The sequence below is a fragment of the Bufo gargarizans genome, chromosome 7 (assembly GCF_014858855.1).
Source record: "Bufo gargarizans isolate SCDJY-AF-19 chromosome 7, ASM1485885v1, whole genome shotgun sequence".
NCBI lineage: Eukaryota > Metazoa > Chordata > Amphibia > Anura > Bufonidae > Bufo > Bufo gargarizans.
Window position 1 is genome coordinate 67144912 of NC_058086.1, and position 545387 is coordinate 67690298.

The following is a 545387-nucleotide window of genomic DNA, read 5'->3' on the forward strand; positions in this document are numbered from 1 at the left end:
ACACCATCCGGCATCCCCGATCCCTGCTAGGAACGCCGTTGAAGGCCCGGGAGCCAGCACTCAGTTTTTTGGGAGTTTTTTTTAGCTCCCAGATGTCGTGGTCATATTTGACCACAGCATGTGAGGGGTTAAATGTCTGCGAACAATGTTATTGTCGATCACAGATACCAGCCCCTGGTGTCTTCTGTTTAAAACAGCAGACACCTGGTGGCCATGGCGCTCGCTAGGCTCGCAAAAACCCACCCAAAGGCGCACATGTACAGCGCTGGGCAGGAAGCGGTTAAAATACGGGAGTCGCTGACTAAAAACTCTACACGCTGGTCTTAGCTAAATTTATTGAAGGGGTTATGCCATGATTAATGTAAAAAATATAATCTGACATTATATAGTACCCGACAATCTCTTTTTGGAGAGTTTTTAAGTAAAAATAAAAAATAAAAAAGAGGTACCGCCTTTCTAATGACCCCTATGTCACAGATCTGCCAGTTTAGTCATGACAGACCTTGGCACGGGTCTAGATGTCCTGCTGCGGACAGGTCTTCTAAAATAACCAGCTCTTCCCCCCTCTATCTCAGCAGCAGGGACTAATAAGCTGCCGCTTCCCTTTGGCTTTGATCTTCCAAATCCCATGCGCCTTGCCCGTAGTCGTGGACGCCTTCCAGCGCCGTGTCGCCACTGAGCATGCGTCTTGCCCTTGGCTGACAGGTAGGGAACGTCTACCAAGTGTCCTCCTTGAAGCACATTCCAGCCCGTCCCTCCTTATTGGCGTTTTCACTTTCACTGTGGATTCTTGGGCGCAGTTGGCAGACGCTCCCCGCTTCGTACTCCCAGTCAGAAGGGTTAGGCTCGCATTCCTGCCAGTGTCTGCGGCGAGCGCCGGGCGCAGGATGCGGGGGACTAGACGGGCATAAGGTTTGGGGTGCAGGGAAGGAACCCCGACGTTTTGATGACTGAAGTGAGCCCTGCACCCCACCCAGGGATGGCTCTCCTCATGGACGAGGACGAGTATGACAAGCTGGTCATGCAGTCGGGCTCAGACTGGCTCCGGTCTGAGATTAGGAGGCTGTTCAGGGAGCTGGGGGAGACCACCCGGGAGAAGATCCAGGCGGCCGAGTACGGGCTGGCGGTGCTGGACGAGAAGCAGCAGCTGAAGCAGCAGTATGACGAGCTGGAGCTGGAGTACGAGACGGTGCGGCAGGAGCTGGAGCAGCTGAAGGAGGTGAGAGCCGCGCACTGCACCGAGCGCCCCCCTGTGCTGTCACTGGAGAGACTCGCTGTGTGGAATACCCCCCCCCTGTCACTGGAGAGACTCACTGTGTGGAATACCCCCCCCCCCCCCCCAATGTGCTGTCACCGGAGAGACTCACTGTATGGAATACCCCCCCCCCCCCCCCCCGTGCTGTCACTGGAGAGACTCACTGTGTGGAATACCCCCCCCCCCCCCCCCCCCCCCCGTCACTGGAGAGACTCACTGTGTGGAATACCCCCCCCCCCCCCCCGTCACTGGAGAGACTCGCTGTGTGGAATACCCCCCCATGCTGCTGTCACAGTGCTCACTGCACCTAGAGAGAGGCACTGCACTGCATGCCAAATTCATCCCGCAGCTGTAACTGCACCAAATTCCCCTACACTGCTGTCACTGCACCCATGACCCCCTGCACTGCTGCCACTTAACTGAAGGCCCCCGCACTGCTGTCACTTAACTGAAGCCCCCCTGCACTGCATGCCCCCCACATAGCTGTCACTGCACTAAAGGCCCCCTACACTGCTGTCACTGCACTCCACTCTACGACCCCCTACACTGCTGTCACTGCACTGAAGGCCCCCTGTACCGCTGTCACTGCTCCGCATGCCCCCCACAGAGCTGTCACTGCACTGAAGGCCCCCTGCACCGCTGTCACTGCACTGAAGGCCCCCTGCACCGCTGTCACTGCACTGAAGGCCCCCTGCACCGCTGTCACTGCACCACATGCCCCCCCACATCACTGTCACTGCTCTCCATGACCCCCTACACTGTTGTCACTGCACTGAAGGCCCCCTGCACCGCTGTCACTGCACCACATGCCCCCCACATAGCTGTCACTGCACTGAAGGCCCCCTGCACCGCTGTCACTGCACCACATGCCCCCCACATAGCTGTCACTGCACTGAAGGCACCCTGCACTGCTGTCACTGCACCGCATGCCCCCACATAGCTGTCACTGCACTGAAGGCCCCCTGCACTGCTGTCACTGCACTGAAGGCCCCCTGCCCCCGCAGCGCTGTCACTGCACTGAAGGCCCACTTCACTGCTGTCACTGCACTGCTGTCACTGCACTTGAAGGCCCCCCACATTGCTGTCACTGCACTGAAGGCCCTCTGCCCCACATCACTGTCACTGTACTCCACGACCCCCTGCACCGCTGTCACTGCACTCCACGACCCCCTGCACCGCTGTCACTGCACTCCACGACCCCCTGCACCGCTGTCACTGCACTGAAGGCCCCCTGCACCGCTGTCACTGCACTGAAGGCCCCCTGCACTGCTGTCACTGCACCACATGCCCCCCACATCACTGTCACTGCACCACATGCCCCCCCACATCACTGTCACTGCTCTCCACGACCCCCTACACTGTTGTCACTGCACTGAAGGCCCCCTGCACCGCTGTCACTGCACCACATGCCCCCCACATAGCTGTCACTGCACTGAAGGCACCCTGCACTGCTGTCACTGCATCGCATGCCCCCACATAGCTGTCACTGCACTGAAGGCCCCCTGCAGTGCTGCCACTGCACTAAAGGCCCCCTGCCCCCGCAGCGCTGTCACTGCACTGAAGGCCCACTGCACTGCTGTCACTGCACTGCTGTCACTGCACTTGAAGGCCCCCCACATTGCTGTCACTGCACCGCACACCCCCCACATTGCTGTCACTGCACGCCCCCCACAAAGCTGTCACTGCATTACACTGTATACCCACACTGCTGTCACTATACTTGCCCACTGACACAACACTACAGCTCTACACTCCTGTCTGCATGCCGCACACTGCTGTCACTGAGCTGCTCTCCAGGCCTACATACCTGCCCTGCATGACCTTACCCTGGTATCGCTGCCATCCGGGCCTTTAGCCTATAGTCTAGCCTTGTGTCCTCCACGACTGTGCAGTGTTGTATGCACCACAGTACACGACGTCTCTGTCACCCTCCTCACCCACTGCCCTGCCAGCCGCACACCAAGCGATTGGTAATCTGCCCCCTGTCTATACTGGCGTCTTCCTGCGGGGACCATTCAGACTCTCATTTGTCTGCTGGGTCCTCGGCACATGCTACGCTGCCATCCACATGGCACACACTGGCACAGTCCTCCCCGGTCTGCCAGATTCTCCTTCTGCGGCATCCGGGTCACAAACCCTGCAACTGAACAGTGTGTGGCGTGCCATAGAATGCCAGCGTGCCAGTCAGTACAGTGCCTAGACGCTGATCATTCTCCCCCCTGTGCCCTTCTAATATTCTAGTGTCCTTGTAGCTGCGTGGATTTGTCAGGATTTATGTCAATTTAATTTCATAAGTTGACGATATTAATTTGGAAAAAAGCTATGCTGGCTGATAAAGGGTTAACGTTTTCCCGGCGTCAGCGCCATAGCCTCTCGTCATGGAAAACGTGTTTATTTCAGTCTTAGCGCAGAAAGAATTGGATTACAGGTGTCATTGGGCTCCTGGGTAGATCTTGAGATCTGCGTCTGGTGCCCCCTGTGCCATCCTCTCACGTCCTGGCCTGAGCTGAGATCCCCAGTACTCATTGCAATGTGTGGAGGAGATGTGGCATCATCCCCAGTGCTGGGAGTCTGCGCACACCGCCGCCTGCCCTTCCCAAGACATCTGCTCAGCTCCCAGCCTCCCCTCCTCCATCGGATAAGGAGTAAGAGAAGGAAGGGGGGGGGGGCACCGGACTGTAAATGGATTCACCCGAGTTCTGTACCTAACGCCAGACGTGTGAATGCGGCTCGCGCCGCGCTTTACGATTTCTGTCCTCTTTGTTTCTTTGTTGTCTACATTGTTGCTTTGCTTTTACATCCTGTTTTATGCTGGAAGCTGCAGTTTAGATCATCGATGTAAACCGGAAATTAGATCACTGCCAAAAAAAAGGGGCCAGTTTACACTAAGGGCTCATGCAGACGACCGTTCCTGGCCGTGACCGTATTGCGGCATGCAAACAGCGGGTCAGCAATATACAGGCACCGTACGTTTGTGCACCATATTACGGATGCAGACCCGTTTACTTGAATGGATCCACAATCCGGAAAGAGCGGTGTGGGACGGAGACACGGAAACGCTACGGAGTGCTTCAGTGGGTTTTCTGTCCGTGCCTCCGCGCCACAAAAAAGTAGCTCATGCAGTGCTCTTTTGGGGTGCGGATCGTGGACCCCATTCGAGTGTAGCGGTCTTACAGTCGGTGCCCGTGCATTTGCGGACCTCAATTTGGATGAGCCCTATGTTTTTTTACACAGATTTTGGAGCGTTTCTGCATCAAAACAGCCTCACAATCATTTCAGTGGGAAGCAGCACTTGCTTTTTTTGGGGGGGAGGGGAAGAGGTAGAGTGCCCTATCTTTGGGCAGAATCGGTGCTAAAATCCCCCATTGAAATGGATAGGAAGCAGAAAAAAACAGCTCCATGTCAGTCCATGCGTTTTCCACGCGTTTTTTTGGGTGCAGATCCGCTTCAGAAATCTCAACTGAACTGAACACCCATTGGTTAAAAAAAGACCTGTCAAAATTCGGATGAAAAAAAAGTGCATTTTGTTCGCACTGAAAGAAAAACGAGGATTCTGTGCTGATTTTTTATATTTTTTTGGGAGTCTGTCACCACATTTTGACATTCTAGACGGCTTACATAGCGCTGTAGCATAACTGTAGATCAGGCTTGTCCAAACTGCGGCCCTCCAGCTGTTGCAAAACTACAACTCCCAGCATGCCCTAATAGCTGTAAGCTACCCAGGCATGCTGGGAGTTGTAGTTTTGCAACAGCTGGAGGGCCGCAGTTTGGACATGCCTGCTGTAGATGATTCAGATGGTACCTTTGTTGTGTTCTTGTCAAGTGTCCCCAAGGCAAAAACGGACTTCTATTCGTAGGTAAATGAGGGCCCGCAAGTGCCCAGGGGCGGCGTTCACTTCTTTGGAGCCCAGGCTGCTCTGCCTCTTTTGCTCATATCCCGCCCCAGCCTCTGCCCGCCGTTCTCTTCCCTTGCGTTCTTCTCTCCCAGTGAGATCCCGCCCCTGCGCACTCCCTCGCTGGGCCGGGGCATGCACACTGCGATGCCCATTGTGGGCACGGCATCACTGTAGCTACTGCGCATACGCTGGCCAACAGCACGAAACCAGCGGCAAGGAGGGGGAAAAGAGGCGCAGTAGCTACTAGCTACAGTGATGCCGTGCCCACAATGGGCATCGCAGTGCGCATGCACTGGGCACTTGCGAGCCCTTATTTACATACGAATAGAAGTCGGTTTTTGCCTCGTGTGAACTTCATAAGAACAAACAACAAAGGTACCATCTGAATCATTTACAGTTATGCTACAGCGCTATGTAAGCTGTCTAGAATGTCAAAATGTGGTGACAGACTCCCTTTAAGCGTGCTTTTCAAAATCAATAAGTCATCAATATCAGATCGGCGGGGGCCAACACCGATCAGCTGTTTGAGGAGAAAGCAGCGCTTATACGAGTGGTGCCTTCCCTGCTCCGTTTACCTGCTCGCCAAGGACATCGCAGTGGCGAGCAGTGTAATTACAAGTATGCCGTCCCCACTCACTTCTATGGGACGGCTCCGTAGTATTCGCTTGGACAGTTGAAGCCGTCCCATAGAAGTGAATGGGGACGGCATACTCGTAATTACACTGCTCACCACTGCAATTGCTGTGGCGATCAGGTAAACAGAGCAGAGAAAGCAGCGCTCATACGAGCACCGCCTTCTCTTTAACAGCTGATCCGCGGGGGTGGAAGGGCTTCCAAGTGTTTTTGTGGGATTCCGGGTCCCCTGTGCCTCCGCACTGCAATAGATAGTCGGCTGTACGGTCGTCTGAATGGGGCCTTATACCTTGTCATTATGGAGGCTCCAATCCTGGTTTTGTCTCACAATTGCTGATGGATTATCACTGATAAGGCATATGGACGAGGTTGTCAGGAGGAATGGCAATCGGCTGAATGAGAGCCCGGCCATCCAAAGTCTGCGCCGTGGGTTTTCTGACTGGTGTACGTTTTGGCCTCTTAGGGGGCTGTAGATTTGTACAGATGAGGGTTTGACTCCAGCTGCTGGAGCTCATCATGGTTCTAAGGTTTCCGCATATCTTGGGTTACCTTGTGGCCTCTGTGTAAACAGCCCATAGACATCAGGTTTTTCATCGTCACAACAGGATGTGGTGATAAATGGATACCTTTTGGGCCTACAGACCCTTTACTGTAGGTTTTCTAGCGGCTGGATCTCTCCTGTCAGAGATGAGTCTTACCCCCGGCTGAGACGGACATGTAGACTGACAATTTACCGTACGATTATGGTGACCTAGTTTGCATTGTTCAGTGAGGAACATCTGAGCCTCAATTTTTGAGCTTGATAAAGATAACCAAGATAAGGAGTAGGAGGCCATAACCACACTTCATTCATGTCCGACCCAGACTAACGTGACGTCTTCTATTCCCACTGAGAATGCCGCATAATTACTCAGCTTCTGGAGAATCTTTTCTGCTTATCTGTAGGGTAGGCCAAGTCCTTGATAGGTCCCTCTAAGTACTTGTGATAATGAGCCGGTATTTCAGGAATGTGAAGCAATTCTGATGACAAGAAGTCAGCAAACTGGAAACGCCACACGAGGGAAATTTCTTTGCAGTGATAAATTATTGCTGCGTGTGGAGGCGAAGCCTCTGGGGCCTCCTTGTATACACTTAATACTGTTTTATTATTTTACATTTTTTTCCTCTTTTTCTTATATAGTGCAAGCATTTTGTCAGTGCAAGAAAATGAGACCACGGTCGTTCCCTGTGTGACCATAGGGTAGAAGTATATTATGGAGACTTTCATCATAGAGCTCTTTATATCTGAGCTTCCTGGAGAGTTGTGAGTGTAACATTATTTTTCCATTGCTTATATAGCGGTGAAATATTCATGATCACTCTCATCATTCCCTGGCCTCAGTTTACTGGTGTATCCCAACCAGCGAGTCCTGGTCGCCCTGCATGTGACTCCTCTGCTCTTGGCAGCTGCAGAGAAGTATTAGACCCTAGTGGCACCAGGAGAGCCATACCATTACCAGACCCAGGTACCAGGGTCTAAGCCATATCACCGGCATTTACTCTAGAGGTTGCCCCTACATTACAGCTTATGTGACAAGTGTCTGATTGGTGGGAGTCTCGTTCATGGTGTGCTGTCCACATCTTTTGCGGCCCCATTGAAACAAATGGGTCCGCACCCATTCCGCTAAATTGTAGAACGGATGCGGACCCAAAACTCCGGATGTGTGAATGGATCCTAAAGTCTATGGAACTGCCAGATAGCCAGGCACAGTACATGAGTCTCCTTGGTGGATCCTGCTAACAAAGAGGGATCGTCCAGATCGTGCAACCAATTCACAGTTCTATCCATGACATGCTGGTAGGTTGATCTGGATAAGGCTACTTTCACACTTGCGACAAAGGGAATCCGGCAGGCATTTCCGTCGCTCGAACTGCCTGCCGGACTGCAATGCTGGATCCGTTTTGCTGGAACACTAGGGGCCGGATCCGGCATTAATGCATTTCAATGGGGAAAAATGCTGCAGTATTATCTCCGTCCTGAAAAGTAAAAAACAGAAGACATCCTGATGCATCCAGAACAGATTACTCTCCATTCAGAATGCATGGGGATATGCCTGATCAGTTCTGTGCCGGAAAAGAAAAACGCTTGTGTTTTCTGACATTGGGACTGCAGTAGACGGGAGCAGATTTCCACACACATCCAGCACTTTAGTGGGCAGAGAGCGTGTCAGGGTATGATATATGTACTGCCGTCTGGCTAACCGTTCAGGATGAGAACTGTCGTGTTTTTTCCTGTCTGTAGATTACGGGACAAAAGCCATTTATATCTAGGGTTGATATAGGACCAGGATAATGGGCTGAACCGGATGGACGACTTTTTTAGCCTTACAAACTATGGGGGTCATTTTTTGATCACAAATAAAAATACACCTATATTGGGCTTATTTCTGGCACAGATTGCCTTTGTGCCACAATCTGCGACTTTTTGCTGCTGATATCACATCTAAAAAAAAAGTAAAAGGGGAAAGGGGGCAGGCCGGCAGACCTGTCTCATTTATCATTTTTGCGACTGTTAAAACGCCGGTCTTAATAAATTACCCCCTATGTTACTGTGAGCATGACACCTGGGAGAGGAGCAGGTCACATAGTAGAACTATTTACTCCACACAGTACTAGCAGTCTTGGGTGGTGAAGATTGGCGTCTATCTCCAAGGCAGATGTGACTGCAGATAGCTGCCTTATCATGCATCCAAGGTAACCCTCAAGGGTCAGGAAGCCTGGAATTGAGGTGTTTGATAGAGTCCTTGATTACCAGAGATTTTCTTCAGCTGAAAAAAACAAACAAAAAACTACTTGAAATGTCTTCTTGACTCCCTGGTCTCGCCATATTGATTGTATTGTTTGCCAACCCTGCCGATCATCTCACGGGCCTGGGGGTTCTCCCAGCTGTCTGTTGGCGGCAGGTATCGGGGGAGAGAAGGATCAGGTTGTTGGACTTCAACATCCAGCAACCTTTGATATTTTTATACTTGGCTGAGATGAGGCTACTTTCTCACTCGCATTTGGGGAGGATCCGTCATGGATCCGCTCAGAACAGATCCGTTTGTATTCTCTTTAACATAGCCAAAACGGATTCGTCTTGAACACCATTGAAAGTCAATGGAGGACGGATCCGTTTTCTATTGTGCCATATTGTGTCATAGAAAACGGATCCGTCCCCCATTGACTTACATTGTGTGCCAGAACAGATCCATTTGGCTCCGTTTAATCAGACGGACACCAAAACGCTGCAAGCAGTGTTTTGGTGTCCGCCTCTAAAGCGGAATGGAGACAGAACGGAGGCAAACTGATGCATTCTTACTGACACAATCTGGCACCATAGAAAACAGATCCGTCCTCCATTGACTTTCAATGGTGTTAAAGACGGATCCGTTTTGGCTATGTTCAAGATAATACAAACGGATCCTGTTCTGAACGGATGCAGACGGCTGTATTATCTGAAGAGATCCGTCCATGACAGATCCGCACAAAACGCGAGTGTGAATGTAGAAATTCCGTCAGTCTGTTACAGCGGAGTACACAGCCGGATACCACCGTGCACATTCGAATTCCCATTCACTGTAATGGGATCCGGCTGCTTTACGGCATATCTGCTGGCTTTTTTTGCCCATCTGAAAGCCGGCTTATATTCCGGATAAAGTGAACTCCGGCTGTATATTCCTCTGCCAAGGCAGACTGCCGGAGTCCACAGTGCATATGTGAACTCTGACTTATTTCCCTCTCTCCATTGAGGACACATGCACGTTTGGCCAAGCTAGTCACGCAAGTATATGGAGGGATAGTCAGGCAAGTGTTCGGCTGACAGATTTCTAATGTGTATGTACACGGGCCCCCTGGCGGGCAATTTTAGGGAACAAACTGTTTGGTTCCGACAGGTTAATTCTCGGGACGGTCCCCATAATTGCCCCAATCCGCGGCAGTGTAATCAGGCCTTAAATGTTTTTTCCTGTAAATATAAATTTTTTTATCAAGTGCTCGCAGCCTGCCACCTGAAACAGAAGATTCATACTTACCTGCTCCCCGCCACTCCGATCATCCTCTCTGCCTCCACTGTCTCCATCTTCCGGTCCCCGGGCTGTTTACATCCGGCTGGACATGGACATGGTCACCTGCACCGCTCCAGCCAATGACTGGCTTCACCATAGATGTGGCCACAAGCAGCACATGACCCCTGAAACCAGTCATTGGCTGGATCGGTGCATGTGACCATGTCCATGGCTGGATGTAAACAGCCTGGGGACCAAAGGGTAGAGGCAGCACAGCTAGAGTGGTCGCTCTTCCCCATCTACGTCCATTGTTTCTGAGCAGCAGATCACTGTTAGACAGCACAACCTGCTGCCCACAAACTGATTTTTGGTGTCCGCACCAGCAATACTTTCACCCAGTGAACAAACATTTGACCATTCATGGGGTGATTGGCGACACCTATACACATGGCAGTCATCAGGAATAAGCCTTCTTAGGAAAGTTCCTCCCTGATAATTGCCCTGTGTAAGGGTACGACCACACGGTCAGGTTTCTGCATGCAGTTTTGGAAGCCAAAATCAGGAGCTAATTCCAAAAAAGTCGTGTCTTTCCTGTAGACTTTCTCACCTTCTATGATCCACTCCTGATTTTGGCTTCCAAAACTGCATCAGGAAAACTCAATGCGTGGTCGTACCCTAAAGCGGCCTTAACTCATTCTATGGCTAAATGTTTGGAAGCCATTGATCATTTTTGTAAAAAAAAGAAAAATATAACTTATTTTTTCATGGACCAACGCAGGCATTTCATGATTCTGTAAGTGCCACAAAGCTTGGGTTTATTCCAGTAAATAGATTCTGCAGAAATGTGTCCTAAAGGCGTTCCGAATAATCCTAGTGCTATGACAATGGCGTATTCCCCGACCATGTGTGTCTTCTTGCTGTTTACTCACATTGCAGACATAATCGGCGTGGTGTCTGAAGCGATTTCCCCATGTTATTGTACCTGACAGTGAAGGAACGGATCTGCGGCTGACAGATGTCACCATGGAAACGCCAATTTTGATCCGCTCCTAACAAGACAGCGGGGAGCCCGTCATGGAGCCCACTGGGCGTATTTAATGTATTGTGCGCTAATAGCCGAGGAGCTTTGTTCCTTCTGACGTGATCATCTCGGCTGAGGTCTTACAAGAACTTGATTTCCAGGCTAAGGATGCATTCTTCCCTACCTGTAGCGCACATGCTTCATAGGGTGGTCAATGATGGGCCTCCATTATGTTTAAGGTCCACAAAGGTTAGAGCGCTGTACCCAGATGAGATGACGACACAAGGGTAGTCACCTTAGGCCAATGCTGGCGAACCTATGGCACGGGTGCCAGAGGCGGCACTCGGAGCCCCCTCTGTGGGCACCTGCACCCTGGAAAAAGTCTATTGTGTACCAATATATCGTAGACTTTTCCTGCCATTCATCAGTGCAGGACATGCTATGAACAGCACAGGTAGTGCATTGAATGCAGGCCGGCTATTATAGCTAAATGATAAAGTACTGGAAGATATACTATATTGGACTGTAGTATTCAGGGTACATTGCAGTGTTGGCACTTTGCAATAAATAAATGGGTTTTGGGTTGCAGTTTGGGCACTTGGCCTCTAAAAGGTTCGCCATCACTGCCTTAGGCGGTTGGGTCCAGAACTGCTTCATGGTTTGTTTTGTGTCACACGACAGACACCATCCGTGCCCAGTGGACTCTACTGACTTAAAGGGATTGTCCCATCCCATACATTGGGGGGCATATTGCTACGATATGCCCCCAATGTCTGATAGAAGCTTGCCCCACATTTTGAGGGGAAGAATTGTGTTGAATGCTGCGCTATTCTTTCTACCAAAAAACTTCTCAGAACGGAGTCTCTGCTGGGGATGAGATCACAGTGGAAGACCATGTTCCACATCCATTTGGTGCCTACTTGTCAATAGGCTTATATTAGTCCACACCTCAGCCAATAGAGGGTCCTTTTGACCTCCGACTGTCCTGTAAGTGTCAATATACCTGTTCACATGGCCCGTTGTGCTGCAGTGGTTCACTTTGAACGCTCGCGGCTTAGCTCCGTTGAATGAGGCTAAACCAGGAGTGGACACCCGCCGAGGCTTCAAGTGGCGGCTGTCCGCACACTGCACCAAGGAAGCACATGTCCCTTCTTGGCACAGTTGCGGCTTTAAACCTCTGGCCCGGAAACTGCAGCGCTGCTTCCCATTGAAAATATTGGGAGGCAGATGCCACACAGCCACCGGTGGCACGGTGTCCACTCCAAAATTCCACCATGTGAACAGCCCCTTAGTATTATTATTTCATTGGAAATCCAAGCATTTAGTAACACGGACGTGTCAGGAGAGGTGACAGGCTATCATTAAAAGGGTTTTTTCCGAGATTTTACAACTGATGACCTATCTTCTGGATAGGTCATCCGTATCTGATAAGTGGGGGTCTGATACCCGGGACCCCCGCTGATCAGATGTTTTGAGAAGGCACCTGTTTTCCTGCCTTCTTGAAGCTCACCAAGCATAGAGCTGTAGATGGTATATCGGCAACCTTCGGCACTCCAGCTGTTGTGAAACTACAATTCCCAGCATGCTCTCTTCATTTCTATGCGGGATCTTAGAAGAGTAGAGCAAGTATGCATGCTGGGAGTTGTAGTTTCACAACAGCTGGAGTGCCGGAGGTCGCCTACCCCTGGTACAGCGACTGTGCTTGGTATTCACTTCTATGGGACTGAGCTGCCCCTAGGCCACGTGACACATGAAGTGACGTCACCCGGCCTAGGAAAAGCAGAAATAAGGCAGGAGCACCGCTCCCTTCTCAAACAGCTGATCATCGGAGGTCCCGGGTGTTGGACCCCACCGATCGGATAATGATGACCTATCCAGAGGACAGGTCTTCAGTATTAAAATCTCAGAAAACCCCTTTAAGAAGTTCCCATTTAGGAGAATGCGGATACATTCTGTAGGTTGTATGTGGTTTATAGATCTCTATCTATGACCTTTCATAGTCCAGAATAGAGGAACATTTGTGCCGACAGTAAGTGGATCCCACAATTTGATTGTATTTAGTGCTGGCTCAATTACCAGTATGTATTTATATAGTGTGTGAATGTATGATATATTCATACCTACCTCTGCATAGGTATGTACACTCATATAGTATGGGCTTGCTGTGATTTCTAAACAAAATGCGCTAGCTGCTGTGTACAGTATTTCGTGTCATGACTAATCGGGAATGCCGGCGGGGGGGAGAGACCCCCATGTACCATGATTCATTTCCTAAGTATTTGGTTTCAGCTCTGGCTCCAGCTTCATGTGCGGCTTGTGAACAGCATTTTGCAGAGAGATGGTAACCAGGCAACTGAGCCGTGGTACCTACCTGCACGAGGTGCATTCTTCATACAAAAATATCAACCATCCTTTATAGCTGTATGAGTGTACACAGGGGGACTAGGCCAGATCGTGATCACCAGTATAGGCCGGCCATACACACAAGACATCTTGTCAGGAGAAGGCCTTTTACCGATCCTCCTGTACATGTGCGTGCATGCGCATTCAGCTCCTGCTCCGTACAGTATTGGAACAAAGTTTTATGCAAATCGACTTTGGATGTTTCATCAGAAGTCTATTCGCTCATCCCTAATCAGGACTTGTAAATCGTTCCCAATAATCTGCCCGAATATCGGACCTTGTAAATCCATCCCAAATAGGTGGGTCCAGCAGAATGGCAGCCAAGTAACTAGCCGAATTAGCCTTCCAGTGGTCAGGTAGGTAGGTTGGGACAATCCAGGCCACCATATTGGCCTGAGTGATCTGCAGTTTTCCCAGTTTAACAGAAGATGACCATTTCTGGTGGGTTCACATGTTGATAAACTTGACAAGATTCTTGAAGATCCGCAATGTAAACCATTAAAAAGCAAGGAGATGGGGCACATAGAAGAAGGCAACACAGGACTGCATGATCAGACTACACAGGGTTTGTTTGTAGTCTGTAACCATGGAGATATGCAGGTCTGCACAGGGGCTGGATATACAAGGAGGTTAGATGCTTTTTACTCAAGGCTGTGTGCACAAATGTTTTATTTTGGATGCAGTAGAGCAGGGATGGCCAACCTGAGGCTCTCCAGCTGTTGGAAAACTACAACTCCCAGCATGCCTGGACTGCCTACAGCTATCAGCCTACAGCAGGGCATGGTGGGAGTTGTAGTTTTACAACAGCTGGAGAGCTGCGGCTTGGCCATCCCTGCATTAGAGCTATACAAAAACCTTGTTGCAAAAGTGTATGTAGCCTACAACTGAAGATCTCCACCACGGCTGGTCCTCTTTCATCGTATACAGGGTAATAATATGCTGGATATTTTTAGACATTGGCATAGCTTCATTAGCGTCTATAAATTAAAGTGTACCTTGCCCATAATGACAGTGAAGGCCCAGCAGAGGCAGTTTCTTGCAATGCTGTGAGAACCTGAACCGAAGTGGGAATAAGCCGCTCCGAGGACTGCGATACACTTTCACTTGACATAGGATAAATACGTCTTTAAAACATAAGGTTTTCATCAATGTGACATGATCTGGTATATCACACATTAAAAAGGGAGCCTTGATGTAAAATACAGCTCTCTAGCAGTTGCAAAACTACAACTCCCAGCATGCCCTGTCAGCCAGATTTAGAGATTTGGATTTGTATTCTTTTTTATTTTTTCCCATTTTCTATGCAGTTGTATGCAAGTTACTTCTCCCTGCTTTCAGTCCTTTCATGTCGGGGATAGAAGACCCGGAAATATATCGCCCCTTCCTAATTATCCCCCATTCAGAGGAGCATCTGATAGGTTAGGATTCTGAGAACAAGGGGTCCAGATTCCCCCAAATAAATGGAGTAGTTGTCAGGCATGCACACTGCCGCTCCATTCATTCGCCATGGGACTGCCAGAAATAGCAGACTACAGTGCTTGGCTATCTCAGGCAGTCCCATGTAGAAAGAATGGAGCATTGCTGCTCATGCATGAGCTCCACTTCATATAAGGAAATCGGGACCCCCATTCTCAGGTTTAGTGGGGGTGCCAGTGGTCAGACCCCATTGATCAAATATTTGCCTGAACGTAACTATTGTGTAGATGCCTGACCTGCCATTCATTTTGGGGGGCTCCCAGTACTCTGTGTACCCATTCTCGTGATTGGTGGGGGTCCGAGTGGTAGTACCTCCACTGATCTAATAGTTGACAAGTCCTGTGGTTTGGGGATAACTTTTATCAGCCGGAATACCCCTTTAATGTCGATCATTTTCTTGGTGGTAATAATAATAATCTGTGTGTTTGAGAGTTAATAGTGTTCCTAAGAGTGGAACTCAAGTAGCCATGAAGTATGTGCAAGGTCACATTGGTTTGAAAAAACATTTATATGCATGAGTGCTTATGGTGTGTGCTATTTCTGTGGCATCTGCTAGGTATGGATGCCAATAGCTTGGTACGGGTAGCAATACCCCCTGCAGCCTGTATTACTGGGATCAAGAGATGGGCTGTTGGGGTAATCTTTGTTCTCCTGAACCGGGTGAGCGCCATATCCTCACCTGATGAAGGTCTGCCTAATCGCTGTCTACCTTCCATAAACACGATTATACCCAATAAATTGCGGCTACACATTTTTATTTTCTTCCTCCTTCTTTACATATTATGATGCCCCGAGCGAGCGGTCTGCGTCTCATGCACTTCCACATCTTCTCATAACTGTGTTTTAGTCTTCTCTCTCTCCGAGTGTCTCTGCTTAGATTTGTATAAAGCCTCTCCATTTCTGCCTCGAGTAACACAGACTCTGACCACCCACACCACGCTGCCCGTGTCCGCTTTCTGATTTAGTCTGGAGAAATCCCAGGAGTCAGGTATCCGACTCGCCTGGAAATTTGCTGCTTTTGGATTGCTTTTGATTATGATTATTTCTCTCAACTTCAGTCAAAACTGATTTTGATTCCACTGCCATACTTAAAGGGCATCTGTCAGCAGTTTTGTACCTGGCTGCGCTGTTAAATGTGCGCAGGCATCTGTGTTGGTCCCATGTTCATATGTGCCCGCATTGCTGAGAGAAATCATGTTTTAGTGTATGCAAATGAGCCTCTAGGAGCAATGGGGGCGTTGCTGTTACACCCAGAGGCTCTGCTCTCTCTGCAACTGCCACGCCCCCTCCACTTTGACAGGACCAGGCGGCAGTGTAAACATGATCACGCCTGGCTCTGTCCATAAAGAGCAGAGGACGCGGCAGTTGCAGAGAAAGCTAGGCTTCTGGGAGTAATGACAACGCCCCCGTTGCTCCTAGAGGCATTTCTCAGCAATGCGGCACATATGAACATGGAACCAGCACAGATGCCTTCAGCTGCCAAGCGCACATGGAACAGGTCAGCCGGTGTCATAGGTACAAATCTGCTGACAGATGCCCTTTAACCACCTCCGGACCGCCTAACGCACATGTGCGTTCCGGAGGTGGCAGGCTGGCGCACAGTCACGCATCGGCGCGTCATCTCGCGAGACGCAAGATTTCCTGTGAACGCGCGCACACAGGCGCGCGCGCTCACAGGAACGGAAGGTAAGCGAGTGGATCTCCAGCCTGCCAGCGGCGATCGTTCGCTGGCAGGCTGGAGATCCGAATTTTTTAACCCCTAACAGGTATATTAGACGCTGTTTTCATAACAGCGTCTAATATACCTCCTACCTGGTCCTCTGGTGGTCCCTTTTGTTAGGATCGACCACCAGAGGACTCAGGCAGGTCAGTACAGTCCCACCAAACACTACACTACACTACACCCCCCCCCCCCCCGTCACTTATTAACCCCTTATAAACCCCTGATCACCCATGATCACCCCATATAAACTCCCTGATCACCCCCCTGTCATTGATCACCGCCCTGTCAGGCTCCGTTCAGACGTCCGTATGATTTTTACGGATCCACGGATACATGGATCGGATCCGCAAAAAGCATACGGACGTCTGAATGGAGCCTTACAGGGGGGTGATCAATGACAGGCGGGTGATCACCCATATACACTCCCTGATCACCCCCTGTCATTGATCACCCCCCTGTAAGGCTCCATTCAGACGTCCGCATGATTTTTACGGATCCGATCCATGTATCCATGGATCCGTAAAAATCATGCGGACGTCTGAATGGAGCCTTACAGGGGGGGTGATCAGTGACAGGGGGGTGATCACCCTGATCATCCCCTGTCATTGATAAGCCCCCTGTAAGGCTCCATTCAGACGTCCGCATGCGTTTTGTGGATCCGATCCATGTATCCATGGATCCGTAAAAAATCATGCGGACGTCTGAATGGAGCCTTACAGGGGGGTGATCAGTGACAGGGGGGTGATCACCCTGATTACCCTGATCACCCCCTGTCATTGATAACCCCCCTGTAAGGCTCCATTCAGACGTCCGCATGCGTTCTGTGGATCCGATCCATGTATCCATGGATCCGTAAAAAATCATGCGGATGTCTGAATGGAGCCTTACAGGGGGGGTGATCAGTGACAGGGGGGTGATCACCCTGATTACCCTGATCACCCCCTGTCATTGATAACCCCCCTGTAAGGCTCCATTCAGACGTCCGCATGCGTTCTGTGGATCCGATCCATGTATCCATGGATCCGTAAAAAATCATGCGGATTTCTGAATGGAGCCTTACAGGGGGGGTGATCAGTGACAGGGGGGTGATCACCCTGATTACCCTGATCACCCCCTGTCATTGATAACCCCCCTGTAAGGCTCCATTCAGACGTCCGCATGCGTTCTGTGGATCCGATCCATGTATCCATGGATCCGTAAAAAATCATGCGGATGTCTGAATGGAGCCTTACAGGGGGGGTGATCAGTGACAGGGGGGTGATCACCCTGATTACCCTGATCACCCCCTGTCATTGATAACCCCCCTGTAAGGCTCCATTCAGACGTCCGCATGCGTTCTGTGGATCCGATCCATGTATCCATGGATCCGTAAAAAATCATGCGGATTTCTGAATGGAGCCTTACAGGGGGGGTGATCAGTGACAGGGGGGTGATCACCCTGATTACCCTGATCACCCCCTGTCATTGATAACCCCCCTGTAAGGCTCCATTCAGACGTCCGCATGCGTTCTGTGGATCCGATCCATGTATCCATGGATCCGTAAAAAATCATGCGGATGTCTGAATGGAGCCTTACAGGGGGGGTGATCAGTGACAGGGGGGTGATCACCCTGATTACCCTGATCACCCCCTGTCATTGATAACCCCCCTGTAAGGCTCCATTCAGACGTCCGCATGCGTTCTGTGGATCCGATCCATGTATCCATGGATCCGTAAAAAATCATGCGGATGTCTGAATTGAGCCTTACAGGGGGGGTGATCAGTGACAGGGGGGTGATCAGGGAGTCTATATGGGTGATCACCCCCCCTGTCATTGATCACCCCCCCCTGTCATTGATCACCCCCCCCCCCCCCCCCTGGTAAGGCTCCATTCAGACATTTTTTTTGGCACAAGTTAGCGGAATTTTTTTGTTTGTTTTTGTTTTTCCTTACAAAGTCTCATATTCCACTAACTTGTGTCAAAAAATAAAATCTCACATGAACTCGCCATACCCCTCACGGAATCCAAATGCGTAAACATTTTTAGACATTTATATTCCAGACTTCTTCTCACGCTTTAGGGCCCCTAAAAAGCCAGGGCAGTATAAATACCCCACATATGACCCCATTTCAGAAAGAAGACACCCCAAGGTATTCCGTGAGGGGCATATTGAGTCCATGAAAGATTGAAATTTTTGTCCTAAGTTAGCGGAAAGTGAGACTTTGTGAGAAAAAAACAAAAAAAAATCAATTTCCGCTAACTTATGCAAAAAAAAAAAAATTCTAGGAACTCGCCAGGCCCCTCATTGAATACCTTGGGTCTTCTTTCCAAAGTGGGGTCACATGTGGGGTATTTATACTGCCCAGGCTTTTTAGGGGCCCGAAAGTGTGAGAAGAAGTCTGGGATCCAAATGTCTAAAAATGCCCTCCTAAAAGGAATTTGGGCCCCTTTGCGCATCTAGGCTGCAAAAAAGTGTCACACATCTGGTATCGCCGTACTCAGGAGAAGTTGGGGAATGTGTTTTGGGGTGTCATTTTACATATACCCATGCTGGGTGAGAGAAATATCTTGGTCAAATGCCAACTTTGTATAAAAAAATGGGAAAAGTTGTCTTTTGCCAAGATATTTCTCTCACCCAGCATGGGTATATGTAAAATGACCCCCCAAAACACATTGCCCAACTTCTCCTGAGTACGGCGATACCACATGTGTGACACTTTTTTGCAGCCAAGGTGGGCAAAGGGGCACATATTCCAAAGTGCACCTTTCGGATTTCGCAGGCCATTTTTTACACATTTTGATTGCAAGGTACTTCTTACACATTTGGGCCCCTAAATTGCCAGGGCAGTATAACTACGCCACAAGTGACCCCCTTTTGGAAAGAAGACACCCCAAGGTATTCTGTGGGGGGCACGGCGAGTTCCTAGAATTTTTTATTTTTTGTCACAATTTAGCGGAAAATGATGATTTTTCATTTTTTTTCTTTTTTCCTTACAAAGTCTCATATTCCACTAACTTGCGACAAAAAATAAAAAATTCTAGGAACTCGCCATGCCCCTCACGGAATACCTTGGGGTGTCTTCTTTCCAAAATGGGGTCACTTGTGGGGTAGTTATACTGCCCTGGCATTTTAGGGGCCCAAATGTGTGAGAAGAACTTTGCAATCAAAATGTGTAAAAAATGCCCTGCAAAATCCGAAAGGTGCACTTTGGAATATGTGCCCCTTTGCCCACCTTGGCAGCAAAAAAGTGTGACACATCTGGTATCGCCGTACTCAGGAGAAGTTGGGCAATGTGTTTTGGGGTGTCATTTTACATATACCCATGCTGGGTGAGAAAAATATCTTGGTCAAATGCCAACTTTGTATAAAAAAATGGGAAAAGTTGTCTTTTGCCAAGATATTTCTCTCACCCAGCATGGGTATATGTAAAATGACACCCCAAATCACATTCCCCAACTTCTCCTGAGTACGGCGATACCAGATGTGTGACACTTTTTTGATGCCAAGGTGGGCAAAGGGGCACATATTCCAAAGTGCACCTTTCGGATTTCACCGGTCATTTTTTACAGATTTTGATTGCAAAGTACTTCTCACACATTTGGGCCCCTAAATTGCCAGGGCAGTATAACTACGCCACAAGTGACCCCATTTTGGAAAGAAGACACCCCAAGGTATTCCGTGAGGGGCATGGCGAGTTCCTAGAATTTTTTATTTTTTGTCGCAAGTTAGTGGAATATGAGACTTTGTAAGGAAAAAAGAGAAAAAAAAAAAAAAATCATCATTTTCCGCTAACTTGTGACAAAAAAAAAAAAATTCTATGAACTCACTATGCCCATCAGCGAATACCTTGGGGTGTCTTCTTTCCAAAATGGGGTCACTTGTGGGGTAGTTATACTGCCCTGGCATTTTGGGGGCCCAAATGTGTGAGAAGAACTTTGCAATCAAAATGTGTAAAAAATGCCCTGCAAAATCCGAAAGGTGCACTTTGGAATATGTGCCCCTTTGCCCACCTTGGCATCAAAAAAGTGTCACACATCTGGTATCGCCGTACTCAGGAGAAGTTGGGGAATGTGATTTGGGGTGTCATTTTACATATACCCATGCTGGGTGAGAGAAATATCTTGGCAAAAGACAACTTTTCCCATTTTTTTATACAAAGTTGGCATTTGACCAAGATATTTTTCTCACCCAGCATGGGTATATGTAAAATGACACCCCAAAACACATTGCCCAACTTCTCCTGAGTACGGCGATACCAGATGTGTCACACTTTTTTGCTGCCAAGGTGGGCAAAGGGGCGCATATTCCAAAGTGCACCTTTCGGATTTTGCAGGCCATTTTTTACAGATTTTGATTGCAAGGTACTTCTCACACATTTGGGCCCCTAAATTGCCAGGGCAGTATAACTACCCCACAAGTGACCCCATTTTGGAAAGAAGACACCCCAAGGTATTCTGTGAGGGGCATGGTGAGTTCCTAGAATTTTTTATTTTTTGTCGCAAGTTAGTGGAATATGAGACTTTGTAAGAAAAAAAAAAAAAAAAAATCATCATCATTTTCCGCTAACTTGTGACAAAAAATAAAAAGTTCTATGAACTCACTATGCCCATCAGCGAATACCTTAGGGTGTCTACTTTCCGAAATGGGGTAATTTGTGGGGTTTTTCTACTGTTTGGGCATTGTAGAACCTCAGGAAACATGACAGGTGCTCAGAAAGTCAGAGCTGTTTCAAAAAGCGGAAATTCACATTTTTGTACCATAGTTTGTAAATGCTATAACTTTTACCCAAACCATTTTTTTTTTTGCCCAAACATTTTTTTTTTATCAAAGACATGTAGAACAATAAATTTGGCGAAAAATTTATATATGGATGTCGTTTTTTTTGCAAAATTTTACAGCTGAAAGTGAAAAATGTCATTTTTTTGCAAAAAAATCGTTACATTTTGATTAATAACAAAAAAAGTAAAAATGCCAGCAGCAATGAAATACCACCAAATGAAAGCTCTATTAGTGAGAAGAAAAGGAGGTAAAATTCATTTGGGTGGTAAGTTGCATGACCGAGCGATAAACGGTGAAAGGAGTGTAGTGCCGAAGTGTAAAAAGTGCTCTGGTCATGAAGGGGGTTTCACCTAGCGGGGCTGAAGTGGTTAAAGAGCGCCTACTATCGACTTGCTATTTTATTGATTAGTCTTCTCTATGGGCAAAAATCTATACGGACCCGAAGTCCCTTCTGTGTTTGCCGATTTTACGAGTTAAGCGCAGCAGAAGTGTCCTTCATGGAGGATAAGATCAGGACAACTGGAGCCAAGGTTGCGGGTTTGGCAATGCTGGAGGACACAGAACCTGCTTGGGAAGGAATTGGAGGTGGCAGGCCGGGCTCTCGTTGGTTTCATGTGGAATATCTCTTTGCACTTCAAAGCTCTTGAAGATGTTCGTTCTTGGTAGAAACCGGATTTCAGACGTCGACTCCTGACTGAATTCTGCTCAGGCAGCGAGGTTTCCTGGTCCTGTCAGGACACATGTTTGCACTTAGTTCCCGCTCAGCAGGAGACTTTATTTTCGGGACAGGAAGTCTGAGGCAGCTGTTTGTAATCTGAATTGATCAAAAGAGAAGTTTTGCCCCAAAATCAGCGTTTTAGAGTTATTTTAGGCACCCGATAATTACGTGTACAGCTATTGTTTTTATGTTTCACTTGTTCCTGTCAGGCGCCCGTGGACATGAGGTTAAGAGTTGGCCACGTTGATGGTTCTGGCCAACCAGCACATGGCAGAAGTCTGCAGGACGCAAGGTCAGAGTGTCCAGTGGCTCAGTGACCTGTGACAAGTGGCCAAAGTACATATAGTATGTGCCCTCTTGTTAGAGCGTCTAAAGGTTGGTAAGATGGACATATGTTCTACCTAGCACGCTCTTGGGAGTGCGGTTTGTATGATTAGTTGTCTCTAAACCTAGATGTACCAAACTGCACCACTTTTTAGCGCAATTTACTCCAAAATCTAGGTGCCCCTCACATTAGTAGATGTGGACCCCCCGTTTCTTATGAGCAGTACTTTTTTTTCTTCTGTAGCTTTCTGTGGAAATGTAGACGCCTTAGGCCTCCTTCACACCAACGATACGGATTGTGTCCGGGTGCGTTCAGTGAAATGAATGGGTCCGGATTCAGTGCGGAAAACTCACTCGTGTGAAAGGGGCCTTAGAGGTGACCAGGACATAATGTTGGATTGTAGATTTCCCTGTCCGCTACAAACCGCAGCGATGGACTTTGTGTCTCCGGTCCAAAGAAGTTCCCTAAATTGTTAGAGTTATCAAAAAACGTTTTATGGCTGTATTACACTGGCCGAAATTTCAGATGATAATCGCTAACGAGCGTTCATATGATCATCTTGTATTAATGCCACTGATGAACGAGCAAACACTCGTTCATCGGGCAATTCTGACTTTTAAGCCGGCGGCAGATTGTGCTGTCTAATAGCGATCTCCCGCCGGCAAACCACTGGACAGTATGGGGACGAGCGATGGCATAGCGATCGCCCCTTTCCATGCTGCGGCAAAAATCGCTGCCTGTAATAGCAGCGGTCTCCTCCGCTAGCTAGCAAGCAACTGCTGGGAAGGAACGCTTCCCTCCCGACAATCGCTTGCTGATCTGTCTAATATAGGCTTTAGGCCTCATGCATACGGCCGTTGATTTGGGCCGCATCTAAGCCGCATGGCTTGGATGCGGACCCATTCACTTCAATGGGGCCGCAAAAGATGTGGACAGCCCTCCGTGTGCTGTCCGCATCCGTTGCTCCGTTCTGTGGTCCGCAAAAAAAATATAACCTGTCCTATTCTTTTGCAGACAAGAATAGGCAGTTATATTAAAGGCTGTCCGTGCCGTTCCGCTAATTGCGGAACACACACGGACGCCAATCCGTGTTTTGCGGATCGCAAAACACACCGGTCGTGTGCATGTAGCCTTAGAGACACACCTTTAGGGTGCCTGCACACGGGACGGATTATACGCTGCACTGATTTACGTGTGGAAAAACTGCAGCATAACGCAGTATCAGCAAAAGTGTATGAGATTAGACAAATCTAACGTACACTTTTTTTTTTTTTTTTCACCCTTTTCAATGGAAAATCTGCATAAAAACAAGTAAAACAAAGTAACCGCTGCGTTTTTTGGTGCGGAAAAGGAAAGAAATCCGCACAAAAAACCTTACCAATTTTTTTAAATCTCCATTCGTATGCAGGTACCGTTAGCGTCAGTATAAATATACGGTATTATGTATTATCACACAGGGAGATGGCGATATTTAACCTGTTACATGTGAACTCTCAGTGGGGGAGGGTACGAGGAGAAGCCATGGCATACTGCTGGAGTTTAATCCCTGAATAAAATCAGACCCTGGTGTGAAAATGCGCGGTGTAGAAGAAAATTGCCATCAAGGGGGAGGGGGGAGGGGGAAAGTTTCCAGAATTTGCACTGATTGGTCCCGCTCTTTGATGGCACGGAGCGTCCAGTTTTTTGGAAGCTTTTAAGTGAAGTGTCAGTTATTAATTAGTCGCGAGGTAGGTCTGGCGAATAGACACTGACCCCCCCTGACCCGCTGCAGACAATCTGTTTGAATGGGTCACTGTGTAACCTTTTTAATAGGGACACTGTGCGTCCTCCTGAGTTGCTCCTAACCCCTCTAAGCTAATTCGGCTTGACACTATTTACAACAATGAAACAATTAAGGGATTATCTTCCCTTTAGCTGAGGTGGAAAATAGAGATTTCTGACTTTTTATTTTTCAAAAATTTTTGCTCTTTCAGTTTTTTTCTGTTTAATTAGCTTTAGGGTGAAGACTACACTGCCTGGTTTATGTTACTCTCAGAGTTTGTATCTAAACATTCGGCCTCCTAGTGCTGTGCCCCAACCCCCACCCCTTCTGTTCCCTCCAGCTTTATTCCATTAGCAGTGAATGGAGGACGTGTATGTATGTGAGCGGCCCGCCATAGTGTGTACCCGTCACATTCCCTGGGTGTCTTCTACAAGTTACCAAGACGTTACGGTTTACCCCCCCATGTACACGTTACGTAAACATATTCATAACCAGACTTTATGCAAAGGTTGCGATTTGCATTTTTTCAGTATTTCAGTTAGTGTACTGTTTATTCATTGGGGCTCACGCACACACTACTGTTAGGCCCCTGTCACACGAGCGAGTTTTCCGCACGGGTGCAATGCGTGACGTGAACGCATAGCGCCCGCACTGAATCCTGACCCATTTATTTCAATAGTTCTGTGTACATGAGCGATGTTTTTCATGCATAAGTTCTACGTTGAGTGAAAATCGCAGCATGTTCTATATTCAGCATTTCACGCAACCCTGGCCCCATAGAAGTGAATAGGGCTGCGTGAAAAACGCATTGCATCCGCAAGCAAGTGCGTGTGTGATGCGCTTTTCACTGATGGTTGCTGAGAGATGTTTGTAAACCTTCAGTTTTTTATCACGCGTGTGAAACGCATCAAAACGCATTGCAGCCGCACGGAAAAAACTGAACGCAAGTCACAATCGCAGACAAAACTGACTGAACTTGCTTGCAAAATGGTGCGAGTTTCACTGAACGCACCAGGACCTAATCCGTCACGTTCGTGTGAAAGGGGCCTTGGGCTACTTTCACACAGCTGCTTGGTGCGGATCCAACATGGATATGCACAGACGGATCCGCACCAATAATACAACCGTCTGCATCCCTTCAGAACGGATCAGTTCGTAATATCTTTAACATAGCCATGATGGATCCGTCTTGAACACCATTGAAAGTCAATAAAGGACGGATCCGTTTTCTATTGTGCCATAGTGTGTCAGTATAAACGGATCCGTCCCCATTGACTTACATTGTGTGTCAGGACGGATCCGTTTGCCTCAGTTTCGTCAGACGGACACCAAAACGCTGCAAGCATGGTGTCCGCCTCCAAAGCGGAATGGAGACTGAACTGATGCATTCTGAGCGGATCCTTTTCCATTCAGGATGCATTAGGGCAAAACTGATCCGTTTTGGACCGCTTGTGAGAGCCCTGAACGGATCTCAGAAACGGAAACCAAAACGCCAGTGCGAAAGTAGCCTGTGTGCATGGTTGGAGCCTGTACGGCTGCCCAAGGATTCCCTATGGCCCTGCGCGGAGGACCGCAGGAGTGCCGCTGTATGAATGCCTCTATATAGCGCTGCATGTGTGCTCGGCTATTTTCAGAACTTCCATAGAAGAGAATGGAGTCAGTTGCACATGCACTGCCACCACTACATTCACAGTGGCTGCGAGACTGCGCCCCCGTTCTCGAGATCACCACCTATTCGCCTTTTTTGGCATTTCCCATGGATATAAACCCCTAAAAATATGTAATAAAGTACTCTGCCGGTGTAATAAAAATGTATTTATTGAATAATTCATATTAAAATGCATATATCATAAAAATGAACAGGCACATAAACCACGTAAAATGCATAAATGATGCATCCTCAATCGTGTATAAATATGTTAAATGGGCAATGCACATTTAATAATATAAGTGCAGCCTCAGCCCCCAAAGCAATGTTTAAATGCATATAACTGTACAATAAGGCCTCATGCACACGACTGTGCCGCTTTTTTGCAGTCCGCAAACCGCGGATCCGCAAAAAACAGAAGCTGCCCGTGTGCCTTCCGCAATTTGCGGAACGGAATGGGCGGCCCATTGTAAAAATGCCTATTCTTGTCCCCAAAACGGACAAGAATAGGACATGCTATATTTTTTTTGCGGGGCCTCGGAACGGAGCAACGGATGCAGATAGCACGCGGCCCCGTTGAAGTGAATGGGTTTGCACCCGAGCCGCAAAAACTGCGGCTCGGATGCGGATCCGAAAAACGGTCCGTCTCTTTCTCAGGCTACTTTCACATCTGCGTTTTTGCTGGATCCGCCATCGATCAGCAAAAACGCCTAACCAAGACGGATCCGTCTCTAAAACCATTGTAAGGGCTCATGCACACGACCGTTGTTGTTTTGCGGTCCGTTTTTCACTGGTCCGTTCCGTATCTGGGTTTTTTTTTCCTCTGATTTAAGTCCTCTTCCGTTCCGTTATTCCACAAAACATATCTGTATGCAGTCCGTTTTTGTGGAACAGAAACATTAAAGAGAGTCTTTCACCTAAAATGACCATTATACACCACAAACATCATGATATCCATTACATTCCCCATATTATAATCTTACCTTTCATATTGCTGTCCGTCGCCTATTCTCTCTTAAAAACGCTTTTAATCCATATGCTAATTAGGTTCTGAAGGTGCCCAGGGCAGTGGTGTATCTTGGTTTTGTGCTGCCCTAGGCGAGACTAAACTCGGGCACCCCCCTAATATAAATTTGACCCACCCCTTCCTGTGAAGGCCAAACCCCTTCTGTAAACCCCACCCCTTCCTCTTTACAATACATTTGTGTTAGAAGTTGCCCTTTTTCTATTTTTAGAATAATGATACAGGCAGCCATTTTATTTAATACATTTGTGCTAATTTCTGTATTGGTTGGAGAGGGGTGAGGGGCAGTATTACACAATCTGTATATATATTTAAAAAAAAGACCCAGATGTCGAACCAGTAAGAGTGCTGAGACAGCGTCAGCAGGCAGCCCCGAGCCTCCCTCCTCTGCTCCAACAGCTCTGCGGACACCGTCTCCGGCCTGCCTTAATTTTGCCGCTGTGCCCGCTGCCGAGTGTCCATGCTGCGCTGCGTCCGTGTCTCACAGGGCGACGGCGAGTCTTGAGGTCTTTGACAGGGAGGGGTCATGTGACAGAAAGAGGTTACGTCGTCTCTATGGTGAGAACGAGGAGAGTCGCACGTACTGGGCGCGGCATCCTCTCATGCTGCCGCCCCATTGACAAGTGCCGCCCTAGGCAAATGCCTTGTTTGCCTCGTGATAGATACAACCCTGGCCCAGGGGCGGCGTTTATGCGGCCGGTGCCCAGGCTCCACGGTGCTGTTCAAATCAAACCCCTCCCCTTTCACCCCTCTGGCCCACCCTCGGTTCTTCAGAAACCATCCTCCAGTCAATGACAAATCCGGCACCTGCGCCTGCGCACTCCATTACCCACTAGGGCAGAGGCAGCAGAGCGTTTAATGCGCATGCGCCGGCCCGTACATCCCGATATTTTGGCAGTTTACTTCCGCCGGCTAGATCGGGATGTACGGGCCGGCGCATGCGGATTAAACGCTCTGCTGCCTCTGCCCTAGTGGGTAATGGAGTGCGCAGGCACAGGCGCCGGATTTGTTATTGACTGGAGGATGGTATCTGAAGAACCGAGGGCGGGCCAGAGGGGTGAAAGGGGAGGGGTTTGATTTGAACAGCGCCGTGGAGCCTGGGCACCGGCCGCATAAACGCCGCCCCATGGCACCTTCAGAACCTAATTAGCATATGGAATAAAAGCGTTTTTAAGAGAGAATAGGCGACGGACAGCAATATGAAAGGTAAGATTATAATATTAATCATCAAACGCATGAGCAATATGGGCTGGGCATAGCATTTGTACAGTATGGAGCCATGAAATACGGATGACATACAGATGTGTTCCGTGTGCGTTTTGTATTTTTTGCGGCCACATTGACTTGACTAGGGCCTCAAACCATGATTTGCCAACAATAATAGGACATGCACAACTTTTTTGCGGAACGGAAATACAGAAACAGAATGCACACGGTTGATCCTGCCAGTAGCATATGCTTGTCTCAAAGATTAAGCCATGCACGTGTAAGTACGCGCGGCCAGTACAGTGAAACTGCGAATGGCTCATTAAATCAGTTATGGTTTCCTTTGTTTCCCTGAGCACCCTCCCTATACAGTCGGGCGCTTGCCAGTTATGGTTTCCTTTGTTTTTGCGGACCCATTAAAGTGAATGGTTCCGCATAAGGTCCGCAAAACAAAAAGAACAGAAGCAGAAAGAAAATATGTTTGTGTGCATGAGCCCTAAGTCAAAGGGAGACGGATCCGTTTACTTTAGTGTGAGAGAAAACGGATCCGTCTCCGTCGACTTACATCGTGAGTCATGACGGATCCATCTTGCTCCGCATCCCTGGACGCACTCAAAAACGCTGTGCGTCATGGGAACGTAATGCATTCTGGTGCTCTCCGTTCCGTTCAGTTCAGTTTTGTCCCCATTGACAATGAATAGGGACAAACCGGAAGCGTTTCCCCCCCACTATTGAGACCCTATGACGGATCTCAATAGCGGAAAGGAAAATGCAAAAGTGAAAGTAGCCTCAAACTGCGGCCCTCCAGCTGTTGCAAAACTACAACTCCCAGCATGCCCGAACAGCCTACAGGTATCAGCCTACAGCAGGGCATTGTGGGAGTTGTAGTTTTGCAACAGCTGGAGGGCCGCAGTTTGAGGATGCCTGTCCTAGAGTCTTTCCAGAAAAAATATAAGCCGGAGAGTGTTCAAGAGTATTTGATCCAGGTATAATCGATTCCTTCCGGAATCAAACTTTTAATTTTTTTTTACCTTTCGATCATGCCACTGTTTTTTCGTCATTCTGCGTGTAAATCTTACAGAAAGCTCTGAAATCAGAGGTGGCCTCAGTGCCTTTGTTGCTCCGGCATTCCAGCTCTATAGAACTTGAAGGTTGTACAGAGCTGTGATATGGCTTGGTTGCGTAAGCGCCCAATCTACTGGTGATTACAACTAGACATACCTCAACATCCGGAGCTCTTCTGCAAAGTTGGTATGGGTTTTATTGAGTCGTTTCCTAATTTTACCTGGTTGACAACCAATATATCTGCCACTACATCTTCCATGTTGGGTTGTCACCCAGTGTACCTGACTTGCCATACAACAAAACTGCCAAGATACGTAGAGATATTATTGAAATATTGGATGACAACCCTTATGAAATCGGTGATAGTGGACAAGGTTGTGGTCTAGCTTGTCAGCTTGCCCAGAAACCAAAGGTGCACATACTGTAAAAGCAGTGCATGTAGCTGCTGTTGGGCTCGTGGAGAGAAGAAGAACCAGCCATTGTGACATGACCACGCATGGTCATTAGAGCAGTGGCCCACACAGGCCAACCTCTCATCGTCTTACAGGAATTTTCTGTAGGCCTCATGCTGAACACGCCTTTTGTTCCTCAGTCAGGTGGATGATGGAGAGCACAATATCCGTATTCATGGGGAAGATAAAAGATGACACATGGGGTTGGAGAAGAACAGATCGTAGCCGCGCTCCAGATTTATTGCTCTTTCATGTATCCGCCAGGCCCCTCATTTTGGTCACACACGGGCTGCAGATACGGTGACGCCCTGAAAGATGTTTTGCCGAAGGAGATTGCATTCACATAAAGTGTGGATTTATGTTCCCGGTTTGGAAAGCTCTATTAAAAATGCCCGGCCTGAGCCGAGGAGGAGGATTGATTTCAGGCCTGGAAGAGGATGTCTAAATTCAGCCTCGGGAGGAGATACATTGCTCACATGCAGACGAGCCGTATGAAGACTTCACCAGTTTTATTGGTCATCAGACCCCGCAGAGCTCAGCTATGCATATTCAGTAGTCCCATACGTTATCCATGTACGCTGCAGAGCGGCCATTATTACTTTCAGAAAATGGAAGTACAGTCGACGAAACCGGGCAGGGCTGTAATAACACTAAAGTCTCATGCACACGGCTCTGTTTTTGTTCTGCATCCGATCCGCGTTTTTTGTGGAACCATTAATTTTATTGGGGCCGCAAAAAATTTGGACAGCACACCGTTTGGACACTGTCAGAATCAGGGAATGAAAATGTCATCACACCTGCCTGGCCCTGTCAATCAAAGAGCAGAGGGCGCAGCAGTTGCAGAGAGAGCAGAGTCTCTAGGTGTAACAGCAACGCCCCTGTTGCTCATAGAGGATCATTTGCATATATTAAAGCATCATTTCTCTCAGTAATGCGGGCACATATGAACATGGGGCCAACACAGATGTCTTCAGCTGCCAAGCGCACATGTAACAGGTCAGCCAGTGTCATAAGTACAAAACTGCTGACAGATGCCCTTTAAGAAAGCCTGCTGCTATTATACTCCTTTGTCCTCATGGCAACCCTCCCTGTCTGGCCTCAGCCTTGTCATAAGCACTTTAGTGAACATATGTCAGCAGGATCAACCCAATTGAGCCAGGAATACTACCTTGCAGGGTCGCCCCTGCTGAGTGAAGCGACCTCTCTCCTGTTCAAATTTGTGCACTTAGACTTAGATTCTATATGCTAATAAAATTTAAGTGCACTGAGGGGTGAGCCTAGCCCCTCGAAGCCCCACATCTTCTCACCCCCCCCCCCCCTTCAATGACAGAGCCAAGCATCCTCACCGTCTTCCTTCTTGCCCATGCGCCTGTGATTGCATCTTGCGCAGCGCTTTACAGTATGTCTTTGGTGTGTTTAGGGGGGAAAAAACGGAGTACCGGTATGAGACCCGCACAAACACAGGGAGAACGTACAAAGTCCACGGAGATGGCCTTGGTCGTGGGACACATCTAGAGCAACTTTCCCCATCCTTCACAGATGTGAGTTATTTTTCAGCCGTAAAGCCGCACTGTGCAGGCGACAATATCTTCTTTCTACGCGGATCTACCGACACGAAGCAAGGGGCGATGATAAAGGACCTCGTCTCCCTCTCGCTCCGCATTGCACCATCTCATCCCTGCCTCATTTGAATGCAGATCAATGAGAGATTTGTGTATTCAGAGAGTGTTGTCGGCTATTCAAAAGAGATGGCAGCTGCCCGGGACTCGTTTTTCCTGTAGCCTCTCCCCTTTGTTTTTGGAGGTTCACACACGGGGTGGGGTGGCTGGTGGCTGCTCTGCTTCTGCCGCACAGTTGCTTCTGTTACTATAGAAGGCTTTATAGACAAAAAATGTTCAGCCATGGCGCGTGTGCCAGCTGCGGCTGCAATTACACAGTAATCTCCTCTAAAGAGCGCCAACTTAAAATTAAACCCTTTCCCCGTGCTGCATAAGATGACAAATCAATGCCATTGTCGGCGCGGACTGTTGTTTTGGGCGTTTGTCCATTGCTTTACACTATAGCGCACTGTACTCGCTTTTTACCCCTTTATGCCGTCACCTCCTTGACATGTTGGTTTTAGTAAATCCTTGTATTCCCCAAAAACTAACAATTCTAACAAATCTTTCCTTTATATCTGTATGTTGCGCCATTCCCCTGCTACTCCTCCTAGAAACTGATGAATACATGGGCAACTGGGTGTTAACCTTCTCCTTGCCAAAGGGGCGTGTCCCTGCAAAGTCTAAAACTCTCAGCACTGATTGGGCTGTGACAGGCAGGGTAGGCAGTGGGACGTACCCCCATCTGGTAACACCCAGTCGTCAATTTATTCACAGATTCTCAGTAGGAATTATAGAGGAACTGCTTGATGCAGAGTTATAAGAAAGGAGTGGGGGATACAATCATTTGCTAAAACAGACATGTCAGAAGAGGGGTTTTTGTGATCAGTGGGTGACTGACTGCCGAGTCCCACCCCTTGTCTCAAGAAATACACTGGCTCAATGTACTGAAGTGAATGGGATTGGGGGAGTACTATATCCTTACAGCGAGCACCTTAGAAGGCTTATAGGCCATACATGCTCCTCTGGAATTCTGGGAAGAAGGGATGCAAACGAGTGAATAGGAGTTATGGAAATTTGCAATGTCTCAGTAAGGGCTCGTGCACACGACCGTTGGATGTTTTGCGGATCCACAATACACGTATACTGGCCATGTGCAATCTGCTGGACCCTAATAGAATAGTCCTCTCCTTGTCCAGTGATACGGACAATAATAGGACACGTTCTTTTTTTTTTTTTTTTTTTTTTTTTTTTTGTGGCCCCACATATGGGCTGCAAAAAAAAAACCAAACAGAACGGACACATAAAAAAAAACCATTTGTGTGCATAATCCCTAAAGGCTGTATTAGTCGGAGTGATTATTGGGCCAGCTATCAGGTACTAACTCTCATAGGAACGCTCGTTCCCGATAATAGGCTGTATAATCATAGTGCCGACAGATGAGCAAATGCTCGTTTGTAGTATAATTTGCGTCTTTGTCAGGAGACACGACTAGGCCTCTCCATCAGGAGATGCAGCAGGTTATTCCGGCACAGAGCAGCTTGCCAGGTCCTCTACTTCACCGCCAGATCCCCTGTGACTACAGTGAGGTCCGGCGGTGATCCGGTCGGATTTTGGCTGGACAAAAAAGAAAATGTTGCATGCAAAACTGGACCTCCTGCTTCTTGGAATTAGTGGGGTGTTTAGTAGCCGGGGGCACACTAGTAATGCATTTCTGTGATATGATAAATCTGGGTCATCTGTAGCTCTGGACGACCCCTTTAAGGTCTGTTGGTCATGAGTTATGTCGCTGTGGTTTATCCCCTCACAGAGAAGGGAGCTCTGTATATAACTGCTGCTCCAGGTGTAAAGGGAAGGTCCTGCAAGAAGCCCCTGGACTCTGCAGTCTAATAAGTGCACTGGCCTAATGCCATCTTATTGTGTGCACGGAAGGAAGACGTTCTCTTAATGGACTGTAGTCTAAATCTGGCGGCTATGCTTCATGGCTGACTCTCCGCTTCCTGTCTGACCTCATCTGAAATTTAACCCACGAGCTGCAGGGGATCACATGGCTACGGGTTTATGACTTCTCTTAAATTACCTTAAAATAGCGTCCTGCAACTTTGGAGTGCACAGGGATTGCCATTTTTGGCCCCTTTGTCTGAATTCACCGTACTGTGTCCCCGGCCATGATGCCGTGAAACTATTGGTAGACTGATGGAAACCATTAGCAAGAAACTGAGATATTGATGGGGGAGGTCTTCAGGGATGGATGAGGTGAAAACCACAGCCACATCCTGTGTATTGGGGCACGCTATACTACATAGTGCCAGGGTATTACATGAAATGATTATATTTTTTTGCGTTTGCTGTATGTCCACCATCCACAGTGATGACTGCCACTATGGCTGCCGTTATAGTGAACGCTGTGTAAAGTGCGTACTGTTGTCTGTCCGTCACCAATTTGGATTTTAAAATTTGGCAGGAGCAAGCACAGACAAAAGTGGGGGGGAAATGGCAGCGCGTCTTATAATGTAAAAAGAGCAATCTTACCGGCAACATGGCCGGTACATCACAGGCCGGGCTGTGCTGCCTAGGGATAGCGGCCTGCGATGTACACACGTGTGGTAGACTTACCCTGTCCGTCCCTTACGCGCCATACCAGCAGAGCATGTCAGTGATTCCAGCGAGTGGGCAGAAAAACCAGGTTTCCAGTTGGAGGAGGGAGATATGGTGGGTGCATTGGTGGAAGGAGACGGTGGGCAGGTGAAGACTTTGGTCCACCTGCCCAGACTTGATGTGCCTGCCCCGCCTGGTCATGCTTCAGGTACCAGCTTTAAAGGGGTATTCCAGTTGTTAGAAATTATCCCCTATCCACAGGATAGGGGATAACTATTAGATTGGTGGGGGTCCTGCCACTTGGACCCCACCTCTCATGAGAACAAGGGCACTATACCTCTTTCACATGAATGGAGTGGCCGGTCGCACATGCGTGTGGAATACAACACTCGACTATCGGTATAACTACTGGAATACCCCTTTAAAGTACCATATTTGTGTCCCCCACAGATCTCCTAATAAAGTTTGTTCTTTACAGATTCCCTATTAAAGTATGTCATCTGCAGATGCCTCCCCCATAACAGGGTGTCATCTGCAGATCTCTCCATAAGTGTGTCATCTGCACATTCCCCCCATAACAGTGTGTCATCGGCAGATCCCCTCCATAACAGGGTGTCATCTGCAGATCTCTCCATAAGTGTGTCATCTACACATTCCCCCCATAACAGTGTGTCATCTACACATTCCCCCCATAACAGTGTGTCATCCGCAGATCCCCCCATAAGTGTGTCATCCGCAGATCTCCCCATAAGTGTGTCATCCGCAGATCTCCCCATAAGTGTGTCATCCGCAGATCTCCCCATAACAGTGCGTCATCCGAAGATCCCCCCCATAACAGTGCGTCATCCGCAGATCCCCCCCATAACAGTGCGTCATCCGCAGATCCCCCCCATAACAGTGCGTCATCCGCAGATCTCCCCATAAGTGTGTCATCCGCAGATCCTCCCCATAAGTGTGTCATCCGCAGATCCCCCCCCATAACAGTGCTTCGGCAGCTTCTTATTTTCCTCCTCCAAAACCTAGGTGCGTGTTATGGTCACGTGTGTCTTTGATAGGGCGAAAAATGCATTGATCATGACTAATGAAGTATCACCTTGTTGTGTCCACAAATTAACCTACATTTAAAAGATCAATCACCTGATGATAACCCGTGTAATGATAAGTAGCGCATTGTGCTAGGGTGACATCCGCTATTACGTGTCATTATATACCATTATAAATGTGGGTGTATGTGTGACAACCTGTGACATCACTGATCGGGATTGCATTGATATCCTGTTATGCCGGCTATGTGCATCTATTAGTTTTAGCCTCACATATATATGCCTCCAATGAAAGACGCCCTCCCCAAAAAATGCTCGGGGGCTAATCAGGAGTGACTACTTTGTGCGCCGACATATGGTACGGTATTAAGTACAGTAAGTTAAATCATTGTGATGTGCAGCTATTCATGAAGCGCTACATGCCGACCTGTATGGGAACATAAGGGAGCGGGCGGCCATGTCTGTGGATAAAGGCCTTAAACCTTCTTTCCTCCTCGTCTTCTGCTGGACTGTAAAATGATAAGTGACTGCGTTAAGCCTCCAAGCAGAAAGTAGTTGTAATCAAGCTGTGTAAAAATAGCCAGCAGGCCGGCTGCGGCGTGGCGCCCCTACCCTCTCTGACTGGGTAATGAGCGTGTGGCACATGAGGTTAGAGGAGGAGGAGGAGGGGGCGCCAGGCTCCGCAAGTCAAACAGTGCTCTTCACGCGTTTCATCAGGACTGTGTTTTATGCGTTAGGCCTCAGTATTTTGTGGAACTGGAACAGCTGGCCCCTGATAGAACAGCACTATCCTTGTCCTGTTATGCTGACAATAATAGGACATATATTCTATCTTTGAAAGGAAATACGGAAATGGAAGGCATACGGAGTACCTTCCGTTTTTTTGGGGCGGATCCTTTGAAATGAATGGTTCCGTATACGGAACGCAAAAAACGGAACGTAATCAGGGAAAAAAAATAACTTGGTGTGCAAGAGGCCTTACCCTGTTCTTCTGTGAATATCCGTATAAAGAATACTGTGGATTGGTGACTGTATAACGGCTTCATTTTGTACTGTGTCCTAATAAGACCGCCATAGAGGTGCATGAGTCTCCTCCTGTATGCCTTTGTATGCCTCCGATTGAAGATGGAGGCGGACAGAGTCTGGTCTGTCGTTCAAGAAGGGGTCCCTACTTCTGGTCTAGTGGCGACCGCTGGAAGCTATGGCTCTAAAATTGAATTATTTATTTATTTATTTTTATTTATTTTTTGCACACTCCATTCATGTTTGACTTGTGTACCTGGTTATTAAAGGGCTTGTCTAGACTACAGATATTGAAGACCTATCCTCAGGACATCAATATCAGATAGGTTGGGGGGGGGGGGGGGGGCTGACGGCTGCCACCCCCACAACTGTTTCGGGCTGGCGTGGTTTCTAAGACCGACGGTGTGCGGAGTGGAAGCAGAAGTTTCCTCCAGTGTGCTGAAGCTCTCCTCCCATTCACATGGCCGCTACGGACGTTGCGGAGCTGTCTGCCTCCAGCTGTATAGCAGCAGCCCGAAACAGCCGATCGCTGGGGATGCTGATCGTCGAACCTCCACCAATCTGATATTGATGACCTATCCGGAGGATGGATCATCGATATCTGTAGCCCGGAGAAGCCCTTTAAAGGGGTCGTCTCATCTCGGACAATGGGGGCATATCACTAGGATCCCGACGCTGGGACCTGCAACTATATCAGGAACGGAGCCCCGCAAAGTGGTGGCCACCACCAAGCACTCTCCCCATGAAGTGAATGGGAGCGCACGGCTATTTTCGGTGGCCCCATAGAAAATAAATGGAGGGCGGCTGCACATGTGCAGTGCGCCCTCCACCACTTTTGGGGCTCCATTCTTGATATAGGTGTGTGTGACCCAGACCTAGAAGACAATGGGGGCACATCCTAGCGATATGCCCGCATTGTCTGTGATGAGACAACCCCTTTAAGAACTTGTGCACATGTATGGGAGTGTTGGGAGGATTAGCGGTCATTGGCGATTGAATGTGCGCTGCCTGCTTTAGTTTATGTAAGCCGCCATTATGTTAGCAGCCAGCTGGTTGTTTGGGTCTGCGGTGGACAAGCAGATACTGGGGGGGGGGGGGGTCACTGCTTCATTGTTTCTTGCTATGGTGACGATGAAGTCATTCTTTCCTCCATCTTATTTCTCTTGGCACAGCCTCATACACCAAGTAGTAATGTTTAGGGATGCCTTTTGTTTTCTCGTCCTTGACTAGTTCATTGCCAGAGGCCGAATGGTCAGGAAGCATGGGGAGATGTCCCAGTCGGGGAGGCTTCAGGCCTAAACCGTCTGCTCCGCTGGCTGAGGATTACCCTGTTTAGCGATCACTGCTGCTCCGGTAAAATGGACCCCAGCTATGCCTCTGTACACACACCGCCTCCTAGGCATCCCTGTTAACCCTTTCCATCCCATGTTTTCATAGAGATCGCGCTACAAACAGCATCTGTTTTAGGGTAGGACCACACGGGACAGAGTTGCTAGGGATTTGTTATTGGGCAATCCGCAGTAGATTGTATTATTCCAAAACATGTGGATGAGATTTTAACACAATTTGCTTCACCCAAATTAACTGTAGCGTGTCGGTTTCTGTTGCGGATTTCTTCCTTTTCAGCGGTTAATCCACATGTTAAAGGGGTTGTCCGACATTTTGATATTGATGGACTATCCACAGGTCAGCTTCCGGGACCCCCACAGATCATCTCTGCAGCCTCCTACCCAACACAGCGCCATACAATGTATAGTGGCTGTGCTTGGTATTGCAGTCCAGGCCCATTCAGTTGAACAGTGACTAAGGCCTCTTTCACACGACCTGTATGGCTTTTTCAGTATTTTGCGGTCCGTTTTTCACGGATCCGTTGTTCCGTTTTTTGTTTCCGTTCTGTTTATCCGTTCCGTTTTTCCGTATGGTGTATACAGTAATTACATAGAAAAAATTGGCCTGGGCATAAAATTTTCAATGGATGGTTCCGCAAAAACAGAACGGATACGGAAGACATACTGTATGTGTACCGTTTTTTTGGCGGACCCATAGACTTGAATGGAACCACGGAACGTGATTTTCGGGCAATAATAGGACATGTTCTAGCTTTCAATGGAACGGAAAAACGGAAACGGAATGCATACGGAGTACATTCCGATTTTTTATTTTTTTTGCACAACCATTGAAATGAATGGTTCCGTATACAGAACGCAAAAAAAGGCCCGCTAACGAAAAAAAAAAAACAGTCGTGTGAAAGAGGACTAAGGGTGGGTTTGCATCAGCGTTTGTAACAAAACTGAACCGTTATTTGCACCCATTGAAATGTATTAGGATGGAGCAAAACATACCGTAATGCCGCTAAAGGGTTCAGTTTTTCATTACGTCCCTAAATTCCGTTATATTCCATTATAACCCTGTTATAACGGAACAGTATAACGGAATTACGAACGCTGATGCGAATCCGCCATAAGCTGGAAATAGACCATGTGACCGGTATCTAGGACAACGCATCAATGTGTACATTCCACATCATGCTAATTTATGCAGATCACAGGGCAGATATCTCCGTGTAAATCATGCAGATTCCTCCGTAAGTTATCACCTTTGCTGTGTCATTTAGTGGGAATCCAGAGGATGAAGATCTGCGGCGTGCGACTCATCACAGTGCATTTATCCATCTTGTAATTGGTTCACCAAACCCCCCATTTTCCTGCCATAAATACTCGGGACTGCCCCTTTAATTCCGCTGTTCGCTGCGACTTTCCTCTGCATTATTAGTAGTGTCTTTTCGTAGTAATAGGTTATCTTAAACAAAACGAATGTCAATTTTCCAGTATTAGAGACTTTTTTTTTTTCTCTTGAATGATTTGGTCTAATTCTATCTTACGAGTAGATCCAAATCCCTGATCATCAGATTTAAATAGCATACTGTATATTGCTAAGGAAATCCATTCAGATAATTGGAACAGGAGATTATGCTGAATGTGAACCGCAGAATATTAGTTCAGCACTTTTTTTTTTTTTTTATGGAAATAATTCGTTTTTTGCAGCTTTTTGCTTAGGGGTCAGATATGACACGTGTTTATGATGGCCGCTCACCCTCGCTGATAACGTCGCACATTATAAACACATGGTCGCCCGGCTTTATTGCAGCAGTTTTCCCATATCCAATCTCAAGGCTGTGGCTTAAATTAAGCCCCTTATGTAAGAATAAAGCTCGGATTGGATATCTATGTAATAATGATATTCAGCGCCGCTGTCTTATTTCTTCGATTGTCTAGTAACTCTAGTGTATTCCTTCTACCAAGTCGGAAATGTGATACGGCAAGAGATTTGTGCCAGATTCTCAGGAGAATTTATTGCAAGTTATTTTTGTCTTTCTGCATGGATTTGCTGTAGGACTCTGGTTTCTCCACTGGATAGTTGAAGATCCTTTCGACTCCAGTGATTGACACTTCCGTAAAATATTGTTAAACTGGCCGCTGAGATAACTGTTCGCTCCCGAATCCTCCGTACGTATGCATGGCTTTACAATGGGAGCGGTGAGTAAGGTGCTACCAGACTCATTTGGCAGGGAGCTTATCTCCCCGAGAACAAAAAGATTGAGCATGTTGAAATCAGGAGTTGAGCGAACTTCTGTTTTCAAGTTCGGCGTACAAGTTATGGTCCGTGGTAGCAAAATCTATAACGGAATTCTTAGATAACCTGAACCTTGTACGCCAAAGTTGAAAACAGAAGTTCACTCAACACTAGTTGAGACCCATACACTTTAGATGGTCTTCCAATCCCACCAAAGTCAGCATACACATGCATAGTGTCTGAATAGGAGCGGTGAGTAAGGTGTTACCAGACTCATCTGGCAGGCAGCTTATCTCCCCGAGAAAAAAAGATTGAGCATGTTGACATTAGGAGTCGAGACCTATACACTTTAGATGGTCTTCCAATCCCACCAAAGTCAGCATACACATGCATGGCTTCTGAAGGGGAGCGGTGAGTAAGATGCTACCAGACTCATCTGGCAGGCAGCTTATCTCCCCACGAGCAAAAGGATTGAGCATTTTGAAATCAGGACTCGGGACCTATATACTTTAGATGGTCTGCCTATCCCACCGAAAGTCACCAGTTCTGTCAATGTGCATTGAAGGTGTATGGCCAACTTTAGGATCATCAGTATGTCTCAAGCTACCTTATCGAAAGTGTTTGTAAATTAACACGAAGACTGAGGGAATCTTCCGCTGTACGATAGAGGATCGCCAATTTAATACTATTAATTGAGGTGTATTGGGTAGTCTTAAGGGTCCATTCACACGTCCATATGTGTTTTGCGGTTCTGCAAAGTTGCGGATCCGCAAAACACGGACACCGGCAATGTGCATTACGCATTTTGCGGACCGCACATAGCCGGCACTCTCATTGAAAATGCCTTTTCTTGTCCGCAATTGCGGATAAGAATAGGACATGTTCTATTTTTTTGCGGAACGGAAGTGCGGATCCAGAAGTGCGGATCTGTAAATGCGGATGCGGACAGCACATTCCGGCCCCATTGAAAATGAATGGGTCCGCACCTGTTCCGCAAAATTGCGGAACGGATGTGGACCCATTTTGCGGACGTGTGAATGGACCCTTAGAAATTGGTTGGTGGATTTCATCAGAGGTTTTAAGATTAGTTCTAACCATTCACCAACCAAGATTTGTCTTTGAGGGGCCTTTAAAGAAGTGACATTTTCTCCCTCATGGGAGGAAAGCAGGATGGAGCTAGAGCATAAATATTTAGCTGCAGTATAAAAGGGCACCCATGGGTGTCTAAGGAATCCATAGTCTTGATACGGTTATCTGTAGTGCATTACAGTTGAGAGGTATCATATTTAAGAGGATTTATGAGGGGTGCTACTTTACGCTTAAAATTCGGGGCCTAAAGCAGTACGAAAAAAATGTATCATCCCCTCTCCACCAGAAAGTGGCAAAGCTTGGACCACGCTGTACTTGCTCAATGTTTTGCAACTTTTTTGTGGTTTCATGCACGGCTCAGACCATCTACTTTTATTATAGTCTACGCCAGTAAGCTGGTATAGATGATGGCAGAAATCCACACAGCTCCCTTGCTGGTGTAGATCTCCGTTTAGACGCACGGACTTGCACAGATCCGCCACAACTATTAAAAGGCCTGAACCTCTCCATAATTGTAGCGGATCTGATGACAGATTAAGACTGGGGGCTAATGCGCAGGTCTTGATAAATCTTCCCCTTAATGCTTTGCCATCTAAGAGGTTATCATCAGTGGCGGACTTGCCATAGATCTTACAGAAAATAATTCCCAGTGGGCCGATGACCAGGAGGCTGCCTAGACCCTCCTCATGGCCGCCGGCCGGATACATAACGATCTGATGCTCTAAGCATTAATTAATGTCCTCCTGAACTCAACTGTATTACTGTCCTTAGGATGGTGATACAGTTGAATACTGTGGTGAGGACGGTGGTATTTTGGGCAGCGCTGTGGTATTTGCTTCTGCTGGGGTGGTATTTTGTGTTGCCCCACAGTATTGTAGGCCCAGCATACTTCTGTTTTCAATCCCTACGGTTCTTGCCTATAACATGGGCTACTTTTTTAGTTTTTTTTTTGTATTTTTCTCGGGCCATTTTAAGTTCTCAGTCCGCCGCTGGTTGTCATAACCTGTCAATTTTAATATGGACGAGACTGGGTAGCCTGAAAAATCCTGTAGATGTGTGCTGTAGTCTGCTTCCTTGGTGTTTAAGCTGTTTACTGGGTTCACAAAATCTTTAATCCAATGCCAGGAACAATATAGTCTCTTACCAGATTAAGGGTATTTATGTAGTCTGGCACTTTGTGGGTGTTTGGTTCCATGGCTGCTGCAAAGGTCTGGGGGAAGTCCCCGACACATGCGCTGGCATTGCATACTACAGTCACCGCTGCCACACACAGCACATGGTGATGTAAGGGCATCAAGGTGTTTATTGGGGACTTTGTTGAGTTTGTGATACATGTATCAGAGACGTTACCATGATCTTCAGGAAGCACATAGAAGCACACGTGTATATGCTTAGGGTACTACGGTTTTATCTCCGGCCAAAAAAACAGAAGACTTGCCTGAATGCCGGATCTGGCGTTTTTTTTCCATAGGAATGTATTAGTGCCGGATCTGGCATTCAAAAAGATGAAAAAAATAAATGCCGGATGACACCGGAAAGACGGATCCGGAAATTTATAAATGTTTCTGACTGATCAGGCAGAGGCCATCAGGTGGCATACGTTTTGCCGACGGAACTGCTTGCCGGATCACTCTGCCGCAAGTGTGAAAGTAGCCTTAGGCTTCCAGTTGTTTGGAATAAAGTATCTGGTAACCCTGCACTGCTGTATTGTGCTGTGTGGGACACTGCGTTGTAAGTGCCTGTGATCACAGAACATATTGTCTAATGGAGGTGGATAGTTTACATATATATCCAAATTTAAAGGACATCTGTCAGCAGTTTTGTCACTATGACACTGGCTGACCTGTTACATGTGCGCTTGGCAGCTGAAGGCATCTGTGTTGGTCCCATGTTCATATGTGTCCACATTGCTGAGAAAATGATGTGTTAATATATGCAAATGAGCCTCTAGGAGCAACAGGGGCGTTGCCGTTACACCTAGAGGCTCTGCTCTCTGCAACTGCTGCACTTTGATTGACAGATATTTTCACTACCTGGTCCTGTCAATCAAATTGCAGAAGGCGGGGCAGTTGCATATAGAAGAGAGCCTCTATGTGTAACTGCAACACCCCCGTTGCTCCTAGAGGCTCATTTGCATATATTTAAATTAAACATCACTTTTCTCAGTAATGCGGACACATATCAATATGGGACCAACACAGACGCCTTCAGCTGCCAAGTGCACATGTAACAGGTCAGCCAGTGTCATAAGTGCAAAACTGCTGACAGATGCCTTTTAAGCTGATTAGGTCTTGGCATTTCCATAGTAGGAAGGAAAACTATCACGGGGAATTTTATCGCTGGTCATGAGACTCACTAGGCTTAATCCCACAAGTTCCTGTATCACTAGTGACTGAACATCGTTCTTGATTTTTATGCATACAACACGTACTGTACATGGTAGAATTTCTTTGAGAATTCATTGAAATCATGACTATACAAAAAGGGCTCATTCACACGACCATATTTTTATGTCCTGCATCTGTACGTCCTTTCCGTGGACCCGACAAAAACAAATAGAACATGTCCTATTCTTGTCTGTATTTGCGAATGAGAGTAGGCATTTCTATCATGAGGAAGGATGTATGTTCCCTTCTGTAAAATGCGGGTCCGCAAAAATAGATACGGTTGTGTGAATGAGCCCAAATTGTAAAGGAAAAGGCCTCACTGAGATTAGAAGTTTTAGTGAATCAAGCAGCTGCATTGTGGGTTATGTTGGTCTTTTGTGATGACCTTCGTTCACCAGAAATAAGTGGGTTATATTTCTGTAGACATTCTCTGGCATTTGGATTGTCACACAGCTACCTTCCCACTTACCTCCATAGTAATCCAAGTCAAGGGTCAAGTGCTGTGATCTCTTGGTTCCAACCCCCCAATTCTGATCTAATCAGTGCCTGCATTCTTGAGAAATCGTAGATAATTTTTTTTTATATGTTAGAGAGCAGTTTGGTGCAACGAGGGCATCAACATTGCACCAAAAGGTCCTCTCCTTATTGCTTCCAGCCCTGCCGCCCCTTCCAGCTTTGAGTGATAGTACAGGCAGGGAAGATATAATCTGTTCTCACTACTTCATCCTTGGCAACCATCAGGACTGTACTGCGCATTCGCCCAACTCTCAGAGCACTGGCACCTGCGCATGAACGAAGGGCCAGGCAAGATTACATTTCCCTTTCTGGCTCTATACTTAAAGCTGGTGGACATAATAAGAAGCAGACCTTTAAGTGCAACAAGGTACAACGTGGACGCCATAATTGCACCAAACAAAATGGGGGAAAAAGCGCTGGAATCAGGAGACCAGAGCACTTCTGACACTCTTTAGATATGTGGTGTCAGATTCCCTTTATGTAAGACCTCTGCTAGGGCTAATTCAGATCAGCGATGGAAAACTCGTCAGTGTTCCGTTCCAGCCGCTAAACATGGACGAATTTTGAAATGGACTGCATATGGATGAAGTCTGTGTGTGCACACTAGAATGGGCCTATCGTGTGGGAAAACCAGAACTAAATGGTGGACGTTGCGATTGTCTTTGAGCAGACCCATTGACTATGGGCGCTCTACAGTTCTACAGTCGGAGGGCACCTGGACATGAACATTGTCTATTGAGATCCATGGTAGTTCTAGCTGTGGCATTATTACATACCAGCTACTGAAGTCTACTGTAATCTGTCCACACCTGAAGGTGTCTCCAGAGTGAGGCCTCACATTAACGCACCATGTCGATGATGTGTTGATGATTGGACATTACGTGGTCTGATCTGGTTTCCAACCTTCTGGCATTGTCAAACACCATTCTTCTAGATGTATTGTCACTCTAATTGTAGAAAATGGAGAAATGACTGAGCTGTCACTTCTATTTTTGGAGAAAACGTGATCCAAAGATGACAAAGTTAGCAAGGCGTTGCACGGAATCTGTAATGGGTCTTTATAGAACGTGCTAAAATATGAGCGCCTTAAGAAATGTTTAGCTTCTGTGTAATGTCGGAACGGAGATCTGACTGATGGGACCAACCATAAGGGTCGACCATGTGGCCACGTGAAAAGAAAATTCTAGTAGAGCTAACTGGAGGCTACATGGTATGGTCTCTGCTCGAGCTACTGTCCCTTCTAGTGATCTGCAGGGGGACACACCGGTTGGCCCTCCGCCGTTTGGACATTGGTGGCATGGCATGTCCTCTATGCTGAGACAACGCTTTAAAATAAAATGCCTGCTTGGATTATTCGTACAGGATCTGACAAGTAGCTGACATCCTGCTATATGTTTGCTTTGCAAACTGTCTATGTTTTCTTTATGGAAAATACCGCTCCTAATCCTGCTCGACAGATCACGTCGTTAGCAGTGTGAACATCTAAAGTGACAGAGCAGCAAATTCAGCTTTGTATTGAAGTGAGCACCCACTGGTTAAAAGAAAAGACGCGTCAAAAGCTGCATGAAAAAACATGGACTCCGCACTGATATTTTAAAATCAGTTGTGTGAACTGTCCCTTAGGCCTCCTGCGGATCCCCAATACACAGGCACCATTCCGTGTTCATTCCGCATCACGGATGCAGGACCCATTCACTTCAAAGGGTCCGCAAATCCGGAGATGCAGAATGGTGCAGAACGGAACCCTACGGAAGAACTACGCAGTGCTTCCGTGGGGTTTCGTCCCGTACTTCCATTCCGCAAAAAGATAGAACATGTCCTATCTTTTTGCGGGACGGGCAGATCGCAGACCCATTAAAGTGAATGGGTCCGCGACCCGCTGCGGCTGCCCTGCGGTCGGTGTTCGTGCATTGCGGCCCGCAATTTGCAGGCCGCAGCGCAGCCTGCACACAGGAGGCCTTAGGGTTTGTTTGCACACATTTTTGTTCCCGGTTGTTGTTTTTTTTTTTGCCTAAAAAATGACTGACTGGTGTTTTTTAATGGAGCTTTTGGAATGCCTAATGTTTTTAGAGTACCTGTGTGCTCCCATGTAATGTCACATTCTCTGTAGAGCTGTATGGGGGGGGGGGGGGGTTAAAATACAAAAAAAAAAAACTCTTGCTTTTTTGAAGTGCCCAAGAAAACCAATGATGGAAAAACCACCAGACCCAGAGCATGCTGCGACTTGAAAAAAAAATGTTATTGACATATAAAATGCACATGAGCCCGTGACGGATCTCACAAACGGAAAGCCAAAACGCCAGTGTGAAAGTAGCCTTAGGTGCTGTATAGCATTGTCTGTTTTTACGTTTATTGTGTGTTGGGGGTCGGATTTGCCGTTCTGTCTGCTGTAATGTGAGCTCCGCATTGACAAAACCCTCACAAGTGCCTGTGGGACGCAGCCTGAGCCTCCAGTGGGAAAGGACAATTAGCGTCAGATTTCAGTGCCGTGCACGAGAGAAAAGGGCAGCGTGCCCTTCATTAAGCATCCACTGACATTCACTACTGTCTGCATATTGTTTGGGCTTCACTGAGAGATAAACCTCACTGGAGCGTACGTTACTGCAGGAACTCAATAAATTGGATGTACGAGATCCTCTTTGTGCTTCTGAGGGCATCCAGTGGTCAGTAGGAGCAATCGGACTGGAAAAGAGGGAATGGAGAAGGCAGGGTTAGAGAAGAATCGGAGATGTACTGGCGTTTCCTCTGGCTGGAAAATGTCTCAGGTGCCTTTATAAAATGATTGTTATGAGGCCCAGTGGTGACTTGCGACACTGCTGAACTTGAGTCAGCCATTGAATTCTTAAGAAGTGTACCAGCGTTTTAAAAATAAAAAGTTTGCATAATGGCTGTGCTTTTTTTGTACAATGGGTGTTTTTTGGGCTTCCCTAAAATCTCTTTCAGCCATATTATTCCCTGTTTCAGCTGCACAGCTAGTTCCATTTCTCTTAGAAGCATGGGGCACCTCTCTTCAGCCAGTACTTTATGCAGTGACCTTACTTCCCACTTAGGTTTCTTTTAGGGAGCTCAGAAAGCTGATAAGGAGGGTTAAATCTTAGTTACAGAAAAGCAGGAGTCCTCTGTGATGTTCAGAAGCTCTGTAGAAGCAGTTCTTTTATCAGGCTCGGCTATCTCTGACATGCCCCCCACTTCCTCTCAGCCATCTTCGGAGTCTGTTACCAGAGGCGATCTTGCCTGACAACAGGCAGTGGACAGCAACTTAGGTGAAAGCAAGACCCCCAGTGGCCATGACTTTACAGGTTTTATTCAGGTGGATTCAGGCAGATCTTTTAAATGAAGTGATTTAGAAATGTGCTAGTTACCCCATTCTCTATTAAAGTAAAACTAAGCTGTGAGTATAGTGACTTTTTTGGTACTTAGATATTTATGACTTTGATTACTTATCCCAAAGACATAATGTCAGATCGGTAGGGTCTGACTCCATGCACCCCCACTTATCACCTGTTTTAGGCAGCTGCCAGTGCAGAAAACTATACAGCGCGCAAAGCCGGAAGCAGCAGTGTATGGGTGCCGGGCTGCATTACGCCTGTGCTCGAAACTACGCAGTGGACAGAGCCCTTGGTACAATGTATAGTTTTTCCAGCAGCTGCCGAAACAGCTGATCCGTGAGGGTGCGAGATGCCGGACCCCACCAATCTGATGACATACCCCGAGGAGAGGTAATCAGTAGCCTGCCATTGGCTGCTCCACCCGACACCGGATGTTTTCATCCGTGTACAGGGAGAAGCAGCGGCGGTGCGGGGACCAGGAGCGGGGTAACTATATTACTTGTGAGGGGACGGCACATGGGGGGCATGTTTCAGAAATTGGATAACCCCTTGAATATATTTGCTTAGAACTGTGTTGTGTCGTTCCTTTTTTATTCCTACTGGAGATGTATGACTAATTGGACCCCATTTTGTAGGCTTCACTACAAACTGACACTGACTCATCAGTGCTGACCATATCGGACCCTGTTACTCCTGGTTGGCAATTTATTTCAACATTTCCAGGAGGAATATCATTTTATGCATTATTTCTGTGCTCAGCGGATTAACCCTGTACGGTGATATCATTTAGGGTCTTTTGTTCCTGCAATGTCACTGTGTGCATGAGGAGTGACTTCACTGTATGTTGTGACATCACTGCGCGCCTGATTATTGTCATTATACCTTTACTGTTACATTACCATGTGTATTTTCTGTACTGAGAATTCCCTGTGTGTTTCCTCTTTTTAGTGAGTCATCCCGGTGTATTGCCTCTGTACTGTGACATCACTGTATCATATCTCTTTACTATGATGTCACTGTATTGCCTCTGTACTGGGACATCACTGTTATCTCTTTACTATGATGTCACTGTATTGTCTCTTTGCTGTGACATCACTGTGTTATCTCTTTACTATGATGTCACTGTATTGTCTCTGTCCTGTGACATCACTGTGTGTTATCTCTTTACTATGATGTCACTGTATTGTCTCTGTCCTGTGACATCACTGTGTGGTATCTCTTTACTATGATGTCACTGTATTGCCTCTGTCCTGTGACATCACTGTGTGCCATATCTCTCTACTGAGATGTCACTGTACATTGTGCATTATGGATAGACATATAGCATGGAGTGGAAAACAAAATAGTCATAAATATTTCATCCTCTGAACTTGAAAATCGAGATGCTTGTGATCGGGTGGGGACCTCTTCCACCGTCCCTAGTTACACCCCTGGGCTTTGATCAGTTCAAAAAATAGTCTATTAAATTCATAGCTTTTTCTTCTTTTTGTTAAACCTGGGATTGTCTTAAGTGTCTTAAAACTCCCTAGTTTTTCTTCAAGGAACCTTGACGGCATGGTGACTTGGTTTCCGAGTCAATGAAGCTCAATCCATTACCTTCTTTCAGAACACAGCCACAGATGTTTGATTCTCCCCGTCCCTGGACGTTCTACCAAACTAACTGCAGAACATCTGTCAGGAAAATCTGATGTTTTGTCACTAATTAGGCCTCGTCTGTCCCAGGGACTGCTCGCTCTCCCAAAAGCGACGTGTCTGGATTTATTAAAGGATATAAACATTTTTGTTTCCATTGTTGTTCATTTGTTTTGTAATGTAATTTAAAGGGATTATCTGGCTATTTTTTTTAAAAAGGGCTCAGAACACCTTAAAAAAAATAAAAATAAATCACTGATTCTCCACCACTCTTGTTCTGACGCGTCCTGGTTTCCTGCCGGTCTCTACACTTCCTGGTCCCTTGGCGTATAGACTTGAATGGAGCGGCAGCTCGAATGCATGACCGCTGACCCATTTAATCAGCGACCCCAACCTCCAAACAGGGCCCCACCGGTCAGATGCCCGTCGATGCCCTTCTTTCAGAAACGTAGGCCTCATGCATACAAACATATTTTATGTTTCTGTGCGATTTTATTTTTTTGAAGCCCATATGCAGATCCGCATAAAAACGGAATTTACTCCATTTGCATTCCGCTTCTGTATGTCGCAAGGCCGTGCGCCCAAAAAATAGAGCATGTCCTATTATTGTCCGTATTACAGACAAGGATAGCACTGTTCTATTATGGGCCGGATGTTCCTGTTCCGCAAACTGCGGAATAAACTGAGTGTGCTTATCTTTAGTGGAGCGTGACCGTTAATTCAAGGTCATAGCAGCCTTATTCCCACCACTCAGACATTGATGTGCTATCGATCGGGTATGCCATAAAATCCTGGTAGGTGGGTGTCGCCTGCATTCATGGTCCATGCTCCACTGTAGTGAAAGCATGCCCACTCTGTTGTTTTTCCTGTCTCCCCTGAACTTATACTGCAGGTTTCTAAGTTCAGTTCTCCAAGCATTACCTGCTTGTTCAGTGTCTGTGTGTAGATTGCTGGGGTAAACTGTAGCCTGAGGAGGCAAAGTACATTCACTGTAGAGTACCTGGATGTGGGGAATAATGACTCTCCCAGGATGCATGCGCAGCTGTTGGCGCTGTTTTTTAGGCGCCAAGATGTTAGGGGTGAATCTCTCAACAGACTGTCGACTGGTTCCATTAGCAGCTGGCAGAAAGCTGAGTGCAGCTCTGGGCTATATTACAGGTTTTTACTAATGATTAGTAAAAGATAAAGCAAAGTTACTAAAATGTATACGTAGATTAAGGCTGGGTTCACATCACTGTTTCATTTTCCGTTCTTCTGATCCTTCAATAGAACAGAACAGAAAAAAAACTAAAAAAAACTGATACTGTGTTTTATTCCATTATGCCATTTTAGGCTAGTTTCACACTAGCGTCAGGAGAGTCCGGCAGGTGAACAGCCTGTCTGATCCGTCCTGCCGCTCTTCACGTGTGCCCCCGGACAGCGGCTCCGTCCCCATTGACTATAATGGGGCTGGAGTTCCGGCGGCAGCGCACGGCGAGAGGCAGCCGGACTAAAAGTACTGCATGTCGTATTTTTCATCCAGCTGGCTCTCGCCGTGCTGCCGCCGGAACCCCGCCCCTATTATAGTCAATGGGGACGGAGCGGCAGTCCGGCGGCACACGTGAACTAGCGGCAGGATGGATCCGACAGTCTGTTCACCCGCCGGAACAGTCTGCCGGACTCCCCTGCCGCTAACATGAAAGTACCCTTAGCCATTTCCGTCTGAGATCTATTTTTTTTTTGACGAAAAAAAGTGCTCCATGCAGGACATTTTTTCTCTCTCTAAAAAAACAGATCTTAGACAGAAAACAGATGCAAAATGTGCCTAATGGATGCTTAGGATCATTTTTTTTTTTTTTTATTTTTTTTGCAGGATCAGTTTTTTTTGTTTTGTTTGTTCTTCTGACAGATCAGAAGAACGAAAAATGAAACGGTGATGTGAACCCGGCCGAAATCTGCATGTACACTGTAGAATAGAGTTAAAAGGATGAACATTAGATGACAAAAACGATTCAGATGAAAACTGACCATCTGTCATGACAGCAGAACTCTGGTAAAAAAAATATAACCAATCGTTTTGAAAATTATAGACTTGTAGATTGAGAATACGCTTTGCCAGGTAAGTAGATTTCAACCACAAAAATGAGTGGCGAGTCCGATATTATGGTGTACAGAGTCAGATGGGGTTATTTTATGAAGGTAACCCCTTTTCATAAAGCCCTGCTAGGTGATATGGATCTCGTAGAGGATATCTCCCTCTCAGAACCCCCCTGTATCAGGCAAAATTGTCCCACATGAAAACATTGATGTTGCAGTAACCTATGAATTTACCAGGGCCGAAAGTTTCTGGGGAGCCCCGGCTTTAAGGCCCTTTCCCATGGACAGATAGGGTGGGCAGCAAACAGGACAGTTACATTTATCCTGATCATTGCCCATTTGCTAGATTCATTTGGGCTGTCGGTACTACGCGTGCAGCCAATTAGTGTGCAAACGTTTGCCACGGTTTCCTGCCTTGTATTTTTTCCCAAGTGTAAAATTTTTTTGTTTTGTTTAAGCACGTAAAACCACGTTGCAAAACTGCACTAAAAAACATACCACAGGGCACACTACTGGAACATGTAAAGCTAGCCTTACCTGCAACAATCGTTCCTACTTGAAGAGGATGAATGATCACTACTGGGATCATTTATGCCCATATGGTTTTACTGATTGCTGGCAGCACATCCCTGTTTACACAGGACTGATACACCGCCAACAAGTCGTCCATGTTTTGTGCCCTATTAATTATCAGATGAGGCGACTAAACAGCTCGTTTATCAGGTGATCGGTGGCCCTTTTACACAGGCCACTTATTCGAAACGAGCTTTCATACAAATATTCATTCCCGATTTGTCACCCTTTTATAGTCATGTCCGCTAAGCTAGTGACATCCTAAAAGTCTTCTGACAAACTAAACTTTTAGGTATTTAAAGGGGATTTCTGAGACTTTTATACTGATGACCTATTCTCCTAGACCATGTGACAGGATGAAAGTGACATCACTGGTCTAGGCTAAGCTCGGAGAAGGCCATGGCGCTACTGCCAGGGCCGGTGCCTTCTCAAACAGCTAAATGGCGGGGGTCCCGGGTGTTGGGCCCTCCGGCGATCAGATACTGATATTTATGTGATGATGATGATGAAATCCTGCAGTCACGGTCAGTTCTCTACTGTAGAGAACGCACGCCGACTGTTACCTCCCTGTCTCCCAAACTTTTTGACTGAGCTTATACTACCACCTCAATCATCCCGGGTCCCCGGGTGTTGGACCCCGACTGATGACCTATCCATAGTAAAAAATAAGAAAAAAAAGCCTTGGAAAACCCCTTTAACTAGTGCCGCTTCCTAGTTATATTTCTGACTCCACTGACAGATTCGCTCTCATACAATGGCCTTAGGTAACAACGGGCTACATCTGATTTTACTGGAGTAATGTATTATCTGTGTCCTGAGCATAGGTTGTCCTATTTTACTATAGACCCTGTATATTTTTGCAGGAAAAGCATATACACTTCCATATACAGTCTGGATTGTCTCTGAGGTGTGTAAAGAGTGTCAATTCTTGGTGTATAGGTATTGTATTCAGGGAGTGAGGCGCTGAGATTGCCCTAGTGACCTTCTGCTGCCACATATGCAGACACTGCCGGCTGTCCCCGGTCAATGAGTGGCTGCTATGCATTATGTATTAGCAGCTGACCCATTTTTAGACAAATCCGTCCTTCGTCTAGGCAGGTCACACCAGAGCCGACAGGCAGATTTGAGGTTACCGCAGTGTACCCTGGGCTGGGAGGCATCTGATGGCTGGGAGGCACGGGGCCTTCGGAGCAACATTCAGTGCAATGTATTTGCTGTAGAAGCTGATTTGTCAGGAGCTATTAGTTCATGTTTTTATTTTATTTTTAATTTTAATTTTTTTAATGAATTAGTAGTCTGTACATTGCGGATATTTGTGACTATCGTAGACGGGCTGTTTGGCTTAAGCCTCATTTATACTTCAAGGTTTTGGTATTTCCATCAGTGATTTTGAGCCAAAACCTGGAGTGGAGCTGCACAGAGATAAGGTGTAATGGAAAGATCTGCACCGGCTCTGTGTTTAGAGACGTCCCTGGTTTTGGCTCACAATCGCTGACCAAACACTGACGTGTGAATGAGGCGTTAGGCATTATCCGCCAGTGCTGAATACGCCAAGGGGGGATTTATCTGCAAACTTCATAACCAGGTCTGAAGTACCATTCCATCCATCTAGGACAGCAGGCGTCAACTTATGTCTCTTCATCTCTTCAAAAACTGCAACTCTGCTTGCTGTCAGGGCATGCTTGGCGTTAAACAGCTATACAGAAACTGGTTTGAAACCACTTGTCTAGGAGCTCTTCTTCCCCAATGACTTAGGGCGCATTCACACGACCGTAGTGTTTTGCAGATTGCAGACCGCACATGGCGCAACTATAATGGAAAATGCCTATTCTTGTTTGCGATTGGGCATGCTCTATATTTTTGGCGGGGCTGCGGAATGGAACCATAGATGCGGACAGCACACTGTGTGCTGTCCGCATCTTTTGCGGCCGCGTTGAAATGAATGGGTCCGCACCTGTCCCGCGAAATTTATACGGCCGTTTGAATGAGCCCTTATGCGTAGGCAAAGTTGACTGATGACTTCACATGCAAGGCGTGTATAGGCATTATCAAGTTGATTTGCATCTACTTTTAGTAGGGCTGTATCCATTTTTAGATTGATTCCATATTTTGCAGTATTACAGTGATCGAATGGCCAGTCTTATTCCACTCTCCCTCATTGAAAAAAACTGACGCTTGGCCGTTGGGGGAATGGTTATTGAGCAAATGCTGTCAGTGTATTGGCCACAGTAAAGGGGTTGTCTGACTTCAGCAATTGTCATTTATCATGTAGAGAAAATAATACAAGGCACTTACTAATGTATTGTGATTGTCCATATTGCTTCCTTCGCTGGATGGATTCATTTTTCCATCACATTCTACACTGCTCATTTTTAAGGGTTACGACCATCCTGCAGTCCAGAAGTGCTGGTCGTGTTTGTACACTATAGGAAAAAGCGCAGACTTCTCTGGTGGTTCGGACCCTGGGAGCGAACATAGATACACATGGGTAGCAGATCCCATCTCGTCCACCTCGTATCTGCGCGACAGCGGCGGCCGTAACCCCTGGAAAGGAGCAGTGCATCATGCGATGGAAAAATAAATCCAGCCAGCCAAGGAGGCAATATGGATAATCACAATACATTAGTAGTGCCTTGTATTAATTTTCTCTACATGATAAATGCCATTTGCTGAAGTGAGTTAACCCCTTTAGGGCGTCATGCACATGAGCCTCATGCGGATCAGCAAATCACGGATGCCGGCCATGTGCGTCCCTCATTTTGCGAAATGTCTGGCCCTCAATAGAGCAGTCCTATCCTTCTTTGTGATACAGACAAGAATAGAACGGGGCCACGGAACAGACGTGCGGCTGCGGATTGTGTTGCTTCTTTATACATTTTACCATAGACCTATATAGACATACAAACCAAAAAACATGACGTGGCAGCAGCCGTAATGCGCCTTGGAACAGGCTGGTCAGTGAGCGAGAAGTATTAACACCTGGAGCCGGATTATGCTGAGGAGAGTGAAGGAATATTCTCCTTCTCAGGATATTTGGCACGAACAACCATCACGGGGTCCGCGCACTGAGGGTTTTACATTGCGGTCATTTTTTCTTTACCCTATTTTTATACAGTGGCTAATGCTGGGACTGTAATACTATAAAGGCCGATTCTTTTGATCATCTTGGAGAATTAAATCTATGAATTTTATTGGTGCTGATGGGATTATTTTTCTTTTGTGGTTTATGAAAGAAATATTCATATAGTCATTCCTTAGACGGCCTGTCCACTCTCCTGAAAGGTCTGTTTTTAGTAAATGCTTGCATTTTCCATAAAATATGAATTCTGGAGCTTCTTCTCTTAGGCCCCCTGCACATGAACGTGTGCTTCCCGTTGCCGTATTGCGGATACGCAATACACGGGTGCCGTTCGGTGGGCATTCCACATCACGGATGCGGACCCATTCATAATATTCAAAATTGAAATATCTTCCACTGTCTCTTTAAACAGGTTTTCCTAGATTCTAATATTGATCACCTATCCTCAGGATAGGTCATCAACATCAGATTCATGGGGCGCCTGCTGATCACCTGTTTGAGGAGGCTGCAGTGCTGCGGTGAATAGCTTACCGAGGACAGTGCCCTCTATTAGATAGCTGCCGTGCTTGGTACTGCAGCCCAGCCCCATTCACTTGAATGGGACCGAGCTGCGCAGAGGGCTACGCGACTGATGAATGTGATGTCACTGGCCAGGAAGAGGCTGCAGCAGTCACTGGAGCGTGGTGGCCTCCTCAAACAGCTGATCGGTGGGGGTACCAGGTGTTGGACCCCCGCAGTTCTGATATTGATGAACTACCCTGAGGATAGGCCATCAATATCAGAATCTCAGGAAACCCCGTTCTTTCTTTTCTTTCTCTTCCTTGCTTTCTCTTTCTTTTCCTTCCTTTTTTTCTTGTGTATCTCCTGATTTCTCTCCTAACAATATGGAGGATAGGAAAGTCCCAGAATGATTTCACTCCTGCATATAATAAAGTTCTCTCTCTGCACTTTTGCTTTAGGCATTTTGATAAAAAGTTGTTCTCCAGAGTTTGCCATCCAATTTAAAATTTGCGACTTGGGGGAATTGGGCAGAATGCGCACTCACAGACATTGCAGAATGTATTCTGTCTGCTCCTTCTCTTCCTCATCATATAAATGAGCGTTATTCCAGCCAAGAGGATTAAAAAAAATATATAAAGTTAAATATACTATCACCAAAAATTATAAAAAAAAAATAGCATAAAAACTTGATGTAAACAGAAGGCCATTTTCTGACGAGACGTTCCCTGTAAGCTGCATTTGAAAAGAAGAGACTGCTTGTGAGACTGCAGATGCTACTTACTCCCTGGCTGATATGTGATGCTTTTTGATTTCCCCCGGGCTCTCCCTGTGACGTGTCTCTCAGTGGGATCAGTGGGGGGGTTTTGTATCTCATTTTCACTTATATTCTTATCTGAAATCAAACTCAATCTGATTATGGAAGTTAAATGGCAGCCATTAGATGACACGGGATTGCAGATATTCACTCAGCTCTCCATTCTCTCGCCAGTAAGGAGGCTGCATTTGACCCCCTTACATGAGGTCTTCCTTCCCTCCTCTTCCTTTGTGCCTTATGTCATATATTTTGTGTTATTTGACTATGTCTTAATAAATTACATATATTTTATGTGTGTCTTCCCTATTTTCTTTTGGGGTTATTGGTTTGGTTCTTTTGTTGGCTCACTCTCGCCAGTAATGACCGAGATACAGAAATTCCGCTGACTTCGCCGTCCTTCATTCCAACCTTGCTCCTCAGAGTACAATACTCTGGAACTTCATGTTCTGTCTGCCTGACAGTGAATGTAAGATGCACCAGTTATTCTTTACTTGCCAGATGATGTTGAAGTGTCTTAGAGGTATCTCCAAAGAGATATTGATGACGTGTCACTAGGACATGCCACCAAAATCCGATCAGCGGTGATTCGACAGCTGTGATCTCCGCCGATCACTACAACAAGTTGGCAGCAACTCTAGAAAGCATTTGGTTCCCTGTGGGCAGCTGCATGGTTGGCCCACTATAGTCAGGCTTATCAAAATGCCTTCAAGATCACCTCAGACAACGTCTTGGTTGGAAATTCACTTTACTTAACCACCTCAGGACCGCCGTACGCAGGATTGCGTCCTGCCGGCGGTCCTGCTCTTCTGGGTGGACGCATATACGTGTCCTCCCGCGAGAGCCGAGATTTCCTGTGAACGCGCGCGCTCACAGGAACGGAAGGTAAGCGAGTGGATCTCCAGCATGCCAGCGGCGATCGTTCGCTGGCAGGCTGGAGATCCGAATTTTTTAACCCCTAACAGGTATATTAGACGCTGTTTTCATAACAGCGACTAATATACCTCCTACCTGGTCCTCTGGTGGTCCCTTTTGTTAGGATCGACCACCAGAGGACTCAGGTAGGTCAGTACAGTCGCACCCAACACCACACTACACTACACGCCCCCCCCCCGTCACTTATTAACCCCTTATAAACCCCCGATCACCCATGATCACCCCATATAAACTCCCTGATCACCCCCCTGTCATTGATCACCGCCCTGTCATTGATCACCCCCCTGTCAGGCTCCGTTCAGACGTCCGTATGATTTTTACGGATCCACGGATACATGGATCGGATCCGCAAAAAGCATACGGACGTCTGAATGGAGCCTTACAGGGGGGTATCAATGACAGGCGGGTGATCACCCATATACACTCCCTGATCACCCCCTGTCATTGATCACCCCCCTGTCACTGATCACCCCCCCTGTAAGGCTCCATTCAGACATCCGCATGATTTTTACGGATCCATGGATACATGGATCGGATCCGCAAAACACATGCGGACGTCTGAATGGAGGGTGATCAATGACAGGCGGGTGATCACCCATATACACTCCCTGATCACCCCCTGTCATTGATAACCCCCCTGTAAGGCTCCATTCAGACGTCCGCATGCGTTCTGTGGATCCGATCCATGTATCCATGGATCCGTAAAAAATCATGCGGATGTCTGAATGGAGCCTTACAGGGGGGTTATCAATGACAGGGGGTGATCACCCTGATTACCCTGATCACCCCCTGTCATTGATAACCCCCCTGTAAGGCTCCATTCAGACGTCCGCATGCGTTCTGTGGATCCGATCCATGTATCCATGGATCCGTAAAAAATCATGCGGATGTCTGAATGGAGCCTTACAGGGGGGGGTGATCAGTGACAGGGGGGTGATCACCCTGATTACCCTGATAACCCCCTGTCATTGATAACCCCCCTGTAAGGCTCCATTCAGACGTCCGCATGCGTTCTGTGGATCCGATCCATGTATCCATGGATCCGTAAAAAATCATGCGGATGTCTGAATGGAGCCTTACAGGGGGGGTGATCACCCTGATCACCCCCTGTCATTGATAACCCCCCTGTAAGGCTCCATTCAGACGTCCGCATGCGTTCTGTGGATCCGATCCATGTATCCATGGATCCGTAAAAAATCATGCGGATGTCTGAATGGAGCCTTACAGGGGGGGTGATCAGTGACAGGGGGGTGATCACCCTGATTACCCTGATCACCCCCTGTCATTGATAACCCCCCTGTAAGGCTCCATTCAGACGTCCGCATGCGTTCTGTGGATCCGATCCATGTATCCATGGATCCGTAAAAAATCATGCGGATGTCTGAATGGAGCCTTACAGGGGGGGTGATCAGTGACAGGGGGGTGATCACCCTGATCACCCCCTGTCATTGATAACCCCCCTGTAAGGCTCCATTCAGACGTCCGCATGCGTTCTGTGGATCCGATCCATGTATCCATGGATCCGTAAAAAATCATGCGGATGTCTGAATGCAGCATTACAGGGGGGGGTGATCAATGACAGGGGGGTGATCAGGGAGTCTATATGGGTGATCACCCCCCTGTCATTGATCACCCCCCTGTCATTATCCACCCCCCCCCCCCCTGGTAAGGCTCCATTCAGACATTTTTTTTGGCACAAGTTAGCGGAAATTTTTTGTTTGTTTTTGTTTTTTCTTACTAACTTTTTTTCTACTAACTTGTGTCAAAAAATAAAATCTCACATGGACTCGCCATACCCCTCACGGAATCCAAATGCGTAAACATTTTTAGACATTTATATTCCAGACTTCTTCTCACGCTTTAGGGCCCCTAAAAAGCCAGGGCAGTATAAATACCCCACATGTGACCCCATTTCGGAAAGAAGACACCCCAAGGTATTCCGTGAGGGGCATATTGAGTCCATGAAAGATTGAAATTTTTGTCCTAAGTTAGCGGAAAGTGAGACTTTGTGAGAAAAAAACAACAAAAAAAATCAATATCCGCTAACTTATGCAAAAAAAATAAAAATTCTAGGAACTCGCCATGCCCCTCATTGAATACCTTGGGGTGTCTTCTTTCCAAAGTGGGGTCACATGTGGGGTATTTATACTGCCCTGGCTTTTTAGGGGCCCGAAAGTGTGAGAAGAAGTCTGGGATCCAAATGTCTAAAAATGCCCTCCTAAAAGGAATTTGGGCCCCTTTGCCCACCTTGGCTGCAAAAAAGTGTCACACATGTGGTATCGCCGTACTCAGGAGAAGTTGGGGAATGTGTTTTGGGGTGTCATTTTACATATACCCATGCTGGGTGAGAAAAATATCTTGGTCAAATGCCAACTTTGTATAAAAAAATGGGAAAAGTTGTCTTTTGCCAAGATATTTCTCTCACCCAGCATGGGTATATGTAAAATGACACCCCAAAACACATTCCCCAACTTCTCCTGAGTACGGCGATACCAGATGTGTGACACTTTTTTGCTGCCAAGGTGGGCAAAGGGGCACATATTCCAAAGTGCACCTTTCGGATTTCACCGGTCATTTTTTACAGATTTTGATTGCAAAGTACTTCTCACACATATGGGCCCCTAAATTGCCAGGGCAGTATAACTACGCCACAAGTGACCCCATTTTGGAAAGAAGACACCCCAAGGTATTCCGTGAGGGGCATGGCGAGTTCCTCGAATTTTTTATTTTTTGTCGCAAGTTAGTGGAATATGAGACTTTGTAAGGAAAAAAGAAAGAAAAAGAAAAATCATCATTTTCCGCTAACTTGTGACAAAAAATAAAAAATTCTAGGAACTCGCCGTGCCCCTCACGGAATACCTTGGGGTGTCTTCTTTCCAAAATGGGGTCACTTGTGGCGTAGTTATACTGCCCTGGCAATTTAGGGGCCCAAATGTGTGAGAAGTACCTTGCAATCAAAATGTGTAAAAAATGCCCTGCAAAATCCGAAAGGTGCACTTTGGAATATGTGCCCCTTTGCCCACCTTGGCTGCAAAAAAGTGTCACACATCTGGTATCGCCGTACTCAGGAGAAGTTGGGCAATGTGTTTTGGGGTGTCATTTTACATATACCCATGCTGGATGAGAGAAATATCTTGGCAAAAGACAACTTTTCCCATTTTTTTATACAAAGTTGGCATTTGACCAAGATATTTTTCTCACCCAGCATGGGTATATGTAAAATGACACCCCAAAACACATTCCCCAACTTCTCCTGAGTACGGCGATACCAGATGTGTCACACTTTTTTGCTGCCAAGGTGGGCAAAGGGGCACATATTCCAAAGTGCACCTTTTGGATTTCACCGGTCATTTTTTACACATTTTGATTGCAAAGTTCTTCTCACACATTTGGGCCTCTAAATTGCCAGGGCAGTATAACTACGCCACAAGTGACCCCATTTTGGAAAGAAGACACCCCAAGGTATTCCGTGAGGGGCATGGCGAGTTCCTAGAATTTTTTATTTTTTGTCGCAAGTTAGTGGAATATGAGACTTTGTAAGAAAAAATAAATAAATAAAATCATCATCATTTTCCGCTAACTTGTGACAAAAAATAAAAAGTTCTATGAACTCACTATGCCCATCAGCGAATACCTTAGGGTGTCTACTTTCCGAAATGGGGTCATTTGTGGGGGTTTTCTACTGTTTGGGCATTGTAGAACCTCAGGAATCATGACAGGTGCTCAGAAAGTCAGAGCTGTTTCAAAATGCGGAAATTCACATTTTTGTACCATAGTTTGTAAATGCTATAACTTTTACCCAAACCATTTTTTTTTTGCCCAAACATTTTTTTTTTATCAAAGACATGTAGAACAATAAATTTGGCGAAAAATTTATATATGGATGTCGTTTTTTTTGCAAAATTTTTCAGCTGAAAGTGAAAAATGTCATTTTTTTGCAAAAAAATCGTTACATTTTGATTAATAACAAAAAAAGTAAAAATGCCAGCAGCAATGAAATACCACCCAATGAAAGCTCTATTAGTGAGAAGAAAAGGAGGTAAAATTCATTTGGGTGGTAAGTTGCATGGCCGAGCGATAAACGGTGAAAGGAGTGTAGTGCCGAAGTGTAAAAAGTGCTCTGGTCATGAAGGGGGTTTCACCTAGCGGGGCTGAAGTGGTTAAAGGGGTTCTCCGGGAATTAAGAAAATGAAAATACATAAATATTACTTTATTATAAATATATTCCCAAATACCTTTCATTATTTATAATGGCTCGTTTTGTCTAGGGTGCAATGATTAGGGCTGCCTGCCGGACTTCCCTGCCGCTAGTGTGAATGGGTAGATAACGGGCAAGAAGGCTTGGCTTAAAGGAGGACTCTTTCCTCATCAGAATTTGGGAAAATGAAATTCCAGTAGAGGAATCCTTTAGAGATTTTGATGTTTTATGGCCTGTGCTTTAGTGAGTTCTACAGCCTCTTCCTAGGCAAGTGACATCACGTTCCTCAGGTCACCTGGTCTACCTGCAGCTTAGTCCTATTCAAGTGAATGGGCCTGGGCTGCAATACTAAGCACAGCCGCTGTACAGTGTATGGTGCTGTACTTAGTGAGCTGTAAGGAGGCCGCAGCGCTCACTGGAGCACCATGGCCTCTTCAAACCGCTGATCATTACAGGTGCCAGGAGTCGGACCTTCATCAATCAGATATTGAAGACCTATCCTGAGGATATGCCATAAATATCAGAATCCCAGGAAACCCCTTTAATATCAGCAGGTCTGTGCTTAGATTTCAGGTGTAACGTGCGCCAGAAAACCAGCGTAAGTAGTCTGAAATCTGTCAGTTTGCATGTGCCCTGGCCACTTAATTAAAAAGTGGCGAGCACAGTGTAAAATAGCTAAAGAGGCACAACATTTTTGCATAGATTATGGCGTGTTAGAAAAATTGACTTTTCATGGTGCAAATGGAATGGTAAATCCCAAAACAAAAAACATAAAAATAAAAAAAACTGTTTATGTATGTGTGTGTGTATATGTATATATGTATATGTGTATGTATATATATATATTATAAAATTAATCTGCTCTGCTCCTCCTGCTCTATAACATGCTGCCGCAGCATGTTTAGTAGTGATGGCTCCTCTTTAAATTTATTACCAAACTACTCGGTCTGTGCTGAACATGAAAAAAATTGTAGCTTCTGATCACTGACCGTGCAAAAAAAATTTAAAAGTGTGAAATTGTTTTAAGTATTTTTTCCGCTCCCAGCCAAGCATCAGAGATATGTAGTGAGCGCCCATCTCCTCCCTTTCAACGTTTCTTTTATTGCCACATTCAATAACTATTCCTGAATAATGAATAGAACGATTTTAGCACAAAATACAAAGTATAACCGGAAAATTAGCCCCGAGCAAGACCCCTGATGAGGCTGGGAATCTTTTCTTTTAGAAGCTGGTATTTTAGCGGTCTGCTTCTGTAACACGTGTTATCTCCGTCCCGCAGGCATTTGGACAAGCACACAGTAACCATAAAAAAGTGGCGGCGGATGGAGAAAGCAGAGAGGAAACACTCATACAAGAATCGGCAACCAAGGAAGAATACTACATGAAAAGGGTCTTAGAACTGCAAACCGAGCTGAAACAATCCAAGAACGTTGTCGCCAACACACTCTCTGAAAACGAGCGTCTGAATTCCTTGGCACAGGAGCTGAGAGAGGTAAGCCCCCTTTTTATATACATTGGCCTGTAATAGCGCACTCATAGCCTTCATGGAAGCCCTACCTTTTATTGTATCTGGAGCCTATCCCCCTCTTCAGACCTTCACCTAGGAGCAGTTAAAGGGGCTAGTCCTCAGGATAGGTCATCAATATATGATCGGTGGGGATCCGACACCCGTCACCCCCGCCGATTAGCTGTTTGAAGAGGAGACGCCGTTCCTTGCACGCGCTGCTTTCTCTTCCTGACACTGCCCGTTGTCTCAGAAGTCCTAGCGGCGCAGTGCAATTACCAGCACTCGCTTCATTTACTTGACTGGAGCGAGTACTTGTAATTACACTGCGCCACTGCTGCAAGGGGGTGACGGGTGTCCAGTGTCGGACCTCCGCTGATCAGATATCTCTGACCCATCCTGAGAATAGGTGATCAATATATATTGCCTGCACAACCCCTTCAATCTCACCTTGTAATATTCATTACTCCATTTGTTTTCGGTGTCATGCACATGGCTATAATATGGGATCCTTGTTGTTTTGATCCATAATCCGGCACTCTAACAAATTTTTAGGCCTATACTGTACCACCATATTCCTCAATTTCAAATGCAGATGCAGTCCATGCCATTTTATGAAGATATTCTTGCCAGTAGGCAGTACAGTGGCACTATACCATCACTTTATAATTGGTGGGAGTCCGACCTACCGGACCATCGCCAATCCTGAGAACAAAGGAGCTGCAGCACTGATTCTGTCCAGCGGCCCATTTTACGGTCTTTTTCTGCCCTGGTCTCCTGATGTGCAGGGGAACCGCATCACAGCTCTTCTCAAGTGAATGGGGCCAGCTGCAGGCAGTGCCTCCGGCTCCCATTAAGGGGGGCTCATTCATTCTTAGAATTGGCTGGGGCCCCAGAGGTAAACTCCCTATTGCTCATAAAATAATGGCCTACCCTAGCAATATGCTATCACTTCAAGATGGAAGTGCCCCTTTAATAAAAAAAAAAATGCATGCTCTAATAAATGGGAAAGGCCAATATGGGTTATATTGACGATTCTCAATTGAAGTCCATTCTCTCTAGTAAAAAATAAAAATAAAATCCTACACGTGCGCCTGTCCTTTTTTGTGAATGTGAACATAGATCCTCCTTATAATTCAATATTTATTTACCACTGGTAATGATTTTCCGGTTGTCAGTAGTCACTGCATGTAATTGGGTTTAATCCTGTTTGCTGTATTTTGCCGGAGGGCTCGGAGTCGGTGTTGGACAGCTTCTCAGTAAACAGATCATCGTGGGCCACACGGCCCTCTGCAAACACAAGGGCACTTAGAAGTAATAGGACGGTTGCAATACTTAATGAACTGGGAATGCAAATATCACTTGACGTGAATTACTGTGCAGCTAAATTAAAGGCAAACCCAAATTGTTTACTCAACGAAAGCCTGCGCCAAATCCTTCACTGCTTCTTCCCCTGCTCTCAGAGCCTTCAGAAGCTTTGCCATGACCACGGGTGTCTGCTAACTCTGTATTAAAGGAGAACACCACAGGAGAAAAACGTACAGAACATGGTGTGCTACCATGAGTCACAGGACACTGATCGAGTGTAATTCTGCTATCCATATTTCACTTTTTGATATCGATATTTGATTATATCGTTTGTAATACTTGTGTTGTACTAATTTTAGCTTACTCCAGCCACATTTATAACTTCCTTCATAATGCCCTTGCACGCTGCACACAGTCACATGACTAACCACTCACTGTCTCCTGTATTCTTGGATTTGAGAGGAGAAGACCTTATGCAAATAGAGATCTATATAATGCTAGTTTTTACAGAGTTGCACTACATTTTATGTGGATTTAAAAGGAGTCTGTCATCACAGTTTCACCTTTTTAACCCTTCTCTCTCATAGCTTTCTAGCAGCATTACAGTTGATAAAAACGTTACCTTTAAATAAGCAATCGTGAACTTATAAAACTGGCAAAAATCATCTTAGTAGGATATGCAAATGAGGGCTCGCAAGTGCCCAGGGGCGGCGTCAACCTCGTAGGTCTTAGCGCGGACTCAGCGCGCAGGCGCGGGATCTCGACGAGAGAAGAAGTAAGAGGATGGGCGGGCAGAGGGAAAGGAGGGGCGGGCAGAGGGAAAGGAGGGGCGGGCAGAGGGAAAGGATGGGCCGGGGGAAGCGACGATAAGGCAGAGCTGCCTGGGCATCTACGAAGTTGACGCCGCCCCTGGGCACTTGCGAGCCCTCATTTGCATATCCTACTAAGATGATTTTTGCCAGTTTTATAAGTCCACGATTGCTTATAAAGGTAACGTTTTTAATCAACTGTAATGCTTCTAGAAAGCTATGGGAAGGGTTAAAAAGGTGAAACTGTGATGACAGACTCCCTTTAAATCCACATAAAATGTAGTGCAACTCTGTAAAAACTAGCATTATATAGATCTGTCACTGGGATTTTGTGTATAGAGCTGAGGACATGGGTTGCTAGATGGCTGCTAGCACATCCGCAGTACACAGTCCCCATAGCTCTGTGTGCTTTTATTGTGTAAAAAAAACAAGTTGATACATATGCAAATGAACCTGAGATGAGTCCTGTCCCTGACTCATCTCACGTACAGGACTCATCTCAGGTTAATTTGCATATGGATCAAATTGTTTTTTTTTACACAATAAAAGCACACAGAGCTATGGGGACTGGGTGTTGCAGATGTGCTAGCAGCCATCTAGCAACCCATGTCCTCAGCTCTATACCCAAAATCCCGCTGACAGGTTCCCTTTAACCCCTTAAGGACACAGGGCGTACAGGTACGCCCTTGTGCCCTGGTACTTAAGGACACAGGGCGTACATGTACGCCCTGTGCATTTTCAATCACCGCCGCGCGGCCGGCGGCGATCGGAACCCCGTGCCTGCTCAAATCATTGAGCAGGCACTTGGGGCAAATGCGTCGGGGGGTCCGGTGACCCCCCCATGTATGCGATCGCAGAAAACCGCAGGTCAATTCAGACCTGCGGTTTTCTGCGTTTCCGGGTTATTCGGGTCTCTGAAGACCCGATAACCCGGAACAGGATGGTGATGGTGGTGTGATTTCACTCCACCAATCACCATCCAGCGATCCTGAGTGGTGATGGTGACATCACCACTCAGGATCGCTTTCTGATTGGTCTGCAGGCGCCCCTCTCCTCCTCCTTTTGTGTTCCGGAGCCGGAGGAGAGAGGAGCTGCCTGCACGTGTCTGCTGCCACCGCTGCACCGCTGCCTGCACCCGATCTGTGCCCCCCCAGGACCCGATCTCTGCCCCCAGCACCCCATCAGGTACATAGGGACAGCTAGGGAAAGTTTGGTTTAGGCAGGGAAAAAAAAAGGGAAAGGTAGTTTTTTTGAACTTTTATGGCATCACCCCAGTTAGGGTGTCTGGGGTCCACAGCACAGCTGTGTGACCCTAGACCCCCCAGGGGTGCTGCCACTTGCCCCCCCCCCCCCCCACCTTTTTTGGGTTGTTTTTTTTTTTTTTTTTTTTTGAGTTCGCTGACTGTGACCGGCACTTAGCGTCCGGCCACTGTTAGCGCATCGCACACCCCACCGCTGATCAACTTCGGACGGTTGATCAGCAGTTTTGAATTTTTTTTCCCCACATTTTTTGCCCTTTTTTTAGTTAGTTTATTTATTTTTTCTGTTAGTTTTAGGGTGAGTTCGTGAACACCCGTGCCCCCTCACACACGCACACCAAATAAAGAGTTACACACACGCACATATACACAGACACACACTCCCCTATGGCCCGCCGGACGTTCTCGGCCGAGGAGGCATACGCCCAGCTTGCCTCCGAGTCCGAGAGTCCCAGTGAGGATGAGGATGACCCCACATTCCTGTTGTCATCCGCATCCTCCTCATCATCTAGCGATGATGATGAGCCCCCAAGGCGGCGGAGACGCCGCCAGGCAGAGCAAGGGGACCGCCATGTTAGGGACCCTGTGGCCCACACTAGTACGAGCAGCTCTGGGGCTCGTACTGGTTTCCCGGCCCACCAGTTAAATCCACCGGAGCACCCTGCCGGTGAACTTGTCTGGTGTAGCCCAGAGCGATACGAGCCCGTGATTCCCGATTTCATAGGCCAATCAGGAATCCAGATTTCCACAGTGGGCTACACTGAATATGACTTTTTTTGTCATTTTTTCAGTGACCCACTGGTAAATCTGATGGTGGAGCAGACGAATCTGTACGCCCAACAGTTCGTCGCTCAACACCCGGGCTCCTTTTTGGCCAGGCCCGGTGGCTGGACGCCGGTCAGTGCAGCCGAAATGAGGACATTTTGGGGCCTCGTGCTGCATATGGGCCTGGTCAAGAAACCCAGTGCCAGGCTGTACTGGAGTGGGGACGTCCTATATCAGACCCCACTTTACAGTACAGTTATGACACGCTCCCGGTTTGAGGCCATCCGGAAATGTCTGCATTATTCCGATAATGCAGCATGTCCACCCCGAGGTGATCCTGCCCATGACCGTCTGTACAAGATACGGCCGGTCATCGATCACTTTGGGGCCAAATTCATGGAGGCCTATGTACCTGGAAGGGAGGTCGTGGTTGATGAGTCTCTCATTGCGTTCAAGGGGAGACTCATTTTCCGCCAGTATGTGCCTTCCAAGCAGGCGAGGTATGGCGTGAAGCTATACAAAATTTGTGAGAGTACCTCAGGGTACACTTACAAATTTCGTGTATACGAGGGGCGAGATTCCCGGATTCAACCCCCAGAATGTCCCCCCACTCTGGGTGTTACCGGGAAACTTGTGTGGGACCTTATGCACCCACTGCTGGATAAGGGTTACCACTTGTACGTGGATAACTTTTATACCAGTATCCCCTTGTTCCAGTCCCTTGCCGCCAGATCCACGTCCGCTTGTGGGACCGTGCGGAAAAATCAACGCGGCCTCCCTGCCCACCCCCTCCAGGTACCTATCCCCAGGGGTGAGACCCGTGCCCTTACCACTGGAAACCTGTTGCTGGTCAGGTATAAGGACAAGAGGGATGTCCTTATGCTGTCCACAATTCATGGTAACGGCATCACCCCTGTCCCTGTGCGAGGTACCGCGGCAACGGTCCTCAAGCCCGATTGTATCGTCGCCTACAATCGGTATATGGGAGGAGTTGATCTCTCGGATCAAGTCCTCAAGCCATATAACGCCATGCGCAAAACCCGGGCATGGTACAAAAAAGTTGCGGTCTACTTGGTGCAGGTTGCCATGTACAACTCTTTTGTACTATCCCGAAGCGCTGGCAGCACAGGGACATTCCTCCAGTTCTATGAGGCAGTCCTCAAGGCCCTGATCTTTTCGGACCGGGAAAGAGCAGGCCGGAGTACCTCGGGAACTGTAGGCGCCCGGATCGTCCCTGGCCAACACTTTCCAGGTGTGGTCCCCCATACTGGAAAGAAGGGACGAACCCAAAAAAAGTGCAGAGTGTGTCGCAGGAGGGGGATACGGAAGGACACGACTACTCAGTGCGACACATGCCCCGATCATCCGGGCCTCTGCATTGACGGTTGCTTCAGGGAGTATCACACTTCCATGGAGTACTAAATTTATATCCCAATTTAGCACTGACATCGGATAAAAAAAAATGGTTCTCAGACTTGAGACACCCAAAAAAACTAAAATAATTTATTAAAAGTAGACATAGGTATTGCCGCGTCCGTAAGAATCTCCTCTATAAAAATACCCCATGACCCAACCCCCCAGATTAACACAGTAAAAAAAAATAATAAAAATAGGTGCAAAAAAATATTTTTTTTGTCACCTTACATAACAAAAAGTTTAATAGCAAGCGATCAAAAAGACATATAGCCCCCAAATTAGTGCCAATAAAACCGTCATCTCATCCCGCAAAAAATGAGCCCCCACATAAGATAATCAGATAAAACAAAATATAGAAAATGACTCTTAGACTTTAGAGATACAAAATTTTTTTTAGGGTATCAAAAAGGATAATATAGTCTAAAACCTAAATAATTGTAAAAAAAAGTTGACTTATTAGGTATCGCCGCGTCCGTAAGAATCTCCTCTATAAAAATACCCCATGACCCAACCCCCCAGATTAACACAGTAAAAAAAAAAAAAAAATAGGTGCAAAAAAATATTTATTTTGTCACCTTACATAACAAAAAGTTAAATAGCAAGCGATCAAAAAGTCATACAGCCCCCAAAATAGTGCCAATAAAACCGTCCGCTCATCCCACAAAAAATGAGCCCCCACATAAGATAATTGGCTAAAAGAAAATAAAAAAAATGACACTTAGACTTTAGAGATACCCAAAAAAAAATGTTGTATCAAAAAAGATAATATAGTCAAAAACCTAAATAATTGTAAAAAAAAAGTAGACTTATTAGATATTGCCGCGTCCGTAAGAATCTCCTCTATAACAATATCCCATGACCTAACTACCCAGATTAACACGGTTAAAAAAAAAAAAAAAAAAACGGTGCCAAAACCGCTATTTTTGGCACTTTTCCATTTCAGTCCGTTTTTTCCGGTAACAAAACAAGGGTTAACAACCAAACAAAAGTTAAAATTTATTACCCTGATACTGCAGTTTACAGAAACGCCACATTTGTGGTCGTAAACTGCTGTATCCGTAAAAGGGAGGCCGCAAAAGGAAAGGACCGACATGGTTTCTGGAAGGCCGATTTTGATGGCTTTTTTATTGACACCATATCCCTTTTGAAGCCCCCCTGATGCCCCCCTAGAGTAAAAACTCCCTAAAATTGACCCCATCTAAGAAACTACACCCCTCAAGGTATTCAAAAATGATTATACAAACTTTATTAACCCTTTAGGTGTTCCTCAACAGTTAATGGCAAATGGAGATGAAATATCAGAATTTCAATTTTTGGTAACCTTGCCTCACAAAAATGTAATATAGAGCAACCAAAAATTATATTTGCCCTAAAAATACTCCCCCAAAAAATGCCACCTTATCCCGTAGTTTCCAAAATGGGGTCACTTTTAGGGAGTTTCGACTCCAGGGGTGCATCAGGGGGGTTGAAACAGGACACGGTGTAAATAAACCGGTCCATAAAAATCAGCCCTCCAAAAACCAAACGGCGCACCTTTCACTCTACGCCCCGCTGTGTGGCCGTACAGTAGTGTACGGCCACATATTGGGTGTTTCTGTAAACGGCAGAGTCAGGGTAATAAAGATACAGTCTTGTTTGGCTGTTAACCCTTGCTTTGTTAGTAGAAAACATGGGTTAAAATGGAAAATAAGGCAAAAAAATGAAATTTTCCAATTTCATCCCCATTTGCCAATAACTCTTGTGCAACACCTAAAGGGTTAACGACGTATGTAAAACCAGTTTTGAATACCTTGAGGGGTGTAGTTTCTTAGATGGGGTCACTTTTAGGGAGTTTCGACTCCAGGGGTGCATCAGGGGGGTTGAAACAGGACGCGGTGTAAATAAACCGGTCCATAAAAATCAGCCCTCCAAAAACCAAACGGCGCACCTTTCACTCTATGCCCCGCTGTGTGGCCGTACAGTAGTTTACGGCCACATATTGGGTGTTTCTGTAAACGGCAGAGTCAGGGTAATAAAGATACAGTCTTGTTTGGCTGTTAACCCTTGCTTTGTTAGTGGAAAACATGGGTTAAAATGGAAAATAAGGCAAAAAAATGAAATTTTCAAATTTCATCCCCATTTGCCAATAACTCTTGTGCAACATCTAAAGGGTTAACGATGTATGTAAAACCAGTTTTGAATACCTTGAGGGGTGTAGTTTCTTAGATGGGGTCACTTTTAGGGAGTTTCTACTCCAGGGGTGCATCAGGGGGCTTCAAATGTGACATGGTGTAAATAAACCGGTCCATAAAAATCAGCCCTCCAAAAACCAAACGGCGCACCTTTCACTCTACGCCCCGCTGTGTGGCCGTACAGTAGTTTGCGGCCACATATTGGGTGTTTCTGTAAACGGCAGAGTCAGGGCAATAAAGATACAGTCTTGTTTGGCTGTTAACCCTTGATTTGTTAGTGGAAAACATGGGTTAAAATGGAAAATAAGGCAAAAAAAGAAATTTTCTAATTTCATCCCCATTTGCCAATAACTCTTGTGCAACATCTAAAGGGTTAACGACGTATGTAAAACCAGTTTTGAATACCTTGAGGGGTGTAGTTTCTTAGATGGGGTCACTTTTAGGGAGTTTCTACTCCAGGGGTGCATCAGGGGGCTTCAAATGGGACATGGTGTAAATAAACCAGTCCATAAAAATCAGCCCTCCAAAAACCACACGGCGCACCTTTCACTCTACGCCCCGCTGTGTGGCCGTACAGTAGTTTGCGGCCACATATTGGGTGTTTCTGTAAACGGCAGAGTCAGGGCAATAAAGATACAGTCTTGTTTGGCTGTTAACCCTTGATTTGTTAGTGGAAAACATGGGTTAAAATGGAAAATAAGGCAAAAAAAGAAATTTTCTAATTTCATCCCCATTTGCCAATAACTCTTGTGCAACACCTAAAGGGTTAACGACGTATGTAAAACCAGTTTTGAATACCTTGAGGGGTGTAGTTTCTTAGATGGGGTCACTTTTAGGGAGTTTCTACTCTAGGGGTGCATCAGGGGGCTTCAAATGGGACATGGTGTAAATAAACCAGTCCATAAAAATCAACCTTCCAAAAACCATACGGCGCACCTTTCACTCTACGCCCCGCTGTGTGGCCGTACAGTAGTTTACGGCCACATATTGGGTGTTTCTGTAAACTGCAGAGTCAGGGCAATAAAGATACAGTCTTGTTTGGCTGTTAACCCTTGCTTTGTTAGTGGAAAAAATGGGTAAAAATGAAATATTAGACAGAAAAATGAAATTCTCAAATTTCATCCCCATTTGCCAATAACTCTTGTGCAACACCTAAAGGGTTAACAACATATGTAAAATCACTTTTGAATACCTTGAGGGGTGTAGTTTCTTAGATGGGGTCATTTTTGGGTGATTTCTATTATGTAAACCTCGCAAAGCGACTTCAGACCTGAAATGGTCCCTAAAAATTTAGTTTTTGTAAATTTCAGAAAAATTTCAAGATTTGCTCCTAAACTTCTAAGCCTTATAACATCCCCAAAAAATAAAATATCATTCCCAAAATAATTCACACATGAAGTAGACATATGGGGAATGTAAAGTCATCACAATTTTTGGGGGTATTACTATGTATTACAGAAGTAGAGAAACTGAAACTTTGAAATTTGCTAATTTTTCAAAATTTTTGATAAATTTTGTATTTTTTGGTGCAAAAAAAAATATTTTTTTGACTTAATTTTACTAGTGTCATGAAGTACAATATGTGACGAAAAAACAATGTCAGAACGGCCTGGATAAGTCAAAGCGTTTTAAAGTTATCAGCACTTAAAGTGACACTGGTCATATTTGCAAAAAATGGCCTGGTCCTAAGGTGTAAAAAGGCTGTGTCCTTAAGGGGTTAAAGGTGTTTACCCACCATAGAAAGGAAGACATTCAGTATCTGTAGTCTATGCCATCCCGTTAATAGGTGGACCCCCACCTATTAGGAACTAGACCTTACTCACACACTTGCACACGAACCTAGATGAGTGGTTTCTTATTAAAGGAGTTTTCTGAGATTTTGATACTGATGACCTATCCTCATGTACTGAAAGGGGATAGGTCACCAGTATAAAAATCTCAGAAAACCCCCTTTAATAATACCAAATATTAATCTACTGGGTGGCCCTGAGATGAACCCTGGAAAGACTAAAACTGGCCATACACATTCAAAGCTGTCCATTCCGCCGATGTCTCTGCTGACTCCTCCATACACATACACATTTGGTTCGGCCAAGTATGCATGTGTATTCACTGGGAAGAAAGGAGAAAGCCACTACTAGACACTCCTGATGGCAGCTTATCTCCTGGGAGAACAGAAGGATCAGGCACATTTTTTTTAATTTTGCCTGATCCTTCGCTCCCCATAACCATTATATTGTCCACTGATCCCCCTGTTCTCAGGACCTTAAAGGGGTTATCCCATGATTGATGTAAAAAATATAAATCAGACATCGTGTACTACTCTTTCTAACAAAACTAGAACCAGCCCTGTACACATGGATTCAGAATTCACCCACTCATTGATCCAGTTGCTCTGCTACATTCTCTTCAGGCTGGCAGCTCTGGGAGGCGGGGGCTTTCTCTGGGAGGCGGGGGCTTTCTGCTGCGGCTCTCTTCCTGTAACAGCTCCTAACAGTAGATGCAATTTGGTGGCAGTTGAAGGATGGAATTGAGCATTTGGACATGCATGTTACTATACAGATTAAACACCAGGGGGCACCATTATAATGAAGTAAAGAGAATATCTCGCAATAGGAGTTTTTTTGTAACGGAAAGTAAACCTGAGGGGTTAATAGCGGTGGATCGCAGCCTGCAGTCATAGAGGCTGGGTGCCGGGTATGGGATATGGCAGGAACCCGCAGCCTGCATTTGTATTCAGGCATCAACTATATCAGTGTTTCCCAACCAGTGTGCCTCCAGCTGTTGCAAAACTACAACTCCCAGCATGCCTGGACAGCCTTTGGCTAACCTCCTTCCAACTCACAACTACTGTAACTTCCTGTAACTGACATGTCCTATATAAATGATGTGACAGCTACACCTAGTGGTGACCGTGTGTAAATGCAGTTACCAGCCTGTTGTGAGGAGTTTGCAGCTATTACAGAGGAAAATAGATAATGGCGTAAGATGACATACACAAAAGTTTGAAGTGTCCCCTTTTCGCACGTAGTAGGGACACTGCAGCTATACGCTGTATACAGATCGCTATTCCCAGTCTCATGTCTCTCTGATTATGTCAATTCACTGATTATTTTTAGCTCGATAAATTTTTGCCGAAAAGATACAATACACCCACAGATGTTTCTCTCTATTTTATTTTATAATTTTTTTCATCTCAGTTTAATGCCCTTTTTTTATTTTTCATTTTTTTAACTGCTTTCAAAATTTCCTGTCACATTTTTTTTCCTTTTCTTGGCTAATTGGACTTTTTCTGATTTCTTCTTTATCCCTGCATATTCATTTAACACTTGTAAAGCAGCTAATATTCTTTCATTCCCGTTCATGATAATTACCCTAATTATCCGGGAAGCTGATTATAAGGGTGATTTATTTTTATTTTTTTAACGTTTTCATAGATGCAGCCTGACAGCGTGATTTTCTTTTATGCAGACATAGCAGTTCAGTGCATGCAAATTGTAAACAGCTAAAAGTAGTGGCTTTTTGAACAATAGATTTTTCACAACTTGAAAACAGTTCGTTAAAGGGGTTGTCTGGGATTTTTCTTAAATCCATTTACAGGTCACATACCGCTTGGGAGCATGTCACCGCTGAGGCCATACATTGGCTGCAGCGGTGCACATGACCCCATCCATGCGGATATTGACAGATAGGGCAGCCAGGGAAAAGGAGTCGAGCAGCGGGGAGCGGGCCAGAATGTTTCTCTTCCCTTCCATTCATTGGCTGCAGCGGTGCACATGACTACATCCATGCAGATGTTGAAAAGATAGGGCAGTCTCGGAATCGAGCGTCTTGGAGTGGAGACCAGCATGTTTCTTTTCACAGGTCCTACTGTGAAAATTGTGGACAACCACTTTAAAGAGGTTGCCTGGATGGTAACGTTTTTCTTAAATATAGGAAGGGCTTAAAAAAAAAAAAAGAACCAAAGAAGTGATTTCCCTTCACTGACTGACTGGTATGTTTTAAAGGGTTTTTCTGACCGATTGAAAAAAGTAGAATAGTGTAAAATAATAAAACAAGTCCTACCTTACCCGATCCCCTGACTACTCAAATCCAAAGCTTTTCAGGTCCCCTCTGGTCTCTACTTCCTGGTCCCTTTCGACACACAGGAAATGACCGCTCAGCCAATCGGTGGAGGAGACGAGTCCGGCTACTTTTACATTAGCGTTTTTGTGGATCCTTCATGGATCTGCAAAAACGCTTCCGTTGCCATAATACAACCGCATGCATTCGTCATGAACATATCCGGTCTTATTATGTCCTCTTTAGCCATGACTGATCCCTCATGAACACCATTGAAAGTCAATGGGGGACGGATCCGTTTTCTATCGTGTCAGAGAAAACAGATCTGTCCCCATTGACTTACATTGTGTGCCAGGATGGATCCGTCTTGCTCCACACCACATCGCGGACAGAAAAAGGCTGCTTGCAGCATTAATCTGTCCATGATGGGAGCGCGACAAAATGGAATGGAATGCATTGTTCAGTTTTCTCCCCATTGACAATGAATGGGGACAAAACGCAAGAGTTTTCTTCCGCTATTGAGATCCTATGACGGATTTCAATAGCGGAATTGAAACCGCTAATGTGAAAGTAGCCCCACCACTGTGACCAGTGATCAACCTAGTGGTCATTTCCTATATTTTGAGAGGACATGAGGGCTCGGGAAGCTTCGGAACAGAATCAACATGAGATTGGTGAGATAAGAATGACTTCTGTTGTTTTTTTGTTTTTTCTTTCTTTTTCTGACCCTTTAAAACAAAGATGGAAAACCCCTTTATCACTTTATTAGAAATGTATTGCACATATAATGTGAGCCAGAGATGGTTTATCGTAATTAGAAGATTAGAGTGTGTTGGTCATTATTTGTTTCTGTTGGGTTGCTCCACACCTGACTGGTATGTTTTCCTTACCCTGAACAAACTCTTTAAAGGGGTTGTGCCAAGTTTCAAAGTTATCCCCTATCCACAGTATATCGGGACCCCCACCGATCAGTCAGTTATCCCCTATCCACAGTATATCAAGACCCCCACCGATCAGTCAGTTATCCCCTATCCACAGTATATCGGGACCCCCACCGATCAGTCAGTTATCCCCTATCCACAGTATATCGGGACCCCCAACGATCAGTCAGTTATCCTCTATCCACAATATATCGGGACCCCCACAGATCAGTCAGTTATCCCCTAACCACAGTATATCGGGACCCCCACAGATCAGTCAGTTATCCCCTAACCACAGTATATCAGGACCCCCGCCGATCAGTCAGTTATCCCCTATCCACAGTATATCAGGACCCCCGCCGATCAGTCAGTTATCCCCTAACCACAGTATATCAGGACCCCCGCCGATCAGTCAGTTATCCCCTAACCACAGTATATCGGGACCCCCACAGATCAGTCAGTTATCCCCTAACCACAGTATATCGGGACCCCCACAGATCAGTCAGTTATCCCCTAACCACAGTATATCAGGACCCCCGCCGATCAGTCAGTTATCCCCTATCCACAGTATATCAGGACCCCCGCCGATCAGTCAGTTATCCCCTAACCACAGTATATCAGGACCCCCGCCGATCAGTCAGTTATCCCCTAACCACAGTATATCAGGACCCCCGCCGATCAGTCAGTTATCCCCTATCCTGTGGATACTGGATAAATTCAGAACTTGGCATAACCCCTTTGAAAGACATCTGTCAGCAGATTTGTACCTATGTAACTGACTGACCTGTAACATATGCACATATGTTACAGAGAGAGCAGAGAATCTAGGTGTAACTGCAACGCCCCCGTTGCTCCTAGAGGATCATTTGCATACATTAGGACATCATTTTTCTCAGCAATGCAGGCACATATGAACATGGGACCAACACAGATGCCTTCAGCTGCCAAGCGCACATGTATCAGGTCAGCCAGTGTCATAGGTACAAAACTGCTGACAGATGCCCTTTAAAGTCTAGTGTTTTACAGACGCCAATGTAAAACGATTGCAGCAAACAGTTTGTCCAAGCCTGTCATCTATGCCTAGACTTACAAATCGCCTGACATTCACCCAGGAGATTGCACACATATAATCCACGTTTCCTAGAAGATTTCTTCCTTTGCACAGCATTATACGGCTCAAGAAGCTGTTTCCGTCATCCCCAGGCAGTGGTTCGAGGTCACAGGGCAAGAAAAACAACTCTTTCCTGCTCATGTATGAGAAACATTGATGGAAAAACTGAGTTGTCCTATCATTTTGTGAAACACCCAGCTGCCTCCTCTGAGGCTCAGAACATGTGCTGCTGTGGAATGGAGGAGATCCGTCAGTGAGGGGGGGGGCGTTCCACAGCCGGCTCTGGAAACGCTTAGAGATTTTGTATGGCAGTATTGGAGGAGTCGGCTCTTATACTTCTGTATAGGCTGATGCAGATTTAATTCCAGAAAATCATGGATCCTTTATCTAGTATTCTATAGAATAGTGTCCCATAGAAAGCTCTCTTACTGATTTTGCATTAGGATCCAGGAGTTATGCTGCTTTTAAATAGACCAATAATCAGGTTGGCTAAGGGGAAATGAGTTTGTAGAAACCCCCATTCCTGTTATTTGGTCTAAAAGGTGCCACCGTTCACCTTATGAACGAGCAAAAGCTTGGTTTGATTCGTTCCCGATAACTGCCTAAAACATAAGTCCGTGTATAAAGACCTTTACAGATGACGCCTCTGCATGAGCCTTTTTTCACCGCCTGGCAGCCAAGCGCTGGAATTTGGCGGCTGCAGTTGCATGAGGATGATGTCACAGTCTAAAGTTGAAAACTTTAGTCTGTGATAATTTCATTGTGTGAATCATCGAGCTGTACTTCTCCTCGACTCCGACCAACAGGGAGGAACCATCGTGAAAATGTCTCACATCTACAAGTTCATTTTCCCTGTTGGACAAACAACACGTCAACTACTAAGGCAGTCCAGCGTTACACGACGCGTTTCACAGCCACCTTCTTTCCTCGAGCACCACAGACAGCAATATTTTAGCTTTTTTTGCCTCCATGCTGAGTGGTGCACGTGGTTTGGGTTATAGTTAGCGTGCGTGTGTTTTTGATTAGCTTTTCACCATCTCCATGTTCTCCGAGTTGTTTTTGGCTTTGTCTATGCTTTGCAATTATTTTATTACCATAAGTGAATCAGCAGCCTGAGGTACATATTGGGTTACACCTAGGGGTGTGGATTTTTATTTTTTAACTCTTGTCTTGTGCTGTGATTAAACTTGTTTCGGAGGATTTCTCATCCTCATTTGTCAGCATGCTTTTCCCGTCTGTCGGAGCAACTGCTTTACAAGCACACATGTCCTTGCTAAGCTACCAAGAGCAAATGATGGGCAACAGGCGGCATGCCGAAGTGGTGGTGTTGGGGGATGTGTGCTTCAGTAAATTGAGTTTAGCCCCGTCGTTGCTGATTCTGATATAACCGAGCTGGACTAGGCGATTCCTACAATGTCCGTAATATTAGGTTGATGACGCAGACCGTCACACCATGGAAGTGATTCTAGGTGCACAGCCTACCTTGTGGGGGATAAACAGACAACTAATCTTGCAATCATAGCCCAAAATATCAATATTCTGTGAGCAGTGGCGCCCCCACTAGGTATTTAAGGAAATGATACTTGTGGCAAAATGCCAAATTTGGAGATTTCCTGACACCAACTGCAGATTATTTGATATGAAAGTATCTCATCAGCTTCTGTCAGCTGTTGTCATCTGTCTCTTCCCTCCCAGCAGGAAATCATTAAATGTGGCATCCTGACATAAAGTATTATGGTCCTAAAATTTAGATACCGTGCAGAAGTGCCATTGCACGTTGATAATATTGGGTTACAGTTGCAGGGGTCCAAGGACCTGTTTGTATTCTCTATACAGGTTGCTGTGTATTCAAAGTGCTGTGTCGTCAGTAAGCCCAATGTCAGACTGGGGCTCCTTGGACCATCAGAGGAAATTATTCTCATGGCCAAACCCCTATATCATCAATAAAGTCTAATATGATTTGAATCACAGGAATATACACTTGTGCCAAGTAATTGGCTCCAAGGGGAGCACCAAATGGGGGTTTCCTCCTGGACCTTTGGAGCCCACCATGGCTTCAGAGACTTCTCTGGTGTTCTGGTGGGCCAGTCCCTGAGTCCGACGACACCAGTGTGGAGATTCTAAGATAACACTGACTCCTCAGCTCCTCAGCCCTGTTTGGAATCAATAAATGGTGGTCCTTGTATGAGTCCATAGAGCAGCCTTCATCACCAGACATGTATACATAGCCCATCCAAGGCTGTGGACAAGACATGTAGAGACAAATGTTGCTCCTTCCCTCCTATTGGTCCCAAAAAGTGGCCACGGGATCAGGGCTTTAAAACCATGGCAGTGGTCTGAGCCTTTGTTTTTCTTTACTAATCTATAGAGACTCCTTAAAGGCCCCCGATCGTTTGGCCAACAGCTATCTCTTTCGACTCCCTCACAACTCCTGCATACATGTTAGGCCAAACATGTATCTGTATTTAATGGTGAGAGTGGAGAAAGTCATTGCCAGGCACATCTGGTGGCAATAAAAGGATTGGGGAAAATATTAATTTCACCCCATCCTTCGGAGGAGTGTCTGGAGCTCCCCATGCACATTAAATTGTTGTCCCAACCCACTGTTCTTAGCAGGGTCGACCGACAATACACTAATGTGTATGGGGGGCCTGAAGGGGTGTCCTGTTGGACTTGTCATAATGTGATCATATTCTTCTTCAAAGATGTAATCAGTAGTCACCTTATGTACACAGGAACCCTCAGAAAATAAAAAATTTGACATCATTGTCCCGGGCTTGAGAGCTCTGCAGCTTGGTTTAGTAAGGCTATAAGTCAGATATGGCCGGTATAATGAGACCTAAATGATTGACCATCGCTGTTGGAGTGCTGCAGTCATCTGGTCAATAGTTAGAGGCGTATTGACTGAAAAGTAATTACACACTGACACTGATTGAAGCGAGAACCAGTGAGCTATCCTCTAGAGATTGACATTGACTTTCACCTAAAGTTAGAGGAGCCTCTGTATGTGTAATTTACAACTGGTGACCTTACATACCATTGGATATTCGTACCATAGCCATACTGTCCCTTTGCTGGCTGTTCGGCTAGCACCGTGAACGTTTCCTTTTGTTGTTTCCTTCTTCGAATTGTCTACAATGAGCAAATTACTTGGATCCCTTCCAGCCAAGCTGAAATGATTCCAGCATTCAGAAAGGTGTACCTTGTAGAAGACGCCTCCTGACAGAGACAGGCCCGCAGCCTTCTATCCAGACTGAAAACGCAAATTTGCTTCCAAACATCTGAGACCAGAAGCTTCATGCTAAACTAGAAGAGGACTCGTAGGCCTTATTAACACATCAGTGAATTACAGACGTATGCTGACGCTGTCCATGTTCTCCAGCGCATGGATCTGTTGAATTCAGTGGGTGTATTCAGACATTCGTTTCTTTCTGCGTACTGTTTGTCTGCCTAAAAACGAAAGTATGCAGGACTTTGGTGCGTTTTCTGGACCAAAAGCGCCCATTTAAATCTATGGATCTGTGAACATCATGGACAGCACACATGACTACCTTTCATTTTTGGTTCGTTTTTCACAGACCATTGCTAGGAGTTGCTCTGTAATTCCCCTTTTTGACCTAGCAGTTTAGTGCAAATGGGCCACCTTCCAGTTTTTTGTTTAGTTTTTTTCATGTAAAGAATGGTTGACATGAGGAGTGGTAAAAAAACATCCACACCGAACAAAAACTGGTGCACAGTGGACATTGTCATTGGAGAACAGTTTTGTACTTTTCACGGACAGAAAACTGACAAAGACCTATATCAAAGTTGAGCTATCGCTTTCACAGCACCGACTCACTATCTTGTACTAGGGCCCCCTGACGAAAACTGGACAGACGAGCATCGTCGTCAGTCAAATAGTCAAGATGAAAGCAACAAAATAAAAAATGTATGGCCCGTTCTCCAGCAATGATCCTGCGTACGCTGCTCTGGTTCTTCTGCATGTTTACAAACTACAGCCCTGACATATGGCACTTGACTGCTGCAGCCAGGTAGAGCGGGGCAGTGGTGACGTACCGTAGACCTGCAGAGGACAGCGATTGGCTGCAGTGGTCAAGTGCCGTGTACCAGCACATCACCACTTGTACAGAAGCAGGAGAACAGTGCCCAGAATGGCCATTGGGGAGGGGGCTTGTCTAAGTTTTTTAATTATCTTGGACAACCCCTTTAATGATCCTCATGCAGTAATTAATCTGTGAATGGATCTGCAATGCCAGGCACAAGCTAAGGTGAAGAGTGGTGCTATTTTTGGTGGGGGGGGGGGGGGGGGCTACAGACCCCTTTTTTTTTTTTTTTTTTTTTTTTTTTATTCTAGTCAACCCCCTAGGGCCATTCTATCTCCTGTCTGGCCACCTAAATGGCCTACAGTATGTCCCTGCTGAATATTCAGCTGCATATCATTTCAGCTACAGTAGAAGCATTGTTCCATTTTGCCTGCCGCCCTCTGCAGCGAAGCTCTGCCCATCCATCATCTCTATGTGCGTGAGCGTTCCCTCATTAGTGCTGGGTGTAATAAGCTGGCATCTGTCGCCTATATTTACTGCCACACTTCCCAAGAGAGAATGACCCCTTTGTCGTCGTGTGGATTACTTGTCAGACCAAGCCATGGCTGGATGGAAATCACTTTCAGGGCAATGTCTGCTTCTTTTGTCTTCAGATTACGGGGCACATTGGGCAATCAGACAGTGAGTCACGGTCATTGTCTTGGACTTGTAACCCTGGGATTTCAGGCCCTTAGATGTCCCGCGTTGGACGCTGTATGATATAGAACAGGTACGCTGGGTACAAAGGCTAAATCATGTCATGAAGCAAAAGCTGCAACTTTCTGCACTGCTGTTTATACATGACTAAAAACAAACGCATTTCGGACGGTCAAAAATAGTGCAAGGAAAAAGTGGAGGAGCGACGAGCTTTTATTGGACCGTGTATGGCTCTTGAAATATGGGTCATATATTTACCATCATAATGTGCCAACCCCCAAATTATTAACCTTCAAGTGGTTGTACCTGTACTGACCAGCAGTCTCCCCCCCCGCACTGGCAAACCCAGCCTGTCCAGGCTTTTTCAGGGATCCTGGGTTCGAATCCAACCAAGGACAGTATCTGGTTAGAGTATGTTCTCTGGGTTTACACCGGGAGCTTTCCTCCCACACTCCAAAAATCACCCCGATTAGGTAAGTGTGTTGAGAATCTCTTGAGATAACAAAGTTAAAGGCCCTATTGACACGGCCGTGTCCACTTTGCAGACCGCACATGGTGGATCTGCAAAACACAGGCATCGGCCGGGTGCACCCCACATCGCTGTGTTAGGCCTCATGTACACGACTGTGCTGTGTTTTGTGCTCCGCAAATTGCGGATGCCGCCCAGAACAGGTGGCCGATTATAGAAATGCCTATTCTTGTCCGCAAACTGGGACATGTTTTTTTTTTTTGTTGTTGTTGTCTGATTTTGTGGAGCCACGGAACGGATGCGGACAGCAGGTTTTGCGGCCTCGTTTTTTGCATCTTGGATGCGGACCCAAACAACGGTCATGTACATAAAGCCTTAGACCCATTAACTTTAATTTAGTCACATCGCGATCAACAAAATGGGACCAAAGGTAGGACTTGTACTATCTTTTTGTGGTGTGGCGTGGCTGCACAGACCCAGAAGCCCACGGAAGGGCCCACATGGGATACTGGAACTGATGCGAATGTCGGCAATCTGTACAGTGCTGTGGAATATGTAATATGTAGGTAATCAATATCTGATCGGCGGCCCGCGGGGCTCTGGCGCTGGAGCAGTCCATCGTGTGTAATGGACGGAGCTGTCGATCTAGCACCAGGGCTACTGCAGAACATCTGATCGGTGGGGTTGCAGAGTGTCTGACCCTCCGCCAATCAGATATTGATGGCCAATTCTAAGGATTGGCCATAAAAGAAAAAAAAAAAGGTCTGGAAAACTCATTTAAGAAACAGGCTGACACAATAGAAAATGGATCCGTCCCCCATTGACTTTGAATGGTGTTCAAGACGGATCTGTCATGGCTATAGAAGACATAAGGCTACGTTCACACTGGCGTTTTGGCTTTCCGTTTGTGAGATCCGTTCAGGGCTCTCACAAGCGGTCCAAAACGGATCAGTTTGCATTCTAATGCATTCTGAATGGAAAAGGATCCGCTCAGTTTGCATCAGTTTAGTCTCCATTCCGCTTTGGAGACGGACACCAAAATGATGCTTGCAGCGCTTTGGTGTCCGTCTGATGAAACTGAGCCAAACGGACACCTGGCACAATAGAAAACGGATCCGTCCTCCAGTTGACTTTCAATGATGTTCAAGACGGATCCGTCATGGCTATGTTAAAGATGATGCAAACGGATCAGTTCAGAACAGATGCAGTCGGTTGTATTATCTGAACGGATCCGTCCATGACTGATCCGCACAAAACGCGAGTGTGAAAGTAGCCTTATACAACCGGATCCGTTCATGACGGATGCATGCGGTTGTGGTATGGTAACGGAAGCGTTTTTGCAGATCCATGAAGGATCCACAAAAACGCTAAAGTAAAAGTAGCCGGACTTATGTAAAATAAACGGTCTGTCCCTCCATTGTAATTTCTATTTACTTATATACACTTTTTCTGATGTGTGCCCTGCCCTGACCTGCAGTGTCATGAGCTGAATGGCCGTATTCTGTACCTGACCACTACATAGACAGTTCCTCTCATATACTGTATGTACTGCATAGCAAAAAGAGGAAATAAAGTCTTCCTGTCGTAGCATTCACGTTATTGACTTAGCTTTTAGATATTGTGCTGATTTATTTTTCTGATAATACACCTGTTGCGGGTTAATCTGTAATCACACAGCCTCCCTTTATTCATGCCTGGGTATTATTCTCCTGGATGACAGCTACATGAGGAATGGCAGCGCACTGCCAGTCACCGGGCTCGCGACATGTAATGCTGACACCTAGTGGACAGCCGTGTAATAGACTGAGGGACTTTCATCCTAAAGTAGCCTTTGTGGCTTAGCTAACTTTTTAAGGTAGAAGTTGTTTCCTTAAAGGGGATGTTCAGAGTTAATATGGCTGCAACATGTCTAGTATTACAGCTCACTGTTATCTGTAGAGTCTGTTCTCACAATACAAAACGTCATTTTTCAATAAAAGATGCAGGCAGAGTTTTAGTTTTTTTAAACGAAGTATGTGGTGGAAGTTTAGTTCATAATCAGAGCCTTAAAGGGGTTGTGTCACTTCAGCAAGTGGCATTTATCGCGTGCAGAAAGTTAATACAAGGCACTATTGTGATTGTCCATGTTGCCTTCTCTTGCCTGGATTAATTTTTCCATTACATTATACACCGCTCGTTTCCATGGTTACGACCACCCTGCAATCCAGCAGCAGTGGTCGTGCTTGCACACTATAGGAAAAAGTGCCAGCCTCTCTGGTGGCCGGGACCGTAGAAGTGCACATAGGCTGGTGCTTTTTCCTATAGCGTGCAAGCGCGGCCACCGCTGATGGATTGCAGGGTGGTCGTAATCATGGAAACGAGCAGTGTATAATGTCATAAAAAAAAAAAGGAATCAAGCCAGCAAAGGAGGCAATATGGATAATAACAATACATTAGTAAGTGCCTTGTAATAACTTTGTCCACATGAGAAATGCTATTTGCTGAAGTGAGACGACCCTTTACGGTATCCACACACCTTCAATAGATGTCAGCTGAATACCTTCCCCCAATACACATGGGGAGAGGGGAGTAAGCCGCTGCCAGGCATCTCCTCTGAGAACAAGGAAATTGGGCATGTTGTATTGAACATTCTGACCCCCCCTCCCCTTCAACATCATCTGTTGGGGAAGAGTTACACATCATATAGTTGGTAGTCTAAATTCAGTGGGTTCGGCCGACTTTAATGTGTTTTAACACCTTTGGGGTACTTTCACACTAGTGTTTTCCGGCGCTGAGTTCCGTCACAGGGGCTCAATACCGGGAAAAAACTGATCAGTGTTATCCTAATGCATTTTGAATAGAGAGCAATCCGTTCAGGATGCATCAGTTCAGTCCCTCTTATGTTTTTTGGCCGGAGAACATACCGCCGCATGCTGCAGTTTTCTCTCCGGCCAAAAATCCTGATCACTTGCCGGAACGCCGTATCCGGCATTCATTTCCATTTGAAATGCATTAATGCCGGATCCATTAAGGCCCCAAGTGTTCTGGCAAAATGGATCCGGTTAGGTCTGCGCATCCGGATCCGTTTTTACAGATGACAACCGGAAAGACAGATCCGGTATTGCAATGCATTTGTGAGACGGATTCGCATCCGGATCCATCTCACAAATGCATCCGGCAGGCAGTTCCGGCGACTGAACTGTCTGCCGGAATCCTCTGCTGCAAGTGTGAAAGTACCCTTTAGAAGGTGTTCACACTTCATTTGTGAACTACATTTGACCTATGCCCTGGGAAGGCTCTAGGTGCATATACCAAATGCATCTAGGATTTTATTTCTCCAGTACATGCCAGAAGAGTGCCATTTGGGCTAGCTGCACAGTATCGCAGATTCGTATGCAGAAAATCCGCATCAAAACTGCTTAAAAATGAATGCGTGTTTTTGGTGCAGATTTTCTGTTTATTAACAGCCCTTTTGAACCCTATGGGGAAACCCCTCTACAGACGGTGCATAATCTGTTGACACGCTGCAGATTTTAAAATCTGCAAGGTAGGTCAGTTTTCACATGTATAAAATACGCGAAGTGTACACAAGATTTTGCAAATCTCATTCACTTTACACCTGAAAATCCACACAGAAAAACTGCACTTAATCCACATCATGTGCAGGTACCCTAAGAACCGTGTTTTCTGTATTCTTTCTAGTGGATTCAGGTGGATGTCGGAGGCTAGGATGCTCTGACGGATGTCGGGGGTTCGGATGCTGCGGTGGATGTCGGGGGTTCGGATGCTGCGGTGGATGTCGGGGGTTCGGATGCTGCGGTGGATGTCGGGGGTTAGGATGCTGCGGTGGATGTCGGGGGTTCGGATGCTGCGGTGGCTGTCGGGGGTTCGGATGCTGCGGTGGCTGTCGGGGGTTAGGATGCTGCGGTGGCTGTCGGGGGTTAGGATGCTGCGGTGGCTGTCGGGGGTTAGGATGCTGCGGTGGCTGTCGGGGGTTAGGATGCTGCGGTGGCTGTCGGGGGTTAGGATGCTGCGGTGGCTGTCGGGGGTTAGGATGCTGCGGTGGCTGTCGGGGGTTAGGATGCTGCGGTGGCTGTCGGGGGTTAGGATGCTGCGGTGGATGTCTGGGGTAGGATGCTGCGGTGGCTGTCGGGGGTTAGGATGCTGCGGTGGATGTCGGGGGGTTAGGAATGCTTCGGTGGCTGTCGGGGGTTTAGGATGCGGCGGTGGGCTGTCGGGGGTTTAGGATGCTGCGGTGGCTGTCGGGGGTTAGGATGCTGCGGTGGCTGTCGGGGGTTAGGATGCTGCGGTGGCTGTCGGGGGTTAGGATGCTGCGGTGGCTGTCGGGTGGTTAGGATGCTGCGGTGGCTGTCGGGGGTTTAGGATGCTGCGGTGGATGTCGGGGGTTAGGATGGCTGCGGTGGCTGTCGGGGGGTTAGGATGCTGCGGTGGCTGTCGGGGGTTAGGATGCTGCGGTGGCTATCGGGGGTTAGGATGCTGCGGTGGCTGTCGGGGGTTAGATGCTGCGGTGGATGTCGGGGGTTAGGATGCTGCGCTGGCATGTCGGGGGTTAGGATGCTGCGCTGGCTGTCGGGGGTTAGGATGCTGCGCTGGCTGTCGGGGGTTAGGATGCTGCGCTGGCTGTCGGGGGTTAGGATGCTGCGCTGGCTGTCGGGGGTTAGGATGCTGCGCTGGCTGTCGGGGGTTAGGATGCTGCGCTGGCTGTCGGGGGTTAGGATGCTGCGCTGGCTGTCGGGGGTTAGGATGCTGCGCTGGCTGTCGGGGGTTAGGATGCTGCGCTGGCTGTCGGGGGTTAGGATGCTGCGCTGGCTGTCGGGGGTTAGGATGCTGCGCTGGCTGTCGGGGGTTAGGATGCTGCGCTGGCTGTCGGGGGTTAGGATGCTGCGCTGGCTGTCGGGGGTTAGGATGCTGCGCTGGCTGTCGGGGGTTCGGATGCTGCGCTGGCTGTCGGGGGTTAGGATGCTCCGGTGGATGTAACATTTAGCATTCAGGCAGGTGACTTCTGTCGAATACGGCTTGAGAAGACTTAAACAATGATGAAGTATTGTATCTGTGACCTTTACAAGCCCTGCCTCAGGCTTAGTCATGGTATTTCTCGTTTTGTCGCTGTGACTAACTCACTTTTATTACATTTTGGAGCCATCAGCCTACCTTTACATATATTTTAGACTGCTGCCTACAGATCCATTGAGGAGGGGTGCAATTTATGACTTGCAAAACCCAAAACTGGTTTCTACCTTTGAAATCTTGTAAAAAAATTATGATAATAATTTGTATCGCCACATTTTTTCAGAATTTTAGATTTCTGTGCTGTGAATGCCAGAAGCCAATGAGCTTTTCTGTTCATTTTGACAGGAGCCTGTGAATGGTGGCTCATCTGACTGCTCTATCGCTGAACTTCTGGCTCGCGGGAGGGGTGTTCAGAAACCAAGGCAGTTTGTAACATCCTTGTCCCTTGTTATGAGGGACTATGGTTACCCCATTTACGGACTAGCAGCCCTCCATAGCGCTGGCCTGAGAAAACGGGTGTCTTGTGTGACTGTTATTGTAGATTTTGCATTTGTCTTTTACATATTCGTGGTATATGAATACGTGGTCTACTATTTTCTATATGGATCATTAGACTACAAGACCTCTACATCATATGAAATAAACGTAGACTAGACCCGCTCTGTTTGGTTTGACTACAGGGTACAGCGTGCCCCTTCCTCCATTCCTTAGTGGGTGCGTAGTTATCCCCTATTCTGTGGGTTGAATGAAGTTTCTTCAGATTTTCCCTGTTTCTGTGGCGATCAGGAAGGAATGTAACTGTCTCTCAAGAGCTGAGCTAATAATGAGAGCCTGTGTATGCACTCTGCTAATCTTCTAGATACATAGCGACCTGTAATCCATTCTTGCGCCTTCATTCCCATCCACATCCTAATTAATATACAAAGGGCACATTGAGTAAAGGAATGCCCCATGTTTTTTTTTTGTTGCATTTCACTTTACACAGTGGTATTTTACGGTATGACTCAATCTGAAAGTAATTTCAGCAAGGTGTGTTCTTTATTCCAGCTTATAAATGTTCAGAACGCGTTTCGTCCCGTCCAGCCTTTCTCAATTGATTGTCTCATTCACACAACCATGTTCGCTCTAACCCTGCCGATCACATTTTTTTGTCAGACAGAAGTTTGCCATCGGTCATAGATTTCTAATGTGTATGGGGGTGCTGGTCATTGGATACAGCGAAGGACAGAAATGGAGGTCACACTTCACAAATAAATCAGTGAGCAGTCTGCCGACACGACAATTTTTATTTTTTTACATCCAGCAGCCTGCTAACAGACCAGTGGGTAACATTTTTTGTTGGAGTGGATCTTTAAAGCGTACCTGAGTTTAAAAAAATAAGTTTGCATAAGGGTTGTGCTTCTTTGTACAAGGAACAGTTATGTTCGGGCTTCCCAAAAGTGTCTTTCAGCCATATTATTATTCCCTGTTTCAGCTGCGCAGCTTAGATGCATTTCTCTCAGAAGCAGGGAGCATCTCCCTTCTGTCAGTACTGTATGCAGTGACCTCACTTTTCTTACTTCCCACTATGTTTGTTTTCTTCTAGGGAGCTCAGAAAACTGATAAGGAGGGATAAATCACACTTGCAAAAAAGCAGGACACTCATGTGATGTTCAGAAGCAGTGTAGAAGCAGTTGTTTTACCAGGCTTAATATCTCAGCTAGCTCTGACACGCGCCACTTCCTGTCAGCCATCTTCTGAGTCTCTGTTACCAGGAATGGATCTTGCCTGACAACAGTGGACTGCGTTAGGTGGAAGTGAGACCCCTAGTGGCCATGCCTTTACAGCTTCTTCAGGTGGATGCAGGCAGATTTTTTAAATTAAGTGATTTATAAATTTTCTAGTTACACCATGCTCTGTTTAATGAGATGAAATTGTGTGAAAGTATAGTGACTCTTTAAGTTGCATAATCTTAGCCATGTTGCATGTCTGCTTGAGTCCCAATTCACATCTATTGCAAGTCACCAAAAAAAGATATGCAGTCCATATATATTGCACTCGGGGGTACTTTCTCTTTTGGCTTTTGTTTATTAAAAGTAAATGTCCTCTTTAATTTTACCATTAATAATACCCTGTAGTGCTCGGATGTAGAACATTCTGCTTCTGACTGAGATGACCGGCGCCATCAGGTGATGATTGATCACGTGCAGTTTTAGTAGACTGTTCCTGGTACAAGAAATGTCTGTGCCGGTTATAATGCCTAAGATTTATTGTTCTGCAGTACAATGCGACCTTTCCACTAGATGTTCCTACAGTGCCTCCTCACCTAGTCATATCTGCATTATGTGTATTTACTTAGACGTTGGATCCATTTTTAAGCAACCGTACTTTACGTTGTTTCAGCTGAATCAGAATGTGGAGGCCCAAAGAGCTCGTCTGCGCGATGACATCAAGGAGTACAAATTCCGAGAAGCCAGATTACTCCAAGACTACACCGAGCTGGAGGAGGAGAACATCTCTCTGCAGAAGCAGGTTTCAGTACTTAAGCAAAATCAGGTAATTATGAATTATTTAATTTCTCTGGTATTTGATAGGGCATTTACCGGCATGTGGAATTGTGATATTTTTATATGTCAGAATATTGATCGGCTTTTGGATACTTTTTGGCAAATAGTAACGTTTTAGACTTTCAAGTTCCCCTTACCGATCCCTTGCCACTTCAATTCTACCACTTCTCAATCCACTGCCGGTCTCCACTTCCTGCTCCCCCTTGACTCACAGGAAATTAAGGCTCAGCCAATCACCAGCGGAGGCAGCCACCTGCAGCCAATCCCTGGCTGAGCAGTCATTTCCTGTATGTCACCACAGTAGAGATCAAGCAGTGAACTGGGAAATGTTGGAATGGGAGTGGCAGGAGATCGGTGAGAGGACTATAAATTATTACTTTACACCTTCCTGGGTTCTCTATGTGCATGAAGAAAATGTTTTTTTCATCAGTAAACTCAACTCCCCATCTTTTTTCATGTGTCATTTGAGACCAAAAAATGTGTACTTACCTTCTGTTGCCGGCTGCAGCATTAGGGACTGGTGGCCATCTTGTAATGGCAAATGTGTGTTCGCAGGCATGTAGGCCTGAGCCAGTGGTTGATTATATCACGTGACAGCAAAGTAATGATGTGATTTAATATTATGAGCAAGTGTCATTGCCTTTAATAGTCAAACTTTAACTTGGATAGTTTTTTTTTTAATAACCCACATTTTAGTTTTTTTGATCAGCCAGTATATGAGTTTGCTATAGACCTTCAGACTGTAGGTGTTTTCTTTTAAGATCTTCTGAGAAATAGATTTAAAGGTTATAAAATTACAGCAAGTACGGACAACTTCAGATGCTGGAAGCCGAGTAGAAGCAACAATTTTCTGCTAACTTGAGAGGACTTGTATGGGAAATTACGTTGCAGGGTTGGACAACTTCACCTCAGGCTGTGGGTTCATAAACTGTTATAGGGGTCCCACAGTTGGAGGTTCCAGTGACCAGCTGTTATTATGCTGAAGCTGCTTGGAAATGGACATATGCCATCCCTAAAGGGTTGAGAGCTATGCTGGGCATAGCTCATGTCACTAATGCATTCTGAAGAGTGGGACAACACCATTAGGGTGTATTCACACGGCCGTGTCCATAGATCCGCAAAATGGGTATCCAGATGTGTGCACCCTGCATCGCGGTGTGGACTCATTGACAACGCAATGAGTCCATGTGTCCATGTTTTGCGAAATCCGCGGTTTACGGTACGCAAAACTGACACGGCCTTGTGAATACACCCTTATGGTCATGGGTAAACCCACTCCCAATCAATTTTGGACGGTTACAAGTAGGATGAGTAAGTTGATACTATGACATTTCATTGCTCATTTATTATAATAGTTGTATTGCAGTATAAATCGTTCAGAGGTTTCTGATAGTTTCTTTTATGGTGTCCTCCAGGTGGAATTTGAGGGTCTTAAACATGAAATCAAAAGACTGGAGGAAGAGACAGAGTTTCTGAATAGCCAGCTTGAAGATGCCATCCGATTGAAAGAGATTTCAGAGAGGCAATTGGAGGAAGCGCTGGAGACCTTGAAGACTGAACGTGAACAGAAGAACAACCTACGCAAGGAGCTGTCCCATTACATGAACATCAATGACTCAATGTACAGCAACCACCTAAACTTATCCCTTGATGGATTGAAGTTCAGTGATGAAATCACAGAGCCCAACAACGACGATGTTATGAATGGTTTCGAGCATAATGGAGTCATCAAGATGAATGCTGATAACAAAGCGTCCACCCCCAAGAAGAATGATCCAGCACCAAGTCTGGTCTCAGACCTACTAAGTGAGCTCAACATCTCTGAAATACAGAAACTGAAGCAACAACTGATGCAGGTATGTGCTGTATTACCACTTCTGTAGTGCTGAACCCACAGTCGCTCATATCAACCACTTTTACCAGCGGGGATCAAAAATGAAGATATACATACATTAGGGTCACTTTAACCCAGACAAGGCCTAGTTTGAACACAGCATTTTTTCAAGCCATAAATTAAAGGGGTTGTCTCATCTCACCGTTACTATGGCAAGATGAGACACAGTCCCGACCACCAGCCGGGCGGGGAACCACAGAGCACTCTGGCGCTTGCTCTTTTAGTAGCCCCCCATTGCGGTGCATAAGAGCTACGAAAAAAGCATAGCACAGCTTAGGGAAACATCATGGCTTGTTGTGCTACGCTGTTTCTGTAGCTCTCATGCGCCGCAGTGGGGGCTACTATAAGAGTGAGCACCAGAGCGTTCTGCTATTTCCTGGCCAGCTGATGGTCGGGACTGTGTCTCATCTCACCTTAGTAACTGCGAGATGAGACAAGCACTTTAACATTTTATATTTTTTTACATCAATCTATCCATATAAGGGTTTGTTGGCAGGGGTGTGAAAATAAAAAATACTTGTCGAAGGACTAAAGCGGGGGCTCGATCTACTTCGTCCCTCATGACAATCTACTTGTTCTGATACAAAAAATAATTTTAAATGAAAACCATATTTCAATACACCGCCACACTTCCTTATGCAGGGAGGTGGCTGGCTTGCGTTAGTCTTGTAAAGAGGGGTTGATTTCGCCTACGGCAGCTCCCTGTCAGAGGTTGGGTGCCCGGAATGTTTCTACAATGTTTGCATTGGTGGGCAGTGCGCCCTCCCTGGTATTAAAATCATTGGTGGGCAATGGACAGTTTCCCTTTTTCAGTATAGGGGAATGGCCATGTAAAGGTCATTTAGTGTACATCCCGTCTGTTGGAAGCCACCTTGTCACTGGTAGATGGGCCCAACGCAAAAAGCTTCTGATTTTCATAAAGCAGTAATGCAATTTACCTTTATTTGTGTTTTCAGTGAGTCTTTGTGCATTAAGCAGTGTGCTGATACTTTTACTCCTTGTTTGCTTTTATATTGCAACCAAGGTAGCTTTCACCTGAACCCCTCCCTTTTTGGAGCTGCTGGTCTGACTTGCTTTTGCATCATATAAAAGTCTAGATATCTTTTAAACTCCATTAAAGGGGTTGTCCAAGTTATATTTATTGATGACCTATCCTCAGGATAAGTCATCAATATCAGATCGGCTGGGGTCCGACACCCGGCACCCCCGCCGATCAGCTGTTTGAAGGCGCGTGCCGTGCCAGCGCTGCCTCCTCTTCACTGTTTAGCATCTCGCCGTTGCATCTGCAGTGGTGAGCAGGTGTAATTACACCTAACCGTCCCATTCATTTCAATGGGACGGATCGTTCCCATACGCTTCTTGCATAGGAGCGATCCGTCCCATTGAAATGAATGGGACGGCTTGAGTGTAATTACACCTGCTAACCACTGCAGATGCAACGGCGAGCAGGTAAACAATGAAGAGGAGGCAGCGCTGGCACGGCGCGCGCCTTCTCTTCAAACAGCTGATCGGCGGGGGTGCCGGGTGTCGGACCCCAGCCGATCTGATATTGATGACCTACCCTGAGGATAGGTCATCAATAAATATAACTTGGACAACCCCTTTAATGTGTTACCTGGTCTAGTACCACATATCTACACATTGGGGGAAATATATCAAAACATATATCAGTTTTCCTTTACACCAGTTTTGGTAAATCTCCCCCATAGTCTATTCAGGTGAATTTCTGCAACAGACACTACCCGGAACTATTGTCTTGATGTTGTTTTTACCCTTCTTCATTATGAAAAGGTTTTGACATGTTTATAGCCTACCTTCTGGCTACATTAGAAATCTCGGCGTGTCTTCCAAGAATCTTAAATCATTTGTCTCTTTAATAGCAGAAGAAGTGGCTATAAAAATGTAATGAACATACTCCCTTCCTACTATATAAAACCTAACCACTATCATTGAATTCCGCCTGTGTAGGGTCACACATTAGCTTCTTCTAGAATACTCTGGATTCTTACCTTAAAGGGGTTTTCTCATCTCAGACAATGGGGGTATATCGCTAGGACCCGCGCCTCTATCAGGAACGGAGCCCCACAAAGTGATGCTTGGCAGATTCCGGTCTGGCCACCACCAAACGCTTTTTCCATAGAAGTGAATGGGAGCGCACCACGCATGACCGGCCACCGCTGCCATTCACTTCTATGGGCTCTATTTTTGATGGCCCCATAGAAAGTAAATGGAGGGCGGCTGTGCATGCGCAGTGCGCTCTCCACCACTTTTGGGGCTCCGCTCTCGATATAGGTACAGGTTCCACCTCCCGTCCTAGCGATATGCCCCCATTTTCTGAGATGAGAATAACCCTTTAAGCACATGCTATGCTGTCTTACACAGCTCTTAGTGTGTTTCCGTACAAAAACTGGAGGGGGGGGGGTTATAAAAGTTATTCTTGAAAATCCACATATCCTCTGAAAGTATCTCTGCTAGGGCTGGGCGATTAATCAAATTAATTTAATTAATTCGCTTTTGAGGTATCTGACTATTCATTTTATTTTTATTTTTACAGTCATAAAATAAATTTGTCCCGCCTTCCCTCGTCACTTGCCTGGCCTATATGTAGTAACCCCTACACCGCCAGTCTATGTACAGTAAACCCTGTACTGCCAATCTATATAGTCTTGGTAGTTTTTCAGTTTAGTTAGAAAAAAAAAATATATAAGAAAATTGAGATTCAAATTTAAAATCATCCATAAGGTTGAAAAAAACAAACAAGATATTATTTTTTGGCAAAATCGTCCAGCCCTAGTGTCTGCTAAGAAAAGCGGAGCGTCATTTGGCATTGTGGCATCACTTGGCATCGCACACAGTTTTTATTTTTTTAAGCCCCTAGGTGCCCTGTTACATTGTTCCGTACAATGTGTTGCTATGTTATTCATGACCATAGAGTTTATTAAACTTCTTGATTGACAATTGAATAATTAAATCAACAAGAGCTTGGAGCCAGGAAGCCAATCCCCTCCGATCATCTGTTTCCTGCAGCCTCCGGAGCCAGCACTTTGAACAGAGCCAGAAGCACAGCTCCTGTGTAGTGGCCGTGCCTGTTTACTGCGGCTCAGCCGTGATAGAAACCAGTGGGAGCTGTACTGCAGTAACCCAGCATGGCCACTACACTTCGAACAGCGCTGCACTTCAGGCTCTGTTCAAAGTGGAGGCTGCAGGGAGCAGCTGGGCGCTGCGGGATGTCAGACCCTCACTGATCGGATACTGATGACCTATCCTTAGGATTTGTCATAAATATCAGGAGCCTGGAAAACCCCTTTGAATGGGTTGTCTAACATAATTCAAACATGAATGTAGTGTGTAAAAGATAATTATAAATAAAAGACTCACTTTTGAAAAACGGCCTTCATTCCAGTGCCACAGCTCACGGCGGTCCCCACCAGACCAAAAGTGGGGACCCCTTCTTGAACAAAAGACCACTGCAGAGAAGTTGATAAGAATTCAATTTGTCTCAATATCACTGATGCCTAAAGTAAAGGACTATCTAATACGGTGCTGAATTGAATTTCACAGAACACAGTTGGGAAGTGGTCTTGGAAGGAGACTTGACCACCCTTGAGTCTTGTGGGGTTTTTTTTGTTTGTTTTTTAGCAGTTCTGTGGTCCCAGTCTGTATGTAATAGTGCTTTCAGTTGTTATAATGGCTAAGGCTACTTTCACACTAGCGTTTCTATTTTCCGGTATTGAGATCTGTCATACGGTCTCGCTACCGGAAAAAAAAACCGCTTCAGTTGACAATGAATGGGGACAAAAACGTAACTGAACAGAACGGAATGCATTTTTGGTTGCGTTCTCATACCGGAGAGCAAACCGCAGCATGTTGCAGTTTTCTTTCCTTGATGGGATGCGGAGCAAGACGGACAATGCAAGTCAATAGGGACAGATCCGTTTTCTCTGACACAATAGAAAATGGATCCGTCCCCTATTGAGTTTCAATGGAGTTCATGACAGATCCGTCTTGGCAATGTTAAACATAATATAACCGGATCCGTTCATAACGGATGCAGTTGGTTGTATTATCAGTAACGGAAGCGTTTTTGCTGAACCCTGCCGGATCCAGTAAAAACGGTAATGTGAAAGTAGCCTAACCCCGCTTTAATGAAATTAGACAAATGTAAACTTCAGATTTGTAAACTTTTGCAACTAAATCAATGGATTGTAATGTTGTACACTGATTTGTATTATCATTTTTTGTACTGATCCTGTTTTCCTCGACCTTTCAGATGGAAAGAGAAAAGGTTGGTTTGCTGTCTACTCTTCAGGAGTCACAGAAACAGCTGGAGAACACCAAAGGTGCTCTCTCTGAGCAGAATGACAAGGTCAGCCGGCTCACTGAAAACCTAAATGCCATGAAAAAACTTCATGCCTCCAAAGAACGCCAGTCCTCTCTCGACCATGAGAAAGAGCGGGATAGTCACGAGGACGGAGATTATTATGAGGTTGATATCAACGGTCCAGAGATCTTAGAATGCAAGTACAAAGTAGCTTCGGCGGAAATACACGACCTCAAAGATGAACTGAAGAGCGTGAAGACCAAGTATGAGGAATGTGAGACAAAATATGAAGAGGAGAAGACCAAGTTTGAGAGTGAAACACAGGCCATGGCAGAAAAATCTCCTTGCTGGAGAAGACCACACGGCAAGACAGAGACCAAGTTGTGAGACTTGAGAAAGAGTTGAAGAAAGTGAGTCATGTGGCTGGAGAAACACAAGGTAGTCTCACTGTGGCTCAGGATGAGCTGGTTACGTTTAGTGAAGAGCTGGCCAATTTATACCACCATGTGTGTATGTGCAACAACGCGACTCCCAACAGGGTGATGCTGGATTATTACAAGGAGGGCAAAGGCGGAAGAAACAGTCCTGAAGCTAAAGGTCGTAGGTCACCAATACTGCTTTCTAAGGGTCTGTTGAACAACGAAAATGGCCATAGTGACTCTGGATCCCCAGTTTCTCCAATCCCGTCGCCTGTTTCTGATCCTAGAAAAGAGCCCATGAACATTTATAACCTCATAGCTATTATCCGTGATCAGATCAAGCATTTACAGGCTGCAGTGGACAGGACCACAGAGCTATCCCGGCAGCAGGTAGCCAGCCAAGAGCTCGGACCAGCAGTTGATAAAGACAAAGAAGCACTCATGGAAGACATCTTGAAGCTGAAGTCTCTTCTGAGCACGAAGAGGGAACAGATTGCTACACTGAGAACTGTGCTCAAAGCCAACAAACAAGTGAGTCTCCAATTTGATACGGAGCTTAAGCAATTATTTTTTCAATTATAATTTATTCATTGTTTGATACGCTCTGAGGAAAGTAGGTTATGTCTTATTATTTTAGAAGGGGGAGTATATTTGCAATTAAGCTCTGAAGCAACTGAATCTTAAACCATTTTTAAGATTGAATGGACAAATCTTATCCTATTTCTTATTCAATCTTATCTTTACTTTAAAGAAACGTGTCCCTCCGCGGCGCAGCAGATGAATGTGTATTGTTGCTTTTCCAGATTAACAATATCTTTGTGATACATTTAACTCAGTGATCTTCTCCATCAGAATGAAATGCCTGAGATTGAGAAATATAAAAATAATTTGCCGCTAGAAAAAAGAAAACTGCATAAAAATGTATATTCAAAATTATGTTCAAAATTATAAAAAACTATCAAATGATCTATAAATAGTGTAGTAATAATTTGAACATGTAATGTTAACATCTGACTGCTTTACCTTCTACCTTCAGACTGCAGAGGTAGCTCTTGCCAACTTGAAGAGCAAGTATGAGAATGAAAAAGCCATGGTGACGGAGACCATGATGAAACTGCGCAACGAGCTGAAGGCGCTCAAGGAAGACGCTGCTACGTTCTCCTCCCTCAGAGCCATGTTTGCCACAAGGTACGTAGGCACGACTGTATACAAGTCCCTGACTTACCGGGGTATTCCCATATGGTACATTGATGGCATATCATTATCAGTGTCACCTCTGGGACCTTCTTCCATCTCTAGAACGGGGGTCTCTAAGGTGCACTTGCTCAGCTCTTTCTTGCAGTCCCACAGTGGTGAATTGAGAGGTGGCTGCACTTGTCTAGCTGCTCTCTGTTGGCACCCCGTTCTGGAGATAGGTGCCGGTCCCACCTCTGGAACTCAATCCTATTTGACATTGACGGCATATCCTAGCAATGTCCCAGATGGCAATACCACTGTAAAGGCGTTTTCCAGTACATTTTATATTGATGGTCTGTCCTCAGGATATCACTATCTGATTGGCAGAGGTACAACCCCACCAATCAGCTGTTCCTGAGATAGCTCTGGCGCCGACTACCACTCACAATACTGGTAGCAGCACTGCAGTAAGCAGCACAGTCCACTACACAGTGGGCAGGACTACTGCAGAGCAGCGATCAGCAGGGCTGTGGGGTGTCAGACCCCAGCTGGTCAGATGTTGATGACCCATGCTGAAGACCACCTTTAACAACGAGTCCGACAGTCCTTTTTTTGTTACAAGAGTCCCCAAGTGACAAGAAGATCACACTTCTGCTGGAGCCCCCAGTGATCACCTGTGATCACCAGCAAGTGTCTAATCTCTCTTGCATCGTCACCACAAGTGAAATGGTTCTTGGAGAAATGGTGAGCTAGACGAGAGGATTCGTTCGAAGTAAACCTTCTTGGGCCAATATTTTGTGTATCCAGTCTAGGCAGTACATGGTGAATTAAACAGTACCCACAGTCAATTGCAGGACAAAGTTATGTCCCCCTCTGAGTCCTTAGATATGTTATGATAGGGCCAACCCGTCATAGTTTCTACTGCAGCAAACTTTGAATGAATGATATTTGCTGCTGCATTGTGTTGTAAACCCTTCTGCGTATGATCATGTAAAGTTCTGGTAACTCAAAGCTTTTGAAGCAGGTACAGGTTTTGTATAACTCTGCCAGATTCTTTGATGTGGGTTCAGTAGTCTCCTATGGTGACATTTGACTGGCACCCAAGACGCAAGGCCAAGGTTGTGAAGCCCCAGGAAACAATTCACAATATGTGACACAAGTCGGCTCTAGGAGTCAGATGTCTTTTATAATAAATGAAAGGCAAGGAATCTTTTTACATACAGCATCATTATTGCATTTTGTGCGCTTTGATCTTGACATATCCATCGGAATTAGAAATAATCAAGATTAGTTATTTTGAAGAAAATCCTTATAGATCGAGAAACCTAGGGAAGAGAAATACCTGGGTTTTTGTAACTTGACTTCATGTAAGTGGAACAGATACATAAGGGTCAGTTAAAGGGGTCGTCCAGGCATTTTCTCCTGCCAGATCCAACATCAGGCGTGGGCAGGGACAACTGCACAGTGGGCGGCACGGTTGTCGAGATACGTGCACGGGTTCTAAATGGGAGCGTGTCACTGGACAACCCCTTTAAAGGTAGAGCTGGCCATACACATTCGATATCTGTTCACCGATCCCTTCATACGTATGTGTGCTTGGCTCAACCAAGCATACATGTGTCTTAACCAGGGGAGAGGGGAGAAAGCGGCTGGTAGACCTCTATGACAGCAGCTTATCTACCCGAGAAGAAAGGGATCGGGCAGTTGGAAATCTCCTCCAACATCTGCCGTCAGGAGACCCCCATACACATTAGGTTGCAGGCCGGTACTGTCAAAATCTGCAGGTTCTCCAATATTTATCCTGTGTGTATGGGCATTGAATCATCCATCTGATATTTTCTTCATACTTATATTTGTAGGTAGGAGTAGTTGTCCACATATTGGTCAGGGTTGTAGAAGACTTTGCATTCCATAGATATTTTAATAGATCTTCATAGACACTTTACTTTGTAGTCAGGACTATACTTTTTTAGTTTATAACATTGAATTTTTTTCACTTGCCAACTTCCAGAGGATTAACCCCATTCTAGATGGTTATTCCTAACCTAATGAATTATGCTTCAGCCGCCCGCAGTTTTCTGGGGATCTGCACTGACATTACAGGTGATTGTGTTTTAGCTTTTCTAATCTTTATATCAGCACATACTCCGGTGTGTCTGCTCCCCTGCAGAGAACAAGGTGCTCATTTCATCTTGATTTAACTAATTGGGTTCTGAGTAATGTTCCTGACCTATTGCAGCAGTGGAGGGGGTTCCTTTTGCAGCCAGTTGCTTTACAGTCAGATTAGGTGGGCAAGTAGAATAATATTAGAATGAATTTGTTTTATATTAGCAATTTTGATTACAGGTACAAAGTAAGTTTTAAAGGGGTTGTGCATGTTTGGGGGGTTTGGCAGAAGGGAAGCATACTTATATTGCATATCCTGTCTGAGATGCTAATACCCTGTATATTCATTTACCAGAACCTAGGGTACTTTCACACTAGCGTTTTTCTTTCCCGGCATAGAGTTACGTCCTAGGGGCTCAATACCGGAAAAGAACTGATCAGTTTTATCCCCATGCATTCTGAATGGAGAGCAATACACTCAGGATGCATCAGGAGGTCTTCAGTTCAGTCTTTTTGACTGTTCAGGACGGAGATAATACTGCAGCATGCTACGGTTTTATCTCCGGGCAAAAATCCGGAAAACTTGCAGGAATGCCACATTCGGCATTTTTTCCTATAGGAATGTATTAGTGCCGGATCCCGCATTTAAAATACTGCAATGCCGGACCCGTCCTTCCAGTCTGCGCATTCGATGTGGAAAAAATAAATGCAGGATCCGTTTTTCTGGATGACAGTGGAAAGACGGGTCTGGCATTTCAATGAATTTGTAAGACAGATCGGGACCCTGATCAGTCTTACAAATGCCATCAGTTGGCGTACGTTTTGACGGATCCGGCAGGCAGTTCCGTCTGCCGCAAGTGTGAAAGTACCCTTAAAGGTGTTTTGCAAGAATAGAAGGGGTTTTGGCAACAAACACACACACTCTTGCTTTTTCGCTCTTTCTCACTCTCGCTCTCGCTCTCGCACTCTCGTTTTTTCATATTGACATAACCCCTCATTCTTGCACTACCACTTTAAGAGCGCTTTTCTTTCTTTTATCACCTCAATTCTACAACTTGTAAATCTGCCACTAGTATTCCAAGCAAGGCTCCTCTTGCGTCCCTGACACTCTGATCCATATAGAGTTTCTATTTTTTTTTTGTTAGTAATCATAGTGCCCTTTATATCGGATTTCGGGTTATTCTGTCCCATGCACTGGTATAGTTTAAGAGTGTGCAGAATCCATTTTGGGAATTGGTTCTTTGTGCCGGTCACGTACCTTCCAGCCAAATGCCATTAATCAAACAAAAAAGCTTTATTAAAGTGGCTTTAAGTGAGGCCCATCTGTGCTGATCATTCCTGCACAGAACATTAATCACTCAGATCTGATCACCGGTTATATATAGGCCGGCCGCTGGAGGAATTTACAGCAGGCTGATCCCTGCACCATGAAACCTTCTCCAGTAATTTATGATACTTTTTATAACCCGCTGTAGCTCATACGCAGTGCAGGCGGTTTTATCGATTCCAGCACTATTATGTGTATACCGTATGTATGCTCTCTGGCTGGGACATAAACAGCACTATGAGCCTGTGTAGGCTATGGCTCCATTGCAATACACAACTTGTGTTGATATTTGGGCATTACTACTATTGCATGGGGAAAAAAAGGTGCAGTTCACCTTGTAAAATATCCTTCCATGGCGACCTGGAGGCTCCTGCCATAGTCTTTCCCTTAGAGAACCATTGTGATGCAGTAATGCTACGATTTTTCACAAAATGTGAGATTTACTGTGGGGCGCTCACCTAATTCTAGCATGGGGGGCATTCTCACTCCACCACAACAACTGATACAAACCGTGTGGCTCAGGGTACTTTCACACTAGCGTTTTTCTTATCCGGCATTGAGTTCTGTCCTAGGGGCTCAATACCGGAAAAGAACTGATCAGTTTTATCCCCATGCATTCTGAATGCAGGATGTCTTCAGTTCAGTCAGTGAACTGCATTTTGGACGGAGGAAATATCGCAGCATGCTGCGGCATTATCTCCGTCCAAAATCCCGGATTAGTTGCCCGAATGCCGGATCCGGCATTAATTTACATTGAAATGTATTAGTGACGGATCCGGCATTAAAAATACCGCAATGCCGTACCTGTCAAAAATGTGCATAAAATAGATAATGGATCCATTTCTCCGGATGACATCCGGAGAGACTCATCCGTTCTTGCAATGCATTTGTAAGACGGATCCACATCCGGATCAGTCTACAAATGCTGTCCGTTTGCATGCAGATTGCTGGATCACTCTGCCGCAAGTGTGAAAGTAGCCTCAGTCGTTTAGTATAGACTTTATACTTAGGTGTAGGCATACCTGTACATTAAGACTTCATATTACTTCCTTCACACTCTTCTTTTAGAGGCACTATGGATGTCCATGATCCTGTGGAGACAAGTCTCCCATCTGTAGTGATACAGGTGGCACATATAGATGACTCTCCACCAGTACCAAACACTTGCTCAGCCACCAGCCGTTCTTCCCGATACCCACCCCCATACACATGAGCATTCGGCTCAGAAGAGAGGAAATTAGGCTACAGTCACACTACCGTTTTTCATAGGCATTTTTCAACCATTTTTGCATCCATTCTCTGTCCGTTTTTAATAGCCGTTTTGCATCAGTTTTTATTGGCTGTTAACAATGGCCATTAAAATGGATGAATTCAATTGACTTCTTTTTATTTTTTTCTTTAAATCCCAACCCTTGCCTTTTCTATACATAATGCCCCCCTAGTGCCCCTTCAGACCCCCCTTTCCCCCATAGTGCCACTAGTGTGATTAATGCCCCCCATTATTAATGCTCCCATTAGTGCCCCCTAGTATTATTAATGCCTCCATTAGTGTCCCCATTGATTATTAATATTATTATTTCCATTAGTTCCCCCCCCCCCCAGTATTATTAATGCCCTTATTAGTGCCCCCTATTATTATTAATGTCCCCATTGGTGCCCCCCATTATTATTGATGCCCCTAATAGTGCCCCCCTAGTATTATTAATGCCCTCTAGTATTATTAATTCTCCCCTATTTTTTGACGGCTGCTATTCGATGGCCCTTAAAATAATGGCCACGTGAATAGCCCCCTCATGCTCCGATGCGCTCCCTTGCTCTGCGCTAGATCGCGCAGGGCAAGGGCTCTTTTGTTTACAATAACACATTGCCAGGCGGAAGCTTCCGCCCGGCAGTGTGTTTGGTGACGTCACCGGCTCTGATTGGCGGTCTTTAGCACTGCCCTAGCCGTTTTACAGGCTAGGGCAGCGCTAAAGCTCGCCCATCAGTGCCGGTGACGTCACCGGGCTTCCTGGCAGCCCCATGGAGAGCCCGGTACGTCACCGGGACTCCAGAAAATGCCTTTGCCCTGTGCGATTTAGCACAGGGCAAAGGAGAGTATTGGAGCATGAACTGCTCAAGTCAGGGGGGCTGCCTGGGTGAAAATGGAGGTATGTCCGGGTTCAGCTCTGAACCCGGACAAAAAAACAAATCCAACATGCCCCATCCCCCCTTTTTTTCCATGACCCTTCTACACACACTAGATGGGTCCCGGCCAATTCAGCAAGTTTGACCCACATTCATCTATGTGTATGGATGCCTTAAAATATGTCCACACAAGGCCGAAAATACAGTGGGGAAGTCCTCTGCAGCAAAACTTCAGCGGCAAAAGCCTCATGTATTACACTCCATATACTTTCCATTGCAAAGTGAAATCTATGGTGGAGATCCGCAGCATAAAGTGACATGCTATAAATTTCAAATCTGAACCTCAGGCCATTTTACGCTGCAGTTTTCTTACCCAGCATGTGCTTTGCCGGTACAGTACAACACTGCGGATTTGCTGCTTGAAAATCCACAAAGGCAGATCCGCAGCTATTCAGTCAAGTGTGGACTTGCGCTTACGATTTACCTGTCACCAGGCCAGGCTTTGTACACCTTTTGGGGCCATTTTTTATTTATTATTATTGCATTGTACTCATTTTAAACAAAATAATTTTTTTAATTGGTCTTTATTAAAAAAAATAAGACGTCCTTTTTTCTGTACAGAGTTGAGGTGCTCTAGTAGCACCCTTTGGATTTTCTGTCTTTACCGTCAGACCAGGAGCTGACAGGCTCCTTATCTCTGACATTATAAACACTCATTATAGCTCCCTCCGTTCTTATCTTACTGTTTATGACCTCTCAGTAGTTTAGAGATAAGGTTTATTAAATGCACAAAGTGAAAGTACCAGTCACACAGATGGAAAAACAGTTAGCCCTTTGTGACAGAACAGCTCAATATTTTTAATAAATGCCAATTGAAAAAAAGGTTTTTAGCCAAAAATGAGTAACATGCAATCATAAAAAAAAAATGGATCCAAAGGTGTACATAGCAATCAATTGGCCTCATTTAAAGGCTTTCTCATGTGAACTCTACCCTACCTCATACTAAAAGAAAAAGTGGGTTCTCTACCCCCTGCCAGCCAGCTAAATAACATCCCCAAAAGCATGAAATATTTCGAAGTCTGACTTGGGGCCGGTCATACATAATGTAATATCTAAGGGAGAAAAGTTCTGTTGCTTGAAATAAGTGCAGCAATTAGTCTGCAGCCATTTAGTACTACAGAGACTAAAGACCTCCGGAGGCAGCTCCCGCTCAAAGGGAGTTATTAATACATGAAGGCGGTAATTATATATATATATATATATGTATGCAGCTCTGAAATATGCAGCTTTTTCATAGAAATTTGAATAAGTTCTTTTAAATATCCTTACATTACAGCTTATCACTCGTACACTTTTTACAGTTGACATGGTGATTTTCTCTGCCATAGAGGCTATATATGTAAGTTGCCCATGCCAACACAATGGCCTTTGTTGCCCATAGGAACCAGTCACAGGGCGTTTATGCTGAATAGGAAACAAAAGTTGTGCCATGATTGGTTGATATGGACAACAAAGACCCGTTTTCCTTTGCACAGTTTCATAAATGTCCTGTGCTTTAGGGCTCATTCACACGACCGTATGAATGAGTCCACATCCGTTCTGCAATTTTGCGGAACGGGTGCTGATCATTTCATTTCAATGGGGACGCTTTTCCGTAGTTCCCACAAAAAATATAGAGCATGTCCTATTCTTTCCCACAATTGCAGACAAGAATAGGCATTTTCTATGATAGCGGCGGCCATGTGCAGTCCGCAAATTGCGGAACACACACAAGGTGGTATCCGAGTTTGGTGGATCCGCAAAACACTATGGTCGTGTGAATGTAGCCTTAGGGTGCCCGTTTCAGGCTGACCTGCAATATTTTTTACAGCCCATGGGCTAGAGCGCCACTGTTTTAAAGGGCTTGTTCGCTTCTTGGAGCCTTTCAAGGAGGACATCCCCCCCCCCCCCCAGCATGGCTGGACTTGCAAAGGGAATCACTTACCTGATGCTGGGTTCCAGATCCTTTGCTCCCCGGCTGTGGCCTTTGTTCCCTCTATCAACATCTGGTTCGATGCAGGTCATGTGGCCACTGCAGCGGTGCCGTGTCTCCCATGGGGCACGCCACAGCTGCAGCCAGTCATTGGCTGCATTGGTCACGTGACTCGCGTCAAACCAGATGTTGGAGCGGAGGCTGCTGTGGAGGAGCAAAGGAGCCGGAATCCATTGGAAGGTATCAGGTAAGTATGATTCCCTCCACAGATCGGGCCACACTTGGGAGTCTGCCAGAAAGGCCCTCGGGGTGAACAACCCCTTTAGGGGAACACTCTTAGCAAACCTAATACTGTGTAATGGCTAGTTAAAGGGGTGTATGCCAAATAACCTAAAAGTGATTATTCCAGTGTCATGCACCCCCCCCCCCCCCCCGCCCCGAGCTCCTGCCGTAGACATAGCACACTGTGTCAATTTTGCTTGCGTTGTTCCTGTAAATAAGACACGTAAACATACATGAATACACGGATGTTAAAATATTAACGCATCGTTTTCCCTCCCCCTCCAGATGTGACGAATATGTCACACAGCTTGACGAAATGCAGAGGCAGCTGGCGGCTGCAGAAGATGAGAAGAAGACTCTGAACTCTCTGCTCCGCATGGCCATCCAGCAGAAGCTAGCACTGACACAACGTCTGGAGCACCTGGAACTGGACCACGAGCAGGCCAAGCGCGTGCGCACAAAGTCAACGTCCAAAAACAAAACTAGTAACCCCAGTGTAAGTCACGTCCGCTCTTGTGCAGACAGGTCCGAGGGGTCTGTCCTCAACAACCAGGTGTTTTGCAGTGAGAAATATAAGATTTGCTGTGACTAGAGGAGGCAGAGCCTTGGTTTTCCCGCTTGGATAGTCCGCATGCAACGCCAATTGCTACCACATTGCAGCCACTTAACCTGTGCTGGTCTGTCGTTAAACTGTGTATGCAACTGGTACTATTAAGCTGAGCTTAATTCTAACTAACGCTTGTATGGGGGGAGCTTGCTACAAGTTAATGCAGGAAGGAGACGGAGCAGCACTTCCGAAGTTAACCTGTCAGGCGTTTTTTTTGTTTTTTTGGGAGGGAGGGGGTCTGGATTTCAAACTGAAGCCATAATCACTGTGCTGGATCGGGCTTGCATTATTAAAGTCACAGGCTGGTACCAGAGGCCTGGCAGCGATTCTTCTTGCAGCAGAAGAATGGACGTTAAAACCATATATTGGTTTAACAGGACCTATTGCGGTCCCTCTCACCAAGCGGAAGGGATTTTTCTGCCGCTTTGTGGTTAAAACGCACGGGCGCATCCAAAATGTATAATTGCAGACAAGATATAATTTGAATGGTAATTGAAGACGCGTAACGTCTTGCCCATCTTGTAGCAGTGATTGCAAGCTTCAGGAGCCAGTTGGTGTGCCCCGTCTCGGGTCCATTCAATTTGGCGGCCCGCTGTAATGCATGTGTTGATCATTGTATCATGCGCCTGCTTAAGGTGACCATAGAAGTCCAGGGTAGTTGTAAAAGTCCCGTGGAGGAATAGGGCAAGTTTTAGCGTAGGTCTTACCGTCTGCCACCTTTCACGAGCATCTCTTCTAGTAAGACTATTGCATGCTTAGCTAACCTCTGTCATGTTCATCCAAGTCAAAAGGAGCACAGATGGAGAAATAAAATGACCTATAGGTCCTTATGTGCCACGTGTGGTGGGGAAAATCCGCTCAAGTATTACCAAGCTAACAGTATACGGAAGTTAGCGTGCGCTTGAAAATACAAGCGAGGAACAGACCAAAAAAAAAATCTTACATATTTACACGCTGTAAAAGGAGACGACGCCAGTTCCGCTAATAGGGAAAGAACGGCAAGCGTCTTAACACTTACTCCAGATTTAGTGGCTGATTTTTATTATTTTATAATCTTGTAAGTGATAGTATTAACACTTATTCTATATTGTCATAGAATACTACTGGAATGGCTTTTCCGAAGAAATCCGCTATATTTATGCAAGCACATAGCGTAACAGGGCTCTACAATTAGAGAAATGCTGACCCCTAGGGGCCAATGACGGCGAGCAAAAAAAAAAAAATCATAATAAAATACTGTGGAAATTGTGCTGAAAAAAAAAAAAAGGAAGAAATTGATTCCGATTGACGGGAAGTTTAAATTCGGCACGATGGTTTGATTCTGGGGGAAAAAAAATACATTTAAAGTGCCTACTTTGTAATGATGTACTATTGTAAAGCCCTGTTGTTTCTGGAATTTTTCTTAGCAATTTTTTTACATATCTATATAGCTTCTTATGGTGGTTCAGGTCGGAATGGATTGTGTCCTGTCACTATCCCTCGCCTGCTTGTATCCTTACTGTACCTGATAACCCTTTTTTTCTACACGCTATGACCCTGGCACCGCTTCTCGTCACATCACTGCCATTCTTTATAGATTATCAGCACTCTGCTTCCCGCCGTGTCTCGACACTCCGCCACCAAGTAGCCCCTGGGTTACTGGAAGGTAATCAAGAGCTCGTGGCCTGGTTTTCCGAGTGTAGTGGAAAGTTTGCATGCTAATATGGTGTCTTTGTTTTTTTCTATATATATATATTTTTTTTTTTTCTCGAAAACATTCTTGGTTAATTAGCACATTAATAGGTTATTTGGAGAGCTTGCGCTAACCTTGTTTTTGTTCTAAAAAGAGTAATATTCCTCTTCTAGAATTTTTTTTAATATTGCACAAAAACTGGTAAACTTCCCACACAAAATTAGCTTTTTTTTTTTTTCTTCTTCTTCTTTCACTAGCTTTTTCACTTTGAATTTTCTTTTTGTATTTTATGTCTAATCATGTATGTGTTTTTGTTTTTTACGCAAAATAAATTTAGCACAAGCACAAAAAAAAAATAATTTTTCCAGCCCCCCTGATTTTAGTTTTAATAGAATCTGCTCTTTTCCTCTTTTAGTGTAGTGATAGAATTTTTTTTATTTAAGCCACCAAGAATCTTAACGTGTTAGGTTTATGTTTGCTTGTCTAATATTATTTTAGTCTCTCTTCAATTGTTTATGAAGTGGTGGGATTTTTTTTTTGATAAAGTTCTTAGGTTGGCATCAGATATTTGCCATGTTCTTCTACAATATTCTAATTCTTAGCCTTGTAATAGTACTGATGCTTTTCTCCCTAACCACCAGTGCAGCATTCACTTTTGGCTTTATTTCTCTCTCTCTCAGCACGGGGATAAGCCTTTGCTCATTTATTTTCTTGCATGTCCAAAACACCTTAACTTTTTTCCTTTTCACCTTATTTTTATTTATTTTTTGGGGCGGAGGGGGGACTCCAGAGCTTCAGCAGATATTGCTCAACACCTGTAAGAAGTTTGCCACCTTGCAGAAGCCACTTTTCAGTCCTGCTCCTTTAGGAGCACCGCTTCCTTTATATGCCTGGAACTAACGCCTGCCTGGCCTCGCTTCATTTCCTCAGCCATCTAACACACTGCGCACAGCTCCTTTCAGCAATTCCCTATTTGTCGTTTTAAGTCTCTAATTTTAATTTTTATTTTCCATTTTTTCAGTTGTAGAATAGCTCGAGGAGAAGAACTTGCGATCCAGTGCACTGAGATTAACCTAACTCCAGTCCGAGTAGCTCTTGACTATTAGAGCCAATGGCTCAAAATTACATATATATAAGACGGGAAACTACTGCGCCCTCCTTTAAATCTGATATCTTTTACAGTAAGCCTTCCTTCCCATTCGTTTTCATGTTTAATATCTCTAAATATATTCTCAGATTCCAAAAAAAAAAAAAGCTTTACTATATACCGTAATATGCTGCTGGGGAAGAAAACTTACAAGTGCTGAACAAAACGCTACGATCAGTTATCCTATGTTAAGCATCAGTAAAGTTGGGTAAAGGGTTTTGTTTTTATTTTTTTTTATTTTAATATTTTACATCCGATTGTTTTAAACCTGTGCACTTTTGATATTTTAATATTTTCTTTTTGTTTTATGATATTTTATGTAGAAATGTTCTGAACATGTAGTGGCGGCATAATATAGCCTCAACATGGCGGTTTTCCTGGGTAGTATTAACGCTTGTGCTTGTTGATTTACGTATCAGCATGTTGCAGGGAATATACCAATTTTTTATTTTATTTTACGGTTTATTACACTTGTTGGCGTTAAATATATATATAAATATATTTGTTCTGTCTTACTATGGCTTTTTCACTACAGTTTTTTTGTGTTATGATTACTGGTTTTAACTGCCATGTTCATAAAAAAAAAATCCAGGGTCTGAAAATTCTGGGGTTTTCATACTATATTATTATTCTTAGGAATAGCTTAATGTAACAAGGAAAAAACTTGACTCTCTTTGGTTAAAACAGTAATAGGCACTTGAAAAAAGAATTGCATTTAATAAGTAGTATTACCTAAAAGTGTCAGAATCTTCTGATTTTTAGGAAATCAAGAATTGCTGATGAACTGAATTTTATACAACTGTTACCAATTAAATTCCAAATTGGAATTGTTTCTTTTTTTCTTTTTTTTTTCTTTATTATCGTGCCAAATTCTGGTACATCTAGGAACTTCAATTCTAAACTTGTCAAATACCGAGTGTTTCTAAGCCTTTGTTATGGATACCAGTAGTGCCTTTTATGAGACGTCTTAGATCAGCTTTGATGGGTAAAAAAAAACATTTTTACAAAAATTTTGAGAAAGTGCGGAGCAATAAATGCAAAGGACAACAAAAAAAATCATCTTGCTTATTTTTAAGGGATGAAAGTCTATATTTACGGAAAACAAAACAAAAAAATTGTAAAAAATTCCGTTGGTCAGTGATTCTTCTTCAGCGCAGATCCTTGCTAATTCAGGGATTGAGACAAATAATGTCGTCTGCAAACCAAAACTAATAGCTTTGGAAAGAAAAAAAAAAGTGTATTTTTTTTCACTTTAATATAGCAAGATGTATTACTGACATATTTGTGGTGGCGGTCCGCCAATCTCTGGGGGGTCACAAGGACTTATCTGTTACCTGTGTATGGTGGTGGACAGGCTTCTCATCCTATCACTAGCAAATGTGGGGGAAAACAACGCATTAATATCTGCTCTTGCATGTCGTATTTAACTGCTGTCGTTTTCAGGAAACAGAATCTGCAAGCGGCATCAACAAGCTCCGCTCGGCGGCTGCTCGTTGAGGCCTGGGGAAATTTGTTTGTAATTTGGTACTCGCAAACGAAGGTCATTTTTGCAAAATGATGGAGAAAATAAATAAATAAAAATAAAACTTTTTGAAAATTTTATTGACGTTGTTAAAGAGGTGGAAAAGGTTTCTGTTTGCTGGAAAAACAGTTTGGATTCTAGATGTTGGGTTTTCGTATGCTCATCTTTTACAGTATTGATCTTTAAAATATTTCTAGTGCAAATGATTTCATCTGTTATGTGGGTATTTATTTGAAATGATTTCATAAAGTACTGTATTATGTTTATGTGCATTATTTTTAGTGGCAAAGTGTTCTTCAGTTACATGTCATATGCACGTACTCTTGCCAAGTAACCTTTACACAGATCGGAACGTGGAAGCGGTCGCCGTCGCGTAGATTGGCGCTTCTTATATAAAGGTCTGCCTAGTGAATGAAAAGTGTTAACGACATTAATACAAGGTTGTGTGTAGAGAGTTGCCTGTGTAAGGGTAGTCACATGTATCAATAAAGACGATAAAGTAACTTTGCGTCTGCTTGCATTTCTTTTCTGGACTTCTCAGGACAGGTTCCATTGATTTCAGGTAGGGTCATCCCTTGTCCATGTGACTTATTAGGTCAGATAGTCGCCTTCGGCTAGTTGCACAATAGCATTAAAATCTTCCGGCAGAGCAACAGCCTTCCAGAGTTCATTGTATCCGGCCTTTCCCCACTGTAGCCCATTGACTATAATGGGAACCATGCAGGAAAATGGCCTGTTTCCGGCTGGACAAAAAAAACTCTATTTTCAGCAGTTTTTGTCCGGCCAAATCCTGGCACTAATGGTGGAAACGGCCCAGATCACAGCCGGTTCCCATTATAGTCAATGGGGCCTGGTGGTGATCTGGCCCAGTCCAGCTATGATGAACTCCGGTAGGCTGTTCCTCTGCCAGAAGATGTTAACGCTAGTGGGCAGCTAGCCTTAGAAGTGGCCCCCTCTCTTGGGACTCTATCATAAGGTGCTGTTCACTGCAGCATTATTTGGGCCATCAAAAATTCCTGCCGTATCCCATTACAGCCAATGAGATCCAACAGGATTCCCCAGTATCCATTGGAAAACATGTGGCGTAACTGGCATGGCGCCATTATAAGCAGAAGCCATGATGCAGTAAGAACAAGGGCCTAGCCAAAGCTAGTCTCTTTTTGGGGAAAATGCACACGTAGCAGAATTGGTGCACATTGTCTGTGTGGGTTTCTGCACAGGAAAGCCACAGCAGATTACAGTACAATACGTGTGGTTGAGATGTTAACTGCATTCACATGTGGAAGTAATTGACTCGCATTACGGATTTATAAATTCATAGCATATTTCTGCTTCAGCTTTTCATTGCAGATTGCATCCCTTTTTCAATGTAGAAGTGTGAAACCTGCCACAAAGCATCAGCAAGATCTGCCTGTGTAATATATGCAGATTTTGCTGCTGCCAGATGTTGCAGCTGCCACCTGTTTGGCACCTATCATGTTGTACAGATCTGTAACACTACACCCATAGGCTGGTATGGGCTTATATTTTATCTCACAGTGACCCAAGGCCATATTACAGAGGTATTCTCCCCTAGAAGCAATCAGTATTTCACACGCTGCTTATGGTCCCAAAGGAGATGAATGGGACAGTTGTAGAAATTTTCCAAATCTGAAAAAAAAAAAAGCTTTTACGTATACCATAACCAAGACTACATTAAAACGATCGGCCCTGAAGGTAAAGTGAACAGCTTAAATTAAAATGTTGACAATTCTCCATGATTGGACATGCAATAGTAGCAATTGACCACTAGATGGTGCAATGTTCATTATATTAACCAGTGGACATCAGTGTGTGTAGTAACAAGCCATTGATTCGGGTGTGCCGGACTAAGCAAATTTACCCCAAAAAACTGCCGGCTTATGGATATTTAAGGCTTTCACACTAACATTGTTAATTCCGGTATTGAAATCTCTATACCGGAATTAAACAGATCTGTTTTGATTTTGCACATAAAGATGAATCTGTTCTCTTAGGATGCGGTTGTGTGAAATCAAAACTGAAAGAACCAGATCTGTCACCCAATACATTGAAAGTCAGCGGGTGACGGATCCGTTTTTTTAGGCTCCATTAAAAAAAATGGATCTCTCACCATTGACTTACATTGTCCGGTCACAAAACAGAATGCTGCCGGAACATAAGACATCCTGAGCGGATCCCTTTCCATTCAGAATGCTTGAGGACTAAACGGAAACGTTTTTTTCTGGTATTAAGATCCTCTGCCAGATCTCAATACTGGAAAACAACAACGCAAATGTGAAAGTAGCCTAGGGCCTCTTTGACACGGGGAGTGTCCGGATTAGGTCCGGATGCGTTCCGGTGCATTGCGGCAAACCCGCGCGAGAAGGAACGCAATTGCAGTCAGTTTTGACTGCGATTGCGTTCTGATGTTCAGTTTTTATCACGCAGGTGCAATGTGTTTTGCACGCGCGTGATAAAAAACAGACTGTGGTACCCAGACCCGAACTTCTTCACGGAAGATCAGGCTTGGGATTGGTGTTCTGTAGATTGTATTATTTCCCCTTATAACATGGTTATAAGGGAAAATAATAGCATTCTGAATACAGAATGCATAGTACAATAGCGCTGGAGGGGTTAAAAAAAAAATAATAATTTAACTCACCTTAATCCACTTGTTTGCGCAGCCGGCATCTCTTCTGTCTTCATCTGTGACCAATAGGACCTTTGATGATGTCACTGCGTTCATCACATGGTCGATCACATGGTCGATCACCATGGTAAAAGATCATGTGATGAGCGTAGTAACGTCATCAAAGGTCCTATTGCTCACAGATGAAGACAGAAGAGATGCCGGCTGCGCGAACAAGTGGATTAAGGTGAGTTAATTTTTTTTAATATTTTTTTTTAACCCCTCCAGCGCTATTGTACTGTGCATTCTGTATTCAGAATGCTATTATTTTCCCTTATAACCATGTTATAAGGAGAAATAATAATGATCGGGTCTCCAGCCCGATCGTCACCTAGCAACTGTGCGTGAAAATCGCACCACATCCGCACTTGCTTGCGGATGCTTGCGATTTTCACGCAACCCCATTCATTTCTATGGGGCCTGCGTTACGTGAAAAATGCACAAAGTGGAGCAAGCTGCGATTTTCACGCAACCCACAAGTGATGCGTGAAAATCACCGCTCGTGTGCACAGCCCCATAGAAATGAATAGGTTGGGATTCAGTGCGGGTGCAAGTGCGTTCAACTCGCGCATCGCATCCATGCGGAAAACTCGCCCGTGTGAAAGGGGCCTAATAGTGGTTTATGGAGGGGACATTGCAGATGAATATGTTTTGCATTTAGGTTTCTGGGCCCAAGTGTTCCTGTAAAATCAGATCAGGCCAAAAGGTCATTACAAAACAAATGGATCCAATCAAAGTACAGTCGGCACTCCGTATTCTCGGTGGCGTGGTGCACGTGTCCCGGGTCAGCCTCCCATATATGTTTATGCACTCACTGGATGCAATATCTTTTCTTTATTGGTCACATAAAAAACTTGTGATGCGTTTCGGCTCGTGAGGTGAGCTTTTCTCAAACCAGCCTTGGCATCAAGATGAAGATGGAGGCACATCCTGCCAATAGAGCCGCACCTCTTCAAGGCCATACAGGAGACATCCCCGGCACCTCAGTTTCTTCCAGTTACACCTTGGCAGCCAAATTCTCTGATTGCTTCAGTGTCTCTAAAGTCATAATGAATCAATTTTGCAAGTTGTCCTAATTAAAAAAATATATTTTTTTTTTTCCCATTTTGTGTCTGCAGCCCATGTGCAGACCTGTGTGTACCTGGGGTTATAGTTTGAAACAAACTCTGTATCTTGCATTTTAAAGGGTAGCAAAAAGCAAAGGACAGATGAAAACGAGCTGCTCGTTTGTAGCGTTACCATGGAGACACATTAGTCTGCAAAATATTTGTGTACAAAACAATAGGAAACATTTAACATTTTCACATTTAGGCTACTTTCACACTTGCGTTTGTAATTCCGGTATTTGTTTGGTCCTCATGCATTCTGAATGGAGGGAGATCTGTTCAGGATGCATCAGGATGTCTTCTGTTCCGGCACTGAAAACAATGTAAGTCAATGGTGACTGATCCGTTTTTTTTTAGGAGACTAAAAAAAACAATCCGTCACCCATTAACTTTCAATGTAATTAGTGCCGAATCCGTTTTTTTTCTGTTTTGATTTCACACGACTGCATCCTGAAGTGCAAAGTCAAAGCGGATCCGTTTAATTCCAGTATTGAGATCCTCTGCCGATCTCAATACCAGATTTATAAACGCAAGTATGAAAGTAACCTTAGGCTACTTTCACACTGGCGTTTGGCTTTCCGTTTCTGAGATCTGTTCAGGGCTCTCACAAGCGGTCCAAAACGGATCAGTTTTGCCCTAATGCATTCTGAATAGAAAAGGATCCGCTCAGAATGCATCAGTTTGCCTCCGATCCGTCTCCATTCCGCTCTGGAGGCGGACACCAAAACACTGCCTGCCGCGTTTTTCTGTCCTCCATGTGGTGTGGAGCAAGACGGACCCGTCCTGACACACACTGTAAGTCAATGGGGGACGGATCCGTTTTCTCTGGCACAATAGAAAACGGATCCGTCATGGCTATAGAAGACATAATACAACCGGATCAGTTCATGACAGATGCATGCGGTTGTATTATTGTAACGGAGGCGTTTTTGCAGATCCATGACGGAAACGCTAGTGTGAAAGTAGCCTTAGATGCACTGGAGCAATGAAAAACGGTTGCAGAAGCATACATACCCAAACAAACATTATTTATATGAAATATCGTACATCTTATATGAAAAATAGAAGTAGGGCTTCACAACAGTTATCTAAAACGTGCCGTAATGGTTCTCTGTGGGAGACGCTGACGACCTTGCAACCACCTCAGGGTGCGAATTGGTCTTGCGTTTTTTTATTTTTTGCTATTATAGAAAAGTCGCACATTCTCATTTCCCATAGGAAACATGGAGGTTGCGTTCTTGTAATACTGGGACCATCAGTTGCCATGAAGTCCTAGCCTTAACTAAATATAACATAGCCACCGTTCCTTGGGCTCCCTGTTTTCATATATGGGGCCTATGTGGTGTCGGGTGGCCCAGGAGTCGGGCCTCATACAGAAATAGGTGGTGACTGAGCTCATTTTTTCGCCCTAGGCTTTAGTTTCAGGTAGTGTTCGTGACGCGGGGCTGGTTTACTAGAAAAGTGTACTGGAAATCAGATGAGAAATGTCAAGACGCTAGCTTGGCAGAATGTGGTGCCATCTTGCCACTTACCCCTGGGGCCTTGAATAAGGAAAGCGGCAATAATGAGGTCATACCTGTCAGTGCAGGAGCTAAGTTTGGTTAATGAGGACAGCAGAGGACTCTGGGACAAATGTGAACATTTTTAGAAAAGATTTGAAATGTAATACTATGTATTACAGGTCGGCCATTTTTCCCTATGCCTGAGATTTTCTCCTCTATTGTTACAATGTGCAATCCAGGCAGATTTAAAAAATTTAAGCTGCTTTCTGCAGCCTAAAAAAACTAAACCCATCCCAGTTAATAATATCTAATGTCCTTAACAAACTGGTGTAATAACAACCAATCAGACGACACTATTTATTTTTCAGAGACCCTTTAGAAAATGAAAGATGGAATCGGATTGTTATGGGCAACTAAGCCAGTTTTCCTTTACGCCAGTTTTGATAAATCACCTAATTTACCGGAGACTAGAACCAAATGAAAGGACTAATGTGGAAGAGGCACATGCTCTTAGTGACTCAGGGGGACATTTATCAAGACCGGCGTTTTCCCCCTGCACCGCCGGAGGATGCGCCAAATTTATACGCCTTTTATAGATTTGGAGGAGCCTCCTAGCTGACGTAGAATTCTGTCTTTATCCAGAAAACTGGAGTGGATAAAGATAAATGTGGCCGACCTGCAGCGACGCCGCCTTTTCTCGCCACTTCTAAAAAGTGGAGTGGAAGGGGAAAAGTCTCAGATTTTGCCACAAATAAGGAGTGTGGTAAAATTGGTGACTTTATTATGGCGTAAATAATATAGTAAATGTCTGGGGTTTGTACGTTCTCCCCATGTTTGCGTGGGTTTCCTCCGGCTACTCCGGTTTTCTCCCACACTCCAAGGACCTACTGATGGGGAACTTAGATTGTGTGACCCATTGGGGGCAGAGTGATGCTAATGTCTGTAAGGCGCTGTGGAACATAAATAAGGTAAGTACGGTCACAATACAGGAATAATAAACACAGTGATGTCACAGTACATGGATAGTAATGTTAAATCAGTGATGTACCAGCTTGTGTATAATGTGTGCAGTGATGTCACAGGACTGATGTGATCGACGTAGTGAGGTCACACTGCAGTGATGTCACAGGACTGATGTGATCGACGTAGTGAGGTCACACTGCAGTGATGTCACAGGACTGATGTGATCAACATAGTAAGGTCACACCGCAGTGATGTCACAGGACTGATGTGATCAACGTAGTGAGGTCACACTGCAGTGATGTCACAGGACTGATGTGATCAACATAGTGAAGACACACTGCAGTGATGTCACAGGACTGATGTGATCAACGTAGTGAAGTCACACTGCAGTGATGTCACAGGACTGATGTGATCAACGTAGTGAGGTCACACTGCAGTGATGTCACAGGACTGATGTGATCAACGTAGTGAGGTCACACTGCAGTGATGTCACAGGACTGATGTGATCAACATAGTGAAGTCACACTGCAGTGATGTCACAGGACTGATGTGATCAACATAGTGAAGTCACACTGCAGTGATGTCACAGGACTGATGTGATCAACGTAGTGAGGTCACACTGCAGTGATGTCACAGGACTGATGTGATCAACGTAGTAAGGTCACACTGCAGTGATGTCACAGGACTGATGTGATTAACATAGTGAGGTCACACTGCAGTGATGTCACAGGACTGATGTGATCAACGTAGTAAGGTCACACTGCAGTGATGTCACAGGACTGATGTGATCAACGTAGTGAGGTCACACTGCAGTGATGTCACAGGACTGATGTGATCAACGTAGTAAGGTCACACTGCAGTGATGTCACAGGACTGATGTGATTAACATAGTGAGGTCACACTGCAGTGATGTCACAGGACTGATGTGATCAACGTAGTAAGGTCACACTGCAGTGATGTCACAGGACTGATGTGATCAACGTAGTGAGGTCACACTGCAGTGATGTCACAGGACTGATGTGATCAACGTAGTGAGGTCACACTGCAGTGATGTCACAGGACTGATGTGATTAACATAGTGAGGTCACACTGCAGTGATAATAAATAAGGGTTGTTCCACACAGTGATGTAAAAATACAACAAACAAACAATAAACTATTATTTCACAGCTAATGGATAAAGAGCACTGTGATGTCACTGCACCGAGATCATAAACGCAGCATCATAATGCAGACAGTGATGTCACAGGTACTAATGTTGCAGCACAGAAAGGGTAATGGATACTGTAATAATGCTAAAAGATAATGCACACAATACAATAGTTATGTCACAGTACTATACTCCCTATAGCTACACTCCTGAGCATTACTATATCACTTCCCTGTCTTTTGGGCCTCTGGTGGGATCTGCAACACACATACACCTGGAGACAAACTGGACATCCATATAAAATAGTTATCTCCCCTGCCTTCCCTATAAGGCTAAATGCACGCGAGCAGGACTGCGCGCAGATTTGCGTGCGGAAAATCCGCACCGTAGGTCATGTACATTGTTTTCTATGAGAATTTGAAATTCTCAATGCACACGATGCAGATTTTTCCCGCACGGATTTTGACCTGCGGTGCGGATTTTAGAATCCGCAGCATGTCAATTTATTTTATTTTTCCTGACCGGATTTTCTTCATTCACTTAGGAAAATCTGCACGCAAATCCGCACCAATTGATGCGGATTGACCGCACGGATTTGCCTGCGAACACCTGCGGATTTCAGTGTGGATTCTCCGCACATGAATCCTGAGCGTGTGCATGTACCCCAAAGGTGCACATTTATTCAGTTGGGAAAAGAAAGACAAGCCTCTATAGTGTTCCTGGTATCTGTTTCAGACCGGATGTGAAATATTAGGCAGCTTCATAATGTTGTTCGGCATGGTGTAATAACATTTTGTATGGAGAGAGTAACAGTGGCGTAAAGGGGTTGTCCAATTTATAAGAAAACTCTCCCAGTGACCCCAAATGGGATACAATATCGGGCACTCCCCATCGTTAATGGCTGCAGCTCTGGTTTCTGTTCACAGGCTTTACTGGCAGACTCTTGAGACAATTTTTCTTGAGAAGGAACTTACATGTTTGAGACAAGCAGCAGAGCAGGAAATTAAGAAGAGTATAGAATGGAATGGTAATGTTTTTCCCCAAAAATAGGTTTTTATAGCCAGGTTGACAAAAGCATATCATTTTTATCATAGCTTAAAATGCCGCCTTCTACTGCAGAACTTTCACATCAATGGTTTTCATACATTACATCATCATCAATACATTATTATTCACGTACATGATGACATCAGGACATTATTATTCAGATGCATGACAACATCAAAGCATTAATATGTAGAAGGGAAGTTGCACCTTTTGGTATTCTTCGTAATTCTTGATGAAAGTTTTGTGCCTCGTTCAGTACATGGATACCGAATATATTCTCTTAGGAGTCATAAAAGAATTATCTTTGATCTTACTTCCTTTGCTGATAATCTAAAAGAATAAAATATCTAAACCTAATACAGATTTTAACACTCGCACAAATTAGGCCCAATTGTAAATATACACTAGAAGGATCAAATGGGTACATGATTTTCTCACGGGGACGCCAAGAGTATCTTGTTTTTCAAAAGGTCAATATTACCACATACCGTAGCTACTTCTATTAGAAGTCATTTCCTGTAATTGATTACCAGAGAATTCACAGAATTTAGAATTTACCCCAAGTAACAATTTATTTCTTCTCTATGCAAGATGTCTGAATAGAACAACATGGCCGACTGTCCGATAAGACCTGATTCTCCTACGTATAGCATGTGACCACTGAAGCCAATCATACGAAACTTAAACATAGGCTCAGAAGAGGACATGTCTGATTCAGTACATACGTGTGTTCCCCATGAAATAATTCTGGAGCATCTTTTCCTAGAACTCTACATTGTGGCTTTACTTTGGTATCTAGACTGAAAATGTCAGACCATGTAGGGACATGCCTCGTTGACAGGGAGAATGATAATGCCCAGTTGTCCATTCATATACAGGTTAAAATCTCGAAAATTTTTAATATCGTGCAAAGTTCATTTATTTCAGTAATGCAACTTAAAAGATGAAACTAATATATGAGACTCATTACATGCAAAGCGAGATATTTCAAGCCTTTATTTGGTATAATTAGGATGATTATGGCTTACAGCTTAAGGCTCTTTCACACTTGCGTTCTTGTCTTCCGGCATGGAGTTCCGTCGTCGGGGCTCTATGCCGGAAGAATCCTGATCAGTATTATCCTAATGCATTCTGAATGGAGAGAAATCCGTTCAGGATGCATCAGGATGTCTTCAGTTCAGGACCGGAACGTTTTTTGGCCAGAGAAAATACCGCAGCATGCTGCGCTTTTTGCTCCGGCCAAAAATCCTGAACACTTGCCGCAAGGCCGGATCCGGAATTAATGCCCATTGAAAGGCATTGATCCGGATCCGGCCTTAAGCTAAACGTTGTTTCGGCGCATTGCCGGATCCGACGTTTAGCATTTTCTGAATGGTTACCATGGCTGCCAGGACGCTAAAGTCCTGGCAGCCATGGTAAACTGTAGCGGGGAGCGGGGGAGCAGCATACTTACCGTCCGTGCGGCTCCCGGGGCGCTTCAGAGTAACGTCAGGGCGCCCCACGCGCATGGATGACGTGATTGCATGGCACGTCATCCATGCGCATGGGGCGCTCTGACGTCATTCTGGAGCGCCCCGGGAGCCGCACGGATGGTAAGTATACCGCTCCCCCGCTCCCCGCTCCTACTATGGCAACCAGGACTTTAATAGCGTCCTGGCTGCCATAGTAACACTGAACGCATTTTGAAGACGGATCCGTCTTCAAATGCTTTCAGTTCACTTGCGTTTTTCCGGATCCGGCGTGTAATTCCGGCAAGTGGAGTACACGCCGGATCCGGACAACGCAAGTGTGAAAGAGGCCTTATGAAACCCCAAAGTCTCAATGTTGAGGTCCCCTTTGCTCAGGGGGTATGGAATAATTAGCTGACTAGAGTCTGACACTTTGAGCCTAGAATATTGAACCTTTTCACAAAATTCTAATTTTAAGCTGCATTAATGTAATTCCTTTTAGTTTGCATTACTGAAATAAATAGACTTTTGCACGATATTCTAATTTTTCGAGTTTCACCTGTGTGTCCGGGAGGAATCTTACAATCCAGAGTCGTAAGAACTGTTGCCCCAGAATTGTGATTTCACAGGGAATACAAGTATTTAGTAAAACCGTCATGAAAGGAGACCGGACGCTTGTAACTGGGGCTTATGACATAAAGTAAAATCACTTGTAATTTCAATGTGAGGCCGGACAACCAGGAGGGTTTTCCGATGTTAAACCCTCATTTCATACTGTATGTGATGCCCAGAAACGATGTTTTCTTTGTCCTGACCAAATGGCTAAAAAGTGCATGAGACTCATGTGACACCTCGCAGAATAAAGTGATAATTGTGCAGCGAGCCTTACTGAAGAGAGATTCTGAGTCATTCCTCAGGACTACAGACCAGGCACGTGTCTTATCAGGGATGTTTGGAAACAGTTTATGAAACACGATTATGTGATTGACCGTCGCAGCGAATTCATTTTTATTAAAGGGGTTTTCTGAGATTCATATATTGATGACCTGTCCTTAAGATAGGTCATCAATATCAGATCAGTGGGGGTCCGAGTCTCGACACCCCTGCTAGTCAGCTCTTTGAAGAGGCTAGTGAGCTCTGCAGACTCTTCTTAGACCAGTGACGTCACATTCATTTGTCACTTGACCTATGTGCAGCTCAGTCCCATTTTAGTGTATTGGCTGAGCTGCAATACCAAGAAAAGCCACTATACAATGTGTGGCGCTGTGAGGAGGCTGTGGTGCTCACCAGAGTGCCACGGCCTCTTTAAACAGCTAATCAATGGGGTTGCCAGGTCTCTGACCCCTAAGATCAGATATTGAGGATAGGTCATTGTCACGTATGAGGGATGGGGAGTCAAATCGGCCCCACCCTACTACTCACAACCACCAGGATGTGACTCTAAGCGGTAACGCCACTCCACAGCTCAATCTCACACTCGCCCCAAACTCAGGCTACCAGTTCTTCAAAGCATGTACCCCCAACCAGTACGAACACCCACAAACTCACATCAGCAGGGTTCGCGGGTGTTGGACCCCCGCCAATCAGATGCCGATTATCTATCCAGAAGATAACCCTTTAACTTAGGCCTCATGCACACGACAGTATTTTTTCACGGTCCGCAAAACGGGGTTCCGTTGTTCCGTGATCCGTGTCCGTTTTTTCTTCCGTGTGTCTTCCGTGATTTTTGGAGGATCACCAGACATGAAGGAAAGTTAAGAAAAAGTTGTTTTGGTGTCCGCCTGGCCGTGCGGAGCCAAACGGATCCGTCCTGACTTACAATGCAAGTCAATGGGGACGGATCCGTTTTGACACAATATGGTGCAATTGCAAACGGATCCGTCCCCATTGACTTTCAATGTAAAGTCAGGAGTCCCTATCGGAGTTTTCTCCAATCCGATGGTATATTTTAACTTGAAGTGTCCCCATCACCATGGGAACACCTCTATGTTAGAATATACCATTGGATTTGAGTTACATCGTGAAAACTCAGATCCGACAGTATATTCTAACACAGAGGCGTTTCAAGTTAGAATATACTAAGAACTGTGTACATGACTGCCCCCTGCTGCCTGGCAGCACCCGATCTCTTACAGGGGGCTGTGATGTGGCACCTGAGGGGTTAATTGTGCATATCATAGCCCCCTGTAAGAGATCAGGTGCTGCCATGGCAACCAGGACGCTACTGCAGTCCTGGCTACCACGGTTACTTAGCAATTTTAGAAGCATTATACTTACCTGCGCTGTCTGTGGCCGGCTGGGCGCTCCTCCTACTGGTAAGTGACAGGTCTGTGCGGCGCATTGCTTAATGATCTGTCACTTACCAGTAGGAGGAGCGCCCGGCCGGTCACAGACAGCGCAGGTAAGTATAATGCTTCTAAAATTGCAGTAGCGTCCTGGTTGCCATGGTAACCGATCGGAGCCCCAGCGATCGGAACTCTCCGCTGCCACCAATGATGGGAGGGGGGGGCCCCACTGGCCACCAATGAATTTAAAACTGGGGAGGGAGGGGGTCTGCCCCCTGCTGCCTGGCAGCACCTGATCACTTACAGGGGGATATGATACGCACAATTAACCCCTCAGGTGCCGCACCTGAGGGGTTAATTGTGCGGATCACAGCCCCCTGTAAGAGATCGGATGCTGCCAGGCAGCAGGGGGCAGTCATGTACACAGTTCTTAGTATATTCTAACTTGAAGCGTCCCTATCACTATGGGAACGCCTCTGTGTTAGACTATACTGTCGGATCTGAGTTTTCACAAAGTGAAAACTCAGCTCTGAAAAAGCTGTATGCAGACGGATCTGCGGATCCGTCTGTGCTAAAGTAGTCTACGGATCACGGACCCATTGACTTGAATGGGTCCGTGAACCGTTGTCCGTCAAAAAATGAGGACAGGTCATTTTTTTTGACGGACAGGAAACACGGATCACGGACACGGATGACAAACGGTGCATTTTCCGAGTTTTCAACGGACCCATTGAAAGTCAACGGGTCCGCCGAAAATCACAGAAAACGGAACAACGGACACGGATGCAAAAATGATCGTGTGCATGAGGCCTTAATCAGCAGGGAGCTCCAAGGGGTACGGAGGTCACAAAGGTTTTAGGCAACAACAAAAAATCAAATTCCAGATGTATGGAAGTCTATTGGAAATATTAAATGCAGCACATGCAAATGTTTATTTAAAGTGACGCTTTTTCACGGCTGAGGTGCATTTTTGGGTCACTAGTAGAGTTGAGCGAACACCTGGATGTTCGGGTTCGAGAAGTTCGGCCGAACATCCCGGAAATGTTCGGGTTCGGGATCCGAACCCGATCCGAACTTCGTCCCGAACCCGAACCCCATTGAAGTCAATGGGGACCCGAACTTTTCGGCACTAAAAAGGCTGTAAAACAGCCCAGGAAAGAGCTAGAGGGCTGCAAAAGGCAGCAACATGTAGGTAAATCCCCTGCAAACAAATGTGGATAGGGAAATGAATTAAATTAAAAATTAAATAAATAAAAATTAACCAAAATCAATTGGAGAGAGGTTCCATAGCAGAGAATCTGGCTTCCCGTCACCCACCACTGGAACAGTCCATTCTCAGATATTTAGGCCCCGGCACCCAGGCAGAGGAGAGAGGTCCCGTAACAGAGAATCTGTCTTCATGTCAGCAGAGAATTAGTCTGCATGTCATAGCAGAGAATGAGGCTTCACGTCAGCCACCACTGCAACAGTCCATTGGCATATATTTAGGCCCAGCACCCAGGCAGAGGAGGGAGGTCCCGTAACAGAGAATCTGTCTTCATGTCAGCAGAGAATTAGTCTGCATGTCATAGCAGAGAATGAGGCTTCACGTCAGCCACCACTGCAACAGTCCATTGGCATATATTTAGGCCCAGCACACACACAGGCAGAGGAGAGAGGTCCCGTAACAGAGAATCTGGCTTCATGTCAGCAGAGAATCAGTCTGCATGTCATAGCAGAGAATGAGGCTTCACGTCAGCCACCACTGCAACAGTCCATTGGCATATATTTAGGCCCAGCACACACACAGGCAGAGGAGAGAGGTCCCGTAACAGAGGATCTGGCTTCATGTCAGCAGAGAATTAGTCTGCATGTCATAGCAGAGAATCAGGCTTCACGTCAGCCACCACTGCAACAGTCCATTGTCATAAATTTAGGCCCAGCACCCAGGCAGAGGAGAGAGGTCCCGTAACAGACAATCTGGCTTCATGTCAGCAGAGAATTAGTCTGCATGTCATAGCAGAGAATGAGGCTTCACGTCAGCCACCAGTGCAACAGTCCATTGGCATATATTTAGGCCTAGCACACAGGCAGAGCAGAGAGGTCCCGTAACAGACAATCTGGCTTCATGTCAGCAGAGAATCAGTCTGCATGTCATAGCAGAGAATGAGGCTTCACGTCACCCACCACTGCAACAGTCCATTGGCATATATTTAGGCCTAGCACACAGGCAGAGCAGAGAGGTCCCGTAACAGACAATCTGGCTTCATGACAGCAGAGAATCAGTCTGCATGTCATAGCAGAGAATGAGGCTTCACGTCACCCACCACTGCAACAGTCCATTGGCATATATTTAGGCCTAGCACACAGGCAGAGCAGAGAGGTCCCGTAACAGACAATCTGGCTTCATGACAGCAGAGAATCAGTCTGCATGTCATAGCAGAGAATGAGGCTTCACGTCACCCACCACTGCAACAGTCCATTGGCATATATTTAGGCCTAGCACACAGGCAGAGCAGAGAGGTCCCGTAACAGACGATCTGGCTTCATGTCAGCAGAGAATCAGTCTGCATGTCATAGCAGAGAATGAGGCTTCACGTCAGCCACCACTGCAACAGTCCATTGGCATATATTTAGGCCCAGCACCCAGGCAGAGGAGGGAGGTCCCGTAACAGAGAATCTGTCTTCATGTCAGCAGAGAATTAGTCTGCATGTCATAGCAGAGAATGAGGCTTCACGTCAGCCACCACTGCAACAGTCCATTGGCATATATTTAGGCCCAGCACACACACAGGCAGAGGAGAGAGGTCCCGTAACAGAGAATCTGTCTTCATGTCAGCAGAGAATTAGTCTGCATGTCATAGCAGAGAATCAGGCTTCACGTCACCCACCACTGCAACAGTCCATTGGCATATATTTAGGCCCAGCACCCAGGCAGAGGAGGGAGGTCCCGTAACAGAGAATCTGTCTTCATGTCAGCAGAGAATTAGTCTGCATGTCATAGCAGAGAATGAGGCTTCACGTCAGCCACCACTGCAACAGTCCATTGGCATATATTTAGGCCCAGCACACACACAGGCAGAGGAGAGAGGTCCCGTAACAGAGAATCTGTCTTCATGTCAGCAGAGAATTAGTCTGCATGTCATAGCAGAGAATGAGGCTTCACGTCAGCCACCACTGCAACAGTCCATTGGCATATATTTAGGCCCAGCACACACACAGGCAGAGGAGAGAGGTCCCGTAACAGACAATCTGGCTTCATGTCAGCAGAGAATTAGTCTGCATGTCATAGCAGAGAATGAGGCTTCACGTCACCCACCACTGCAACAGTCCATTGGCATATATTTAGGCCCAGCACCCAGGCAGAGGAGGGAGGTCCCGTAACAGAGAATCTGTCTTCATGTCAGCAGAGAATTAGTCTGCATGTCATAGCAGAGAATGAGGCTTCACGTCACCCACCACTGCAACAGTCCATTGGCATATATTTAGGCCTAGCACACAGGCAGAGCAGAGAGGTCCCGTAACAGACAATCTGGCTTCATGACAGCAGAGAATCAGTCTGCATGTCATAGCAGAGAATGAGGCTTCACGTCACCCACCACTGCAACAGTCCATTGGCATATATTTAGGCCTAGCACACAGGCAGAGCAGAGAGGTCCCGTAACAGACGATCTGGCTTCATGTCAGCAGAGAATCAGTCTGCATGTCATAGCAGAGAATGAGGCTTCACGTCAGCCACCACTGCAACAGTCCATTGGCATATATTTAGGCCCAGCACCCAGGCAGAGGAGGGAGGTCCCGTAACAGAGAATCTGTCTTCATGTCAGCAGAGAATTAGTCTGCATGTCATAGCAGAGAATGAGGCTTCACGTCAGCCACCACTGCAACAGTCCATTGGCATATATTTAGGCCCAGCACACACACAGGCAGAGGAGAGAGGTCCCGTAACAGAGAATCTGTCTTCATGTCAGCAGAGAATTAGTCTGCATGTCATAGCAGAGAATCAGGCTTCACGTCACCCACCACTGCAACAGTCCATTGGCATATATTTAGGCCCAGCACCCAGGCAGAGGAGGGAGGTCCCGTAACAGAGAATCTGTCTTCATGTCAGCAGAGAATTAGTCTGCATGTCATAGCAGAGAATGAGGCTTCACGTCAGCCACCACTGCAACAGTCCATTGGCATATATTTAGGCCCAGCACACACACAGGCAGAGGAGAGAGGTCCCGTAACAGAGAATCTGTCTTCATGTCAGCAGAGAATTAGTCTGCATGTCATAGCAGAGAATGAGGCTTCACGTCAGCCACCACTGCAACAGTCCATTGGCATATATTTAGGCCCAGCACACACACAGGCAGAGGAGAGAGGTCCCGTAACAGACAATCTGGCTTCATGTCAGCAGAGAATTAGTCTGCATGTCATAGCAGAGAATGAGGCTTCACGTCACCCACCACTGCAACAGTCCATTGGCATATATTTAGGCCCAGCACCCAGGCAGAGGAGGGAGGTCCCGTAACAGAGAATCTGTCTTCATGTCAGCAGAGAATTAGTCTGCATGTCATAGCAGAGAATGAGGCTTCACGTCAGCCACCACTGCAACAGTCCATTGGCATATATTTAGGCCCAGCACACACACAGGCAGAGGAGAGAGGTCCCGTAACAGAGGATCTGGCTTCATGTCAGCAGAGAATCAGTCTGCATGTCATAGCAGAGAATCAGGCTTCACGTCAGCCACCACTGCAACAGTCCATTGGCATATATTTAGGCCTAGCACACAGGCAGAGGAGAGAGGTCCCGTAACAGACAATCTGGCTTCATGTCAGCAGAGAATCAGTCTGCATGTCATAGCAGAGAATGAGGCTTCACGTCAGCCACCACTGCAACAGTCCATTGTCATAAATTTAGGCCCAGCACCCAGGCAGAGGAGAGAGGTCCCGTAACAGACAATCTGGCTTCATGTCAGCAGAGAATTAGTCTGCATGTCATAGCAGAGAATCAGGCTTCATGTCAGCCACCACTGCAACAGTCCATTGGCATATATTTAGGCCTAGCACACAGGCAGAGGAGAGGTTCATTCAACTTTGGGTAGCATCGCAATATAATGGTAAAATGAAAATAAAAATAGGATTGAATGAGGAAGTGCCCTGGAGTCCAATAATATATGGTTATGGGGAGGTAGTTAATGTCTAATCTGGACAAGGGACGGACAGGTCCTGTGGGATCCATGCCTGGTTCATTTTTATGAACGTCAGCTTGTCCACATTGGCTGTAGACAGGCGGCTGCGTTTGTCTGTAATGACGCCCCCTGCCGTGCTGAATACACGTTCAGACAAAACGCTGGCTGCCGGGCAGGCCAGCACCTCCAAGGCATAAAAGGCTAGCTCTGGCCACGTGGACAATTTAGAGACCCAGAAGTTGAATGGGGCCGAACCATCAGTCAGTACGTGGAGGGGTGTGCACACGTACTGTTCCACCATGTTAGTGAAATGTTGCCTCCTGCTAACACGTTGCGTATCAGGTGGTGGTGCAGTTAGCTGTGGCGTGTTGACAAAAGTTTTCCACATCTCTGCCATGCTAACCCTGCCCTCAGAGGAGCTGGCCGTGACACAGCTGCCTTGGCGACCTCTTGCTCCTCCTCTGCCTTGGCCTTGGGCTTCCACTTGTTCCCCTGTGACATTTGGGAATGCTCTCAGTAGCGCGTCTACCAACGTGCGCTTGTACTCGCGCATCTTCCTATCACGCTCCAGTGCAGGAAGTAAGGTGGGCACATTGTCTTTGTAGCGTGGATCCAGCAGGGTGGCAACCCAGTAGTCCGCACAGGTTAAAATGTGGGCAACTCTGCTGTCGTTGCGCAGGCACTGCAGCATGTAGTCGCTCATGTGTGCCAGGCTGCCCAGGGATAAGGACAAGCTGTCCTCTGTGGGAGGCGTATCGTCATCGTCCTGCCTTTCCCCCCAGCCACGCACCAGTGATGGACCCGAGCTGCGTTGGGTGCCACCCCGCTGTGACCATGCTTCATCCTCATCCTCCTCCACCTCCTCCTCATCCTCGTCCTCCTCGTCCTCCAGTAGTGGGCCCTGGCTGGCCACATTTGTACCTGGCCTCTGCTGTTGCCAAAAACCTCCCTCTGAGTCACTTCGAAGAGACTGGCCTGAAAGTGCTAAAAATGACCCCTCTTCCTCCTCCTCCTCCTCCTCCTCCTGGGCCACCTCCTCTTCCATCATCGCCCTAAGTGTTTTCTCAAGGAGACATAGAAGTGGTATTGTAACGCTGATAACGGTGTCATCGCCACTGGCCATGTTGGTGGAGTACTCGAAACAGCGCAACAGGGCACACAGGTCTCGCATGGAGGCCCAGTCATTGGTGGTGAAGTGGTGCTGTTCTGTAGTGCGACTGACCCGTGCGTGCTGCAGCTGAAACTCCACTATGGCCTGCTGCTGCTCGCACAGTCTGTCCAGCATGTGCAAGGTGGAGTTCCACCTGGTGGGCACGTCGCATATGAGGCGGTGAGCGGGAAGGCCGAAGTTACGCTGTAGCGCAGACAGGCGAGCAGCAGCAGGATGTGAACGCCGGAAGCGCGAACAGACGGCCCGCACTTTATGCAGCAGCTCTGACATGTCGGGGTAGTTGTGAATGAACTTCTGCACCACCAAATTCAGCACATGCGCCAAGCAAGGGATGTGCGTCAAATTGGCTAGTCCCAGAGCTGCAACGAGATTTCGCCCATTATCACACACCACCAGGCCGGGCTTGAGGCTCACCGGCAGCAACCACTCGTCGGTCTGTTGTTCTATACCCCGCCACAACTCCTGTGCGGTGTGGGGCCTGTCCCCCAAACATATGAGTTTCAGAATGGCCTGCTGACGTTTACCCCGGGCTGTGCTGAAGTTGGTGGTGAAGGTGTGTGGCTGACTGGATGAGCAGGTGGAAGAAGAGGAGGAGGAAGCCGAGAAGGAGGAGGTGGCAACAGGAGGCAAAGAATGTTGCCCTGCGATCCTTGGCGGCGGAAGGACGTGCGCCAAACAGCTCTCCGCCTGGGGCCCAGCTGCCACTACATTTACCCAGTGTGCAGTTAGGGAGATATAGCGTCCCTGGCCGTGCTTACTGGTCCACGTATCTGTGGTTAGGTGGACCTTGCCACAGATGGCGTTGCGCAGTGCACACTTGATTTTATCGGATACTTGGTTGTGCAGGGAAGGCACGGCTCTCTTGGAGAAGTAGTGCCGGCTGGGAACAACATACTGTGGGACAGCAAGCGACATGAGCTGTTTGAAGCTGTCTGTGTCCACCAGCCTAAATGACAGCATTTCATAGGCCAGTAGTTTAGAAATGCTGGCATTCAGGGCCAGGGATCGAGGGTGGCTAGGTGGGAATTTACGCTTTCTATCAAATGTTTGTGAGATGGAGAGCTGAACGCTGGCGTGTGACATGGTTGAGACGCTTGGTGACGGAGGTGGTGGTGGTGGTGTTGGTGGTACATCCCCTGTTTGCTGGGCGGCAGGTGCCAACGTTCCTCCAGAGGCGGAGGAAGAGGCCGAGGCGGCAGCAGCAGAATAGGCCGAGGCGGCAGCAGCAGAAGAGGTAGCAGGGGGAGCCTGAGTGACTTCCTTGGTTTTAAGGTGTTTACTCCACTGCAGTTCATGCTTTGCATGCAGGTGCCTGGTCATGCAGGTTGTGCTCAGGTTCAGAACGTTAATGCCTCGCTTCAGGCTCTGATGGCACAGCGTGCAAACCACTCGGGTCTTGTCGTCAGCACATTGTTTGAAGAAGTGCCATGCCAGGGAACTCCTTGAAGCTGCCTTTGGGGTGCTCGGTCCCAGATGGCGGCGGTCAGTAGCAGGCGGAGTCTCTTGGCGGCGGGTGTTCTGCTTTTGCCCACTGCTCCCTCTTTTGCTACGCTGTTGGCTCGGTCTCACCACTGCCTCTTCCTCCGAACTGTGAAAGTCAGTGGCACGACCTTCATTCCATGTGGGGTCTAGGACCTCATCGTCCCCTGCATCGTCTTCCACCCAGTCTTGATCCCTGACCTCCTGTTCAGTCTGCACACTGCAGAAAGACGCAGCAGTTGGCACCTGTGTTTCGTCATCATCAGAGACATGCTGAGGTGGTATTCCCATGTCCTCATCATCAGGAAACATAAGTGGTTGTGCGTCAGTGCATTCTATGTCTTTCACCGCTGGGGAAGGGCTAGGTGGATGCCCTTGGGAAACCCTGCCAGCGGAGTCTTCAAACAGCATAAGAGACTGCTGCATAACTTGAGGCTGAGACAGTTTCCCTGGTATGCATGGGGGTGATGTGACAGACTGATGGGGTTGGTTTTCAGGCGCCATCTGTGCGCTTTCTGCAGAAGACTGGGTGGGAGATAATGTGAACGTGCTGGATCCACTGTCGGCCACCCAATTGACTAATGCCTGTACCTGCTCAGGCCTTACCATCCTTAGAAGGGCATTGGGCCCCACCATATATCGCTGTAAATTCTGGCGGCTACTGGGACCTGAGGTAGTTGGTACACTAGGACGTGTGGATGTGGCAGAACGGCCACGTCCTCTCCCAGCACCAGAGGGTCCACTAACACCACCACGACCATGTCCACGTCCGCGTCCCTTACTAGATGTTTTTCTCATTGTTATGGTTCACCACAACAACAAATATATTATTTGGCCCAATGTATTGTATTCAAATTCAGCGGGATATAAATTTGAGGCCTAGTATTTAGGCGCTGGGTGACCGGTATGGATTTAGTGACAGAATTAGACTTGGAAATGCACAGAAGCGTGTGTGTGAAGTTATTCTGAATGACCCTATGTGCACCTTCAATATGATCTACCCTTTTAGGGATAGATTTCAAATAGCTCTGATATAGCAGAAACGACTAAATTATGAAATTGCTAAATTGGGAATTGTATTTCAACCCAGAACAAAAAATGTGCTTTGACGGACACTAAATAACTTTCCCAGCCACAACAGGACAGCGGTAACGAGAGATTTAGCGGGATATAAATTTGAGGCCTAGTATTTAGGCGCTGGGTGACAGGTATGGGTTTAGTGACAGAATTAGATTTGGAAATGCACAGTAGCGGGTGTGTGAAGTTATTCTGAATGACCCTATGTGCACCTTGAATATTATATACCCTTTTAGGGATAGATTTCAAATAGCTCTGATATAGCAGAAACCACTAAATTATGAAATTGCTAAATTGGGAATTGTATTTCAACCCAGAACAAGAAATGTGCTTGAACGGACACTAAATAACTCGCCCAGCTACAGCACTAGGGACAGATTTAGCTGGATATAAATTTGAGGCCTAGTATTTAGGCGCTGGGTGACCGGTATGGATTTAGTGACAGAATTAGACTTGGAAATGCACAGAAGCGTGTGTGTGAAGTTATTCTGAATGACCCTATGTGCACCTTGAATATTATATACCCTTTTAGGGATAGATTTCAAATAGCTCTGATATAGCAGAAACCACTAAATTATGAAATTGCTAAATTGGGAATTGTATTTCAACCCAGAACAAGAAATGTGCTTGAACGGACACTAAATAACTCGCCCAGCTACAGCACTAAGGACAGATTTAGCGGGATATAAATTTGAGGCCTAGTATTTAGGCGCTGGGTGACAGGTATGGGTTTAGTGCCAGAATTAGACTTGGAAATACACAGTAGCGGGTGTGTGTGAAGTTATTCTGAATGACCCAATGTGCACCTTGAATATTATATACCCTTTTAGGGATAGATTTCAAATAGCTCTGATATAGCAGAAACCACTAAATTATGAAATTGCTAAATTGGGAATTGTATTTCAACCCAGAACAAGAAATGTGCTTGAACGGACACTAAATAACTCGCCCAGCTACAGCACTAAGGACAGATTTAGCGGGATATAAATTTGAGACCTAGTATTTAGGCGCTGGGTGACAGGTATGGGTTTAGTGCCAGAATTAGACTTGGAAATACACAGTAGCGGGTGTGTGTGAAGTTATTCTGAATGACCCAATGTGCACCTTGAATATTATATACCCTTTTAGGGATAGATTTCAAATAGCTCTGATATAGCAGAAACCACTAAATTATGAAATTGCTAAATTGGGAATTGTATTTCAACCCAGAACAAGAAATGTGCTTGAACGGACACTAAATAACTCGCCCAGCTACAGCACTAAGGACAGATTTAGCGGGATATAAATTTGAGGCCTAGTATTTAGGCGCTGGGTGACAGGTATGGGTTTAGTGCCAGAATTAGACTTGGAAATACACAGTAGCGGGTGTGTGTGAAGTTATTCTGAATGACCCAATGTGCACCTTGAATATTATATACCCTTTTAGGGATAGATTTCAAATAGCTCTGATATAGCAGAAACCACTAAATTATGAAATTGCTAAATTGGGAATTGTATTTCAACCCAGAACAAGAAATGTGCTTGAACGGACACTAAATAACTCGCCCAGCTACAGCACTAAGGACAGATTTAGCGGGATATAAATTTGAGGCCTAGTATTTAGGCGCTGGGTGACAGGTATGGGTTTAGTGCCAGAATTAGACTTGGAAATACACAGTAGCGGGTGTGTGTGAAGTTATTCTGAATGACCCAATGTGCACCTTGAATATTATATACCCTTTTAGGGATAGATTTCAAATAGCTCTGATATAGCAGAAACCACTAAATTATGAAATTGCTAAATTGGGAATTGTATTTCAACCCAGAACAAGAAATGTGCTTGAACGGACACTAAATAACTCGCCCAGCTACAGCACTAAGGACAGATTTAGCGGGATATAAATTTGAGGCCTAGTATTTAGGCGCTGGGTGACAGGTATGGGTTTAGTGCCAGAATTAGACTTGGAAATACACAGTAGCGGGTGTGTGTGAAGTTATTCTGAATGACCCAATGTGCACCTTGAATATTATATACCCTTTTAGGGATAGATTTCAAATAGCTCTGATATAGCAGAAACCACTAAATTATGAAATTGCTAAATTGGGAATTGTATTTCAACCCAGAACAAGAAATGTGCTTGAACGGACACTAAATAACTCGCCCAGCTACAGCACTAAGGACAGATTTAGCGGGATATAAATTTGAGGCCTAGTATTTAGGCGCTGGGTGACAGGTATGGGTTTAGTGCCAGAATTAGACTTGGAAATACACAGTAGCGGGTGTGTGTGAAGTTATTCTGAATGACCCAATGTGCACCTTGAATATTATATACCCTTTTAGGGATAGATTTCAAATAGCTCTGATATAGCAGAAACCACTAAATTATGAAATTGCTAAATTGGGAATTGTATTTCAACCCAGAACAAGAAATGTGCTTGAACGGACACTAAATAACTCGCCCAGCTACAGCACTAAGGACAGATTTAGCGGGATATAAATTTGAGGCCTAGTATTTAGGCGCTGGGTGACAGGTATGGGTTTAGTGCCAGAATTAGACTTGGAAATACACAGTAGCGGGTGTGTGTGAAGTTATTCTGAATGACCCAATGTGCACCTTGAATATTATATACCCTTTTAGGGATAGATTTCAAATAGCTCTGATATAGCAGAAACCACTAAATTATGAAATTGCTAAATTGGGAATTGTATTTCAACCCAGAACAAGAAATGTGCTTGAACGGACACTAAATAACTCGCCCAGCTACAGCACTAAGGACAGATTTAGCGGGATATAAATTTGAGGCCTAGTATTTAGGCGCTGGGTGACAGGTATGGGTTTAGTGCCAGAATTAGACTTGGAAATACACAGTAGCGGGTGTGTGTGAAGTTATTATGAATGACCCAATGTGCACCTTGAATATTATATACCCTTTTAGGGATAGATTTCAAATAGCTCTGATATAGCAGAAACCACTAAATTATGAAATTGCTAAATTGGGAATTGTATTTCAACCCAGAACAAGAAATGTGCTTGAACGGACACTAAATAACTCGCCCAGCTACAGCACTAGGGACAGATTTAGCTGGATATAAATTTGAGGCCTAGTATTTAGGCGCTGCGTGACAGGTATGGGTTTAGTGACAGAATTAGACTTGGAAATACACAGTAGCGGGTGTGTGTGAAGTTATTCTGAATGACCCAATGTGCACCTTGAATATTATATACCCTTTTAGGGATAGATTTCAAATAGCTCTGATATAGCAGAAACCACTAAATTATGAAATTGCTAAATTGGGAATTGTATTTCAACCCAGAACAAGAAATGTGCTTGAACGGACACTAAATAACTCGCCCAGCTACAGCACTAGGGACAGATTTAGCTGGATATAAATTTGAGGCCTAGTATTTAGGCGCTGGGTGACCGGTATGGATTTAGTGACAGAATTAGACTGGGATATGGCCAAAAAATAAACAGACTATTGCTGGTTAAATGCACTTGGTGTGACAGCTTCACCCTGATGTAGGCTTTAGCCAAAAAACAACCACACCATTGAGGGTTAAATGCACTTGGTGACAGGCGCAGCTTGCCCCTGATTTAGTATATGGCCAAAAAATGAACAGACTATTGCTGGTTAAATGCACTTGGTGTGACAGCTTCACCCTGATGTAGGCTTTAGCCAAAAAACAACCACACCATTGAGGGTTAAATGCACTTGGTGACAGGCGCAGCTTGCCCCTGATTTTGTATATGGCCAAAAAATGAACAGACTATTGCTGGTTAAATGCACTTGGTGTGACAGCTTCACCCTGATGTAGGCTTTAGCCAAAAAACAACCACACCATTGAGGGTTAAATGCACTTGGTCGCAGCTTGTGCTGGCGCACCACAAGACACAAAATGGCCGCCGATCACCCCAGAAAAATGTGACTGACAAACGGTCTGTGCAGCCTAAAAACAGTGAGCAATTGAGGATCAGCAGCTCAATGATCCACAGCTGCAGATCGATCAGTTAATCAAGTCCTTTGGAGGAGTTAATCTGCCTAATCTCGCCCTACTGTCGCAGCCGCAACCTCTCCCTACGCTAATCAGAGCAGAGTGACGGGCGGCGCTATGTGACTCCAGCTTAAATAGAGGCTGGGTCACATGGTGCTCTGGCCAATCACAGCCATGCCAATAGTAGGCATGGCTGTGATGGCCTCTTGGGGCAAGTAGTATGACGCTTGTTGATTGGCTGCTTTGCAGCCTTTCAAAAAGCGCCAAGAAAGCGTCACAAAAGCGCGAAGAAAGCGACGAACACCGAACCCGAACCCGGACTTTTACGAAAATGTCCGGGTTCGGGTCCGTGTCACGGACACCCCAAAATTCGGTACGAACCCGAACTATACAGTTCGAGTTCGCTCATCCCTAGTCACTAGCCCATTTTTCTAAATCACTGCATGCTCTAGGTTTGGTTTTGCTCCATAGACATTCATAGTTTTTTTTTTTGTAGCTGTATTTTCCCCACACTGCTCTACAGACACTGGGTGGTAATACTTTCCTTTAAAAAAAAATTGCAAGACATACAAAATAGTCATAAAAAAATCGCCAGGTGGTAAAACGCACTACATTGGCAAGCCACTGACCAAATCGGGTGTTTTTTAGTCATTTTTTTTTGGCCCCCAAAAATTGTGGTTACCTCTTTATAATCTGAATATGGAGATGGGCTACGTTTGTAAAGAACGGGGCACCCAGCTTTCCAAAAATCATGAATGGCTTCTAAATAGAGCCAGGATAAGATCTTGAGGGCTTCAAGGCAAGGTGGGTAGTATTCACCTCACCACTAAATGCCTATCTTTCAGCATAATAGCTGTTTTATGGAAATTCAGTCATTACGTTGACTCGATGCAAGTCAAATTGTAATACTAAGATGAGTATTGGATATCGGTTATCAGTGGCGTATCAATAGCGGTAATCTGTGGAAGCTTCCTGGAATATTCTTTAGCCCACTGCAAACCTGCATGGACAAGTCATAATTCAGGCAGCACTTGCAGCTTCCACTAGGGGCAGTATAGGAGCCTGCTGTACACTGTTTTTGAATTGGACTTAATAATAGGTAGGGATGAAACATCCGAGGGTCTTAGTTTTTTAATAGTTCCGAATACCTGAATCTGTCTCTGTTTTGCCAAGACAGTGGCCACCAGGAGTCTCCCTGATTGGAGCTGATTTTCTTCCATCTGATGCTGTCCAATTATCACAGTTGAGCTGCCACATTACTGGGTGATTTAACGTAACCTAATTACCATGAGTTCTTGTTAGATGTCACTGGATGTTCACAAGAAGTGTGGGGCGATTACAGCCATCAATTATCCTGTAAGTATATAGACTGGATGTGACACAGTAAGTGACAATGTTGTAGGGCCAGTCCTGCAGCCACAGACTGCGGTCTATCACTCTTATTATGGATTATAATTACGGAGATTTCTGCAAATCTGGAATTTAACCATTTTGGAATACGTCAGATGATGGATAGTGATTTAGTCATCAGGATGCATTTGTCTACGATCCATGAATAAATCTCACGATGTATAGCCATCTGGTGTAATTTGTGCCTGGCCTCCATATCACACGGGATGTTGGGAGATGTAATATTGTTGTAAGACACAGTAAAAAATTCCATTCAACATTCTGTCTGCGATATCAGTAAATAAGGGAGATATTCCCATCAGAAAACATTGCATGCACTATCGATCGGATTGTGTTTTTCTGGGTACACACACACAAATCGTTGTGAAGCGCTGACCTTTTATATTTGGCATTTTTACAGGGTGAAACATCTTTTGTTCACTTATTAAAGGGGTTGTAACAAAGTGGTTGTAGATCAGCTGTGTCTACTGGTGAAACTGTAGTCAGGGGCAAGCCGAGGTAAGGGCAAACGGACTTTGTGCAATCCAGTGTCAGTCTGAGGTTCGAGCAGGCAGCTCAGGGCCAGTACAGACAGAGATAAGGCCGAGGTAAGGGCAGGCAGATTCTGTGCAGTTCAAAGTCAGTCTGAGGGTCAGGCAGGCACCTCAGGTCAGGGCCAGTGCAGAGATCAGGCCGAGGTAAGGGCAGACGGACTTTGTGCAATCCAGTGTCAGTCTGAGGTTCGAGCAGGCAGCTCAGGGCCAGTACGGAGATCAGGCTGAGGTCAGGGCAGGCAGATTCTGTGCAGTTCAAAGTCAATCTGAGGGTCAGGCAGGCACCTCAGGTCAGGGCCAGTACGGAGATCAGGCCGAGGTAAGGGGCAGGGAGATTCTGTGCAGTTTAAAGTCAATCTGGGGGTCGGGCAGGCAGCTCAGAGCCAGTACGGAGATCAGGCAGAGGTCAGGTCAGGCAATGAAGGTTCAAATCAGAGTCTGGCAGAAGCTGGTATACTGGAGATAGAAGCAACACAAGTAGCGCTCCTTTGCAGGAAACTAGATGATTACAATCAATTGCTCAGGCACCCTCCCACAGGGGGAGGTGCCCTAAATACCCTAAGGTGACCAGCCATTAGCTAGGGAAGATTAGGTCACACACTGTCCTTTTAAGAGCTGAATGGAAGAAGTTCATGCCCAACTGGCAGAGCCAGGGGTGCAGCAGGACTCAGCCTGCGAGGAGGGATCAAGGGGCTCGCCGGGATGAAGAGGCAGGACGCCAGCGGGCACGAATCACTGGAGACTACTGCAGCAGCCTTGCTCGCCTATAAGAGTGAGGCGGTGGCTGGCACAAGCCTCCGCCATAACAGGGATTGTCCATCACCTTGAAATTTTGGACTGAAAGATTACAATGGTGTAAATAAGCAATACCCACCTTACTGATCCTCAGTCTCTCCTGTGCCACCACTTTCTAGACTTCACTGGTCTCTGTATCCTGACCAGCAATTATGAGGTTTGGACATGGACACGTGCGACCATTGAATGTGGTTGGCTGCAGTGGTCACAGGTCCTTGTCGAAATGTCATTGTCAGAGGCCCGTATACAGAGAGTGTCGGGGGACCCAGATCTTTTACATTTTACAAATGTCGCAATGTTGCACTACAAATAAGCTTTCTTACAATGTCCCAATCTTTTCAGTGGTCAGGTTTGCTGTGTGTGGCTTGGAACCAAACATATATCTAACTATATTGTAGGATTAAACATATTCCAAAAATACATTCACTAAAACATTTTTGAAACATGAGACAATATGACTTCCTAAATCAAAAATGGAGTGAACATACATACCGTTACCATATTTTTTGCATACCTCCACTAATCCATACATCCACTAATTATATATACTCTTCCCTTTTTCCCAATTTTGTAGAATCAAAGAACACGTGTACAGCACAGCAAGGTTCAGTTCTCAATAAAAACGTTTATTTCCCACAATTAGGGACGCTACCGTACAATCAAATTGATGCATAACATGGTGGCCAATAAAATCCACGAACATTTATTCCGTTCATTGATTTTAACTGGAGCATATAAGCTCATTAAGGAGCGAGAACTGTGAAATCAGGCTATACTGGCGCCACAGTCAGCTGAACATACCATACGGGTGCTGGCTTTAACACTGAAATTCCACGTGGATTCTTGTGCGGATTTCTCAGCATTTCCGCACCAAATGCACATGTGTTACTTGAGGATTTTGTTACGGACTTGCTCCGATCTCATGCTTTGCATTTCAAAGGGTGAAATCCGTACTTTACGGACTTTAAAATCCACACCATGGGTCAATTTCTGCACGTAAAAAAAAAAATTGTACATGTAATAATAGGCCTCATTCACATTTCCGTGTCTGTTTGACATCCGTGAAAAAAAATCAGCCGGTGTTTCACCAATGAAGATGTCTGTGTTAGGTCCGCGTCTCCATTTTTTGCCCTCTGTGTATCCACGGCCGCTGCTCAAGTGAAAGCTAATTTCCAGAGCGTCTTCTGTGAGCGGTCAGTGAAAATAGACCAAACACGAAAACGCAACATGGGTACCATCCGTGTAGTGTCCATGTTTTTCACGGACACATAGACTATAATGGGAGTGTTTGGTCTGTATCACGGTCCGTCTATAAGCAAATATGCCGAGAATCGGTCGGGTACATACCGTTGCGTGCAATGTTTTTTGTCCGGCCGATTCTTGGCATTCTATGTTGGAACAGTCTGCCGGAAGGCTATACCGCTAGCCTAATTTGCATGCCTCGTCATGAATTAGCTGACTCTTACGGCAGGACCGCAAAAAACGGAAGCCGCCCGTGTGCCTTCCGCAATTTGCGGAACGGAATGGGCGGCCCATTGTAGAAATGCCTATTCTTGTCCGCAAAACAGACAAGAATAGGACATGCGATATTATTTTTGCGGACCACGGAACGGAGTGCTGTCCGCATATTTTGCGGCCCCATTGAAGTGAATGGGTCCGCACCCGAGCCATAAAAACTGTGGCTCAGATGCGGACCCGAAAAACGGTCGTGTGCATGAGGCCTCAGGGTACTTTCACACTAGCGTTTTTGTTTTCCGGTATTGAGTTCTGTCACAGGAGCTCAATACCGGAAGAAAACAGATCAGTTTTATCCTAATGCATTCTGAATGGAGAGCAATCCGTTCAGGATCAGTGATGGCCAGTTCGCATTGTTCTCCCACAAACACATTCTGGCTGCCATCTTTTCTTACAAGTCCGGCGAGGCACAGGTAAGTCCTTACCTGGGCCTGTGAGCGAGCCGGTCTGAAATTAAATGCGGTCAGCAGGAGCAGGCAGTTCCGAGAACAGCCGCCGGGGGCCTTCATCAGGCTGTTCTCGGAACTGCCTGCTCCCGCTGACCGCATTTGTTTCAGACCGGCTCGCGGCACAGGCACAGGTAAGGACTTACCTGTGCCTCGCCGGACTTGTGAGAAAAGATGGCAGCCAGAATGTGTTCTTGGGTGAACAATGCGAAGTGGCCATCACTGTTCAGGATGCATCAGTTCAGTCCCTCTTACGTTTTTTGGACGGAGAAAATGCCGCAGCATGCTGCAGTTTTCTCTCCAACCAAAAATACTGATCACTTGCTGGAATGCAGGATCCGGCATTAATTTACACTGAAGTGTATTAGTGCCGGATCCGGCATTAAGTGTTCCGGCAAAACGGATCCGGCCTTCCAGTCTGCGCATGTGCAGACCTTTAAAAATGCAAAAAAAAATTTTTTTTACCGGATCCGTTTTTCCAGGTGTCACTGGAGAGACGAATTCGGTATCTCAATGCATTTGTCAGACGGATCCGCCTGACAAATGCCATCAGTTTGCGTCCGGATTGCAGGCGATGGAACTGCCTGCCGGAATCCTCTGCCGCAAGTGTGAAAGTACCCTAAGGGCTCATTCAGACGGCCGTATGCTGTCTGCAAAAATACTGAATGCTATGCTTTTTTTTGCGGATCCGCAAAAAAAAACGGATAGCCTTCAGTATTTTTGCGGACCTATAGACTTCAATGGGGCCATGTCCTGATTTTCACGGACAAGTATAGGACATGTTTCATTTGTTTTGCGGAACCGTGGAATAGAAGTGAAAGGGTCAGCATCTAATCCACACAAAAAAACGGATCCGCATTTTTGCCGTCTGAATGAGCCCTAAGACCTGTCTTAATAAACGACCCCTAATTAGTGCAAAAAAATTGCCAAACTAGGTCTGGTTCGTGAAGACTGAAATGACCCTGGTCCTGAACTGGTTAAAATTGAAAAGAAGGCTCCACCCTTAACTACCAGAAAACCATGGAAATTTGCTATACGGCATCAAATCGCGGTGTGCTTTTTTTTTTTCTGCAGTACGAAGCCACATTGCAATCAGCCCGTCCTAAGGACCCTATAACCGGTAAAGCCTTATATAATATAGGCAGCATCCATGAGGCTTCTGTATGTTCCCTCTATGGTTGGAAGGAAGTGTCCTCAAACATTTTCTTTTCTGTTGCAGGATGACAGCTCGGAGAGCTCCCCCAGTCCTCCCCTGCACTGGTGATTGGTCCCTGGGACTGTGGGCTGGGGTTCGCCTCTGACACTGAGATGCAGGACAGGACTCTGCTCTTCACAGCTTCAGCCAGGACTATGTGGCTGCACCCAGAGGAGTCCTCTGTCTCATGCACTGGGTAAATCTTTCCATAAAGCAACAAAAAATAAAAAAATAAAGTGGAACCAGCAGAGAATCAGTCGACCAGCGCCAACATTCAATCCCTGCAGAGGAGAGCGGGGGCAGGAGCATGATGACTGGGAACAGACCCAACCTGCAGCCGGGGGCAGAGGGTAAGTTTGCAAAACTTTTCTTTCTTCCCTTTAAATCCAATATGCCTCTAAGCCGCTTTTAGGAAACCGGATTTGTGCTCTGTGATTTTTAACCTGTTATGTGGCGGGTGGGTGATAGCTTCACCGCAGCTGTCCCACCAATGTTTGGCTCGTTGGCTGATCCCGCACCAGGGAAACCCTTGCCTTGGATCAGAACAACCTGAATTGCTCATGGGGGGGAAAAAGTCTTAGGATTTGGGATATTTCCGTGTCTCGCTTTGCGTAGACTACTTTCATGGCGATCGCAATCTCCGGGACATCTGACTGATCTAGCTGACAGTAACATAAAGAGTATATTGTCCTGACGTACAGCCTGCAGAGGAAGAAGCGGAGATCTTATGTGTCCTATAAGAACCTAAGACATGTTGGAAAACAAATGAATTACTGTTCGATATTAATTGGCGTTAACCCATTGGTGCTCAGACAGGAAGATGGTAAGGGGATGGTATGTTAGAATACTTTCACATTTCGCGCGGATCCTTTCAGATAAACATCTGCATCCGTTCAGAACGGATCCGTTTGTATTATCTTTAAATAGCCAAGACCGATCCGTCCCCATTGACTTGCATTGTGCGTCAGGACGGATCCGTTTTCTATTGTTTCAGAGGAAACGGATCCATCCCCATTGACTTACATTGTGTGTCAGGACGGATCCGTTTTCTATTGTTTCAGAGATAACGTATCCGTCCCCCATTGACTTACATTGTGTGTCAGAACGGATCCGTTTGTATTATCTTTAAATAGCCAAGACCGATCCGTCCCCATTGACTTGCATTGTGCGTCAGTACGGATCCGTTTTCTATTGTTTCAGAGGAAACGGATCCATCCCCATTGACTTACATTGTGTGTCAGGACGGATCCGTCTTGCTCTGCACCACATGGCGGACAGAAAAACGCTGCATGCAGCATTTTGGTGTCCACCTTCAGAGCGGAATGGAGACGGATCGGAGGCAAACTGATGCATTCAGAGCGGATCCTTTTCCATTCAGAATGCATTAGGGCAAAACGGATCCGTTTTGGACCGCTTGTGAGAGCCCTAAACGGATCTCACAAACGGAAAACCAAAACGCCAGTGTGCTAGACCCGTTCAGATGTACGGTATATAGCAGATATCTATAAATCCACATGCACAATATGGTGATAAATGACTGCGGTATAGACGCATAGACTAATGACATCGCGCCAATGCAAAATATTTCATGTGTGTCCGATGTTAAATGGATTATTCCCACTGTAAATGGATGGATCCTCAAGTATCGCGCATAGAAGGCAAATGATGGGGTTTATTCACATGATGCTGTTGACACAAATCGTGATCCTGACGTGTGAATAAATCCCAAGGTTGTCAGATTAAGGGCTCATGCATATTAACGTATGTATTTTGAGGTCCGCAAAACACGGATCCGCAAAAAGTACGGATGATGTCCGTGTGCATTTCGTATTTTGGAACAGTTGTCCGCTAATGGAACAGTCCTATCCTTGTCTGCAGACAATAATAGAACGGACATACGCAAATGAAATGCACACAAAGTAACTTGCTTTTTTTTTTTTTGCGGACCCATTGAAATGAACGGTTCCGCATACAGTCCGCAAAAAAAAAACTGAATGGACACGGAAAGAGAATACAGGGTTCATGCACACAAACGCATTTTTTTTGCGGCCCATATGCAGAACCATTCACTTCAATAGAGCCGCAAAAAACGGAAATAACGCTGTCTGCATTCCATTTCCATATGTCCGTTCCGCAAAAATATAGAATGTGTCCTATTATTGTCCGTATTACGGACAAGAATGGGACTGTTCTTTTAGGGGCCGGCCCTTCAGTTCAGCAAAAGGCAGGATGCACAGAGCCGGTATCCAGGTTTTGCGGATCCACAATTTGCGGACCGCAAAACATCCAACGGTCGTGTGCATGAACCTTCAGGCTACATTCACACGACTCTATATGTTTTGAGGTCCGCAAAATACGGATATGGTCTGTGTGCATCCTGCACTTTTTGCGGGTTCCATTGAAAAAAAATGCCTATTCTTGTCCGCAAAACGGACAAGAATAGGACACATTTTATAATTTGCGGCTGGGCCACACAGATACGAATGTCATCCGTGTGCTATACTCATTTTTTTGTGGTTTCATAGAAATTAATGGGTCCACGTGCAATCCAAAAATGAGGATCGGATGCAGACCAAAAATACGGTTGTGTGAATGTAGCCTAAGGCTAGTTTCACACTAGCGTTCGGCTGTCTGCTCGTGAGCTCCGTTTGAAGGGGCTCACGAGCGGACCCGAACGCTTCCGTCCAGCCCTGATGCAGTCTGAATGGATGCGGATCCGCTCAGACTGCATCAGTTTGGCGGCGTTCAGCCTCCGCTCCGCTCAGCAGGCGGACACCTGAACGCTGCTTGCAGCGTTCGGGTGTCCGCCTGGCCGTGCGGAGGCGTGCGGATCCGTCCAGACTTACAATGTAAGTCAATGGGGACGGATCCGTTTGAAGATGCCACAATATGGCGCAATTTTCAAACGGATCCGTCCCCCATTGACTTTCAATGTAAAAGTCTGGACGGATCTGATCGAACGCTAGTGTGAAAGTAGCCTTAGGCCTCTTGCACACAAATTGGTTTTTTTTTTCGTTTCCGTTCCGTTTTTGCGGGTTCCGTGTGCGGTTCGTATGTGGAACCATTCATTTCAATTGTTCCGCAAAAAAAACTGAATGTACTCCGTATGCATTCTGTTTCCGTATTTCTGTTCCGTTCAACGATAGAACACGTCCTATTATTGGCCGCAAATCACGTTCCGTGGCTCTATTTAAGTCAATGGATCCACAAAAAGCAGAATGCATACGTATGTCTTCCATATCCGTTCGGTTTTTGAGAACCTTATATTGAAAATGTTATGCCCAGCCCAATTTTTTTATGTACTTACTGTTTAAACATTATTGTATGCTTCAGTTTCCGTTAGCGATCCGCAAAAAACGGATCACAAACGGAAAAACAGAACGCCAAAACGAAACGGAAACACTGCTGAAACAAAAACCGGAAAAGCGAATCCAGGAAAAACGGACCGCAAAAGACATACGGTCGTGTGCAAGAGGCCTAAGGCTGCCTGCGTATGGGTGCAGGTTTACAAACAGATTTCAACACTGATTGCTGCACTAACAGCCGGTTCAGACCTGAGCGATGTGTATGCGCGATTCTCCGGCGTCTCACATATGCGGCTCCGGTAGTATGCGAACGCCCATTGTCGCGCGTTCCTGGAAGTCTATGTACGGGAACGCGCGACAAGACGCCCCAAAGAAGCTCCTGTACTTCTTGGGGCATCGGGCGTTTTACAGTGCGATCGTTCGCGCTGTAAAACGCTCAGGTGAGAACCATTCCCATAGGGAAGCATTGGCTCTTGCCTGTTAGGAACGCGCTGCAAAACGCTCAGGTCTAAACCAAGCCTAAGGCCTCTTGCACACGACCGTATGGCTTTTTCAGTATTTTGCAGTCCGCAAAAAACGGATCCGCAAAAAATACAGATGACGTCTGTGTGAATTCCGTTTTTCTGCGAAATGGAACAGCTGGCTGCTGATAGAACAGCACTACCCTTATCCGTTATGCGGACGATAATAGGACATGTTTTATCTTTGAACGGAAATATGGAAACGGAAAGCATACGGAGTGCCTTCTGTTTTTTTGAGGATCCATTGAAATGAATGGTTCCGTATACGGAACGCAAAGAACGGAAACGGAAAGAAAAAAACGTTCGTGTGCAAGAGGCCTAAGGCTAGGGCTACACGGGGACATGTGTTGCATAAAAGCCATGCAACGTTTTTTGTAATAATGGTCAATGGTGTTGCACAGCGATATGCGATGGTGCGATTGCAACACAAGAGACGCAAAAATCAATCCAAGTTGGATTTTTGTGCGACTATCGTGTCACAGTATGTCGTTTACTATCATTACAAAAAGTGTTGCGTGACATTGCTGAGACACAAAAAATTGCAGTGTAGTTGTACCCTTTTTGTCACGCAACATTTTTTGCAATGATAGTCAATGGTGTCGCACTGCCGCACAGCACCTTACAGTTGTATTTGTAGTTGTATTTTTGTGCGACTGTCGCGTCGCAGTCTCAGCATGTTGCGGTGTAGCTGTACCCATTTTGTTATGTGACTTACTGACGACATGTAGCCGAAACCTAAATTCACGCTAAAAAACGCATGCATTACCTGAGGATTTTGTTGTGGCCCTGGTCTCACCCTTGCATTGAAAAGGGTGAAATTTGCGCTAAAAATCTGCAGAAACAATTGACAACATGCATATTTCAAAAATCTGCACAACAGGACAATTTCCGCAGGGTTTGGCCGATCTCATTCACTGTGCTGTATTACCGTGCTTTTTTTTTTTTTTTCTTTTTTTTTTTGTGCACGAAAATTTGTGTGAGGAAAAAATACACACAATCCGCAACGTGTGCAGTTACCTTAAGGGGGTCGTCCCATTAGGAGAACTTATTCCCTATCCCCAGAATAGGGGATGGTCGTCTGACTGGCAAGAGTCCAACTGCTGGGCCCTCACCGATTACAAGAACAGAGGTCCACACTCCCTGTTTGAATGGAATTGCAGACGCGCACGTGTGTTCGCTGCTCCATTCACCTCTTAGATGGCTGGAGATGGTGGAGTAGAAGCTCTCTGCTTTCTCCAGCAGCTGAATGGAGCGGTAGCGTGCATGCATGACCACCAGGAGCATGGGCCCCTGTTATCATGATTGGCAGGGGCCCCAGCAGTCAGACCCCTGTCAATCAAATACTTTTCCCCTATCCTTTGGATATGGGATAAGTTGTCATAACGGGGCAACCCCTTTAAGTGCAACGTGCCAGACCGCAAGGGCAATATGTGAGTGTAATGGTGTGCCGAACGGGTGTAGTAGTTGTACTCCCCTTTGTCGCAGCTCCCTGAGCCGGTCTTGCAGTGGAGGGGAACACGGCACTAAATCCTCCGGGGCACTCTCGGTTGCAGGGAAGACCAGCCAGATGGAAGTTGAGGTGCCCTTGATGGTAGCGGGTATGCTTGGGGTGCTTTGGCGGCTGGGCCCCTGTGTTGTTCGTGACGCCAGCACCGTAAGGTGCAATTAGGAGATAGAGTTGAATGATGAGAGAGGCAGGAGTGGAACCAAACAGGAACTTTACTTGCCTTGCCATAAGTATAGCAGCCCTGTGTCATAAGTACAGATGGTGAAGCTGTAAATCCCAATAACGGGCTCAGTGAGGGGGTGAACAGTATGGAGGTTCCAGCTCAACTGTATCGGAGCGATGATCTTACTTGTACTTGGTTCCTGATCTTGCTCTGGTTACTCAGCCTTTCAATAAGGCCCCTTTCACACGGGCAAGAATTCACCTCACGCATTGCACCCGCACTGAATCTGGACCCATTCACTTCAATGGGGCTGTGCACATGAGCGGTGATTTTCACGCATCACTTGTGCGTTGCGTGAAAATCGCAGCATGTTCTATATTCTGCGTTTTTCACGCAACGCAGGCCCCATAGAAATTAATAGGGATGCGTGAAAATCGCAAGCAAGTGCGTATGCGGTGTGATTTTTCACACATGGTTGCTAGGAGAAGATGTTAGTAAATTGAAAAAAAGTCAATTTACTGTATTATTTTCCCTTATAACATGGTTAAAAAGGAAAATAATAGCATTCTTAATACAGAATGCTTAGTAAAATGTCGATTAAGGGGTTAAAAAATAGAAATAAATTAACTCCCCTCATCCTGTTGTTCGCGCAGCCGGCATCGTCTTCTTTCTTCATCTTTCAGGACCTGCAAAAGGACCTTTGATGTAATTGAGCTCACCACGTGGTGATGTCAGCGCAGGTCCTGCTGAATGAAGATAGAAGATTACGTCATCAAAGGTCCTTTGGCAGGTCCTGAAAGAAGATGATGCCGGCTGCGCAAACAAGTGGATGGGGTGAGTTAATTTATTTTATTTTTTAACCCCTCATGAGCATGCATCCATGCTAAAAACACGGACCCACGGACCGTGGTAAAAAACAGATGTGTGAATACACACATTAAAATAAATAGGGACGTGTACTGTCCGTGGAGAACATGTACAGCACACGTATGTGGAACACTGATGTGTGAATGGGGCTTTAGTCACCAATAGGATTAGTAAATCTGTCCCATTGTGATTCAGAAGCCTCTGGGAATCAGAAAACCGCTTGTGAAATCGCTGAGCTGTAAGGCTAGGTCTACACGACGACATTTGTCGCGCAACATTTTGTTGCACTAATGTCGCGCGACAATTTTAATAATGGCAGTCTATGGTGTCGCACTGCAACATGTGACATGCTGCGACTGCGACGCGACAGTCGCAGAAAATCCATTCGAGATGGATTTTTCTGCGACTGTCACGTCGCAGTCGCAGCATGTCGCATGGTTCAGTGCGACACCATAGACTGCCATTATAAAAAATGTCGTGAGACAAATGTTGCAGTGTAGTTGTGCCCTATCTGTCGTGCGACTTAAAGTCGCGCGTCAAATGTCGTCGTGTAGACCTAGCCTAATACCACACATAACAGGTGGAGCTGTTTTTGGAAGAAAGCAGCCATCTTTTTCTAGTCCTGGACAACCCCTTTTAAGGCTAAACGCACACGATCAGGATGTGGCTAAAACACCAGGAAAACCCCTTGAAATCTGCACTGCAACAACAACACGCAGTTGTAGCCTATGAGCATCATGTGACATCATGTGACAATTACAGAAATCCAGTTTAGAAACGCAACTAAAATTTTGCATGCAAATTTGCATTGTCCTCTTGCCTGAGACATCAGTGACATGAAAGGGTCATTCCCACTGGTGGTGAGGGACGGACATCGGCAATGTTCTCTGTGAAAATAAAGGGGCTGCAGTGCGGATTCGCCACTGCAGCCACTTCACTGCTCAGCTGGATGACCGCCGCTCGGCTCCATTCGCTTGTGCTGAGCAGTCAGTGCTGCTACTATTTTTTAAAGGAATGGCATATCCTAGGGACTGTGCTGTACGTTTTTTTAATACTTTTTGATTTCTATGGAGACATGTGGATGGATGAGGTGGACACTGCATTATATAGTTATTGCCCTAAAAGATCTAAGGACGAACATCTCTTTAAAGGGGTTGTGAAGGATTTTGATATCCCCAAGGCCATCAATATCTCTTTAGTGGGGGCCTGACTCCTGGCACACCTGCTGATGAACTGTGGCCTCTTCCTAGGCCAGTGACATCAATCTGTCACATGGCCTTATAGTGGCCAGATGTCCGGCTTTAGGCCAGACAGTCTGGTTTCCTGACAGCCTGTCCTCCGTTCAGAGCTAGACCTGGATAGACACTGGTGTGCCCTCCTTTTCAGCAGCCACAAACTGACTGAGGCTACTTTTCACACTAGCGTTTAAAGTTTCCTGTGTTGAGTTCCGTCATAGGGGCTCAATACCGGGAAAAAAGCGCTTCAGTTTTGTCCCAATTCATTGTCAATGGGGACAAAACTGAACTGAACAGAACGGAATGCTCCAAAATGCATTCCATTCCGTTTAGTTGCGTTCTCCAACCGGAGTGCAAACCGCAACATGCTGCGGTTTGCTTTCCATCCTGGGATGCGGAGCAAGACGGATCCGGCATGACCCCCAATGCAAGTCAATGCGGACGGATTTATTTTCTCTGACACAATAGAAAACGGATCCATCCTCCATTGACTTTCAATGGAGTTCATTACGGATCCATCTTGGCAATGTTAAAGATAATACAACCGGATCCTTTCATAATGAAAGCGTTTTTGCTGAACCCTGCCGGATCCAGTAAAAGCGCTAGTGTGAAAGTAGCCTGAGGCTATCCGTCACCTCCACTCAGTCACTAGAGCCGGCGGAAATGTCACTCTGTGTCTGACTGAGGGTGAGAGAGGCACTCGGGTCCGCACGCAGTCCATCTTATGGTCATCCTGTCTTAGGCCTCTTTCACACGACCGTATGGCTATTTCAGTGTTTTGCGGTCCGCTTTTCACGGATATCCGTTGTTCCATTTTTGTTTCTGTTCCGCTTTTCCGTTCTGTTTTTCCATATGGCATATACAGTAATTACATAGAAAAAATTTGGCTGGCCATATCATTTTCAATAGATGGTTCCGCAAAAAACGGAACAGATACGGAAGACATACTGATGCATTTCCGTATGTGTTCTGTGTTTTTTTTTTTTTTTTGCGGACCAATTGACTTGAATGGAGCCACATAACGTGATTTGTGGTCAATAATAGGACATGTTCTATCTTTCAATGGAACGGAAATACGGAAAGGAATGCATACAGAGTACATTACGTTTTTTTGTGGAACCATTGAAATGAATGGTTCCGTATATGGAACGCAAAAAACGGCCCATAAACGGTAAAAAAATTAAAAATAAATGTTGCGTAAAAGAGGGCTTATTTTTTATTTTTCTTGCATTGACTACTAGGAAAGGTTTTTGTCTGAGGGGGGGTTGGGGCGTGGCCTAGAATGCCTTTTTGGGGTGAAGCAAGTGGCGACCCTGCATGGCCTAGACGCAGCTCAGTCCTATTCAAGCGAATGGGTCTGGGCTGCAATACCAAGCACAGCCACTATACAACGTGCGGCACTGTGATGAGGCTGCAGCGCTTTTCAAACAGCTGACGGGTGGCGGACCCGCACCGATCAGCTATTTATGACCTATTTAAAATCCTATAAAACCCCTTTAATACCGTTGTACGGAGGCACCGTGCTTATGTGCTGCTGTAAAGGCTCGCCTGTGTGCATGAAGTCTTATACTTTTCAGGTTCAGATAATATCGTGCTATGTGAACCCTGCCTAAAAAACATGCTGTTTCCTCATCCACTGATGCAGAATGACACAAACTTAATTACAGATTTCACGTCGATGGTGGCCATGAGGTGGGTGACGCACATATACACCTGCCCTATGTGTGACAATAAATGTGAGACGTTCACTGTCCCTGCCAATCCCTTCACGCACTACTCAAAAGTAGGGAAAATGTCCCAACAGTCATAAATCTGGCGCATGAATGGTCATAACCTAGCGATGCGGACAGGAGACGCGGTCTACGGTATTATAGACACGTGTGTGTCTCTGCCTGGGACGTCCTCCGGCGGTGGGGGCCATTCTGTAACGTTAACCTATTATAGTACCAGAGGGCGTCATTCTATTCTATGCACAAGCAGCTATTCATTTTTAGAAATGTAATGAGCGCAGACTGTACGCGTAGCTGCCAGACGGCTAATTACAGGCAAAACATGTCGGGCGGTAATTAATATCTGCAAACGTGTGTGAGGAAATGCAGAAAGTACAGATTAGAAATATTAATTGCAGCTCGCAGAGTAAATAGTCGGAAACATAGACAGTAATTATATTTCATCCAATAACAAATCGCCTCCCAGACTGCGGAGTAGCAGAGCGAGTGTCCTCCTCCATGTAGAGTCAGAGGGAAGGAGCCATAGAGACCTGTAGAGTAGGTATTGGGGGGGTCAGTGACCACTCGTTGGGTCCCCCGCTGATTAATGCTCTGCCGAGCCTTGTGACCCTTCAGGTTATAGCTTAGAGATTTCTGTATCTCTGATCTGTATCAGGAAAATCCCCCATTAGGCGACATGCACACCGTATGTATTACTCGCGGTTTTTCCATGCAAATTTTCGTGTGAAAAGTCAGCGGCGTAATACAGTACCAGCAAAGTTAAAGAGGTATCCCATGAATAATGTAAAAAATGAAAATTATACATCATCTAGCACAGGGATACCCAACCTGCGTCCCTCCAGCTGTTGCAAAACTACAACTACCAGCATGCCTGGACAGCCTACAGCAGAGCATGGTGGGAGTTGTAGTTTTACAACAGCTGGAGGGCCGCAGGTTGAGCATTCCTGATCTAGTACATGAAAACCTCTTTTTTTAAGAAAGCTAGAACCAGCCCTGTACCTCACATGTATCCAGAGATCTCGCCTCTTATAGCTCCAATTGTTCTGCTAGGTTTATTTCAAGCTGGCAGCTTAGGGGGCATGTCCTTTCTCAGGGGGTGTGCCCCTTCTGCTGCAGCTGGTGGCAGTTGAAGGATGGAATATAGAAAAAGAGCAAACAGCAGGTGGCGCTGTACCGATAGATTTCAGTGAATAACTCGGCAGCTATAATAAATTTTTAATTACATACCATTACAAAGGTATTCAGATCCAGGGGCTGGTTTGAAAAATGTAGATTATTTTTCATGAGAAATGTGGGTGGAAATGTGGATATGAGGTGTCTAACTGTCCCATTGCGACACCCGTTTAAAGAAGTTCTCCAACCCTTTCCCATCACCGTTTCTCCTTTCCGTTCTCCAGCTCCGTTGAGGAGCAAGAGAACAGAAAGGACGGATTCTGCAGATAACTGAGACCTAACTGAGCGTAACGAAGCCTAAAGACCCCATAGACTATAATGGGGTCCGTTCTGTGTCCGCTCAGAATATGATTTTTGAGCGGAGTCGAAAGTCCTGCATGCAATAGTTGCATCGCAGTATCAGCATGTGGCATGCCGCATGGCAACACCATTGGGATACATTACATGAAATGTGTGCCTTTCTTGTCATGGAACACATTTTTCCATGTAGTTCTAGCCTTAAAGGGATTGTCCCACAAAAAAAAAGTATTCTACAGTTTTCAAACCAGCCCCTGGATCTGAATACTTTTGTAATTGCATATAATTAAAAATTTAGTATAGCCAATGAGTTATTCAATAAAATGTATCTGTATAGCGCCACCTGCTGTTTTTTTTTCTTCTTATTTCTTTGTCCTGCTCACTGAGATGGCCGCACATGCTCAGTTTCATCCTTTAACTGCCTCCTGAGTTGTGATAGGGAGAGAATGGACACGCCCCCTGAGCTGTGATAGGGAGAGAATGGACACGCCCCCTTACCTGCAGCAGAAAAGACCCTCCCCTGTATAAATCTAGAAGAGCAATGAATGTGGAGATCTCTGGATCCATGTGAGGTGCAGGGCTGGTTCTAGCTTTGTTAGAAATAGATTGTTGTGTACTATATTATGTCTGATTTTTAATTTTTTACATTAGTCATGGCATAACCCCTTTAATGGTAGACTGACCAAACAAAAAAGCAGCGACCCAAGTTGCGTTAATGCACACATATCATTGCGCCACACAAGCTCTATATAGAAGCCTGTGGAGCCCTGCTTTACCATATTCCTCTGGAGCAGTACAGATGGGGCAGATTTATAAAACTGTCTCCAACGCCATGGATACCAATCACAGCACAGCTTTAATTTTTCTAGAGCACTGCAGGAAATGAAAGCTGTGCCGTGATTGGTTGCTGTGGGCAATAGCAAATTTTTCCTTGCTGATTGCTGCGCACAGATCTGCATTATTGTCTTGAACGCCATTTCATTGCGAAGTTTGAAGTGCTGATTGGATTTGCTAGGCGACGTTTAGATATTGGGGGAGCTTCTATTTTGTTTTTTAAACTAAAAAGCAGATGAGTGATCCACAAGGGAACGCACTGCAGATGCTCCCAAAATGGGAATGATAGTAGATATATGAGACTGACCAAAGCAAATGGATAGAGATAGTGTGTGTTGGGAAAAGTCCTGTTAATCATGTGATACTTTTAGTGATACTCTGTTATAGATATATAGGAGAACTATTAACTCATGATCTAGGAAGTGTTTATTTGTAGCAGATAGTAATGTTGCAAATAAAAATAGCAAACATCAAAGTGATCTGATTTAAGATGCCAAAAGAAAGTTAATATATTTCTTAAAGGGAACCTGTCACCGGGATTTTGTGTATAGAGATGAGGACATGGGTTGCTAGATGGCAGCTAGCACATCCGCAATACCCAGTCCCCATAGCTCTGTGTGCTTTTATTGTGTAAAAAAAAACGATTTGATCCATATGCAAATTAACCTGAGATGAGTCCAGCATGAAGGAGCCCAGCACCGCCCCGCATCCTCAGAATCTCCTCCTTGCTCCTCGACGTCAGAAAGCTAGAGCGCCGTAATCTCGCAATGCGCGAGCGTCATCATAGTGTTCCTTCCCTGTGCTGGCTTCAGCCTCAGGGAAGGAATAGCGCATGCGCTAGCTCGCGCATCGCGAGATTAAGGCGCTCTAGCTTTGACGTCGAGGAGCAAGGAGGAGATTCTGAAGATGCGGGGCGGTGCTGGGCTCCTTCATGCTGGACTCATCTCAGGTTAATTTGCATATGGATCAAATCGTTTTTTTTACACACATACGCAATACCCAGTCGCCATAGCTCTGTGTGCTTTCAGGGTCCATTCACACATCCGTTGTTTCTTTCCTGATCTGTTCCGTTTTTTGCGGAACAGATCTGGACCCATTCATTTTCAATGAGTCCTGAAAAAAAAAATCGGACATTGTGCTGTCCGATTTTTTTTTTTCAGGACCCATTGAAAATGAATGGGTCCAGATCTGTTCCGCAAAAAACTGAACAGATCAGAAAAGAAACAACGGACGTGTGAATGGACCCTAAAAGCACACAGAGCTATGGCGACTGGGTATTGCGTATGTGCTAGCGGCCATCTAGCAACCCAAAATCCCGGGGACAGGTTCCCTTTACCAGGTACACTAGTAAGAAATGGATATCTCTGTGTGTATGATCTACATAAATAATATAACGTGGTTTACAAAAACCTCTAATATAATAATAGAGATAGTGTGAAAGAAAACACATCTACTGTTTAGACACAGAATTGATATATCACTATCTCTAGAAGTCAGTAAAAAATAAAGAATTGATACAGCCTTTGGCTATTGAAATATGATTTTCTAAAATATTCTGGGCCAAAAATGGGTCTCCGCTTCTAAACTAGGTCACGTTTGGCTCATAAGATACAGCCGGGTAACTGCACCCAGTGAACATTTGCTTTTTTTCAACAGCTGTAGATCAGTTAATGGGGGCCGAACAGTTGACAGATGTAAAGCCCCTCTCGCCTCGGCGCTGGCACGCTCATTACAGGCTCGTAAAACATCCACATCAGCAGCTAAGATCAGGACGGTTGAGTGTGCCAATGTGGGGTGGGCGCTACGACTGGGTAAAGGGATGGGGCTCAGCAGAATAGTTAGGCCTGACTCTTCTGAAATACTTGGAACCGGAAATTCAGCATGGAGCGCACAGCTGTGCCGCAGACACATGTCACGAGATCGCATAGAGTAGGAAAACAGTCCTTGTCTGACAACTGCTAGCAACCCCATGTGACGGTAGTATAGTGTGGACATAGCAGTGCGGATATAACTGAATGGTTATGCCCTAAAGCTACACATTCAATAGTGATTGTTCGGCCGGCGGTTATCTCTCCTGCCAACCCCCCGTCTTCTCCATACACGTTCGGCTTTGCCAGACGTGTATGCATATTCTATGGGGGAGAGCGAAGAAATCCGCTGCCAGACACTTCTAGTGGGGGCTTATCTCCTGGGAGAACAAAAGTATGGGGTGAAAATATTCATTTTGCCCAATCCTTTTCTCCCCGTCTGTCATGGAGAGTCGGGAGCTCCCTGCGCACTTTAATGTGACGGCGGGACTTGCTGTTCTGTGCGGGTTCTGTCAACAAAAATATAAGGGCTCATGCACACGAATGTATATTTTTTTTTTCCACATCCGATCCACATATTGTGCTGGTCGGATGAGGACCCATTTACTTCAATAGGAGCACAAAAGATGCGGACAGCGAACCGAACGCATGTCCTTTCCGTGGCACACGCAAAAAAATAGAACGTGTCCTATTCTTGTCTATTTTACAGACAAGGATAGGACTGTTCTATAGAGGCCAAGGCGTTCCATTTTGCAAAATGCGGAACGCACACAGCCGGTATCCGTGTTTTGTGGATCTGCAATTTGCGGACCGTAAAACCGGCTACAGTCATCTGCATGACTTACAAACAGAAGCTAATTGTCAAAGGCCCTTTGTGAGTACAACCACCTGGCACGGTGGTGTCACGGTTGCAACGCAGCCGCACTGTGGTCAATTACCACCGGGCCATATGAGTCACGTCAGAATCTAAAAAAACTAATTGGGACCAGACTGTTTCATCGGTCTGCAATGTTAACCATGCAGATCAACGAAACAGTGCAAGCCAAATTGGTTTACTGAGCGCTCGATTACGGGTGTGTGGTACTCGACTGCAGCATGCAGGGAAATAAAATGCGGGGACACACCAAATAAAGATCCAAGAGTGCAGACCACGGCATCACCATGTAACTACACATAACAAGATAAAGAAATACCGCATACAAAGGCCGCACATCTTATTAGAAAAATATATAATTTATTTAGAAACACAAAGCCCAAGAATTAAAATAATTGTGTACAAATTACAGCATTGTGTGTGGACCAACAATATGTCCAACACACATACCCACAGTTACCAAGTTCTAGAAAATAACATATATGCGCTGCCACAGAAAAGCATGGCCGGACTGGGGGGGGCGGAGCCCCCTTTAGGGGAGGCCCCCATGACGGGGGTTTGGTTTAGTGAGCCGGGTGGGGGGGTGGTTAGGCTAGAGTAGAGGGAGGGGGCTAGGGTAGGGAGTAAGGTCAGGATAGGTTAATTTGAGCAGGGGGGTGGAGTTAAGGGGTTAAATAAGCAGGGAAGTAGTAGTTAGGACGCCATTTTGAGGAGAAGAGAAGCTCCCACCCACCCTCCCCTTTTTTCTGGATTTAGGGTGCAGGGATTGGGGGATGGGGTATTGGGAGTTTTTTTAGTGGGGGTGGTTTTGTCACGGCGGCTCGTGGCGGTGGGGGGGGGGGGTCCTTGGAGTTGGTCACGGTGGAAGCTGAGGACAATTGGGGGGGCCCCACGGTGGGGGCTGGACTCCCAGGTGGACCGAGCGGTTGTGGTGAATCGAGGGGGGGTCATTCGGTGGTGCCTTTGAGCTGGGCGTTACGGCTGGAGGCAAGAATGGCTCACCCTGGTTCGACAGCTCGATGCTTTGGGGCTTCAAGGACCTCCCCCCATTGGGTTTACAGTATTATGCTATGTTATTTTGTAATTGTTATTTAATAAACGGCTGCTGTGGCCATTACATTTCCAGTCAGTGGTCCGAGTTTTATTGGGATGGGGGCGCTGTGGTGGGGAAGTGTATTGGTGGTGAAGTGGTATGGTGAGGGTACGAAGGGAAAGGAAAGTGGCGAACGGGGATAACCAATACCCTCGTCATGCAAAATACTTAAATATGGCATCAAAAAGTGGTGATCATGGTATATGCCCCACGCGTATCGCCGGACCAACCAGCTTCCTCAGGGGTCGACTACAGCATGGCTGTGTTGCAACCACTACACGACCGTCCTGTGTGCTTGTACCATTACCGGGCTGATGCACGAGCGATTATCAGAAGAGATAATTGATTGTTTAGCCGAGGTGTTACATGCAGCAATCGCCTCCTTTGTATGGGACTGAACAATCACTACTGTGATCATTCATCTCCATACAGATTCATTGTTTCCTGGCAGTACAGTACATCCCAGAGCAATGTGCTGCTGGAGAAAGAGGATTTTATGGGCCACATAAAAGAGATCACTGACAAACAAGCATTTGTGTAATGGGGTGCCAAAGGCGCACTCGGTCTCTCATCAGCCGCAGACCTGCTGCTTAGCTTCGGGAGCGAGGATCTGTGTTTGGCCTTGCTCCCAGGGCAGCTTTGCTGCTGGTAGGCTCCCTGCTCCTAGGTCTGCCTTGAGCGCCGAGCTGATCACTCGGTGCTCGACTTGTTTGTCTGTCGGTCATGTGACGCTGGCCACGTCACATGACCCTCACTCCCCACTATAAATACAGGCGGCCTGCTGGCTACAGGTTGCCTGTGATTTTCGTCCTATAGGCTGTGTACTTTATTGTTATTAAGCTACCTCTGGAATTGAACCTCGATCCGCCTCTTGACACCTCTTCTGCCTGCTTCCTGTACCTTGACGCTACCTCTCGGATTTTGACCTCTGCTTGTTTACGGATTTGTTTTTGCCTCTTTCCTTGTTCTGATGTGACCTCCTGGACTGACCTCGGCTAGTTGACCCGCCTCGCCTTCAGTTTTTTGTTCTACCTCTGGTCCGCTAATTGTAACTTCTCAGTGGCTGTCCTCTTCCCTGCGTCTCTTTTCTCAATGCTTGCACTTAGAAGGTTAGGGACTGTCGCCCAGTTGCACTCCGTCACCTAGGGCAGGTGGTGCAAGTAGGCAGGGACAGGGGACCTGGGTGGCAGCTCAGGGGGTGCACCTCCGCTCTATCTTGATTCCTGTGACTCTACCCGTGACAATTTGTGGTGGCACCATTTACAATTCTAGGGAGAGTTTCGGTCAGCACCTCTGCCTCATTAGATAGTACATTAGATAGCAGCGGTCCTTGATATTGAGGCTCAGCTCGTTCACTTGAATCGGACTGACTTGCGCCTAGGCGATGTGACTGATGAACATGATGTCACTGGCTTATGGGTAAGCCGCAAAACAGAAGTGCAGTTGATCAGCCAGAGTCCTGGGTGTCAGACCCCCACTTATCAGATACTGATGACCTATCCAGAGGATCTCTTTCTTATCCTCTGTGATGCTATGTCCATGGGCAGGACGGTGATAGGAGTGTGTATATGTAACTAGGTGGGTAGCAGGAGCTAGAAACTAGCTGGATGTAATCAGGGATGGTGCAGGAGCTGTGACTGTAGTGCCCTGGAGTAGGGGTACTTTAAAGTCTTGATATTTGTGGACATTTGCCTGTTTCCCCTATGCAAAGTAATCAATGCCTTTTACTTTAAAGGGTTAACTTGCACTGTCTTATACTGTTTAATACCGTGTAACTGCATTTTATAAGCATGTACTATATATCCTTTTCATTTGTACTGCTTTTGCACAGCACTGTGGAAAGGTTTAAGGAATACTGAGAGACTTTTGGGACTTTCTAGCTAATAATGAGAAGCTGGTCATTTTCCATAGCTACTGCAATGGGAGGAATGGCTGCCTCCCCCTAGGGCCCTCTATAACACGACCCAGGTGTAGGAATGCTGAGTGGTATAGCGCGACCTAAAATGTCTCTTTATGTGTGTCACGTTGCTCCTACCTGGATATGGCTGGACCCCAGGTAGTGGCTCTGAAGCAAAAAATACGGGAAATAATTGAGGGATAAAAGAATAACTGGAGTCCAGATCTTGAGATGAAGGTCAATTGCAGCTTTACTTTGCATAAACGTTCTCCAAAACTGTTTACAGGCTTTGTCTTGGTTCCAGCATGCTTTAGCATTAAACTGGCCGGCAAACTCCACTATGCTTTCTTTCTCTCTTTCTGCCGTACTGATAGGCTTGCTTAATATACTGTTACTTCTGTATGCTGCATTTCTCTCATTGGTCTGACTTATGGTTATGCCAGGGAACTTTCCTCCTGAGGCTTTAAGCGTTGACCTCCATGGCCAGCAGAGCTTAAGGCACTCTGGCTGGCATGGGCACATCCAGCAGAGACGTGCCACCTGCACACCTGTCCCCTAGTAGGGGGGTAAGCTAGACTAACTAGAAACTGGTCCCTACCCTTCCTGCAGGTTCCGTTCTCTCTACATACAGCTCTGCCATATTTGCTGCCACCTGCTGGTGAACCAGGCACATTACATATGAATAAAACTGTTACATAACAAAATAGGAATGCACATTGTGGAGGACCTGGAATAAATACATGAGGTTAGACCAATAAAGACAGTAGCAAGGTACAGAAGTGGTAACACCACTGTGGGGTGTTACACTACCATAAGGTTTAAAGAGCATGTTTTGGAGTGAAAAAGACAGACTTGTTTACCACCAAAACCAGATAGACTGACCTTTTAAATGTCTGGTTTTGCTATGTTATTATTTCTGAAGACATGTTTTTGTCTGGAAAAACTGTTGTGTTATTGCCATTGAGTATCATTAAAGCTCTAAAGCAAGTCTATATGAAAGACGATATTTGTAACATTGTATTTGTTTGTGCTGAGTTTCTCCACTCCACACCTCCCACTAGAAGGTTCTAGTCTAGCAAAAATCTGTATATAAGGAGAGCAGTCGGAGCCCCTAGTGTGCTGCAGTTAGGGAACAGTGCTTGGAAGAGGAGACTCTGCCAGACTACTGAGTAACAGAAGAAGACACTGAGACAGGGATACTCTGCCACAGACCCTGGATCACCAGCCTTTGGCCAGGGTACCAGCCTTCTAAAGACAGAGGGACAGCTAGCTCAGGCCTTTCCTCAGCATCAAACCATCCTTATGCCAGAGAGGAGACTGAAGAAACCAACTCTATGCCTCGCCTGTAATGTTTTGCACCTGAATTCCCAGAGTACAGAAGCACCCTGGCTTATTGCAGACCCTGACTCCCATTGGGGTGCACCATGCCTTACCATGCCTTCCGGAGAGCAGCAACAGGTGGCGACACCACGACGGTACCCGGGGGACCCAGCATAGTGTTGGGACCACCCCAAACCTGGCTACTGCATGACAGAGGAAGGAGAAGTGCATCATGGGTTTGGTTGGATATAGCAACAGCAAGAGGTTCATACAGGATGGAAACAAACCAGAGGGATTGGTTTACATGGTGAAAATAGGTCAGGAGAATTTGAAGATGTTCATGAGGTAGGAAAATACACGAGCATATCTGTTAAAGGTAGTGGAAAACCCCTTTAAGATCGAAAAGCTCTTAAAATATTGTAATACTAAAGATGCAGTGATGGGCACCAGTGCTGTAGGTTTTATAGGATTGATGGGATCAATTTCTAAAAAAATAAAAAAAAATTATGCCCGTAACAATGTCAGCATGAAAAGTTTTTATTTGAGGGATAAGTACCTCTGGGATTTAGCTGAGAAGCGGCAGTCCTCTCTGAAAATGCTGATCGTGCAGAATTAATGTGTGCAGGATAATTGGGTCCCGGGCAGACCGAATTGAGAATGACTGCTATCAAATCTTATGTGTGCTATTTTTAAGAATATCATTCGCCTTCAGTAATACTGGAAGTCTGCGGCAGAGGAAGACTTCAAGGGAAGGTCATATTTAAACAGATTAGGAATTTAGGACTTAAGAAGATAATTCTTGCATACTCAAGGAAGGCATGCTAATTAGAATATGTCATATTTAATGTATGTGAGGAGACTTAAAAAAAAAAATGACTTCAATATAATGACTTATGACAGAGCGACGAGGCCCCTCTTATGTGTGGTAAGCACATCAATGCCAGATAGCTGCCTCATCCTCATGGATTTGACTGGTGTGATGGGGTTGGTGAGCCAGTAACACATTGTGAAGCGGCTGAAGCCCCCTCAGCTGAGGAACGCCACACTGTAAATTAACATATAACCAAATAGTTTCCAAGGTACTGTGGGTCATATTAAAGGGGAATGTTAAGAGAGTCATGAGTAATACCCCTTTAAATCCCAAACTTGTGTGTCGGGTTGCCATGTATCTGTTGGTGGTAGTCCAGTTGTAGACGATCCATTACTACAAGGCTGTTTCGTAGGAGGCTGAGTGGCATGTTGGTAAATAGGCTGAGATGAGGGTTAGGTAGAGTGGGCAGCTGCCTATGGAGCTGTTTGGGGGTTGTGATTTATGGATGTAATGAGAGGTCTGGCAGAGTAGCTGTAGATATGTGTTGAATGGATTTTCCAGGATTTTGATATTGATGGTCGATGTTCAGGATAGCATCGATATCTAATTGTCCGAGGTCCAACTCCCGGCGCCCCGACTGACCAACTGTTTGAAGAAGCCATGGCACTCTGGCCTCTTCCTAGGCCAGTGACATCACGTTCGTCGGTCTCATGGCCTATTTGCAGCACATTCCCATTCAAGTGACTGAGCATGAACTGCAATACCAAGCACAACCACTATCCAATGTACGGCGCTGTGCTTGGCAAGTTGTGAGGAGGCTCTCACTGGAGTGCTATGGCCTCTTCAAACAACTGTTTCTGGGGGTGCCGGGATTTGGACGCCCCCACTAATCAGATATTGGTGATCTACCCTGAAAATAGCCCATCAGTACCAAAATCCCAGACAACCCCTTTAAGGTGGCCCCCGACAACTGCACATGTATGGAAGGGATGAGCAAAGAGGAAAATGGGGAACATGTATCATGCACAAACACTGTAGGGATTGATGGGGTCTAGGGGACAAAAGGCAAATAATTGTCTATTTGACGGTTATCATGCTGATCTTCAGGGATCGGAGGTGATGGGGCGCATTTTGGAAACCATAGGCTCACCCGTATTCCAGACAATGAACATAGACAAGTTTTTAAGCATTTAAGGGCTCATGCACATGACCATATGTGTTTTTGCGGTCCGCAAAACATGGACCGCAAAAAAATCAGTGTGACGTTATTGTTACATCCGTTTTTTTGCAGATCCCTAAGGGCTCATGCACACAAACGTATTTTCGTTCCATGTGCAGAACCATTCGCTTCATTGGGTCCACAAAAAAAAAAGAGTTACTCAGTGTGCATTCTGTTTCCGTATGTCTGTATTTCCGTTCCGCAAAAAAATTCCTATTATTATTATTGTCCGTATTACGGACAAGGATAGTACTGTTCTATGAAGGGCCAGCAGTTCCGTTCCGCAAAATACGGAATGCACACAGATGTCATCCGTATTTTTTGCGGACCACAAAATACATACGGTCGTGTGCATGAGCCCTAAGTGACAGTTTTCTGAGAAATATGGACAAATGCAGAACATGCTGTGATTTTTCTTGGCAAGGTCTGGGCACAAAATCACTCAATTACTGTCCGTGTTCAGCTTGAGGCTACATGCACACGAACGTTGTTTGTATCTGTTCAGTTTTTTTGTGGATAGGATGCAGACCCATTCATTTTAATGGTTCAGCAAAAAATGCGGACAGCACAGTGTGTGCTGTCAGCATCAGTATGTCCGTTCCGTAGCCCTGCAAAACACGGTTGTGTGCATGTAGCCTGAGTGTGAAAATATAATTTGCCTGAAACCAGTCTCAGGGTGCTGCCCCCAAATAATGGAATTTTTGCCGTATTTTATTTTTAGCTGTTTTTATCCTTTTTATAGTGTGTTTTAGAACCTGTTTTAAGTGTATATTTTGTATACATACCATCTTTTAGAGGAAAGTATGTCCCCTTCCCCCTTGTGATGTCACTTTCTTTGTTGAGCAGTATGGGGAAGAATGCCCAACCCAGAAAATGCTGTAATTTGAAAAAAAGATAAAAAAGGCACCTCCAAGGGTGAAAATAAAACACCACTACTAAAATAAACACCCATATACTTCCATGCAACATCTGGAGCTGCCATTTTTGCCTATAAAAAAAAAAAAAAAAAAAAAAAAAAGCAGCAAAGCGCACTAAAAACACCATTAAACCCGACCTTCTTTGAAGCCCACAGGACGAACGTTTTAGATTTTGTAATTCATGGCTTTGGAGCATTTCTGAACAGTCCTACTGTCCCCATAGTCTGCCTATACTGAGTGTAAGTTTATATTCCTACACAGATCACTAGGGGGCGCTCTTACCTATATTATAATTTTTTGGGCTGTTATGCTAAAAATCAACAGGATTGTGAAAAGTTAGTGGACATCAAAAGGAAATAATGAAGCATATGATAAGCTTTGACATCACAAAGTGGAAAATGCTCGTTCATAATGAGTTTACAATCCCCTTTTGTAATTGTGTCCATCCGACGGACTGGGATATGAAAGGCTGATCACAAAATACCTATTCTATGTGGACTTGTAGCTGGCTATAAGAAAGAGCACAAACCTACCTAACTTCTCAGGCCATTCCAATGGTAAGTGGCTTATTGTTGTAACTCTTTTTTTTGGGTGGGGGGGGGGGGGGTGTGCACCTTCATAAGGCGCTGTACACACTGTCTTTGACAAGAATATTGCAATTTACAGATATATTCTTGGTATCAAAAACACCAGATTATAGACAAAAAGGGATAGATCTCATTATCAATCAATAGGATCTGACAAGATTCAGTTGAATCCATTTGAAAATTGATCTCTCATGGTGGTCATGGCTATGTTGATAACATAAGGCATGATGGTAGCATGAACAGAGACAAAAAATGCCTAAATATGAGTAAAATGTTGATCTGAGCCCTCTAAGGCTCAATAGTATGCGTGGGTCATGTAACTATGCCGATCGCAACCACATTCGGATCGCTCTGTTCACATTTCGTATCTACGGGAGAAAAGCAATATTCTATTTATAGTTTATCCACGTTGTAAGTTTGTAAATGAGGGTAAATACGCACGTGGCAGACATTTTACTCCATGAAGCTGCAGCAAATCTACACGTGTTAAAGGGGTAGTCCTATATTGATGACCTATCCTCAGGATGGGTCATCCATATCAGATGGGCGGGAGTCCGACTCCCGGCACTTGAATGGGAAGGAGCAATTGTAGTTACACTCCGTCCCATTCAACTGAATGGGAAGAAGGAGCAGTAATTACAACTGCTCGCCGCTGCAATATTGACTGTAACCGGTGAAGAAAACACAACGCTCGCTCTATCTTCAAATAACTGATCGCCGGGGGTCCGACTCCTGAGGATAGGTCATCAAAATCTGAAACTGGACAAACCCTATAAATGTGGATTTTGTTGTAGATTTTTCAAATATTTCTCCCTATGCATTGCAAAGGGTGAAATCCGTGGTGAGAATCCATGCAAATTTCCCACAAGAATAAGGCTACTTTCACATTTGTGTTTTTGCTGGATCCCACATGGGCAGGGCCGTCTTTACCAAGGGGCAAAAGGGGCAGCTGCCCCGGGTGTCAGGCTGTCAGCTACACAGGGGGTGCTGCCATGCCTGCCGGCACTCCAGCCAGCGTACTGTGTCTGTAAAAGCTGTGATCTAGGACCTTAATGACATCATCACCATGTGACCAGTAACCTAGCAATATTACTGGTCACATGGCTATGAGGTCATCACAGGTCCTAGCAGGAGTGTTGCTGCAGGAGAAGTTTGCCTTATCTGTGGGGCTTTTTTTGTGAAGATTACATCAGAAAAAGGTGACAGGGGCTGTTATGCTAATATACTGTAAACTACTGTATAGTGGGGTGCTGTATACTGTGTGGGGGCCTCTATACTGTGTGGGGGCCTCTATACTGTGGGGGGGACTGTATACTGTGGGGGGGCCTGTATAGTGTGGGGGGGGGGGCTGTATAGTGTGGGGGTCTGTATACTGTGGGTGCTGTATAGTGTGGGGGGCTGTATTGTGTATAGTTTGGGATGCTGTATACAGTGAGGTGCTATACTGCTCTACTGTATACTGTGGGGTGCTGTATACTGTGGGGTGCTATACTGCTCTACTATATACTGTGGGGTACTGTATAGTGTGGGGTGCTATACTGCATACTGTGTGGTGCTGTATACTATAGGGTGCTATACTGCATACTGTGGGGTGCTGGGGTGCACTGTAACACTAGGGTGAGCCGAGCCCTGGTCTCCTTCCTGCAGAGCGGTGCCCACTTCCAGCCTGAGCCCAGCTGCCCAGAACACTGATCCTGAGCCGCTGGAGTCTTCAGAACTGGAAGTATTTACAGTCATTCACTGTACTCTACCAGATGTGTGGATTTTTTTGTGTGTGTGTTGTGGTGGAGGGCGTGATTGCATGCTAGGGTGTGGGAAGGCGGGATCCAGGGGGCCCAAGTAAATTTTTGCCCAGGGTCCAATCAATATTAAAGACGGCCCTGCACATGGGTTCAGCAAAAACGCATCCGGTATATAATACAACCGCCTGCATCCGTTCAGAACGCATCCAGTTGTATTATATCCCAAATGAACAAGACGGACCCATCACTAAATCCATTGTAAGTAAATGGGCTCCATATGTTTTTTTATTTTTTTTTATACATGTCCGAAAAAAGGATCCGGCACCATTGACTTTCTGTTTCATAACCGATCAGTCTCTATCAGTATCCCATGACGTACTCAAATACGCTGCTTGCTGCGCTTTTGTGTGCATCAAAGGACCGCAACGAAACGGAACGAAATGCATTCTGGTGCACTCCATTCCGCTCAGTTTTGTCCCCATTGACAATAAATGGGGACAAAACTGAAGCGTTTTCATCCTGTGGCAGGCGCAGCTCTATGAAGTGCCTTTTTGCGCTGTGGCATTAGAAGAATTCTGATATCTCTGACTTTTAGGCCTCATGCACACGACCGTTGTTTTATTCCGTATCCGTTGTGCCATTTTTCGTAATTTTCTGCGGACCCATTGACTTTCAATGGGTCCGTTAAAAACTCGGCTAATGCACCGTTTGCCATCCGCGTCCGTGATCCGTGGTTCCAGTTCGCGGACCCATTCAAGTCAATGGGACCGTTAAAAAACGCAGAGGCACACAAGATTGTCGTCCATGTCCGTTTTTTTTCCTATAATTTGCATGGCAAACCTGTCTTAGACTTTTTTTTACTTTTTCTTTATGTCTGATGATCCTCCAAAAATAAAGGAAGACACACGGAAAAAAAAACGGAAACGGATCACGGAACAACGGAACCCCATTTTGCGGAACGGAACACAACAATGGTCGTGTGCATGAGGCCTTAGTCTAATCAGACTGTCTATTACTCTGTAATTCCTCTAGCGCCGTTCTATGGAAACAGTAGGTTTAAAGAGCACACCAAATGCTGGAAATAACTTCTTTATTAACTTCAACTTTTCTTCATATAACACTTCCACCTCCGCAGCAGATAGTCCATGTACATAACACGTGTTGCATAAAGATTCATAAAATGGCGCTATGCATAAGATGGTGGTTCAACTGTTCAATCTTGTCATTCAACATAAAATGGTGGATATATTTCTCTCTTGAGTATCTGTATCCTCACTTTAAGTTATTTAAGCACTTTATGATCTCTCTGATATCTGAGATTTAGCAGTTCTACTGGCTAAACTGGGTTTGCAGTTTGCTATTTGCAGATTGGTTGAGTATGATCTGGTATGGTTGTATGCAATTTGGATTGCAATTTGTTTGTATGGTATTTGTAGTTTGCAATTGTATTTGAACTTTGTAGTTTGATTTGTTGGAACTGTAACTAAACACACGAATAACTGTAAATGGAAAATTAAAAACGTTATGGCTCTGGGAGTAAAAAACAAAAACGAAAAAACATTTTTTTTAAAGTGTAATGACAGGGATGGAGTATAATGCAAAGGTTTGGGTTCCGTATTGCCCTGCCGTGTTGTGCTGTTAATTGCGAGCTGGGTGACATGGTAAATGTGGTTGGTTTAGAAATGTGACGCTTCATTCAGTAATGATAATTGTGTTTCCATTGTTGGAAACAATTAACCCTAATCTTCCTGTTTTCCCTTCAATCGCAAATATTCGGATGGAAATGTCCCTCCCTTTCCACTAGAACGGGTGTGTTCTATAGAAAAACAAAACCAAATGATGCAGATGAGCAAAATAAACTAGAAACATGACCTCGCGATTTATCCATATAAATAAAAAAAGCACAAATGTATTGTACAGTATACGGTTCTCCGAGGATAAATAGAATTATAGGGAATGTACCATGACGCTGGGTTCAGACCTGAGCGTTCTGAAACGAGCGCTCTGTATGCGCGATTGTACGGGCGTTTACAATCGCGCATATAGAGACTGGCGTTCACACATTGTCGCGCGTTCCCGAATTTCTATGTGCGGGAACGCGCGACAAACGCCCAAAAAAAAGCTCAAGCACTTGTTTGAGCGTCAGGCGTTTTACAGCGCGATCGTACGCGCTGTAAAACGCCCAGGTGAGAACCATTCCCATAGGGAATCATTGGTTCTTGCCTGTTGTGCGTTTTACAGCGCGTAGGAACGCGCTGTAAAACGCTCAGGTCTGAACCCAGGGTAAAGAAATATATTATTCATTATTTTATATATAAAAAAAACATTAAAAATGAGAAATATTTTCTTCTGACCACTGCAAGTTGTTTTCAAACTTTATTATAGGAGCAGCAGTTGTGATTTTTGGGATTTTCAAAAGATAAAACAAAATTATCTTTGTGTAAAATGGCCAAAAAATTAAAAGAGTTTTCCAGGATAGTGCATTAATATTAGATTGGTGGGGGGCTGACTCCCCATCACCGATCGGCTGTGGGAAGGGGCAGTGGTGCTCTGGGGCTTCTTCCTGGGCCAGGGATGTCACATCCATCGGTCAGATATCCTTTGTACGTTATTTGAATGGGAAAGTGCTGCAATACAAAGCACAGCCACTGAACAATGTATGGCGCTGTGCCCGGTATACAGTGAAGAGGCCACAGCATTTGTTTGCCCTTTCAAACAGCTGATCTGCAAAGGTGCGAGGACTCAGACCCTCAACAATCTGCTAATGATGACCTAGCCTGACAGGAGATCAATATTGAATTACCATAAAGCCCTTTCAATTCTCAGTTCTTCATCTTTGCCATCTCAGGTATCCAGAAGCCCCGGGGTGGACATCACTCTGGTCAACATGTCATTGCAGTGATGCGCCGTTGAGTAGCCTGCTCACATAAAAAAGGATGTCCACAAGCTGGATTCTTTTTTTTTTTTTTTTTTTTTTTTAGCATTTTGAACAAAAATAATTTGTTTCTATTATCCAAGAAAAAAACCTTTTAAAATATAAACATTTCTAGAGGTTCCTTGGCCAACTTGTATGAAAGTTTGCAGTACTACATGTACAACTGAGACTATATTTTCTTCAAGATCCTGAAACCGGGCATTTAAAGGGGTTTTCCAGTATTCCTATGGTATTTAACAGATATGCCCATGTAGCTGCTTACCTCATGTACATCTTCATCACACATTAAATTTTTTCAATTTTGACCCTTTTTCACCATGTAAACGAATCCCTCTGGTTTGTTTTTCATCATGTATCTAGCACTTCCTGTTGCTATATCCCACCAAACCCATGATGCACTTCTTCCTCTGCCACACCTCCAGCACCGCCCCTAACAACACCCAGCTAGTTTCTAGCCCCTCCCACCCAGCTTAGTTATAGACACTCCCCTATCACCACCCCTAACACCCAGCTAGTTTCTAGCTCCTCCCACACAGCTAGTTACATAGACACTCCCCTATCACCACCCCTAACACCCAGCTAGTTTCTAGCTCCTCCCACCCAGCTAGTTACATAGACACTCCCCTATCACTGCCCCACCCATAGACATAACATCACAGGAAATACAAAAGAGCTGCATGGACATGGTCATGAACAGGAGAACAGGAGATAGGAGCAATAAAGGTAAAAGCAACGAGCTTCATAAATGGTTATTTTAAAGGATGTTGATGCAAACTGGAAAACCCCTTTAAATGGATTTTCCAAGCAACTGATATTGATTCCATTGGAGGCTGCAAAGAACAGCTTATCGGCGGGGGTGCTGCATGATTGGATATTAATGACCTATCCTGATGATAGGACATCGATATCAGGAACCTGGAAATCCCCTTTAAATACATAGGACCGATCTCCATGGCAGGTTCCTGCTGCAGTAAGTGACCTCCTAGCGAGGGGCAAGCTAAGCTTTGACCCTTTTTCCAAACCTACTGGTCACACGTCTGTCAGAGTGGAAGACAAAGGCCTTGCTGGTGGTTTATTCTTTTATTTTCCTGTCTCTTATCTATAACTCATAAGTGATGTGTAGACAGCTTCAGAAGTTTTCCTTATTTGCCCTTTTCTCCTCGAAGGAGCTTGTTTTCGGACTTGTCCTTGGTCTTCGTTATTAGCTGACTGCACAGTAACGCTATTTTGCTTGTGGCACACCATTCTTCTCACATATTTCCTCTTCTCTATTATAATGTGGCTTGGTAAACATGACTTGACGGGTTGAGGCAGTATTCTGCATGACATGCTAAGATCAACTGGCCCAGCAGCGAAATTTCCCTAGAAACGAATGTAAAGTCTTGGCAGCTTTGTTGCACGCTTCCTTAAAAGTTACCGCCTCATTGTCATCACGTGGAGTAGAAATCTCCATCAGCTCTCATTATCGTCTCTGTCATAATATTTTATTTATGTTCTAGCTACGCACAGCAGCGCCAGGGTATGTCAAGACCAATTAGGAATGCTGTAGGCAAGAACTTGCCACTAGGTGGTGCTGGCGGGCTGATTTCTGTATATATGTTCCTTCAAGCAAAATGCTGCTTTTGGGCGATAATTTCCAACCCTGAATTACGGAATGTTTTCTTCTTTATTCACGTGTAAAGGTAAATTGTGTATTTTTCTGGTTTAGAGAGCAATGCATTGTGGGAGCTCAGATGAATTAAAGGGGTTTTCCGTGATTTTCATATTGATGGATAGGCCATATGTGGATAGGTCAATGTGAGATCAGTGGGGGTCCGACTCCCAGCACCTCCGCCAATCAGCTGTATAAAGAGGTCACAATGCTCTGTAAATGCTTAGGCCTCTTCCTAGGCCATGTGGAGTCACGTTTATCGGTCACGTGGCCTAGGCGCAGCTCAGTCTCATTCAAGTGAATGGGTCTGAGCTGCAATACCAGGCACAACCACTATTTAATGTATGGCGCTGTGCTTGGTAAGTGGCAAAGAGGCCACAACGCTCACGCTCGGCTTCCTGAAACGGCTAATCGGCGCGAGTGCCGGGAGCAAAACACCCGATGATGGTATATTGATTATTTATTAAAATCGTGGAAAATCCATTTAACAAAGCTAACAAAGTCCGACATTGGAGTGGAGAAACACTAGCAGAGTTTTCAAAGCAGCCATAGCTGTCATACCCCCCCCCCCCCCACCCCCCATATACTTTTCAGCTGCCATTGGGTTTAATTATACATTTAAAATTTACTGTGGACTGAGCTCCCCCTAGTGGTGGTTTCATGCAGCCAGTTTTATTATATATGGAAGGGAAGCAGTGGACACAGATGTGTTTTTGGGGGGGGAGGGGGCATTTATCTTATTTATACCAGCTGTCTAATGTACATAGACATATTGGAAGTTGGGTGACGTGGCTGAGGCCGAGCACCATTCCTATTGTATTAAAACATTTCCTCCACTTAATAAAAATAAATCTGTAAATGTATAAGAAATGTCACCATAGGACCCTAAGTTGTGCCTTGGCCCTATGATATCTGTGTATGCCCCGCTTAGCAACACTCCACTGAAACTTTTCTCAATTTCTACTTTTTGAGAATATCCTTCAAGGGAGTCTGCCTCCTCCAAAATAAGTTTCAAAGTAAAGTTACTGCCATATAGGGTCGGTTTCTCCAAAGATAGCCATACCTTTCTTGTGAAAATCCGGGCTTATAATATCAAGAAATGCGTCTTTTTGTTTTTATGCATATCCATTTTTTTGATGCCCTGTAGGTGGTGGCCTCTGACCATTGTTTAACCAGTAACGCCATCCAGTCCTCCCCCTCATGATTGATTGACAGTCGTTAATGCTTCGGAGCCAGTAGCCATGATGCAGGGGAAGCCGGGTGCACCACATGAAGCGGCAACACCTACGTGCAATGAAAACCTTAGGCTACTTTCATATCTGCGTTTTTATTTCCGAATTTGAGATCTGGCAGAGGATCTGAAAACCAGAGGAAAACGCATCCGTTGTGTCCCCATTGACAATCCATGGGGACAAAACTGAACAAACCAGAATTCATTCCGTTCCGTTTTGTTGCGTTCCCATGCCGGACACAAAACCGCTGCGAGCAGTGTTTTTGTGTGCGTTATGGGATACCGAAAAAAACAGATCCAGCACCATTGACTTACATTGTGTTTCATGCCAGATCTGTTTTTTTGGACACGAAAACCCCCCAGATCCGGCGCCCATTGATTTATAATGGTTTTAGTGCCGTATCCCTCTTGTTCATTTTGGACATAATACACGCGGACCTGTTCTGAACGGATGCAGACGGTTGTATGATTAACCGGATGCATTTTTGCTGATCCTCTGTCGGATTTCAGCAAAAACGCAGATGTGAAAGTAGCCTTATTTGCATAATAGCAAAATGATGCTTTTTGCTAAATAGGTATTGTTATATTTTGGGGCACCTACCCTAAATAGTGGGATGCTTACGGTGAAACTGATTTTGTAGGCGACAGACTCCCTTTAAAGCTAAATGTGCGTCTGCTGCTGTAATTATCTTCCTTTTCCGCAATAAGGTGTAACAGTGTTCGTCAGTAGCGCCACCTAGTGGTTGTGGCTGGCTGTTACTGCAGACATTGTTTACCTTCTGTGAAATGACCTCCGCACATACACCAGGGTATAACCCCACCTGTATACTCTCTGGTTCTTATTCAGTAATGGCGCTTGCTTTATATTAACCTGATATCGGAGCCTCAATGACATAATTGAAGTGATGGACCATGTGATTGGAGCATGTGATCTGACGTCACCACAGGTCATTCAGCCCAAGCCCACAGCTAGCAAAGAACAGACCGGGAACGAACTACGCGAACAAGAGGATAAGGTGAGTAACTTTTTTATTTTTTTAACCCCTCCAGCACTATTATACTATGCATTCTGTAGTCAGAATGCTATTATTTTCCCTTATAACCATGTTATAAGGGAAAATAATACAATCTTCAGAACATCAAGCCCAAACTTCTGTGAAGAAGTACGGGTTTGGGTACCAAACATGCGCGATTTTTCTCACGCGAGTGCAAAACGCATGACAATGTTTTGCACTCGCGCGGAAAAATCGCGCATTTTCCCGCAACGCACCCGCCTCTTATCCGTGCAAAAAACATGACGCCCGTGTGAAAGAGGCCTTATAGTATAAACATAATGTCCCTCAAAATTCCCACCAATAGAAATAATTCTCTGCCAGAGCACACTTAGTAGTAATAATGCCCCCATAGTGCCATGCTAGTAATCATGTTCTCCATAGCCCCCCAGTAGTAGTAAAGCCCACCATAATGCCCCCTAGTAGTAATAATTCTCCTTATAATATGACAGTACAAGAAATACCCCCGCTAAGGCTACTTTCACACTAGCGTTCGATCGGATCCGTTCTGAACGGATCCGATCATAATAATGCAGACGGAGGCTCCGTTCAGTACGGATCCGTCTGCATTATTTTAGCATATAACAGCTAAGTGTGAAAATAGCCTCGTACGGATCCGTCCAGACTTTCAATGTAAAGTCAATGGGGGACGGATCCGCCTGAAGATTGAGCCATATGGTGGCATCTTCAAACGGATCCGTCCCCATTGACTTACATTGTAAGTCTGGACGGATCCGCACGGATCCGCACGCCTCCGCACGGCCAGGCGGACACCCGAACGCTGCAAGCAGCGTTCAGCTGTCCGCCTGTCCGTGCGGAGGCGAGCGGAGCGGAGGCTGAACGCCGCCAGACTGATGCAGTCTGAGCGGATCCGCTCCATTCAGACTGCATCAGGGCTGGACGGCTGCGTTCGGGTCCGCTCGTGAGCCCCTTCAAACGGAGCTTACGAGCGGACCGACGAACGCTAGTGTGAAAGTAGCCTTAGTGCCCACAGTTGAGCTAATGTCCCCATAATGTATGCCAGTATACCTGTAAAATACCCCTATATAGTGCCCCAGTAAATGGCCCCATAGTACTCTTCTCCCCCTTCTCCATAGTGCCCCATAATGAGTCAGTATAAAATACCCCATCTTAGTGCCCCCATATGCCTCCATTGTGCTCCTCTCCCCCTTCCCTATAGTGACCCCCATAATATGCCAGTAAAAAAATGCCCCTTTTTAGTGCCCCCAGCAGATGTCCCTATAGTGCTCCTCTCCCCCATAATGTGTCAATAAGAAATCCCTTTTCTTAGTGCCTCCAGATGCCCCCATAATGTGCCAGTAAAAAATGCCCCTTCTTTAGTGCCCCCAGCAAATGCCCCTTTAGTGAGCCTCTCCCCCACAATATGCCAATAAAAAAATCCCCCTTCTTAGTGCCACCAGATGCCCCCATAGTGCTCCTCTCCCCATAGTTCCCCCATAATGTGCCAGTAAATAATTCCCCTATAGTGCCACCAGATGCTCCATAGTGCTGCTCTCCCCTATAGTGCCTCCCATAATGTGCCAGTAAAAAATGCCCCCTTAGTGCCAGATGCCATAGTGCTCCCTATAATGTGCCAGTAAAAAAAAGTCCCTTTAGAGCCCCAGATGCCCCCATAGTGTTCCTCTCCCCCATGGTGCACCCCCCATAATGTGCCAGTAATTAATGCCCCCATAGTGCTACCCCCCAAATGGGCCAGTAAGAAATGCCCCCTTAGTGTCACCAGGTGCCCCCTATAATGTGGCATCTATAAAAAATAAAAATCCCACTATATTACCTCCATGAGGCTGGCAGCGATACGATGCAGACCTCTTCCGGCCTGTGTCCTGCGCTGTGTGCTGCCCGGCTCCGGCTGCGTGATGATAATGAGCCGGAGTGGCCTAGTGCCTGCAGCCTATCAGAAGAACGGGTAAGGGAGACGCCTGCTCCACCACAGCACAACCATCTGTATCGCTGTCCATACAGATAAATATGGAGATGAGTGCTTCCAGAATGAATGAATGGCTCTAGGGGGGTCCAGACTCATTGGACCACCCCTGTCGGTACGCCCCTGCCCACACTGAATCCTGACCCATTCATTTTACTGGGTCTGTGCACATGGGCGCTGTTTTTCACGCATCATTTCTGCGTTCAGGAAAACTTGAAGCACGCTCTATATTCTGCATTTTTCACGCAGCCCTGGTCCCATAGAAGTGAATGGGGCTTCCGTGAAAAACGCATTGTATCCAGATGTAACCTAGATGCAGTCCGGGTGCAATGCATTTTTCACTGATGGGTACTAAGAGATGATCTTCATTTTTTTTATTTTTCACGAGGGCGAAAAACGAATCAAAACTAACGGAACTGCTGAACGCAATTGCAGACAAAACTGACTGAACTTGCTTGCGAAATGGTACGAGTTTCACTGACTGCACCCTGAACGCATCATGAGCCAATCCAAATCGTTCGTGCGAAAGAGGCCTTAGGCTAGTTCCACACCTGGTGCCGTTCACCGCCAGGTCCGATTGACCATAATGAGATCCAGCTAGTTTTTGGCAACAGTGCTGGGTTTAGGCCGGAAAAAAACTAATACATGGGTAAGAGTAGCCTTACATGGCGCCTTCCTTTTCATCTTTATAGTTGAAGATCTGCTAATTCTTGGGCTCCGATTCTACCATCCAAGATGGCCGCCCTGCTTCTGAGACTACCTGATGCACACAGTACATTTGGTAGTCCCAGACACTTCCCGTTTGTCCAGCCCTGCTCTTGGATTGGCCAACACTGTTCATTTGAGAAGTGCTGGCCAAACCAAGGTCAGCAGGAAGTGTCCTGGGCTACCAAATGTACAGCGGTGCGGCCATCTTGAATGGCAGAAGAAGAGCCTGGGAATTAGTGGATCTGCAGCTAAAACAATGAAAAGGAGGTCACCATGTAAGCATTCTGTTCGTTCCCCAGTTAATGTGATTTTTCTTTTCTTGAATCAGAGGGTTGCTTTAACTATTTGGCCTCATAGCAAAACTTGGAGTGGTGCCCCACTCCAATGTGACCACCATAAATAGGGAGTTATGACCATGGAAAGCTTATGACTATTTTGGTCTTCACTTTTTGCCACCATCAGAAGTTTCTGGGCCTTAGGCCTCTTGCACACGACTGTATGCCCTCAGAGATATACGCTCCGTGAGCGGCTATATGTCCTGGAGCGGTATTGATCGTGCGCACGGGAGTATACAGCATCATAGATTACAATGAAGCTGTGCACGTCGGGCCGCCCCGCAGGGCTATTGTCCTGCACTCATATGATCCTATGAGTGAGGGACAATAGTCCTAAATCTCGTGGGCAAGGACCCTTTTACAGAGAAATTTGCAGATCTCTGTGGCCCCACTCCCATCTCTGAGCATAATGTTACATATTGGTTCAAGTAGAGATGGTGTATAATTGTGTAACAACATTCTGAATGAATGGGGTTTTCTAGGCTACAGATATTGATGACCTATCCTCAGGATAAGTCATCAAAATCGGATCTCTGGAGGCAGGGCCGTCTTCAACGCAGGGCAAAAGGGGCAGGGCAGGTAGCCCCTCTGGTCACTGGAGGACCTTTTCAGGGGTCCATACTTTATTAACTAAGTAGCAGGACATGTAGAGCATACATGGGGGATGTCCCTGCACTTACTATTATTTCTGGGTGCCGCTCCGTTCCGCCGCTGTGGCCCCCGTTACATTCTCCCCACACTCAACACCCCCAATGACCTGCTGTGAGGGAACAGTGAAACAGCCCCCTGGAAGCTGTTGATTAGGGGGCAGTCCTCTATTTTACTGATATGTGAGGGGTAATCCATGTGTCCAGACTATTTTTTTACTTAAATGTATGAAGTCTGGGTGACTGCTGTTACCCCAACCAATAACAATGAGAAGGGTCCCGTGTCTCCCATTTTAATGGAGCGGAGCTCACATGTGCGCACTACTGCTCTGTTCAAGGTCTGTGGAGATGATGGAGATTGCCAAGTACTGTACACAACTATATCTGTCAGTCCCATAGAGACTGAATGTATGAGTGACCACCACTCCAATGATATGGGAGACACGGGACACCCATTATTGTGAGGATCCCAGCCGTCATACCTCCAGCGATCACATATTTATCCCCTATCCTGTGGTAATGGGAGCAGACACTAAATGTGGGCAAATGCAAAAAAAAAAAAATCGCCTCTTTTCCGATATTTATATATATATAAATAAATTAAAAAATAAATAAAAATCATAGCCATCACTCCCAAAATGCATGTACTAGTAAAATATTAATTTATTTAACCTGTGCGGTGAATTCCGTAAATCTAAATAGCAAATTTTTCTTCATCTTTTCACCTCCCCCAAATAATTGAATACAAGGCGATCAAAAAGTCATACACACTCAAAAAGCGAATCAATAAAAATTACAGATCACCCTGCAAAAAATTAGCCCTCAAACAGCTCTGTAGAAGTAACTATAAAAATGGGGGTCAGAATATTAATATAAATGTGGTATCGCTGTAATCGCTCTGACCCGGAGAATGAACGGAACAGGCCAGTTTTTCTGCATAGAGAACACAGTAAAAATAAAACCCATAAGGCCTCTTTCACACGCCCGTTGTGCTCCCGTGGCCGTATTGCGGACCGCAATACACGGGGCACTGGCCGTGTGCATTCCGCATCACGGATGCGGACCCATTCACTTGAATGGATACGGAACGGAAGCACGGAACGGAACCCCACGGAAGCACTATGGAGTGCTTCCGGGGGTTCCGATCCGTGCTTCCGTTACGCAAAAAAATAAAACTTGTTCTATCTTTTTATGGAACGGACGGATCACGGACCCATTCAAGTTGAATGGGTCTGGATCCGTCTCGGCAGCCACACGGACGTTGCCCGTGCATTGGGGATCGCAAATTGCAGTCCCCAATGCACGGAGCAGAACCAATACGTTTGTGTGAAAGGGGCCTAAGACTGTGGTGGAATTGTGTGGTTTGTTTATTTATTTATTTATTTAATTTTTCAAATCCACCCCATTTGATATTTTTTTTTAGTTTCCCACAGCTGTGTGAATGGAAAATTAGAAAATTTATGGGAAGGCAGGGAGTGATAAACGTAAAGACGAAAAATTGTCCGATCATGGAAAGGGTTAAAAGTGTTAAAACAACCCATTTAATACAACCATGTACTCGGAGACCTATAACCTAAAAAATCCACTGGTACACAAACGCACATTGTCCAAAATATAAAAAAAATGAGTATACCTACAAAATAGGAGGCCCATCAACACAGGGTGAGCAAACACCAACTGTAGCAATTGGATAAAGAATGGGAGTAATAGTAATTAGGCAATATGGCAGTTCAGAGACCCCAGAGAATCCACTTCAGACCCTGACGCGCTTCGGTCCTTGGCGTCTATTACAGTTGTTTATAGTACAACTGATCAGTATTTGGATCCTGTAAGAAAAGACTTATGTCAAAAAATTAATTGTTGGATAGATTATTTCTGTAGCCCCCAAATTTTAGGTGGTTCCTCCAAGACTAATCAACCACCTAAGATTTTACAAGCCATTTACTGTTGGTGAATAAAAAAAAATCCCTAGAAAACTTTACAGGCCAAGGTGCAAAATTGGAGGAATTCCGGAACAGATAACATGGGTGTTGGCTTCCATAATCAGCGCCACACTTGCCAGTAGGTTGTATCTGGCACTGCCATACCACAAACAACCTAAGGACAGGTTAGGCACTATTTTGTAATCTCGTAGAACACTAGGTTCAGACTCCAGATTTTTTTGTGCAGTACTTGTATGCATGTAATTGGCATATTTATTACTGTCTACTGATAATGTTTTTTATTTTTCCGAGGCTGTGGATGAGCCATGTAAAGTATTCATGGAGCCTCCTTGAAATGAAGTCAATTATTTACTGAGGATGTTATGAGAGTAGATTAAATGAGTGTGGTTATTAGAACAGAGCGGCTCTGTGCCGCTGCTTGAAGATATAGCTTTAATTGTCAGCCGGAGTTCTTAATGTTAGGCACTAGACATGACAAAATCCAAGGAACTCTGAGGCTTGTGTATGAAAACTGGAGGAAAAATGTGAACAAATCAATCAAGGAGCTGCATCTCAGAAAATAGAGGATTCTGGGTGACCAGGGCAACACCTCCTTTTCTGGACACCAATTTTAGCCACATTATTATGACCATCCACTAATATCCAGAGTAACCTCTGTGTGCAGGATGGACAGCAGCTAGACGGCCAGGAGAGACTTAATAAGGTCCTGGTAGGTTGTCCCAGATATCTGGAGCCATGACTGACTGACTGCAGAGCATCCGACAGCTGCTGAGGGGTGAGTGGGGGGGATCCATAGAGTGGACATGACGATCGAGGTGTTCCCACAAACACTCAATTGGGTTCAAGTCTGGGGAATTAGGGGTCCAGGGTAGTACTTTGAAGTCTTGGTCAGCCTCTTCCAAACAATGTTGGACATTTCTAGCTGTGTGACGTGCCGCATTATCTTTCTAGAAGATCTCATCCTCCCCAGGGAAGACCATCAGCATGTATAGGTGTATGTGATCTACAAGGATGGATTCATACCCAATCTGTGGTGTGCCTTCCACGTGGATGAGTGGGCCCAAAGAATGCCACAAAAACATTCCCCAGACCATAGTGCTGCCACCACCAGCTTGTATCCTTCCAGCAATGGTTGCAGGGTGTTGGTTTCTGATGTTTGTCACCTGACACAAAAACGTCCATCAGTTCGATGAAGCAGAAGGCTTTATTGATGAAGGAAACCCTTTAACCAATTAACGGATGTTTAATTCCGACACTGCCGCAAAAATGTACCCCTTTTTTGCTGATGTAACCTCCTTAGCAGAGGTGCAGTGACCGTATGCAGTATGGTTAGCTGAGCTGTTGTTCTAGGGTGTATTCACACCAACGTATGTATTTTGAAGTCATCAAAATACTGATCCCCCAAAAATAAGGGTGACGTCCGTGTTGTATCCATAATTTATTTATTTTTTTGCGGACCCCTTGTAGCAATGCCGTATTCTTGTCTGCAAAATGGACAAGAATAGGACATGTTCGGTCTTTTTTTACCGGGCTGCGTAACGGACCTATGGATGCGGACAGCAGATGATGGGGCTGTCTGTATTTTTTTATTTTGTGTGGCCCCATTGAAATTAATGGGCATGCATTTGTTCCGCAAAAAATGCTGATCTGATGCTGGTCCTGTGAATGGGGCCTTAGACACACATCTGATAGCCCACTGGTGCTGCGCATTTTACATACGGCTTATTTGCAATGATGCCATTTGTCCACGCTTTCACTACAGCAGCACGAGAACAGTTTACAAACTGCTGCATTGGCGCACATGACTCCACGTCCTGGAACTTTCCATGCAGGGACCCATGGAGTGAGGACAGAGCAGCAGGGAGCAGGTAAGTAGGCTTCCCGTCACAGGTAGAGGGTGGTGCTTACAAGACAAATCAATCCTGGTCAACCCCTTTAAGGCTAGAACTCGGTGGTTAAATGGTGTTGCCTGAGAGTCTCCACACAGTCATGATCCAAGCCCAACTGTGGTCCGAAAATGAGAACTATGACACTCCCATGAAACTTTCAGTCCAAGTCACTAAATCCCTGGACGGACCAAGATTTGCAGCCATACTATGGCTATGAAAATGCACCCTCATTGCAGTGGTGTTCAACAGGCCTAAGGCCCATATCAAGTCTCAAATAACTGGCTCATGGTTCTACTAAACTTCACCATAAACTTTGCCACATAATTGCCAACTTTCTTTCAATGTAATGTCAAGAGCTTGGTTGCCCCACATATTCACCTCCCTTGATGTTCCTACACGACTTTCCTCTGCACTTAGGAGTTGTCCACAGCAGCACCCCGGAGCTAAGGGAACCAGAGGAACCTGTCTTTTTTTTTTTTTTTTTTTTTTTTTACGGGGGGGGGGGGGGGGGGGGGGAGATACCAATATAATGGGGGTCTGGTTTGGTGTATATAAACAGATAGGGGATGGTCTGGGGTCTGTAAATGTAAAGTTCTGTTCTGAGGACTGTATATAAGGGTGGTCTGGTATGAAGTGTATGGGGCCATCATATAGGACCCATGTCCACAGCCTTAGAATTGTGTGTGCCCATTCTATATCTCCATATGGTTTGGAATTTACACAAATCAGAATGAAAGGTTTTCTTCCCCTTACAGATTGACAATTGGCATTGTACATCGAATACTATGATATGGAGGTACAGTAGTCGGCCCTGGAAATAGTGTTTTTAATGGAAAAAATGGTAATGCTACTTTTACCATGCAAAAAAAATGTGTTGGAAGAAGTACTGCTGATGACCAGCAGATGGCCATATATGTTTACTGTATGAATTGCAGAAGACTGCGGAAAGCGCTTACCCACAGAGTAATAAAGCTCTGCTTTCTGAACCTCTGCAAATTCTGGGAAGTGACCTGTAAATTGACGATGTGAATCATCCCCTTGTCTACATGTAATTTTGCTACTGACGTCACAGACCATTGTTTACCATTCACAATGAATGAGAAGTCCTTTATGTGCTGACAAGATCTTAGATCCAGATCAAGTTCAACTGCATAATAATAGCACACGGTAATCCCAAAAATACATCTTTTTGTATCTTGATGTTTTGCTCCTCCCTTTGAAGGCTATATGTGTGTGTGTGTGTATACGGTATATATATATCATAGTTATCACCCCAAATTATACAGACATATACGCAGCCTGCAGGGGAGATGAGAGGACAGGAGTGGTGGTGGCGGCATGTATAGTGGTGGCACTAGTACTCACGGTGGCTATGGTCCTCACCAGAGCTCCCTGGACCAAGCACAGTGAGGGCCCCCCCCCCCCCTCACTGTGCTTGGTCCAGGGAGCTCTGGGGAGGACCATAGCCACCGTGAGTACTAGTGCCACCACCATACATGCCGCCACCACCACTCCTGTCCTCTTAACTCCCCTGCAGGCTGCTGTGTCCCTGGTCTCTTTCCCTGGTCTCTTGCCTGATGGCGGTTGGTTTGCCCTTGGTGTTGGTGAGTAGTAGAGTGCAAGGCAGGGAACGTGACATAAACTGTCCGCCAGCAGTGGTATGGTGGTAAAATAGTAAGTTCATTGAACAAGCGCCAACAAACATAACTTGAAATTCAGCAGCATTTTCATACACCATGGGGTGCAGACACATCACTTAAACATTATGTCATTCTACAATACCACTGTGGCTTGTAGTCCTTTAACAGTCCTGTCTGTTCATTATGACTGGGAGCCTGAAGCCTCTAGCCCAGCCAATGCTATGAAGTCCAAAGCAGGAATGTGTGGATTACCTTCACAGATTTGTAGTATGCACTGTCCCTCTATATGGCTGCTTAACCACTCCAGAATACAACAGTTTTTCTTTTCCTTAAAGAGTGGCACCTCTTGTCCGTTTTGGCTGTTCCCTGCTGTTTCCAGTGTCGCGCTCTGTCTTACACTAGAACAGGGGTCAGCAACCTCTGGCACTCAAACTGTGTTGAAACTACAGCTCCCAGCATGTTCTATTCACTTCTGTCGGAGTTTAATAAACAGCTAGGCAAGTGTGCATGCTGGGAGTCGTAGTTTCACCACAGCTGGAGTGCCGGAGGTTGCCGATTACAGGACTAGTCCACTACTGTGGAGCAACAGTATCCAAGGAGAGTCTGTTAACCCCATATTCACAGCCTCCAGGGATGAAAACATAAAAACAATATAAATACATAACTCTACAATTTAACCCCTTCTGCAGTGAGCGACTGGGTCACTGCACATACAGCAGTGGTAGCCCTAGATTGTCGGCTCGAACCAAATGTCGACAGTTACCAGTGCGCGCTGTATTTAGAGGGCCCATAGTGATTTGGGTAAGCGTACCCTATGCTTGTTAAAGGAAGATAGAGAAGGTCCACTGTAACACTCACCCATATACACCAGAAGTTGGCCCTGTGTTGCCACGTAAGACAATTCAAGGGCCCTAATAAGATTAAGCTACTGTACCCCCATAAGCAGTAAGTTCGTACAATGTGGTCTTGAATATGCCTGGCACATCTACCGAGCACAGATGAGAAATTAGATCCTCCTAGTTCACTAACTTGTCTGCCTGTGAGATATAAAAACTGAAAGGCCAGATTCACACAGGCGTATTATGGGCACATTTTTGCGCCCTTATTACAGCTGAGTGTCCTAGTCCGACCACTGGTGTTCGGACCTGGGCTCACAACATGAAGTGGATGTATGCATGTGTGAAACTGGACTAAAGCCATCACAGATTTTGCCAAAAGTCAATCCAGGGACAGACTGGCCATAGACCCTACAGGGAAATTTCCCAGTGAGCCGATGCCCAGGGAAGCTGCCTGAGCCCTTTTCATGGATGCCAGTCGGGTACATAATGCTCTTAGCCTTAAATAATGCTAGCAGCATCAGGTACTTATGCACCTGGCTGGCGGCGGGAGGTGCTCTCCTGAATTCAACAATAGTACCATCCTCAGAACGGTGATACAGTTGAATACTTCAGCAGTGGTGGAAGCATTGTGTGCTGCACTGTGGTATTTGGTTCTTCTTGGGTGGTATTTTGTGCTGCACTAAGGTATGGCTAGCCCTGCCTTCTGTCCATTTGGACATAAGGCCACTTTAAAGGAATATTCCCATCTGAGACATTGTCTGATAGGTGTGGGTCCCACCTCTGGGACCCGCAACTATACTGACAACGGAGCGGGGAAAGTGGTGGCCGGAGGACCCCGGGTTTTCCAGCGTCCAGCCACCACCAATCACTCTCCCTGTAGTAGTGAATGGTAGTGCACCGTGCTTGTGCGGCCACCACTGCCATTCATTTCTATGGGCCGATGGAAATGACAGAGCCAGTGCTCGGCTATTTTCGGCAGCCCCATAGAGGTGAATTGGGGGCGGCTGCGCATGCGCAGTGTGCCCTCCACAACTTTTGGTGCTCCATTCTCAGTGTAGGTATGGGACCTGCACCTAGCGGACAGTGGGGGCATATCCTAGCAATATGCCCCCTTTGTCTGAGATCGGAAAACCCCTTTAAGTTCCCAGTCCACCCCTGAATCAATCCCAGACAAAATTAGTCCTAATGGTGGACAGTCCATAAGATTATGGTTATAAATTGGCAAAACTCGAATCTTTCATCAGATAATGCTGAGGGTAGTAGTAATAATGAACAGTGTGAACAGTCTTTTTTTTATTGCTATCTTTAAAACAATATTCTCCTGCGGAGTATACGGTACCATTGTCATCCTCTCTGCCTGTGGACGCTCTTTACTGTTTTATACTATCACTACCTGTATTATATGACCTCATGTCTTATTCTCCATAGTATTGGCCTCAGGTGACTTGAAGAACCTGAGACCTCAGTGATCAGTACATGTAAGTTCATTTAGACCTACGTAGTACATACTACAGATGTAGCAGAGCTGAGTATTGACAAATCTGGCCATGTGATTTCTGTAGCTATAGCTCCAAAACTGATAAGCCGTCAAAACATTTCGGCCACAATATTTATTTCAGTCTCTATTTTTTTTTATTTTTAAAATGTATTAAAAAGCAACAGAAAGGTTTACAAACAATAATATTTATTTGTGCTTATATACATTAGAATAGAACATTGAAACAAACAATTGGATGTTGACTCTGGTTCATGTAGTATCAATGTGACGAGGCAGACTAAGGCCAGAGAGCAGAGCAAGTAGGGTTGGCATGGGGGCATTTAAACTGCAATACTGCCCCAATGACTGTGCCATATAGTGGACACCTAAGGTAGACACATCACACAATGCAGTCACCATGATGTACACTTACACAAGCCATCTCCACGTGTTGCTTTCCAGCTGTTGTGAAGCTACAACTCCCAATACAGCCTGACAGCCGCAGGAATGTTAGGAGTTGTAGTTTTGCAGCAGAGAACATTGATTTAGACCACGGTGGGCCCAGGCTGTGCAATCCTAAATCTGAAGGAATCCTGGGGTAATCTATGTTTTGCCCATTCTATAATGCCCGTATACAGGGGACATTATTTCCGTTTGCTGCCAATCACCGGGTCTCCTTCTTCTGTTCATTATAGGAGGGAGATAATTGGTGGAGCCTTGACCTGGGAAATCCCAGGAGTAGTTATACTGTCTGTCAGTACAATTTCATCTAGTCTGCACAGACCAAACCACTGAGGAAGGGGCATGTTGTAGCCCCAAAACGCGTTTGGTAAAGACAGTAAAGAACCTGGACCCCACCCGTGTGGCCCCACTATAGGGGTAGCGTGTGGATATTCAAAAATGAAGATGTTCGGCACACAGATTGTGTTTTACTATTGCATCGGAGCAGTGAAAAAGCTAGGACCTAGAGGATACGCTCTTCTACCTGCCTCCATCACGTGGGACGCCACGAGGAGACGGCGGGATCACGTGGGACGCGGCGTAGGTCCTGGCAGGCCAAAAGAGAAAGAACCAGTCTCGAGACGATACAAGACCGAACAAGTACTTACACTTGCGCTGTTATCTATGTGTTGACTGCATACACATCGGTATTAATGTATCCAACGCATGATCCGACACAGTATTGATTGAACACTCAGATTGTGAACGCAGTTTGGAAATGAAAGGAGGAGGAGGACTCTGATTAAGTGATATGATGCAAGATTATTATCAACATTGTACCGACAAATAATTGCTCACTACTATTGAGAGATATACCAGTGAACTAATGTGATTAGAATACAGTTGGTCACGTTAGCAATATTGTTGCCTATGGATTTCATTTTATCTGAGCTTGGTATTTAGTCTATTTACTACGTGGTGTTTATAATAAACGTATTTTTAGCGATCCATATAGCCGGATCCCCCCCCCGTGCTTTCATATTTTAGGTTGGTTGTATTACAGGCATAGGGTGAGCCAGTGGGGTGTGCACCGTCTCCATCTCCGGTTCGATAGGTGAGCCACTTACAATCCAGTTTTTTCATAGTCTGCACAAACAGCAGATATACCCCAGTCATGTGGGACACGTACAATGCTATGAGAGTCAATTCTACAATTCGCCAGCGCTAGATACAGTGTATATGTGTGTGTATATATATATATATATCATTTTAAAGATTGATAAAATTATTTTAAAAAAATCTGTGTTGTAGAGATGACTATGGGCAAAGGGCGAGCAGTTAACGCCATTCATCTTCAGGCTTATAGGGGCTTCTGATTTGTGGCGGTGAATTAATCACACTTGATCTTTCACCTCTGCACTGTTTAGGTCCAATTAGCAGCATCTGGCCATGTGTCATCCCAAGTGTCGGTAGCGGCTGGTGATGTACGACGTGAGGTCTACCATATTTGTAATGCTGAAGCTGGGAAGACTGTATACATTAGAAATGACCCAGGAGGTCTTAAGGCTTCTCAAGGATGAATGTGAGAAAAAAAAAAAAATCCCTGAGTCAGATCCCTTTGGGTTGGGGGAAGGGCATTTCCTGTGGTTCTTTTCCGAATCTCCGAGGTGGAAGTGCGGTGGTGTAAGTCCTTTAGTTGCTAAGAGACAAGGTAGATCCTTCCAAGTGTTTCATTGATGTTGGATGTGAGTCACTGGGAGAGAAAACAGCATGGTCAGAGGAATATCAATTCATGCATTAAATCCTATTGAAAAAATAGTTTAGACTGAATGTATTGCTTGAGTTCAGGCATTTTGCCCTAATGGAAAATCCATAGGTTCTCCTGACTCCTACCCCTGCTGTGAATAGATTAGTAAGCGGAAGATGAGAATGTAAAAGTAATTAAAGGGAAGCCGTCATCCATTTTATGCTGTCCTCACTGAAGGGGTTGTCCCATGAAGACCACTCATCCCCTTTCCAAAGTGTGTGATTAGTGGGGGTCAGACTGCTGGGGCCACCGCTGATCACCAGAAAAGAGACCCCTTTACCCTTGTTTGATTGGGGGAGCGGTTATGCATCTGTATCTGCCTCTCCATTCAAATGGAGAGCATGAGGCCCTGTTCTTGTGATTGGCAAGGGCGGACTGGCCGTAGACCCTACAGGGAAATTTCCCAGTGGGCCAATGCCCAGGGGTGCACCCGAGGCCTCCTCATGACTGCAGGCAGTGTACATAATGATCTGATTCTCTCAGCATTAATCTAAGACCATCAGTTACTTATGCCCCTGTCCGGTATCCACTGGTGCCCTCCTGAATTCAACTGTATTACCGCCCTTAGGACAGTGATAAATTTGCTTACTGTGATGTGGGCGACAGTATCTTATGCTGCACTGTGGTATTTGGTTCTGCTGGGGCGGTACTTTGTGCTACACTTAGGTACTGCTGGCCTCCACCCACTTCTGTTGTCCCTGCCTACTTGTGTTGCCTCACCTTCTGACAATCTGGATCCACCTACAACATGGGCCCACTTTTAGGTTTTTTTACGGAGCCATTTTCCCAGTCTACCCCTGACCCCCACCCATCAGACACTTCTCCCCTAACCTGTGAATAGGGGATACGTTTTCTTCATGGCATAACCCCTTTAAGTGACGGCCGGGAACCAACATTATAATAAGTGTTGAGGGAATCGAAGACAAACAAATTGACTTCGATCTGAGTTTCAGGAAAAACTTAATTCACCACGAAGCAAAATTTCCTGCGCTTCGTGGTAACGAATCAATTTTTCCTGAAATGGCGGAAAGAAAAAAAAAAAAAAAAAAAATATATATACACATTCACATCATCTATTTGTTTATGGAGAGGCTGTTGTGCAAAATCTTGCACGGCATGACGTCACTGTGCTGGCCGGCCAGCGTGATGATGTGATGTCATTATGTCACCGCACAAGATTTTGCGCCATTTCTTTAATCAAGATGGCTGCAACGGCCTCTCCACGAGCAAAGAGATAAGGTGAGGCCTCCATTTTAATATCAGATGCCGCAATCAGTGATGAATGCAGCATCTGAGAGGTTCATGACTGGGGGCGGCGCGATCGCTGTTCCGCATCATTGCGCCCGCTACTTACAAAGGAACCTGGTTCGTGATGTAGTGATTTGTAACAAATTACATTTTTGGTGAAATTCGACATTGTCTCCTTTCGGCCCCATTTTCTATAATCTGGAGCTGTAGAGATCCGCCCGCACTCTGGAACAGCTTTCTGGATCTCTAGCACTAGTCTGAAACTAGCTTGAAATCGCATCTCTAAAATCAGGACGTCTTTTCTGGTTCTGGCTTGGACCTGTGCCCGACTCCATTCTCTTCAATGGGAGCAGCGCTACAGTAACCACCTCCATCCGCTACAGAAATGGACGAAGCTGTAGTTCTGGTGCCGGAGCTACTGCAGAACAGCTGATTGGCTGGGATGTGTCGGACCACCAGTGATCAGATATTGATGGTCTATTCTGAGGACCTGAAAACCCCTTTTACCATTTAAAATTGTTAAAGGGGTTGTGTCATCTGTAAATCAATGGGCTATCCATAAAATACCAAAATGATGTGTACGCCAAAGTGAGAAGCCCTCTGTGCAGCCGCTCTCCACAATGGCTGACAGCCTTGTCGGATGCGTTTTCCGCTATTAACCCCTATTTGCCTGCTAAGATATTTGAAAATGGGTTTTCTAAGCCATGCAGCCACTTTAAAATGAAGATTAAATAGGGGCAGCTTCATGATGTCCATGAGGTGTTAACACAGTAAGTGACGACAGCAACCACCATACCTGGTACCTGTAAATGGTGTCCACTTACTAGCTCAATCCGTCTACAGATTAGTGCCATTGAAGAGAGGTCCTGTCTGTCGGTGGCTCTCAGCCTGCCTGAATTTTCATCTGATTTGGCATCAAATTAATGTGTTAGGTGGACATCTGAACTCCTGCTGTGGTTGTTTCATGGTCATTCTTGGCACCCTTCTTGTAGGTCCTCCCAGTTTGGTGTTCACCTGTCTTGAGAATTTGTCTATTAATTGACAGGTTGTCACCCTTGACATCACCTTTATTATAGAGTTGGTTCCTTCTAAGACTAGCTGCATGAGATGGTGTGATACATAACATCGTTGGGCACCATCTTTTGTATGGACATCGGTGGTCATGCAGCGTGAGAGCTGTGTAATGCAGTCCCGTATAGGGATCCTTTTATTTATTGTGTGTGTTCTAGTAGGGCAATAGAGAGAGGTTGTCCCAAAATTACAATAATGTAATGCTGACCCCTTTTGCTATCAGCCAGTAGTGAAAGCTGAATCCTTATGACTCTCTCTGTAGATTGCATGGTAGATATGGACCATTGATGGGCACACCTTGCCAGGTAGCTCAACTGTGACAGAAGTGTATGGATCTAGATTGATTGAACTGTGGTCAGTGAATCCAAAAATTTCAGTGGGCTCCACGTCCTTCTGTGTAACAACCATAGACACCAAGTAGTGGATAAACGTTGCAATATGGAAACCTATTTTGCTAAGACTACAATGACTTCCCCATGGGCCCCAGCGGCCTACTCTCAAGGCATCTGGGGTATCCCTTACCCTGTAAGAGGTTTTAACGATATATGTCCCTCTGTTAGAGCAAGTAGTAGTGACGCCAGTTGCAGTTAAGCAACGAGGACCTAGAGTCCCCTTTGTAGATGTTAGTGTTGGCACCCAGGGTAGGATTGCCAGAGTTTAGTAGAGTAGACTACAATGTCTCCGAAGGTGTTGTACGCACGTGTCATGGTGCTCCTACCTGGATATCCTTGAATCCCAGACGTGATGTAGTCTGTGTCACGGAATGTGTACAGGTAACAAGGCAAAGCAACATGTATAAACGACTCGCTGGATCCAAAAACTAAGGAACCAAGGGAGACCCCTGCAGAAGACCTGGCACTTTCCCTGGCTGCTCAGCCTATGCAAAGATCCTAATGGTGGAGGTTTGCATATCCACGAACCTTGACTATAAAGCCCTGAGCACCCTACTATAGTGAGGGGACACGACCACCGGCTCCCTACACAAGACACGGAGGGAGTCAGGGTCATCTGGGATCCAGCAAACAGATATAAACATATAAAAGTACACTTAGCTTTGAAGCAAACAGGAGGACAGATCAGCGTGCACACACACTCCAGGAGGAAATATAAGCCGCCCAGAAAAGCATTCTGAGGAGGCATTTAAAGGGAAGCAATTAAGACATGACAGCTGAGAGAGGCTGACGAGAGGAGGAGCTGAATACCACAACACAGAAATTCAAGGAGGAGGTTCTGAAAGGCCTCTGTCAGAGCTTCTCAGCTGTCTGGTTGTGACAGTACCCCTCCCTCTATGAGTGGACTCCGGACACTCAGAGCCCACCTTCTCAGGATGGGACCTATGGAATGCCCTGATGAGACGAGAGGCCTTAATGTCCGTCACTGGGACCCACATCCTCTCCTCAGGACCATACCCCTCCCACTGAACAAGGTACTGAAGAGAACCGCGGACAAGACGAGAATCCACAATCCTAGAGACCTGGAATTCAAGATTCCCATCAACCATAATCGGAGGAGGAGGCAAAGGCGAGGGTACAATGGGTTGAACATAAGGTTTCAATAAGGACTTATGAAAAACATTATGGATCTTCCAAGTCTGAGGAAGATCAAGACGGTATGCAACAGGATTGATGACAGACAGGATTTTGTAAGGCCCAATAAACCTAGGACCCAACTTCCAGGAGGGAACCTTCAATTTGATATTCTTGGTAGACAACCACACCAGATCACCAACATTCAGGTCCGGACCAAGCACACGTCTCTTATCAGCCACACGCTTATATCTCTCACTCATGCTCTTTAGATTATCTTGAATCTTTTGCCAAATAGATGACAAAGACGAGGAGAATCTGTCCTCATCAGGTAAACCAGAAGACCCCTCTCCCGAGAAAGTCCCAAACTGTGGATGAAACCCATATGCACCAAAAAATGGTGACTTATCAGAGGACTCCTGACGACGGTTATTTAAAGCAAACTCAGCAAGGGACAAAAAAGAACACCAATCCTCTTGATTCTCCGCCACAAAACAACGCAGATATGTCTCCAGATTCTGATTGACGCGCTCTGTCTGGCCATTCGACTGCGGGTGGAAAGCAGAAGAGAATGACAACCGAACCCCCAAGCGAGAACAGAAAGCCTTCCAGAATCTGGAAACAAACTGCGTGCCCCTATCAGAGACTATGTCTGAAGGAATACCGTCAGGGGTCAAGTCCTGGGAAAAAAAGTGTGGGAACTCACCCAAGATCCACTGCAACACCCCCCCCCCCCCCCCTCCAAAAAATAAAAAAGCACAGAAAATCTAGCATGCTGTAATTTGTGCCGCTGCGGACTAAAAAAATAAATAAAAAAAATAACACTTTTAGAAAAGTTTGTCCTGGGATTCGATCTCATGACCTCTACACAGGAGAAGCCAGGCATATACCCTCACAGCTATGAAAGCTGTCTAGCTTGTTACTTTAAAAAAAAAAAAAATATAAGACTTCTACTGTAGGTAACTTTGCCCACTGTGTATGGATGTAGCAGAGCTGGGTGTGTTGGGGCAGCTGTCATGTGTATGGTTGTACACTAGGTATCAGTACACTAGGTATCAGTAGAAGTATCAGAAAAAGAAAAAAAAAACACTTTTAGAAAAGTTTGTCCTGGGATTCGAACTCATGACCTCTACACATTACAGGCAAGGCATTTACCCTCACAGCCATAAAAGCTGTTGAGGTAGTTGCTTAAAAAAAAAAAAACTAAGACTTCTACTTATACCTAGTGTACTGATACCTAGTGTACAACCATACACATGACAGCTGCCCCAACACACCCAGCTCTGCTACATCCATACACAGTGGGCAGCTGTCATGTGTATGGTTGTACACTAGGTATCAGTAAACTAGGTATCAGTAGAAGTCTTATAAAAAAAAAAAAAAAACACTTTTAGAAAAGTTTGTCTTGGGATTCGAACTCATGACCTCTACACATCAGAGGCAAGGCATTTACCCTCACAGCCATAAAAGCTATCTAGGTAGCTGTTTAAAAAAAAAAAAATAAGACTTCTACTTATGCCTAGTGTACTGATACCTAGTGTACAACCATACACATGACAGCTGCCCCAACACACCCAGCTCTGCTACATCCATACACAGTGGGCAGCTGTCATGTGTATGGTTGTACACTAGGTATCAGTACACTAGGTATAAGTAGAAGTCTTATATTTTTTTTTTTAAGCAACTACCTAGACAGCTTTCATGGCTGTGAGGTTAAATGCCTTCCTCTGATGTGTAGAGGTCGTGAGTTCGAATCCTAGGACAAACTTTTCTAAATGAATGATCTCGTAGTGAAGGAGATGATGTCATTAGGGGGCGGGGCGCCATGAGAGGAGTCGCAGGCAGCGGCACAGACAGCTTCCTCTCAACTGAAGCCGCCCCTTCTCCCTTAGCCTGCCCTGCACAGTGCGCTCCGTCTCCCCCTGTGAATCTGATTCAGCCGTGTTCTCCTGACTTGAGGCTGAAAGGGAACGGCGCCATGAAAATAGTGCAGGAACGCCGTTCCCATGCGTTCCCCCTCCACTCGACCCCTGAATACCGTGCAACTTGACAATGTGATCAACAAATGCCTGCGCCAGCGTCTTAGCATTGGGCAAACCAGGAAAAGGGATGAAATGCACCATTTTGCTAAAACGGTCCACCACCACCAGAATCACAGTCTTCCCCGAGGAACGAGGCAGGTCCGTGATAAAGTCCATGGACAGATGTGTCCAAGGACGGGAAGGAATGGGTAAGGGAAGGAGAGGACCTGATGGCCGTGAATGAGGGACCTTGGCACGAGCGCAAGTCTCGCAGGCTGCCACAAAACCCTCAACCGACTTACGAAGCGCAGGCCACCAGAATCTCCGAGCGATGAGATCCAGTGTGGCTCTTACCCCCGGGTGCCCAGCAAGGACCGTATCGTGGTGTTCTTTAAAAATCTTGTGTCTTAAAGCGAGAGGCACAAACAACCTCCCAGGAGGACAAAGATCAGGAGCCTCTGACTGGGCTGCCTGCACCTCTGCCTCCAATTCAGGAAAAAGAGCAGAGACCACCACACCTTCAGCCAAAATGGGACCCGGGTCTTCAAAATTCCCGCCTCCCGGAAAACAACGTGACAGGGCATCTGCCTTCACATTCTTAACTCCAGGGCGGAACGTGACAACAAAATTAAACCTAGAAAAGAACAACGACCATCTGGCCTGTCTCGGGTTCAGACGCTTGGCTGACTCCAAGTAGGCCAGATTTTTATGGTCAGTAAATACGGTAATAGGGTGTCTGGCCCCCTCTAGCCAATGGCGCCATTCCTCAAAAGCCAACTTGATGGCCAACAATTCCCTATCTCCCACATCGTAATTTCTCTCTGCGGAGGAGAGTTTTCTTGAGAAAAAGGCACACGGTCGCCAATTGGCAGGAGAGGAACCCTGAGACAAGACCGCCCCCACACCCACCTCAGAAGCATCAACCTCAACTATGAAGGGTAATGAAACATCAGGTTGCACCAAGATGGGAGCGGAAGCAAAACTCTCCTTGATATCAGAAAAGGCCTTACGCGCCTCTACTGACCAAGAAGAAAAATCTACCCCCTTTCTGGTCATATCAGTGAGTGGTTTAACAATAGAAGAATAATTCAAAATGAACTTCCTGTAATAATTGGCAAAGCCCAAAAAACGCATCAGCGCCTTTTGATTCTCAGGAAGCTCCCACTCAAGCACAGCGCGGACCTTCTCGGGGTCCATGCGAAAACCAGAAGCGGAGAGAAGAAACCCCAGAAATTGAATTTCTGGAACCGCAAACACACATTTTTCCAGTTTCGCATATAGTTTATTCTCCCGCAGGATGAGCAAGACCTGACGTAAATGTTCCTTATGAGTTTTGAAATCGGGAGAAAAAATCAAAATGTCATCCAAATACACCAATACAAATTTTCCCATCAAATGATAAAAAATGCTGTTCACGAAATGCTGAAAAACGGCTGGGGCATTCATCAACCCAAAAGGCATAACCAAATTCTCAAAATGGCCCTCAGGGGTATTGAAGGCCGTCTTCCATTCGTCCCCTTCTCTGACCCTGACCAGGTTGTATGCCCCTCTTAAATCTAATTTGGAAAAGACTTTAGCCCCAACAACCTGGTTAAACAGGTCCGGGATCAGAGGAAGCGGATAAGGGTCACGAATTGTGATATTGTTCAGCTCCCTGAAATCCAGACAAGGTCTTAAAGAACCATCTTTTTTCTTAACAAAGAAAAAACCAGCGGCAACAGGTGACTTTGAGGGTCGTATGTGTCCCTTTCTCAGACTCTCAGAGATATAAGTACGCATAGCGATCCTCTCAGGTTGGGAAAGATTGTATAAACGAGATTTAGGCAGCTTGGCGTCTGGGATGAGATTAATAGGGCAATCGTACTCCCTGTGCGGGGGCAAATCCTGAACTCCACTCTCAGAGAAGACATCCGAAAATTCAGAGAGAAAAGATGGTACAGTCTTAGTAGCAACCTCAGAAACAGATGTCGTGAGGCAATTCTCTCTGCAAAAGTCACTCCAACCATTTATTTGCCTTGCTTGCCAATCAATGGTGGGGTTATGTTTAGTGAGCCAGGGTAGCCCCAACACTAGAGGAGTCGGCAAACCGCTAAGGACGAAACATGACACATCCTCAACATGAGCATCACTCACAATTAAACGGATATTGTGAACTATGCCCTTTAATGACTTCTGAGAAAGTGGAGCGGAATCGATAGAAAACACAGGAATATCCTTTCTCAAAGCGCACACCTGGAAACCATGAGTTATCGCAAAGTGATTATCAATGAGATTAACCGCTGCTCCACTATCCACAAAAATCTCACAAAAAATGTTCTTGCTCTCTAGCGCCACCCTAGCCGGCAGGACAAAACGGGAACTACAAGCAAACGGAAAATCTTCAATTTCCGCCTCAATCCTGCCAATAGTAACAGACGGAACATTTTTCAAAGATTTTTTCCTCTTTGTTTCTTTATTATACCCAGAGAACTGCCTGAATCTCCTAGAGGGACAAATATTTGCCAAATGATTTATACCTCCACAACAAAAACAAACCCTCTCATGCGGGCTGAATCTTCTATTGTCAGAAGCAATCAACCCCAGCTGCATGGGCTCCTGCTCAGAAGGGGCTGACAGCGACTGAGACCCCTGCGCACAGAATGGGACCGCTGCACAGTCCTGGGACCGAGTATGGCAGGAAAGAGAGATCTCTCCTCTCTCTCTAAGACGCCTGTCAATACGAACGGCCTGAGACATAGCAGAGTCCAAAGAAATAGGCCTTTCATGAAAGGCAAATGCATCTTTCAATCCCTCTGAAAGACCATGGCAAAATTGACTTCGGAGTGCAGCATCATTCCAACCAGTATCAGCTGCCCAACTCCGAAATTCTGAGCAGTATATTTCTGCGGATTGTTTACCCTGGCATAGGAGACGTAGTCTAGACTCCGCCAGAGCAATACGATCCGGATCATCATATATCTGACCCAGGGCTAAAAAGAATTCATCCACTGAACGGAGGGGCCGTGCCCCCTCCGGCAGCGAAAAGGCCCAGGACTGAGCGTTACCCCTGAGCAGCGATATAATGATCCCCACCCTCCGTTCCTCATCACCAGAAGAATGGGGAAGAAGGCGAAAATGGAGTTTGCAAGCCTCTCTAAAACGCACAAAATTCTCACTACCCCCGGAGAACGTATCCGGGAGCGAGATCTTAGGCTCAGAACAAGCTCCATGAACGCAAGCTGAACCGGTCACTTGAAGCTGAGACAAAGTCTTACGGAGGTCAGCTACCTCCAATGAAAGACCCTGGAAGCGTTCAGCCAAAAGTGAAACCGGATCCATGCTTAAGACGGTTTTGGCGGCTTATAATGTCACGGAATGTGTACAGGTAACAAGGCAAAGCAACATGTATAAACGACTCGCTGGATCCAAAAACTAAGGAACCAAGGGAGACCCCTGCAGAAGACCTGGCACTTTCCCTGGCTGCTCAGCCTATGCAAAGATCCTAATGGTGGAGGTTTGCATATCCACGAACCTTGACTATAAAGCCCTGAGCACCCTACTATAGTGAGGGGACACGACCACCGGCTCCCTACACAAGACACGGAGGGAGTCAGGGTCATCTGGGATCCAGCAAACAGATATAAACATATAAAAGTACACTTAGCTTTGAAGCAAACAGGAGGACAGATCAGCGTGCACACACACTCCAGGAGGAAATATAAGCCGCCCAGAAAAGCATTCTGAGGAGGCATTTAAAGGGAAGCAATTAAGACATGACAGCTGAGAGAGGCTGACGAGAGGAGGAGCTGAATACCACAACACAGAAATTCAAGGAGGAGGTTCTGAAAGGCCTCTGTCAGAGCTTCTCAGCTGTCTGGTTGTGACAGTCTGAAGCAGTGCAAAAGGGGTACTTGAACTTGGGTAATGAGTGAGTGGAATAAACAGAGTTCAGACTTTTGTATTAACGTTGAACACAGCTTTACTTGACATAACCTTTATCAAGGAACAATCTTCCAAACTTTATCTTGGTCATCAGCAGGTATTGGCTTAACTTCTGGCAGGCAAACACTTCTGCAAGCAAACACTTCTGCAACAATCTCAGCTCTGCTATGCTGTAGCTTTCTCAGCTCTTTAATCCTAGGAACTTCTTACTAACATCAAGCATACTTAGCTTGGGTATAGGCAATGCGAGCCCGGGAGGGGACAAGCAACCATGTAGACCTTCAGAGGCACGGCCTCTGGGCCCAGCAGAGCAGACAGCGCTCTGCTGGCCAACACACAACCTTCCCTTAGGAAGGGATAGACTAGACTGACTTCCAACTAACTTACTCCTCCCTCTCTAGAGAGGGCTGGAATGGAACTAGAAGGTTCCTCTCCAGGGAAACTAGCTCTGCACAGATTAACGCCATCTTCTGGTGAACCAGGCACATTACATGTGAACAGCCATTTATAAGGAAATACATACATACACTATGCAGGACATGGCAATAAATATGTATTATGACACAGGATCACACAAAGGACATAGTAGGGGTACAAAATAGGTGGTAATGCCACTCTGGGTCATTACACATTTGTCTGGCCAGAATTTATAGGCATAAACCTCTGAAGCCTCCCTGTAAATTTTAGATTGTGCCTGCATCAGCCCCTATTCCCCCGTGCAGCTGACTCCCTGTTTAATTTTCCCTATCTCAGATACACACACTGGAAACTGGAGAACCCAAAGGAAACACATGGGGAGAAAAAAACGTCCTGATTTAAAAATGAAGAGGATTAAGAGGCTGTTCTGGTTTCAGTCTCATGACGGGGTTAATCCTCTATATGCATAAACTATAAATCATTAAAGAGCCATGTCACTGAAATGTCCTCCTCTGTGCATCAAACATAATTCTGCTTACCAGTTTCTTACATCCCTGTTTCTTGGAAAGCTGGCTGACAACTTATATGGCCGCTAGGACATCTCTCTCTGGGGTTGTCACCCAGCTTTCCCTGGTAATTGTACCATGAATGGCAATTGTACCATGAGCAATAGATGTAATGTTTCATGTTTAAAGCCATTTACTACCTATATGCCACTCCTTTACTATTGATGTCCTGTCCTCAGGACATGCCATCAATATCTTCTTGACACCCTGCACCCCCACGATCAGCTGTTCTGCAGTAGTTCTGTTACACAGCTCTTTTTTTAATATATTGGATGGGGCTGGTAACTGCAGCACTGCCCCCATTCACTTCAGTGGGAGCAGTACTGCAGTAAAAAGCTCAGTTCGCTACACAAAAGACAGAGATGTGTAGTGCTGCTCCTGTCCAGCGCCAGAACTACTGCAAAATCAGATATGGATGGTCTATCCTGAAGATAGGCCCTCAATAGGTGTGGACAACCCCCATTTAAGAATTGTGACAAATTTAGGATTCTAAAGAATGTATATGAATTTGGGGCAATGCTCAAAAATGTTGCATTAATTTGTCTGAATAAATGCATGGCTTTTAGAAAGAATGCACACGGTGCAGATTACTTGCGGTTTTTCCATTTGTCTAATCTCATATACACTTTGCTTTTTTTCATAGGTGCGGAAATTGACCTGCTGTGTGGATTTTGAAATCTGCAGCATGTCAATTGTTGCGTATTTTGTTTCATCAGAAGGGCGAGATTTGTGGAAAATCTGTACCAAATCCGCACCAAAACCCCCACGAAAACGTGATAAATAGTGCATTTTTGTGAGGTTTTGGTGCAGAATTCATGCAGATTTTCTGCACATAAGGGCTCATGCACACAAACCTATTTTTTGTCCAGGTCCTTTCCGTTTTCTTTGCGGAACCTATAATTTCAATAGGTCTTCAAAAAAAACTGAAATGACTCTGTGTGCATTCCGTATCCATATGTCCGCAAGTCCGTTACGCAAAGAAATAGAACATGTCCTATTCTTGTCCGTTTTGCGGACAAGGACAGGCATTGTCACATCCATTTTTTTGCGGCTCCATTGTAACACAGACGTCACACTGATGTCATCCGTTTTTTTTTTTGTGGATCCGTGTTTTGCAGACCGCAGAATACTTACGGTCCTGTGCATGAGCCCTAAATCTGCACCGCGTGCAGCCGCCTCCCGCAAGGTGAACCTGGTGTGTTAGGACTGTCACCAGCTGACAGCTTTATGAGTCATAGATGTTGCAGTCAGTTTATAAATGTGGTGCCCACTTGTACTGTATGGAGTGAGCCCCTATACTGATGGCTGTCTGCCACAAAGTGAATGGGTGTGTGTATATACCATGTATGCAACGCTGGGGTCCTAAGTTCAAATCTGATCATGGACAACATCTGCATGGAGTTTGTATGTTCTCCCCGTGTTTGTCTGGGTTTCCTCCGGGTTCTCTGGTTTCCTCCCACACTCCAAAGACATACTGATGGGGAACTTAGATTGTGAGCCCCATTGGGGACAGCGTGATGCTAATGTCTGTAAGGCGCTGCGGAATATAGTAGTGCTATACAAGTGCATAAAATACTAATAATAATACATACACAGTATATATACAGTACATAAAATATATATATTTTTCCCTGTAATGAATATATATCTATTTATTATTATACATATATCTATATATTTTTTATTTTATATATATATATATATTAGTGTGTGTGTGTATATGTATGTGTGTATGTATGTATATGTGTGTATATATATATATATATATATATATGTGTGTGTATGTGTATGTGTATATATATATATATATATATATATATATATATATATATATTTTTTATTTTATTTTTATTTTTATTTTTTTACATAATAAAACATCATTATAGTTATAATATATAGCGTAATGTAAATATGAAATATATATAATGTATGTGTTTGTGTTGCACTTCCGGACTGTAATGTGGGTTACACGTAGAGATAAGCGAATTTCATATTTTGAAATTCGTTCACACTTCGTTTGTTGGTAAAAGCAGAATTGCGTTATGGGTTCAGTTTCCACGGACCATAACGCAATTCTATGACTGAATGCCTTTAGAGACATAACAGAAGTCTACGGGCTGCAAAACGCATCCGTCACGTTTCCGTTATGCAGGGGAGGTCCGTGGTAACGGAATCCATAACGCAATTCTGCTTTTACCAACAAAACGAAGCGTGAACGAATTTTCAAAATCTGAAATTCGCTCATCTCTCTCTAGTTACAAGGGCTGCACTTCAAATGAAAACCATAGTCTGCACCTGTTGTGACGTCCATGAAAATGTAGCCCCGGGGGTGGGGGGCGCGGTGATTTCATGCGGCAGGGCTGACGGCCTCCTCTGATCTGACACTTCCTTTAGTGCTACAGATCTCACTTGGGACATCCCCATCCCATTTACAAGTCTCTCCCCAACAATGCCTCCTATCATAATGCTAATAGAACATGTGTCTGCGCATCCCCAGCCCCTGCACCACTAGGAATAAGCCAGGGATTCGCCTTTACTCTCAGAGTGCAGCCCCCCATCCCCTTTTTTTCCTAAAAAAAAAAAAAAAAAAGGAAAATATAGAGCGAGAACAGGACGACTCATCCTCGCCGCAGCTTCCTTGCAGCTCCTGAATGTGTGCACTGGATGCTTTTGTCATCCCCTACCCCTCCTCCTTTCCCCTCCCCATTTCACATTTATTTCCATGGCAACAATTCCAAGGCATTCTGCAGGCTGCAAACTACTTTCTCCGTGCAAGCTGGCATTGTCAGGGCTCAGCGCGTCCGCACAGCTCCGAATGAATTAAGGGGACAGGAGATGTCTAGGTCCCGGAGAGGCCCAAGGACCGGTAGAAAATAACCAACCTTCAAATGACCTCCCCAACTATTACTGGTCCAGCTGGGGAATTATCTAATTCTATGGGAAAGAAGATAGACGGGGACCTGGCGTCGACCATAGAAGGCAGATGTTGGTGATCTATAGCTGGTAAGGTTCATTCTGCTCCTGTCTGGCTGCTTGCGGGTTCGTAGAATTCAGATAATGCGCCTTCCGCATCCCTCATTGTCTGCAAATTGATCTTTACCCTCAGAGCTTTGGTTACGTACGTCCTTGAGGATGACTCCGCCGGTTCCTACCAGCATCACGTTGTAGCAAGGCTGGAGGTGGCACCTAGTAAGGTTGTACTCGGCACAGATTGCACCCCGGGTATTGCTTGCTTTAAACTTGTAATCATCGCCTTCACAAAGTTCTGCGGCGATATTTGATTGCAATAACGTTTTTTTAAAGGGCTAGGGCAAATCTCAACTTGGAGGCAGGGGTGGGGGGGAGTGGGGGTGGCTGGATAGTAGCGACGGTCACATTCCATAGGGATGCACGGAGATGCGCACAGGTGCAGTATGCAAGTAGCTGCCATGCGTTTTGCCTATGCATTCAGCTGGAAAGGATTTTCTTGCAATCTAAATTTTTTTTTTTAATACGAGATTAAGGGCTCATGCACACGACTGTATGTATTTTGCGGTCTGCAAAAAACGGATCCACAAACAATGCGGATGACGTCTGTGTGCATTCCGTATTTTGCGGAACGGAACAGCTGGCCCCTAATGGAACAGAACTATCCTTGTCCGTAATACGGACAATAATAGGACCTGTTCTATTTGTTTTTGCGGAAAGGAAATACGGAAACAAAATGCCCTCTGAGTAACTTGCGTTTTTTTTTTTTTTTGCGGACCCATTGAAATGAATGGTTCTGCATATGGTCTGCAAAAAAAACGGAACAGACACGGAAAGAAAGTACGTTTGTGTGCTACATTCACACGACCGTATTTTTGCTTTGCATCCAATCCGCATTTTTTTGCAGATTGGATGAGGACCCATTAATTTCAAAGGGTCCTTAAAGGGGTTATCCAATTTGTAAAACATGCCCCCCCCCCCCAATGCCTGTGGCACCCACATCATTCCTGATCCCCGCACCGCCGCCGCCGCTGCATCTCCCCGTTGCGTGGATCAAAACATCTGGCGACGGGGGGAGCAGCCAATAGCAGGCTCCGACAGGGACGAGCCTCCCTAGCATGGCGGGTGACGCTAGGAGGGTTGTCCCCGTTGCGGCCTGCTATTGGCTGATCCCCCTGTTGCCGGATGTTTTGATCACGACCGGGAGATGTGGCGGCTGTGCGGGGATCAGGAGTGACGCGGGTGTCGGGGAGCAGGATAAGTATAATCTATATGAGGGGCCCAGGCATTGGGGGGCATGTTTTAGACATTGGATAACCCCTTTTAAGAAATGCAGACAGCACACTGTCCACGTTCCGCAAAAAGGATAAACATGTCCTATTCTTGTCCCTTTTGCGCACAAGAATAGGCATTGTTACGATGGGTCTGCAAAAAAAGGACTGATACAACATGGACTTTTCTTGCCCCATTCACCTCTACAGGCCACTGCAAGAAGACGTTATTATTTATTATTATTATTATTATTATTATTATTATTATTATGTATCCGTCTGAGGAGCTGTTACATTGTATCATTGTGCAGTGAAGCAGGAAGCATTCCATCTGGATGGTTGTTTCCTTCACCTGATCTTGAGTGTCTGAATCATCATGAGAAGAGCCCGACCTATAAATGATGCTTCTTTTCCATGACCTAAGACAAATCCTGGAGATTTATGTGAAGGGATTCATCGGTTTCAGTCTGATGACAGGTGGAAGCTCTAAAACCAATTTTCACTCCTGTGAACATTCACGATGACAAGAACGCTGTCTGCGAGGTTACCCTGACAACCGGCAGCCCCGGTCATACTGGCTGAGAGGATGATGATGATGATTTTAGGGTCTTCATGTTCCTCGTCAGCCTCCCACAGGGGTTAACGCTCCGTGTTCGCGGTCCTTTCAGCCTGCTCCGCTAATCCTGCTCCATTAGCCAGAATTTTTGAGTTGTGTGTAAACTAGGCCATTCACGAAGGTTTAATTGTGTGGAAGGAAATCTGTCTAGTTGTCCGGCAGTCAGAGACCATTTTAAGGCTTTAAATATTCATTATTGTGTGCATAATGCTGAGCGCCATGTCTGCTACATGGGTTTAGAGTCACTTTTGCTTTGTGTGTACAGGAAAATCCTTGTATATGGCTTTTTTTGCTTTTATTAACCAGATATTTGAAGGGGGAGTCTGGTTAGGAAAATCCCCTTTCAATTAGGCTACTGGGGACTTCTGAGTTAATAGTGCAGGGCCCCTCATTTAAAGAGGTTATGCCATGACTGATGTAAATCAGACATCATATAGTACAGTGAGGAACAGAAGTATTTGAACACCCTGCGACCATACAATGTGATTTCCTGAATTATTTTTTTTTATTCTGTCCCTCACCTACAATGTGAATTTCCGACCCCTCCATCTCTAAGTGGGAGAATTTGCAAAATCGCAGGGTGTTCAAATATTTCTGTTCCTCACTGTACTTGACAATCTCTTTGTAACAAAGCTAGAACCAGCCCTGTACCTCACATGGATCCAGAGATCCCCCGTATTCGTTGCTCCAATTATGTATTTCAATCTAGCAGCTCAGGGGGCGTGTCCTCTCTCAGGCAGTGTGTTCTTTCTTCTGCAGCTCTCACCCTGTAATAGTACATTCACACGACCATATGTGTTCTATGGTCCGCAAAACATGGTCCCATGTCCATATGTGCCCGCATTGCTGAGAAAAATGATGTTTTGGTATATGCAAATAAGCTTCTAGGAGCAACGGGGGCGTTGTCATTACACCTATAGGCTCTGCTCTCTCTGCAACTGCTGCGCCCTATGCACTTTGATTGACAGGGCCAGGCAGTCTAAACGTGATCACTCCTGTCCTTCTCAATCAAAGTGGCTGCAGTTGCAGTGAGAGCAGAGCCTCTAGGTGTAATGGTAACGCCCCCTTTGCTCCTAGAGGCTCATTTGCATATAATAAAACATCATTTTTCTCAGCAATGCGGGCACATATGACCACAGATGAGCCAGCAATGGAGGCAATATGGACAATCACAATACATTAGTAAGTGCCTTGTATTAACTTTCTCTACATGATAAATGCCACTTGCTGAAGTGAGACACCCCCTTTAAGCACATGTCTGGATTCATGCATTCACTTCGTGTTACAGCAGTGACTATATATAACAGTGGAGAAGATGTCACTTTATATTCTTGGATCCACTCCAAGGTTTGGCCCAGAAACTGCAGCAAAAACTGCCTATGTGAATGTGTCCTAATGCTAACCCTCGGGAGGATGCACCAGCTGGATGAGACGGAGACAGCTGCAGGGGATGATGGGAAATGTCATGTTAGTGTGCAGCCCTGTATTATGCTGCTTTCTGCTTTGGCTGGGCCTAGGGGGTGACAGCCGAGGACAATCGCGTTAAAAGTTTAATGTATTATTTAATGAATTATTGCAGAGTATTAGTCAGGAACTGTTATGTGAAGTCCGGTTACTAGCCAGTTAAGATATTACTAGTCCGTTCCTGGGTCCACTGTACGTGGGATGGGCAGGGTGGCATCATAAGATTTACAGACCTCTCCACTCCCTATGAGGCTCCACATTTTTACATTCTATAGTTGTATTGTTTCCATAGATAATACTGGGTATAATGTACATGCGTTTGATGTACCGATTGTAGTAAGCGCCAACATCAGTGGGCTAAAGGGGTTTTCCGGGATTTTTTTTTTAACTGATGACCTATTCTCAGGATAGGTCATCAGTATCTGATCTGTGTGGGTCCGACACCCGGGACCCCTGCCGGTCAGCTGTTTGAGAAGGCACTGGCACTCGCAATAGCACCGCGACCTTCTCTCAACTTAGCCTAGACACATCTAAAAATAATAATAAAAATCACGGAAAATAATGCACTAACACAATAGATGCAAACCTATATGGACTAAGCACTCACTCTGATCGGATAAAATCTCAGACTCTCAGCTAATGTATTTTGATCAAAACACATCTGTGCCCGTCTACCAGCACCAAGGTGGTCTCAGTCAGGCAGGTTCTACAATAAACCTACCTATGCTGTATGGGCATTTACATTCACACAGCTCAGCCCATTGAAGTGAATGGGGCTGAGCTGTGATACTAAGCACAGCCACTAGGAAATGGGTGGCGCTGTGCCTGGTGAGCAGGGAGAAGGTCGCTGCCCTGTGAGTGCCACTGCCTTCTCACTTCGGATACTTCTATTTGCTCAACCCTACTCATAAATATTAATAACTTAAAGGGGTTGTCTGGGTGTTTAATATTGATGATCAATCTTCAGGATAGGTCATCCATGTAAGATTGGCAGGTTTCCGACTCCCACCACCCCAACGATCATCTGCTCACCAACCCCAGCACTTTCCATTGTGTAGCACCTATGCTTGGTTTTGAAGCTCAGCCCCATTCACTTAAATGGGGCTGAGCTGCACATGGGCCATGTGACCGATGAACGTGATGTCACAGGCCTAAGGCTACTTTCACACTTGCGGCAGTGCGATCCGGCGGGCAGTTCCGTAGTCAGAACTGCCCGCCGGATCCGCCGATCTGCTGCTGACTGAAAGCATTTGTGAGACGGATCCTGATGCGGAGCCATCTCACAAATGCATTGCAAGGACGGATCCGTCTCTCCGCTTGTCATTCGGACAGACTGATCCGTCTTGTATCTTTTTTCACATTTTTACCGGTCTGCGCATGCGCAGGCCGGAAGAACGGATCCAGCATTCCGGTATTTTGAATGCACTAATACATTCCTATGGGAAAAAATGCCGGATCCGGCATTCAGGCAAGTCTTCAGTTTTTTTGGCCGGACATAAAACCGTAGCATGCTGCGGTTTTATCTTTGTCCTGATCAGTCAAAATGAGTGAACTGAAGACATCCTGATGCATCCTGAACGGATTTCTCTCCATTCAGAATGCATGGGGATATGCCTGATCAGTTCTTTTCCGGTATTGAGCCCCTAGGACGTAACTCGGCGCCGGAAAAGAAAAACGCTAGTGTGAAAGTGCCCTAAGAAGAGGCCACGGCGCCTGGTGGTGTCAGGAGTTGGACGCCTGCCGGTCAGACATTCATGACCTTTCCTAAGAAGAGGTCATCAATATTACACACCCAGACAACTTCTTTAATTTGTTATTAATAATTATGAATCATTTATATAGTGTCAATATTTAAAGGGGTTGTCCACTTTATTTCTATTGATGATCTATACTCAGGTTAGGTCATCAATATCAGATCGTTGGGGGTGCCAGGAGTCACGTCCATTGTATAGCGGTTATGCTTGTGATTGCAGCTCAGCCCCATTCACTTGAATGAGACTGAGCTGTGCCTAAGCCATGTGACTAATGAACGTGATGTCACAGGCCTAGGAAGAGGCTGGAGTGCGGACCCCTGCCAGTGGGACGTATCCTGACGATAGACCATCAATATAAAAATTCCAGAAAACCCCTAAATGCATGCAGATTTCCAGAGCCAACCTTCCATAGTCATTCTACAGAATTTAGTACTCTCGATATTGGGCTAGTGCCTGCAGTCAATTGAATTTGCCAAATCAAGAGTTATGGTCATGCTTTACTGCTTCCCGAACACAAGGAATTTTGATAAAGATTGTGGTTTGGAAATCGTCCTAATAACATAATTATATTACACAAGACCATTTTATCGTCGGCTTTACCCAGAATTCAGAATGTTATTTCAGATGTAGCCACGAGATAAATGGCTCCTCTGCAATAAAGTCCTAATAATTCAGAGCAGTCCATGAATTGGCTAGAGTCAGCCTATCAAGTAACAATCTGAGATACTTGTGTCATGCACATTTAGTAAATATGCTAGCATCCAGCTTATCTCTCTGATTTAGAGCTTGTAAATGTAACGGAAGAAAGGTCCAAACTCTGGACCATTATTGGTCAACTACTGGGACACCCAACAGCAGAACCACCTGTGATCAGCATAATCAGCCATGTACCGGTCACATAGGAATGGGTTGTCCTTTCGTGCTTACTCTAGTGCTTGCAAAAAACGACCACTGTAGCCATTATAACCAGTATTGGATGTCCTCTGCAGTAAGAGCCAGCATGGTCCAGCAGCCAAAGTGGACGTTTCAGGGGAGCAGAGAGTTTTTTCCGTCAGTGACTCAGTTCTTATGAGCATCACCAATAGTTCTACTGAAGGCTTATGGCAAGTGGTATCTCAACCCATACAATTCCAGATGTGTCAGTGACCAATGATATAGGGCAGGCATCCTCAAACTGCGGCCCTCCAGCTGTTTCAAAACTACAACTCCCACAATGCCCTGATACCTGTAGGCTGTTTGGGCATGCTGGGAGTTGTAGTTTTGCAACAGCTGGAGGGCCACAGTTTGAGGATGCCTGATATAGGGTCTGGAAGTGTGACTTGGTACACAGCTGCTGATTCCACATTTGTACATTTAAAGGGGTGTTCCGGCTAATTCAAAATAGGTGGCAGCTTGTTCGGGACTTAAAAATATAAAAAGAGATTCTCACCTCCACTTATTCCCCACCATTGTTGTGACACAGCTGTCCAGTCTTGGCTGTCCTCTACTTCTGGTTCCCATCTACTCTAGAAAATTTCTTGGAATGCCCTCGAAGCTGGTCACTGGCTGGGGCGGGTCACGTCTGTAGCCAGTAATTGACTAAGAGGGCATTTCAAGGCAATTGGGGCCTTTGGCATCTTTGAAAGGCAGCAGCAGGGGATCGGCGGAGGGATGTATCTCTTCTTTCATGTTTTTAAAGGGTTTGTCTGGTATTTTGACTTTGCCTATCCTCAAGATGGGGTATCAATATTTGGTTGGTGGAGGTCCAACCATTCCCAGAACCCCCGCTGATTAGTGATGAGCGTCAGGGGCAATATTCGAATTTGCGATATTGCGCGAATATTTGGGGAAATATTCGTCATATATTTGCAAATTCGAGAATTTGCTATTATTTTCTTGATTGCGAATATCGGCAATGTAATATGCGCGTGCAATACAGGCGTGGGTCACTGTTGCTGGAGAAAATGGTTGGCTCGGCAGAACATTACAATAGCTTTATATGCAGATAAAGTGCTCCAATATATTTGCGATTGCCCAAATCGGCAATTAATGATGCGCAATACGTGCAACTTCACATTTTATCAAGTCTGACTACATATTACTGATTGGTGCACTTTTGGTGCAAGTATTGTTGTGAACTTGTGACATCACAGCACTATGTCTGTAGCATGTATGTATGGACAGCAGAACCTATCAGCTACACTATATCACTATCTAACCTACACTGACTATCTCCCACTATCTGTATTATATAAGCTAGCTAACTAATGTAATGACAAAGGAAAGCACAGAGCACAGCAATAACACTGCTCTCTCTCTCTCAGAACTCCAGAAACTACAGAAAATTGCTGCTGGGGAGCTTCTTATATTCTATTGGTTGCTAGGGATGTTGCTAAGCTCAGACAAAGACATTGCAGCCTTCTCATTGGCCCACAAGCAAGAAGGGAGGTTACCGATGAAAAAAAAAAATCTAGAATATTCGAGAATACGAATATATAGCACTATATTCTAAATCTTTGCGAATTCTCAAAGTGGTGATATTCGCGATTAAAATTTGCGATTCGAATATTCGCGCCCAACACTACTGCTGATCAGCTGTTGGCAATGGTCTCTTCCTAGGCTAGTGACGTCATGCTTTATCGGTCATGTGGCCTAGGCGTGGCTTAGTGTCATTCAAGTGAGTGGGCCTGAGCTGCAATACCAAGCACAGCTGCTATGTAATGGATGGCGCTGTGCTTGTTAAGCTGCAAGGAGGTCTCTGTGCTCACCGGAGAGATGTGGCCTCTTCAAACAGCTGATTAGCCAAGGTTCAAGGACCCCCACCAATTGGATGATGATGACCTATCCTGATATTTCAAAACCAAGACAACCCCTTTAAGCCCCTCTCACACCACTGGAAATCCCCTTTAAGATGAAGGAAAATCCATGAAGAAAGGGCCCCCTTGGTTGTTTGACTCAAAAAGCATATGGTTCATACAGACCATTGTGGTATTTGGACAGTGACCAATGATCATTGTAGGGGGACTGCCTTGCAGTCAATTGCAAAACTAATCATATGAAAGTTGGGTGTACATAATACACACCATTCTCCTAGACCAGGGATGCCCAGCCTGCGGCCCTTTAGCTTTGGCAAAACTACAACTCCCAGCATGCCCAGACAGCCTACAGCAAGGCATGGTGGGAGTTGTAGTTTTACAACAGCTGGAGGGCCGCAGGTCGAGCATCCCTGTCCTAGACCAATTAGTGCTCTAGACTGAGACCCATTTCATTTTTTCTGTGCTGTAAATAAAGATAACCATTCACTTTTTACAGGTTGTCACAGCCCCACCCCATCCCTAGTCTTACCATTGTTGAGCACTACATTTACTGAACAAGGATTCAACCAGTGTAGCTGTAAAAATGGAAGTACTGCTCCTTTAAAGGGGTTCTGCAGTTTGTTTTAACTGATGATCTATCCTCTGGATAGATCATCAGCATCTGACCGGCGGGGGTCCGACACCCGGGACCCCCGCCGATCAGCTGTTTGAGAAGGCAGCGGAGCTCCAGCAGCGCTGGGGCCTTCTTACTGTTTACCGCCGGCCCAGGGACGTCATGACTAGTATCAATTTGCTTGGGCGAGGCTAAGCTCTGTTCACTTGAATGGAGCTTAGCCGCGTCCAGGCCAGTTGATACAAGTCGTGACGTCACTGGGCCGGCGGTAAACAGTGAGAAGGTTGTGGTGCTGCTGGAGCGCCTCTGCCTTCTCAAACAGCTGATCGGCGGGGGTCCCGGGTTTCGGACCCTCGCTGATCAGATGCTGATGATCTATCCAGAGGATAGATCATCAGTTAAAACAAACTGCAGAACCCCTTTAAGTTGGAGAAAGACTTTCTGTGATGTATATACCGTGTACAATTTCTATGTATATGTGTATTGACACAAAATATATTTTGCATCTGGTAATAACTACTGTTTTTTGAGCCTATGAAAACCTGGGCGACTTGTTCCTCCTCATAACCGCCTATTCTTCGCACGTGGATATTTCATTTCTCTTGAAGATTTATAGCTTGCTCATCCTAAAGGCGGTGTCTGTCTGTTTGTCAGGTTTGCAGATAATACCGATGACGCACGTAGTAGGGAATTCCATTACATATCTGTAACGTGATACTTTCTCCTAGTTCACCTGTGCATTTGCATTTACCGCAGTTGTTCATAGTATCCACATGTATCTGTGACATCTACCCCTTTAACTAACATGGAGAAGAGGAGGTGACACATTGATCCATGTGGTGCGGGTTACACAAATGTGTGTGAGAAACGCTGAATAAATGGCAATTCTTTAATATTTACTTTTATTATGGTCTCATGAAGACAAGCCCTTTTCATATGCCCTAGAGCTGAGAACTACTAAATACCAGAGGCTCCCACTGTCGCAGACCCATCCATCCATGGACTACGCGAATAGTCCTTCATTTGAATAGTTGCCATGTAATACATGAAATGTATGGCTGACCGCTAGACCCACGACAGCTGATTGCTAGGGGGTTGCAGCCACATCAGTGTCAATCACCTGATCACTAGGCCAGCCTAATTTCAAGGAGGGGTTTTCTTGGTAGAATATCCCCTAAATATTACAGGAAGTCAACTGTCATGGTTGCCAAAGATGAAACCCAGTACATTAGATGGATTAGGCTACTTTCCCATCTGCGTTGTGCTGTCCGGTTTTGAGATCCAGCACTGAGTCTCAAAACCGCAGCACAAACCTTCAGCTTTGTCCCCATTCTTTGTCAATGGGGACAAAACTAAACAAACTGGAACTCAGTGCACCAGAATGCATTCCGTTCCGGTTTGCTGCGTTTCCATGACGGGCACAAAATTTCAAAACCGTGCAGCAAAAACGCAGATGTGAAAGTAGCCTTAGCAGGAATTAAATCCCTTGGAAGCATAGATTTTGATATTAAAGGGAATCTGTTAGCACCGAAACTAGAGTAACCAGTGTATGGTGTAAGTGTTGCGGAGTCCAGTTATGTAATTTTTATCTTCATATTTACTTGCATTTTGACGTTGTGCTCCGACAAACTAGCATTAAAATGCATTGAGAGGACTCCTGAGTTCATGCACATAATAGAGAGGGCTTAAAGAGGAGTCCTGTTTACTGCTGGTTTGTCGGAGCACAGCGTCTGAATGCAAGTGGGTATAAAGATAAAAATTACATAGTGAGTAGAGAAAAATTTGTTTCGGCTACTTTGTGGACTTCCATTCTCTCAACACTAATAATGAGACTCGGCACCACAAACTATACACCGCTTACTCTAGTATGAGGGGTGTTTCGGAGCTGACAGATTCTCTTTAACGCCTGGGAGAACACACCCAAGATGCTGTGACTTTTGGGCTGCGTCTGACTTCTTCTAATACTGATCTTTGCCGATTTGGTGTCTGGTGGCATTCTGGTTCGCCAACCGACCATGTAGGGGAAAGAGGTTATAGTGGGTGGGTGATCAGCCGATACATGAGAAAGGAGGGTGATCAATCCCAACATGTCTCTTTAAGTAAATGCTTGTGTTCCCCATTCCTTAACCATTCTGGGGAATCTTTTCTCTTACTGTTCCTATTATAAATATATGAATACATTGCCAACTGGATGTAACCTTTCCCCCTTGTCACTGCATTGTCTGACAGCACTCATTGGTCAGACTGTGCACGGACACTCCCCCAACTAGCAACGCCCAGTTGGCAATTTATTTAGAAACTTCTAGTAGGAATAATAGGGGAATGGCCCATGACACAATTATAAAAAAAGATTTTCCAGAATTGTCATTTTTAAGGGGTACTCTGGGAATTAAGAAAATGAAAAAACATAAATATTACTTTATCATAAATATATATTCCCAAATTCCTTTCATTATTTATAATGGCTCGTTTTGTCTGGGGAGCAATCATCAGGGGAAACAAAATGGCCGCTGTCCCATTAGTTCACACAAAACCTTTCCTGATCACACATGAGGACAAGTTACTTTACACCACTGAGGTAAAGATCTGCCTCATCCTGCTTTCTACTTGTCAGGGATTATGATCCTGAATACAGATGATAAGAAATTTAGCTGAATCTCTGGGGAATTTAGTTAGAGGAGACATGAAGTACAGAGAGCACGGACAGGACAGACTGCGGTAATGTGGGGTTGTGGTAAAGCAGACTGCATACAAGTGCTGCTGCACATTATCCACACCTCACCCTCCTCTCGTGTCTCCTCATCATCTCCATTCCCACAGAGATCCACCTGTATTCAGGCTCATGATTCCTGACAAGCTATGGCAGGCGCAGCACTATGAAGTGCCTTTTGCGCTGTGGCATTAGAAGAATTTTGGTATCTCTGACTTTTAGTCTAACCAGACTGTGTGTTACTCTGTAATTCCTCTAGCGCAGTTCTATGGAAACAGTAGGTTTAAAGAGCACACCAAATTCTTGAAATAACTTCTTTATTAACTTCAACTTTTCTTCATATATAACACTGCCACCTCCGCAGCAGATAGTCCACGTACATAACACGCGTTGAAAACATATCACAAAACGGCGGTATGATTAAGATGGTGGTTCAACTGTTCAATCTTGTCATTCAACATAAAATGGTGGATATAGTTCTCTCTTGAGTATCTGTACTCTCTCTAAGTTATTTAAGCACTTTATGATCTCTCTGAGAGGTATATCTGAGGTCTAACTAATAGTAATACTTGCTCAACTTGGTTTGCAGTATGCAATTGCTTATGATCTGGTATGAGCAGTTCGCAGTTTGTATGCAATTTGCATGAAATCTGGTTTGTATGCTTTCAATTTGTATTTGCAATTGTATGGTTGCATTTGTAGTTTGGTGGAACTATTTTGGCCTCTTGTTCCCATAAAACCCAGCTCTCAGTGGAGTGAATGTCTCTTCAGCTCCTGTCTCTGGTGAACAATGATTCCAGCAGCTTCTGCTAGGGTAATTCTCAGACAGGCTGTGTGTGAGACTGGCTGTGATTGGTGAAAACTCTTGGTGTGTGAGAAGCTGGCTGTGATTGGTCTAGACTTCTGCCCAGCAAAAACAGATTAACACTATGCTTTCTGTTGCTGTGTCACTGATCTTACCTTACACTATAAAATGAATCTTAAAAGGCATATTATCTTTTCTACTTCTGTGAACACAAAATATAAGTTATATGACATCCAAAACATGATGTCACAGTAAATAACTCCGCTTTTGTCTTTAGCACATAAACATATGAACTGTATTTAGGTTATTGGCAGGTCTAGCTGTATACACATATAAGCTATATTAGCAAACTAGGACAGGTCTTAGCTGGCCAGCTACACAAGCAGAGCAGAGAGGAGGATGAGGCAGCACTATGGCTCATTGTGGTGAAGTAACTTGTCCTGTGTGACTAGGACAGGTTTTGTGTGTACTGATAGGACAGCTGCCATTTTGTTTCCTCCGATGACTGCTCCCCAGACAAAATGAGTCATTATAACTAATGAAAGGTATTTGGTAATATATTTATAATATATTTAAGTATTTTCATTTATTTAATTCCCATATAACCTTATTTAAATGGAATACAATTATTTACTAAAACAGGCATGTACGAAGAGGTGACAGCTCTTCTTTACAGTTGTGGTTGAAGGCATGCATAGGGTGTGTGGTGGGGGTATAAAATTATTTTGCTGTGAGGCCATCCCTTCACAATGTACTTCCCTGATTAATGGGCTGTAATCATACAGAAATAACATGGGCAGGTTAGAAATTTGTTTGGTGTCCTCGATTGACTTTTTTATTTTTTATATTAAACGTTGTTGTTTTATGCTATTGTTTTATGTTGTTTTATCTGCTTCTGCAATGTGCCACCCCCCCCCCCTTCAAGGCCGATCGTGTCCCAGGTCTTTAGGAATGCTGAGTGGTGTGATGCGGCCTTAATAGTTTTCTGTGTGTGTCACGGTGCTCCTACCTGAATACCGTCGCTCCCCAGGTTTGGGCTCCGAAGCAATAGGGGGAGAGTAATGGTGGAGGTGGAGAAATAGTAGAGTCCAGACTTTTATAAAGTTCAACAGCTTAACTTGAATCGACTTGCATCTGTACAAGAATTGGTGTTTCTCTTGGTTCCAGCAGGTTTTGGCATAAACTGGCAAACTTAAGTATTCTGCTTTATCTCTTTGCTGTGCTAAACTCTGCTTTAGTCTGGTCGCTGGACTTTAGGGCTGTTCTGGTACCTTTTAGAGTGGGTCGCCTTTGGTTGTTTACCCCCTCGCAACACTCTGTCAGTTAATCTGTAAGGAGTCAAAGGGATTCTCCTCTCCTTCCACCTCTAGACTAGACCAAGACTGACTGACTGAAAACTTTCTGCAGCCCCTTCTTTGGTAGGAAACAAGACTGGCCCACTTCTGCCCAAAAGGGTGAGAGTGGAATGGTAAGTTCCATTCTATCTAAAGATCTCTCTGCCATATACGCTGCCACCTGCTGGTGAACCAGGCATATAACATGCAATATAACAAATAACAGTTATATAGCAGAACAATTAATGCACAGTGTACAGGGGTGCGCCATCAATGAGGCCAGGTAAGAAGATCGCCTCAGGCAGCACCAGGTAGGGGCAAGAGACGGGGGAAGCTTAAGGGCCATGGGAAATATACTGACTAAATCTGGAGGAATATGACTTGAACCTGAGCATTATTTGAACTAATAGCTCGGTTTTCTCTTTTACAAGAACTTCCTAAAACCTAAAAATGTAATGTACTAGGGGGCACAAAAAAAATAATTGGGAATAGCATCAGGGGTTAAGAATGAAGTCAGCAGAACATTTAAAAGATTAGTGTGAGATTTACTGCATCAGCTTGGGCTTGGGCCAGTCTAGATTACATTCCCCAGATATCTATCATGTATAAATAAACCGAATATAAAAATTACAGTAGTTGGATAAAGTAGTTATTTAAAATGTCATTGTGTGCGAATGCGGAGGGTCAATGAACTGCTGCCTCCAGAAAGCCAAATATAAATGCGAGGTCTGAAAAAAATCTTTCTAGGATCTGAGCTCAACAAATCCATTTCTTTCCATAGTGCATCGCCCTACCCTCAGGAATAACGGAGCCATAACACTTGATTGTATACGATTTGCAACATGTTTATCTATTTTAATTTCATGAAAGTTGATTTGTAGGAATTTGAGGTCATTTTCCTCAGAAAGGAAAAAAAATCAGCTGCTATCTACAGGCGTCTCCTTTAAAGTGAACCCTGGTGTTTGCCATGCCGAGGTTCACGTTGAAAGCCCCTTCCTTGGTTTTCAGGACACTGATTTATGGCTATGTTGAAATGCAGTAAGTACCGGCCAAAGGGGCTAAAGTCAATGGGGGACATTGATTGTCAGATTGTGTTCACACAGCACGATCTGCTGCCCAGAAAAGATGATTGAGGTGACCACACTACTGATCATTTCACTCAATGAACAAGCGATTTAGTCGTTCATCGAGTGGTCTTTGCACCTTTACACTGACAGATTATCGGGAACGAGCGTCTGTAAGAATGTTCGTTCTCGATATTCTACCCGACAACTGGGCAGTGTAAATGCTCCCTTAGGCCTCATGCACATGGCCGTGCCCATATTGCGTCCCGCAAACAGCAGGTCCGAATATACGGGCACTGGCCGTGTGCACATCGTATCACTTGAATGGGTCTGCAGTCCAGAAGGTGCGGTGCGGTGCGGAACGGAGGCACAGAACTCCACAGAAGCACTAGGGAGTGCTTCTGTGAGGTTTCTCTCTGTGCCTCCACACTGCAAAAATATAGAACATGTTCTAATTTTTGGCAGTACGGACAGATCAAGGACCCATTCAAGTTGAATGTGTCCGGCTCCGTCTGTGGCAACCACAGCGCTGATTTTTAAGCATGCATCAGTGACAGTATTACACAAGATAATCGCTAACATGCGCTCATGTGAACGCTCGGTAGCAATTTTCAGCCGAAATATCTTAACTTGATGTCTTGTAAAGTGGTTTGTCTTTCTTGTCTGCCAAATGTGATTGACAAGGGTGATTGTCTCTCTCGTAAAAGGAACATCAGGATTTACTGCATGGTTACAATGCGATGTGTATGTCTGGAGGACTGAGAAACACATAAGAGGATAGACCTGATCTTTTTAACCTGTAAATGGCTTAGAGTGTTTGTATTGAGACAAAATCCACAAGGATTGAGAATCGTCTTATCTTAGCGGTGTGGCAGAAACATCCGAATTTCCTATTATCCAGGTTGGACGCAGGATGTGAGGCTCTTGTGTCAAAGGATTTTCTTCTTGCTTATTGTAAAGTAGTCTATAAACCTAAGCACTCTGTGCTTGTGAACGGAGAACCAAGATATTTAATTGGGCGCCTGCAGTAAATTACAAATCTAGGGCAGCGTTACCACCAAAGTACGCTCCCAATTGACATTGTATTGCTAAATATTTGCCTCGTCGTGAGCCTCTTATCCATTCAGCAGTTGACCCTGACTCCTAAACGTCCTCTTCACACTTTACTTGCTGATATTGGACGGCATTAGGCATGTATTACATTTAAATAGTCTCTCATGGTAACAAAATATTATTTCAGTGCTCATGCACATGGTTAATAGGGGGCGTACAAAGATCTCCTAGGATTCCATAGAAAAAGTTAACATGGGCCCCCTCTCTTGCATCCAGATTCCAGTACACGTGTCAAACACTCCCATGCAACGAGGAATACAAAGATCAACTCTCCAGATTTCTGATGAATTTATGATTGTTTTTATTTAATTAAAATAATTTCTAATAAAAACTAAAATTGTAATAAAAAATATCACCCTCCAGGTACTTTACCATATTTCCCCACCACTTTATATAAATACATTGATAAATCTTTAGCATTTTATATGATTAAACTGGCTGCCTGCAGCCACCACTAGGGGGAGCTCAGTAGATGGGGATGTACATAGTTACCATGGATTTTAATGGAAGCTGTAAATTACTGTGCACTCAGCTTGGCAGCTGATTGTTAATTCAATGAATCTTTGTTAGAAAAGGTGAAGCAGTCCTCCCCGAGACCCCATAGCAGACGTGTGGTCTGCCTTTGTGGTAGGTAACTGTACCTCTGTTTTACTTCAATTTAACATGAGTTTTTTGTAATCCATGCAAAAAATTTGGGGCACAAAACATGGTATCCCATAATACTGAGTTATTCTCCCGTTGCCTCACAGTGGAACACAATAGTATTATGCCTATGGGTTCATAATAAGGACCTGAAGGTATCTGTGTGCCACCATAAAGGTCCACATACAGTGTATTGCTTGAGTCCAAAAGCCCATGTTATTATATTTTGCCAAAATTTATTTTGGATTTAGTCCGACCATTTATCTTCGATTTGTGCATTTTATTGGAATTTCTCCAATTCCTTTAATCATCTTTTTGTCAGATCTTATCAGAGGATACTTGAAAACATGGAGTCAATAGTAGATTGATAGTCATCTATCAGATTCCAACGGTGATGTTCTTGAGTGGGCTGAAATAATCCTAGATTTTTCTCTCTAAAACTTTGATGGCTGACTTGTAGCCTAATGGCAGAAAGTAGGAAGGGCCAAAGTAGGTTAATAAAAGATGGACCCAGGAAGAACATCTTTAAAAGGATGTAATAGGCTCCAGCTATTGATTTCTACATACCGGTAATCTTTTCAAGGTCGATAGTTCCTCTCGTCATGGCTGCTCTTGCTATGCACAGGAGTGTTAACATGCTGTCCTTAAGGATGGTGATCAGACGAAGGGATGATGCATGGACTGTACTGCCTTGACCTATGTCTTGAAGGGTTCATCATATATAATTATTCAAGTTGTCATCTACTCTTATCGGATGCGTTTCAAAGCACAAGGCCTGGGGGGGTCTTTTCAGTTTAAATATAAGCAGTGTTGTTCTTGTCACTGTCCCTGATGGTATGTGGTTGTCCTAAATCTTTATTTTTATTGCTATGTTAGACATTTACAGACGTGGACAAAATTGTTGGTACCCTTTGGTCAATGAAAGAAAAAGTCACAATGGTCACAGAAATAACTTTAATCTGACAAAAGTAATAATAAATTAAAATTCTATAAATGTTAACCAATGAAAGTCAGACATTGTTTTTCAACCATGCTTCAACAGAATTATGTAAAAAAATAAACTCATGAAACAGGCATGGACAAAAATGATGGTACCCCTAACTTAATATTTTGTTGCGCAACCTTTTGAGGCAATCACTGCAATCAAACGCTTCCTGTAACTGTCAATGAGACATCTGCACCTCTCAGCAGGTATTTTGGCCCACTCCTCATGAGCAAACTGCTCCAGTTGTGTCCGGTTTGAAGGGTGCCTTTTCCAGACTGCATGTTTCAGCTCCTTCCAAAGATGCTCAATAGGATTGAGGTCAGGGCTCATAGAAGGCCACTTTAGAATAGTCCAATTTTTTCCTCTTAGCCATTCTTGGGTGTTTTTAGCGGTGTGTTTTGGGTCATTGTCCTGTTGCAAGACCCATGACCTGCGACTGAGACCAAGCTTTCTGACACTGGCTAGTACATTTCTCTCTAGAATTCCTTGATAGTCTTGAGATTTCATTGTACCCTGCACAGATTCAAGACACCCTGTGCCAGACGCAGCAAAGCAGCCCCAGAACATAACAGAGCCTCCTCCATGTTTCACAGTAGGGACAGTGTTCTTTTCTTGATATGCTTCATTTTTTCGTCTGTGAACATACAGCTGATGTGCCTTGGCAAAAACTTCGATTTTTGTCTCATCTGTCCACAGGACATTCTCCCAGAAGCTTTGTGGCTTGTCAACATGTAGTTTGGCATATTCCAGTCTTGCTTTTTTATGATTCGTTTTCAACAATGGTGTCCTCCTTGGTCGTCTCCCATGTAGTCCACTTTGGCTCAAACAACGACGGATGGTGCGATCTGACACTGATGTTCCTTGAGCATGAAGTTCACCTTGAATCTCTTTAGAAGTCTTTCTAGGCTCTTTTGTTACCATTCGGATTATCCGTCTCTTAGATTTGTCATCAATTTTCCTCCTGCGGCCACGTCCAGGGAGGTTGGCTACAGTCCCATGGATCTTAAACTTATGAATAATATGTGCAACTGTACTCACAGGAACATCTAGTTGCTTGGAGATGGTCTTATAGCCTTTACCTTTAACATGCTTGTCTATAATTTTCTTTCTGATCTCTTGAGACAGCTCTTTCCTTTGCTTCCTCTGGTCCATGTCGAGTGTGGTACACACCATATCACCAAACAACACAGTGATTACCTGGAGCCATATATATAGGCCCAATGGCTGATTACAAGGTTGTAGACACCTGTGATGCTAATTAGTGGACACACCTTGAATTAACATGTCCCTTTGGTCACATTATGTTCTGTGTTTTCTAGGGGTACCATCATTTTTGTCCATGCCTGTTTCATGAGTTTATTTTTTTACATAATTCTGTTGAAGCATGGTTGAAAAACAATGTCTGACTTTCATTGGTTAACATTTATAGAATTTTAATTTATTATTACTTTTGTCAGATTAAAGTTATTTCTGTGACCATTGTGACTTTTTCTTTCATTGACCAAAGGGTACCAACAATTTTGTCCACGTCTGTATCTATCTAGACATCTATCTATATCTCTAGACGTCTATCTACCTATCTAGACGAAAATAAAACGCGATCGGCACGAGGTAATGTGCACAACGGTGTGCCAGCGGCTGCGGAGGCGGTCCAGGATCCAAATAAATAGAAGAAAAAAATGCCATGGCTCTCCCAAAAACTAGTTTAAAAGTAGTGTTCTTTAATGACCAATAGAGATGAGCAAAGTTTTCAAAAATTCAATTTGGTTGCTTCACCGAATAAAAAATAAATAAAATAAATTGCTTTGTGAGGAATGAAGCGCATTTCTTTGGAAGTAGCGGATGCAATGAAAGGGAGAAGCGATTGTGCCGCCCTCCGTCATTGTACCCCTCAGATGCCGCATTCACAGCTGATCGCGGCATCTGACAGTAATAACAGTGCAATATTTTTTTAAAATAATTCATACTTGCCAACGGCAGCCATCTTGATTTGAAGATCTAGCGCGAAATCTCGCACGGCCCACGATGACGTCATCACGTCAGCCGGTGTGGTGACATTATAGGTCACCGTACACAGGATTTCGTGAAAGCTCTTCAATCAAGATGGCAGCGGCCGGCCCGTCCTGAGCAAATGGATGAGGTAGGTATGGTTTTTTTTTTTTTTTTTTTTACCGCCATTTAGAAAAAATCTATTCACTACCACGAAGCACGAGGAAATTCAGCTTTGTGACCAATTGAATTTTCCCTGAAATTTGGACTCAACACTAGGGATGAGTGAAACAGCCATTTGGCAGGTTCGTATTTGGATAAGGCCTCTTTCACACTTGCGTTGTCCGGATCCGGCGTGTACTCCACTTGCCGGAATTACACGCCGGATCCGGAAAAACGCAAGTGTACTGAAAGCATTTGAAGACGGATCCGTCTTCAAAATGCTTTCAGTGTTACTATGGCACCCAGGACGCTATTAAAGTCCTGGTTGCCATAGTAGTAGTGGGGAGCGGGGGAGCAGCATACTTACCATCCGTGCGGCTCCCGGGGCGCTCCAGAATGACGTCAGAGCGCCCCATGCGCATGGATGACGTGTCCATGCGATCACGTGATCCATGCGCTTGGGGCGCCCTGACGTCACTCTGGAGCGCCCCGGGAGCCGCACGGATGGTAAGTATGCTGCTCCCCACTGCACTTTACCATGGCTGCCAGGACTTTAGCATCCCGGCAGCCATGGTAACCATTCAGAAAAAGCTAAACGTCACATCCGGCAATGCGCCGAAACGACGTTTAGCTTAAGGCCGGATCCGGATCAATGCCTTTCAATGGGCATTCATTCCGGATCCGGCCTTGCGGCAAGTGTTCCGGATTTTTGGCCGGAGCCAAAGTAAGTTTGAGGTCATAACCGTCCTTCCACGGATACGTGCTGCCGATGTTGAGACTTCTCACTTGGCTTTCCTTATTTTTTTGCCGGTCTCGTACAACTTTCTGCATCAATTTTTTGGTCAGCATACTATGCACTATGGCTGTGGTCAGTTTTTCTCACTGACTTTCACTTACCTTATACTACCCTACATACAATTCTCATTACATTTGGTCTATGAGCTGGTATTGTACTTTGTATATTGTTTCTCACGACCTTATCCATTTTCATATTCTGTACCGTGTGACCTGTGTGTCCATCCAGGGTGGCGTTTTTCTTCACCTGTTCCCTTTACTCTGTTCCTTGGCATCATTTGCATGTGTGTTTTTAATCATGTCTTTGATATAATAAAATATTTATGTAACCATCACTTTTTGGGTACTCTGAGCTTCTTTCCCTCCCTTTCGTCATTATACTCGGAGCTTGTACCGAGTCACTTCCTTTCGGGTACCTCACTACATCTACATTGTGCAGGCATTTTCCTTCATTTGTTTTAGAGATACCCGGGGTCTATTCTCCCTTCTTTAGATTGATTTCAGGGATCGTGTCCTTTCTGCTGCAGCTGGTAGCAGTTGAAGGATGTAAGGATGAGCATGTGCTTCCATCTTAGTGAGGTGGACAAAGAAATTAGAAAAAAGACAAACAGGTGGTGCTATACAGATAGATTTTCAGGGGATATACCAAATGTTTTATTACATGCAATTACAAAAGTATTCAGATCCAGGTGCTGGTTTGAAAACTGTAGAATGTTTTTCCTGGGACAACCCTTTCAAATGAGACAACTCTTTACCTCCCAGAAATTCTGAAAACCAGATGTGGTCAATTTCACAGAAGATAATTACATATAAACTTCTGGCCTATATTTGCTGCTCATTTCTTTATTTTAGACGTCTTTTGAGTTGTATTTTTAGGTTTCTGCCGATTTTATCACTATCGGAGAGTACTGAACTTGCAGGAATGGCCCGTGCTAAAAGTCAGAAACTGGTGCCTGCTTTTTATCAACAAGAAAGATCAGAGCTGTAAAGTGTAATTACCCTCTCCTGATCTTCAGGATAATAGGCTGCTTGGCCTCTGAAATGTTTTCTCATATGTGGAAATGGAAATGTTAGGAGGGAGTGCAGACCCTACACTGCCTCCCGTTATTGTCCCTGCCGCTAACCAAACAAATTAGCTTGACTTTCAATAAAACAGAGGTCATCTTGTACTTGTCCCTTCATTCTGTCTTCACTGAAAAGATCTTGAAACTCCTCAACTCTCCAGGTTCTCAGAGTATTTTAAGCAAGAGGAGAAATATTTACCAGGCGTCCTGCGCTGCATGGATTGAATTGCACTTGTCTCTAATGTCTGAAACTGTTAGAAGTTAAATTTCTTAATTTTTGTGACATCAACACAAAGTGTAAAATTCTCTTTGGACGGGCCCACCACAGTACTAGAGGATTCCTCCAGGGGGTTGGATAGCAAAAGTCCAGCAGGAGTCCTATTTAAAGCTGATGCAGGATGCAGGTTGATTCAGAAATAACCAGATCGTATTGTGTCCTGTGTGTACAATAATAGCAACATGCTTTACAATGCAAATAAGAGGATGTGCACATGATCTGGATGACTGTAGGCTTCAGAATCGTTTCCTCTGGTGGATCCAAGGAAACCCAGTCCAACACTAATCATACGCAGATACTTTCTCTAATGTACAAACTTCCAACTGCTGAAATATAAACTTTTTTTTGCGAGAAGGGCTGGTTTGGTTGTAAACGTTTTTAGTTAACACTATTTAGGTGAGCCAATTTTTTTAAGAGTATTTTTGAGACAGAATTTCTATCCACTTATTAATATCTATGGAGCAATCAATCGTATAATCTATCCACCTCGTATCTATCGATTTAATCAATTTTATTTACCTTTTTTGGTCTATTTATATCAATCGATTAAATCTATCTCTCTCTCTCTATATCTATATATCTCTATGTATTATCTAACGATTAGGCCCCATTCATACGACCATGGTGCCGCCATGCCTGTGTTGCAGACCGCAAACGGCACGTCTGCAGAACATGGGCACCAGCCATGTGCATTCCGCATTGCCATGCAGAGCAATTGACTTCAATAGGTCAGCGATCCGCAAGATGCAGTGAAAGATATGAGACAGGTTCTATCTTTTGCGCTGCAGAGATTCTGACCCAGAAGCACCTGTAACCACATAGAAGCCCTTCCATGTGCTTCTGGGTCCGTGCCTCTGTGCCACAAAAGATAGAACCTGTCCTATCTTTAGCCAGATCGCGGACCCATTGAAGTCAAAGGTTCTGCACCATGGTCGCGTGAACGGAGCCTTAAGGCCCCATTCACACGTCCACAATTTCGTTCCGCATTTTGCGGAACGGAATCGCGGACCCATTCATTTTCTACGATGTGCTGCCCGGATACGCAATGGCGGACCCGCAATTCCGTTGCCGAAAAAAATAGAACATGTCCTATTCTTGTCCGCAATTGCGGACAAGAATAGGCATATTCTATTAGTGCTGGCGATGTGCGGTCTGCAAAATGCGGAACACACATTGCCGGTGTCTGTGTTTTGCCGATCTGTGGATCCGCAAAACACGTTACAGATGTGTGAATGGGGCCTAAAGGGCATCTCTCATCAGATTTGTACCTATGAACCTGACTGACCTGTTACATGTGCGTTTGGCATCTGTGTTGGTCCCATGTTCACATGTGCCCACATTGCTGAGAAAAATGAGGTTGCAAAGAGAGCAGAGCCTCTAGGTGTAACGACAACGCCCCCATTGCTCCTAGAGGCTCATTTGCATATATTAAAACATAATTTCTCTCAGTAATGCGGACACATATGAACATGGGACCAACACAGATGCCTTCAGCTGCCAAGTGCACATGTAACAGGTCAGCCAGTGTCATAGGTACAAAACTGCTGACAGACGCCCTTTAATCTTATCATCTATCTATCTGGATAATATCTAAAACAGAGGTTCAAATTCAGCTATAAAACACAGAGAGGAAAAAGTTGTTTCATTGCTGTCAAGCAGATTGACATGGTTTCCTCCCAGCTAATTACAGCACCGCGCATGGAAGCACAGGAGAGAACAAAACGAGAATTGTAATCTTAGAAAACATAACCGTAAATCAAACATAAATTAAAGTTTTGATCTAAATTTGCTTGAGGCAAGGACCGATCATTAGTTATTGCTTGAAGGGGGTGAGCAGTGGCATACTATTAGTGACCTATCCTCAAGATAGGTCATCAATATCAGATCGGTGGGTGCCTGACTCCCACATCCCGACGATCAGCTGTTTTGAAAGGGTTGCGGCGCAAGAGTGCGTGCAGCTTCCTCTTCTTCAAAGTTTACCTGCATGTGGTCTCCAGTGGCGTAACTAGAATTCTATGGGCCCCAGGGCAAACTTTGAATTGGGCCCCCCCCCCCCCGAACCCCCACCCACTATAGGCTTGAATGCGTTGTAGTAGAATATTAAATAGAAGAGGTAGGTGTTTAATTTTTGTATTGTAATTAATTTTAATTTAATTATAATTTTTATTATTTTGCCCCCTCTGTATATATATATCCATTTGGCCCCTTCTGTATGTACTGTATATATACATTTTGCCCCCTCTGTATATATATGTGTATATATATATATATATATATATATATATATATATATATATATCTTCATTTTGCACCCTCTGTATATATTTCATTTTTTTCATTTTTTGCGTTTTGCCCCTATATTACATGATATTGCCCCCGAGGCCGGGCCCCAATGAAGGATTTGCTGCCAGTGCCGTGCCGGCATGCCACTGTGCCGAACTGCCAGGTGCCCCCCTGTGAGTATGAAGCCGGTGGTGTGTACACATTTACACATACAAGAAAAAAATACTTACCTACTCTAAGACTGCTCCGCTCTCGCCGTCTTGTTCTTCGCACAATCCCATCATCCGGCGTGCGCCGCGGGCCCGCGTCAACCCGCGTGATCCTGCTGACACTGAGGTCACAGGTCTGAATTATTCATCACAGCAAGAATGGCGCAGCACCAGGTGGGTGGGGTCCCCTGGGCCCAACCTGACTGGCCATTAAACCATTAATAATTAAGATCACTTGCGGCAGGTTGCAGGACTGCGGGCCCCCTGCCGGGCCTGGTCGTGGTCGCACCCTCTGCGATAGTTACGCCCCTGGTTGTCTCCTTTATAGCTGATGTGCATTGTAAGTTTAGCTCCCTCTCCCATTGAAAATAATTCCCACTACAAGGGAGACGACATGCAGGTAAACTTTGAAGAGAAAGCAGCGTCCACTCGAGCACCACGACCCCTTCAAACAGCTTATCGCCGGGGGTGCTAGAAGTCATGTTCCTGCTGATCTGATATCGATCACCTATTTTAAAGGGGTTCTCCAGGCCTTTAATATTGATGACAGTGTGCACGTGCCGTCTCCTGTCTCTCTTCCTGCTCACTGCTGCTTTGCCATAGACATAGCAGCAGGAAGAGAGATGGGAGAAGGCACTCGTACACTGTGCACGCCATCTTCTTATACTGCTGATCGGCAGGGGTGCCGGGTGTCGGACCCCTGCCAATCTGATATTGATGACCTATTCTGAGGATAGGTCCTCATTAGTAAAAGCCCGGAGAACCCCTTTAAGGATAGGTCATCAATATTACACCACTGCACCTGCCCTTTAACATTAAAAGGACAAGATGGATGCGTAATGTAGGACTATATAGAGGGAAAAGGAAGAAGGAACTAACCCAGGGAACTTTTACATACGGTATATTGATATTTATTCATTGATTCATATACAGTATTATTATTTTTTTTGTTTTATAATTATCGCTTTTATAAATTGGATTGTTCTGAAATTGCAGACACTGATCTTTGTGTAATGAGCGCATTTCTTCTAGTCGCTGCCCTAATTATGTGATGTATTTTACCATGATGTCAGTGGGACATATGAATAGCTTGTGGGCTCGCTATCTCTTGGGTGGCATGTAAGGAGTGGGGGGGACGCGGTCTTCCGGATGCATCCCACTCTCTGAAGAACAATGCACTTATCTTAGCTCTTTGTATTTTGTATTCTGATGTAGAAGACAGGACTGTGGCTCTTTTTTTCCCCGAAATTCCTTGTCGGTGAAGAACTGTGAATTTCTTGGTGAAAACCTATAACATCTGGGTCACTGCCCAACAAAACCACTCCTCATTGAATAGTTTTTGAGAAGGTCAGGATGGCATTGAGGGCAATCGTAAGTGTCCTGCTGTTCCTGATAATAGAAGACCATGCAGTGAGCAGACAGTCTATTCAGATGATGGTCATTAGACACTATGAAGGGAAGATAGCCTTCTAGTATGGTGGTGCATATTGAAAACCACATGAATATGGTTATAATGATATTAACATATGAAACAACCAGGTGGAAGCAATCTTATGGTTCCAAAGTTGAGTTGTAGAGCCACCTATATGATAGCCAAGTGTCATATGCCTGCAAACTGATGGCAACTACCAGTCATAGATGACCAGTTGGCTCTTGGGTCAGATTCACCCTGCAGAAGCCTACAGGAATGTCAACTTCTATGTTTTTACTGTGGATTTCTTTTTTCACAAAGAACATTGTTTTAAGCAGTATATACCAATGAACCCTTCCATCCATTTTCTCTGTTACTACAAGGAAATCTGGATGATGCCATAGATCGTGTACCAGTGTTCCTGTTGACTAATGCCACCAATAGGCACATCTGTTGGGCCTATTAATACCTATAGCCCAGCAGAGGACCCTACAAAGAACTTCTTAATGGGCACTTAAGATGTTTACACCACTATTGTGGCATAAAAAATGTGGAAATTATGGCGTGTGCCATAATTTGGGACTTTTTGAGCTTCTCGATGAAAGTGGACGGGGCTTGGCAGGAGGGCTTCTCGCGGTCCCCCAGATTTATTATAACTTATACCAGAAAAGGGCTTGGGGCAGTCATAGACTTTTTCGGTGCTTGGGTTGCCAGAGGTGCAACAAATTTTATTTACATTCATCTGCCTCTTAATAAATGAAGCCATCTGACTCCGGCGCAGAGGGATCAACACCAGCGTAGGGGAACGCCGGTCTTGATAAATGTCCCTCACTGCCTTTGATGATGTTAATAAAGAATACACTTGGTTGCGATGACTCAGTACAGAGTTAGAAATCAGACAGGTAAATTGCCAAATAGATCAAGCGTTGGATTCAAAAGATGGAACAGCGGGCCAAATAAACGGGAAAGAAAATCAAAGTCGGAGCATGAACAATGGATCTTTAGAGGAATAACCACAATACTCAACGCAGAGGAAGAAATCCAGGTCACGTTACTGCAGGATTACATAGATAGGGTTCAGGTAACATAAGAGACATGTAAGGAGTGGAGAGGGAGTTGCCTTGAGGTTAGAGCCGTCATCTCCTTTATTTATCACATTATTTATGATTATGCTCAAGAATCTAGAAGTTTTCACCCCTCCTCCCATTACACTTCCATCTACTTCAGATATACTATATGACCTGATTTCCATCATGATGCAAGATCATAAGCATCCTGCTAGAAATCTGGGGAATTTATAGATAAAAAGTGGCCATAAATCAGTGGGTTCGTTGCAGCTTTAATTGGTGAGTGAGGATGATTCACGTACTTGTCAATGTTACACTCTGCAGGTAAAAATGTGTTAATCTTATCAGTAAACTGCCCGATAGTAATGCTGAATGCGTAACACGTTATAGAAGTGTGAACTATATCATACAGTGTGTATCATAGGAGTAATCTCTGTATAATGTCAAACTCCAGCCTCGTGTCAGCAGCCCAGCACCATTAATGCAGAGTTTCAGTCCTGTAGCAAAAAGCGCTAAAATTGTGGGTCAGGAAGAACCTGAAATAAAGTCGTTGTTTTTTTTTTTTAAGGGGTTGTCTCACTCCAGCAAGTGACATTTATCATGTAGACAAAGTTAATACTAATGTATGGTGATTGTCCATATTGCCTCCCTTGCTGGCTTGATTCATTTTTTCCTCACATTATGCACTGCTTATTTCCAGGGGTTTACGACCACCCTTCAATCCAGCAGCGGTGGTCATGTTTGCACACTATAGGAAAAGGCGCCTGCCTTTCTGGTGGCCAGGACAGTGGGAGTCCGCATAGGCGCACATATGCAGTGACTCCGTCCCAGCCACGTCGTATATCCTCTGCTACGGGGGTCGTGGGCCCCTGGATACAAGCAGTGTGTAATGTGATGGAAAAATGAATCGAGCCAGCGAAGGAGGCAATATGGACAATCACAATACATTAGTAAGTGCCTTGTATTAACTTTGTCTACAAGATAAGATATATGCCATTTCCTAAAGTGAGACAACCCCTTTAAGGCTCTAATTAATTAGATATCTGAATCCCCTCTGTTGGATCCATGTAAAAGTGAAGGATTGATTTGTTTGGTGCAAAAATAATGTTATACAGGGGTCCTAGCCAGGCGAGTAGCCAAAGGCTCATGGGCCCTGGTGTATAAGTTCAGCTTGGACCCCTCTTCCTTCAGTGCTTTGTGGCCAGGGGGGCAGGGAAGCACATATCCTTTGTGCTGCCTGAGGCAAAAATTAACACCCCCCCCCCCATCCCACCTTATGCCAAATTCTTGACCTAACCACTTCCCTCCAGCCAGCGGTGTAACTTCACCAGCATGCACTTTCTATAATACCTGTGTCTTCTTATGAGCCAAGGGTCTTTGGGCCCCTCAGCTTCTAGGCCCAATAGCAACTGCTACCTCTGCACCCTCTACAGCTACACTCCTGGTCCTAGCTACAATTTGATTGAGGAAATCAACTGAGAAACATATATATTGAAAGTTCTCTCAATCCGGTTACATTTTGACCAAGACTATTTGCTTATTTAAAGGGGTTCTGCACTTTCATTTAACTGATGATCTATTCTCTGGATAGATCATCAGCTTCTGATCGGCAGGGGCTTCTGATCGGCGGGGGTCCAACACCCCCGCCGATCAGCTGTTTGAGAAGGCAGCGGCGCTTCTCACTATTTACCGCTGGGCCGCCCGCCCACTGACGTCACAACTAGTATCAACTAGCATGGGCGGGGCTAAGCTCTGTTCACTTGAATGGAGCTTAGCTGCGCCCACGCTAGTTGATGCTAGTCGTGATGTCAGTAGGCGGGCGGCCCGGCGGTAAACAGTGAGAAAGCCGTGGCGCTGCTGGAGCGCCGCTGCCTTCTCAAACAGCTGATCGGCGGGGGTCCCTTGTGTTGGACCCTCGCTGATCAGAAGCCCTTGCCGATCAGAAGCTGATGATCTATCCAGAAAATAGATCATCAGTTAAATGAAAGTGCAGAACCCCTTTAATTGATACAGTACATAGTGCAGACTGATAACATAATGGGTCTTGCAATCACATCCATATGGTCACAGACAGAAGTGTAATGGATTTAAGAATTTCACATGAGGCATCCTGGTAGAAAATTAGTAGCAGCTCCTTGGAACAAACTAGCCGAAGGACCCGGCTTTACACGGGTATATTTCATCTATTTCATTTAATGTTTGTGTGTGTAACGACAGTATCCCCCATAACAGTGACCTCTACAGCACCCCGCCCCTTTAACAGTGAACTCCACAGCCCCCCACCCCTTAACACTGACCCCCACAGTGCCCCGCCACTTTAAAATGGGAGCTCCACAGCAACCCATCCCCTTAACTTTGACCTTCACAGCAGCCCGCCCCTTTACAGTGAGTTTTACAGCACCCCACTCCCTTGACAGTGACCTCCTCAGGGTCCCGCCCCCTTAACAGTGACCTCCACAGTACCCTGCTGCCTTAATAGTGACCTCCACAGTACCCTGCTGCCTTAATAGTGACCTCACAGTACCCTGCTGCCTTAATAGTGACCTCACAGTACCCTGCTGCCTTAATAGTGACCTCACAGTACCCTGCTGCCTTAACAGTGACCTCCACAGCGGCCTGCCCCCTTAACAGTAACATCCACAGTGAACGCCCCTTTAACAGTGACCTCCAAAGTGCCCTTCCCCTTTAATACTAGGGCTACACGATGACGTGTGTCGCGTGACAATTTCTCTAAACAATTTTTATAATGATAGCCTATGGTGTCTTACTGCGACATGTGACATACTGCAACACGACAGTTGCAAAAAATCCATCCAAGATGGATTTTTCTGCGACTGTCGCATCGCAGTCGCAGCATGTCACATGTCGGAGTGCAACACCATAGGCTATTATTATAAAAATTGTCGTGCGACATCAATGTCGCGCGACACATGTAGCAGTGTAGTTGTGCCCTATGTCTTGTGCGACATTTTTGAAAAAAAATGGCTGGGTTGTTATGGAAACCTGAAGTAAAACTGTGTGTATGTGAAGACTAAGGGCCTGCAAGCTTCTATTAGCTGATAAGGGACATGTGCCTGTGTGTATGGCAGTTGGGATATAGAGAGAAAGACTTGCAGGCTTGCATTGGCTACTGCATGTCATTTTTGGGGAATATCTTAGAATTGGAACTTCCTAGAGAGCTGTGGCCCCCACAAGATTTCTTTCCAGGTAGCAAGGGATGTGTATACCAAGTTTCGTTGAAATCGATGGTCGCGTTTTTTGAGTGATCGCGGAACAGACACACATATATACGTCCTTCTATATATATATATATATATATAATATATATATAGATATAGAGAGAGAGAGAGAGAGAGAAAAGAGGAAAAATCCAGCGGGAGCACCAGCCGAGGTGTGGGTGCAATGTCCAGCACGGGGTAGCGGCATTACCCTAAATATTGTAGAGACGAAAGAATCCGGACTGCACTCCAAAATGAACGTGAAATAAATGATTTATTCACCCATAAAAGTGGCAAACTTGCGACGTTTCGGCTCACAAGAGCCTTCCTCAAGCATGGGAGCAGTGAAAGTGAGAGCATATAAAAGACATTTCATGAATGTGAGACCAATCAGATAGAGATTGCAATTAACATCCAATTACATACATCTGTTGCAAGAAACATACAAAGTGCACGTGCATAAAATGACATGTGTCATGTAGTCTATATTCTCAGAAAAAAATTCCTTTTATGTGAAGATAATGCCAATAAAGATCATAATAAAAACTGTGATATAATGAGGAATTTGGATCATGGAAATAATACCTAGAGAAGCAATAGCGCCCACATAGACTATCACGTTCGTTGGGCGTCTCTATCTCTTCAATGCGCATTGAAGAGATAGAGACGCCCAACGAACGTGATAGTCTATGTGGGCGCTATTGCTTCTCTAGGTATTATTTCCATGATCCAAATTCCTCATTATATCACAGTTTTTATTATGATCTTTATTGGCATTATCTTCACATAAAAGGAATTCCTTTCTGAGAATATAGACTACATGACACATGTCATTTTATGCACGTGCACTTTGTATGTTTCTTGCAACAGATGTATGTAATTGGATGTTAATTGCAATCTCTATCTGATTGGTCTCACATTCATGAAATGTCTTTTATATGCTCTCACTTTCACTGCTCCCATGCTTGAGGAAGGCTCTTGTGAGCCGAAACGTCGCAAGTTTGCCACTTTTATGGGTGAATAAATCATTTATTTCACGTTCATTTTGGAGTGCAGTCCGGATTCTTTATATATATATATATATATATATATATATATATATATATATATATATATATATATATATATATATTATTATTTTAACTAACTTTTGGTTGAGTCCCTAAGCCTGTGTTTTTCATCATTGCAGCCCCTTATGGATGTTTTGCCACTTAAGATGCCTGTAATTTGTTCTTTATATTCTAGACTATGCAGCATAGATGGATCACAAAAGGACACCATAAACCCAACACATGACCTCCTAGGGAGTCAATCTCAACAGCTGCCTGAATACTATACTGTATAGAATTAATTGGGTATCCGTAAGAATGCTATTGGACCCAAGTGGAAATACAACTATTCCACTGCAGTTTTCTAATCTGTAAGGATTGGCTGTTCTAATAGGACACCAGTCAGATACTTTAAACTGGAAAAACTTTAACATCTACTTGAAACTCCTGAAAAATCCATAATAGGGCCCATGCCTATCAAGTGCCACATATAATACCTATGTCTTCTTGTGTGTCTTGCCTCTGGACCCCCTCAGGAACCAGGACCTAGGTGTAACTGTTCACTCTGCCCCCCTATGGCTCCTACCCTGCTACTAACCTACCTACTGCTCCAGTGTAAACTTCTTTTACACCTCAGTTTTATGCAATGTCCTACAGCAGTGTTTCCCAATTTTGGGCTCTACCAATGGCTAGACGTTGTGGTTTTGTAACTGCTGCAGAGTCTATGTCTACGTTCTTCTGCACCCATCCACAGGTTGTGTGTGGTATTTCTGTGCCACTACATTTTCTTCAGCGGAGCTGAGATGCAATACCAGGCACAACCCATGGACGTGGAGCTGTTTTTGGAAGAAAGAAGCCATGTTTTTCTAATTCTAAACAAATAAAAGGTGTTTTATCATGGTGATGACCTTGAAGTTGTGACTCCATTGTGTCTAGGGATTAAATGATAAATGACCAAAGTTGGCCATATCTATTGGAGGTATATTAAATTGGCAGGATTGGACAACTTTTCCCCAATGGCAGGTGTTTGGGGGAGATACGGATCTGTCTGGATTTCAATACGCCTGATCCTTTTGTACTCTGCGAGATAACCACAGATGAGTCTAGTGGAGGCTTTCTCTCCTCAACCAGTCCACAACAAATGCCCGCTCGGCCAATGTCAGGAGAGATAGCTGTCGGCCGAATGTTCATTCACCATCTCATGGGTATGACCGGCCTTAGGTTCTACAATATCTGAGCTGTAGATAAAATTTTTTTAAAAAAAATATCTGTATGGGAATTGTGTGTTACCATGCAAACGGAAAATGCTGGATCTTATCAGTCATGTGCCATTCGCTGACATTTCATATAATCTCCTATGTGATCGTGGCTGGACTGAGACGGGTTACACACTAATACAAAGCAGTCATCACTGGTTCTCTTCAATCTGTTCTGTAATGTCTAGATTGCAGGTTCAGATTTCAGCTCAGTCTTTCATCTTCCCGCCTAAATGACGTCCATTTATCCTTTGTTAATAATATCTGAGCGATTGGTGTAATTGCCTCTGTAAAACAGTCTGAAACTAGAAGCTGGACGAAAAGTAGAAGATAAGTCAACGTATCTTGAATTCCTACTACGTTCTACGTTCTGCTAGCAGAACCTTCAAAATGCAGGTTTCCTTCAATGATCTACCTTTTAAAATGTGAAAACCATTTTAAGGGGCCCAAAGACCAAAGGCAGAACAACCGATGACTGAGAGATTCTGATGACAACATGCTCCCTTCTGATTTCGGTCAGGTGCAGAACTATAAAATAGCAAGAGAAACCTTAAAGGAGTTGTCCCATAAAAAATATTCTACAGTTTTCAAACCAGTACCTAGATCTGAGTACTTTTGTTATTGCATGTAATTAAACATTTAGTATAGCCAGTGAGCTATTCAATAACATGTATCTGTATAGCGCCACCTGCTGTTGTTTTTTTTCTTATTTCTTTGTCCTGTTCACTGAGATGGCCGCACATGCTCAGTTTCATCCTTCAACTGCCTCCTGAGTTGTGATAGGGGACCTGCAAGACTGCCTCAGTGTTCACATTGGGCAGCCTTGCAGGTCAATTTCTCCGCAGCAAAGACATCTACTAAATCAGCAGAGGTAAAGATTGGACAGGTGAGTAATCTTTAAAAAAAATTATTTTTTTTAATAGCTCTGCCTTTACACATTTTATGGGGGATGGGGTTTCTAAGAAAACCCCTTTAAGGTTTATCAAGAGTGCAGCTTCAGGCTTTGAGTAAGTAACTTCTGTATCAGGAAAAGTGCTGCCCCCCTTTTTCTGTACAGGAAGGAATAAGACCTAAGGCAGGAGGTATTCAATCAAACTGCTCCCACGTGTAATCCTCCACGGTCGGACTTAGTCTCACCCGACTCCGTATTATCAGTCTCTATACTCTATTCAGGCGTATATTATTCTTCATATACATTTACAGGTGAGAAATAGATGCTACTCACTCTTCTGACCTACAATCAGCACTTTCAATAATTTTTATGAATTAAAAATGATTCAACGAGGTTGAAACGTCACACATTATGAGATAGGATACAACTGTGTTCTCAAAGAAATAGGTGTGCGAGCCATGAATCGTTCTTAATTCATAATAAAGAATTGAAAGTGCTGATTGTATGTCGGAAGAGTGAGTAGCATCTATTTCTCACCTACAAATGTATATGAAGAATAATTAACGGCTGAATTGAGCAAAGAGACTAAAAACAAGGAGACTCCCTCCTTTGGGGCGTCCATATTCCTGAAAAAGGCATATGGGCAAGGGTTGTCCAGGGAGGACAACTTCTGTAAATTGTGTAATGAAGGTGAATTAGGATACATATGATTTATTTTTCTTTTGGGAATTATTGATGGCTACACAATTCCCAGTCGGCTAGTTCTTCTTCAGTGGATCCACAAAGATGGTCATATTCCACCATTAAAACCACACCACTAACAGAACTCTGTCAAAGACGATTACCTTTATAGCTTATTCCCTGATTCAGATATATTAACTCAAAATTAGGGTCGGCTTGATTTATTAGATTATTCTCTGGTGGACCCATATTCTAAAATGTGCAATGCTATAGCATGACTCGTAAAATCCAGTAGAAGACAACCTGAGCTAAAGCTTGACTTACAGCTGATGACTTGTTTCTAGCATCTATAACCGTTCTTGAGTCATTCACAAATAATCTATTGATGTTGTGACCTGTGTGGGCAATGATTACAGCAGAATTTACAATGCATTTGAGGTGAGCATGACCTTATTCTGTGTAGCTGGTCTCTGGTGGGCACAAGGTACCCGACCAAGTCTGACGCTCCACAAAACTTATGGCACATGGTTGAGCAGACCTAAATGAATGATCTCAACACAAGAAATTGCTTTACAGATTGTTTTACAACTTTCAGACACTGATATTTCACACTCGGCCCATTGACAGCCCATGCCATTATAGTCAGAGTACTAGATTGTTTATGGCAGGAGAGTCATAAGTGCAGGGAGAAGTAGGAACGCTGCCAGTGACTCAAATGAGAACTGGGATAAAACTATCGCTTCTGGCTCCGTTTTCCATCTGATCCAGTTAGTCTGCTGGAATCTGTCCTGACACCTGGCAGCGCTATCTATATACGATTTTAATTTGTTTGAAGATACGTCCAGACAGGGAGAAAGCCAAACATTTTATGAATGAAAGAACCTTCCCTTGAAAGGACAAAAGATGTCTACAGGTACAGTGTACGCTTTTCAATGGGGCAGGAAAATGCATTAGTCCTTTTCAATTACTTCAAAGAGGTTGGAAAGTATCAGCTTTCATCCTACTATTTCACTCAGCATTTCTCATCTAACAGACATGTAATGCTTTATTTTATATATATATAACACGATCAAGTCACATTATTATGACCACTTTCTACTTTCAATGTGTATATTAGGTATGCAATAGGCTGTCTGCACACATACACCTCGTCATGGGTAAAAGGGATGATTTATCAGAGTTACAAAAAGGAATAATTTGCTTTCAGGCCAAGGATGGCAGTATTTCTGAAACTGCGCAGTTTGTGAATTGTTCACGTGCTGTGGTGAAAGTGCATTGTGAGTGGACAAATGGCACCACTGCGAATAAGTGACGTGGAGACTGCTCAGCACCACTTGCCATTGTTGTGAGAGGTGAATGCCAGGATGGGTACGAAGGTGCGCAAGGGTGGATCAGGGGTGGACTGGCCATAGACCTTACAGGGAAATTTCCTGGTGGGCCGAAGCCCAGGAGGCCACCCTAGCCCTCCTCGTGTCCGCCAGCTGGATACATAATGATCTCATGCTCTCAGTAGTAATTAATGCTAGGAGCAGCAGGTACTTATGCACTTGGCCGGCAGTAGTAGGTGCCTTCCTGAATTCAGCTGTATTGTGAAACAATTCAATACTGCAGCAGTATTTTGTTCTGCACTGTGGTATTTAGTTCTGCTGGGGTGGTATTTTGTGCTGCACTGTGGTATTTGGTTCTGCTGGGGCAGTATTTTGTCCTGCACTATGGTATTACTGGTCCCATCTACTGGTGTTACCCGGCCTTCTGTCAACTTGGACCCACGTACAGCATGTTTTTTTCCAGGGCCGCTTTAAGTTTCCAGTCTGCCCCTGGGGTGGACCGACATGCTACAATAGAGCAGCTCCAAAGTATGGGTGTCATGGATGAGGTAAAGGAGTGAACACCACACCGACAATCAGAGGGGAAGGGAAAAGCCACTAGACCTCAACGCTAGGGAAGGGAAAGAGTCACCACCTAATGAACCCTACTCTTGGCCCTGACTCCTAACTGTATGGGCACCCCTTGAAGGTAGAAATGCCCATACACAGGAATCTGGAAGCCCTGGATACCCCGAGGAGACCTAAAAATATTGGCAGGGCTGAGACAACCCGTTCCTTCCAAGATGAAGGAACAAGCATCTCCCTGAGGCCTAGTAACCACAACCAAGGGGAAAAGACAAAATATAAACAAGCGAGACACTTAGCTTCTGTTGTACAAGTATGAGCAGGAACTCGGGGAGAACCACGCTCCAGCTCTTTCCAAACCCAAATGAAGCAATCTACTGCATAGTCAGAAGGATGGGGTCAGACTATAAAGGGTATAAGTGATGACCACTGAGCAACAGCTGAGACAAGGGAAGTGGTCATTAACCCTATCAACACTGAATCAAGAGAAATCAAGGAGGCAGTTAGATTCCTCCACGCTCAGCCAGTCTCCTTGATCTCCTGACATCAGTCACCTGAGGGACTGTGACAATGGGGCTCCAAGGCAGACGAATGGTCACTGCACCTCTACCAATGAAGTTGCTTCGGTAGAAAAGGCTTCAATTTTCACGGCATGATCGGAATTGGACCTCTGCTCCTTGGCAAAGGGTTGCCTTTCTGCTTCATTGAACGGATCGACGTTGGCGTGTCAGGTGACAAACATCAGAAAACAACACCCTGCAACCGAGGAGGAACTGATTATCCAGAAGAAAGCATTCCTTCCCGACAACTGGCTACTTGTTCATTTACATGCAGTGATAAGTCATGCCCATACTTTGGAGGTTATTTGCCTGCAAGAATGACTGTTTTGCTCATTCATCCGCTTATGGGCTGCACCTTTAGAACAGCATATTATCGGGAACGAGCGTTTGCAGGAACCTTCGTCCCTGATAATGTGCCCTGGTAACCAGCTCCATAACTATACCCATTATTTCCTGTCTGGGGATTTAGGCTACATTATACCATTCAGTTGCAAGACACGCCCATCTACCTGGGACTTCTGAGCAGAGTTCTTTTGTAGCTGGTTCCTACACAGCCCTGAATATTGGAGGCTTTAGTAAGTCTAAAGTGAGGCAGTATCTTTAGTGATAGGGACCCATCTGCGGAAGCCACCTTGACGCCTGGTAGGTGGGCCTGACACGTATGTGCGCTAAGATCTTCCATTACTCATTCATACTCATTTATAGTCTGTATTGTACCACTTTTATCTAGAATGACCCCCATTTGTTAGCTCTATTGTTTTCATATATAATGGTGTGCAGCCATTTTGTGGAATACGGTAGCTTTATGTAGAGCTTACTTTTTTAAAGAGAATAGAACATTGCTTTGGTCTTGTGGTTAGTACATGCAGATATTTTTAAACTCATGATATTTTGTGGGTAAGCTCTGATGATATAATGTCTGCTACATGGTTGCAATTTTTTGTTGACCGGGTCGTGCTCGTACTAAGATCACACTCTCCCCATGAAAGCCATACAGAGGCCTCTCCCTATTCTATTGCATTGTCAGAGGATTACCACAACTCAATGAGATTGACAAGACATCTAAAAGGGAAAAGAATAGCACAAAAGTTTTCCAAGTGAATGCTCCACAAGTAGATGTAAAGCACATAGAAAGCTATCTCCAGTAAGCTGTTTTGGATTAGTGATTGTTCTTGTATGAATAATCTTTTTTTTACAATGTTTTTTGTGTATGATTGCTCACCATTTAGCATATCTCTCATGTTCAAAATGCCTCATCATTACAGTTGCTCATCCCATCATTGCTTGAAGCCTATAATAAGAACATGTATTGATGTGAACACAATTAGCATAAATTATGGTCTCCTATTACAACTATGGGTCAGGATCTGTTCAGTAGCTTTGGTTAGACAAAATCACTTTCTGTAGTTTGGCCTGAACTACCGAGTCTTATTTATTTTTTTGCCTCATTCTATAGTAATGCATATTGACCCTGAGGGACCAGGAAGATATTTTCTCTGAGTTTAAAATTGTTTATAGTTTTCTTATGCCTTCCTCTGGATCAAACCACTAAGCCCCAGAAGGCTTGAACTTGATCGACAAGTGTCCTTTTTTTTAAACCAGAATACCTACCTAGTTATGTATGCCCCTTGTTGATTAGCTATAAAGAACACGGACGCTGCCCTGTGTGAACCCTGTGAGAGAAATTGCTACCACACCGTAAATAACAAAGCTTACCAGAGGGGGTTGTGCATTCCCAGCCACACCTTCAGAAATATCAAAAGGGTATCCTCAAATGGTGCAATACCTGCAGCTCCACTCCCTGGAATCAGGTCGATCCCACTGGCAAAGGATGAGGATAAAAAAAAGGAGGTAAAAAGTGGTGCTATATAAATACAAGTTTTATTGAAAGCCATAAAACTACACTACATGCAGAATTATTAGGCAAATGAGTATTTTGACCACATCATCCTCTTTATGCATGTTGTCTTACTCCAAGCTGTATAGGCTCGAAAGCCTACTACCAATTAAGCATATTAGGTGATGTGCATCTCTGTAATGAGAAGGGGTGTGGTCTAATGACATCAACACCCTATATCAGGTGTGCATAATTATTAGGCAACTTCCTTTCCTTTGGCAAAATGGGTCAAAAGAAGGACTTGACAGGCTCAGAAAAGTCAAAAATAGTGAGATATCTTGCAGAGGGATGCAGCACTCTTAAAATTGCAAAGCTTCTGAAGCGTGATCATCGAACAATCAAGCGTTTCATTCAAAATAGTCAACAGGGTCGCAAGAAGCGTGTGGAAAAACCAAGGCGCAAAATAACTGCCCATGAACTGAGAAAAGTCAAGCGTGCAGCTGCCAAGATGCCACTTGCCACCAGTTTGGCCATATTTCAGAGCTGCAACATCACTGGAGTGCCCAAAAGCACAAGGTGTGCAATACTCAGAGACATGGCCAAGGTAAGAAAGGCTGAAAGACGACCACCACTGAACAAGACACACAAGCTGAAACGTCAAGACTGGGCCAAGAAATATCTCAAGACTGATCTTTCTAAGGTTTTATGGACTGATGAAATGAGAGTGAGTCTTGATGGGCCAGATGGATGGGCCCGTGGCTGGATTGGTAAAGGGCAGAGAGCTCCAGTCCGACTCAGACGCCAGCAAGGTGGAGGTGGAGTACTGGTTTGGGCTGGTATCATCAAAGATGAGCTTGTGGGGCCTTTTTGGGTTGAGGAAACTGCCAGTTTCTGGAAGACACCTTCTTCAAGCAGTGGTACAGGAAGAAGTCTGCATCCTTCAAGAAAAACATGATTTTCATGCAGGACAATGCTCCATCACACGCGTCCAAGTACTCCACAACGTAGCTGGCAAGAAAGGGTATAAAAGAAGAAAATCTAATGACATGGCCTCCTTGTTCACCTGATCTGAACCCCATTGAGAACCTGTGGTCCATCATCAAATGTGAGATTTACAAGGAGGGAAAACAGTACACCTCTCTGAACAGTGTCTGGGAGGCTGTGGTTGCTGCTGCACGCAATGTTGATGGTGAACAGATTAAAACACTGACAGAATCCATGGATGGCAGGCTTTTGAGTGTCCTTGCAAAGAAAGGTGGCTATATTGGTCACTGATTTGTTTTTGTTTTGTTTTTGAATGTCAGAAATTTATATTTGTGAATGTTGAGATGTTATATTGGTTTCACTGGTAAAAATAAATAATTGAAATGGGTATATATTTGTTTTTTGTTAAGTTGCCTAATAATTATGCACAGTAATAGTCACCTGCACACACAGATATCCCCCTAAAATAGCTAAAACTAAAAACAAACTAAAAACTACTTAAAAAAAATATTCAGCTTTGATATTAATGAGTTTTTTGGGTTCATTGAGAACATGGTTGTTGTTCAATAATAAAATTAATCCTCAAAAATACAACTTGCCTAATAATTCTGCACTCCCTGTAGAGAGGATAAAAGTACAAAACAATAAAATCAGTGAGACGTGTTTCAAAGGGGAATTTCCTTCATCAGGCGAATCGCCTTGTCCTTTAGAAAATATATAGACAGATTTCCCATCCACCAAAGTGTATCATTTTACACCAATTTTTAGGAAGCAAATAAATGCTTCCCATAAAGTTATACAGTCATTAACCATGACAAAAACTCACAAATTGTTGACAAAATTGTTCAGGAATGGATTGGGGAACATGATAAAGAGTTTACGTATTGACTTCCTCCATGTTACCCAGATCTCAAGCTGATCAAGCATCTGTGGCATGTAATGGAAAAAGAAGCATGATCCATGAAGGCTGCCCCCCACAACTGCTGACGTCTTGGTGCCAGATACCACAACATATCTTCAGAGATCTTGTGGTGTCCATGCCTTGATGCGTCAGAGATATTTTAGGTACAAGGGGGGGACCTACATAGTATTAAGAAGATGGTTTAACCCCTTAAAGACCGGGCTTATTTTTACCTTAAGGACCAGGCCATTTTTTGCAAATCTGACCAGTGTTACTTTGTGGTGATAACTTTAAAACGCTTTGACTTATCCAAGCCATTCTGAGATATGTTTTTTTTGGCACATATTGTACTTCATGACACTGGTAAAAATGTGCAAATTTCCAAGTTTCAATTTCTCTACTTCTATAATACATAGTAATACCTCCAAAAACAGTTATTACTTTACATTCCCCATATGTCTACTTAATGTTTTGGAAATGACATTTTATTTTTTGGGGGATGTTACAAGGCTTAGAAGTTTAGAAGCAAATCTTGAAATTCTTCAGAAATTTTCAAAAACCCACTTTTTAAGGACCAGTACAGGTCTGAAGTCACTTTGCGATGGCTTACATAATAGAAACCACCCAAAAATGACCCCATTCTAGAAACTACACCCCCCAAGGTATTCAAAACAGATTTTACAAACGTCGTTTGGGCAAATTTTCCATTTTAATAAATTTTTGCCCAGTAACAAAGCAAGGGTTAACAGCCAAACAAAACTCAATATTTATTGCCCTGATTCTGTAGTTTGTAGAAACACTCGATATGTGGTCGTAAACTACTGTATGGGCACACGATAGGGCGTAGAGGGAAAGGAGCGCCGTGTGGTTTTTGGAAGGCAGATTTTGCTGGACTGGTTTATTTATACCATGTCCCATTTGAAGCCCCCCCTGATGCATCCCTAGAGTAGAAACTCCATAAAATTGACCCTATCTAAGAAACTACACCCCCTCAAGGTATTCAAAACTGATTTTACAAACTGTTAACCCTTTACGTGTTCCACAAGAGTTATTGGCAAATGGAGATTAAATTTTAGAATGAATTTTTTGGGCAAATTTTCTATTTTAATAAATTTTTTCCAGTAACAAAGCAAGGGTTAACAGCCAAACAAAACTCAATATATATTGCCCTGATTCAGTAGTTTATAGAAACACCCCATATGTGGTCTTAAACTACTGTACGGGCACACGGAACGGCGCAGAAGGAAAGGAACACCATATGGTTTCTGGAAGGCAGATTTTGCTTAGTTTTTAGACACCGTGCGGGGAAAGTAACATGACTGTTTTATAGATCAGGTTGTTACGGATGCGGTGATATCAAACATATGTAGGGAATTTTTTTATTTATTTTTTTATCAGTAATAAATGGGTTTTTTTACATTTTTTTTTTTTTTTTACCCAGACCCACTTGGTTCTTGACAGATCCAGTGGGTCTGATGTCTGTATAATACAGTACAGTACACTATATAGTGTACTGTACTGTATTTTCACTTTAATTAGTCTGGTCAGACTTCTGCCTTTTAGCAGAAGTCTGATCAGCACCATGGACAGCCGGAAGCCTGTGAAGGCGTCTGGTTGCCATGGTAACCATCACTCGCTGCCACAACAGAGCAGCGGGTGATGGAAAGGGAGGGGGGTCCCCTCCCTCTGTGATCCTGTCAAGAATCGGGGGCTGAAAAGGCACGGCAGCCTCCGATGGGAGAGGGAGAGAGCTCCCTCCCTGTTAACTCCTTCCATACAGCGGTCCCTATGGACCTCGGCATGGAAGGGTTTTAAACGGCTGACATCTGTGTGATGATGTCAACAGTTTCAAGCAGAGTGTCAGCAATGTGCTGACATTTTGCTTTTCAAGCTCGGCCATCCTGAGAGAGGGGGCGGGCGGATGATTGCACGCTTGCCCGCCCCCCAGGAACGCCCGCACCGCCTGCACTTCTCACCCCCGCACAGCACGCCGTCACATCACAAAAAGGGCTGCAGGGGGAGGGCTAAATCATAAAAAAATGCATTTTTAAGTTTCTGATCCCCACGGTCACTGACAGCTGGCATCAGAAACTTCCGAAAGCGCTGCAAACCGCAGGTCTGAATTGACTCAGGGTGCCTGCATTGACCCGGTGGTCATCGGAACTACGCAGGGCGTACAGGCGTACGTCCTGTGTCCTTAAGTACCAGGACATCAGGGCATACCTGTACGCCCTGTGTCCATAACAGGTAAAGGGGTTTTCTGACTTTTTTTTATCCTGATGACCTATCCTCAGGATAAGTCACTAGTATCTTATTGGTGGTGGTCAGACAACCAGAACCCCCGCCAATCAGCTGTGGAGATCACAATGCTGTGGAGATCACAATGCTCTGGTGACTGCCGAGACCACCTCACAGCTTGCCAAGCACAGCGCCGTACATTGGACAACAGCTGTGCTTGGTATTGAAGCTCAGCTTGATGGTTGGGGACCTTTAAAAGAAGACTTACCATACCAAAGTTGAAGCATAAGAAAAGTAGCGGAGTTGCAAACCGCAACCAATCAGATTCTAGTTCCTGCTTTTCAAAGGCCATTTTGAAAGTCTGATTGGTTCTTAGGGGCTACTTTCCACTTTTCATTTTGCACCAGTTTTGATAAATCTCCCAAACTCTTCTGTTGTCCCCTATAGGGGTTTCCCATCACAACATTTATGGCATATTGCTAGGATATGCCACAAATATCAGATATGTCCAGGGCCCACCTCTGTGACAATGCACCTATCTCCAGAATGGGGCACCCAAAGTCAAGGGAAAGCAGCTACGCATGAAGAGTCACTCTGCATTCATTGCTATGGAAGTTCTGTAAAAAGCCGAGCACTGGCTATTTCCCGAAGTCCCATATCAGTGAATGGAGAACAAGCTGCACAACATCAGCCACCTATCTGTTCACCAATGGGACTGCTAGAAATAGCAGATCAAAAGCATCTGCTCTTCCTTTACTTCAGGGACCCTATTCTAGGACCTGCCACTATCTGACCTCTTTGACATATCCTAGTGATATGCCATAAATATTGAGATGGGACAACCCCTTTAAAGGAGTTATCCAGTAATATATATTGATGACCTATCCTCTGTGATACTATGTACGGTGCTGGCTTGGTGAGCCGTCCTGAAGCTGGCCACGCTAACCAGAGCACTGGTGAATTACGGCGGCTCTATGGAACAGCTGATCAGCGAGGGTGCCAGGACCCCTGCCGATGTGATAATGAGGACCTTCCCTGAGGATAGGTCATTATTCTCTTTTCCTGGATAACCCCTTTAATAATATTGTGAAGAGGTAGTTTAGTGGGAGCCATTGGCTTTTCATAGGAGTTCACGTTTATAGATTTGGCTCAATAAAGGTGCAAAGGGGTCGTGAAAAGTCTCGTACGCACAGTAAACTTTTGGCATTTATAATTTGTTTAGATCTTCAAATAGTAATTTGCTCACCCTGCTTGGCCAGTTCAACTAAAATGGCATATAAACACATATAGATGGAGAAGTCCATGTCCCATGAAAGGTGCACCGATTACAATGGAAATATCGAGAAAACAATCTGGTTAATAGATCTCGTGTGTCTCTTCTTGCTATTGCGGCTCGTTTTGGAATAGACCAGTTTGTGAATTTATTTGCTTGATCTTTCTCCTGTTGAACAGCGTTTCGTCCCCAGAAATATTCAGCTTTGCAGGGACTGAAATTTTAATAGACAGGAAGTTGCCGGAAAACTGAAGAGCTTGATGGCTAGTAGTAGCCTGCGGCTACTAAAATGTGTATAACAGTCATTGCACCTGCTCAGTGTTATACAGTATAGCATTATAAATGCAGTTTGTAGCATTGTTTGTAATGCAATGTTTAGTGAAATCTTTATTTGATTTTATGTTAAAATTATGACCATATATTGTTAAAATTGACCATATATTTGCATATTTAGAACTTGGTAAGCCAAATTGGTCCCACAAAAATTATCCTACATTTTCAAACCAGCAGCTGGATCTGAACACTTTTCTAATTGCATGTAATTAATAATTTAGTATAGCCAGTGAATTATTCCATAAAATGTGTTTGTGTGTATATATATATATATATATCTACAGTTGCAAGAAAAAGTATGTGAACCCTTTGGAATGATATGGATTTCTGCACAAATTGGTCATGAAATGTGATCTGATCTTCATCAAAGTCACAACAATAGACAATCACAGTCTGCTTAACTAATAACACACAAAGAATTAAATGTTTCCATGTTTTCATTGAACACACCATGTAAACATTCACGGTGCAGGTGGAAAAAGTATGTGAACCCTTGGATTTAATAACTGGTTGAACCTCCTTTGGCAGCAAAAACTTCAACTAAACGTTTCCTGTAGTTGCAGATCAGACATGCACAACGGTCAGGAGTAATTCTTGACCATTCCTCTTTACAGAACTGTTTCAGTTCAGCAATATTCTTGAGATGTCTGGTGTGAATCGCTTTCTTGAGGTCATGCCACAGCATCTCAATCGGGTTGAGGTCATGACTCTGACTGGGCCACTCCAGAAGGCGTATTTTCTTCTGTTTAAAGAGGACCTTTCACCTGGAAAAACATTGTAAACTAAGTATCCTGACATATACAGCGGCGCCCAGGGATCTCACTGCACTTACTATTATCCCTGGGCGCCGCTCCGTTCTCCCGTTATGTCCTCCGGTATCTTCACTCAGTAGGTTATAGTAGGCGGAGACTTAGGACTCTTAGTTATAGTAGGCGGAGTCTGCCCTTGTTCTGCTGAGCGTCTCCTCCTCCTAGGCTGTAGCGCTGGCCAATCGCAGCGCAGAGCTCACAGCCTGGGAGCTCTCCTGCAAAATGTCTTGATAAACTTGGGAATTCATTTTTCCTTCGATGATGGCAATCAGTCCAGGCTCTGACGCAGCAAAGCAGCCCCAAACCATGATGTCCCCACCACCATACTTCACAGTTGGTATGAAGTTTTGATGTTGGTGTGCTGTGCCACCTTTCCTCCACACATAGTGTTATGTGTTTCTTCCAAACAACTAAACTTTGGTTTCATCTGTCCACAGAATATTTTGCCAGTACTGCTGTGGAACATCCAGGTGCTCTTGTGCAAACTGTAAACGTGCAGCAATGTTTTTTTTTGGACAGCAGTGGCTCCTCTGTGGTATCATCCCATGAAATCCATTCTTGTTTAGTGTTATATGTATCGTAGATTCGCTAACAGGGATGTTGGCATATGCCAAAGACTTTTGTAAGTCTTTAGATGGCACTCTAGGATTCTTCTTCACCTCATTGAGCAGTCTGCGCTGTGCTCTTGCAGTCATCTTTACAGGACGGCCACTCCTAGGGAGAGTAGCAGCAGGGCTGAACTTTCTCCATTTATAGACAATTTGTCTTACCGTGGACTGATGAACAGCAAGGCTTTTGAAGATACTTTTATAACCCTTTCCAGCTTTATGTAAGTCAACAATTTTAAATCGTAGGTCTTCTGAGAGCTCATTTGTGCGAAGCATCATTCACATCAGGCAATGCTTCTTGTATAAAGCAAACCCAGAACTGGTGTGTGTTTTTTATAGAGCAGGGAAGCTGTAACCAACACCTCCAATCTCATCTCATTGATTGGACTCCAGGTGGCTGGTGCCTCACTCCAATTAGCTCTTGGAGATGTCATTAGTCTAGGGGTTCACATACTTTTTCCACCTGCACTGTGAATGTTTACATGGTGTGTTCAATAAAAACATGGTAACATTTAATTCTTTGTGTGTTATTAGTTTAAGCAGACTATGATTGGCTATTGTTGTGACTTAGATGAAGATCAGACCACATTTTATGGCCAATTTGTGCAGAAATCCATATCATTCCAAAGGGTTCACATACTTTTTCTTATATGTATGTATGTGTGTGTGTGTGTGTGTGTGTATATAATATGCGCCACCTGCTGTTTGTTCTGTCCCTTATTTCTCTGTCCACCTTAGTGACATCACTGAGGTCATACCACATACTTGGCTCCACCCCTCAACTGCCAACTAACACATTATGATTTCATGATGAGTGGTTTTAAAGGTGTTAGAGTATATAGCTTTGTAATAGCCGTTATGGGCCAGGTCCCCTGTTACAGCACCTAAAGCCAGTTTTCCAGGTAATGCATTTATCAATTAATTTCATATGTACTAATAGAAAATACATTTTGCTGCTGTTTCCATATTTGAATGATGGTCTGAAAACTGAAACCCCCATTAATTAGCTGCTATCATCAGGAAAATCTGAAAGTGACCATAGATTTCTCCTGCAGCGGCCACTGCAGGAGATATGTGGTACTGCATAGTGTCCATTAAATGAAAATAGGCTGACTAAGGGCTCATGCACACAAACGCGTGCCAGCCGAACCTGTATTGCGGGTCTGCAATCCAGAAGGTGCAGTGCGGCACTAAGGAGCGCTACTGTTGGGTTTCTCTCCGTGCCTCCGCACTGCAAAAAAAATTAGAACACTTTCTATTTTTTTGCGGTGCGGACAGATCACGGACCCATTCAAGTTGTGAATAATCGTTTTCATTGAATTCTGACATCAACAAATGAAGCCTTTTGGTAGTTACAACATGATAAAGTGGAAATATATACATTAACAGGAGCAAATGATATGAATAAAACGATGGAAACTATGGAAGTCTCCTAGGAAACCACCCATCTGTGGTATAACGGTATACAAGTTACAGAACAAGTATAGAACAGTACAAAATAAACATTCATATAAAGAACACTTCTCTCTCTCAAACGACCATGTCTAATGTTTGCCGTTGAATAAGCTTACACTTCATGGGACATGTAGTGGAGTTATTAACCAGGGGGCCCATGTAGCGTCTCTCTTTCTGGGATCAATAATGGAGGGTGGGAGGCGTTTCTCATATCTGCATGTATTATTCACTGTACCTATGACTTCCTGCAAGACAGGGGATTCACTGATTTCCAGTGGCGAGAAACAACTATTTTGGCACTGAATAATATGTGGCCTATCAGGCCCATATAGTCCCTATTACAATGGTGGATGCCCAAAAATAATTACGCTAATTCTGGGGATGGAGGGATCATATTAAGGGCAATTTGAGAAATCAAAAGAAAGACTTGTTGCCAGTAGTTGTGAAGTTTGGGGCAGGACCATAGGATGTGATATAAGCTGCCCGTACTTCCACACTCTCTCCAGCAGCAAGCTGATAGACCCGGGTACATTTTACTCAACCTTTCTGGAGTGAAATACCATCTTAAGAGGGTCTTCACACTTGCCTCGTAATTGGTTACACATTTAAAGTTGGAAGAAAGGAAACCAATAGCCCTAGACCACTCTTCTTCACGGTATGAACGTCCCAAGTCTGTTTCCCATGCCAAGATGGGCTTAAATTTAACAAACATGTTTTTGTCCCCTATCAGATTGTATATACATCTTGTGGTTTGCTTTTTATGTAGTGTCGGGTTTAGGAATAACCTAAGAAGATCTGAATAGATTTTTAAAGGCTCCTTTAAGCTTGTGTCATAGTAATGTCTCACTCTTGGGTAGTTTAAAAAATTTCCCTATTGGGGATATGGAAGCGGTCTCGAGTAGACTCAAAAGGAATCATTGAGGTTCCCTGAACAATCTGATCCAAGGTGTATACTCCCGCTTTGCGCCATATAGACAGGTCAAAACCCTCAGAGCCACTTTCAAGGATGTGGGTCGGACCATCTCGATCAGGAGTTGTCCCCTTTTACCATGAACTTTATGGCTGCCATAAATTCCGTGTGTAAACCACCGTAAGTAGCTGTGTTTGGGAGACCATAACGATTGAACTAAATAGTTTCTCAACGAGTGGGATTTTATTGATTTCAACTCTATTTGAATCCACTGTTTATCAGGTAAGTCTGTCCACCGCTTCCTTAGGAACAATAGTCCTATAGTGCATTGGTAATCTTTTATTGATGGAAGTCCTGCACCCCTCCTCCGTTTCATCAAACTGTGTGCAATGCGCGGTTGGCCAGATTTCCAAAGGTACCTTTTCAGAATTGCATTTGCTTTTTAAGAAAAGGACTCTGGGACTGGTATAGGTAGGGCCCTCAAAACATAAATAAGTTTGGGTAATGTCATCATCTGGAAAGAAGCTATTCTCCCTATCCAGGATATATCTTTCATGAGGAAGCTGTTGAGATCCTGAGTAAGTGTGGACAGAAGGGGTTCATAATTTTGTTTATATAACAGAGAGCTAGAATTTGTGAGCTTAATTCCCAAGTATTTTAACTCTGTTGTCTGGCAGTCCAGGGGATGCATAGCCTGTAATTGCCTGATAACTGGATGAGGAATAATAATCGGGAGAGCTTGTGACTTTGATTCGTTAACCTTGTAATAGGACAATGAGCCGGAGTTAGAGATAATCTTCAAAGCGGCCCCTAAGGATTTTGGAGGGTCTGACAAAGTTAGAATAATATCGTCAGCATATAACGAAATGGTGTGTGTGTGGTGGAGCCTACCACGATTCTAGCCACGTCATCTGAATTACGGATATGCTGAGCTAAAGGCTCCAAGGCCAGAATGAAAAGGAGGGGGGTAGTGGGCAGCCTTGACGAGACCCGTTTGAGATCTGAAAGCTAGAAGATAGCACAACATTCACAAAAACATTTGCGGTTAAATTAGAATAAAGGCTGTAAATAGCATTTAAAATAGAACCTTGGAAACCCATCTCGTCTAGAACGGAGAAAGCGTATTGCCAAAGCAGTCAGTCAAACGCCTTCTCTGCATCTAAGGCCACTGCCAACAGGGGTAATTTATGCATTTCAGCATAATTAAATAAATCCATTACTCTGCGGGTGTTGTAGGATGCAAGACAGCCTTTAGTAAAGCAAGTTTGATCCTTTTTTATTAATAAAGGAAGTACAGGGGAAAGCCTAGATGCAATCAGTTTTGCAAATATTTTTATATCCGAGTTTAAAAGGGACATGGGTCTAAAATTCTGCGGTGAATGGGTAGGTTTGCCCGGTTTAGGAAGAGTTATAATCAGTGCTTGTAGCATGTCCTTAAGGAAGGGAGTTCCTCTCATACATTGATTGAATATGGTCAAGAGCTTGGGAGCTAGTAGTGTCTGGAATTGCTTATAAAACTCATTCGATAAGCCATCGGGGCCGGGGTATTTTCCCTGCGGAAGAGCTGATAACAATTTATTAATCTCTAGCTCCGTGAGGCAGGAATTTTAAACTTCTAGCTGGACTTGGGTGAGCGATGGTAGTGCTGCCTTTGCTAAGAAGTCGGATACCAATGCAGTATAGTTCTCTGGCAGAGAAATAGACTCTTTGAGGTTGTATAGATTCATATAATAAAGTCCTGAACTGTTCGGCAATATCTCTGGGGTCTATTAATTTTGCCTGTGTCTGTGAATTAAGTATGTATATATGTATATGTGTGTGTGTGTATATATATATATATATATATATATATATATATATATATATATATATATATATGGGATCTTTGATTTAGTTTATCCCGTTTTATTCCCTTTTCCATAGTATCTGGATTTTAACCTAAGTAGGCTTTTCTTATAATCCTGCATTAACAATAATCTAATCTCCGCTCCTCCGTAACCGGGGTGGTGGGAGTCCGTTTATTTATTGTTTCTAACTTGGAGATTTTTTCAAGCAATGCCTTAGTGTACCGCTCCTTTCTTTTCTTCTCTTTGTGATTTATTTTAATGAGCAGCCCACGAATGAAGGCCTTATGGGCTTCCCAGATGATAAATGGGTCTAAAACCGACCCTTCATTGAAAAGGAAGTATTCCTGCATGGCCTGTGAGATTTCCGCCTGGTAGGAAGGGACGTTAAACAAAAAGGAGTTATGCCTCCACACCGGGGTAGCGTGAAACTGATAGAGATCTTCTAGTGTAATTATTACGGGAGCATGATGAGAAATACTAATAAGGCCAATATCAGATGATGTAGTATGAGAAAGGGTAGTCTGATCCACTAAGAATAGGTCTATACGTGAGTATGACTTATGATGGGAGAGGGAAGGGGGGGGGGAAGGTGTAGTCCTTCTCCTGATTATGTTGTGCTCGTCAGAGACCTACTAGTCCTTCTGATTGGATAAAGGAAGTCAAACCGCCCATGGTCCTTCTAGATGGGTTAGTGGAATCCAGGGACAGATCTATCACAGCATTGAAGTCCCTGCATAAAACTAGTTTACTCAGCTTGAGTCTGTGCACCTGTCTCATAACTTTGTGTAAGAAGGATAACTGGTGTTCGTTAATGGAACAGATCATTATAATATATCTCCCGCTCTGATCCACTTTTTGGTAAATTTGTGTGAAAGAAACTGAATTTTTGACAGCTATAAACACACCTCTAGCTTTTTTGATATAATGTAAGTGGACTATGTTGGGAAATAACCGATGTTTGATACGATGGGCGTCACTACATAAAAGGTGGGATTCCTGCACACATAATATATCAGCGTGTAACGACAGTGCCTCCTTTCATACAAATGACCTCTTCTGAGGACAATTGAGCCCCTTGACATTGAAGGACATTATCTTGATTCCCATGGCACGAGAAAATGGCCCCATAAGAGAACAGAAGCGTTGTCTGAATCAACATAATGTAACAGAAGGCCTGATAGCAAAGGCAACCATGAAAAACAATATAACCAGTAAAGCAACAAAATGAAAAACATGAATAACAGAACAGTGATTTCCGTTTAGAACTTAGTGGGGCAAAAGTCCTTGCGAGGAAGACGGGGTGTCATTGTCCGAGGTCTTGTCAGCTTCCGTTAGTGAGGGCAAGATACTGCACCTACATGGCGTCCAAGCTCGACCTCTGTGGGCTTCCAGAGGGAGATAATGCTGACTGCACATGTGGAGCCTCATTGTGGAGGTCCGCCTCTAGTAATGGCCGCAGTCTGGTGTCCTCTGGCATCGGAGGGAAGGAAGGAATGGAGGGCTCTTGCAAGATGGGGAGTTCGGTCCTGCCAGTGGAGAGGGTGAGTGCGGGAGACATGCTTCTAATAGAGGCGGGGGACTCTACCTTACTGCGGGAGTCGTCGCCATCTTTACATTTCCCTCTCTCAAAGAAGGACTCCAGACGTGTGCTGCTAGCCAGCGGGTTAGGCTGTTTTGTTTTTGGCCATGCTGACCGAGGACAGTATCTGCTGTATGCACGCTGAGTGGAGGTATAGTTTAGGCTGAATACATAAAGGTTCTGCTGTTAAGAAGTCGCTGTGGTGCCGCAGCTCAGCTCTCATGCGGCGATCGTCCTCGGTAGTCAAGCTAAGCCCTGGACCCATTCAAGTTGAATAGGTCTGCATCCGTCTGCAGAAAATGCACAGATTTCGCCCGTGCATTGGGGACCCCAATGCACGGAACGGTCGGGCAATGGGCGTGCGCATGAGCCCTAACAGAAAGTGTTCTCAAGCAGATCCCCCTCCCCTCTATGACATTCATGTGCCAGAATACGGTATATGGACAGAGGTTCTCAGAGTAGGAAAACCCTTTTAGGCAGGGTGTGGACTTACTTCCACCATTATTACTGAAGAAGCATGGCGTAATGAACAAGTAATCTGTATAATTATATCAAACAAGATAATGAAAAGTCTTTAATTTTTGCCAGAAAAAAGCCATAAAAGTTATTTTTCCCTGTAGATATATTTATCTTGTAATACTCATCCACACTTCTAGATTAAATATCATCCTGTAATTAAAATGTCCATATGTGAAGAACAGATTTTGGGCTTTCTGATTCTTTGTGTAGCCCTTCATAAAAACCTTATTTAAACCAAAAAACGTCTCCTGCCTATAAGAAGAAAAAGTCCCATCCGATTGTTTTTTAATTGGTAATGCATAGTTGACGTGTCCTACATATCCACACCATGACACATGAGCCCAGATAGTATGTACGATTATTTGTCTCACATACAGTAAGTACCTATGGGCTCATGTACACAGCCACATACAGCGGGTCCGCAATACAAGGGGATGCGGACCCATTCACTTGAATGGGTCTGCAATCCGGGAGGTGAGGTGCGCAACGGAGGCACGGATCGGAAGCCCACTGAAGCACTACGGAGTGCTTCCATGGGTTTTCTGGACACTCCTCTGCAAAAAAGTAGTGCATGCACCGTCGGATGTGGATCATGGTGCCCGTGCATTGCTGACTGCAAATTGAGGTCCGCAAAACAGGCCCGGCCAGCACACGGTCGCGTGCATGAGCCCTAAGGCTGTTTTCATACACCTGGATTCTGGAGTTTGTATTCCCTTGGTGTTTCCTGGCCGACCGTGGGTTTAATGGCTTGAACTCACAGCATTGGAGATCTGGACATGTGATCTATAGAGGATCTAAGGAGGCTTCTCTCCATTCATGTTCCTTTTTGAGCTCAAGGTATCAGCATAGGGAGCAAAGAAAATAATAGTGCTTTTCATGTGCATACTGTAGTTGCTAAGTCCCGAATTTGCAGGGACTGATTCTAATTTTCAGAGACAGGGAATATTTCACACAATACATATTTTAGGCCTATTTTTTTACCACAACAACCTCTATACCTAACAGTTTTTATTAACATTTTTGTAATTGTCGTCATTGACATCATTACATGGAATAGTTACAACTTTTACATGCATTACAGTTTTCTATTTAAAAGAACTTGGGTATCAGTTCACTCAACACCGCAGTTTCTTCTTGATCCAACAAAATTTATTTAAAGGGTTGTCCAAGGGTTTAATATTGATGGCCTATGCTCAGGATAGATCATCAATATCTGATTGGTGGGAATCCAACTCCCAGCACCCCTCCATCAAAACACACTGGGCAAAATGTTCTGTTTAGTTCACATTTGTCACCCAGGGTATTTCTTTAACCCTTAAAAGGGGTTCTCTCACTTCAGCAAATAGTATTTATCATGTAGAGAAAGTTATACAAGGGACTTATTAATGTATTGTGATTGTCCATATTGCCTCCTTTACTGGCTGGATTAATTTTTCCATCGCATTAAACACTGCTCATTACATGGTTACGACCACCCTGCAATCCAGCAGCAGTGGCCGTGCTTGCACACTAAAGAAAAAAGTGCCAGAATTTCTGGTGGGCAGAACGGTGGGAGCGCACATAGGCTGGTGCTTTTTGCAACCGCCGTGTGCATGAGCTCTAATAGAGATTCTATTAGGGTGAATGGGATTTTGACGCGCTCCCTGCTGAGCTGTGCCTCGTGGGAGGCCTGGTAAGCTTCAGAAGCGTCCAGGCTGTCATGATAACTGATCAGAGCCTCGCGATTTCACTGCTGGGGCTCCGATCGGAAGACAGAGGGAACTGTTGATTGCGCACCTGAGGGGTTACATCTTTAGCATAATCGCAGTTCCCTGTCATTGCAGCTGGGTGCCTGCTGTATTATACAGCTGGCACCCGCCACGTATGGAGCGGACCCTGTGCAGCAGCCCTCTCCATACATTACCTCAGCCACTCTGTCATACTGGTACGTCATGGTGGCTGGAGGGGTTAAGGCTTCATGCATGGCCGTTTCTAGGGAATTTTATCAACAGGGCGAACATTAAAAAAAGCGTAAAAGTATTACACATGATAAGATAAGACAGAGTGGTTCAGTCGGCAGCATAATACACAGCCTTTGGCTGCTATCAGTAATATTTTCCTTTTAATCTACCACTGCATTTCCAGTAACAGGCTTCCCCGCACACGATGACAGCCCCACATACCTCTTACATCCAGTGACGTCTCCTTTGACGTAGATGTTCTCTTTCCTCATCTTCTCCTTTCAGACCTTCAGACTAGACCATCATTTTTCAGGCATTTTTCGTCTCTGCAGTTTGACAAAAAAAAAAATCTTAGTTTACGTATTTTCCATCATACTCCCATCTTCTGGACAAATCATCCTACTACCCCCAATACTGTGCCGCTGTGCTCCCCAATACTATACTGCAGGAACAGATAAACCCCCTGATAATACTAGTACCACACAGAGCCCCCCATATAAAATACCCTTTCTTTGTGGCCTCAGTAAGTGCCCCATAGATGCCCCCCAATAATGTGCCAGTAAGTGCCCCATAGATGCCCCCCAATAATGTGCCAGTAAGTGCCCCATAGATGCCCCCCAATCATGTGCCAGTAACAAGTGCCTCTCCATGCCCCCCCAATCATGTGCCAGTAACAAGTGCCTCTCCATGCCCCCCCCCCCCAATTATGTGCCACAAGTATTGTCGTGGCAGCGATGTGATGCAGGCCTCTTCCAGCCTGTGTCCCGCGCTGTACGGCTCAGGCGGCGCGATGACGTCATTGCGCCGCCTGCGGCCACAAGGCCCGCAGCCTATCAGAGGAACAAGGAAGGGAGACAAAATCGGCAAAATAGAGATACAGTCTGTGTTGCATCTGCATTTTTTGTGGACCTATTGACTTTAATAGGTCAGAGGTCCACATTTTGGGGGTCATTTACTAACATCATCCATATTTTTTGCGGATCCGGGTTTTGCGGACCACACAATACATACGGTCGTGTGCATGAGACCTCATCAAGAGTTTTACTATACAAGGAAGTAGGTTTCATGAAATTACCTGATGAAACTGCTCATCTCCTCCCCAGATGAGAACTAGTTGTATTTGTATGTTGTTTGTATGTAGGGATTAGAGGATGACTGCCGATGATGGCCTTAATCTACTGACAACAATGCAGTCAGTGACACATCTTGTGTGCATGTGAAATATGACTTACAGACAGTTTCTGGTAGGTCGTCTTTGCACGTAATCTACCAGAAATGTAAATGCTCGGTCATTTTGGTAGCAGCTCTTCAAGTTTCAAAATAGGAACTAGCAGCAGCAGCAAGTCAGGAAGTGATATGTAGCAGAGGCAGACAAGGCTCCTCTTCCTTCAAGGTAGGTTCTAAAAGATACCGCACTGTAATATTATGGTGGTGAGTGTAGTTTATACTGTGTTTTATGTGTATTCTATGCATTGTGAGCTAGAATTGTCCATGGGAGAAGAAGCTCTCTGCTAATAATCCTCTGACAGAGCTCCATTTACAGCTGCAACTTGACCGACGGCTGCAGGTCTGGGAGGAAAGTCCTAACCACTTGGCTCTTGTGTGTAGTGAAATGTCACCTATTGTGTCAGAGAGGTTCTCACGTTGTTTTTGAATTTTGCTTATGTAGGTCATTGTAGCTTACGTTGGAAATGCTTATTTTATTAGTCTCTGGGGCAGATTTACTAGAGGTTGGTGTTTTTTTATGCCACGCTTAGTAAAAAGTCTGTTGGTTGGACCAAGATATGCTTCTTCATAAGTCTTGAAATCTTCACAAGTTTTTTTGAATGGTATCCCCCTGTAGCTGGGAGTCTGCCACATCACATTTTGGTCTTCAGCTATGCTGGGAGAGTTGAAGTTTGTCAAAAAGGTTACAGGTTGTAGACCACTGCAGGTCAATGTATCTAACTATGGTGTCCATACATGGTTCAACATTATGAGGGTTAAGCTGTTTTTCAAGGAGTTTAGCAATGAAGATACTCAGCAAGGTAACTTCATGGAATTGAACCTTTCTCCACATCTCCAATATACAATTTTTATGTGGTAATGGACAGCTAGACAGAAACTCTTCATTAAAGGGGTTTCCCACTTGAGAATCTTTTGTTAGAAGCTTATCCAAATGATGAGCAGAAGCTCAGACCCCAGTGATCAGAAGCTGAGTTCCCACCGATCACGGAAATGTCCGATTCCACAGCGCCACTACAGGAGAAATATAGCATTACACAATTCTCATTTGAAGTCTTTGGCCATGGCCATGCTAGGTCCTCCAAAACTGCTGGGTGTGTCCTGGCGTGTAGATGAGGGTCCTGAATGGGTGGGAATTGATTTTCTAAACCAAACAGCTCTGCAGAGGGGTTGTCCCATGAAAAATATTCTACCTGTTTTAAACCAGTACCTGGATATCAATACTTTTATGCTTGTGGAATTAAAAATTAAGTATAGCTACTGAGGTATTCAATAAAATGTAGCTGTTTAGGGCCCCCTGCTGTTTATTCTTTTCCTTATTTATCTGTCCACTTGGCGCAGATGGATGCACATGCTCAATTACATCCGTCAACGGCCACCAGCTGTATCTACAGTTACAGGGAGAGAGTTGTAGTAGAAAGGACATGCCCCCTTTTCTGGGCAGAGCTGCAGCATTAAGGACAGATTCCCTAAGGCTGGGTTCAGACCTGAGCGTTTTACAGCGCGTTCCTACGCGCTGTAAAACGCTCAACAGGCATGAACCAATGATTCCCTATGGGAATGGTTCTCACCTGAGCGTTTTACAGCGCGTATGATCGCGCTGTAAAACGCCCGACGCCCCAAGAAGTACAGGAGCTTCTTTGGGGCGTCTTGTCGCACGTTCCCATACATAGACTTCAGCGGGAACGCGCGACAATGGGCGTTCGCTTGTCTCTATATGCGCAATTGCAAACACCCGTACAATTGCGCATACAGACCGCTCCATTCCAAACACTCAGGTCTGAACCCAGGGTTAGAAAGGACACCTGAGCTATGATCGGGAGAGAGCTGCAGCAGAAAGGACACACCTCCTGATAAAGGGCACACCTCCTGAATGTCCAGTTTGATATAAATCTAGCAGCGCAATTGAAACAATGAGTAGGGAGATCTCTGGATCCAGCAGGGGTGTAACTACAGTATACTTCTTAGGCCCCCATAGCAAAATAAGGTAGAGCCCCTAAACACCTATTTTAAGAAAATTTTAATAGCAGAATAAGTAGCAACTGTGTTTGATAGCACCATATATCAGGAAACTCACTTTATGACAAAAAGTCACCATATTGTTACACCTGATTGGGCCCCCTCCCCCGGGCCCCAACATCTAGCCCCATAGTAAGTGTGCAGCGCATCTAGCCCCATAGTAAGTGTGCAGCGGGCGCCTCCCCCAGGGCCCTTTAAGAAGAAAAAAGTACTTGTTTTTTGTGACGCCAGTTGCAGTGGAGTAACATGGGTACAGGGCCCCTTTTATTGATATGGTAGATGGTACCCAGGTGTGGGAATTCCAGAGTGGTGTAGGGTAGCCTATAATGTCCCTTAATGTTGGTGCTCGTGTCACGGTTCTCCTACCTGGATACGCTGGACCCTAGGTGTTGGCTTCGCAGCAATGAAAAGGGGGTTTGTTGAAGAAAGGGATGATGAAATAAATTGAGTCCAGACCTTGTAATGAGCTTGATAACAGCTTTACTTTGCATAAACGTTCTCCAAAACGATTTGCAGGCTTTATCGAAGTTCCAGCAGGCTTTGCATTAAGTGTGGCAGGCAAACTCCTCTCTGCTACATCTGTTGCTCTCTGGCTCTGCTGTGCTGACAGGATAGCAGTATAACTTAGTTTTCTCTGGGTGCTGCAACTTCTCTCTGTAGTCTGATATTAATTTGTCCAGGGAACATTACTTCCTGGCTTCCATGTCCAGCAGGGCTGAAGGTGCTCTAGCTGGTCCAGATAGGGCTCGTCCAACAGAGACATGCACCTGCTGCACACCCTCCCTTGGCAGGGGGTAAACTTGAACTTCCCCTAGAAGGGGGTAAGCTAAACTGACTTCTAACTAGAACTCCACCCTCCCTGCAGCAAGTGGGACATGACCACCACACCACAGAGGGGGGTGTTAGAATGGAAAGGAAAGCTCCATTCTCTGTGAGATAGCTCTGCCATTTATGCTGCCACCTGCTGGTGAACCATGCATATTACAATTGAACAGTTACATAACAAGATTATGAATGCACATTGTACAGGACCTGGAAATAAATACATAAATGACATGACTCTAGCCCATTAGAGATAGTAGCAGGGTGCAGAAGTAGTAATGTACCTCTAGGGCATTACAAGTGCTATGGCTATAGCAGGCATGGCCAACCTGCGGCCCTCCAGCTGTTGTAAAACTACAACTCCCACCATGCCCTGCTGTAGGCTGATAGCTGAAGACTGTCCGGGCATGATGGGAGTTGTAGTTTTGCTGGAGAGCCTCAGATTTGCCATCCCTGGGCTATAGTTATGCCCATGCCTTTAAGTACTGTATACAATCCGATGGTGACTGTTTTTGGAGGTCTACTAGGACCTCCGGAGTGTTAGCAGACTCAGGAACAGACAGACTGGCATAATAATGGCTGTACGTATATGAACTTGGGTAATGAAAGAAATAACCAAGTCAATTAATCAGTTTCCAGCTAGTTCAATAAAGGTGACACACACAGTATATTAATCTCAAGCAGGAGGTGACCTCATTGATTAAATCACTTGCAGTACAATAATTGCTTTCTTCAAGAATAAATGCTCAATGAATAAATTAAAAATTGATATACCGGTACTTAATTATTAGGGGCATAGCAGGAGGCTATGTCAGTAATCTGGGTAATATTAGTATTTGGCCCCTAACCACTCATCTGACATTGATTATTTTACATTAAAGGGGTTATCCTCTGTCCATAGGCCCAATGAGATGCGGGGGCATTCGGGACCCTCCACTGAATCACAATAGAGAGAAGCAGCTCTCGCTCTGTTCTACTTCAGACATTCATATATTACATGGCCTTTCAGATAAATTACCATCTATTATTTATTTATTTATTTATTTTATTTATTGTAAACACTTATATAGCGCTACTATATTCCTCATCACGCTGTCCCCAGTGGGGCTCACAATCTGAAGTCCCTATCAGTTTGACTTTGGAGTGTGGGAGGAAACCGGAGAACCCGGAGGAAACCCACACAAACACCGGGAGAACATACAATCTCCATGCAGATGTTGTCCTTGGTCAAACCTAGGACCCAAGCACTACAAGGCACCTGTGCTAACCACCGAGCCACCATGCTGCCCTGTAATCCATCATATAAGGCTCCATTCACACGTCCGTGGTGTGTTGAGGACCCGCAAACACACCCGGGCGGCACCCCCTATAGAAATGCCTATTCTTGTCTATCTTTTGCGGAGCTGCGGACCGGAACTGTGTGCTCTCTGCATCCATGCCGTCCCCATAGAGAATGAATGGGTCCGCACCCGTTACGCAACGAACGTGGACGTGTGACTGGAGCCTAATACTACATTTTTCCAGCTAGCTGGATCTACAAACAGCTGATTTTTCTGGAAGTCTTGAGAGACAAACCCACAGCGAAGGGAAGGGCAGAGGGCATTAGAGGTTACGAAGTGCACCACAATATTCTGCAGACAAACATTTAAAGGGGTTGTTCAGAGATAGAAAAACATGGCTGCTTTTTTCTATCTGTTCTATGGATTTTTTTCTGGTATTGCAGCTCAGGACCAGAAGTGAATGACTTTTGAGCTTCAGGACTAAACAAAACCTAAGGACAGGTATGACCCAGTTTTTGAAAGAGCCTATGTTTTCTAATCCTGAACAACCCTTTGAAGCCATATGTGACTTAAGTTGTGGCCTACTTAATGAGCAGAGTATAAGATACCAAATAAACTGTGCCTACAGGCTCTTACAATGTACTGAGCACCATCAGATTTGGTATATCTAGGGCCCAGGAAAAGTTATATCCGGGGCCCTTGTCACACCTTTAAACTCCACTCTGTAACACTACTAAACTCTAAAGAAAAAGGGGGTCAGTCCGCACACTCCTGACCAGCTCGTCCGCCCCATAGACTGATTTTAATTAGTGTGAGTATATAGCTTGGCCTGCTCCCCCTCATTCACTGGAAGCCATTTGGCACCAGCAGAGGTATAGTGTGGACTCTCATTGCAGTCTTTGGTGGCCATTTGGCACCAGGAGTGGTGTGGAGTGGGCCCGGCGTGCATGTTGGGACCTGCATTCCTTGGATATAATGGAGGCCATTTTGGCACCAAAGATGACAGAAATTAAAGCCTACATTTGGGACCTACACTCCCTGAATTCTATGGTAGCCGTCATGGCACATAACAGGTAGAATTTAGGCCTAGTTCACACAAACGTATGGCTTTTATAGTTTTTTGCGGTCCGTTTTTCATGGATCCGTTGTTCCATTTTTTTGTTTCCGTTGTGTTTCCGTTTCTGTTCCGTTTTTCCGTATGGTATATACAGTATACAGTAATTACATAGAAAAAATTGGGCTGGGCATAACATTTTCAATAGATGGTTCAGCAAAAATGGAATGGATACGGAAGACATACGGATGCATTTCCGTATGTGTTCAGTTTTTTTTGTGGACCCATTGACTTGAAAGGAGCCACGGAACGTGATTTGCGGCCAAATATAGGACATGTTCTATCTTTCAACGGAACGGAAAAACTGAAATATGGAAACGGAATGGTGATATAATCCAACTTGTTTTTACTGGAGGCAGCATAAATCCATACGAGTAACAGCAGTAGTCATCTAGGTCCCAGCAGGTATTGGCAATGTATGGCAGGGATCAATATCTCTTCTGCAACTATACTATGTGCCTAGAGAATCTGTATATGTACTCACAGTACTGCTCGCAGGGAATGGTTCTTCCTGGAGCTTTATAGTTCTGGAGGTGCTGCTTGCTTGTCCACAGTCGAGGCTGCAGGGCTCGGACTCGGAAGAGTGATCTTTGGCCTCAGCCGAGGCACAATTCTGTCTTGGGATCCCTGTTTCTGGGAGCTCCTACTAACACAGCCTTCCCCTAGCCGGGGTGGCTAGTACACTAAACTAGAACCTCCCTCTCCTCCCCATGAGACAGGACATGGGACCAGCCCACTTCTGCTCACAGATGGGGAAGCTAAAACTGGAATAAACTATTCCAGTCTAGCAATACTAAATTGGCTAAGGTCCTGCTGAACACATTGCTGCCTCCTGCTGGTGTACATGGAAATTACAGCAAAATATATAAAACAGGCCTAGAAATACATAAAATGACATTAATGACAGAATAATTACACAAGATGACAATTTACATACACCTAACATGTTGTAGCGGGGAGAAGGAGTTTGGTAACATACTCCGGGATCTTACACAAAACCTATCGAAGCTGTAATGGCAGCCATTTTGGTTGTCACCCAACTTTTCCAAATAACATGAGGATTCATATTACTGGTTGTTTTTTTTATTTTAGTTTTTATATTTCACATCATGGAATTGTTGCTTGTTGCACACTAGCATTATGTGTCCATGGTACAACGCTCATCTATGACAAATCAGGGTTTTGTGAAGTAACATTCTGGTTGCACTATTAACCGCTTCAAACATGGCAGATGTTTATTCTGGTTTAGATCTGGAGTACAGTCATAACACTGTGGTATGAGAACCTCAGATGTTTCCTCACTCCAGAGATACAAGGGTCGTGGTTCTTCATATTTAAAGAGCCACGGCTATTTAGCATCATTTTACTATCACTTTTTCAGTGGATCTTTAGCAGCCATCATAAGACATTGTGGAATTATAGACGAGGATCCTAAATCTCCAGTGGAAGGAAAACGGGCAGGGGGTCATTTACTAATACGCCAGTCGTGGGCTACTTTCACATCAGTGTTTTTGCTGGATCCGTCATGGATCAGAAAATAAAAAATGCTTCCGTTGGGATAATACAACCATCTGCATCTGTTCTGAAAGGATCCAGTGATGTTACATGTCTTAGGGAAAGCTGGGAGACGGCCACGGCGCTTCTGTGAGCACCTGTGCCTTCTCAAACAGCTGATCGGCGGGGGTCCCTTGTGTCAGACCCCCACCGATCAGCTACTGATGAGCTATCTAGAGGTAGGTCATCAGTAGAAAAGTATCTGAAAACTCCTTTAAGAAGGGAATGCTCTTTTAAAAGAGGTCCCCTCTCTTTTCACAACCTTCTACTCTGGTCCTGTAGTAAAGCCAACTCTGGTATTATCGCACTGCTTCCTCCCCTGTCACTTGTGAATACCGTATGTCCTCTGACTCAGACATTAATGCTTTTGGGAATGACAGCTGAGCCACCAGTGATGTAAGCTGAACTTGAGGAAAGCCTGCCATGTTCAGATGACCAATATGTCATGGCCATAAGTCCATACCCACCCAAGCTATCATCGGCGTGGAGTTTGTAGTTTCCTCCTGTATTTGTGTAAGTTTCCTTCCTTGCTCCAAAATATGCTTAGTTAATTGGCTTCCTGTGGACATGGTCCTATGGTGTATGTGCCTGAGATTAGACTGTGGCTTCACACACATCAGGCCATCCGGCGTGGTTTCTCTCCAGTGTTGGGCAGAAGCTCCGGGAGGAAAACTGATGCCACAACTGAGCCCATGGTTTTTTATGCCATCGATTTTAACACCGAATGTCTCCTTGCCCTGGATAGAAAGTCGTCAGCTACTGCATGCTACTGGCTCTGGCATAAAACAACTTGTATGTCCGAGTTGTCAGCTGACACCTGCTAAATGCGATGCGTTTGTTGCAGTCCTTACAATTTTTACAATGCAGTACAACAATACGTGATGTTTCTGCCAGAGATGCACTAACCTAACATGCTGCTATCTGGTCCTTCAATAGCGTGGAATGGCTACATGTGGCTGCTGTTAGGAATTTATCCAATACCTACCTCCATGGGCCTCGATAGGTGAATATCAGAGAGAAGGCATACCCTGGTATGGCCAGTGAAATGCACGCTTCCTTTGTGTCCTTTTCTTGGAGGGATAGTCTGTACCTTTTGACTCAAGTCCCGCAATCTATCTTCTGTCCTGGCATATTATCGTCCACTGATGGCCAAATATTTACGGTTATCTGCTACTACATGACAGATTTGGTAAGACTGGCGTGTTGTGTCCTCCACTGGCACATCGCTGCTGGATCATGAGCCACATCATGGCTGAAGCCAGCCATTGGCTGCAGTGGTGCACATGACTCCGTCCATCTAGAACGTTACAGGACGGGGACCTGTACGACTCCACAAGGGAGTCAGGGACTCAGGGAACCGGAACGGAGCACCAGGTTCTAGGCAAGTACGGTATTTTCAACAGGTATGATGGACTGCTATTGTCCTTAAAAAATCCAAAAAGCTGGACAACTCCTTTAAGCCAGAATTTGACATGTGCAACTACTATGACATGCCTCACGTATTGTGCCAATTTCTGGCTTAAAATTGAATTTATGTGTCAGAATGATGCCGTCTGTTCCCTCTCCTGGTGACACCTGTCAATATTTCTCAATACTTTTCAAAAATATGGTGTGCATCATAATTTTGTGATTTTTTTTTTCCGCCCCATAAAAGTGGTACAAATGAAAAAATAAATTTTATGTTCAGTTGACTTCATGTAGTGACTTGCAAAGTGACACTCAAAGGGGTTGTGCAGGACTAGATGGGATGTGCCTGGTATCGCAGGTCAACTCCATTAAAGTGAATGGCTCATGGGTGCTATACCACACACAGCCCATGGACCCATGTGATGCTGTTTTTTGGACGAAGTGAGCCATGTTTTTGTAGTCCGGTACAAAGGAGAAGACAATTAGCTGACAACCAAGGACAACATCTGCATGGAGTTTGTATGTTCTCCTTGTGTTTGCGTGTTTTCTCCAGGTACTCCGGTTTGCTCCCACACTCCAATAACTCAAAAAATTAATAAAAATATAACAAATTGGTGCCATTTCTGCATCTCTAACTCCCAAATGCAGTAGTAGAAAGCCCTGATGATCTGACCACATGAGCTACACGTGGATCCATAGGCTAGATCAGTGATCTCCAACCTGAGGCTCTGCTGATGTTGCAAACCTACAGCTCCCATCATTGACTCAGACTGAGGCCTCATGCACACGGCCATTGTGCGGCCGTTCCGTGCGGTGGCCGGGACGGATCGAGACCCATTCAACATGTTCTATTTTTTTTTTTTTACAGTGCGGAGGCACGAACAGAAACACCACAGAAGCACTCCGTAGTGCTTCCATGGGGTTCCGTGCCTCCGTTACGCACCGCAGCTCCGGATTGCGGACCCATTCAAGTGAATGGGTCCCCATCCGTGATGTGGGGAGCACGCGGCCGGTGCCCGCAAATTGCGGAACCGCTTTTTGCGGGCCGCAATACGGCCACGGCCGGGCAGCGGCCTTGTGCATGAGGCCTGACGGTGTTGATCAGACTTCTCTCTGCCAAGTGTTGCAGAATCTGTAGCTAATCAGCGTATGTAAGATGATCTAGACGTGGGTGGATGTTCCTTGCGACAGACTGTCTTATCCTAAAATGATTGACACATAGGAGTTTAATTAATTTCCTTCCCTGTTTCGTTTTGCTTCTGCACGCTACAAACGGTGCAGGAGATGTGGAGGGCTGGAGGTAAATAATCTAATTAAGATGGAGAATCCAGTAAAAGTATCCAATTAGTGAAATCTTCTATTAGAAAGATGAGCTCTGCAGAGGAAAAAAGGAGTTTAAATGCATGATGTGAAAAAACTGTAAATTCATTAATATTGTTTTTCACCAAGGTGGTTTAATTATCGACCTCTTAAAGGGTTAACTGAGTGCCAACCCTAGGCCGTACAGTGATCTTAGCTTGTGCAGCAGCTGTGTGAAATTAGAGGAATGGAGTCTCATTATTGATACAACGTAGGTTACGTTGACACAACCCTGAAAAAAAAAAAGGCTGTTAAAAACGGTCAGTTTTTCATGGCCATTTTGCATCCATGTGTGATTCCTGGCCGACTACCTGTCCAGTATGTATTCTGCTCCCTCACCTGTGCTCTCCCTATATAATAATGCCCTCCCCCCAGTGTGTGTGTGTGTGTGTGTGTGTATGTATGTCCGCTAAAGGAATCCGCACTGTCACATTTACAATCACAAAATCTGGCACACAGGTACACCAAGGTTTTAGATCAGGTCTCGGCTCTCTAGGATGTACCGTTCCTGAGATATAAAAAAAAAAAAATGCATTAGCCAATAGAAGCTTGGTCACATGACCCTTATCAGCCAATAGAATCTCGAAGTCCATTAGCCTCCACATACATAGTTTAACTCCGGGTTCCATAACAATCCAGCCATTTTTCTTCACTGCTGTAGGTGAGCTTTTACGGAAATCGGTCACCAGGATAATTGCTATTGAAGTAAAGCCATGGTTTAATAGCTGTGGATGACACTGTTAAGGGAGCAGAGTGCTGTGGAGGTCACAGTTCAGGAGGAATGGCCACCCTGAAAAGATGGACTTAAAACCTCGCCCCCAGGTCCCACTAAGCCACGCCTCTGATCTGGTTAGACCACACCCCCTCCACTCCTCTGACAGGGAATGAAAAAATGAAGTTAAGAATTAACTTATAGGTCACGCTATGCCACGCCCATATCCTGTTAGGCCACCCCCACTCAGCCAACGGGGATTTAAAAAATTAAGGTAAAATCAACTTCTGTCAGCTACAGGGGTGGGGGGGGGAGGGTGACTTTCTCTCTGCAGCTCACACTCAGACAGCACAGTGCTGCTGTCTTGGAGTGAGCTGTTCAAAAGGACAGGCCCCTGACCCGGTTAGGCCACGTCCCCTCCCACTCCTCACCGGACAGGGATTGAAAAAATGAAGTTAAAAATCAACTTCTGTCAGCTGCAGGGGTGGGAGGGAGGGTGACTTTCTTCCTGCAGCTCACACTCAGACAGCACAGTGCTGCTGTCTGAGAGTGAGCTGTTCAAAAGGACATCCTTGTGTCCGTCGGGTGCAGAGAGTCTGAAAGCCGGACTGTCCAGTCTAAAACTGGACCTCTGGCCACCCTAGGGGCAGGCTGCTGTGGAGGTCACAATTAAGGGGATGGTCCACTATGGAAGTAGGTTTTAAGGGGCAGATTGCTGTAAAGGCTGTTAAGGGGGCGGGCCATTGTGGAGGTCACTGTCAAGGGGGTGGTGTGCTGTAAAACTCACTGTTAAAGGGGAAGGCTGCTGTAAAGGTCAAAGTTAAGGGGGTGGGCTGCTGTGGATGTCAAATTTTAAGGGACAGGGCACTGTGGGGGGGGGGCAGTGTTAAGGGGTGGGGGGCTGTGGAGGTCACTGTTAGGGGGTGGGATGCTGTAGATGTCACTGTTATAGTGGGTAGTGTTTATCTTTTAACTACACACACAAACATTAAATGAAATAGATAAAATATACCCAAGAAAAGCCGGGTCCTTCAGCTGGTATATATAATATACACTCACCTGAAGAATTATTAGGAACACCATACTAATACGGTGTTGGACCCCCTTTTGCCTTCAGAACTGCCTTAATTCTATTGATTCAACAAGGTGCTGATAGCATTCTTTAGAAATGTTGGCCCATATTGATAAGATAGCATCTTGCAATTGATGGAGATTTGAGGGATGCACATCCAGGGCACGAAGCTCCCGTTCCACCACATCCCAAAGATGCTCTATTGGGTTGAGATCTGGTGACTGTGGGGGCCATTTTAGTACAGTGAACTCATTGTCATGTTCAAGAAATCAATTTGAAATGATTCGAGCTTTGTGACATGGTGCATTATCCTGCTGGAAGTAGCCATCAGAGGATGGGTACATGGTGGTCATGAAGGGATGGACATGGTCAGAAACAATGCTCAGGTAGCCCGTGGCATTTAAACGATGGCCAATTGGCACTAAGGGGCCTAAAGTGTGCCCAGAAAACATCCCCCACACCATTTCACCACCACCGCCAGCCTGCACAGTGGTAACAAGGCATGATGGATACATGTTCTCATTCTGTTTAAGCCAAATTCGGACTCTACTATTTGAATGTCTCAACAGAAATCGAGACTCATCAGACTAGGCAACATTTTTCCAGTCTTCAACAGTCCAATTTTGGTGAGCTTGTGCAAATTGTAGCCTCTTTTTCCTATTTGTAGTGGAGATGAGTGGTACCCGGTGGGGTCTTCTGCTGTTGTAGCCCATCCGCCTCAAGGTTGTGCGTGTTGTGGCTTCACAAATGCTTTGCTGCATACCTCGGTTGTAACGAGTGGCTATTTCAGTCAACGTTTGAGAGTAATGGGTCTTTTGTGTATGTAAAAAATGTTTCAGATCTTTGAGTTCAGCTCATGCAAAATGGGAGCAAAACTGAAAGTGTTGCGTTTATATTGTCAGTGTGTGTATAAATATATCATGATTCCAAAATGTATAATCATAGATGGATAATGAGCAGTCAGTGATAAATTTACACACACACACACACACATATATATATATATATATATATATATATATATATATATATATACATACATACAGTACAGACCAAAAGTTTGGACACACCTTCTCATTCAAAGAGTTTTCTTTATTTTCATGACTATGAAAATGGTAGATTCACACTGAAGTAATCGAAACTATGAATTAACACATGTGGAATTATATACATAACAAAAAAGTGTGAAACAACTGAAAATATGTCATATTCTAGGTTCTTCAAAGTAGCCACCTTTTTCTTGGCATTCTCTTGATGAGCTTCAATGGGTAGTCACCTGAAATGGTCTTCCAACAGTCTTGAAGGAGTTCCCAGAGATGCTTAGCCCTTGTTGGCCCTTTTGCCTTCACTCTGCGGTCCAGCTCACCCCAAACCACCTCGATTGGGTTCAGGTCCGGTGACTGTGGAGGCCAGGTCATCTGGCGCAGCACCCCATCACTCTCCTTCATGGTCAAATATCCCTTACACAGCCTGGAGGTGTGTTTGGTGTCATTGTCCTGTTGAAAAATAAATGATGGTGCAACTAAACGCAAACCAGATGGAATAGCATGCCGCTGCTAGATGCTGTGGTAGCCATGCTGGTTCAGTATGCCTTCAATTTTGAATAAATCCCCAACAGTGTCACCAGCAAAGCACCCCCACACCATCACACCTCCTCCTCCATGCTTCACGGTGGGAACCAGGCATGTAGAGTCCATCCGTTCACCTTTTCTGCGTCGCACAAAGACACGGTGGTTGGAACCAACAATCTCAAATTTGGACTCATCAGACCAAAGCACAGATTTCCACTGGTCTAATGTCCATTCCTTGTGTTCTTTAGCCCAAACAAGTCTCTTCTGCTTGTTGCCTGTCCTTAGCAGTGGTTTCCTAGCAGATGTTCTACCATGAAGGCCTGATTCACACAGTCTCCTCTTAACAGTTGTTCTAGAGATGTGTTTGCTGCTAGAACTCTGTGTGGCATTGACCTGGTCTCTAATCTGAGCTGCTGTTAACCTGCGATTTCTGAGGCTGGTGACTCGGATGAACTTATCCTCCGCAGCAAAGGTGACTCTTGGTCTTCCTTTCCTGGAGCGGTCCGCATGTGAGCCAGTTTCTTTGTAGCGCTTGATGGTTTTTGTGACTGCACTTGGGGACACTTTCAAAGTTTTCCCAATTTTTCGGACTGACTGACCTTCATTTCTTAAAGTAATGATGGTGACTCGTTTTTCTTTACTTAGCTGCTTTTTTCTTGCCATAATACAAATTCTAACAGTCTATTCAGTAGGACTATCAGCTGTGTATCCACCTGACTTCTCCACAACGCAACTGATGGTCCCAACCCCATTTATAAGGCAAGAAATCCCACTTATTAAACCTGACGGGGCACACCTGTGAAGTGAAAACCATTTCAGGTGACTGACTACCTCTTGAAGCTCATCAAGAGAATGCCAAGAGTGTGCAAAGCAGTAATGAAAGCAAAAGGTGGCTACTTTGAAGAACCTAGAATATGACATATTTTCAGTTGTTTCACACTTTTTTGTTATGTATATAATTCCACATGTGTTAATTCATAGTTTTGATGCCTTCAGCGTGAATCTACAATTTTCATAGTCATGAAAATAAAGAAAACTCTTTGAATGAGAAGGTGTGTCCAAACTTTTGGTCTGTACCATATATATATATATATATATATATATATATATATATATATATATATATATGTTATATAATATATAATTTTCCCCCACCCCCAGTAGTGCCAACAAATTCAGGAGGGCACTTAAGGTCATTGACATTCCTAGCGTTAATTAACTCAGGAATAGTGTTGGCGCGAATATTCGAATTGCGAATTTTAATATAGTGTAGCTGATAGGAATATAGGTTCTGCTGTCCATACATACATGCTACAGACATAGTGCTGTGATGTCACAAGTTCACAACAATACTTAGTGCACCAATCAGTAATATGTAGTCAGACCTGCTAAAATGTGAAGTTGCACGTATTGCGCAAAAATATGCGCATCATTAATTGCCGATTTGCGCAATTGCGAATATATTGGAGCACTCTATATGCATAAAAAAGTTATTGTAATGTTCTTCCATGCCAACCATTTTCTCCAGTCTCAGGGAACGTCTAGCAGCATGAAAAATGTAGCAACAGTGACCCACGCCTGCATTGCAAGCGCAATTCGCGCATATTACATTGTCGACTTTCGCAATCAAGAAAATCGCGAATTTGTGAAATATCGTGAATTCGAATATTTCCCCTGCCGCTCATCACTACCCAGGAAGCGTCAGATAATTACCTGGCTGGCGGCTGTAAGTGGAGCCCAGGTGTCCTTCTGGCCATCGGCCCACTGGGACGTTTTCCTGTAAGTTTGGGAGTACTTCTGTCTAAAAAAAAAACATTAAAATGGGCTTATTGATTTCAGAGGAGTCTGTCTGGCTGTCAAAATGGCCAAAAATAGTGAAGTCCTATATGTGGACATCCGTTATTCACTATCCGTTAAAAAAAAAAAACCTGTAAATATCCTGTAGATGGCAGTGGTTCTGAAAATGGCAGTCACGTCATGTGAATTAGAAACAGATGTGATCCAGCCTAAACTGCACAGCCATGCAAGCTGCAGCTGTTTTGTGTAGATTGGTAACATTTATCATCACTCACTTGCTTATTGTTAATTTTACCAGGTTTTGTAGGTTTACTCGCAAATCCAAGTGGCCATCATCAGCAGTAAAACGGCTGCGACTTCCACGGCCGCTCAGTTTTTGGCCTCATTGTAGCCTTTTCTCCACTGCCCACCACATCTGTTCCTACCCTAAAAGTGGCCAAACCCAACAGGCACATTAAAATGGTTTTGCAGTGTTTACAGATGGCCATAATTTCAGGAATTTATTTTACTGATTTGAACATTTCATTATTATTCTATCTTCTTACGGAGGCCAGCAGTAATCTGGCCAGGCCGCTAGACCCACAGAGAGGCGAGATACTACTGTGGAAAGCTTCACTGTTCTTCAGGAAATACATCTCTGGATTTTCTGCTATTTTAAAGAATTATCAGCTAGTCTGGGAAAGTCCAGGAGGGGGATTAACGGGCTGTAAAGCATTACAGGAGATTTTAAAGATTTTCGGCATGAAGCTCTGTAGTCTGTCTGTTTGTTCTTGATGTCTAGATGGGAGCGTTACCAAACATTTCAGACGCAAAAATACATTGAAACAACTCCAAATCCAAACAATGCAGATAGATTGATGGAAGATGCACAGCGTTATGCACACATTGAATACATGACATGTATGTACATGTTATTATATACTTTACATGGCCAAGTGGTAACTCAAGAGGCAGTGGCGTAACTAGAAATGACTGGGCCCTCCTTCCCCAGTAATTTTTTTCTCACTCCCTCCTTTCATGCAACCCCCACTTCTGTGGCTAGTAAAGATCGCTCTCTCTCGGATCAGGCCTGGCAGCTACTCCATCCGTTTCCTACACTGTATATACGGTCACTGTATATTATGTCATTGTATAATTGTCATGGTGGGGAGTGGGGGGAAACTCCCCATTGTATAACATGGGAAAACGGGGAAGCAGCTAGGCCTGGACACCGGGAAAAGGGAGCTGGTCACCTCCTAAAGCTTCCCTAATCCTCGCCCTGACTCCTAACCGTATGAGTGGACCCAGATGGTAGGACGGCTCATACCCAGGAACCGAAAACCCTAAGTCATAGTAACATAGGCCGAAAAAAGACATTTGTCCATCCAGGTCGGCCTGTCATCCTGCAAGTTGATCCAGAGGAAGGCAAAAATAAATAAAAAATTCCTTCCCAACTCCAATCAGGCAATCAGAATAACTCCCTGGATCAACGACCCCTCTCTAGTAGCTATATCCTGTAATATTATTACACTCCAGAAATACATCCAGACCCCTCTTGAATTCCTTTATTGTACTCACCATCACCACCTCCTCAGGCAGAGAGTTCCATAGTCTCACTGCTCTTACCGTAAAGAATCCTCTTCTATGTTTGTGTACAAACCTTCTTTCCTCCTAGACGCAGAGGATGTCCCCTCGTCACAGTCCTGGGGATAAATAGATGATGGGATAGATCTCTGTACTGACCTCTGATATATTTATACATAGTAATTAGATCTCCCCTCAGTCGTCTTTTTTCTAAAGTGAATAACCCTAATTTTGATAATCTTTCAGGGTATTGTAGTTGCCCCATTCCAGTTATTACTTTAGTTGCCCTCCTCTGGACCCTCTCCAGCTCTGCCATGTCTGCCTTGTTCACTGGAGCCCAGAACTGTACACAGTACTCCATGTTTGGTCTGACTAATGATTTGTAAAGTGGTAGGACTATGTTCTTATCACGGGCATCTATGCCCCTTTTGATGCAACCCATTATCTTATTGGCCTTGGCAGCAGCTGCCTGACACTGGTTTTTGCAGCTTAGTTTGCTGTTTATTAAAATTCCTAGATCCTTTTCCATGTCAGTGTTACCGAGTGTTTTACCATTTAGTATGTACGAGTGACTTGCATTATTCCTTCCCATGTGCATAACTTTACATTTGTCAGTGTTAAACCTCATCTGCCACTTATCTGCCCAAGCCTCCAATCTATCTAGATCCCTCTATAGTAGTATATTGTCCTCTTCAGTGTTAATTACTTTACACAGTTTAGTGTCATCTGCGAAAATTGATACTTTACTATGCAAGCCTTCTACAAGATCATTAATAAATATATTAAAGAGAATAGGGCCCAATACTGACCCCTGAGGTACCCCACTAGTGACAGTGACCCAATCTGAGTGTGTACCGTTAATAACCACCCTCTGTTTTCTATCACTGAGCCAGTTACTTACCCACATACAGACGTTTTCTCCCAGTATGAGCATTCTCATTTTATATACTAACCTTTTATGTGGTACAGTGTCAAATGCTTTGGAGAAGTCCAGATACATGACATGCATTGATTCGCCGCTGTCAAGTCTAGAACTTACCTCCTCATAGAAACTGATTACATTAGTTTGACATGACCGATCCCTCATGAAGCCATGTTGATATGGCGTTATTTGCTTATTTCCGTTAAGATGCTTTAACATAGCATCTCTCAGAAAACCTTCAAACCGTTTACCCAACAGATGTTAAACTTACCGGCCTATAGTTTCCAGGCTCTGTTTTTGGACCCTTTTTGAATATTGGCACATCTGCCATACACCAATCCTGTGGGACATTCCCTGTCGGTATAGAATCTGCAAATATCAGAAATAAGGGTCTGGCTATGACATTACTTAATTCCCTTAGGATACGGGGGTGTATGCCATCCGGTCCTGGCGATTTGTCTATTTTAATCTTTTTAAGTCGCTGATTGTACTTCTTCCTGGGTCAGACAGGACATTTTTAATGGGGAATTTATTTCAACATTCAGCATTTCATCTGACAGTTTATTTTCCTCAGTGAATACATTTGAGAAAAAAATATTTAACAGCTTTGCTTTCTCCTCGTCGCTCTCTGCGACTTCCCCCTCATTACTCTTTAACGGGCCGACACCTTCAGGTTTATACTTTTTAACATTTATATAATTGAAGAACATTTTAGGGTTAGTTTTACTCTCTTTGGCAATTAGTCTCTAGTTTGGCCGCTTTTATTTGTTTTTTACATGTTCTATTTTTTTCCTTATAGTTTTTCAGTGCTTTTGTGCTACCCTGCTGTTTTAGTGTTTTTATATGCTTTCTTTTTGTCATTTATTGCTTTCTTTACAGTTCTGTTTATCCACATTGGTTTCTTTTTGTTCCTTAACCTTTTATTCCCATACGGTATGTACCTCTCACAATGAGATTTTAGGATGCTTTTAAAGATATCCCATTTTGTGGCTGTATTTTTATTTGTGAGGACTGTATCCCATTTAGTTCGGCCTATGGCCTCTCTTAGTTGGCTAAATTTAGCTTTTTTGAAGTTTGGTATTTTTGTTCCTCCCTGTAGAAACACTCTTTTGAATGATAATTGGAAGGTTATTACTTTATGGTCACTATTTCCCAGGTGTCCCCCAACCTGCACGTCTGTTGTTCTGTCAGGCCTATTTGTTAATACTAAGTCCAGTATGGCCGTCCCTCTAGTCGGGTCCTGAACCAGTTGGGAGAGGTAATTGTCTTTGGTTATTGCCAAGAACCTATTTCCTTTTATGAGATATAAAAGTTTCAGTTTCCCAGTCTATATCTGGGTAGTTGAAGTCCCCAATAATAACCACCTCATTATGATTTGCCGCCTTGTCTATCTCATTTAGTAGTAGATTTTCTGTGGACTCTGGTATATTAGGTGGTTTATAGTAAACTCCTATTAGTAATTTATTATTGGTTTTTAGCTCCATGTATCTCTACCCAGAGTGACTCCACATGTAATGTCCCTCACTTATGACTTCACGGAGTGTGGGCTTTAGACAGGACTTTACATAAAGGCAGACCCCTCCCCCTCTCCGGTTTTGACGTATACTTTCTAAACAGACTGTAACCCTGTACATTAACTGCCCAGTCATAGCTATCATCCAGCCATGTCTCAGTTATTCCCACTATGTCATAGTCCTCCTCACACATCACTAATTCCAGTTCACCAGTTTTATTAGTCAGGCTTCTGGCATTAGTATACATACATTTGAGAGGTTTATGTATATTTTTTACCCTACACCTTTCTTTCTGAACTGTTCTAGTCCCTCTTTCCATTCCTCCCCCAGTCCCACTACCTTGCCCTCGGTCTCTATCTGCACTATCTTCCCCTCCTATAACATAATTACCCTCCCCCCCCCAGTCCCTAGTTTAAAGACTCCTCCAACCTTCTAGCCATCTTCTTCCCCAACACAGCTGCCCCTTCCCCATTGAGGTGCAGCCCATCCCTACGATAGAGCCTGTAGCCGATAGAGAAGTCGGCCCAGTTCTCCAGGAACCCAAACCCCTCCTTCCTACACCAGTTCTTCAGCCACTTGGCTCGTGGTACAGGTAGTATTTCGGAAAATACTACCTTTGAGGTCCTTGCCCTAAGCTTTTGACCTAAATCCCTGAAATCATTTTTAAGGACTCTCCACCTACCCCTAACTTTGTCATTGGTAGTCGCCCTGATAATCCCTGGAATAGGAGCAGGGGAGAGACGACCTGTTCTTCCATGACATGGATGAACAGGAGTCGAATAGGCCTAGCAGCAAGGGAAGGGACAGACAGTGCACAGCTACTGCATCGGCAGGTAAGAGCCCAGAAACAACTAGCACTTACCTGCCGTGGCAAACAACAACGACCGAAACCCCATCCAGAGCTGCACACTGACTAGTGGTTCCCCCTCCGGAAAACCCTGAGACCCTCTTCCGGAGGCACACCACACAGGGAACATGTCTAGCAAGCATGCTGGACTACAGACGCCAACAGACCAGACATGTAACAACCACTAGACAAGACAACAACCACCCATCCATAAAACATCACCAAACATATGAAAGGGTAGTGAAGAGAAGGTAGACCACTAGATGACCTTGATGTTCTACAAGGTGGCCCTCAAACACTGGGCAGATGGTAGAGGCTAGGCAGGAGCACAGCTCCAGCACACAGCAAGGCTGGAGGAACACTGAACCCAGCCAACAGGCCACAGGCAATATAATCCTCGTGGCCACACCCAGGACACACCTAAATCCCCACCAGCTAGCGAATTAACCCTTACAGCACCAGACATGGAAGGCCCCAGGAGAAAGGAGGATGCACCTACATGCTGCAACCACAACACGTTGCTGCTGGCAACAGCATGCACGGCAACCGTGTCACGGCGCACACCACAGAGGCTGTGACAATAATACTGTTGACAGGGCCTTGACAATAAAATCTTTTAGTCCTCCCCCTGCGTCCACGTCCCTGCAACCACTTCCCCTGCGTCCCCTATATCTACGCCCCTGTCAAGAGGGTTGTCTCAAAACAGATATTGACGGAATATCTCTAGGGCATGCCATCAACGTCTGATTGATTGGGGTTTTCAACCACTGTAACCATACTGAGTACTGGGACACTGAATGGGGCTCTTCTAAAGAGACCTCAGTCCTTTCATTTAGGCTCCATGCACATGACTGTATTTTTTTGTCTGCATCCAATCCACCTTTTTTGTGGATCAGATGCGGGTCTATTCATTTCAATAGGGCCGCAAATGAGGTGAACAGCACACCTCGTGCTGTCCACATCTGTTTCCATTCTTTGGCCTCCCAAAAAATAGATTTCCATTTCTACAATAGTGCGGAACAGGAAAGTGCGGGGTGTGTACGGCCATGGTTTGCAGATTTGCATGAGGCCTTAGGCATTATATACTGATGATATGAGGCCACGCCTTCTAACCCCTAACCCTCCAGTCAGGCAGAACCTTATACTGAGCCGAGTTCGGTTTCAAGTTTTAAAGTGGTTTTCCACTTGAGTAACTCCGGTAGTTGATTTTTAAACGAAGTCACAAGCGACTTCGTTAATAACTGACTTCGGCTCATCAGAGCCCATATATTCTAATACTGTAGGGAGATGGATCTCCATACAGTATTATTCCGAAATTTTTTACGAAGCGACTTCGGAGGAAGCATCCGAAGTTCGCTTCATTCAACTCTACTCGTCTTGATAAATCTTCCCCCTAAGTGTCTAAATTAATAAACATGGTGCAAAGTATGTACACCATTTTCTGGGCTCAAATAACACCATCATTTTGGTGCAATCAGATCAGTAAATCTCCCCCATTGTGTAATTGTCCATGCCAATTCAGTACATTTACATTTTGATCGCCCCTGTGTATTTAATTTTTATTTTTTTGGAGAACTGACTTTCTTTATTGTCTGGTTTCCCAGTCGTGTAATATGCAGTATACAGCTTGTTATATGGGGGTCTAGGGTTGCTGTTATCTACGTTATACATTTTGTTAGCGGTCTTCTTCAGAGTTGTCGCCGTCACTTTTTTCTCAGTTATACTTTTTGTTTGTGAACTAATGACGATAAATTGCTTAGTATAAATATATGTAAGTCTGACCACAGATAAAACATGTGGTTTGGTGTGCTTTTTGACTGGATTTTACTGACAGGTAGTAATAAGCTGTTTACAGTATGGTTATTTGAATGGAAATCGATCAAGTGTGGCTGGATTCACACACAGTTTATTTGTGGAATTTGCATCTTTTGCAACTTTTGCATCTTTTTTTTTTTCATGCATTATCAGGGTTGTTGTTTTAAGGGGTTGTGAAAGAATGAGGGCAGCTTTGGCAAACTCCATCCTACTTGGCTGGACCTATAAAGGGAAGATAACTTACCTGCTTCCCGGTGCCACCTCCCAAACTTTTACTTTCAGGCCTGTGATGCTCCACTGGGCTTCTTGATGTCAACATCCAGTTTGACATCGCCACAATCAATCACAGGCTGCGGTAGAGACCGTACCCCTTACGTCATGACAAATGGATGTTGACATTGAGGACACCCAGCAGAGCATTAGAGGCTTCGATAAAAAGTAGTGACTGTCCAGCCAAGTCAGGGGTTTTGCCAATCCCTCCCCACATTCTTGCACAACCTCATTAAGGCCTCATGCACACAATTTTATATTGTTTCGGCCTACAATCCCCATTTTTTGTGGATTGGATACAGAACCATTCATTTCAATGGGTGCCACAAAAAATGTATGTAAAAATGTATGTCTGTTCCACCAGCAATAAAGATAGAACATGTCCTATTCATGTCCATTTTGTGGACAAAAATAGAACATTTCTATAGATGTGAAAAAAAAAACCTGTACAGTATGGTGAAATCCATGTGGTTCTCGTGAAGATCAGAATAGTCTTAGGCAGGGGTGGACATTACCAACACTCGAAGTATGTAAATACTCGGGTCTTCAGAGATTAGGGGCCTCAAGCAGTTGCCTGCTAAAGGTATGGACACATCGCTGGTTCAACTTCACAAGGGTCCAGGAGGGAGGGGGGCTCTTCCCAGCTGTAGAACAGTGGCAGGAGTGTCCGGGCTGCACTGATACACGGAGAGTGGGGCTTAGAGGGGTTGTCTGGGTTCAGAGCTGAACCTGTACATATCCCCATTTTCACCCAGGCAGCCCCCTGATATGAGCATCGGAGCAGTTCATGCTCCGATGCTCTCCTTTGCCCTGCACTAAATCGCACAGGGCAAAGGCATTTTGTGGAGTTCCGTTGACGAATCCGGGCTCTCCTTAGGGCTGCCAGGTTGAGGCACTGATGAGCGGGCTTTAGCGCTGCTCTGGCCTGTAAAACGGCTAGGGCAGCCTAAAGCCCGCCCAGCAGAGCCGGTGACATCACTGAACACACTGCTCCGCCCAGCAGTGTGTTATACTAAATAAAAGAACTGCTCCGATGCTCAAGTCAGGGGACTGCCTTGGGGAAATTATGGGTATGTCCGGGTTCAGAGCTGAACCTATTTAATGATGCGGTGGGGGCTCCCAGACATAACTTGGCTGGTTGCCCCAAAAATGCCAAATCCACCATGCAAATACCGATCAATCATACAATTTCTTACATGATATGTGCTATATGTACTGTATAGTAATCATAAAGATGTATAGGAAATGTAGTCGTAGCGGTATGTATCATTTATGCAGTGATTGCACTTATAATTGCAATTAGTTAATTAGGATTTTGAAGACGTTTCCAAAGACATTAAGCCATGTAATGAGCCCCCTCACTGCGATACTGATTACACGGGTCTGTGATATTTGGCTGCGATTACAGGCAGCGCTACAGATGTGTGTGTGTGTGTGGGTAGCCGCAGGTTAAAGATAATGTCTGCCGTGTGTAGATGGTTTAATAGGATATGAAATACTAGTTGGATTATCACATTGAATTTCAGATGTCTTATCGCTTACTCCTTGAAAGGATGCTTTATCTCGCCAATAATTTCCTACTTCAGAGCCGTGTTTTCCGCCTAGAAGACAACGGAGGTTGAAATGGTTAAATATGGATCCATATGTCCAACACTATTGTCTTATAGGAAATGTTGGGTTTTCACAGATTTACTCATCTTCACTCACCCCTTATGGCAGTGTTGTCTTTAATTATACTCAGGAGGGTGACCTGTATGAAACCTTGAGTGGTTGAAGTAGATAAATATGGGCCTTATAGCATTGGAAATATACAATGTAGAAAGAGTTAAAGGGGTTGTCTCATCTCAGACGATGGAGGCATATTACTAGGATATGCCCCCATTATCTGATAGGTGCAGGTCCCACCGCTGAGACCTGCACCTATATCGAGAATGGAGCCCTGAAAGTGGTGGAGGGTGCACTGCGCATGCACAGCCGCCCTCCATTCATTTTCTATGGGGCCTCCCAAATAGCCGAGCACTGATTCTACTATTTCCGTCGGGTCCATATAAGTGAATGGGAGCGGTGGCCGGTCATATGCAGTGTGCTCCCATTCACTTTTATGGGAAGAGGGCTTGGTGGTGGCCGGACCGGAGTCATCCAGCCACCACTTTGCGGGGCTCCGTTCCCAATATAGGTGTGGGTCCCGGTGGTGGTACCCGCACCTATAAGACAGTGGGAGCGATATGCCCCATTGTCTGAGATGAGGCAACCCCTTTAAGGCCACATACCAGGAGTCAACTTCATATATATGAGCAGAGTTTTCTTCTAATTTCTTATTTTCTCATTTTAGTTCATGATCTAATTTTAAAGGGTTTTCCGACACCCGGGACCCCCGGCGATCAGCTATTTGAGAAGGCATCGGGGCTCGCAGCAGCCCCGTGGCCTTCTCGCAGGTTTGCTTAGGTTGTGTGACATCAGGTTCATCGATCACATGGCCTAGGCGCAGCATAGAAGTGAACGGGGCTGAGCGCGACACCAATGTACGGCACTGTGCTGGGTGAGCACGGAGAAGGATGTGGCACTCACAGAAGCGCCGGTGCCTTCTGAAGCAGCCGATTGGCAGGGGTCCCAGATGTCAGACCCTCACCAATCAGATATTGAAATTCAGGAAAACCTGTTTAAAAAGGACCTGTCACCTCTTCTGATATGCCTAATTTAGTAACTACTTTCATACCCCATGTGATAAGAATTCTGGAGCATCTATTCTAACTCTATGTTGTGCCATTCATTAATTATTCTTGATGGACATTTGTAAATAAATGTACAACTGGGTGTTACCAGTGAGGGGGGCGGGGGGGGGGGTGCCTGCACAATCGGGTACTGTCCAATCAGTGCTGCAAGTCAGCCTGGGACAACCTCCCTTAGGGCGGGTTTACATCACCGTTATGGATTCCGTTTTTGTTCTCCATTATAAGATGTTTATAACAGAAAATAATGGAATCCATAAGACGGAAGTAAAAACGGAAGCCTTTAGGAGGCTTTCAGTTTTGAGCCGTCATAATAGACGTCTATGGGAATTATAATGGATCCTTCTGGTTCCCGTTATGCAAGACGGAAAACAAAGTCCTGTTGACAGGACTTTTTTTTCGGTTCTGCATAACGGCAACCAGAGGGATCAGCTATGATTCCCATTGACTTCTATTATGACGGAAAGCAAAACGGAATGCCTTTTAAAGGTTTCCGTTTTGTATTCCGTCACAATGCAAGTCTATGGGCAGCATAACTGTTCCGTTCTGGTTTCCGTTATGCAGGACTGGATTCCTGGATAATGGAAACCAGGATGGATCCATTATGCTGCTCGTAGACTTGTATTATGAAGGATCAAAACGGAATGCCTCTTAAAGGCTTCCATTTTGACTTCAGTCTTATGGATTCCGTTATTTTCCGTTATAACCATGTTATAACGGAAAACAAAAATGGAATCCATAACGGTGATGTAAACCTGCCCTTACAGGTAACACCCAGTTGGACCTTTATTCATAAACTTCTAGCAGGAATAACAGAGGAATGGCACAACAGAGTAAATGCTCTGGAAGGGTCAGTTCACATAAAATACTATTATTTACAAAAATATTAGCAAGACAGGTCCTAGGTAGATTGATGGTTACTAGTAGATAGGGGTATTTTCCCCTTTGACACAAGACTTCCTGTTAAGTAAACGTCTAGGTAACTACATTTTACTGGAAACTTCTATGAATGAGGAACTGAGCGTGTTAAGAACTGACTATTAATTGTCTGCCCAGATGATATCCAGCCATTGGCGAACAGCCAGACATGGGCAGATTATGCTGAAAATCTAACTGTTGTTGATACTGGCAGTGTAGCACTGACGGCTATGTGTAAGTGAAGGAACACTCCTGATATTTCAGGAGCACATACAGTACAATATGGACCTTTCCATTATAGATAGTTTGATAGGAGGGACAAATACACTCACCTAAAGAATTATTAGGAACACCTGTTCTATTTCTCATTAATGCGATTATCTAGTCAACCAATCACACGGTAGTTGCTTCAATGCATGTAGGGTTGTGGTCATGGTCAAGACAATCTCCTGAACTCCAAACTGAATGTCAGAATGGGAAAGAAAGGTGGGCTACAACAGCAGAAGACCCCACCGGGTACCACTCATCTCCACTACAAATAGGAAAAAGAGGCTACAATTTGCACGAGCTCACCAAAATTGGACTGTTGAAGACTGGAAAAATGTTGCCTGGTCTGATGAGTCTCGATTTCTGTTGAGACATTCAAATGGTAGAGTCCGAATTTGGCGTAAACAGAATGAGAACATGTATCCATCATGCCTTGTTACCACTGTGCAGGCTGGTGGTGCTGGTGTAATGGTGTGGGGGATGTTTTCTGGGCACACTTTAGGCCCCTTAGTGGCCATCATTTAAATGCCACGGGCTACCTGAGCATTGTTTCTGACCATGTCCATCCCTTCATGACCACCATGTACCCATCCTCTGATGGCTACTTCCAGCAGGATAATGCACCATGTCACAAAGCTCCAATCATTTCAAATTGGTTTCTTGAACATCACAATGAGTTCACTGTACTAAAATGTCCCCCACAGTCACCAGATCTCAACCCAATAGAGCATCTTTGGGATGTGGTGGAACGGGAGCTTCGTGCCCTAGATGTGCATCCCTCAAATCTCCATCAACTGCAAGATGCTATCCTATCAATATGGGCCAACATTTCTAAAGAATGCTATCAGCACCTTGTTGAATAAATGCCACGTAGAATTAAGGCATTTCTGAAGGCAAAAGGGGGTCCAACATCGTATTATTATGGTGTTCCTAATAATTCTTTAGGTGAGTGTATATGGATATAAGCGCCCTCCTACAGCTGGCCGTACACTTTCCTCCAATCTGACTAGCGTCCCCGTGTGTATTGACTTGCTGGGCTACTTAATTTTATTGGTCTTACACAGTGGGGCAGATTTACTAATGGTGTCGTTCTTTACACTGTCTAATCACAGTCTTAGAGTCCATTCAAACGACTGTATTTCTGGGTCTGCATCTGTTCCGCAATCTGGCGCGTTCCACAATCTGACCCATTAATTTTAATACATTCCGCGGCCTCGCGCAAAAAATATAGAGCATGTCCTATTCTTGTCCACGCGGACAAGAATAGGCATTTCTATATAGGGCTGGCCGTGTGCGTTCCGCAAAATGTTAAATGCACACGGCCGGTATCGGTGTTTTGTGGATCCGCAATTTGCAGACTGCGAAACACTTACGGTCGTCTGAATGGACCCTTAATGTTAGGCAAATATAATGTTAATGTTAGGCATGGGCCTTAATGTTAGGCATGGGCCTTTGTAAAGTTTGGGTGTCATAAATCCTGCCCCAGATTTTTTTTGTGTGCCAAAAATGGTGTCCCGTTCTAGCGAGTCCACCCCCCCTTGCCGTACGAGGTGGAAAAATGTTAGAAAAGTGTGTAAAATGATTAGTAAATGTGATTCAAAGCATCTACTCCCGTTTTTTGGTTAAAATTGCACCCAAAAAAAAGGTGCACGTTTTTATTAGTAAATCTGCCTTCCTGGATTGTAAAATATAACTTTCTTAGTGTTAGTTCGTTGTCGCTAACACTAAAGGAATGTCACTATATATTTATCTGTCACGTCATGTTATATCATATTGGATATCTCTGCGCTTTAGCGTTGCTAAACAGTTGTGCCGCCGAATCCTGTAAACCAAACCGCCAGGAATCTCCATATTAAATACCTTTCGTTCTTCTAGGAATAAGATATGAGATCGAACATTGTGTTTTTTTCCTGCAGTCATCTTATTATGCACATTCCTGTCATTTTGGAGACTAAAGAGTAAGAGAAATGTCTCCTGATACAGCGGCAATGTCCAGACTGAGCCAAAAGGCTCTATATGAAAAGTTCACTGTATCATCCTTAAGGCAGCTCATTTTCCTCTGACCTAAATACCTCTCGCATTGTCTCATCAGTTTCTAGCTTCTGAACCAGTTGCTTATTTAGGGTCATAACATCTCTGGCTATAAACTGCATATTTTATTGAACCCGTGTCGTGGGATAAGGGGCCTGTGGTGCAGAGTCGATGACAACATGAGTGCGGACATTGCAGCTTCAACATTTGCACAATACTATTGCTCTCTGCGTTATGTCATTGTCTGTTTCTGATCTTTTAGGTTATACTATATTTGAGGAACTGCATAATACCATTGCTTTCACAATGTCTTATAGATGTATGCACAATAGGGGATATTTCATGTTGACGTTGTGCATCTAAGGCCATTATACTTGAAATTGTCCCTAAAATCATAAGATTTTCTTTCCACAATGAATACAGGACCTCAATAGCATGTATTTTGTAGAATCAGAAATAGCCCTGTCTGGTTTGGGCAACCCTATCCTGCAGGCCATCTGCTAGGTCTTCTCAACAATCATCCTCTAGTAGCTAGATGAACTTGATGTCAATGCTAGTTGAATGCAGTGTGCCATTGGATAAGTGGGTGACCATGGTTTTTAATACATTACAGTCCATCCTCTAGTTCAGAGAGCCAGGTTAGATGTAACCCTTAGCTTTAAATAGGTTCTCCAAGACTTAAGCATTAGTGACTTATTTGTTTGAGAGGGTCTGACCTCCAGAACTCCTGCTGGACAGCACAGTGAATAGACTATGGCATTTACACAGGCACAGCCCCTTATCCATATCTAAGGCTGCGTCTAGTATGCAGCTCGTCCTATTCATTTCCATATAAGTGTATGGGACAACCCATGGTACCGAGATCAGCCATGCCTATGGACAAATTGGCGTTCTGTGTTTACCAATAGCTTTGACTGCGATGAGTTAGAGCATCTCCAAAATGGTCATGTAGGGTGTTTTCCAGTATGCAGTGGCTAGTACTTACCAAAACTGGTCCAAGAAATGAGAATCGGTGAACCAGCAACAGGGTTATGGATGCCCCAAGGCTTACTGAAGCATGTAGGCCAGCCCATCTCATCTGATCTCACAGAAGAGATACCGTGGCACAAATTGCTAAAAAGTTAATGCTAGCTATGATAGAAAGTTGTCAACCACACAGGACATTGCAGAATGCTGGGTATAGGACTGTGTAGCTGCAGTCCATTCAGAGTGTCCATGTTGACCACCGAAAACACCTACAATGGGCATGTGAGAATTAAAACTAGAACATGAAGCAATGGAAGAAGGTGGCCTGGTCTGATGAATCACATTTTCTTTTACATGTTTTGGGTAGCCATATGTGAGCTTGCATTGCTTTCCTGGGGTTGAGATGACGCCTGGATGCAATATGTCAAGAAGGCAAGCCAGCATAGACAGGGTGATACCCTGGGAAGTGTTCTGCTGATATTTTTTAGGTCCTGACATTTGTGTGGATGTTACTTTGACATGTACCACCTACCTAAACGTTGTACTGACCAATTACACCCCTTTATAGCAATGATATTTCCTAACAGCAGTGTTCTCTTTCAGCAGGAAAATGTCCCGGCCGCACTGCAAAAAGTGTTAGTTAGGAATAGTTTTAGGGAAATCACGAAGACTTCGTGGTGTTGACTTGGCCTCCAAATTCCCAGGGCTCGGTATGATTGAGCATCTGAGGATGTACTGGAAAAGAAAGCTTGATCTGTGTAGGTACCACCCCGGACCCTAAGGACTTAAATGTTATGCTGCTAATGTTCTGGTGACGGATACTACAGGAAATCTTCAGAGATCTGATGGAGTCCATGCCTAGACAAATCAACGTAGTACACTCGTTCTCAAAACTTTGCTTATGTAGAGGTGCTGCCAATCACCCCACAAAGGAGAGTTTGCTTGTTTGTTGGGTGATTGCATTTTTCATGAGGCAACAAAAATCCTCTTTGGCTGCCCATATATCGCCCTCTGTAATGGGGCAGTGCTCCGAACAAACAGTGAAACTCTATGGGAATGAATGATCGTAGTAAGCGATTGTTAATCCCCATACAGCAGTGAACTCTGCTGCATGTAAATGGAAGAAATGAATGGGCAATGAGCAGAAATTAATGTTTCTCTTTTCCAATCATTGTAAAAGGGCTCTTTGAAGTGGTGTGCAAGGAAGTAGGGGGGACGGGGGGGGGGGACAAACCCCGCAACCATGGCTGTACCTGTAAAGGAAAGGCTACTTACCTGCTTCCTGGCACCGGCTCCCTACTCCTTCTCCTCCAGGCCTGCGATGCTCCACTGGTCTCCTTTGATGTCAACATCCAATTTGACAATACCGCAGCCAATCAATGGCCAACATGGAGAATGGATATCTTGCATCATGTGATCATTAGTCATGACATAAGGGGAGCCGGTCACCGCGGTGGCCAGTGATTGGCTGCGGCAATATCAAACCGGATGTTGACATCAAGGTAGCCCAGTGGAGCATCCTAGGCCTGGAGAAGGGAGAGTGGGAAGAAGATAAGTAAGGGTAAGACCAAGCAGATGGGGGGTGCCAACTACCCCCCCCCCCCCACACACACACACACCATTCTTGCACAACCCCTTTAATGTTTGACTGATGAGGATTTGACCTAGCATAGCAATTCATCCCAATTCAGGTGACTTGGTTTGAACTGCAGTACACAGCTCATGGACAAGGCACTATTTCTCGGGGGGAAAAAAGCAGACCCAATCCCTTTAAGGGTATGCTGGAAGGTGAAGCCTCACGACTACTGGAGAGCCGCAGGCTGGAAAGTAATGCGGTATTGCTTGACAATGACAACCCATTTACTGTATGGAGCCGTTTTAAAATGAGACCTTTGCCAACCTATACCTAAGCATTGGTTAAATAAAAGCGTAATATTATTATTATTTTAGTCTGTATTGTGTAGCATTATGTTATTTGTCAGCCAGTAGCCTTTGTTTCGGTGTTTGCTGAATGCACCTGTAGGTAACCGTATTCACTGTGCAGAAATCTATTCCTATAACTTACAAATAAACAATACGGTTTACCCTCCAATGTGCCGCCTTCTTTTCTATTCCTTTTTCAGTATCCAGGGTGCAATGTGTCGCTATTGTGAGCATGTTACCATCATACCGTTGTCTCACTCACAGGAAGCAGAGCAGTCGATAATTGTAACAGGCACAAAGACATGCTCTTTAGACATCAAAGACCTAAATCATAGGTGAAAAACACCAACGTGGAAGAGAAAAACATTAGAAAGGGCCCGTTGCTGTAGGGATGGGGGGTATATGATTACATATACTTGTCCATGGATGTGAGCTCTAGGTATGAATCTTGTGCATGTCCATGGATGAACATACGTAAACACTTTTTTAGAGTTGTCCCACCCAAAAAAAAAATCGACCGTATTTTTCGCCCATAAGACGCACCTCAGTTATATGAATGAAGAGGGTTGTGGAGTCCGCACACCTTTTGATCGTGGGTGCTCGTGGAGGACTTCAGTCTAGTAATAACTTAGATAATCCACGGCACACCAGTATCGTTTGGCTTGCAGTTTATTTTGATTAAACAAATTCAAACAGTGTCAATATATGACTTATCGCGCCATTCTCAAATATTATACATAAAGAAATTCAGGCCATAATGTGTCCCAATGTTTCGGTCTTGTTAGACCTTTCTCAAGGGATCTGAGGCCATCATATACGGGACGCTTGAATTGGAGGCGCCTCAGTTATAGACTCCACTCAGATGTCCGTAGTGCATTGCGAATCCGCAATACACCTGGCCGGCACCCCCATAGAAATGCCTATTCTTGTCCGCAATTGCTCTATTTTATTGCGGAGCTTTGGACCGGAAAATCAGGGCCGCGATCTGGAAATGCAGATGCGGAGAGCATATAATGTGCTCTTCGCATCTCTTCCGGCCCCATAGAGAATCAATAGGTCTGCATCTGTTCCGGATAATTGCGGAACGGATGCGGACCCATTCTACGGACGTCTGAATGGAGCCTTAGAGGAGGACAATAAGAAAAAATATTTTACATTTTTTACCATCAACCTCCAATCAGCCCCCATTGCCTCATATCAGCCCCCATGCCACAGAGAACATAACATAAAAAACACTTACCTCTCCTGCTCTAAATGCTGCCACTCCTCATTGTATGCTCCCGAAGAAGGGGATTTACCGCTGTTCCCCGAAAGGCATTGAGCTTTACTTTAATAAAGTACCTTTACTTACTGAGAAGTCCTCCGGTCCATCATCTGTTGGGACGTGGTGTTTGGACAACTATGAGTGACCTCGGTGAGGGTGGCAAGTGTCATGGGTTTATCTTTCATCTCACTTTATCATAACACATGTGGGACGCCACGTAGTGCTAATGGCGAACGACTCAACGCCAATCACTCAACTTTGCAGCAAGACTCTAGACGTGAAGTCGAAACACTCGTTGGACTGGTAACGTACACTACCACTAGTGTGTGGATGGAACCATATACATGTGTTTACTTTGGCGTAGTAGTTGAATCACGGAGTGCTGTTAATACATTGAGGAGAGACAGTGCAACTACATCTCGATACGCAGCACATACAATGGGATATATATATATATATATATATATATATATATGAGGATATTAACTGGACATGTGGTTTAATGCATATAGTTGCTGATACACAATCAGTACGTATCGCAGGGATGTGTGTTCCACCAGTGTGCCGCAGCACGTGTATGTGTTACTGATACGAGGACATAACTATCTACCTGTGCTTACCCCAGTGAAACAGCTAAATTACTAAGTGTTGTTGTTACATTAAGGAGAGACAGTGTAACTACCCTTCAATATGCAACATATAAAATATATTGGGCTGAATGCGACCAATGTTACACAGGTGAATAATAGTTACAACTGGATATTTGTTCTATTGCAATATAACCCTTGATTTATAATCATTTGTACATCGCACGGACGTGTGTGGCATAGGTCGTGGAAGTTTATACGGCCTATCTCTGAATTTAGATGTGATTCAAAGAACGTCAACCATATTTTCACATTGAATATCGTTTTACATGCGCGTACTATTGAGCGGCTGCTTACTGTTACCACATATGAGCAGTTCACCTTGGTCATAGGACTTTCTTGTTGGTTTTATATATTTTTATATGTTTTATAATGTGTATGTAGAATACATACAGTACAGACCAAAAGTTTGGACACACCTTCTCATTCAAAGAGTTTTCTTTATTTTCATGACTATGAAAATTGTAGATTCACACTGAAGGCATCAAAACTATGAATTAACACATGTGGAATTATATACATAACAAAAAAGTGTGAAACAACTGAAAATATGTCATATTCTAGGTTCTTCAAAGCAGCTAAATTTTTGCTTTGATTACTGCTTTGCACACAAGAGAATGCCAAGAGTGTGCAAAGCAGTAATCAAAGCAAAAGGTGGCTACTTTGAAGAACCTAGAATATGACATTTTCAGTTGTTTCACACTTTTTTGTTATGTATATAATTCCACATGTGTTAATTCATAGTTTTGATGCCTTCAGTGTGAATCTACAATTTTCATAGTCATGAAAATAAAGAAAACTCTTTGAATGAGAAGGTGTCTCCAAACTTTTGGTCTGTACTGTATGTTTTAATAATTTTTTTTGTGTAGAACCAGATATTTGTGTGCCCTCCAACAGACACGTTATCTAATAATCATCATTTTTTGACAACTTGGGGTGAGTTGCGGAGTGAGCACCATCTCCATACCTGCTCAACCGGTGGAGCCACTGTAATACCTACAAATATTTATCATGCCAGACTATTTGCTATTTGGTTTGGTTCTAGTTGCCCCGCAGGGATCCTGCAGCATAAACACTTCATATCTAAGGTCTGAAATGCGTCAGCACGGCATGATGGATTTTATTGGATTTATTTATTAAAGCCTAAGAATTTTAGCTGCCTTCTTGGACTCAGGAATTTATATATTCTACCTAAGTGGAAAGGGTATGGCGCTACCCTAACTGCTGTCTCCGACCCCTTATCGGTGACTACTTCAGTGGTAAGAACATTCTGCAGCATTGGTGTGTTTCTATACAGGGCAGGATTTTACATAGTTTTGGTCCATAAATCAGCTCAAGTGTTACTTTTATTTGTCATTTTTTTAGGATGTGGCTATACCACTTTCCAAGTTAAGTGTCATATCGAATCAAGTCAGTTTGGAAAGACTCAGCACACAAGCCCAGTACCATGTATTCAGCAAACTGGAAAGAAGCCACGGGCAAAAGCTCCTCCAGTCAGAAAGTCAAATCTAGAAAAACCTCAAGGTTGGTATTTAATCTGTTGTGATGTGTTTTGACATCCCATTAAATGTCACTTTTGGGGGGGAATCAAACCTAACCTAGCTATCACATGCCATTATATGCAATGACGTAACGCTGTGTAGGGGCTATGCATTTTACTAGAAGTGCAGAATTATTTCTAGAACAATACAGCTATGTGTGCTCTTATTACATTTACCTTTTAAGATCTGTTGTCCTGCTATGCGTTAGAATACCTTTGAACCCCAACATGTATTAGGGCCTAAAACCCCTGCCCCCCCCAGTAGCGACCTTCATCATCTCTTATGTTCATCCTATTCTTCTCCATGTCATTTGCAAAATGTCAAAAGTAGAAAACTAGTTTAGTGCTCTCATTAGGCTCCTTGCAGACGAGTGTTCCTCCCGCAGCGAGTCCTCAATGCAGTTCCCGGCCTGACCTCCCAGCGCTGCTGGGGATCACATAGCATTATATTGATTTATGATGCTATGTAACCCTTACAGTTCTGGAATGTATTGGCATAATGCTGCCAGTGTTATCCAATACATTCCAGAACCGTAAGGGTTGCATAGCCTTCTAAATCAATATAATGCTATGTCAATCCCGTCAGTGCTGGTAATTCAGGCCGGGTGCTGCTATGCAGACTCGCTGTGGGGGGAACGCTCGTCTGCAAGGGGCCTTAAGGGCTCATTCAGAGGATCGTATTGCGGAACAGGTGCGGACCCTTTCACTAAAGCATGAGCATGAAACCAGTTTTCTACTTTTGATATTTTGCAATGTCAATAATTTTGCGGAATGGGTGCCGACCCCATGGGGCCGCAAAAGATGCGGACAGCACACGGTGTGCTGTCCGCATCCGTAGTTCCGTTCTGCCGCCCCACAAAAAGATAGAGCTTGTTAGCAATTGCAGACGAAAATAGGCATTTTCTATCGTAGTGCCGGCCGTGTGCAGTCCACAAAATGCGGAACGCACACAGGCCGGTATCCGTGTTTTTCAGATCCGCAATCTGCAGACCGCAAAACACTACGGTCGTCTGAATGAGCCCTAAGAGAAACAAAATAAGAGTTTTGCAGGTTTGATACTATTTAATGGATAACAAAAATAGAAGTAATGATGTTACATAGCGAGCCTTCAAGACATCACCAGTGCCTTCATCAGGCGTCCTACAAGAATGTATGAAGAAACGGCAATATACAACTACCGAGACATGGGGGAAGGAATGCACATTTGAAATACAACAGAATATCAAAGATCTTGAGAATGAGTCCTTGAGTATCTTACAGATAAGGGGTGTGATAAGTTTTATGGTCTCTAAATTTATGTTATCTCAGAGACCTGGTGCCCAGACTATGTCTATAGAGGACTCTAGATCTTGTAATGTGTCATAAATCCTGGGGACAAATTTAGTCCAGTATACAAAGTGTCAAGCAGTGTTATACATTTCTATTCCCAAATTCTTCTGGCTCTTTGAGAGTTGAAATGGCCTTTTAATGTGTGCCAGGCTACAGAAATGCTTGGCATCAGAAAAGTGTAGCTTCTTCTCTTTAATTGTGGGGCAGTGGGTCCTCATCTTCAAGGTATTCTATGTATTTCAAACTAGAACTTGGATCGGAATTATTTGTAATTGCGTGTAATCAAAAATTTTGTATGACCACTAAGTTATTCAATCTACTTGTATCGTGCCACCTGCTGTTTGCTCGCTGAGGTGGACGCGCATGCTCAGCTCAATCATTCAACTGCCACCAGTTGTATCTTCTGTTAGAAGCTGGGATAATTACAAGTAGAAAGCTGCTGCAGAAAGGACACAACCCCAGAGCTGTGATAGGGAGAGAGATGCAGCAGAAAGGACATGTTCCTGAGCTGTGAGATGGAGAGAGAGAGCTGCAGCAGAAAAGCATGCCCCCTGAGCTGCCAGATGAAAATAAATGTAGCAGAGCATTTGGATAAATGAATGGGCAGCTCTCTGGACCCATGTGAGGTACAGGCTGGTTCTAGTTTTGTTAGAAAGGTCTTGTCATGTACTAAAGTGCATTCGGAAAGTCTTCAGACCCTTCACTTTTCCCACATTTTGTTATGTTGGTCCCTGTGCTAAAAAAAATAAAAATAAATTTTTCCCCCCAATTGTTCTGTACTCAGTAACCCATAATGACAAAGTGAAAACAGAATGTTAGAAATCTTTGCTAATTTATTGAAAAGGAAAAATCGAAAATCTTGCACTGACATAAAAAGTATTCAGACCCTTTACTCAGAATTTAGTTGAAGCACCTTTAGCAGCAATTAGAGCTTCCAGTCTTCTTGGTTGTGATGCCACAAGGTTTGCATTTGCAGATTTCCTGCCATTCTTCTCTGCAGATCCTCTCAGGCTCTGTTAGGTTGGATGGGAACTGTCGATGGACATCCATATTCATGTCTCTCCAGAGATGCCCGACTTGGGTTCAAGCCAGGACTATGTCTGGACTCGGTCTGGAGCACTCAAGAACATTCATAGACTTGTCACTAAGCCACTTCTGTGTTATCTTAGGCTACTTTCACACTCGTGTTTTGGCTTTCCGTTTGTGAGATCCGTCCAGGGCTCTCACAAGCGTCCAAAACGGATCAGTTTTGCCCTAATGCATTCTGAATGGAAAAGGATCCGCTCAGAATGCATCAGTTCGCCTCCGATCAGTCTCCAGCAGCGTTTTGCTGTCCGCTTGACGAAACTGAGCCAAACGTTTTCTCTGGCACAATAGAAAACGGATCCTTCTCCCATTGACTTTCAATGGAGTTCATGACGGATCAGTCTTGTCTATGTTACAGATAAAACAGATCATTTCATGACAGATGCATGCGGTTGTATTATTTTAACGGATCAGTTTTTGCAGATCCATGATGGATCCGCCAAAACGCAATTGTGAAAGTAGCCTTAGCTGTATGCTCAGGGTCTTTGTCTTGTTGAACCTTTAGCCCAATCTGAGGTCCAGAGCACTCTGAATGAAATATTTATTAGGAATATTTCCGTGCTTTTGTCTATTCAGCTTTTTTGGGCAAATGTTTATGTGTATTTAACTGAGGAGAGGCTTCTTTCTGGCCACTCTGCCATAAAGCCCAGATTAGGGAATGCTGCAGTGATGGTTAATCTTCTGGAGGTTTCTGCCATCTGCACACATCTGCAGGATCTTTGGAGCTCAGTCAGATTGACTATTGGGTTCTTGGTCACCTCTCTTACCAAGGCCTTTTCCCCCAAATACTTAGTTTGGTAGGGTGGCCGGCTCTAGGACAAGTTTTCCATGTAAGAATTATGTAGACCACTGTGCTTTTGGGAACTTTCATTGCAGCAGAAAGTTTTTGTACCCTTCTCTAGACCTTTGCCTCCACACAATCCTGTCTCTGAGCTCTACAGGCAGTTCTTTCCTCCTCATGGCTTGGTTTTTGCTCTGATAAGCATTGTTAGCAGTGAGACCTTATATAGATAGGACTGTGTCTTTCTAAATCCTGTCCAATCAACTAAATTTACCACAGGTGGACTCCAATCGAGGTGTAGAAACATCTCAAAGATGATCAAGAAAAAATGAGGCCCCCAGAGCTAAATTCCAATGTCATAGCAAATACTTATGTCTATGCAAAATTTTAGTTTTTTCCTTTTTTAATAAATTTGCAAAGATTTCTAAAATTCCCTTTCTCATGAAGGGAGATTGCAGACTGATGTGAATTTTTTATTTATTTTTATTTTTATTTTATTTTAGCACAAGCTGATAATATATAAGAAGTAAAAGGATCTGAAGCCATTCTGGATGCAATGTATATGATGAACGATTTTCACTAAAAACTAAATAAAATGAATCATGATAATGTGTTAATGCACTGAGAATTACACTAGTCTAGATGCACTTGCATTTCTCTATGTGACCTTCTCTGCATATTACTCATTAATTTCCTAACTGTAAGCCATTGACATAGCTGAAAACTCTTGCTCCTTTTATCTCGTCTGTTGTTTAGTCCTTCCGGTAGATATTGAGTTAGAGCTCAGCAAATGCAAGCACAGAAGGAAGTAAGGTTGACGGTGGTTAGCCGCAAATTTTCAGAAAACTAAGTGTATGTGTGGGAGGGACCAGGGATATGTAAGCAGATATACAATTCCATGTCTCTGCACATTTCTGACATGCCGGGTAAAAGGAAGGGTCACAAAGAATTAATTCCAAGCATTTAATCACAAGATCCCTTCCAGCTAAAATTGTCTGCATAGTACATAATGCTAATGGACCTTTAGCATGAATACAGAAAGGGGCAGATTGGCCATAGACGTTAGAGGGAAATTGCCCGGTGGGCCGATGCCCAGGAGGCCGCCCAAGCCCTCCACACTGCCGTTGGCCGGGTACATAATGAGCTCTCAGCGCTAATTAATGCTGTGAGAATCAGGTACTCGTGTACCCAGCCAGCGACCGCACATGCCCTCCTGAATTAAACTGCTGTTGCCCCCATCTCTCCTCCTAAGCCCCCTGCACCATATCTTAATTACAGACAACTTGAGGAGTAGGACAGAAAATTACATCTACTGATGGTCATCCGAGTGGTTCAGATTTTGGGGCAATAACTTGTGCTGCACTGTAGTATATGATGGGATGATATATTGCTGACTCTGCCTGCTTGTGTTGCCTGCCTACAGCATGGGGCCACTCTTATTTTATTTATTTTTTTCCCAGGGCCACTTTCAGTTCCCAGTCCACCCCTGAATACAGACATACTAGGTTATATAAGGTTGGCTATCTTACAGGATTATGTCCCAGTTACATGTATTATTGTTTTCTGTCACATTATTAGAAATTATATAGGACTCCTCAGGGGCAGACTGCGAATTTGAAGTAGCCCTGAAAAAAAAAACTAAAAGTGGCACCATGTTGTAGGTGGACCCACCTTGACTGAAGGTGGGACCAACACGAGTAGGTGGTGTACAGGGCAGTATATTGTGCTGCACTGTGGTATTTAGTTCTGCAGGGGAAGTATATTGTTCTGCACTTGGTGTTTGGCTCAGCTGGGGCAGTATACGGTGCAGAACAATATACTGCCCCTGCAGAACTTGTCCGCACGGTGTTAGGTCATTATCTACCTGGCTGGCCCACTTGTTATCCGGTCACCAGAGATTTTCTCTGTAGCGTCTATGGCCAGTTCGTCCCTGGGACTCGTAGTGGATGTTAATGAATATAGCGGCATCACTAGTTTTCCTGGACTACTGCATGCCTAGTTATGCAGCAATATGAAGGTATGGTATATATCATTGGATATATAGACAGATCGGACACCCAAGAAGGCTGATATAGCATATCTGCAACCTGTGCAGTGGCAAAGGGGCTCAGTAGGCAAAGAACCCTAATACTGTTTTAATTGGGCTATTCCCATCTTAGACATTTGTGGCATATCCACATGCTACCTCTGAGACTGGCACTTATCTCCAGAACAGAGGTCCCCCGATACAACTGTTTCTGTGACTGCCATAAAAGTGAATGGAGAGAGATATGTACATGGATGGCCATTTCTCCATTCATCATCTGCCCGGATGCCGGCTTACCAGGTGGGACAGGGGTTAGGGGACCTCCATGCTGGAGTAAGACAAGAGTTCCCGAGGTGGGAACCACATTTTTCAGACATTTCTACGTCTACAGTGGGTATACTCCTTTAAAAGCAGCTTCTTACTGTCTATTAGATTTCATGTAAGGGACTGAGCAAATGACTGTGGATTGTAAGAGAGATATTAGGAGGACCTCCATGATAGGCTGATGGGGACTAAGGGGCCCATATACTGTTCTTGCTATCTACTTGAGAGGCTGCTTTACCTCTGCACCATGTCCGCACCATATTATGTGTGTACATGTATTTTTTGTGCATTCCTGGACGTGTTTATTGGCACATACATAACTTAACCTTGCTTCAGGGAAGCATGCATTGATTGATGAGTCTCGGAGCTTCCCCGTGGCAGTGTACCTGCGTACGTCTATCACACATGCTAAATGACATTGACCAGTGTAGAATGCTCCAGAAAATGTCTGTATAGCAAACACTAAATCCAAACCTTCATGTCATTCATGTCATTCTTTTTTTGATCAGTACCTCCTAAGCCAGCTCATCTCATATCAGCGGGACAAAGGAAGCCTGGCCCAAAAATCCCTCCAGCACCCTCAAAACCATTGCCATCCATACCTAAAGTCACCAGAAGACTTGGAACACGAGAGCGGAACCAGACTAACACCTCAGATATCAGTATTCTCATTGCAAAGTTTGAGAATTTCAGGTGAATATAAATTCTACGTTGCTCATTCACACGTTGGTCATGTATTTCCCATCGCTGTCTTTGAGTTTTCAGGGTTATTGGATTATGCTATTATGTAGAGTTAATTATAATATTCTGTTACATATTCTATGTATAACTTTGAAGGCAACCTTCCATGTTTGTTTGTCATTCTACCCTAATGTCCTTTAGACATCTTCTCTGCCAATTCAAAATGGCTTCGATTGAAAAATTAGAATATGCATTAAATAACTAATTGTCATTGATACATCTAGAGTGACAGTTTCTTCCTGTCTTTGCAATATCATTTACCATAATATACCACCTCTGAGACCTGCAGTTATCCACAGACCAGAACCACCTCATGTGTGGCCACCCTTAGTTCACTGCTATGGGAGTTCTGACCATACCAGAGCACACTCACTCTGCTGGTTTCAGAATTCCCATACAGATGATCGGGCAGCATGCTGCGCAAGCACAGTGGGCTCGCTTTCCTTTGGGGGCTCTGTTCTAAAGATAGTAGCAGGTCCCAGAGGTGAGACCCGTACCTATCTGACATTGATGGCATATCCTAGTGATATGCCATCAGGTCTGAGATGGGAATTACCACTTTAACACCAGTTTGTTACTTTGTAAAGGAATAACAAAGCATTCTAGGAACTGATGCTCGAGAATTATGTCATGTTGTAGTACAAGTACAAAATAAAGAACACATTTCAGAAGTGGTGCCAGGTCCTCTTTAATTTGCATGGACATAGGTTATTTGAGTGAATACACACTAATACGGCTATAGTCCTTCTGATACCATAGGCCAATTCCAACCCCTCCCCCTTCATAATTTTCATAGCAAAAATTAAGGGGAACATTTATCAAACTGGTGTAAGTAGAACTGGCTTAGTTTATCATAGCAACGAATCAGATTCCACCTTACATTTTTCACAGCCTCCTTGAAAAATGTAAGGTAGAATCTGATTGGTTGCTATGATAAACTAAGCCAGTTCTATTTTACACCAGTTTGCTAAATCTCCCCCTAAGTTTGTTGGTACAACCATGTGTCAAGAATAGTAGAAATAAATAATGTTGGCATACTTCCATTTCTGTGATGTCCACTATAATTTTGTTGTCTATAAAATTGCCTAAAGGACACAAGTGGTCCTGATGTGGGCTACATTTTTATATGATTACAAGCTATTAGGGTTAATGAACACAACCATAGCCTGTTTTGCGAATCACAAATTGCAGATCCTCAAAACACAGATGCGTTCCGCACTTTGTGGAACGGAACGCCTGGGCCATAATAGAACAGGCCTATCTTTGTACGTAATGCGGACAAGAATAGGACATGTTCTACATTTTTGGAGATGCCACAGATCGGACATACGGATGCAGACAGCACACGGTGTCTGCATATTTTGATGCCTCATTGAAGTGAGTGGGTCCACATTCGACCCAGAAAAAATGCAGGATTGGATGTGGACAAAAAATAAGTTTGTGTGCATGAGCTTTTGCATATTACACCGTGTTGACATGAACAACATACCGGTCTTATAATTTTTTCAGAAAACCTGCAAAACCTTTCAAACCGAGCTATCTGAATTCAAAGTTCAAAATGGAACCTGGATCCGGACCTTCCAAATGCCCTCGCTCATCAAGGAACGATACGGCAGTCGAGGGAGGATTATCTGCAGATGAACAGAATGGACCAGATGACAATGATCCGGCCATATCTCACAGCCCAGAAATGTCAAACTCTGAGAACATCAAATTTAAGGACTTGGGCATCACTGACATCAACAGCTGTGGAGAAAGTTCATCTGTACATACAGTGGAGGAATCAAACAGAGAGAACGACAACGAGGACCTAACGGTAGATCAGAACGACAATGGTAAAATACCCAACCGAGACAGTGGCATTGATAGCCCCTCATGTTGTGTAGTAGAAGAGGTGTTTTCTAATGATGAGACTGTCGAGTCTAGAAAGCTCATGTTACCTGTCGCAGCTATTGAAATGAGAACGAGCACATCTGGTGACCAAAAGAGGGACTCAACTCAGGATGAAGATAGTGACATGGATGAAGGAAGCAGTGAGGAACATGAAAGCACAGAACTGACAAAGCCCGAGAACAGTGAAGCCACCAAGGTAAGCGTTGTATGTATAGGCCTGAAAAGAAACATTATTTTTATGTCATGCTAACTCAGCAATGTTTATGTGCTGGTATTTTTTTTACACCTAATGAGGGGACAACCAAACAGTAATAACTGCTGCTTGGAACCTATGGAAAGCTGGTCATCTAGCTTAAAGGGGTTTTCCAAGTTCACAATTTTGCTTAGGATAGGCCATAAAAATCAGACTGATGAAGGTCCAACTCTTAGCACCTCCACCCATCAACTTTTTGAAGAGGTCTTGATGCTTATGTAAAGGCAGAATCCTCTTCATTGTTTACGTGGGTCCATCTACCTGCACACCATCTACTGAGTTATGGTGGAGCAGAGTATTGCAGCTTCGTCCAGTTCATTTGAATGGAACTTAGCTGCAATATTAAGCTTCACTGCTACTAAGTAGATGGCGTGCAGATAGACAGACCCATATAAACAATTAAGAGGCTACAATACTTTCACAGGGCCACGGCCCATTCGTATAGCTGACTGGTGAAGATGTCAAGAGTTGAACTTCCATCGATCTGATATTGATGGCCTGAGCGGAGCATTGACCATTAAAATTCTGAAACTGGAAAACCAGGCCATCAATATCCTTAACCCTATAAAACCCCTGTAAGGACTCATGCACACGAACAGTGTGCAGCCCGTTCCCCGTATTGCTGCCTGCAAACAGCGGGTCTTCAGTATAAGGGCACTGGTTCTGTGCGCTTGTATCACAGATGCGGACTCGTTCACTTGAGTGGGTCCGCAATCCGCAAGATACAGGGCCATGCAGAGGAGAGGCATGGAGCAGAAGCCCGCGGAAGCACTACAGAGCGTGTCATTGGTATTTCAGTCCATGCCTCCGTACAGCAAAAAAATAGAACAGAGGACAGAGTCTTGCAGATCGTAGACCCAGTCAGGTGAATGGATCTGCAAACGGCGGGCACACAACCAATGTCCGTGCATTGCGGACAGCTATTTGCGGTTCGTGTGCATGAATCCGAAGACTAGAAGAATAGGATCATCTAGAATGCAGCAAACAGTGGGACTGCACTAAGTAGACAATGCTCGACTGTAACTGAGCGATGACTCCATACAAGCCTAGTTTAAACTTTCGATGGCCTATAAATATGAGATCGCAGTTAGAATCCCAGTTCCACTGCAACTGAAGTTCTACTTTAGCTGAACTTGTATGGGCTGGTTTTGCTTCTGAGTCAAACGATCAGGCACAGTCATAGGGGGTGGAAAACTGGGAAATTGTCTACAGCCTCTAATTCTAAGGAGGCCCCCAAAGACTGAATGACCAGTGGCAACCTCTGGGTGCAGCACATAAACCTTCACAGTCTTGAGTCAGTAGAACAAGTGAGGGGCAGTAACGTATTAAAACCTAACGTTTATTTGGACTGTTTTAAGAAAAAGCCCCTACCAGACAAACCAACCAAAAAAACAATATGGGACCCGCGTGGGTGAGTCGCCAACGGTCAAGTCCGCTAGTAATTATACAAAGAAGCGGAACTGATCGACAAATAAACACTAAATGCAGTCTTTTGGCTAGACTCCACAGACTAATGGAAATGCCATAAGGCAAATAAAAGGGTGGATCTTACCGGTGGTGCCAGTCAGGACCTTGTAGTCCAAAACCCTGGAGGTGGAGGGGCTTCTCGGATCCGAAAAACACGTCCTCTATTCAATTTCACCTGGTGCCAGGGGCTGCAGGGAGAAGCTGTCCCTGTTAATGCCCTATTTGGCCTGTAAATCCCTAGGTACCTCCTAACACGGGGTCCTTTCCCCGCAAGGGGTGGCCTCGTCCGGAACCTGACCCTAATAAATGAACCCTAAATGGCCCTATAGGGACAAAGAGATTGGCCCCATGGGTGATGGTCGCTAATAGGGTATAAATTAAACTAGTAAGGTGGATATATTCGGAGTTCCTACGCGTTTCGTTTATTAAAGAATATATCAAAACTATAGAGAATACCTCCACTTCACAAAGACAGGATGGGGACCCCCTAACTCTTCAGGGGACAGGGGTCGTGGGTGGAGGGGAATGTCTCTACCCTTAACACACTGTGGTGATTATACGGCTAAGGGGAGCAATGGGAAAGGGGAAGCCATAAAGGTTGCGCAGACCTGACTAGACCAGTGTGGTCCAAATCAGCCCGGATACCTGTGGATAATGAAATAACAGAACAAAACCCATTCAGATATTGAACCTAACAGCAGCTAATATACTTATGGCATAAGGATGAAGGGTTTACTTACTATTGAGATCATGGAACACATGTGGCCAGTACCATGGAAGGCGGTAGTGTGGTTTGACTAACTGCCTATTGTATCGGCGTCTGTCAGCGCTGCTTTGGGCGCCAGTCGGTTTAAATGGACGGGGCTGATCCGCCTCCTTCCCAGCGCATGCGCACATATCCAGTATGCAGCCCGGCTACCGCGCAGCTGTTGTGACGTAGTGATGGGCGTCACAGCTAGGGAAATCCTACGAGCCCAGGCGCGGCGTCGGCTGTGTAATAGAAATAGCAAAGGTGGGAGGAGTCGCCAGATAGTACAGACAACTCCTGCTACTTCACCTATGCTTGTGTTGGTGGTGATTGGAGATTTCACCCTCAACATGGGACCTAGGGGGGGCATTAAATGACAGGCGATCCCCCCTGGACCCAGACAGGGCATAGTGGCCACATGAAGACATAAAGACAATTAAAACGAGATGAATAAAACCGTAAAGGGTGTTATCATCTGGATGGTGTGGTCAACTAGGGTGTAGTGATCACATTAGGACAAGTGGAGGTATTCTCTATAGTTTTGATATATTCTTTAATAAACTAAACGCGTAGGGACTCCGAATATATCCACCTTACTAGTTTAATTTTTACCCTATTAGCGACCATCACCCATGGGGCCAATCTCTTTGTCCCTATAGGGCCATTTAGGGTTCATTTATTAGGGTCAGGTTCCGGACGAGGCCACCCCTTGCGGGGAAAGGACCCTGTGTTAGGAGGTACCTGGGGATTTACAGGCCAAGTAGGGCATTAACAGGGACAGCTTCTCCCTGCAGCCCCTGGCACCAGGTGAAATTGAATAGAGGACGTGTTTTTCGGATCCGAGAAGCCCCTCCACCTCCAGGGTTTTGGACTACAAGGTCCTGACTGGCACCACCGGTAAGATCCACCCTTTTATTTGCCTTATGGCATTTCCATTAGTCTGTGGCGTCTAGCCAAAAGACTGCATTTAGTGTCTATTTGTCGATCAGTTCCGCTTCTTTGTATAATTACTAGCGGACTTGACCGTTGGCGACTCACCTACGCGGGTCCCATATTGTTGTTTGTTGTTTGTCTGGTTTGTCTGGTAGGGGCTTTTTCTTAAAACAGTCCAAATAAACTTTAGGTTTTAATACGTTACTGCCCCTCACTTGTTCTACATATTCTTTGTCACAGAGCAGTATACCTTGGGAGAGTGCTCACACACTATCTCCCTTTAGGGACCACCTTTTTGTTCTTACAGTCTTGAGTCACCAAGGAGTTTACTACTAAGGCTACTTTCACATGGCTGCTGCAGTCTTCCGGCAGGCTGTTCCGGCGCAGAATTGGCTGGACAAAAAAAACGCTGTACGTAGCGGTTTCTGTCCAGTCATTTCTATGCATTTTTGCCGCATCGCAGCCAGATCTACACCGGATCCCATTATAGTTAATAGGGCTAGCGTGCATTCCTGTAGCCTCCGGCAGTGCCAGATCCGGAGAACTTCGGCAGTCTGTTGTCTGCTGAAATTTGTGCTGCAGATGTGAAACTAGACTTACCCCTTCACTATTTAGGTGGTATTATTTGGAGACTCAACAGCAGTTTTATTTAGGCATTGAATGGAACGCTTGAGTGAAAAATATATGGCAGTGTTATGTGGGCACTACATGGTAGTTTTTGCATACTGTATTGAGGTATTGTTTTGAAACTGTATGATGCCATTATATGGGCACTGAGCAGCAGTATTTTTGGGGTATTCTTAGTAAATATTACCGTATATTAAATTTTTGGGGCGGTATTTGGATGTAAATCTTCAAATAAAAAGTCCATCTGTATCTGTGTGTCTATCACTGATCGGTTTTATGGCATGCCGTTTATTTGGAGATGGACCATCATTTGTACTCACAGATGCTTTCAGCATTATATCTAACCCAGTGCTGGTCCTATGTGACTTATGGATGATCTGAGCTCTATAAAGTTGTCTTATATCAGTAACATGTTCTTTAAAGTATATCACAAGGGTCCGTGCATCTTCTTGAAATGACCCTGCTGCACACATTACAGTGCAGGGCCTGTTCCATTATGATGGATATATTGATTACAGACAGGAAGTAAAGCCAATAAAATATAGGTTTTATGTACCATTTACAAGACCCCATTGATTTGATAGTCTTTGTAGAACAGTGAATCCAGCTAATTGTTTCTGTAACAGTCCTGGGACATTAGTGTCGAGGGTTAGTTGGTCTTTAGTTAAATCTATTCTTCCTTCCGTCTGTACAGAATATACTGTAATTGGCCATATGAATACCTTTTATAATTTCATTACTCGCTTGCCTCCAAGTTCAGCAAAGTCCTTCACCAAGATGCTGGTGCTGCAGAATCCAACACCAATCCATTTCTTTGACCTCAGTGTTAGAAATAGCAGCAGGGAGGGGGAAGAGTTTATACACAGCGGATCGGAGTGTGGAGAGGGGTAACAGTTCAAAGACTTGCAGCTCACCCAGTACTGTACGTAGATGGAGAGGAAAGTGAACACAAGGCAGTTTGCAGGGGGCAGACCCATTGACTTCAATGGGTCCGTGGTCCATATGTTGCGGCGAAGCATAGAAGACGTCCGATCTTTTTCGGCATTGCCTTATGGATGAGAAAGAACACGGAATCCCTTCACTGGGGTCCCATTCCTCCAATCTGATGGAACGGCATATCAGGCATGCACTCTGCCACTCCATTCATTCTCTGTGGGACCACCGGAAGTAACCACACTGTACTCTGCTATCTCTGGCAGTCCCATACAGAATGAATGGAGTGGCAGGGCAAATGCCTGATTTGCCGCTCCATCAGATCGGGGGAACGGGAACCCTATTCTCAGGATTGGTGGAAGTCCCAGCGGTCAGACCCCCGGCGGTCAGTTAGAGATCATGAGATAACTTGCACAATCTCTTTAATACACTTATTATAAACAATTCTGTTTGGTTAATATATTTCTATGAAATCACTGATTGTACCGGAGGACTATTCCACCCTCCTCCTGCTGACTGCAGCTTTACCTCAGTCTGTAGGGAAAAACCGCTGACTACAGATTACTGTAAAGATGATGATTTATCACAGATGACCTATTAAAAATGTGTAGAGGTAAGCGCCCCTCTACAGCTGCAAAGAGGTCATGTAGATTTATTTTTTTTGGAACTGCCCTGTTATTGTGCCCTAGGATATATTCACACGTGACATTTTTGCTGTAGGATTTGGCAAAACATCACGTGTGAACACAGCCCGTAGCCGTTTAAGTGAAGTGAAGAATTATTTAATTGACAGGCCATTAAAATGAGTTTTCATCTGATATGTCTGCATGCATGAAATCAATTGTATGACTGATCTAATGGAACGCACTGATTGCTTCAATTAGTTAAGGCCTCTTTACACTGCTCAACTGAGCAGACGATTGTCGAGAAGGAAGCGTTCCTTCCTGAGAATCTGCTCCTCAGTGAAGGAGACTGTCGCATTTACATGCAGTGATCTCCTCCACAGTATGGGAGCAGTGATCGCTAATGATCGCCGTACGATCTACCGGCAAACGATGATTTAGGTGACTGTATGAAAGATCCAATTACTCGATGAATAAGTGTTTTTTTCCTCGTTTTCCATCGGGTAATTGGCAGCACCTTTAGGTCCCTTTCACACTGAGCGATTTTTCTGCACAGGTGCATAACGTGAACGCATAGCACCCGCACTGAATCCTGATCCATTAATTTCAATGGGTCTGTGTACATGAGCGGTTTTTTTCACACATCAGTTCTGCGTTGCGTGAGAAATGCAGCCTGTTCTATATTCTGCGTTTTTCACGCAGCCCTGGCCCCATAGAAGTGAATTCATGCATTGCATCTTGAAGCAAGTCCGGATGCGAATGCGTTTTTCACTGATGGTTGCTAGGAGATGTTTGTAAACCTTCCGTTTTTTATCACGTGCGTGAAAAAGGCATCAAAACGCATTGCACCCGCACGGAAAAAACTGAACAACTGAACGCAATCGTAGACAAAACTGACTGAACTGGCTTGCAAAATGGTGCGAGTTTCACTGAACGCACCCTGAACGCATCCTGAGCCAATCCGTATCATTCGTGTGAAAGAGGCCTTACACCTGCAGATAATCTTTTGCCAGTTTATTCTGGCACGTCGCTGGTGGGATCATTCATATGAACGATCCCATAGACAACAAATCAAGTGTATGGCCAGGCTTTAGACTCTGCATATGAAGCAGGCCATACCTTAAGGCTGGGTTCACACCTGAGCGTTTTACAGCGCGTTCCTACGCGCTGTAAAACGCTCAACAGGCAAGAACCAATGATTCCCTATGGGAATGGTTCTCACCTGAGCGTTTTACAGCGCGTACGATCGCGCTGTAAAACGCCCGACGCCCCAAGAAGTACATTAGCTTCTTTGGGGCGTCTTGTCGCGTGTTCCCGTACATAGACTTCCGGGAACGCGCGACAATGGGCGTTCGCTTGTCTCTGTATGCGCGATTGCAAACGCTGGTACAATCGCGCATACAGAGCGCTCCATCGCGAACGCTCAGGTGTGAACCCAACGTAAAGAGGTTGTCTACCTAAGACAACCAGTTTCCTTTGAAGTATTTTCATTTCTCGCAAGCCTATTTAACTTCTGGAAACACATAGGGGGGCATTTATTAACCAGAAATACACCTGTATCAGACGTGTTTCTGGCATAGATTGTGGCACAAACGTTCGTTGCACCCCAATCTGCGACTTCTCCCTGCTCACAGCAGGTCTAAAAAAAGCGGACGGGGAAGGGGACGGGCCGGCAGTCCTGTCTCATTTACCATTTTCTACACCTGGTTTAGGCGTAGAAAATGGTCTAAATGTAAGATGGCAAGTAAGTTGTCTTACATTTAGAAGGGTCGGTGAATCCGCTGGGGTTATGTAGAGGCAGCGCCTCTTCATAAATTTGTTGGATCCACCGGCAGCACAGGGCCTTAATAAATCTGCCCCATAATTTACATTAGAATACAAAATGCTCAGAATAATATGTCAATTTTTCTTCTAGCAGATGCTTTTCATCTAGGGCTACCTATAGGCACGAGTCCGCTGTTTCTATAGGTAAATCCAGTCCCTTGATCCCATAACGGTTGTTCTTGGTGCAAATATTACCTCTGTGACATCCGATAGAAAACATTTGGGCACATTTTTTGTGGCTCTGAGTAAAATTAAGATAAATTTTTTTGGGCGAAAATTAAATACATTATTACCTTATATTTTCAAACTGGTAGCGGTGCATCTCTTGGGCTCCTAAATGCGAATGGCACCAACAGTTTTCTTCCAGTTCTGATCACACAAGGCTCAACTGAGCAAACATCAGGAATGTGCAATTGATTTTGGAAAGAAACGATGCCACTCGGGGTGCAATTAAAATTAGAAACGTAACATTTACATTCCTTTAAATGAAACAATTTGCCAATGTTAATAGTCTTTACCTGCGTCCACTAATGGGGAGTAAGGGGAGGAAAATGAAAATAGATTTTTATTTTGCTTGAGCCAGCAGTTTGCTAATCAGTGGCCATTAATGCTGAGTACATGCATGGAAGGCGATGCAGACGACCGTAATTACAGAGGTGAAAGGAAAGGCCACAACCTCAGCTCATGTTTAGACAGGGGCTTGTAGACCAGACATTCCGGAGGCTGCCGGTATCTGCCGTCATTTAACATTACAGCCTATTATGTTGCTTCTGATTCTTGCATCTAGAAAACGCCAAAATGATAATGAATTGTTCCATAGTTTATAATAAAAAAACGCACCACTTAGAACCATTGTAACAAAGAAAGATTTGCACCAACCGCAAAAATAAACAGAATATAATTTTCAAATGTGTTTTTTTATTTTCTATAATATTTAAAACTTTTATATTTTGGTTAATAAGTTTCATTTTTACTTGGAGAATTCACCTATAAAATTCACTGTTAAACTAGCTCAGCTGATGAAAGCAATGAAACCTTTCACTTTGTGATTTGTTGCTTCTTTTCTGGAGAAAAAGCACTTTTAATCCATATGCAAACGAGCAGTTAAGTCAGGCATCCTCAAACTGCGGCCCTCCAGCTGTTGCAAAACTACAACTCCCAGCATGCCCGAACAGCCTACAGGTATCAGACTACAGCAGGGCATTGTGGGAGTTGTAGTTTTACAACAGCTGGAGGGCCGCAGTTTGAGGATGCCTGGGTTAAGTGCACCGAGGCCCAAGACACTGCACCCTTGCTCTTCCTGTTCCTCTGCCAGCCCCTCCCTCTCCTTATTGATTGACAGGGCCAGGTGAGATGGCTATGCAGGAACCTGGCCCTGCCAATCAAGAAGGAGAGGGAAGGGCTGGCAGAAGAAGGAGGAGCAAGGATGTGCACAGTGTAGCTTGGGCCCGCCCTCTGTGCACTTAACTGCTCATTTGCATATGAATTCAAAGTACTTTTTCTCTAGAATGAAGCCAAGGATAGCTAAGTGAAATGTATCATTACATTCAGCTAAGCTAGCCCTACAAGACACTGGTTTATCACCGAATTTCCTGGTGACAGACTCCCTGTAAAGGCCTCTAAAATAAACTGTATGCTGTTTTATATACTACAAAAATATCAAACTATAATAAATCTATAATAATAAAAACTATAATAAATCTATACCTCGGACACCTCTAAGAAAAAAAAAATTGGATTTTATTCTCAATCTCCTTTTATTGATTTTATGTATAAAACCTGTAAATTTGCTCCGTTTTCTCCATCCATTCCTGAATAGATGGGGAGACACCAAGAGCCAAAGAAAAGTATGGCTGATCTTACTGAGTTAGACCATGATGTTTAATATTTCACAATTTAAAGGGGTTATGCCACGATTGATGTAAAAAATGTAAATCACAAATCATATAGTACATGACAATCTCTTTCTAACAAAGAACCAGCCCTGTGCTTCACATGGAATCAGAGATCTCCCCATTCATTGCTCCAATCATTCTGATAGATTTGTTTTAGGCTGGGAGCTCAAACTGCCACAGGTCTAACGGAAGCTACGACTGGTGGCAGTAGAAGATTTAAACTGAGCATGTGCGACCACCTCAGCGAGAAATTAAGAAAAGTACAAACAGCAGGTGGCGCTATACAGACACAGTTTATTGACTAGCTCAGTAACTATGCTAAGATTTTAATTACATGCAATTACAAAAGTGTTCAGATCCGGGTGCTGGTTTGAAAAATGTTGAATGTTTTTTGTGGCACAACCCTTTTAAAGATTTTTTTGTTTCCAGTGTAGGGAAAGGGGTTATGGGAGTAAAGGGCTTTACTGTATTAATAATTAAAGGAGTATTCCTAGATCAGACATTGATGGTATATAACTAGGATAAGCCATCAATGCCAGATACTGTAGGTGTGGGTCCCACCTTTAGGACTTGCATCTATCTTCAGAACGGTCTGCCCAAAGTGAAGGAGAGCACACCGCGCAAGCGCAGCCAGCCTCCATTCACCGATATGGGAGTTCAGGAAATAGCCAAGCACTGGCTCAGTTATTTAAGGCAGTCCTATAATGGGGAATGGAGAAGCGATGTGCATGCACGGTATGCTCTCTCTGACTTGGGACAACTGTTCTGGAGGTAGGTATGGGTCCAACCTTTTGGACCCGCTCCAATCTGACATTGATGGCTTATCGTAGCAATATGCCATCAATGTATGAGATGGAAATACACTTTTAAGGTTTTAGCTGGTTTGTTTTTAATGTTTTTTGTTTTTTTTAAATGAATACACCTATCCCAATGTTCTCTTATCAAGCCCTATCACCCATTTCACACTCTGTATGTTACCAATTTTTGCAAAATTTGTAAATGGAACCAAAAAAGAGCTTTTAGTTGTGTTAATGAAGATTCTAATTATACCGCCACTTTTTTTCTTTATGGTAAAAACATACCGCGAGCTGAAACAATACCCACATGTAGTGGGTGGGGTTTTCAAATAGCCTGTAAATTGGCCAAGCATTTTTACTGGAACTAGTGCAGTTTTACTAGTGCAGTCATTAACAACCATCCAAATGGTCTTACCCATAGGCTCTCAGAAATGGTATGTGAAAGTGCATCAAAATCCAGATTGTCAACTGAGCCTCAAGTGTACAAATCTGTTGGAATCTGTTCAGATAAAGATTGTTTTAAAAAAAGGCATTAAATCATTTTTGAAACTGATATTCCTATATAGGCTAAACATGTATGCAGAAAGAACAGATGTATCAGAGGCACACCTCCAGCAACCATGGTGGAAAAGAGAAGCTCCAGCTTCCCCATCAGCATCCATTTACCTCAGGTTAACCTCCTTGGCATCATCCACTGTACATACATACCAGATGCTGCCAAGAGGTTAACCTAAGAAAATGACAGCGTTTTAAACATGTTGATTGCTCAGGAACTGAGTGGGCACCATAGCTAGACATTAATTGCTGTATTATACAGCAGATACTACCCAACAGTGTCTGTGTTTAGAGAGAACTCTGCTCACGGACATTTAAACCCTCAGATGCCCTGATGAATTGCAACCACCGCATCTCATGGTGACCAAACAGCCCCCATGACAAGATCACAGGAGCTTTTGGGTTGTTATGGCAGCGGGCAGCTCCTGAGCCTGTCATAGTAAAGTTCTTAGAAAGGTTTCCAAGATTACTATGGTTTTAACAGATATGCTTGCATAGTTGTTTACCTCATGTACAACTTTCCTATGTTTTTTTTTTTTTTTTTCATTTGGACTCTCCTGACCAGTTTTCACCATGTAAACCAATCACTCTGGTTTGTTTTCATCCTGTATGTAGCACTTCCTGTTGCTGCAGCCAACCAAACCCATGATGCACTTCTCCTTCCTCTACCACAGCTCCAGCACCTAACAACACCCAACTAGTTTATAGCTCCTCCCACCCACCCAGTTACATAGACACTCCCATATCACCACCCCTAACAACTAGCTAGTTTATAGCTCCTCCCACCCAGCTAGTTACATAGACACCCCCCTATCACTAACACGTCCATGGACATAACATCACATGTGACCACAACCCAAAACGAGAGATAGGAGCAATAAGGTTAAAGAAATATGTTATGAAATTACAGCTACTTTCATAAATGATTATTTTAAAGGATGTTTTACAAACTGGAAAACTCCTTTAATCCCTTAGTGACCACCCATACACCTTTTTACAGCGGTCACTAGGGGGCCTTAGGCTGGGCAGCGGAAAGCGGGGGCTCGGCTATCACGAGAGCTGCAGCCCAGACCGGCAGGAGTGCCGCGGGCAATGGCACCTGCTGCATGTAAAGTGCTGACAGAGGGAGCGGACTCCCTCTGTCTCCCTTCGGCACCCCGCAAATGCGATCGCGGGGTGCCGATGTGTGCAAAGGCTGGCTGGGGTCTCATGTAGGCCCCAGACCACCCTTGAGTAATTTCCAGCAGTCTGCGCCTCTCTGGCTCAGCCTGCTGATCAATGTCAGAATAGCACTGATATTAAAATGCAATGCCCTACAGTGATGGCCAGTTTGCCGTGTTCGCCCACGAAAACATGCGAGCTGCCATCTTAACTCACAAGTCCGGCGATGCACAGGTAAGTCCTTACCTGTGCCTGTGCGCGAGCCAGTCTGAAATGAAATGCGGTCTCCGGGTGCAGGCACTTCCGAGAACAGCCCGATGAAGGCCCCCGGAGGTTGTTCTCGGAACTGCCTGCTCCCGGTGACCGCATTTAATTTCATACCGGCTCGCGCACATGTAAGGACTTACATGTGCATCGCCGGACTTGTGAGTTAAGATGGCAGCTCGCATGTTTTCGCGGGCGAACACGGCGAACATGTGATTGCGGGCGAACACTGTGAACTGGCCATCACTGACGCCCTATAGGGATAATGCATTGCATTTTAAAAACAATCATAATGTTGTCTGTTATAGTCCCCTTGTGGGACTATAAAAAAGAAATTACGATTTTTTTTTTCCCATTGAAAATACGCTTTTCAATGAAAAAAATAGCAAAAAAATAATAATCTCCCCCATATGTTTGGTATTTTTGTGTCCGTAACGACCCGGACTACATAACTATCACATAAATTATCCCCTACGGTGAATACCGTAAAAAAAAATTTTTAAAACATCAAGCCCTCACACAACTCCATGTAAGGAAAAATAAAAAAGTTATGGGTCTTGGGAAGCGGCAATGCAAAAACATTTTTTTTCTTTAAAACAAAAAAAAGGGATTTTATTGCAAAAAAAAAGTAGTAAAACAGAAAAAAAACTATCACTGTAATCGTAGTCACCCAGAGAATAAAGATATTATGTTATTTATACCTAAAAATGAACACCATAAAATTTATAACGTAAAAACGCAGTGGCAGCATTGCTGTTTTTCCCATCTCCCTCCCACAAAGAGTTAATAAAAGTTAATCAGAAAGTTATGTGTACCCCAAAATGGCGCCATTAAAAACTACAACTTGTTCTGCAAAAAACAAGCCCTCATAAAGCTATATAGATGGAAAAATAAAAAAGTTATAGCTCTTGGAACGTGACGATGAAAAAAGGAAGAAAAACTCGTGGTCGGTAAGGCCGAAAACAGGCTGGTCACTAAGGGGTTAAACCCCGATTGTGGTTGAATGAACCAGAATTGAAAAGACCGCCTCATCTATGGTAAATCTTCATTTTTATTTAGAACCTGGCAGAATTCTTTTCCGTGATCCATTTCACCAGTTTGCATGTTCTCACATGATGACTGCAGAATACAATATAGATCATGTAAAGTAGTTGTTGATAATTAACCTTTATAGAGGATCTAAGTAGATCTCAGGTGTAAAAAAATAAAAAAAAACGTGGTGGTGGTGTCCAAAGCAACTAGACACATATCTTTTCAATTGTTATGGGCAACACAACTTTTTGATGACTTTGATCTTTATAAACACCCTGTTCATGTGCTGTACTTGTCCTGTTTACCTGTTTAACCGTCCATACTAATGCTCACAATTAATATCCAGGTCGATCCGCTTTGTTGCTAACATTTGTCTTTGTCCATCGCTCCATTACACATTGTTTTACTGAATGGCTTTTCCTGTCGCCCAAGTAACCCCTTTATTGGTTACTTAAATTTTTCCACTGTCATTTTTTTTGCTCTTTAGTTCCTCTTTAGAGTAATCTTGGACTAAAACTCAAACCACACTTTGCAATTTTCTAACTTCCTTTGTCTTTACTTCCACCTTAACTAAAATATCCAATATTGTTTTTACCTCTTCTTTTTGTTGTCAGTGCAAAAAACAAAAAAACAAAAAACAAACAATATCTGTGCTCTCTAATAACTCCAGACTGATATGAATCCAAAAAGATCATATCATTATAATATAATAATGAAAATATATTACTGTAATCACCTAGCTTTATGTCCCTTTCCTGCTTTTGGCTTAAGAAGATGCAAGTAAACTACCCAAAATGAACTTTGTCTTAAAGCAACGTACACCTTTTACACAATATCATTGTATGGGCTAAAATTCTGCCAGCAGCTACCACCACTAGGAGGAGCTCAGGAGCTCCATACTAATCATTATAAATTGATCTTACTAATAACACAGTATTCAGTGAGTTAATAAGCGGCCCCTAGTGCAGAATTTCCTCATGGGTATTAGAAGTTAAATGGGTTCTCCAGGACTAGAAAAAAATGGCTGCTTTCTTCCAAAAACAGCACTATACCTGTTCAAGGGTTGTGTGTGGTATTACAGCTGTGCCCCATTCACTTCAATCGGGCTGAACTGCAATACCACACACAACTCATGAACAGGTTTGGTGTTGTTGTGGGACTAAGGCCTCATGCACACGACCGTTGTTGTGTTCCGTTACGCAAAATGGGGTTCCGTTGTTCCGTGATCCGTTTCCGTTTTTGTTTCAGTGTGTCTTCCTTTATTTTTGGAGGATCACCAGACATGAAGGAAAGTAAAAAAAAGGTCAAGTTTGCCATGCAAATGATAGGAAAAAAGCGGACGCGCTGACGCGGATGTGAAAAAAATAGGACAGGTTATATTTTTTTGACGGACTGGAACCACGGATCACGGAAGTGGATGGCAAACGGTGCATTAGCCGAGTTTTTAACGGACCCATTGAAAGACAATGGGTCCACAAAAAAATCACAGAAAACGGAACAACGGACACTGAATGAAACAACGGTCGTGTGCATGAGGCCTAAGGCAGGCCTAAAGCAACCCCTTCAGTATCAGATTTTCACAAGGTGTATATTAAGGATTTCCTGTTGTTTTTACGTTCTATCTTATTCTAATAAGCCACTTTAAGATGTTAAATTTGCGCGAAACACACGTTGGGGTAGCGCAATCTTGGTCCTAACAGCCAGGTTGTTTGGTGAGTCGGCTTCATTACATTGTTATATTTGGGATCGTGTCCTTTATCATCTTGGGGCCTGTGTGTACATATGCGTAATTGGTCATTGTGATGGTAACTACTGCTCATGATTAATGTTGAGCGTGAATATTCGAATCGCAAATTTTAATCGCAAATATCGGCACTTCGAGAATTCGCAAATATTTAGAATATAGTGCTATATATTTGCGACTAGTGTTGATCACGAATATTCTAATCATTCGCAAATTTGTCGTGAATATCGGCACTTAGCAACATCCCTAGCAACCAATAGGAAAGTTGCCTACCCCTTGATCGCAAATTTTTATCGCGAATATATTACATTACTGATTTTTCGCAATTAAGTAAATAATGACTGGAGATCCCGAATTCTTGAATTTGCGAATTTATGGCAAATATTCGGCCACAAATTCGCAAAATATCACGAATTCGAATATTGCCTATACCGCTTATCCCTACTCATGATCCTGCTGATTCATCTGGATATTGTTTTACTTAGCATTTAGTGCGGTCTGTGTAGAGCCGGGATGGTGCTTTTTTCTGTCACTTTCTTCTTTTTTAACTGTATGATGTCTGTTATATATTAAATATGTAATAAAATACTTTTTTATGGGTACTTATGAGCTCCATGTTTTTTCTGCTCTTTGGTTTAATGTAAGGACATTTTTATCATCTCATCTGATTGCCGCTTACATTTCATTCTCCACAGACACATTTTGTGACGATGTGTTTTTTATGTTGAGTATCTGTCAGTTGTAATCAGTCATGACCAAAAACGATCATGATAAATACAAGAATTGACCAAAAACGATCATGATAAATACAAGAATTGACCAAAAACTATCATGAGAAATGCAAGAATTTCTTCTAGGTGCTCAGTCTCAAAAAATCATAAGCTCTGTGATGTTGATTCCTTTCCAATTTCTCTTACAGTGCACAGAACCACAGAAGCTATTTAACATTGCCAATGAGCTTCTCCACACGGAGGAAGCCTATGTGAAGAGACTACATCTACTAGATCAGGTATTCCAAAAATGTCTTCTTTTATCCAAAAAAGAACTTTAAAGGCCTTCAAGCTTTGGGGACTTTTTTAATTTGAAGCCAGTCTGCTGCACCTGTTGAAAAAACATACTTTCCTGCTCCCCATCACTCCATTCCAGTTCCCCGGTTTCCTTTGTGATCTTCAGGTCTTGTAAACTTCTGGATGGATGGAGTCACCTGTGCTACAACTAGTGAGTAGCCTAAATGGTGACATGTCCCCAAGCTGCACATCAGTGCTGGGTAACATGCCGCTTGGGGGCATGTCACCACTGAAGAGGGTGACTGGCTGCAGCAGCACATGTGGCCCTGTCCTTCTGGAAGGTTTCAGAACAGGGACTAGAAGCCCACAGAATGGACCCAGGAAACTGGAACAAAGCAGCGGGAAGCAGGTGAGTGCTTTATTTTCCAACAGGTGCAGCAGGCTGGGCTTAAAAGTCTCCAAAGCTGAACTACCCTCTTAATTTTGTTTAAAAATTGCAGAAAATCTCCTATTTGTGGACGACTCCTCAGGCATGGTCATCTGCTTCATGAGGGCAACTGCCCAAAGTGAAGGTCTACTTCACAGACCAAAATGTTACGTTGTCTATGGATTGCATTAAATAAAACACCTCACAAAGATTTGAAAAGATCTCTTAGTTCTTTGTTGGAATCCTGCAATTTAAACCAGTGGTAAACATGATCTGACAAAAATGTTTGGCTGGAACCCAACGCTGGGACCTCCATCATATGCCATATTCCCTGTTTGCTGGAGAGAGTGCTCACAATATATGGTCACTGGAAAACAATAAGACCATTCAATTAGTTTTCTTTGCAATATCTACCATAGACAAAATAGTCACTGCTCATATGCCACCTATCTATTGCAAACTGGGGAAACAGTGAAACCAGTGCTGAGTTTGGTCCTAGGGAGGTATCAAGAACGACATCTCAGGCCATTATGTTATAATAAATTGGCCACCACTGCATTAAACTATTGTCAGGATCAAAGAAGCTTACGAATATGCTTATTTTATGGGAGAGAGTAACCAGACAATTTTTGGTTATGTTGGTGTGGAGAAACCTGCATGTGACTTGGACTAGTCACCTGGGAGCAGGAAAGAAATTGGTGTTAATTAGTGTTGGTCAAGCACCAAAGTGCTCATGTGCTCTGGTGCTCTGGTGCTCGAGTAGAACACTTCCCGATGCTCAGGTGCTCTACAGTGCACCTAAGCACAATGGAAGTGAAGGCGAGAACCCAAGCATTAAACCAGGCACCCCCTGCTCTGAAGAGGGGAGGGTGTCGGGACTCTAGTTCGGCTTAGGAGTCCCTGCTCTGACTCCATATATAGCTATGTCCATATATGGAGTCAGTGCTTGGGGACACCCAGTGTATTTAAATCTAATTTAACCTCTATTTCTGAAAAGTTTCTGGTGGGATTCGATTTCACAACCTTCTACATTACAGCCACGAATCTTATCCACTACACTATAGAGCTGCATGGCCAGTTACTTAAAAAAATAAAAAATTCTGCTGTATAGGGATACTTACTACTAGTAAGTATTCCTATACAGCCGAAGTCTCCAATATTTTTTTTAAGTAACTGGCCATGCAGCTCTATAGTGTAGTGTTTAAGATTCTTGGCTGCAATGTAGAAGGTTGTGAGTTCGAATAAATTTTATTTAAACACATATATATATATATGTGTGTGTATATATACGTTTTTAGCCATAATATATTTACATATACTATTATATATTTAGAATATATTATATATTTATATGTAAATATATTATGGGTAAAACAGCAGTAGGAGTTTCTCACATATTATGCATTCATATATATCAGAAGTATAATTATATACTGTATATATTCATAGTATTCAGTATATTGGGCAGACTAGATGGGCCAAATGGTTCTCATCTGCCAACACTTTCTATGTTTCTATCTACTAGTTTTTTTTTTTCTAGTAACTGGCCATGCAGCTCTATAGTGTAGTGGTTAACATTCTTGACTGTAATGTAGAAAGTTGTGAGTTCGAATCCCGGCAGAAAATTTTCAGAATTAGAGGCTAAATTAGATTTAAATACACTGACTCGAGCATTGCGCTCGAGCACACGCGATATTCGGCTGAACACCGCGATGTGCCGAGCATAGCGATGCTCGAATCGAACTGGTGTTCGGCCGAGCATGTTCGCCCAACACTAGTATTCATCATTATCTATCCAGCTTGCTCTAGAAAAGTTAAAAAAATAAAGCAAGATTGCTGACTTCTGAGGTTTAATGTAGATTTAAGAACATTTTAGAAAACTAGAACAAAGCAACATTATTGCTACCCACAGCAACCATCCAGATTCCTTGTGTCGTAGTAGTGCTGAGCGAATCGAAGCATGCCAAGCGGAATTCAATACGAAGTTTAGGAAAAATTTTATTTGCCGCAAAGCCAAATTTCCTCGTTCTTCGTGGTAATGAATCGATATTTCCTGGTGGCTGAAACTAAAAATCAGTAATGATGTCACCACATGGCCAGCAGGATCATGTGGTTATGTCATCACGCTCGCCTCAGGTCCTCTGATGGGTTTTCTTCAATTAAGATGGGAGCAGACGGCCTCTGTCCGAGCAAGTGGATGTTTTAGTAAAAAAAATTTAACCCCGTATTAACCCCCTGAGCACCTGAATGTGAGTTTCAGATGCCACGCTCAGCGTTGAACGCGGCATCTAGGGATTAAACGACGAGGGACGGCTCAATCGCCGTTCCTCGTCATTGCTCCCACTACATACAATGAAAAGCGATTGGTGACAAAGTTATTTGTAATGAATTGAATTTCTTGACGAAGTTTGGCAAAGCGGCCAAATCAAATTTTTCAAAACTTCGCTCATCACTAATCCATAGCAAAAACATGACCACCTTATATCTGTTTAAAAAAATGACTTTAGAAATTAGGTCATCTTAAGTGTTGAGATATTTTCCAGTCATCCAGCAAATGTACCGATGCAATATTATTTCATTCCAGGTATTCTGCACATCATTAGCTGATGCCGGAATTCCAACAGAAGTGACCACAGGAATATTTTCTAATATTTCTTCCATCTACTGCTTTCATTGCCAGTTTCTTTTGCCAGAACTTAAGACTCGTATAACCCAGGAGTGGTGAGTTTGTTGATGGTGATCCACACCCTGTATCCAATCAACTTCAGATGGCATGTTTTGAAAATAATAGGCAATCATTATAAAATGGAAGCATCTTTAAGTTTAAAACTTTTTTACCTGGATCTGCTAAAAAGCAAGCTGTAAGTCTTTATGCACGGATCACATAGTTCAGCAGCCATACAAATCTATGGGCCCATACAGTATGTCCATGTTTCTCTGAATTCATACAGAGGTTTTTTGTTTGTTTGTTTCTCAACAATTCATTTTCTCATTAAAAGCACGATGAAGCACTGTGTGGAAGTACCATATTACAGTACAAAGAGTGCGTGCAAGAACTCTATTTGCTGCCCTACATGCCCCATGAATATGGATGTGCTATTTCCATCAAAGGCTTAGAGCCTCTAAGTTAGAGGCCCACAGTCTGTAGCTCAGTAGTCCAGGTGGCTCCTTAGTCACAGGGCTGGTGACCCATGGTCTGTGGCTCAGTGTCCCCATCTCAGTGTCTTCTTCTGGTCTCTCCGGCAGAGTCTCCTCTTCCAAGAACACTGGGGGCTCTGACTGCTCTCCTTTATATAAAGTTTCTGGCTGGACTAGAACCTTCTAGTGGGAGGGGTGGAGTGGGGAAACTCAGCACAAACAGATACATTGGTACTCTTTCCGTCTCTCATAGACTTACATTAGAGTTTCAGTGATACTCAATGGAAATAACACAGTAGCTTTTCCAGACAAAAACAGGTTTTCAGACATAACAACATAGCTAAACCAGACATTCAAAAGGTCAGTATAAGTCAATGCAAGTTAACCATTTATAGTGAAATAAATTGAGGAGTTGATGACTTTACTTAGGGGAAACAATGGCGAATGCCCACAAATGTCCAGGCTTTAAAATATCCCTTCTCCAGGGCACTACACTGTAGGAACATGGTAATTTGACCACAGCCCAGAATGTGAGATAGAAGCAATAAAGGTAAAAGAAATATATTACATTACTGCAACCTTCATAAATTATTATTAACTGGAAAACCCCTTTAATCTAATATATAAATCAAACCAGTACACAGACATTTAGGGAATATTTCCATTAATTGGTCTTCTGGCAGATGAGAATGATGGTAATAAATTATTTAAGTTCCACAATTAAACCATAAATATAGCGAACGTGAACGTATTTAAAGTCCCCCAGGTACAATTATTTCCTACATAACTGTTATACAATGTCTTCCCAGGAATACAAACCCACGCATTGGGGATATTCTTCAAAAACTGGCCCCATTCCTGAAGATGTATGGAGAATATGTAAAGAACTTTGACAAGGCTATGGACATGGTGAATTCCTGGACCCAGAGGTCTCCTATTTTCAAGGAGGTCATCCATACAATTCAGGTACAGCTTGAGTTAACTTTTGGAATAACAATTCTACCATAAATGAGAATGTCAACTACCATGGCATGTCAAACATTGATAGCACATTGCGATCAATCCTATCCACTAAGGTTCGGACTGCTGTAACTCTTGTAACATTTGCTAGAATGAAGTGTCAGCTTTGAAGACCACATGGTTGGCACATTATAGCAAAAAGCCATCTTTTTTTTTTTTGGCTGCTGCTGTTCAACCCATGGGAATCACTACCTACCAGTAATTCTGTTGGTGAATACTGTAATTATATTTTTTCATGCAGTAGAGCAATAATTATATATTTTTTTGTTTTGTTACCAAAGCTATTCTAAGAGCAAGAACTCCAGCCCTGACAAAAGTGAAGTTAAATAGGTATTCCAGCCCAGTAAAATTCTTCAAATAGTTAAAAAATAAATGAAGAAGCTTATACTCACCTTGCCGATCCCCCATTGCTGTTTTTCTGATAGTTCCAGGGTCTCCACTGTGCTACACTTCCTGCTGACATCTCGACACAGCAGGAGATACCTGGGAATGTCACTCAGCCGATCACTGGCTAAGGCGGGTCATGGCTACAGCCTGTGATTGGATGAGCAGGATTCATAGGCATTTCCTGCTGTGTCGAAACAGGAGAAGGAAGTGCAGTGCATCCGGAACACAGGCACCATCATAATGGCAGTGATGGAGGACCAGTGAGATGAGCATATGCTTGTTTAATTCTGAGACAGTTTAATTTTTTTTTTATTGGGCTGGAGTACCCATTTCATGCATAACTTATTATACACTTTGTGCAGTTTTGTGCATTTTTGCCGCAATATGTAAACCTAGCCTAAGGCAGTTTCCGTCTAGATTAATATTTCATGTAATGGATTGCAATACAAAATGCTTAGGGATAGCGTAGACTCTTCCTCTGCTCAAACATAATTGATATTTCATAATTTAGCAAGATACAGCTACATTCCATATATCTTTTCAATAAAGGAGTGTTCAGATATTACATTTCCAGCTGTTGATAAGTGATAAAGCGCAGCAGCGTCGGGTTGTGTTACTCCTGATGTAGCGCTTATTGGAATTCCCACAATATCTGAGGAAATGCAATTTGTTGGAAAGCAATCTGCTCAAATAATTGTGAGCTAGGCCTCAACAATGGAGATGAATGCGATGTGCTGTGAAAGCAGAGGAAACACTTCTCCACTGAACGTTGTATAAAGTCACTGCATGGTTTTGGATTAATGCAGCAGCACTTAGCTGCATGGAGGATTTTCCATGTGCTAATTGTAGACTCCATCATCTTGTCAAACAAAGCTGCTGGTTTAGATGCTTTTAACAATGTGAATTCAAGTGCAAAATGTTCTGGTGTGTGATATATCCCAGGCTTTGTGTCATGCTGGTCATGTGCTGTGGCGCTAATGTGAAAAAACAAAATTCTGAAATCTAAAATCATGTTTCATATATTTAATGCAAAATGTCATAACAGACCCAAAAAAATCTACATTCTCCAGGCAATGTGGCAATTTGCAAAGAAAAGCAAAAAAATTATTATAAAAAATAAAACTATGGTGACTAGTTCTATTGTCCCCTACAATTATTTGTTAAAACTATTGAAATCATGACCAGGGTGAATATGGTGTCTCGCAAACAGAGGTGCCTCACACAGACAGTGCCAATTCCTACTGTTGTCTGATGATAATGAAATGAGACGACTTTACTCATCAGGTCCCGGTCTATACAGCAAAACTGATCTGAGTTCTTTTGTAATTACATGCAATTTAAAATGTAGTCACAGTGGTATTTAATAAAATATATCTGTATAGCGCCACCTGTTATTTTTTTCCCCGTCCACCTAACTGAGGTGGTCGCACGTGCTCAGTTTAAATTTCACAATGTCACCAGTCATATCTTCAAGCTATGGCAGTTGCAGGCAAATAACTACAGCAGAAAAGACACATACCCATAGAAGGGACACCCCCGAGCTGCCAGTCTGCAATAAATCTAGCAGAAGAATAGGAGCACTGAATGGGGAGATCTCTGGATCCATGTGAGGTACAGGGCTGGTTCTAGCTTTGTTAGAAAGAGATTGTCATATCCTATATGATGTCTAATTTTAATTTTTTACACCAATCCTGCCATAACCCCTTTTATAGGGATATAAACAGCACTGGTATTTGTCACTATGATGCTGTTGGTTTCGACATAGCAGTGACCCAGCAGTAGACCAAAGGACACTACTTCATGTAGAAGAGACCTTGTAGACATGACTAAGTAACATTGAACAGGATGACCACGCAATGGTAAATCTATGTTATGTTCTGCAACATCCTGAATTTCAAGTGACATCTGTCTAATGTTCATTCTTTACAGAAACAGGACATCTGTGGGAATCTGACATTACAGCATCATATGTTGGAGCCGGTCCAACGAATTCCTCGCTATGAACTTCTCCTGAAGGATTATCTAAAGAAACTGCCTGAGGACTCGGCGGATAGAAAGGATGCAGAGAGTATGATCTTTAATAACCATGTGTTGTTAGATGCCACTCCTGACACAATGATCCTACTGTTCCTCCATCCTCATGAGATCCGTTTTATCGGATAATAGTTGTTTGCGTTTGTATCACACAATATAGATTGAGATCTGTCCTCTGACAATTGGTCACCTTAACATAACCTTGCAGTACACTATGAGGAACTGCAGTCTCAACGTAGACTGAATGTTTAATATGTGTAATTGGATCATCCTTATTACAGAGTCCCTGGAGCTTATTGCCACCGCGGCGAATCACTCAAATGCAGCCATTCGAAAAATGGTAAGTAAATCCGTTTACAGATCTGTAGCATTCTCTTCCTAAAATGTGTTAGTTCCACCATTATGTGATCAAATTGAAGCAGCAAAGTAGTAGCCTCTGAGATAGCTATGTCTGAATAGGTAGGTTTCCGACCCGATCCTTTCTCATGGATAGACTACTTACAGCACCATGTAGGGGTGTGAAACGCATTAGCAAATATACCTTTATTGATGTGCAGAGAGAAAACATAGCTGCTTCCAATTGTGACAAGCTTCTCCTCCATGATCCCTGCCTTATGCTTCCCCCTTTTGTCTTGACTAATGACCCCTTTTCTGTCTAACATCATTCTTTGAGTCACCGAAAATCCGTACCTTCAATTGTGAGACTGTACTCTCCAACCTACAGGCATCAACTTCAAAGACATACGGCACAGGCAGTGCCTACATGGTCAGGGCATCATTGAAGAAGATATTCATAGGCGGAAAAGTACTGCACATGCGCTGTCCCACTTTCATATGCGCATGCAAACAAAGATTTCGGTGCCGAAGAGAGCGCCATTGGACAGCGACGGGGTTGTCAATCAAGACCACAGAGGAGGCAGGGAGCAGGGATTATGGAGGAGTGCCACAATTGGAACTGCAAATTGGGCGCTTGCAACCTCATTTGCATATGCTATCCACTCAAATCCTCCCTTATAGGTGTTCTGTTGGGTTCCTTCTCCCAGTGTATCAGAGACTTGCTGTACTGGTGACCATGTGAAATATACAGGGTGGCCCACAAAAAGTAGCCTGCCTCCAGCGACAGTATGAGAAGGTGAACGAGCAAGTGGATTGTTTTTTTTTTTTTTTGCCCCCAAGTCACAAAAGATGCTGAAAGTGGTCCCTGTTCAGGTCTATGCATCTTTGGGTAGGTCGGATTATGTTGGCTGATACAGTTTGCAGCTCTTCAACAGGGATGCTGCAGAAGAATAAATGTCCTGCTTTTTCCAACAAGATGGGGCAACATGCCACACCTTACGGAACGCACTGGACGGGTTAATGAACTGTTTACGGAGGAGCGAACTGTGAGCAAGGGGTTATGGCCACCATGTTCCCCAGACTTGTCCACGTGCAGTTTTTATCTGTGGGGAAATGTAAAACAGAAAGTGTCTGCTAACAATCCACATCCTCTGGATGAACTCAAGGAGAACATCACAAACACTGTCCGCGGCATCACAAGCAGTATCAGCCAACCAACATAATCCGACCTGCCCAAAGATGCAGAGTCCACTTTCTGCATCTTTTGTGACTTATGGATAATAAATAAAAAAATACAATCCACTTGCTCGTTCGTCTTGTCAAACTATTGCTGGAGGTGGTCTACTTTTTCGTTGGCCACCCTGTATAATGGACAATATTCTTATGGCGGTCACCAGCAGTTATTCTGTGCAGTGCAATAGACCATCCATGATACAGGATGAGGCTATGCTCACATTACTTTGACTTTAGCATATACGCCAGATAAGCTATTGACTTGCTAAACGTGTCCATAGGGTCAAATTATCCGGACTTCATTTTGGCTTCCATCTGGCAACGTATGGAATAGCATAGTAGACTAAAATGCTTTAGTCCAAAAAATAAGTATACTTTTTTTTTTTTTATGGTTGATAGATGCCAATAAAATAACACCTTGTGATGGCTGGCATCTCTTCCAAATGACTCTTATTTTTTTATGTTTCAGATATTTCCTAGCCTTTTTTTAAGAATTCAGGCTGAAACTTTGCAAAATCTTATTTGTGTACTATGAATCAATAAAAAAGTGTTGTTTGGAGGAGATGCTGGCATCACAAGGTGTTATTTTATTAGTGTTATTCGGCTGGTGAGGACCCATTGGCAGACGTCCTGCTGCATTCTTGGTTTAATTTGGGTGAGAGATATTGGTGACGTTCTCACTGCTATTTATATGATTGATAGACGTCAGTGAAGGTATCCAATGTATACCCCCTGAAATATCTATTAAATGGAGGAACCTAAAGTTCCTTTTACACAACCAGGTGACCTACCTTAAATGTCTATCGATGAGTGGCAGTGGTATGTTCAATTGCTCAATTGCTGGGCGTCCACTCTAATAAGCTACTGCCTTGCTCAAGTACCAGAGATGGGGCAGCTTATTGATAAGCAGGGCGAGTTTGAGGTTAGCTCAGGGTCTAAGGTTCCTGTGCTCAGCTTGAGTCACTGTTTTTAGGTCGATAGCTCCAACTATGATCAATATTTAAAGCTAGAGTTCTCTATTATCAGGCATCTGGAGCAAATCCTTCTAGTAACTTGTCCTCACTGAGTCCTGCTCACATAGCTGATGGTTTTGTTACAATGAAAACATCTAGACAGTTCTCTAGTTGAACATAACCGCACACTGTCATAGACACTTGGATGATTCCACTGAGATTTGGTTATATATCGCAAAGAACTGCTAGGCTTTACATACATAGTTATACATGATTACCATTTTTTTCTCTTGTCCCTGATCTCAGACTTTTGATTGATGGCTATAATGACACTAAAACCCCAGAACTATTTTACTTAATCATTAGCCAAATGGAAGCAAAGGGAGGAGATTATAAACTAATGAAACATCTTATCACATGGGTGTCCTGGTTTTCCTTCTCAAGTTGACATGAGCCATCCGCTTTCCTCATTATCATTCCAAGCCTGCTCTTCTAGTCTCCCTGAGGCTGAAACGGCATGATCTGATCATCCACGTCTCTAAACACTGTGCTTAGCTGGATGCCTGACCTCGATATGTAGATTATCAGGAGCACAATTTAGGCATTTGTCGGCCTTGTTCATGATATGTGACTACATAGAGATTTAGCAACAGATATGAGATATTCTACTTGAAGAATGTAGATGTTAATGGTAATTTCTAAAGTCTATACAGTTATAGCTTGTGAGCATTTTTTTGGATAGTGATTTTAAATAGGACTGCAGGTAAATTCACCTATGTACTTAGCATGACTTCAGACTTCAAACCTTTATTGATGAAGCTGTGAATCTTCAGTGTCAAAATGTCTCATACTTACAATAAGTGTCGTCCTGGGTAGACTGGGGCCCACCATACGAAAAAAATATTATGGATTAGTTAAACAGAACACGAACATGCCAGCATTACACACATTGTAAGGTCGTATCATCAGTGATGACTGATTTATGAAATTACTCAAGAAAATGATAGACCCTAGTGGCCAATGACCTCCCCCTAAGCCCACTTCACATACGATAGTTTTTTTTCACAGAACCTAATGGGTCCAGTTATAACAGGGCCCCATTATTGTATTAGGCCCACTGGAGCACCTTCTGGAGGACCAGCCCAACCCTTGTTTTACAAGACCTTTAAAGGGAATCTGTCACCATGATCTTGGACTATTATCTGTTGTAATACATGAATAGTCCTGCAGATAAGGAGTCCAGATCTCTACTTTTTATGTTTTACTACAGCAGTACCCACAATCCAAAATGTATCTGAATAGCACCACCGCTGTTTTATTTTTCTTATTTCTTTGTCTGACTCACTGAGATGGCCGCACATGCTTAGCAGAAAATTTTTAAACATGGACTCCTGAAATTGGAGTCTGGACTTATACTTATACTACTCATGTAGACTGCATATAATAGTCCAGAATCGTCGTGCAGATTCCCTTTAATTGATGCGAATTTACAGTATTTTATACTTGTTCCACTTGCCATCTCCAGTTTTTTTCACTGATGATTCAGAGAGGACACTGTTACGTAATGCTAAATGTAGCATGTTGGAATGGCCTTTGCCGTCTGTCAGCAGAGAGATCCATCAGTGCTCCATTGATATTTTCCAAAGTGTTTCAGCCTATAAGGACATGTCTACTGTGTGCGGCGTAACTACCTCTGCAGACAGAAGAGGTCAGACACTCAGCTGGAGCACAGCAGCCGTTCCAGTAATTGGGTTGGAACAAATGAAACACACGATCAGTGTTCGAGCGTCTGAGATTTTCTTGCAGAAGCATATGATTATTTTTCTATATGAACGGTCGTGTTATGGTTGCAGCTTTCAACTGAGGTTCTCACTATTGAATGGGAGAGTAAAATAACAATGGCCCAAGCAGATCAGGTCATATCAGCTGATAAATAGTTAAATCTTTCCACCAACCAACCACGGCCGTGTTTTCAAGGTTCTAAATAATGCTCGCGTCCTGGTGTTGTCTTAATTGTGTCCCATATACCACTGGTGCAAAACTTTGTGATCCACAGACTTTGACATTTACCGTTTTAGGCTAGTTTCAAAGTCACGCTCCATGTGATGGTTACATTTACTGGACTGAACATTGAGCCTCTGACCTGAACTCACAGCATCATAGCCACTTAAGATGCTGTGAGTTCCAACCCAACTGCAGGTCTACTGTACTGTACTCCTATAATGCCCCGAGTACAATATGGTAGGCCTGTGGTCAGGTAGGAACTCGCAGCAATTATGATGCTTTGAGTTTTGATCAGAGGAGCAGTGCTCAGTCCGGGAAATGCAACCATGACACGGAGCTTGTTTCCTGGACTGAACACGCTCATGTTAAACTATGTCAACAGCCTAAAGAGGACCTGTCATTACCCCTGACATGCCTGTTTTAATAGCTTCATGCATTCCCCATGTAATAACAATTCTGGAGCATCTATTCTCATGGCTCTATGTTGTGCCATTCCTTTATTTCTACTAGACGTTATGAATGAATTGCTAGCAGTCTGCAGTAAGGGTACAGAGGGGAGGTAACCAGTTGGGGGGGGGGGGGGGTGTACCGGCACAGTCTGAAAATGGCAGCACTGATTGGATAGTCAGTCTGTGCAGGTACACGCCCCCAACTGGTTACCTCCCCTCTGTACCCTTACTGAAGGCTAATAGCAATTAATTTATAACTTTTATTAGAAATAATAGAGGAATGGTACAACACTGTCAGTTGTCACACTGATCGTGGAACTGCCTGCCGGATCCCACTAATGCTAGTGTGAAAGTACCCTAAGCCATGTTCTTATCAGTTTGATCACAGTTTAGCTATAATTAGGGTTTAAGAGGTCAGGAGATCAGAGATAAGGCTTCACAGGAGCCATCAGCTGATGGGACTGAAGTCATACTATGTAGACAGATTTAAAATCCTTGTATCTCAAAAACAGCTAAACATTTTTAATAAAGACCAATTGAAAAAAATTACTTTTAGCCCAAAATGAGTGAAATGCAATCAGAAAAAAAACGGCCCTGAAGGTGTCCATAGCCTTTCGTGACTCTCCCCATAGCTTATATTTGTGGGCTAAATTAGAAATCCTTTAGTTAGTAATTCAATGGCCTTATAACTGTATGTAAAGTTTTCACAAGTCTCTGTGAATGTTGATGATGATACTCAAAAATCTTTCAGGAAAAGATGCATAAATTGCTGGAAGTATACGAGCGACTGGGAGGTGAGGAGGATATTGTGAACCCTGCCAACGAGCTCATCAAGGAAGGACATATACAGAAGCTATCTGCAAAGAACGGGACAGCACAGGATCGCTATCTATACCTGGTAAGCCATTGTTAGTCCATCACTCAGTCCACATTGTGTTCTATGGTCCTTTTTGTATTGTGCCAGTTTTCACAGTAGTACGGTATGTACTGTAGCATCTTTCTTTGTGCTGAATTACAGTACGAGTGGCCAAGAGGGTATTATCATAACACGTAGATTTTACAAATCTAATGCTAAGAGGATTATTTGTGGAGGTCTGCTGTGAATTAAAGAGCTGCTTCAGGAGAACAGAGCGCCGGTTAATTTTTCTGAGTTTTGAATACAGAAAGCTATGTAAATGATCTGACTTTTAGAAGATTTTGTTGTATTTTATGCACGATGATCGACTTTTTACAAGGAGTGCTCATCATAAAGCAAAGTGGTCCTCCTGCCTGAGACGTAAGGTTCAGCTGTACAGAGGCTATTATTATATGGTCCCTATGATGCCACAAATGTAAGACATGGTTAAAAATGTTTTTCCCATACATATGGATGACCTGTCCTTGAAGGACTCATCAGTATGGGATAATTGGGGATCTAGCAACCAGAACCCCAACAATCAGCTGTCAGTGGGATCCACAATGGTCAGACATATTTTTGTTCAGAGCCCAAACAGCTCCATACACCATGTAGTGGCCATTCTAGGGTACTGCAGCTCAGCTCCTATTGACTTGAATGTGGGCATCAGCTGCAGTCCCCAAGAATGGCCACTACATGGTGTACAGAGCTGTGGTGTTCCAGCTCCATGCACAGTTTATTTCCGGCTGCCCCTAACAGCTGATCAGGGAGGTTGCAGAGTGTCAAACCTCCACCGGTCTCATATCGATGACCTATCCTATGACTACGTTATCAATATGTCTGTCCCAGAAAACTCCTTTAAAGAGAATGTCCATATGAAGTGTGATGCATTAAAAAGTTCAGCACATTTGTAAAGTACATTTATTAAAAAGATATATTAAAATGAGGTAGGGGAGCTCAAAACAACCATAAATATTAAAATCAAAGGGGTACAGACGGGTGCCATGACGGGAATAAGGCAAACAGCGCTGAGATCATTGGAAATGGGCAGGAGGCAGGGTGGGTGAAGGACCTCCTGACTCTACACTGTACCCTAAATACCTTAAAGGGGTTCTGAAGTTTGTTTACACTGATGATCTATCCTCAGGACACCCGGCACCCCCGCTGATCAGCTGTTTGAGAAGGCAGCGTCACTCCAGGAGCGCCGCAGCCTTATCACTGTTTACCGCTGGCCCAGTGACGTTATGACTAGTATCAACTGGTCTGGGCAGGGTTAAGCTCTGTTCACTAGTCGTGATGTCACTGGCCCAGCGGTAAACAGTGAGAAGGCCGCGGCGCTCCTGGAGCACCACTGCCTTCTCGAACAACTGATCGGCGGGGGTCCCGGGTGTTGGACCCCCGCCGATCAGATGCTGATGATCTATCCAGAGGATAGATCATCAGTTTAAACAAACTGCAGAACCCCTTTAACATTGCAAGGCACCCCTCAAGGGGAACCCTACAACACTGGAATCTACCCTTAGTTTGTTGCACCCTGATCAATCCCTATACGGTCCTGACAAATTCTCCCCTGCCCCAAACAAAAATCCCCAAAAATATAAAAAGGGGAGGAATCCAACAACAACTAAACTTAGATAGTAACAGATCTGGAAGTGATCATATCTTAAACCCATAGATCACTTGATAAAACATGAATGAATGATGAGGATAACCAGGCCCACAATGGGCAACACACTCCACCCATGTGCTAGGATGATCAGCAGGGTGCCCTGCAAAGTTAGGGTACAGTTTAAGGTCAGGGGGGTCCTATAACCTCCCCGTCCTCTGCCTATTTACTAATTTATTTAATAAATCTTATCTCTTGTCTACACCCCTGTGATTTTAATATTTATTATTGTTTTTCTCCTATATTTACCCAATATTACATGATACTGAATACATTTGATGAATAATCTTTAGGTCTAGAGATTCTGTCTTGAGATGTTACTCCACTTTCTATGTCGTCCCTTTACCGGAATAAGGTTGCAACCATTTTTTTTTTTACTTTTTGGAAAGTTTCAGCTTGACAAGCCATGTCCACTTTACCACCCACATCTCAAAATTGGAGTGGTGTAGAAATGAGAACTGTTTCAAACTTTTGGAATGATAAGCTCAAAATGTTGCAAAGCCCTAAAGGGGTTGTGCAACAATGGGGGGGGGGGGGGGATTTGGCAAACCCCTCCATTCTGCCAGACATGCAAAGAGAAAATGACTTGCCTTCTTCCCAGCACCGTCTCCCCTCTTCCTTCGCCTGCAGGCCTGACTCTGAGATGCTCTGCTGGGCTCTTTCAAGTCAAAGTCTGGTTTGACATTGCCTCAAATGGTCACATGAGACCACCACATTCTACGATTGGCTGTGAAGATATCAAACCAGATGTTGACATTGATAGAGTCCAGCAGAGCATCGCAGGCCTGCAGGAGAAGGAGCAGGGAGACGGTTCCAGGAAGCAGGTAAGTCATTTTCCCTATTTGGGGGGTATTCTTGCACAACCCCTTTAAGGTCTTAGTGTACCCCATAGTGTTGTATTCTACTATGGGTATTGAATAAGCAGTAACAGAAGGTGGAGTATCCAGCCATGCTGCAGTCTATTCTAACAAGCCCACGATTGTATTGCTGAGCCTTTATTATCCTGTTATCTTATTATGTAGGACTAATTACAAAAAAAAGTCTTAAACTCTCAGCATTCCTTCAGTGGGTCATATGTCTACATGCTGACCTTTTGTTTCTTATACTTTTAGGTAGTTGAAGTGGAAAAACAGACTACATTTGTAATACCTAGTAGATAGTGGATCCAGTCAACAAAAGGCAGTACCTATTCATGTAACAGAGGGAATATGTAAGGTTAAAGGAATTAGAAGTGATGGCCAATCTTTATCTGATCGGCGAGAGTCTGACACCCTGCACCCCTACTGATCAGCTGTTCTGGCACCGGACCTACACAGCTCCATGTAATGTGGAGTGGACAAATCCGGTTACTGCAGCGCTGGTCCCATTCACTTCAATACTCAGCTGATCAGTGGCGTATCAAAATTAGGGTCCATTCACACGTCCGTTGTTTCTTTCCTGATCTGTTCCGTTTTTTGCGGAACAGATCTGGACCCATTCATTTTCAATGGGTCCTGAAAAAAAATCAGACATTGTGCTGTCCGATTTTTTTCAGGACCCATTGAAAATAAATGGGTCCAGATCTGTTCCGCAAAAAACGGAACAGATCAGGAAAGAAACAACGGACGTGTGAATGGACCCTTATGCCGATCATATATTGTTGATCCATCCGGAGGACAGGCCATAATATAAAAAATCCCCCAAAACACTGCCAGCCAGTGGCATAACTAGAAATTACTGGGCTCCACAGCAAAGTTTTGAATGGGCCCGCCTCCCCCAGCAACTTCTTCACAACCCCCGACTCCCGTGCAATTCCCACTCTTGTGGTTAGCCACGATCGGTCTCTCAGACCAGGCCCAGCAGTTACTCCATCCGTTTCCTACAGTGTCACTGTATATACTGTACGTCATGTCCCTGTATATAATGTCATGGTATAATACTGTTGAGGGGCACTGACAATAAAATCTTTTAGTCCTCCACTTGGGTCCCTTCGGAGTTTGGGTCCTGTATCCACTTCCCCTGCTTCTACTATAGCTACGCCCCAACTGCCAGCATCACCTTCTAGAAAAAAAATTGCTGAACTGACTGATATTTAGTTTTCTGGGAAAAGATTCAGAAAAACTTGTAATGTATTCATGGAAATGTTCAATGGGTAATCTTATGAGTGATTAACAGTCATAACAGCGAAGGCGGTCAATCACTAATAGGACTGCCCGTTGGATTCCTAAATGTGGTAAGAGCAGGAATTTCAATGAATAAATTACTTGTACTAGTTTTATATCAATCTGCTCAGCTCCTCCTGCTCTACAATATGCTGCCTTGTATTTTCATGGTTCCCTTTAAATTTACATGGTTTCTGAAAGGCATTAAAAAACTGTTACATAAAAGGAGACCTACTGTAAGATTTTAGAGGCCTTTTGCACATGGGATTGTGCATTTCGTCCACAACACAGTAGGCAACGAGGAACATTATATGGCACCATATTGTGGCCTGCATAGGTTCCTACTCGTAGAAAGAAATTCCCCCTAGAAGCACTGGAAAACAGTCCGATATATGGCATCTGATGGCGGATGCAGAATTCCTTTATATTTGCATCTCCTTTCAACACCGTATTTGGTATACTTTAATGGTTAAACTGACCCCTCTACATGAGACTTTTACAGCAGGTTTAGGTTCCAGAGAGATCACAGTGGCCACCATGGACAAGCTAAGGTTGTTCCAATCAGGAGTCTGAACATCTGGTTCCTTTGCATTATTCAAGTCCAGTAAAGTCGGACTGGAAGCAAAGCCTTTGGGGGAGGCCGGCATGACGGGGGTGGTTAAGGGAAGCATGATGCTGGATAGTGAGTGGTGGATTTTAATGGGGAGGTGGGGCAGGCTGAATAGGGGTGGGTGTTAGGGTTAAAAAGGGAGGCAAGGGGGAGAGTGAGGTGCCATTTTGGGTATTGAAAGGGACAATTCACACCTGCCCTGTAACACTTTGAATCCATCCCATTACCTTTTATCCCAGGCTGACTTGGAAGCTATGTTTCAGCAGCTGAATCCCAGGGGCCTGAGTGGCTTCTGGGGCAGATGGAGAGTGTGCTGGGGGCTGCTGCAGTGGATGCCTCCCTGCAGCAGGTAGCTAGCGAGATGGCCACGGAGGGCATGGCCTCCGACACGCCTGAGCCCTGATGTGACCCCCAGGGACCGGCGCCGGATTAGGAGCCCCTCTGGGGGGGCCAGCCTTCTTTTAGGCCTCCCCATCGTAGGAGGAATCCTGTTGTGCAGCGGGAGCGGGGGGGGGGGTCCCTTCCCCCTTTCCCCTCCAGAGCAGCAGGCATCGATGGTGCTGGAGCGGCAGGTTTTCCACCCTCGGTGGGGCCTGCTCGGTGTGGGAGTGACATTGGCACCACTCCTGCAAGGATCCAAACAGGAGGTGGTGAGGAGGCTTCAGGCCTAGCAGACGAGAAAGGGCAGCACGGGGCTGGCCTGGCTTAGCCTGCACTGATAGACGTGCATTCCTTTGGTTACAGTGCCACCTGCTGTCCAGGAGCAGGAGGGCAACCTTCTCAAGTTCATCTTCATGGAGACCATTCCTTCAGCGTTGGACCTTCATCACCCGAGACGAGTTCGCAATGTCAAGTCCGCGGAAGTTCAAGATCATCTGACAACCGTTCCGCTGCGGGTGGAGAAGTCCGCGGCTTGTTGTATTCGGATTCTGGAGTTGCGGCTGTGGGGTTCACAGTGCCCGGCTAGCTTGGCAAGTACGCAATGTTTCAATTTTCACAGTTGGTGGCCGGTCCGGGAGGTAGTGGGACGGGAATGCTGTCTGGGAAATTGGGGAGAGGGTTAGGTCAGTTGTTGGGGGGGTTTATTGGGTTTGTGAACAGGGGCTGGGGTAGCTCAGCCATCGACGAGTCAGGCATGGGGTGCTAGAGGGTCTGGTGGGACCGGATTGGCGGCTGGGGGTACTGGGGTGTCCGTGGGGTCGGCTTTGCGGGATGCTGTGGCAACAACAGTGAGGGAGGCTGTGTCTGTCCAGACGCAGGCGAGGGTACTGGGGAGGAGGGTGCGCTTGGATGATGTGGCAAGGGGTAAAGTCTATGTCTGTTTCGAGGGGCCGTTAGGGGCGCACTTGAAACAAGAAGTGAGGGAGTGGGTTTGGTAAGGGGAGTATGTGGATATATTTTCCCTGCTCCCGCTGGAGTGGTTTAATTTGGATAGGGCAAAGAAGGATGAGGAGGAGAAGAAGCGATATCGTTTAATTCCTCGCACCTTCTCGAATTGGATTCAGACGTTCGCTATTTTTGCTAGTGTGGTGGGGGAGAAGGCGCCGGAAAATAGGTTGGCTCTGTTTTGTTATTTGAACACTATCGGGGAGGCTTATAGGGTTTATGGGGGGCAGGCTTGGTTGCGTTATGATGAGCAATTCAGGCAGCAGAAGGCGTTGCGCCTGAGTATTAGGTACTGTAGGACCACAAGGATATTGCTTTGTTGCTGAAGGTGACCCCACCAGTTAGGTCGGTGCAGTCCTTTCGTTCAGAGGGTGGTGGATTGGGTCAATCCAGTTTTGCAGCAGCATCTGCAAAAGGGTTATGTTTCCTATTCAGTGAAGGGGCATGTAAATTTGGGGCAAAGTGCAAGTTCAAGCACGAGTGCTCCACTTGCGGGGGCAGTCATGGCGCCAATAGATGTTTTAAAGCGGGAAAGCAGAAATGGGGAGACGCTGCTGCAAAAGGGAATGACGCCAGTGCAGCTGGAAAAGATGGAGCTGTTCCTAAGTAGATATCCTGATCAGGAAGCGGCGGTGTTATTGCGGGAGGGTTATCAGTTTGAGTTCTGGATTCCGTTTGTTTTGGCAGAGGCAGTTTTGGGCACTAGGAATTTACAGTCAGCAAGAGAACATCCAGGGGTTGTTTCGGAAAAGTTAGCAAAGGAAGTGCTATTGGGTAGGATGGGTGGTCCGTTTACTTTGCCTCCGTTTGAGAATTTTGAGTGTTGTGCCGAAGGACACACATAAATTTCGACACATTCATCATTTGTAATTTCCAAGGGGTACGTCGGTCAATGATGGTATAGACCCTGAGCTTTGTTCGGTGGTTTATACCTTGTTTGACGCCGCAGTAGAGTGGGTCAGGCGGTTGGGGGTCAGGCTTTGTTGGCAAAAACGGATGTTGAGGCGGCGTTTCGTTTGCTTCCATTGCACCCAGAAAGTTTACATCTGTTGGGTTGTTACTGGGGCGGTGGGGGGGGGGGGTATTTTGTGGACTTGTGCCTTTTTATGGGATGTTCATTGTCCTGCGCGTACTTTGAAACATTAAGTACGTTTCTGGAATTGGTAGTGTCCGATGTTTCCATTACTTGGATGATTTTTTGTGTTTGGGCCCTCCGTATTCTGGGGTGTGTTCCTTATTGTTGCATTCTTTGGAGTCGGTGTTTGAGTTTTGGTGTTCCATTGGCATAGGAAAAAATGGTTGGCCCGACCACAGAGCTCAGTTTTTGGGGGATTGTTATCGACACAGAAAAATGGAGTGTCGTTTACTGGAGGACAAGTTCTGTAGGTTGCGGCAGGAAGTGGCGGGGGCAGTTCGTAGGCGGAAGATTCGGTTACGGGAGTTAGTTTCTTCTGGGTAGGCTAAATTTTGCCTGTCGCATTATGCCGATGGGGAGAATTTTCTGCAGGAGATTAGCAGCGGCTACTGCTGGGGTGGCTTCCCCCATCATTTTATTCAGTTAGGTAGGGAGTTGAGGGAGGATTTGCGGGTTTGGGCTTCATTTTTGGAGACTTTTAATGGGTGGGCGTTGGTCATGGCTGGAGTTTAATTTTGAGTTGTATTCAGATGTGGCTAGTGGGGTGGGGTTTGGAGTGATTTGTCAGGGTCAATGGTGTGCGGATCGCTGGCCCGACCAGTGGGTCTCAAGAGGTTGGGTGCATAATTTGGCATTGCTTGAGCCGTTTCCGATTTTCGTGGCGGTTGTTCTTTGGGGTGAACTTTTTCGGGACAGGAAGGTCTGTTACTACTGTGTCAATTTGGGTGTGGTTTAGGCAATTAACCAGTTATCTGCCTCATCCCCACCGGTGGTAACATTGTTACAGCATTTAGTTTTGTCTTGTTTATCTATCAATGCGTGGGTGGTGGCGGTGCATGTGATGGGGGTTAAAAATTGCATTGCTGACGTGCTTTCTCGTTTGCAGTGGGAGCGGTTCAGGCAGTTGGCACCAGAGGCGGACGACGTGGGTTTGGTATGTCCAAATTATGTGTGGGATCTGCTGGAAGAACTGTAGCCACTCTTACTATATTGTTGTTAGTGCCAGGCACATGGGCTGCGTATTCATCAGCTTGGAGGTATTGGGAAAGTTGGTGTAATGCATTGGATGAGTCTGGGGGAGATTTAGATATTCCTTTGCTGCTGTTTTTGGGTCATTGCAGGGATGAAGGGTGGTCGGTTGCAAAATTGAACAGGTGCATAGCGGACATCACAAAATTGTTTTTGGTGTCGCAGGTAGGGATGAGCGAACTCGAACTGTATAGTTCGGGTTCGTACCGAATTTTGGGGTGTCCGTGACACGGACCCGAACCCGGACATTTTCGTAAAAGTCCGGGTTCGGGTTCGGTGTTCGTCGCTTTCTTCGCGCTTTTGTGACGCTTTCTTGGCGCTTTTTGAAAGGCTGCAAAGCAGCCAATCAACAAGCGTCATACTACTTGCCCCAAGAGGCCATCACAGCCATGCCTACTATTGGCATGGCTGTGATTGGCCAGAGCACCATGTGACCCAGCCTCTATTTAAGCTGGAGTCACATAGCGCCGCCCGTCACTCTGCTCTGATTAGCGTAGGGAGAGGTTGCGGCTGCGACAGTAGGGCGAGATTAGGCAGATTAACTCCTCCAAAGGACTTGATTAACTGATCGATCTGCAGCTGTGGATCATTGAGCTGCTGATCCTCAATTGCTCACTGTTTTTAGGCTGCACAGACCGTTTGTCAGTCTCATTTTTCTGGGGTGATCGGCGGCCATTTTGTGTCTTGTGGTGCGCCAGCACAAGCTGCGACCAAGTGCATTTAACCCTCAATGGTGTGGTTGTTTTTTGGCTAAAGCCTACATCAGGGTGAAGCTGTCACACCAAGTGCATTTAACCAGCAATAGTCTGTTCATTTTTTGGCCATATACAAAATCAGGGGCAAGCTGCGCCTGTCACCAAGTGCATTTAACCCTCAATGGTGTGGTTGTTTTTTGGCTAAAGCCTACATCAGGGTGAAGCTGTCACACCAAGTGCATTTAACCAGCAATAGTCTGTTCATTTTTTGGCCATATACAAAATCAGGGGCAAGCTGCGCCTGTCACCAAGTGCATTTAACCCTCAATGGTGTGGTTGTTTTTTGGCTAAAGCCTACATCAGGGTGAAGCTGTCACACCAAGTGCATTTAACCAGCAATAGTCTGTTCATTTTTTGGCCATATACAAAATCAGGGGCAAGCTGCGCCTGTCACCAAGTGCATTTAACCCTCAATGGTGTGGTTGTTTTTTGGCTAAAGCCTACATCAGGGTGAAGCTGTCACACCAAGTGCATTTAACCAGCAATAGTCTGTTCATTTTTTGGCCATATCCCAGTCTAATTCTGTCACTAAATCCATACCGGTCACCCAGCGCCTAAATACTAGGCCTCAAATTTATATCCAGCTAAATCTGTCCCTAGTGCTGTAGCTGGGCGAGTTATTTAGTGTCCGTTCAAGCACATTTCTTGTTCTGGGTTGAAATACAATTCCCAATTTAGCAATTTCATAATTTAGTGGTTCCTGCTATATCAGAGCTCTTTGAAATCTATCCCAAAAAGAGTATATAATATTGAAGGTGCACATAGGGTCATTCAGAGTAACTTCACACACACCCGCTACTGTGTATTTCCAAGTCTAATTCTGTCACTAAATCCATACCGGTGACCCAGCGCCTAAATACTAGGCCTCAAATTTAATTCCCTCTAAATCTCTCGTTACCCACCGCTGTACTGTTGTTGCTGGGCAAGATATTTAGTGTCCGTCAAAGCACATTTTTTGTTCTGGGTTGAAGTACAATTCCCAATTTAGCAATTTCATAATTTAGTGGTTTCTGCTATATCAGAGCTATTTGAAATCTATCCCAAAAAGGGTATATAATATTGAAGGTGCACATAGGGTCATTCAGAATAACTTCACACACACCCGCTACTGTGTATTTCCAAGTCTAATTCTGTCACTAAACCCATACCTGTCACCCAGCGCCTAAATACTAGGCCTCAAATTTAAATCCCTCTAAATCTCTCGTTACCGTTGTCCTGTTGTAGCTGGGAAAGTTATTTAGTGCCCGTCAAAGCACATTTTTTGTTCTGGGTTGAAGTACAATTCCCAATTTAGCAATTTCATAATTTAGTGGTTCCTGCTATATCAGAGCTATTTGAAATCTATCCCAAAAAGGGTATATAATATTGAAGGTGCACATAGGGTCATTCAGAATAACTTCACACACACCCGCTACTGTGTATTTCCAAGTCTAATTCTGTCACTAAATCCATACCGGTGACCCAGCGCCTAAATACTAGGCCTCAAATTTAATTCCCTCTAAATCTCTCGTTACCCACCGCTGTACTGTTGTTGCTGGGCAAGATATTTAGTGTCCGTCAAAGCACATTTTTTGTTCTGGGTTGAAGTACAATTCCCAATTTAGCAATTTCATAATTTAGTGGTTTCTGCTATATCAGAGCTATTTGAAATCTATCCCTAAAAGGGTATATAATATTGAAGGTGCACATAGGGTCATTCAGAATAACTTCACACACACCCGCTACTGTGTATTTCCAAGTCTAATTCTGTCACTAAACCCATACCTGTCACCCAGCGCCTAAATACTAGGCCTCAAATTTATATCCAGCTAAATCTGTCCCTAGTGCTGTAGCTGGGCGAGTTATTTAGTGTCCGTTCAAGCACATTTCTTGTTCTGGGTTGAAATACAATTCCCAATTTAGCAATTTCATAATTTAGTGGTTCCTGCTATATCAGAGCTCTTTGAAATCTATCCCAAAAAGGGTATATAATATTGAAGGTGCACATAGGGTCATTCAGAGTAACTTCACACACACCCGCTACTGTGTATTTCCAAGTCTAATTCTGTCACTAAATCCATACCGGTGACCCAGCGCCTAAATACTAGGCCTCAAATTTAATTCCCTCTAAATCTCTCGTTACCCACCGCTGTACTGTTGTTGCTGGGCAAGATATTTAGTGTCCGTCAAAGCACATTTTTTGTTCTGGGTTGAAGTACAATTCCCAATTTAGCAATTTCATAATTTAGTGGTTTCTGCTATATCAGAGCTATTTGAAATCTATCCCAAAAAGGGTATATAATATTGAAGGTGCACATAGGGTCATTCAGAATAACTTCACACACACCCGCTACTGTGTATTTCCAAGTCTAATTCTGTCACTAAACCCATACCTGTCACCCAGCGCCTAAATACTAGGCCTCAAATTTAAATCCCTCTAAATCTCTCGTTACCGTTGTCCTGTTGTAGCTGGGAAAGTTATTTAGTGCCCGTCAAAGCACATTTTTTGTTCTGGGTTGAAGTACAATTCCCAATTTAGCAATTTCATAATTTAGTGGTTCCTGCTATATCAGAGCTATTTGAAATCTATCCCAAAAAGGGTATATAATATTGAAGGTGCACATAGGGTCATTCAGAATAACTTCACACACACCCGCTACTGTGTATTTCCAAGTCTAATTCTGTCACTAAATCCATACCGGTGACCCAGCGCCTAAATACTAGGCCTCAAATTTAATTCCCTCTAAATCTCTCGTTACCCACCGCTGTACTGTTGTTGCTGGGCAAGATATTTAGTGTCCGTCAAAGCACATTTTTTGTTCTGGGTTGAAGTACAATTCCCAATTTAGCAATTTCATAATTTAGTGGTTTCTGCTATATCAGAGCTATTTGAAATCTATCCCTAAAAGGGTATATAATATTGAAGGTGCACATAGGGTCATTCAGAATAACTTCACACACACCCGCTACTGTGTATTTCCAAGTCTAATTCTGTCACTAAACCCATACCTGTCACCCAGCGCCTAAATACTAGGCCTCAAATTTAAATCCCTCTAAATCTCTCGTTACCGTTGTCCTGTTGTAGCTGGGAAAGTTATTTAGTGCCCGTCAAAGCACATTTTTTGTTCTGGGTTGAAGTACAATTCCCAATTTAGCAATTTCATAATTTAGTGGTTCCTGCTATATCAGAGCTATTTGAAATCTATCCCAAAAAGGGTATATAATATTGAAGGTGCACATAGGGTCATTCAGAATAACTTCACACACACCCGCTACTGTGTATTTCCAAGTCTAATTCTGTCACTAAATCCATACCGGTGACCCAGCGCCTAAATACTAGGCCTCAAATTTAATTCCCTCTAAATCTCTCGTTACCCACCGCTGTACTGTTGTTGCTGGGCAAGATATTTAGTGTCCGTCAAAGCACATTTTTTGTTCTGGGTTGAAGTACAATTCCCAATTTAGCAATTTCATAATTTAGTGGTTTCTGCTATATCAGAGCTATTTGAAATCTATCCCTAAAAGGGTATATAATATTGAAGGTGCACATAGGGTCATTCAGAATAACTTCACACACACCCGCTACTGTGTATTTCCAAGTCTAATTCTGTCACTAAACCCATACCTGTCACCCAGCGCCTAAATACTAGGCCTCAAATTTATATCCAGCTAAATCTGTCCCTAGTGCTGTAGCTGGGCGAGTTATTTAGTGTCCGTTCAAGCACATTTCTTGTTCTGGGTTGAAATACAATTCCCAATTTAGCAATTTCATAATTTAGTGGTTCCTGCTATATCAGAGCTCTTTGAAATCTATCCCAAAAAGGGTATATAATATTGAAGGTGCACATAGGGTCATTCAGAGTAACTTCACACACACCCGCTACTGTGTATTTCCAAGTCTAATTCTGTCACTAAATCCATACCGGTGACCCAGCGCCTAAATACTAGGCCTCAAATTTAATTCCCTCTAAATCTCTCGTTACCCACCGCTGTACTGTTGTTGCTGGGCAAGATATTTAGTGTCCGTCAAAGCACATTTTTTGTTCTGGGTTGAAGTACAATTCCCAATTTAGCAATTTCATAATTTAGTGGTTTCTGCTATATCAGAGCTATTTGAAATCTATCCCAAAAAGGGTATATAATATTGAAGGTGCACATAGGGTCATTCAGAATAACTTCACACACACCCGCTACTGTGTATTTCCAAGTCTAATTCTGTCACTAAACCCATACCTGTCACCCAGCGCCTAAATACTAGGCCTCAAATTTAAATCCCTCTAAATCTCTCGTTACCGTTGTCCTGTTGTAGCTGGGAAAGTTATTTAGTGCCCGTCAAAGCACATTTTTTGTTCTGGGTTGAAGTACAATTCCCAATTTAGCAATTTCATAATTTAGTGGTTCCTGCTATATCAGAGCTATTTGAAATCTATCCCAAAAAGGGTATATAATATTGAAGGTGCACATAGGGTCATTCAGAATAACTTCACACACACCCGCTACTGTGTATTTCCAAGTCTAATTCTGTCACTAAATCCATACCGGTGACCCAGCGCCTAAATACTAGGCCTCAAATTTAATTCCCTCTAAATCTCTCGTTACCCACCGCTGTACTGTTGTTGCTGGGCAAGATATTTAGTGTCCGTCAAAGCACATTTTTTGTTCTGGGTTGAAGTACAATTCCCAATTTAGCAATTTCATAATTTAGTGGTTTCTGCTATATCAGAGCTATTTGAAATCTATCCCTAAAAGGGTATATAATATTCAAGGTGCACATTGGGTCATTCAGAATAACTTCACACACACACGCTTCTGTGCATTTCCAAGTCTAATTCTGTCACTAAATCCATACCGGTCACCCAGCGCCTAAATACTAGGCCTCAAATTTATATCCCGCTGAATTTGAATACAATACATTGGGCCAAATAATATATTTGTTGTTGTGGTGAACCATAACAATGAGAAAAACATCTAGTAAGGGACGCGGACGTGGACATGGTCGTGGTGGTGTTAGTGGACCCTCTGGTGCTGGGAGAGGACGTGGCCGTTCTGCCACATCCACACGTCCTAGTGTACCAACTACCTCAGGTCCCAGTAGCCGCCAGAATTTACAGCGATATATGGTGGGGCCCAATGCCGTTCTAAGGATGGTAAGGCCTGAGCAGGTACAGGCATTAGTCAATTGGGTGGCCGACAGTGGATCCAGCACGTTCACATTATCTCCCACCCAGTCTTCTGCAGAAAGCGCACAGATGGCGCCTGAAAACCAACCCCATCAGTCTGTCACATCACCCCCATGCATACCAGGGAAACTGTCTCAGCCTCAAGTTATGCAGCAGTCTCTTATGCTGTTTGAAGACTCCGCTGGCAGGGTTTCCCAAGGGCATCCACCTAGCCCTTCCCCAGCGGTGAAAGACATAGAATGCACTGACGCACAACCACTTATGTTTCCTGATGATGAGGACATGGGAATACCACCTCAGCATGTCTCTGATGATGACGAAACACAGGTGCCAACTGCTGCGTCTTTCTGCAGTGTGCAGACTGAACAGGAGGTCAGGGATCAAGACTGGGTGGAAGACGATGCAGGGGACGATGAGGTCCTAGACCCCACATGGAATGAAGGTCGTGCCACTGACTTTCACAGTTCGGAGGAAGAGGCAGTGGTGAGACCGAGCCAACAGCGTAGCAAAAGAGGGAGCAGTGGGCAAAAGCAGAACACCCGCCGCCAAGAGACTCCGCCTGCTACTGACCGCCGCCATCTGGGACCGAGCACCCCAAAGGCAGCTTCAAGGAGTTCCCTGGCATGGCACTTCTTCAAACAATGTGCTGACGACAAGACCCGAGTGGTTTGCACGCTGTGCCATCAGAGCCTGAAGCGAGGCATTAACGTTCTGAACCTGAGCACAACCTGCATGACCAGGCACCTGCATGCAAAGCATGAACTGCAGTGGAGTAAACACCTTAAAACCAAGGAAGTCACTCAGGCTCCCCCTGCTACCTCTTCTGCTGCTGCCGCCTCGGCCTATTCTGCTGCTGCCGCCTCGGCCTCTTCCTCCGCCTCTGGAGGAACGTTGGCACCTGCCGCCCAGCAAACAGGGGATGTACCACCAACACCACCACCACCACCACCTCCGTCACCAAGCGTCTCAACCATGTCACACGCCAGCGTTCAGCTCTCCATCTCACAAACATTTGATAGAAAGCGTAAATTCCCACCTAGCCACCCTCGATCCCTGGCCCTGAATGCCAGCATTTCTAAACTACTGGCCTATGAAATGCTGTCATTTAGGCTGGTGGACACAGACAGCTTCAAACAGCTCATGTCGCTTGCTGTCCCACAGTATGTTGTTCCCAGCCGGCACTACTTCTCCAAGAGAGCCGTGCCTTCCCTGCACAACCAAGTATCCCATAAAATCAAGTGTGCACTGCGCAACGCCATCTGTAGCAAGGTCCACCTAACCACAGATACGTGGACCAGTAAGCACGGCCAGGGACGCTATATCTCCCTAACTGCACACTGGGTAAATGTAGTGGCAGCTGGGCCCCAGGCGGAGAGCTGTTTGGCGCACGTCCTTCCGCCGCCAAGGATCGCAGGGCAACATTCTTTGCCTCCTGTTGCCACCTCCTCCTTCTCGGCTTCCTCCTCCTCTTCTTCCACCTGCTCATCCAGTCAGCCACACACCTTCACCACCAACTTCAGCACAGCCCGGGGTAAACGTCAGCAGGCCATTCTGAAACTCATATGTTTGGGGGACAGGCCCCACACCGCACAGGAGTTGTGGCGGGGTATAGAACAACAGACCGACGAGTGGTTGCTGCCGGTGAGCCTCAAGCCCGGCCTGGTGGTGTGTGATAATGGGCGAAATCTCGTTGCAGCTCTGGGACTAGCCAATTTGACGCACATCCCTTGCTTGGCGCATGTGCTGAATTTGGTGGTGCAGAAGTTCATTCACAACTACCCCGACATGTCAGAGCTGCTGCATAAAGTGCGGGCCGTCTGTTCGCGCTTCCGGCGTTCACATCCTGCTGCTGCTCGCCTGTCTGCGCTACAGCGTAACTTCGGCCTTCCCGCTCACCGCCTCATATGCGACGTGCCCACCAGGTGGAACTCCACCTTGCACATGCTGGACAGACTGTGCGAGCAGCAGCAGGCCATAGTGGAGTTTCAGCTGCAGCACGCACGGGTCAGTCGCACTACAGAACAGCACCACTTCACCACCAATGACTGGGCCTCCATGCGAGACCTGTGTGCCCTGTTGCGCTGTTTCGAGTACTCCACCAACATGGCCAGTGGCGATGACACCGTTATCAGCGTTACAATACCACTTCTATGTCTCCTTGAGAAAACACTTAGGGCGATGATGGAAGAGGAGGTGGCCCAGGAGGAGGAGGAGGAGGAGGAGGAAGAGGGGTCATTTTTAGCACTTTCAGGCCAGTCTCTTCGAAGTGACTCAGAGGGAGGTTTTTGGCAACAGCAGAGGCCAGGTACAAATGTGGCCAGCCAGGGCCCACTACTGGAGGACGAGGAGGACGAGGATGAGGAGGAGGTGGAGGAGGATGAGGATGAAGCATGGTCACAGCGGGGTGGCACCCAACGCAGCTCGGGTCCATCACTGGTGCGTGGCTGGGGGGAAAGGCAGGACGATGACGATACGCCTCCCACAGAGGACAGCTTGTCCTTATCCCTGGGCAGCCTGGCACACATGAGCGACTACATGCTGCAGTGCCTGCGCAACGACAGCAGAGTTGCCCACATTTTAACCTGTGCGGACTACTGGGTTGCCACCCTGCTGGATCCACGCTACAAAGACAATGTGCCCACCTTACTTCCTGCACTGGAGCGTGATAGGAAGATGCGCGAGTACAAGCGCACGTTGGTAGACACGCTACTGAGAGCATTCCCAAATGTCACAGGGGAACAAGTGGAAGCCCAAGGCCAAGGCAGAGGAGGAGCAAGAGGTCGCCAAGGCAGCTGTGTCACGGCCAGCTCCTCTGAGGGCAGGGTTAGCATGGCAGAGATGTGGAAAACTTTTGTCAACACGCCACAGCTAACTGCACCACCACCTGATACGCAACGTGTTAGCAGGAGGCAACATTTCACTAACATGGTGGAACAGTACGTGTGCACACCCCTCCACGTACTGACTGATGGTTCGGCCCCATTCAACTTCTGGGTCTCTAAATTGTCCACGTGGCCAGAGCTAGCCTTTTATGCCTTGGAGGTGCTGGCCTGCCCGGCGGCCAGCGTTTTGTCTGAACGTGTATTCAGCACGGCAGGGGGCGTCATTACAGACAAACGCAGCCGCCTGTCTACAGCCAATGTGGACAAGCTGACGTTCATAAAAATGAACCAGGCATGGATCCCACAGGACCTGTCCGTCCCTTGTCCAGATTAGACATTAACTACCTCCCCATAACCATATATTATTGGACTCCAGGGCACTTCCTCATTCAATCCTATTTTTATTTTCATTTTACCATTATATTGCGAGGCTACCCAAAGTTGAATGAACCTCTCCTCTGCCTGTGTGCTAGGCCTAAATATATGCCAATGGACTGTTGCAGTGGTGGGTGACGTGAAGCCTCATTCTCTGCTATGACATGCAGACTGATTCTCTGCTGACATGAAGCCAGATCCTCTGTTACGGGAGCTCTCTCCTCTGCCTGGGTGCTGGGCCTAAATTTATGACAATTGACTGTTGCAGTGGTGGGTGACGTGAAGCCTGATTCTCTGCTATGATATGAAGACTGATTCTCTGCTGACATGAAGCCAGATTCTCTGTTACGGGACCTTTCTCCTCTGCCTGGGTTCTGGGCCTAAATTTATGAAAATTGACTCTTACAGTGGTGGGTGACGTGAAGCCTGATTCTCTGCTATGATATGAAGACTGATTCTCTGCTGACATGAAGCCAGATTCTCTGTTACGGGACCTCTCTCCTCTGCCTGGGTGCTGGGTAGTGTTGAGCGCGAATATTCGAAAAGCAAATTTTTTTCGCGAATATCGCAACTTCGCGATTTCGCGAATATTTCGAATATAGTGCTATATATTCGTAAAAACGAATATTCGTTTTTTGTTTCCCCCCCCCCCCCCACAAAATTACAGTACACATATAATTGATTGTTTCCCAAAGGTCCAACAGCTCAGATCTTACTCACATTGCCTAGAAAGTGATTGAGGCGCGAATCTTCGTAAGGCGATTTTATTAGCGCACATGCGAATATCGGCACGTCCCAGAACAGAGGCAAAGGGCTTTGCATTCATACATTAGTGAATTGAGTTGCGAATCTTCGTAAGGCGATTTTATTAGCGCACATGCGAATATCTACACTTGTCCCAGAACAGAGGCAAAGGGCTTTGCATTCATACATTAGTGATTGAATTGAGCTGCGAATCTTCGTAAGGCGATTTTATTAACGCAAATGCAAATATCTACACTTGTCCCCAGAACAGAGAGGCAAAGGCCTGTGCATTCATATAGTATAGCACCATATTCGCGAATACGTAGAACTTCGTAAAATTCGATTTACGAATATTCGTATTTTTTATTTTACTTTCCACCTTACAGATTACATTGATCTGTACTCTGTCAACTACTGTCATCACCCCCCACTGTATCTCGATTGATTCCCAAAAGTCTCACATTCCCTAGAAAGTGATTGAGGTGCGAATCTTCGTAAGGCGATTTTATTAGCGCACATGCGAATATCTACACTTGTCCCAGAACAGAGGCAAAGGGCATTGCATTCATACATTAGTGATTGAATTGAGTTGCGAATCTTCGTAAGGCGATTTCATTAGCGCACATGTGAATGTTGCATAGCATATGTATTATGCGATAATTCGAATTATCGCATATGCGAAATAATAACGAATTTGAATAATCGCGAATATTTTACGAATATTCTTTCGAATATTCACAAAATTTCGCGAATTCGAATATGGGACATGCCGCTCAACACTAGTGCTGGGCCTAAATTTATGACAATGGACTGTTGCAGTGGTGGGTGACGTGAAGCCTGATTCTCTGCTATGACATGCAGACTGATTCTCTGCTGACATGAAGCCAGATTGTCTGTTACGGGACCTCTCTCCTCTGCCTGGGTGCTGGGCCTAAATATATGCCAATGGACTGTTGCAGTGGTGGCTGACGTGAAGCCTCATTCTCTGCTATGACATGCAGACTAATTCTCTGCTGACATGAAGACAGATTCTCTGTTACGGGACCTCTCTCCTCTGCCTGGGTGCCGGGGCCTAAATATCTGAGAATGGACTGTTCCAGTGGTGGCTGACGTGAAGCCTCATTCTCTGCTATGACATGCAGACTAATTCTCTGCTGACATGAAGACAGATTCTCTGTTACGGGACCTCCCTCCTCTGCCTGGGTGCTGGGCCTAAATATATGCCAATGGACTGTTGCAGTGGTGGCTGACGTGAAGCCTCATTCTCTGCTATGACATGCAGACTAATTCTCTGCTGACATGAAGACAGATTCTCTGTTACGGGACCTCCCTCCTCTGCCTGGGTGCTGGGCCTAAATATATGCCAATGGACTGTTGCAGTGGTGGCTGACGTGAAGCCTCATTCTCTGCTATGACATGCAGACTGATTCTCTGCTGACATGAAGCCAGATTCTCTGTTACGGGACCTCTCTCCTCTGCCTGTGTGTGTGCTGGGCCTAAATATATGCCAATGGACTGTTGCAGTGGTGGCTGACGTGAAGCCTCATTCTCTGCTATGACATGCAGACTGATTCTCTGCTGACATGAAGCCAGATTCTCTGTTACGGGACCTCTCTCCTCTGCCTGTGTGTGTGCTGGGCCTAAATATATGCCAATGGACTGTTGCAGTGGTGGCTGACGTGAAGCCTCATTCTCTGCTATGACATGCAGACTAATTCTCTGCTGACATGAAGACAGATTCTCTGTTACGGGACCTCCCTCCTCTGCCTGGGTGCTGGGCCTAAATATATGCCAATGGACTGTTGCAGTGGTGGCTGACGTGAAGCCTCATTCTCTGCTATGACATGCAGACTAATTCTCTGCTGACATGAAGACAGATTCTCTGTTACGGGACCTCTCTCCTCTGCCTGGGTGCCGGGGCCTAAATATCTGAGAATGGACTGTTCCAGTGGTGGGTGACGGGAAGCCAGATTCTCTGCTATGGAACCTCTCTCCAATTGATTTTGGTTAATTTTTATTTATTTAATTTTTATTTTAATTCATTTCCCTATCCACATTTGTTTGCAGGGGATTTACCTACATGTTGCTGCCTTTTGCAGCCCTCTAGCTCTTTCCTGGGCTGTTTTACAGCCTTTTTAGTGCCGAAAAGTTCGGGTCCCCATTGACTTCAATGGGGTTCGGGTTCGGGACGAAGTTCGGATCGGGTTCGGATCCCGAACCCGAACATTTCCGGGATGTTCGGCCGAACTTCTCGAACCCGAACATCCAGGTGTTCGCTCAACTCTAGTCGCAGGCTATGAAAGGGTGGAGGTGTTTGCGTTCAGGAGAAGATTGTCACAGGCCGGTTTCTTTTCAGCTGTTGATTGATCTGGGGGTTAGGTTGGGAGAGGTTTGTTTTTAGGATTTTGAGAGTAAGTTGTTTAGTTTGCTGTTTTTCCGCTGGCTTTTTTGAGGCCCTTAGGTTGGAAGAGCTAGTTAGTGATGGGGTGAATCGCCCGGGAGGTTTGTTTGGGGAGAAGGTGGATTTGTACAGGGATCGGTGGAGTTGTCGGATTCGGAAGTCAAAGAGCGATCCTGAAGGTAGAGGTTGCAGGGTGGTGCTGTTTTCAGTTCCAGGTTGCGATATGTGTCCAGTAAAGTGTTTAACAGACTATTGGGCAGTGAAGCGTAGGGATACTCTTCCTTTATTGGTTCACAGGGATGGGACATGTTTGTCCTGTTTCCAGTTTATTGCTGTCTTCGGGCGGTGTTTGCGGTTGTTGGGGATTGATCCGAAGGATTACACGGGGCACTCGTTTAGGATAGGGACAGCTACCGAAGCTGCCCGTCTGGGCCTTGGGGAGAATGTTATTTGGCGAATAGGGCATTGGGAGTCAGTAAGGTTCCGATCCTATGTTTGACTGGGCGGGTCGCAGAATGTGGGTGCAGTTTAGGATGCTTGTTTTATCTGGTTTGTTTTCTCTTTTCAGATTTTTCTCTAGCCCTTCTATGGATTTTAGGTCATTTCTTTGTGTTCTGGGGAGCTTTAAGAGCAGAAGTGTGACAAGAGGGACGTCAGTTGGGGTTTTCCAGGGAGGAAGCAAGGCTGCATTGGTTGGGTCGGAGAAGTATGTTATGGAGTGCTGTTTTGCCAGAGCTACACATATTTTTTAGGCTGGATCGCCCCCCAGACATATTGGTGCTGCATCTTGGGGGGAATGACCTGGTATTGAGGCCGTGTCGTGAATTGATCAGGGACATGTTCGACATGTTGCGTTTGTGGTCACTGTTTCCGGGGATGGTGACGGTATGGTTCGACATAGTGCCTCGGAAGGTATGGAGGGATGCTAGGTCGTTGGAGCGCATAAATAAATCCAGAATTAAAGTAAATAGAGCAGTGAGCCGTTCTTTGGCTAGGAATGGCGCGGTGGCAGTGCGGCATCGTGAGTTGGAGCAAGGAGTTGTGCATTTTGGAGGCGGGATGGGGTTCATCTGAATGCGGTAGGGATGGATTTATGGTGCTTGGGGTTGCAAGGTGGCATTGAGACAGCGTTGTCTATGTGGAGGGACACTCAGGCTTAAGGTGTCAAGCCTGTGTGTTGGTGGCGGTGGGAGGTCCTCAGAGTTGCCTGGTTGCTGAGAAGGGGAGGGCTCCACGGTTGGGGTTGGACTCCCGTGGTTGGTGGCAGATTTGAGGGGTCCATCAGTTGGTGTCTCCGAGCTGGTGATTAATGGCTGGAGGCAAGATGGAGTTCCCCGCATGGGAATTTAAGGTAATTAATTATGTAGGCTCCGAGGACCTTCCTTCGTCGTTTGTGTTATTTATATTTTTGTATGTTTGAATAAAACGGCTACTGTGGCCGATAAAATCCACTATAGTGTCTGAGTTTTATTTAAGAGTGGGTAGTGGAAGGTAATAATTAGTGTGGTAAGACGGGGGACCAGTAACCATTACCAACGTCATGGGTTTGAGACGACAGATCTGATTCTTCTATGCATTAAAAACTACCTATAATCTATTTGGTCTCAGAGGCACCATAACTCTAGTGAGGTTATTACTCGAGAACCAGACTTGACTATAGTAATTCCAATTTCCTAATGTAAAAAAAAAGTTGATTTATTTTTAAATTATTCAAGCAATATGCAGTAAATGATGTCTAAAAGTAGTATTCTCCTAATCTTGTGATTTGAGAAGTGTTTTTGGATTTTGTTTTTAGCCTATACTTCATTTATGATAAGTCTAACGATCGCCCCATTGAGATGGGCCTTGGGCAAACTCATGTCTGCCTCTTTATTAAAACAGCTTTGACAGATATGTCAGCGGGTTATGCTTGGTTGAGTATAGATCAATGTGAATAATGCATGAGGAGTCCCAGATAAATTTCATATTGTCCTTGAGGTTCTTTTTAAGCTGCAAACTCTGACTTAAAGGGAACCTGTCACCGGGATTTTGGGTATAGAGCTGAGGACATGGGTTGCTAGATGGCAGCTAGCACATCCGCAATATCCAGTCCCCATAGCTCTGTGTGCTTTTATTGTGTAAAAAAAACCGATTTGATACATATGCAAATTAACCTGAGATGAGTCCTGTACGTTAGATGAGTCAGGGACAGGACTCATCTCAGGTTAATTTGCATATGTATCAAATCGTTTTTCTTACACAATAAAAGCACTCAGAGCTATGGGGACTGGATATTGCGAATGTGCTAGCTGCCATGTAGCAACCCATGTCCTCAGCTCTATACCCAAAATCCCGGTGACAGGTTCCCTTTAAGCTGCAAACTTTGCTCCTGAATACATCAGTCATAAGATGTACATGTTAATCTTGGTTATAAAATGCTCCCGGACCACATGGATGATGCCATAATTAGGTTGTAAGTTTTAATGATACTACTCCATTATTACTTTCCAGGAGACACTTCAGGTCACTGTCTAGACCAGTTCACCAGATCCTCCAATAAGTGATGTGTAATGAGAATGACATTAGGAATTAACAGCAGAACATGAACATTGCGGTTTAATAGTAAAATATTATCACATGCATAACATGCAAATTCATATTTCAATGCCATATCTATTTATATATTTTTTTTGGGGGGGTGGACAGTTCCAGGGGCTTAATTACCATGTCTGGTGTCACCGTGAAAGCCCCCAAGCGTATTTCTTGAAAGTGCTTAAAATTTTTACTTAAAGGGGTTATCCCATGATTAATGTAAAAAATGAAAATCAGACATCATATAATACAAAACTATCTCTAATAAAGCTAGAACCAGCCCTGTACCTCACCTGGATCCAGACATCTCCCTATTCATTGCTCCAATTGCACTGCTAGATTTATTTTAGCTCAGGAGGTGTGTCCTTTTCCAGGATGTGTGTCCTTTCTGCTGTGGCTCTCACTACCATAGCTTCGGGGCTGTGTCCTCTCTCAGGGCTCATGTCTAGAGAGTTGGCCAATAAATTTGATTTGTTCCAAATAAATTTGTCACAAATCGCTATAAATCAGGTATACCCGGACGTCACGGTGGCTGAAATAACGTAAGGCGTGGGCTGCTGCGGCAGCTGCCGGCTGTATCATACAGCAGACACCTGGCCTCAATGGTGAGGAATGGTGATCCCGCCGAACCCCATAGCAACATCTGTGAGGTAAGACAGAGGGATGCGGCTTCCTCTGCCTTCCGATCGGAGTCCCCACAGAGAAATTGCGAGGCTAAAATCATTTACCACGGCAAACTGGATGCTTCTGAAGCTTTCCAGGCCTGCCATGGTAAGCTCCATGCGGCACTATGCGCGAGGCACAGCTCTGCAGGGAGCATGGTATAATGCCATTTACCCTAATACATCTCTATTAGAGTGAATGGGACAAGGGATTAAAAGATCCCAGGTTCTAGCTCCATAAGGGGGCCAAAAGTTGTTACTAAAAAAGTTAAAATAAAAAACAGACATTAAAATATTAAAAGTTTAACTTATCCTCCTTTCCCAATTTTACATATAAAATAATAAAAAAAATAAACGTATCAGATATCGCCATGTCAGAAAAAATCTAAACTATTACAATATTTTTTTAAATTTCTTGTGCGGTGAACGCTGTAAAAAACAAAACAAAACAAAACACAGGATTCAATGTTTTTTTGTCACCTTTATCCCCCCTAAAAATTCAAAAAGTCGTACACAACACATAAATTGTACCATTTAAAACTGAAGTTCGTCCCGTAAAAAACAAGCCCTTATACCGTTATGTAGACTAAAATATAAAAAAGTTATGGCTGTCAGAAAATGGCGATGCAGTACTAGTGACAGTGGTGGCCCCATGACATAGTGGGGAGGGTATCAGCATTGGCAGTAAGGATATGTTAACATCACTGTTTATTTTTCCATTCTTCTGATCCGATAATGGTAAGAGCACAAAAAACAAACAACAAAAAAACGGATCCTGTATTTTCAGGCCTCTTTCACGCAGTCTGTATTTGGTCAGGAATTGTAAGCCAAAATCAGGAGTGGGTCCAAAACTGAGATAAAATGTAATGGAAATATTTGCAACTCTTCTGTGCTTTGGACCCACTCCTGTTTTGGACGGAGTGCAGACAAAATGTTCTTCCTGTTATCAGTAACCATGGTTCCTATGTCCAGTTGGTGAGGAGACAGCCAGTGTTTGATTTCTTTATTGATGATGCTGAGCAGTTCCTACTTGTTGTGGCTCCGTTTGGCCAGGCTAATGAGGTGCAGAACCACATGATAACGCCTATCATCATGCGTGATATGCTGGAGTACCACTGTGAACTGTGCCTAGAGGGGAGGATGAGAACAAGGTGGAGGATGAGGAGGACACTGGCGCAGAAATCCCAGCATTACAACATAAAGGCGGCATTGCCATTACCTGGCCAAGTTGCTGATTTGCCTAGGCCAGAACCACGTATACTCAGTGGGCTGTGAATGACATATATTGTCCTTGACCATAGTTACAACTCCATGCGTTGGCGTGAACTCTACCAGACACCGAGAGGCTCAAGGACTGGCCAACCTTCTGCTCAACGTGCATGTTCAGACCTGGTACAGCTTTTTGGGGAAAAGGAATGTTGGCTTGGGACTCTCCACCTTAGGCCTCATGTACACGACCGTTGTTTGGGTCCGCATCCGAGCCGCCAAAACGGTGGTTCGGATGCGGACCCATTCATTTAGCGGCCCCGCAAAAAAAATATAACATGTCCTATTCTTGTCCGCGCTTTGCGGACAAGAATAGGCATTTATATTGCTGGCGCCTGTTCCGTTCCGCAAATTGAGGAAGGCAACACGGGCGCCTTCCGTTTTTTGCAGATCCGTGGTTTGCGTACCACAAAAAACGGCACGGTCGTGTGCATGAGGCCTTAGGTGGGCAGAAGCCATCAGATCTCTGAAATAGGCAGAGTAAACTATATGAAAAGAGAGGGTCTGTAGCACCAGCAACTTGGGATTCAGATATTACACAGCATGTGTTGCCCATGGGATGAGCATGGACTATAGCTTCTCTATTCACCTCCCAGGATAGTGTCTGCTCAATGACTAGGAGAAACTCCAAAATCTCAAGACATGTTATAAGTAACAAATAATGTCTCCATAAAGTGAACGTGTTTCATTTTAACTGTCTCAAATGCCGCTCTATGAAACATTCTAGAGAATTGCTCCAAGGTTTCCAGCACATGGGTTATCTTCTGGGCACCCAGAGGCTCTTTCGGAAATTAATGGTCATTACTGAAACCGCATTCAGCTAATGAATATGCTTAGGACTGGCTTACCATGCCTGCCTCTGCCGTCTGCTCTGGTTGTGCTCAGAATCATTTAACTTAATTTAGTGAATTGGGTTCGGAAACTAATTTTAAGTAATTGCTGCTTTGAGCTTTTGGTTACCTGGTTAATGACTTTCATTAAATTCAAGAACACTGTAGCAATAGTAGCCGTTAAAGAGGAACTAGTGGTCCTTCCCTCAAGGCTTATTTGACTCAGTACAATTGTGCTACTTGGTGTACCTTTTCTCATACAAGGCAGCAGCTTTAGGAAGTGCCTGGAAGTAGTTGTGCCCAGGCCTTGGAGCCTGAGGGGCCCCAGTGACCCCTCTGCCATATCAGAATACAGCATGTATTATAACCATTACAAGGTACTGTAAGTGGGGGCACCATTTAAGTTCTTGGACTCAGTAGCTTCTGGTGAAACTTCAGTTCTAGTAAAGGAAATCAGCTCAGCGTGCGAGTTGGAGAGCCTGTGATACACCACGGCCAATCTGAGCAGAGCTTCAGTGTAAATTATGGGGGAGAGGGAGAACAGCAGCTGAAGCCAATGATGAGACAAGGGGTGTGTTTTCAGAATAGCTCAGATTTTCCAGCTAGGCTACCATACACCTAAGATGCAGTCCCAAAAGGAAGGGGTACACTGGTCATTTGGGAATTAGAGCAGTAACTGAGGGTGCTTAGATATTAGGGCCCCACAGCCTCTGCAAAAGATATGTTTAAAGGCTATGTACACCTTTTGGGGGCAATTTTTTTTAATGATTGCATTTTACTCATTATGGGCTAAAAATAATTTTTTCAGTTGGTCTTTATGAAAAAGTTTGAGCTGTTCTGTCACAAAGGGTTAACTGTTTGTCTAGCTGTGTGAATCATACTTTTTACTTTCACTATGTGCCTGTCATCTAATAACTAGTGTTGATCGAGCACCAAAGTGCTCGGGTGCTGGAGTAGAACACTTTGGGATGCCCGGGTACTCTACTGAGCACCCGAGCACAATGGAAGTCAATGGAAGAACCCGAGCATTAAACCAGGCACCCCCTGCTCTGAAGAGGGGAGGGTGTCTGGTTCACAGGAAAAGGTCAGAAATTGATGGAAACACCACTGAAATGGTTCGGGAACAGCATGGGGAGGATGTCTGGATGCATCTTGGACTCCCAGGTCGCTGCAGCCATCAGCCCCTTGTGTCAGCCATCAGCCCCTTGTGTCAGCCATCAGCCCCTTGTGTCAGCCATCAGCCCCTTGTGTCAGCCATCAGCCCCTTGTGTCAGCCCCCAGGGCAAATAAAAAAATTAAAAACACACTTACCTCTCCTGCTCCTGGTCACCATCGCGATCCTTTTCATCATGCTGTCGGCTGTGTATCGCGGCGCACAGTGTGAAGTCACAGAGCGACCTCACGCTGTGCGCAGCCCTGCACAGCCGAAAGCCTAGCCGAGCCGAGGACCAGTAAGCGGTGAGTACAGATCCTTCACTGCTTCCTGGTCCTCCTGTACTAATGAAGCGCTTCATTAGTACCGCGTTAAAGGGAACCTGTCACCAAAAAATAGCTTACTAAGCTGTTAATAGTACCTTATAGTGCTGCATAGTAGTTTACTAATGCACTTTTTCATCGTTTAGCCGCATCTAGCCTCCTTGAGAAATCAATGTTTTATTCAGCCGCTGCCCCCTGCTTCAAGTCAGGTTTGAAGTCAAGGGGGCAGCGGCCTAGGCGTCTCTAATCCTGCTCTCCCCGCCTCCTGCCGCCTTTATTGACACTCCGGATCTCAGTGCCGGGACCGTGCTCCCAGCCCGCATGCGCAGTAAAGGGCTGCTGTAGTGCGATCCCGGCTCCGGCTCGTACACTCAGCCGGCTTCAGTTTCGCTACTGCGAAACCATCTGTACTCCTTCACCATCTTCAAAAACTTTTCCCTCCTTGTGACACCAGGCTGCGCATCAGGGAGAGTGTGCTGGCGGGGTGTCATGAAACTGTCCCAGGCTTTGCAGAGTGTTGCCCTGCTTCTGTTGGAACTGCTGTGTGTTCCCCTCGTCTCCCCTCCTCGCTTGTCCAAGGAACTACGTACTCTGCGCTGTCAGCTGGAAGTTTTTGGAGCAATTTTTCCACAAGGATCTTCTGGTATTGCACCATTTTGCTAGCCCTCTCCACGCTGAACAGAGGGAATAAACCTGCTATAGGCACTGTAGCGGAGGCAACCATCTTCTGCTCCTCCTCCTCCTCCTCATCATCATCCAATTCACGCTGAGAAGACGAACTGAGGGTGGTCTGCCTATCACCCTGTGTAATGTCTTCCCCCATTTCCACCTCTTCCACATGCAAAGGGTCCGCCTTCATTGTGAGCAGCAAATGTTTCGGTAGACACAGAAGTGGGATGGTGATGCTGATAATAGCGGCATCGCCACTCACCATCTGTGTTGATTCCTCAAAGTTGAGTAAAACCTCAGAGGTTAGACATCCATGCCAACTCGCTGCTTGTGAAGAGCGGAAGCTGCTTGGAGAGGCGATGACCATGTTGAAGCTGGTATTCCACTACTGCCCTCTGCTGCTCACAAAGCCTGGCCAACATGTGGAACGTGGAGTTTCAGCGCGTGCTCACGTCGCACAACAGTCGGTGAGCTGGCAATTGTAAGCGCTGCTGCAGCGTTGCCAGACCGGCGGCAGCTGTAGATGACATTCGGAATGGGCACACACGCGGTGCAGCTTCACCAGTAGCTCAGGCAAATTGGGGTAGGTTTTGAGAAACCGCTGAACCAAGTTGAACACGTGGGCTAGGCATGGTACTGTATGTATGTGAGCTTGCTGAGCTCCAAAGCCGCCACCAAGTTACGGCCATTATCAGACACAACCATAAATACAAATAAAGATAAACAGCTGTTACTACGTTGCCTTTTTATGGTGCGTCGCAAGTTCCAATTGTGAAGTGGGTACTGTTCACATATACAGGTGCGTTTGTTCAAATGGACCGCGCTGCTCCAGAGCAAACAGAAAGATCCTCCCTTCCAAATCACACAGACTTCCTTGGATATGGGAAAGCATTCAGGTCACTTGGATTCTCTTTCCTCTCTCCTTTGTGAACCTCTCTGAAAGATCAAGGTTGCCACAAATAGTGAAGCACAGTCACATGGATTGAACTGCAAAGGTTTTATTGTACTTACAGGATAAAAGAAGGTAACAAGCAGAGTATAAAAATCAATCACCCTGTGCCTTCTCCCTTTTTCCACCCCACTGCCTCTTCCAGTTTGTTGCAGTGCTGCGGCTCCAACCCCCTCTGTACTGCTGTCCGCGCTCAGCTTGCCACCTTCCCAGGTTGGGTCAGTGATTTCATCGTCCACCACCTCCTCTTCCACTTCCTTACTCTGGTCATCCTCCTGACTTGTTGACCTAACACGAACCTCACTTATTGACAACTGTGTCTCATCCTCATCATCAACCTCTTGAGACAGTAATTGCCGTGGACTTATTGGCAGCTGTGTCTCATCATCCACCTCGTGAAACACTAATTGCCGTTCCCCACCATCATCTTCTTCTGACTGTGGATGCTCAAGAGTTTGGGAATCAGTGCACAAGATCTCCTCATGTTCCTCTTTAAGCGGGCTTGGCGAGCGGCCCAAATCAAAGAAAGGCACTGAAAAGAGCTCCTCGGAATATCCGAGTGTGGGATCACTTGTTTAGCCAGACTCTCCTTGGTGGGAGGAAGGAGGATCAGGGTGAGGATTGTGTTGACCAGACTCTTGGCTACTGAGACTGGACTTTGTGGAAGACAGGGTGGTGTTTAATCGACTGGAAGCATTATCTGCTGCAATCCAACCAACTACCTGGTCACACTGGTGTCACTTTGAGAGTGGTGTCCTGCATCGCCCTGCAAACTGGGACATGAAGCTAGGTATCGTGGATGAGTGTGTTTCTTGTGCTCTGGCAGCAGGCGCAGTTTCACTGTGCACGGGCCACGGACTCTGCATGCGCCATCAGCAGCAGGGCCACTTCCCCGTCCCTTACTGCTCGCCTTGAGCATAATAAATGGTATATATGCTTGTAGGTATGTCACTCGTACAGTAGCGCAGGTTTTGTAAGTGTATGCGCAAATAAATTACACTGAATGTCACAGATATTTAGGATGCGCAAACGTTATACAGGAGATGTAGCGCAGGTTATGTTGCTGTCACCAGTGGCTAAGAAAAAATGACACTGAATGTCACAGATATTTAGGATGCGCTAACGTTATACAGGAGATGTAGCGCAGCTAGGGCTGAAACGATTATTCGAATAACTCGATTAAATCGAGTCAAAAAATTCATCGATGCAGTTTCCCTGCATCGAGGAATCGTTTAAATCACGTGATCACGGAGCGGGAGTGAAATTAAGCGTCTCACTCACCGCTTCCGTGTCCTCCGGAGGCCAGAGAGGCAGGACTGAGCCGGCCGGCACAGCTGAGGAGGAGGAGGAGGGAGGAGGAGGGAGTCTCTCCCTCCCCACTGTGCGCGGCTGCCGCTGAACACCAATCTAGGACGTAGGAGGAGGAGGGGAGGGACTGTGGCCACTGCACTACCAATGAATCTGCCGGCCATATCCCACAGGGTCCCCCTCCTCCTCCCCCCCATATATCATTGGTGGCAGTTTGCAGTTCCGATCGGAGCCCCAGCAGTGTAATGCTGGGGCTCCGATCGGTTACCATGGCAGCCAGGACGCTACTGAAGTCCTGGCTGTCATGGTATGTTAGTGAGCAGAGAGCAGCGCATTATACTCACGTGCGCTGTGGCCGCCGGTCGCTCCTTCTTCTGTCTGTGCGGCGGACAGGTTACCATGGCAGCCAGGAGTCATGCTACTGAAGTCCTGGCTGTCATGGTATGTTAGTGAGCAGAGAGCAGCGCATTATACTCACGTGCGCTGTGGCCGCCGGTCGCTCCTTCTTCTGTCTGTGCGGCGGATTGCTAATGCTTACAGCATTAGCAATGCGCCGCACAGACCTATGAGAAGGGGCGACCGGCGGCCACAGCGCACGTGAGTATAATGCGCTGCTCTCTGCTCACTAACATACCATGACAGCTAGGACTTCAGTAGCGTGACTCCTGGCTGCCATGGTAACCGATCGGAGCCCCAGCATTACACTGCTGGGGCTCCGATCGGAACTGACACTGCCACCAATGATGGGGGGGGGGAGGAGGGGGACCCTGTGGCCACCGATGATTAATACTGGGGAGGGAGGGAGGGAGGGGGGGGGGGAGGAGGGGGACCCTGTGGCCACCGATGATTAATACTGGGGAGGGAGGGAGGGGGGGGGGTTGCGTTACTGGAGGGGGGGAGGCAGATCAGAGGCTGGAGGGGGGAGGCAGATCAGAGGCTGGAGGGGGGAGGCAGATCAGAGGCTGGAGGGGGGGAGGCAGATCAGAGGCTGGAGGGGGGAGGCAGATCAGAGGCTGGAGGGGGGAGGCAGATCAGAGGCTGGAGGGGGAGGCAGATCAGAGGCTGGAGGGGGGAGGCAGATCAGAGGCTGGAGGGGGGGAGGCAGATCAGAGGCTGGAGGGGGGAGGCAGATCAGAGGCTGGAGGGGGGGAGGCAGATCAGAGGCTGGAGGGGGGGAGGCAGATCAGAGGCTGGAGGGGGGGAGGCAGATCAGAGGCTGGAGGGGGGGAGGCAGATCAGAGGCTGGGGGGGAGGCAGATCAGAGGCTGGAGGGGGGAGGCAGATCAGAGGCTGGAGGGGGGAGGCAGATCAGAGGCTGGGGGGGAGGCAGATCAGAGGCTGGGGGGGGAGGCAGATCAGAGGCTGGGGGGGAGGCAGATCAGAGGCTGGGGGCAGGCAGATGGAGAGAGAGTGGTTAATGGAGGCTGCAGGCACCACCTTGGTTTGTATAAAGTTATTGGTTTAGAGAGGGGTTAATGAAGGCACCTCCAAGGTGCTTCCATTAACCTCTTCAAACCAATAACTTTATACATGCCTAATGCCAAGGTGCTTCCATTAACCCCTCCAAACCCAATGGGCATGTATAAAGTTATTGGTTTGGAGGGGTTAATGGAAGCACCTTGGCATTAGGCATGTATAAAGTTATTGGTTTGAAGAGGTTAATGGAAGCACCTTGGAGGTGCCTTCATTAACCCCTCTCTAAACCAATAACTTTATACATACCTAATTACGTACGTTATTTTAAGTAGCTTTTTCTTATTAGATTACTTGATGAATCGAGAAATATAATCGATAGAATACTCGATTACAAAAATATTCGCTTACTGCAGCCCTAAGCGCAGGTAATGTCACTGTCAGCAGCGACCAAACAATTGCGCTGAATGTCACAGATATTTAGGATACGCAAATGTAACACAACAGATGTAGCAGAGGTTGTGTCACTGTCAGCAGCGGCCAAACAATTGCACGCAATTTAGCGCAGTTTGCGCTAATAATATATATTGCAGCCAGATAAAACAATAGTCCTTAAAAGGACTTTTGGGTCTCTAACACCTTTCAACAGTAAACCCTGCCTGAGGAAAAAAACTATTCCTGTCCCTTCTGCTGCAGCTCTCCCTGACTAAGACCGAGCCGAACCATGTGTCATTGGGTGCTATATAGCACCCGATGACACGTTCCGTCCAGCCAATCACTGTAATGCCAGTAACCAACATGGCTACGGCATTACAGTGAGTGCCAGTACCCAGTGCTCGAGTCAAAATGGTGTTCGGCCGAGCATGTTCGCCCAATACTACTAATAACCCTTATCTCTAATTTACTAAGAGGTCATAAACACTTATTTAAGCCCCATTCTTATCATTGAGATAACAATTGAGCATTAATAAGTGTTTAGGAGGTCAGAGATCAGAGGTAAGGAGCCGTCAGCTGGGTTGCCTGACTGAACAGGGTGAAAATTCAGAGCTTGCTAATAGAGAAACTCAAGGCTGCACAGAGACAGGGTTTCAATATTTTTACTAAAGACCAATGTAAGAAATTATTTTTAGCTCAAAATGAGTACAATAATAAATGCCCCCAAAGATGTAAATAGCCTTTAAGTGTAGAAGTACAAAAGATATACATGTTAAACTATGGCAGCAATGTTGGACTGTCTAGTCGCATTTGCAGCAACTTGCTAGCCGCAATGGGACACCATTCCTTTACATGACTTGTGATAAAGGCAGTGATCGGGGGCCACAGCCAAAGTCTCCTGTAGCCCCAGTTTGAGATATGCAAATATATGCAGAATGGTTTTGAATATATGATAAACTGGTAGAAATTATCTTCCACCATAGCATTATTTACTACAGTATCCATACATAAGGACAGGAGTGTTAATCAAGCATATTAACTGGGCATGAAATTGTGAAAATTGAGTTAATAACCCCAAATCCCAGTTGGACAGTTTAGAAAAAAATAAAAAAAATGAAAAAATATGCAATTCAGTCCCTCCAGCAGTTACACATAATAATTAAGGCCCTGCATTTACTTTCATCTTACTCCACAAAAAAAAGGCCACCAAGATATTTTTGGAAGCCAACTTTATCTTGGCAGCCATATTCCTTCCAGTTCTTGAAATAATAATGTCCCAAGAAACAAAATTTGAGAAGAAAGGTGAATATTACGGTAGACTGCACCGTTTGTTGGAATACAGGCGCCAATTGCAGAGATGTGTGATTCTCCTTGGAGAAAATAGAGATTTTATTTGCCTAAATCTTCAGCATCATCAAGGCTGTGAAAGATATCATGGACTTAAGCAAGTAATTGCAAACCAAGCGAGCGCCTGGCAAGGAATTTCTTCATGTCTGCCAGCTTGGTAGGGGGCTTGTAAGTTATATTTAATCAGAGATTAGACATATGCTTCAAGATCTGATGCTGAGACAGCTGCCAGTGTGACCACCGTGCAATCAACTCCGACTTAGGCAATCGAGGCTTGCTATGGCGGATTTGTCTGGTTCCGCATGGTCAGAATGTTAGGCTGAATTTGTCATATGGGTTTAGTAGCTTAGTATATTGCAGTCTCATCTGCATAGGTCAATATATAGTTATTAGGGCATATAGATGTCATAGATGGGGTCTCTGCTCATATCGCCCTCTACTGGCTGGAGGAAAGTTGTTGAAAAGAGCAGCTCCTGGCTCTGAGGACTAAGCGTGATGTTGTATGAAAGGGGTTGTCCAGCTATTTTTATGAAATGCTTAGAATGCTCTAAAATAATTAACACCTATAAAATAAGTAACACTTTACTGATCCCCTGCTGCCCCCATTTTGACACTTCCTGACTCAATGGTCTGTGTTCGTTCTGCTCCAGCGATGATGTGTTGCAGCCAGTCATTGGGCACAGCAGTGACATCAATGGAGTTGACATTTCACCACTACAACCAGTGATTGGCTGAAACAGTCACATGTCTTTGTTCTTCTATAGTACACCCTAGTATAGTACACTCCTTTTGAGACACAGGATGTCTTGGAATGTGAAAGGTGGGGGACCAGTAAGGTGACTGTTATTTATTTTATTATTTTACAGCAATCTAAGCTATTTTTTTATTAGGTTGCTGTCCTAAAAAAATAAAATAAAAATCTTGCTGTGTAATACCACATTTCTCCTGTAGTGGCCACTGCAGGAGAAATGTGCATCTGCCTACAGTTTTTTCCTGGCTGATCACATCAGGTCCTGATTTAGAGAAGAGGTTGTTCAGATGGGACAATCCCCTAACTCATTTTTTGCCAGTTTCTGAAGCTTAGCCAACCTTTGTCCTGATTCAGACTGCCATATGAAAAATGTTCAGTTTTGAGGAAGCACCACAAGGATGATTCTTAATACAAGGTCTGTCTGTTGGAGTAGGACACAGGGAGTTGCAGGAGACAGTTGCCTCCAATGGTCTATAGGTCCGTGTTCCATAACATGATGAACCAAAGTAGTACATGCTTTGAGTACCAACAGTCCATGGGAAAGTCTAATGAATAGCACCATTATATTGGGTCCATTCGCTGTCCATATGTGTAATGGACAGTATACAGATGAATAATACGCCCATCTGAATCAGGCCTTCATGTAATATTTTTTAGCACATGGCCTTTTTTTGTACAGAACATTTCATACAGTTGGCAACTTTGTTGTCCCGTTCTGGGTCGCCAGGTTTTATGGGTTGTGAGATGGTGAATTAAAGGAATTTTATACATTGCAACCAGGGTCGTAGCTAAAGGCTCATGGGCCCTGGTGCAAGAGTTCAGCTTGGGCCCCCTTCCCTCAGTGCTTTGTGGCCAGGGACAGGGAAGCACATAGCCTTCTTTCGGCCTGAGGCGAAAATTCCCCCCCCTTCCCCTTTCGAAATTCTTGACCTAGCCCCTTCCCTCCAGACAAAGGTGTAACTTGACCAGCATGCACTTTCTAAAATACCGGTGTTGTCTTCTGCACCACAAGGGTCTTTTGGCCCCCTCAGGCTCCTGGGCCTGGTAGTGACTGCATCCCCAATAGCTACGACCCTGATTGCAACTGTATATTATTAACAGAAATGCATCCTGACACTAAACTATTCACATGTGTTATTTTGTGTTCCAGTTTAACAGCATGATGCTATACTGCGTCCCCAAACTGAGGCTGATGGGGCAAAAGTTCAGTGTCCGCGAGAAGATAGACATTGCCGGATTGCAGGTGAGGTGATTTTCTTTCTCTTTTTTTGACCATGTTTATTTGAAATGCCATTGTGTATTCTGGTTTTTCTAGAAGCTTAATAGATTTCAGAAATCTAAATGGGTGAAGCAACTACCACCTACATATAAGTCAGTAAGGTGCACCTTTTTTCCACCAGTTATGCCCAGTTTAAGGGTATGTTCACATCAGCGTTAAGCAGAGGAACAGCCTCCCGGACTTTACCGTATCCAAAGCTGAATAATGCTGTATCCAAAGCTGAATAATGCTGGGAATCGCCGGATTGCCAATGACTATAATGGGATCCGGTGGTGATCCGGCTGCTCTCTGGCAGCCGCATAAATGCTGGGTTTTGGACAGACAAATACCGCTGCATGCAGAAGATTTTGTCTGGCCGACAGTCGCCATTTATGCCAGGACAGACTACTAGAGCAAGAAAGTCCTGATTACCTAATCTCTTCTGAAAAACAACAGATAAAACATGATGATATCACAGCACATGTGTAATGACAGACTCCACACTGCTACATCTGTAATTGTAATGACCAATGGAATGAAACCAAAGCACCACTGACAGGCTGGCGTCAAAACTGCGCCAACATGCAGGTCAGCATGATTTTCAGATCGACTTCAGGCCGCTGAAAGCTGTTGCATGGTTAATGGCTGCATGATAAACTCCTGTTTAGCTGCTTAATCATTGACGTGTATGGTCCTGTCCCAACTGTTCCCTGTTGGCAGATGTCAGGAGAAATCCAACATGCCCAATCCTCATGGGGTTGCCGCCTTTCCCAACAAAATATACTGGCCAAGTTAATCCACACCCCAAAGGGTTGTGGGGGCATGGCTTAACACAGGGTGTTAAGTCGCTGTCATACTGTGGCTCCCAATAATATTAATGCCTCCATTAATGCTCCCAGTAATAATGCCCCCATTAGTGCCACCCAGAATTAATAATGCCCCCAGTAATAGTAAAGTCCCCATTAGCGTGCCCCAGAATTAATGCCCCCCGTTAGTCCGCCCCAGAATGAATAATGCCCCCATTAGTGTGTCCCAGAATAATTGCCCCCCATTAGTGCGCCTCAGAATTTTTGCCCCCCATTAGTTCGCCCCAGAATTAGTGCCCCCCATTAGTGAGCCCCAGAATGAATAGTGCCCCCCAGAATGAATAATTCACCCGTTAGTGCCCCCCAGTAATAATAATGCCCCCAGTAAGAATAATGCCCCATTAGTGCCCCCCTCTGCCATAGAAGAACACAGCAGGTGGGAGTCCTGTTGCAGATTTTTTATTGGGGCCCAGGAGCTTCTTCAAGTCATGGCGAAGACGAGGCTACATTAGTGTAAAAATGCAACAAAATGCTAGGTGCCTATGTGTATTTTTTGCCGAAAAATTATTGTACTGCACGCTGGGTTCTTATTTCTCACATATTCTGAATTTTATTATTCAGGCAGTGAAATGGCATAAGATGCAGCAAGCTGTCCATCAGCTGCTATCTCTCAATGATTTGCAGGTTTTCGATTGACGGCTTCATTGCCCAGGAGTTTCACACCAGTATAAAGTTCTATTACAAAATCTTTAATATTCTAAGAAATGATTGAAGCCAAGTCTTGATATTTCCCTAATATAAACCTGCAGGTTTTAATCTTAAACAATTTTGTCTGTCAGGTCCAGGAAATTGTGAAACCAAACGCATCTCATACCTTCCAGATAACAGGGAAGAAGCGATCCCTGGAACTGCAAGCCAGGTATTTTATCTGTTGTGTCCTGGGTCATGTTACCCAATGGAATGTATTATTTTTGCTTTATGTAATCTAGTCAACGGGGTTTGCTAGGACTTTCTTCTATTCAAAAATGGACATGCCCCTTTGGACATCTTATAGGGGCTATCAAGGTAATGCAACCCTTGCCTATATGTGTAGCACAACACATGAACATCATAGAGGGGTCTGTTTTGGACTCTTTCTTTCAAAGCAAAAAATGCTACTATAATGGCATTGGGACCACCATTGATTTCAGGGAGTGCTATATATTGCAGCATTTATCTTTTAGTGGCACTGCACAAGAAATGAGGGCGGGCTTCCCTGGTAATGACTGGAGTCCAAGAAGTAGGGCCCCATATAATCAGCACTTTGTTGGACTGGTGTTGTCTAAACTGGGCAACCTCCTTCATTCTGGATCAGTTACTATGCAACGTCTATGGCTAGCTGTAAATTGGCACTATTGAAAGTTAAGACAGAACATCTTTGGGTTAACAAATCATATATGTTTATATTCAGAAGCTTATAGGGGTTCTCCAGTTTCATAATGGCCTTTTTTCTGCCCAGAGTACCCCCAAACACTTCATACTGTTGCCCCATACACCTGTTTTTATGTCATCTTTTTCCTTCCCCTCTTCTCAGCATTACTGCATCCTGGCAGGATGTTTACATGCAGAACTTCCTGTTTTCATCAACTTCGTTGGGTTGCCTAACCAAACCCAGCATGCTTTTCTCTGTAAGGTTTCTCAGGGCTTGCTCAGTCTGCCACAATGTTCTCTCAGCAGTAGTCATGCCTTTCAGAGCACGCCATGTGAAAAATTACAGAGCAAAGCATGCTGGGTTTGGTTAGAAAACCCAACAGGAAGCTGATGAAAACAGGAAGTTCCGCATGTAAACATCCTGCCAGGATGCAGTACGCTGAGTAAAAGGGACAAAGAACTGGTAAATGGGGCAAAAATATGCAGTGTTTGGGTTATTCTGGGCAGATACAAAAATCATTATGAAACTGGAGAAGCTCTTTAAGGATTTGTTAGAATGTATTAGTATAAGAGTTTTCAGCTTCTGTATACTAGAAGATTTTTACAATTTTTTTTTTTTAAGTTGGCCAGGACAATCTTTCTAAAATGGCTTATACCCTTACTAGGTGACATCGAGGTGACATCTATTATATCTCTGAATGTAAAGATTTTTTTTTTAATCACTGACTGGCAGTCTGATATTGACTTTGAGTAACGATACATAGAACCCCTTGATCCCACAATATATAATATGAAGCTCACGTCTGATAACCAGAGCTGCATGCAGCTCATAAATAAAGAAAACTATTTTTCTTATTTTCAAAGGGATCCCTGAAAAATGTGATAGCATTTTTTTATAGTGCATTGTATTATACTGTTGGAGAACATTAGGTTATTACAACTTTCTTTATCTCTTTATAGGACAGAAGAGGAGAAAATGGAATGGATTCAGGTGTGTAGTATTTTGTAGGGTTGATAAAGTCGCCATTGTTACGTTACGTAAGTATGAAACGTGTTCATGAGACTCAGATCACATTTGTCCCTTTTTCTCTAAAGATAGGCCTCAACAAAAGCCACAGGCAAACCTATAGCGGCTTGATTGATTGTTTGTAAAGTTAAGTTGACCAAAAATATTTGGAACATGATGGGAGTAATAGTTCTAATCATTTGCAATGTCCCCTTACATATATAGAATTAAAATCAAATAGATGCAACAGATGGGAATTACAGATGAGCGAACCTGGCAACATTCAGTATGTCAATTTTTTTTTTTTGAGAGAGAGCGCATAGTATACAAATGTGTGTTCCTCAACAATATATATGCGTTGTCTAAGGGGTATGCTTTCTCATTATGGAGAGCCCCTAGTATACCGAGTACATGTACACAGTATTATAGGTGAGACATGGTACAACTGAAGTTGAGCTAAAATAGTGAAGTAATATTACTAAAGGTGTTTTTTTTTATTTTTTTCTATACTGATGATGTATCCTCAGGTGAATAGGAAGGAGCCATCCCATTGAGGAGAACTGGGACAGCAGGAGCTACAAGTATAACTACCTGCAACTGCATAGCAATTAACTGTTATTTTTTTTAATATTATTTTCACACAGTGGATTGGCAGAGATGTTTTCCAACCTTTTTAAACGAGCTTATGTAGAATAGGTAGGAAAATAGCTAAGCCAGCCTCACATCTGCAACTAGCTCTTTCTGGACAAAAGCCCTTTATCAGAGCAAAGCAGATAAAAAACAGCTTTTCTAGTTGCAAGGCCTTAAAGGGGTTCTGCACCTTCATTTAACTGATGATCTATCCTCTGGATAGATCATCAGCTTCTGATTGGCGGGGGTCCGACACCTGGGACCCCCGCTGATCAGCTGTTTGAGAAGGCAGTGGCACTCCATCAGCGCAGCGGCCTTCTCGCTGTTTACTGCCGGCCCACTGACGTCACGACTAGTATCACTGGCCTGGGCGCGGCTAAGCTCCGTTCACTTGAATGGAGCTTAGCCCCGCCGACGCTAGTTGATACAAGTCGTGACGTCAGTGGTCCGGCGGTAAACAGTGAGAAGGCTGCGGCGCTCCTGGAGTGCCACTGCCTTCTCAAACAGCTGATCGGCGGGGGTCCCGGGTGTCGGACCCCCGCCGATCAGAAGCTGGTCATCTATCCAGAGGATAGATCATCAGTTAAATGAATGTGCAGAACCCCTTTAAGGGGAACCTCTGGGTGAGTACTATTTCTATTATAGAGACCAGTTAATGTACATGATGGTTATTGTAGGCTACACGATGTTCCCCTTGATTTCTGAGGAAAATATATGCAAATGTTCATGTCTAACATCTGCTGACATCAGATAGGTTTATGAAAGCTAATTTGAATATTTTTCCCAGAAACACATAGGGACATCGCCTGGCCTACAATAATGCTCACATGTACTTGGCATACTAGGGGCTCTCCATAATAAGAAAGAGTATTCTTAGAAAATGTATCTATATTGTTGAGGAACACACATTTGTATACTAGGTTCTCTCTCTTCCAGAAAGGAAGTGCCAGTAACATAAAATAAAAAGGGGAATCGGGAGAGCTAACTGATGAGCTTTTTTTTTTTTTTTTTAAAAGGGAATGTCCCTTCTTCTTCAGACCCATGAGTGTTTATCGTCATGTAGCAGACAAATCACATGTGGAAAAAGGAGAATGCTTCCATGTATAGGGGTGAAATCTGCAGTGAATCCACACCTAATACATATGGATTTTGTTCCAAACGTGCCTTGTATCTGCAACAAGATCTGTGGGGGGGAAATGCCCTCATGTGTAGTTTACCCTTATGAAAACTACCCCAAATTTATGAAAGTAACAAAACAAAAAACTACTATTTACCTCTCCATTACCCTGCTGAACCAGCACAGCGGCTCCAGTTGGACCCCCCCCCCCCTATCTTTGTTTACAATTGGTTACTATCTAAACGTTGCAGCTAGTCAGTGACCTAAGTGGTCACACAAGCTGTACTACTAGCGTTCTGGCTCCTGTCACTGAGTGGTAGTGCCAGTAGTGCAGCACATGACCACGGAGACCACTGACTGACTGCATCGTTTACATGCTGGCCTGACTGTAAACAAAGACTGGGCGCCCACCGGAGCCTACGCACTGGATCGGCAGAGAATTGGAAAGGTAAGAACAATGTCATATACAGGTATGTGCGTAGGAATCGCTGAATCTGGCATTTGCCGCACCCCTGGTTCCCATTGTGTATGATGGGGTCCATTGGGTTTCTGGCATGGATTTTGGCATTTTTGCAGACAAAATATGACTGCATGCATCAGTGTTTTTTTTTTTTTTTTTTGTTGTTTTTTTTTAGAATATACAATGGAGGCTCCTGCCGGAACCTCAAACATAGACGCAAACATGTTTTATTATATATTTATTACGTATTTATTTTTATTATTTGCTATATATTTATTATTTACTTATATTATTTGTTATAATATATTATTGTTATTCAGAAGTTGACTAGTATCTAGGTTCTTTTTTGTGTGTGGTTTTTATACCCCTTTCCAGGATATTTCCCCACTGTTTCTTATGCAGTCAGTATTTCTATATTTATTAGGACTGCGTTCCCATCTGGATGACGTGTTACATTTATCGTGTAGCTTTGTGACCCGCTCCTTGTATTAAACCGCTGTCCTCATCCTCACTTTTTAATTTACCGTTTCAGGTTATTCAGGCAACAATTGAAAAGCACAAACAGAACAGTGAAACTTTCCGAGCGTTTAACAGTTCATTCACCCGGGAGGAGGAGCACTGTCCAGACTCGCCGGTAATTATCGCCAATACTGATATAGCAATCCTGATTAATGTCGTTTTTCACAATTATTAAAGTTAGTCTGTGTCACATCTTGTTATTATAGGGATAGAGTAGAATATCTAGTATTCCCAGGCTACATGCTCACGGCAGTTCAGTTTAGGCAGATTGTGTTCGTTGCGGATTTGCCTCAGATCTCTGCGTTGCACAGGGTGAAGTCTGCACTGAAAATCCACACAAACAATTGACATGTTGTGGATTTTAAAATCCGCACTGCAGGTCAATTCCCACATGCAAAATTTCCATGCGGTGCACATAAGGATTTTTAAAATCTCATCACTTAGCTGGTGCTGTAATACACTGTGGATTTTCCGCACAAAATTTCTTATGGAAAATCTGCACGTAGTGTGCATGCCATATTCCCATAGAGCTGTGGTGGCTAACCTCCGTTGCTCCAACTCTGGTAAATTAGACCCGGTAACGTACCGGGCAGGGGTGGACTGGGAACTTAAAGTGGCCCTGGAAAAAATATGAAAAGTGGCCCCGTTTTGTAGTTGGGTCCAAATTGATGGAAGGCAGGGCCAACAAAGCGATATTGTGGCACATTATACCACCCAACAGAGCCAAATACCGCAGTCCATCACAAAATACTGTCAGCGGCACAAAATTCATCCCCAAAAACTTCCAGTGGCCGACAATGAGGCGAACCCAGGCAGCCCCCTGGGCATCGCCCAACCGGGAAATTTCCCTGTAAGGTCTATGGCCAATCCTCCCCTGGTACCGGGTCTCTGCTAGGCGGAGGCTTTCACCTAGCAGTGTTCCCAGGTGACGTCACCAGCACTAATGAGTAGGCTTCAGCCCCGCCCATTAGTGACGTCATCGGGAACACTGCTGGGCGGAAGCCTCCACCTAGTAGTGTAAAAATGTAAACAAAAAACGCTTGCCCTGTGCGATCTGGTGCAGGGCAAGGGAGACCATCAGAGCATGAAATGCTCTAATGCTCATCTCAGAGCGGCTGCCTGGGTGAAACGTCCAGGTTCAGCTCTGGACCCGGACAACCCCTTTAAGAGTTCATCCTGTGGCACTGATCCTTGAGCTTGTTTACTTTATCCTTTGATGTCCTATATCCCGTCCACATGGAGGATCACACCTAAATGGTGGTGCCTCTTTCCCAGGGCTCAACCATATTTCTGGTCCTTATTGAATGGATTACTTCAGCACTGGCTGGAATATAGCGTTCTCCACTATGCATCTATGGTGGGTTACTGTGTCATGGCTGTGTGATAACATTGCTTTGTTGGGAATAAAAAAATCCAAGCCTGTGTTTTCTCATTTCCTTCCAGATAACAACTCTGGGAGCATACGAGTCAGCGGCAGGATCAGACGGGTGCGGTTCACCAGGGGGAGTAAGTGTTCTTATGGCTTTTACGTACATGCATCATCGGGAGCCTAGCATGCATGTGTACTAAGTGGGGAAAGCTACCGGGAGACCTGAGAGAGGCAGCCGAGGATGGGGGGCATAGAGGTTGGGACCCAGCGCCAGGGAGCCATCAAGTATGCTTTCCTTTTGCAAGTCTGGCCAAGAGGGGGGATTTGCCAAAACCCACGAAAAGGTGGCCAACCCCGTTAAAGGGATTCTCCGGCAATGAACAATTGATAACCTATCCTGAGGAAGGGTTAATATCAAATTGGCATGGGTTCAACTCCTGGCACCCCTGTCGGTCAGCTGGCACCGGAACATTACAGCCCCATCCACTGTGTAGTGACCGTGCCTGGTTATTGCAGCGTTCCTACGCAGGGTTACAGTAATGTGAACATAACCTAAACCTTACAAATGCAAAAATAATATGGCCTTTCAGCACCATTTTGCCATTTCCTGACCAGGTCCGCCTACTGCTTTTCAGTGGGTCCTGGCTGCTTGCATTGTCCAGATGATGCTTGCCCTCCATATAGAAGTGCATGGGAATCAACAAGGTAAAAGAGGAGAGAATATTTAAAAGAAGAAAAACTGCTACAAGAGGACACAGTTTTAAATTAGAGGGGCAAAGGTTTAAAAGTAATATAAGGAAGTATTACTTTACTGAGAGAGTAGTGGATGCATGGAATAGCCTTCCTGCAGAAGTGGTAGCTGCAAATACAGTGAAGGAGTTTAAGCATGCATGGGAAAGGCATAAGGCCATCCTTCATATAAGATAGGGCCAGGGGCTATTCATAGTATTCAGTATATTGGGCAGACTAGATGGGACAAATGGTTCTTATCTGCCGACACATTCTATGTTTCTATGGATAGAATATAAAGGAAAAATGCTCAGTAAAACTTTGTATTTTTCTTTTTTAATCCCCCGTTATACTCCTTGATCAAATGCCTTATAAAGTTGCACGATTATGCAAAGTCTACCCATGCCAGATTTCTCTGACTGTCCCATTTGGCTTGTTTGTCTGAGCGGATTGCTGTGAAATCAGTTAATACAGGATGAGATCTGAAAACAATTAAAATGAATTCGGAGCTGTGTGTTTGCTCCAGCGGAGATTACCGGATTTATCTCCTGCTGTACAATACTTATTTGATGACACAGATTTGCAAGTCACTTAGTCGTCCACTAGATGGCAGTAACAGCCAGCCATTGTAACGACTGCTGATGAGCAGACACTAAGGCGCTGGTGAATATTACTGTCTGTGACTGCAGGACCCCGAGAAAAGGTCTTTATTATAACATTGATGGTTTCTCCAATCATAAATTAATGACCTGTCCTGAAAATAGGTCATCAATATGCCGATCCCAGAAAACCCCTTTAACTTTTGTGCAGCAGCATTTGCCTGGCCAGTTCTCGGCATGTTTGCCGGGTTGCGACCGGATCTCTAATTAACGGGGCCAGCGGGCATTCGGGCAGCGCCCAGCAATGCCGGATCCAGAATGCTGCCTGAAAGCTAGAGTGAATCTTGCCTAAGTGCTGAAATCTATTGTCTATTTGTAGTGACAATTTGTGACTATTTCATATCTCTAGAGGCCGATGGCGACATAAATCTGTAGTTTTAATTAAATATGTAGTAAAACAGTTCTGTAAAATTAAATGGGTTGTCCAGGACTGGGTAAAATCCAGCCAAGGATAGGAAAAGCCATAAAAAAAACAAGACTCATTGCCACTCAGGCCAGTGATTGGCTGCAGCTGTCACGTGTTGTTGACGTGACGTCATTGCTTCAGCCAAGCAAACAAAGGCCTACAGAGCAGGGGATTTACCAGGTAAGTAATGGGTCTTTGTTTTCACAGACAAGTCCTCCACACCCCCTGCTAGATTTTTTCTGACCTCCCTTTAATCGCGGGAGATGGCTTCTCTTAAAGGGGTTGTCCCACAAAAAATTTTCTATTCTATATATATTTTTCGAACCAGCACCTGGATCTGAATACTTTTGTAATTGCATGTCATTAAAAATTTAGTATAGCTTCCAGATCTTGCTCTTTTATTTCTGGGCATCCAGCACATTCATCCACCATATAGGCCCATTGCGGGACACGTTTAGCTTGGTGCTAAATTAGTCATAACCCGCCATTGGAAAAAAGTGATTTCTCCTGATATTTCAGAGGTGGTAGCTGATTTAAATAACACCTGCCGTTATGAGAGGATGATTCCACCCTCAATGCTTTCTCCTGCAAAATATAGATGTACCTGGAATCCCTGGATGGCCCACTCGAAATTCTCCCATTAAGTGAACTTCATGAATCTTGCCTGTGTGAGTAAGGGCGGATGGGCATACTCTTTGATACCCCTTTATTTAGGTCCCTCCTGTAGCTCAGCCTACTGATATGACAGATCAGTTTTTGTGTTCAAGTGAGAACTCTTAATACTTAGTAAATGTATCATTATGCTTAGACTACATCTGATGACCGTGCAATCGCCATGGACATTATACGGTTTAGAGGTGATAGTGTACCTGGCATGCCTCTGTCTGTTCTGTAATGATAATGTGATATCAGTCTTACTTACTTGATCCTGGTTTGTAACCTTTGTTTGTCACTGTTATGCCATACCTTCCATAATAATGGAAACTCTGTTAATGGAATTACCTTTTTGGTGGTTGTGCCCACCTTAATCTATATACGTATTGTCATGCTATGCTGCTCCTTATATGAAAAATTTTCTATAAAAATGTTGAAATAAAAAATAATTTTTTTTTTAGTATAGCTACTGAGTTATTCAGTGAACTCTATTTGTATAGCGCCACCTGCTGGTTGCTCTTTTCTTCTAATTTCTCTGTTCACCTTAGTGAGGTGGACACACATGCTCAGTTCCAGTCTTTAACTGCCACCAGGTGCAGCAGAAAGTGCACTCCCCTGAGCTGCCCTCTTGAAATAAATCTAGCAGAGCAATGAATGGGCAGATCTCTGGATCCCTATGAGGTACAGGGCTGGTTCTAAGTTTGTTAGAAAGAGACTGCCATGTGATATTGCATTTAAAATTTTTACCTTAATCATGGGACAACCCCTTTAATAAAGACTTTATTATTGCTTTATCATTTACAAGTTGATGCGATATTCTTTCAGATCGTTGCCATTGATTTCAATGATATAACTGCTCTACAAAAATCTTGTATAAAGCTTGATAAGAGCTTGTCAGCTTTAGAAAACTCCTCTTCACATACTGTATTGAAAAGGGGAGACCCTCAACCGGCTGGAGTGGAGAGCTGCCACAAAGAACCTCTCGCTGCGGAGTGCTCCAAATGCCCATTGATTTCAGTGGGGGCCATGTAATATTCCATGTGCTGTATGGTGTTGGTGCAGGGAAACACAATGGGGGTCCTACCAGTGAAGCTGCGAACAAGAGCACTGTGTGTGCTCGAAACGCGTAAGGCTACTTTCACACTAGCGTTCGATCGGATCCGTTCTGAACGGATCCGATCATATTAATGCAGACGGAGGCTCCGTTCAGTACGGATCCGTCTGCATTAATAACTTAGAAAAAATTCTAAGTGTGAAAGCAGCCTGAGCGGATCCGTTCAGACTTTCAATGTAAAGTCAATGGGGGACGGATCCGCTTGAAGATTGAGCCATATGGTGACATCTTCAAGCGGATCCGTTCCCATTGACTTACATTGTAAGTCTGAACGGATCCGCTCGCCTCCGCACGGCCAGGCGGACAGCTGAACGCTGCAAGCAGCGTTCAGCTGTCCGCCTGTCCGTGCGGAGGCGAGCGGAGCGGAGGCTGAACGCCGCCAGACTGATGCAGTCTGAGCGGATCCGCTCCATTCAGACTGCATCAGGGCTGGACGGAGGCGTTCGGGTCCGCTCGTGAGCTCCTTCAAACGGAGCTCACGAGCGGACCGGCGAACGCTAGTGTGAAAGTAGCCTAAGCTGGAGGGACTTTATTGCAGGAGGTTTTTTATGTAATTGGAATAAAGGAGCTTTCGTATCCACCGTGTGCTCAGATTTAGGCTACATTCACACGTCAGTATTTTTCTATAATCCGAATTTCGGTCAGTTTTTTGCGGATCCGTTGTTCCTGAAAATGTTTCCGTATGTCATCCGTTTTTTGCGGATCCGCAAAAAACGGAAACATGTATACATTTCAATAATCAAATAAAGTTGTTTGGATTTCTTTGAAAAAAAAAAAAAAAAAAAAAAAAAAAAAAAAAAAATATTTGCTATGTGTTTCCAGGAACGGATTCCGCAAAAAACGGAAGACATACGGAATGACATCCGAATGTCTTCCGTTTTTTGCGGAACCATTGACTTTGCGTTGTACCAGGATCCGATTTTTCAGGAACATAATAGGACATGTTTTATATTTAAACGGACATGCGGAACGGAACAACGGAAACGGACAGCACACATTGTGCTGTCCGATTTTTTCCAGGACCCATTGAAAATGAATGGGTCCTGATCTGTTCCGCAAAAAACGGAACAGATCAGGAAAGAAAAAACGGACGTGTGAATGGACCCTTATATTAGAGGAAACTTCTAACTAACTAAATCAGATTGTTGAAATTGGATGATGTCTATTTACAGTGTCCAACTGGGGTTCCTTGGGCCACCAGAGGAAACTATTGTCAATGCCTAAGTCCTAGATCATCAATAAAGTCTAATAGGTTTTGATTCAAAGAAATAGGCCTGAGGGACGGCTAGGGCTCCAAAGGCAACCTACTAGATCTTTGGGACCCACTATGGTATCAGAGCCTGGGACCACCGCAGGATCCTCTGGTACTCTGGTGGACCAGTTCCACCCTGTCTGTCTAAGACTCTTTGCATTTCGGCAATTGTTTTTTCTGCACAACATCGCCCCCGACTAAGAAATAGGCAGAAAACTACCAAATCATCATGCAAGTGACTGGGGCTGAATAGCAGCATCTGGTCAGTGCACAGAACCCATATGCAGGTCACCAGTGCTGCAGCCCCTCGTTCTTGTGCGAGGAGTAGAGTTGAGCGAACACCTGGATGTTCGGGTTCGAGAAGTTCGGCCGAACATCCCGGAAATGTTCGGGTTCGGGATCCGAACCCGATCCGAACTTCGTCCCGAACCCGAACCCCATTGAAGTCAATGGGGACCCGAACTTTTCGGCACTAAAAAGGCTGTAAAACAGCCCAGGAAAGAGCTAGAGGGCTGCAAAAGGCAGCAACATGTAGGTAAATCCCCTGCAAACAAATGTGGATAGGGAAATGAATTAAAATAAAAATTAAATAAATAAAAATTAACCAAAATCAATTGGAGAGAGGTTCCATAGCAGAGAATCTGGCTTCCCGTCACCCACCACTGGAACAGTCCATTCTCAGATATTTAGGCCCCGGCACCCAGGCAGAGGAGAGAGGTCCCGTAACAGAGAATCTGTCTTCATGTCAGCAGAGAATTAGTCTGCATGTCATAGCAGAGAATGAGGCTTCACGTCAGCCACCACTGCAACAGTCCATTGGCATATATTTAGGCCCAGCACCCAGGCAGAGGAGGGAGGTCCCGTAACAGAGAATCTGTCTTCATGTCAGCAGAGAATTAGTCTGCATGTCATAGCAGAGAATGAGGCTTCACGTCAGCCACCACTGCAACAGTCCATTGGCATATATTTAGGCCCAGCACACACACAGGCAGAGGAGAGAGGTCCCGTAACAGAGAATCTGGCTTCATGTCAGCAGAGAATCAGTCTGCATGTCATAGCAGAGAATGAGGCTTCACGTCAGCCACCACTGCAACAGTCCATTGGCATATATTTAGGCCCAGCACACACACAGGCAGAGGAGAGAGGTCCCGTAACAGAGGATCTGGCTTCATGTCAGCAGAGAATCAGTCTGCATGTCATAGCAGAGAATCAGGCTTCACGTCAGCCACCACTGCAACAGTCCATTGTCATAAATTTAGGCCCAGCACCCAGGCAGAGGAGAGAGGTCCCGTAACAGACAATCTGGCTTCATGTCAGCAGAGAATTAGTCTGCATGTCATAGCAGAGAATGAGGCTTCACGTCAGCCACCACTGCAACAGTCCATTGGCATATATTTAGGCCTAGCACACAGGCAGAGGAGAGAGGTCCCGTAACAGACAATCTGGCTTCATGTCAGCAGAGAATCAGTCTGCATGTCATAGCAGAGAATGAGGCTTCACGTCACCCACCACTGCAACAGTCCATTGGCATATATTTAGGCCTAGCACACAGGCAGAGCAGAGAGGTCCCGTAACAGACAATCTGGCTTCATGACAGCAGAGAATCAGTCTGCATGTCATAGCAGAGAATGAGGCTTCACGTCACCCACCACTGCAACAGTCCATTGGCATATATTTAGGCCTAGCACACAGGCAGAGCAGAGAGGTCCCGTAACAGACGATCTGGCTTCATGTCAGCAGAGAATCAGTCTGCATGTCATAGCAGAGAATGAGGCTTCACGTCAGCCACCACTGCAACAGTCCATTGGCATATATTTAGGCCTAGCACACAGGCAGAGGAGGGAGGTCCCGTAACAGAGAATCTGTCTTCATGTCAGCAGAGAATTAGTCTGCATGTCATAGCAGAGAATGAGGCTTCACGTCAGCCACCACTGCAACAGTCCATTGGCATATATTTAGGCCCAGCACCCAGGCAGAGGAGGGAGGTCCCGTAACAGAGAATCTGTCTTCATGTCAGCAGAGAATTAGTCTGCATGTCATAGCAGAGAATGAGGCTTCACGTCAGCCACCACTGCAACAGTCCATTGGCATATATTTAGGCCCAGCACCCAGGCAGAGGAGGGAGGTCCCGTAACAGACAATCTGGCTTCATGTCAGCAGAGAATCAGTCTGCATGTCATAGCAGAGAATGAGGCTTCACGTCACCCACCACTGCAACAGTCCATTGGCATATATTTAGGCCCAGCACCCAGGCAGAGGAGGGAGGTCCCGTAACAGAGAATCTGTCTTCATGTCAGCAGAGAATTAGTCTGCATGTCATAGCAGAGAATGAGGCTTCACGTCAGCCACCACTGCAACAGTCCATTGGCATATATTTAGGCCCAGCACCCAGGCAGAGGAGGGAGGTCCCGTAACAGAGAATCTGTCTTCATGTCAGCAGAGAATTAGTCTGCATGTCATAGCAGAGAATGAGGCTTCACGTCAGCCACCACTGCAACAGTCCATTGGCATATATTTAGGCCCAGCACCCAGGCAGAGGAGGGAGGTCCCGTAACAGAGAATCTGTCTTCATGTCAGCAGAGAATTAGTCTGCATGTCATAGCAGAGAATGAGGCTTCACGTCAGCCACCACTGCAACAGTCCATTGGCATATATTTAGGCCCAGCACCCAGGCAGAGGAGGGAGGTCCCGTAACAGAGAATCTGTCTTCATGTCAGCAGAGAATTAGTCTGCATGTCATAGCAGAGAATGAGGCTTCACGTCAGCCACCACTGCAACAGTCCATTGGCATATATTTAGGCCCAGCACCCAGGCAGAGGAGGGAGGTCCCGTAACAGACAATCTGGCTTCATGTCAGCAGAGAATCAGTCTGCATGTCATAGCAGAGAATGAGGCTTCACGTCACCCACCACTGCAACAGTCCATTGGCATATATTTAGGCCCAGCACCCAGGCAGAGGAGGGAGGTCCCGTAACAGAGAATCTGTCTTCATGTCAGCAGAGAATTAGTCTGCATGTCATAGCAGAGAATGAGGCTTCACGTCAGCCACCACTGCAACAGTCCATTGGCATATATTTAGGCCCAGCACCCAGGCAGAGGAGGGAGGTCCCGTAACAGAGAATCTGTCTTCATGTCAGCAGAGAATTAGTCTGCATGTCATAGCAGAGAATGAGGCTTCACGTCAGCCACCACTGCAACAGTCCATTGGCATATATTTAGGCCCAGCACCCAGGCAGAGGAGGGAGGTCCCGTAACAGAGAATCTGTCTTCATGTCAGCAGAGAATTAGTCTGCATGTCATAGCAGAGAATGAGGCTTCACGTCAGCCACCACTGCAACAGTCCATTGGCATATATTTAGGCCCAGCACACACAGGCAGAGGAGAGAGGTCCCGTAACAGAGAATCTGGCTTCATGTCAGCAGAGAATCAGTCTGCATGTCATAGCAGAGAATGAGGCTTCACGTCAGCCACCACTGCAACAGTCCATTGGCATATATTTAGGCCCAGCACACACACAGGCAGAGGAGAGAGGTCCCGTAACAGAGAATCTGTCTTCATGTCAGCAGAGAATTAGTCTGCATGTCATAGCAGAGAATGAGGCTTCACGTCAGCCACCACTGCAACAGTCCATTGGCATATATTTAGGCCCAGCACACACACAGGCAGAGGAGAGAGGTCCCGTAACAGACAATCTGGCTTCATGTCAGCAGAGAATTAGTCTGCATGTCATAGCAGAGAATGAGGCTTCACGTCAGCCACCACTGCAACAGTCCATTGGCATATATTTAGGCCCAGCACACACACAGGCAGAGGAGAGAGGTCCCGTAACAGAGAATCTGTCTTCATGTCAGCAGAGAATTAGTCTGCATGTCATAGCAGAGAATCAGGCTTCACGTCACCCACCACTGCAACAGTCCATTGGCATATATTTAGGCCCAGCACCCAGGCAGAGGAGGGAGGTCCCGTAACAGAGAATCTGTCTTCATGTCAGCAGAGAATTAGTCTGCATGTCATAGCAGAGAATGAGGCTTCACGTCACCCACCACTGCAACAGTCCATTGGCATATATTTAGGCCTAGCACACAGGCAGAGGAGAGGTTCATTCAACTTTGGGTAGCCTCGCAATATAATGGTAAAATGAAAATAAAAATAGGATTGAATGAGGAAGTGCCCTGGAGTCCAATAATATATGGTTATGGGGAGGTAGTTAATGTCTAATCTGGACAAGGGACGGACAGGTCCTGTGGGATCCATGCCTGGTTCATTTTTATGAACGTCAGCTTGTCCACATTGGCTGTAGACAGGCGGCTGCGTTTGTCTGTAATGACGCCCCCTGCCGTGCTGAATACACGTTCAGACAAAACGCTGGCTGCCGGGCAGGCCAGCACCTCCAAGGCATAAAAGGCTAGCTCTGGCCACGTGGACAATTTAGAGACCCAGAAGTTGAATGGGGCCGAACCATCAGTCAGTACGTGGAGGGGTGTGCACACGTACTGTTCCACCATGTTAGTGAAATGTTGCCTCCTGCTAACACGTTGCGTATCAGGTGGTGGTGCAGTTAGCTGTGGCGTGTTGACAAAAGTTTTCCACATCTCTGCCATGCTAACCCTGCCCTCAGAGGAGCTGGCCGTGACACAGCTGCCTTGGCGACCTCTTGCTCCTCCTCTGCCTTGGCCTTGGGCTTCCACTTGTTCCCCTGTGACATTTGGGAATGCTCTCAGTAGCGCGTCTACCAACGTGCGCTTGTACTCGCGCATCTTCCTATCACGCTCCAGTGCAGGAAGTAAGGTGGGCACATTGTCTTTGTAGCGTGGATCCAGCAGGGTGGCAACCCAGTAGTCCGCACAGGTTAAAATGTGGGCAACTCTGCTGTCGTTGCGCAGGCACTGCAGCATGTAGTCGCTCATGTGTGCCAGGCTGCCCAGGGGTAAGGACAAGCTGTCCTCTGTGGGAGGCGTATCGTCATCGTCCTGCCTTTCCCCCCAGCCACGCACCAGTGATGGACCCGAGCTGCGTTGGGTGCCACCCCGCTGTGACCATGCTTCATCCTCATCCTCCTCCACCTCCTCCTCATCCTCGTCCTCCTCGTCCTCCAGTAGTGGGCCCTGGCTGGCCACATTTGTACCTGGCCTCTGCTGTTGCCAAAAACCTCCCTCTGAGTCACTTCGAAGAGACTGGCCTGAAAGTGCTAAAAATGACCCCTCTTCCTCCTCCTCCTCCTCCTCCTGGGCCACCTCCTCTTCCATCATCGCCCTAAGTGTTTTCTCAAGGAGACATAGAAGTGGTATTGTAACGCTGATAACGGTGTCATCGCCACTGGCCATGTTGGTGGAGTACTCGAAACAGCGCAACAGGGCACACAGGTCTCGCATGGAGGCCCAGTCATTGGTGGTGAAGTGGTGCTGTTCTGTAGTGCGACTGACCCGTGCGTGCTGCAGCTGAAACTCCACTATGGCCTGCTGCTGCTCGCACAGTCTGTCCAGCATGTGCAAGGTGGAGTTCCACCTGGTGGGCACGTCGCATATGAGGCGGTGAGCGGGAAGGCCGAAGTTACGCTGTAGCGCAGACAGGCGAGCAGCAGCAGGATGTGAACGCCGGAAGCGCGAACAGACGGCCCGCACTTTATGCAGCAGCTCTGACATGTCGGGGTAGTTGTGAATGAACTTCTGCACCACCAAATTCAGCACATGCGCCAAGCAAGGGATGTGCGTCAAATTGGCTAGTCCCAGAGCTGCAACGAGATTTCGCCCATTATCACACACCACCAGGCCGGGCTTGAGGCTCACCGGCAGCAACCACTCGTCGGTCTGTTGTTCTATACCCCGCCACAACTCCTGTGCGGTGTGGGGCCTGTCCCCCAAACATATGAGTTTCAGAATGGCCTGCTGACGTTTACCCCGGGCTGTGCTGAAGTTGGTGGTGAAGGTGTGTGGCTGACTGGATGAGCAGGTGGAAGAAGAGGAGGAGGAAGCCGAGAAGGAGGAGGTGGCAACAGGAGGCAAAGAATGTTGCCCTGCGATCCTTGGCGGCGGAAGGACGTGCGCCAAACAGCTCTCCGCCTGGGGCCCAGCTGCCACTACATTTACCCAGTGTGCAGTTAGGGAGATATAGCGTCCCTGGCCGTGCTTACTGGTCCACGTATCTGTGGTTAGGTGGACCTTGCCACAGATGGCGTTGCGCAGTGCACACTTGATTTTATCGGATACTTGGTTGTGCAGGGAAGGCACGGCTCTCTTGGAGAAGTAGTGCCGGCTGGGAACAACATACTGTGGGACAGCAAGCGACATGAGCTGTTTGAAGCTGTCTGTGTCCACCAGCCTAAATGACAGCATTTCATAGGCCAGTAGTTTAGAAATGCTGGCATTCAGGGCCAGGGATCGAGGGTGGCTAGGTGGGAATTTACGCTTTCTATCAAATGTTTGTGAGATGGAGAGCTGAACGCTGGCGTGTGACATGGTTGAGACGCTTGGTGACGGAGGTGGTGGTGGTGGTGTTGGTGGTACATCCCCTGTTTGCTGGGCGGCAGGTGCCAACGTTCCTCCAGAGGCGGAGGAAGAGGCCGAGGCGGCAGCAGCAGAATAGGCCGAGGCGGCAGCAGCAGAAGAGGTAGCAGGGGGAGCCTGAGTGACTTCCTTGGTTTTAAGGTGTTTACTCCACTGCAGTTCATGCTTTGCATGCAGGTGCCTGGTCATGCAGGTTGTGCTCAGGTTCAGAACGTTAATGCCTCGCTTCAGGCTCTGATGGCACAGCGTGCAAACCACTCGGGTCTTGTCGTCAGCACATTGTTTGAAGAAGTGCCATGCCAGGGAACTCCTTGAAGCTGCCTTTGGGGTGCTCGGTCCCAGATGGCGGCGGTCAGTAGCAGGCGGAGTCTCTTGGCGGCGGGTGTTCTGCTTTTGCCCACTGCTCCCTCTTTTGCTACGCTGTTGGCTCGGTCTCACCACTGCCTCTTCCTCCGAACTGTGAAAGTCAGTGGCACGACCTTCATTCCATGTGGGGTCTAGGACCTCATCGTCCCCTGCATCGTCTTCCACCCAGTCTTGATCCCTGACCTCCTGTTCAGTCTGCACACTGCAGAAAGACGCAGCAGTTGGCACCTGTGTTTCGTCATCATCAGAGACATGCTGAGGTGGTATTCCCATGTCCTCATCATCAGGAAACATAAGTGGTTGTGCGTCAGTGCATTCTATGTCTTTCACCGCTGGGGAAGGGCTAGGTGGATGCCCTTGGGAAACCCTGCCAGCGGAGTCTTCAAACAGCATAAGAGACTGCTGCATAACTTGAGGCTGAGACAGTTTCCCTGGTATGCATGGGGGTGATGTGACAGACTGATGGGGTTGGTTTTCAGGCGCCATCTGTGCGCTTTCTGCAGAAGACTGGGTGGGAGATAATGTGAACGTGCTGGATCCACTGTCGGCCACCCAATTGACTAATGCCTGTACCTGCTCAGGCCTTACCATCCTTAGAACGGCATTGGGCCCCACCATATATCGCTGTAAATTCTGGCGGCTACTGGGACCTGAGGTAGTTGGTACACTAGGACGTGTGGATGTGGCAGAACGGCCACGTCCTCTCCCAGCACCAGAGGGTCCACTAACACCACCACGACCATGTCCACGTCCGCGTCCCTTACTAGATGTTTTTCTCATTGTTATGGTTCACCACAACAACAAATATATTATTTGGCCCAATGTATTGTATTCAAATTCAGCGGGATATAAATTTGAGGCCTAGTATTTAGGCGCTGGGTGACCGGTATGGATTTAGTGACAGAATTAGACTTGGAAATGCACAGAAGCGTGTGTGTGAAGTTATTCTGAATGACCCAATGTGCACCTTGAATATTATATACCCTTTTAGGGATAGATTTCAAATAGCTCTGATATAGCAGAAACCACTAAATTATGAAATTGCTAAATTGGGAATTGTATTTCAACCCAGAACAAGAAATGTGCTTGACGGACACTAAATAACTTCGCCCAGCTACAGCACTAGGGTACGAGAGATTTAGCGGGATATAAATTTGAGGCCTAGTATTTAGGCGCTGGGTGACAGGTATGGGTTTAGTGACAGAATTAGACTTGGAAATACACAGTAGCGGGTGTGTGTGAAGTTATTCTGAATGACCCAATGTGCACCTTGAATATTATATACCCTTTTAGGGATAGATTTCAAATAGCTCTGATATAGCAGAAACCACTAAATTATGAAATTGCTAAATTGGGAATTGTATTTCAACCCAGAACAAGAAATGTGCTTGAACGGACACTAAATAACTCGCCCAGCTACAGCACTAGGGACAGATTTAGCGGGATATAAATTTGAGGCCTAGTATTTAGGCGCTGGGTGACAGGTATGGGTTTAGTGCCAGAATTAGACTTGGAAATACACAGTAGCGGGTGTGTGTGAAGTTATTCTGAATGACCCAATGTGCACCTTGAATATTATATACCCTTTTAGGGATAGATTTCAAATAGCTCTGATATAGCAGAAACCACTAAATTATGAAATTGCTAAATTGGGAATTGTATTTCAACCCAGAACAAGAAATGTGCTTGAACGGACACTAAATAACTCGCCCAGCTACAGCACTAGGGACAGATTTAGCGGGATATAAATTTGAGGCCTAGTATTTAGGCGCTGGGTGACAGGTATGGGTTTAGTGCCAGAATTAGACTTGGAAATACACAGTAGCGGGTGTGTGTGAAGTTATTCTGAATGACCCAATGTGCACCTTGAATATTATATACCCTTTTAGGGATAGATTTCAAATAGCTCTGATATAGCAGAAACCACTAAATTATGAAATTGCTAAATTGGGAATTGTATTTCAACCCAGAACAAGAAATGTGCTTGAACGGACACTAAATAACTCGCCCAGCTACAGCACTAAGGACAGATTTAGCGGGATATAAATTTGAGGCCTAGTATTTAGGCGCTGGGTGACAGGTATGGGTTTAGTGCCAGAATTAGACTTGGAAATACACAGTAGCGGGTGTGTGTGAAGTTATTCTGAATGACCCAATGTGCACCTTGAATATTATATACCCTTTTAGGGATAGATTTCAAATAGCTCTGATATAGCAGAAACCACTAAATTATGAAATTGCTAAATTGGGAATTGTATTTCAACCCAGAACAAGAAATGTGCTTGAACGGACACTAAATAACTCGCCCAGCTACAGCACTAAGGACAGATTTAGCGGGATATAAATTTGAGGCCTAGTATTTAGGCGCTGGGTGACAGGTATGGGTTTAGTGCCAGAATTAGACTTGGAAATACACAGTAGCGGGTGTGTGTGAAGTTATTCTGAATGACCCAATGTGCACCTTGAATATTATATACCCTTTTAGGGATAGATTTCAAATAGCTCTGATATAGCAGAAACCACTAAATTATGAAATTGCTAAATTGGGAATTGTATTTCAACCCAGAACAAGAAATGTGCTTGAACGGACACTAAATAACTCGCCCAGCTACAGCACTAAGGACAGATTTAGCGGGATATAAATTTGAGGCCTAGTATTTAGGCGCTGGGTGACAGGTATGGGTTTAGTGCCAGAATTAGACTTGGAAATACACAGTAGCGGGTGTGTGTGAAGTTATTCTGAATGACCCAATGTGCACCTTGAATATTATATACCCTTTTAGGGATAGATTTCAAATAGCTCTGATATAGCAGAAACCACTAAATTATGAAATTGCTAAATTGGGAATTGTATTTCAACCCAGAACAAGAAATGTGCTTGAACGGACACTAAATAACTCGCCCAGCTACAGCACTAAGGACAGATTTAGCGGGATATAAATTTGAGGCCTAGTATTTAGGCGCTGGGTGACAGGTATGGGTTTAGTGCCAGAATTAGACTTGGAAATACACAGTAGCGGGTGTGTGTGAAGTTATTCTGAATGACCCAATGTGCACCTTGAATATTATATACCCTTTTAGGGATAGATTTCAAATAGCTCTGATATAGCAGAAACCACTAAATTATGAAATTGCTAAATTGGGAATTGTATTTCAACCCAGAACAAGAAATGTGCTTGAACGGACACTAAATAACTCGCCCAGCTACAGCACTAAGGACAGATTTAGCGGGATATAAATTTGAGGCCTAGTATTTAGGCGCTGGGTGACAGGTATGGGTTTAGTGCCAGAATTAGACTTGGAAATACACAGTAGCGGGTGTGTGTGAAGTTATTCTGAATGACCCAATGTGCACCTTGAATATTATATACCCTTTTAGGGATAGATTTCAAATAGCTCTGATATAGCAGAAACCACTAAATTATGAAATTGCTAAATTGGGAATTGTATTTCAACCCAGAACAAGAAATGTGCTTGAACGGACACTAAATAACTCGCCCAGCTACAGCACTAGGGACAGATTTAGCGGGATATAAATTTGAGGCCTAGTATTTAGGCGCTGGGTGACAGGTATGGGTTTAGTGCCAGAATTAGACTTGGAAATACACAGTAGCGGGTGTGTGTGAAGTTATTCTGAATGACCCAATGTGCACCTTGAATATTATATACCCTTTTAGGGATAGATTTCAAATAGCTCTGATATAGCAGAAACCACTAAATTATGAAATTGCTAAATTGGGAATTGTATTTCAACCCAGAACAAGAAATGTGCTTGAACGGACACTAAATAACTCGCCCAGCTACAGCACTAAGGACAGATTTAGCGGGATATAAATTTGAGGCCTAGTATTTAGGCGCTGGGTGACCGGTATGGATTTAGTGACAGAATTAGACTGGGATATGGCCAAAAAATAAACAGACTATTGCTGGTTAAATGCACTTGGTGTGACAGCTTCACCCTGATGTAGGCTTTAGCCAAAAAACAACCACACCATTGAGGGTTAAATGCACTTGGTGACAGGCGCAGCTTGCCCCTGATTTAGTATATGGCCAAAAAATGAACAGACTATTGCTGGTTAAATGCACTTGGTGTGACAGCTTCACCCTGATGTAGGCTTTAGCCAAAAAACAACCACACCATTGAGGGTTAAATGCACTTGGTGACAGGCGCAGCTTGCCCCTGATTTTGTATATGGCCAAAAAATGAACAGACTATTGCTGGTTAAATGCACTTGGTGTGACAGCTTCACCCTGATGTAGGCTTTAGCCAAAAAACAACCACACCATTGAGGGTTAAATGCACTTGGTCGCAGCTTGTGCTGGCGCACCACAAGACACAAAATGGCCGCCGATCACCCCAGAAAAATGTGACTGACAAACGGTCTGGGCAGCCTAAAAACAGTGAGCAATTGAGGATCAGCAGCTCAATGATCCACAGCTGCAGATCGATCAGTTAATCAAGTCCTTTGGAGGAGTTAATCTGCCTAATCTCGCCCTACTGTCGCAGCCGCAACCTCTCCCTACGCTAATCAGAGCAGAGTGACGGGCGGCGCTATGTGACTCCAGCTTAAATAGAGGCTGGGTCACATGGTGCTCTGGCCAATCACAGCCATGCCAATAGTAGGCATGGCTGTGATGGCCTCTTGGGGCAAGTAGTATGACGCTTGTTGATTGGCTGCTTTGCAGCCTTTCAAAAAGCGCCAAGAAAGCGTCACAAAAGCGCGAAGAAAGCGACGAACACCGAACCCGAACCCGGACTTTTACGAAAATGTCCGGGTTCGGGTCCGTGTCACGGACACCCCAAAATTCGGTACGAACCCGAACTATACAGTTCGAGTTCGCTCATCCCTAGCGAGGAGGACTGACCAGCATCAGTCTTATCTCAGCAAGGTTTGTGGAAATTGCACCTTGGGGTTATCCATTAAAGGGGTCCCGGAACATACCCATATTTTCACCCAGGCAGCCCCCCTGATGTTAGCATCGGAGCATTTCATGTTCTGATGCGCTCCCTTTGCCCTGCGCTGGATCGCGCTGGATCGCGCAGGGCAGGGGCTTTGTTATTTACCATAACACACTGCTAGGTTAGGCTTCTGCCCAGCAGTGTGTTTAGTGATGGGCCGGCTTTAGCACTGTCCTAGCCATTTTACAGGCTAGGGCAGCGCCAAAGCATGCCTATCAGTGCCGGTGACGTCACCAGGCTCACTGCTGAGCGGAAGCCTCCGCCTGGCAGCCCCATGGAGAGCCCGGTATGTCACCAGATCTTCTGAAAATGCCTTTGATAGCGCAGGGCAAAAGAGAGCATCGGAACATGAAATGCTCTGATGCCAACATCAGGTGGGCTGCCTGGGTGAAAATGGAGATATGTCCGGGTTCAGCTCAGAACCTGGACAACCCCTTTAATTTGATAATGATGTCTTGGTCTTATGCTCATCAATATCAGATCAGTGGGGGTCTGACTCGGGCACCCCTGACAATCAGCTGTTTGAAAAGACCACTGCGCTCATCAGAGCTTTTCACCGCTCACCAAGCACAGCGCCATGCATTGCATAGTGGCTGTGCTTGGTATTGCAGCTCAGTCCCTTTCACTTAGCCATGGGACTGATCAACATGACTTAAGAAAACGCCTAAGCGCTCACTGAGCTCTGCGGCCTCTTGAAACAGCTGATCGTCAGGGATCCTTGGAGTCGGACCCCTGTCAAACTCATATTGATGACCTATGTTAAATTTAAGTGTCTTTCACCATTTGGTTGAATACAATTTACCATCTAAGTCTCGTGGGTGGGAAATCCCTCAATTAATTAGAATCAGCCCAGAGGTTCCTGGGATCCCGGCCACCCACTGACAGGTAGATATTTGTCGTTACATTTGGTGATATAACTGTGCCATAGCGCTAGATTTACCAGGATTTCTTCTGCCAGCAGTGTGACGCGGCAAACGTCAGGAATTCCAACACCCACGGTGCGGGATCTGCCAGGGACGGATGGGGATCTATGGCAGAGATTTTATTAACCCGCAATGTGATAATCCGTTTATTACAGAAATACACTAGGAGGGCAGTAAATAGTCCCATGCCCAGCGCTCATTTCATGCCCCTAAGCCAAGATTTTTAGAAATGGCCACAGAGCAGAGGAAAGGAAAACCTTTTTTTTTATTATATTCATTGGTAATTTTTTGGTCTTTGTCCCTTGGTGGTGAGTAGAGATGAGCGAATTTCCGCTTTTGAAATCCGTTTGCGATTTGTTTACTGGTAAAAGCAGAATTGCGTTATGGATTCGGTTACCACGGACCATAACGCAATTCTATGACGAAATGCATAACGGAATGCCTTTAGAGGCATTCCGTTATTCATTCTGTCATAATAGAAGTCTATGGGCTGCAAAACGGATCCGTCCCGTTTCTGTTATGCTGGAGAGAACATCCTTGTATAACGGAAACGGAACAGATCAGTTATGCAGCCCATAGTCTTCTTTTAATCGGTTATGCATTCCGTCATAGAATTGCGTTATGGTCCGTGGTAACGGAATCCATAACGCATTTATGCTTTTACCAGTAAACGAATCGCAAACGAATTTCATAAGCGGAAATTCGCTCATCTCTAATGGTGAGTAACTTTTTAATATATTTTTTCCTTCATGGAGTGATCCCCACGTGCTGCTCATTTCTATATCTTGCCTTATTGAGCCGCTGCCTAGAAATGGTCCTTGGTGACATTTAGAAGTTTAATACAAAATTCTTCAGAGTCCGATTAAACGTAGCCCTTGTGGTTGTGCGCTTCCCTTTTAACGTGCTTTGCTATAGCCATCAATCTTGCTCAGACGGATTACATTTCATCTCTCTCATTTTGTGGCCCATGACTCATTACACATTAAACTGACTGGTTTCAGGCCAGAAAGAATTGATACGTTGTAATAAGCAGAATGTACACGGCCGGCGGCTTCATCCGAATGAAAAATGCCATAAAAGTGGAGACAGAGATGGACGCATTCTGTTTAGGTGCAATCCTTAAAGGGGATCTGTCATCAGAAAATGAAAATGCTAAAATCATTTTATTTTATTTTTCTTAATTTTTTTTCTTTACAATATATTACTATATATTTTTAAAACTAGTTATTTATAATTAGAATATTTCTATTTTCCTATTTTATTCATTTCTAATCATTGTTGGGGATATTTATTTCTAATTTTCAACATTGTCTATATTTAAATCAACCCAGAAATCTGTCAGTTTTCACTCTGAGCTTCACGATAGGCTGACACTTCCTGTGGTCACATCTTACCTCCTCCCCCTCCCTGCACAGGATTAAACACTATTCTATAGAAGTCAATGGGTCATCCGGATTATAGGTTCCTATGCGACATGCGGCTGCTGTAAAGTATATCTTTGAACTGCTGTTAACAGAGCAGAACAGAATCAGAGGAGAGATGGCTACCTCCATAATCATGTACAGAAAACAAAAAGAGTCAGAATTAGAAAAAATAGGAAAAAATAATTTGTTTCAGTATCTGGTTTCAATTAGTAAAAGAACAGTCTAGGTGACACGTTCCCTTAAAAATGACCACATTTCACATAGTTCTCATATATTATAATATTATATTAGTCCCATGTCCCTTGTCCATGTGCATTTAATGAGTAGACATGGGCAAGTTCCGTAAAGCTAGGGGTTGACCCTCAGAAAAATGTCCTCAGATGGGCTCATTCTAATAGAATACTTGAGTTTCACATCAAAAGGGGTTTCTGAGTTTGTAATATTGATGGCCCATCCTTGGTATCGCCTCCTGCAGCATTCCGGAACAGGCACAGCTCCACACATAGGTTAGTGGGCAAGACTGGTACTGCAGGTCTCTCCCATTCAAGTGAATAGGAGAGAGCTACAGCTGTGCCTGTTCTACCTGTGCCAAGGCTCTTTCGGCCAGCTAATTGGTTAGAGTGCCAGAAGTGCCAGACCCCCAAACTTACTGTCCTGCAAACTTTCATAAAAAAATAAATAAAAAAAAAAAAATATATATATATATATATATATATATAAGTTATATTTATGCAGTACGCAGCCCTGCAGGGTGAGCGAATGGTGAGGTCACAGGGGTAGTTACTAAACCGAGGGTGTTCTTGGTACTCACAGTTTTTATAAACCCAGGGCAGGCGTACAGCAGTAAAGGAGAGGCTGGCACATGGATCCTCTGGGGCACTCTCTATGTATAGGGACCAGGCCGGATGGTAGGTGAGGTGCCCTGGGTGTTGCAGGTTTAGTGTGCCGGTGGCAAGATCCCTTATAGTTCCGTGACGCCAGTGCCGGTAACGGTGGCTCACCGATTTGTTGTAGTAATAATTGAGGAGCACAAGTTGCAGTGAACCAGAACTTCCTTTTACTGAACAGTTTAACTATTTACAGTCTTTAGTTAGTTCCACATGTAAAAAGGTTGTCACAGGCAGGCTTTATATAAATGGCAGGCAAAGTCCTTGCAAGATACTCAGAGGGAATAACACTCACAGATCAGGCTGCATTTTCCTTAGATCCTGTCTGGCTTTCTCCAAGGCCCGTATGCCCTATTGCTGGCTTTATCCTTGGGTAGGGAAACCTTCCTCTGGTATAAATCGTCTTGCTGTAAAAATATCCTTCTGCACTTCAGCTTTCTACTTGGCTGGATCAAAGTGGCTATGCTCTGTACTTTTAAAGGAACTAGGTATCTTCAGGAGGCAACTTCTTCCCCTGGATTAACTTCTGAGCTTCCTTTGCTCAGGTACTCAGGCAGGCTAGAAACCTGGGCTATCTAGCTGCATTCTAGAAGCTGATCTTCAGCTCCTCTCTAGCTAAAGTGCTCAATTCACTCCCTTCTGGAACGACTCTTTCCTGTCTGGGCCTAACTATATATACTAGGGGGTTCCCTAGCTCCCTCTACTGCCTAGGAGGAGGAACTACACCCCTAACAGGCCTGGTACAGGAGATAACAGGAAAATACACATTTAAAATACCATATAAAATACAATGACCATGTTCCACATGAGGTGGAGAACAACGTGACCCAATTGACCCTTGGGTAGTGCCCACATTTACATAGTGGGACACTACATATACACTTAGCAAAGGAGAATATCTAAAAAAAATAATGGCATGAAATGAAATAAAATTTGTAAGCGCTTGTTCACATGTGAAGAAATTGATATGTATTTCCTGTCCAGATCGGCGGCAGAAAATCTGCAGCGGAATACGGTGCACAAACAGCATACATTTTCCATGCAGATATTGACCTGCACGGCACATGGCAATTCTTGTTGCAGATGAATCACGGGTTTATTGTGTATTTCCCCTATTGAGTTCAAGGAGAAAGTCTAAATCCACAACACGCCCCAATCGCTGTAGAGACGTCATTGCAAGAGTCAGGGTTGTAAAGGGACCAGGCAAGAGTGTCAGAACCTGGGCCTGAGTGGAGGATGCTCTGGTCGTTACATTACATGTATATAGTATATATACCGTATTTCTTATTTTTTACTTTTTCAATAGTTTTTATTGATTTTCTCTTCTTGTCTTTTTTTTTTTTTTTTCCAGCCAGAATCATTCAGAAAATCAACCAAGATTAAACGTGACAAAGAAAAGCACAGCTGTAAAGGGTGTGGAGAGACTTTCAACTCCATCACAAAGAGGCGACATCACTGCAAGCAATGTGGGGCAGTAAGTGTCCGATTACGCTCAACTCAAAATCACTGTGCACATCATGCAGCATATTGCTCAATGAATTTGAACCAGACCACTTATAATACAAATACGTTGATAAACCTCCTTCATACAGATCTACATACGGTGAATCTTTCCATATGGCACATGGCAGAACTGACTGCCTGCAGTCACCACTAGGGGGAGCTAAGTGCATACACAGTTATACAGTTAGCATTGAACTTAATAGAAGCTGTAAATTTAGGCATTGAGCTCATTGTATGGGCGGCTGATGGAAAATGCTGTGGCTTGATTTTTAGTAACAGAAGAAGTTGTTCAGCACATAACCATAGGGATTCCATGCTGCAATTATACTGGTACATGTCCTGTGCTCATACCTGCCATGAAGTTGTATCAGGAATAGACATTTTGGGAGAGACGACAGGTTCTCTTTGAGGAGATGATTCACCTTATATGTGTCCAGATCTTCAGACCTCCAAGCAGGGGCGTAGCTAAAGGCTCATGGGCCCTGGTGCAAGAGTTAGGCTTGGGCCCCCCTTCACTCAGTGCTTTGTGTGTCTTCTTATGCAGCACAAGAGTCTTTGGACCCCCTTAGGCTCCTGGGCCCGGTAGCGACTGCTACCTCTGAACCCCCTATAGCCTCCAAGCCTAACTTTGAAATCTCCTATTCAATGCAATGGAGCTGCATGTAAAATCTGAAGTCTTCGGAGTCAGAAGGTGAATTCAACATTCTTGCGCTCCATGGGATCACAGGGCATCTACCGCCACTGATGATAAAGTTGAACCTTTCCTATAAAAGGGTTGTGCCATGAAAAATATTCTACATTTTGCGTACCAGCACCTGAATCTGGATGCAAGTAATAAAAAATTTAGTATAGCCACTCAGTTATTCAATAAAATGTATCAGTATAGCGCCACCTGCTGTTTGCTTTGTTTCCTTATTTCTTGTCCACCTCACTGAAGTGGTTGCACATGCTAAGTTTAAATCTTCACCTGCCATCAGCCATTTCTTCTGTTAGAAGCTACGACAGTTACAGGGGAAGAGCTGGACTAGAAAGGACACTTAACTCCTGAGCTGTGATAGGAAGAGAGCTGTTGCAGAAAGGACATGCCCCTCCTGAGAAGGGACACACACCCTGAGCTGTGATGGGGAGAGAGCTACAACAGTAACGTCATGCCCCCTGAGCTGCCAGACTGAAATAAACCTATCAGAACAATTGGAGCAATGAATAGGGAGATCTCTGGATTCATGTCAGGTACAGGGATGGGACTATCTTTTTTTTAGAAAGGTATAGTCATGTCCTATATGATGTCTGATTTTCATTTTTACATCAATCATGGCATAAGTGCATCTTTATTATTTCGTTAGTCTTCACATCACACCTAATATCTTAGTTTGCGGTAATACAATATTGATATTTTTCTGCTTGCAGGTGATCTGTGCAAAATGTTCTGAATTCAAGCTCCTTGCAGAAAACGCTCGAAATAATCGGGTTTGCAAAGAGTGTTTTGCCTTGAGCTCTGCTGCGTGCAGTCCAGCGGGAGCAGACATCCCTGAAATGAAGAAGAAAACAAATCTAGAGGTAATCTTTCAGGAAGCCCCTAACGGGATATTAATTAAAGCAGCGTGGTGTTATGGCATCAGGCCAACTGCAGAATTGCCTCTTACCACTTCATTAGCAGCAGACGTGTGACCAAGTTCCATAACTGGCGGTTTTATTAACACATTATAATAATGAATGCCAAACCCGAGGAACCACCATGAGAAACATGTATTTGTGGCTGTATTTTCTGTCTTGTTTTGTTCGCCTTTATGGCTTAAAAATAATAGGTAGAAAAAATGACTGCAAAGGAAAAATGGAGGAGAAGCTCACAGGAGCCAATTATGGCTACAGGTGGTCAATTAGTTACTACCGACAGCGCCATTTGCACTGGTTTCTGTCAATCTCTCATTATGTGGCTTCACCTTCTAACTGGATTATTCTCACCTCCGATAACCTTCATGTTATTCTTTGCTGATGTAACAGAAAATCATTGCCCTGTGAGACGTGCCAAGGAAAGCCTTGACAGCTTTGACACCACTTCTTGGATATCTCAGGCTAGGTTCACATCTGACACAAAATTCGTTTTTTTTAAAAGGAGCAGAAAAATTGAATCGCTGGATCTCATATGATGTATATGGGCATATCTACCAAGGGTGGCAGGCCTATCAGCTGCTATGGGGCTCCAATAATTAAGGGGGGCCCATCTGTAGTACCCCAGACCTGGAGGCACTACAAATGTAAATAGTTTTGTATTATAATGTTATGTGTTTTATTGTATGCATGTGGCCGTTGTCTACGGTTAATTATATGGATGGCAAGGAACAGGGCTATCCTCCCTGTTCCTCCCCTCTTGGTAGGAGTGGGCTGGTCCTGCTTCCTGCCAGGGGAGGAGAGTTCCTGTTTAGAGACAGAGTGAAGAGGAAGCAAAAGCCAGAGCTCCTGCTCTTGTCAAAGATTCTCCAGAGATCTACTTATTCTCCTGCCTCAACTGAAGTCTTCAGATGTTAGACAGCAGAGTGAACTGCTGCATCCAGCATTAAAGACACTGCTGCAAGGTGAGGGATTACCGTCAAGACACCCATCACCCAGAACGTTACTAGGCCATTATGACCTAAGTACTTGCCTCCATCCAACCTGCCTCCATAATCCTTACTGGTGCCAGGGAGGATTTGTTACTGAATAGATATAATGTTCAATGTTGCACTAAGTAAAAATACTTTGTTACATTCAATTCTGGCCTCATTCTTCTATACTACATTTACACTGCACCAATCCGCAGGGAGCAATCGCCTAAAGGAGTACTTTGTGACACAAAACATCATTAGGGCCACTACCACTCCCATCCTCTGCACTGCCTCCTTCGGGACTCGCTGCACATTGTCTGTCAGACAAATATGCAGTTAGTGATGTATATAAACCAAGAAAGAATACATTTCTTTTTGCACAAATATGAGAAGCTTATGATTATGTTGGTTTTCCTAATGCACAGGGATAATGCACACAGTGATGTCACAATGGTGAAGTTATAGCTGTAATGTTCACAATGATGCCACTGTACAGCAATAAGGTTCACAGTAATATCACAATAGTATGATAATAGGCATGGTGATGTGCAGAAGTGAATCATGTTCAGTGACATCAATGGCTGGCCCTTTGATCAAAGGTCTGGTGAGCCAAGGTCTGTAGCAGAGTATCTCCTTCTCAGCGTCTTTTCCTGGTCACTAATGCAGTCTGGCAGAGTCTCTTCTACTAAACACTGCAGATAACTAGGGTCTCTAACTGCTCGAACTGTATATACAGCTTCTAGCTGAACTACAGACCAGCCTAACAAGCAACATCTTTTTAAATTTCAGTCTGCCGTAGAGTTGTAGAGAGCTTTAATAAAAGTCTATGGGAATGACTAAGCAGTTTTGCCAGACATAAACAAGTCTTCAGATGTAAACAAAAGTGCTAAACCAGACAGTCAAAAGGTCAGCGTGTCTGGTTTCTTCCCTCCAAAACTTTGCATAGTCCCTTATAATAACTGTGGAAGATTTTTAACTTGTCAGTGCATAGATAGAAAGTCCTAAAGTCTTTCAGTATTAGCTGGCTGTACATTAATCCTTTCCACAGTTCAATGCAGCTGGAGTGTAATAACAGTGCAAATGAACAGGATATATTACAATTAAGATATAAGATATAACCCTGTACTAAAGTAGAGAGTTGATGGCTTTGCATAGTAGCAATAGAGGCAAATGTCCAAAGTACTCTTGCTCCAAGGCACTTCACATACTCATCATAACGGAACAGATGCATCCTGATGTGCAAAATCAAAACAGATCTGCCCGATCTCATTACCGGAATTAACAACGCAAGTGTGAAAGTAGGCTTAGCTGACCATATGTGGCCATGGTCAGATGCCGCCCCCCCCCCCACCCCCACCCCCACCGCCTTCCGTGGCAACCAGTGGAAGAGGAGTTTGCATCGGTGCTGCTATGATTGCATCGGTGCTGCTATGACTGCCTGAATGCATAGAGGAAAAGTCAAAAATGTATTTAGGTTTCGAAAAACATGGCTGCTTACATCCACAAACAGCACCACACCTGTCCATGGGTTGTGCCTGGTATCGCAGCTCAGCTCAATTGAAATAAATAGGACTGAGACACATAATCCAAGGCAGGTGTTGTAGGGCAATGTATCTGGCTGAAGTCCACCATGACAAAATCAGCCAATTCAGTTGCAGATCACCATCCAGAAATACTGCCGATTTGCTGCAGATTTCACTCTCTGCATTGAAAAGGGTGGAATCTGCAGCACATAGTCACAAACATGAATTGACATGTTGTGGATTTAAATTCCCCACTACATTTCAAGTAATGTGCAGATTCCAGTCCGGACGTTCTCCGCAGAGTGTGAATGACATTTTCAGGGAGCGGTTGGCCATGTGTGGGCAGGCAAAGCCCACTTGCAGCAACCATTGATCGCAGTCAAAAAGGTAAACTCCTGTTCCACTGGTTGCCACGGAAGGCGGTGGGGGTGGGGGTGGGGGGGGGGGGGGTGGCGGCATCTGAGCATGGCCACATATGGTCAGCTAAGCCTACTTTCACACTTGTGTTGTTAATTCCGGTAATGAGATCGGGCAGATCTGTTTTGATTTTGCACATCAGGATGCATCTGTTCCGTTATGATGCTGTTGTGTTAAATCCAAATGGAAAAAGACGGATCTGTCACTAAATACATTGAAAGTCAGAGGGTGATGGATCCCAATTTTTTTTTAGGCTCCTAAAAAAAAAATGGATCCGTCACCATTGGCTTACATTGTTTTCAATGCCGGTTCATTTTATTTTTTCGTTTTTATGACCTGACACAAAACCACAGCTGGTAACGGTTTTGTGCCCGGTCACAATACGGAATGTTTCCCAGAATGCAAGACATCCTGAGGCATCCTGAACGGATATCTTTCCATTCAGCATGCACGAGGACTAAACGGATCTGCCGGATCTCAATACCGGAAAACAGCGACGCAAGAGTGAAAGTAGCCTAAGCCCATAGCTAAGGTTTGCCTGGCACTCAAGAGGTTAACCACACCATGGCACAGCACTGCATAATCCATACAAACCTGTCAGCAGGTGCCTACTGTTTTTTTTCTTTGTCTACAGCAGGCATCCTTAAACTGCGGCCCTCCAGCTGTTGTAAAACTACAACTCTCACAATGCCCTGCTGTAGGCTGATACCTGTAGGCTGTTCGGGTATGCTGGGAGTTGTAGTTTTGCAAAAGCTGGAGGGCCGCAGTTTAAGGATGCCTGGTCTACAGGGTATTAAGCCCAGCAGAAGGCAGTATCAATAGGTGACATTGCCCCCTCCCATTAGAGTTGGGGGGTCTCTTGGAATCCCATTTTAGAAACATTGTCCCATTAGTTTTGACATGACAATCAGCTCTTGCCACCAGGCTGCTGACACAATGCCGCTGTTCTACTGTAATTCTGAAATTATAATCTCGATGCGCTAATGACTTCTTGCAGGCATCAATCATTCCAATTCATCGCTTTTGTGGAATTATCTCAGCAGCTTGCACGGCATAAACTTTCTTTTATTTTATTTTTTGCAAACTTCATAAAGTCTTCTTGTAAGCAATACTTTTAAGTGCTCGCGGTGCAATGAAATCAGCAGCACCTCTCCCAAAGCTTCTTATTGTGAAGCTAAAAGATGTAAACTTCACTGCCGTGACTATAAAATGGAATGAAATCCTTACAGTGCCCTGGAGGCATTTCCTGGCGTACGAATTATGCTGATTTACATGAAATTAGCAATTGTTTTTTTTTTCGTTTTTTTCTTGGAGCGTTAAAAATGTAAACTGCAAGCCATTAGTACTTCTATAAGAAGAAGAAGGAGACGCCTGGTGCCGAACACAATGGCACACAGCCCATTAGCTGATTAAACTAGAGATCTCTATTGCCAGCGTCTGCTCCAAGGATGCAGTTATTCCCAAATCTTTCCCTAATCTATTTCATTTGCTGACCCCAGCCTTATAGATCACAGAATTGTATATTCCATTACTATGAGTGGGTGCAGGGCATCACATTCCCAGTGCCATCCTGCGAGGCCGTCGGCAGACACCTTCTCCACACACAGGAGGAAATGATCAATAAAAGGCTTGCAGGGCTGCAGGAAATCCAGTTCTCAGCATCTGCCCTACTTCAGGAGAACATAAAGGTGTAGGCCAAATACACTGGGTCCGATAGATGCATCTGATGTGTGTACGTATTTTTGCATTTAGATTTTATTGCTCCACTTTACAATCCTTTGAAAAGGATTAGAAAAAATGGTTCTGATCCCTTTTTACCCCCTCTATAATGTCCATCAGTGGTGAGGAGGTGATGAACTTATTCTCCTTCTACAAGTAAAAACACAACATATTTCTGCAGCCACCACTAGGGGGAGCTTAGTGCATACAGATTTTACAACTTCCATTGAGCTGAATGATAATTGTATACATTCCTATGTACTGAGCACCCCCTAGTGGCAGTTTTATAATATATTGTAAAGCAGAGGGGGGGGTATAGAGGATTTATCAGAATATTCCAGAATGAGCACCATATCCATAAAGCACCTGTTCCACTTTTTCTAACAAAGGTGTTAAAAGGTACTAAATGTGTCAGAAGTTTCACAGAGTGGGGAGTCCATATTAAGTTTGCTATGGAGCCCTATGATATCTGTGTACTCCCCTGATGTCTATAATATATATTATAATATAGAATATAATATAAAATATAATAATATAGACTATATGCCTTAATAAGGAATACAGCAAGGAACATCTCCTAAAGGGGGGAGACAACCCCTTTAAGGATATGTAAAGTATCCACACCTGTAGACACTAGAACATCATAAATAGCAATTTTTGTAAAAATCTGTGTTATAGCTTCATATTTTGTACAGTTTTAATTGTCTAGTTGTCCTTATTCCAAAGATATTTATAGCAGAGCATAATAGTGCTACTGATCATGACTGTAATGCAAAAATTACTTTGTGCATAACCCTAATGGTAAGTCTTTCCATTGCCATCTGGTGAGGTAAAGGTGTTATTACAGTCATAGTTGTATTCTTCTTCTGGAGAGCATCTGCATTTGGGTGGATTCCATGCACCTGCAATCTTTAATCTGCGAGGAGGGAGTACAGTTCCTATGTAATCATATGCACACCATATATTTACTTTTTTACTTTGGGCAATGGATTCTGCTTGCTAACCTTTTTCTACATTTTAAGCAATTTCTGTCTTTAAATTGTTTTCTGCATACAGTACCTAAAGGGTAATTTCATTTAATTTTTTTGAATGTGTAATGACAAAACTTTATTAGGGTTAGGGAAATATGTTCATTTTTATCAGAAAAATGATATGCAAAGTCTCTGCTAAAAAAACTGAACGCTGAAGACACTGGATAACAGTATGATACAGGGACAATCTTCTCAGCCTGCCTATGGTCTCCCTGCCCCGGCTCGGTCTCCTTAAATGTGTTATATAGCTTGCTAAAACTTATGTTACATGTTTCCCTGCAGACAGTTTATCTGCTGCCAGAACTGATCACTGGGGGGCGTAGCTGTGGTCAGTACTGACATTAAGTATATAGGAACATAGTACACTTACTGCTGATCGCTGAAGCCCTGCTACTATATCTGTCTTCCTAGTGCTAAACAGAGACAAGATGGGAAGGTAGAGTGGAGTGCTGGCATCAGATAAACTGGCTGCAGGGAAGCTCTATTACACATTGAGGGAGGCAGGGCTGAGATAAGGAGGCAGAGGAGGGAACAGGGAGACCAGAGGCAGATTGAGAAGCCTGTCTCTGCATCATACAGTTATCTCGGTAGAATGCTGAAGACAGATTAATTTATGTGACCTTTAGTTAAAGACCGCTGCTAAGGGGAGACTTTATAATGTAGTTTTTCTAATTAAAATAAATTAATAAAAATATTTCCCTAATAAAGTATATTATGAAAACAATTACGCTCCTTTTTCCGAATGGAGTAGGTTGGTAGGGGGACCTGCCATTCCACCTCATTCCAGTACTACTTTTTCCCCTAGCCTAGGGTAATCCCAGGTGTAGCTACTGTGGTCATTACTGGGGCAATGAATACAAGCAGAAATGCTCATTCTGTGTTAGGCTCAGGTTACACGGCGACATGTGTCGCACGACAATAAGTCATACGATATATAGGTTACAACTACACTGCAACATGTATTGTGCGACATTCATGTGGCAGTAACGTTGTGCTACATACTTTATAATGCTAGTCTATGGTGTCACACTGCAACATAACAGTCACGCAAAAATCCATCTTGGATGGGGTTTTTGCAACTGCCGTGTCACAGTATGTCGTAGTGCGACACCATAGACTAGCATTATAAAATATGTTGCGCAAAATTACTGCGACAAATAGTCGCACGACAAATGTTGTCATGTACCCCTAGCCTTAGAGAGCATGGGAATCTGGATGACCTGTTATGAGCCGGATCTCCTGTTATCCAATGTTGAGGCTGCGCAAAGGTGAGGAAAATCTTGTTTAGTTAGCGCCCAGATGGAAAGGATTTTTTTTGCTGTTTTATGTTAATTTTATTATGGATCCATGCAAGTGACAGTTTAACTTGTGTTGGAGGAAAAATAAACATTATTTCAGACTTTTTAACCCTTTCTACCCCAGGCCAGTTTTCACCCCCTGCCCAGGCCATTTTTTGCAAATCTGAAATATGTCACTTTACATGGTAATAACTTTTTTAGGACGTTAGAAGGCTTTGAATTTTAGAAGCAATTCTTAAAATTTACAAAACCCACTTTTTAAGGACCAGTTCAGGTCTGAAGTCACTTTGTGGGGCCTACATAGTGGAAACCCCCAATAAATGACCCCATTGTAGAAACTACACCCCTCAAGTTATTCAAAACTGATTTTACAAACTTTGTTAACCCTTTAGGTACTCCACAAAATTTCACTTTTTTGGCAGATTTTCCATTTTAATCCATTTTTTTATTTAACACATTGAGGGGTAACAGCCAAACAAAACTCAATATCTATTACCCTGATTCTGCGGTTTACAGAAACACCCCATATGTGGTAGTAAACTGCTGTATGGGCAAACAGCAGGGCGCAGAAGAAAAGAAGCACCATATGGTTTTTGGAAGGCAGATTTTGCTGGACTGGTTTTTAGACACCATGTCCCAATTGAAGCCCTACAGTAGAAACTCCCGAAAAGTGACCCCATTTTGGAAACTATGGGATACGGTGACAGTTTTATTGGTACTATTTTGGGGTACATATGATTGTTAATCGCTCTATATTATGTTTTTTGTGAGGGAAGGTAACCAAAAAATGGCTGTTTAGGCACCATTTTTAGTTTTAGTTTTTTACAAAATTCATCTGACAGGTTAGATCATGTGCTATTTTTATAGAGCAGGTTGTTATGGATGTGATGATATCGAATATGTCTACTTTTTTTGTTTGAGTTTTACATAATAAAGCATTTTTGAAAAAAAATTATGTTTTTGTGTCTCCATTTTCTGAATGCCATATTTTTTTTTATTTTTCTGCTAATCGTCCTGCGCAGGGGCTTGTTTTTTGCAGGAAGAGTTGATGTTTTTATTAGTACCATTTTTGGGTACATATGATTTTTTTTATCATTCATTATTGAACTTTATGGGTCAAGGTGACCCAAAAATTGGTTGTTTTGGCACAGTTTTTATTTATTTATTTTTAGAGTGTTCACCTGAGGGGTTAGGCCATGTGATATTTTTATAGAGCAGATCGTTACGGACGTAATATGTTTTCTTTTTATTTATTTATTTCACTTTAACACAATAATGGCATTTAAAAAAAAAAAGATGTTTTAGTATCTCCATATTTTGAGAGCTATATATATTTTTTTATATTTTGGGCAATTCTCTTATGTAGGGTCTCATTTTTTGCGGGATGAGATGACAGTTTTATTGGTACAATTTTTGGGGGCATATGCCATTTTGATCGCTTGGTGTTGCACTTTTTGTAATGTAAGGTGACAAAAATGTATTTATTTATTTTTTTACGGTGTTTATCAGATGTGGTGACTCATGTGATATATGTATAGAGCTGTTTATTACAGATGCGGCGATACCGGATATGTGTGTTCTTTTTTTTTTTTTTTTTTTTCTATTATTATAAAATCTGGGGAAAGGGGTGTTTTTTATATTTTTTTTTTACTTGAAACTTTTTTTTTTTTATTAAAAACACTTGTTTTGACTTTCTTTTTAAACTTTATTTCTGTCCCACTCTGGGAATTCAACTTTCTAGAGTCATACACTAACAGGTTACCTAGGAGACCGGGCCTGAGGCTGGATCTCCTCGGCACCGGTAGAAGGCAGGTCCCGATGCCGTGCAAGGCATTGGACAGCCTCTGCACGGCATCGGGCTGCCTTCTCACCCATCGAGTCCCCACCACAGTAGCGCGGGGACTCAATGGGCTCCCTCACCCGCCGCAAATGCTTTCTATGCCGCGGTCAGCACTGACCGCGGCATAGAAGGGGTTAATCTTCTGGCATCAGCTTTTACAGTGATGCCGGCGGATACAGCACGGGCCCGGCTATCAGGGTACGATCACTATAGCGTAATAGTGCGTCAAAATGCGGCAAGTCACCTGCCGCCATAATATACTATTATGTCATGTGTCGGGAAGGGGTTAACCTTCTGTCTTCAGTGAAGTCTGTCATTGCTGACCCATCACATGCACAGACCACAGATGATAGATAGATATTATGGTTCAAGCGAAGGCTACTTTCACACAAGCTTTTTCAATTCCGCTATTGAGATCCGTCACAAAACTGAACTGAAAGAAACAGAATGCACCAGAATGCATTCCGTTCTGTTTGGTTGCATCCCCATCGTGGACAGAATAATGCTGCAAGCAGCGTTTTTCTGTCCGCTATGTGGTGCGGAGCAAGACTGATCCGTCCTGACACACAATGTAAGTCAATGGGGACGGATCAGTTTTCTCTGACACAATAGAAAACTGATCCGTCCCCCATTGACTTTCAATGGTGTTCAGACGGATCCGTCATGGCTATAGAAGACATAACACAACCGGATCCGTTCATGACGGATGCATGCGGTTGTATTATTGTAACAGTAGCGTTTTTGCAGATCCATGACGAATCCGCAAAAAAACGCTAGTGTGAAAGTAGCCTAAAAAAGTGTGATTCAATACTCATTGTCATACGTCACATGTTGGATGACTAAAACTAGCAGCAGGCACCAGTGCCCGAAAAATGCCCTTCAAGTGATGGAAATGTTTCCAGTTAAGAGGTTACAGTAAAACTGCCGCTGCCAAGCTGCCCGTAAGACATTTACTATTGTTAAAAATTATTAAAAAGCGAATATCCCAATAAACGTATCCATTTCTACTTAGGTTTATTGCCTCTTTCCCAAACCGAGTTGTTTTATGGGGACTGTTATTTGTTATATTGATTATGTTGGGTTTATTCATAATCACGTAGTTACTTTGTAATGTTTCACGGTAAGCGCTGTTACTTTATTGCTGCCTGTTCTCTTATAATTAACTATCTCCCTTGATTTAATCATTCATTGAGGGTGCTTAAACCGGATCAATGTAGCACATTAACAGCATTATGAAATTGGTAGAAGATTGAATTTATACTCTTGATATTCATTACATTGTCAAATGGGTCATTTTTTAAATTTTCATTTTCTTATAGAAACAACTGTCCTCGCCGCCAGAAAGCAGTATGATTAGCAGCAGCCTTCTATTCCTGGAGAAAGGGAAGACATGGCACAAAATGTGGGCATATGTCCCGAAAAGTGAACCTCTTGTTCTGTATCTTCAGGTTTGCAGTCAGGTAACGTCCCTTCATTTATTTCATTAGTCATCTCTATAGTATAGTGGAAATCTGATACAGTTCTGCCCCTAGAGGTCGATCATGAGCACTGCAGATACAAGGTGCTTCTTCATCTGTCTTGATATAGTGGTTGGGCTTCATTTTTCTGATAGAGAAATCCAAATCTGCAATAGGGCCCTAGGAGGACATTCTAAAATTCCACTCATCTTTAGCCATCAGTTTATACGTTGTACCCAATAATAAAACTGTTTGCCGTAAGCTACTAATTCCCTTTCAGGGGTTGTCCGGCTTCAGGAAGAAATCTGACAACCCCTTCAAGTGGCATTTGAAGGCAGCTAGGAGTTTGATAAAAAAATTGAGCTATAATGAGTGTTTATGTGGTCAGGAGATCAGAGAGAAGAACTACACATGAGCCATCAGATGACGGGATTCAAAGAAAGCAGATGTTTAACCCCTGTATCTCCATTTTTAAGACCAATTAAAAAAATGACTTTTATCACAAAATGAGTAAAATGCAATCATAAAAAAGGTGTGTATGGCCTTTAAGCCACTCGGATACTATTGCCACCAATTTTTGTAGTGCTGGAGAACCCTTTTAATCGGAACATACTTTTGGAAATTATTAGATAAAAACAAAATGATGTTAAAGGATATAACTGATTGACTTCAGATTTGCCGTGGTGGGTTTTAGTTTGGCAAATCCACAGCGCTGTACAGTACCAGCACAGTGGATGAGATTTTACAAAAAAGGGCAGAGTAAATTGACCTGCAGTTCAGTATTGAAATCTGCCGCCTGTCAATTTATGCTGCGGATTTCACCTTTTGCAAAGGCCAGTGTGAAGTCCGCTGGTTTTTCCATTGGAAAATGACATGTAGTATACGCAGATTTTTTTTGCGTTTTTTGTTGCACATGTGGACTTAAGGTGGATTTACACGGTCCGAATATCGGGAACAAGCAGGACTATGTGCGCTCGTTCCCAATAATCTGTCTAAAGGTTCTGCAGACACTTAAATCATCGTTCCTGGGCAGCAGATCGTGCTGTCTAAACAGTGATCCTCTGCCCAGGAGCAATGATTATGTATGGAAAGAGAGATGGCCGCAGCGATCGCTCATTTAACGAGCAGCCGATTGTCCGCAACGAACACTCCCTTCCCGACAATCGGCTTCTCCTCTTCTCCTCGGTGCGTCTACATGCACCTTTGGCCACAGGGTGGACATTCAATTTAAATCTGGACAGTTTTTTTTTACTACGTGTTTTAGTCTACCTATTGTTTTAAATAATTGTCCAGTTAGGAAATAGCACTGAAATATGTGGGTTCCAAAGGATTTGTGATCTCCATAGGATCTTGTTTTCCTAAGGAGGAGTTTCCTGATGAGTTTTAGAAGAGATGTGGTTTTGGCAAAAGGATTTGATGAGAGACATTGAAGAGCATCTGTCAGCAGTTCTGTACCTATGACACTGGCTGACCTGTTGCATGTGCGCTTGGCAGCTGAAGGTCCCATGTTCATATGTGTCCGCATTGCTGAGAGAAAGGAAATTTTAATATATGCAAATGGACTTCTAGGAGCATCGGGGGCGTTGTCGTTACACCTAGAGGCTCTGCTCTCTCTGCAACTGCCACACCCTCTACACTTTGATTGACAGGGCCAAGAGTGATGACGTTTACCCTGTCTGGCCCAGTCAGTAAAAGTGCAGAGGGCGCAGCAGTTGCAGAGAGAGCAGAGGCTCTAGGTGTAATGGTAACGCCCCCGTTGCTCCTAGAGGTTCATTTGCATATATTAAAACATCATTTTTCTCAGCAATGTGGACACATATGAACATGGGACCAACACAAATGTCTTCAGCTTCCAACCACACATGTAACAGGTCAGTCGGTGTCATAGGTACAAACTGCTGACAGATGCCCTTTAATCAGTATGCACAATAAGAAGAATGTATCAGTATATAGAGCGTAACACCAGTTTTCTGATAAATGTGCCCTTAATCAGGCTCAGACTGGCCCACAGGGGGTACAGGTGAATCCCCCGATGGGCCCCTGAGTAAGGTGGGCCCCTAGTCTCCCACCCCCTACACAAGTGGCACATAACACATTAGACTTACTGCACTACATACATATATGCAATGTACAGAACCTCAACCAGCCTATGTTCATATAAAAAACTTGTTAAATTATTTATTATATTTGAATGTATCCGTACGGTGGGCCCCCAAAATAAATTTTACTGGTGGCCCCTAGGTACCCCAGTCCGACACTGCCCTTAATAATACTTCGAGTTGTGACCAGAGTTTGCCACCATTATGGGTAGGTTTCTGCTACTTTGTATGATTGAATATATATTAATTGGTGTATCCCTTAGGCCTCATGCACACAAACGTATTTTCTTTTATTGCCCGTTGCGTTTTTATTTATTTTTTGCGGACCATATACAGAACCATTTATTTTAAATGGATCCGCAAAAAAACTGAAGTTACTCCGTGTGCATTCGATTTCCGTATGTCCGTATTGCCGTTCCGCAAAAAAATAGAACGTGTCCTATTAGGCCTCTTTCACACGAGCGTAGAGGATTGGCTCAGGATGCGTTCAGGGTGCGTTCAGTGAAACTCGCACCATTTTGCAAGCAAGTTCAGTCAGTTTTGTCTGCGATTGTGTTCAGTTTCCGCGCGGGTGCAATGCGTTTTTCATGCACGTGATAAACTGAAGGTTTACAAACAACATCTCTTAGCAACCATCAGTGGAAATCGCACTGCATCCGCACTTGCTTCCGGATGCAATGCGTTTTTCACTGAAGCCCCATTCACGTCTATGGGGCCAGGGCTGCGTGAAAAACTCAGAATATAGAACATGCTGCATTTTTCACGCAACACAGATTTGATGCATGAAAAAAAATGCTCATGTACACAGACCCATTGAAATGAATGGGTCAGGATTCGGTGCGGGTGCTATGCGTTCACATCATGCATTGCACCCGCGAGGAAAACTCGCTCGTGTTAATTACATTACGGATAAGGATAGTACTGTTCTATTAGGGGCCAGCTGTTCCGTTTTGCAAAATACAGAATGCACACGGACGTCATCCGTATTTTTTGTGTATCCGTTTTTTGCAGACCGCGAAATACATACGGTCGTGTGCATAAGGCCTTAGTCTGTTCATCCATTTTCAAGTACTGACTCTGAAATCTATACTTTATCTGCAGTTCTTTAGAGGGCAGAGAACAGATTTTGGTTTTACAGTTTTCCTTACTGTACACTCCTCCATTCATTTATCCTTAAAAGCATAAAATGTGTAAAAAAAAAACAACTCAAGTATTCCGACCCATCTGGTGTTTCATTGTGTAGCAAAATAAATATTATATCTTGAAAATATAGAAGTTTAATGACTTTACCCCTAACCTGCATAACATAATATTCTCTCCAGCGCTCGGCAGTCATAAAGTTTATGTCCCTCAGAACATTAGAGCGAGATGCAGCGTACAAATAATTTCCGCGCGTTTCAGCCCTTCTTTTTTTGTATTCTTCCCAAGGTGATCGTACAAATTTTACTCCAGACGATTTGAGAATAAAACATATCACTTGTTCTAATGCAGCTTCCATGAAGTAGGAACAGAGGCGCACTATATACATACATGGGTATCTTTAGTCTTCAAACCAGTTGGATCAAGTTACATATAAAGATATATACTCTAGAATGTAAGGCTGTTGCTTTCACCATCTGATTTACTCAATGAGTTTACAAAGGGTCCGGAAAGCTTGCTAGACTGTAAAAATATTGCAGGTTGTGAAAATCAGATTTCTGGAGATGGAACATAGATATAGGGATTTTTGGAGTCTGGTCTCCCTTTACAGAGGTTTTCCATGTTTCTGATATTGATGACCTATTCTCAGGAGTTAATTATGAGTTCACCAAAGACACAATGTGATAAGGTCCACCAAAAGCACATAGATGTGACATCTAGGAAAAGCAAAACAGTACATGTCCTAAAACAAATATCAGATGAGAGGTGTCCGATCCAAATCTCCTCAACTGTGTCCCATTAGTCAAAAACTAGCTATTAAAGCTGCCAGCTTCCCTTTCGAACAGTACTGGAAAATATCAAATTGAATGTAAAGTGTAGTATAGTGATTTCTTCAGTGCTTAATTTCGGGAAATAAGAGATTGCACAGAGAGAAGTACAATTGTAAACCATTTAAAAAAAAGTATGAATACCATGCAGCAGAATAAAATTTTGGTGAGGGCACAGAACTAAGCCATCATTGCCACAACTAAGTGGTACAGCAGCAACTGCACTGACAGTAACTTGTCGAAGTTTTCTCATGGCCACAAATTCCGTAATGGATGTATCATGATGGAGCGGAGGACAAAAAGGAGTCTGAGCAGGAGAAAAAGGAACTGATCATGATGACAAGGACACTATACTGCTTGGGGATGCTGGCTGGCTTGCACAAAGACCAGGAGACTTTTTCTGATTTGGAATGCTGATCAGTTCTATTTTCCTACATGATCTGGTGTTGCCACCTCATGTGCTGCAATAAAGCCCTGGTACCTATGTTTGCGTTTGAACAACTGTAGCTTATTTTAATCCTACAGATCTTGCACACAGTTGTGGTTTTGTGTGCTGTTCTTATGGGGAACAAACCGCCATATGGGAGTTTCTCGTACCGAGCTTGGCTTAGTTCTGGCACGTTTTAAGCCTCATAGTTCTCACCATCCCTGCCACCTTTATCAGACTGTGATATGTAGAAACTTGTGGTTTTTACCCAAAAAAAGTTGGTTGTCTATTCATATACAGAAAAACTGAGTTTTTTTTTTTCTTGCACAGGGTTTGGTAAAGCAGAAATAGCTGCCATACATCAGCTGTATTAAGCACACAACTGGGTGACTGGACTGCCGCTCCAATGCTTTCCCTAAAGCTTTTCCTGGTGAAATTCCCTGAAATCTACCCAAATATATCTCCCTATTCTCTCTTACTGGCTTGTGTCTGCAATTGTTTGTTGCCAGACACTGCCACACGAAAAATCCTTCCAGGTCACAAGGATACTGTGGGTGGGGGTGCTATGCATATAGACTGTGAGTGGAGGAGCTCAGTTTTGAGGGAAGGGAGGGTTGGGGTACACGTATGTCTTGGGCTCATGCCCCTGATGCTTTAAGACCCTAGAAACACCCCCGGTGGGAATTTTATGGGATCCCTTGTCTTCACCCTTATCTCCTGCAAGGAGGTACAGACTCTGGTGCAGGAGATCTACATGTCACAGTTCCCAGGATTGTCACCATGTACTGTATACTGTGGGTGGAGGAGCTATGCATATACTGTATACTGTGGGTGGAGGAGCTGTGCAGATAATGTATACTGTGGGTGGAGGAGCTGTGCAGATACTGTAGGTGGAGGAGCTGTGCATTTACTGTATACTATGGGTAGAGGAGCTGTGCATATACTGTGGGTGGAGGAGCTATGCATATACTGTATACTGTGGGTGGAGGAGCTGTGCAGATACTGTATACTGTGGGTGGAGGAGCTGTGCAGATACTGTATACTGTGGGTAGAGGAGCTGTGCATATACTGTATACTGTGGGTGAAGGAGCTGTGCATATACTGTGGGTGGGGAAGCTGTGCATATAGACTGTGAGTGGAGGAGCTCAGCAGTGATGGCCAGTTCACCGGGTTTGCCCGCGAACACATGCGGGCTGCCATTTTCACTCACAAGTCCTGCGATGCACAGGTAAGCCCTTACATGTGCCTGTGCCGCGAGCCGGTCTGAAACAAATGCGGTCACCGGGAGCAGGCAGTTCCGAGAACAGCCGCCGGGGGCCTTCATTAGGCTGTTCTCGGAACTGCCTGCTCCCGGTGACTGCATTTGTTTCAGACCGGCTCGCGGCACAGATAAGGGCTTACCTGTGCATCGCCGGACTTGTGAGTTAAGATTGCTGCCCGCATGTGTTCTCGGGCGAACTGGCCAGTTTTGAGGAGGGGTAAACATATGCCTTGGGCCCTGATGTTTTAAGATCCTAGCAACACCCCTGGTGTACATTTTAAGGTTACCTGTTCTTCACCCTTATCTCCTGCAAGGAGGTACGGACTTTGGTGCAGAATGATCCCCATGTCACGGTTCCCAGAATAGCCACCTGTTGAGAGCCTGACATGGCAGTGAGGAGCAAGACCAGATGTGGATAGTGGTACATGATTGTGGAGCTAGAACAGGGAAGTGGCATGTGGGACAGTTCTGTGGTAACAGGACAGGAACATGGTCACAGGGCAGATGCGGAGGAAAATGGAGATCAGCAACAGTCCAGGTGCCAAGAACATGGAGGCCAGGGACTGGATCTAGGTGGAACAATGACCAGGAGCCAACCTCAGGCAGAACAGGAGCAGCAACCAGGAGCACATCTTGTACCAAACAGGGGGTATCAGGATCTGTGACCAAGAACAGGTCTTGCAATGCATTCCAAATTATTATTATATTTTTCTCAGATTTTCCTAAATGGTCGATGCAAATGACAGCCAGTATAGTAATAAGTAATCAACCCTTAGAGTATAAAACAAATTTTATTGAACAAACCGCCCAATTATATTTTTTCACAAATTAAAAAACTCAAAATGCATGTTCCAAATTATTATGCACAACAGAGTTTCAAAACATTTTATAGGTTGTAAAGAACGGATAATGTTCATTAGTTGAATTTACAGCATTAAGAGGTCACATTTACTGAAATCAAAAGCTATTTTGATCAAAAACATCTTAACAGGCCAAGTTCCATAACACAGGAGCACCCCTTTGATATCACCTTGACAATTCTTGCATCTATTAAACTTGTGCTTTTTTGGAGATTTAAGCTTGAATTTCTTTGCAGGATGTCAAAATAGCCTCCCAGAGCTGCTGCTTTGATGTGAACTGCCTCCCACCCTCATACATATTTTGCTTGAGGATACTCCAAAGGTTCTCAATAGGGTTAAGGTCAGGGGAAGATAGTGGCCACACCATGAGTTTGTCTCATTTTATGCCCATAGCAGCCAATGAGTCCTGATGCACTGACACTAATTATATCAGCTGCTCAATATTAAGAAAATCTTGAAAACATGACCTATAGGTGGGCCCTGAGGACTGGAGTTGAGGAACCCTGGTATATAGCATATCCTAATCTATGACTAACTAAAAGTTGTAGGATCCACTGGAAAGATGTTATCCATAATAATCTCATAGTCTTATTCTTGTAAACCATTTTCTGGTTCAGCAAACTTGAATTATTTGGTTTCAGTCCAACCTTGTGCTGTAATACAATTTGTAGATGGTATCTAATAATGTTCCTCATATTGTGATAAACGTATCAACAGCAAATCAGCAGTCAAACATGGGACAGTTGAGAGTCTCCATAGCGGTAGAATCTAATATTTTGGAACAAAGAGTCTCACTAGTTAGATTCTACTGATATTGTGGTTTCAACATCTGCGTGTAAGGATGTTCTTGACTGTGAGAGTAAACCATAGGTGGAGGTGTCTCAGATAAGCAAAGCAATGGTGAAGTCCACATTTATTATTTATATTGTTTGTGTAGCACAAACGTATTCCCCAGTGCTCAATTCATATCCTTCATGGGGCTCACAACCTATTTTCACTGCCTGAGACACATCTCCAATGGAGTCAATTTCATAGGAAGCCAGTTGTATAAATTAGTTATGACCATCCTTATCAACACTAGATATCAATGTTGCTTTAATTTGAGCTCACATGATCTAATTTTGTCTTCTTCTGGATTAACACATATAGAAATGATGACAACTTGGTGTTGATTAGTACAAATTAATAGGAACTGTATCTAAGCCTATGTCTACATGTTTTCTTGTAGGATGCACGAAATCAGCGAGCGATACCACTACTAGGCTATGAAGTCAGCTTACCAAGTGCCAGTGACAAAGTGGACTTAAAGCACGCATTTAAATTAACCCAGTCCCAGCAAACGTTATTTTTTGGTGCCGAGGATGAAGATTTGCTTGTGAAGTGGATGGGAGTTCTAGTCAGAGCATCAAGGGGAGAGACCGCAAGCGATACAGACTATCCTGGGAACACCTAATGGTCACTGTTCATAAACTTTTACGGTTCTTTGGCAAAAACCAGAAGTTCTGAGTATTGACCCTTTTGACAGCAAAGTAACTTCCTGACTTTATTGTGTCTACGTATTAACATCCGTGGTGTTCCCCTTTGTACGTTTCATATTTGTACCAGTGTACAATGAGTGTTTTACTCCTTCAGGCACACTGATCAAACGACAGATGTCATGAGGTTGCAGACACAGCACAATGTTTTTCAGTCTACTGTTTTGTATATGTGTATTTAAGAAGAAAATCATCCAAAATAATATTTAGTGCAAATTGTATATGTGAAAATAGTTTAATTATTGTTGCCCTTTAAATATCCAGAGCTAAAAGATCGAATAACAGGTAAACATACAAAATAACCAAGGCCTTGCCAGAGCAATTTTGGAACTAAACACAAGGATGTGGCTGGCCACGTACCGTTCCTATACCTGGATCCTCCTGGCATCCACGAATGATACCTTTTCTTTGTCGTAAATGTCCAATATTCTGATTGTGTATGCTCATCTGACACGCCATGTAACAATAGGTATGGGGAGGGATAGTCTCGAAGTGTTGTCTGTATGTGAAGCTTTAACAGGCTATAGAAGGACTTTCCTCCATCCCCCGCACATGAAGAAGTCCCTGACCAAGCACCTTCTGCACGTTTAAATAGCTGTAAACCCATTTTTATAACGTGCGTTTTGAAATGTCAATTTTAGCACTGCTGGGAACATGCGTTTTTTTTAACCGTAATTTCTGGTTAATCTTGTGTTTCTATTTATGATTTGTAAATAATGTTCTATACATATTTTCAGACATTTTAAAAAGAAAATAAGCTAATAAAAAGTTTAGCACAGAGTGACTCGGGATGTGTTTTTCAGTTCTTATTTATGTGATGTAAGGCTCTGTTCACACTACGTTTGAAGCTGATGTATAAGCTGGAGGTCTCCTTCTGTGGACACAACATATGCCATCAGGACAATGGGAATCCTCTACAGGTACATGGTATACAGTTGCATACAGTGCTATATCCTGCAGTGTAAATGGCGGGATATTTTCCCACTATACAAACACTGAAGACGTGGTGTGAGCAGAGCATAAAGCTATTCTGGATTTTGTTTAATGCTTACGGTAATGATGAAATCATTGAAGGGGTTGTCCAGTTTCATGAGGAAACCGGACAACTCATGGGATGGACCTGTAATAAAGAATAGATGATTACTTACCTGACAGATCCCATGGTGTCGCTCTGGTTCTCCAGGCAGGGCTATGTTTTCCTGGATGTAGCAGTGATGTCACATCAGCGACATGTAACCACTGCAGCCAATCACTGACCTCAGTAGGGAACTGATGACACCAGTGATTGGCTGCAGCAGTGGCATCATGTGTTGTCAACGTAACAACACTCCTCCAGCTGTGGAAATAAAGCCCTGGCAGCATGTCTCTAGTAAGTAATCATTTATTCTTTATTATAGGTTGATCCGGGTTCTCCTTGAAACCCAAGAGTTCCCAATGGCTCCACAGTATGGTTAACATTATGGTGTTTTCTGGTGACAAGCACATCCACCGCTGGGTTAAAGAAAATAAAGTTTGTCAGAAAGCTGGGCTTGTGTAATGTTTCAAAGTTCTTTAACCTTAAATCTCAATGACAACTGAGATATGGAATTGTGAGGCCGCTCTGGAAAGGATGAGCCTCATTTATCACTTTATCTTAAAGGCGTTGTCTAACCAACTTCATAATCATTGTATAGATCATATAAAATAACCATTTACATTCTGTTAAAAACAACGATCCAGTGAAGCACCATTTGACTGCCCCACCAGAGTTCCAGAGCATCTTCCGATGGGACAAGCTCTGATGGGCCCCTAAGGTCCTGGAGACAAAACACATTTGGAGCTGTGTTTGGAGTCAATAACTAGGGTCTATTTCTTTGAATCAAAATCTATTAACATTTATTGATCATTTGGAATTTGAGCCTTGTGAATAATTTCCTCTAGAGGGCCCAAGGAACCCCAGTCTGACCCTGCAGTGAAGAGGTATGGTATTTACATGCATAGCATGGCAGAACCTGGTGTTCAAAGTGTATAGCAATCCATCTAATGAGCTTCATGTTGATGGTCAACATGCTCAGTGACTCTCCCCACAGCCTGGTCTCTGCACAGTGATTCTCCTGTTCATAACAAAGCAGCCACTAGCAATGGCTTTCTGACTATCTTGCCAATGAAGTAGCAGAGCCTCTGCAGAAACATGACTGTACAGCTGAGAAGACTCCTTCTGTAGGTGAAGTAACAAGGAACTATGGGGAGAACTTATCATAGATCAGCGTCTTAGACCGGTCTTTGAGATCACCTGTGCCCCCGGACGATGCACCTAATTTTTGGAAAGTGTCAAGGGCGGCTTAATATTTTGTCACAATGGAGTTTAAAAAGTTATGAACACAGTGTATGCAACTTTTTATGCAAGAAAAGTGCTGTACGGGGAATGATAAATTCTCCCATATATTTTCACCTTCCAAAGAGGGAAGGAGAACTGCATTTTCAAATCCTGGCTAACCCCTCTATGGCACGATAAGTAATTACATTGGTCCACATTTACTAATTTGAGTGCACCTAAAATTTTGTGTAAATTGTACCAAAAAGTAAACCCTATTTTTTTAAACCAGAACAACCCTTTCAAGTTTCTGAAGAAGGAAGTGATAGCTACTTCTTAATAGGTCCTTCTTCCCCCATTTCTCTTGTCATATGTCACTGTGCAAAGACATGTTGGACTGATTGTGTTCTTACAGAAAGTGAAATGTGAATCGGCCTAGCCCTATCCATATGGAAATTACCTAAGACCCCATCTTAACAGACCCCAAAAGAGCCCGGCACCTAATACAGACCCAAGACCAGATGATACTGCTCATTCCTGCAGTTCTCTTCACTCCTGCATTGAGCGTTATGACACCAGGGTTTTCACAAGACTGCAGAACTGGACCTTATCTACTCAGATGCCCCAATGACTTACAGTGGGGCTGAATTTTATAACAACCATTTGGTCGCAAGAATAAAATACAAAACATGTATCAACAATCGCAGGAAAAAAGTATACGGAAGTAGAAAGTCACAGATAGATAACAAGAACCAAATAATGATGTCAACCTGATGATGCCACAAAGAGATGTCAGCCAGGAAATGGAGCAGACAGAAGATGGTGATGATATTCAGACTGGAAGCGAGTGACTGACAGAGAATACCAAGTCAAATTTGTTAACATATTTCAGTATATGTGCAGTACCCCAGAAGGACTACTGCAAAGGGTTAATTACCATTCACAGAGTTAATGCAATGTTTCTTGATTTAAAAGTTTTGATTTGTTAAGTAATTGCACTTAATGACACTGTATAGAAAACATATGGTTTACAACCTGGCAAACTCTGTTAGGTTATCAGGAGATTGGCTTAGTCTGCCCCTGGCTAGTTAGTGTTGTGTTGAGGGAGTCTAGTCTGAAGCAGCCTGGAAGGAATATGTGTCTGTTCAACCTTGTGCACAACTAGGCTCAAATTCAGAGAACCCTAGTCTCTGAGCTTACAACTGCCCAGAAAGCAACCCACTTACTAAAGTACTCCATAGACATAGAGAAAGAGAGATCAGACATTGGAGAAGATCTAGAATTCACAAGTCTGTGCATTGGAGAGCAGGGTATTGTGCTCATTTATGGCAAAAAGGCTTTGATGCTGTGGAAATGAATATTGCTAAAGCAGCCCCCACAATTTGAAACGGATTGGGCACCCATATCTCCAGCACCCCTCAGTCCAGGAACTGCAGAAGGACTTAACAAGAACATGACTGCATGCCTGTGGTTCTGATCCGAGACTGCAAAGTATCTGTAAAGAGAGGGAGTACTATGGCCTGTCCATATGCTGCTAGTGGGAGAATATTAGACTGTAACATACTGTTAAACTGTGCTTTTTGCTGATATTTGTACTACAATCCCTATCATCAACTTAGTATAGATAGACTTTATTTATTGCAAACAACCGGCCTGATTATCAATCAATAACGGGCAGGAGCCCCAATACCAGGGCATGCCCCCAGGGAAGAAATGGTGTGCCCTCCTGTCACTGTACGACCTTAGGGAGCACAAGAGTGGAAATAGCCACCCTTAGAGCCATAACTACCACTCCCATTCTCCCCACACTATTTCATTGGAATTTTAGGCCCCATTTCTATTTCTTTTCAATTAAAATAGCAGTTTATAAAACTACATGTGCCATTATTTAGGAGTTTTGTGTACGATTTATATGGGTACTGTTACTACTGTAGCATTCTCTGTGCATTGCATGTATAATATTTCTGGGCATTATATGACACTATTTACATTACAGTTGTTTTTTTTTTTTTTCTCTAAAGCAATTTATATACATTGCATTTTACCTTCGTCCAAATTTTAAATAAAATATAAATCCCTTAAAAAAAAAACTCAAAACCTTCCATTTGTTCCACAGCAGCAGCAGCTACAGATATAACTGAATGAAACGAAAGGTAAAATGTGGGATTTTTCACAAGGGTGCGTCTGTTGTATACAATGAGGCATAGAGCCTACTGTTCAAATCTCTGCAAATACACTTTCAGAACATTTCGCTTAGAATTGTTTGATGTGCCCTCAATGAACGTCTCCCTTCTTTTCCATTATAGAAATGTGCAGCACCTGTTGCTAGGAAATAATGAAGAGCACATCCTAGCAAACACTCTGCAATATAAAAAAAATTATAATAATAAAAAAGGCCTCTTTCAGACATGATGCAGAACTCTACCGAGTTCTGTCAGTGAAAAACTGATGAAGTTCCACCAGTTTTGCCTCAGTTTGCTTCAGAGTTTTCTGCAAATGTGTTCCGTTTTTGCATTCTACAGTATTGTGTGCAGATGTCACTAGTGTCGGACTGGGGTACTAAGGGCCCACCAGCATAACCGATTCTGGGGGCCCACTTTAGGGCTCCTGCACACAAACTTATTTTTTTTCCATGTCCGTACCGTTCCCTTCACTTCAATGGGGCCTCAAACTAAAAATAACGTGTGCATTCTATGACCGCATGGCCATTCCGCAAAATGATAGAACATGTCCTATTATTGTCCACATTACAGACAAGGATAGGACTGTTCTATTAGAGGCCGGCTCTTCTGTTCCACATAATGTGGAATGCACACACCCGGTATCCATGTTTTGCGGGTCCGCAAATTGCAGACTGCAAAATATCCAACGGTCGTGTTCATGAGCCCTTACAGTGATAACAATATTAAAGATGAAGTATGATGGCAGACACTCACAGCAAAATGCACAAACATATGGCAGAATTTACACATATAGTTGCAAGAAAAAGTATGTGAACCCTTTGGAATGATATGGATTTCTGCACAAATTGGTCATAAAATGTGATCTGATCTTCATCTTAGTCACAACAATAGACAATCACAGTCTGCTTAAACTAATAACACACAAAGAATTAAATGTTGCCATGTTTTTATTGAACACGCCATGTAAACATTCACAGTGCAGGTGGAAAAAGTATGTGAACCCTTGGATTTAATAACTGGTTGAACCTTCTTTGGCAGCAATAACTTCACCCAAACATTTCCTGTGGTTGCAGATCAGACGTGCACAACGGTCAGGAGTAATTCTTGACCATTCCTCTTTACAGAACTGTTTCAGTTCAGTAATATTCTTGGGATGTCTGCTGTGAATCGCTTTCTTGAGGTCATGCCACAGCATCTCAATCGGGTTGAGGTCAGGACTCTGACTGGGCCACTCCAGAAGGCGTATTTTCTTCTGTTTAAGCCATTTTGTTGTTGATTTACTTCTATGCTTTGGGTCGTTGTCATGTTGCAACACCCATCTTCTGTTGAGCTTCAGCTGGTGGACAGATGGCCTTAAGTTCCTCCTGCAAAATGTCTTGATAAACTTGGGAATTAATTTTTCTTTTGATGATGGCAATCCGTCCAGTCCCTGACGCAGCAAAGCAGCCCCAAACCATGATGCCCCCACACCCATACTTCACAGTTGGGATGAGGTATTGATGTTGGTGTGCTGGGCCTCTTTTTCTCCACACATAGTGTTGTGGGTTTCTTCCAAACAACTCAACTTTGGTTTCATCTGTCCACAGAATATTTTGCCAGTACTGCGGTAGAACATCCAGGTGCTCTTGTGCAAACTGTAAATGTGCAGCAATGTTTTTTTTGGACAGCAGTGGCTTCCTCTGTGGTATCCTCCCATGAAATCCATTCTTGTTTAGTGTTTTACGTAACGTAGATTCGCTAACAGGGATGTTAGCATACGCCAGAGACTTTTGTAAGTCTTTAGCTGACACTCTAGGAGTCTTCTTCACCTCATTGAGCAGTCTGCACTGTGGTCTTGCAGTCATCTTTACAGGACGGCCACTCCTAGGGAGAGTAGCAGAAGTGCTGAACTTTCTCCATTTATAGACAATTTGTCTTACCGTGGACTGATGAACAGCAAGGCTTTTGGAGATACTTTTATAACCCTTTACAGCTTTATGCAAGTCACCAATTCTTAATCGTAGGTCTTCTGAGAGCTCTTTTGTGCGAGGCATCATTCACATCAGGCAATGCTTCTTGTGAAAAGCAAACCCAGAACGGGTGTGTGTTTTTTCTATAGGGCAGGGCAGCTGCAACCAACACCTCCAATCTCAGCTCATTGATTGGACTCCAGTTGGCTGACACCTCACTCCAATTAGCTCTTGGAGATGTCATTAGTCTAGGGGTTCACATACTTTTTCCACCTGCACTGTGAATGTTTACATGGTGTGTTCAATTAAAACATGGTAACATTTAATTCTTTGTGTGTTATTAGTTTAAGCAGACTGGGATTGTCTATTGTTGTGACTTGAATGAAGATCAGATCACATTTTATGACCAATTTCTGCTGAAATCCATATCATTCTAAAGGGTTCACATACTTTTTCTTGCAACTGTATATGGATATTCTGCACTTAAGTCAGTCAGAAACAAGACACATGCAACGCACACCAATCACTCATTGGACAGATGTGGGACACAAGAAATGTATACATGGCTCACATGCCACTGATGCATATGTCACATGCTGTGCATACACCGCTGATACATAGAACATATATAGCACACACCAATCACACATAGGAAACACGCAATGCACACACCAAGACATTTATGATTAACCCTATTAAGTGTAGCACACTTAAAGGGGTTGACTCACTTCAGCAAATAACTTTCTCTACATGATAAATGCTATTACAAGGCATTTACTACAATGTATTGTAATTGTCCATATTGCCTTCTTTCCATCACATTATACACAGCACGTATCCGTGGTTATTACCACCGTGTAATCCAGCAGCAGTGGCCGTGCTTGCACACTATAGGTAAAGGTTTTGGCCTATGCACACTTCCAGCCTTTCCCTATAGTGTGTAAGCACGGCCACCGCTGCTGGATTACACGGTGGTAATAACCACGGATACGTGCTGTGTATAATGTGATGGAAAGGAGGCAATATGGACAATCACAATACATTAGTAAGTGCCTTGTATTAACTGCATGATAAATGCCATTTACTGAAGTGAGACAAACCCTTTAACTCCTTTAAGCATAAATGTCTGGCATGAAATTTACCATTTTCGTAAAAGAGTTGTCCTACCATAATGACCTATCGTCTATCTACAGGATTGGTGATAAATATCAGATTGCTGGGGTCTGACTGCTGGTCATGAAAAAGGGGTCCTGAGACATTAAATTACATTACCGCCAATCTATGTACACAGGGGGCTTAAGATCACGTTCCCTTGGTCATGGGGGCCCCAGCAGTCAGACCCCCTATCAGACACTTATCACCTGTCGTGTCATAGCTGTTTCACCTTTTTACATTCCCTATCTTTTTTTTTTTGGGTGTAAAAAAATAAAATTTTAATAAAAAATCTGGCCCAAAATATGTGTCAAACTAAAATAGAAATGTTCACCTGTTAAAGGGCCTGTGTCCACTTTTCTAGTTATCCTCTATCCACAGGATCAGGGATGACTAAGTGATCTGTGGGGGTCTGAACAATGGAGCCCCACTGATCCCTCTTCTTGATTGAGTGGCAGGTCGAGCATATGGCCTGCCTCTCCATCCATTCTCTATGGGGTCACTGGAAATGGCAGAGTACAGCGCTGGCTATTTCCAGTGGTCCCAAAGTGAATAAATGGAGCAGCAGGGCGTATGTGTGGCCTGCCACATCATCAAAAAGGGGACCCGTTCCTGGAATCAGCGGGGGGGGGGGGGGGGCACGCAGAATCGGACCCCACTAATCATATAGTTATGCTCTATGGTGTGGAGAGGATAACTTGAAAACCTGGACAACCCCTTTAAATTCTCCAGCAGTGATGCCTGTAAATACGGAATATCATCACTACCGCCATGTAAACCATACGTGTCAATACTTGAGAATGTGACGCACTGTGCATAATTTTTCAGTCATAAGTTCAACCCCCTTTGCAGATCATAACCTTTAACAAAGCCCAAGCAAAGGTGCTAGAGGAGCAATGTGAGCAAAGGGCACAAACGGAGGGTCATAACTGAAACAGAGGCATTAGGGTCACCTGAGGCAGGGTAATAGTGGGGATCCTGGAGCAGGGGTAACTGGAGAAGAGGCAATATCAGCGGTGCCTTTAGAGTGGGGGCATCTGTAGCTGGGGCATTAGGGGTCGCCTGAGGCAGGGTAATAGTCGTGATTCTGGAGTAGAGGTAACTGGAGAAGAGGCAATATTAGGGGTGCATTTAGAGTGGGGGCATTGGGGGGGCATCTGGAGCTGGGGCAATTATGAGGGTGCACCTTAAGCAGAGGCATTGGGGGACCTAGGCCAGAGTCCCCCCAATGCCACTCTGAACTCTGCAGAGAGCAGCACACATTCAGAGATCTGAGTCTGCTATAAACAAATCCCCTATTTCCCCCTTACAGTCTCCTACAGCTCACTACTGTCACACACCTAAGAAATTAGCCCAACACCGCAGAGGAGTCCTTCTCTCCAGCAGCCAGTTTTCTGACAGCAGGGAAGGCAGGAGGATTGCCAGACATGTTCTCTCCTCCTTCACTGCCAGCAGCCGGGAAGTTTAGAAGATACTGTGGGGCCTCCTGTACAATTTACACCAGTAGGAGGCTGCATCACTGTGCAATACTGCCACCTAGTGGCTACAATAATTATCTCACCTGAGAAACAAGAGAAATAATTATTCCTCCATCTTATCTCCAGGCGCAGGAGACTTGGGGCCTAGAGAGGAATCCCCCGCCTTCCTGGTGGTCCAGTCCGAGCCTGGCTGTCACCAGTTTTTGTGCGTTTTTCATGAAGGATAACACTCAGTGGGGAAAAGTTATCAAACCTGGTGTAAAGAAGAACTGGCCATAGCAACCAATCAGACTCCACCTTACATTTTCCAGAGCTCCTTTGGAAAATGAAAGGTTAAATCTGATTGGCTGCTGTGGGCAACTAAGCCAGTGTTCCTTTACACTAGTATCTGCTAGCAAACATCAGTGAAAACCCGACAGTCCTTCAGAGTGCTCCAGAGTGGTTCCATTGTTTTTCACTGACTCACTGGGTCACATTTACTAACATTGGCTTTTTACGCTGGTCTTAGTTTGGCTAATTTATGAAGAGGTGAGCGCCTCGTCATAAATGAGGCGCATCTATGGCAGGCCTTGTTCCTGATGATAAAACTACCCCTGGCTGGCGTACTTTTTTTTCAACCTTTTTCCAGGCTTTAATGTTGGTAAATTTTCCTAACTTGCCCCCATACCACCCAACTGCTGAACACAATGCTAAAAAAAGAACTTGTGACTATTTTTTTTAACTAAAATAGTCATAAGTCCCTTAATAAATGACCCCCCATTGACCTGAATGGACCAGCATGCAAATGGATGAAGATAGAACATGCTGCGATCTCTCCTAAACTGAAAGATGGTCAGTGAAGAACAATGGGGAAGATTTATCAAACTGGTCTAAAGTAGAACTGGCTTAGTTGCCCATAGCAACCAATCAGATTCCACCTTTTATTTTCCAAAGCAGCTGTGAAAAATGAAAGGTGGAATTTGATTGGTTGCTATGAGACACCAGTTCTACTTTACATCAGGTTGATAAATCTCCCCCAATGTTCATGTGCACATACGTACCAATTCAAAGGATTGGCCAAGGGTCCAATCCAGATACTGTCCATTGTAAAAACGGACTGGATCCGGATGGAGACATCGCTTGTTTGAAATAAGCTTTAGGCCTCATTCACACTTCAGTGATTTGGTCAATGTTTGGTCTGTGATTTCCTTCAGTTATTGTGAGCCAAAACCAGGAGCACATCCTTCCCAGGTTTTCTTTCTCCCAGGCTGTGAGCTCTGCGCTGCCATTGGAGCCGTCTCTCTGCTTTTCCTAGGCCAGTGATGTCACGTTCATCGGTCACATGGCCGAAGCACAGCTCAGTCTCATTGAAGTGAATGGGGCAGAGCTGCTATACCAAGCGCAGCCACTATACAATGAACGGCGCTGTGCTTGGTGAACAGAGAGAAGGCCTTAGCGCTCATGTGAGGGCTGCTGGCGGCCTCTTCGCGGTTTAGCTGCCTGCCTGTAGCAGCGGTGCCGTGCAATTACAACTGCTCTTCCCATTCAAGCAAATGGGACGAGCAATTGCAACCTAGATGGCAGTTTAAACAGTGAAGAGGCCACCATGCTTGGCACATGTCCCTTTAAACAGCCAATCAGTAGGGATGGCGGGAGTCCCCAGGAGTTGGACTCCCGCTAATCTGACATCCTCAGGATACGTCGTGAGTATACTATCCCTGCACAACCCCTTTAAGTCGATGCTGCCGTGTCATTTTGCAGCATTTTGTTGTCTCTTGTTCAGGATTAACATGAGCTCCTCTTATTAATTTTGTATAAATATTTAATTACCATCATTAATTTTCAATGCCATACAAGCCTTTGTAGGTGCTTCCCACTGAGTAGTAAATGTTAATTAATTTCTCTGAACATTGCAATTATTGGAAACATTCTCTAGAAAATTGTTTCAGCTGTACATAAAATGGGGGGCAACTGAAAGATCCTGGACCTCAAAGCAAAATCTGTAACAAAGGGGCTGCTACCCTCGTGTACCAGGCTTTATATATGCCCGCTACCTCTGCATCCCCTTTACCCATGCCACTTATTGATGATATGCTCTGTCTGTGCCATGGTGACAGCAAAGTACATGACACAATTGGAAGTAGACATGTACATGTTCTGTGTAGATGGATGGTGGAACCTCAGGGTATGTTCATCAAGGAAATGGAGCTTAGCTGTAATACCAGAAACAGCCTATGGACAGGTGTGGTGCTGTTCCTAGAGAACAAAAGCCATTGGGGGCACATTGGCTTTTGTTCTCCTGTTTGCTTTGTCTGCTGTTCTTTTGCCGAGCATTTATTGAAAGTCGCACAGCACTTACTAGATTAGACTAGGCATATTGATATTAGGCCTCATGCACACGGCCGTTTGTGCACTGCATCACAGATGCGGACCCATTCACTTGAAGAGAACAGAGGCATTCGCTTGAATAGAACATGTTCTATTTTTTTCAGTGTGTACGGATCACGGACCCATGAGTCTGGATCCGTCTGCGGCAGCCGCACGGATGGTGCCTGTGCACGGAATGGCTAGGCAACGGCCGTGTGCATGAGGCCTTAGTCTGAACTTTGGTTTTTTATCAGTACGACAAGTTCATATTCACTATTGGTTGCTATGACGCCGTGCACTTTGTGCCACCGCCGCTGTACAGTAATGCAATCGTATAGATCATACTTGCATAAACGTTCAGTAACAATCTTCCAACTTTGTCTTGGTCACCAGCAGGCTTTGGCAAAAATTCTGGCAGGCGAACACAATTGACCCTGCTACATCTGTTGCTCTCCGTCTCTGCTGTGCTAAAAGTATATAATAGGATTATTTTCCTTTCTGCTGTATTTTCCTTGGTAGACTGGTCTGTCTCTAGTGGTATCCAGGGAACTTTATCCTTGGCTTCAGAGGCTTAAGGCTAAAGGTGCTCTAGCTGGCCTAGGCAGGGCTTGTCTAACAGGGACGGGCTCCTGCTGCACACCCTCGCTTGGCAGGGGGTAAACTGAATTCGACCTCTCCCCTAGAAGGGGTAGGTTAGACTGATTCTAACTAACTAGACTCCCCCCCCCCTAGAGGGAGACAATAGAATGGAAAGAAGGCTCCATTCTATGCAAGATAGCACTGCCATGCTTGCTGCCACTTGCTGGTCAACCAGGCACATTACACTTAAACAGTTACAAAACAATATTATGAATACACATTTTGCAAGATCTGGAAATTAATACATAGGATGACATTTGGTTAACCATAGGAGATAGTAGAGGGGTGCGGAAGGTGGTAATGCACCTCTGGGGCGTTACAAATAGCACAATCTTGTTCTAAGAAAATCTGCTCCGGAGTTGCTATTTGTTGGGGAATCTAAACAGTTTCTAAACAGACGTGTCAGGAGAGGTGACGGGTTTTCTTTGAGGAGTGCATCGAGGACTGTCTAATCGAAGCGGATAAGAATAGGTAAAGGCTGTGGGGTATTCATATTCTAATACGGGATTTTTAACAACACAATAAATACAGTCAAACCTTTTCAGGCTTCACAAGTGAAATACATTTACACTTCTTTTTTATGTGACACTAAAAGCCTAACTAGCAGTGATTGCTCGAGCAATAATATTTTACGTCTTGATAATTTATACTGACTTACATAAAACTTTTTTTAATGGCAGCACATCAATGTCTTTGGCAGGGGTACTCAACCGGCGGCCAGCTGTCCGGGCCCCTGCCATGCCTTCCATAGGAAGCAGCACTTTAGGCTGCTTCCTAATCTCCCAGTGCGCCGCTGGGGCACAAGCTCCTCCTTATGCAGGCGCTGGATGGAAGGGGAGGAGCGGAAAGAGACAGGTCCCTCCACATGCAGGCATCAGGACCTGTCTCTCATCCAGCGCCTGCACGTGGAGGAAGCTGTCTCTCTCAGCGCGCTCAGTCCCTCCTCTCCTGCAGCAAGCTTCAAAGGACACTTACGTGCTGCTGGAGAAGACATCACCACTGCCAGCCTCAAAAGAGGTACTATAAAACGAAGCCCCCGGCTCAGCTAAGCCACGCCCAGATCGGTTAGACCACGCCCCTCCCACTTCCCAGCCGACAGGGATTTAAAAACTCACTGTAAAATCAACTTGGGGGGGGTGTGGAGGGGACTGAGGGGTACAGAAAGGACAGGAACGCGTCACTGACCGCAGGAAAGGACTCCACAGTGTCAGTGGCGTGTTCCCATCTTGCCTGTGCCTCTCTCTGTTAGGCTGGGTTCACACCTGAGCGTTTTACAGCGCGTTCAAACGCGCTGTAAAACGCTCAACACATGAAAACCAATGCTTCCCTATGGCCCTGGTTCACACTTGAGCGTTTTACAGCGCGTTTGAACGTGCTGAAAAACGCCCTACGCTCAAAAAAGTTCTTGAGCTTCTTTGGGGCGTTTTGTTGCGCGTTCCCGTACATAGACTTTCGGGAACGCGCAACAATGGGCGTTCGCTTGTCTCTGTATGCGCGATTGTAAACGCCGGTACAATCGCGCATACAGAGCGCTCCTTTCAGAACGCTCAGGTGTGAACCCAGGGTAAGGCTACTTTCACACTAACATTTTTAATTTCCAGTATTGAGATCCGTCAGGATCCATCAGCTTCTGTTTTGTCCCCATTCATTGACAACATAACTGAACAGAATGAAATGCCCCAAAATGCATTTTGTTCCATTTGGTTGCGTTCTCATACCGTTCTCTTTCTGTCCTGGGATTCAGAGCAAAACGGATCTGGCATGACCCACAATGCAAGTCAATGGGGACGGATCTGTTTTCTCTGACACAATAGAAAACTGATCCGTCTCCCGTTGACCTTCAATGGAGTTCATGATGGATCCGTCTTGGCTATGTTAAAGATAATACAAACGGATCTGTTTATAACGGAAGCAGGCAGTTGTATTACCAGTAACGGAAGCTCTTTTACTGAGCCCTGCCGGATCCAGCAAAAACCCTAGTGTGAAAGTAGCTTACTGGTGAATTAAAGATAAGGCTCCATTCACACCATGGTATTTTTGTTCCATATCCAAGCCCCATTCTTGGTGGATTGAATGCTGACCCTTTATTTTAATGGGTCTGCAAAAGATGAGAGAGCACACTGTGTACTGTCTGCATCTTTTGTGGCCCCATTGAAATTAAGGGGTCCGCATCTAATCCACCAAGAATGGGGCTTGGATGTGAAACTAAAATACATATGTCTGTTCTGCGGCTAGGTTTGCCACCCGGCCAGTACCTCACCAGCAAGGCCGGTATTTTAGTGGCCCTGCCGGTATTTTCCTGTACGGACTGCTTCCATTGCAGAGCGCTCATTAGTGCAGCCATTACCTCCACCGCCACTTATTGCTCGTGCTGTAGGAAACACTCACTGCTGACTTGAACTGCACTGGAGCGCAGGTCCTGTCCTGAGCTTCCAGTCAGCATTATTCTTAATAGGGGCCTTCATCTTTACTGTTGGCATTCAGCTCGGACCTTCAGCTGACTGCAGACCGAGGTATGTGGACCTTTAATAAAACTAGTTGAGTACCCCTGGTCTATGGCTTCCTATTTCTAACTACTTAGCAACTTAAAGGGGTTATCCAGAGAGTTCCCCATTCATTGCTGCAATTGTTCTGCTATATTTATTTCTAGCTGGCATGCACTTTCTCAGAGGGTGTGTCCTTTCTACTGAACAGGGTGGCGGTTGAAGGATAGGACTGAGCATGTGTGTCCACTTCAGTGAGCAGGACATAGACAATAGAAAAAGAGCAAACAGCAGGTGGCGCAATTGCAAAAGTATTTAGATGCAGATGTAGAAAAATGTTGAATATTTTTTGTGGGACAACCCCTTTAGAGCTTTAAATTTTTCCTCTCCATGTAAACTACGTCACCCCAAAAGGTCCTATACAGGGAGTGCAGAATTATTAGGCAAGTTGTATTTTTGAGGATTCATTTTATTATTGAACAACAACCATGTTCTCAATGAACCCCAAAAACTCATTAATATCAAAGCTGAATATTTTTGGAAGTAGTTTTTAGTTTTAGTTTTAGCTATTTTAGGGGGATATCTGTGTGTGCAGGTGACTATTACTGTGCATAATTATTAGGCAACTTAACAAAAAACAAATATATACCCATTTCAATTATTTATTTTTACCAGTGAAACCAATATAACATCTCAACATTCACAAATATACATTTCTGACATTCAAAAACAAAACAAAAACAAATCAGTGACCAATATAGCCACCTTTCTTTGCAAGGACACTCAAAAGCCTGCCATCCATGGATTCTGTCAGTGTTTTGATCTGTTCACCATCAACATTGCGTGCAGCAGCAACCACAGCCTCCCAGACACTGTTCAGAGAGGTGTACTGTTTTCCCTCCTTGTAAATCTCACATTTGATGATAGACCACAGGTTCTCAATGGGGTTCAGATCAGGTGAACAAGGAGGCCATGTCATTAGATTTTCTTCTTTTATACCCTTTCTTGCCGGCCACGCTGTGGAGTACTTGGACGCGTGTGATGGAGCATTGTCCTGCATGAAAATCATGTTTTTCTTGAAGGATGCAGACTTCTTCCTGTACCACTGCTTGAAGAAGGTGTCTTCCAGAAACTGGCAGTAGGACTGGGAGTTGAGCTTGACTCCATCCTCAACCCGAAAAGGCCCCACAAGCTCATCTTTGATGATACCAGCCCAAACCAGTACTCCACCTCCACCTTGCTGACTGAGTTGGACTGGAGCTCTCTGCCCTTTACCAATCCAGCCACGGGCCCATCCATCTGGCCCATCAAGATTCACTCTCATTTCATCAGTCCATAAAACTTTAGAAAAATCAGTCTTGAGATATTTCTTGGCCCAGTCTTGACGTTTCAGCTTGTGTGTCTTGTTCAGTGGTGGTCGTCTTTCAGCCTTTCTTACCTTGGCCATGTCTCTGAGTATTGCACACCTTGTGCTTTTGGGCACTCCAGTGATGTTGCAGCTCTGAAATATGGCCAAACTGGTGGCAAGTGGCATCTTGGCAGCTGCACGCTTGACTTTTCTCAGTTCATGGGCAGTTATTTTGCGTCTTGGTTTTTCCACACACTTCTTGCAACCCTGTTGACTATTTTGAATAAAACGCTTGATTGTTCGATGATCACGCTTCAGAAGCTTTGCAATTTTAAGAGTGCTGCATCCCTCTGCAAGATATCTCACTATTTTTGACTTTTCTGAGCCTGTCAAGTCCTTCTTTTGACCCATTTTGCCAAAGGAAAGGAAGTTGCCTAATAATTATGCACACCTGATATAGGGTGTTGATGTCATTAGACCACACCCCTTCTCATTACAGAGATGCACATCACTAGAGTTGAGCGAACACCTGGATGTTCGGGTTCGAGAAGTTCGGCCGAACATCCCGGAAATGTTCGGGTTCGGGATCCGAACCCGATCCGAACTTCGTCCCGAACCCGAACCCCATTGAAGTCAATGGGGACCCGAACTTTTCGGCACTAAAAAGGCTGTAAAACAGCCCAGGAAAGAGCTAGAGGGCTGCAAAAGGCAGCAACATGTAGGTAAATCCCCTGCAAACAAATGTGGATAGGGAAATGAATTAAAATAAAAATTAAATAAATAAAAATTAACCAAAATCAATTGGAGAGAGGTTCCATAGCAGAGAATCTGGCTTCCCGTCACCCACCACTGGAACAGTCCATTCTCAGATATTTAGGCCCCGGCACCCAGGCAGAGGAGAGAGGTCCCGTAACAGAGAATCTGTCTTCATGTCAGCAGAGAATTAGTCTGCATGTCATAGCAGAGAATGAGGCTTCACGTCAGCCACCACTGCAACAGTCCATTGGCATATATTTAGGCCCAGCACCCAGGCAGAGGAGGGAGGTCCCGTAACAGAGAATCTGTCTTCATGTCAGCAGAGAATTAGTCTGCATGTCATAGCAGAGAATGAGGCTTCACGTCAGCCACCACTGCAACAGTCCATTGGCATATATTTAGGCCCAGCACACACACAGGCAGAGGAGAGAGGTCCCGTAACAGAGAATCTGGCTTCATGTCAGCAGAGAATCAGTCTGCATGTCATAGCAGAGAATGAGGCTTCACGTCAGCCACCACTGCAACAGTCCATTGGCATATATTTAGGCCCAGCACACACACAGGCAGAGGAGAGAGGTCCCGTAACAGAGAATCTGGCTTCATGTCAGCAGAGAATCAGTCTGCATGTCATAGCAGAGAATGAGGCTTCACGTCAGCCACCACTGCAACAGTCCATTGGCATATATTTAGGCCCAGCACCCAGGCAGAGGAGGGAGGTCCCGTAACAGAGAATCTGTCTTCATGTCAGCAGAGAATTAGTCTGCATGTCATAGCAGAGAATGAGGCTTCACGTCAGCCACCACTGCAACAGTCCATTGGCATATATTTAGGCCCAGCACACACACAGGCAGAGGAGAGAGGTCCCGTAACAGAGAATCTGGCTTCATGTCAGCAGAGAATCAGTCTGCATGTCATAGCAGAGAATGAGGCTTCACGTCAGCCACCACTGCAACAGTCCATTGGCATATATTTAGGCCCAGCACACACACAGGCAGAGGAGAGAGGTCCCGTAACAGAGAATCTGGCTTCATGTCAGCAGAGAATCAGTCTGCATGTCATAGCAGAGAATGAGGCTTCACGTCAGCCACCACTGCAACAGTCCATTGGCATATATTTAGGCCCAGCACCCAGGCAGAGGAGGGAGGTCCCGTAACATAGAATCTGTCTTCATGTCAGCAGAGAATTAGTCTGCATGTCATAGCAGAGAATGAGGCTTCACGTCAGCCACCACTGCAACAGTCCATTGGCATATATTTAGGCCCAGCACCCAGGCAGAGGAGGGAGGTCCCGTAACAGAGAATCTGTCTTCATGTCAGCAGAGAATTAGTCTGCATGTCATAGCAGAGAATGAGGCTTCACGTCAGCCACCACTGGAACAGTCCATTCTCAGATATTTAGGCCCCGGCACCCAGGCAGAGGAGAGAGGTCCCGTAACAGAGAATCTGTCTTCATGTCAGCAGAGAATTAGTCTGCATGTCATAGCAGAGAATGAGGCTTCACGTCAGCCACCACTGCAACAGTCCATTGGCATATATTTAGGCCCAGCACCCAGGCAGAGGAGAGAGGTCCCGTAACAGACAATCTGGCTTCATGTCAGCAGAGAATCAGTCTGCATGTCATAGCAGAGAATCAGGCTTCACGTCACCCACCACTGCAACAGTCCATTGTCATAAATTTAGGCCCAGCACTAGTGTTGAGCGGCATGTCCCATATTCGAATTCGCGAAATTTTGTGAATATTCGAAAGAATATTCGTAAAATATTCGCGATTATTCAAATTCGTTATTATTTCGCATATGCGATAATTCGAATTATCGCATAATACATATGCTATGCAAAATTCACATGTGCGCTAATGAAATCGCCTTACGAAGATTCGCAACTCAATTCAATCACTAATGTATGAATGCAATGCCCTTTGCCTCTGTTCTGGGACAAGTGTAGATATTCGCATGTGCGCTAATAAAATCGCCTTACGAAGATTCGCACCTCAATCACTTTCTAGGGAATGTGAGACTTTTGGGAATCAATCGAGATACAGTGGGGGGTGATGACAGTAGTTGACAGAGTACAGATCAATGTAATCTGTAAGGTGGAAAGTAAAATAAAAAATACGAATATTCGTAAATCGACTTTTACGAAGTTCTACGTATTCGCGAATATGGTGCTATACTATATGAATGCACAGGCCTTTGCCTCTCTGTTCTGGGGACAAGTGTAGATATTTGCATTTGCGTTAATAAAATCGCCTTACGAAGATTCGCAGCTCAATTCAATCACTAATGTATGAATGCAAAGCCCTTTGCCTCTGTTCTGGGACAAGTGTAGATATTCGCATGTGCGCTAATAAAATCGCCTTACGAAGATTCGCAACTCAATTCACTAATGTATGAATGCAAAGCCCTTTGCCTCTGTTCTGGGACGTGCCGATATTCGCATGTGCGCTAATAAAATCGCCTTACGAAGATTCGCGCCTCAATCACTTTCTAGGCAATGTGAGTAAGATCTGAGCTGTTGGACCTTTGGGAAACAATCAATTATATGTGTACTGTAATTTTGTGGGGGGGGGGGGGGGAACAAAAAACGAATATTCGTTTTTACGAATATATAGCACTATATTCGAAATATTCGCGAAATCGCGAAGTTGCGATATTCGCGAAAAAAATTTGCTTTTCGAATATTCGCGCTCAACACTACCCAGCACCCAGGCAGAGGAGAGAGGTCCCGTAACAGAGAATCTGGCTTCATGTCAGCAGAGAATCAGTCTTCATATCATAGCAGAGAATCAGGCTTCACGTCACCCACCACTGTAAGAGTCAATTTTCATAAATTTAGGCCCAGAACCCAGGCAGAGGAGAAAGGTCCCGTAACAGACAATCTGGCTTCATGTCAGCAGAGAATCAGTCTTCATATCATAGCAGAGAATCAGGCTTCACGTCACCCACCACTGCAACAGTCAATTGTCATAAATTTAGGCCCAGCACCCAGGCAGAGGAGAGAGCTCCCGTAACAGAGGATCTGGCTTCATGTCAGCAGAGAATCAGTCTGCATGTCATAGCAGAGAATGAGGCTTCACGTCACCCACCACTGCAACAGTCCATTGGCATATATTTAGGCCTAGCACACAGGCAGAGCAGAGAGGTCCCGTAACAGACAATCTGGCTTCATGTCAGCAGAGAATCAGTCTGCATGTCATAGCAGAGAATGAGGCTTCACGTCACCCACCACTGCAACAGTCCATTGGCATATATTTAGGCCTAGCACACAGGCAGAGCAGAGAGGTCCCGTAACAGACGATCTGGCTTCATGTCAGCAGAGAATCAGTCTGCATGTCATAGCAGAGAATCAGGCTTCACGTCAGCCACCACTGCAACAGTCCATGGTCATAAATTTAGGCCCAGCACCCAGGCAGAGGAGAGAGGTCCCGTAACAGACAATCTGGCTTCATGTCAGCAGAGAATTAGTCTGCATGTCATAGCAGAGAATCAGGCTTCATGTCAGCCACCACTGCAACAGTCCATTGGCATATATTTAGGCCTAGCACACAGGCAGAGGAGAGGTTCATTCAACTTTGGGTAGCATCGCAATATAATGGTAAAATGAAAATAAAAATAGGATTGAATGAGGAAGTGCCCTGGAGTCCAATAATATATGGTTATGGGGAGGTAGTTAATGTCTAATCTGGACAAGGGACGGACAGGTCCTGTGGGATCCATGCCTGGTTCATTTTTATGAACGTCAGCTTGTCCACATTGGCTGTAGACAGGCGGCTGCGTTTGTCTGTAATGACGCCCCCTGCCGTGCTGAATACACGTTCAGACAAAACGCTGGCTGCCGGGCAGGCCAGCACCTCCAAGGCATAAAAGGCTAGCTCTGGCCACGTGGACAATTTAGAGACCCAGAAGTTGAATGGGGCCGAACCATCAGTCAGTACGTGGAGGGGTGTGCACACGTACTGTTCCACCATGTTAGTGAAATGTTGCCTCCTGCTAACACGTTGCGTATCAGGTGGTGGTGCAGTTAGCTGTGGCGTGTTGACAAAAGTTTTCCACATCTCTGCCATGCTAACCCTGCCCTCAGAGGAGCTGGCCGTGACACAGCTGCCTTGGCGACCTCTTGCTCCTCCTCTGCCTTGGCCTTGGGCTTCCACTTGTTCCCCTGTGACATTTGGGAATGCTCTCAGTAGCGCGTCTACCAACGTGCGCTTGTACTCGCGCATCTTCCTATCACGCTCCAGTGCAGGAAGTAAGGTGGGCACATTGTCTTTGTAGCGTGGATCCAGCAGGGTGGCAACCCAGTAGTCCGCACAGGTTAAAATGTGGGCAACTCTGCTGTCGTTGCGCAGGCACTGCAGCATGTAGTCGCTCATGTGTGCCAGGCTGCCCAGGGGTAAGGACAAGCTGTCCTCTGTGGGAGGCGTATCGTCATCGTCCTGCCTTTCCCCCCAGCCACGCACCAGTGATGGACCCGAGCTGCGTTGGGTGCCACCCCGCTGTGACCATGCTTCATCCTCATCCTCCTCCACCTCCTCCTCATCCTCGTCCTCCTCGTCCTCCAGTAGTGGGCCCTGGCTGGCCACATTTGTACCTGGCCTCTGCTGTTGCAAAAAACCTCCCTCTGAGTCACTTCGAAGAGACTGGCCTGAAAGTGCTAAAAATGACCCCTCTTCCTCATCCTCCTCCTCCTCCTCCTGGGCCACCTCCTGTTCCATCATCGCCCTAAGTGTTTTCTCAAGGAGACATAGAAGTGGTATTGTAACGCTGATAACGGTGTCATCGCCACTGGCCATGTTGGTGGAGTACTCGAAACAGCGCAACAGGGCACACAGGTCTCGCATGGAGGCCCAGTCATTGGTGGTGAAGTGGTGCTGTTCTGTAGTGCGACTGACCCGTGCGTGCTGCAGCTGAAACTCCACTATGGCCTGCTGCTGCTCGCACAGTCTGTCCAGCATGTGCAAGGTGGAGTTCCACCTGGTGGGCACGTCGCATATGAGGCGGTGAGCGGGAAGGCCGAAGTTACGCTGTAGCGCAGACAGGCGAGCAGCGGCAGGATGTGAACGCCGGAAGCGCGAACAGACGGCCCGCACTTTATGCAGCAGCTCTGACATGTCGGGGTAGTTGTGAATGAACTTCTGCACCACCAAATTCAGCACATGCGCCAAGCAAGGGATGTGCGTCAAATTGGCTAGTCCCAGAGCTGCAACGAGATTTCGCCCATTATCACACACCACCAGGCCGGGCTTGAGGCTCACCGGCAGCAACCACTCGTCGGTCTGTTGTTCAATACCCCGCCACAACTCCTGTGCGGTGTGGGGCCTGTCCCCCAAACATATGAGTTTCAGAATGGCCTGCTGACGTTTACCCCGGGCTGTGCTGAAGTTGGTGGTGAAGGTGTGTGGCTGACTGGATGAGCAGGTGGAAGAAGAGGAGGAGGAAGCCGAGAAGGAGGAGGTGGCAACAGGAGGCAAAGAATGTTGCCCTGCGATCCTTGGCGGCGGCAGGACGTGCGCCAAACAGCTCTCCGCCTGGGGCCCAGCTGCCACTACATTTACCCAGTGTGCAGTTAGGGAGATATAGCGTCCCTGGCCGTGCTTACTGGTCCACGTATCTGTGGTTAGGTGGACCTTGCTACAGATGGCGTTGCGCAGTGCACACTTGATTTTATCGGATACTTGGTTGTGCAGGGAAGGCACGGCTCTCTTGGAGAAGTAGTGCCGGCTGGGAACAACATACTGTGGGACAGCAAGCGACATGAGCTGTTTGAAGCTGTCTGTGTCCACCAGCCTAAATGACAGCATTTCATAGGCCAGTAGTTTAGAAATGCTGGCATTCAGGGCCAGGGATCGAGGGTGGCTAGGTGGGAATTTACGCTTTCTATCAAATGTTTGTGAGATGGAGAGCTGAACGCTGGCGTGTGACATGGTTGAGACGCTTGGTGACGGAGGTGGTGGTGGTGGTGTTGGTGGTACATCCCCTGTTTGCTGGGCGGCAGGTGCCAACGTTCCTCCAGAGGCGGAGGAAGAGGCCGAGGCGGCAGCAGCAGAATAGGCCGAGGCGGCAGCAGCAGAAGAGGTAGCAGGGGGAGCCTGAGTGACTTCCTTGGTTTTAAGGTGTTTACTCCACTGCAGTTCATGCTTTGCATGCAGGTGCCTGGTCATGCAGGTTGTGCTCAGGTTCAGAACGTTAATGCCTCGCTTCAGGCTCTGATGGCACAGCGTGCAAACCACTCGGGTCTTGTCGTCAGCACATTGTTTGAAGAAGTGCCATGCCAGGGAACTCCTTGAAGCTGCCTTTGGGGTGCTCGGTCCCAGATGGCGGCGGTCAGTAGCAGGCGGAGTCTCTTGGCGGCGGGTGTTCTGCTTTTGCCCACTGCTCCCTCTTTTGCTACGCTGTTGGCTCGGTCTCACCACTGCCTCTTCCTCCGAACTGTGAAAGTCAGTGGCACGACCTTCATTCCATGTGGGGTCTAGGACCTCATCGTCCCCTGCATCGTCTTCCACCCAGTCTTGATCCCTGACCTCCTGTTCAGTCTGCACACTGCAGAAAGACGCAGCAGTTGGCACCTGTGTTTCGTCATCATCAGAGACATGCTGAGGTGGTATTCCCATGTCCTCATCATCAGGAAACATAAGTGGTTGTGCGTCAGTGCATTCTATGTCTTTCACCGCTGGGGAAGGGCTAGGTGGATGCCCTTGGGAAACCCTGCCAGCGGAGTCTTCAAACAGCATAAGAGACTGCTGCATAACTTGAGGCTGAGACAGTTTCCCTGGTATGCATGGGGGTGATGTGACAGACTGATGGGGTTGGTTTTCAGGCGCCATCTGTGCGCTTTCTGCAGAAGACTGGGTGGGAGATAATGTGAACGTGCTGGATCCACTGTCGGCCACCCAATTGACTAATGCCTGTACCTGCTCAGGCCTTACCATCCTTAGAACGGCATTGGGCCCCACCATATATCGCTGTAAATTCTGGCGGCTACTGGGACCTGAGGTAGTTGGTACACTAGGACGTGTGGATGTGGCAGAACGGCCACGTCCTCTCCCAGCACCAGAGGGTCCACTAACACCACCACGACCATGTCCACGTCCGCGTCCCTTACTAGATGTTTTTCTCATTGTTATGGTTCACCACAACAACAAATATATTATTTGGCCCAATGTATTGTATTCAAATTCAGCGGGATATAAATTTGAGGCCTAGTATTTAGGCGCTGGGTGACCGGTATGGATTTAGTGACAGAATTAGACTTGGAAATGCACAGAAGCGTGTGTGTGAAGTTATTCTGAATGACCCTATGTGCACCTTCAATATTATATACCCTTTTAGGGATAGATTTCAAATAGCTCTGATATAGCAGAAACCACTAAATTATGAAATTGCTAAATTGGGAATTGTACTTCAACCCAGAACAAAAAATGTGCTTTGACGGACACTAAATATCTTGCCCAGCAACAACAGTACAGCGGTGGGTAACGAGAGATTTAGAGGGATTTAAATTTGAGGCCTAGTATTTAGGCGCTGGGTCACCGGTATGGATTTAGTGACAGAATTAGACTTGGAAATGCACAGAAGCGTGTGTGTGAAGTTATTCTGAATGACCCTATGTGCACCTTCAATATTATATACCCTTTTAGGGATAGATTTCAAATAGCTCTGATATAGCAGAAACCACTAAATTATGAAATTGCTAAATTGGGAATTGTACTTCAACCCAGAACAAAAAATGTGCTTTGACGGACACTAAATATCTTGCCCAGCAACAACAGTACAGCGGTGGGTAACGAGAGATTTAGAGGGATTTAAATTTGAGGCCTAGTATTTAGGCGCTGGGTCACCGGTATGGATTTAGTGACAGAATTAGACTTGGAAATGCACAGAAGCGTGTGTGTGAAGTTATTCTGAATGACCCTATGTGCACCTTCAATATTATATACCCTTTTAGGGATAGATTTCAAATAGCTCTGATATAGCAGAAACCACTAAATTATGAAATTGCTAAATTGGGAATTGTACTTCAACCCAGAACAAAAAATGTGCTTTGACGGACACTAAATATCTTGCCCAGCAACAACAGTACACCGGTGGGTAACGAGAGATTTAGAGGGAATTAAATTTGAGGCCTAGTATTTAGGCGCTGGGTCACCGGTATGGATTTAGTGACAGAATTAGACTTGGAAATACACAGTAGCGGGTGTGTGTGAAGTTATTCTGAATGACCCTATGTGCACCTTCAATATTATATACCCTTTTAGGGATAGATTTCAAATAGCTCTGATATAGCAGAAACCACTAAATTATGAAATTGCTAAATTGGGAATTGTACTTCAACCCAGAACAAAAAATGTGCTTTGACGGACACTAAATATCTTGCCCAGCAACAACAGTACAGTGGTGGGTAACGAGAGATTTAGAGGGATTTAAATTTGAGGCCTAGTATTTAGGCGCTGGGTCACCGGTATGGATTTAGTGACAGAATTAGACTTGGAAATGCACAGAAGCGTGTGTGTGAAGTTATTCTGAATGACCCTATGTGCACCTTCAATATTATATACCCTTTTAGGGATAGATTTCAAATAGCTCTGATATAGCAGAAACCACTAAATTATGAAATTGCTAAATTGGGAATTGTACTTCAACCCAGAACAAAAAATGTGCTTTGACGGACACTAAATATCTTGCCCAGCAACAACAGTACACCGGTGGGTAACGAGAGATTTAGAGGGAATTAAATTTGAGGCCTAGTATTTAGGCGCTGGGTCACCGGTATGGATTTAGTGACAGAATTAGACTTGGAAATACACAGTAGCGGGTGTGTGTGAAGTTATTCTGAATGACCCTATGTGCACCTTCAATATTATATACCCTTTTAGGGATAGATTTCAAATAGCTCTGATATAGCAGAAACCACTAAATTATGAAATTGCTAAATTGGGAATTGTACTTCAACCCAGAACAAAAAATGTGCTTTGACGGACACTAAATATCTTGCCCAGCAACAACAGTACAGCGGTGGGTAACGAGAGATTTAGAGGGAATTAAATTTGAGGCCTAGTATTTAGGCGCTGGGTCACCGGTATGGATTTAGTGACAGAATTAGACTTGGAAATACACAGTAGCGGGTGTGTGTGAAGTTATTCTGAATGACCCTATGTGCACCTTCAATATTATATACCCTTTTTGGGATAGATTTCAAATAGCTCTGATATAGCAGGAACCACTAAATTATGAAATTGCTAAATTGGGAATTGTACTTCAACCCAGAACAAAAAATGTGCTTTGACGGGCACTAAATAACTTTCCCAGCTACAACAGGACAACGGTAACGAGAGATTTAGAGGGATTTAAATTTGAGGCCTAGTATTTAGGCGCTGGGTGACAGGTATGGGTTTAGTGACAGAATTAGACTTGGAAATACACAGTAGCGGGTGTGTGTGAAGTTATTCTGAATGACCCTATGTGCACCTTCAATATTATATACCCTTTTTGGGATAGATTTCAAATAGCTCTGATATAGCAGAAACCACTAAATTATGAAATTGCTAAATTGGGAATTGTACTTCAACCCAGAACAAAAAATGTGCTTTGACGGACACTAAATATCTTGCCCAGCAACAACAGTACAGCGGTGGGTAACGAGAGATTTAGAGGGAATTAAATTTGAGGCCTAGTATTTAGGCGCTGGGTCACCGGTATGGATTTAGTGACAGAATTAGACTTGGAAATACACAGTAGCGGGTGTGTGTGAAGTTACTCTGAATGACCCTATGTGCACCTTCAATATTATATACCCTTTTTGGGATAGATTTCAAAGAGCTCTGATATAGCAGGAACCACTAAATTATGAAATTGCTAAATTGAGAATTGTATTTCAACCCAGAACAAGAAATGTGCTTGAACGGACACTAAATAACTCGCCCAGCTACAGCACTAGGGACAGATTTAGCTGGATATAAATTTGAGGCCTAGTATTTAGGCGCTGGGTGACCGGTATGGATTTAGTGACAGAATTAGACTGGGATATGGCCAAAAAATGAACAGACTATTGCTGGTTAAATGCACTTGGTGTGACAGCTTCACCCTGATGTAGGCTTTAGCCAAAAACAACCACACCATTGAGGGTTAAATGCACTTGGTGACAGGCGCAGCTTGCCCCTGATTTTGTATATGGCCAAAAAATGAACAGACTATTGCTGGTTAAATGCACTTGGTGTGACAGCTTCACCCTGATGTAGGCTTTAGCCAAAAAACAACCACACCATTGAGGGTTAAATGCACTTGGTGACAGGCGCAGCTTGCCCCTGATTTTGTATATGGCCAAAAAATGAACAGACTATTGCTGGTTAAATGCACTTGGTGTGACAGCTTCACCCTGATGTAGGCTTTAGCCAAAAAACAACCACACCATTGAGGGTTAAATGCACTTGGTGACAGGCGCAGCTTGCCCCTGATTTTGTATATGGCCAAAAAATGAACAGACTATTGCTGGTTAAATGCACTTGGTGTGACAGCTTCACCCTGATGTAGGCTTTAGCCAAAAAACAACCACACCATTGAGGGTTAAATGCACTTGGTCGCAGCTTGTGCTGGCGCACCACAAGACACAAAATGGCCGCCGATCACCCCAGAAAAATGAGACTGACAAACGGTCTGTGCAGCCTAAAAACAGTGAGCAATTGAGGATCAGCAGCTCAATGATCCACAGCTGCAGATCGATCAGTTAATCAAGTCCTTTGGAGGAGTTAATCTGCCTAATCTCGCCCTACTGTCGCAGCCGCAACCTCTCCCTACGCTAATCAGAGCAGAGTGACGGGCGGCGCTATGTGACTCCAGCTTAAATAGAGGCTGGGTCACATGGTGCTCTGGCCAATCACAGCCATGCCAATAGTAGGCATGGCTGTGATGGCCTCTTGGGGCAAGTAGTATGACGCTTGTTGATTGGCTGCTTTGCAGCCTTTCAAAAAGCGCCAAGAAAGCGTCACAAAAGCGCGAAGAAAGCGACGAACACCGAACCCGAACCCGGACTTTTACGAAAATGTCCGGGTTCGGGTCCGTGTCACGGACACCCCAAAATTCGGTACGAACCCGAACTATACAGTTCGAGTTCGCTCATCCCTACACATCACCTAATATGCTTAATTGGTAGTAGGCTTTCGAGCCTATACAGCTTGGAGTAAGACAACATGCATAAAGAGGATGATGTGGTCAAAATACTCATTTGCCTAATAATTCTGCACTCCCTGTATGAGCAATGTGTGGGATATTTCTAGGATAAATGAGGGATCTTTTTTGGTATCCACAAATATATAGTGGCGCCCCTTTAAAAAAAATCACACACTCAAATACACAAAAACGGTCTTAAAGGGGTATTACACATTCAGCAAAAAAAGTTATTCATTGTATAATGAAAAGTTATACAATTTTCTAATATATTTTTAGTTTAATAAAGGGGTTGTCCAGGATTAGGAAAACATGGCTGCTTCTTCTAGAAGCAGCACCACACATGTCCATGGGTTGTCTGGTCTTGCAGATAAGCTCCATTAAAGTGAATGGAACTGAGCTACAATACCACAACCTGTGGACACGTATGGCACTGTTCTTGAAAGAAAGCAGCCATGTTTATTTGCAATCCTTTAAGATCTCTGCTCGAAATCATTCAGTCTGCATTTGAGATCCACAACAGACATGCTGCAGGTTTCAAATCCTCACTTTTAGCTCCATTTATGCTTCTGATTTTTTACACAACATGTAGATGACATCTCTACTTTGTTGGTACTGTACAACTCTGTGGATTTGCCCCACGAAAATCTACAATGCATCTGCCATGTGTGAACCATGCACCTGTGTGATGACCACATCACCAGCGCCGATTTTCTTTTTATCCTGTGAGTTCCAATTAAACTACAGCAAGCAGGGATCTTGAAGTTGATAAAAAAGTATATTAGAATTAGTATAACGTAATAAACTTCATTTGATAAAACTGTAATAATGCCCCTTGTTTACAGGGGTTGCCCTTCCTCGGAGGCCTTTTGGGCAGACCCACCAATGCGGGTAGACTTGTGGAAGGAATCATAGTCACCTGATTCTTCCTCCCCCCTGCTGGGTTCTGGCTCCTTCACTCCTTTGCCACCGCTGCAGATCTCAGGTCTCCCTGCATCAACATCCAGTTTCATGCAGGTCACGTGGCCACTGCAGCCAATGACCGGCCGCAGAGGTGACGTTTTCCCCATGTGTCACGTGACCCAGTGACATGACGCATGGGGGAGACGTTACAGTTGCAGGCAGTCATTTGTTGCGGCGGCCCCATGACCCTCATCAAATAAGATGTTGCCTCAGGGAAACCTGAGATCTGCAGTTTTGGAGGGGGAGAAAAAAGCCAAAACCTAGCGGAAGGGGATCAGCTAAGGCCAGGTTTACATCACCGTTATGGATTCCGTTACTGTTTTCCATAAGACGGAAGTCAAAACGGAAGCCTATAAGAGGCCTTCCATTTTGATCCTTTATAATACAAATCTATGGGCAGCATAACGACAGGACTTTTTTTCCGTTCTGCATAACGGAAACCAGGACGGGTCCGTTATGCTGCCCATAGACTTGTATTAAGGCATTCCGTTTTGCTTTCCGTCATGATAGAAGTCTATGAGCAATCATAACGGATGCGTCTGGTTTCCGTTATGCAGAACGGAAAAAAAGTCCTTTTTCCGTTTTGCATAACGGAAACCAGACGGATCCGTTATGATTCCCATAGCCTTCTATTATGACGGATCAAAACGGAATGTCTCTTAAAGGCTTCTGTTTTTACTTCCATCTTATGGATTCCGTTAATTTCCATTATAACCATGTTATAACAGAAAGCAATAGCGGAATCCATAACTGTGATGTGAACAAGCCCCTAAGTATGATTCTGGTCACAGGTCCAGTCACGGTGGAGGAGCTCGGCCCGAAAGGCCCTTGAGGTGATTAACCCCTTTAAGTTTATTTTTCTAATTAATTTTTACGATTTTTTTTTTAAGCCGCCGTAAACCCAAGAAAGTGATTAAAGAACCTTCACATCAGTCCTTCTGAAATTCATATTAAGTAACTGATATTTGTGCTGCCTTGAGCAGGGTAAATGGCTTTAACCATTGCCGTTTATTGGATTTGGAGCTGCCTCAGGCATAGTCTGTATTGCTGATGTGCTGGTGTCATCTAGCATGAGCAGGCCTCTAGCTTTGATAACATTATCAGGACACCCTGCTCTCGCTGATTACTTTTAATCTAGTTCTGAATGAACGCCACAAACCTTCCATTCTGCAGCCTTCAGAAATTCCGTTCAGGTTTTAAGAAAGTAATTAATGTCTATGTAAGGGAAATTCCACTGTACTCAACAGACAGGTCTGGAGACAGAAGCTGGCGGAAGATATTATTTGGTTAGTTCACTTTAATCTTCTCTCCTTGGTCGGTTTTAATGAATGGCAGTATAAATATTTAATTCCCATTTTTATTAAATTGTGAACTTATTAAAATAATAAACAATTAAATTCTTTAAATATTTTAATCCAGAGCAAAGGAATTGTAGACTGTTCATACATTTATTTTTGGAATTGCAGTATTCCTTAAATCAATTTTTTATGTTAAAGAATAAAACTTATATGAGTAAAGAATTTTTTGTGGTTATTTTTTTATTTTTCATGTAATTTATATATAAAAAAATATGTGCAGTGTTCGCACTGGCCACTACGCTTAATAATAGGCACAACATCTTGGTTTGTGCAGATCACTTTACTGCAGTAATCTGCTTATCACTACAGACAGGATTAGAATGACAGATATAACCTCTGTATACAGTAGATCAGAAAATATCCACCATTCACAATAGGTGATATGACAGCTTATCTATTCCTTCCTGACCTGTGCACAGGTCATAGAGCATGCCTAGAAACTCTACTATAGAAGTCAATGGGGTCAGCTCCGGTCTATTTTGTCTATGGCCCATGGTGGCTGCCGTAAAGTCTATCTCTAAATCCTATTAAGAACAGCTCAGGCAAGATGACTGCCTCCATAAATAAAATAAAAAAGACAGATGACAAAAAAAGGAAATATGTCTGGTTTTAAGTGGAATAAAAAATATAATAGGTGAAACATTCCCTTTAAAAGAGTTTTCCGCTTTATATAATCCCCAATTGAGAAAGTAGGGATATTTTCTCTTGACATGCAGGTCACAATGTTTCTCCCTGCAGGGACCCTGTTAAGTAGGTGAATCTTGAAAAATGGGACCTTGGCGCTGCTATTGCTCTGGTACTGACTGAACTGAGGTGCAGACCTGCCTGACTGAGACCACCTTGGCGCTGGTAGACGGGCACAGATATGTTTTGATCAATAACTATTGGCTGAAAGTCTCAAATGTTATCATATCAGAGTGAGGGCTTAGTCCATATATAATGTTTGCGTCTATTGCATGAGTGCATTATTTTCCCTGAATTTTCTTTTATAAATGTAGCCATGCACATCTGCATATTCAGTTATCATATTGTGCAGGATGTTTTGTATCTCTTTCAGTGATTTTTTTATAAGTTTATGTTCAGTGGAAAAAAGCCATCGCCAGAGTTGTGTAGTAGTGACTTTCTCCCTTTTCCCATTAAGAACACATGCATGCTTGCAAATGTCATTTGGGCATGTACATGGAGGGTTTGGGAAGGATAGCGGTCAGCTGAATCAGGGCTCAACTGACAGCTATCTAAGGCTACTTTCACACTTATTTAGTCCTCATGCATTCTGAATGGAAAGAGATCCGCTCAAGATGCATCAGCATGTCTTCTGTGCAAGCTGTGGTTTTGTGTCCAGTCATAAAAATGGAAAAAAACAGATCTGGCACTAAAAACAATGTAAGTCAATGGTGATGCATCAGTTTTTTCTTAGGAGCCTAAAAAACTAGATCCGTCACCCATTGCCTTTCAATGTATTTAGTGACGGATCCAATTTTTCTGCTTTGATTTCACACAACCGCATCCTAACAGAACGGATGCATCCTGATGTGCAAAATCAAAATCAGCAGCATCAGAAGACCACAGAGTGGCAAGGTGACATAGTGTGGAGGTGGCAGTAGCATGAGGAGACCACAGAGTGGCAAGGTAACATAGCGTGGGGAGGCAGCAGCATCAGGAGACCCCAGAGTGACCCAGTGACAGAGTGGGGAGGTGGGTGGCAATACCATTACCAGCTGAAGATGGTGGGTGAAAGAAGAAGCACTTGGAATCAGATGTGTGGCATCAGGCGGGTGACAGCATCAGAATAATAACTGAGGCAGGTAGCCAGAAGAAACCGGTCTCTTTTGTCAAAGTGTTGGTGTGGCACCATGGATGATCTAGTCTGATGTATCAGGCATTGGTGGGTGGAAATCCTGGCTGATCCATGCCTGATTCATCCTGACAAAAGTCAGTCTCTCCACATTTTGGGTGGACAGGCGAGTGCTTCTTGGGATAACTATGCCCCCCATCCCACTAAACACCCGCTCCAATGCCACACTACTGGCTGGGCAGGACAGCTTTTCCAGGGCAAACTGGCCACAACTCCAGTTTGGCTGCCCAGTAGTCCAGCGAATCTTCAATTACGGCTGGCAGGGTACCCTCCAAGTATGCCACCACCTGCTGGTTCAGGTTCTGCTCTATGTCTAGCTGCTGCTAGTGAGTAGTTTCTTCACTATGCGGGTGAAGAAAGCTGCTCATCAGCGACTGTAGACTCGGGCTGCTGCTGATGGAGCTGGTACTACTCCTGCCACCCCACCTCTCCCCAGCAGTCTTGGCAGTGGAACGTAAGCGCAGAGGGCCCCCCCCCCCCGGTCAGACCTGCGAGAGAATGGAGGATGGTGCAGATAGGCAGCGGCCAACTGACTACATAGGATGTCTCTATAGTAGTTAAATTTGTCCTCCCTCTCAGCGGGTGTAAAAAAGGCCCCAATTTTGGACGGGTAGCGAGGGTTCAACAAGGTGGAGAGCCAGAAGTCATCCATCCTCCGAATGCTGACAATTCGGCTGTCACTACGCAAACAAGTGAGCATGCATCGGGCCATTTGTGCAAGTGACTCGGAGAGACTCCCTGCCTCCATCTCCACTGCATACTGCCATGGTGTGTCTGGGTCATCTGCCTTGTCTTCCTCATCGCCCTGTAGCTCCTCTGGCTGCTCATACTCCTCCCCTCCTGTCACCTGTGTATAAACCACCCATTTCGCTACACATTGCTTGTGCTCCAATGTACTCCTGCTCCTCCAGTTCAGCCCCCACAGGGCTCATGTGGTCGTGAGAACTAGGCACCATGTCTCCAGTCCCCTGACCAGCAAGATTTACCAGCATCCGTTCCAGCATATGAAGCAGTGGAATGACGTCGTTCATCCCGTAGTCCTGGTGACTGACAAATAACGTGGCCTCCTCAAAGGGCCTGAGCAAATGGCAGGTGTCACGCATGAGCTGCCACTGGCTGACATCGAAGTTACACAGGGGAGTACTCCTGTCCGTTTGGATCATCAAGAAATCATTTATGGCCTGTCTCTGTTCATATAGTCGGTCCAACATATGGAGGGTGGAATGCCAACGGGTGGAAACGTCGCAGATCAGCCTATGTTGGGGATGCCGTTCTGTTGCTGCAGCTCAAGAAGGGTGTGCTTTGCGGTGTACGAGTGGCTGAAGTGCATGCAAAGTTTACTGGCCATTTTTAGGATGTCTTGCAGATGGGTGGAAGACTTCAGGAACCGCTTAACAACCAAACTGAACATGTGTGCAATGCAGAGGGCATGGCTCAGTTCTCCTTGACGCAGCGCCGACCCCATGCCCTTCCCCTTGTCAGTCACCATGGTTCCGATTTTCAGTTGTCGCAGAGAAAGCCAGGATTCGATTTCTTGAAGGACACGAAGCAGTTCCTTCCCTGTGTGACTCCGTTCGCCCAGGCAAACGAGGTGCAGAACAACGTGACACCGCCGTGCCCTGCACATGTGGTATGCTGGAGGGGTACTGTGAATTGTCCCTGCAGTGGAGGCTGAGGACACGGTTGAGGATGAGGAGGAAGAGGTGAACATTGTTGCAAGACCAACAGCATAAGAACGTGGAGGCGGAAGTGGCATCACCTGGCCAAGTTGCTGGTGTGGCTGTGCAGGAACCACATTCACCCAGTGGGAGTAAAGGACATGTATTGTCCCTGACCATAATCACAGCTCCACACGTCGGCGCTGCCGTGCACTTTGACAGACACCGACAGGCTCAAGTACTGGCCCACCATTTGTTCTACATGTGTGTGCAGAGCTGGTACTGCCTTTTTGGCAAAGAAATGACGGCTTGGGACTCTCCACCTCGGCTCAGGACAAGCCATCAGTTCTCTGAAAGGTGCAGAGTCCACCACTTGGAAAGGGAGGGACTGCAGCACCAGCAACTTGGACAAGAGCACGTTCAGACATTGGATGAGTGCACACATACTGTTGTCTCTTGGCAATCACTTCGGTGATCGATTGCTGACGGAATGACTGAACCACGGTTCTTCCAGGCCACTTTATGTTGACGCTGCATATATTGACGCAGGGCCGTGGTGCCAACATTGACACCCTGGCCACGCTTCACCTTCTGCCCACAGATTCTATATATGGCAATGTTCACCTCCTCCTGCGGCTTAACAAAAAACTGCCACACCGCCGAGTAGGTGATTTTACCCCCAACACTACGCATTGACTGACTGCTACCACTGCTGCCTCCGTGAACCCGTGCACTGCTACTTCCTGGGCAGATAGTCTCCTGCAAAGCGGGTAGTCTACCCCGGGCACATTTGGCTCCCGACCTCCCACTGCTGCCACCCTGCTGACTCCCGGCCATGCTAGCGACTTTCTGGCTCCGCTGCTGCCTCACGGGCAAGTTGCCACCCTCTTCTGATGATGATGAAGCCCCTTCATCACCCGGCTCCCAAGTGCGATCAGCTACATCATCATCATCGAGTACTATCTGCACGTCACTGATGTCCTCCTCAACCGTCTCTGGGTCAGGAGCCTGACTGCTCGCAACACCAGCTCCCACGCCACTCTCCTCATCACTACTTGCCCACCTAGTGGAGGAAGCGGCGGATGTCTCCTCCACATCTTGGTTTTCCAGTAGCTGCTGTCTTCTAGTAGCTCATCCTCACTGTATAGTGGAGCTGAGCCCACAGCATACAATACTTCTCTGGCTGAGAAAACAGAAAAAGGACAGAGGCAGGTTGAGGACAGGTGAGGGCACAGGGCCTGCTCCCGGGCCATACCAACTAAGGGTTGTGTCTGACAAACCCACTGACTCTTGGCCGGGGGTGTCGAAGATCAAGTCAACCATTCAAGAACCGCTGGGTTGCTGATCAAGACACGACAGCTAGCTGACACTGGGAGCTCAGGCCTCTCAAAGTGACCCCTGTTGCCAAGGCCCCTTACTCTGATGCGACCTCTGCCTGCGCCAGAAACATTTAGGCCTCTGTCACTCCCATGTGCAGGGCCTGGCACTTCTCTATCTGACATAATGTTAGATCAAATAATGAAATAAAAAGGAAATTAAAACACCCCAAAAAAGTCAGTAATTTTCTCACTTCACCGCGACACAACGGGCTAATAAGCCTTTTTTCCCACTAATACACACAAAAAAGGGCTTTAGAACATATAACTGCACCGCTGAACGGCAAATATATTTTTCTTTTGCCACTAATACACGCCACAAAAGGCTTTAGAACATATAACTGCACCGCTGAACGGCAAATATATTTTACTTTTGCCACTAATACACATCAAAAAGTGCTGTAATTTTAGCACTTCACCACACCACAGCTAATAAGCCCTTTTTTCCCCACTAATACAAACCAAAAAATGCTTTAAAACATATAACTGCACCGCACAAGGGCAAATAAGAGAAATATTTCCTTGTAATAAACCCTGGTAATACCTGTATCAATGTAATTGTTCCTATTACCCAAGCTGTAACCTCCCCTACTGAACCCTGTTCAACATAAATGCTGTGGAATGATTCCTCGCTATCCTTTCCCTACACCTTGAATAATCTTTCCATGCACTTGTAAATTGTTTTTTTTAGCACAATGAAGTTTTTTCTAGCACTGTCCCTAGTGCCTGCTGAAGTCTTTCCCTGCACTAAGTACACTGAAAAATGGTAGAATCCAAGATGGCTGAGGCTATTTATAGGGCTGTGACATCACAGGGCTGGCTGCTGATCGGCTGCATGCATGGCATTATGGGTGACCCCCCCCTTCCCAGAGTTCCTTGCTCCATGTCCTCACACGTGCAGCAGCCATTTTAGGAAAAAAATGTATTTGTTACCATGAAGCATGAGGAAATTCGGCTTCGGTGCAAATCAAATTTTTCCTGAAATTCGGATCAAATTCCACTTCGTCAGCTTCGATTAGCTCATCTGTACTCTTGAACATCTAATCGACAACACGGACCCTTGACTCCTCAACTGTGCTTGTCCAGAAGACCATTTTCATTTCACATCCAAAAGGTAATATAATTACTTAGCCTCTCGTAAGAATTCATTTTGTTCGTGTCATGACTTTGAAGATTTAAGATCTGCCTCTCATTTACTGACCTTCATCCGAGCTCTCAAAGATTGAGTTATGGAGTGAACTAGCAATCAAGCCTTGAGCCATAAAAAAGTTTCATTTGTGCAGATTGCAGAAGATCACAATCGCTTATTGTCTGGAGACATGTTTGACAGACCATTTTCTTCAGAAATAGGAAGTCAGACAACATCTCTTAGAACTTTAGAGAACTTTGTGGACCCAGCAGTGATTACCTTAGATATAAATATATAATTTAGGCAGCTGTAGCATGTTTGTAATACTCTGTTACTACAATATTTTTCTGATGTCTTAAAGGGTTTTTGTTATGAAATATTATAACGTTTTTTTAGATCTCTTTGGGCTCTTACATCCAGAGGCTTTTTACTTTTGTATATAGTTAAGGACATGTGAGCGAAAAACAAAAGGACAAATTTATCTACTGTGACAATAGTTTGCTACAATGTATCAAGGTAAGTATAGAGTATCCGCCTGGAGGATTTGCAGCTCAGAGGATTGCCTAGACTGGATACAATTATGACAGCTCTTCAGCAGTCCTCAGTAGGTTTTTCAGAATTTGGATTTAAATACAAACATGTCCATTTTGTTGCAGAAAATTGAAATCTTAAAAATAGTGAGGGGATAATACACCAAGTACTGTATATTAGAAAGGTACACAAGGTTTTGTTATACAGTAGTTTAAAAGGGGGTTGTGGTTTCTACAATTATTTCAAGGGTTTTCCAGTTTCTACAATATCATATTGTGGGTGTTCGACACCTGACACCCCACCAATCAGGTGTTTTCGGCAGTCACAGTGGACAGAACCCAGAGCAGAAAGAGTCATCTACGGGCTGGAAACAGCTGATCAGTGGCAGTGCTGGGTGAGGATAGATGCTGGAGAACCACTTTAAGATGGGCCTGAGTCTAGTATTGCAACTAATTCCAGCTCACATCAATAGGACAGCTGCATTACCAGACATTGCCCAAGTATAGAAGAGCTGTTTGCTGAAGCTCTTTTTATTCTTTTATTTTTCTAATCCTATAGGGTGGTTTCATGCAGTGTGTTTTGACAGGTTTTGTTGCAGTTTTTTTATATAGTTCTTTGAGCCAAAACCTGAAGTGTATTCAAAAATGAATCGTAAATATAAAGAAAGGACTTATAACTTCCTGCTGGGTCCACGTCTGGCTCCACCTGAAAAAGAAACTACAGTAGAATTTTCTTTGCCAAAAAGAACTATGTTTGAAACTGCCCTAAAGCTACTCTTTGAATCCCAAAAGCACCAACATATCTACAGCTTGGACAGTTATGAGGTGATCACCTGTGAGACTTTCTGCTGTGAAAACCACATCAGTTACAGTACTTTAGATTATGGGTAGTGGATATGGACCACTGTGCCAACCAACTGGTTTGACTTTGGGCTAGACCTAAGGGAATTATGCTGGTGGCTCGCTGGTATTCACCCTTTAACACCTATATAGGAATCTGGCCTTTACTGCAAGGGAGCCACTGGGCCACTCAGAGACACCCGCACATGGTACTGAGGGATTAGGCAAACCACTTTGTCAGTAAAAGGAAGAGGTCAGGACAAGCAGAGTACATGCAATTCCATGAAACAGGTCTAAGGTCAAGGCTGGCAGCAGAGGGTCACAATGGTAAACAGGCACAGGTCAGTAAATGAGCAGACATCAGGAAACAGTACACATTTGCAAGGAACTTAGAAAGCTAGGAACCTAATTGCTCAGGCAAGTTAGTGAGGTCAGAAGAACAACTAAATAGGTGAGTCAATTAACTCATTATTCAAACAGCTGAGAACAGGATCACAAAGGGCTTTAACTCCATGCAGCGAAAAGTCTCTATAATACACACACAAGAAGGAGCTATGGCTTGCTGGAGTCCAGTGGTCAGGAAGAATCTAGGTGAGTGATGCAGAAGCCCATGCCCAAACAAAAAAATCACAGAAAAAACTAAGATAAAAACATCCTGCACGATATGATACAAATTTGCGGATGTCCCTGGCCATATTATTGAAGAAAACCACAGAAATAAGATAATAATGCACTTATTAAAGCAGAGGCAAGCATTATATATGGACTAAGTCCTCACTCTGATATGATAATGTCTGAGACACTTAGTCAATATATTTTGATCAAAACACATCTAAGCCCGCCTACCGAGCGTCAAGGTGGTCTCAGGTCAGGCGGGTCCTACGCTAAACCTACCTAAGCCGTTGGGCTTCTATGTTCAGGAGCGCAGACGCCGCACATATGGAATGAGGCCTTAGTCCATATATAGTGCTTGCATCTGCTTTAATAAGTGCATTATTATCTTATTTCTTTGGTTTTCTTCAATAATATGGCCAGGGACATCCGCAAATTTGTATCATATCGTGCAGGATGTTTTTATCTTAGTTTTTTCTGTGATTTTTTTGTTTATGTAGTGTTTGCTTGAGGGAGTGGCACCTTCAAGTGTGAATGCGCACCTAGTATCTTGGGAGTAGCATTCCTCTGCACTTTTGCCCCCCTCCCCTATCCAATGAGCGCCTTAATTAGGTTGTACATATGGTTGTGCTTGCTCCTCCTCCCATTGGTTGCTTGATGCACATGGAGGTGACTAGGAGCAGCACACCATATGTGCGGCGTCTGCGCTCCTGAACATAGAAGCCCAACGGCTTAGGTAGGTTTAGCGTAGGACCCGCCTGACCTGAGACCACCTTGACGCTCGGTAGGCGGGCTTAGATGTGTTTTGATCAAAATATATTGACTAAGTGTCTCAGACATTATCATATCAGAGTGAGGACTTAGTCCATATATAGTGCTTGCATCTGCTTTAATAAGTGCATTATTATCTTATTTCTGTGGTTTTCCAGAAGCCCAGGCCCACCACGGAGAGCAGCTGGCATGGAGCATCACCATAACAAAAAATATATAGCCGGGCTGATCATTGTCTTCATCATTCACCAGTCCTGTCTTGCACCCAGCAAAACATTGAACATCAAGGGCACCTCAATCTACGCCAGGCAGCAGGCCAAAGGAAGAAAGGCTGCACCCTCACACATTCCAGAGTAAGTTCAGTATATATGTGGAGCCTGCTCTCCCTTAATTCATTAGGCCAGTTGGCACAAAGAGAGGTATCATTATATAGTGTCCCATCTAAAACAGGTCACCTTGCTGTGGTGGATAGGCACAAATGATACATTTGATAAATACTGTACCTCACATTCAGTTCTATAGTGAATATAGCATTAGTTCATATATTCCTTGTTGTTATTGTGTTTGTTTTTTATATCAGAATTTGCTTATGACTGTCATAACAGCCCTTCTCTTGTCTGTTTTGACATAGTATGGTTACCATTTGCAGGTCCTGTCTTGGAGGAGAGCAGGGTCAGCAAATTTAGATTAGCACCAATACACATTCTTTTTCTCACATCTCAAAATGGGAGACAGAATTGGGGATGGGCCATGTATTGGGGATATGCTGGAATGTATCGCTCCATGATCATTATTGCTTGGACTACACACAGTCAGTTTGCATGAACTGTGTTGTTGGCACTTAAATGATTATCTCTCAAATATCATAAATATGTTATGGAATAAATTGCATGCAAAGCGGAAACGTCAAATGGCTGGTTCTTGTCCAATTTGGACGCCAGTGATAGTATTCTTGCATTTCAATAGTTGACCTAAGGGCAAAACCAGAGCTTGTGTGGGTTTTATTTGTAACATATTAATTATCAATGAAGTCTCACATTCATTATATGGAAAGTACTGTATACAGCACATCGACCAAATAATTAAATTGTACTGTGTTATTGAATGTTCCTCTCTCTGCACAATTTGTGCTCAAGAGCTGATCTTCTTACTAGGGCAGGATGGTGCCACCATAGTCTTTATTTCACCTGGTCACCCGCTTACAACTGTACACTTGTAATTTTTGAATACCTTACTCCTATAGTCTATACTTACTGAAAATTACTATATCATTGATGTAACAAAGCCCACAATAGCCCACATGTGTCTGCCAGGCCAGATTTAACTAGAAAAAATAGGAGTTGTAGTACATTCAACAATAGCAAACACCGTTTCCACAATATACATTGGAATTCTCTGCAGATGGTTTTGTATGGGTATGATTGGCCAAGTTGTGTCCAAGTGTGAAGGGTGTCTCAACAGTATTCCCTTCATAGCAATAAAGTCTAAATAGCTTAGGTGGCAGGATACCTTACTGACTCCAATGCTCTGTCATGCAGATTTCTTAACCTTCTTGTCTTTTTCTCTCTTTCTTCCTTTCTGTTGATCATGTAGAGATTGGCGAGTCTCTGTAGCTTTTGTCCAGTCCCATCTAGGATCAACACCCAAGCTTCCTTTTAGGGGCTGTGCCAGAGTTGATTTACTCTATAACTTACATCCATAACCATACTGGGTATACGGTGCATAAAATGACATTAAATAACACAACAAGCATTGAACAGCAAACCATTTGCAAGTAGCCCCTGCTCTGGGGTACTGCCCTTGACATAGGAACAGGCAAAGCATGCAATATTTTCTCCAGAATATAGAATTATTGTATACAGTACTCTACTTTCCTCTATGCCTTGTTTTTTTGAGGGTAAGAATTAGAGTTGGTGTTCCCTGGAAATGAAGAATCATTTTGGGGTTCTTCCTTGGTAGGGAATCACTGTCTTAGAGTTTCAGCTGGATGAAAGAATCAGGTGGTGTACAAAAATGCTCTTCCTACAACACCTAGTGCATAGTTCTGTTGTGGTATGGATGGGCTGTGTGTCTAATCTCACCATTAGCATCTTGCTATATATAATGCAGGTAGAAGGTTACATTCAGATGTTACAGTATCGTGAATTTTATCAAATCTCATCCATGTAGTATGATGGGAAGCTGCACATTTTTAGTGTATGGATATGGAACAGTTTATGTAAACCATAGCATGCCCTCCTTCACTTCAGTACAGAATCCACAATGAAACTATAGTTACAAATTTAGGTTTTCTTGAAATAGTATACAATGATGCTATTGAGGTTTTCTATTGACGTTCTAGAACTGTCCCTTATAAAGAACAACTGCAATTACTGAAAAAGCTTTCTGCCCAACCATTATCATCCTGTTTGAATTGCCCTAGGGTACATCCACATGGTGTATGCACTGAATATTTTCCACAGGGGAATTGCGTAGGAATTTTCACAACATTTACAGTAGCAGTGAAGTGAATGACATTTTAACGAATCTCATCCACACCCTCAGGAAAATGTCCACCATGAAATACGCACATAACTTTGCAATACAAAGATTGACATCTGCTGCAGGTTCACACCATTTCTGCACCAAAATTCATAATATCTGTTGAAGACTTTGCCAAATACTCTACATGTGGCCAAACTCGCAAGATAAACCATTTTAACAACACCATATCTCGTGTGGTCTAAGCTACCAGTCTTCCTTCTGCCTTTACATTGGTATATACAATATAAATGCAACACTTTTGGTTTTGCTCCCATTTGCATGAGCTGAACTCAAAGATCTGAAACATTTTCTACATACACAAAAGACCCATTACTCAAATACTGTTCACAAATCTGTCTAAATCTGTGTTAGTGAGCACTTCTCCTTTGCCGAGATAATTCCATCCCACCTCACAGGTATGACATATCAAGGTGCTGATTAGACAGCATGAATATTGCACAGGTGTGCCTTAGACTGCCCACAATAAAAGAGCACTCTGAAATGTGCACAGTTTTGCCTTACTGGGGGGATGGGTGTGTGTCAGAAAACCAGTCAGTATCTGGTGTAGCCATCATTTGCCTCACGCAGTGCAGCACATCTCCGTTGCATAGAGTTGATCAGGTTGTTGATTGTGGCCTGTGGAATGTTGGTCCACTCCTCTTCAATACCTGTGCGAAGTTGCAGAATATTGGCAGGAACTGGAAGCATCCCAAACATGCTCAATGGGTGACATGTCCGGTGAGTATGCTGGCCATGCAAGAACTGGGATGTTTTCAGCTTCCAGGAATTGTGTACAGGTCCTTGCAATATGGGGTCGTGCATTATCATGCTGCAACATGAGGTGATGGTCGTGGATAAATGGCACAACAATGGGCCTCAGGTTCTCATCACCAGTATCTCTGTGCATTCAAAATGCCATCAATAAAATGCACCTGTGTTCATTGTCCATAACATACACCTGCCCAAACAATAACCCCACCGCCACCATGGGCTACTCGATCCACAACATTGACGTCAGCAAACCGCTCACCCACACCACACCACGCACGCTGTCTGCCATCTGCCCAGAACAGTGAAAAGTGGGACTCGTCCGTGAACAGAACGCCTCTCCAACGTGCCAGACACCATCGAATGTAAGCATTTTCCCACTCAAGTCAGTGGGCAAATGCTCAGTAAGGTCCAGACCCCGATGAGGATGACGAGCATGCAGATGAGCTTCCCTGAGATGGTTTATGACAGTTTGTGCAGAAATTCTTTGGTTATGCAAACCGATTGTTGCTGCAGCTGTCCGGGTGGCTGGTCTCAGACGATCATGGAGGTGAACATGCTGGATGTGGAGGTCCTGGGCTGGTGTGGTTACACATGGTCTGCGGTTGTGAGGCCGGTTGGATGTACTGCCAAATTATCTGAAACGCCTTTGGAGACGGCTTAGGGTAGAGAAATGAACATTCATTGCACTGGGCAACAGCTCTGGTAGACATTCCTGCAGTCAGCATGCCAATTGCACGCTCCCTCAAACGTTGCAACATCTGTGGCATTGTGCTGTGTGATCAAAGTGCACATTTCAGAGTGGTCTTTTATTGTGGGCAGTCTAAGGCACACCTGTGCAATATTCATGCTGTCTAATCAGCACCTTGATATGCCACACCTGTGAGGTGGGATGGATTATCTCGGCAAAGGAGAAGTGCTCACTAACACAGATTTAGACAGATTTGTGAACAATATTTGAGAGTAATGGGTCTTTTGTGTAAGTGGAAAATGTTTCATATCTTTGAGTTCAGCTCATGCAAAATGGGAGCAAAACCGAAAGTGTTGCGTTTATATTTTTGTTCTGTGTATTTCCATGCAGAACACTATTGTAGCCACCAGTCTGAATTACTCCCTGCCACAACATCATTACCCGACAGCAGGGAATGTAAACTACAGTTGTACGTCTCTTCAGGAGCAGCATTCCACACCTGATGTTAGGAAATTCACACTGATGTCTGTGCGAATATAGCAAATAGTCTGAATTCTTGTCATTGCATTGTATATAGAAGAACCACAGCTACAACAACACAATGTGAGGCAGGTGATCGACAAAAACACAAATATATTTTTCCTTAGAAAGTTTTTCTTTTGCAGTCATTGATATTACAGAAGGTAGAAAATACTTCATGGTCCTCCAGTGGGTCCATAATTGATGCTCTTAACCAAATAAAGCCTTATTCAACTGTATATTATTATGCAGTGCTAGGCTGGTCATTAAAGGAGTCTGAGATAACTAAAAATCAATATCTAATCTATCTATCTATATATCTCTGTATAGTGATTGGCTGCATCGGTCACGTGCCGTATACCAGCACGCCCACGCTGCAGTCTGTATAAAAGCAGCGGCAGGAGAATCAGACCAGTAGCACAGAGAATTGCACTGGAGGAAGAGGTAAGTATATCTTACTTTTTATTTTATAGTATTCGGTGGCATGTTTGAGATTTTAAATAGCCTCAGACGCCACTTTAATGTTACAAAAAGGATCCTGTAGACCAGTGTCTCTCAAATCCAGTCGGCAGATACTCCCAACAGGCCTACACTTGAGGTTACCCCATAGACAGAACATCTAGACAATTCCTGATCACCTGTGAAATACTGAGATACCGGTAATCTTGACAATTTATGTGTTAGTGGGTATTTGACGACTGGAGTCGATCAACATTGCTCCAGGCCTTCAGACTGGTGGATGGCGTGGACTTTCCTATGCAGTTCTTGAATAGATTTGTCAAACCTTCATGACCCCAGGAGGCAATTCAACAGCCATTGTTTCGAGACAAGTTATTTTTTATTTCACATTACTGGCTTTTAGTACATTTTTTTATAACTTTGAAACCTCTTTAAAATTCACCCCCTAGCTTAAAAGGACATTAAACCTAGCAACATCTTCTTGACAGTTGCACACCTGGATCAGTAGAACAAGGGTCCCTAAGTCTCCACCCTCTTCCTCCTCACTTCCAACCACAGTGGAGGAGGATTGGGGAGGTTGGCCAATCAAATATTTATCACCCATTGTATGGATAGATGATAGATGTTCATTCATAGTTGTTTTTAAAAAATTACAGGACAGTTAAACTGCAATAATTGAAACATAACATGGACAAGGATGGTGATTTCTATGAGAGAAAAAGCACATCCTCCATAAGCACCTTAGCCTCAGATGCCAGAATAATGAACCAGCCACAGATGTCCTCCAGAGTTCTAACTGCGAATGTCCACCAGAACCCTACTCATGATGGTGTTTTAGGCTACTTTCACGCTCGCGTTTTCAGCCGATCCTTTATTAACTCCATTGAAAGTCAATGGGAGACGGATCCGTTTTCTTTTGTGCCAGATTGTGTCAGAGAAAACGGATCCATCCCCATTGACTTACATTGTGTGTCAGAACGTTTAGCTCAGTTTCGTCAAGCGGACGGCAAAACGCTGCAAGCAGCATTTTGGTGTCCGAGACTGATCGGAGGCAAATTGATGCATTCTGAGCAGATCCTTTTCCATTCAGAATGCATTAGGGCAAAACTGATCCATTTTGGACCACTTGTGAGAGCCCATGATGGATCTCAGAAACTGAAAGCCAAAATGCGTGTGAAGTGTGAAAGTAGCCTTACTTCTTCACAACATGTAATCTGATGATTAGATCCTCCTTATGTGTTTCACAGCAGGGGTAGGCAGGATTTGGGTATGGCATCGGCATTAATTGCCCTAAGCTTAAAATGTTCCAACTGGATAAAGGTGTGATATATTATTGATAGATGGTCTGGTTTTTCATATTTGGGGAACATTTTTTGTTTATTTCAATAATTATATTAGGATTCTTTTAGGTAAGCAGAAAATGAGTCCAGCTACTAATTACTCCAACTGTTACTACTGCTCCTCCTGAAGACCAGACTTCATCTCCATGATGAGTAGTGACTATCAACCAAAATTGGTCAGGATCTATAAAGGGAATCCAAGCACTAGATGCAATAGGAAGCCTTGGTGAAGAGCTGTACAACCATGCTATGATGTCTGAAACTGACCTACAGATGACGTTCCAACCTCAGCTGACATTTCTCCAATACAAATTATGAATCTAATTTCAATCCAATCACCCTGCAAATCGAATAATGCACAAGAGGGGCTTGATTCTTTAGGGCCTACTGATCATCTATGTAAAGGGGTTATACCATGATTAATATAAAAAGTGAAAATCTGACATCCTATAGTACATGACAACCTCTAACAAAGCTAGAACAATCCCTGTGATTCACATGGATCCATTGATCTCTCCATTGATTGCTCCAATTGTTCTTCTAGATTTAGTTAAGCCTGGCGGCTCAGGGGGAGTGTTCCAGAGAGTGTGCTTCATCTCTCTCCCTATCACATAGCTCATGAGGAATGTCCTTTCTGCTGCAGCCCTCTCCTTAGAAGCTGTGAGAGTTACAACAGAAGATATGGCTGGTGGCAGTTGAAGATTTAAACTGAGCATGTGTCACGCCTTGCCCTGTGAATGTGCGGAGATCTGTCAGACTGGCTGCACATGTCTGACTTCTCTGTTTGTTTTGATTTGTGTTTGAGCTGGATCCACCTTCCCTCAGGTGTACTGGGTTCCATTGTTAGTGAGGCTATTTATCCCTCCCTCCCCCAGTGGCCTGTGCAGGTTATAGTTCTTTGCTGGGAGATCTTGAGATGTGCTGGTTCGTCTTCTCCAGCTTTGCTCAAGATAAGTTCTCTCCTTTATTTCCCTTTGTGTGTTTTGTTTAGGCCTCTAGGGTGATGCTTGCTTCCTCCTGGTTTGAAGAAGCAGGTTCCCTCTTACCTTTTCCCTGCTGCTTAGGGTTTGCCCAGGGTGTTTAGGTTTAGGCACGAGGGCATGTGCATATCCACCCTAAGGGTATGCACATGGGCACAGCAGTTTAGGGAAAGCTTTTAGGGATCGCTAGGAGGTGACCCTTTTCTCCATAGCTTTTGGGCCTAGTCGTTTATTCTGTTTGTTTTCCTGTGTTCGGTTATTTCCCCGCTTACCTACCTATCGTGACAGCATGTTGCGACCACCTCAGTGAGAAGATGGCGCTATACAGATAGATTTCACTGAATAACTCAGTGGCTATACTAAATGTTTAATTATATGGAATTACAAAGGTATTTAGATACACGTGCTGGTTTGCAAAATGTAGAATATTTTTCATGGCACAAACGCTTTAATTTAGTTATTTCTACACAGGTTGAAGCCTTAGTATGGCTTATTTTATCCAGTCAAAGCTAGCAGCAGGTTAGCCATGTTGGATGGTATAATATTAATTAAATGTAAAAGTAGAGTGAAACATGCCTTCTTGATGGACTCTTATATTTATAGCTGATGCTGATGAATAATTAATGTCTCTCGACACATTTAATAAAGCTAGCACAGCTATGGAGGCTGACCTGTGAAGTGTCACCTGCCTCTACACATATGACTAAAAATCTGCTCTTCTTTTCTAGGTATGCACTATTATAGGTATAAATATCCTCTTCATTCCTAAGGCCTCATGCACACAATTGTATTTTTCTTCACTGTGCTACCTGCCTTTATAACACACTTAGGCCTGTTTCACACGGGCGTCATAGATTTGGTCCGGATGCGTTGCAGGTGCGTTCAGGGAAAATCGTGCGATTTTGCTTGCGAGTGATGTCAGTTTTGTATGCAATTGCGTTGCGTTATTGCGTTTTTCCCGCTCGGGTGACATGTGTTTTTCACGAGCGTGAAAAAAACTGATCCATCCTCTACATTCACCTGTTACTGCAAACACATATAAATACCCCCAGCATACCTTGGTTTTTTGGACAGCTTCATTTGTTTGGGGAGTTTTTGTCGTTTGGCGTGTGTGTGTGTTTGGTAATTGGATTTCCATTTGCAGGATGTCTACTTTCAGTGTATCATCCATGTCTTCTTGCACTGGCTGGTCTTCGGCTGTTTTGGCGAGCAGCCAGAAATGATTGAGAAGGAACTACGGAGGAAGTGGATGTGGGTGCATCCTATAATTTCGCAGCGGGCCAGCAAAGATCAAATTGTTGGCTTGTACTCTGACCTCCGTGCGCACCCTCTGAAGTTCTTCAATTATTGCCGCATGTCGGTGGCTACATTTGATCGGCTGTTGGGGCAGTTGAGGCCTGCCTTGACTTTCCAGGACACCAAGATGCGGCGGAGTGTGTCACCTGAAGAACATCTTAATATTACTTTAAGGTAAGACTATATATTATCAAACTCATACATGAATGACCCACTGTTTGGCAATACATAGCAGTTTTGGCTATGGCCTGAGTCTTCATAACTTTTCCTGTTTTATGTCTAAGTACTTAAAGAGGACCTTTCACCAGGAAAAAGTATGTAAACTGACTATACCGACGTGTAGAGCGGCGCCCAGGGATCCCCCTGCACTTACTGTTATCCCCCGGGCGCCGCTCCTTTCTCCGGTTATAGCCTCCGGTATGTTCCTACTTAGGCTCCACCCGGGGTAACTTAGGCTCCGCCCAGGGGAACCTGCTGCGGTCTCTTTCTCCTATGCTGTAGCGCTGGCCAATCGCAGCGCTCAGCTCATAGCCAGGCTGATGAAAGGTCCTCTTCTATAGTAGTACACATGTATTGTACAGTATATAGTTCTTTTTTATTTTTGTTTTGGAACCACTCCTTTTTTTTTGCCATTAGCAATACTGATGAATTACTGACCAAATGCTGACCGAGTGAAGGCGGAGGCTCCACAGACAGGATCCGTTTTTTGGGGGTTATTGTTCTGACGGATCAGAGGAAGAGCAAAATAATCAGTGATGTCAACACAAACTTACTGCTGACACCCTCTCCACTCTGTCGGGGGCTCTACTTGTATAAGTGTTTAATAGAACAGGTTCTGTAGACATCTATGTGGAATCAGTGAATTGGTGTAAAAGAAGTGCGCTCTTTCACGCTATAGTAGGATCTTGGGCCTCTGCACGGTTCTTTATACCTGGTGCTAACATTGACCTGTAAGACTGAGTTCACACTTGAGTTATTTGGTCAGTTTTGGCCCCGTAACTGCCCAAATAAGTGAACTGTGCTGTGATTCTAACAGCGACGCCTGTTATCTACATGTCATTCTGACTCAGTATTGTTTCACTACCACAGCATGCAGTGTCCGACTAGCTTATGTGGGAACTGCAAAAGCTTTTTGTTATCATTTGTATATCATGCTGTATTATGTTATCCTGTGATATTCCTATTTACCAGGCTGTCAGGTGCACTACATACATCCACCACTAGATGGGGGTAGCACCACAGTATAAATAGTGCAGTTCAGGCCTAGTTAGGGAGTTGGTTGTGTGGGAGCTCTCTAAAGGAGATGGAGTGAGGAGCTACAGGGGGAAGGAGAGATTCCCTCTCCTTCCAGCTCTCTGGAGCTTCACGGCCCAGAGAAGCCATCATACGCCTCAGGGTCTAAGCCAGGAACACAGGCGGAGGGAAGTCTACCTTTATTCTACAAGAGGAACAAATTGAATTTCTTATATTTAGTGGTTGAAGACAAAGGAAGGACAAAAGCCATTGTTATAGGCTATAGGCGCCTTTGTAATTTGGTGAAGGACTTAATAGCTTCAGGCAGCCTCACTGTTATTCTTAAGACAGATAAGGATTCTGTCATATCACTTGTGTAGAAGATCAAGATTGGGACTACCTCAACTAAAACTGAAGCAAGGTCAAGAGCTGAGTACCTAACTTATCACCCTAGCCTGACACAGTATCATCAGCACAGCCTGTTACTAGGATTTATCACATCCTACTTGCATGTGTATCAGACACTGTTTTATTGCTGGATGTAAACTGTTATCAAGAACCTGGTTATAGTAAAGTTTACCGTTGGATTCGAACCTGTCTCATTCTTCCAACTCCACACCACTATTACCCTCAACTTTTTGCACCATCAAGGTGCTGGCGTCACGACATTCTCTAAACCAGGGGCTCAGCCGCCCAAGCACTCAGCAACCATTTACCATCAAGGGCACCTCAACCCCCACCTGGCCGGTGTCCCCTGTAACTGAGTGTGCCCCGGAGAATCCAGTGCTGTTCTCCCCTTCACTGCACTGCTGGCCCAGGGAGGCGACTGCTAAACCATGAGTAACTGATGAACTGTATGTACATTCCGGCCCACCGTGCACCTCACGTGTTCTACCCCTGTGCGTGTTACTACAAGGCACAGTGTTCTACAACACTATAAAGGCTCTCTGCAGCCAGGAAATAGCCGTTTTTTAACGCGATTCGCCACAAATGTGGCGATTTAACGCGATTCGCCACATTTGTATCAAACCTAATTTTTTCTGAAAATTTGGTGAACCGGCCGAATCGAATTTTTGAGAAATTCACTCATCTCTGGTCATGATCTGCAGAATTCAGCAGATAATTTGCCATTGTGCTCAAAGACCAGAGAGTCACTTCGCTGGTGGCCAATTATGACTGGCATGTTACTGGTAGGATTGTATAAATGGTCCTATAGACAACCGATCAGACGCAAAATGCCAGACCCACAGCTTGCTACTATTTGAAAAATATATATAAAATTGACACAACAAATGTACCTCAAGGGTGAACAAAAATGCCACTACAAAAAAGTTTGTCCTGTGTTTAATTATTCCCTCAGATTGACATGCAACATCTGGAGCTGGTGTATTCTTTGAAAACATAAAAAACATAAAACGGCAAAAGAAAAGAAGCCTAGCATGACACCAGCCTAAAGCCGCAAGTCGCATAGCTACTAATGCTGAAATTTCCCTTTTTTATTGTTTGGCTTAATTTCTTTATTTGCCATCTAGACAGGAAAATCCAACCAATTCTAACGCGCAGTCTTGTTTTATGTTTTGTGCTGCTTCACTGGCATAAGTGAAAACTCATAAATATTACACTGAAAATATGAAAAATTATGGACTAACGGCTGATCTCCTGCTGTTAAAGCAACCTTCTGGTTAAAGGGAAAAAAAACCTTAAAGGGAACCTGTCATGAACTTTATGCTGCCAATACTAACGGCAGCATAAAGTAGAGACGGGTGAGTTGATTTCAGCGGTCTGTCATTTATAAGTTAAAAGTAAGTGGTTGCCGAGAACCAATCATTGCAGACTGGGCCTGGAAAAGAGTCCCGGCCACCTGAGAAGAGTCCTGGTTATTCATGAATTCCTGCTCTCCTGCCCACCTGCTGATGGCTGACAGTCTTCTACCAAGTTTTCTCCCTTTTTCTCTAGGAGAGAACTACCAATCATCAGCAGATGGGCGGGAGAGCAGGAGATTATGGATAACCAGGACTCTTCTCAGGTAGATTTGACTCTTCTCAAGGCCTGGGCTGCAATGATTATGATTCTGGTTCTCAGCAACCACTTACTTTTAGCTCATGAGTGACACACCGCTGACATCAGTATTTCTGTCACTATTTTATGCTGGCCTCAGTGAGATCAGCATAAAGTTGATGACAGGTTCCCTTTAACTTGGGAACAAACAGAATCATTACATGGTGACCTTCTTTCAGCCTTCTCATCTGCCATAGCAAGATGCCCGCACCACTTCTCAGACTACCTGGTAGCCCAAAGCACTTCCTACTGCCCTGCACTGGCTAGCATGAACGATGCTGGCCAATTCAAGAGCAGGGCTGAACAAGTAGGAAGATTCTTGGACTACTAAACTCACAGTGCACATCGGATACTCTGAGAAGCTGGTTGGCCATCTTGGATGGCAGAAGAGGACCCCAGGAATTAATGGATCTGCAGCTATAAAGATGAAAAGGAAGGTACCATGTACTGTTCTGTTTGTTCCCCAGTTAATGTGAATTTTCTTTCTTGATCTGGAGAGTTTCTTTAAGCAATGCACATTTTGAATTAAATACAGGCCCTTTAATAAACGGTGGAATTTCACACATCCACAACAACATTATAATGCTGCTTCTGGGGTCTAAAAAGGTGACCTTACGTTTCGATCCTTACATTTCAGGCATCTCAGATCTGCTCTAATTAGATTGTTCCATTATGATTTCTTTTGAACAGAATGTAACAAGAGAGAGTTAGAAGTCTATTATTTGTAGCTAATTTTGACAGCTAGACCAATTCTTCTGATGAATAATATAACCTCATGACTTTTAGTCTTAATAAGCCTTCCTAGCGGCATCTGCAGCCGGTTCTTCTTTGAAACATTTTTTTGGGTAGGCCCATATGAACAGTAAGCCCGTGCCTTCCGCAGTGTAGATTCCACAACAGGGTGCCCAGTTTACTAGTTAGAAAAGTAGTGGAAATGTTTGATTATTTTTCCCTACCCATCAGACGTTCCTATGCTTCCAAAAAAGTGGTGCAGTCCATTGATAAATATGCCACATTGTAATGGTCGTATATATAGGGCAGTTCTTCAGCCACCTTAGGCACTCCAGCTATCATGAAATTACAACTCCCAGCATGCTCCATTGACTTAAGTTCTGAGAACAGCCAAGCAAATGTGCATGCTGGGAGGTGTAGTTTCAGGTGGAGTGCTGGAGGTTGCTTACCCCTGCCACAGGGGGTGGTCAGCATACCCAGGGCCTAAGGGGTCCAAAAAGCTCATCTGCCACATAAGGCAAAACCAGTGTTATACATAGCTCATGGCAGGTAGGTAGCCCTATTACAGATTTTGCATTGGAATTTATACCTACAGTATGCATATGTCTTTACATGTGTTGCTGTATATATAGTGCCAGTCAAAAGCTTGGACACACCTTTTCATGACATGCTTTTTTTGTTTAGTTTTTTCTACATTGTAGATTTATATGGAAGACATGAAAATAATTAAGGAACACATATGGCATTAAGTAGTAATAAACAAAAAACAAAACCAGAATATATTTTAGATGCTAGATTCCTCAAAGTAGGTCCATTTTGCTTTGCACACGTTTGGTATTTTCTGAATCAGCTTCATGAGGTAGTCACCTATGCTAGTTTTCCAACAGTTTTGAAGGAGTTCCACAGGGGCTGAACACTAGTTAGTTGCTTTTTCCTTCACTCTGAGGTCCAATTCATCCCAAATCATCTGGGTTAAGGTCGGGTGATTGTGGGAAGGCATGTCATCTAACACAGCACTCCATCACTCTCCTTCTTGGTCATATAGCCCTTACATAGCCCTTCGAAGTTTATTTGAATGTCCTCTCCTCTATAGCAGAGATGCAGTGTAATTACAACTGCTCTGCCCCACTCAGGTGAATAGGACAAGTTGTATTTCCACTGTACCAGCGCTACAGAGGAGATAGCGCACATGTAAATGTTGAAGTGGATGTAGTGCTCGCATGAGTGCTGCGACCCCTTCAAACGGGGATGCCGGGAGTCCGACCCCCTGCAGATCTGATATTCGTAACCCTACACAACCACCTAAACACTCACTTAGCCCCAAGAGCTTTGCTAAAGGCTCATGGACCATCTTGCAAGAGTTCAGTTTGAGCCCCCTTTCCCACAGTGCTTTTTGGCAAGGGACAATCCCTTCCATCCAGCAACTTAACCAGCATGTCCATAATACCTGTGTTTTCTTATGTGGCACGAGGGTCTTTGGGCCCCCTCAGGCTCCTGGGCCCAGTATGGACTGCTACCTCTGCACCCCCTATAGCTATGCCCCTGCTTAGCCCTGTACCCATGACAAAACAAACGTTAACTCAGTGCAAAGCCTCTTACAACCTGAGCAGGTTCTATAATGCCATTGCATTGTGCCTGTGCCAAACCATTGATGCCAGGGTCAAGGGGTGAATGGTGGATCAGGGAGCTGATAATGCCCTTCACCAATGTATTCAACACAAATCCAGTTCAAATGGGGAAATGCGGCAACCTTCCCAGGACCATGGACGAAATCCAGGACTGACCATGTGGATCTGGGATGGTTGGAGACCTATCATTGAATAAACTGAAGATAAACAACTGTGTAGTAGCTGCTAATAGGAGAAACTAGTGCAAACTGAACTCTACTACAAGAGGTTTACTCGATTCAATTAAAAACATGAAGTCCTTCATGTAGGCATAGCCTTCTGCTTAGATTTACTGGACTTTGGTTCTGCTAGATGGAGGATGAAAGGTCAAAGGAGATGCCTAACATTTCATGATTAATCATGCTAAACCTCTTATGAGTTGTAGTCCAGCTAATGAAACAATGAATGCCAAATGTGTACACCTAATTATATTCCCTTTTTTGGAACTATTATATATGCATTATACCGTATATGTAGAGATAACCCCTAATGAATTGGGCTGTACATGGCTATAATGGATGAAAAGTATTATACGCAATTGCTTCATGAAATCCTAACAAGCATCATATAGAGAACGTGAACGTTGCCACTGCATGAAACTGATTATACAAAGAATAGCCATTATGCAAACTTTTTTTTGAAAGATCAGGTACGCTAAATCTAAAATTTCAAATTAAGCCATTTTGCATGAGGTATTACTCAACAATTTTCTCTGTGGTAGCAGACAGAAAAAATATATGGGTAGTATAATTCTTCAGTCTTGGAGTCTCAGACTTTCTTCCATTTGTCCCCTACTTTTTGCTAACATTTATTTGGTAGATTAGCCGGAAAGAGAGGACAGATAGAAGAGGATATGACTATGGTAGAGTTGAGCGAAGCGAGCTTCGGATGCTTCATCCGAAGTCGCTTCATTAAAATCTTCAAAATAATACTGTATGGAGATTTGTCTCTGTGCAGTATTTGAGTGTATGGGCTCCGACAAGCCAAAGAAAGTTATTGGCAAAGTCACACGTGACTTCGTTGAATAACTTCGGTAGTTGATTCCTAACGTGGGAAATTTTTGACATTTGGTGATACATGGTGAGGTTTCACTAGTGGATTGCATGGGTAAGGCCATCACTGATACCCAGAATAAAGATCCCCTGGCAGTCACCGATCACAGCTCAGATATCCATTACTGAATTCTGTCACAATTTTTTAAGCAAAAGACCAATTGACTTGAATGGTCCTTTCTTTAGAACTTGGAGTCCTCCAAAGATATCATCTTTGATTAGAGGGTCCACACTCATAGACTCCAATGCTGTGATTTTATCTATAACATCTCAGAAGATCACATGTGGGTTCATTTTCCCTTTTTAATAGGATTCCAGCATTTGTAGTCCCAGCGCCATGTTGAAAAGTAAATCCTGTGCACGGCTTCTGTTGTTGACATTTGATTGACTCAGATTTGACAGCGGATTTACTTCCATTGCTCTACAGAGGTTTATTCATATAAACAACACGCTGTTTTCTACGCGATGTTCTATCATTTTTGGCGCGTTTCCAGACATATGGATTAGATGACAGGATTAACTAAAAACACAGTGAGCAGCCAAGCAGTCAGGTTTGCAACACCGAGGAATAAATAGCATCGGGGAACAGATGTGAGAACACACATTTTAACAATGATAATCTCCTGGATGTAGAAGCTACCTCAGCAAAGAACTTGCAAAGCACATTCTGAATAGTGTGCCCACCAAGTAGAGTAGACTGTACAAACAGAAGGTTTAACTAGCAGATGATGACATGCACATAAAGGATAGAGATTTAGAGGACATAATGGCGAGGAACCCATTCTTATAATGTACATTAGGATTAAGATCTGGATATTTGCATAATCACAATAAAAAAAGATAAAATCTGCACAAAAACATATATTCTGTTCTGAAAAACAACTCAGATGTACTTTATAAGTCCTATAAAAATAATAGCATTGCCAGGCAAAAGCACAGCTGGAGAGGATGTGGTAGCAAGTGCCCATGGTGCAATTAGCCCTAGAGTAGTGTTCATGTGGAGGGGCATGCATCGTATGGCTGGACTGGAGGATGAAGACAGGGTGTAAAAATAGTAAATGCCAAGATTGCCATCACAACAGCCTCTATGCCGCGTTAGAGCACAGTAGTATTTTACATGGCACAAAAGAGCTGGTGGTGGTGGAGGGGAATATAATCTATTTGGCATTGAGTCCCAGAGACTTCAAGTATTGCCCCTTGAGGAGAAGGCTTTGAAAGAAACATACAGATCTTGAAAGGGTAAATGTGGTGTGGCCACTAATAAAGTCACAGGTTTAATTTAAAGGCTATGTAAACCATTTTTTTTTATTATTGCATTGTACTCATTTTTAGCTAAAAATATTTTTTTAAATTGGTCTTTATTAAAAATATGGTGTCCTTTTTTCTGTACAGAGCTGACATGCTGTAGTAGCACCCTTTGGATTTTTTGTCTTTTCCATCAGTTGGGGATCTGACAGGCTCCTTATCTTTTTATCACTAAACACTCATTATAGCTCAGTTCTTAAAGGGAACCTGTCATCAGCTTTATGCTGATCTCACTGAGGGCAGCATAAATCAGTAATAGCAACGCTGATGTCAGCGGTGTGTCAGTCATGAGATAAAAGTAAGTGGTTGCTGAGAACCAGCATCATAATCATTGCAGGCCTTGAGAAGAGTCAAATCTACCTGAGAAGAGTCCTGGTTATCCATAATCTCCTGCTCTCTCGTCCATCTGGTAATGATTGGCAGGTCTCTCCTAGAGAGAAAGGGAGAAAACTTGGTAGAAGACTGTCAGCCATCAGCAGGTGGGCAGGAGATCATGAATAACCAGGACTCTTCTCAGGTGGCCGTGACTTTTTTCCAGGCCCAGTCTGCAATGATTGTGATGTTGGTTCTCAGCAACTACTTACTTTTAACGTATAAATGACAGACCACTGAAATCAACTCACCCGTCTCATTCTGCCGTTAGTATGGGCAGCACAAAGGTGATGACGGTTCCCTTTAACTTACTGATAAGAATGTGGCTTAAATAAGTGTTTATGACCTCTCAGTAGTTTAAAGATAAGGTTGGATGACCAGCACAAAGCAAAAGGGAAAGTACCAGTCACGCTGCTAGAAAAACAGTTAACCCTTTGTGACAGAACAACTTAAGATTTTTAATAAAGGCCAATTGAAAAAATGATTGTTAGCCAAAAATGAGTAACATGCAATCATTTATAAAAAAAAATTGCCTCCGAAGGTGTACATAGCCTATAAGTCCCACGTGCTATCCCTCTTCAATGAAAAGAACAGAGGCTCTTAAAAATGCTAAAGGTGCATTTACATGCGCCAACTGAGCAGGCAATTATCGGGGAGGGACAGTTCCTTCCCGATAACTGCCTACTCCTCAGTGGAGGAAAGAGCTGCATTTACATGCAGCAATCACTTCCACTGTATGAGGACAAGCAATGGCTACTACTGCTATCGCTCGTCCTCGTACAGATTCACAGTTTTTGGGCATCAGATCGCTGTTCACACAGCATGGTCTGCTTCCCAGAAACAATTATTTTGGTGTCATTTCAACCAATGAACAAGCGTTTTGCTTGATTATTGGCCTCTCTACACAGGCAGATTAGCAAGAAGGAGTGTTCAAGCTAACTTTCATACCTGATAATCGGCCTTGTGTGGTATAAATCCTCAATTTTATGCAAATCTACCTCTTTACTAGCACTAGGACAACATTGTTCTTGAGATGCTGGCCCTAAACCAACTTCACCCTAGTGTTATATGTGATTTTATTACAAGACCCGGAGGCGAGTATTGCTATTCTCCTTCTTTACTCTGACCAATAGCAGCAAAGAAAAAATTGAACATGTGATCAGCCCCTCCCCATAGTCCCAGTATAACAGACAACTCCGCCTGCCAATCCTCCTCTTTCTTTGCTGCTGACCGCAGAGATAAGTAGTGTGGTTTCTTGTTTCTGTCTTATTTTCACATATAGACTTTATATATTTATATTTTTTATAGGGTTTTATTTTTAGGTTATCTCTTACGAGTTTTTTGTGTTTTTCCCCCTTTTGGGGGCTCTTTCTGGGGGGTATATATATATATATATATATATATATATATATGTATTATTATGTAATTTCTTGTAATTTCGATTTCTGTTTGTGGCCATTGGGGGGGTTAATTCTGCGCCCCCCCTTTTTCGTCTCCCTCCGTCACCTACTTCACCTCCGGCACCCAGTGCTCTTTCCCCCCTCCCCCCCCCCCCCCCCCCCCCCCCGTTGTCCGGCTGCCTATTTCCCGCCGCTACCTACCTCCGTTCTCGCGGCTTGCCGCGTTCTTTCTCCTGCTTGCCGGCGCGCCCGAGATCTCGCAAGATCTCGGGCGCTTCCGTTTCCGCTTTGTGCTGTCTGGAGATCGGAGCTCCTGCTGCCTCGGCCCGTCTCTGGGGTTTCCTCTTTTTTCTCCCTGTCCTCGCCAGCGTTTTTTTCTCCTCCAGGCCTGGGGCAAATCCCTATCGCCAGTAGTGATAGTTACCAACGTTATATATACAAGTTCGGCCATATATATTTTCAGCAGTGCACAGTATGCCTAACGCAGCACACAGTGGGCAGGGCCCTGCAGAGGAGGACGTTCCTCTTGTTGAATTAACCCCTTCGGGGGAGGATGGCCATGTCCTGGCCCCTAGTGATCAATCCCTAGATTTTCAGGCTTCACTATCCAGCGCCATTGCTGCAGCCATGGGGTCAATGACTTCGGTCATCTCCCAATCTATTGCCCAGGCCCTTGCTGCCCATCCAGCTACCTCACAAACCCTGCAGCCCGCTATGGTGTCTAAGCCCGCCGGGCCAGGGCCATCTGCCTCCAGAAAACGGAATAAGGGTGATGATGTTCACACCAATGTTGGCGCGCTAGGTCCGCGCAAAAGAGCCTGTACGCGTCAGGCAGAACGTACGCGCAATTGGAAATGTGCTAGAGCACAGCAGGATTTGGGTTCTGACTCTGAGGTCGGATCCGATGTGGAGGCTGTTGAGGACGCCTTTGAGGAGGCAGAGGAAGACCCCTCTGGGGTCATGGATCTTAACCCCCTACCCGGGTGTAGTTCCCTAGTGTCAGCTGCAGAAGTCATTCCTGCATCTTTAACGGATCCCTCTGGGGAACCCTTGTTTGACCCGGATTCACTCCACCATCCCCGTTCTGCGAAGTGGTTACCGTTAGAGTATGTTTCGAAATATTTGGAGGCTCGCGTGTGCTGCCCCCTTTCCAAAGAGGCTCGCAATAAGCTTAGGGCGGAATGCCGCAGACCCGTCATCCCCAATAAGGTGTGCGAGACTCCATCTGTGGACCCCAAAATGACGCAGTTCCTCGCAAAATCTGGTTGGAACACGCGTAAGGGTCTGGAGTCAGCGTTACGCTCTTGTCAAGACAAACTCCTTGACATCTTCGGGCCGCTAGCAAAATTGTTTGACCTTGCAGAAGTGGCAAAGGCCGAGAAAAGGCAGGTAGATCCTGTGGAGCTGCGTGAATGGGTGCAACGGGCCATTTGCATAGCAGGTAACGCCAACACGTCCCTAGGTATCGAGAGGCGTAAAGCCATTCTATTTAAGATAGAACCGAAATTATCTAACCTGGCGCTTACTGAGGCTGGTAAGGAGGCCCAGGGCCTATTATTTGGCGAGTCCTTCATCAAGGACCTAGGGCGTTTTGTTGGAGCTTTCACTGCCCTGGATAAAGCCCAAAGCTCTATGAAGAGGGTTTTCCACGGTAGGGTCTCTACCAGGGCCGGCAGTTTTAGGGGCCGCCTGTCCGGCCGTGCCCAGTTTTAATCCCGTGGTTCGGGTCGAGCCTCCTTCTCCCAGAGATCTGCCTTTCAGGAACACAGGCGGGAACCAACATCATTTTTCCCTTCCCGGGGAAGTTCCTGGCGATCAAGAGGATACAGAGGGAATCCTAATTCCAGACGTCCCTACGGTAAGTCTACCACCTCATTTCAGTTCTTTAAATGTCGGGGGCAGACTGCGTCTTTTTTCTCCAGCCTGGTCCCTCATCACCTCAGACCAATGGGTCCTATCCACGGTCAGGGGTTTCCACATCGAGCTTACGACATTCCCACTGTCCATTCCGCCTCCACGCCCTGTAGTGCTGTCAGTGGAGAGCCGCATACTGGTGGACTCAGAGTTGTCAGATCTCTTCCGCAAGGGAGCCATAGAACCGGCTCCGGTATCCCCTTTTGTGATAATCAGCAACATTTTCCTGGTGGCGAAAAAAGGGGGCCAGCTGCGGCCCGTCATCAATTTACGCGCCCTCAACGCGTTCGTCAGGTACCGCCACTTCAAGATGGAGGGCATCCATCTCCTTCGGGACTTACTGCAGATGGGCGATTGGATGGTTAAATTGGACCTGAAGGACGCTTATCTTACGGTCCCTGTAGAGGACGCGTCCAGGAACCTTCTCTATTTCTTTTGGAAGGACAGGATTTGGCGGTTTACGTGCCTCCCATTCGGCCTCTCTTCAGCTCCGTGGTGTTTTACCAAGTTGATGCGCCCGGCTATGGCCTGGCTGCGCAGTCGGGGAGTTCGCCTCATCGTGTATCTGGACGACATCCTGATCATGGCCCAGGATCATTCAGTGTTGCTGAATCACCTTCGCTGGACCATGGATCTCCTGTCGGATCTGGGTTTCCTCCTCAATCAGGAGAAGTCCTGCCTCACCTCGTCTCGCGAGATGGAGTTCCTGGGGTTTCTTGTGGATTCCACAGCAGGGACACTCAGCCTACCACCGGCCAAGATTCGGTCGATACGGAAGGAATTGTGCAGAGCCAAGTCATCTTCCCAGATCCCATTGCGTCAACTAGCAAGGATCATAGGTCTTCTGGCCTCTTCTATCCAGACGGTTTTCCCAGCCCCACTCCATTACCGGGCTCTACAGCGTCTGAAAATTTCTCACCTGCGGGCGGGAGCTTCCCATGCGGATTGAATTTCCCTGGACGAGGAGACCAAAGAGGAGCTGTCCTGGTGGATCCACAATTTGCAAGCTTGGAACGGCAAGGCTATTTTCGGGCATCGTCCGGACTTTGTGGTGGATTCGGATGCCAGCCTGTCGGGCTGGGGAGCTCATTGCGAGGGGATCACAACTGGAGGCGGCTGGTCAAAGGCCGAAAGCAGGATTCCATATTAATGCGCTGGAGCTGTTGGCAGGTTCGTTCGCGATCAAGAGCTTCACGAGAGACACGGCCAGATCCTGCATTCAACTACGCATGGACAATGTGTCGGCAGTGCATTACATCAACGGCATGGGCGGAACCCGTTCCACCATTTTATCTCATTTGGCGAAGGACTTTTGGGACTACTGCCTAGGCAAGGAGTTGGTTGTCTTAGCGGAATATCTTCCAGGCGTCCACAACATTCATGCGGATTGGAGTTCTTGGTATCTATCCGACTCCAGCGACTGACAGTTAGATCCAGCGGTATTCCATTCCCTAACGTCACTTTGGGGACCTTTCTGCATCGACCTGTTTGCCTCCCGCCTGAACACGCAACTGCAACGTTTCTACAGCTGGTGCCCGGACCCGGAAGCCGAAGCGGTGGACGCGTTCCTACAGGATTGGTCCAGGGGCCTGCTCTACGCGTTTCCTCCCTTCCAACTGATTCCCAGGACCCTGATTCAAGTACGCCATTATGTGGCGGATCTGGTTTTTCTGGTCCCTTTTTGGAACTCCCAATCGTGGTTTCCCCACCTTCTGGAGATGATGATAGAGATCCCGCACCTGCTCCCAATGTCTCAGACTCTCCTCCGCGGTCCGCATCACCAACCGCATCCTCTACTCTTGGACGGATCCCTGCGCCTGTTGGCATGTCGGATTTCAGGGGACCGTGGGAGGTCCCGGGAGTTTCGGGAACAGCTAGAGTCCTTTTGGAGAACGCATGGGCCCCAGGAACCAGAAGATCTTACAGATCAGCCTGGGGATCTTGGGCTCGCTGGTGCGTGGCTAGGGACTTGGATCCCGTTTCGGCACCTGTGATGGAGATTTTGCATTTCCTGTCTTCTCTATTCGACCAGGGCAAGGCCTATCGCACGATCAGCCTGTTCAGATCGGCCATTTCTGCGTCTCATCAAGGTTTTGACGGCACTCCGGCGGGTCAACACCCTTCGGTCTGCCATCTCTTACGTGGCTCTCGTATGTCTCGGCCTCCGAGGCCTAGGTTCTCTGCCACTTGGGATGTGTCTTGTGTCCTCTCATTGTTGTCATCTTGGCCTCAGAATTCAGAGCTCTCCCTAAGGCAGCTGTCTGCGAAGCTTGTCACTCTTTTCTGTCTGATTTCCTGCAAGCGGGTGTCTGACGTCCGGGCCCTGAATTATGATGCCCGCTCGTACACCCCGGAGGGTGTCACTTTTGACATCTCTAGGAGGACTAAGACCCACATTCGTTCAGTCTCATACCCTGCATTCCCGGCCTCGCCTTCTCTTTGTCCCGTGGCATGCCTCAAGGAATATGAGGCTCGCACCTCTCTTCATCGGTCTAGGGAGTTTCCGCAGCTTTTCCTCTCTACTATTCGGCCGTTTGCTCCGACGACGACGCCAACGTTGGCGAGGTGGATGAAATGGGTCATGGAATTGGCGGGTGTAGACGTTTCGCTTTTTTCAGCGCATTCCGCTAGGGGGGCATCTGCTACCTCTTTGGCGGTTTCTGGCGCCAGGCTGGAGGACATTTTAAAGTTGGCGGATTGGTCCAGAGTCTCCACGTTCAGAGAGTTTTATTTCAGACCAGGTACTCATGTTTTTTCAGCGATCATTGCTAACATGTCTTAACTTTGAACTTGCAATACGAGCCTCCGGGTCTTGTAATAAAATCCGATGATTTTCGTATTTCATGACGTAAAGTCATGATTTTATTAAAGACACGGAGGCGAGTATTGCCCACCCTATGTTTCCCTCCCTATGTGTCTATTTTTGTTTTGATTTAACAATGTTGAGCTGTTGTCATGCGCATATTGTTTTAACTCTATGAGTTTTTCCTGAGTAGGTTTGTCGCAACCACTTGATTTTGGATACCATGTACCGATTTGTTTCTATCATTCTCTATTTTTTCACCTTTCAGGTTGAGACCGGCCTGGTGTGCTGTCTTCGTTTGTCCACGTCGTGGTTCGGAGGATTGGCAGTTCTGTTCCAGCTGGTCGTTGGATGTGGTCAAGACAAGGAGCGTCCGTCACCGTTTGACTCCGGTTGTTCCTGCTTCATTTCCGGATGGAAGTCTGGTTTTTTCCCCATGATGTTCTGGGGCTCTTGGTTCTAGTTCAGTTTGGACTATCGGACTTAGTTACAAAGAAAGAGGAGGATTGGCAGGCGGAGTTGTCTGTTATACTGGGACTATGGGGAGGGGCTGATCACATGTTCAATTTTTTCTTTGCTGCTATTGGTCAGAGTAAAGAAGGAGAATAGCAATACTCGCCTCCGTGTCTTTAATAAAATCATGACTTTACGTCATGAAATAGGAAAATCATCGGATTATCATGCCAGTTTCCTAATAAAAGGTGGAAAGCTGAGCCTTTAAATTTATTACTGCCCTAGCCCACTAAGGACCTTTAAATTAGCCCCTTCATTGTCCTAGACCACACTTATCCCCTTACTAGCCTAGATCAAAAGGGGTTTTACCCTTTATTGCCCTGCATCAGTTGAAAATTTATATACAGGTCCTTCTAAAAAAAATTGCATATTGTGATAAGGTTCATTATTTTCTGTAATGTACTGATAAACATTAGACTTTCATATATTTTAGATTCATTACACACCAACTGAAGTAGTTCAAGCCTTTCTTTGTTTTAATATTGATGATTTTGGCATACAGCTCATGAAAACCCAAATTTCCTATCTAAAAAAATTTGCATATTTCATCCGACCAATAAAAGAAAAGTGTTTTTAATACAAAAAAAGTCAACCTTCAAATAATTATGTTCAGTTATGCAGTCAATACTTGGTCGGGAATCCTTTTGCAGAAATTACTGCTTCAATGCGGCGTGGCATGGAGGCAATCAGCCTGTGGCACTGCTGAGGTGTTATGGAGGCCCAGGATGCTTCGATAGCGGCCTTAAGCTCATCCAGAGTGTTGGGTCTTGCGTCTCTCAACTTTCTCTTCCCAATATCCCACAGATTCTCTATGGGGTTCAGGTCAGGAGAGTTGGCAGGCCAATTGAGCACAGTAATACCATGGTCAGTAAACCATTTACCAGTGGTTTTGGCACTGTGAGCAGGTGCCAGGTCGTGCTGAAAAATGAAATCTTCATCTCCATAAAGCTTTTCAGCAGATGAAAGCATGAAGTGCTCCAAAATCTCCTGATAGCTAGCTGCATTGACCCTGCCCTTGATAAAACACAGTGGACCAACACCAGCAGCTGACATGGCACCCCAGACCATCACTGACTGTGGGTACTTGACACTGGACTTCAGGCATTTTGGCATTTCCCTCTCCCCAGTCTTCCTCCAGACTCTGGCACCTTGATTTCCGAATGACATGCAAAATTTGCTTTCATCCGAAAAAAGTACTTTGGACCACAGAGCAACAGTCCAGTGCTGCTTCTCTGTAGCCCAGGTCAGGCGCTTCTGCCGCTGTTTCTGGTTCAAAAGTGGCTTGACCTGGGGAATGCGGCACCTGTAGCCCATTTCCTGCACACGCCTGTACACGGTGGCTCTGGATGTTTCTACTCCAGACTCAGTCCACTGCTTCCGCAGGTCCCCCAAGGTCTGGAATCGGTCCTTCTCCACAATCTTCCTCAGGGTCCGGTCACCTCTTCTCGTTGTGCAGCGTTTTCTGCCACACTTTTTCCTTCCCACAGACTTCCCACTGAGGTGCCTTGATACAGCACTCTGGGAACAGCCTATTCCTTCAGAAATTTCTTTCTGTGTCTTACCCTCTTGCTTGAGGGTGTCAATGATGGCCTTCTGGACAGCAGTCAGGTCGGCAGTCTTACCCATGATTGCGGTTTTGAGTAATGAACCAGGCTGGGAGTTTTTAAAAGCCTCAGGAATCTTTTGCAGGTGTTTAGAGTTAATTAGTTGATTCAGATGATTAGGTTAATAGCTCGTTTAGAGAACCTTTTCATGATATGCAAATTTTTTTAGATAGGAATTTTGGGTTTTCATGAGCTGTATGCCAAAATCATCAATATTAAAACAATAAAAGGCTTGAACTACTTCAGTTGGTGTGTAATGAATCTAAAATATATGAAAGTCTAATGTTTATCAGTACATTACAGAAAATAATGAACTTTATCACAATATGCTAATTTTTTGAGAAGGACCTGTATATATTGCTTAAGTAATTCTTGGTGGGGATCAGCAGGATGCATGTGAGAGAAGCATGAATAGAGTTATCAGGTATTTTGGTCATGTGGACTGACTTTATGCCAACCTGACATGCTTGATGTGTAAAACTAAGTTTTATTGTCACTAGTGATTCAATTCAATCATAGGCTATATACTATGTATATGTAATCCTAGGAAAATGTGGCCCATCTACTGTCATAGTCAATTTCTATGAATGACTTAGATCTCAGTTTGATGTCTTTATTCCCCCGATTTTCACTGAACGTTTTGATTGCTTTTCAATTCAGTAGGTTTTTCTGTAGCAGAACAAATATACACCCAAAGAATAGCGTCTCCGTTTTTTGGACGGTCTGCCTCATTTACATACATTGTCATTCCAGCTCACCGAAACGTATCTTTCCAGGACTAAGCAGTGTTGTCTTTTAGTTTTATGTTACCGTGCCTCATTTACCTGTTTTATGATTCCGTTTAAATTTGAGCAATGAATATGGTAATCCACATAGCTATGAATCCACAAATTCTGAAAAAAAGTGTGTTAACAAAAAAAAAATGGCCTTGTCTTAAAAGTTCAAAAAATGCTAATTTTGATCTTTTGGCTGATGAAATGATATTTACTTAAATCAATTCGAGCGGAGCATTATTTCAGAATGTGTAAAATCACAACGAACAGTTAAAAGGGATCTCAACATTGTTTTATTGTAATGTGATTGCAGATTTGCAAGCTGTCCTACTATGGAAATCCATCAATATACAGAAACAGAATTTATTTTATTGGCCATGGGGAAGCAGAAAATTAAAATATGAATGTGACAGAAACATGGTTAAGCGCTCCCTAATACAGTTATGGCTTTCAAAAAGGAACTCTCACTTTTCATATTGTACTGGATGTAACTTTAAATGGCATAAAGTTGGAAAACTTTCTAATATCACGCTTGGAGGTGAGTTTTGGCTTTTAAGTATCCTTTATATGGGCTGATTGACAGGCAATTATCAGGAACAAACTGTTCTATCCCAATAATTGCCTGACCATGAGTGGAGGCGAGAGCTGCATTTACATGTAGCAATCAGAACCACTGTATCACTCATCTCCATACAAATTCATTGTTTCTGGCTAGCAAGTCCCTGTTTTCACAGCACAACCTGCTGCTCAGAAACAATGATTTTGGTGTCCACACCAATGAGACAATTTCTCCCAATAAAGGTCCAATTACATTATCTTTCCATTCTTCTGATCCATCAGAATAAGAGAAAAAAAACAGGATCCTTAAAATAAACGTGATCTGTTGCATCAGTTGGCATCCGTTTGAGCCATTTCTGCCTGAGATCAGTTTTTTTGAAGAGGAAAAAAAGTCCTGCATGCAGTATTTTTCCCCCATCTAAAAGAAAACGAATCTCAGACAGAAACGGCTCAAACGGATGACAACTGATGCAACAGGATCAGTTTTTTTAAGGATACTGTTTTTTTTTCTCTTCTTCTGACGGATCAGAAGAACGGAAAGCTAAACGGTGATGTGAACTCAGTAAGGGTTCATTGACATCACCATTTATCTTTCCGTTCTTCTGATCAGTCAGAAGAAGAGAGAGAGAAAAAAAAACTGGATCCTGTAAAAAAAAAAAAAAAAAACTCATTATGTTACATCACTTGTCATTGGTTTGAGCCATTTCTGTCTGAGATCTGATTTTTAGAGGAAAAAAAAAAGTCCTGCTTGCAGTATTCCCCCCCCCCCCCCATCTATAAATTTTTTTTTATCTCAGATGGAAATGGCTGAAACGGATGACAACTGATGCAACAGGATCCTATAAAAAAAATGCATAACTGATGCAACAGGATCTTTTTTTTTTTTTTTTTACAGGATCCTGTTTTTTTTTCCTTCTTCTGACAGATCAGAAGAACGGAAAGCTAAACAGTGATGTGAACTAAGGGTACTTACACACCTGCGTTAGAGGATTCCGGCAGGCAGTTCCGTCGCCAGAACTGCCTGCCGGATCCAGAAATCCGTATGCAAAAGGATAGCATTTGTTTCCGGATCCGGAAAAACGGATCTGGTATTTATTTTTCACAGACTTAAAGGTCTGCGCATGCGCAGACCGGGAAACCGGACCTAGTTTTCCAGAGCCCTTGGTACCGGATCCGGCATTAATACATTTTAATGAAAATTAATGCCGAATCCGGTATTCCGGCAAGTGTTTCGTAATTTTGGCCGGAGAACATACCGCAGCATGCTTCGGTATATTCTCCGGCAAAATACCGTAAGAGGGACTGAACGGAAGACATCCTGCGGATTGCTCTCCATTCAGAATGCATTAGGATAAAACTGAAACGTTTTGAGCCCCTGTGACGGAACTCAATACCGGAAAACTTTACCGCTAGTGTGAAAGTACCCTTAGCCTAAATGAGCTTTTTCTCGTTCATTGATTGATTGGCGGCACACTTACACAGGGAAATTACTGGAAACAGACATTAGTACAAATTTTAGCCCCCATCAAGTAGCCTGATAATCAGCCAGTATAAAACCGTCTTTAGGCCATGTTCACATTACGTCTTTGCATCCCGTTGAAAGGTAGTATTTTTTTAGTAGGGCAAATTTATCATTAAATGGAATCTGTCACCACATATATCGGCATTGACCCAGCTGACAGGCGCCGAATGCACTCCCGCAAGATTTCAAGGCCAGGCATAAATATGGGGCTGATTTACATATTATAAAATAGTTATTTTCTCAACATTGTGACCAACAGCATTAAGCCTCTTTCACACTACCGTTTTTTTTCCCGTTTTGCGGGCCGTTTTTTGCGTTCCATATACGGTCCGTATACGGAACCATTCATTTCAATAGTTCCACAAAAAAAACTGAATGTACTTCGTATGCATTCCCTTTTCCGTATTTCCGTTTTTCCGTTCCGTTGGAAGATAGAACATGTCCTATTATTGCCCGCAAATCACGTTCCGTGGCTCCATTCAAGTGAATGGGTCCGCCCAAAAAACGGAACACATACGGAAATGCATCCGTATGTCTTCCGTATCCGTTCCGTTTTTGCTGAACCATCTATTGAAAATGTTATGCCTAGCCCAATTTTTTCTATGTAATTACTGTATACTGTATATGCCATGCGGAAAAACGGAACGGAAACACATTGGAAACAAAAAAACAAAACAACGGATCCATGAAAAACGGACCGCAAAACACTGAAATAGCCATACGGTAGTGTGAAAGAGGCCTTACATTCAGCTAACACGAGCACATTTCGTATGTCAGCTTGATTAATGCTGATATATGTGGATTCAGGCTCAGATCCCTGCCGTTCTAGTGTTACAGCTCAGCCCCATTCTGTTAAAGGAGACTGAACTGCAATACCAGATACACACAATGAACAAGAGTGGCGCTATTTCAATATGTGATGAGTAGAGGTAGAGGAGAAGTATCCCATTTTTTGAAATTTAAGCATAATATTATATAAGCTTATTAAAAAAACTGTGTACTGAATCTATTCAGAATTGTGCTCAAAACGCCTTAAATTCAATACTGAATGCTGAGGGATGGAAGTAAAAATTGCAAAGCTAGGAAACAGTTTTCTTCTGTCATTTTCTGGTCTATCAAGGCCTAAAGCTTAAAGAGGCTGTGCATGAATGGGCGAGGGAGGGGGAATTGGCAAAACCCCCACTTGGCCGGACCTGTAAAGGAAAGCTTATTGGTAGCAGCAGTGACCAGATCAGGGGAGCCGGTCACAGCTGCGTCCAGTGATTGGCTGCAGGTGGCGTCAAACCGGATGTTTACTGCAAGGAAGTGCGACAAAGCATCGCAGGCCTGAGGGGAAGGAGAGGGGAGCCAATGCTGGGAGGCAGGTGAGTAATCTTCCCTTTACAGGTCCAGCCAAGAGGTAGACAACCCCCCACCCTTCTTTCACAACCCCTTTAAAGTGATGTATACAGGGGCATAACTATACATCATAGGGCCCTGTAGCAAAATAAGATGACCCCCACCACGTAGCATAAAAAATAAAATAAAACAGCAGCATAAGTAGCAATAATTAGAGGTATGCGTATAATAGTGCCATATATTAGAAGACTCAGATTATACCAAAAAGCCACCATTGTTATTCCTGACAAAAACCTACAATGTAATTGCACCTGATAGGTCTCCCCCCACCCAAACTCTAGGCCCCATAGCAAGTGCTATGGATGCTATGGCTATAGTTACACCCATGGATGTATATCAGCAGAACCCAATAATTTTGGTGGGATTGGAGCATCATCTGTATTGGGGCCTCCTTATTCTCCGTCCACTGCAGATTGGTTTACAACATGCCAACCCTTTTGTTCTCCAGTAACATAAGCCATGATCAGAGGTGTCCTGCAATGATCATTGTTCATTGGGCAAGTGATTGGCTCCAAAACCAGCCAACTGTTTTTTTCTCCTGGACCTTTGGGGCTCATTATGGTATCCTCTGGTGGATCAGTCCGACCCTATCTTGTGTAAAGTAGAAGCCAGTTGCAGCCTCTTCACATAAGTCAACAACACTTTACAACAGCTTCCAGAAGTGAGACAATAGGTAATATATATGACACTACGACTATAATGGCTGGGATATAATTATTTAGGACTAGTTATAAAGCTAACAGCACTGAAACGGACGTCTTCATCAGGAGAGTGCTGGTTAGGTGTTCGAAATGTATAAATAGTGGTTCACTTTAAAGGGGTTAGCCACCTTTTGGGATTTTTTTGGGCAACCCCCTGCCCTCCTTTCTTCTGGGCAGACCTGCAAACATCTTCTCCATGCTTCTAAGGGCCCATTTCCTTTGCTCCCCAGCCTCAGCTGCCTTGCTTGTGTCCCCCATTGTCAACATCTACTTTAACAGTGCTGAAGCAATGTTACACAAGGGGAGCAGGTCAATCTCTGGTCGCAGTGGTGTCAAAGCAGATGTTGACAGAGGGGAACCCAGGTGAGGCAGCTGAGGCCGGGGAATGAAAGAGCCTACCCGTTTAAATAGCGAGAGACCTCCCTATGTAACTGTTTGCATAGACACAAAGCTGAGGTCCACCTGATTAAAGCTATGTTTTTCTTTCGTAGATCCGAGGCTCCAAAGGTCAAATTAGGCCTTTGGTGCAACAAGGGCATCACTATTGCTCTTGTTGCACACAAGATCCAAGACAGGGCCAAGCAGGGGCAAGGCAGTCAGTGAGGGGCTAGCCACTGAAAGGAATGGACTTTGTATGCAACAAGAGCAACGGTGATGCCCTCATTGAGCCAAATGCCTTTTTGGATAATAAGAAAAAGTATCATAACTCGGGAATGGAGCTTCAGATCAACAAACAAAAACAGTGTTTTAATCAGGTGAACCACAGCTATGTGTCTGCAAACAGTTACATACGGAGGTCGCTGGTAAGAGATTCCTTTTAATGAATAATTTTGAAAAAGTCAACACTTTCTCTTTAAACCCTCTAGTGCAGGGTTCCCCAACTCCAGGCTTCAGGGCCCACTTGCCGGTCAGGATTTAGGAGTATCCCACAGAATGAATACCTGTGGTAAATCCTGATGGATGGACACTAATTATATCAGCTGCCCAAAACTACGGAAATCCTGAAAAAATGACTGACAGGTGGGCCCTGAGGACCACTGCTCTAGTGCACTTCTGACTGTTCCCTGAGCCCCTCCTGTGCTGAGAAACTGAAGGTCCAGTAATTTGTTGTGTCTCAAGAGTGACAACTCCATATTTGTCTCGCACACAGTGAATTAACACTATGAGCGGTCACACGTATGAAACATGGGAGTATTTAGAAAGTCTGTCAGGTTTGATGGATTTGGTACATTTCAGCACAAAACTACTGACTTCTTTGCAGGTCGTAGCCGAATCCTCTGGAAAAGTTTCATTTTCTCACTAATGATGTTGCCTATGCAGTATCTATCTGGGCCGGCCTGGGAATGGAAAATACAGTTTTTGACAATTATGATGGCTTGTGGATGATAACATGATTTCGGTAAATGTCAAATTTCCACTCTAATGCGTCCTGCAATCTTTGTGCGTCAGTCCGGTGTTAGCAAAACTGATGAACACATTTCAAAAGGGAATATTTAACCTAGTCAGCCTGGATCCCCAGGAATCGTGTTCTCTGAAGCGTTCATTTTTACATTACAGTATCATTCTGTGTGTTGGATACATAATTCCCATTCTGAGAAATACATTTTAAATCAATTGCATGATATTCAGCATCTTTGCCATCCTGGAAAGCTGTGCTTGTTCCTCTACCTCTGATACATTTGTATAGGAAATGAGTACAGAAGTGGAGACTGTGGCGGCTAAAGAAACTCATCAAGACAATAATGTGTTCCCTCAACAGGATTCTCCATGAATATGAATCACCAACCTTTAAGAAACATGGCATCCATCTAAAACAAAACAAAAAAATAAAATTTGATTATTATAGATAGAATTTGGGGAAGGTAAGTGACCATTGGATATCTGCAGTCAAGGTTGGAATGGTCAACCATAGGTCTATTCTAGAACACATTGACAAAGTTTCAGAAGAAGACAACCATTCATTGCAGCCAACTTTGGAGACAATTATTTCTCACTTGGATCTAGTTTTCGTAGGTTCAGTCACATACTGTATAACCTAGTAGGTCTTTATCATGATGAGTCCTGTATGTGAAATAATACCAGCAAATCTAACAATGCAGCATGTAGGGTAGACCCTCAGAATCATTTCCTTTCATGGGTCTAATATACCATCATGATGTGTCCTGTATGTGAAAGAATGACAGTGATAACAATGATCTCCAGTGACTGGGCTCTAAACTTCCAGACCAACCAAAAATGTATTATCTGCCTCTTGAGCAGCATAAATTGGACACCAAGGGCTTTTTTTTTAGAAGTAATATTGTCCAAGTTCTGTCTGGTAAATACAGAAATTGTCAACCCACGTTGAATCAGTGAAATGAATGAGCCTTTAGTCGTTGAGTCAGTAGCCAGGTAGAAAATAACGGTCCATCATAAACCAAACAACCGCTAACAAGTTAACAAGACGCTCACCATTACTGCTAGATCAGTGGTCTCCAACCTATGGGTCTCCATTTACTGCAAGATCACAACTCTCAAGGCATGTTGGAAGTAGTAGATTGGAACACTATAGGTTGGAGACCACTACACTAGATCATCAGTCACTGGTCACTATACTATTGGGTCAACAAGGACATGCCACACACTTCTTTTATTAAGTACAACAAATTCTACCCCTTTGATTTCTAAGGGTACATCCTACAACAATGAAAAATGGCCGTGTGACAGCGTGACAGTGACACGAACATGTGCTGCCTGTTGCCGTATTGCAGACCACATTTGCGGATCTGCAATACACGTGCACCGTTCCATGTGCATTCCACATAATGGATGCGGACCCATTCACTTCAATGGGTCGGCAAATACAGAGATGCGGAAAAGAAGCACAGAATGGAACACTATGGAAGCACTACGGAGTGTGGGTTCCGTTCTGTGCCTCCGCACCGCAAAAAAATAGAACATGCTCTATCTTTTTGCGGAATGGAGGGATCGTGGACCCATTCAAGTGAATAGGTCCACGATCCCGCAATTTGCGGTCCACAGCACAGGCTCAGGCTTCACACATTCGTGTGAACGAGCCCTAAGGCCCCTTTCACACGAGCGAGATTTCCGCGCGGGTGCAATGTGTGACGTGAACGCATTGCACCCGCACTGAATCCGGACCCATTCATTTCTATGGGGCTGTGCACATGAGCGGTGATTTTCACGCATCACTTGTGCGTTGCGTGAAAATCGCAGCATGTTCTATATTCTGCGTTTTTCACGCAACGCATGCCCCATAGAAGTGAATGGGGGATGCATGAAAATCGCAAGCAAGTGCGGATGCGGTGCGATTTCCACTCACGGTTCTTAGGAGACGATCGGGATGGGGACACGATCATTATTATTTTCCCTTATAACATGGTTATAAGGGAAAATAATAGCATTCTTAATACAGAATACATAGTACAATAGGGCTGGGCGGGTTAAAAAAAAATAAAAAAAAATAATATAACTCACCTTAATCCACTTGATCGCGCATCACGGCTTCTCTTCTGCCTTCTTCTTTGCTGTGCACAGGAAAAGGACCTTTGATGACATCACTGCGCTCATCACATGGTCCGTCACATGATCCATTACCATGGTAAAAGATCATGTGATGGACCATTGGACCATGTGATGAGCGCAGTGACGCCATCAAAGGCCCTATTCCTGTGCACAGCAAAGAAGAAGACAGAAGAGAAGCCGTGATGCGCGATCAAGTGGATTAAGGTGAGTTATATTATTTTTTTATTTTTTTTTAACCCCTCCAGCCCTATTGTTCTATGCATTCTGTATTAAGAATGCCATTATTTTCCCTTATAACCATGTTATAATGGAAAATAATAAAATCTACAAAACACCTAACCCAAACCCGAACTTCTGTGAAGAAGTCCGGGTTCGGGTCTGGGTACCAAACATGCCGATTTTTCTCGCGCGCGTGTAAAACACATTACAATGTTTTGCACCCGCGTTGAAAAAATGCAAACATGGAACGCAATCGCAGTGAAAACTGACTTGTTTTAGTGTCAAAATCGCACCATTTTCCCTGAACGCATCCGGCCCCAATCCGCAACGCCCGTGTGAAAGGGGCCTAAAGATGCTGTCACGGGTGAAGTTGCAGATAGCTGGAACTTATAAATAAACGAGCGACTGGCTTGATCCCAAACTAAGGCGCATATAGGTGAGCCCTATAAAACCCTAAGAGCTCTCCCTGACTGCTACACACATGCAAGGGCCTTTATGGTAGACGATTGCATGCCCACGTACCTAAGACTGTGTGACACCTGAAAACCCTATAATAGTGAGGGGACACGACCACCGGCTCCCTGCACTTAATACGGATGGAGTCAAGGTCACCTAGAATCAAGCCAGCAAGGAAATACAATAAAGACTTATCTGAACAAACAGCAGAAGCAGCAATGGCAGTCCAAAAATAGGACATGTCCTATTTTGTCCGTTTTCATGGCCCAACAGCCCCCAAAAAATTAAAGGTGACCGTTTTTAATTTCTTTTTTCAATGATTTTTCAGAAAGGCGTCAATGCAAAAAATGCCATGAAAAACTGACAGTTTAACCTTGTTTTTTCACTGAATGTTGTCTAAATGTAGCCTAAGATAATTTTTTTAACCAATTACACCAGTTGGTGTCAATCAGCATCATAAGGTGACCTTCCAGCTTTGCAGTTTAGTCAATGGCAATGCGATGGGCAGGCATTCCCTCACAAGCTGAGCAAACCAGTAGTAGGAAAAAGCAGCATTTAGGCCTCTTGCACACGAACGTTGTGCATCCGTTCCGTGCATTGGGGATGGTAATTTGTGGTCCCCTATGTACGGGGAAAACGCTTGTGCGGCGTCCGGGACGGATCAAGACCCATTCAACTTGAATGGGTCCGTGATCCGCCCGCACCACAAAAAAATACAACTCCGTAGTGCTTCCAAGGGGTTCCAATCCGTACTTCCGTTCCGCATCTCCGTGTATTGCGGACCCGCCGTATGCAGGCCGCAATACGGCCACGGGCACATAATGTTCGTGTCCAAGAGGCCTTAGGGTCCTGTATATTAGGTGCACTTCCTAACAACCGATTTAAAGGAGTCTGTCACTTCCAAAATTGGTTTAAAAGTAAGCATACCATCATGTAGGCTAGGTGTCCCGAAACATAACCAGACGTTGCTTGTGAAAATCCAGTTCTCTGATCTTGAGAAATGCTTCTTTTTACCATTATGCAAATACATTCTTCGGTGCACCATGGGCAGCCTCTCTCCTTTTGGTGCACCATTGTTCCACCAGTAACACCACCCAGCACCTCCCCCCTTATTTTATTGACAGTCCCTCGGATTTCAGAACTGTTGGCGATGACACAGTGGAGGTCAGGTAGAAATAGCAAAGCCGTAAACAGAAGCATTTCTCAGGATTTCTCAGGATTTTTTTGCGGTCCTTAAATTGCAGATCCGCAAAACACGCAAGCCGCCCGTATGTCTTCCGCAATTTGCGGAATAGAACAGGCAGCTCATTGTAGAAATGCCTATTCTTGTCCGCAAAACAGACAAGAATAGGACATGTTATATATTGCTGTCCGCATCTTTTGCACCCACGTTGAAGTGAATGGGTCCGCACCCGAGCCACAAAAACTGCGGCTCGGATGCGGACCAGAGCAACGGTCGTGTGCATGAGGCCTTAGAGGAGCAGATTTTCACACAAAGTGTTCGGTTATGTTTCAGGGCCTCTACCCTACATGATGATAGGCATAAAACAGATTCTGGAGGTGACAGACTCTCTTTAACCTTTTATGGACAGACACATTTCAGATTTCCACCTTTGCGGTGTATATCTCATGTGGAATACAATTAAGTGACTTATCTGGTTTCAGGAGGAAACTGGACAACACGTGAGATCCGCTTACAATGAAGAACAGATCGAAACTTATCTGATAGATCCTGCGCTGTCACTGGTTCTCTTGGCAGGGCTCTGTTTACCTGGCTGCAGCTGTTACGTCGCATACACAACACGTGATGTCGCTGCAGCAGCCAATACTGGCCTCTTCGGGGCACTGCTCAAGAAAGTGATTGGCTGCTGCAGTCACATGTTGTCAATGTGATGTCACCACTGCAGTCAGGTAAAGAGAGTCTGGCCAGGAGAATCCGCCGTGCGGGATCTGTCAGGTAACAGTCTACTCTTTACTCCAGGTAGATCTCACATGTTGTTTAGTTTCCTCTTGAACCTGAACAATCCTGTAAGGGCTCATGCACACGACCGTATGTATTTTGCGATCCGCAAAAAACGGATCTGCAAAAAATACGGATGACATCCGTTCACATTCCATATTTTGCGGAACGGAACAGCCAGCCCCTAATAGAACAGTACTATCCTTGTCCGTAATGCGAACAATGATCTGACATGTTCTATTTTTTCGCGGAACGGAAATATGATGGAGTAACTTAAATTTTTTTTGTAGACCCATTGAAATGTATCGTGCCGTATATGGTCTGCAAAAAAAACGGAAAGGAAAGAAAATATATATTTTTCCGTTCCATTTTTGCGGATTCCATTTGCGGTCCGTATGCGGAACCATTTATATTAATGGTTCCACAAAAAAAACTGAATGTACTCCATATGCATTCCATTTCCGTATTTCTGTATTTCCGATCCGCTGGAAGATAGAACTTGTCCTATTATTGCCCACAAATAACGATCAGTGGCTCCATTCAAGTCAATGGTTCCACCAAAAAAAACGAAATGCACACGTATGTCTTCCGTATCCGTTTTTGTGGAACCATCTATTGAAAATTTTATGCCCAGCCCAATTTTTTTTATGTACTTACTGTTTAAACATTATTGTATGCTTCCGTTTCCGTTTGCGATCCACAAAAAATGGATCACAAACGGAAACCAAACAGAACGTCAAAACGGAACGGAAACACTGCTGAAAACAAAAAAATGGAAAAACTGATCCGTTTAAAATGGACCGCAAAACCATACGGTCGTGTGCATGAGGCCTTAGGCTGAGTTCACACTTCAGTTATTTGGTCAGTTATTTTCAATCAGTTAGGGCTCGTTCACACGAACGTGTGATGCCCGTTGCCGTAGTGTGGATCGCATGAGGGATCCGCAATACACGCTCACCGTTCCGTGGCCATTCCACATCACGGATGCGGACCTAATCATTTTAATGGGTCCGCAAATCCGGAGATGCGGAACGGAAGAACGGAACGGAACACTACGGAAGCACTACGGAGTGCTTTCTGGGGTTCCGTTCCGTGCTTCCGCACCACAAAAAGAGAAAGCTTGCTTTATCTTTTTGCGGAACGGAAGGATCGCGGACCCATTCAAGTGAATGGGTCTGCGATCCCCATGCGCCTGCCCCACGGACGGTGCCCATGCATTGCGGAACGCAATGTGCGGTCCACAACACGGGGAAGGGCTTCACACCTTCTTGTGAACGAGCCCTTATTGTGAGCCAAAACCAGTAGTGAAGCCTGCTCAGAGATCCGGTATAATGATCTCATTTGCACCTATTCTGTGTTTTTGACCTGCACCTGGTTTTGGCTCACAATAACTGTTGGAAATAACTGACCGAATTAGGGCTCGTTCACACGACCGTGCCGTTTTTTGCGGTCCGCAAAACACCGTTGGCGGCTGTGTGCCTTCCGCAATTTGCGGAACGGAACAGGAAGCCTATTACAGAAATGCCTATTCTTGTCCGCAAAACGGACAAGAATAGGACAGGACTCATAATTTTTGCGGGGCCACGGAATGGGGAAACGGATGCGGACAGCACACAGAGTGCTGACCGCATCTTTTGCGGACCCATTGAAATGAATGGTTCCGTATACGGAACGCATAAAACGGCCCTTATACGGAACGCAAAATACGTTTGTGTGAACGAGTCCTTACTGAGATGTGAACACAGCCTTAGGGCTCGTTCACACGAATGTTTTTAGCGTTTCGTATACAGGCCATTTTTAGCGTTCCGTATACAGAACCATTCATTTAAATGGTTCCTCAAAAAAAACGGAATGTACCCCATATGCATTTTGTTTCTGTATTTCAGTTTTTCTGTTCCGTTGAAAAATAAAACATGTCCTATTATTGCCTGGAAATCACGTTCCTTGGCACCATTCAAGTCAATGGGTCCGCAAAAAAAACGGAACACATACGGAATGTACTCCTGTATCCGTTCCGTTTTTGTGGAACCATCTATTGAAAATGTTATGCTCAGCCCATTTTTTTTCTATGTAATTACTGTATACTGTATATGCCATACGGAAAAACGGAACGGAAACGGAAACACAACGGAAACAAAAAATGGAACAACAGAACGTGAGAAAACGGACCGCAAAACACTGAAAAAGCCATACGGTCGTGTGGATTAGCCCTTAAGAAGCACTAAGACAAACCTTCTAGTCGGTCTAATCCCCATCTAGTCGGTTAAATTTTGTAAAAAAATTTAAAAAGTTGACTCCTCTTAACTAAATCAGGATAATCATGGGAAAGTCAATGGAGTCATTAACATGAATAGGTGATTTTAGTTTTGAGTTGTCAGTTTTTTTTATCTATTTCTTTTATTAGATTTTTACGCCTAATTTTGATGTAAATGAAAGGAATTTCTTCATCCAACTATCCCTGATTAGATGAGCCAAGCGCTCTGACGCCCCCAATACAAGTACATTTGTCTTGGCCGAATATGCATAGTCTTTCAATACGGTGGGAGAGATGAGCAGCTGCCAGACAGCTCTGGCAACGTTTATCAGCTGGGGAAATGTGCTAGAAAAACTCATCCTGCCCAAACCATTCTTCCCTTGAGAGTGTATGTCAGGTTTGTAAGGCCCCAGACATTCGGATGGCTTGTAATATGTAAATCAGATGGACTTTGTTAGATAATGTCTTCATATTCCAATTTGAGAGGAGCAAAAAAAACAGCACAGCAGAAAAAAACAACACAGTTGTAAAAACTGTGGAAAAAACCCTAAAGTAATAAAAAAAATTTTTTGTAGGTTCAGGAAAAAAATAACGTTTTTGTATTGCGTCTCCCTTGTCCTGGCGTCACATGTGAATGGTTTATCGAAGCAATCACCCAAGCTTCCTCAGCAAAGAGCCTTCAAATGGCAAAAAACCCACTCAAATTAAACCATTTAATTGTCCTGCGTAATGAGCCTTGCTGCTATAATGAAACTTTCCACAAAATGGGTTTTAAAATGCCTACCAATAAAAAACATCGGCTTCTCCCTAGAGTCGGGAACCAGCATTTAGATGGGTTTAGAAAGCGGCAGTCACTGAGGAACACAGCTTACTGGGAAATCGTGGAATTTTACTTTCCGTAATTTTTTATTTTAGAAATCTTTTAATTCACAAATATTTATTCATGATATCACATCACACAATGCTTAGAGGGAGAAAACTTTTCAGCAACAAATGTTAATGTTAAAGGGGTTTTCTGGGACTCCAATATTGCTTACCTACCCTCAGGGTAGGTCATCAATATCTGTTCGGTGGGGGTTCGACTCCTCCCACAACGCACCAATTAGGCTGCGGAACTCTGGCGAGCGCCGCAGCCTCCTCACAGAATACCAAGCACAGATCCCTGCATTATATAGCAGCTGTGCCTGGTATTACAGCTCAGCCCTGGAACTGAGCTGTGCATAGACCATGTGTATCCTGAACGTAAATTAACTGGCTGCAGGACTCATTGAACCATGCAGCCTCTTAAAAAAACGAAGGCGCCTTGCAAACGAGCTATTGTCACTCCGCAAGCCCTAGCCTGATCTCCCAGCGCTGCTCGGGTCACATAGCATGATATTGATTTATGATGCTATGTAACCCTTAGGCCCCTTTCACACGGGCGAGTTTTCCGTGCGGGTGCGATCCGTGCGGCGAACGTATGGCACCCGCACTAAATCCTGACCCATTCATTTCTATGGGGCTGTGCACATGAGCGATGTTTTTAACGCATCACTTGTGCGTTCAGTTGAAATCGCAGCATGCTCTATATTTTCCGATTTTGACGTGACGCAGGCCCCATAGAAGTGAATGGGGTGTGTGAAAATCGGATGGCATCCGCAAGCAAGTACGGATGCCGTGCGATTTGCACGCATGGTTGCTAGGAGACCATCGGGATGGAGACCCGATCATTATTATTTTCCCTTATAACATGGTTATAAGGGAAAATAATAGCATTCTGAATACAGAATGCATAGTAAACCAGCGCTAGAGGGGTTAAAAAAAATAAAAAATAATTTAACTCACCTTAGTCCACTTGCTCGCGAAGCCGGCATCTCCTTGTGTCTCCGCTGCTGATGAACAGGACCTGGGATGAGCTGCTCCATTAAATAGAGCTTAAGGACCTTCGATGACGTCACTCCGGTCATCACATGATCTTTTACCATGGTGAATCACCATGGTAAAAGATCATGTGACGTACCATGTGATGACCGGAGTGACGTCATCGAAGGTCCCTAACCTGTATTTAATGGAGCAGTTCACCCCAGGTCCTGTTCATCAGCAGCGGAGACACAAGGAGATGCCGGGCTTTGCGATCAAGTGGACTAAGGTGAGTTAAATTATTTTTTATTTTTTTTTAACCCCTCTAGCGCTGGTTTACTATGCGTTCTGTATTCAGAATGCTATTATTTTCCCTTATAACCATGTTATAAGGGAAAATAATACAATCTTCAGAACATCAATCCCAAGCCCGAACTTCTATGAAGAAGTTCGGGTTTGGGTACCAAACATGCGCGATTTTTCTCACGCGAGTGCAACGCATGACAATGTTTTGCACTTGCGCAGAAAAAATCGCGCATTTTCCCGCAACGCACCCGGCTCTTATCCGGGCAAAAAAACTCACGCCCGTGTGAAAGAGGCCTTACAGTTCTGGAATGTATTGGATAACGCTGACATAATGCTGCCAGTGTTATCCAATACATTCCAGAACTATAAGGCCTCTTTCAGACGGGCGTTGCGGGAAAAGGTGCGGGTGCGTTTCGGGAACATGCACGATTTATCAGCGCGAGTGCAAAACATTGTAATGCGTTTTGTACGCGCGTGAGAAAAATCGGCATGTTTGGTACCCAAACCCGAACGCTTGGGATCGGTGTTCTGTAGATTGTATTATTTTCCCTTATAACATGGTTATAAGAGAAAATAATAGCATTCTGAATACAGAATGCAGAGTACAATAGCGCTGAAGGGGTTAAAAAAAATAATAATAATTGAACTCCCCTTAATCCACTTGATCGAGCAGCCCGGCTTCTCTTCTGTCTGTCTTCTGTGCTGTGTGCAGGAAAAGGACCTGTGGTGACGTCACTCCGGTCATCACATGATCTTTTACCATGGTGATGGATCATGTGATGACCTGAGTGACGTCACCACAGGTCCTTTTCCTGAACACAGCACAGAAGACAGACAGAAGAGATGTCGGCTGCGCGATCAAGTGGATTAAGGTGAGTGCAATTATATATTTTTTTTTAACCCCTTCAACGCTATTGTACTATGCATTCTGTATTCAGAATGCTATTATTTTCCCTTATAACCATGTTATAAGGGAAAATAATAATGATCGGGTCTCCATGCCGATCGTCTCCTAGCAACCGTGCGTGAAAATCACACCCCATCCACACTTGCTTGCGGATGCTTGCGATTTTCACGCAGCCCCATTCACTTCTATGGGGCCTGCGTTGCGTGAAAAACGCACAAAATAGAGCTTGCTGCGATTTTCACGCAACGCACAAGTGATGCGTGAACATCACCGCTCAAGTGAACAGCCCCATAGAAATGGATGGGTCCTGATTCAGTGCGGGTGCAATGCGTTCAACTCAGGCATCGCATCCGCGCGGAATACTCGCCCGTGTGCAAGGGGCCTATGGGTTTCATAGCATCATAAATCAATATCATGCTATGTGACCCCAGCAGTGCTGGAAGTTCAGGCCGGGAGCTGCGCTGCGGACTCGCGGAGTGACAAACGCTCGTCTGCAAGCCTAATGGGGAGGTGCCGAGAGTCAGATCCCCACCGATCAGATATTGATGACCTATCCTGAGGATAGGTTATCTCAATTAAGGACTCCTGGAAAATCCCTTTAATGAAGGGGAATCATATTTTATGTGAAGTGGTTACTCAGTGTGAGCATTATTAATTAGTTATCCAGACTCATGATAATCCTAAAGAGTCTCTTTAATCTTATTTTTCTGCAAATACGAAGGTATATGGAAGAAGATAAAGAAGTAGCTGACTGCCTCAATGAATACTTCTGTTTAGTTTTTACAAAGGAAAATGAAGGAGAAGGACCTCAGTTAGGAAAGAAGACTAAAGTCATGGCCGGACTGAGGGGCGTAGCCTTAGGGGAGGGCATCATGACGGAGGTTTGGTTTAGGGAGACCCGAGTTAGTAGGTTAGGTGGAGTTTAGAGGGGATGGGAGGAGTAATTGGTGAAAGTGGGTGATTGGGTGGTTTAAGCGTAGGGGTGTGGTTAAGGGGTTAAAGAGGGAAGCTGAGGAGAGACCGGGGGCCATTTTGTTGGATCCTGAAAAGAGCTCCCGCCCACCCTCCCTTTATTTAAGGGGTTGGGGGGGGGGGGTTTAAGGGGTCATGTGGCCGGTGGGGGTAGTTTAGGTGTCACGGTGGCTGTGGCGGGGGGAGGTCCTTGAAGTTGGTCTGATTCACAGAGGAGGATGCTGGGAGGGCTCCATGGTTGGGGCTGGACTCCCAGTGGTGACGGATTTAAAAGGGGCCATTCAGTGGTGCTTCTAAGCTGGAGGGCAACGGCTGGAAGCAAGATGGCTCACCCAGTGGGGTATTTGCGGTTGTTTGGGGGCTTCAAGGACCTCCCCTCGGGGGGGGGGGGGAGAATTGTTATTTATTATATGTTATGTTTGTACGTTAATAAAAGACAGCTGCTGTGGCTGATTTATTCCAAGCTCGGTGTCCGTGTGTCATTTTGGGGGCATGTTAGAAGATGAGGTATGGGCGAAGGTAGGATACGGGGTTTGGAGGGGAAAGAGTGAGTATGGATAGGGGTCGGACGGCTGATAACCAATACCACCGTCATGAATCTTTTGATGCATGTGTCTTTACAGAGGAAGAGGTTCTAAGTCAGCTGTCTAAAATTAATACAAATAAGTCACAGGGCCTGATGGGATACACCCAAAGCTATTAAAATAGCTCAGCGGTGAACTATCAAAACCATTAACAGATTTATTTAACCAATAAATGGTAACAGGAGTCGTCCCAGAAGATTGGAAATTAGCAAATGTGCCCATTCACAAGAAAGGTAGTAAGGAGGAATCGGGCAACTATAGGCCAGTAAGCCTGACATCAATAGTGGGGAAATTAATGGAAACCATACTTAAGGAGAGGATTGTGGAACATCTAAAATCCCATGGATTGAAAGATGAAAAACAACATGGGTTTACTTCAGGGAGATCATGTCAAACTAATCTTATAGATTTTTTGGATTGGGTGACTAAAATAATAGATGGCGGAGGTGCAGTGGACATCGCTTATCTAGACTTTAGTAAGGCTTTTGATACTGTCCCACATAGAAGGCTTATCAGTAAAGTGCAGTATTTGAGCTTGGACTCCCATTTTGTTGAATGGATTAGGCAGTGGCTGAGGGACAGACAACAGAGGGTTGTAGTCAATGGAGTATATTCAGACCAACGTCTTGTTACCAATGGGGTACCTCAGGGATCTGTTCTGGGACCCATATTGTTTAATATCTTTATCAGCGAAATTGCAGAAGGCCTCAATGGTAAGGTGCGTCTTTTTGCTGATGACACAAAGATTTGTAACAGGGTTGATGGTCCTGGAGGGATACACCAAATGGAAAAGGACTTAGGAAAACTAGAGGAATGGTCAAAAATCTGGCAACTAAAATTTAATGTTGATAAGTGCAAGATAATGCACCTGGGGCATAAAAACCCAAGAGCAGAATATAAAATCAGTGATACAGTCCTAACCTCAGTATCTGAGGAAAGGGATTTAGGGGTCATTATTTCAGAAGACTTAAAGGTAGGCAAACAATGTCACAGAGAAGCAGGAAATGCCAGCAGAATGCTTGGGTGTATAGGGAGAGGCATTAACAGTATAAAGAGGGAGACGCTCATGCCGCTCTACAGAGCACTAGTGAGACCTCATTTGGAGTATTGTGCTCAGTACTGGAGACCATATCTCCAGAAGGATATTGATACTTTGGAGAGAGTTCAGAGAAGAGCTACTAAACTGGTACATGGATTGCAGGATAAAACTTACCAGGAAAGATTAAAGGACCTTAACATGTATAGCTTGGAAGAAAGACGAGACAGAGGGGATATGATAGAAACTTTTAAATACATAAAGGGAATCAACAAGGTAAATGAGGAGAGAATATTTAAAAGAAGAAAAACTGCTACAAGAGGACATAGTTTTAAATTAGAGGGGCAAAGGTTTAAAAGTAATATCAGGAAGTATTACTTTACTGAGAGAGTAGTGGATGCATGGAATAGCCTTCCTGCAGAAGTGGTAGCTGCAAATACAGTGGAGGAGTTTAAGCATGCATGGGATAGGCATAAGGCCATCCTTCATATAAGATAGGGCCAGGGGCTATCCATAGTATTCAGTATATTGGGCAGACTAGATGGGCCAAATGGTTCTTATCTGCCGACACAGTCTATGTTTCTATGTTTCTGTTATAAATTATAAGTATAAAAGCATGCTGTAGCAGAACCTTGATTGGGTCTGCAGCGAGCCCTTGAGAAGCCGGTGCAGAGGATGGGAGCAGTAGTGGCCCTGATTAGGTGTTGTGTCACAGAGTATTCCCTCAGGCCATTGCTCCCTGGGGACCGATGCAGAAAGTTTTTTTTTTGAAGAATTAGGCCAGAAGTAAACGTATAACAGTCTCTATTTACTTTGTACAAAATATAACTTGTGGTACATCCAGCAGTATTAAGTACAAAGTACAGTTTCTGACACCACATGACAAGGTATGGTGGCAGATTAGATGTAATGGCACTTGCGGGTAAAGATGTCCAATGTTTGATACAGGCTGAAGTTAGTTCAGCCTGGTGGTTGTTCATGGTGATGGGTGTCTAACCTGTTTCCCTCACCTGCAGCAGGGTCTGTGAAGCTGTAGTTTTGCTGATCACTCTGCTGTCTTGGAAGCTTCTTAGAAGCAGTGGTCTTGATTCTGATGATCTCTCTGGAGTGATGGTCTAACAGGAGAATGCAGAAACAAGCTCTAGAAATAGGAGCTCTGACATGTGCTTCCTATATCCTTCACAATCTCTCAGGAACTTCACCTCCTGGCATGAAGTAGGGCCAGAAAATGCCTACCAAGAAGGGAGGAACAAGTTGGTTAACCCTGTTCCTGCCAACTATTCCTTCTATTGCTGGAATAAACAGCCAAAACATAATATTAACATTACATAACAATATTTATAAAACATTGCATAGACCCCAGGTCTGGACTTCTGCAGGTCATTTTCTGGATTCCCCTATTTGTTGTTCTAGAATGGATACTCACCACTTTCCCTTTATTTCCCTCCACCTGGAATGCGATGAGGGAATAGATTCTACAAATTAATTACGAAATTCCCCAAAAATTTGGATTTCAGCAAATCTGAAGCTTTTGTGATTTGTCCCTTACTCAAAATAGACACCATTTTACACATCAGAAGACAGAGAATACATCTGCTAACAAAGAGGGATTATTTTTGGACCCTTTTTAAAAAATCTGGCACTGTAGTGCGCTATTAAAGAGACTGTTTTTACCCCCGGTTGCCATCCATTTACCCATTTACCCATGTCACTGTCACTTTAAGAATACTAATGTTGTCTTCAAGTTAATGAGCTTGAAAGGAGTTACATACAGTCATAGGGGGCCTAAGAGTGTCATACATGGCTTTTTAGGGCAATTGAGGCACTTCCAATTTGGGTTGAAATTATTCGGACTGAATCAGATCCAAAACTAATTTTAAAAATTTCTTTCATCTCTAAGGCTCCATTCAGACGTCCGTAGTGCACTGCGGGTCCGCAATACACCCGGCCAGCACCCCCATAGAAATGCCTATTCTTGTCCGCAATTGCGGACAAGAATAGGACATGCTCTATTTTCTTACGGAGCTGCGGACCAGAAGATCGGGCGCGCTCCGGAAATGCGGATGCGGAGATCACATAGTGCGCTCTTCGCATCCCTTCCGGCCCCATAGAGAATGAATGGGTCCGCACCCGTTCTGGATAATTGCGGAACGGATGCGGACCCATTCTACGGACGTCTGATTGGAGCCTAAGTGTATACTGTACACATACATTATTTGTATTCCCCCTGGGCAGAAGTGGGATTTTATTAATTTTTTTACAAATTAGCCAAAATCAGTGGCGTAGGGATCGCCCTAGCAACCATAGCAGTGGCTATGGGGCCCTACGCCACTGGGGGCCCGTCCGGACCGCCTTCTGTTTTATTTTTTTATTAACACACACACACAGTGACACTACACACAGGCAGGCAGGCCCGACCGCCCGTCCACTACACTAGACTAGTGTAGTGGACGGGGCGCAGGGGCGGTCCGCGGCTCAGGCCTGGCTGGGGAGAAGGAGTCAGGTCAGGACTGGAGCAGGCGGGGCGCACGGCCGCACGAGCAGCAGATGAGGTAGGCAGCGTGGAGGGGGGCCGGAACAGGGGCGTACCAGCGCCGCAGCGCAGGAAATTGGAATGAATAATTCCTAGTAACTAGAGGGAGGAGGCGGACTCAGGCGGTGGAGGGGGCCGGGCCGGGGGTGTACCTACCTGGAGTGGAGGGACTAGGGAGGGAGTGGTCCCGCCGGCCACACTGGCGCCAGTCAGATTCGCGCTCTCTGACTGCCCGAATCCGAAACCAGTCTGAGCAGCTCAGAGTGAGAGAGAGGAACCTCACTCCTCACTGGTCTCCACTCTCCAGTCTCCAGTCCTGCCACTCCAGTCTGTGCCTGCTGTGACTCTAAAAGTAAGTGATTCACTTAAAGTGAATTTAAGAAAGTGAGAAAGAAGTGAGAACGTATGATTTCTGAGATACTTGATCTAAATTCTTAAGTTAAAAAGAGCTGCCTGCAGAGTGGGGCCCCCAAGAGAAGCAAGGGGCCCCCTCCTTATCCTTGCAGGTCTGCAGGCAGCTCTTTTTAACTTCAGAATTCAGATCATCAGACTCTCACTAATTACAAATTTACAGCACACACCCTGCGCCCTGGCCTGTGGTGTCCACCATCAGACAGGGGAGGGAAGAAACCCCAGAACTAGAGTGTGTCCCCCAACATGGGGGGCACACTGACACTCTATTTCTGGGGTTTCTTTTCTTCCCTCCCCTGTCTGATGGTGGACACTACAGGGGTGTGTGCTGTAATTAGAAAGTGAGAGTCTGATAATCTGAAGTTAAAAAAAGAGATTCCAGCAGTGATAAGGAGGGCGCCCCTTCCTTCTTTTGTGGGGCACACTCTTATATGACAGACTAAGGGTACTTTTACACCTGCAGCAGGACGGATCTGACATGCTGCTATTTCGCTGGACCGCTGCTCCGTCCCCATTGACTATAATGGGGATGGGGGCAGAGGCCACCGGACGAAAAAGTCGGACTTGCAGTACTTTTCGGCCGCCAGCCTTTCACCGCACACTGCCGCACTGCACCGGAGCTCCGTCCCCGTTCCCATTATAGTCAATGGGGATGGAGTGGTGGCAAGGCGGAATAGCGGCAGGATGGATCCAACAGGCTGAATAGCCTGTCGGATCCGTCCTGCCGCAAGAGTGAAACTACTTGCAAGTGTGAAACTGCTCATGACGGTGGGAGATGTAGGATGGGTGTTTGGGTGGGAGCTCTGGAAGGGGTGGTGGGAGGCCCGATAGATATGTGGGGGCTGAGGGGGGCCCATAAATTTTTTTTGCTATGGGGCCCATGCATTTCTAGCTACGCCCCTGGCCAAAATTGTTCTTTTTTTCCTACTTAATCAAGATTGTGGAAACTAAAACTCATGATGATATAACGACATTGCACAATTTCTGGTGGGCAAAAAAGGCATCAGGAGAGACAAGATATGTGTGCTTCCTGCATTCCCTTATGTCTAGATTATTGAAATGTTATGGTCAGCAGATAATACATCTTGGTTAGCAGACATGAAGGGAGCAGCGAGTGGGCAAGGTTTACTTCAATTTTATACTTTTATGCAGCATAAGAGTATATACACAAGGCAGCGTAGTTCAAGCGGATTTTCATGTGGATTTCACTGCATGTTTCTTGAGGATTCTGATGTTGATTTGGCCCAGATCACACCCCTTGCATTTCTGTACTGAACATTTGCAGAACATTTCAAAATCAATGTCCATGTGGAAAATGAATGCTCCATGTAGATGAGATTTTGAAAATAGCATTTACTTAGGCTCGTTTCACACTAGCTTCTCTGCCAGAACAGCCTGGTGGAGTCCTCTGGATCCGGCATAGCTGCACGCAACGTTTTATGTCTTGCGGAATCCCCGCATATTTGTCGGATAGTGGCCATATCTCAGTGGGATCCCAGTATAATCAATATCATTAGTATTATAATTTATTATTAAAGCGCCCTTCATTCCATGGCGCTGTACATATGATAAGGGGTGCACATGCATAATCCACGCAATTGCAATAAGCATGAATAAGACGAGTTACAAACTGGTACAGAAGGAGAGAGGGCCCTGCCCGTGAGGGTTTACAATCTAAAGGTATTGAGGAAGGACACAGTAGGTGCGGGTGAAGCTGGTCATGGCGGTATAGAGGCAGCAGGGTCACTGGTTGTAGGCTTGTCTGAAGAGGTGGGTTTTCAGGTTTCTTTTGAAGGATTCCACTGTAGGTGAGAGTCTGATATGTTGGGGTAGAGAATTCCATAGTATGGGGGATAGAGGTGATAAGAGGAGAGAAGGAGATTTTGTGAGGATCGGAGATTATATGTGGGGATGTTTCGGGAAACTAGCTCAGAGATGTATGGAGCGGACAGGTTATGGACGGCCTTATATGTATTTGTTAGTATTTTAAACTGAATTCGCTGAGCAATGGGGAGCCAGTGAAGAGATTGGCAGAGGGACAGGCAGAGGAGTAATGTGGTGAGAGGTGGATTAGTCGGGCAGCAGAGTTGAGGATAGATTGGAGGGGTGCGAGAGTGCTAGATGGAAGGCCACATAGGAAGATGTTAGAGTCATATAGACATGTCGTATGTTTTATTCCAGCCACCTCTCGGCATGTTTGCCGGTCTGTGGCCGGACCTCCGGACCACCCTCATTATAGTGAATGGGGCCGGAGAGGACTTTCGCCAGCATACGTGCACTAGCGGCAGCACCAATCCGGCAGGCTGTTCACCTGCCCGAACAGCCTGCCAGAGGAGGCTGCCGCTAATGTGAAAGTAGCCTAAGTCTGTCCTCTCTGGCAGGTTGTTCCAACATAGAATTCTGCCAATCTGCTGGACAAAAAACGTTAAGTGCAACAGTTTTGCCTGGCCGATTCCAGGCATATTTGTTGAGCAGTGGCTGGATCTCTGCCAGACCCCTTAATAGTCAATAGGGTTTGGTGGGCAAGTGGCAGTATCTGGCAATGTCGGATCCGGGGAACTGCGCCAGGATGTTCTAGGCTGGAACAGCCTGTTGGAGAGAACAGACTTTGAGATTTGAAGCTAGCCTGTGTGATTTTGCCCTCATTATCTGTTCTGTGAGCTCCGGAGCTGAAAACAAACATAATGGGAAGTAAGAGAAAGGATGTCACAGCAGTACTGTGCTGGCAGATTCCACATAAGGGAGACAGCCCTTGCTCCTGACTGAAATGCATCTAGCTGTGCAGCTGAAAAAGGGAATAATATGTCTGAAAGAGACTTTAGGGAAGCCCAAAAAGACCTGTTATTCCACAGTTATGATTGTACAAAAAAGCACATAATGCAAACTTTTTACATTTTTTTTTTATTCAGGTACGCTTTAAAGTGCACCTGTACTTTAAAAAGTTTTTAAAAGGTCAGTGGCATATCAAAGGTTTTGATCAGAAGGGGTATACATTTTCCCTCATTTAGAAGATAGAAACAAAAACTTCACGGCTTCAGTAGAACACATTTGAGGCCAGAGTCCCATTAGGGGTATATATGAGAAGATCAATAATGACATTTTTCACACTGGGAAAAAAACTAGAAGATCTTGCATCCAGCTCTGGAGTTGTTATGTATCATTGTGCAAAGACATTAAAAGGCCCTTAAACAATGTGTTTTGCAATACACACAGGGCTCATTACAAACCTATTACATATTATATAGTACATTTATCTTCATAAGTTAAATATGTGAATGCATTTCCTAGGAACAAATAAATCTGATAGCAGAAAGCTCAGCGGAGCTCGGGGGAGTCATTTATCAAGCTGCCTTATTACACCACTTGAAAGTGCTAAACCAGTTATTCACTTTTAATTATTTGTGCTGCTTATTTTGGAAAGAATATAGGTTAATGAACACTCTACATAGTGACAGATAAGCAATGATGAACTGTACTTCAGAAGCAATATAGGATATTCGGTATAAATGATAATGAATTGTATCACAAGATTGATTCCTTTTTTTCAGTTTGGTCAGCGCGTCGCTGGAAGGAAATATTAATCTGATTTTGCCATAAATATTCCTGAATAACTCTGCACAACCAATGCTCTGGCCCAGAAATTTTAAATCAGACAATCATATTTCACCCCAGTGTTTTCAACGTTTTCTGAAATATGATACAGAAAAAGCAATGTTTAGTAATCACTATAAAATGAGCAAATCAATTTCCGGCGATTCGACAAATTTCTCAAGATGGCATCAGCCATTTTTCGGATCACCTGTATGGATGCCCTATAGTGACTCCATAAACACATAGGGCTACTTTCACACTTGCGTTGTTAATTCCGGTATTGTTTTTTTTCCGTTTTTTATGACCGGACACAAAACCACAGCTTGCATCGCTTTTGTGTCCGGTCACTAAACATGCACCCTGGTTGTCTTCGGCACGCCCAGGGTATTCTCTCCTGCAAAAAAAAAAAAAGGATACTCGACGTCGGCTACTTTCCCACTTGCGTTGTTGTTGTTGTTTTCCGGTATTGAGATCTGGCAGAGGATCTCAATAGCGGAAAAAAAACATTTACGTTTAGTCCTCATGCAATCTGAATGGAAAGAGATCCGCTCAGGATGCATCAGGATGTCTTCTGTTCTGACAGCATTCCTCTGCCAGATCTCAATACCGGAAAACAACAACAACGCAAGTGGGAAAGTAGCCGACGTCGAGTATCCTTTTTTTTTTTTTGCAGGACAGAATACCCTGGGTGTGCCGGAGACAACCAAGACAACCAGGGCGCATGTTTGACCTGCCACTCCATTCAATTCCCAGAAACTCTGTGGGCTACTTGGCCTCCCAATATCATCATCGGTAGGGTCCTCAACACTTGGACCTCCACGGATCTAATAGGTATTCCCTATCTTGTAAATAAATGAAGGGGATAAATAATTATAACCAGAATATCCCTTTAAGTCATGCATATATAACACACACATTTATTTATACCTAAATACTGCCGTACTCTACCAAATTAATACATCTTTATAATGTCCATGCCAAGCAGCCGTTCGGTGCCTAAATAATACAGCCAAACAGTATCCAAATACAATTATGACTATATAGTGCCTACATGACATTGTATATATTTCCAGTCCAGTCCTAAGGAAGCCCCTAGGAAACTGGAACCCCGGACAACTGACCAGTTTGCTACTCCAAACACTGGCAGCAGTATGTAAGAGCTCATTATTTTAGTAGTTTTATCATTTTCTTAGTTAATCACGCATACACATTGCCAGCGACTGAGTTGTCAGCGGCAGGACACCTTTGTTTCGTGCTAGTTCTTATGAATACTCCCGCAGCGGTAGCGACAAGACGTATTCTCACAGAGGATAAGCAACATCATTTTGAGTTCAGAAGAACCGGAAGTCGCGGAGGGTATTTGTCTCACGACTTATTTTAATATTCGGGTAATAATTGTTTGTTGCGTTTGGTTAAATTGGTTATCAGAATGAAACAAAGTGGAGATCTGGTACGTTAAGAGCCCGCCACTTCCCTAATTTACTTCACAAAAGGTACTTAGGCTGAAAGCGCTTTTGTTTTCGCATAGTAATATCAGAAGCCTCTTCTCCAGAAAGGGATTAGGTATAATGAATTCAATTTTAGCAAGAAATGTCTTTTCTATGAAGAAAAAAAAAAACATTATGTAGAAGGACAAGAAATAATGTCTTAATCCAAAAATTATAAAAGTATTATGCACTTACAGAATAAAAAGAGGCAGAGAAATGCATTAACCTTTTATTCTAGTGGAGGCACATGAGTCTCAATGTGAAATAAATTAATACCGAGCAATAGTCATTTAGGGACATTTTACACAAAAAAAAAATGTTAAATATAAAAAAAAATCTAGTTTCTAATAAAAACTGTTTGGTTAATGTGGTCTTCCAAATTGGAGGCAGTGGGGTCAGAGTGGCATAAAGACATAAAAGAACAGATACTCACCCCACCGAACACCCGCCGTTCCAGTGCTGCTTTAGTCCTTGCTTCTCTCCACTTCCGGCCCCCATCTTAACACACAGGAAATTCCTGCTCATCCTATTACAGGCGGATGGGCGTCACCATTGCACCAGTGATTGGCTAAGGGGGCATTTCCAGTGTGCCAACACAGGAGCAGGAAGTAGAGAACAATGAGGACCAGAGCAGCGTCAGATCCACAGCAATCTGTTTCCACCAATTTTGTCACACTGGAAAACCCCTTAAAGTGTACCTAACCTTATAAATGAATTTATTAAAACGTAAATGACCTAAAACGATTTTTTTTCTAATATACTTTATTTTTTTAATTTCTCCTGCATTTGCTCCACCCTGGTCCGTTACACCTAGAGACTCTGCTCTCTCCGCAACGGCTGTGCCCCCTGCACTTTGATTGACGCGATCAGGCAGTGTAAATCATCACACCTGGCCCTGTCAATCAAAGTGCAGAGGGTGCGGCAGTTGCAGAGAGAGCATTTTCATGTAGTAAAACATCAGTTTTCTCAGCGATGCGGGCACATATGACAATGGGACCAACACAGATGCCTTCGGCTGCCGAGCGCACATGTAACAGGTCAGCCAGTTTCATAGGTACAAATCTGCTGACAGATGTCTTTTTAAAAATCTGTATTTGTTTCATTGGGTAAGACTAGTTCATTCATGGAATAATCTTATTTAGATGTTGAATAGCATAACTGGTAGAAATGGCCGGATCCTGAATGAGTCAAATGCCTCTGGAAGGATGCAAAAAACAAATGTATTTTCTGCAAAATCTGAATTATATTTAGAGTTAGATATTATTGCATTAATATGTATTCAAAATCTATGTGTCAGTAACATTGCAGTGTACAGAATAGATCTTTGGGTCCGGATCAGACAAGAAAGATTTTAAGATTCTACGAGATTTATGAGGAATTGTGGCAGCGTTTCTTCATCATTTGTCAAGCTTACGGCAGCAAGTATTTAGGCATAAATGCCTACTGAGATATGGCGGTTAGCTTATAATATCCTTCCGTCTCCAGAGTCTGAGAACTCCATTTCGCTAGCAGTCCGAATATATATATTATATATATTTTCTTTTTAGTACAACACAAATTTCATTCACAAATTCCATTTTGTCTAATTGCTCTTTGTTTAGTAATCAGGGATGTAACTAAATATGGTGCAGAGGTAGCAATTGCAGCGGTGCCAAATGCCCCTTTACACACCATTCGTTTCCGATAATTGCCTGCTCATCAGAAGCGGTGAGAGCTGCATGGATGAGCAGCAATCACCTCTGCTGTGTGGGGACGAATGATCACTAGAGTGATCACTCTTCTCCATACACATTGGTTGCTTCTGGGCGGCAGAATCTGCTGTTCAGAAACAATGATTCAGGTGACCCCAGCAATGATGCTTTCACCTACCTTTACACAGGGCAATTATCATCGAGGGACTCCCTCCTTCCTGATAACTGCCCCAATCATTGCCCATGTAAAGGGGCTTTAAGGGAGAATGGGGACCCTATAACAAATATAAGGCTAGCCATACATAAGGATAAACATCAGCCAAAGCTGCCGATTTTGGTGGGACAGGCAGACTATCCAATGTGTATGGGGTACTCGTCTGTGATGGCATATGGGGTGGCACATAAGGATTGGGCATGTTGGATTTCAACTGCTCAATCCTTTTGTTCCTGGGCAGATAATCTGCTGCCAGAGGTGTTTAATTCAGTTTTTGCTATAATCTGAATTATTCGATGTGAGAATGCAGGGAGGAGTATTTCTTAGAGGGGTTACCCGAGAGTATAAAAAGCCCATCAATATGTCAGGCCCCCCACACAGAATATACTTTCCCTGCTCCCCGCGCCGCTCCTGGTCCCCGCACTGTCACTGCTGCTTCTCCCCATGCGCAGATGAAAACATCAGGTGTCGGGGGAGAGCAGCCAATGGCAGGCGGGGACCAGCCTCCTTAGCATCGCGGGTGACGATAGAGAGGAACATCCCTGTCCCCACCTGCCATTGGCAGCTCCCCCCTGACACCGGATGTTTTCATTCGCGCACAGGGAGAATCAGCAGCGGCGGTGCGGGGATCAGGAGCGGTGCAAGAAGCGGGTGAGTATATTCGGCGTGGGGGACCCGGCATATTGGGTAGCTTGTTCATAATCTCGGATAACCCCTTTAAGATCAGTTTTTTGCCTGTAAATGATAATTCAGGTAGGACTGACCATTAGCAGTATACTGAAAAGCTGGAGTTAGCATTGGAGGAGCAGTGGTGGCAGTATATTATCAGTGGTCTTTTGTTTAAATATTTTTACCGTGTCACTTTCATCACTTGGACATCTCAATGATTGGGCGGGTCACAGACGGCTGGTATTGATCTCCACCTTTTGTAATACGGCCATTGTTGGGTCAGCAGTAAAGTACTCTAAAGTAAAAAGCATTGTAATTAAATCAGACCATTATGAGAGAAATCAATGTGCTTAAAATTGTAAGAAATATGTTTAAATGACAAGAAACTTTGATAGAGGAACATACCGGTCACATTATATAGCAAATCGAAGGGTTTGTCCAAATTAATATTATTGTGGCACAAGATAAATAGGTACTTTAGTATATTACATATGCAAGATTTAAGGAAAATTACCCCCATCGAGAAAAATCTTTCTCCCACCCAACCCTATTCATCTAAGGGTGTGTGCCCACCTTTGTACTCATTTTTTCATATTGCCACATTAGATCTAAAAAAAATAAAGCATCTTTCCAAATGACCTTCATAACCCTTTACACAGACAGATGAAGCGGATGATTGTCAGGAAGGAACGATTCCTTCCTGACAATCACCTGCTCGTCAGTGGAGGAGACCACTGCAATTAAACATGTGGCCATCCCCTCCACAGTATGGGGAGAGGGGATCACTAACGCCATTGCTCGTCCTCATACAGAATCATTGTTTGCCAGCAGCAGAGGCTGTTTAGATGGCCCGATCTGCTGGCCACAAATAGTAATTTAGGTCACCGCACCAACGATTTGGTGGCACTTTTAGACTGGTCGATTATCACTATCGTAAGAGCGTTCGTTAGCGATTATTTGCTGTGGGGATTCGCTCTGGTAGTTAGGATAAGCGGGCGCAGTAAAGAGGCAAAATACAAGTTCGTAATTCAATCTTCAGTGTTTATTCACACATGATGCCAAACTTTTGCAGTGTTGGTGTTACTTCACACTCAATGGCAAGTTAATAAAACAAAATTCACCTTGGTGGCAGTTCTGCCTCAGAAAGCTCAAATACAGGCTTTAGGCGGCCTGTTCCCCTAACACACGGGTCTCTGCTCTCCAGCCCAGCACAGGCACCAGATTCCAGCACACAGACCTCCTGAGCTCCACTGTCAGACGGAAGTAATCCTCTCCACCTGGCAGTGCTGGCTGGTTTTTATGCCTGGCAAAACCCGGCCTGGAAAGTGGGGAGTAGTCACCCACCCAGCACTTTGACTACTCCCAGTAAGAGCCGTCCCGGATCAGCTATTACAGCCATGCTAAGTACCAAGGTGTCAAACAGCAACTACTGCTGGCACATAAAAAACGGCTCTTAATCCAACGAGGCCAGGAACCTCGGTGACATGTACCTATCATCCACAATGATTCCTTGTACCTTCTTACACTGCCCAAATATTGGGCAGTATAAAGGGTCCTTTACTGTTTGCAGGATAGCAGGGGCAGATGAAATAACACACGACTCCAGGGTCAGACTACACATAGGTAGGCTTGTAGTTTGTAAACATGGAGATCCATAGATCTACTGCACATACAAGCTGTAGAAGAAACACACCCATAATACAGAATTAGGGCTTATTTAGACGGCCGTTTGTTTTGTTCTGCACCCGTTTCACACCCGTTCCGCATTTTTGAGGAAGGGGTGCAGACCCATTCATTTCAAAAGATGCGGACAGCACACCATGTGCTTTCCGCATCCATTGTTCCGTTCGGCGGCCAGCAAAAAATACAAACCATGTCCTATTTTTGTCCGCCATTGAGAATAAAAATAGGCATTTTTTATGAGAGTGACGGCCATGTGCCGTCCGCAAATTGCGGACCGCAAAACACATACGGCCACCTGAATGAACCCTAACATTGAGAAACAATGGCTTATGATCCTGTTTCCATTTAATCCTCTTTCTCTCATTGTTCACTTTCACCTCTGTCAGCAGACACCAAAAATCTAGTACCATTGTTAATGAGGATGCTGCAAAGCCCCAGAAACACAGTTCCCATAGCTCATCACCAAAGGCACTCACAGAACTCTACCAATAACAGGTTCTGACATGGCAATTAAAGGAAGTTTCCTGGAGTTCAGTAATGATGGTCTATCCTCAGCATAAGTCCTACTCCTGGTATCCCCACCAATCATATTTTCAGTCAATCCATTCAAGTGAATGGGCCTGGGCTGCAATACCAAGCACAGCCGCTATACAGCGTACGACGCGGTACTTGGTATGCAGTGAGGCGGACACAGGCTGCTCACTGGAGTCCCAAAACCTCTTCAAAAAGCTGATTAGCTGGGGTTCCGGGAGTCAGTCCCCCAGCTATCAGATATTGATGACCTATCCTATGGACTTTTTCTTAAAATTCCGCTGGACAAATTCCTGAACCAGTTGTATCGATACTACTACTTTTTCTAAGTAATTGATATACAGTGCCAGCCTTAGAGCTGTGCAACCTGTGAAGTTACCTCTACTAAGGGATGCGCCACTGATGGATCGGACAAACGACACTAGGAGGACCCCAGTTTCTACACTCGGTGCCGAAACCTTTGGAGAGGCAGCAGTACAAGATGCAGCCACATGCCCTAGTTCAGTGATGGCGAACCTTTTAGAGACCGAGTGCCCAAACTGCAACCTAAAATCCACTTATTTATCGCAAAGTGGCAACACGGCAATGTAACCTGAATACTACAGTCTAATGTAGTGTATCTTCCATGTACTTTATCATTTAGCTATAATAGCCTGCCCACATTCAATGCGCTGCCTGTGCTGCTCATAGTACGCCCTGCGCTGATGATGGCAGGAAACATCTAAGGCAATTTGGTACACCACAGACTTTTTCCAGGGTGCGGGTGCCCACAGAGATGGCTCTGAGTGCCGCCTCTGGCACCCGTGCCATAGGTTCGCAATCACTGCCCTAGTTTATAGATTGGGCAGTATTATTGTAATACTTGGGCACCAAAAGGAGCACCATAAGGGTGGCACATCCATCGAAGGTACTGCACAGAGTATCCTACTGTATAGCATCAGCCTGGACTACCTTGAGCCCACCAGGGGAGATAAGTCTGAGGGTCCACTTCCAGCTTTACAGAACAAGTTCATGTTCCTTTTAGTTGCATCATAAACTCTGGATCTCTTGGGCCCTGGCCCAAAAGTAGGGCCAGTACAATCATAGATTGCAATAAATAATAATGCCAATAATTCCCTTTGTTCCTTAGAAAATAAAATGGCACAGAGTGCATCTGCTGACTTTACCACAGTCAATATGCCAACAAGTGCAGTGTCTATAAATGTAAGAAACAGCAGCTTGAAAACAGATGCTGCTCAACTGCATTACGAAAACGTGGCTTGGAAAAGTCTATTATTTGCATATTCTACTTTTTAATTAAAGGGACACTGACAGGCCCTATAAACATATTTAGTTATTCCTATGCAGTCATAGATCTATTAAAGTGTATTCCAATGATATAAGAGTACCCCCTGTCCGCAATGTAAACCATGTAAAAACAACTTTATATTCATCTGTCAATCACATTTCTTTATGCCCAAGGGGCGTTTTTTCTCATACCTTTGTGCCTAGCCGCGCCCCAACTGTCGTTTCCTACCGCCACCCAGCTCATTATTATTCACTGCGCTGGGCGGCTCTTACATTCCCCGATCCTATCAGTTCCCGCGCATGCCCGATAGATACTTATGGGCATCGGCCTCAATCGGACCATCTGCGCATGTGCCGGCACCCTCCCAAGCCTGTAATTGAATGCGTCTGCGTCCGATCTCTCCTCCAAGGTACTCGTATCCAGCGCTTCAGAGTGCTGATGTCATCAGAAATTCAGATGGTTAATGCGCCTGCCCCGGCCAAGAAACTCTTTTCTCGGGTGACAGGATCGGGAAATGTAAGAGCCGCCCAGCGCAGTGAATAATAATGAGCTGGACGGCGCTAGGAATCGACAGTTGAGGCGCAGCTGGGCACAAAAGGTATGAGAAAAAACGGGCATAAAGAAATGTGATTGACAGATGAATATAAAGTTGTTTTTACATGGTTTACAATGCGGACAGGGGGTACTCTTATATCATTGGAATACACTTTAATAGATCTATGACTGCATAGGAATAACTAAATATGTTTATAGAGCCTGTCAGTGTCCCTTTAAGGGCACAGGGATGTAGCTATAGGGAGTGCAGAGACAGAAGTCACATTTGAGTCTCGGCGTTTAAAGGGATTGTCTGAGTGTTTAAAACTGATGACCTATCCTCAGGACCTATCCTTGAAACAGCTGATCAGTGGAGGTGCTGGGAGTCAAAGGCCCACCGATCAGCTGTTTGAAGAGACCATAGCAATCCGTTAGCTCTGTGGCCTCTTCCTAGGCCAGCGGCGTCATGGTCACATGGCCTAGGAGCAGCTCAGTTCCACTGAATTGAATAGAGTTGAGCTGCAATACCGAGCGCAGCAGCTATCCAATGGACAGTGTTCTGCTTGGTAAGCTGCGAGGAGGCCTCAGAGCTCATCAGAGTCACCATTCATTCCAAATGACCTCACACATGCCATGGTCACATTTTCTAGTTTTGGATGGGGAATGTCTTAGGTAGTAGGGGCTTAGCCAAGGGGTGGAGCTTTATTATCTTTTTGTCTTACTGCAGACAGGGAAGATGGGTGATTCTCCTCCTGCAGCCAGTTGTCTTACAGTCAATCCTCTGTGTCATGATGCCATTCTACACTCCATGGTGGGCATGAGCGCCACATGACTCACCTGGCATCTGCCCAGTCGCCATACTCCTGTGCCCCATGCTGTAGGCTGCAGCCTGGCTGCAAGGCCTCTTCCTATGTATTTGAGATAATTTTCCCTGCAGCACTGCAGGAGTTAATGCCCTTTCTGATCCTGTGCTCAGCTGCTTGACTAGTGAGCTCCTACGCCCTCCTATCTAGCTGTGCTGCTGACCTCATTTCCTTGCCCGTGCTATTTGTTCTCTGCAGCTCTTGCTAGGTCTCTCTAGCTAGCTAGAGCCTGTGAAAGAGATATTATCCATGTGCCTGTCTGACTCCTGGATCGTGACCATGCCTGTTCACTGTACTGACCCTGTGCCACCTGCCCTAACATGTGGATTGTTTGACAGATTTGCACGAACTCTGCCTGCCCCAATATTGGCCTGTTTCCTGACTACGTGTATTGCCTGTTCCCTCTGTGCCATACACTGGTGTCTCTGATCCCCGTGGGTCAGCTGTTAACCATACTAGGACAATTCCAAGAGGTAGCAGCCTGGTGGCTCCCCTGCAGCAAAGTCCAGATCCCTGCATAGGCATTAAAGGTTGAATACCATAACACTGAGTAACATATAGACAATTTCTTTATATATTTCTCAGTTTTTAATGCAGTATTAAGTGGCATCAACTGGATTGAGAAGAACAAGGAAGTTATATTTTTTCATTTTTTATACATTTTCTATGTTTAATCCTAATTTAAAAATTGCATTTATGAAGAGGCATGATCTACCTAAGCGCTCATGTACACAACTATATTATGGCACATTGACCAATTTATTTCTATGTACACAGCCATATTTTTTGCAGATCCATGTGGCTGTTTTGCCAATTATAGAACATGTGTTCTCATCTGTATATGCAAACGAGAATAGCCCTCTCTATTCAAGGAGGTAAGAAAAATAGGGAAAGCGCGTGTATTTTGCGGATCCGTTTTTTGCAGCCCCCAAAATGGACACAGCCATGTGCATGAGACCTAATATATCTATACCTTTATAACCAATACTACAAATAGCATTGTATATTATGCTTAAAACTATATACAATATAATGCAAATAATATAAAAAATGCAAATAATACCTGCCACTTCAGTTATTCCCACATAGTGCTGTGGAGGGGGCTGCACATTAAACAGGAACATTTCACAAGTGTCTGCAATCAACTCATTCCTGTATCCAGGCTTACTCCAAGTAACTCACATTTTGCCTTTGCTACACACTGGATATTAATCCATTTTAAGCAGCAATATTTTGCCTTATATCTATGGATTCAGATAACTATTTGAATATTAGATATTCCCCAAATAAATCCGCACCTTATCATAATAAATTATGCAAAAAGGCTTAGAATACAATCTTAAAATGTATATAGGTGCAGTACACTTAAATCTACATACAAGCATGCCTACTGCCCTGGATGTCTGGGGAAAAAGGTATTTTTTTCAAACTTGCCAGCAGCACTTTGATCTGGCATGCTAGGCTTCTTCCCTTCAAGTCTATATTATAGGAAATCTACTATATGGAAGAGTCTGTAAGCCGTCATTGCCACAAAGCCAAGTGGTGAGAAAGTGGCCACCCAGTTCGAGGGCTGAGATTGTCTGTCTGCCTTGAAGAGTGTTTGGCCTTTAACCCCTTAAGGACACAGCCTTTTTACACCTTAGGACCAGGCCATTTTTTGCAAATCTGACCAGTGTCACTTTAAGTGCTGATAACTTTAAAACGCTTTGACTTATCCAGGCCGTTCTGACATTGTTTTTTCGTCACATATTGTACTTCATGACACTAGTAAAATTAAGTCAAAAAAATATTTTTTTTTGCACCAAAAAATACAAAATTTATCAAAAATTTTGAAAAATTAGCAAATTTCAAAGTTTCAGTTTCTCTACTTCTGTAATACATAGTTCCCTTACGTCCTACCAGCAGCACAGAGGGGGTTAACTGCCCCCCCGTGGACTGGTAGGACCGGCGGAATTTTAATGAGGCCAAAGATTAAACCAATAAAAGAACTCCAGCTCCCTTAAAGGGAGGGGTTCATCCCCCAGCCCACCGTGTTTTTTTCTGTCCTCCGGACAGGTGGACTGGCGAGTTTTTTCCCCTGGTTTATTTTTTAGACAGGGGTTTTGGGACGCTATCAGGCTGACTTAGTTTTCTCAGTCCCTCTTTTACTTATCTGCGTGCGCTTATATTGCGCTCTTGTAGCATGTTTTTTCCGTGCTCGCAGGTCCTCCCACTCCCCTGCGATAGCCGGCAGCGCTCCTGTTGCTGGGCGCCGCCATGACCGGAAGTGACGCGGCCCTTGCCTCGGCGTCACTTCCGGTTTCCTCGGCGTCGGCCGGCCGGGGTTATTCCGTCCGTTCTTTTTCTTGCGCAGCAGGGATGAGTGATATGTGGGGACATTCCCTTATAGGCTTTTCCAAAGGGAGTTTGTTTTGTAGCTGTGCTTAGGGGGAGGTTTTTAGCTTGGACTTAGCCACTCCCCTGGGCGGAGCTATCCTATTTAAGCTCCCTGATTCCCTCAGTCGGTCTCTGGTTGCGCTGCTTTAACAAGCTAGCTCCAGAGTCTCCTGATTTGTGAGACATTGCCTTCAGACTGCTCTTTCTCAGCTATCTTGTTCTCTCCTCTGGTTCGTGTTTAAAACACTGGAGGGTTTTTTTCTTATTTCCATTTAGTGATGCTTTAAATTCCTCTCCTTTTTGTTCCCTTTTTTTAGCTATGGCCTCTCCCAGAGAGCCCGATCAGCTTCGGAAATCAGCCACCAAGAGGAGACACCTGGCTTGCTATGACTGCAATACGCCTCTTGAGGACAGCTGCCCATTTTCTAGATGCAACAGCTGTCGTTCCGCCACTGCTACCGAGCCTTCCATGCAGGATATGTACCAGTGGGCTAAGACTTATGTCGACGACTCCATTAAAGGGGTCGTAAGTCTCCTTAATGAGAGACTACCTGTTCCCTCCCAAACACTAATGGAGGTGCCCGCCCCCACCGATAGGCCTATGCCCCTTTCTGTGGGGTCATCTTCCTCGGATGAGGAAGAGACGTCTTCTGGTTTCTTTCCACCGGAAAAGACCCAGAAGCTTCTAAGGTCCATCAGGTCGGGGGACCATGATGTTGACGTAGGGGAGTCTTCCGATCCCGCCTGCCGGACCCAGCGGGTCTTTAAGGCAGATGAGACCCTTCTCTCCGTGATGCGCACGGAGTGGAAAAAGCCTGAGAAAGGCCCAGTCCTTACTAGGAAGTTTAAGCTTATGTTTCCTATGGCTATACCCTTAGTGGAATCATGGGGTTCCATTCCTAAGGTGGACATGGCGATTGCCAAGTTGTCCAGGCGCACTCTGGTTCCTGCAGACGATGGGTCTAGCCTGCAGGACCCTCTAGATAGGAGGGCAGAGTGCACCCTCAGGAGAGGTTACTCAGCGGCCGCAGCCTCGGCCTCGACTTCTATTGCTGCCACAGAGGTTCAAGTCCGTCAACTTAGCGGTGGATTTCCTCTGTGACACAGCCCAACTCCAATTAAAATTGGCGGCCAAGACCATGGCTTTGGTGTCTGCCGCCAGGAGACCTCTGTGGCTCAAGCCTTGGAATGCGGATAACGCATCCAAATATAACCTCTGTGGGCTCCCCTTTGAACCAAGCCGTCTTTTCGGTTCTGAGCTAGACACTATTATGGAGGGTCTATCAGACAAAAAGGGGAAGAGCCTTCCCCAGCAGTCCTTTCGAGGAAGGGGAAGACAAGCCCGCGGAGGTCGACCAGGACAGCAGGGACGTAAGGATTGGGGGGGACCGCCTAGAAAATTTTCCAGGCGTTCCCGCAAACCCAGGGAGGCAAAGCCCTCCTGACTATGGGCCTCTCAGAGGCTCTTGGATAAACCCTGCTGTCCCTACCGTTACGCCTCTCAATTATCCCGTACCCCTCCCCCACCTCCCTGTGGGGGGGCGTCTTTTCTTTTTCAGTCACGTGTGGGCCCAGGAAATTCGGGACCCCTGGGTCCAAAATATAGTAACCGCCGGCTATCTAATAGACCTTATTTCTCTCCCCCCCCCCCCCCCCCCCCAGGAAGATTCATTGCTACACGCAGTTTTTTGCCAACCAGGCAGAGGGTCTTGGAAGCCTATATCCAAGACTACCTTTCCAAGGGAGCCCTGGAGGAGGTACCGGCAGGGGAGAGGGGTTTAGGGATTTATTCCCCGGTATTTCTGGTACCCCAAAAAGACGGGAGATCTTCGGATGATTATAGATCTGAGATTTCTCAATCGTTTCATAAAGAGGAACAGGTTCCGCATGGAAACCATAAGGTCAGTCAGCCACCTCCTCAACCCTGGGGATGTGATGGCTACTCTGGACCTCAAAGACGCTTACCTCCACATCCCGATCCATCCTTCCTCCCGGAAGTTTCTCAGGATCGCGGTCCAGATATCAGGTGTGTGCAAACATTTCCAGTTTGCCGCCCTTCCCTTCGGAATCTCGTCTGCCCCCCTGATCTTCACCAAGGTGGTAGTATCGGTAGTGGCAGCATTGAGACTCCAAGGTCTGACCATTGTCCCTTACCTGGACGACTGGCTTCTTCTAGCCTCTTCAGTCCATCTACTTTCCCACCAACTTCATGTCGCAATATCCTTTCTGCTCCGCCTAGGCTGGATGGTCAACTGGTCGAAGTCGAACGTGAGCCCTTCGACTTCTATCCATTATCTAGGATTCATAGTCGACTCTTTACAGATGTCCCTCCGGTTGACACCAGAAAGAAGAATGCGGATTCAGGACCTAGCAAGGTTCCTTTACGTACCACGACGGGTCTCCATACGGACCCTTATGAGGATGGTGGGGCTCATGTCAGCGGCTGCGGATGCAGTCCCTTGGGCTTTATGGCACCTCCGACCTCTTCAATCGGAGGTCTTAAGCAAGTGGAACGGCAGCCCCAGGGGGCTAGATTCCCTGTGCTCCCTATCCAATCAATCCCGGAATTCCCTCAGATGGTGGTTTCATCTACCAGAAGGGAGGTCTATGACCCAACCAGCTTGGCTCATATTGACCACGGACGCGTCCCTTGTAGGCTGGGGCGCTCATCTAGACGGGTCCCCAGTTCGGGGGTCCTGGTCTCCTCAGGAGCGGCATCTTTCCTCAAATCTCTGCGAGATGCGTGCTATCCGGCTAGCCCTCCTTCACTTTGCCCCTCAGATTCGGGGCAAAGCAGTGAAAGTCCAGTCAGACAACATGACTGCCGTGCTTTATATAAACAAGCAGGGGGGCACAAGATCCGTACCCCTTCTTTTAGAGATTGGGGTAATTCTTCGGTGGGCAGAGCTGAACCTATCCCATCTATCCGCCACTCACATCAAAGGCTCCCTCAATGTCATCGCGGACCGCCTAAGTCGCGGCCTACCGACTTTAGGGAAGCCTTTATTTCCCAAACCTTAGATCCTCCGGAGTTTGTGAGGGCCCATTCTACAAGGGCCGTAGCTACCTATGTTGCGGAAAGAAATCTTCTCCCCCTAGAGTTGATCTGTAAGGCAGCCTCCTGGAGCTCTGAGTCTACCTTCATCTCCCATTATAGGATCGATGCTAGGATATCGGAGTTCTCGGCCTTTGGGCAGACAGTCCTTACTTCTGCCGAGCATGAGGACCCTCCCTAGGGGATTCTTCTTGCTATCTCCCCATCTGTGCTGCTGGTAGGACGTAAGGGAATCGTTAATTTCTAACGATAATTTGTTTTCCCTTAGTCCTAACAGCAGCACACAAATTTCCCGCCCTAAAGTACTTTTTTTCTTGTAACATACACGGTGGGCTGGGGGATGAACCCCTCCCTTTAAGGGAGCTGGAGTTCTTTTATTGATTTAATCTTTGGGCTCATTAAAATTCCGCCGGTCCTACCAGTCCACGGGGGGCAGTTAACCCCATCTGTGCTGCTGTTAGGACTAAGGGAAAACAAATTATCGTTAGAAATTAACGATAATACCCCCAAAAATTGTGATGACTTTACATTCCCCATATGTCTACTTCATGTGTGAATTATTTTGGGAATGATATTTTATTTTTTGGGGATGTTATAAGGCTTAGAAGTTTAGGAGCAAATCTTGAAATTTTTCTGAAATTTACAAAAACTAAATTTTTAGGGACCATTTCAGGTCTGAAGTCGCTTTGCGAGGCTTACATAATAGAAATCACCCAAAAATGACCCCATCTAAGAAACTACACCCCTCAAGGTATTCAAAAGTGATTTTACATATGTTGTTAACCCTTTAGGTGTTGCACAAGAGTTATTGGCAAATGGGGATGAAATTTGAGAATTTCATTTTTCTGTCTAATATTTCATTTTTACCCATTTTTTCCACTAACAAAGCAAGGGTTAACAGCCAAACAAGACTGTATCTTTATTGCCCTGACTCTGCAGTTTACAGAAACACCCAATATGTGGCCGTAAACTACTGTACGGCCACACAGCGGGGCGTAGAGTGAAAGGTGCGCCGTATGGTTTTTGGAAGGTTGATTTTTATGGACTGGTTTATTTACACCATGTCCCATTTGAAGCCCCCTGATGCACCCCTAGAGTAGAAACTCCCTAAAAGTGACCCCATCTAAGAAACTACACCCCTCAAGGTATTCAAAACTGGTTTTACATACGTCGTTAACCCTTTAGGTGTTGCACAAGAGTTATTGGCAAATGGGGATGAAATTAGAAAATTTCTTTTTTTGCCTTATTTTCCATTTTAACCCATGTTTTCCACTAACAAAGCAAGGGTTAACAGCCAAACAAGACTGTATCTTTATTACCCTGACTCTGCCGTTTACAGAAACACCCAATATGTGGCCGTACACTACTGTACGGCCACACAGCGGGGCATAGAGTGAAAGGTGCGCCGTTTGGTTTTTGGAGGGCTGATTTTTATGGACCGGTTTATTTACACCGTGTCCATGTTTCAAGCCCCCTGATGCACCCCTGGAGTAGAAACTCCCTAAAAGTGACCCCATCTAAGAAAATACACCCCTCAAGGTATTCAAAACTGGTTTTACATACGTCGTTAACCCTTTAGGTGTTGCACAAGAGTTATTGGCAAATGGGGATGAAATTGGAAAATTTCATTTTTTTGCCTTATTTTCCATTTTAACCCATGTTTTCTACTAACAAAGCAAGGGTTAACAGCCAAACAAGACTGTATCTTTATTACCCTGACTCTGCCGTTTACAGAAACACCCAATATGTGGCCGTACACTACTGTACGGCCACACAGCGGGGCGTAGAGTGAAAGGTGCGCCGTTTGGTTTTTGGAGGGCTGATTTTTATGGACCGGTTTATTTACAACGTGTCCTGTTTCAACCCCCCTGATGCACCCCTGGAGTCGAAACTCCCTAAAAGTGACCCCATTTTGGAAACTACGGGATAAGGTGGCATTTTTTGGGGGAGTATTTTTAGGGCAAATATAATTTTTGGTTGCTCTATATTACATTTTTGTGAGGCAAGGTTACCAAAAATTGAAATTCTGATATTTCATCTCCATTTGCCATTAACTGTTGAGGAACACCTAAAGGGTTAATAAAGTTTGTATAATCATTTTTGAATACCTTGAGGGGTGTAGTTTCTTAGATGGGGTCAATTTTAGGGAGTTTTTACTCTAGGGGGGCATCAGGGGGGCTTCAAAAGGGATATGGTGTCAATAAAAAAGGCCATTAAAATCGGCCTTCCAGAAACCATGTCGGTCCTTTCCTTTTGCGGCCTCCCTTTTACGGATACAGCAGTTTACGACCACAATAGTGGCGTTTCTGTAAACTGCAGTATCAGGGTAATAAATTTTAACTTTTGTTTGGTTGTTAACCCTTGTTTTGTTACCGGAAAAAACGGACTGAAATGGAAAAGTGCCAAAAATAGCGGTTTTGGCACCGTTTTTTTTTTTTTTTTTAACCGTGTTAATCTGGGTAGTTAGGTCATGGGATATTGTTATAGAGGAGATTCTTACGGACGCGGCAATATCTAATAAGTCAACTTTTTTTTTACAATTATTTAGGTTTTTGACTATATTATCTTTTTTGATACAACATTTTTTTTTGGGTATCTCTAAAGTCTAAGTGTCATTTTTTTATTTTCTTTTAGCCAATTATCTTATGTGGGGGCTCATTTTTTGCGGGATGAGCGGACGGTTTTATTGGCACTATTTTGGGGGCTGTATGACTTTTTTATCGCTTGCTATTAAACTTTTTGTTATGTAAGGTGACAAAAAAAATTTTTTTTTGCACCTATTTTTTTTTTTTTTTTTTACTGTGTTAATCTGGGGGGTTGGGTCATGGGGTATTTTTATAGAGGAGATTCTTACGGACGCGGCGATACCTAATAAGTCAACTTTTTTTACAATTATTTAGGTTTTAGACTATATTATCCTTTTTGATACCCTAAAAAAAAATTTGTATCTCTAAAGTCTAAGAGTCATTTTCTATATTTTTTTTTATCTGATTATCTTATGTGGGGGCTCATTTTTTGCGGGATGAGATGACGGTTTTATTGGCACTAATTTGGGGGCTATATGACTTTTTGATCGCTTGCTATTAAACTTTTTATTATGTAAGGTGACAAAACCGTGTTAATCTGGGGGGTTAGGTCATGGGGCATTTTTATAGAGGAGATTATTACCGACGCGGCAATACCTATGTCTACTTTTAATAAATTATTTTAGTTTTTTTGGGTGTCTCAAGTCTGAGAACCATTTTTTTTTATCCGATGTCAGTGCTAAATTGGGATATAAATTTAGTACTCCATGGAAGTGTGATACTCCCTGAAGCAACCGTCAATGCAGAGGCCCGGATGATCGGGGCATGTGTCGCACTGAGTAGTCGTGTCCTTCCGTATCCCCCTCCTGCGACACACTCTGCACTTTTTTTGGGTTCGTCCCTTCTTTCCAGTATGGGGGACCACACCTGGAAAGTGTTGGCCAGGGACGATCCGGGCGCCTACAGTTCCCGAGGTACTCCGGCCTGCTCTTTCCCGGTCCGAAAAGATCAGGGCCTTGAGGACTGCCTCATAGAACTGGAGGAATGTCCCTGTGCTGCCAGCGCTTCGGGATAGTACAAAAGAGTTGTACATGGCAACCTGCTACCAAGTAGACCGCAACTTTTTTGTACCATGCCCGGGTTTTGCGCATGGCGTTATATGGCTTGAGGACTTGATCCGAGAGATCAACTCCTCCCATATACCGATTGTAGGCGACGATACAATCGGGCTTGAGGACCGTTGCCGCGGTACCTCGCACAGGGACAGGGGTGATGCCGTTACCATGAATTGTGGACAGCATAAGGACATCCCTCTTGTCCTTATACCTGACCAGCAACAGGTTTCCAGTGGTAAGGGCACGGGTCTCACCCCTGGGGATAGGTACCTGGAGGGGGTGGGCAGGGAGGCCGCGTTGATTTTTCCGCACGGTCCCACAAGCGGACGTGGATCTGGCGGCAAGGGACTGGAACAAGGGGATACTGGTATAAAAGTTATCCACGTACAAGTGGTAACCCTTATCCAGCAGTGGGTGCATAAGGTCCCACACAAGTTTCCCGGTAACACCCAGAGTGGGGGGACATTCTGGGGGTTGAATCCGGGAATCTCGCCCCTCGTATACACGAAATTTGTAAGTGTACCCTGAGGTACTCTCACAAATTTTGTATAGCTTCACGCCATACCTCGCCCGCTTGGAAGGCACATACTGGCGGAAAATGAGTCTCCCCTTGAACGCAATGAGAGACTCATCAACCACGACCTCCCTTCCAGGTACATAGGCCTCCATGAATTTGGCCCCAAAGTGATCGATGACCGGCCGTATCTTGTACAGACGGTCATGGGCAGGATCACCTCGGGGTGGACATGCTGCATTATCGGAATAATGCAGACATTTCCGGATGGCCTCAAACCGGGAGCGTGTCATAACTGTACTGTAAAGTGGGGTCTGATATAGGACGTCCCCACTCCAGTACAGCCTGGCACTGGGTTTCTTGACCAGGCCCATATGCAGCACGAGGCCCCAAAATGTCCTCATTTCGGCTGCACTGACCGGCGTCCAGCCACCGGGCCTGGCCAAAAAGGAGCCCGGGTGTTGAGCGACGAACTGTTGGGCGTACAGATTCGTCTGCTCCACCATCAGATTTACCAGTGGGTCACTGAAAAAATGACAAAAAAAGTCATATTCAGTGTAGCCCACTGTGGAAATCTGGATTCCTGATTGGCCTACGAAATCGGGAATCACGGGCTCGTATCGCTCTGGGCTACACCAGACAAGTTCACCGGCAGGGTGCTCCGGTGGATTTAACTGGTGGGCCGGGAAACCAGTACGAGCCCCAGAGCTGCTCGTACTAGTGTGGGCCACAGGGTCCCTAACATGGCGGTCCCCTTGCTCCGCCTGGCGGCGTCTCCGCCGCCTTGGGGGCTCATCATCATCGCTAGATGATGAGGAGGATGCGGATGACAACAGGAATGTGGGGTCATCCTCATCCTCACTGGGACTCTCGGACTCGGAGGCAAGCTGGGCGTATGCCTCCTCGGCCGAGAACGTCCGGCGGGCCATAGGGGAGTGTGTGTCTGCGTGTATATGTGCGTGTGTGTAACTCTTTATTTGGTGTGCGTGTGTGAGGGGGCACGGGTGTTCACGAACTCACCCTAAAACTAACAGAAAAAATAAATAAACTAACTAAAAAAAGGGCAAAAAATGTGGGGAAAAAAAATTCAAAACTGCTGATCAACCGTCCGAAGTTGAGATCAGCGGTGGGGTGTGCGATGCGCTAACAGTGGCCGGACGCTAAGTGCCGGCCACAGTCAGCGAACTCAAAAAAAAAAAAAAGCACCCCAAAAAAGGTGGGGGGGGGGGGGGGCAAGTGGCAGCACCCCTGGGGGGTCTAGGGTCACACAGCTGTGTTGTGGACCCCAGACACCCTAACTGGGGTGATGCAATAAAAGTTCAAAAAAACTACCTTTCCCTTTTTTTTTCCCTGCCTAAACCAAACTTTCCCTAGCTGTCCCTATGTACCTGATGGGGTGCTGGGGGCAGAGATCGGGTCCTGGGGGGGCACAGATCGGGTGCAGGCAGCGGTGCAGCGGTGGCAGCAGACACGTGCAGGCAGCTCCTCTCTCCTCCGGCTCCGGAACACAAAAGGAGGAGGAGAGGGGCGCCTGCCTCTTTTGAATCTGCCGCCGGACCGCCCACAGACCAATCAGAAAGCGATCCTGAGTGGTGATGTCACCATCACCACTCAGGATCGCTGGATGGTGATTGGTGGAGTGAAATCACACCACCATCACCATCCTGTTCCGGGTTATCGGGTCTTCAGAGACCCGAATAACCCGGAAACGCAGAAAACCGCAGGTCTGAATTGACCTGCGGTTTTCTGCGATCGCATACATGGGGGGGTCACCGGACCCCCCGACGCATTTGCCCCAAGTGCCTGCTCAATGATTTGAGCAGGCACGGGGTTCCGATCGCCGCCGGCCGCGCGGCGGTGATTGAAAATGCACAGGGCGTACATGTACGCCCTGTGTCCTTAAGTACCAGGGCACAAGGGCGTACCTGTACGCCCTGTGTCCTTAAGGGGTTAAGGTTGCTTGGATCTGAATGGTCAACCTCAATGTCATAGCACCTCAAAGGTCTGATACAAGTGACCACATGGGCACTGTCATGGGAAGGGTCGGAGAGGCCCACTTAAGTACCAGAGGATCCTCCGGTGGGCCCAAGCTCTAAAAATAAATGACCCCTATCTAAGCAGAGGGTGGGCCCTCAGACTAATTTCCTATGGCGGGCCCAAGGAACTTCTGTACGATGCTGGCCATGGGACTGAACTTCTATGAGCTGCTATACCAGGCATAGTGGCTAGAAAAAGTACAGAGCCGCCTGGTAAAAAAAAATTAAGGTGAAGCCATCTGGCTGCAAGAATTTGTACCTGAACCTTATCTAATAATGATGGCCTATACTTAAGCTACTTTCACACTCGCGTTTGGTGCTGATCCGTCATGGATCTGCACAAACGCATCCGTTCAGATAATACAACAGCATGCATCCGTTCAGAACGGATTAGTTTGTATCATCAGTAACATAGCCAAAACGTATCCGTCTTGAACACTATTGACTTACATTGTGTGTCAGGACCGATCCGTTTGGCTCAGTTTCATCAGATGGACACCAAAACGGAGCCAAACTGAGCCAAGCTGAGGCATTCTGAGCAGTTTCTTATCTATTCAAAATGGATTAAGGGCAAAACTGATCCGTTTTGGACCGCTTGTGAGATCCCTGAATGGATCTCACAAACGGAAACTAAAACGCCAGTGTGAAAGTAGCAATAGACCTGGTAGGTATAGGTATAGGGCTTAATTTGCAGAAATTGTGCAGCTTTAAGATACAGAAGGAGTCAGATATCTTCTGCATTCCAGCTGCTTTGAAACTACAACTCCCAGCACTCCTATAGAAGTGAAAGGAGGATTCTGGGAGTTGTAGGTTCAGAACAGCTGGTGTGCCACAGCCTTGTTAATACACCTCAGAATCCTAATTTCCAGGGATTGAAGGAGTTGGGTTTGTGTGCTGTCAACATCTGATCTTGCCTTTCAGTTCTGTGGTTGTCAGAGAAGGCTGGGAGTTTTGCCGAATGGGGACCACGGCTCTACAACACAACTCTGAAAGCCTTTCAACCAAACCGAAAAATTGATTGCCTCGAGATATCCCTAACTGGCTACTCTCCTTCACCTCTGGGATCCCTCACTTGCAAGATAGGGGAAGTGGCAGTGGTCTTGTCCGTACAGCAAAGTCAGAAGTTGAGGTTTTAAAATCCGAGCTGGTGATGCTGGAGACTACTTCAAAGGTCTTCCATCCTTACTCTATGGATAATGCAACAGATAATACAGAATCACTATTCAGGCATTTGAGCAGGGCCCATGGCAACTGGGAGTCAGTGGATCCGTAGTCATTCACAAAACTGTTTAAAGGGGCATTTCAACTAAAGATATTTATAGTATATTCCTAGTAAATGCCCTAAATGTCTGGTGAGTGTTCCTATCTCTGGAACACCAACCTATCAGAGAATGGGGGGTCCTGTATCACATGTTGTGCTTTTGACCCTGCAACAACCTGACCACAGTAGAGAAGAGGAGGTGTCTTCATGGGACACTTCATTATCCATTAATGCATTATTCATTATAATGCAATTTGTTAATTCAATCCCAAGGGTTTCATGGTTTTAGCTGATGGTAAGTGACCCATGACCCTTATTTTCACACAATTTCATTTAATGTAACAGATAACGGTGTAATTAGCTAATTTCTAAATCACGTAATTAAAAAAATCTGCCTGCATCCACCTGAAAAAAAAGAAGGAAATTCATGGTCACTGGGGGTCTCACCTTTATCTAATTTGCAGACCACTGCCTGTTGTTAGGCTAAACCATCTGAAGTTACAAAGGCACAGAAGATGGTTCACAGGAAATGGGGGCGGGGCTAGCTGAGCTAAGCTGCTGAGATGAACTGCTGCTGAAGAGAAAAGAAGCTCCTGTCTGTATGTAAGTCTGATCTTTTCCTTCTTATCAGCTTTGAAAGCTCTCTTAAAGAAAACAAACATAGTGGGACAGAAGAGAAGTAAGGTCACTGCATACAGTACTGGCAAATTCCACAGAAGGCAGATGACCCCTGCGTGTGAGAGAAATGCATCTAGCTGTGCAGCTGAAACAGGGAATAATATGGCTGAGGAAGACATTAAATAGGACCTTTCACCACTCCTGACATGTCTGTTTTAATAGCTTCATGCATTCCCAGCGTACTAACAATTCTGTAGCATCTATTCTTCTGTCTGTATGTTGTGCCATTCCTCTATTACTTCTACTAGAAGTTCCTAATAATTGCTAGCTGTCTGCAGAAAGGGTACAGAGGAGAGGTAACAAGTTGGGGGGTGTACCTGCACAGTCTGAAAATGGCAGCACTGATTGGATAGAGTCAGTCTGTGCAGGTACACCCCCCCAACTTGTTACCTCCCCTCTGTACCATTACTGCAGACTGCTGGCAATTCATTCATCATGACTTCTAGTAGAAATAATAAAGGAATGGCACAACATAGAGCCATAAGAATAGATGTTCCGGAATTGTTATTACATGGGAATTGCATGTAGCTATTAAAACAGACATGTCAGGAGCTGTGAAAGGTCCTCTTTAAGGAAGCCCACAAAGACCTGCTCCTTCACAGTTCAGATTCTATAATGAAGGACAGCCATTCTGAAATGTTTTTGAAAACTCAGGTACGCTTTAATGTCTAAAGGTCCTGACCACTCCAGACCACTACTGGGCAGCAAACCTCAATATTTTACTATACATAGGGGCAGGGCAAAAATATACATGATATGGCACCCAGTTTAGGCAGAACTACTGGAGAGGTTAGATTAAACTAGCCTTTCACTGTATTCATAAAACAAGGCTCACCACAGTAAAGCAATGGCCGGACTGGGGGGGGGGGGGCAAGGCCCCCATGACGGGGGGTTTGGTTAGAGAGCCCCAGAGTCAGTGGGATTGGAGGACGAGGTTAGGGGGGGGGGTGGCTAAAGGGGAGCAATGGGTTAGGATAGGTCAGTTTAAGAAGGGGGGGGAGTTAAGGGGTTAAATACGGCAGGGAGCCATTTTAGGTTAGAAAGAAGCTGGCTGGTACCTGTGGTGACATGGAGCAGTTGGAGGCGGCAATATGCGAGTTGCGGGCGGCAGCGGAGATGAGGGGCTCGACGTGGGCCCAAGAACAAGTTCAGCTGCTACTGAGGGGGGCGAGTGAGGTTCCCGTTCCGCCTCACCCACCCGTTGCACAGCCGTGGCGTGCCAGGCCGCTGGCACGCTTAACCCCATCCTCTTCCCCCCCTTGGGCTCAGTGCCGTATTCGGAGCCCCTCGCGGGACCCTCCACGTCAGGTGCCAGCTCCATCCAGGCCCCGACATGGGAGGAATTCTACCAGTAGGCGGAGCCTTGGGGGTGGCCGGGCCCGGCCATCTCCGTCAGCGAGCGGCGACATCGGGGGACCAGGACCTGGTACTGCGGGCGCCTCTGTACCTCCAGGCACGGAGGCGGCCCCTCGGCATGGGAGGTCGCGTTGCCAGCGCGGGCTGCTGCCAGTATGGTGGCTGGTGGCAGCAGGCCCCAGGATCCAGCCAGGGAAGAAAGCTCCGCCCCCAGGAGCATGTGTGAAGCGATGATTAACCCCAGCGTCCTTGGTCTGTTTGGGGCCAGGGGACAGGAGACAGCAAGACACAGCAGGAGTCCAGAGGCAAGGCCAGCAAGGGGGACATGCTGCAGATTGAGTTCCTGCCTTGCCAGGAGGCAAGGCAAAGATGGGAATTCCAGCTTCATCGGCCAGCCTGAAGATGACGTCCCTGGACCCAGCGTGCCCAGGAGACAGCAGGATGTTGGCGGTGTTACGGGATCGGACGGCACAGTGCAGAGGAGAGGTCATCCAGATTTAGGACTTGCGGCTGATGGGCACACAGCACCCAGGCAGCCAGGTGAGATTGCAGGTAGCGCAGGGTATGGGTGCTGGGGCGGGGGGTGGTCCCCAGTTAGATTTAAGCAAGGGCCTGGGGCAACTGTTGGGGGGTTTGGCGGGGTTGGTGGCTAGTTGGGGGATGAGCGGGGGGGCACCTTTACAGGCTTAGAGGGGTGCAGGGTTTAGCGGCAGGCGCAGGGTCGGTGGGGGACCAGCGGCGGGGGTTACCGGGCGTTGGGGTGTCGGTGCAGACACAGGCGGGGGCGGATGTGGAGGAAGATAACGTACGGGTGGATGATAAGGCAAAAGGGGAGGTTTACGTCTGTTTTGAGGGTCCGTTGGGGGCTCATTTGAAGCCTGAGGTTAGGGAGAGGATTTTGAAGGGAGAATATGTTGAGATATTTTCCCTGCTTCCCTTAGAGCGCTGCAATTTGGAGAGAGTACACAGGGACGAAGGTAAGAAGGAGGAGGAGAAACGCCGTTTTAGATTGATACCGTGGACGTTTGCGAATTGGTTGCAAGAGTTTGCAATATTGGCTAGCGTGATTGGGGAGAAGGCGCCGGAGGCTTGTTTGGGCCTTTTTTGTTATCTGGACGCAATTGGTGAGGCTTATTGGGTATACGGGGGAGTGGCTTGGTTGAGATATGATGTGCAGTTCCGTCAGCGGAAGGCGGTGCGTCCAGAGATGTGGTGGGATCACAAGGATATTGCCTTGTGGTTAAAAGTTACGGCCCCAGTGCAGTCGGGGCAGCCCTTTCGGGGGGAGGGGAGCAGTGGGGGGACGGTCAATACGGCAGCCGCCTCAGCTAGGGGCTTGTGTTTCGCCTATAACAAAGGAAACTGTCGCTTCGGGGTAAAATGTAAATTTAAGCACGAATGTTCGGGTTGTGGAGGGAATCATGGGGCGGCGAGATGTTTTAGAAGCGGTAAACAAAGAGGGGGAGATGGTAATGGTAAAGGGGGTGACACCAGTGCGGCTGGAAAAGATGCAGCCGTATCTAGATAGGTACCCCGATAGAGAGGCAGCGGGGTTGTTGGGGGTCAGGGTTTTCGGAGGGCTTTAGGATTCCGTGCCGGGGGTGGGGGGGCGGTGTTGCTTAGGAAGAATTTGCGGTCAGCTAGGGAGCATCCCGAAGTTGTGAGGGAGAAGCTGGGGAAGGAGGTGGCGCTGGGGCGGATGGCGGGCCCGTTTTCGGAGCCGCCCATTTTTAATTTGCGGATATCGCTATTGGGAGTTGTCCCTAAGAAGCAGGCGAATAAGTTTCGCCTTATCCATCATCTGTCGTTTCCGAGGGGCTCCTCAGTCAACGATGGTATTGACCCTGCGGTTTGTTCAGTGGTTTATACGTTGTTTGAAGCGGCGGTGGGTTGGGTAAAGCATTTTGGGACCGGTGCTCTGATGGCGAAAACGGACATCGAAGTGGCGTTTAGGTTGCTACCGGTTCATCCTGAGTGTCAGCATTTGTTCGGGTGTTTTTGGGATGTTTTTGTAGATCATTGTCTACCCATGGGGTGTTCGCTGTCGTGCGCCTACTTTGAAACGTTCAGCTTGTTTTTGGAGTGGGTAGTCGTAGACTCGTCAGGTTGTGAATCGCTGATTCATTATCTGGACGATTTTTTGTGTATCGGCCCCCCGGGGTCGCGAGTTTGTGCGTTATTATTGGAGACGTTGAGTTCGCTTTTTGATAAGTTTGGTGTCCCATTGGCTGAAGAAAAGACGGTGGGGCCTGTAACGGAATTGAGCTTCCTTGGGATAGTTAGTGAGAATAGAGTGTAGATTGCCGGGGGATAAGCTGGAGGATTTGAAGGGGCTGGTGGCTAGGGCAAGTCAGGTGAAGAAGCTACAGTTGAGGGAGCTTCAGTCGCTGCTGGGGAAGCTGAATTTCACTTGTCGGATCATGCCCATGGGCCGGGTGTTCTGCGGCGCTTGGTCGTCCCGCATGATTACATTCGGTTGGGGAGAGATTTGCGAGTGGACTTGCAGGTGTGGAGTTCGTTTCTGGACCGGTATAACGGTCGCTCGCTGTTTATGGGGGAAGTTGTTGATTCATTTGATTTTGAATGTTTACTGACGCGGCAGGGGGTTTGAGTTTTGGGGCCTTCTGTGGGGGTCAATGGTGTGCTGGGGTTTGGCCGGTTGTGTGGGTGGAGCGGGGCTGGGTGAGGAATTTGGCCTTTTGGAGTTATTTCCCATCGTGTTGGCGGTTTTGTTATGGGGGGAGCGTTTTCGGGACAGGAAGGTACATTTTCACTGCGACAATATGGGGGTGGTTCAATCGATCGCCTTTAGTGGTACGGCTGCTGCAGCGCTTGGTGTTGGAGTGTTTGTCGCTTAATGCTTGGATTGTAGCGGTGCACGTGCCAGGGGTGGACAATTGTATTGCTGACACCCTTTCTCATTCGCAGTGGAATCGATTTTGGCAGAGTGTCCGGCTTGCCTGTGGGATCTGTTGGAGGAACTGTAACGGGGCTCATCCAAGCGTCATTGGCGCCGGGTACGTGGGCTATGTATATGAGGGCTTGGGGTGCTTGGGAGGATTGGTGTACCGATATTGGAGGAATGAGGAGTTGGAGTTTTCTTTGTTGATGTTTTTGGGCCACTGTAAGGAGGAGGGTTGGTCGGTAAGTAAGATTAACGGTTATATGGCGGGGTTGGCGTTTGGTTTTAGGGCTCGGCTTATGGTGGATGTTACGAAATTGTTTTTGGTGGTTCAGGCACTGAAAGCGTGGCGAAGGATGGGTACAGGGGGTGGATGGTAGGAGGCATGTATCGTTCGCGTTATTGCTTCAGTTCGGTAGTCAATTGCGGGGGGTTTGTAGGTCGGAGTGGGAAGTCCGGTTGTTTCGTTTGGCATTCTTTTTAGCGTTTTTTGGGGCAATGCGTTTGGGTGAACTGGTTTGTCCATCGGTGAGTAGGGTGGGGGGGCTTTTGGGGGAAGATGTTAACTTGTTTGCGGACAGAGTTGAGTTTGTGATTCGTCGGTCAAAGACAGATGTGGTGGGTTGGGGTCGGAGAGTGGTGCTTTTCAGGATTAGAGGTTGTGATATGTGCCCGGTTCAATGTTTGCAGGACTATAGGGCAGGGACTGGTGGGGCGTTGTCCCCTTTGTTGGTGCACGCCGATGGCACTTTCTTGTCTCGTTTTCAGTTTTCTGCTGTATTTTATAAGTGTTTGAACCAGGTGGGGTTGGACAGGGAGGGGTACTCCAGCCACTCCTTCAGCATCGGGGCGGCGACGGAAGCAGCAAGATTGGGCCTGGGAGAGGAGGTTATTAGGCGGATTGGGCGGTGGGAATCGGCCAGGTTTCGGTCGTACGTTCGGTTAGATCGCTTATAGGAGTTTCGTGGGTGGGGGAAGATTGTTGGTTAGGGGATTTTTGTGTTATGTGCATGCAAAAGCTGCGGTATTGTTCTTGTAAACCTCTCATTGCAGATGCGGCACCCGTTCTGGTGTGGATCGTGGGGCATTCATACGTTTTCTGGGGGGGCCGTCCGGGCAGCGGTTCGGCCGGACGGCCAGCAGTTGGGTTTTGACAGAGAATCTACGGTGGTAAGATGGATTGGGCGCCGGGGTATGGTTTGGAAAGGGGTATTGCCAGAGATACATCGGTTTGTGCGAATGGACAGGACGCCTGATGTGTTAGTGGTCCATGCAGGAGGCAATGATTTGGCGGCAAGGCCTATTCGGGAGTTGATTAAGGAGATCAAGTGGGATTTTTTGCGGCTATGGTCATTGTTCCCTGGTATGGTGACCGTGTGGTCGGACATAGTCCCGAGGCGGGTTTGGAGGGACGCTCGGTCAGTGGAGGCAGTTAACAAGGCGTGGGTGAAGGTAAATAGAGGGGGGGTCATTCGGTGATGGCGGTTGTGGTGAATTGAGGGGGGGTCATTCGGTGGTGCGTTTGAGCTAGGGGTAACGGCTGGAGGCAAGAATGGCTCACCCTGGTTCGGCAGCTTGATGTTTTGGGGGCTTCAAGGACCTTCCCCCATTGGGTTAAGTTATTAGGTCATTTTATTATTATCAGTATTATTGTTGTGGTTATTTGTGTATTTGATATTTAATAAACGTCTGCTGTGGCCATTACATTCCAGTCGGTGGTCCGAGTCTTATGTGTGTTCGGGGGATGGTGACCGAGAGATGTAATGGTGGTGGGGGGAATACAGGGAAGTGTATTGAGGTAAGTAAAGGGGGCGAACTATGCATAACCAATACCCCCGTCAAGAAGAATTTGGGAAAAGGGGAACTGACAAAACTGAATTTTTTATTTTATTTTTTTGCTCAAGACTCTGTACCTATAAAACGTTTTACCATCAAATTTGACTTTATTTCCAAGTTTTCAACTGGATTTACACTACAATCAGTGAACCATTCATAACTAGACTATTTCCTTTATGGGCAAAAAATTCATTATTACTTTGTGCTGGTTTATGAAGCAGGTTATCACTGCAGAGGGGCGAGAGGCGCCAGGGAGATCCATTCCCAGATGTGATAAATTCATTGCGCCTGTCCTACTTTTGCTAGCTCAGAGGATTAGGGGGATAAAGGACTGCACTAGAACTTTGGCTCTACATGCATTTCTTGGACTGTCGTAAGATGAGATGCCCTGGATTTACCTGAGCTCGAGAAGAATGAGCTAGGTATCTCAGCCTGGAAGAGACACACAGAGAGCATAAAGCACAATAGGGGCTTTGAACACCAATATAATACAGGATATGAATTCTTCCCAAATCAGCTCAGGTTTCCGACACTGAATATCCTGCTGTTCAAATCGAGCATGATATTGGTTAGAGAGTCTTCTGTTAATTAATTTGCTAATGCTCTACAAATCCAATAATGCACAAATAACTCAAATGTTAGTTTAAAGAACGTCAAACAAAGTAAAATGCCGGAGCTTGACTGTGAGAGCAGCAGAAAAGGCAAAGAAAAGAAAAGTTGTTGGGTAGGCAGTGGACTGGAAAATGCAACTCTTGAGGATTTGGAGGAAGTGAGATTGTTTTCACCAGAGAAGATGAGGATTAAGTGAGATGTCATTATGTGATTGTGTTCTGCACATGCCTACACCGGGCACACAAAACACTGAAAGGGAGCTTGTTCGTAGAAGAAAGTTCAGGAACATGGCAAGAAGGAATATCTAGTCTTATATTAGACCGACTCACACTTGAGGCCTTACAGGAAAACAAGCAAAAAAAAAGTGTACGAAACCGTCGAGAAGGCAGAAATTGTAAAATACTGTTGGGTGTTCAGCTGTCTGACAGCTGTCTGACATTTAGAACTCAACCTACACCTGCATGACCTCCCATGTAGCTGTTATCCATGCTAGAATAATCTGCTTTAAAGGGTTGTATGGGATTAGGTGAAACGCATCAAATTTTTTTGGTCATTCTAGAAAAGGTGCTACCCTGGACCATAGGCTGTGCATGATATTGCCGCTTACTTAAATAAAGGCTGAGTGGTGGCACCAGAAATGGCCAATAAGCCAACAGCTGCACGGACTGAGTTTACGATTCCTTTCCACTACTGCATTTAGTTTGCAGAGTATTGACTAAACTGGATATAATTGTCCCAAACCCTATTCTGCTTTTCGCCTCTGGACGTAAACAACAATGTTCCCGTTAACCCATATCCACACTGTGCCGACGCCAGCGGGATGTAGTTCCCTCATAGCACCATAAACAGATGACACAGGATGGTGCGTGCTCAGGAGCTGAGTCTCCACCATAGTTGTTAGCTGTAACTTACAGTTCATAGCGTGCTGTAATGGAAGCAGGCTCGGATGTCGTTTTCTAAGCTCATGTGTTGTCATGGCAGATGGGGGCCTAACAAAGGTATGACAACCCATTAAACCCCACCGAAAAGCCTAAAAGGCTGCCTGTCAGTACAACACTGACAAGCGTAATACACTGCAGTGCAGAAGTATTGCAGTGTATTATAGAAGCAATTAAATAGTTGCAAGTTTCAAGTGGAATTAATAAAAGTTTACAGGAAAAAAAATGAACTTTTCCTTCTGGAAATATTATGAAAAGAATAAAAAAAAAACATTTTTTCTCCAAATGAATAATGACCCAGACTGTAATATGATCACATTATTTAACCCCCCAAAAAAGAGAAAGTCAGAAGGGGTTAACTGACATGGTAAGGAATTATGCCATAAGAGTGGTATATAACTTTTTATTATACAGTGAGTTTAATTAACTTTCGCAAATTAGAACCCCTCTTTAAAATAAAGTGGAATTAAAAATTTACCATAAGATGACAAAATTGCAGTATCACAGTCTTCAAATGGCTATTCCCGATGCCATAAATGTTAGACTGGATTGGGTCCCCAAATCTGCAAACCAGGGCCCCAAAGGGAACAGAGAGTACACCGTGCGTATGTGGTATCCTCTGGTATCCTCTCGGTTCACCACTATGGGAGTACTGAAAATAGGGGAGCCAGCGTTCAAGTCTTATAGAGGTGAATGTAGGGTGACTAAGTATGCACAGCTTGCTCTCCATTTGCTTCAGGGTCCGGTTCTGAAAATAGGAGCGGGTCCTAGAGGTGAGACCTGCACCTAACAGACATTTTTGGGATAGGGATATGCTATCAATATGCCATAAATGTCCCAATCGGGAATATCCCTTTAAATTAACATTCACATGGGGGGGGCGTGGCCTGCAGCTGGATGGTGTAGACGTGATCCACCTCGGCTCCTGCGGATGGGATCTAATCCTACCCCATCCACCGCATTACCACCGCCACACACAGTGCCTTAATTCCTGCAGTCCTGCGCTCCACTCATCACCCGGCACCGTCCTAACCAAGTGGGGAGCTTCTACAACCCAGGCGGCCCAAGATGCGGGATAACCGACTGGACGGATCCCTGGCCTCGATTTTCAGCCGCGGCGTGGCCCGAGAGCCGACGCTCCACGCCAAGGCCCTCTTATCCATCTTTGGACCCCAGCGGAGCTCGGAGGGGATCGAGCAGAGACCAAGCCCCATTAGTTTAGCGCTCTCCCCCTGCCTCCCCTCACTCACTGGGTCAGACAAGGATCATCACCATAGTGGCGGCCCCATATTGGAGACAGCGTTCTCCTTCTCCAGCATCCTGCCACAAGGGAGCAGAAGTTCTCTGTCCCTGCCGTCTACCGGATCCACGCTAGGGGTGAGTGATCCACAGTGAGAGCGCCCCAGCTAAGTGCCCTGGGCTGGAACCCACTCCACATCCCCAGCCAGCTAATATATCATAGGGCTTCAGCCCTCAAAAGCTTCTGCCGATCACAGCAGACTTTGCAAAAATCAATACAGCAGCAGCACTGCTACATTTCCTTAAAGGCACAGCCTTAATTTTTTACAGTATCCTTTCCAGAGAAAGAGAGGGCCTCACAGGACCACAATATAACTGATAAAAGGCACAGCCTTGATTTTTTCTGACACATCTCCTAGAAAGCTAAGGAATAGATGTATAACACCACACCAATCTGGAGGGAAAGATAACCTGTTTCATGTATACCCTCTAAAATAGCATTACCCTGGGGCGCATGCACGAAGTTCACGGGGGAGGATGTGCGCTGAGTGAGCTCTATGCCCGTCGCTGCTGAAGGGCTGTAAAGCGCTGCCTAGCAGCTCCATGAGCATTGACCAGAGCTTCTAGCCTACCAAGACGATGACTAAAACCAAGAAATCGGGTGCACAGCCAACTTCCCAGCCTCTATCCCAGTCTATCCCAGCCATCTTCGCCTGTCAGGCAGCTTCCAAAATGGCGACCCTGTCCACCCCAGACGCCAACGAGGACTCTAATCAGGGAGTACCGGGATGCCAATCGCCGGCCCCAGCCTCACCCTCTGCATCTCCACCGAGAGACCTTTTTAAAACATTAGAGAAATGTTTCGGGATGAACTAGCCCAAGCGGTAAATTAGTTTTCCCGCCAAATTCACAACCTAGGCCAACGTGTCGCTGATGTTGAAGTGAAGGCTGAAAGCATGCAGAAATATGAATTCTATCACATTGGCCCTCCAACAAGCCCAAATACGCTACCGATGGGGCTTTCCTTTCTCTCTGACTTTTACCCACAGCTCCAGGACCTATTCAGTCCGCTCTCTGGAGGAAAGTAAAGAAGCTCTATCCAAAGTGGGAATCCCTATGGAGACGCAAGCGCCTCTACCTCCGAGGACCCCGAGACCAACGAGATCTTGGTCCAACAAAGCACACCCATCGATGGGATCCAGAGTGGGAACCCAGAACTGATGATACTTTATTTTCCACTTCTCCTGAGACTGCACTTATCTGATGGGTAGGATCTGAGCCAATGGCTCCTAGCAGTCCTCCCACGCCGTGAGAAGGTTCAGGGCCGGGTCTCTCGAGGTGGTGAATCCACGTTTTGGTCGCTATTCTCGATATACCCTCTGGTTAATATTGTTAGAAAAATATAGTTGCCCTGCAGTGGCAGAATTATCATGTTGCCTTATGTTTCCTGGTCTGGGGGACCAAGGCTTTGGTACCCCAACTCCAGACCTACTGAGTTGTTTTGGTTTTTCATTTTTTTTTATTCTCTGCTCTGTTCTAGTTATAACAGTGTTTTTGTACGGTATACTTTGATGCTTTATATTATGCTACATGGGGATTATGATTATGTTGATTTGGGGGAAAGATGGCAGTGGGGGTGGGAGGGGTGGTGTGAGAGTGAGTACTCCCGTTCTTGCTCTTCTCCTGAGATTATCTGTTTTTAACCATGTGTCACATAATCTCACATAATGTTAGGGGGTTTAATTCACCCCTCAAGCATTTATGGATCTAAAACACTCCCCTGATATTGTTTGACTGCAGGAGTCTCACTTCTCCACCACCTCGCCCCCCTCTTATATTCACTTTTGGTACTCTACCTTCTATACTGCTTCGTCTACATCCAAGACAAGGGGTGTGGTAACTCTCTTTAAGAATAATTTCCCCTTTCAGGTTAAACAGACCTATTCAGGCTCTGATGGAAGATAAGATAACTGATTATTATAGGAACCCTTCATGATACATCCATTTGTGTCGTGAACTCTTACTCCCCTAATGAGCACCCCATTCATTTTTTCAAGAATTTAGATTAAATAATCGAACTTCTAGAATACCTATATCTTGTATGGTGTGGGGATTCCAACTTTGTACTGAACACCACTCTGGACAGGTCACACACGTTGGTCTCACACCACACACGAGAGCAAAAACAGATCATTAGCGACACTATGCACCAACTCTCTCTCAGATACTTGGAGAGAGCATAATGGATTAGCTAGGGGATACACTTTCTACTCCTTAGCTCACAATTCCCATACTCTAATTGACTTAAAGGGGTTGTCCGGGTTCAGAGCTGAACCCGGACATATCCCCACTTTCACCCCAGCAGCCCCCTTGACTTGAGCATCGGAGCAGTTTATGCTCCGATGCTCTCTTTTGCTCTGCGCTAAATCGCGCAGGACAAATGTATTTTTTGGAGATCCGGTGACGTATCGGGGCTCCCCATGGGGCTGCCAGGAAGCCCTGTGATGTCACCGGCACTGATGGGCGGGATTTAGCGCTGCCCTAGCCAGTAGAACGGCTAGGGCAGCGCTAAAGCCTGCCCATCAGAGCCAGTAACGTCACTGAATACACTGCAGTGTGTTATGATAAACAAAAGAGCCCGTGCCCTGCGCGATTTAGCGGAGCATGAGATCCGATGCTAGCCTCAGGGGGGGTGCCTGCGTGAAAATAAGGGTATGTCCGGGTTCAGCTCTGAACCCGGACAACCCCTTTAATTCTTTCCTCAGCTAATGCACTCCCTCTTCTTCTATACAGTAGACACATTGTCTCAGCTTGGTCTGACCATGATGTTGTTTTTTCTGTTTTTGACTTCACGCCTAGAAGGTCGCTTCCCTTTTTTTGGGCGTCTCAATGAAGCCCTGCTTTCAGACCTTGCAGTCCAGACTCAGATTGCCACTGACTTGACAAATTTCTTCACCGAGAACACAACGCCTGATTCCTCTCCGCACTGGGTATGGTTAGCCCATAAGGCTTTTATCAGAGATAAATAATAGCTATTGGGTCAAAAAAAGAAAATAGATAGAGGACAGGCACAGTCCCAATTAGAGTCTAACCTAGCTAGACTAGTCCACTATCACCAACAACACCCATCCTTATACCTCCAACAGGCCATCAAAGCCACTAAGTTGCAACTAGACTCCATCTTGTCACATAGGACTGAAAAAGCCTTACGCTGGACTAAAGCTAAGTTCTATAAATGGGCCAATAAGCCTGATAAATTATTGGCTAGGAAGCTCAAATACCAGCAACACATTAATCAAGTCCTGCAGATTCAAACAAAAGAAGGTCAAGTCACTAGTAACCCTAACCATATAAATAAGACCTTCCATGATTTTTATCAAGCCCTTTATAAACACCGAAACCCTCAAATGCCCGCACTAACTGACTCCTTTCTCTCCAAAGCCAACCTCCCTAAACTTACCTCTGACGCTCTTCTACAGCTCAATAGGGAGGTATCAGCTGAAGAAGTTGAGATGACCCTTAAAAACCTGAAATTAGGAAAGGCCCCTGGGTCAGATGGCCTGACTGCACTTTACTTTAAGAAATTCTCCCCAATCCTCATTCAGCACATAAGAACCTACTGTAACCATCTCCTCCAGGGTAATGCAATGCCGGATGAATTCCTGGATGCTCTTATAACAGTTATCCCCAAGCCTAACAAAAATCTTTTGTCCCCAGCTAATTATAGACCGATATCTTTATTAAACCTTGATGCAAAGATCTTTACATCAATTCTAGCTAGCAGATTAAACCTTCTACTTCCACTCTTGATCCATCCCGATCAAGTTGGATTTATCCCTCAAAGAGAAGCCCCTGATAATGTTCGCAAAATTCTCAATGTAATCTCTTGGTCACATTAGCATCAGCGTCCTCTAACCTTACTTTCATTATACCTATAAAAAGCCCCTTTGTCCAAGCTCTAGCGACTCTCTACTCACACCCTACAGCCTTCCTAAAATTACCCTCTACCTCCCCCTCTCCTGTTAATATTGGAAGAGGCACAAGGGAATTTGGTTTCCGCACCTGTCCTAACAAACTGTCCTATCTGGGAAAATTTCCTCACCTCACAACTGTCCAATATGTACAAAGTGAACTACATTCCCCTCCTCAGAGAGATTAGGTCTGACCTTGCTAAATGGGACTCACCTTTATTGTCTTGGTTAGGTAGAATCCATTCCATTAAGATGGCAATATTGCTGCGTCTATTGTATCTATTCAGAACCTTACCCATCCTGGTTCCCCTGGCGGATCTACACCGACTACATAGAGACCTCTTCTCTTTCATCTGGGCGCGTCAAAGGCCGAGGATTAAACTGGAAGTTATGTTTCTTCACAAGCGATTAGGAGGCCTTTCAGTCCCCAATTTCATCAAATATTACAAAGCAGCTCACTTAGCACAGCTTCTTTTGGTCCATGGTCGTCGACGCCCCCCGATATGGGTTGCCTTGGAGACGTACATGATTTTCCTGGCCTGCATTGTTTTGGGATACAAATCCTATCCCTACTGACCTTAAATCTAAGGCCCTATTGCCTTTCTACGCTATCCAACTATGGCAATCAGTCTGTTTTAAGGCTGGCCTCCAATCCAGGCCCGCTCCCCTCATGCCTCTACTGACCAACCCAACCTTCACACCTGGGATGGACTTGAGTGGTTTCTCATGGTGGTCCGCCAATCGCTTGACAAAATTGCATGACTACATTATTGCTGGTAAATTACCATCTGCTGATCAGTTAAGGTCTAAATATTCTATTCCCACATCTGAAAGCTATAGACTGATTCAGATTTTGTCCTTTTGGCGGTCCATTGTGGGACTACCTCATCCATTTCCTGCTCTTCTTTGAGGGAAGAAATGCAAATGAGCTCTTAACAAGCTCTGCCTCTAATGCCACCAGATGTAAGGCAGCTATCCTATAAGTCAATGTTCAGCTCTTAAAATAAGCCTTGAGACAAGAGCTGAACATTGACTTATAGGACAGCTGCCTTACATCTGGTGGCATTAGAGGCAGAGCCTGTTAAGAGCTCATTTGCATTTCTTCCCTCCCAGAATTCCAGAGGAGCATGTATGGCCTATAAGTCTCCTCACACTGAATAAGGTGCTCTCTCCCTAAGGAGAGTTAGTTCCCGCCTGCTCTCCTTTTGAATGTTTTATCTTACATTGTTTTAGAAGAGTAGGACTGATATATTTTCTCTATTGTTGGTTAAATACTCCATCCAGTGTACCATATATGGTGGGCATGCACTGTAGCAAGCTCATTTTGGTCGGGAGTTTGCGCAGTCTAGTCGGACGTTTTAGGCACCAATTTCCATAAGACCCCATCGGTTTGTCTCCTTGGAGATAAGCCTGTAAGCTTAAAATACGCCCTATTTAAATTGGCCCAACACTTTCTGCTCGCAACGCGCATGCACATAGCAGCCAAATGGCGATCCAACGCCTTCTGTCTTTCTGAGGTTGTGCAGCGGATGGATAGAATGGCCATATACAATAAAATTGCAGACACTATGGGGGATACGATAGAATGATACTCAAAACTCTGGCAGCCGTGGCTGACCTCCTCCCATACTTCTCATAGGATACCCTACTTGTCATTATAAAGTTGATTAGAGGTTCTTGACCCCCATAATTTATACTCTGAGATCCCTGGGGTACACTCTTCCTGCAACATCTGCCCCCTCCATGTGGCTAAGAATTCCAAAAAAGCCTTACTTTTAACAGGATACCATGTTTTTGTTACCTGTTGTTTGTAAATCTATTAATTTAATTGTTATTTTTATTATAATTTTTCTGTTCTCTTGCTCACCAATCCCTGGTTGCTTGATACTACATGCATAAAACCATACACTTATCATTAACCGCCTCCTGCGTGAGGTGCAATTCTGCAATATTGCTTTTGGTTGTGTAACCGTACCTTTTGTTATTCTTTAATAAAATCTACATTTTTTTAACTAGATTAACGTTCACATACAAATGTCACATATTGTAATTCCTGGAATGCAGCTTACAATGGGAAGGACTATAAGGCTGAGGCTATACTGCGATCTTAGCTGCGACACCCGTCAAATGACCAAAGATCGCTGTGTAGCGACCACGATTCCGGAATCGCAAAAATCCAGCAGTGCTGGACTTTTTAGCGATTTTGGAGTTGCAACAGCATGTGAGTTCAGTGGTTGCACTGCTACATGCCGATCTTTGCTCATTCGAAGGGTGTCGCGGCCAAGATCGCAGTGCGGCGCTGGCCTAAAATCTTGCACTGAAGGATAAAATGCAACTATTGCTACATACAGACTGAAATAAGGACACATTTAACCCATCGCAGCCTGAGCCTACTAGAAATTATGCTTTAACCGGCTTGTTTGTCAGGAAATGAATCCTAGGGTATTAATATAGTCAATAAATCTAGACAGGCGCAAGAGATTTGTACTGTGGATATTAAGATAGTATTTTACGTCAGGACGGCTGCGGCTGAGTCAAACAATCTGATTGCCGTGTGTAAAATGTTAATGAGGCATTTTTTAGTATAAAGCGCTATGATCTACAGGTATTTTCTGCCACAGGAGGAAATAAATTTTGGAGCTGATAATACAGTGAGATATATATTTGATTTTAGCTTCGGAATGAAAGTTCACAATAATCGCAATATATTTATGGCTAGTATAGTACCGGGAGTGACCCAGTTCTCGCCTGCTGTGAGATAAGCCTAAATCTGCCTAAGTCTAATCTAGGTGTAATACAATATATGAATCCTCTACTGCATTAACCGGCAAACTTTTTTTGGCTGCGTTAAAATTGCGATGGTTATATATTCTACTTTTCATTCTGTCTGGTTTAAGGTAGTGTTAATAAAAGTGTAATAGTGTAATAAAAGAACAGACCCAATACTTCTCAGAGCCCACCATTCGCTAGATTTGTATCCAACCGGGACTATCTACTGTGAGCTGGACAGCCTTCTGGTTTAGGGCGCATTCACATGACCGTAGTTTGCGGAACGGGTGCAGACCCATTCATTACAATGGGGCCGCAAAAGATGAGGACACCACGCTGTGTGCTGTCCACATCCGTTGTTCTGTTCCGCATCCCCACAAAAAATATAGAGCATGTCCACGAACAAGAATAGGCATTTTCTACATAGCGCCGGCCATGTGCGGTCCACAAAATGTGGAACACACATGGCCGGAATCTGTGTTTCCGTCGTGGAAAAGCACCTTACTTTCGGCTACTCCTAAGGGCGTTATCCTTGCAGTCCCCTGGTTTTTTACCCTTTCACCCCTGTACAGGATCTGGACTTTGCTGCAGGGGAACCACCAGGCTACTAGCTCCTAGAGTAGTCTCTGTATGGCTGACAGCTGACTCACGAGGATCAGAGACACTAGTGCAGGGCTCTGAGAAGTCAGATAAAAACGTGGTCGGGCTGAGGCCAGGGCAGACAAAAAACGTGCTATATGGTAAACGGTCCAAGGTCAGGGCAGGAAGCAGAGGGTCATTATGGAGATTAAGTAGAGGTCAGTTCCGGTAGCTGAGGGGCAGAATCCAGTAAACAGGCAGAGGTCAGTACATGGAAAGACAACGAGAAGTGTCAAATCTTTAAAAGAGTTAGCAGACTAAGAACCTTATTGCACAGGGGCCTTCACACAGGGAAGTTGTCTTAAATAGCCTAGCATTTATACATCTGGATGAAAGTGCATTAGCCCACTCACTGCCATGATCATATCTTATGGGAAAAACATATCTGTATGCAGTGCTATTATTCCTGTCAAAAACAAAGGGATTCACTTTCAGGCACCTTACACAGTCTTGTCAGCTTCTTATAATATTTCATAGTAGAGGGTATATTTTCCTTTATAATTCACTTATAATCACAGCTGCTGCAGAACCTCCACTGAAGTTTGGGCAGCTTCTTGTCCATTAATTCTGAATGGATTGATAAGAAACATCCTCATCCATTTCATGAGGGTATGACCACACTGCGCAGATGTGACGCGGCTGCGCTTTTGTCGACTGCCATGCTCCCATATAATTCCAATTAACTATGACCGCACTGTTCGGTCATAGTTAATTGGAATTATATGGGATGTATAATTTGCCCACTGGCTCCTGGTATCGCCCATACGGCTCAGGTAGGAGAGTGTTAGGTCTCGGGCTACTTGAGAAACCTTGACGTGGTGCCCGGGCTTAGACATGTTCTACACCGTAGGACATGTTGACTAATCACTCAATTTTAAAATCAGTTTGAGGGTTTAGTGAGACTGCAGAGTGCACCTGTATTTATTATTGTTTTGTTATATTGTTATATTGATTATGACATCCGCACTTGTTATCTTGTGTGAGATGTCTATTGTGGTACTTGTGGTTCGCCGCGGGCATCCTCCACCGTATGCATTTTGCTGGGGATCGCCATTAGCAACGGGCCACAAGTGCAGGATTTGCTCCCCTGTATATATGCACGACTGCATGTGGGTTTGAGCACCTCCTGCTAATGCCACCCTGTCTTTTTAGTTTGTATATATAGATTCCTGGAGGTGTATAAACTCCAATTTAAATGTGCCTGTTTTCCATCTACAGGCCACATTTAGGTGCACCTGTGAGGCCTGGGCCATATCAGTCAGTCTTGAGTGGGACTCACAGACTCCTCCCTCCTCCCATTGCAAGCATGGTACATGCTGGAGGTAACTGGTGAGCTGTTTGTGAGTCGGCCTCATGCTCCTGTAATTTGCCCACTGGCTCCTGGTATCGCCCATACGGCTCAGGTAGGAGAGTGTTAGGTCCCAGGCTACTTGAGAAACCTTGACGTGGTGCCCGGGCTTAGACATGTTCTACACCGTAGGACATGTTGACTAATCTCTCAATTTTAAAATCAGTTTGAGGGTTTAGTGAGACTGCAGAGTGCACCTGTATTTGTTATTGTTTTGTTATACCGTTAACAATGTAGACCAAATAAACAGCGGCATTTTAGGAAGTGGAAAATGTCAATAGCGCGCCTCAGCGAAACACGGAAATGTGACCGAGGCCTAAGGCTGGCACCGTGAATCAACCGCCCTCACGTCTGCACTTTCTTTCTCACACTGGACTTGTCAGGGGTGTCTCCTTGATTTGTAGGTGTCATGACGTGGGAACCATGTACTTTTATTAATATGATTTGGCCATCGACAACAGTTTTCTTCCACTCCATGGTCAAGAGCGGCTTAAAAATAAACATGATAACGGGAAAATACCTTGAATGCTGACAGATCATTGAAATGACTTTCGTTATAAACAGCCAATTTTGCACAGATCAGCCATTGTCATAGAAACGCGGCCCGTTTCATATGAATAAAGGCATTTTTGTCTGCTTGCATTCAGTAAAATATAAATTTGATTCCATTACGTCTGTTGTGAAGGATTTATAGAACAGTGATATTGCTGCACAAGCACGTAAAAGCATAAATCGCGAGAGAAAGATGTCTAAAAGACGGTTGGTTAAAGAAGCATGCGAATATACAATATACGGAACTGGTGCCCATGGGTCAGGCTGGTAATTAAAAGAGCCCAGTGGCGACTCTAGGAACAATATATAGGGGGGGCACAAAGATACCACAGTCAAAAATGGGGGGGCAAAAACAAAATAAGATTACAAAATACGAGAGAGTTGCGGTCTGCAGGGATACAGTTATAATAAAACAATTTACTTACAAAAGAAGCTATTCAGTCGTCTGCTGTGCTGTCCTCTGCTTGCTTCCACGGATTCTTTCCCCTTCTTTCTGTCTCTCGTCAGTGCACAGGCGCACTGTTATGGTGGATCTGTGGAAGACACACTGTTATGGGGGATCTGTGGATGACACATTATGCCTCTCATTAGCCCTCATTATGCCTCTCATCACTCCCATATCAGCCCTCATATAAGCCCTTATGCCTCATTAGCCCCCATTATTCTTCTTATTAGCCCCATTGGCCCCCATTATGCCTCATTAGCCCACATTATGCCTCTAATTAGCCCCCATTATGCCTCTTATTAGCCCCCATATGCCTCCAATTAGCTCCATATGCCTCCAATTAGGCCCCATATGCCTTCAATTAGCCCCCATATGCCTCCTATTAGCCCCCATATGCCTCCTATTAGCCCCCATATGCCTCCTATTAGCCCCCAATTAGCCCCCATATGCCTCCAATTAACCCCATATGCCTCCAATTAGCCCCATAGACCCCATATGCCTCCAATTAGCCCCCATATGCCTCCAATTAGCCCCCATATGCCTCCAATTAGCCCCCATATGCCTCCAATTAGCCCCCAATTAGCCCCCATATGCCTCCTATTAGCCCCCAATTAGCCCCTATATGCCTCCAATTAGCCCCTATATGCCTCCAATTAGCCCCCATATGCCTCCTATTAGCCCCCATATGCCTCCTATTAGCCCCCATATGCCTCCTATTAGCCCCATAGACCCCATATGCCTCCAATTAGCCCCCATATGCCTCCAATTAGCCCCCATATGCCTCCTATTAGCCCCCAATTAGCCCCCATATGCCTCAAATTAACCCCATATGCCTCCAATTAGCCCCATAGACCCCATATGCCTCCAATTAGCCCCCATATGCCTCCAATTAGCCCCCATATGCCTCCAATTAGCCCCATATGCCTCCAATTAGCCCCCAATTAGCCCCCATATGCCTCCAATTAGCCCCAAAGACCCCATATGCCTCCAATTAGCCCCCATATGCCTCCAATTAGCCCCCATATGCCTCCAATTAGCCCCCATATGCCTCCTATTAGCCCCATATGCCTATTAGCCCCCATATGCCTCCAATTAGCCCCATATGCCTCCTATTAGCCCCATATGCCTCCTATTAGCCCCCAAATATGCCTCCAATTAGCCCCCAAATATGCCTCCAAATGCCCCCATACATCTCCAATTAGCCCCCAAATATGCCTCCAATTAGCCCCCAAATATGCTTCCAATTAGCCCCATATGCCTCCTATTAGCCCCCATAATGCCCCCAGCAGCCACATTTTTTATAAAATTTTAAAAAAAAACACTTACCTCTCCTGCTCCTGGACGGACGCCGCCTGCCATTTTCTCCCTCCTCAGTCGACTGTGCGTGCTCTAAACTGGCGCGCACAGCGTGAGGTCACAGAGCGACCTCACGCTGTGCGCAGCCCTGCACAGCCGACAGCCGAGGACCAGGAAGTGGTGAGTACAGAGCGTTCACCACTTCCTGGTCCTTCTGTACTAATGAGCGCTTCCTTAATGGAAGCGCTCATTAGTATTCACTCGGGGGAATCAGCGGGGGGGCACCTGGGGGGGCAAGGAACAACATAGGGGGGGCAATTTCCCCCCCTCGCCCCCCTCTAGCGACGCCACTAAAAGAGCCTCAGGCTTACAATACTATTCGGGTAAAGTAAAAGGAGTTGTCCTGCTCCCACTGGATCATGCAAAACACAATACGTTTTCAAGTGGAATCATTAAAAGTGTACCTGTTTTTTTTTTGTTGTAATGTGTAGTCCGGTCTGCACCGGCGCCTTTCTGCTGCCTGTGGAGAAAACTGAAATGGCGCCACCCTCCCCCCCACCGGTGTTAAATTCTCAATTCAACCTGCAGCCCTACTATTATACATACAGGTATGTAATGTTATACTGTACATACATACCTCTAACATCCAGTGACATCTTCTCTGATGTTCTCTTTTCTCCTCTCTTCGGACCAGACCACCTTGATGGCTTCTTTCACCCACATCTCATATCTGCATAGTTTACCACACAGACAACTTAGATTCATCATTTTTCCATCATCCTACCCCTCCTTGTGTCCCAAAGCTGTTATCCCGCTGCTAAACCAAATACTGTGCCCGCTGTGCTCCCTAATGCCCCCAAATACCATACTGAAAAAATAATAGTGCCATACACATAGTACTCTCTTAGTAAGTGATCCTTGAAGTCCCACCAGTGGTAATAATTTTCTCCCAAAGTACCCTCATTAGTAATAGTGCCCCCTGCAGTGCGCCAATAGCAAGACTGCCCCCTTTAGTAGTAATGCCTTCAATATTGTGCCCTATAATAATAATGCCCCCACAGTAAGCCCAGTAGTAACAATGCCCCCATAGGGCCCCAGTAGAAATAAGGTCCACTTATAGTGTCTCCAGCAGTAACAAGGACCCTTTATAAGACAACGCTTTACAGCCCACAGTAGTAACAAAGCCCATTTATAAGTCACCCCTATAGAGCCCACAGCAGTAATAAGGCCCCCTTTAGTAGCCTCAGTATTTATAAAGCCCCACTGTAGTGCCCCCTGTATTACAATGTCCCCTTGTGGTGCTCCCTCTTATACTATAATGCCCTCTTCCTCTGTCTAATATGTATAATGTTACACCTTGTAGTGCCCCTATTATTGCAATGATCCCCCTGAAGTGCTAGTATGTATAATGCTCACAACCCCCCGTACTATGATCTCCCCCATAGCATAGTGCTAGTATGTTTAATGCTCTCACCCGCCCCCATCCCCAGAAGTGCCCCCCTGTAGAATAATATACCCCTGTAGTATAATGCCCCTCTGCAATATAATGCACTACTTTAGTATAATGTGCCCTGTACTTACTCTGTGGTATACTGCACCTTCTGTAATAAAAATGCACCCCTGTAGCCCCCCACTTAGGCTACTTTCACACTAGCGTTCGATCGGATCCGTTCTGAACGGATCCGATCATAATAATGCAGACGGAGGCTCCGTTCAGTACGGATCCGTCTGCATTATTTTAGCATATAACAGCTAAGTGTGAAAATAGCCTCGTACGGATCCGTCCAGACTTTCAATGTAAAGTCAATGGGGGACGGATCCGCCTGAAGATTGAGCCATATTGTGGCATCTTCAAACGGATCCGTCCCCATTGACTTACATTGTAAGTCTGGACGGATCCGCACGGATCCGCACGCCTCCGCACGGCCAGGCGGACACCCGAACGCTGCAAGCAGCGTTCAGCTGTCCGCCTGTCCGTGCGGAGGCGAGCGGAGCGGAGGCTGAACGCCGCCAGACTGATGCAGTCTGAGCGGATCCGCTCCATTCAGACTGCATCAGGGCTGGACGGCTGCGTTCGGGTCCGCTCGTGAGCCCCTTCAAACGGAGCTCACGAGCGGACAGCCGAACGCTAGTGTGAAAGTAGCCTTAGTAGAATGGCCCCATGGAGATTTTATATATAATGCCACCCCTTGTGGTCCACCACTTAGTATAATATCCCCCTGTAGGGTTGCATAAATAATGTTCTCCCCATGTAGGCTGATATCTATACTACTACTACTTCTATCCAGATACTTAGGACACTGGTGCTATCACCTATACACAGAATAAGCAGATGTTGACACCGATACAGTGTGAAAAAATGTCAGGTTTCTGTTATGTGAAAAAAATGAGACAAAGATAAATCATTTCAGAACTTTTTCCACCTTTAATGTGACCTATAAACTGTACAGCTCAATTGAAAAACAAACTGAAATCTTTTAGGTGGAAAACAAAAAAACAAAAATAATGTGGTTGCATAAGTGTGCACACCCTCTTATAACTGGGGATGTAGGTGTGTTAAGAATTAAGCAATCACATTTACAATCATGTTACATAGGAGTCAGCATACACCTGCCATCATTTAATGTGCCTCTGATTAACCCCAAATAAAGTTCAGCTGCTCTAGTTGGTCTTTCCTGAAATTTTCTTAGTCACATCCCACAACAAAAGCCATGGTCCACAGAGAGCTTCCAAAGCATCAGAGGGATCTTATTGTTAACAGGTATCAGTCAGGAGAAGGGGACAAAAGAATTTCCAAGGCATTAGATATACCATGGAACACAGTGAAGACAGTGATCATCAAGTGGAGAAAATATGGCACAACAGTGACATTACCAAGAACTGGACGTCCCTCCAAAATTAATGAAAAGACGAGAAGAAAACTGGTCTGGGAGGCTACCAAGAGGCCTACAGCAACATTAAAGGAGCTGCAGGAATATCTGGCAAGTACTGGCTGTGTGCTACATGTGACAACAATCTCCCGTATTCGTCATATGTCTGAGCTATGGGGTAGAGTGGCAAGACGAAAGCCTTTTCTTACGAAGAAAAACATCCAAGCCAGGATACATTTTGCAAAAACACATCTGAAGTCTCCCAAAAGCATGTGGGAAAAGGTGTTATGGTCTGATGAAACCAAGGTTGAACTTTTTGGCCATAATTGGCCCAAAAACAACACTGCACATCACCAAAAGAACACCATACCCACAGTGAAGCATGGTGGTGGCAGCATCATGCCAAGGGGCTGGTTTTCTTCAGCTGGAACTGGGGCCTTAGTTTAGCTAAAGGGAATTATGAACAGTTCCAAATACCAGTCAATATTGGCACAAAACCTTCATGCTTCTGCTAGAAAGCTGCAAACTGTAATTCCTACACCGTTCACCTGATTTGGATGTAAATACCCTCAAATTAAAGCTGACATTCTGCAGGTAAAGCACTTCTAGTTTGTTTCATTTAAAATCCATTGTGGTGGTGTATATAGCCAAAAATGTTAGAATTGTGTCGATGTTCTAATATTTATGGACCTGACTGTCACCGCCTCTCTCTCTCTCTCTCTCTCTCTCTCTATATATATATATATATATGTATGTGTGTGTACTGACTCTGCTGCCCTCGCTGCATATCCCCCCCTCTCTCTCTATCGAGAGAGGCAGTGACAGCAGCAGTCAGTACAGAGAGAGAGGGGGGGCAGTAAGGAGAACCTGGCACCTCTCCAGACATGTCTTATTTAGTAACTACTTGCATTCCCAATGTAATAACAATTTTGGGGCACTTTTTCTTACCACTCTGTGATGTGCCATTCCTCTATTATCCCTACTAGAAGTTTATGAATGAATTGGCAGTATTCTGCTATAAAGGTCCAGATGGGTGTTACCAGTTGAGGGTATCACTGGCAGCGTATATTAGATAGCGTCAGACTGTACAAGGATACACTCCCTAGCAGTCTATGTGGAATATAGATGACATACGGAGGGGAAAAACGGACACGTGGACCAACACTTCACAGATAAAACACTGATCATCATCTTGGACACAAAGTATTTTTGCTTTCAGATGTGGATCTATTCATTTCAATGGGGCTGCAAAAAAAATGCAGACAGCACACCGTGTGCTCTCCGCATCCGCATGTCTGTTCCACAGCCTCACAAAAAAGATAGAACATGTCCTCCTCTTGTCTGTTTTGCGGACAAGATTAGGCTCTCTTAGGCCTCTTGCCCACGACCGTATGCCCTCCGAGATGTACAGTCCGTGAGGGAGCTATATGTCCTGGAGCGGCATTGATTATGCGCATGGGAGTACACAGCATCATAGATTACAATGATGCTGTGCGTGTCGGGCCGCCATATGAGTGCAGGACAATAGCCCCGCGGGCGGCCCGACGCGCACAGCGTCATTGTAATCTATCCCGGTGCTGTGTATGGCCCGCTCACGGACCGTGGGCAAGAGGCCTTACAAAAAGGATGCAACACGGATGTCACACAGATGCCATCCATATTTTCTGTGGATCTGCATTTTGCAGACCGCCAAATACATACGGTTGTGTGAATGCACCTTACTTTTCAGTATTGATTCGAGGATGGCAACATACAAAAACCTCTATGAGGGCGCCGCCGCCATTGCTGGATCACCCTTCAGTTGCTTCTTCAGCCCATTCTTTTGGTGCGTTCTCCCGAGACAGATTTTGTTGCAGAAATTTCTGCTACTGAAAATCAGGTTTACGGAAATTCATGGGCTTCCCGCCAAAACAACCTCATTCAGATGAACTGAACGGATTCTCAGTTGCAGAAATTTCAGCAAAAAGATCTGCTTGGTGTGAAGGCTCCCTCTGACGCCACACGATACGGATCGTGTCCGGATCTGTTCAGGGAAAAACAGACCGTTTTGCACTCAAGTTCAATCAGTTTTGTCTGTGTTTGATTTTTATTTCCATCCAGATTACATTTTTCAAGTGCGTGAAGAAAAAGCGAAGAATAACAATCTACATCTCCTAGCAACCATCGGTGACGGCATCCGAATACCTTCCGTTTTTAACACAAGCCCAATTCTCTTCTGTGGAGCCAGGGCTGTGGGAAAAACTCACAATATGCAACATGCTCCGATTTTTCCATGAACGCAACGATGCATGTACAGAACCACAGGGACAGACTGAGAACTTAAAATGGCCCTGGAAAAAAACTAAAAGTGGCCCCATGTTGTATACGAGTCCAAATTGACAGAAGGTGGGCCAACACAAGTAGATAGAGCCAGCACAAGTAGATAGAGCCAGCACAAGTAGATAGAGCCAGCACAAGTAGATAGAGCCAGCACAAGTAGATAGAGCCAGCACAAGTAGATAAGGCCAGCACAAGTAGATAGAGCCAACACAAGGAGATAGAGCCAGCACAAGGAGATAGAGCCAGCACAAGTAGATAGAGCCAGCACAAGGAGATAGAGCCAGCACAAGTAGATAAGGCCAGCACAAGTAGATAGAGCCAACACAAGGAGATAGAGCCAGCACAAGGAGATAGAGCCAGCACAAGGAGATAGAGCCAGCACAAGTAGATAAGGCCAGCACAAGTAGATAGAGCCAGCACAAGGAGATAGAGCCAGCACAAGGAGATAGAGCCAGCACAAGGAGATAGAGCCAGCACAAGGAGATAGAGCCAGCACAAGGAGATAGAGCCAGCACAAGGAGATAGAGCCAGCACAAGTAGATAGAGCCAGCACAAGGAGATAGAGCCAACACAAGGAGATAGAGCCAGCACAAGTAGATAAGGCCAGCACAAGTAGATAGAGCCAGCACAAGTAGATAAGACCAACACAAGGAGATAGAGCCAGCACAAGGAGATAGAGCCAGCACAAGGAGATAGAGCCAGCACAAGTAGATAGAGCCAGCACAAGTAGATAGAGCCAGCACAAGTAGATAGAGCCAGCACAAGTAGATAGAGCCAGCACAAGTAGATAGAGCCAGC

General features: G+C 44.9%; 2 protein-coding genes across 2 annotated transcripts; both read left to right on the forward strand.

The window, feature by feature from the left end:
* The first annotated feature begins 810 nt into the window (after positions 1 to 810).
* BICD2 (BICD cargo adaptor 2) lies at positions 811 to 109515 on the forward strand. Its single transcript, XM_044300501.1, is given in 9 exon segments — positions 811 to 1219; positions 61634 to 61846; positions 88280 to 88432; positions 89859 to 90299; positions 94608 to 94995; positions 94998 to 95608; positions 96114 to 96265; positions 104350 to 104560; positions 107365 to 109515. Coding segments are annotated over 9 exon segments (2448 nt in total). The 5' UTR covers positions 811 to 946; the 3' UTR covers positions 107371 to 109515.
* Positions 109516 to 140261: 30746 nt separating this feature from the next.
* FGD3 (FYVE, RhoGEF and PH domain containing 3) lies at positions 140262 to 408109 on the forward strand. The gene is made up of 19 exons (XM_044300779.1): positions 140262 to 140301; positions 286305 to 286463; positions 292535 to 292718; positions 294276 to 294855; positions 310435 to 310524; positions 313534 to 313670; positions 314897 to 315053; positions 317424 to 317562; positions 317810 to 317868; positions 323255 to 323401; positions 358509 to 358601; positions 360262 to 360341; positions 361793 to 361823; positions 364578 to 364679; positions 366008 to 366070; positions 387162 to 387284; positions 388721 to 388870; positions 399043 to 399183; positions 407023 to 408109. Exons 1-19 carry the CDS (start codon positions 140262 to 140264, stop codon positions 407245 to 407247), a joined length of 2700 nt encoding a protein of 899 aa, XP_044156714.1. The 3' UTR covers positions 407248 to 408109.
* Positions 408110 to 545387: the final 137278 nt, after the last annotated feature.

What these genes read in the sequence shown, in the direction of transcription:
- FGD3 (XM_044300779.1), top strand. Translation starts at nt 140,262, where the DNA reads ATGACTGGGAACAGACCCAACCTGCAGCCGGGGGCAGAGG. An exon ending in AGGTCATCCATACAATTCAG is followed by an intron (nt 315,054 to 317,423) that starts GTACAGCTTGAG and finishes CATTCTTTACAG; the next exon opens with AAACAGGACATCTGTGGGAA. An exon ending in GGATAGAAAGGATGCAGAGA is followed by an intron (nt 317,563 to 317,809) that starts GTATGATCTTTA and finishes TCCTTATTACAG; the next exon opens with AGTCCCTGGAGCTTATTGCC.